Source organism: Saimiri boliviensis, chromosome 3 (genome assembly GCF_048565385.1).
Source record: "Saimiri boliviensis isolate mSaiBol1 chromosome 3, mSaiBol1.pri, whole genome shotgun sequence".
In the NCBI taxonomy this organism is placed as follows: Eukaryota; Metazoa; Chordata; class Mammalia; order Primates; family Cebidae; genus Saimiri; species Saimiri boliviensis.
The window spans coordinates 135,087,505-135,569,857 of NC_133451.1; the positions used below are offsets into that span (position 1 = coordinate 135,087,505).

The 482,353-nt window shown below is 38.0% G+C and overlaps 5 protein-coding genes, 1 non-coding gene and 2 pseudogenes across 9 annotated transcripts; 7 read left to right on the plus strand and 1 right to left on the minus strand.

Moving 5' to 3' along the window:
• The first annotated feature begins 7,288 nt into the window (after window positions 1–7,288).
• Window positions 7,289–16,105, plus strand: FGG (fibrinogen gamma chain). Of its 2 annotated transcripts, XM_003927956.4 has the most exons (10): window positions 7,291–7,440; window positions 7,537–7,581; window positions 7,769–7,952; window positions 8,065–8,158; window positions 9,760–9,890; window positions 10,187–10,320; window positions 11,297–11,481; window positions 13,265–13,542; window positions 15,171–15,340; window positions 15,886–16,105. In XM_003927956.4, the coding sequence occupies exons 1-10, from the start codon at window positions 7,363–7,365 to the stop codon at window positions 15,898–15,900; spliced, it is 1,314 nt and encodes a 437-aa protein (XP_003928005.1). In that variant the 5' UTR covers window positions 7,291–7,362; the 3' UTR covers window positions 15,901–16,105. The 2 variants fall into 2 exon arrangements, with proteins under 2 accessions (XP_039334975.1, XP_003928005.1); XM_039479041.2 differs by lacking the exon at window positions 15,886–16,105 and having other exon boundaries at window positions 7,289–7,440; window positions 15,171–15,418.
• Window positions 16,106–32,971: 16,866 nt separating this feature from the next.
• FGA (fibrinogen alpha chain) lies at window positions 32,972–38,671 on the plus strand. Its single transcript, XM_039479211.2, has 5 exons — window positions 32,972–33,088; window positions 34,148–34,273; window positions 34,732–34,915; window positions 36,490–36,635; window positions 37,228–38,671. Exons 1-5 carry the CDS (start codon window positions 33,035–33,037, stop codon window positions 38,641–38,643), a joined length of 1,926 nt encoding a protein of 641 aa, XP_039335145.2. The 5' UTR covers window positions 32,972–33,034; the 3' UTR covers window positions 38,644–38,671.
• Window positions 38,672–39,067: 396 nt separating this feature from the next.
• Window positions 39,068–40,514, plus strand: LOC141583879 (fibrinogen alpha chain-like; annotated as a pseudogene).
• A 14,495-nt stretch (window positions 40,515–55,009) lies between these two features.
• FGB (fibrinogen beta chain) lies at window positions 55,010–63,849 on the minus strand. The gene is made up of 8 exons (XM_003927958.4): window positions 63,715–63,849; window positions 60,576–60,767; window positions 59,912–60,095; window positions 58,764–58,991; window positions 58,086–58,199; window positions 57,284–57,409; window positions 56,480–56,765; window positions 55,010–55,678 (listed from the first exon to the last, which is right to left on the minus strand). The coding sequence occupies exons 1-8, from the start codon at window positions 63,817–63,819 to the stop codon at window positions 55,447–55,449; spliced, it is 1,467 nt and encodes a 488-aa protein (XP_003928007.3). The 5' UTR covers window positions 63,820–63,849; the 3' UTR covers window positions 55,010–55,446.
• A 10,154-nt stretch (window positions 63,850–74,003) lies between these two features.
• On the plus strand, window positions 74,004–87,835 carry PLRG1 (pleiotropic regulator 1). Of its 2 annotated transcripts, none has more exons than XM_003927959.4 (15): window positions 74,004–74,115; window positions 75,447–75,553; window positions 76,523–76,665; window positions 77,309–77,362; window positions 78,144–78,234; window positions 78,436–78,523; window positions 79,804–79,905; window positions 82,045–82,137; window positions 83,365–83,514; window positions 83,604–83,705; window positions 84,165–84,267; window positions 85,001–85,109; window positions 86,237–86,376; window positions 86,882–87,075; window positions 87,611–87,835. In XM_003927959.4, the coding sequence occupies exons 1-15, from the start codon at window positions 74,107–74,109 to the stop codon at window positions 87,668–87,670; spliced, it is 1,545 nt and encodes a 514-aa protein (XP_003928008.1). In that variant the 5' UTR covers window positions 74,004–74,106; the 3' UTR covers window positions 87,671–87,835. The 2 variants fall into 2 exon arrangements, with proteins under 2 accessions (XP_003928008.1, XP_074252904.1); XM_074396803.1 differs by having other exon boundaries at window positions 77,309–77,335.
• LOC120367781 (U6 spliceosomal RNA) lies at window positions 80,316–80,419 on the plus strand. Its single transcript, XR_005582068.1, has one exon. It is a non-coding gene; the product is annotated as a U6 spliceosomal RNA (small nuclear RNA).
• Window positions 87,836–132,967: 45,132 nt separating the features above from the next.
• DCHS2 (dachsous cadherin-related 2) lies at window positions 132,968–397,543 on the plus strand. 2 transcript variants are annotated; one of them, XM_039479120.2, is made up of 20 exons: window positions 132,968–135,462; window positions 251,795–251,986; window positions 262,769–263,000; window positions 293,235–293,471; window positions 294,832–295,848; window positions 298,668–298,855; window positions 300,251–300,350; window positions 306,259–306,416; window positions 307,526–308,369; window positions 312,517–312,756; window positions 323,682–323,816; window positions 324,041–324,250; window positions 329,351–330,208; window positions 357,768–357,881; window positions 367,499–367,710; window positions 371,622–371,773; window positions 386,566–386,696; window positions 388,846–389,132; window positions 390,337–390,469; window positions 392,661–397,543. In XM_039479120.2, the coding sequence occupies exons 1-20, from the start codon at window positions 133,429–133,431 to the stop codon at window positions 395,279–395,281; spliced, it is 10,095 nt and encodes a 3,364-aa protein (XP_039335054.1). In that variant the 5' UTR covers window positions 132,968–133,428; the 3' UTR covers window positions 395,282–397,543. The 2 variants fall into 2 exon arrangements, with proteins under 2 accessions (XP_039335054.1, XP_074252905.1); XM_074396804.1 differs by lacking the exon at window positions 132,968–135,462 and adding an exon at window positions 211,350–213,471.
• An 8,372-nt stretch (window positions 397,544–405,915) lies between these two features.
• LOC120360116 (protein CFAP144P1-like) lies at window positions 405,916–406,439 on the plus strand (annotated as a pseudogene).
• Window positions 406,440–482,353: the final 75,914 nt, after the last annotated feature.

Consider the following 482,353-nt stretch of genomic DNA (forward strand, 5'->3'; position numbering starts at 1 on the left):
TGTATTCTATAGAGCAAATCAGGAGCAACAGGGACCAATGGCTCTAGGAGATTCTTCCCACTGTTGTGATATTCTAGGATCTAACCCATTCTATTTTATGTTTATAATTCAAACTTGGAGTTGTTTTAAAATGTGACATAATTTTGCTTTAGTTTTCCAAAACTTAAATACATATAAAATTTCCTTCAGTCAACAAGTCATGGTGAATGTCTCACTCCTCTCCTAATCCACTCAAATGAATCAGGAGGATCGCCGTAGTCCCTCCCTTGTACTGTCCATCAGCTCTGTCACTGACCCACACCGTGGGAGCTGATTGCCTTGCTACAGAATTTTGCTCTGAAACAGATGGTTTTGAAATGGGTGTATTTCCTTCTCTTGCCCAATCTTGTTATCTGCTTAATAGACATGTTCTCTGCCTCTAAATGAATTTTAATATTTTATGTTAGTGTTTTAGTAATATTTAGTAATTAGTAACATTTTGGTAAAATATATTTTATTCATTCAACAAGTATTTATTGAGTGCATTGATCAAGCACCACAGTTAACAAGAGATAAGAATCCTTGCATTCATGAGGCTTACATAAAAATGATTTTAATCAAGTTATTATGTGATTATGAAGGTATTTTAATGTAATATATGATAATTATATAATTAAAACATCATTTATGTAAGCCTCATGAAGGCAAAATTTTGAAATTGTATGGGATGTGATACCTCAATCCAATTTAGAAGATCTAGCTAACAAGTTATGTAGCCAATTTTGGGGGGGAGAAGCTTAAATACAAGGCTAAGAAGTATATATTTCATTGTATAGGAAATGGGAATTCCTCAGAGGTTTTTGATGAGGAAGATGACATCACTCACAAGCACAATAGTAATGTGTAGATGGCTGTTGTGGTGTTTTCTGGCTAACTTGCACAGTGTTCCGCTCTTAGTATACTTTCTTCTCATTCTATCACTTAACTACACTTGTCAAATCTCTGACAGGCTGGACACATGGCTCATGCCTGTAATCACAGCACTTTGGGAGGTTGAGGCAGGCGGATCACAAGGTCAGGAGTTCGAGACCAGCCTGGCCAACATGGTGAAAACTTGTCTCTACTAAGAATACAAAAAATTAGCCAGGCATTGTGGTGCACACCTGTAATCCCAGCTACTCAGGAGGCTGAAACAGGAGAATCAGAATCGCTTGAACCTAGGAGGTGGAGGTTGCAGTCAGCCAAGATCGCGCCATTCCACTCCAGCCTGGAGGAAAGAGCAATACTCCTCAAGAGAAAAAGAAAAAAATCTCTGACAACTCCAGATAAAATATGTGTATGTTGGCTTTAAATCATTCATCCTCCAGATATATTAGGGCCGGCAGGTGGCAAAAGTGAGTCAGTTATGAGCTTTGTAACTGGCCTCACCAGAAACTCAGCAAATGTCACCTTAACCAAGAGTGCTGCCTGATCGCCATATCTAAAACAACACCCCCTCTAGTCTCTCATTTCCTTAATCCTTCATTGTTGTTCCCAGTGCTTGTCACCAATTGACATTATATAATATTTTGTTTCTGTCCTCTTTCTCTCCAGCAGAATGTAAACTTAGCTCCAGGGACTTTGGTTCATTGCATAGAACAGGGCCTGGCAAATAGCATAAGCCCAATATGTATTTACTAAATGAATGACCATTTTGGTCTGAGTATGCAGCAGAGGAACATCGTGGGACAGTGTGCAGTTACCGGGCAGTCAAATTTTGTGGTGCATACTGTATTTGAGTCAGCATTATTTTAGATATTATCCCAGAAAGATTCTATAAAGTTTCTCAGGGAGAGCTAGAAATAGCTTACCATATCAGGACGATATAATGAAGGGTATGGGGACTTCCATGGTCATAATGAGATGAAGTAGTATTAAATATCAATATAGTACTAATGAGGAAATTAACCTTATAAAGCATAGTGAGTGAGAACCATAGGAAATATTGATATGTAAATATTGGGTAGTCTTCCAACCCAGAAGTATGCATAATTAGGCAACCAGTTTCCTGGATCTTGGTTAATAAAATTTCCTCTGTGCTGTCTATAAAAAATGAAACACAATGTTCTAAATTTTGACCTAGCCTTGTTACTTTGTGAATGAGGTTGCCCTGGTCAGCCCTGAAGCCAGGCCGTTCTTTGGTAACTTGCAGCCATAGTGGTTATCAACCAAGAGTGTGGTTTAAACTCTAGGCTTTCTTGCAAAATATTCAGTAAATATTTGGGATTTTGACTTAATCTCGTTTTGCAAATTGTGTCTTTGTTTACTTAGCAGAGGTCATTGTTCCACCACTCAAGGTAAAGCATACACAGAAGTCTACACTTGAAGAAGACTGAAATATGTCATCTTCATGGATGAAGCAAAGTCCTTCAAAATGTCAATAGAAAGTTTGCCTTTGTACACAGCAAATCCTATATGGATTTTACTTTGAAAAGACTGTAGTGCAGTCACACTAAGACAATAAACTAACCCAAGTAGTTAGAATTTAAAACAAAGTTCCAAATCTGTTAAATGTTTTGTTTGTCCTCATTCAAGATTGCAGGTGAAAGCAAATGTGTGTGTTAACCTAGATAAGATGACTAAATTGCTTTGATGATCTGATAACATTTTCTATTCTTCCTACTTTCTCTCCTTCTTTAGGAATATATAGATAGATTTTTTCCTCCAAAACTAGTTTACATGACAAAATAACCACAGTTTTCCTCAGACAGGGGCCTGTTCACTTTCAACATAGGCCAGTATTTCCACTCAAAGGCTTAAAACGTTTCTTCTTTCCAGAGCACATTCTCATAAATAATTTGGCCCCTTTGTTGGTGGTGTTTTTTTTTTTTTAACCAATCTCATTTGCTCTTGTAAATCTCCTAATCACATTTAATAGTGAAAATTCTTTCATAATGTGAGAGATTTGAAATCATAGATTACACAAAGATGGAAAAAAACAAATGAACCAGAAGCAAATACCAATGTAGCACAGCAAAACACCTAAATCCAACCTCTCTGTTCCAATTTGTCTCAATCCAAGGCACCTCAGAGCATTCCTTAGTCTCAAAATAGTATTAAAAATGGCTAATTTCCAGCCTCTTTGGCCTCTGTAATTACCAACAGGATAATCCTTCTTTCTCTAGGCACTGAGTTACTTAATTTCCTAAATCCAAACCACAGCAGGGATTTTTCAACATCCCTGCCACTAGGACAGATCTCCCAAATGACACATGCAATGAACTTTATGAAGTGAAGAAGTGCAAAACCCCACCTGTGACTGCTGCTCATCTTACCTGTGCCCAGGGTTGTTTTTGTCTTTGATTTACATAGTGAAACTAAAAGCACATTGCTCATAGACTACCAAGAAAGCATTTGCATTTTCACTTTTCCTGGTCTATTTTTATACACAAAGCAAATATTCTGTCAGAGACAACTCTGTTGCCGTTAATGGGATATTTTTACTATTAGGTTGGACTGGTTTTCAATATGCCAATAGGTCATTTTCTTTCTGCCAGTTTTTAGGAAATCCAGTTCTGAGGGTTCAGGCTAAAATTTTAGCTTAGATCTAGAAATGGTTTACTTATTAGAAAAACAGATATATCATTGTTGCCATTGATTTGAGCTTCCTTGACCACACAGTGGCTGTCTCTCCCTTTTAACCTACTGACAGAATTAGATTTGTCAAGTCCTATTAAACTTGAACCAAGCAGTTAGCATTGAAAACCTGCTTCCATCTAAAATTGGACTGAAGCCAGGTGCAGTGGCACGTGCCCATAGTCCCAGCTACTCAGGAGGCTGAGGCAAGAAGATTGCTTGAGTCCAGGAGTTCAGTTTGAGGCCAGACTCAGCAACAAAGCGAGACTCCATCTCCAAAGGAAAAAAAATGGACTGTAAACACAAACTAATCATAAAACAACACAAATCTAGGTTTGAGAAAGACTCAAAGACTGTAAAAGATCATTCACACAATCTGGCCTTTAACCCAGATGAGAAGACAGATAACTAGATAGATGTAAACGTATGTTCAAATAATCATGCACACACTTATGTATACACGCATATACACATCTTTAAAGTCCATTCTATCAGTGAATAACTTTGACTTTCATAACACTTTGTATCTATGTATTATTTTAAATTAAGTAGTGTTTCATGATTGTATAAAGATTCATGGTTAAGAGCACAGGCATTGGATCCCGTGAGTTTGAGTTCCTGTTCTGGCACACTGACCCTGCATATGTTACACGGCATCTCTAGGCCTTTCTTTTTTTGTTATAAGATGCAAGTAATTATATCTACTTTCTAGGCTAGTGGTGAGGATTAAATGAGAGAATATACATGACAACAACAACAACTATACTATTGCATAACATCTAGCATAAAGAAGATGCTCAAAATGGTTAGTTCTTTCTATTTTACCTTGGGGCCTATAACATTTGTCACCAGGTCAAGAAGTCTTCTATGTAATCAAATTTAAATTCAGCAAATAATTTTGGAGCAAAGATGAACGAAACAGACAAGGGGCTCACAGAGTAAATTATCAATATACATGAAGACTGTTAGCAGTAGACATCGTATTTTGAATTCAGAACACAAACGGTTGGACGATAGGGAATTTGTGACATTATTATTTCAATAAACAAGACCACTGACCTCGAATTACATTAAATGATTATTTTGGCTTACATACTACCTATGCTATTCTCTCAAAAAACATACCTGGAAGTAAAAGAACCGTGATTTAAGAAATATGCTTCATTCCTGGAATTCATCAATGATTTCTCATTTTTCAAAGAAAAATTTGGCCCAAACATGAAACAACTAGTTAAAATTTAATAAATCTAAGTGATACTAGATTGAATGCAGGCCCAATATGGACTGCTAAATCACTGTTGCCCATTTTTTTCCTCTTACCTTATATGATTTGGAATTAGGACTTGAGACTGTGGTAAAAGCAAGTTTTTTTCTCAAATTTTGATGACACATCTAGATTTCAATACAAGTCAGTTAAAAGCCAGTGATGCAAGTATTCCACTTCTAAAATGCAATAAGACAGAATTTCTAGTGTCCTAAACTTAAATGTTTGTCAACTTTATCAATATTATATACATTAATACATCCAATAAAACTTTATGACCTTAAGGAGATCAAAACCCAACCTGTGACTGCATGAATGGTTACCCTAAATCCAACAAACCAATATTTTATGGAAGAACTTCCTATAGCTGGAACAACAAAGCTTGTTCCCATGAACCAAATCTACCAATAATGACTGTGTTAAAGGAGTTTCCTATTTACATAGATTTTATGTCAAATACATTTGGTAATTCATAAATCTTACAAACATTTCCTTAACCCTTACCATGGATCAGGCAATGTGCTCAACACACTATCCCTCCAAATCTTGGTAATAGTCCTACTAAGTAAATACTATATCATAAGTATTCTCTCTCTTTTACTGACATGGATAATGGAACTCAAGGAGATTAAGTAACTTGTACTGAATCACACAGCCAGTAAATTGCAGAAATGGGATTCAAACCTAGGCAAATGGACTCCAGAACTCAATAACTATTTATTTATATGTTCTCCAATTGTGCTATACACTTCTTAAAGGCAAAGGCAATATATTAGTCACTCTTCATATCCAAGTCAGATTAAAAAGTAAGCAAGATGCAATTATGAGTGTACCATGTAAATCTTTGTGAATGATCAATAATTACATATTTTGATTATGTCTATTTTTGGATAATATGTACATACATTCCAAATTCTCAATATAGAAAGTTTTCTGAGAAAAATGAAGTTTTTTTCTTTTTTCCAATTCTGTCCTCCTCCTCTGCATCCCATACTTCTTCACAGAGGCAACTGATTCAAGTTATTACATAGTTGTTGAGTGTTAAAATATAATTATGTTAAATATAGCTATATAGGTTAGATGCTGTAGCCATAGAAATCAGTTTACAATCTAATGGAGTGGATACGGCATATATAGATATAAGGTTGCTATAAATGCTATTTGAGGTAAAGCTGTTTGAAAGAATACTAACACTTTAATGTTTAATTCAACTGATTTTATTGACAGCTGATTAGATGAATGGAAAAGATGGATGAGAAAGACTGTGAGACTTAATTGGCTGGTGGTATGGTGATATGATTGACAATAACTGCTGAGTCAGAGAGGGATATTAAGGAGGAGAAGAAAAGCAACAAATCTGTTTTGATGTGTTCACTTTGTTATAATTATTGATTATTTACTGAGTATGAACATTTATCTTTGTTTTCAAGTCATATAAGTATTCCTTTGTAAAGACTTAGAATTAAATATTGAAGTATTAGTATTTCTTTCAAACTGGAGGCATTTCATAAAAACTTATAATAAACTTGATTCCAGAGGAAGAAATGAGGGATAACCAATAATAGAGACATTAATAATAGTGTAATGCACAGTGACAATTCTCTGTCGGCAGTGATGACAGACATGTTTTCCCGAACACAAGGATGCTGTAAGGGACAAACAGAGATGAGGGCCCCTCCCCAGCATCTCATTTTGCCTCTCTTCCTTCAGCTATGCTTCTACTTTCCTCAGATACAAGGGAGGTGGATTTTTTCTCTTCTCTTTGGTAGCTTAATGGAACCACAAGAACAATAAAGTGGGCACCTGGCTGTTTTCTCTCTGTGGCAGATGGGGGTGCCATACCCATCTTTCAGACAAGAGGAAAATTGAGGTCAAAAGCTCCCTGAGAACTGAAAGCCTATGAATATGGTTAACACAGAGAGACAGGAGTGTATTTCCAGGGTCATTCGTTCCTGGGAATAGTGAACTGGGGCATGGGGGAAGTCAGTCTCCTCCCACCACAGCCACAGGTTAAAAACAATAATGTTAACTGATTTCTAGGCTAACAAAGTTCTTTCGGTAATTTGGGTGATGGCAGCAGGCCCCATCACAAGGACAGACTGGGTTTGCTGGGTTTGAGGTCAGGTCTGTTTGCTCTCAGCCATGTACTGGAAGAAGTTGCATCACGCCGCCTCCGGGACTGCCCGCCTCCTCACAGCAATGGATAATGCTTCACTAGCCTTTGCAGATAATTTTGGATCAGAGAAAAATCCTTGAGCTGGGCCAAAAAGGAGGAGCTTCAACCTGTGTGCCAAATCTGGGAAGCTGACGGTATAGGTTGGGGGCCAGGGTGAGGAAAAAGGAACAGGAAAGACCTCCCCGCCCTTCTGGTAAGGAGACCCCGTGATCAGCTCCAGCCACTAGCAGTCCTGGCTGTCCCAAGAGCTGACATAAAGGGACAATTGGAGCCGGAGAGGTGACAGTGCTGACGCTACAAGGCTCGGAACTCCGGGCACCCAGACATCATGAGTTGGTCCTTGCACCCCCGGAAGTTAATTCTCTACTTCTATGCTTTTTTATTACTCTCTTCGACATGTGTGGCAGTAAGTGTGCTCTTCACAGAACATTTTTTTTTAAAATGGAAAGCTGGAAAATAAAACAGATAAACTAGTGAAATGTCTGTATGTTTTCTCTTTCAGTACGTTGCTACCAGAGACAACTGCTGCATCTTAGATGAAAGATTCGTAAGTAGTTTTTGTTTCTTCCTTTGTGTGTGAATTGGAGAGGGGTAGAAGAATAGAAATAATTTCCTCATAAGTATAATCTAGCACTTGCAATGTTTTAAATACATAGTCTGGGTTTTACCTATTTTTCTTAATAGACGTTATGTGTAGCATCTGTCAACATTTTTAATTCCTGTTATATTTTCAGGGTAGTTATTGCCCAACTACCTGTGGCATTGCAGATTTCCTATCTACTTACCAAACCAAAGTAGACAAGGATCTACAGGTTTTGGAAGACCTCTTACATCAAGTTGAAAACAAAACATCAGAAGCCAAAGAGCTGGTAAAAATAATCCAAGTCAGTTATAATCCTGATGAGCCATCAAAACCAAGTGAGAAAATAAAGACTACTGACCCAAAAAAATCATCTGTGAAGTTCTTTTGCTGTTGTTTGAGTTGTTCTATCTGCTTAAAGATTTTTATGTCTCTGATCCTTTATTACAGATATGATAGAGGGTGCGACTCTGAAGTCCAAGAAAATGTTAGAAGAAATTATGAAATATGAAGCATTGATTTTAACGCATGACTCAAGTATTCGGTAAGCATTTTTATTTTAATTTGCCCTGCAAGACTGATTTAGTTTTAATTTAATATTCTATACTTGAGTGAAAGTAATTTTTTAATGTGTTCTCCCATTTCTAATATCCCAGTGGCATTATGCCTATCTTGAACATCGTGAAGGTAGAAGTTTTTAGTGCCTTATAACCTATGCTGGGTTATAATTGCTTATAATCACATTGGGGAAAGATGTTCTAGATGTCTTCAAACGCTACTTTGACCACTTATCTTACAACGTAAAATTAATCTCATAGGAATTTGAGTGTTGAAAATAAAATCCTATTTATAAAAATGTTGACAAATTGGTGGTAAAAAAATAAATAGCAAGGAGAAACATAGTAAGGATTTTGGCTCCTAAAGTAAATTATATTGAAGGTGGAGCAGGTAAAAAACATATATTAAGAGACTAAATGTAGCAAACATTGCAAAACTATGGGTTGATCATTGCAGAATGAACCTGCAGAGTCTCCTCCCTTCATTTGGAAGTGAATGTTGCTGTAAACAGCTTCTTAGGGACTCATAAACTTTAGGAACATAAGGTCTCAGATACAGTTTTAATTTTTTCCCCAATTTTTTTTTTTCTAAATTGTTCTCAAAGCAGCTTGAGAAACTGAGATAAATGGTGGGTAGGGAGAAGTGGCCCAGGAAAGATTTCTCCTCTTTTTACTATCAAAGGGCCATTGTTATTATTGTTCTTATTATTACTTGCATTATTATTGTCCATCATTGAAGTTGAAGGAGATTATTGTACAGAAATTGCCTAGGACAAAGCAGAGGGGAAAAGTGGATAAATAGCTTGTTTTACCCTTTTTTACTTCAAAGAAAGACAGAACAGTTTATGCATTGTAAATGGTTTTCTGTCATTTTTGAATATTTACAAGCCACCCTGTAAGTAACTACAAAAGTAGGGTTTTTACTTCCTTCAGTCAATTCCCAAAGCTATGTAACCAAAAACATTTAAAAAGAAAGGGAAAGTATCTGTCGTTTTATTTTACATATAGTAATGTTCCAGATCCCTTCCTCATTTGATTGAAGCTTATGAGTATATCCTCAGTAGATACACACATGAAAGGAATACTATTTCAGCACATGTGAATTACTGAACTGAGCCTTTCCGGCTTGTAAAGCATCGGGGAGTCTTCCTGTTAACCAGTCTCATTACTCTTACATGTTGTTATCTGCTGCCCCTTATGCATAAAGTAAAAAGCAAAATGCCAATGACATTTGTTTATTGACAAGGACTTTGTTATTTGTGTTCAGAGTTGACACAGTATGTCCCATTCTAGGTGAAAAGATTCAGGTCAACATTGTGTTCCTGTTTTAATTGATTTTTTGGTTTTGTTTTTCTTTTTCAAAAAGTTTATAATTTTAATTCATCTTGTGCTCACTTTGGCAGCACACATACTAAAATTTTAATTCATCTTAATTTAGTGATATAATTTTATATTTTCCCCAAGAATGGAATAATTTATCAGAAAGTAATTATTGAGAAAATATTTAGTTTGCAGTTTCCAGAGAAAATATGAAATCATTCTTCTGAAAGAAAGATTTATTTTTGTTATCTTATGTTTTTGTTTGTAGATTTTTGCAGGAAATATATACTTCAAATAATCAAAAGATTGCTAACTTAAAACAGAAGGTAGCCCAGCTTGAAGCACAGTGCCAGGAACCTTGCAAAGACACAGTGCAAATCTACGATACAACTGGGAAAGGTAAGTGATGAGGGTTATATGGAAATTAGGTTCATTAAAGTAAATATCGTAAAGGAAAATGTACTGCAATGCATAGAAATAGTTTAGAAAGTGGCTAGCCATTAAGTCTAAGAATTTCAATCTCTAGACCTTTCTTGAATAGCCAAAACAGAGTTTAAAAGGAATGATGGTGTGAAAAGTAAGAAAATTGTTCTTGGAAAATGAATAGTTTACTATATGTTAAAAGCTAATTCTCAAGGCTGGCACAGTCCTACCTGGATTTCGAACCACTGTAAAAGTCTATTCTTCTTCTCCAGATTGTCAAGACATTGCCAATAAGGGAGCTAAGCAGAGTGGGCTTTACTTTATCAAACCTCTGAAAGCTAAGCAGCAATTCCTAGTCTACTGTGAAATTGATGGGTCTGGAAATGGATGGACTGTACTTCAGAAGGTAATTTTTTTTTCCCTCACCTTGTGTATTTACTAAGTGTTTAATTGTTTCTGCCATATGCTACATGCTTTTCTAAGCACCTTGTGAACATTAGCTCATTTAATCCTTGCAATGGCCCTAAGAGGTAGGTACTTCTGTTACTCCTATACAGTATACAGAAAAGGAAACTGAGACACACAAGGTTAAATAACTTGCCCAAGATCACATAACTATAAGCAACAGAGTCAGCATTTGAACCTAGGCAGTAAAGTTTCAGAGTCCATGCCTTGACTCTATACTGTGCTGGCACTGACTTTGTAGATGCATGATGGCACATAATCATAGTACCACAGTGACAAAGAACAAGAAGGGAACTCTTTTGTCAAGTAGGTCAAGACCTGAGGCTGCCCATCACAAAACGATAAAGTCCAACCACCCACCACCACCCTTTCACACACCAGAGGATACACTTGGGCTGCTCCAAGACAAGGAACCTTTGTTGCCTCTGCCACTGGCTGATACCCATTAGGAATCTTGGCTCCTTTGCCTTCTGTTTACCTCTTGCCACTGTTACAACTATTCCTGCAGGGGGCGCTCAGAGGGAGTGAATGGTGGAAGCATTAGTTGCCAGATACCAAATGAGCAATGGGTTGGCTATTCCTTCATAAGTGTGAGAATCAGTAATATCCAGCTAGAGGTCTAAAGTCATCTAGGTGTCTTTTTTTAACACTACCATTAATTTAGAATTTACAATGTGCCAGGAACTCTCTTAAGTATTTCTCTTATATTCTCTCTTGTAAACCTTGCAGCAACCCTAAGAAGTTAGCATCGTTTTTCCTGTTTGATAGATGAGGAAATTGAGGTAGCTTGGCCGCGATCACTTAGCTGGGAGTTGATAGAACCTATGCTTCATATTTTTGACAAAATGTTGACAGCATTTTCTTTACATGTATTGATAATCTATTTTCTCCTTTTGCCTATGCAAATGTGTAATTAGAGACTTGATGGCAGTGTGGATTTCAAGAAAAACTGGATTCAATATAAAGAAGGATTTGGACATCTGTCTCCTACTGGCACAACAGAATTTTGGCTGGGAAATGAGAAGATTCATTTGATAAGCACACAGTCTGCCATCCCATATGCCTTAAGAGTACAACTGGAAGACTGGAATGGCAGAACCAGGTACTGTTTTGAAAGGACTTCTGACTTTTTATTATAAAGATTGTCAGCTGGGTGCAGTAGCTCATGCCTGTAATCCCAACACTTTGGGAGGCCGAGGCAGGCGGATCACAAGGTCAGGAGTTTGAGACCAGCCTAACACAGTGAAACCCCATCTCTACTAAAAATACAAAAATTAGCCTGGCGTGGTGGTGGGCACCTTTAGTCCCAGCTACTTGTGAGGCTGAGGCAGGAGAATTGCTTGAACCTGGGAAATGGAGGTTGCAGTGAGCCAAGATCACACCATTGCACTCCAGCCTGCACAACAGAACGAGGCTCTGTCTCAACAAAAACAACAACAAAAAGATTATCTGGAAAATGTACTTTCCATCTATCAATAGACAATGGCAAATGTAGCCTGACAAAATGCAAACAGCCCATCCAGCCACCATTTTCTCCAGGAGTCAGTTTGGTTCTTGAGCAGTCCAAAAAGGTAGATTCTATTCAGGGTGAATCTGAGTGTTTTGATACCGTTTACTTACCCTGGAGGCATTCAGAATAATAGCTAATTACTGAACTTTTAATCAGTCCCAGAAATTGAGCATAAAATTATAATTTTATCTAGTCCAAATTGCTACTTCTTGAAGCAGGTATTATTGTTAATCCCATTTTACAGATTAACTTGCTCAAAGTCACATTGCTGATAAATGGTAGAGGTAAAATTTGAACTCAGGTAGTTTAACTTTAGAGCCTGTCCTGTTATCAACTATCCTGGTTGAAAAGCAAATCCAGTCTCTTCAGACTTCCCAGTGCCTCCAATGGCCATTTATTCTGTCAAATCATGAGCTACCCTGACATTAAATCAGCTTGCTCTTTTGGTGATCTAGAGCTTCTTTTCACTTGAGCTATTTGAAGGTCTTAAGCACGGATACCTAATTAAAATGGAGAAAAATATCCAACCCTCTTGTTATGTTTAAGGAATAGTTAATTATATTGTCTCCAAACACGTGGATTTTTTTCATTGTTTGTTTGTTTGGTTGGTTTTTAATCCAGAAAGTGCTATAGTCAGTAGACCTTCTTCTATGAGAGGATCTTCCATTTCTCAGGTACTGGAGATTAGAAAAAAGGCTAAACATTTTCTGGAAATTTCTGTTCATTCATTAAGGCCCATCCTTTCCCTTACTCTGCAGAATTATGGCCCACTTGTACAATTTTTTTCCAGGAAATAAATCTCGTTCTAACTCCTTCACATGTTCACATGCTTTGGACCACACATGGAAACCTTCATTTGTGTAATGCCTTCAGTGCTCTCAGAAGCTCTCCTTCTTGCCACTACCACACTGTATTGGGAAAGAAAAGCCCTTTAGCACCTAATGCTTCAGGTGGTATGAGTGGCTAATGGAACTGTACCTTCTTCAAGTTTGGTACATTAATTAAGGGCCACTCACTGTCAGATAATCTCTGTGATCTATGATGCATAACATTTACATAAAAGTAGAAAACATAAAATTAGGGTCATCTGCACATCTGGATTTGATCTTAGACTGACACAAGCAAAAAAGCATTCAAGTGAGTGTAATTCAAAATGCTTTGAAGGCTTCTAGACCCATCCCAGGTAGTGTTAATCAGCTGTGGACTGGTTCACGTATCCATTGCCTCTTGCCAGATTTGCAAAACTTACTCAATGAGCACATTTCGACCTTAAGAAACAAAGTTAAAAATTCCAAGGAACTGTCCTATGAAAGAGGGAACTTCTGAGGTCCCTGAGGAAGGTCAGAATGTGATGGCTGTATTCCCTTCTTTTCAGTACTGCGGACTATGCCATGTTCAAGGTGGGACCTGAAGCTGACAAGTACCGCCTAACATATGCCTACTTCATTGGTGGAGATGCTGGAGATGCCTTCGATGGCTATGATTTTGGGGATGATCCTAGCGACAAGTTTTTCACATCCCATAATGGCATGCAGTTTAGTACCTGGGACAATGACAATGATAAGTTTGAAGGCAACTGTGCTGAACAGGACGGATCTGGTTGGTGGATGAACAAGTGTCACGCTGGCCACCTCAATGGAGTTTATTACCAAGGTATGTTTTCCTTCCTTAGAGTCCAAATTAATGTGTAGAATATAGTATTTGCAAAAAAAAAATAGATATGAAGAAATGAAGAATTTATAAAGATAGTAGGGATGATATCATATCTCTTTATTTCAGCTAAGTTCCTTATTTGAAACTGGAACTAGATAATACCAAGTTCATGCCTAAATTTAGCCCTTCTAAAGAAATCCACCTGCTGCAAAATATCCAGTGGTTTGTCATTATACCTGAAACTATCAATGTGGGTTATGGTATATTCTTTAGGTATACCACATATAAGATCTGGATAGACCAGCATTACTGTATGGATGCTTGTTGACACATTAACCTGGCTTCCCATGAGCCATGTGTCAGATACCCACAGTGAGCAGGTGTTTGGAGGAACAGAATAAAGAGCGTTAAGTACTGGTAAGGGCAGGGGTTTGTGAAAGCTTCAGAGAAGAGACCAGTCTGAGAATAGTAGACACTTATTTTAGGATTGGGGTTAGATGAAGGGGTTATGGTTTACTATAAGCCTGAAATGGTTTGGAACACTGGTTTCACTCACACACCCAGCAGTTACGTGTGAGGAAGCCTTACCGATGCTAAAGGATCCATATTATGATAATGGCATTATTTGGAAATCCCAGTGGTATTCCATGAAGAAAATCACTATGAAGATCATTCTATTCAGTAGACTCTCCATTGGAGAAGGACTCCAACACCACCTGGGCAAGGCCAAACCAGTCAGACCAGACCTGGTTAGCATCAGTAGGGCTTTCCCACACGTATCTGCTAGGTAGGTGAGTGAAACCAGTGTCCCAAACCATCCGAGGATTATAGCAAACCATAGTCTCCTCATCTACCGAGATGAACAACCTTACCTCTTGATGGCACCGTCCTAGCCAATCACCAACTAGGAATCTTTGCAAAGTTTATTTAAAGTAACTGGTTTTCACAACGTTTTTGAATTGGAGAAACATAACTTATTTTTGCACCCACAATGAGAAGAAACCCTAAGGAAAAATGCTTGATCTGTGTGACCGAGGAGTTGTGCCGGAGCCTGTGGTTCATGCCAATGCTGTGCTCTGACAAGCCCTTTATGAAATTACACGATATCTGCTTCCTTAGGACAAGAAAACGGCAAATCAACAGAGGTTGCACTTTACAATAGAGACATAAAATAGCATTCCAGAAGCATTTCATAAAGCTCCTCAGCCTTGCTTCAATTAACCAATAAACTTGTGCTTTCAAATAACCTGAGATGATCTCATGAGGAAGCTTGTGGTTCCTTCTCTTCTAAACTGCCAGAGGAAAGATGGTCTGCAGTAGCTGAGTCCAGGATGAATAAGCTTAGGGAAAGAGGCCAGTTAGGGAACTTTGGGTTTCTAGCCCTACTAGTAATGAATAAATGTAAAATGTGGATATGACCATGAGTCACAACGCAGATATTGTTTAATAATGTGTTTATTTTAATTATAAATTGAGATTTCAGGACTCTTTGGCGACATTTTCAGTTAGCAGATAATGCTGTAAATTTTATGTAACTGTCAATGCACGTGATAATAGACAGTTCTTCACAGACTTGCAGAGGTAAAAGATTCCAGAATGATGATATGTACATCTACAACTTGTTTTAGGTGGAACTTACTCAAAAGCATCTACTCCTAATGGTTACGATAATGGCATTATTTGGGCCACCTGGAAATCCAGGTGGTATTCCATGAAGAAAACCACTATGAAGATAATCCCATTCAACAGACTCGCCATTGGAGAAGGACAGCAGCACCACCTGGGGGGCTCCAAACAGGTCAGAGCAGAGCATCCTGTGGAAATAGACTATGAGTCAGCCTACCCTGGGGATTATGTATAGGAAGTTAACTGCTAATTCCTATTGACTCACAAAGTTTCAGAAATTCTCTAAAAGTTTCGTCCTATTTTCTCTTACTATATTTATTGATTTCAAGTCTTCCATGAAGGATATTTAGCCTTCAGTGGAAATTAAAACTCACGTAAGACTGTATTTCCAAAGGACTGACATCAGAGTTATTTAAAAATTGTTTATTTGAGGTGATAACCTTTCCACTTTGTTCCTAAATATATAATAATACAGTGATTTACTTTATTTGCATTTTTATGACCTCTTGTCATTTATTTTGTCTTGGTAAATTATTTATTTTTCTTTTCTCCAAAATTTTAGCATATACTTAAAAAAATAGGAGAAAATTTTAGAGTTTCAAATGCCTAAGTATTTTCATTGTTTACTAGCCCTAAATCATTCATATTTAATTCTTCTTTTTCAATGGAGAAAATTATATCTTTTTAATACTTTTTTGTTTTGTTATATATTCACAGGCTGGAGATGTTTAAAAGACCATTTCAAAAGAGATTTACTTTTTTAAAGGACTTTATCTGAACAGAGAAATACATTTTCCTATTGGACAATGGACTTAGAAAGCTTCACTTCATTTTAAGAACGAAAGACCCCTTGTTGAAAACTCCACTAACAGTTTTATGCTGGTGATAATTTATCTACATGCATTTCAATAAACCTTTTGTTTCCTAAGACTAGAAACGTGGTACTTTTTATTGATCATTAAAAACCACCATTTTTCACCAATTTACTAATTACAATTGAGCAATCATCAGTAGTACTTGAGTCCTCATTTTATGCTAAATGTTAAGAAACAGCAGTTACGGCTTTTGCCCTCCAGGAGATACAGGAAAAATACTGGAAAATACAGCAACCCAAAGCGACAATACTCTATACAAGAACTTAAGCACTAAGCTTAAGTCACAACCACGCAATAAGATGCATGGTACCTAAAGGGCAGCTGGAGATGGGAAAGCTGCTTACGATTCTCCTAGCAGAACCTTTTGGCTCCAAACATCTGCAGTGGGACCTGGTCACTCTGAGAGTACTGCAACTCAGAGCAGAGAGCTCTAGGGAACCATTTGCTCTGTTTCTCACTGGTCATGACGTGAGATGGATGGAACCATCTCTTTCTTCTGATTCAGGGATATTGACTTTTTAGCAGCCTGAGTTCAGGTTCTTTCGCCAACTCTCTAATGAATAGCTAAATCGACATAACTTAGCGTAAGGCTGATTGTGGGAAGTAATTGGCTAATTTTATGAGAGGTGGGTATGGTTTTTCTGAAGTCCTGAGCTTTTGCTTTGTACTCTTTCTTTCCACACTTCTTTCTTCTTTACTATTTTTTTTTTTTTAAGAGATAGGGTCTCACTCTGTCACCCAGTCTGGAATGCAGTGGCACAATAATAGCTCACTGCAGCCTTAAACTCCTGGGCTCAAGTGATCTGCCTTTTTCAGCCTCCTGAGTAGCTGGGACTACAGGAGTGCACCACCACACCTGGCTAATTTTTTTAATTTTTATTTTTGTAGAGAAAAGTTCTCACTATGTTGCCCAGGCTGGTCTCAAATGCCTGGCCTCAAGTGATTCTCCTACCTTGGTCTCCCAAAGTGCTGGGATTAAAAAGGCAGGAGCCACTGTGCCAGGCCCACAATTTCCTTCTAAAGCTTTTCACTTTCTTGTTCTCAGGAGTGCCAAATTTAAGATATCCTACTGAGGAGATAAAAACAATACTTCTAGATATACAACTGAAGACATAGGAGGCTTTGGAAAATAGAAACACTGATTCATTCTTTGCAGCCTTCTTATATTCACGTATGCATGAAGCATTTATTCAATTAATATCTATTGAATGCCTTCTTTGTGGTAGCCACTGTGCTGGATTTGGGGATATAGTGCATGGTATGCTCAGTATCCTCCACTCTCTCGAACCTGTTCTTTTCCATCCAGTCCTCAAATGCAATGAAACAGTGACTCATCCTCTAATCTTCCACTCCATATCCCTCCCCATATCCAATTACTCATCAAGCCTGCTGAATTCACCTCCTAAATATTTATTATATTTATTTTTTTCGTCTATATGGACTGTCACCATTGTTGTTGAGATACACATCTCTTGCCAGAATAAAGGCAATCACCCACTTCCTGTTCCCTTTCTTACATCCAACCTCACCTGCCACCATCTTGTCATCCTCCAAACCACTTCTAAAACCCAGAATGCATACAGTTTACCCTTTGAGAAACTATAAAACCCTTTGGGTGAGCCATTTGGTCATACTATGAAGGGATATACAAATATTCATAAGTTTTCATGCAATATCACTCGAGTGATTTACCCCAAAGAAATCATTTTTAAAAAGAAAATAGTTATATACAGAAATAAAAATATAGATGTAAATTGCATGTTAGTAGGAAATTAAGAAAATGCTTAACAGTGGAAGGATGGACAGGCAAGATAGTTTATTGGTACAATGAAATAAAATACAATGATTACATAATAATCATAATAGCTTTTTATGAACATGAAAATATTTACAAAATAAGTGAAATTTTAAGATGTAAAAATAATTCTAAAATAAAACTTAAAGTTATATATACATATACTTTATGAACAAAATATAATCTTGACATACATCACTATTTCTACATATTTGTTCTCCTCTCAACCAATCTACAATATATAATTATATGAAAATTCTAAAACATGGCTGGACACAATGGCTCACACTTGTAATCTCAATACTTGGGAGGCCAAGATGGGAGAATCACTTGAGCCAAGGAGTTCGAGACCAGCCTGGGCAACATGGTAAAACCGTCTCCATAAAAAATGCTGAAAAAGGCCAGGCATGGTGGAGCACATCCATAGTCCTAACAACCAGGAAAACTGAGGTGGGAGGATCACTTGAGCCTCGGGCATTGAGACTGCAGTGAGCCGTGACGGTGCCACTGCACTCCAACCTGGACAACAAAGTGAGAACTTGTCTCAGAAACAAAACCAGACAAAAATACTAAAACACAAAATAAATATAAAGAAGTCTAAAGATTTCTGATGTCTCCCATTGTCCAGTGCTTCTTCTGAAATACCAAATAGCATTCTTTCAAAAACATTTTAGTTTCCTGATTTTTGTAGGTATCCTGACTATAAGCTTGATCTGCATGTTGAATAATCTAGCATTCATTGGCAGGAAGGGGCTACTAACTTTTTCTTTAGATATCTCTGCATTGTTTGACTTGTTTTAATCATTACATATTAATTTTGTGGTTAACTTTGCAACTGAGTAAGATAGAGAAAAAAATGAATTTCAAAAATCTACTTGTTTAGTTGTTAATATCCAGCTTCAGTAAGAACTAAAGTATGGAAAATCCATCCAGACTCAATTGCATCATGTCTCCTTAAACAAAGCGGTAATTGAAAGGGTTATCTTGAGAAATCAACCAAAAACCTTTTAAGTGAAAAAAGGAGTCTGGCCCAGGAGTGGTAGCTCATACCTATAATCCCAGCACGTTGGGAGGCTGAGCTGGGCGGATCACAAGGTCAAGAGATAGAGACCATCCTGGCCAACATAGTGAAACCCCATTTATACTAAAAGTGCAAAAATGAGCTGGGTGTGGTGGGATGCGCCTGTAGTCCCAGATACTCGGGAGGCTGAGGCAGGAGAATCAGTTGAACCTGGAAGTGGAGATTACAGTGAACTGAGATCACGCCACTGCAGTATAGCCTGGTGACAGAGAAAGAGTCAGTTTCAAAAAACAAACAAAAAAAGAGTTTGAGGCTTCCTAGAGACAGATTTTTTTTTTCACAGCTCAAATCACAGGTGACTATTGCTAAGCCCTCCCCTTTATTTTCCTGTACACAGAAAAACTCTAGTCACTGAAAAGTAGCGAGGCTAAGTGCAAAGCAGAGGTGCAGTGTCTCACACTGTGACAAACCTAGAGGGAAGCTTCTACAAAGGAAGATACCAGGGGTACCAGTACTGTGACTTCAAACCACACAACTGCAGAGCAGAGTTCTTGAACCAACTGGAGAGGGTGATGACTTACTGGCCAAATACCAAGCTTTAAAATATACCTCTCTAGATTCTGTTTCGTATCTGCAGGTGGGTTGAAAGTGAGTGGGAAATGAAAATATATAAGTATAGACAGCGTACTTGAAATTTTTCCAAGATCTAAAATTCTTTTGTTCTGATTCTAATTAGTATAAATTAGCCGAAGTATTTGTAATAGATAACTTCAGTTTATTCAGCTGAAAAGGGTGAAAACAAAGTACACTTTTAACCCTGTGGAAAATATGTGTACCTGCTGATTTCTTACCACTTTGATGTAGCTCTAAGAGTGGTAGAAAAAGTTAAAGATAGTAAGATGAGTCTGGTGAAAGAGACCGAGAATGTGGGAAAGACTACGTGTCATTTATCTCTGTATGTGTCTGTGCATGCACGTGTGTGTGTGTGTGTGTGTGTGTGTGTGTGTGTGTACATGCAGAGACAGAAGTTGAGTTAATCGCACTCAGTACATCATTCTCATTGGTCTGTGCTGGGTCACTCTGTGGATTGATCGATTCTCATTATTCACATTTCCTTTTTCTTCCATATTCCCCTTAATAAACAACCACCTCAACAGATTTGATGTTTGTTTCTTTATTTATGTGCATTCCTATAAATCATGGATTGTTTTTTGTGTGTATATACTTTTAAATTCTACGACATTATGCTGTAAATTAATGTTGTTCGAAATACTGGTCCCCACACGCTTGTTACTCTTCTGTATTAAGTACGAAAATTTGAGAATTAGCATGGAGAAGCCTTTTCCTGTGTTCTGTTTGTTCTGATTATTATTGAGATGTAATTTTATATCTTTCAAATCTCATGGTAAAAGTTTGGGCCTATATTTTGAATATCATTACTTTTTAACATTTCATTTTTCTATAAATTATTTTTATTGTATTGTATAAAAGATTGGTCAGGCCGGGCACGGTGGCTCAAGCCCGTAATCCCAGCACTTTGGGAGGCCGAGGCGGGTGGATCACGAGGTCAAGAGATCGAGACCATCCTGGTCAACATGGTGAAACCTCGTCTCTACTAAAAATACAAAAAATTAGCTGGGCATGGTGGCGCATGCCTGTAATCCCAGCTACTCAGGAGGCTGAGGCAGGAGAATTGTCTGAACCCAGGAGGTGGAGGCTGCGGTGAGCCGAGATCGTGCCATTGCACTCCAGCCTGTGTAATAAGAGCGAAACTCCGTCTAAAAAAAAAAAAAAAAAGATTGGTCTGTGACTGATTAGAATTTTAATAAAACTGGTCCTTCACCACAAATCCTTTGAGAATCACTGCTGAAGTCTTCATAATACTTATTACTTTGTAATTTCAGCATTGTGTTTTTAAGATCTATCCACATATGAGTTTACGGTTTGAAAGCAGAATGAAAAAAAAAAAAAGATCTATGCACAATCTGAGTATTTATAATTTTCCTTGATTTCCTTTGGAACCCAAGGGTTATGAAGTGAATATTATTTGGTTCTAAAGTTTGTGAGTTTTTCAACTGTCTATTTTTAATTATTATTTAAGTTTATTGCATTATAATCAGAGAACATAGTTTTGATTATATTGATTCTCAGGAGAGGGATTTCACAAAATATTTTGGAACAGATGCTTGTTACCGAATTAACTCACCTCATGAAAGTATACATCAATTGTAATCATTCTCCACTCATGATCTATATAATGGAAGCCTATTAATATTTTTTTGCTTTAAGAAGGAAAAAAACCCTAGGCGTGGTGGCTCACACTTGCAATCCCAGCATTTTGGGAGGCCGAGGCAGGAGGATCACTTCAGCCCAGGAGTTTGAGATCATTCTGGGCAACATTGAGAAACCTTGTCTATACAAAAAAATTTTAAAAATTAGCTGGGCATGGTGTGGTCCCAGCTAATTGGGAGGCTGAAGCGGGAAATTCAGTTGAGCCTAGGAAGCCATGGCTGCTGTGAGCCCTGATTGCACCACTGCACTCCAAGCTTAAGTGACAACATGAAACCCTGTCTCAAAATTTAGAAAAAAAAAATTAAAAAAAAAAAAAAAAAAGAAAACAGAAAAGAAAAGAAAAGAAAAGAAAGGACTGGGCACAGTGGCTCATGCCTGTAATCCCAGAACTTTGGGAGGCCAAGGCAGGTGGATCATGAGGTCAGGAGTTTGAGACCAACCTGGCCAATAAGGTGAAAATCGTCTCTACTAAAAAATACAAAAATTAGCCAGGTGTGGTGGCACACACCTATAGTCCCAGCTACTCAGGAGGCTGAGGTAGGAATTGCTTGAACCCGGGGAGTGGAAGTTTCAGTGAGCCCCAGATGGCGCCACTGCACTCCAGCCTGAGTGGCAGAGTAAGACTCTGTCTCAAAAAAAAAAAAAAAAAAAAAAAAAGGAAGGAAAAAAATAGACAAATGGTTATCCAAAACATGAGCTTTGACTCAAATGCTGCTGTTGCCACTGGCTCATTCTGGCCCCTGATGGTAGGCTCAACCATGGCTTACAGAACACCGCTCGGTAGCAGCCTTGAAAGCTTTCTGGGAAGGGTAGCTGGCACAATTTTAAGCTCTTGCTCACCTCAATTTCATTGGGAAATATTTGAAAGAAGAAACTGTGGTAAATTCAGGATCATGCCATTTAATCACGGCTATAATTGGGTCAAAAAATGTGTTTCCCAAACCCAAAATCCGGTATCCTTGGACCTCACTCCTATTTCCCAGGTCCTCACCCAGATTTTCTTCCACTGGCAACTTTAAAGGGTGAGGTGAACTGAGGCAAGTGGAGAATCCTCAATAAATAAATCTGAATGTTGACTCTACTTAGATAAACAGAGTAGGGCAGATTCCACTCTGTTATGAAAGTGGCTTCTTTCAAATATTCAGAGACAAATAGTTAAAATGTGACATTAAAACAATATGACCTAACATTTAAGAGACCTTGGACTGGAAATGTTTTCCTTCACAATTTGTTCTCCTTACATCACAAAGCTGTGGTAAGGGTCAAGTGAGATAATATATGTAATTGCTTCATAAAATAAAACAAAAAGAAAATTGAGTTGTTTTTTACTCTTAAGATTGGTATAGCTGCATGGGATTTGACTCATGTTAAGTTTGGAAATATAATTTTAAAACTTTAGTATTTTTTTGCTTTTGCTTTCAAATAAAGTTTTATTTTGGAATCATTTTTATTTACAGAAAATATGTAAAGGTACTATACAGTGTTCATTAGACTATCACCTAGTTTTCTTTTTCTTTTTTCTTTTTTGACATGGAGTCTCCCTCTGTAGCCCAGGCTGGAGTGCAGTGGTGTGATTTCAGCTCACTGCAACCTCTGCCTCCCAGGTTCAAGTCATTCTCCAGTCTCAGCCTCCTGAATAGCTGGGATTACAGGCATGTGCCAACACCCCCGGCTAATTTTTGTGTTTTTAGTAGAGACAAGGTTTCACCATTTTGGTCAGGCTGATCTTGAATTCCTGACCTCAGGTGATACACTCACCTCAGCCTCCCAAAGTGCTGGGATTACAGGCGTGAGCCACCACACTGTGCCCCAGTTTTCTTCAGCATTAGTGTCTTACGTTACTATAGTACATTTGTCAAAACTAAGAAACCAACTCAGCTACCTTGCTAGTGCCTAACTTTCACACATTTTTCAGATTTCATCAATTTTTACACTATTGTCCCTTTTCTGTCCAGGATCCCATCCAGATACTACATTAAATTTAGTTATCACATCTCCTTAATCACCTTTGGTCCCCGGTTTCTTAGTCTTTTGTTGTCTTTTCACAACCTTCACAAATTAGGAAGGTCTGTTCTGGTGTACCAATCATGCATTTTGTAAAATGTCCCTCAATTTAGGTTTCTCTGCTGTTTTTCTAGTAACTTTTTGTTGAATTTTAACTAAGTAAAATTTTTATGTAAAACCTTCCATTAATAAAGGGCCCAATAAATACCATGGATAATTAAATGGATCTTGATAATTGACTTACTCCTTTGTTTATATAATTCCTTGTTTGTGTAAATTGTACATGCCTTGCAGATGATATTTCTCCAGTTTTAACATGTCACTGTTAAATCAACACCAACCAATAGATTTTGTTTGCTAATTTTTAATAGAAGAAACACAGTGAAACCAGATAAGCAATGCTGAATATCAATAATTTAATGGATATGATGTGAGAATGAATCCAAGTTGTTGAGACTAATACATCAATTGATTATCTGTATAATGGTTTTCCTTTTCAAAACTAGCATTTAAGTTTTAATACACATTAAATGCCAAAAATTAGTAAATCTAGATCAAGCACAATATAGGTAAGATAAATTAATCTTGAAAAATGAATTATGTAATTGATATTGTAGTTAAAAATGAAATAAAACAATCAGAAAAACTCAAGACACTCCGCTTTCACCTCTTTCTCCCTCTCTCCACATACACACAGACACACACACACACACAAACACACACACACTCAAAATTATGCATTATGATTATGTGAACTTGATTAAAAATGCTTAAGTAAAAGACCATGAAAATTATGCCTAAGGATAAAAAAAGAATTATTATTATATTATTCGAAAAAGATAGATCTTAATCTCAAAAATGCTAAAAAAGATTTTCAATTAAATGGTCATTAATCTAAAGGCAATTCAACTATAAAAAATAAGGTGGATGTCTTTCCTAAATAAAGAGGTAAAAGAAATACAATGACGGAATCAATCAAGATCAAAAAAGCTCTTTTTTTTCCTCCTCACTTCTTAAGAGCAATCAGAATCACTTCTGGGTATTAAGGAAATTCCTATTTTATCTTTGCAGCTGTAACTTCTGCGGAAATGACTTGGGGTCAGGAAATTGATGAGTTCTGAAAATAAATATTAAATACCCCATTAGTCACACTTACATAGGTCATCCTACCAGCTCATTCGCCTTTCACAGTAAGCAGCTTGGTAAAGACAAACTTTTGAAACACCCTTGAGCTGAATGAGACAAAGAGATAAAATAAGATACACAAGCCCATAATCCCAGCTACTCAGGCAGCTGAGGTGAGATGATCCCCTGAGTCCAAGGAGTTCAGGTTGCAGTGAGCCATGATTTCACTACTGTACTCCAGCTTGGGAAACAAAGCAAGACCCTGTCTCTAAAAAAAAAACAAAAAACAAAAAAAGTAAAAAACTACAGAAAGTTAAACAGCTTCGCCAGTGTTGTCCAGTAAATTCATTATAGATCAGACTATATTTATAAATGCTAAAATACTGTAAATTTTTATAATTTAGTCATTTCAAAATTTAGGAAATAATTTTAGCACTTTCTAAGAATGCACTTAATATTTTTTTAACAAAATATTTCCTGTCAAAATACTATTATCTTCGTGTTATTAGGATACCAAATGTACAGATTTATGTAGATTTTTATGGTAGATGACACAATAATTTTTCAGAAACATCTTGTATTTTGAGACCTGAATTAAATCTGATTTTTAAAGAAATATCTCACACAAAATGCAACAAAAAGCAATACATCTCTGCTGTGTCCTAACAGAACTCAGCATAAAGCTTAGATTTTTTTACATTGTTTTCCATTAGATTAAACTATATAAAACTGCAGATATTCATTGTTTTGACCTAAGAAAATGTCAAGTTTACAGAGTTCAACTTAATTCTCAGCTGCATAACATATTTGACTTACTCGCCAATTGTAAGCAACTTCAAGGTAAAAGCCTATACATTATTTGCCTTTCTATCTTAAGCAAATAGCATACAGGACTAGAGAAATAGTATACATAGGATAAATAATTGCTAAATTTAGGTGAATGAATGAGTGAGCCTCTCTCAGAAATCAATATATTTAAATTCTGGTATCAGCCTAGGGTAAGACAAATACTCCATTCAAAACAATGCTGTTGTTTTGTTTTGTATTTTTAAGTTGTATTAAATAATTGCAAATATCTAGTAACTGGTTACATATTTCACTTTTCCAGTGGAAGTTGTGATGAGCATATATAGTTTAAAACTGAAATATGGAGAGAGATCCAAGATGGCCGATTATGAGCAGCTCAGGATTGCAGCTCTCAGTGAAAGAGCAGAGAGTGAGTGGACGCCACATTTCCAGATGGATTTTTATTGTCCACAGACCAGGAAATTCCCAGGTAGAGGAGACCCATGGGTCGCCAGTGAGACTCTTTTGGCTGGCGCGGCTGTTTTGGTGGCGCCCCAGCAGGGCAGTTCTCAGTACAAAATATACGGGATTCCCTGGCAAAAATCTCAACACCGCTGTTTCAGCCGGTGCAGTGGGTCGCCGCATGGGAAATCACACAGATCCTGGCGGCTTTTCAACAGGCGACTGGAACACCTTGGAGAGAGCAGACAGTTAAACTTAAAAAAAAAACAATGCTCTGAGGCAGGGAGCCAGGTGATCAGGCTCAGCTGGTCCCACCCCCACAAAAAAACAGCAATTGGAAATGCTGTGGGTTGAGAGTTTCACAGCAAGCACAGCTGAACCTGGGAAGGTTCACCTCTGCGGGGCAGGAGTGTCCGCCGAAGAAAAACTAAGAAACAGACATAACTTCATCACCAACAAACTGGACGTCTATAATCAGAGAACCAAACTGAAAGTCAGCAACTACAAAGACGACAGTTGGATAAATCCACAAAGATGGGAAGAAACCAGCGCAAAAAGGCTGAAAACACCCGAAATCAGAATGCCTCTCCTCCTACAAGGGAATCACAACTCCTCACCAGCAAGGCAACAAGGCCTGATGGAGAATGTGTGTGATGAATTGACAGAATCAGGCTTCAGAAGGTGGATAATAAGAAACTTCTGTGAGCTAAAAGAACATGTTCTAACCCAATGAAACTAAAAACCTTGAAAAAACATTCGATGAAATGCTGAAGAGAATAGACAATTTAGAGAGGAATATAAGTGAACTGATGGCGCTGAAAAACAGAACACGAGAACTTTGTGAAGTATGCACAAGTTTTAACAGTCAAATTGACCAAGCAGAAGAAAGGATATCAGAGGTCAAAGATCAACTCAATGAAATAAAATGAGAAGGCAAGATTAGAGAAAAAAGGGTAAAAAGGAATGAACAAAGTCTCCGAGAAATGTGGGACTATATGAAAAGCCTAATCTACATTTGATAGGTGTACCTGAATGTGACGAAGAGAATGAATCCAAGCTGGAAAATACTCTTCAGGATATTATCCAGGAAAACTTCCCCAACCGAGCACGGCAGGCCAATATTCAACTCCAGGTAATACAGAGAACACCACAAAGATATTCCTCAAGAAGAGCAACCCCAAGGCACATAATCGTCAGATTCACCAGAGTTGAAATGAAGGAGAAAATGCTAAGGACAGCCAGAAAGGTTGGGTTATCCACAAAGGGAAGCCCATCAGACTCACAGCAGATCTCTCAGCAGAAACCCTACAAGCCAGAAGAGAGTGGGGGCCAATATTCAACATCCTTAAAGAAAAGAACTTTCAACTCAGAATTTCATATCCAGCCAAACTAAGCTTCATAAGTGAAGGAAAAATAAAATCCTTTGTGAAGAAGCAAGTACTCAGAGAGTTCATCACCACCAGGCCTGCTTTACAAGAGCTTCTGAAAGAAGCACTACACATAGAAAGGAACAACCAGTATCAGCCATTCCAAAAACATACCAAAAGGTAAAGAGCATCAACATAATGAAGACTGTGTATCAACTAATGGGCAAAACAGCCAGCTAACATTAAATGGCAGTATTAAATTCACACATATCAATATTAACCCTAAATTTAAATGGACTAAATGCCCCAATCAAAAGACACAGACAGGCAAATTGGATAAAAAGCCAAAACCCATTGGGTGTGCTGTATCCAGGAAACCCATCTCACATGCAAGGACACACAAAGGCTCAAAATAAAGGGACGGAGGAAGATTTACCAACCAAATGGAGAGCAAAAAAAAAAAATAATAATAAGAGTTGCAATTCTCGTCTCTGATAAAATAGACTTTAAAGTAACAAAGATCAAAAGAGACAAAAAAGGACATTACATAATGGTAAAAGGATCAATGCAACAAGAAGAGCTAATGATCCTAAATATATATGCACCCAATACAGAAGCACCCAGATACATAAGGCAAGTTCTTAATGACTTACAAAGAGACTTAGACTCTCACACAATAATAGTGGGAGACTTCAACACCCCATTGTCAATATTAGACAGATTAACGAGACAGAAAATTAACAAGGATATCCAGGACTTGAATTCAGACCTGGAACAAGCAAACCTAGCAAACATTTACAGAACTCTCCACCCCAAATCCACAGAATATACATTCTTCTCAGCACCACATCACACCTACTCTATAAGTGACCACATAATTGTAAGTAAATCATTCCTTAGCAAATGCATAGCATTTCACAGGTTTAAGTGAAGATTGATTGGCTGTTTGTTTGTTATCTTCCTCCCTTATTCCTTCCTGTCTCTATTGTCAAGCACAATTATTGGCATAAAGAGGTTTTTTTTTTTTTTTTTTTTTTTTGAGACGGAGTTTCACTCTTGTTACCCAGGCTGGAGTGCAATGGCACGATCTCGGCTCACCGCAACCTCCGCCTCCTGGGTTCAAGCAATTCTCCTGCCTCAGCCTCCTGAGTAGCTGGGATTACAGGCACGCACCAACATGCCCAGCTAATTTTTTGTATTTTTAGTAGAGACGAGGTTTCACCATGTTGACCAGGATGGTCTCGATCTCTCGACCTCGTGATCCACCCGCCTGGGCCTCCCAAAGTGCTGGGATTACAGGCTTGAGCCACCACGCCCGGCTCATAAAGAGGTTTTTAATACCCATTTTTAGACTGCATTCCAGCCTCGGCAATAGAGCAAGACTCCCGTTGTCTCTCCCTCTTTCTCTTTTTCTTTCTCTCTTCCTTTCTTTTCTTTCTTTTTTTCCTTCCTTCCTTCCTTCTTTGTTCTTTCTTTCCTTCTTTCTCTTTCCTTCCTTCCTTCTTTTCTTTCAAAAAAAGAAGAAATAAAAAAAACAAAAAATTGAAATATACAGCTATAGAATTTCTACTCTTTCTGTATGCATTATACACCATCCAAATAAAGCTAGTAAAACTAGTAAAAACTATTCTAGTTGTGCCAAAAGTTATGGCATAACAAATGTGTAAATTCCTGCATTTAAATGTTTATATTAACAATTATATTTAAATGTTTATATTACATTAATTTCCAAAGGATAGATCTATCAAACATCCTTCTTATTAGAGCTAAGGAAAATAGGATGTAGTTATCTCTAGCAAAAAGGCAATCCTGGCACAATGGCCTGTAATCCCAGCACTTTGGGAGGCCGAGGCAAATGGATCACCTGAGGTCAGGAGTTCAAGCCTGGCCAACATGGTGAAACCCCATCTGTACTGAAAATACAGAAAATTAGCGGGTCATGGTGGTGGGCTCCTGTAATCCCAGCTACTTGGGAGGCTGAGGCAGGAGAATTGCTTGAACCTAGGAGGTGGAGGTTGCAGTGAGGCGAGATCATGCCATTGCACTCCAGCCTGGCTGGCAGAGCGAGACTCCATCTCAAAAAAAAAAAAAAAAAAAAAAAAAAAGAAAGAAAGAAAGAAAAAGAAAAAATAAAAATTCAATGCACAGCAGATTATAATTTCAGCAACTGAAAATTTCTTCAATCTTGTTTCCAATTTTGCACTTTTAAAGATATCCTTATTGTCACATGCTTTTTAAAAAATGACACTTCTTGTATTATTTGTTGCCTATTAATTTGCATGGTTTTCCATCTAACCAAAATCTACTCCACCAAAGCTTACGGTACAGCCTGCTCATGGGGCGGAGAGACCAGCCTGGTGTGCAGCCTGCAGTGTGAGGCCAAAGAGTGACCTACAGAAGTGCCTCATTTGGGACTCCCTGTACTACAGTCAAAACAAGGGAACATTCTATTATGAAGAATGGGACATTCTAGGAACAATAAAAGCTACTGTTTCTAGAGCTCCTGCTGTGTATGGCCAACATTTTACATAATCCTCACAGCAATCCTGCAAGATAAATATCACCATCCCATTTATACCTCAGAGAATTTAAAGAGTTTTCCCATGTCACTTAGCTGGAGTCCAGGTCTCACATGCTGGAAAGCCCGCCATGCAGTGATACCACCAGCCTTCCATTCCTCTAAGGGACACTGAGCAGGACTTGCTGTATGGTTGGCATTTGTGCTAGGCCTTGTGCCTTGGCCTCAGGAAGCTTAATGTAGGCAAGACACAGAATAAACAAATACCTTCCCAAATGTACATTGTCCAGGAGTGACAAGGTACCATGCAGAAAAACCAAGCAGAGTCAATGGAATGACATGTGAGAATGGCAGCTCTTTAGATTGGGTGGCCAGAGGCCTCTCTGACTTTCTGAGTAGCCACTCTGTGAGCAGAGGCCTGTTGAGTAAGGGCCTGAGATGTGCTGATTTCGAGAGGCAAGAATAAAGCCCTCAGGTAGCATCCTTAGAAATACCCTGACATGGAACTGTCGTGGTGGCATTCAATCAAATTGTTTTCTGTTAATTTACCTTCAATCAGATTATGTTCAACCAATTTACCTGAGGCCTATCAGGTTACGCTCAGGGAACTTTTTTTTTTTTTTTTTTGAGACAGAATTTCACTCTTGTTGCCCAGGCTGGGGTGCAATGGAGCGATCTTGGCTTACTGCAACCTCTGCCTCCCGGGTTCAAGTGATTCTCCTGCCTCAGCCTCCAGAGTAGCCAGGATCACAGGCATGCACCATCACTCCCGGCTAATTTTGAATTTATTTAGTAGGGATGAGGTTTCTCCATGTTGATCAGGCTGGTCTCAAACTCCCAATCTCAGGTGATCTGCCTGCCTTGGCCTCCCAAAGTGCTAGGATTACAGGCGTGAGCCACTGCACCTGGCCTGGAACTTCTTTGCTATATACCATGCTCACTTCCCAAAAGGAGCACTTTTTGTGGGTATAGGAAAATGTGTGCAGAGATCAAGCCTTGCCTTCCAATCTAAGCCTGACATTTTGCCAGTGCAGTCATTGTGAGTGAGTATAACCCAGCTTTTCATGGAATCATTGCCCTCTGGAACCTGGACAGGGCTCTGCGTCTTCCTCTTTGTTCTGCAATTAACTCTAGAAATCCCAGCAAGCTGCCTCAGGGGTGAGCTTGATCAGAAAAGCGGCCTTCCATAGAGCAGAAAGTGCATTGCCTTGCACCAGGGCTTCCATCCATTTATAGAAAGCTTCATATGTCTGCATTGCTGGGAGAGGCAGCAAGGCAACTTCGCATCAAATGAACCCACTCACGCCTTCTTGCTCAATGAAGGTGCACACCTTTTTGGGGGAATATAAAGACCAGTAAAACATTTCAATTCTCAAATTTGTGATCTAGTGGAGGAGACAGTACTCCTACAATGATAAATGCCATTAGTGGTGCACAGTCTAAGGAAGTATGAAGGAACAAGAGGTTACTTTTAATTGGATGTTGAATCGGGCACCCTGCAAAATGTCTAGCAAAGAATCCAGGACTTAACATTCAATACATATTAGCTTTTACTCTTATTAGGATTGGCTTCACATAAGAAGCAGAATTTCAGGAAAGGTAGGATTTCCAGATCAAGTACAGGATGTCCAGTAAAGTTTGAATTTCAGGTAAACAAACAAAAAAAAATTAAGTGTGTCTTCAATATCACAAGACATATTAAAATAAATGCGTTGTTTTTCTGAAATTCAAGTTTAACTGGGACATCCTTATTTTTATTTGCTATTTGCACCAACCTAATACATCTGGCAAATCTAAGCTGAAGATTATTTTTACTTTCATTGAAGTATAATCGAAAAGTAAAAATTGTATAATTTAGGTTGCATAGCTTGATGTTTGTTCTTTTTTTTTTTTTTCCTTTAAAAGGGAACTTCTCTCTGATTGGTGTTTTGATACACATATATATCGTGAAATGATTACCACAATTAATCTAATTAGCACACAAAACACCTCATATAGTTACCTTTTTTGTGTGCTGAGAAGACTTAAGGTCTACCTTTTTAGCAAATTTCAAATATACAGCGTAGTATTATTAACTGTAGTCACAATGCTGCACATTAGAACTCCAGAACTTATTTATATCACATAACCAAAACTTTGTGCCCTTTGAGCAACATGTCCCCCACTTATCCTATGCCTCAGCCCCGGCAACCACCATTCTACTCTCTTCTTCTGTGAGTCTGACTATTTTAGATTTCACATGCAAGAGAGATCATGCAGTATTCTTTCTTTCCCTTTCTTGCTTAACTTTTCTTTTCTTTCTTTCTTTCTTTCTCTCTTTCTTTTTCTTTCTTCTCTCTCTCTCTCTCTCTCTCTCTGTCTCTTTCTGGAGTCTCGCTCTGTGACCCAGGCTGGAGTGCAATGGCGCTATCTCAGCTCACTGCAACCTCTGCCTCCCGGTTCAAGTGATTATCCCAGCTTCAGGCCCCCAAATAGCTGAGATTACAGGTGCCTGCCAACATGCCTGGCTAAGCAGTATTTGTCTTTCTGTATCTGCTCATTTCACTTAGGATAATGTCCTCTAGGTTCATCTATGTTACTGCAAATGACAGAATTTCCTTCTTTTGCAAGGCTGAGTAATTATTCATTGTGTATATGTACACCACATTTTATCTACTCATCTATCAGTCGACACTTAGGTGGTTTTCATATCTCAGCTAGTGTCTATAATGCTGTGATGTACATGGGAGTACAGATATCTCTTCAAGATCCTGATTCGATTTCCTTTGGAAATATACTCAGAAGTGAGATTGCTGGCATGGAAACAGGAAAGAAATAGTATTTTTCATGGCACTTCATGCTTTCCCATAATTCACTTCCTATGTGACAGTCACTGACAGTCACTGTTCCGAGGGACTTACAAGAATTAACTCATTTATTCTTCACAAAAACATTGGGTAGCTTATCAGCATCCTTATTTTATAAATGAGGAAACTGAGGTAGAAAGAGGTAAAATAACTTGTCCAAGAACATAGAGCTGGGAAGTGGTGCTGCTGGGATTACGAACCTAAGATGTTTGGCTCCTGGGGCTGTTGTCATCTTAATATTTTAGAAAGAGAAAAGTAACCTGTCCTAAATATGCTTATAGAAGGCCTTCAGGGCCAGCTTATCACCAAAGTCATATTTTAGCCAGATCACACAACCCTAATTTCTGCAAAAGTGACATATTGTTTGCTAAATCACTACTACAGGGGGCTACAGCTGGCTTACCTAAGCACCTTCTATATCCTTTCAAGTATAGAAATATGGATATACCTTCCTACGCAACTCTTTTCGCTCTCAAAGCCTCTCTGTTCCTGGAATGTGAGATCTTCTCCTGATTGCTGGCTGGAGAATCAAATGCTGCCTTTGCAACAGATTATCGGAAGCAAACAAGCTGAGGGGAATTGAGCAAGAATTTCTGGGACACCAACAGCATAGGAGGAACAAAGCATGCAGACGGAGAGTTGATTTTTGACACAGGACAAAGCCAATGATTAACCAAACTTCCGGCAGGTTTAAATAGGATGGACACCAGGAGTGGAGGCAATCCTTTCTTTCAGCTGGAGTGCTCCTCATGAGCCAGCCCCACCCTTAGGAAATATGGTTTCCATGAGGATCATCTGCCTGGTCCTAAGTGTGGTGGGCACAGCATGGGTATGGTCCCTTTCATTTTCTCTTCTTTCTTTCTCTCTGATTTTATTCCATGAAGAGCTTGGAGGTGTGAGTCTACCTGTTCTGTCCTGACACACTCTTAGCTTTACTTACTCCAGGCCTGAGAGGAAAGTTCCTGGATGGGCTTGGCACCTCAAGAATATAGGGTAATATGGATCCAGGAGGAAGATCTTAGACGAATGAGTGTGTACAAACTAACAAGAGAAACTTTAGCATTTGTCATGCAGTCTTACCACATTTTGTTTTGTTTTGTTTTTAAAAGGGCAAGAATCTTTGCCATCTTTGTAGCTATAAAACCTTGGAGCATTATAATGCTAGTTAATGCAATAAAACATTCTATGGTAAGATTTTTTTTTCTTTAATTATTAAGTTCTTGCTATAATAAGCAGAACTTTTAGTTTTAGTACAGTTTTGCTGATAGGCTGTTTTTGTGTTTGTCAAGACAAAAGAAAAAGCAAATGAATGCTCTTTGGAAACATCTTTGTGATATTAGAAGAGATTAGTAAGGCAATATGATTTTTGGAAGTAATGGTAGTCTTTTGAATTATGAATTCATCTCTAAAGGTTACATAGAAACTTGAAAGAGAAAGGAACGTTAGGTTAAGATGGTGTGGGTTCTTTCTACTGAAGCAGAAAATTACAGGAGAAAGAGCTCTACAGCTTTCAATTTTCTTTCTCTCTGCAGTCATTTGTAAAACTGAAAAGCTAAAATTTAACTGATTTTATGGATTCAAATAATTTTCCTTTTAGAATCGATCTTTTTAAATTCCTAATATTTATCAAATGCTTATTTAGTGTCATACACAGTTAAGAAATTTGTACACCTTACCTCCTTTAATTCTGATAACAACTCGATACAAGGGGTCTTAGGATTTCCATTTGGAGGTAAGAAACCTGAAGCTTGCAGACACCCTGCGGCTGGTGCCTTGACCTCTGTGAGAGTTGCCTTCTCTTCCTTGGGACTTGTAGGCATGCCGGTGTCTCCTCTTCTGGCTAACGTTACTGTTGTTCTCTTTTGTGTATGTGAATGAATGTTTAAAGACTACAGATACTGGTGACGATGACTTTCTAGCTGCAGGAGGAGGCGTGCGTGGCCCAAGGGTTGTGGAAAAACAACAATCTGTCTGCAGAGATTCAGACTGGCCCTTCTGCTCTGATGAAGACTGGGTAAGCAGTGAGCTGGGAAGCAGGAGATTCCTTCCCTCTGATGCTAGAGGGGGGTCACACGCTGACCTGATTGGTCACAGAAACTTTTTTTAATAGAAAATAATTGAATAGCTCCTTACATACCAAAGAAAGAGAAGAAACCTAGTCCCAAGAGCGCTGTTTATTACCTCTCCAACTCTGGATCATTAGCAAGGGAATAGATTGGATTTTAGTTGCATGCTGAGGCAATACTTAGCACTTGAGTATTGTGGCCTCAATTTCCTGGGACCTAATTTATGGCTAAGTGGACCCTCATGCCACAATTTCTCTACTACCTCTAACTAGTCCCCTTACCTACTTTTAAGCCAACTGATCTGGAAGAGGTAGGGTAGGAATAAATGGGGGCTGCATGGAAACATGCAAAATTATTCTGATCCAAGAGATAGACCCTGACTGTAATTTTCCCTCTTCACCTTCAGAACGACAAATGCCCTTCTGGCTGCAGGATGAAAGGGTTAATTGATGAAGTCAATCAAGATTTTACAAACAGAATAAATAAGCTTAGAAATTCACTATTTGAATATCAGAAGAACAATAAGGATTCTAATTCATTGACCAGAAATATAATGGAAATTTTGAGAGGCGATTTTGCTGCAGCCAATAGTAAGTATTACACATTTACTGCTTTGGCTTTATAACAGAAACAACAAAAACCCTAAATGAATATGATGTCTGCTCATCACTATGACAATTTCATCCCAAACTACTTAGTACAGAAACTCATGCCTTCAAAATATTCCTGAAAAGTTTAAGGGGGAGCTTTTGTTTTTGTTCTTTTTTCAAAGTAAAAGACGTTAACTGAGACTGTTTAAGGTGACAAAATAAGTCAGAATTTTGGATTAAAAACAAGAATTTAAGTGTATTCTTTTCAACGGTATATACTGAAAGTACAATGGGCCAGACTCTTGGAGTTTTGTTTCTGCCTTGCAGAGGAGAATACTGAGAGGTCAAAGAACTCGCTCAAAGACAGAGAACTGGGAGTTCAACCCCCAGACTTTGCTGAACTGATTAGGTAGATTTTTCAGTTTAAAATACAGAGTCAGGCTATATTGCTCTCATAGTCTACTCATTAGGGTTAGGAAACATTGCATTCCTTCTGGGCATAGGCAGCGAGTCTGGAGAGGCCTCAGTTTCTGAAGTTTTGCTTTGCTTCTTCACACCTTCATAAACATTTAACATTTAAAATCAGTGATGAAACACTAGCTGGCAAGTGAGTGATCCTGTTGATCCAAAAAAGCTTAGGAACAATGTCAAATCTATAGATAAAAAGAAAAACTCATCAGTAATGTTCTGGAAAATCTTACCCGACAAGAAACCCAAGCTGCTCTCAGGGAATCGGAGGAACACACTTTCTTATGCCGGCGGGCCCAGAAGGGCTCACACCCAAAAGTCTGGACCCTGGCTAAGAAAAGCACACTGTTTTTATAGGTAAAGGGGCAGGGACTTTAGACAATGCAGCAGGTTTTAGACAACGAGGCAGTTTCTCTTCAGGTTTTCCAGTTAGTAAGCAAAGAGCTGAGGCACAGAAACAGAAAGAGGCAGTTACTAACAAAAATAGGGTCAGTTTCAAAAATAGGAATGGTTACTGACAACTTGCTGACAAAATCCCGGACAAAATGTCCACTTTAGTCAGAAAATCCAATATGTTCAAGTCCTTTGATTAAGGATATTATAAAGTAATTGAAATGCAATCAAACCAATTATTTTATCTTCAAATCACACCTTTAAAATTTAAAATAAATTTCTTCTTTTATATTTATTTGGGATTATGAGTTGCTATTAGGACATCTTAACCAGCATTCATGGATGACTACAGGGCATAGCATTATTCAAAAGTCAAATGCCTCATAGGTTTTGAACTCACAGATTAAACTATAACCACAATAAAATTGGGAATATTTACAAGCAAGTTTTCTTCCTTCTTTCTTCCTTCCCTCCCTCCCTTCCACCTTTCTTTCTCTTTCTTTTCTTTCTTTTTTCTTTCTTTCCTTCCTTTCTTTCTCTTTTTTTCTTTCTTTTTTCTTTCTCTTTCATTCTCTTTCTTTCTCTCTTTTATCTTTCTCTATCTTTGTGTGTGTGTCTCTTTCTCCCCGCTTCCCTCCCTCTCTTGCTTGCTTGCAGGCATTTACAGGCAAACAACTCAGCAGCTACTTCAATAACCGTATTTTCTACTTCAGACCGTGATAATACCTATAACCGAGTGTCAGAAGATCTGAGAAGCAGAATTGAAGTCCTGAAGCGCAAAGTCATAGAAAAAGTACAGCAGATCCAACTTCTGCAGAAAAATGTTAGGGATCAGCTGATTGATATGAAACGACTGGAGGTAAGTATGTGGCTCTACCCCCAAATTTCCTTGTTTTTGAATAGCAGGGAAAAGGAAGGCAGTAGTTATACATTGAGTGTCTACTATATGCAGAGAAAAGTGTTATATCCACTATCTACCTAAGAGTAGGTATTATCTTCCCCACTCTATAGTTGAAGAAAAAAATTCAGAGACATTACATACATTTTCCAAGAGTACATAGTTAGTAAATTTCAAAACCAAATGTACAGTCCTTGTATAATTCCAAAGCCCATTACATCACCATTCCTCTGAGCCTTCAGCCTGAGTTTCACCAAGGATCACTTAATTAGTGTTTCCTTTGGGAGGGAAGAGCACCTTATTCTTGATCCATTCTGAGGCTAAGATGAATCAAATAGCATCCATTGCTTATCCTGGCTAGCCTTGCAATACTCAACATCTCTTCCACTGAGGATGGTAGAATACCAGAAAGCAGAGAACATTAAGTGGTAGGTCTCCAAGTCAAAGAAATGAAACCAGTTTCCAGAAGGAAAATTACCTACCAGGAACTCAATAGACATAGTTCATGCATTTGTATCTACCCTTTCTCTTTATTTTTCTCTCCTCTTTCTAGGTGGACATTGACATTAAGATCCGATCTTGCAGAGGATCCTGCAGTAGGGCTTTAGCTCGTGAAATAGATCTGAAGGACTACGAAGATCAGCAGAAGCAACTTCAACAGGTCACTGCCAAAGACTTACTTCCCTCTAGAGATAGGCAACACTTACCACTGATAAAAATGAACACAGTACCAGACTTGGTTCCCGGAATTTACAAGAGCCAGCTTGAAAAGGCGCCCCCAGAGTGGAGGGCATTAACAGAAATGCAGCAGATGAGAATGGAGTTAGAGAGACCTGGTGGAAATGAGATTGCAGGAGGACACTCCACCTCTTATGGAACAGGATCAGAGACGGAAAGCCCCAGAAACCCTAGCGGTGCTGGAAGCCGGAACCCGGGGAGCACTGGACCTGGAAGTACTGGAAGCCGAAACCCTGGGAGCTCTGGATCCGGTAGTACCGGAACCTGGACTCCTGGGAGCTCTGGATCCGGTAGTACCGGAACCTGGACTCCTGGGAGCTCTGGATCCGGTAGTACCGGAACCTGGACACATGGGAGCTCTGGATCCGGTAGTACCGGAACCTGGACACATGGGAGCTCTGGATCCGGTAGTACCGGAACCTGGACTCCTGGGAGCTCTGGATCCGGAAGTACTGGCAATGAAAACCCTGAGAGCTCTAGACCTGGTAGCACAGGAACCTGGAGTTCTGGCAGCTCTGGAAGTGTAAGTACTGGGACTTGGACCTCTGGGAGCTCTACAGCTGGTAGTACTGGACATTGGAACTCTGGATCTGGAAGTCTTAGGCCAGATAGCTCAGGCTATGGGAATACCAGGCCTACCAACCCAGACTGGGGCACATTTGAAGAGGTGCCAGGAAATGTAAGTCCAGGGACAAAGAAAGAGTACCACACAGGTAAACTGGTCACTTCTAAGGGAGAAAAAGAGCTCATGATTGGTAATAAGAAGGTCACCTCTGGTAGCACAACCACCACACGTCAGTCATGCTCTAAAACTGTTACTAAGACTGTTATTGGTCCTGATGGTCGCAAAGAAGTTACCAAAGAAGTGGTGACCTCTGAAGATGGTTCTGACTGTCCCGAGGCAATGGATTTAGGCACGTTGTCTGGCATGGGTACTCTGGATGAGTTCCGTCGTAGGCACCCTGATGAAGCTTCCTTCTTTGACACTGCCTCAACTGGAAAAAGATTAGAAAGTTTATTCTCATCTAGGTTCAGAGAGTATGATGGTGAGACTGAGTTTACTGACTCAGAATCTGGCATCTTTACAGATACAGATTCTCATCACACTGGGGTACATGAATTCCCTTCCAGTGGTAAAACTTCAAGTCACAGCAAACAGTTTGTCAGTAGCACAACATACAGCAAAGGAGGCTCCACAATTCAATCCAAGAGCCGTGCGATGGCAGATTAGGTCTGAAGTGAAGCTGATTATGAAGGAACACATACCACCAAGAGAAGCCATGCTAAATCTTGCCCTACAAAAGGTATCCACACTTCTCCTTTGGGGAAGCCTTACCCTGTCCCCCTAGACCAGGTATCCCCAAACTTTTTACACAGGGGGCCAGTTCACTGTCCCTCAGACCGTTGGAGGGCCACCACTTACTGTGCTCCTCTCACCGACCACCAATGAAAAGAGGTGCCCCTTCCTGAAGTGCGGCGGGGGGCCGGATAAATGGCCTCAGGGGGCCGTAGTTTGGGGACGCCTGCCCTAGACTATGTTAAATATTTCTGCACAGTGTTCCCATGGCACCTTGCATTTCCTTCTCAACTCTCTGTTACACTTTATTGAAACTACACTTTTTTGGTCTTTTTTTGTGCTAGACTGTATAAGTTCCATGGGGGCAGGGCCTTTGTCTGTCTCATCTCTGTATTCCCAAATGCCTAACAGTACAGAGAGTCATGACTCAATAAATACATGTTAAATGAATGAATGAATTCTCTGAAACTGTATTTGAGCTTATTTAATCAAATTCTTTCACCATTCAAAGTGTCTGCTGCTAGAATTGTCACCCAATTGATTAATTAGGTTTTTAGTATGTCTCAGTTGACATTTAGGTCAGGCTAAAACAAGTTGTGTCAGTATTAATTGATGCTTACCTACCTGTACTGGTTATTTGCTATTACTATGTGCAAGTAATTCCAAACCCATTTGAGGAAAATTCCCTTTGCAATTTGTAGGTATAAATAACCCCTCATTTACATAAGTTCCATCTCACTGTAAGTCCATTCTTTCCCCGTGGAGGGAAGGAAAGAAGGAAGAAAGAAAGGAAGGGAAGGAAACAGTATTTACCTTCTTTAATCTGAGCTGTGCCTATCTTTGTAAGGTTAAATGAGAATAACTTCTTCCAACCAGCTTAATTTTTTTAAGACTGTGATGATGTCCTCTAAACATATCCTTCAGGTGCCCAATGTGACATTTTCAATAGCAAGCTACCAGGATCCAGTAAGATTTTTTTCTGTTTATTGCAATCAAGAAACCAGTTTGGGAGGATAGCTTTTGATCCAGCAAAGAATGGATGGATCACTGAATTTTAACTGGACCTGGCAAGACTACAAGACAAGTTTCGGCATCCTGAATGACAAGCGGGAAGGAGAATTCTGGCTAGGCAATGACTGCCTCCACTTACTAACCCAGAGGGGCTCTGTTCTTAGGGTTGAATTAGAGGACTGAGTTGATAAAGAGGCTTATGCAGAATATCACTTCCGGGTAGGCTCTGAGGCCAAAGGCTGTGCCCTGCAGGTCTCCTCCTATGAAAGCACTGGGGGTGATGCACTGATTGAGGGTTCTGTAGAGGAAGGGACAGAGTACACCGCTCACAACGACATGCAGTTCAGCACCTTTGACAGGGATGCAGACCAGTGGGAAGAGAACTGTGCAGAAGTCTATAGGGGAGGCTGGTGGTATCAACTGCCAAGCAACCAATCTCAATGGTGTCTACTACCACCGTGGGGGCTTCTATGACCTAAAGAATAACAGTCCTTATGAGATTGAGAACAGAGTGGTCTGGGTTTTCTTTAGAAGAGCAGATTATTCCCTCGGGGCTGTTTGCATGAAAATTAGTCCCCTTGTGACCCAATAGGCTGAAGGAGTGGGAGTGGGAGCACTGTCTTCTTTGCTACAGAAGTGGAGAGAAAATAAGAAAGGTAAAGCAGTTGAGATTCTCCACAGTGTAAAAAACTCCTAGGTACTATTTTCTCATCCTTTGTAGTGTAGGCAAATGTACCTGAGACATATTAGTGCTCTGAAAAATAAAGTTATAAAAGTTTTTCTTTATCTTTAAATAGCTGTGTGGGTTTTAAAATTTTTATAAGGATATACCAAGGGACATTCAGTACATCAGGAAGGTGTCAGACAGAAGCTTCTCTCTGCAACCTTGAAGAGTATTGGTTTGAGAACTTCTCTTCCCATAGCACCCAAAGTCATAAGGCCATTGCAAAGTTATTTTATCCATTTGACTTGAATGGTTTTAAACCAACATTTTAAGGTAAAACTCACTGAATCTAACCATAGCTGACCTCTGTAGTAGAATTTCTGACTTATAATTACAATGCACAATTTGTAATTACAATATGTATTCATGTCTTTTGTTATGGAGGAAACTGAGGAAGGCAGAAGAAACATTGTTTCCTAAATAGAAATGAAAATATGTCCTTAAAATTCTTCCACTAGACATTGTAATGCACCATGCATTACACACTTATTTTTTCCCCACGGTGTAACCAATTTCTTTGAAAAACACACCTAAAATTTTAAAAATATTTATGAATATTCAAAAAACACACAATTCACACATTACTAAACAATCTCCCAAGTGTTGATTTTTGCTTCATTTTCTAACAACCATAAACTGTATTCTGTGACATGTTAATCATTATTCAATGTAAGTCGATAGTTTGAAAGCATCTCACTAAGTATGATCTCTGCTATAATCAAAATTCAACATATTTACATTGGTCAATATTTGATCCAAGTTGCATCTTTAATCCTGGTGGCCTTGACCCCTGATTTTTAATTTGTATCATTTTCTATTAAGAAATATTTGCCATTTTCTCTTGAACATGTGTTAAAATATCCTCAGTAATCTAGTATAACACCCTTTCTTGCATAGTTTCTATTCTGACATAACTACATTATTTCTCAAGGAAGGAGAGAGGGAAAGAAGGAGAGGAGAAGGGAGGAAGGAGGAAAACAGAGGCTATGGCTAGGGGCCAGAGCCTGGGGATCAAAAAGAAAATATGCATCACACATGATCCCCAGAGTTCTTGCACTTCCTTATGGGGAATTGTAAATCTCTGATACAAACTAAATGCTATACCTTCAAATAGTTACATACTTGGAAAAGAACTTCTTCAGAATTAAATGAAGCTTTGTTTCTTTCAGCTATCAGAACTTTATGCTATCTTTCCGTATTCCACTTACACTCACACATATGCCTCAACAGAACTTGAGTTGAGACTAGAAAATATTTTGTTTTCTAGAATAGAACACTATGTAGGAACAGAACTGGGTCCTGAAATGAAAGTGATTGTGAATGGGAAGGGCCAGTCACTTCTAATTATTTAGAAGATTTTGAGTTTATCGAAGGATTAGATAAACCTCTTTTAATTTAAGAAGTGGTAGCCAATATTAGCAGGATCATGAGAATTGGAGATACAGTTTGGTTGTGAGAAAATACATGAAATATTTATTTTCCATTTCACCTTATCTTTAGCCTTCTATTTCATTTTTCCTGAAATTAAATATTAATTTAGCTCCCTGACTCTCATTCACTCAAAAGCCCATTTCAACTTGGTTTTCATGCAATTACCATGCTCTTGAAATTGATCTCCTTAAGTCGATACAATTTTGCAATTCTAAATTAAATGTGCTGCATTCAAGCCTCTTTCTACTTGATCCCTTTTAAACATCTGCTACTTACTTTGCCCTTATCCTGCCTCTTGGACGTGTCCTTTTGTCTTGGTTTCTGTGCCAGTTCTTCCTGTCTCACCCTTTTCAGTGTTAACTGGTAATTTCTTCTCAGACCACTTCTTAAATGTAGGGGTTTCTCATTGCAATTATATTGGTACTCATCTTTATCATTTGGGATTAGGTTTGGCACATCTGGCTTCAACAAGACTGAAATTCATTTCTCGCTCACAGAAAAGTCTACGGGAATATGTCAGTGCAGTCTTCAGGAAGCCATCATGTTAATAAAAGACTTATATCCTCTGGTTCACCTTGTAATCCAAATACCATGTCCTGTGGCAATTTGGAAGAAAGAGGAAAGACAGAAGGGCAAAGGAGTACTTTCTTCTTTTACAGAACTTCTTGAGTGTTCTAAACAGCACTTCTGCTTATATTGGCCACAACTTAGTCACATAGATAAGCTTAGTTGCAGGAAAGGGTGAGGCAAGTTGACTTTTAGCTTAGATACAGGACTATCCTAACTAAAATTGGGATTCCGCTAATAAAGAAAAGAGGGAGAATAGACACGGGAGGCCGCAATTACCAGTCTTTACCAAACAACATTTTCTCATACTGCAGTGCGTACCCTTTCTCCTTGGTTGGTCTGACAGTCACTGTAGCTTCAACTACTACCAGTGGCCTTAAGCTGGAGACAGACATTAAGGGATGTTGCGGAGGGATAACATGAGGAGAAATGCCAGATATAGGTGATGGGGAGATGGAGGCAGCAAACCACATTGCTCTGAATGTACCTATGCAACAATCCTGCACGATCTGCACAACATGTACCCCAGAACCTAAAGCACTATATATATATCTATACACACACATATATATATATATATATACACACACACACACACACACACATATATATATATACACACACACAATATATATATGGTACTTTAGGTTCTGGGGTACATGTGCAGATCGTGCAGGATTGTTGCATAGGTACATTCAGGGCAATGTGGTTTGTATATACATATATATACATATATATGTATATATATGTGTGTGTGTATATATATATATATATATATATATATGTTGCTAAAACTTCTTAGCTTGGAATACAAACCCTTTCACAAATTGGTCCATTTTCAACCTCTGCAGTCATTCATTCTACACATTAATCACACTGAATTTCTCACTGGCACTGAAATACCAAGTTCTTTAATGATATTATATGCCTTTTTATAAACTACCTAGAGGACACTCATTCACTCCTTTAAAAACAGCTCAAATAATGATGCTTCTGTGAACCCTTCCCCAGTGCCCACCATAAAATGAATTGAATTGTCCTCTAGGCCCTCACAGTTTTTGCTCTCATCTCAAAATAGCATATTCTATCCCTAACTCTAACATATTTATATTATTTGTGGCTCTAGGTTATCAACTCCTTTGGGGCAGAGCTCATTTATACAGTGTATCCTGTCCTGCATAAAATATCTCCCCATTCTAAGATTATACAGTCTTTTAAATACTTCCTTAAATTTTTTAATGGAGTTTTCTTTTTTCAGTTTTTTCTTTTGCATGTATGTATTAAATCTAGAATTTATTTTAATATGTCATGAAGAAAGTCTACTTTTGTCTTATTGTGGATGGACAGCCAGCTATACTGGGATCCTTTACTAAAGAAAGCATTTTTTGCCCCTAGAATTAAAATATCCATTTTTTTTGTATAAGATTTTCTTGGGATCTATATATAAACTCACTCCTGTGCTTCTACCTCCTTGCTCACATTTCAAGTACAGAGTTTGGACGAAGTAGTTTCCATCCTGTTTGCCATTTTTTCCATTTCTATTTTAATCTGTAAAATTGTACTTTTAATTTTTACTTTTTGTTGTTGTTGTTGTTGTTCTGAGACTACTTAGAGAAGTTTTTCTTAATTTCCACTTTTTTCATTTTAAAATCCAATTTGTTATTTTTTAGGGGGCTAGAGTGAGTCATCTTTAAATCGTTAGTTTTCAAGTACTTTATAAATTTTGTTAATTTAACCAATTGTTCCATTCTAAACATTTTAGATTTTTTACATTAATTAATTAATTAATTAATTAATTGCAGTGGTACAATTATGGCTCACTGCCGCCTCTACCTCCTGGGTTCAAGCAGTCACACACCAACATGTCCAGCAAATATTTTCATTTTTTGTAGAGACAGAGTCTTGCTATGTTGCTCAGGTTTTCTCTGTAGACGAGTTTGCATTAACTTTTGTAAATGGTTCTTAAGCGAAAAGAATGTATATTGTCACATCCATATGTTATAATATTTCATATTACCAAGGCTGTTGATGGTATTATTTAAATATTCTATATCTTTTCCTTTTTATATAACTTTTTTTTGAGAGACAGAGTCTCATTCTGTTACCTAGGCTGGAAGAGTGTAGTGGTGGTGCAATCACAGTTCACTAGAGTCTCAAACTCCTGGCCCCTCCTTGGCCTCCCAAGGCACTGGGATTACAGATATGAGATATAGATATGAGATTTTCATCATGTTTGTGTATATGAGTGTGTGTGTGTGTGTGTGCATATAAAAAAACCTCACTCTGGTTTTATGCATGTGTGTGGTCTCTGCATTTAGGGATTCTGGTTGTATGGCTCCTTCCTTATACAGTGCATGAAAGTTTACAACTGTTATACCTTCTTCACTAATTGTACTTTCTATCGTTACAAAATGTTTCTCTTTTTTTTTTCCTGTTTCCTCCTTTTGGAATTGAATTCCACCTTGTCAAATATCAATATTGTCATCACTTTTGATTTTCTTTTCTTTGAATTTGCCTACATATCTTGACATATCATTTAATTTTCAAATTTTGTTATCACTTTGTTTAGAAGACTTTCTCAAAATAACAGATGAATAACGTGATTTTATTTTACTGTTGTTTTCCCTTTTCTTCAGTTTTGCATATCCCTTTATTTTCAAGATTTCTTTTTCATCTTACTTAGAATAGTTTCTTATAAATAACAGATAACTTGAAAACTCAATTTATTTTACATTTACCATTATAATATTATTGTTTCCTCTTTCCTTAACTTTTGCTCCCTTACTTGTGATGACCTCTCTCTGTTATCATGCAAGTTCTACCCAGGCTATCCATTTCAAAATAGTTCTTAGTTGAATAAATAGATCAATGAGCAAAATAGATATAAATGCGAAAAGTTTGTAAGGAAAGAACAGTTTAAAATATTTTTGCTAGAGAGAAAAATGTTGAATTGGGTTTTTTAATCCTAGGTCAGGAATAGAAAAATCTGGATAGATTTTAATTTTACATCCAGGAAAATTTGTCTCCATGTTTTAGCCTGAAGCTATCTTTGATGTTCTCCTTTAGTATACCATAGTATATGAGGAAAATATCATAATTAATTATTGTGTTTTTTTGTAGGCTTTTTGTTTTTTATTGAACTTTAAGTTCTGGGATACATGTGCAAATCTTGCAGGATTGTTGATACACACATGCCATGGTGATTCACTGCCTCCATCCTCCCATCACCTACATCGGGCATTTCTCCCAGTATTATCCCTCCCCAACCTCCCCGTGACCTGCTATCCCTCCCCTAGACCCCTACCCGCAACAGACCCCAGTGTGTGATGTTCCCCTCCCTGTGCCCATGTGTTCTCATTGTTCAACATCCATCTATGAATGAGAACGTGTGGTGTTTGGTTTTCTGTTCTTGTGTCAGTTTGCTGAGAACGATGGTTTCCAGATCATCCATATCCCTACAAAGGACATGAACTCATCCTTTTTTATGGCTGCATAGTATTCCATGGTGTGTATGTGCCACATTTTCTTTATCCAGTCTGTCATTGATGGGCATTTGGGTTGGTTCCAGGTCTTTGCTATTGTAAATAGTACCACAATGGATATATGTGTACATGTGTCTTTATAATAGAATGATTAATAATCCTTTGGGTATATACCCAGTAATAGGATTGCTAGGTCAAATGGAATTTCTACTTCTAGATCCTTGAGGAATTGCCACACTGTCTTCCACAATGGTTGAACTAATTTACACTCCCATCAACAGTGTAAAAGTATTCCTATTTCTCCACATCCTCTTCAGCATCTGTTGTCTCCAGATTTTTTAGTGATCATCACTCTAACTGGCATGAGATGGCATCTCAATGTGATTTTGATTTGCATTTCTCTAATAGCCAGTGATGTTGAGCACTTTTTCACATGTTTGTTGGCCTCATATATGTCTTCTTTTGAAAAGTGTCTGTTCATATCTTTCACCAACTTTTGAATGGGTTTGTTTGTTTTTTTCTTGTAAATCTGTTTTAGTTCTTCATTCTGGATATTAGCCCTTTGTCAGGTGGGTAGACTGCAAAATTTTTTCCCATTTGTTGGTTACCACTTCACTCTAATGATTGTTTCTTTTGCTGTGCAGAAACTCTTAAGTTTAATTAGATCCTGTTTGTCTATTTTGGCCTTTGTTGCCATTGCTTTTGGTGTTTTATCTGATCTTTGACAAATCTGACAAAAACAATCAATGGGGAAAAAAATGCCCTGTTTAATAAATGGTGTTGGGAAAACTGGCTAGCCATGTGCAGAAAGCTGAAACTGGACCCCTTCCTTACACCTTACACTGAAATTAACTCCAGATGTATTGAAGATTTATACATAAGACCTAACACCGTAACAACCCTAGAAGAAAACCTAGGCAAAACCATTCAGGACATAGGCATAGGCAAGGACCTCATTATTCTTTTATTAGATGTATGAACTATTATTTGGTATCTAGTACTTAACACAAGGCCTGACACATAATAATGACTCAATAAATTTTTGTGAGCTAAGGAATCTAAGTGTTAAAAAGGAACTTTTGGAACCAGGTGTAGTGGCTCATGCCTATAATCCCTGCACTTTGGGAGACTGAGAAAGATGGATGGTTTGAGTCCAGAAGTGCAAGACCAGCCTGGGCAACAGAGTGAGACCCCGTCTCTACAAAATGAACAAACAAACAAATAAGCTGCATGTGGTGTTGCATACCTATGATCCCAGGTACTCAGGAGGCTGAGGTTGGAGGATCACTTGAGCCCAGGAGGTCAAGTTTGAGGTTGCAGTGAGTTGTGATTGTGCCACTGCCCTCGGGCAGCAGCATGAAATCCTATATAAAAAAGAAAGAAAAAGAAACAAAGAAAGAAAGAAAGAAAGAAGGAAAAGGAACTTTTAAGATAATCTGTTTCAACCTTCTACAGAATGCATAAGTCCCTTCTATATCTGGTAATATAACGAAGTTAAGATGTCACATTCAGTTCTTATTAAAATATATTATTACATTTTAATCTAAGTATTGTGTTTATGTATTTACTTTTAGTTCCTGGAAACTCTTTAGAATAAAGAATTGCAACTTTTCCCTCAAATATGCTGATACTTTTAATGGATAATCAATTATTACTAGTGTTGTATTAATGAAGGTGAGAACATTTTATGAATCAATTTTTTACGTGAGTAAATAGCAGTTTAAGGAGGAGAAATAATGTAATGATAAGAGGACCCCTGAGGATGAAGCCCATGATATTGTTCTTACAGGTTCTAACCACCTAAGCTCCACACCTTGTTCATTATTTGTTTTGGGATAATGATACTAAATTTCATAAATAAACATGACACTATTGTATATAGCATTTGCTGTTCATTATTGGCCCAGTGGTATTACTGATCTAATTATATTTTGTCATAGGTTCCCCAGCAAAAAATATATATATATTTCCACATTACTTAGCTGATGCTAAGTGTGCAGCTGATGAATCAGAAAAGAAAGATCCATCCAGCCAAGTTCACTAATCTTTTTCATGTCCAGAAAAGCGTGAAAGGAAATGCCAATGTGTCCATGTAAGCACATGCAATCATAAGTTAAAGCTTTGTTACAGTCAAATAACGTAATACAATGTTTGCTATTTGCCAAAACAGCTGGGGAAGTAACCACATTTAGATTTCAGTAGCCATGAAAATAATACAAGTTGCTTGTGGATAACAAAATTTACACAGAAACCATTTCTGAGATTATCTTATATTTGATGTATTTGTTTATGCATTCTTTTAATTTACATATTACCTCTTTTAAATGGAATTCCAAGTTCTTTATAAATCTCATTTGTAGAGGAAAATGCTTAATTAATTGGGGATGAGGGTAGGAAGGGCGTTAAATATCACTAAGGAAACAGTATCATGAATAATTTGCCCCAATTAATTAAAAGTATTTCAACTAATTCTTAAACATGAGCAGGACATGATGTCTTCCATTTTCACATAGTAAGAGCAACCATTCAAAACTATAGAGTAAAGAAAACTTAGAACTTGCCAGATTTGAGCTGAGAATTGCCCTGTTTACTAAGCAGTAGTCTCCCTGTTCACCAGGTCATTGGTGAAGGCGGTACGTGGTGATTGCAGCAGAGTACTCTGGAAAATATTTGCTAAATTCACCTTTGTCTCAATCCCTAATAGGTCTATGACCTCAGGGTTGCAAGCCTACATAAGCTGTTGCAATTCTGCACTAAAATATCTTTTGACAAACAATGGGTGAAGCCAGGAGAAGGACACAGAGGTATTTATTAAAATTCTTGCAGTTTGTCTGCAGAGCATAAGCTATAAGCTTTTCAAAATAAAAAGTTTGGGGCAGAAATAAATATAATTGAATCAAAAAACAAACAGATGTATCATCTGTTGATCACATCTTGGTTGGGAGAAGAAGAGAAAGGGTCTGATAGTGAATATTTGTACCAGTTAAGACTATTTCCATCAGTATATAACTACCAATGTAATCACTTACAAATTAAAATATTTGTATAGAGGAAAATACTATATTCCCGATTGCTATCCTACATGTTACATAATGAGTAATTCATATAAAGTGTGTCTTTGCTAATGGAAAATTGAGGAAAGGGCCAGGCATGGTGGCTCACACTTATAATCCCAGCACTTTGGGAGGTCAGCAAAGGCAGATCGCTTTAGTCCATGGGTTCGAGACCAGCCTGGGCAACATGACAAAATCCTGTCTCTACAAAATATACAAAAAAATTAGCTAGGTATGGTGGTGCACGCCTGTGGTCCCAACTATTTGGGAGGCAGAGGTGGGAGAATCACCTAAGCCCAGGAAGCAGAAGTTGCAGTGAGCCAAGATCATGCCATTGTACTCCAGCCTGGGTGACAGAGCAAGACCCTGTCTCAAAACAAAACAAAACAAAACAAACAAACAAACAAACAAAAAAAAAAAAAAAAAAAAAGAAAGAAAAAAGAAAAGAAAAGAAAAGAAAAAAGAAAATTGAGGAAATGACATAGATAAGTAATTCACAAAAGAAGATAATAAAATGGTCATTAAACATTTTTAAATCTCTTACTTGTACTAGTAAAGATATTAAAATTAAAGTAGTTACTAATATTATGACTCTTAATAAAGTAATCATAATTATCAGTGTTGGAGAAGAAAAATAAAACTTAAATACGTAATTCTGTGCATCCGAGGTAAATCAACACAATCTTTCTGGAGAGTTATTTGAATATATATATTTATGTTTAAAGCCAAAACCTGTTTTTTTTTGTTTTGTTTTGTTTTGTTTTGTTTTCTGAGACAGGTTCTCAATCTGTCACTCAGGCTGTAGTGCAGGAGCACAATCAGGGCTCACTGCAGCCTGGACCTGCTGGGTTTAAGCAATCCTCCCACCTCAGCCTTCCAGAGTGCCAGGATTACAGCATAAGTTACTGTGCTCAGCCCAAAACCTTTTATTTCCTCCAGATATTCCGCTACAAGTAATTTATCTGAGAAATAAATACATATTATATTATAAATAAATGTTTATAATGTGTAAACATTATAAAATAATATTTTAAAACAAAAAAATTTATATTATAAATAATGTATAGAATGTATTATATAATATATCCATAAAAAGCTTACAGAGAAGGATGTTAATGTCAGTACTCTCTTTAATAGAAAAAGGTTGGAAAAAAACCTAAATGTGAAATGAGAGGAGACTGTTTAAATAAATTCCTATAATGGAATATTATATGGCCATCAAAAAGCAAATTACAGAAAATGATACTGTAGAAGAATGTTAAATAGTATGGACAACTTTTCATGACACAAAGTGAAAAATTCAAGTACTAAAACATGTACAGGTAAGAATAAGAACATAAATATAGGTATTAGCTGCTCCACTGCTTATGCTGAAGTTATAAATGGTTCTAATAATTTCTATATTTCCCAAAATGCCCACAAAGAATACAAGCTACTTTCATTACTTAATACCACAATTAATGTTGTTAAAATAAATATCAGTTGACCAGGCACGGTGGCTCACACCTGTAATCCCAGCACTTTGGGAGGCCAAGGTGGATGGATCACCTGAGATAGGGAGTTCGAGACCAGCATGACTAACACAGAGAAACCCCATCTCTACTAAAAATACAAAATTAGGCGGGTTTGGTGGTGCATACCTGTAATCCCAGCTACTCGGGAGGCTGAGGCAGGAGAATCGCTTGAACCCAGGAGTTGTGGTGAGCCGAGATCGCACCATTGCACTCCAGCCTAGACGAGAGTGAAACGCTGACTTGAAAAAAAAAAAAAAAAAGAAATCAGTGATTCCCCTTTCCATGTGTATGAATTACTATGTACCAATTAATTGCTACACGCTACAGAGCTGCACACCAGAAGAATGTCAAGCAAGAGTATCAGATCACATGCAACGGTGAGGGAGAGGAGGGGGTTCAAAAATGGAAGCATCGTCTCTGTGTACCTATGATTCTTTTCTATACTTCAAGAGAATTTGTAGTCCAACCTTGAGAACCACCAGAGACTAGTGGCAGCATAGTGGAAATAGTACTTCTAGCATTTGGAGACATATTAAATTCAAGTCCAATCCTAAACATAGGCAGTCCTAAACCTATGAAGTCATTCAAGGTAATTTCAAGGATGACCATTTGCTCAAAAAATTGCCTCGTGATCACTATTTGAGTGAAAAGGATAGCAGGTAAGAAATATCAAGGGAGGCTCAGATGAATACAAATGTCTTCTCTATCAGTAATTCTGAAATCCAGCCAGTGATCAGTAACTCTCAGGGACATTTATTTAAAAATAGAGACTCAGGCTCTTTCCCCGTAGAGACTCTGATGTAATAAACCTAGGTTAGTACCAAGAAATCTGCATTTTTTAAAAGAAGTCTGTAAGTTTAAATGAGCAGCATACAGGATATTAAGTGTGTAATGTTTAAACAGAAATGTGAGCTGAGCTACTGCAGCTGGCAATGCATCATATCACCCATATTTTTGCTCCATGATGGGAATCTGTAGTCAGTTTACAAACCATCCCTGAGTTAGCTGTTTGTGTTGGTTCGAACATAAAGAGGAACTAGAGGTTTCTGTCCCAAGTGCATGTAACCATTGTAGTTTGTTACATACTTTCAGTCCTAATTGTATAATAATATATATATTATAGTTCTCATGCCACAGTGTGGGATTAGTAACTTCCAACTATCTTTCTATTATTGTCTTAAAATCATGAGTTAAATAATCTTGTTGATACTGTTTTCTATGTTCTAACTAGGGGAAGCTACCTTTTTATTATATTCAAAATTGTGATCCCTGAATGGGCGAAATCAGATACATAACATTTCTTACCAAATTGCACTTTAAGAAAATGCATTTCTTTCTTTTTTTTTTTTTTTTTTTTTTGGTTAGTGTGTTTTTGTTTGTTTTTACAAATTTTATAGTAGAGACAGGGTCTCACTATGTTGCCAGGCTGGCCTCTAACTCCTGCCCTGACAATCTTTCCATCATATCCTCTCAAAGTACTGGGTTTGCAGGTCTGAGCCTCCGTGCCCAGCCAAGAAAGTATATTTCTTTCTAGATAGACTTACATATTACCTGGGAGTGGTCTCTGTGTTTTTTCTATTTGTGCATGAACTATGAATTGATCGTCAGATTATCTATTTTAGTGGTTTTTCTTCTGTGGCATTACTTCAAACTCTAGGGATTCATTTGATCCTCTGTGTGCACATAAGGAGTGAGCAAAGGTCTGAGGACTGTAGTCCTTCCACCCTCCAGCCTTCATTCAGTGAACTTTTGCTACTGTCAGTCTTGCCCCAAAAGTTCCACATTAAAGAATTGTGCCTGTTGAGTTCTTCTGTGTGCCTTCAACGGAAAATGGGTTCTACGTTTAACAAAGAAGATATTCAAGACTTTGATCGTCACTGGATTTAGTCATCCAGTATTCACAAATGTATGAAAATTAGCCTTTCTGACAGCTGATGATTCTGAAATCAAAGCTGAATAAGAGCTCGTCATTAGTGAAGGAAAAGGGTACAGGCATTCACTGTCAAAAAGGGCCAAAATTTACCTAAGGGTTTCAGAAAGTCTTCTCTGGGCATTTACAGTTAAAGTGAGCCTTGAAAACAGGCAGTCATTTGTCAGATGATGTTGGGAGGAAGACATTGTTGCAATGAGAGCATCGTATAAAAGGAACTGAACATTGTGAGTCATGTTACAATGAACATGGATGTACAATACAGCTTTGAGATCCTGATATCAGTTCTTCTGGATGTATACCCAGAAGTGAGATTGCTGGATCATATGGTAATTACAATTTTTAAAAATTTTTGAGGAGCCTCCACCTTTTTTTCCCATAGCGCTGCACCGTTTTACATTCCCACCAACAGTTCAAAAGAGGACTGCATGATTTGACTTATATGAAGTATCTGAAATAATCAAAGCAGAAAAGAAAATGGTAGTTGCCAGAGGATGGGAAGTAGGAAGCAATGGAGGTAAAATTTCATTTATGCTAGATAAGCACACTCTAAAGATCTGCCGTACAGTACCTAAAATTAATAATACAATATTGTGCACTTAAAAATCTGTTGATAGTATTTCATATTAAATGTTCTTACCATAAAAAAATGAACACGAGGAAACTTTTGGAGGTGATGGATATATTTAATATCTTGACTGTGCCAGTATCATGGGTATATGTATATTTCCAAAATCATAAAATTGTATCTGTTAAACACTTTGTATGGCAGATGCACCTGACAGCAATAACTCAAGCATACCCTGAGAATGACTGTATGGTCTAAGAAGAATGTGTGTTCAGAGTCCTAAGCTAAGGAGTCCAGGAATGGCCAACCCAGAGGTTCTCTTCTTATCTCTGAAGGACGCTTGAACTTCCTGCCTGTCCCTTGGAACACAGGATGGCAAAGACCTTTTATTTCAGGTTAACTGGAGACTGCTAGATGGAGCTGTGACTTGGTAAAAGGCCCATAAACTGCAGACCTCAACCATACCTTGGCTTTCTGTTGAAACTGCTCTCTATAACCCAAATGCGAATAAGTAATTAAGGACTCTAATTTCCACCCTACCCAGACAACGTTTAAACAAATGCTAGTCTTGACTTTTGTGAACCACTTAAGTAAGAATCAGAATGTTAAAAGTCGCCTGGCCCTCGGAGTGTCTGGAGCCCCTCACCCTCATCTCTGCCCAGGAGGTGATTTACAGAATCCACTAGCCCTCAGAAAGTCTGAAGCCCCTCACCCCCATTCCTGCCTCTCACCCTCACTCCCAAGGTGGTTTTACGGGTATAAAAGGTCTTGACGCCCTCCTTTTGGGGCCACAGGTTGGAGAGAGACACGAGTCCTCTGTGGCCGCTGGCAATAAAGACCCTGCAATTTGGCATACTTTTGTCTTGGTGTTGACTTTCTATGCTCGGGCCAGTACAACAGAGCGTGCTAAGTAGAAATGTTATATAAACTGCAAATACTCTTTACAAATAGTAGCAATCCTCCTGTCCAGCCCACTGCCGCTGGACCACAAATGGATTTAAGTCCTAAATAAACCATATGTCCCATTCACAGGCTCCAGGTGTCTTCTTGGACATGGAGTCATACCTGTTGAAGTCAACAGGGCTCCAGCATGACACATGTGCAGAATTTTTTTTTTGTATATTAGTTACATCTTAATAAAGCTTTTGAATTTTTTAAAGGGCCTGACCTGTCCTGGAATGGTGAAAAACTTATTGTGACAAAAATGTAGGTTATAGTGAAGGGAACAGGAAATGGTACTGGGACATTCTTACCTCCAACTAAAAAATTTAAATTTAGGAAATTTGGATATACACAGCAAGGAGCTAATGTTAAGCAAGAAAGTAACTTGATGAGAATTATCTATTAAATGTGATGGCAAAGGAGTAGGTGAGTACAGGCTCCAGTGGGACAGAACCTGTGGCAGAGAAATCAGGTCAAAAGTTAAAGTTGAATTTGATGAGAAATTAAAGAGAGTAGTAGCATCTCCAAAAGAGAAACTAATGAGCTTTGCTTACATGAAAAGATTAAGAGAGTAAGTTAAGAACAATAAGTACTATAAAAAATGGGTGGCAATGATGATTCATTAGGGGCGGAGGACCTACGGTCGTATGGTTGCCCAGGGGCAGCTGGAGCGAAGCGTTGAGATGATAAGCCCATTTCATAGGGAGAAGTAGAAAGAACAGAAAACCCACTTTTACTTTAGTTCTGGTATAGCTATGTAAAAAGGAAAAGCCTAATTGAGGACAAGAATAGACCTCATTCCTATGGGCAATAGGGACATTCTGCTCCCAATTTTATTATTTTCCTTTGAAAACACTTGGTGAAGACTTGATCTAGATTGTCCTCTTGGAATCTCTGATCCCGAAGTCTATTTAAGTGGCAGAGTGGTGGTTTTTCCATGGTATAGAGTCATATATTAAATCTTCACATGTTCAAGACTTGTTTATTAGATATTTGAGGTTATGAATGCTTCTCCTTCCTTATGAGTGCAAAGCCTAACTCACTGGATGTGTGGATCACAAAACAAGGAAACATTAACTTATTGCAACAGAGTCTGGTTTAATTAAGAAATCTTTTTGAAAGTTTTCTTTGACAGACCTTACATAAATAAACATAGTTTTAAAAGTGGACTTTTAAACATCAGTTTTTCCTTTCCCTCATGGTTTTCCTACAACAAGGATAAAACATCCCTCTTCCTTATTTGAAACTTCTCACAGTCAACTAGAATTGAAATTATGAACACCAACTCTGTCAAGACTATACTTTCAGTTACTTCTTGGTGAGAAGGAGAAATGAAGACGACAAAGAAAATTGTGTACTATTTTTAATGTAATTTATCCTATACTTTTTCCAAAAAGTGGCACTCACAACTGCTTGACAGTTTTAAAGGAATATAATGTATGAAAGAAAATTCCAATAACATAATGTACAAAAATGTTGTTACATATAGAAGAGTAAAAATCTACATTTTGGAGACTATTGCTTTGGAAAGAAGGGCCTGATCTTCATACTCATCTTCCTCATTGAGTACCAGGACCCCTTCCAATTCATCCACACTACACCATCATCTGTGCCATGCTTTGCCATGTCCAGGGTGTACTTTCCACCCCAGTAGTATCTGCCATTTGGATTGGCTGCATGACATCTATTATACCACCATCCACCACCATCTTCTTTAGAACACTGTTTGCTGGGATCTTTTGTTAACCTGAAAGGAAATGTGTTTGGCATTATTAGAAACAGAACTACCATGGTCAAGTTACTTTTTGCAGATTATCCATAGAAGAGTGCTACACTCGTGTGCACAGTACTCTTTTCTTTGGATGCTATACATAGAGTCACAGTAACACACCAAAGACCTCCTGTGCCCTATAGCAAGAAAGAGAGAAAACTGAGTCTATGTGGCCAATCCATGTAGGGACTGCATTGGTTACTTTATACCAGAATAGTGGTTTTTACATCCCTTAGTATCAGAGAACCCCAGAAATGAAAATGAAAGTTTTCATGTACATACTAAAATATAGAGGTACAGGTATTTATCTAAATGCCATTAATCAGAGAGTAACTGTGCTCAAATTCTAGTTCTATCTCTGGGTAGTTGTGTGACATTGGACAAGTCACTTAATCTCTCTAAATCTCATCAGTAAAATGAGAATAATAATGTCTACCTTATAGTTGAAACGCTTTAGACCCCAGGTGTCCCCAAACTGTGGCCCCCTGAGGCCATTTATCCGCGCCCCCGTCGCACTTCAGGAAGGGGCACCTCTTTCATTGGTGGTCAGTGAGAGGAGCACAGTATGTGGCGGCCCTCCAACGGTCTGAGGGACAGTGAACTGGCCCCCTGTGTAAAAAGTTTGGGGACGCCTGCTTAGAGTGATGCGTAAAGAGCTTAGTATAGTGGCTCACAGTAAGTGCCCAGGAAACGATAGCTATTAAAAATGTTATTAATGATTCTAAGTAATAATATTAGTGAGACTTTTAAAGCAGGAGCAAAGAGTGCCACACATACCAGCCATCATTGTCTCTGTCATACGTGCTGAAGAACATGCCGTTGTGAATGGTCATGGTCCTGTTTTCTCCTGTCAACTGAGACGCTCCATCCATGAGGGCATTGCCGGCTGTTCCTCTATATTTGTTCACTGACATCTGGTATTTGTTGGCCTCATTCTGTATAGTGAATCCTCCATATTCAGCCTTTACTTTGTCTCCTTTCCAGTCCTCCATTTCAATCAAAAGTTCTGTGGATCCCATCTTGGTAAGCTGGCTAATTTTATCATTTCCAAGCCAATACTCACCTAAACGGAAAACAAAATAAAATCTCACCAAAAATAAAATTTTGGGAAACTGAAAACTGCCTTTTTCCCCTTATCTTTAACATCCACATTTTTGTCAGGAAGCTCTTCTTAATTGCCTAAAATAGGCTTCCAACACTGTATGCTTTTTATTTTTTTTTATTTTTTTTTTTAAGACAGAATCTCACTCTGTGGCCACACTGGAGTTCAGTGGAACAATCTCAGCTCACTGCAGCCTCCACCTCCCGGGTTCAAGTGATTCTCCTGCCTCAGCATCCTGAGTGGCTGAGACTACAGGTGAGTGCCACCACATCCAGGTAATTTTTGTATATTTAGTACAGATGGGTTTCACCATGTTGACCAGGATGGTCTCTATCTCTTGACCTCGTGATCTGCCCACCTCGGCCTCCCAAAGTGCTGGGATTACAGGTGTGAGCCACCGTGACTGGCCATATGTTTTTTAATGAACAAAAAATCCCATTTCAAATAGAATGATTTTATTTTGTATGCCTGTTTGTTACCTGGTACACCACAGTAATTCTTCCCATCTGCATTGGTTGCAATATTTCCAAATCCCTGTTTATATGGATCCCATTTTCTACCAAAGTCAACACTACCATCTTGACGGTTCTGAATCACAGTCCATCCTTTGGAAGACAGAAACAAAAAGAGCATATTAACCAACAGCAAATAATGTCACTTTCAGAAGAATATCTGAATTCCCTGTCCTTTCCATTCATTTTATGTTCAACTATATTTGTGCTCTAAAATAGATACAACAAGGAAATAAATATGAGAGGAAAACTTGTAAAATCTTTGAAAACTCCAAGTGCTGTAGCTTACCCCAAATTATGAATTATAGACATTTCATAACCTTTTAAATATCAGGTTGAATACCAAAACAAATGACTCATTGTCAGCTGTGTTAGATTTTAGAGCGAAGCCTTGTTTCCTGACTTGCTATTTTTTTATTATTATTTTTTGAGACAGGATCTCACTATCTTCCATTGCCCAGGCTTCAGTGCAAGTAGCATGATCAAGCTTCCAGCTTGTGGGCTCAGGTGATCCTCCCACCTCAACCTCCTGGATAGCTGGGACTATAGGCACATACCACCAACCCAGGTAATAGTTTTGTATTTTTTTGTAGAGTCAGGGTCTCATTACGTTGCCCAGGTTAGTTTCAAACTCCTGGGCTCAAGTTATCAGCCCACCTTGGCCTCTCAAAGTGCTGGAATTACAGGCATGACCTACCACACCTGGCTTTGCTTCCTGGCATTTTATGGTGTCCAAATAATTACAGGTCAACAACTGTCCAAAACTTACCTCCACCTTCTGTGTTCATATCACAGTATACTCTGTATGGTTTGACAGAACTGTCAGGTTGAATGAGATACATTTCAGATGTTTCACCTCCTCTCCTGATAATTTCCTCACATTCTGCAAAAGTAAGACAACATTACGTTCAGGGGCTTACAACATAATTACTTTGTTATTAGTCACAAATTCCTTAAGATAACATTACATAGCTTATTAAGGAATGTTTTATTATAGACCTTCGAGAATAATTTAACAAATATTAGATTTTCCTTTTACTTTAGTAAATCAAATGCAGTTTTGAGGACGTTTATCTGCCTAGAGTCTGAAAAAGCTCTTCTCCACCTTTTGCGTCCTGAAATATCCACAAACTTCCAGAACACACAAGATACAGAAACCTCTACATCTATCTGTGATCCTGCCATCTGTTCAAGCCAGCACACATGTGCACACGTCAGCCACCCCTGTGACTACCACCATCAATATCCTGTGCCCTGTCCTGCTCATCAAAACCAGCAAACGCATCAGGCTGGGTCACAACACAACTGGCTAAGGATAGCTTTGTGATGTACTATAATGTTATTATGATCTGTTGAGAAAAATCTGCTCTTTTTTTTTTAGGTTGTCTTATTTTTGGAGTGTGAGTTCTTCTGGAACTCTCTGGAAATACGTTTATTAACGAGTTACCTTTGCCAGACACCACAGGAATGTTGCAACTGACAGTGCATGGGGTGCGACAATATTCCATTTGAGCTGAGATATCAGATTCTAATTTTTGTATTTTGCTTCTCAGGTTTTCCAGGATCGAACGAAGTATACGAAGGTTACTTGGGATATTACTATTCACAGTCTCATCTATATATAATTGGTGCTTTTCCAGTTCTGAGGAGTACTCATTTACTACATTTTCATTATCTGGAAAAATTAAATTACATAGAAATAGTAAGCATTTTTGCCTCATGAAACTAACATCTTTATACAATTTTGATTTTCTGAGAATAAACTAATAAACGCTGAGCTACCACCAAGCAGTTATGATATATGGTCATATTTAGGGGAATGATTTGGTCCATGGCATAGACAAATTAACATATAGCCTAACTACCATACTAGTAATTTACCATAGGAATAAGCTAAAGATTATGTCTAGTAATAAATTAAAAATGTTTATTTCCTTGGTAAGGGAAAAGAGGAGAAAGCAGTGTTTGGGTCTTCCATCTGAAAAGTTCAACATCTTATAGGGTGTATATGCTTGATTTATTTATCCATTTCACATAAGCATAGCAGAGCCTTCAAATTTATAAGATGTCATGATTCCTTTGATTTCTTTGAAAAATTTCCAAATGTGGGTATGTTACTCACTGAGATGCCTGTGCCAGGCTTAGGCGCTAGCTGATTCCTGACTGCCAAGCCAACAGCACTCAACATTCCAATCTCGAGATTCACAGGTTAGGCGTCATTCATTATCCACAGTACAACTGAATATATTATGGGTAACTCTCTCATTCAAAACCTCAAATGTTAAAACTATAAATGCTAGGATTTCTTTTTCCACTCTATGAATATTAACTTCTGAGTCACAAGTTTCTTGTATGCTAAAAATAAGGAGTCATAGTGGAATTTTCATAGAAAAATCATACTTACTGATGCCAGACTGAGAATAAGAGCTGAATATTGTTTATCTGGCAAGATGCAGGGGAAGGTGCCCGAAAGCAGTATGAATGCTATTTAACTAACCCAGCAGTGTTAATCTTCTCACTACCATGCGTTCTTGTGGCAGTCAACAGTTACAATTTTATAGCTGAGAATAAAATGGAAAGCACAAGGATATCTACCTTTTATTTGCTTCTGCCTCTTTTGCCACATATCTTTTAGCAAATGCATGTACTGAAAGGTAGAAGAGGAGGTCTGGGAAACAGCTTCCACGTTGTTATTTAACTCATCAACACTATTTCTGATTGGTTTTTCCTGTTGTAGCAAAGCATCTTGCAAATGACATCCTGTAGGACACAAAACCCCCTAAAAACAAAGAAAATAGCAGGCATTAGATGAACGATTTGGGTCATGGACATTTGTTAAAATAGCACATAGGAAAATTCAGGGATATGATTAGTCAACATAAAAACTTATCATTTGATTTTCTGAAACACCAGAAATTAAAAAGTCATCATCATACGCTTATGGAGATTTACAATATTCGTTACCCCAGAAGAATTGGGCTATGAAAATTTTACCAATTGAACAAAGGCAGTGGGCAAAATACAAAAGGAAAGGTAGCACCCACATATCCTAATTTGTAATTTGGGGCCCAGACCAAAGAAAACAAGAAAGGAAGCCTAAACCAGAGGCCCAATATGTTTATGCTTTGACTTTTATTTATAAAATAAACAAAATAACAATGATGGGAATGCAGGTCAGTGAAACATTAGGGGACCACCATGAATACAGGCTTTCTGTGCGTGAGAGAACCACCGCTGCAAGAAACATCAGTGCACCCACCAGGTCTGGGTCAGCATGAATGCAGCCTCCAGCATCAGGGGCTTTTCTCTCTACTTTCTTTTGAGAGGAATCTGCTTTGGCTGGACGAGCCCGATAACCACCCCCACTGATGGGCGGTGGGGCAGGCCTCAGGCTGGGAGCCTCTTCTCTCTTCCTGTCAAGCGGTCGATGACCACGGACACTCAAGGAGCCCTACAAGGAACCAGGAAGAAATAAAAGGCAGAGTGTTATAGAAGATTTGGAATGTAACTATTCTCACAACCTTATTTTATAATTTAGGTTACAACAAGCTTGATGATTTGCTTAAGATGCATCAACTGGCTGGTTGGTGATGGCGAATCTGTAGATTGCTTACTGTTTAGTAACAGTAGAAAGACCAACTGCACAAAAAGCTATAATGCAGTGTAGTTTTTTTTTTTTTTTTTTTTTTTTTTTTTTTTTAATGAGACGGAGTTTCGCTCTTGTTACCCAGGCTGGAGTGCAATGGCGCGATCTCAGCTCACCGCAACCTCCACCTCCTGGGTTCAGGCAATTCTCCTGCCTCAGCCTTCCGAGTAGCGGGGATTACAGGCACGTGCCGCCATGCCCAGCTAATTTTTTGTATTTTTAGTAGAGGCGGTGTTTCACCATGTTGACCAGGATGGTCTCAATCTGTTGACCTCGTGATCCACCCGGCTCAGCCTCCCAAAGTGCTGGGTTTACAGGCTTGAGCCACTGCGCCCGGCCTGCAGTGTAATTTTTAAAGAGAAGCCTTAGGACAAAGCTGTATCAGATTATGAATAGTAATGACCTCATATTCCTGCAACATACATTGAAAAAGACAAAGTTGTAAGGAATCTATACTGTCAAGAAGAATGAATATTCTCAAGCCACTTGGATTATTAGATTCCTATGATTATTGTTAATCACTTCCCTACTTTCAATTTTTGTGAATTGATGATTAGAATCCTATACAAACATATTTAAGAGACATTAAAGACTTATCAAAGGTTAATAATACTTAGAATTTATTTGTAATAAGACAATATCTGACCCTCATAAGATACTCTGAGCTAGGCTGCTTGCAAGTCTTGATCCGGCCTCTTACTAGCTATGGGACCTTGGGCAAGTTGCTTTATCTGTGCTCCAGTTTCCTCAAATGTAAAATAAGCAGAATAATAGTTTGTATTTGCCTTATAAAGTTACTGTAAGGATTAAATAACTTATTGTGTGTGGTAGCCTCAGAACAGTACTTGGCAATAATAAATGTTCATTATTATTTTTATTAGAATCGCACATAACAAGTACTACAGTTTCAGTGTACTCTCCACTGCTAATTTCATTTTTGGTCTAATCTTTTATCAACAAAATTATTAGTTAAACCATTCTCTTGAAATTTCCTACATGATTTCTTTATCAAACACCATCATTTTCTTACATTTAAAATAATTATCAAGGTTTGGTTATTATAATTAAAATTACTTGCCAGTTTAAAAATATTATATTAAATGATAATAAAGTAGAAACTACCCATTGCAATAGGAAAGTTTTGATTTGGATTAACTACATTCTTATTTTTTTGGTCAGTAGTTACATCCTTTGGAGCTTAATTACAAATTAACAAATGATGTGATTTGAAACAATGGAGCAACAACTAAGCTCTCTTACAATTTTGTGAGTCTAAAAATCATCAGATAAACTCTATTTGGAACTGTATTGTCATTTATTCATTAGGTTATAATATTATTTAACATTTAGTAGGATGGTGCTACAATTAAAACCCAGCCATGTTGAGTTCCAGATTTTCCTGTTTAACCAGTTGACTATATACATCCTTGGTAGGTAAAGATTTGGAGGATACAGGCATATTTGACATTGAAGGTATGGTCCTAGTCAGAGTTTATCCTCTCTAAAACAAATTTTAACAAATGTGATTCATCTATTTATTAAAAATAAAATTATAACAAGAGAAAACTATTTTCTTTTTATTTCAGAGTGCCACTAGAGAGGTAGCATGGATGGTCTGGCTTTACTAGAGAAAAGGAAATTTTAAAAAATATTTTGAAAAATTATATACTTACAGAAAGTATGAAGGCCACTTGTTGAATAATCAAAATCCATTCTGGAGCCTAAACTACTAAACTATCTCTGTGAGGACTAGTTGGTAAACAGAGTACTTTACAAAAATTTAGTCTTACAGATTCTTTACATTTTTTTGCCTAATATGATTAACCAGACTCAACCAGATTAACCATATCTTTTTACACATACAACCAGATTTACCATATGTACTTACATGTAGAGTCTGATAATTAGAACATTTAAGTTCCCTTGAAACTCAACAATGATCCAAAATGAATCACTTCGTCTAAATATTATTGTGTATTCTTATTTCTAGTTTAATAATACTATGCTATATGTAAGAAATTTGGCCATGATACATTTGATGATAAAATTTAAATTTCTTACATATTCATTGTCCTAAATGCATTTTTACATTTTTAGTAACTGCAAATTAATATCATTAAGTCATCAAAAATAATAGTTGAGGACAAACTGTTCTACAAATAAATAAACTAGACTGAACCGTGTTTCCTAACATGTTATTAATAATAAAAATACACACTACCTCTAATTTAAATTTTTCATCTGAAAAAAGAAGTATTTCATTTTCTATTATTACACTTGATGTATTTTGCTTTTAAGCTTATAGTTTTTATAAATGGGAATCCCAGTAACAATATATTACCTTCCTTCACCAAAGAACAATCTACCTACCACCAGTTTTTTTAAAATACTGCTCTTTCATTATTTGATAGTTTGAGATTTTCAGATGTTGTTCTCTTAATTATAATCCTGTATTGCTAGAAGTAAATGAAAATCACAGTACTTAGGATAGCAAGTGAGAAAAACACAGCTTACATTAGCTAAGCCATCTTCATCTTGAGAAAATAAGGTGATAAACCAGAAAACAAGAAATTACTTTTTTATATAAGAAATCCTATGAAACATTCTTTAAATATAATAAGTCAGAGGTTAGCAATTCAATTTCATAACTATAAGCAATGCTAATTTCACTTAAATAACTATTCATAAAATAGGATATTACATCTTAATTAATAATATTAGTAATAATATAATAATGCTTAAAAAAATTCACCTCCTTATTGTCGTTGCCACCTTGGGACTTAACTAGAACAACACACAATAGTAGCAATAATAGATGTTTCATGGTTTCAAATTTGTGGAAGCTCCAAGAAACCATCCTTTGCCTGTAGACTTAACTGAAAAATCTTCAATCCTATATATATCTGACTCCTCTCCTAGGAATGACTTCAGAAATGGTTACCTTCTCTTAGTTAATATTTAATTTTGGCTTCGCTCGTTGGCTGAAACATATTATCACTTAAGCAACATCTTCCCAGCAAAACTTATTTACTTGTCATACAACTAGTATTCTCTGTTAGTCGAGTTTAGAAACATTAAATTTCTTCAATTCATTTAATTGGACAAAATGATGGGAAGTTAGGGTATTCCTAAAAGAGATGTGTATCTTATTTCTGGTAAATTAATGTGGAAACTACACAAGCTCTTAAAGAATATGTGAGAAAAAAAAATCTAAGCACAGTAAATTTGTCCTACTCACGAGACAACTACTAAAATCGTGACTCATTAATGATATACCATAAATGTTTATGTTTTGGGACAATCATGTAATTCTATTTCAAAAGGGACCATTAAAATCAAGAGTAAAGTTATATCATAATGTGTTTGTCTTTTGTCTTAGAAATTAATCAAAATAATAAATTCATATCCTATTCTATGAAAGACAAACAACAGAAAGACTCCTTTTTTTTTTTTTTTGCTCTGAACAGCATTTATATTTTGTCCTTAATAATTCACATGAGGTAAAATGTTTAACAAATTCTAAACATTATTAAGATCATAAATTATAGATTTCTGCATCAAATTCTGTTAATGATTAAATACATGTTTAGCATTCTATTTTATTATTATTATATAGTTTAGATCATATTTATTTTAACATTGGTGAAGTCTTCACACATCTATTTCAATTAGTGTTCTCACAGAGTAAATGAGGTCCATTTTCCTTAATTTCTCATCAACCACCAAATCCATCTCTCTTGTCTGTTCATTTCTTTGTTGCAATCAGGATTAATAACTTCACAAGAATCAATAGGAACACTAGTCAGTAATCCAAATCCCACTTAGTGCATTGATTCAAAGCATTTTTTGTTTTTTTGTATTGAAAATGAAAAATTCTCATTAAATTTATAAATTATTTTATTAAAAAGATAGCAAGTTATCAGGGTTTGGATCAGCAGGCTATTTAAACAATGCCTTGAAACAGAGTCATAAAACGAACCCAAGTGCCCGTGAATGATAGATTGATTAAAGAAAATGTGGCACATATACACTATGGAATACTATGCAGCCATAAAAAGTATAAGTTTATGTCCTTTGCAGGGACATGGACAAAGCTGGAAACCATCATTCTCAGCAAACAAACACAGGAACAGGAAACCAAACACCACGCACAAGTGGGAGTTGAACCATGAGAACGTATGGGCACAGAGAGGGGAACATCACACTCTGGGCCTGTCAGAGGATCGGGGGCAAGGGGAGAAACAGGAGAAATACCCAAAGTAGGTGACGGGCTGATAGGGGTAGCAAACCACCATGGCACACGTATACCTATGTAAGAAATCTGCACATTCTGCACATGTATCCCAGAACTTAAAGTATAATTTAATAAAAATGTATTAGAAGATTTTACTGGTTGATAAAAAATAGTAAATTATTATGTTTCAAAATAAAAAGAAGAAGAATGGTGTGAGACATACTACATTTCTTTCTTCTGTAGGTAGCAGAGACTGCATTCCCAAATTCTTTTAACTCAGATTCATAGAAACAAATTCTTATCTTCGTAGCATAGGTTGTCCTCCCAAATTCCTTTAACTTAACTTAATAGAGGTAAAGTACTCAGTTCAAATTAAGAAAAATAATCACTTGAGTCTTTCCAAATTTGTGTTCCATTTAGTAGCACTGAGTAAATATTATAAGATTTTTTTCTTTAGTTTGTATGTGAATATTGATCAAAATATATTCAGTAATATTTCTCATGAAAATATAACGGATAACAAAGTTTATTTTAGTAATCTGGACAGGATTTTATTTTAGCGATGTACAGATTCTTGCTGACTTAAAAAGAATTATCTGTTAAGAAAACTATAACCATTTTTTTTTCTTTTGAGGTAACATATTAGTACATTTTCAATGACTGATACTTGATCAACTAACAATAGAATAATCATTTAACTTTCAGAAGTCTGTAAATTTGTCAAGTTTTTTCTAGTGTACAATAGACTCTTGTTCAACACTAAAGTGAAGGTTCCTTTACTTTCTTACCTTGTTCTACTCTGACTGGCATTCTTTCCGCGGTTAGAAGGAGGATGGAAGAAAACTAGCATGCATGCACCATAACAGCACAAATGTAACATTCATCTTACAAATAGTTCTTGTATCTTACAAGAATATTCAACTTACAAATAGAATCTCCTCAGAGACAGGTAGTGTGGTAGGGACTGGGAATGCATTTGTGAGCAAGATAGACATAGCAGGCTTTCAAGACATAATTATAAGGTGAATGAATGAACTAGCCGTCATTGGTATATGTCTCAGATGCCAAACTATGGTAATCATTTATTGTATTTAATTCTTGAAACCACTGAGTTCTACAGATGATGAGACAGGTTCAGAGAGTTTAAATAAGTGACCCTGGAGTGTATAGGCAGTAGGGGCTGATATGAAGACTTGACCCATGTCTGCCTGACTCTACAGTCCATACTCTGTGTCCATTCATTACACCATATTGCCCAACAGGATATAAACATGATAAAAATTTACTGGTACCTTCTTTTTGTTTGTTTGTTCCTTCAGAGTTTTTTGGCCAGCCCATCATCTTGGGACTATAATATATCAGGCTGACGCACTCACTCTTAGCCCTTATTTTCACTTATATTTTTACTCTCATATGTCGGTATAGGTATTCATGTCTGTGTAAGGCATGTGCAATGCAGTGACAATGAGTTTCTTTAATTCTAGTTCTTGTTAGATACATCTTTTTTTCTGTAGAGTTATGTACAGTTATACTAACACTTTAAATTGCCTAATATTACAAAGTAGATGACCACGTTCTCAGGGAAGAAATATATTTGCAGAGACACCACTTTCCAAGATGCTTAATTTTTTAGAATGTTGATGCCATTGGTGGAGGGGAAAGGGAGGACTATTTGTTCCGTGATTTTGAGGTCAATAGTACAGTGTTCTTCATATTAGCTGATGTTGTTACATAAGTCAAGGGCAGTAAATCAGTGACAGAGAAAACAGATAATCTGTCCTGACCAGCAGCTCCCTGGCTCGAAGGGCAAAGCCTTGCTGGTACCGATTATCAATACACTTGGTGATACTTTTACAACTCATTTTGGGCCCAGTCTCTATAGCACAAGGCAATTGGGTTCGACAAGTATTTACAGAGCATCTACTTTCTGTCAGGTAGCATGCTAGGGGAGGGGGACACTTTGGCGAAGCTGCAAGTCTAGAAGGAAAGACAGAAAATTAAAACTAGTTGCAATAATTTGTGCTGAACCTAAGATGTGGGGAGGGGAGGCTTTGGGACCGGTAACTTAAGGAGCTACTTTGTTCAGGGGGAGAGGAAGTTAAAAGGAAGAGGGCTTTTAGACTTGAAACATGGTTTGAATGACTGTACAGTTTATATCATGCACCTGACACATAGGAGGTATTTAATAAATATCGGTTGAGCAAATGTATGAATGTATAAATGAGTGAATCATTAAAGGAATACTGGTTCTTGTTGTCTAAACAGGCATGGGTTTTGAGGTAGTGTAATAAGTTGTCAGTCTCTGTAATGTATTTTGTGTGCATGTATGTTACCTTGAACAACAGTTTGAGAACCACTGTCCAAAGGAAAATCAACACTGAGGAGTTAGAGGCCAGGCTGGACCAGAGCTCTTGGGGCAAGCCTGAGACCAGTGCGGTGGTGACACCTGCACTTTGTTAGTCATCTTCACTGGGAAAGCATATGTTGGGGAAGGAACAGGAGATGCTGCCATCTCTTGCGGAATGTCTCCCTCTACTGGCTTAGATGTCAGTTTCCTTTTCTTATGGGAGCTGACATCGAGGATAAGAGATGACAGGACATTTTCTCCTCCAACCAGATGGAGATCATGAGAACTGGGAAAAGATAGAGATGCTCTTCTGCTTTTGTCACATTAGGACCTACAACCACGAATGGTGAAATAAACATCTCTGGAAGTACTTCTCCCTTCTCCTGGAATGACCCCTAAAATGGAGGGATGAAGCTCCAGTGGTCCTGTCAGTCCAGCAACACCCTGACCCTCTAACCACCGGTCACCAAGCTAGGGGCAGACAGACCCCTTACTCAAGCTAAACCTACCAGATTGTCTCTCCCAATTTGATATTTCCTGGAGGAGGAGGGGGAGGAGGAGGAAGAGGAAGAGGAGGAGGAGGAAGAGGAGGAGGAGGAGAAAGAAGAGGAAGAGGAGGAGAGGGGCAGAGAATTGGTTCAGTTGGCCTGATGTTATATTTATGGCAGCATTTTAGAGATAAAACCTACCAATGGCAGCAACAGAAGTAACCAAAACTTCCAAATGTAATAATTCGATTCTTCACAGACAAATCTGTGAGACACCTGATGTCTTTTCTGTAGTACTCATTTTATCTTTCATTAACTTCGACTGAGATGATTTTTGGCGTTTGTTGAGAAAATTGAGATCAAATTTTTAGGAATCAAACTGGCTGTCTTATTTTTAAGCATAAATTTCGTGTTAGAAAGAGAAGCTTTATATTCAACTAATGTAATCGATCACTATAAGTTTTCATATATGAAGTAGATGGGCCAGGCACGGTGACTCACAACTGTAATTCTGGAACTTGGGAGGTCAAGGCTGGTGGATTGCTTGGGCCCAGAAGTTTGAGACCAGCGTAGGCAACATGGTGAAACCCTATCTCTACAAAAAATACAAAAATTATCTGGACACGGTGGCACACACCTGTAGTCTCAGCCACTCAGGCTACTCAGGAGGTTGAGAGGTGGGAGGATTGCTTGAGCCTGGGAGGTTAAGGCTGCCGTGGGCTTGAGATTGCACCACTATACACCAGCCTGGGTGAAAGAGCAAGACTCTCCCTCTTGGTCTCTCTCTCTCTCTCTGTCTCTGTCTCTCTCTCCATATATATTTGCATTTTTTTGTAGAGATAGGATTTCACTATGTTGCCCAGGCTGGTCTCAAAATCCTAGGCTCAAGTGATCTGCTAGCCTTGGCCTCCCAAAGTACTGGAATTATAGCTGTGAGCCACCGTGCCCAGTCCGTATACTTAATACATGAAAACTTTTAGTGATTGATTGCATTATTTGAATGTAAAGCTTCTCTTTCCAACATGGAATTTATGCTTAAAAATAAGACAGCCAGTCTGACAGTATTAGCAGTGAAACTCTAGAGAAAATGGGAACTTTTATTTTGGTGCATGTCAGTAACATGCATTTCAAAAATTTCAAAAATCTTTCACAATTTAACAACTAATAAGTATTTCTTGAATTAGAGTAACAATTTTTTTTTCTGTAAAATGTGCACAGGATGGGACAAAGGTTTAATGAAACTTTTATAAAAAGTTACAGTTTGATGGGAAAGCATGAGTGCTATAGATAAAAACGGGGAAAATATATGTATATGTGTATATATTTAAAAAGGCAGCACAAACATGTATTTGAAAAAAAATATTGAACCTAGAGATAAATCAAAGAAAGCCAGAAAGGCTGGCTTCTAGAAGACTGGGTACAATGTTAGAGAAGAGGGAGACCTGGACAGAGAAATCTCCATCCTCTTCACATAATAAAGAGTTAAGGACAAACTAAGCAAAAGAGGCAGGTTGAAGGAGGATGGACAAGCTATGCTATTCTGTCCAGGATTTCCCTTCAATCCTTTGTAATTTGCTCAATATTTCAATCTACTTTGCTGACACAGTTTGCTGTGTCCCCAACCAAATCTCACCTTGAATTCTAGTTCCCACAATTCTCATGTGCCGTAGGAGGGACCTGGTGGGAGGTAATTGAACCATGGGTGCAGTTACCTTCATGCTCTTCTTGTGATAGTGAGTTCTCATGAGACTGAATGGTTTTATAAGGGGATTTTGCTGTTTCGTTCTGCACTTCTTCCTGCCACCATGTTAAGAAGGACGTATTTGCTTCTCCTTTTGCCATGATGGTAAGTTTCTTGAGTCCTTCTCAGGTCTGTGGAAGTCAATTAAATTTCTTCCCTTTATAAATTACCCAGTCTCAGGTGCGTATTTATTAGCAGTGTGAGAACACACTAATATAATTGCTAACTAATATTCTGTGTGCTGGGCTTCTTTGTGGGGAGAATTGAGACCCACTTTAGGTTTAGATTAGGATGAAAATAGAAGTTCCCTGTGTAGGAGAGTTGACCTCTGACTTCTAGGTTACATTTATGCAACTTTCTCCCCTTTTATAACAATGAGATAATTGTTGTCACATAACTAACACTTATGGATCAAGTAATTCTGTGCCAGTCACTGTTACTTGTACATTACACTTAATTCTTACAATAACTCTATGAGGTAGAGTAGTACTATTATTCCCATTTTACGAATGGAAGAATTGAAGCACAAAAAGAAGAAAGTTGCCCAATGTGATACTGCCAATAACTTTCAGAGGAGTGGAATCACGGCATTCTGACTCTATTCCCTTATCTACTGTGATGGATAGTTTCTTCCTGTTATGCACAAAGATATTTGTTCTCTTATATTGATTTCCTACCTTAGAAAAATTAACACTTCTGTACATCATGCCATATTCACCCATAAGTCTACCAGGAAATATAGATAATTGACCAAGTATTACAACCAAACATTCAGCTAAGAAAGCTGGAACCATGACATTGCTATTTCTCCTGTGGCAGTATAAACACCAAAAATATTTCTGTAAAATAAAAACATTTGTAAATGTTTGTAAGTACAAATTCTTGTTTGTAAAGTTAAACAACAAAAGTCATGATTATGTTCAATATTGTCACTTGTTTCGTGGCACGATGTTGTGGGTTGAATTGTGTCCTCCAAATTCACATTTTGAATTCCTAACCTCCAGTACTTAAAGAATGTGACCTTATTTGGAAATAAGGTCTTTTCAGATGGAATTAGTTAAGATAAGGCCATACTGGAGTAGGGTGGGCCTTTAATTCCATATGACTGATGTTCTTTAAGAAGGGGAAATTCAGCATAGGCATATGCACAGTGAGAATGAAATGTGAAGATGAAGGCAGACATGAGAGTGATGCAGCAGAAGCCAAGAAGTGGCAAAGACTGCCAGAGAACTACCAGAAGTTAGGGGAGAGGCATAGAACACATCTGTCTCACAGCCCTCAGGAGGAACCAACCTTGCCAACAGCATTATTTCAAACTTCTTGCCTCCAGAACTGTGAGACAATAAAGCTTTGTTGTCTAAGCCATCTAGTTTGTGATACTTTGTTATAGCAGCCCTAGCAAACTAATACACTTGAGATGGAACTTCATGTAGTAGACAATGGTGAAATTATGATAAGCAAAACTCTCTCTCTCTCTCATATGCACATACACAAACCTTGTTAAGATATTTATAACTGACAGTTTTAACTGATAGTACGATTTTATTATTCCCAAAGTCTTTCCAGGAATTATCAGGAAGTATAGCTCCTTTGCTGTTTCTGGTAGTCCAGAAGCTTCTGTTTCAACTATGCTATGAGAAAGTATCTGTTAACACTACCCTAGTATTTAGGCAAATTCATAGCATTGTGCTAAACAATTAAATATCAAACTTTTGGAAGAAATGTTCCAGTATCATTTTTCACAGGTTTTGACCACCCAACTTCAAATAAACAATGCTAACTCCCACCATTACTTTTTTTTTGAATTAATGAACAACTTCAAATATGAAATTTAAGGATGGGCATGCTGAGCCACACAACTCTAAAGAACATTGCATATAGTGTTTTTGAAAGCTTGTATATTTAACACTCTGAATTGAGGAAAACAGGAAAAATAAATAATAATATTCATTATTTTATGATTATAAGAATCATAAAACACTTCCTATGAAAATATCATAAACAGCTGTTGAAATTAGCACTCAGATTTACACTCATAATGGCTTATCACTGCTCGAGAGCAAAGGACAATATTTGAAGGAGAATAAAAAGACTTTCTGTATGGGTGAGTTTAAAAAATCTTGACTAAATAAGAAACACTTTCCTTAAAACTTGTATTCTCAGTTTTACACAGACATAATACTAACATTTATATTAATAAATTACTTGCAGTGTTTGCTTTAAGGAGAGCCCTGAGGGCCCTTATGAAGCACAGTAGTGACACCTGCTGTTCAAATAAGGCAGCTGGGGGTGTCAACCAGGGGATGTGTGTATCCTGGAGACCTTCAGGAAGCCGGTGAAACTTACAATCCTTTCTCCAGAAAATAAAACATGTTCCCATACAAATACAACATTTTCCTATAAAACATATAATTCATGAATCCCTGAACTAAACAATAGGGTCACTTGAGCTCTATATTTATCTAAAATATTGTAAACTTTCAAGTGGATGACATAATTCTATAAATTCAAGACAGTGTTTTAAAAGGAGCAAATTCGACGCAATCTACCTCAATCATTACCATGTTGTTATGAGTCTGGGCCTATAAATTAACGTCTCCAGGAGGATTAAATATGTAAAAAGTTAATAGGTCCAACTAGATAATTAATATATTGCCATAGATACTAGTCTTGCTTAGGTTTCTATGGTTTGTCATTTCAAATCATGTTATTTTCTATAGTTATTATTATTCATAGGTGAGTATATTATTTAGTTCCTCAAGTATATATTTTAATCATGGTATTTTCTTGCAAGAAAATACCATCACTGGCCACTTTTACAGAAACTCAATTCTTAAGCCAAACTCACAGTCAAATTCAGAGATGTTGCGTCTTCAAGTAAAAACATGACATTAGGGCCAGGTGTGGTGGCTCATGCCTGTAATCTCAGCACTTTGGGAGACCCAGGTGGGCAGATCACCTGAGGTCAGGAGGTCAAGATCAGCCTGGCCAACATGGCGAAACCTCGCCTCTACTAAAAATACAAAAATTAGCCAGGTGTAGTTTTGCATACATGTAATCCCAGCTATTCGGGAGGCTGAGGCAGGAGAATCCCTTGAACCTGCAAGGCGGAGGCTGCAGTGAGCCAAGATTGCGCCATTGCACTCCAGCCTGAAAAAAAAAAGAGCAAAACTCCATCTAAAAAAAAGAAAAAAAAACAAACAAACACCACGACCTTAATGTTTTTAATGAATTTCCAAGTGATGTTGTTGATTTACATTGCTATTCTTTTGCTAGGTTTTTATTGTTGTTGTTGTTGTTTTTTTAACCCTCTCAAAGTGTATGTAGTATGCTATGGGGACAGGGTCAGTGAAACTGAAACAGGGCCAGTAAGATGTTTGTCTATTTAAGCTTGCAAATGCCCAAGTCCATCAATTTTTCGTTTTACATAGAAAAATAATTGGGTAGGATTGATCACAAACCGCAGATTTTACCAGGGTATAAAAGCAAAAATATCAATACTTGGCACAGGATATGTAAAAATAAAAACGGCCAAAGTCTCCAATTGCGCCTTTCTTCAACCAGCTTTGAAACGCTGTATCCTGGCATTGCTGAAGCCCAATAATCAGCAGACAACTAGGAACTGGCCAAGAGCTACACAGTTTTGAGAAATTAAAAAAAAAAAAAATCCTATTAGCAGAAAATAAATGTGGGGTTTTAAGCTGTTAAAATTATTTTGCACATCTACATATGGAACATTTCCAAATTAAAACAACTATTCCGCAACATTCGGTCAACAAGTGTTTACTGGACTGTTTAAGCGAAATTGTTTTCAGGCGTTAAGCCTACAACAGTGTTCAAGTGCTTCTCGCCAGGACTGGAAACAGGAGACAAACCACGCCGGCGACCTCCAAAGAGATCAAGGCAGTGGAAGTGACTTAGAGCCCACGGGAGTTTGCTCTTCAGACGCTGAGGTTCACTGAATAAAAAGCATTCAGCTTCCGGGTAATACAGCACAAACAACCAGGACCCCAATCAAAAGATTTAAGGCTGAGGATAAGGCAGAAAACAAATTGTTAAGATTTCCGCAGAGGGGCAAGTGAAACCCTCCAGCCAGTCGCTTCCAGGAGTCTCCGCTCCTCACCTTCGAGACTCCGCCCTAGAGGCGGTCCCGAGGAGGAAGATCCGCCTCCCGATCCCAGATGGCCGGGGGAAACAAGCGCGCTTGCGCAGACTTGCGTCATATCCGCCGCCTGGGTGCCCAATTCCGGAAGGTGCTGCACAGTTGTGGCGGCGGGTACTGCGTTAGTGATTAGGGTTTCGTCGCTGCCGGAGGTGGGATACACGGCAGCATCATGGTCGAGGTAAAGTGACACTGGTGCTCTCAAGAGTCGTTTGCCTCTGGACTGTTTTTCTTTGGCAGTGGGCGTGGGGGATTGAGAGTGCTTGGAGTCCGGAGAGAAAGGAGGCTACGAGGGGAGCTGTTTGGCCAAGGCCGGGTGGTCTCTTCTTCAGGTTTTCGGGGAAGGGGGAGAAACCGGATGAGAACCCGAGTCAGAAGTTCAGTCCGGGCGCGAAGCCTGAGATAATTCGTTCAGTCCCCGTTTGACTCTTGGGAGCTGGACACTGTTCTTGGAGGCGGGGCCTCTGTTGGTGTCCGACCACTGGTACTCGCCGCTCTCGGGGCAGTGTCAGTGATTCTGTGCCCTGAAAGACTGGCAGCCTTCTCTATCTTGCGTTCAGGTTCGTCTCTTATTTCCTCTCTACCCCCAGAAAATCTTGCCATTCTTTACATCTTTTCCTGCCTTGAACAGCCACTCTGTTAGCTGGTCTTGTCCATCTTACCCCACATATTTATTGATTCCATCAACTCTTCTCTGTAACCACTGCAGTCCACCTTAATTCAGACCAACCGCATCTTTCACCTGGACAGGTTTCCTTGTTTCCATTTTGTTCTGTAAGTTTTGTTTAAAACGTAAGTTGTTTATACCTTTTTTGCTTAAAACCCTTTACTGACCCTATGTTGCTGGAACGCAAAATATTAGGCTGTTGTAATGGTCTAAAAGACTTTACCTAATCTGGACCGTGTTTGCCCTTGCAACCACAAAGCACCTTCTCACCCACCATATACAGCTGTACTGGGCTCCCTGTTTTATTTCAGTTAACTGAACACCTTTTTACATATCATTTCTGCCAGCCTGGTTCGTTTTTACCTCTATTTTGTGCAAAGCTAACTCCCTTTCGGCTTAAATATCTTAGTGAAATATTTTACAATTATACTGAGTCCTTCGTACTCTGACTCAGCGTCTTGCTTGTTGCCTTCCTGGCGCTTATCAAAATGTGGCATTATTTTACTTTTTACTGTTTCTTCTTGAACACAGGGACCATGACCACCTTTTTATCATTCTGTTGTGAGATTCTATCACAATACGTGCCAGACACACTACGAGCTCAATAAATATTTGTTGAATAAATGACTAAACTCAGGCATCACTCAGTTGCTATACCTGAGGTTCTAGCCAAAGAGGAGCTTCCTCTTTTCTGAACTTGACTCTTGTAGCTTGCAACTAGGAGCTATGATGAGTGTATAAAGCTTTTTACATATTTAAACATGTAAAGTGTATAACCAATCCGACGTTATATTATGATTTGTTTAATTTGTAGGTAGGCGTGTAATTACATTCTTTCTTTTTAGGAGGTACAGAAACATTCTGTACACACACTTGTGTTCAGGTCATTGAAGAGGACCCATGACATGTTTGTAGCTGATAACGGAAAACCTGTGCCTTTAGATGAAGAGAGGTAGGTATAGTGTTTTTTTTCAGTTGCTGAAATATTTAACATTTTAATATTGGGGGAAGAGAACAGGGAGAGGGAGACCTTTAAAGATAAGTTAGTAATACTCATGGCCTAATTATTCAATCATGAGTAATATTTTGGCATAATTTAAGCTGATTTAACTTTTTTTTTGGCCTTTTACAGTAAAAGTTCCATTAATTAATTGCATTTTACAAATACCCAGTAATTAAGCGAGCCCCTTTTAGGTATTTTATTTTATAATAAATCACTTTGTGCTTTCAGCTTCCTGCTGCTCTCAGAGCCTTGCTGAGCTGAAATTGTACCTGGCCAGTACCTCTACTCCCATCTTTTCTCGTTAGTATTATAAAGATTTTTGAGTGGTGGCATATTTTTGGTTCTACATATGCAGCTCTAGTCTGGGATTGCATTATGTGCAGTGTTCCTTCTTTGTCCTTTACCCTTTTAAAATCTAGTGAATTCCTCAAACAAGCGTTTATGTTTAATTTATAAAGTAGACTGTTTTTAAAAGTAATATAAGTGCATTTCTTTCTAAAATACTGAACCAATTAAGGACTTTGATTAGTTTTGACTAACCTGTTTAGATACATATAAAGGTTGCTACAAAATTTTTACTATATTTATATATTGAAGAAAAGTATATTGATTTTGAGGTTTCTTAAAGGAAGTTTCTATATATCTTTCAATCAGACCCTTGATAATTTATCATAAAAGGTTTTGTATTTATTTGGTAACAAACTAAAATATTAGGTTTAATTAATGCTGTGTGGTGGAATGTGAGCAAAAGAAAACAGATAATGTTGGGAAAATGAACTTGGAAATTTTTGAATCTTTTAAATACTACTTAAAATCTTACTAGAAACTTTTTCTACATGATTTGGCAAACTTAAGCTATCCGAGTATTTGTTTTAAAGTATTTATGGCTATGTTCTTATGTTTATAATTTCTAAATAGTCACAAACGAAAAATGGCAATCAAGCTTCGTAATGAGTATGGTCCTGTGCTGCATATGCCTACTTCAAAAGAAAATCTTAAAGAGAAGGGTCCTCAGAATGCAACAGATTCCTATGGTCATAAACAGTACCCTGCCAATCAAGGTGAGTATTGTATTATCAGAAATGTCAGGACTTATATGTGAATTTTAAAAATAGAAAAATAAAATGGGTTATTTATGCCCCTCCTGGCAGGACTTATTGTGATCATACAGCATTTAATGGCTGTACCGGTATTATAATGGAAGTTTTGATCCTCATGGGAATACTGAGACATTGGTTGATGACTTTTTTCTTATAGCAGAATAATGATGGCAGAGATTCTTAGAATGAGGAGAAAGTCACAGGGGAGACTAAGGGAAAAATTTGGAGAATATTCTTAACCTGTGAGGATGCCATGTATCTTGTCTGTAATTCAGAAAGATGAAATTAAATACTAAAATTATAAAAAAGAGAATTCAAGATTCCACAGGAAACCATTCGCTTGGAAGAAATACCAGAATGGATTGTCATTTGATAGGAGGGCTTCTTTGTACACCATAGCTGTACAGCAAATGGGCAAGGACATAGTTTACAGACATCAGAGCAAAAGTGATCAACTTCCCTTATTTCTGAGGCTTGACTTTAGTTGAGAAAATTTGATAGATCTGATTGATAATGTAATATTATTTGATACATTTAAAGAGATGTTAACTTTTATATAAGATAAATTCAGTACTGTTGATTTTTTTTTTTTTCTTTTTTCTAGGACAAGAAGTTGAATACTTTGTGGCAGGTACACATCCATACCCACCAGGACCTGGTTAGTGAGCTGTTGTATCTTGAAAATGTCTTTAAAATGTCACACATATTTTCACTAATGAGCCAATAATGAGATTCTCATTGCCTATAAAATGCAAGATAAGCTCAACAGCCAAGCATCCATGCATAGCTTTGCAGGTGATAATAAATACTCATGAGCCTTCATCAGCAAAGATTCTTAAGTATGTAATTTTTCAGGCACTGTGCTAGGAATTCAAAGACAGTAAAACTCTTGCAGGCCTAGACAAATTTATTATCTGGTGTTTAGGCAGACATGTAAATATCACTAAGCTTATAAAAATGATGGAAATGTTGTTAGAAGCAGTATGTTAGAAACATGTCCTATGTCTGTATTAAGGCATTGGCTCTCAACTGGAGGGGCTAGTGTAACAGGGTAGAGGACAAAAGGCTTAGTATATACAGAAAGTACAGGAAAATTCGGTGTAGTAAGTTACAGCCACCTTGGAAACATTATGTTAGTATTTGAGGAACTGCTTAATATTGACTTTTGAAATCAATACCTGAATATAATGGAAATTAACTTTACTATTCTGGGCTGCTTTAATACCAGGTTGGTTGTGATGAAATCAAGTTTGAGTTATGTGTTATTAGGCAGTATTTATTGTAGAAATTAAAAACAAAGATGAGCAAAATTTAATCAAAATTTTTATATCACTGCCTGCAGATGAACATTTGGTGTATGTTTTCCTTCATTATTTTATTTTAAATGTATGTACCTGAAAACAAAGCTACTGAAAGAAATTGATTTTTCATTTTAATAGGGGTGGCTTTGACAGCGGACACTAAGATCCAGAGAATGCCAAGTGAATCAGCTGCACAGTCCTTAGCGGTGGCATTACCTTCTCAGGCCAAGTATGAAATACTATAATTACAAAGATCGTAAAAGCATATTTCACTGTTCATGGTTTTTTGTTGTTTTTTTTTAAATTTGTTTATGACTATTATGTGACATTTTCCTTTATCAGGACTAAGAAAAGTTTAAAATAAAGGGTTGGTTTTGCAGAATACGTGACTGGAGGCATTAAATACTTTATATAATTTCTTTTGCCTCAGGGCTGATGCAAATCGTACTGCACCTAGTGGAAGTGAATACCGACATCCTGGGGCTGCTGACCGTCCACAGCCTACAACGATGAATTCAGTAAGTTTTTCTGCCTCAAATAGCAAGTTTCTAACTTTCAGAACATGTTGCCTTATTTCCCTTTAATCAAAAGTCTTAAATACTAAAGAAATGAACACTTCTTTGGAATTATTAAGATAAATAGCAGCATGAGCTAGTCATTCGTATTTCATAGCCCTAAAACTCAAGTTGGTAGTAAATTAATGTATTTTTTAGAATTTAATTCTGTTACATTGTGCATAATATATATATTTTGATCAAGATAATATGATGTTGGTATTTATTGCGCGCTATTAAAAATGCAAGGAGTGTTTTTTGAAACTTGTGTTAGTATGTATTAGATAGGAAGTTTTAGTTTTTGTTAAAACTGAGTTGGCTATACAGTTATACATTGTAGAACTGTACAGTTGTACAGTGCTGTTAGTGTTGTGCTATTCATGGGTTATACAACTGGTCTTATAAATGAGCATTTAGAAATAAATTGGTTTGTAAGTAGTAGCAACTGCTCAATATGGCAGAAGTAGTAACAATGATTTTCTACAGTTATTTTACTGGTTTATTTATCTGCAGTATATTTTATTATGCTGCCACTTGAAGTAAGTGCTGGCTTTACTGCTCAGCTCATTATGCAATTGCTTTGACCTTATGAAAGGAGTGAATGTGTAGCATCCACATCTCATTTTTTCCTTTATCTTCTTTCAGAACACATTTTCTGTCCAGGCTCTCTGCCCTTAAATTATGAGGCTATAATTTAAGCTTCTCAAGGGCAGGAACTTTATGGGCTTAAATATTTTTTAGGTGACTAGATGGCTGCTAACAGTAGAAGGTGTATCAGGTAGCATACCTTTTAAAATATTATTTAAGTATTAGAAGATAAATATTAATAATATTAAAATATGACAGTGAAAGGTAGTGGCATTAATACACTTAAAATAACTTTAATAATAGGAGCTTACATGGAGCATTTAGTACTCTTTGTAGTAACCCTATGAAATAGGCACTATTCCTGTTTTACAAGTGAGACACATAGAGGTTACATAATTACTACCCAGTGTCAATCAGCTAGTAATGGGCGGAGCTGGGTTTTGAACCCATACAGTGATGTGTGCTCTTAAGTCTAATGTTCTGCCTCTCTGGTTTTATAATTGCTTTTTTAAATTAGCATGCAGAAAATTTTATTTCTTCATTTATGGAAAAAACTTTTGTAAGTTTTCTCTTTCAGTTTCCATTTCTGAATTGATATCATGAAACCTTAGGTATGATGTCTTTAATAATAATAATGTAGTCTCTTTTATGTCTAGATTGTCATGGAGACTGGCAATACCAAGAATTCTGCACTGATAGCTAAAAAAGCTCCTACAATGCCAAAACCCCAGTGGCATCCACCATGGAAACTCTACAGGGTGAGTGACTCTGCATTTATATTATTATTTGAACCATGATTGCTTTCTAGTAAACAAACACTGAAGAACAGAATAAGGAGGAAAAAGTGAATATGACAAGCTGGTAGAATAATCTGAGGTGAACTGAGAAGAGTCTTAGGCAGTATCTTAAAAGAGCTCTTGGGAAGGACACTTCACTAAGTAAAAGTTGCACTTGTATTTTATATAAAATACAGTACAAAATGTCAAGATAAAGCTACTATATATGGATGGCAGCCTAAATAAATTTAGAAAAATTGTTCAAAGTATTTAGTTTGAAGGTGAATGGGGAAATACCATATAAAGAAATTTCACCGGGCCTACCAGTTATTCTTGCAATTACAATAAATTACAGTGATTCAGAGTATATCATTTAAAAGAAAATGGGCACGCATGCCCACTTCAGCAACACATACTAAAATTGGAATGGTGCACAGAAGATGAGCATGGCCCTTGCACAGGGATAACACAAATTTGTGAAGTGTTCCATACTGTGATTATTTTGCATTGCTTGCCTGTATCAAAATATCTCATGTACCCCATATTTCTATGGATCCACAAAAATTAAAAACAGAAAATTTAAAAAGAAAATGTACATAGGAAATGTACAGCTACACAGAATATATATTTTAAATTTTTGTTTTTCAAATGATTGTACAGTAAGAACCTTTTTGTTTGACATACAGATCTAATGAATGGTAATAGATGTATTGGTTTGGGTAACCACTACCACAGTTAGGATATAGATGTTGTATCACCTCAAAAAACATCTCTCTGCTTTTCTTTTGTGGTTATGCCTTCCTTCACCTCTGACAATCAGTGATCTGTTTTCTGTCACTGTGGTTGTCTTATTTTTTTTCCAATAATTTCAGTACTAATTTATTTTTAATTTTTATGGCTAATAGATGTACATATTTATGGGCTACATAGCAAATTTTGATACAAGCATACAGTGTGTAGGCTGGGCATGGTGGCTCATGCCTGTAATCCCAGCACTTTGGGAGCCCTAGGTGAGTGGGTCTCTTGAGCCCAGGATGTCGATACCAGCCTGGGCAACACAGCAAAACCCCGTCTCTACAAATAATACGAAAATTGGCTATGTGTGGTGGTGCACACCTGTAGTACCAGCTCCTCTGGAGGCTGAAGTGGGAGGATCACTTGAGCTCAGGAGGCGGAGTTCTCAGTAAGCCAAGATCATGCCACTGCACTCCAGCCTGGGCAACACCTTATCTCAAAACAAAAAAGAAAAAAAGCATACAATGTGTAATGCTCAAATCACTGTAATTGGGATACTTCTCTCCACGTAATTGGGATATTATTTCTTTGTATTAGGAACATTCCAATTTTACTCTTCTAGTTATTTTGAAGTACACAATAAATTATTCTTAACTATAATCGCCGTATTGTGCTACCAAGCTAACTAACCACACTAGTGCTCCAAACACTAAATCTTACTCCCTTTATCTAACTGTATTTTTGTACCCATTGACCACCCCCTCTTTATCCTCTGCCTCCCCATTCACTGTTCTTCCCAACCTCTGGTAGCCATCATTTGACACTCAAGATCATTTATTTTTCAGCTCCCATGTATGGGGGAGACCATGCAATATTTGTTTTTCTGTGCCTGGCTTATTTCACTTAACGTAATGTCCTCCAGTTCCATCCATGTTGTTGCAAATGACAGAATTTCATTCTTTTTTATGGCCGAATAGTATTCCATTTTGTGTATGTACCACATTTTCTTTATCCAGTCACCTCTTGATGGACTCTTAACTTGGTTTAGCTATGTCTTTTTGACCATTGAAATCATACAATATGTACTTTTTGAGACTGGCTTCCTTCACACAGGTTAATACCTTTGTGAGTCATTAAAGTTGTTGCAAGTATTAATAATGTATTCCTTTTTATTACTGAGTAGTATACGTTATGTAGATGAACCACAATTTGTGTATCTATTCACTCACTGAAGATAATTTCATATTATTATAAAATCTAATAGTGAAATTATCTTTTAAATTTAGAATTTGAAAATGGGAGGGCAGTTCAAACTCGGGCTGCAGTTAAGCTTAAATACATTTTAACTTCTATGTTAGTCTGCCCATTCTACTTTGCTTTATACAGGTTATCAGTGGGCATCTTGGCTGGGTTCGATGTATTGCTGTGGAACCTGGAAATCAGTGGTTTGTTACTGGATCTGCTGACAGAACTATAAAGGTAATAATGAAGGAAGAAAAAATAAACATGACTTTGTGTTTGTCATTTAAGTTTAATCAGTTATTATTTCTTGTGGCAGGAATTGCTATTGCAGTTCCTCTGTTGTTTTAGACCTGAATAAGGAGTACAATTTATCATGTATACCCGTAAGTGTCCTAAGTAAATATCTGTTTGAAAAGTGGTATTTACTTGCCGACTACCTACCACTAATTCCTTGATACTTAAAATTTTCTCTCCAACTGGTTATAAAATCAAGAGCATGCTCATCCATAGAAAATGCGGAAAATACAGAGGATTATGAAAATGCATAGACCTGTATATAATCCTACCATTGTTAGATATTTGGATAAGTTTCATTTTAGTATTTATTTCTGTGACAGTGCCGTTAATTCTAAGCTTTTTTCCTGTGTGTGTTTCTTTTAAAAATCATTCTTTGTATGTAATTTTATATCTTGCTTTTTTCACTTAACATCATATCAAAGGCATATTCCTGTGAAAAATTTACCATCTTTTAAAGTAGTTGCATAATACATCATTTAGATAGTCTATCATCTGTTTTCCTACTGTTGGACATTAGAGTTTTTAGTCTGATTTTCACCATTATAAGTAATGCTGTTAAGTTTTGTATATAAGACTTTTTCTGCATTTTAAATTATTTTGTTATGGTAGAGTTCTATAAATGGAATAAATGGGTCAAGTATTTTTGAAGCTGATACCCAAAGTACAAATTACTTTGCAAATGGGTGAATTGATACTTGCAGTATATGAGAGGATTCTTTTCAGCACATTGGTTGTACATTCCTTTACATGTATCTAATACGGTAAGCAAAAATGGATATTTATTCTTTTTTAAAAACTTTGTATAAAATTTCTAATGAGTTTGACTTTTTTCATATCAAGTATTTGCTGCTTTTAGGGTTTCTTTAGTTTGTTGCCATCCTCGGTTAATTTAATACCGTACTTTTCATACTGCTATTATCAAAGATATCATTATATAGCAAGAATGTTAACCTTTTGTCATCTAATTACAAATATTTTTCCAGTTTGAGCATGCCGGTTTTTTTTTCTTGCTTTTATTTGGAGGGGAGTCATTTTGCAAAATTTTTTATTTTTACATATTTGTTATTTTTCCTTTTTTCTTCGAAAGCTTAATTTTAATATCAGGATTCTAAAAATTTGCTTTGTGATAACCAGTGAAAGAAAAACATAAATATTCTTTGATTGCAGATCTGGGACTTGGCTAGTGGCAAATTAAAACTGTCATTGACTGGGCATATTAGTACTGTGAGGGGCGTGATAGTAAGCACAAGAAGCCCGTACCTGTTCTCTTGTGGAGAAGACAAACAAGTAAAATGCTGGGATCTTGAATACAATAAGGTAAGCTCGGAGTTAAGGATTTAAAATGTTGTGAACCACTGTTTATCTTTCTAATTCTAGAAGTTTTAACTTTCCTGCTTTGTCTTTAGGTTATAAGGCATTATCATGGACATCTAAGTGCAGTGTATGGTTTGGATTTGCACCCAACAATCGATGTGTTGGTAACCTGTAGTCGAGATTCAACTGCACGGGTAAACAGGATAGATTTGTGTATATATCTGTAAATATATGCATCTTATAATGTGCACATTTGGTTTGAGAGCCTTCAACTGATTGATAGACAATTAAAGATAGCTATCTTGAGTCATCAGTACCCTAGTCCCTAAGTTTTTTAACTTGTGTGATTTTTCCACCTTTGTCTTCATTTCTGTGGCCTCATCGTGTTAGTGTTGTTAGTGTTGTTAGTGCCCTTCCCCTGAAATGTGACATTCTCATGTTCCGTTCTGTAACCACAACTACTGTCCATTAGTTCTTTCATTCAGTAGTCCGGAAGTAGTCCCATCATACCCATTCTTAGACTTTCAGTACCCTGATCTTTCAGCTTTTAAAAATTCTTGCAACCTGTCTCCTATTTATATTCTTCATCCAGTTTATAAATCATTATCTTTGATTTAAAGCATTGTCTTCATTATATTATTGTGTTTTTCTAGATTTGGGATGTGAGAACTAAAGCCAGCGTACACACATTATCCGGACATACAAATGCAGTTGCTACAGTGAGATGTCAGGCTGCAGAACCACAAATTATTACAGGTATGGTCGATACTTTTCAAGTTTACAGCATATTCATAACAGAATCCATGTTATTATATGTATACTTTTAATAGTCACGATGACTCGTGCTTTGTATTGTGTTTACAATGTTTCTATGTCATATTTTAATCATGGACATTTGAACTGTATTCAAATGAAATTTCTTTTCACTGTTTTTATCTCATGCTTTTCACATATCATAGAGTATGCCATACGTAGTATCCTGTAGTGTCTGACTAGAATACTGTGTTGTGAGCAGTTTCCTATTTTACAGTGTCAAAATTATTTTTCTAGGAAATTGAGGTTAGAAGACAAAATACCTTGGGACTAGTAACCTTTAGAACCTTTAGAACTGATTTGAATCTTGTTTTGCTCTAAATAAAGTTGTATATTTAATACTAGAAAATAATTCCTGTGCCTGATGTGTTTTATTAACTTAAAAAGTCATTGGAGTTTTTCCCTTTCACGAGGGTATAAAATCATATATTTGTTTTATTTGTTATATGCATTTGTTCTAGCTTTTCAGTTGACAGTGAATCAATTGTTGTAATTTTTTAAAGAATTAAAATCAACCTAAACATTTGGAACTATGAAGAAATTAACCAAACTAATTTCCAAGTGATAAGACTTTCATTTAGAACATATGTGTTTTGAAGAATGCTTTGTATTTTATTTAATTTTGCATTGCTTTTTCTGGTCTATGTTTTGAGGGATATATGTATTTCCATTACAGGAAGCCATGATACTACAATTCGATTATGGGATCTGGTGGCTGGAAAAACAAGAGTGACATTAACAAATCACAAAAAATCAGTTAGGGCTGTGGTTTTACATCCAAGACAGTAAGTGTATTTTCCTAATTAGCTTCTCTTTTTTCTTTAGTTCTTAGTATAATGCTGAAGTGCTCGTGTCAGCATGACTTTTTGGCAGTCATTTAGCTGCCGTCATTTCTAGGCCTGTACCACATAGGAACATGTGTTTCTTTTATTTTCCTTATGCACTATTTTGCTTTATGTCCTATAAAACATGAGGAAAGCCTTCTACTTTGATAACACGTAAATAATGTCAAATGAGACAATGTAAATAAATCATGATTAAATGCTGCTTGTCAAAATAAAATATATTAGTGACTGGGCTTAATGTTTTGGACATAAATGATATTGGATGCTGAGACATTCATTGAATAGTTTAATTCTTAAGGAGGAAGTTAATATATGTAGAAAGAGAAATAAGAAATCTGAACAGTGTAGTCAGAGTGTCCCAGGAGGTGGAACATAATATCACTACTATTGTTTGTCGTATCAGATCACTCTGACAACTTTCCTGGTTATATGCATATCCTTTCTCTCTTCCCCTTCCTTCTCTGTTTTCCACTCTCCATACCCTTTTCTCCTCTCTTCTTCCTTCCTTTGCTTGTCTTGCTCACTCCCGTTTCTCCTCTCCTCACTCCCTCTCTTCCTCTTGCCCTCTGTTTCTTTCCTTCTCTCCCTTTCTCTCTCTTCCTGTCTTGCTCTCCCTCCCTCCGTAAGAGTTGCATTCGCATTGCCCTTCATGTGAAATGGGGCATTTGCACATTTGTTGTTCTAGCTTACTGCAGAGCATTAAGGAAATGAAAGGAGAATAAAACATTCATCTAGGACTTAAAATATACTGTTAAAAATTTGAAAATCTGATTTAACTTTGAACGAATGTCTTAATATTTTTACATTTTGATATGACAATATTTTGCTGAATGCATAAATAATTGAGTGCACATGCAAAATATAACTATAATAAGCTTTATTACAGTGTTTCTGTGTCATTTTAATCATGGACATTTGAAATGTATTCAAATGAAATTTCATTTCACTGTTTATCTCATGCTTTTTACATATCATAGAGTATGCCATAGGTAGTATCTTGTGTTCTTTTACCCCACTTTATTTAACTTGGTTTACTTTGTCATTAATTCTTTTTAATATTATTTCAGTTACACATTTGCATCTGGTTCTCCAGATAACATAAAGCAGTGGAAATTCCCTGATGGAAGTTTCATTCAAAATCTTTCTGGTCATAATGCTATTATTAACACGTTGACAGTAAATTCTGATGGAGTACTTGTATCTGGAGGTAAAATAAGATTTTTATAATAAATGTGTTTGGTCTCTTTATTTTTTTCTTTTAATGATGAATAAAAATTTGTAATGCTTCTAAGCTATGACACTTAAGTATTATAGCAGCACTTGCCTGATTAGGGTATAATTGCATGTTACTATGTGTGTTCATGCATATTCATAATACACGTAGTATATTTCATAGTTTAGTTCTCTTTGAGTTTCCACCTAATGAATCTCAGGGATTTATACTGGGAATTGCATAAACTTTTGTCTGGTATTCTGGAATTGGATGTCAGACTTTGCGGTGCTTTTTAAGATCTGTAAGATCTATAAATTCTGAACCCAGTACAAATGAAAGGAGACAAACTAATATTAAGAGAAGGTTGAGTGCCTGTGTCGTATGTATTTTTATAACTGTAGTATTGCCTTGGTGCTTGGGCTAATATTGCTTAATAAATGTTTGTCCAGCTGTACTGCTGAAGGGATACCAGGTGTAACTAGATTTTTTTCCCTTTAAGCTGACAATGGCACCATGCATCTTTGGGACTGGAGAACTGGCTACAATTTTCAGAGAGTTCATGCAGCTGTGCAACCTGGGTCTTTGGACAGTGAATCAGGAATATTTGCTTGTGCTTTTGATCAATCTGAAAGTCGATTGCTAACAGCTGAAGCTGATAAAACCATTAAAGTATACAGAGAGGATGACACAGCCGTAAGTTCGCTGTTTCACGTTCGTTAAGTAAAACAGGTGTACCAGTTTGGCAGTGTATTCTCATTTAATTATCGGAAGGAAAAATAATTTTATTTAAGATATGTGTCTTCTTGCATAGTGTCTATTTATCGATTTCTATATTGTTTCACTGATGCCAGTGAATCCATGGATGGCTTTAATTTTATCCCAGCTTTCTTTGTTGTAGTTGCTGGGAAATGTTGCATCAAGAATAACAGCAAATAAATAGGTTGCTATGCAAATTAATTTGAGAATCATAAACTTCATTGTTAGAATATCCAAATAGAAATGTTATTTTAGATGAAAAGCTACAAACTAGTCATAAGGAATCCATCCATCTGTTATTAGACTTGGATAATGGCAGAAGTTTATCAACTTTTCCTAAAATTGTCAAAAAACTGCTAAGTGTGTAATGCCAATGAATGACGTTAGATACCTTATTTTTGTTAGAAAGGAAGCCTATTAGACATGAAGCAAACTAATAATACTTTATTTTAACTTACTTTTCTATTTTTAGACAGAAGAAACTCATCCTGTCAGCTGGAAACCAGAAATTATCAAGAGAAAGAGATTTTAATGAATGTGGAATTTTCTTTTTCTTTTCTTTTTTTTTTTTTTTTAAACATGGCATTGATGAGGATATCCAGTCATTTTGTGCTCTGGCTGGGAGTATAAAGCAGAAATTCACTTGCTTCAATCATTGCTGCTTCATATTTTACAATAAACTGTCCCCTGTCCCCTACCCCCGTGTTTTTATTTCTAAAACAATTTGTAATACTAGGAAGATGCAGATATCAAGCAAATGTAGGTTTATTGAACATAACTATTCTAGATATAATATTTTGACAGTCTTACTAGAAAACCCCCTTTTTTAAAAAATTGTATGAAACTGATTATAGCAGGACATGGGGGGGCAGTAGTTTTTTTTTAAATCCTTTAAAAACTAATATCTGTGACTAATAATTTGAGATTAAAATATTTGAAGTCTTATGTATGTTTATTCCAAAAACAGTTTTTGAGTATATATTCTACAAAGTTCTGCACTAGATAGTGTTCAGGAATAGACAAGTAAGATGTGTTTATCCTCGAAGACTTTCAGTTTGGTGGTTTATAGATAGTCTGTAATGGAGGTGCAGGTGAAATGCTGGGGGAACATAAGGGATAAGACCATTTTTCTCAGGAAGGATTGTGGAAGACTTCATAGAGTAAGTGGCATTGGAGATGACTTAGAAGTGAAGGGGACGAAGACGGAAAAGAATATTCTGAGTCATAAAGTGATGAAACCACACAAAAAGAAAGCGTGCAGTGTGTTCTGGTCGAAAAATGTGCTACTGTTGAATAATGGGGAGTAAAGCTGGTTTGTGGTGGGGAAAGCTCATACAAGTATGGATTTTATTCCACAACTAGTAGGATATCAGTACTGGTATTGAAACTTGGGGAAAATAACTCTGGAGATAACAAATCAGTGCAGCTATTTAAAACGAAAGCAAAAGCCACAATCTTGTGAAGATTTTAGAAAGAAGTTCTAAAGTTTCTAATGCTGATTCCTCCTTTTGGTAAATACAAGTTTTATCAATCCTTCCCTGGGATCCTGATTCCCCTTTAGTGAAGATTTGTCAGACTTCACCTTCTATAATTAGAAAACACAGTTAAAAGAACAATTGTTTTAATTTTCCAAATTAAAAAGTTAAACCATGATTTTGAACGAGCATTTCCAATTACATTACCCATCTTGCATGCTATAGGTGGGAGTGTAATTGTCACAGCCTTTAGGAATGTAGTTTTCCGGGATTTATTAAAACTGAACCTTTTGGCCTACTAAGTTCATATCTAGGAAACTGCCGAATAGGAATAATCTGACAAGTGTACACAAGCAAATTCATTGCACCTTTGTTCTTTTATACTTAAAACTAGCCCAAAAGGCCTGCCAGTAAGTGACTGGTTTAATAGATGGCACCTTGATGTAATTTGTTTCTAAGTATTCATTAAGAGTGAGGGATCTCTGGATTCTTAGGGCAAGATTTCCAAACTTTTAGGTTAAAAAAAAAGTTGTGCAAGCATTTTTGTGAACAACTTGATGCTCTAAAATACATTAAATAACACTACATTACTAACAGTGGCTCTGTTAGGAAGCGTAATTATGAAAGAACTTTTATGGTTGGTTTTACATATTTCTATATTGTTTTAATTTTCTATAAGCATGTATTTTGTAAACTTAAATAAAGAAAAAAGAACACTACACTTGCATTCCTGAGAGATTCTAATATGCCTTCCAACAAGAAAAATCAGAGGTGGATGATATTCCACCTCCAAAGGCCAAGAGAAAATTAATAGCACAAGGAGATGAGAAAGTCCCTACAACCTGTCCAGCAAAGCTTCAGCTGTTGTATTCAAGTTAGGTATATGTACCAAATTCTGAAAAGCATTTTAAAAAATGTTTCCCTGCTCCACGCTGCCCTGAATGCCCTAGATGCATTGATTTTATCTACCATAATGTGTTCATGAATCCTATGAAAGATGTAGAATTTCATGCATGTGCCCTTTGACCTGCTTGACAGACCCCCTAACCACTGTTAAGCCCTAACCACTGTTAAGCCCAAATCTCTTCCACTGCCCATCCCATTATAGCTTGAGTGTAGTCAAACTATAAAATGTTACCAAAGAAAAGCAACTCCACTGACTGGACTCATTCTTGGGTCTGTAACCACATATCTCAAGTGGACCATCAATGATGACCAAATACACATTTTCATAGTTAATGCCTTTTTCCTGATGTTACAAAGGATGAGCAATCTGCCTCAGAACAATTCCCTCCATGCAGTTGTTGCCATATACTCTTGCCCACTCAAGGACCTTGCTCTCATGATGAAGCCCTTTCTCTCTGCACCATGAATTCCTTCCCTCTCTCCTAAATGAGTGTCATCAACATACGAATAGGTTGTAATACTACCTCTTTTAAAAAATGCTAAATCTAATGTTTCCCTCTAGGAACATACCCATTTATTTACTCACTTTTATAATCAAACTCTTGATTTCTATTTTCTCACTTTAGATTTTCTCAACCAACTGCAATATATATATATATATATATATATATATATATATATGTATATATATGTGTATATATGTGTGTGTGTATATATATATACACATATATATATGTTAAACATTTTTCTTTTGAATAAAGGAATTAGCAAGGAGTTACTGAAATAAGCAAAAATAGTAAATAAACCTAAAAACTGATTTGTTGGTACAAAAATAGGTACAACTAGATAAACCAATTAAACAAAAGTATAAATAATACAAACAAAGGGAGGAAGTAAATAATAATTAAAAGAGCTGTGTCCAATTCCATGCCATTATATTTTAAAAGCCAAACAAAATGATTAGTTATAAAGAAAAAATAGCCTATGGCTATTTCAAAAAGATACAGAAAACATAAACCGATTAATTGCCATAAAGAAAATGAAGTTGTCAAAGACAACCAACCCTACTACCACTAACACATACATCACCAAACCCGAAAAGCTTCAGAATAGAATCCTGAAATAATTCCAATGACTTGATATTTTTCTAGGACCTAAAGAAGGAAATCTTTTGTATGTTTTTAAATGTTAATATAACAAAGACCCAAATCTAATAAAGAACAAATAAATCGTGGTTTCATCTCAGTTAACAGATGCAAAAGTTTAGTAAAGTTTAATAGAAGAATCAAGCCACATACCCAAGTGGAGTTTATTTTAAGAATACAAGGATGGTTTACAATTAGGAAATAGTTTAAGAATACAAGGATGGTTTACAATTAGGAAATAAGTTAATTAGCTATATTGATTTAGATAAGGTAGAAAGTATGAACATCTTCGGCGGGGCCCAGTGGCTCACCCCTGTATTCCTAGCACTTCCGGAGGCCAAGGCGGCGGATCACCTGAGGTCAAGAATTTGAGACCCACCTGGCCAACATGGGGAAACACTGTCTCTATTAAAAATACCAAAAAAAGAAAAAAAAATTTAGCTGGATGTGGTGGCTGATGCCTGTAATCCCAGCTACCCTAGAGGCTGAGACAGAAGAATCGCTTGGACCCAGGAGGCCGAGGGTGCAGTGAGCCAAGATCACACCACTGCACTCCGGCTTGGGCAACAAAGTGAGACGCCTTCTCTAAATAAATAAATGAAATCTTAGCATCCTCATAGATGCTGAAGAAGGGTTTATATATATATATATATATATATATATAGAGAGAGAGAGAGAGAGAGAGAGAGAGAGAGAGAGACAGAGAGAGAGAGACAGAGAGAGAGAGAGAGTGTATGTGTATATATATGAAATTATGTAATTATATATATATATTCTTTTTTTTTTTTGAGACAGAGTCTTGCTCTGTTGCCCAGGCTGGAGTGCAGTGGCACAATCCTGACTCACTGCAACCTCTGCCTCTTGGGTTCCGGCGATTCTCCATATAATTAATATAAATTCATTCTTGGTTAATAAGCTTATTAGCATAGCAATAGATAGCAATATTTTGATTAAATACGACTCTTCCTTCTTAACTTGGTCAGGGGAAGTTTCTCCTGCAACTTCTTTAGGAGAATTTGGAAAGCTGAAAACCAGAAATTCTCCATGAGAATAATTCGTTACCTAATTATTTTAACATATCAAGTAGAAATATTGATACTTGGCCGGGTGCGGTGGCTCACGCCTGTAATCCCAGTACTTTGGGAGGCTGAGGTGAGTGGATCATGAAGTCAAGAAATTGAGACCATCCTGGCCAACATGGTGAAACACTGTCTCTACTAAAAAACACAAAAATTAGCTGGGGGTGGTGGTGCAGGCCTCTAGTCCCAGCTACTAGGGAGGCTGAGGTAGAAGAATTGCTTGAACCCGGGAGGTGGAGGTTGCAGTGAGCTGAGATCGCACCACTGCACTCCAGCCCTGCGCCTGGAGACAGAGCGAGAATCTGTCTCAAAAACCAAAAAAAAAAAAAAAAAAAAAAAAAAAAAAAAAGGAAGAAATATTAATACTTAAGAGTCATAAATCATAGTTTAATTTTGTAAAAACTGAAGTTTACTGGACTGCTTTGCCTTCGAATAGGGGGAATGGGTGTGCTTTCTGCTTGATTTAAAATTGTGACCCTCCCAGCTAAATCACATAGTAGTCCCTAGCTATCCCCTATTTCTGCTCTATTTGTCTCACTTGTTGCTTTTTAATACGATTTATTATTTTTATTGTCTGTTTCACCCAATAGAATGTAAGCTGCAAAATAACAGAGCTATCTTATTCACCAGTGTGTTGGTTGGTACTCACTATATCTTGTTAGATATTTGAAGTCAGAAATTTTAATAATTGGGAAATTGGAAGAATCACCTTCAGTGATCTGATTTGAATTTTTAAACTTTTGTAACGAAAGTAAGTTATTGAATGAATTATTAAACAATGGGGTTTTGAAAGTAATTTTAACAAGGCTAATTTATACATTTATGAATTTAAAATGTAATTAACATTTAACAGCGAACTCAGATTTGGAAGATACTTTGATATGATTAAGCTGAATTTAGAAAGTGCGAGTTACAGTCTCACAGCATTTGTACTGTTCAGTTTTTCAAGAAGTAGATCTTTGGAAAATGTTCTTATTTGAACAAACTGTACCTTCTACTGCTCTTTTTAAAATGTATATATAGCTTATGGTTTAAAGATAGTGTCAGCTGGGCATGATGGCTCTTGCCTGTAATCCCAGCACTTTGGGAAGCCAAGGCAGGAGGATTGACTGAGCCCAGAAGTTCAAGACCAGACTGGGCAATATAGTAAGACCCAGTCTCTACATTTTTTTTTTTTTTTTTTTTTAAATTAGCTAAGCATGGTACACAAGCCTGTAGTCCCAGCTACTTGGGAGGCTGAAGTGGGAGGATCACTGGAGCCTGGGAGATGGAGGGTTCAGTGAGCCGTGATTGAACCACTGCACTCCAATGCAGTCCACAACAGGTGAGACCCTGTCTCAACAAACAAACAAAGATAGTGTTTGCATTTCTGAAAAATTTAGCTCTGAAATATATAAATAAGTAAATAGAGTATACATCACATCCTTGCTTAATTTCTGTCTGACATTCAGAAATTCAGATAAGTGAGGATGATCTGAAGGTCAGTGGTAAAAATATTTCACCTGTTTGGATACAAAACTGCGACTTCTATAATCTGCATTGAGTTGAGTGACCCCCTGGGGATAAACATATTTTGTCTTGTGGCTTGATCGTAAACTGAATTTATTAAAGACAAGGACTGACATGCATTTCAAGTAGCCTTCCTTTATAGCTATCATTTGTGGTGATAAAAAGTATCAACTGGAAATTTCTGAAAATGAAATAAAAAAATGGCCCACCCCTCAGAAAAGCAATATTTGGTTGGCATCTCTAACATCATACTTTGTAATTCATACAGCCTATGAATTTCTTAAAAACTTTCAGATTGTTCAGTTTGTTAATCTTCAGCACCATCCTGATGATTCTATGATATGATGTGATCTTTTATTCTGATCAGATGTCTGCAGTTCTGAAAGAGAAGAAGCCATAGTTCAGAACAGAGCAGTTCACCCTGGTTTTATTCTTGGCTCTGACACTGATTCATTGTGCAATGTCCTCATCTACAAGTGACTTCATTTTTCTGTTTCTCAGTTTTCTCACTGGTGGAACAGGGATGATAATAGTTCTAGCCCCACTGAGTTGTTGTGCCTATTAAAGAGTAAAGTGGTCATTACAAGGCCTGGCAAATAGTAAACACCCTGTGAATATTAGCTATTATTTTGTCGGATATATTAATTGCCATCATGGTTGGTTGCTGCTGGTTGTCTTTTATGGTTGAAACCAGTATATGGTTATGTCTTTTAAGATTCTTTGCTCTCCTTTCTAGCGTAAGCTGCTTAAACAGTTCTAGACTCTAGGACACCCGCTCTCCCAAGGGCTTTGGTAAAATGGCTCTTTTTGTTTTAGGTGCAAATCAAGGTGTCTCTAGACATTATCCAGTTTCTGGCGAATCTCATGTTGGGCACTCACGGAGAAGATGACCACACAGCCTTGGAGGAGGCATCTGTGTTATTTCAGGCTTCCCTTACAAATGTTTTCATATCTTCCCACAGACTATTTTTCCCCCACAAAATTTATATACATATATTTGCATATATTTTACATGTTTATTTTTAATATAATTTATATTTTATATACTCATATACATCTTTATCTTTCTATAGAACATAGATAATTGTATTATATATAGCACACTTGAAATATTTGACTTTGTTAATTGCCGTTTATAAATCTTAATGGAACCTTAATGACTTGGTTATGTATCTATTTAATGGAACCGTAATTACTTGGTTATGTATCCATATATTTCTTGTGAAACAAGGATGACTTTTCCCCATTATCTAGTCCTCCCCCAGATATGTACCTGTGAATTCAATTCCACAGCAACTCTCTTTCAAAGACCCAGCTCTATTTTTTTTTTTTTTTTTTTTTGAGGAGAGAGACATATGGTGGGGTGAGTTAATTACCAATAAGCATTCTCCTCTTTCACTTTATTTATTATTATTATTTTGGCTGGGGTCAGTGGGGAAGGTGCAGGGGATGCATCCACCTAAAATGCTATATTTCTCAGACTTTTTTTCAGTTATGTGTGGCCGTGAGGGCAAGTCCTAGCCGGCGAGGTTTAATCAGAAATGTTGTGTGTGACTTTCAGAAAGTTTGCTTAAAGTTGTTGGCTCAGCTGGGAGATGGGGGCATTCACCCTTTCTCCTGTCAGGAAAGCAAATGTGACAGCTGGAGCATATAAATGTGACAGCTTGTCCCACCATCTTGGGACAAGAGGTGACCCTGAAAATGGAAGGCAGTGTTAGGATAATGCAGCAGGGATGCAGAGGGTCATTATGAACTCAATGCTGCGATTCCCGTTCTAGACTGCTCACCTTTAGACATCTATTACATCCTAGAGAAATAAACTTCTTTCTTCCTTAAGCTACCATTACTTTGACTTTTCTATTTTATAGGCAGCCACATTGTTTCTTAACAGATAGAGGGGACTTGCTTTTGAATGCCCCCAGAAGTGTGTACATATCTATGGCAATTCAGACGGGAGCTCATCAACGTCTCAGGGCAGGATAGAGGGTGAAGGATGATGAGAAGTTTGCTTTTGCTGAGTGAGCAATGGTCAATGCATAGGCAACAATGTGAGGAAGGCATTAATAGGAAAGTCATGAGAAGAAACTTGCAGCTTTTCTGCCAGGGTCATGATCACGAGCTCACAGGAATGGCAAGGGATGGCTTGTAGGTGTTGGCTGGGCTTCTTGATGTTTCCAAGGGGTGGAGCTGACTCTTGGCTGACTCTTTTCTTCTGAAAAACTCTCTGCTCTGTTCTCCTTGGAGCTTCTCTTTTGAATCTTAAAACTCCAGTTTCGACTTCAAAAATAATAATAAGATAGTTTCTTTCTCCTTAAATTCCTGCTCTAACAATCTTAATTCTCTCCCAGGCAACATGATTTCCTCTGACTGATGAGGGAAAGGGTCAGGAAGTGGAGGAGAGAAAAACACAGGGTTAATATTCAAAATGTTATCTCACTAGAAGTACCTCCAGTATGGTGTCTTCTAACGCTATGGTAAAATGATTTTTAATATGAAAAAATACTTTTGTTTAAGCAAATAAAAATCAGTGCAGTTTCTGTTGATTAAAAAATACAAAAGAAAAATATTCATCAAACTTTTTAAGAAGTATTGTCCTATACTGAGCATATTAAATATAAGAGAATATTCTTTCTTTTTTTTTTTTTTTTTTTTTTTTTTGAGACGGAGTTTCCGCTCTTGTTACCCAGGCTGGAGTGCAATGCGGTGATCTCGGCTCACCACAACCTCCGCCTCCTGGGTTCAGGCAATTCTCCTGCCTCAGCCTCCTGAGTAGCTGGGATTACAGGCACGCGCCAACATGTCCAGCTAATTTTTTGTGTTTTTAGTAGAGACGGGGTTTCACCATGTTGACCAGGATGGTCTCGATCTCTCGACCTCGTGATCCACCCGCCTCGGCCTCTCAAAGTGCTGGGATTACAGGCTTGAGCCACCGCGCCCGGCCAAGAGAATATTCTTAAAAGGGGAACCATGAGTACTGATGTTGCCAAGAAGTATGACATTATCATTTAGTAGATTGTTTTATGAATGAAAACAGCTATTTGAATAAAAAGTCTTGGCTGTCTGCTATCCTCTTGGAAGCTATTTGCAATGACAATCGCAATTAATAATATTGCTTCCAATACCTTTAGTGGCATTAGAAGTGAATGAAGATACTGTTTTCCTTGGGAATTACTTGTAGGATTTTTCATTTCATTTGTAGGAGGTGTGAAGGTGGAGATGTATTACAGTAAATCGTTGACATTGGAGTGTGGCCAAGAGAGGGAATGTTGCAAGAGCAAAATAATGATGAATGTCGGTGAGAGGGCGGGAGGCCATAGGAGGTACAGGGAAGTAGGATGGAGTGAAAATAATCTCAAATGCTCAAATGACTGGGACTATTAGTGACGAATAAGAAACAAGACACCTGGAACTAGGCTGTGACTAAATGAAAGTACCAGAGTCCTCTTCCACTGGGGTCAGAATGTCAGCTCCTCCTTGTCCTCTGCTGGTGTTTGAAAAATTTGATATCCAACTATTAGCAACATGGGCTCAAAATGCTGAGAGAAACAGTTTAGAGATAATCCCTGGACACAATGAAAGTAACTCTGTTTCCTTTATTTCTGGGTCCTAGCTATGGAAGCTTATCTCTTGTCTTATTTTAATAAGATATTAAATCTTTGCATGATTCATTCACTCATTCGACAAACACTTATCGATGTTATCTTTCCCTCTTTCCAGCACAGAGGAAGGTTTTTTTCTCTGTTTTTATTTTTTTTAGTTATTTCAGCTGGGAAACTTGTGGAACTATATACAAAACACACACACACACACACACACACACACACACACACATATATATATATATATATATATATATGCACATAGTTATTTAAAATTGTTGATGATTTTGAAAAATCATTTATGAAAAATTATGACATAACATACATTATTATTCTGGTATACAGGAATTATAATGTGGGCAAAACAAATCATTCTTGATTTTCAGATGAGCCATAGTTTTAGTTTTACATTTTGTCACTTTGTAACATCACAGATTTTGCTATTTCATTTAATCAAACTTTATTAAATTATGTAACTCTAAATGAAATTTTCTAAGTATAGGTCTATTCTAGCTAGCAAAATGTATTTTATCTAGTAATAGAAGTGTGAGATACACAGAAGTCCTATAAAATAAAAATAATTCATCTAAGACTTGACATAATTGTAACCTTATATTTATTTAAGTTTAACCTTATATAAACTTAAACTTGGATGTATATATTGTCATTTAGTTGTGGAATACATTAACTTGCCTGTCTGTGAATCATTAGAATGCTGAAACCTTTCACATTTAGACTGTTTTAAAATTGTTCACTACTGAGACTTACATCAATTTTTGATAATAAAACTGCATTATTGATTAATATGTATAAAGGACAGCTAATGTGTTAGTATTACTCTATCATTTCACTTGAATTACGGATGAAAAATGTAAGGTATTCCTTTAAGTACTTTCTGTTTATCACCTTTTAAGTGAGACTTGGATTTGAGGAGGTAATAAAATATTTATTCTAGTGTAACGTCACAGATTTGCAGATAGTTCATTTTAAATCTCTGAGGTCTACACTTATTAACGCTGACATATAAAAAAGAAAGAGTTCCATTTACAAGATTCTTGGTAAATAAAGAAAACTATAAATATCACCAGCCACACAGTTTCCTACCTGCCCCCAAGCCTCAGCCATAGGGTAGAAGATATTGATGGACAGAAGCATGCTTTTCAGGGTAAATGTGACTTGGGATTCTTCCTGGATGGTGAATGCACTACATAGTTTCCCATTCTTCCATCTTGGAGAGAGCTGGAGGAGTGGAATGGGGTGTCTGGGAATTCTCCCAACGCAATGGGGGAATGCCTTTGCAGCATCCCTGCCCGTCTGTGGTAATGACTTGCACCTGCAGAGTGCTTACTCCACCAGCTCCCACCCACCTGTGCAGAACCCTCACTTCACTTCCCTTCATCAAAGACCCAGCTGGTGGATGGACTCTAAGTTCTCCTGGGTTAATTTTCTTCATCTTAAATAATGGGATAAATTCAATGAACTGGAACATTCTTCTGATTTGATTGTGTGGTCCAATCAAGATGCGGTCTTTGATATCTTCTGAAATAAAACATACACACTATTTTATTAAAGGTAGAAAGACATATACAGGTGAAAATATCCCAATCAAAAGATGCTACCAACTTTAAGTTTTAAAAAATCCTAAGCCCAATTTTATGGGCAGAAATTTCAGAAATGTTCTCCTCACAGGATAAAGTGAAAAAAGTTTTTTAATGTTTCTAACCCTCTAATGAGACTTCTTTTCTTTAAAGGGTTAGTCTCTCCTCATGTCCAGTCTCGTAACCTGTTGTTTTATTTGTGTGTTGTATTTTTTTACACTCATCTTTTCTGTGATGGTAAATCTGTTCTTTTTTGGTCAATGTCCTTGATCTTTCCAGAGCCTAGCAGGTACCTCCACCCCGTCCTCCCGCTCCGACCTCCCTTCCCGTTGCCTTCAGTTCTCTCATCTTCTTCCTCCTGTCCCAAGCCCACCTGTGATGCAGGCTTTGGACAGAGAGTATCCCAGAATAAAATCCTACTGTTCTCACTGCAGGTAAGAAACAGAGTCCTTGTGGGGAGAGGCAGCAGCACAGGTGATCTGCCCAGCATGAGGTTGGTATGAATTCAGTGCCACCTACCGAGCAAGGTCCCAACCCTTGATGCTGAAGTCTTTGCTGCTGCTGACAGCTGAGAATGCTGAGGGTAGACACAATGTCACCATGCTCATAGTTGCAGAACTTGCTGACTATAAGTGGCTCATTCTCATTCATGTCCCACAATTCAAGAGCACCTGAATGAGAAGCCACAATGATACCTCTCTCCCCCACCCAAGTGAAGTCAGCCACTCCAGCTTCCATCTGGGCTCCAGCGGAGCAGAAGCCTTCTTTAGGGGTGACACAGGGGACCTTAAAAAGCCAGAGGGAGGTGGCCAGCAGCGGCCACTGAGACTAGAGGACCCCGGGCAGAAGTGCCCCATGGGACCGGCACCGCGAAGCCTTCAACTGCATTCCATGCAGGCAGGTGCATTGCGGGATGCTCGGGAAGACGGGTTTCCTTTGGCATCTCCACATTTCCAACTCCAATCTGGACTGGTTCCAACTCCAACTTGGACTCTGCTCCAGTAGCAACTCCCACTTTTGCATCTCCTTTTTTTTTTTTTTTTTGGTTTTTGTTGCTGTTGTTGTTTTCCCCTTGATAGTAGCCATCCTAATGGGTATGAGATGGTATCTCATGGCTTTAATTTGCATTTCCCTAGTGTTTAGTAGTGCTGAGCATATTTGTAAGTGCTTAGTGTCCATTTGTATGTCTTCTTTGGAGAAATCTCTATTCAAGTCCTTTGTTCGTTTTTAAATCATGTTGTTTGGTTTTTTAAAATTGCTAAGTTGTCAGAGTTCTTATCTATTCTGGATATGAAACTCTTGTCAGATATATGATTTGCAAATACTTTCTTCCATTTCATTGGTTGCCATTTCATTCTGTTTATTGTGTCTTTGATGTACGATGGTTAATCTGTATGTGGTCCTATCCGCCTATTTGGACTTTTGTTGCCTGTGCTTTTGGTGTCAGGTGCAAGAAATCATCGTCAAATCCAGGGTCATGAAGCTTTTCTCCTATGTTGTCTTCTAAGGGTTTATAGTTTTAGCTCTTCAATTTAAGCTTTTAATCCATTTTATACCCATTTAAGTTTTTAATCCTTTTAATTTTTGTACTGGTGTAACTTAAGGGTCCAAATTTATTCTTTTACATATGGATATCTGGTTTTCTCAACACCATTTGTTGAAAAGACTGTCATTTCCCCAATTACTGGTCTTGGCAGCCTTGTTGAAAATTATTTGACCACATATGGATAACTTATTTCTACACTTCCTATTCTGTTCCTTGGTCTATATGTCCCTTTATGCCAGTACCACACTATTTTGATTACTATACCTTTGTAATACATTTGGCCATCAGGAAGTGTGAAATCTCTGAAATTGTTTTTTTAAAGATTGTTTTGGCTATTTTGGGTCCCTTGAGATTCCATATGAATCTTAGGATGGATTTTTTTTTTTTCTGCGTAAGCAAAAACATTGGGATTTTGATAGGGAATACATTAAATTTGTAGATCACTTTGGGTAGTATTGACATCAAAGTTCTCATTTTTGGTGATACAAATCACTCTTGATTTCAGAATTCTTATCCATAGTTTATTAAAAGAGATAAGGAAAACAGCCATATGTGATGAAGTTCCAGAGATGTGAATATCAAAATATCAAAGAATTCACTCTGTGTCCTCAGTTCAGGAGACATGCTCCGAACTTCCTTTCTAGAGCTCATTCATCTTTTTTACCCCAGTCTGCTTTCTTGTAAGAGAAATGGATATGAACATTCCTGAGTGCCTACCAAATTTGCATCAATTGACAGAAATTCAAAATGTGAAATGTTTGAAGCATCCATGCTACTTTCAGTTCCAGAGAAAAAAGACTTTTAAGATGGTAAGTGGCAAACAACATACCCTCTATAAATGTAAACTCTGTCCCTTGCTTTCTGCGACAGTAGGCCTTTAACTACCTCCAAGGAACCTTACATTATCCATTTCACATTTGATTTTTATTTCTTCCTTTAAGATCTGAAAATCTGAACCTCTTTGACAAAGCTAACTTTTAAATATATCATTATGAGAGAGCCTCATTACTTTTTAGAACCTTGGTAATCATTTTTTTTAAGGGTCATTCATTTACCTGTTTCATTCACTTAGATGGAACACCCATCATGATTTTCAAAGTCATTTTGAAATAATGGAAACCCTGCCCAGACCTTTAAAGAAAAGAGCTAACTTTAATAGATTTTGAGAGGTATCCTAGCAACCAGTCCATAGTGAAATTTATCAATTTCTTAAAGGGAATTTGCACTAAATCCATGAAAAAGACACTTCAGTTTTAGTTTTTTAAGTCCATCTTTTCTACATTGTTCGAGGAATTGGACCTGATTAGATATCTTCACTTTTGAGACTTCATTTAATGGCCATTAAAAACATAGTTGACATTCTTCTGCTCAGCGTAGCTCCTTTAGTGACATTGGACTCTACCTGACAATAGACAGATAGATAGATAAATATTTCTAAGTTGTATAAGCATCCTAAAACTTAGTGAAAAAATAGAATTTATATTTGTGCTTTTTGTTCTTATTACTGTACGTGCAAAAATACAAGGCAAAATCTTCTTGATCCCAAGAAAAGCCAAGGCTTGGAAAGCATATTCATTCATGCCAAACTTGGCTTTCCTGGGTGCTATGAATGAGAGAAGATTTACTTGGTTGTGCTTTCAGATATTAGTGGTTTCCAGTTGCAATTTTTTAAAATTCTGAATGCAAATCAAAATAAAAATTTTCCCCAGATATATAGACAAGTCAAGCATGAAATAGCAGAGACAGAGTACACATTCTGCAAGTAGGATTTAAAATTGAGCAGGCTATTAAAACTAAATAGCATTAACCATTCAACTCGAGATAACCAGGGAATAATGCCTGCATAGAAAATTCATATAGGTGAATGAGATTTATTCTCAGACATTTTGCTATCTTGAAAAGCAAAACGAAATTGTCATGTGCATTGCTCTATGGGATTTAGAATTCATGCATTGTTTACGATGCAGTCATTTAGTGTTTGGCTAGATATAACTGAACATGTGTTTAAGGACATGCAGGTATAAAATGTATATACTTATTTTAATTAGTACTATAATAATTTAATTATAGGGAGAGAATTTTCATAATTCAACAAGCTGACTGATGTTTCCTTGAGGTGTGCTGGTGAACAAATAAAAACTTTAAGCATTTAGTAGCTGATATTTATAATGATAGCCCGTGTCTGGCACAATACTCATTAACAGAGTTTGAATTTATATAGAGTATTTTTCCTTTTAAAATACTAAGTATTTGTCTAAGTATTTGTCTGGGTGCAGGTAAAACCCTGTCTCTACTACAAATACAAAAAAAAAAAAAAAAAAAAAAAAAAAAAAAAAAAAAAAAAAAAAAAAAAGCTTACTCGGGTATGGTGGCGCATGCCTGTAGTTCCAGCTACTCAAGAGGCTGAGGCAAGAGACTGGTTGAACCTGGGAGGCGGAGGGTGCACTGAGCCGAGGTCACACCACTGCACTCCAGTCTGGGCGACAGAGTGAGACTTCGTCTCAAAAAAAAAAAAAAAGAATTAAGTATTTAATAAATATTCATTTATTTCACCATACTGATCATTCTTTACAGTATTTTTATTTAAATATACTCTGAATTACTTAAAATCTTATTCTTTCAATTAGTATTTTAGCTGTCTTAATATTACTTTTGCTTTTTAAAATCATGTTTGCTTATTTTTTATTTGCTGCACCTATTTTTAACTAGTTAGTTTGCAAGCTTATTATTTTTAAACATTGTATTCATAGCTTATTGAATCCTGCTTTATTTATTTTCCTTTATCTTTGGTTTCCTGAAAGGAGTCAGGTTACTAGTTTTTGGTGGCAACAGGAAAGTCTGGGACAGGGTGACAGCAGCAGCAAGTGCCCACACCAGGGAGGTGGAAAATCCTGGAACCCATCCACTTCCCTGGTACGGCTGTTCTCTTTTGACTTCTCTCATCCCCAAGGCTGTCAGTGTTGATTCTCCAAATATTCTTAGCCAGCACCATTTAAGCATCCCACAGGCTAAGAAGGCTTTACAAGGCAAAATTATCTTTTATTTATTCAAACAGCACACATGGATTCCCATCACCTTAGGCAGTCCTCAATTCACAACTCCCAGAACAGCAATTCTTAACTGAATAGATGTATGCTGACTTTATGTCCTATATTTGCTGTAAGTTGGTTGGTTGGAACTCAGAAAGCATTTTCCAGAAACATTCCCATTCTTGTGTCTGGGTTCCTAGGTCAGTTGGCAAAAGCCCAGGGAATCTGAAGCAGCCTGACTCTCTCCCGTTTTCTTTTACTAATAAATAAATAAATAAATCCTGGCATACTAAAGTCTTTTCTGTACATATTTACAACAATCCCAACGAATTAGGTTGTCATTGAGTAAGTCTTAAGCCCCTCCTCCCAGGGTTAAATGAGGTAGTGGGAGAAATAGACAAGGATGGCAAAAATGAGTGCAGGATGTGAGCCTCCATCTCAGATGGCTGTTCTTGGAGCAAATGTAACAAGTGGAGAATAATTCCGGCACAGAAGACTGAGGACAGTGGAGGCAGAGATAAGCACAAACACTTGCTGAGTGAACTATCATATATGTGGAGAACTTGGGATGGGAGTACGGACACAGAGACCAATGTGTTTTAGTCTGCATTTTATCTTCAACAAAGCTAAACAGATTTATAAGCACCTCACTAAAATGGCCTATGCGGGAGATCCTCAAGAGATTCCAGAGAGCAAGAGATGTCAAATAGAAATTCATGCTGTCGAACTTATTGTTACTAACTGTTTTACTCTCAATCTTCATGACCTCCAAACAGTTTTTCCTTAAGATCTTAAATTTCTCAATCTGCAGCTCTCTACTGCCACAGTGGTGCAGGCATTCAGCCACTGAGCTGCAGAACTGAATACTGAAAGCAGCCAAGACTATCACAGTGGTGTTATCATGCCCTTAATTAAAAGAGAAGACCATTAAACTACATTAAAAACAAAATTGTATTTTTTTTGTTTGTTTTTCATTTTCTTGAATGCTGGTGATTAAGGAAAGGAAAGAGTAACCAGAGGAGGATAGAGAGATTTGGAATGGGACTTGTGGCTGCATTCAAGTGCTTTGAAAGTTGGTGGCACTGATTCTTTTTGAACTTTTTTCTTTTCAATGTTTTTATGTGTATGTCTGGATCATTGCCCTCCAACCCTCCTGCTCCTCCCTCATGTTACACATAATCTTTTAGTTTGGCTCACAAATGAAACAAAAATGGAGCAATAAATGAAAAATAAGAAAGGTAAGAAAGGTGGATTCCTGAGATAAACTATCAGAAAGGAAGAAAATGAAAGGGATCAAAGGAGATATTGAGGGGGAAGATTTCTCAAAGCAGGACTGAGAGAGTAAGGAGAGAGATGAGAGCAATGGAGAGAAGAGAGCAAGGGTCAAAGAGAAAGAGTAAGGCAAGGAGAAAAAGGGAGGGGGAGAGGAGCAGAAATAGGAGCGCAGGTGATTCAGTGAGGGTCTGATGTTATCCATCTCTTCTTAGATGGGGCAGAGAAACTTTTGATCTCACAGTTCTTTTAGCTAGTGCTGTGGACCTGCAAGTGCTTGGTTTTGATCAAAGAAACCTGAAATCAGAATGCCTTAAGGATTTTATTCTTAACTCTGGATTCACGTTAGATTCATCCAGGGAGTTTTAAATGCTGCCTGGACCTCCCTTACCTCCCAGAAACGGAGACCGATTGACCTGGGGAGTGGCTCGGACATCAATAGTTTTTCAAGCTCACTGGGTAGTTCTAATGCCCAGGCAAGGTTGAGACCCGCGGCAGGTCTGGAGATATTGGGCCATTATGAAACCGGCTCTGTGTGCTTGTGGGATGCTATTTGTAAGCTAGTTGCCACCCCGAGGAGCTTGTCTACACCTAAGTACTTTTAAAATACTAGCTCATCTAACAAAAGAGGACTCCCTGGGATGCTCTCCTGTGCTGAACACTTTCTAAGGTGTATGGGCTCCACAAAAGCCGTGGATAATCTGAAAAATATAGCATCTATAGTAATTATCAAATAGATTCTTCCAACCATATCATTCTTTCATTATAAATTCTTTCCTTCTTTTTTTTCTTGAGACAGAATCTCTGTCTGTTGCCCAGGCTCCTAGGCTAGAGTGCACGGCATGAACATGGCTCACTGCAGCCTCAAACTCCCAGGCTCAAGCAGTCCTCCTGTCTCAGCCTCCCAAGTAGCTGGGACTACAGGTGTGTGCCCGCATGCCCAGATGGGTTTATATAGTTTTGTTTGTTTTTTGTGGAGACAGTCTCAATATGTTACCCAGGCTGGTCTTGGACTCCTAGGCTCAAATGATCCTCCTGCCTCAGCCTCCCAAAGTTTTCGGATTACAGGAATGAGCCACCACACCTGGCCAAAATCTTTCTTTGTAAAATAAACTGTTCCTACTCCCCTTTTGGTGGCTCTTCTGCTGCTCGGATATACAAAGAAAGGAAGGTCTTTTGCTTCAGACTGTCAATTAACGCAGGCAGATTTCTCAAACATGACAGAATTTTGCTGTTGGTCAATAAAAAAAATTCCTACAGCTGGATTTTTAAAGCAGGGGCCAAGAAATTTGAGAGAAAAGATCCTTGTTAGCTAGGATATTATCATCATTATTAACAACTACTCTTTAATGGGCACCCACTGTGTGCCAGGCATCATGTTAGGTGAGTTAGAGAGGAAATGTTATTTCATGCTGACTACTCCCTATCCAAGGTTTAAATGTTGTTGACAGTGATTACAAGAGCTAGCCAAATATTTAAAGGAGTTTTGTTCACATTCCCTGAGAAGTCACTGCAATATAATGGAATCTCTGTCTGGAAGTTAGAAACCTAAGAGACCTATTCATTTCTCCTAGTTGTGGCTCTTTCATTTATTAAACAATGTATTCAGACTGTACGATTTTGTAAGTTTATGAAAACCATGGTAAGAATAAGTGGTTGGATAAAACTATGAGCTGTTGGGTGCAATGCTAATTTATATCTGGTGGATGGTGTTTTGCAATTTCCATTTCCATTATAAATGTCATTTTTTTGATTCTCACTCACAGTTCCCTTGCGAGGTAAGCAGAATAGATATCACCTCACCATTTCTGGAAACAAGCCTGGGAATGTTGTTTTTTCTTAAGAAATACTATAGAAAGGGCAGTTTTTGTTTTCTTTCTTGCATTGTGAAGCAGTGGGAAAAGTAATTGCAAGGTTCTATGCTTGCTAAAACAAATATACAAAGAAATGTATGAGCTTGATTTTTTCACTATGCATTGCAAATATTTAAAAAAATTTTATTTTATAGAAGAAGAAAATCGTGTGAATTGTTTCTCTCTGAAGTACTCTCCTTGAAAGGCAATTCAGTCTCCTAGCAACCAACACTTCTCCAAATGAGAAAAATGTCTGGAGGAAGGGAGAAACTACAATTACACAATGAATAGAGCAGAATTCTCATGAGCCTGGAAGACTCATAAAGGGCATCTTAGCCCATTTTCATTCTCCCAGTGTCAGCTTCGGGGATTCTCATAAGCTCCAGAGTCACCAGCAAGGTCAAATGTAGTGGCCTACCTTATGCCTAGGCCTGGTGCTGGGGCCTCTTCCCTCCCACCCACTTGGAGCTTTGCTCTTTGTAACCTTAAAAGCAAAATCCTCTGGAGTAGTGCTGTCAAAAATAGCAGCTACTAGGCTCATGGTTTTAGGGGGAAAACCAGTGTTTTCTCTTCAATACTCTAACAACACTCTGGTCACTAAAATGTGTAGAGCTTTTTCCTATGAAGCAATTCTCGAGTTCTCTGAGGACACCAACTGAATATCCTACAATTTAACTCAGTTCTGACACCATCTACCTGGAAATAGTATCTGATCCCACAGATTAAGGACTCCAGATGGTCCCCCACTTCAGATGCCAATCACAAGTAGTGAGCCCCAGGTTGCCCATAACTCTGTCTGATTTAGCTAACAATAACAGGTCCTCTCTGACAAGGGCAGCTCACAGGATTTAGGAAAACAGTTTACATACAAGATTGCCAGTTTATTACAAAGAATACAATTTAGCTCCAGCCAGGGTCAAGAGATGCATTGGGCCAGGTATGGGGGAAGGGGTGACGGGCTTCCATGACCTCTCTGGGCTACTCTCTCTCACAGCACCTCCACGCATTCACCAACCCAGAAGCTCTTCAAACCCCATCCTTTTGGTTTTTTTATGGAGGCTTCTTCATCTTGTAGGCGTAATTAATCAAATTGTTGAGCCCTGGGATCAACTCAACCTCCAGGCCCTCTTCCCTTCCAGAGGTGGGGGAACTGGAACTCAAAGTTCCAGCTTTCTAATCATGTGATTGGATTCTCTGGACAGCCTCTGAATTCATCCCCCTATTCAGAGGCTGTCCAGAGCCCCCAGCCACCTGGTTCTATATACCTCTAGTGTATAGAAAGACATGATTACTTCAGAGGTTGCAAGGGTTTTAAGAGCTGTGTGCCAAGAAATGTGGAAAGACCAAAATATGTGTTTCTTATCATACCACACATGGCTATTTAAATTAAAAGATTGAAATTTTAATTCCCTAAAATTAAATTAAAAAGCAGTTCTTCAGTCACACTGGCCACATTTCAAGTGGTTAATAGCCACATGTGGCTAATGGTTGCTACATTGAACAGGTCAGTTTTAGAACATTTCCATCATTCCAGAAAGTTTAATGCTGCTCCAAAGGCTGTTCTGGAGAGCACTCACAGATCAGATTTGGATGGAGAAATTTCAGGTAGAAACGGTTTAGTTGTATGAGGGGCATTGAAATTGCCTCTATGAATTTTACCTTCATCCTTAGATTTTTCTCACCATATTTACACATTAATTTTTTTTATATAGTCCTATCCAATTGAAAAAGTATTTTGAAAACTGGTAAGTTAACATTATGAATGTAATTAAGAGTTGCAGAGGGCAAGAAGGGGAGAGATCAGGTAATTTGGCACAGTCATGCAATTGATGTTTCCTGCAAATTGAAATCTGTAAGTTTATGGCACGAGTAGGAGCAGCAGGTCACTAACAATAAAACTCTACCTCAAGATAAGTCGATATGGAATCGTCTGAAAGCCTTAGACATTATTATTTTTCTTTCTGTTTTTGGTTTATGAGCAAATGCTGGCATTCATGTTTCGGAATGACCACGAATTTCAAAAGATAGAACCAGGATTTTCTTCTGGATTTCTTTGTCTTCTCTTTTTCTTTCTACTTATACACTACCTCAATAAGCTGTTCTGATGCACTATGCACATGAAATAACTCAGCGCCTTGGAGGAGAAGATGAAGTAGAACTGGGCTGCAGTGATCCTGTATTCTGAATCCATCTGGACTGACACCCTGAGAGGACCTGCATATTAGACATCAGTGAAACTGCCTTTGCAAAATTATGACAGCAAGAGAAATCTGACATAGTTGATTCCATCTTGCTTCTAACTTCAGAGATTTCCTCAGTCATCTCTGGGCATAGGGCCAAGCTAACTTTGGAAGGAATTTAATTTATAGTTTAACCTTAAAGTAAGGATGATAATAACCCTTCCCAAAACTAAACTGCCTGTCAAACTAAAGAAAACCTGCAAGATTAGGATCATGACAAAAGGGCCTGAATTCTGCAAAGACATGGGCTTAATTAAACAATAGCTAACCATTGTTCCAGAGGTCACAATGTTTGTAACTTCTCCAATTCCTCCTGTAGATAACATCATTATTTGTAGACCCTAAGACTGGCCTTTTGAGATTTTTTTTTCAGATTTTTTTCCAGCATTCCTGGTGACTGGCTGTCTCCACCCGGACCTTCATGACTCAACCAGTCCTGTAGCCCCACCCAGAGGGAGACTCAGTGCATGATATCATTTTCCACACATCTATGATTGTTTCCTCAATCAATCAGCAGCACCTATTCCCTAGTCCCCTGCTCACCAAACTATCCTTGAAAAACCTTAACTCCAAGATTTCAGGGAGATTAATTTAAGTAATAACTCTGTCTCCCTCTTGGCCAGCCTCCCATGGGTTAAACTCCATCTTTACTGCAATGCCATGATGTTGGTGAATTGATTTTGTCTGTGCAGTGGGCAGAACAAACACACTAGATGATTACATCAGGACCCATCCATGAAATATCCAGCTCAGGCCACTGCAGCACAGATCCCCCAATTGGAGCCTTAACTCCCACATGGCTATGGATGCCAAGGAGCCAATATGTGCCCATCAAAAATGGATACCCTTATTCTTTTTTTTTTTTGAGGCAGGGTCTCCCTCTGTTGCTTAGGCAGAGTGCCAATGGCACGATCACAGCTCACAGCAGCCTCAATGTCCTGGGTTCAGGTGATCCTCCTACCTCAGCATCCTGAGTAGCTGGACTACAGCCATGTGCCAGTACACCCAGCTAATTTATATATATATATATTTTTTGTAGAGATAGACTTTCACTATGTTTCCTAGGTGGATGGTCTTGAACTCCAGGGCTCAAACAATCCTCCTGCCTCAGCTACTCAAAGTGATTACAGGCACGAGCCATCACATCCAGCCAAGATGCTGTCATTCTTGATGGCAGTGTGTATGGCTTCCATGAATGCTGTCGTGGAGAACTCAGCTGAATCCACATATCATTCATCAAAGAAACTTTTCACATCACAGTGTTTTAATTCTAGGACTCTCATACATTTATACAAATTTATTGTATGCTTCCACAACGCAGTTTTAAGTTGATATTTATTCTTCCATAATATGAAAATTATTTCTTAAAAAACATTTTTACAGATAGGTCTCCAGAAGTCTTAATTTGAGAAAGTATATGTCCACTTGAGAGGTGAGAATAGAAGCAAAACCAAATCTCTGAGAATTTGACTAAGTGTAAAAAAGTGTGGCTTCTTAGGAAATGGCTAAATGTCAGGGCTCTTTGATCTCATGTACCCACAGGCTGCCGGGCAGGACATGATTGAACAGCAATGCTGACAGAGAGGATGTTTACTGACATGGTCAGGAAGTGATATAGCACCCACATTCCTGCCCATGGGGAATCAATTTCAAATGAGAATCCAAGCCAGAATTGATCCATAGCACCAGTGAAGGTTTAAAACATTGCTCTTTTCATGTGGCTGCAAAATGCAGAGAGCAGATTACGGCAGAGAAAAAACAGCTGCACAGAATTGGTGGAGTGTTTAAAAGTTTCAGGGTCATACTCTTGTTTCCTTAACAACTACAGTCAGCAGCCAGCAATCCAGAGAAAAGGGAAACAAGCAAAAAACACCTTCCTGGAAGTCAATTGATAAATTATTAAAAAAGGGGAAGAGTTTTAGACATTCATTAGACTCAGATTGGTAACTTTCTTTATTTTATGCAAATCAATCTATTTCTTCCTAGTAGCAGAAAAACCACCTTGCCAATTCAACAAAACTCAATCGCTTTTGGTTTGAAATACAGTTGGGTCAGGATTTAAACTGAAGAAAATATTTCTGCGGTCCTCTCCTTCACACACAGACACCTAGACATCCACGCATGTTCTTCCTGTGTCTGAAATCTGAGGAGCAGCTATTTTTCTCTACTGTGGCTTATGGTATCACACCGTCCACTCTGAAACCGCTCTGCTAGAGCTTCTTAGGGGAATTGGGGCATGGGTTTCCCATACTTTGAAACAAACTTGGGGGTTGAAACTCGATTTTTTTCTGTGCAGACAAACGTGAGGGTTCAATATTGCCTCTTTCTGGGGCTAGATGCTGGTGATGAAGTACGGGATGGGGAGGGGCAGTGAGTTGCCATTTTATGGGTGTCTGAATGCCTTTGCTCTCTCCTTTCTTTTCCATCCTCCCTCCAGCCCAGGGAGGGCTGCCGTCTGCCCTCGGTGTAGAGGGAAACTGTTTACACGTTTGCATTCTTCCTCTCCTTGTGACTTACAGCATGCCCCCAAAGCCTCCAGTGTTCCACTCTCTAGCCCTTTGAAAACACAAATCTTTGTCTCTCTTAACAAAACCAGCCTCCTGCAAATGAATGCCTTGCTTTCTAGTTTGTTATTTATGGTATAGATGGATGGAAATTAATTTAGCACTTTAATTGATGTCTTTGTCCTAGGTTTTACCCACCTTCCTCCTGGGAACAATAAATGCCATTGATTAATTGGGTAGCAACCCCAGAGGCTACTAGAAACTACTAGAATCACTGGAAATAAAGAAAATACATTAGTTACAAGGTCAAATATAATGCTATAATTATGATAATGGTGATAACCATCATAAGTTGAGCTTTTATTATTTGCCATGCACTGTCATGAGATTTTTCTTTGTCTCATGTAATCCTCAGACCAATTCTGTTAAGTGGGCGCTGTTCCCATCATAAGTTTTTTTTTTTTTTTTTTTTTCTTGAGATGGAGTCTCACTCTGTCACCTAGGCTGGAGTGTAGTCGTATGATTATGGTTTACTGCAGTCACAGCACTCCTGGGCTTCAGTGATCCTCCCACCTCAGCCTCCTAAGTAGCTGGGACTACAGATGTGCACACCCATGCCTAGATAATTGAAAAAATGTATATATTTTTGTAGCAACAGGGTCCCACTTTGCTGACCACGTTGGTCTCAAACTCCTTACCTCATGTGGTCCTCCCAGCTTGGCCTTCCCAAGTACTGGGATTCCAGGTGTGAGCTACTGTGCCTGACCTCCAGTTCTGCTTTACAGATGAAGAAATCCCCAGTCTTAGGAAGGGGAGGACATGTGACTAGGATTGTCCAGCTGGGAATTAGAGGAGAAAGGATGTGAACCTTTGCAATCTGACTCTGCGGCCCTTGTTCAGAATCACCTGCCATATTCCTTCCTTCGTGGGTGTCATGAACATCCCCCAAACTGCAGAAGAATTATCAAAGCATTTCCACCATATCGTGTTAACTATAAACTCTTTCACACTTTCAAAGGAAGATAACTTCCATGATAAAATTCTACCAGAACATTCAAAAAGAAAAAGCTCTTCAATCGCTCTTGCCCATATAAGGGCAAATGATGTTACATTGCCCTTAAATGAATAAAACAAGCAAACCAGTGACGGAGATAACCTAAATTAAAACCATAGGGCTCTAGAGGCCATATTGGACTTGCAGATGTGTTTGCCTGAGTCAGCACGAATTCTAAAGGTATCTGTATTATTAGGAGGGGCACGCACTTCTGGTTGCATTTACTCCCTGCTATCTTCACCTTGGCTCATTCACACATTTGTATTACCCACTGGCTCCTGAAGAGAGTTGAATTGCCATTAATTCATTTGAGATTGCAGGTATAAATGCAATGTATTGCATCCTTGTCATTTTCAGGTCTACCTTTTGAAGTGTATGACCCGTAGCTCTTTTTAAGTTTGTAAATACAAAAATCCTGCTCATTGAGAAGATGCCACACAGGGCCACAAATAAGTGAGCCTGTAAACGACCAGAGCTCACATCTCCAAGTTTTGTTCTGAAAAAGAGGAAGTATATTTTTCTACGTATTAGTGGTAAAGTTATGAACGAGAGAGCCATAAATATGGATATGTATAAATGTCCTGGTGAGTGCTAGTAAGTATAAAATAATCACCTACCATAGCCATGCAAGGCTTAATCTAGAAATTACTCAGGAGCGAGGCTACCAGAAATCAACACAATGAAAACACCAAGAGTGGCTTCGAGAAACAAAGTATGTTACAATTTTAAAAGACAGCCCAAAAAATTCGTCTGGGATGTTTTATGTAGCAAGAAACAGCTTCAAATACCTAGACAGGCCCGGGGGTCATGGGAGAACGGAAGAATCAGTGATAATCTTAGTTACATCAAAGATTCAGGGAGGATAGTTCAAGTTCAACATATTTTATTTAAAAGTGAAAATGTGAGTAATACATTAAAATATATATACCAAGCAGGTACTCTAAGTCATAAAGGATATTTTCATGTGAAATGGGGCCAAATATAATAATCTGAAAATTTTGCTCAACTCCCTTGACAATACTGAGTTAGATAATTCATTAAATCTACATAGCAGTTTTGAAAAAAAAAAAAAAACCTAAAAAATTAGACAAAATGTCTGTTTAGCCATATGGTCTTTGCAAACCGTCTGCCTGTGGCAGATTTGTTACAAGTGAGAATGAAAGTGCAAAAAGAATCAATGTGTGCGAATGAAGTGCCTTTCCTGTAGTTTCAGGCACAGAGCTGTGCCCAACATGGGACCACCTACTAAACAACCGTTGCTGTGTGCTCAGTGCACGACTGGAATGCTGTGCATGACCAATCGCATTTCCCAATTTTTTTTTTTTTAAAGGCTGAATTTTCTGTAGGTAAACCAGAAAAATTTGTGTACTCCAGTGAAGTGATGTTAAACCATGGTCGTGCGTATGCTGAGGCCAGGGCAAGCCATCCTAACATGTGTTATTACACATTGCTAAAAGTAGGCAGTTGGAATGATCAAATCCATGTTACAGACTCTGGACAATATCTCCTATTGTCCATGGGATGGACATAGGATTGTCCAGTATCTCCACACAAAGAAAATCTTCCAGGGATTAATTTCCCAAGAGCAGACAGGACATAAAAACCCTTCCATCTGAATGTTAATTAGCTGCTATCTCCACCATGCCTGGTCTACTGTTTACACGTGATCAAGAATGTGGGAGATGACTAATTATCAGCACACACACCAAAAAGAAGTATGGAAATTAGAGAAGGCAAAGAATGGCGAGTTGGTTAGTCATTTGAGTTTTAGAGTTGTTCTGGAGCCTGGGATTCTCTAGGTGCTATTTAAATTCAAAGATTATTTGGAAGTTTTTTTCAATATTCCAGTTATGTGAGTTTAAATATTTATGCTGAAGTTAATATTAGAAAGCCTACTGTCTGGGCCTGGTGGCTCATACCTATAATCCCAGCACTCTGGAAGGCTGAGGCGGTCAGATCACGAGGTCAGGAGATTGAGATCATCCTGGCTAACACAGTGAAACCCCTTCTCTACTAAAAATACAATAACAACAACAACAAAATAGCCGGGCTTGGTGATACATACCTGTAAGTCCCAGCTATTCCAGAGGCTGGGGCAGAAGAATCACTTGAACCTGGGAGGCGGAGGTTGCAGTGAGCCAAGATCATGCCATTGCACTCCAGCCTGAGCAAGAGTGAGACTTTGTCTCTAAATAAATAAATAAGATTACTGTATCTTGCCTGTGAAAAAAACAAAGAAAAGTGGTTAGTCACATGGTATACCACTCAAGGCAGTTGAGAGCTTGCCACTTCATCCTGAGGTTGTGCAGAAGCTGTGCTGGGAATTTTATCCAGATGGCAAATGGCTGAACACGGAAAATTAGCATTTCAGATGAACATCTTGTAATCAGAATTGAAAACCCATCAGGACATGTAGGCTCCAGGTCCCAAAGCCCCTTATCTGGATAGAGCATCACTGACCACCGGGAGCTAAGCCATCTTCGCCTCTCTGTCTTTGCAATCTCTTACTTGTTTGTTTCCTCCTTCTTGTTTGCTTCTTTTGACTTTCAACTCTACTGGGCAAGAAATACCTGTGTTTTGTCCAGGGCTCAGTAGTCATGAAAATCTCAAAGTCTGGCTGCACCACAGATGGGGGTGTTTAATTAAGAACAGACACCATCCTAGAATTTCTGTACCCACCAGAATTGCATTGTGATATTTCAGCAAGTCAAAAAGAGCAGACGTCTTAGCTAAGTGGAACTGATACACGTGGAACACGGGCAAAGTGAAAGGAAAAGAAAGACATGGATTTCTTCTAACATTTGCCACTTGGCTGGTCATAGTCTTCAGTATGGCCAGAGTAGGTCCCTTTATCTTGAAAACTTAATTTTTTTAGATGGTAAAGTTCCTTAAGGAGTATAAGAAGGATACATTGCATTTAAGGAGATAAGGTTAATTTGTGTGAAAAACTCAAGTGCGTGGAGATGATGACAAGACCAATATCATGATTTCATTCTAAAAATTCTTTTCTGTTAATTGCCCTGAGTGTGGATTACAGTGTGAGGCTGTTCAGCCCTGCACTTGCCCTGAATTCTGTTCTGTGTCACAGAACCTGCTTCGTCTTTTTTTTTTTGAGATGGAGTCTCACTCTGTTGCCAGGCTGGAGTGCAGTGGCACGATCTCCACTCACTACAACCTTTACCTCCTGGGTTCAAGTGATTCTCCTGCCTCAGCCTCCCAAGTAGCTGGGACTACAGGTGTGCGACTCAGCTAATTTTTGTATTTTTAGTAGAGATAGAGTTTCACCATGTTGATCAGGATGGTCTCAATCTCCTGACTTCGTGATCTACTCACCTTGGCCTCCCAAAGTGCTGAGATTACAGGCATGAGCCACCGTGCTGACCAGCTTCATCATCTTCCTCGGGAATACAGTTTGGTGTAGCCTTGACCTCCTGGGCTCAAGCAATCCTCCTACCTCAGCCTCCTGAGTAACTAGGATCACAGGGATGCACCACCATGCCTTGCTAATTTTTTATGTGTATTTTTAGTAGAGATGGAGTCTCCCTATATTGCCAGGCTAGTCTCAAACTCCTCGGCTCAAGCAATCTTCCTGCCTCAGCTTCCCAAAGTGCTGGGATTACAGGTGTGACCCACCATGTTAAGCCTGCTTCACTTTCTTACAACCCCAAAGCTGCAAACATTTTCTAGGATCAGTGGTTTTTAAATTTAAATGAATATGTTTTACATTTCCTTTTGGCCTCATAGCTGCCTAGCCTTCCTTCACCTTGTCCATTTTCATAGCGGGGGAGGAGGACTGTTTTAAAAAGAAATACAAAAAGAACAACTAAGCCAAGAAATACATCATGAAGTTTGCTGTTTGGTCAGTTGGCCACTCATTTCTGTGATGAATTCACTTAGACTTAATTTCTAATATTGATTTATTTATAGGGCGTGAACTGGTAATTAGTTATTGACTCTGTGAAAAACCAATTATTTACAAAGCATATATTCTGCGATGTCTCATGATACAAATGAGCTTTGGAATGACCAATGACTTTTCAAAGCAGCTTATTCTCTACCTATGTACAAAAATCTCCAGTGGCTACTATGCTGCTTATGAGAAATCCAGTTCTAAGTCATTTGAAAACAATCATTCTGAGAACAAACTTAAAAATAAATAAGCTAGCCTATGTGATGAAATAATCACTAAGAAATAGAGTCACTTGGGCACAGTGGCTCATGCCTGTAATCCCAGCACTTGATCACGAGGCCAGGAGTTTGAGACCAGCCTGGCCAATATGGTGAAATCTCGTCTCTACTAAAAATACAAAAATTAGCTGGGCTTGGTGATGCATGCCTATAGTCCCAGCTACTCCAGAGGCTCAGGCAGAAGAATCGTTTGAACCCAGGAGGCAAAGGCTACAGTGAGCCTAGATAGTACCACTGCACTCTAACCTGGGTGACAGAGTGAGACTATGTCTCAAAAGAGAAAGAAAGAAAGAGAAAGAAAGAAAGAAGGAAGGAAGGAAGGAAGGAAGGAAGGAAGGAAAGAAAGGAAGGAAGGAAAGAGAGAAAGAAAGAAAGAAAGAAAGAAAGAAAGAAAGAAAGAAAGAAAGAAAGAGAAAGAAAAAGTCAAAAAAAGAAAGAAGTCTGGGTGTTATGGCTCTTGCCTGTAATCCCAGCACTTTGGGAGGTGCGTGGATCACTTGAGCTTAGGAATTTGAGACCAACGTGGGCACCCGTTTTTACAAAAAATCAAAAAATAGCCAGGTGTGGAGGCTGAGGCATGAGGATTGCTTGAGCCTGGGAGATCAAGGCTGCAGTGAGTCATGATCACACATTACACTTCAGCCTAGGTGACAGAGTAAGATCCTGTCTTGAGCCGAGAGAGAGAAAGGAAGAGCTAGATAAACCTGCTTTTGCAAAGCAGTATCAAAAGGGGTTTGAATGAATATGTTTTACATTTCCTTTTGGCCTCACCCATCTTTGCAAAGCCCTGAGTTGCCCTGAACCTATTTATTGTTGGTTTGCCACTAGACATAGATCACTTCGCTTCTCTATACCTCCATTATTCTTTTATTCAAACCCACCTTAAAAATAGCTCGAGTATAGAATATGTCAATGTTTCAGAATAAAATGACTGCTTTCAAAAATATTAGAAACATTTTTCTCCACTCTTAGTCATCATCGTATCTTCCGTTCATTTGTTTCCTTGTTAATTCTCTCAAAAAGCAGCTCTTGAGGATTTCTTACATACCCTGTTTTGGGTTTGTATTGGCAAATAGCATCAACTCACTGCTGTCTGAATAGAGCTGACAGCTACGGTCTGGAGCACAGAGCTCCTAAAAGTAAAGGGTTTAAAAAAGTTATCTGGGCTTTCAAGGAACCTGAACCTGAAAGGTTCACACTTACATAAGTGTGTCCTTCAGTATCTTTAAATATTCTGTTGGAGGGAAATCAAGACTCTGCAAAGGAGAGTCACTAAAAGCAGACATTAAAGGTAGAGTTTTTTAATTTTGAGTTTCTAGCAGTAATCCAGTGGCTGTTAATTTTAAGGCCTGGAAAGAGGGACTGGTCACGGAATCTCCAGTTCTCAGTTCCTGTTTATAAACATATTTATAAAGGGAGGATCACTTTGCTTTTCACCTGCTCTACGATCACAAGGTGGCAGTGTTTCTGAACTTTGCTGCTGTTGTCATTTCACATAAAAGAATTGGGCAGAATTGCTGCAGGGAAGCCAGAATACATTTAGAAGAACCTTAGCATGTGGAATAAAACCAACTAGCAAATAAAAATACACTGATTATTTTCTGCATTTTATTAATTTGCATTTGGCAGGCATAAGCGTGTGCCTAGGAATTGAAGGCATTTGAAAGGCTTGAATTTAGTGATGTCTTCTCAAACTCTCACGTAGTGAGAGCTGGTAAAGGCCTGGGGAGGACAGGAGGGTGATGAGCCTGGCACGTAAGCTGAGGTCTGATCACAAAGGACATTGCATGCAGGATTAAAGAGATTTGCCTCTAGCCCTTAATGGAGAGCCACTGAAGGGTTTTAAAACAAGAGGGGAGGGTGGGGAAAATAATCAGATTGTCTCTTTGGAAAGATAACTATGGAAGTATTTAGTAGTTTGACAGTAGGGGAAGGGAGCATGTTTAGGTGTTGGAGGTAGGCTGGTTTGTCAAAAAATAACTCCAATCATTTAAACAAGACCTGATTACCCAGATTCAAGAAATGGTGGAGAGATAGAGAACACATTTAAATAAAAAATATAGTCCATTGGACTCAGTGAAAGAAAGGACGTTTAGGAGAGAAAGTGGTATACTAGGCCTGGTATGTTTAAATATACCAGCCATTAAATATACCAGCCCCAATATACCAATGGGGCCTGTTAAATATCAGTTGGAAAAGATTAGTCATCAGCTGAGAATGAGGAATTCACATTTGAGGGAGAAAGAGTGTGTGATCTTAAAGTCATAGACTCGAGCATTGTTGGAGTCTAGGTAGGAAGCTGAAGCTACGAGAGTGGGCAAGGGAGGGGTTATCAATAACGGGGACACCCCATCTCTTAGCAACATACCTTAACATCCTTAGCACCTGGTCATTCTGAGGCATCAGCCCCTTCAAATGATTTTCCCTCAGATGATAATTACCATGGTATAGCAATATTCTTCTATATGGCAACTAATATTTTCTGAAACTTATATAGACATGGAACATATGCATCTTACAATTGCCTTTATGTAAGTTGTGTATATGGGCATGTTGATTAAAATTTCCTATTTGTGATAATCTGGAAACATGTAATCCAAATAAAAGAGATGTGTTTGTCATGCAAAGGCAGGTTTTTTTGTTTTTCTTTTTTTCTTTATCTTTTTTTTTTTTTTTTTTTTTTTTTTTTTTTTTTTTTTTTGAGACAGTCTTTCTCTGTCACCCAGGATGGAGTGCAGTGGGGCAATCTCAGCTCACTGCAACCTCTGCCTCCCAAGTTTGAGTGATTCTCCTGCTTCAGCCTCCTGAGTAGCTGGAATTATAGGTGCCCACCACCACGCCCAGCTAACTTTTGTATTTTTAATTGAGATGGGGTTTCACCATGTTGGTCAGGCTGGTCTTGAACTCCTGACCTCGTGATCTGCCTGCCTCAGCCTCCCAAAGTGTGGGATTACTGGAGTGAGCCACTGTGCCTGGCTGCAAAGGCAGTTTTAAGGCAAAATGTGACTCTTCCAGTCCAGGCCCCTATAACCTTACCTCGACTTTTTCCCTGTTACTAAGTTTAAAGCTGTCTCTGGACAAGAAAACAAGAAGAGAAGAAATCCAGAGGAAGTAGTTGTCAATCCTACCTGTGCACCAGTGGCTCTTAAAACAAAAACCAACAGGCCAGGCACAGTGGCTCATGCCTGTAATCCTAGCACTTTGGGTGGCTGAGCTGGGAGGATCGCTTGAGCACAAGAGTTTGAGACCAGCCTGGGCAACATAGTGAGATTTTATCTTTACTAAAAAACAAAAATAAAAAAAATTAGCTGGGCATGGTGGCTCATGTCTGTAGATCCAGCTACTTGGGAGGCTGAGGTGGGAGGATCACTTAAGCCCAGCAGGTCAAGGCTGAAATGAACCGTGATTGTGCCACTGCACTCCAGCCTGGGCAACATAGCAAGACTCATTCTGTCTCAAAACACACACACACACACACACTCACACACACACACACACACACACACACTTGGGTATTGTCTATGGAGATTTTGATCCAGGAGGTCCGAGGAATGAAAACCAAGAGAGACTGGTTTTTGTGTAAGCCACAGGAGAAGCATTTAAAAGAGGGACTGAGAAACCTTGCCTAATGCAGCAGAAATGCTAAGTATGAGACAGGCCAGACAGTACCCTAAATATCCTTCACGCGTGAGGTCCTTATGGGGGTTGCCATTGGGGTGTGGAGGACCAGATCGTTTGCTGAAGTGAATTTGTAGCAGGGGTGAAGGAGATTCTTATAACTCAAGGAAAGGAATTTGTTAACTAAAGGTTTGTTGAACAGCAGTGGAGACCCAATTGGTATCAGAACTTACAGATTTAAAATGGTTTCAGTTTGCATGAATTTATAAATTCGGTCAGTGCTGTTGTAGGCACTGAGGACAGAGAAGGGAATAAATTCGACAGGAATCATGCATTTTAGAGACAAGGCAGACAATAAGCAGGTACCCCAACCAAGATGTTAATTTTAGAAAGTGATGAGTGCTGTAGCAGGAAGATCATCAGCTGTGAGACACAGAAGGAGAGTAGAATTACCCACAGGAGCAGGTAGCATCTCCAGGAAGGCCAAACAAAAGGAAAAACTTGTTTGGATTAATCCAAAAGGATGTGGAGAACGGGGAGGCTGTGGAAGGGGATAACACTTTGGACGAAGTAGGTGCCAAGAATATTAAGGCATGTTGCTAAGAGACAGTTGAAGCAATGAACTCTGTTGGCAGATTGGATATGAATGAAAGTGAAGCTTTCTTCTGAGTTCCATAAGTCTTTATTCTCATGGCATTATTCGTCTTGTAATGTAGTTAATTTTTGTTACCTACTTCCTTACTAGATCTGGGTTCTTCCAGGGAAGGGATCTTGGAACTTGTCCTACCAGATTCTTCCTTGAATTCTTCTTCTTCTTCTTTTTTTTTTTTTTTTTCTAAATAGAGATGGGGCTTCTTCATGTTGTTCAGGCTGGTCTCAAACTCCTGACCTCAGGTCATCCGCCCACCTTTGCCTCTCAAAGTGCTGGGATTACAGGCATCAGCCACCGCACCCGGACTGCTTCCTTGAATTCCTAATCCAAATGCTTCACATGTCAGGATGGTTTCCTTCTGAAATCCCAACCGAAAATATTTGGCTCTCACTCCCCCTTGTGGTAGTCTAATGTACCCCAAACAATCTTCCGCTTGTGTAGGGAGAATGATAGGGTCCGCCATAATGCCAGGTAACTTGTTTGTCCAGACCAGACGAATGAAGAGTAATGTTAGAGAAAACCCTCAAAGATAACTGAATGAATCCAATGGTTTAAACTGCTTATCTTGATTTGGAGACTTCTGGGAGAAAACAGAGACATCAGGAATGGATGTATTATTTAGAAGCTCTTTGCAAGAAGTGGGGAAAATGATTTTTAACCAAATTTGAAGAAAAAGGGGTTTAGACAATTTATTATGCAGTGATTTATTCATGCAACAATATAGAAGATAATTATATCTTTGTCTACCCTGAGACATTATTCTTATTGTTTTATGTCTGTGTTGCAAGCTCAGCCCACATGAGGAGGCTTGTATGTATTTAGATACTTTACCAGGGGAACAGCTTTATAGTTTGAGAGTCAAACTCTCTAGAATTAATAAAAAGATTTTCAGACTTTATTTTTACTCAGTCCTTCTGTTAAGATGTATCTTATTTTAAAAATCACTCATCATAAGTTTAAAAATAGTTATCTCTAAAGAAAAAACTGTAAAATGTAATAAAATTTAACTATGCTCTGTGTCTACCTTTAACTGCTGTATCTTTAATGGCTCCATCAATCAAATAATACAAGGATTGGATATTACACATGCTAAAATTAACTAGACTGGGGCTTCTAAGATCTTATGTGTTTAAATCATGGCTATGGATGGTTCTGGAACTTCAGTCCAAATTGGCAATGAAAGCTCCCTCTGACAATGTGCCCTTAATGTTCCAGCTGCTCATAATTTCCCTCAGTTGCATAAATCAACACCCTATTTCCCTTTAGGGCTGCTAAATCTAAATATAGATATTAAAAATTTTCCTTCAAAACCCTTATTTGGAATTCTAAACGCGTTTCTTTCATAAGGAGTATTTGATTGAACCAGCCTAAGTTCTGGTCCTAGACAGGTTGGGCAGGTGAGTTTTTCTAAATCTCTATTGTATCCAACATCTACTTTCCAGCGTCCTTCTTTTGGTATCTATCACTTCCTATAGGAGACCATGTTCTTTCACACAAAAGAAAACTTTTCAACAGAATTAATATGATTTAAAAACAAAGTTACAGAGTAGTTTTGTGATACGGTCAAAAGGCTTCTAAAATAGTGTGAGTTACACACCCCAGCTTAATGTTGTAAAGCCTTGAATTGTGACCCTGTCTTAATTCTAAATGAAGTGTAGGCTCCGCTTCTTCTCATTTTTTTTTTAATCTTTAATTTTAAAGAATCAAAGTAGCAGGAGGTACTCATTTACATTATAGTTTATTGACATTATATTTTAGTGGCAAGAACAAAGTCATTTTGATATACGGCAATTTAAAATAATTGCTCTTCTCAGAAGGAAAATTAGTTGGCCTGGTAGATCAGTCTATTTAGGCAATATGTCTCCATATGTCAGCTCACTGCTCTCCGCACCACCTGCTTGAGTTCCCATCAGGGACACAGACTGATGAGATCACTGCAGCAAGCTATAGATCTTGGGCAAGTTAACCGGTCCAGTTTTGCTTGGTAATGAGGAGAGAGTTTCTGGAAAATAGGAAATTGGAATCTGTCACCTCTCAGCAAACTGATGAGTGAGTGCTATTGTTCTGCACCTCTGAAGGGTTAGAACAGTTTATTAGCTATTCTTCAGCTCTGAGAGTTTAGTGTCACTTTTATTTTACAGGCAAGAATCTGAGAAGTGTGTTGTGCAGCATAATTGTTAAAAACAAAGTGAAAGTGAGCAGTTTCTCTGCGAGTCTTAGGACACTTCACCTACCTTCAGCAATATTAGTGATGAGAAGAGGAGGTGAATTTCAAGGCAATATTGGGTAGAGCATAAATCAAAACACTCTCTGGAAGTGACTCAAAATGCTTTATCCCTTATGAGTGATTCTAGTTCCCCAACTCCTGAAAGCAAAATTCAGAAACACTAATGCCAATGTGACAAAAAAAAGGTATGGCAAAAATTTCAATAATTCCTGATTTTGATTAGAAAGACATGTTTAGGGTTTAGCATCAATCATTGAAGAGCAAAACAGAATCAGAATTATCTTAGAAAAAAACATTTTTTTAAATTAAACAAACTTTTTGGAGACAAGGTTCCAAGTTATTAGTCATTGCTTTATTTTATTAAAAAACTTTAGATAAAATAAAATAATATTCCTTTTGATGAAAAACTATGTAATTAAAGAATTAGAAAGACTTCAAAGATAGTCAGTTTCAAGCTATCATTCCTTTTGAAGTTTCTAGGGGATAATGAATAATTGTTACTACTAACACCAAAAGAAAATACCTACTTTTGTGATAAATAGTACTACTGAAGCTATGTTTTCAAACTCCTAGTCATGACCACTTAGTTGATCCTGAGTAGCACTTTAAAAATGAAAAATAAATGAATGAATGAACACTAATGAAAAATGGCAATAAGAATTAGGAAATATCAGAATATAGCTCACATTGGAAGGGTAAGTAAGATGTCATGAAACTATTGTTTCCATTACATTGTATAGGTGTGTATGTGGCCTGTGATGTAAAATATATTACTTACGGTGAGTCAGAAAAGTTTGGAAAGCATCACATTTCCATTTGAGTATGAGGAGATGAAAAGAAACAGATTCTTTGTGTACACACTAGCAGGTTCCCACCTCTGGAGCCAGTGACTCCCATTGAACAGATTTCATGGCCCATTATATAGCACTTAGATTTGTTTCCAGTCAGGATTTATTTCTCTCCACAGTATAACCAGAACCCCATTTTCTAGTTGTTGGGTCAAGACCTTTGATTTAAAACGAACCTTTGTGTCCTTGACTCTCTCTTTCGCAAAGACTCTATTCTCTCCCCCTGATAAATTATGGCTAACTCAATGTTTCTCCTAAATCACAACTAGTTAAAGTTTTAACAATCTTGATTGTATATTAATTACATAGGGAATCATTAGCCTTTTAAACACAAAGGTTATTTTGTGAACAGGTTTTTTTCCTAAAACCATTTTTACAAAGACAAAACTTCAAATGATGCATTTAAATCAAGGAAAAACTTCCTCTTGATATTGTTGAGAGACACTTTCTCTGAAAGGACTCTGCCCACATTTCCAGCAGTAACTGATCCCTTGAGATCTTGTTGGCTGGAGGCAAAAACCGATGCTGTGATAATTTCAGTCTTCTTTTCAATGAGAACATAAATGTTTGAGAGGGAACAATGGCACTGGAAATGTGAGTATTTATTTCAGAGAGTTCGGGGAAGGGGAAAAACTGGCTTCGGCACTGCCAAGGGGTGTATTAGTTTCCTGTGGCTGCTGTAACAAATTATCACAAATTTTGTGGCTTAAAACAACACAAATGTATTATCTTACAGTTCTGTAGATTAGAAGTCCCACACGGGTCTCACTGGGCCAAAATCAACGTGTTGCCAGAACTGTGTTCCTTCTGGATGCTCTGGGGAGAATCTAATTCCTTTCCTTTGCCAGCTTTGTGAGACTGCCTGAGTTCTTTGGCTCATGGCTCCTTCATTCCAACCTCTTGTCCCATCTCCTACTCCGACTGTGACTTTCCTGCCTCCCCTTTTCCCTTCTAAGGCCCCCTGGGATTACAATGGGTCCACCTAGACAATCTCTCCATCTAAAATTCCATAACTTAATCCCATCTGCAAAGTCTGTTTTGTCAATAGAGTAATGTATTTATAGGTTCAATGACACAGACATCTTTGTGGGTGTGGGGGAGGAGGAATTATTCTGCCTACCACAGGGGACTATGACGATGGAGATTAGGTCTAGAATAATCCTTCAGGTTCCCTCGATTTGTGAATATGGCTTTTCTGCTGGTGACATTCTTGCAGAAGGAAGGGTGAATTCCTGGAATCATTCACGCTGGGCACCTGCAAAGTTCAAAGATTGGCAGCTGTGGCCACTTTGCAGCCTTTTACAGCTCTGCCTTTTCCCTCTTGGGCCGCACAATGCACTTGCTCAAAAATGAACGATTGCAGCTCTGATTACTGGTGTTTGCTTCCCAGCATTTAACATTCATCTGTGCCCCCTGAAGGGCTTTATCATTTGAACTTTAAAGCATCTCTTCTAAACTACATTTTTTTATGGCTATTTTTAAGCTTTCTCGTTATGCCTGGATAAGAGACCGGGGCTTAACAGAAGGAAGAACAGTGAATAAAGCCTACAGGTGAAGCAGGGCCGACTGGGGATAAAAATGCATGAGAAGAGAGGCTGGAGGCCTTCAAAAAGGATTTTCAAGATAAAGCATACAGCAAAAATGTGGAAGCTACATTTATTTTAAAAAAAAGTACAGAGTTGGGAATAAAAGTCCATGAAGTCAGAGAAAAAAATATAGAGATATACATTTGCAAACACATAAGCTGCGTTTGAAGAGAGGCTCCTGCACATGCAGTCATGTGACTGCAGATACCCTGGAGGTCAGTTTGATGGCTAAAACACTCACTGTGCGGTGGTCAGAATGGATACTCTTGACCAGGGGATTCAGGTTTGCTTTCCTGAAAGATTACTGTTTATTAATTGAATGCATCCTTTGAGGCTGGAAGGTTCTGTAATATCTTTTCTCTACTTTTCTTTCTCTCCTTTTTTTTTTGCACTGAGATACAAAGAATTATGAGAAATAAGATATTTGCAGTCAACAGAGGAAAGCTCTGAGGAGAACCTGAATTCACGAAGCTGTTGCCACTGTAACCTCTCCTGATTTCTGGAGCAAGTAATGGGGTAGAAGAAACTCTCCCAAGCCCTCAGGATTCTAGAACCCTCAGATGTGAAGTCTGTGATTTCTCAAAGCACAGCTTCTCTCCTCAGGTTTATTTTGGATAATAAACTAAAAACATCTTTAAAGGGATTAAGCATGGATTCACTCCTCATAAATTATATGAGTTATAAGAAACGTCTGTATGCTTTAAAGTAGATAAATCATAAGTATAATGATTATTTAATTCACTGGAAATATCTGCCTAATTTTCAGGTTAATTTCAGGGTCAATAGTGGTATTTTAAAAATAATGGATTGCTGAACAATTTATTTGGAAAATGTAGTGAAATTGTGTCCATTTGACACCAAAGAAGTTTATGCCAATAAAGGAAAGATGGGAATATGTGGAAAGTGTACATTGTGATGATAGAGATAAAGGTTTTTTCCTAATTCACATATGTTCAGGAAGTCCTGCAACATTCCTATTGTGATTATGCTACTATACTGTTGATTGTATACTAAGGGAAAACAAGATTGACTTACTCAATTTTGCTTTTCTTTTTGCATATACTCACTGCCCGACCTAAAGAATCTGGGTTAACACACTCCCATCCTGGTGATCCAAGCAACCTTAATCAAGAAGCATTGCCAAACCCACATATGTCCCAGGAAAGAAATAACCGAGATAGTAACAGAGCCCCCAAACCTGTGGCGTAAGTTTTCTTACCAAATATCTGTGTATTGGAGTTTCTCATAGATAATATCTGCATTCAGTACACCCCATCTGCGTGTGCTAGTCTTGAACTGTGCTTGGATCCAGCAGGATCTATTTATTTCCAAAATAACTGTGTCTTGATCAAATAGGATTCATGTGTGTGCATTGTACTCAGTAGACACACTGGGCCGGATGTGGCTCTTTTCCCTGACTGCCTTGATTCAATGGGAACCAGGCATTTTCCAACTAAACAGCTGTGGCTTGGGGAGAATCCAGGTGTTTTTCTCACTGAATATTTGTGGGATTGGCAGGGTCCTGGGTATTTCCTTTGCTTTCTCTTGCCTGAATTATTATAACATATATTATGTATATATATTTCAGTGAACTTTATTTTGTCCCAGGAAACAGATCGGCTTCCTTAACTTCTCACAAAGAATGATAGTACTTAGAAAAATATGGTCAGGATCCAATGCTATTTATCTTTTTTCTTCACCAGCTTTATCTATCATGCTGTGTTTTACAAATACATGAATATTCTAAAAATTCTTTTGTGTGAAAACGAGTAGATTATCTTTGCACACCGAATAATTACCAACTCAGAAAGTGTTGCTTTATTGGAATAGGGGTGTCACACCTGTTCCAACATCGACTTGTTAACCTTTTGGACTTGGCTTTGATTTCTGATTGAAGAAGTAAGTCGGCCTCCCCAGGTTTGGCAATGCATAGACCCTGTTAGAAAATGGTGTGTGGTTTTGGTTTCTGCATCTGATACAATATATAGGAAAATTGGAAAGAGTTCAGAGAACAGAAACAAAATGATTAAAGGGTTAGGGAAGTGAGGATCTGGGATTATTTCATCTAAGGAAAAGCTTTTAGGAAAGGCAAAATGGGGTGTGTGCCAAAGACAGAATTAGAAAAGCCAAATTGTGGGGGCTATGTGGTTAAGCAGGTTTGATTGGCCTTTTCAGGCCATCCTGAGTCTGTTGGAGGGAATGGGGAAAAGCTGGTCTGCCTTCGCAAGTATTGAGAAGGATAATAAGCAAGTTAGGAGAGAGAATGGGAAATTAGGCAGGAATTACCTTAGACAGTGGTTCTATCTGAGATCTACCTATACCACAATCTTCAAAAGCAGGGACAACTTTGGTGTATGTGATTCTTACATTCCAGCTTCCACTAGATCTGAAACTGTGATTTAATATAGTATGATAAACCTGTTTAATGGTAAGCCTTGTTATAGTTCCCTTTAACTATACGATGAAGTGTTGGCGTAAAAATTTATTGACCAGTTTTTCTTCATCTTCCCAAAAAAACAAAGTAAATAACTATATGTTGATATTCAAATCAGAAATTCATAATCTGTAAAATGTAATCATATTCTGTGGAGTTAAGAATATCATACAGGCATGTGTGGAATTGGTTCCCAACATTTAAAAAAAGGAAAAGACTATCATCTCTTTTTGGTGGCTTAGATTCTAAGATAGAAAGATGTACTTGATTACTTATTAAGATCCCTATTACGTCCAAGATTCTGATTTTAAAAACTTCTAAATACCAGCTATAATATTAAATACTAAATTATCTCCACTTCCACAAAGTTCTATATTAGTTAGGGTTCTTCCCAACATGACATGACCTTCCCAGCAGCATCTAGGCCAGTGTTTCACCAAACAATGTGGGCAGCGTAGCCTTGGCCAATATGATACATCACCTTTAACCATCACAAGCTCCAAACACTATTTGGCTGAAACATTTTCAGAACAATGGCATGTGAGGCAAGGGAGCTTCACATGGGGGCTCCCTGGTGTCATGTACCCTTTTTAACCCTCAGAGGGTCATCCCCCTGGGTGAGAAGTTGGGAAGAAACCCTCCATGTCACATGATTCTCCTTACTGGCTTTGAAGTACCGTGTTTTTTTTTTTTTTTTTTTTTTTTTTTTTTTTTTTTTTTTTTTGAGATGGAGGAGTTTCGCTCTTGTTGCCCAGGCTGGAGTGCAATGGTGCGATCTTGGCTCATCGCAACCTCTGCCTCCTGGGTTCAAGCAATTCTCGTGCCTCAGCTTCCTGAGTAGCTGGGATTACAGGCATGAGCCACCACGCCTGGCTAATTTTGTATTTTTAGTAGAGATGGGGTTTCTCCATGTTGGTCAGGCTGGCCTCGAACTCCTGACCTTGAGTGATCTGCCCACCTCGGCCTCCCAAACCTTTAAGTACTATTTTTTAAGTGCTGAGTTGGTTTCTTTTTGTTGCATTTTCAAGTACTGACTTGTGACTATCTTCCTGTGTCTCCCCACCACTCCCACTAACATGCTCACAAGTTCCTCCTTCTGTAGTTCTCCCAGGTCTTCCCAAAAGTCATTATATCACTGTGCCGACTTCATTAATAATTCAGAAGAAGACAATCTAATTAAAGAAAATCATGAAGTCAATAAATGACCAATGAAGACCATGGACACTGGAACAAAACTGGGTTCAGGTTTCAATTCTACTACCTGTGTGACTTTGGTTACATGACTTGCAATGCTCCTGAACCTCAGTTTCCTCATCTGTAAGATGGGGATAATAATTATAACTCCTTTTCTAAAAGGTTGACTTGGGGCACTTTGAACACTGATTTGAGCACTTAGTAACTGCACTGCTTAACTATTACAAAGCTGAGGGCTATCTATGGTATGGGGAAAATGTTTTTGAACATGGTCTTCCTGTATTACCTAAACTGTGTAAGACAAAGTAAAGAAGCGCCTTGAGCCTTTTTGTCCAATAATAGTTTATGTTTATAATTTTTTTTTTGAGATGGGCTCTTACTCTGTCATGCAGGCTGGAGTGCAGTGGCATGAACACAGCTAAACACCTTGGGTTTAAGCCATCCTGGCAGCTCAGCCTCCTGAGTACATGGGACTACAGATATGTGTCAGCGTGCCTGGCTAATTTTTTTTTTTTTTTTTTTTTTTTTTTTTTTTTTTTTTTTGTAGACATAGGGTCTTGCCACATTGCCCAGGCTGGTTTTGACTTCCTGGGCTCAAGCAATCCTCCTGCCTTTGTCTCTCAAAGTGCTGGGAGTACAGGTATGAGTCACTGCATCCCGCCAGATAGTGGGAATTTTATATCCTCCTTCTTCACACATTCCAGGGTAATAAGAAATCAGAGTTTGATATTATGGAGAATTACAAAATAATTCACTCCTAAAACATTTAATCACACAAACAAAAGAGGGCAAGAAAATACTATTTACCAAATGCATTCTATATGCCAGTCCACATACATTGTCTCATTTAAGGCTCATTTAGAAAGGAGGAAACTCTAAGGCTTAAGATTTAAGTAACCTTCCCCATTATAGAGCAGAATAAGAGATTTCCAACGTTAAAGCTAAAACTCTGGCTGGCTACACTATGATGCTTCCCTTACAAGGATCAGACCTTGACCTATTTCTTGCAGGCTACTGGCTTCTGAATTATCTAAAATTATTTTTCACATATCTGAGAAATGCTCTTATTTCTCTTACTTCACAAAATTGAATTCTTAATTCTGTAATTAAGGACATTCAGGACCTTCAACGAAGGGTAATTGTGCCATGGACAGGAGACTTGAATTGCACATGCTTGAAATATAAAGCTTTAGAACTAATGGGAAAATAGAAGCCTGAAGTTCTTGATTTTCCATTTGCTTTCCACTGTTTCTAAACTAAACCACTGTTTACAAAGAATGTGTCAGTGAAAGATGCAGGAAAAGATGCTTCTTTTTCTTTATTTCTAGATTCAAGTAAATATTTGTTAACAACATGGTTGATATGGTTTGGATCTGTTTCCCCACCCACATCTCATGTTGAATGGTGACCCTCAGTGTTAGAGGTGGGACCTGGTGGGAGGTGACTGGCTCCTGAGGCAATTTCTTATGAATGGTTTAGCACCATCTCCCTAAGCTGTCCTGATGATACTGAGTGAGATCTCATGAAATGTGTTCGTCTAAAAGTGTATAGCACCTTCCTGCTCATTTCCTTCCTCCTGTCTGCTTCCCCTTCACTTTCTTCCGGGATTATAAGTTTCCTGAGGCCTCCCCAGAAGCTGATCCCATCATGGTTCCTGTACAGCCTGCAGAATGATGAGCCAATTAAGCCTTTTTTCTTTATAAATTACCCAGTCTCAGGCTCTTTTTAGAAATGTGAGAACAGACTAATACAATAGTTTACAAAGTAAGTTGAAGAAGCTGAAAAATAAGTTCAAGAAGCCCTATGAAATGATTTAGATGAGTAAGATTGCAAAGATAGAATTCATCACAGTAAAGATTCTCATGGCCAATTCATTCTTGGTTATGGCTTCAAACTTCTACTTTAACAGAAAAATCCATTCACCTACCCAAAGTTTCAACCAACTATCTGTCCAACACATATTTAGTAAATAGAGACCCACTACATGCTAGGTGCTGTTCTAGGTGCTGAGATAAAGCAGAATGAGGGTTTTAAGATTGTAATAATCTAATAAACAAGTGAAAAAAAGCAAACTGGTTTCAGATGCTGATAGGTGCCGTGAATAAAATATACTGAAAGGATATAATAGGATTTAGGAGATCTGAGGTAGGATATCAGGGAAGATCTTTCTTAACAGAGGGCATTGGACTTGAGATCTGAATGAGGAAGAGCTAGATCTTTCCAAAGCAGAAAAAAGAACTCCCACGCATGGAAAATTCTAACAATTCAAAGGTACAAGGTCAGAAAGAAGGCAGATGGCTGACTCCAGAGTAATGGTGTGAGGCAAGATCAGAAACATGGATAGGACTTGCACTATTAAAAGAAGCTTGATTGAAGGAGTCTGAATCATAAGCAAAGTACAATGGAATCATTTCAGGTTCTAAGCAGGAGGTAATATGATTTGAGACAGCTTTAAAAACATTAATCCAGATGCTCATTCAAGAATTACTTATAGGCTGGTTTTGGTGGCTCAGGCCTGTGATCTCAGTACTTTGGGAGGCCTAGACAGGAGGATCCTTTGGCCTCAGGAGTTTGAGACCAGTCTGGACAATATAGTGAGAACTCATCTCTACAAAAAAATAAATAAAATAAGTAAATAAAATAAAGTAAAAATTTGTGAGGTGTAGTGGTGGGGACCTATAGTACCAGCTACTCTGGAAGCTGAGGTGATAGAATCACTTGAGTCCAGGAGACAGAGGTTGCAGTGGGTGGCGATTATGCCACTGCACTCCAGCCTGGGTGACAGAGTGAGATCCCTTCAGAAAACAACAGCAACAACAACAAAGAATGACTTACAGAGGGGCAAGAGTGGAGGGAAGGGACTAGTTAGGGTGAGAATGCAGTGACTGAAGATAAAAAAGACTCTAAAGACTCGTAACAAATGGCTTTAATGGTTAAAGAGAGTTCATTGGGGAATGAAAGCTGAATTTATTTTAATAACGTCTCCATTTATGGCAACATATCTGCTACAAAGTCGATTATTTTATTGTTATTTGGTCAGAGGTAGTGTGGCTGTGGATTAGCAATTATATATAACTCAATTGCACATTAAAAAGGCATTTTATTGTTGCTGCAAGAAACCACTATGCAGGGCTTTTGGTCCTCCCTAAACGAGAGAAACCGTATCTAGGAAATTAATTCTTCCCTCTGGCCCAAATGCAAAATTGCAGAAACCATTTGCTAAATGTGGCCAGCCATTCTTAAGAGCCCAGAGAGTCTTTTTTCAGGCATACTTTATTAGAGGACATTTATCAGTTTCTATCGATTATTAGCGATAATTGAACGGAAATCTGCGACTATGGCTATTTATTGGCATTTGCGTTCGGCTCAGACAGAAGCTAGTTTTGAAAGTGGTAACCGTAGAGTAATCTCCCTTGCAAACTTCCTTTCTTAGGGGCGGTGGTGGAGCGCTGAGGGGTTGAGGGGGTGTCAGCCACCTGGGCTTTCTGCTCATAAATCAGCATCGTCAAACACCCTGAAAGTGTTATGATGGCGCTGAATTCAGATAAAGGGTTCTCAAGGCAGATATATTGTCCTCATTCCTGGTGGCAGAGGGTAGTGACAAGAGGCTCACACGTCGCTGAGTAGTAGCGCGTCACAATAAAGTGTGGTTTGCACCATGTGTGCCACAGATTTCTCGGGTTTTCTGGAAGGTTTTTCCAAGTTCCGCCTTCTCCCATTCGCAGCCATCCTGGCCCCAGCTGTGCAACGGCCTTTGACTCCATCTGTCATTCCGCTGCGGACGGGAGTCCCTCTCGCCAAATGGAGAACACAAGTTTGGCACCCCAAAGTGATGATAACCCCCACCTTCTCGGCTGAGCCCAGGCCAAGCGTCAGGCCTGCTAAGGGACGGTCAAAGGGATGGAGGGCGAGGCCGCAGAGAGGCCGCTCCCATCACCCATCACTACTGGGCACGCCAAGCCCGTGCAGACGCCCCGCCTGCGGGTCCCCCACCCGCCCCGCGGTGCAAGTCTCCCAGGGCTTCTGCATTTGCTCTTCTTCCGCCCTGCTGCAGAGCCGCGGCTCGCAGGTTGGAGTTTGCCCTCGTATGCGCAGCGTCACACGGCGGGGAGGGGAAGGGAGTCGGCGGAGGCTGGGTCGGAGCCGGAGTCCCGCGGTCCCCGGCGCGGAGAGACGCCACGGGGAGCGACCGCCCCGCCCCCGGAGCAGCAGACACCACCGCAGCCCTCCTTCCCTCGCTCCCTCCCTCCCTCTCTCCACCCCGCGCCCTGATTCCCGGCCTCCCCACCCTTCTCCACCCCCTCCTCCGGCCAGATCCCCATCCTCTCCTTGTGTGTGCGCCCTTCAAATAATCTCCTCCTTTCTGGCAAAAGAAATAATGCACCTGACTTTACTAGGGGGGAACAACCAGCCGAGTAGAACAAGGAACAGATGTAAAAGGAATAAAAGGAGAGAGAAAAAGAGATGAGACACTTTTAAAGAAATCCAGGGGCTGAAGAGGTGGCTGCCGCGGCAGAGGCAGCTAGAGCTTCCCTGTCTGCGTGAGCTGCAGGCAGAGGAGGACGCTTTCACCAGTTGCAGATGTAACCTCGGGAACTCCTGGGTCCCTCGGTTTATTTGCCAAACAAAGTCTTTTCTTCTTTGGCTCAGACACTTAAGAGGCTCCTGGACTTTTCTGCAATCCTGCCACAAGCTGGCAGTTACCGGAGAGCCTTCCCAGGAGCTGGCGGAGAAATGAGCCCTTGTGGGCGGAAGATGGGCGAAGGGCGTCAGCAGCTGGGGGCTCCCGTCGGGAAGCCCCTTCGGCTCCGGGTGAGGAGAGAGACACCCCGCGGCCTGCCAGGCAGCAGCGGCACCTGGACTCAGCGCTCCCTGCTCGGGCTCTTGGTGCACATGTGGCTGTGGGCGGCCTCGGGCTCGTCTGCTCAGTTGTTCAACCTCACCCTTTCCGTGGATGAGGGGCTTCCCCCGGACACGCTGGTCGGTGACATCCGCGCGGGGCTGCCGGCCGCGCAGCAGGAGGGGAGCGGCTTCTTTCTGTCGGAGGATTCGGATGACTCGCCGCTGCTGGACGACTTCCACGTGCATCCGGACACCGGCATTATCCGCACTGCGCGGCGCCTGGACCGCGAGCGGCGGGACCGCTACAGCTTCGTGGCCGCCACGCTACTGGGCGCCGTGGTGCAGGTGGAGATCCGCGTCAACGACGTGAATGACCACTCGCCCCGCTTTCCCCTCGACTCCCTGCAGCTAGACGTCTCCGAGCTCAGCCCGCCGGGGACCGCCTTCCGCCTGCCAGGTGCCCAGGATCCCGACGCCGGGCTGTTCAGCACTCAGGGATACACCCTGGTGCTACCGTCCGACCTTCCCGAGGACCCCGCAGGCCCGTTCTTCGAGTTGCGCTACGGGGCTCCGGGGCCACTACCGTCACCGCTTTTGCCAGGCTCCTCGTCGCCGCTGGAGCCACTAGACCTGGTGCTGCTGCGGCGCCTGGACCGAGAGAAGGCGGCGGCGCACCGGCTGCAGATCGACGCATGGGACGGCGGCCGCCCGCGGCGAACAGGCAGCCTGCGCGTGGAGCTGCGCGTGCTGGACGAAAACGACAACCCGCCGGTCTTTGAGCAGGAAGAGTACCGCGCTGCGGTGCGCGAGGACGCCCCGCCGGGCGCGGAAGTCTGCCGCGTGCGCGCCACCGACCGCGACCTGGGGCCCAACGGTTTCGTGCGCTACAGCGTCCGCGCCCGGCAAGTGCCCGGGGCTGGGAGCGGCGGCGGGGCCCTGGGCGACGCGGCCTACTTCGCCGTGGAGGAGCTGAGCGGCGTGGTGCGAGTGCGGAGACCTCTGGACCGCGAGGCGCAGGCCTGGCACCAGCTGGTGGTGGAGGCCCGCGATGGAGGCGCCGAGCCTGAGGTTGCCACGGTGCGCGTGTCCATCGCCGTGCTGGACGTGAATGACAACCGGCCAGCCATTCACGTGCTCTTCCTCACAGAGGAAGGCGTCGCCCGCGTCTCTGAAGGCGCCCGACCCGGCGACTACGTGGCTCGCTTCTCGGTGTCCGATGCGGACGGTGACTGGGAGGAGAAAGACGAGGCCGCGGGGGAGCTTGGTGTGGGTCTTGGAGATGCGAGCATCTCTCTGTCCTTGGAAGGCGGAGAGGGAGCCTTTGCGTTGCGGCCCGGCGGCCCCCCAGGGGTATTTTTCCTTTGCGTCGAGGGGCCCCTGGACAGAGAGAGCCGCGATCTGTACGAGTTACGACTGGTGGCCACGGATGCGGGCTCCCCGCCGCTGAGCACCGAGGAGACGCTGCTACTCCGGGTCGCCGACCTCAACGACCAACCACCTCTCTTCAGCCAACAGCATTACAAGGCCTCAGTGTCCGAGGCCGCGGCCCCTGGCACTGTAGTCCTGTGGGTCAGCGCCTCCGATGCCGACGAGGCAGGCACCGATCACGCCTGGCTACGCTACACACTAGTCCAACTCTCGGCTCCCTGCAATCCAGAGGCTTTGCCCACCGCAGAGTGTGGACCATCTTTCACCATTGATCCCGAAAGTGGTGCCATAAGCACCCTCCGGACTCTAGACCGAGAGGTCCAGGAGGCGGTGGAGCTGAGAGTGGTGGCCCAGGACCTCGGAGAGCCCTCGCTCTCTGCCACCAGCTTGGTGAGCATCACCGTGGATGATGTGAATGACAACGAGCCCATCTTCTGGAGGCAGGTGTACAATGCCACCCTTGCAGAGCATGCTCCAGTTGGACACTGCTTTCTGCAGGTGAGTGCATCAGGCCTGTGGGCTAACCTGAAGGCTTGGGAAGGGATGTAGAGGGTTGTGAGTAAGCCTAGGAAATTGTGATGTGGATAATATTCTGGCTCTCAAATACGACACTGGCTGTAGTTCCCTCTCTACAGTGAGATGACTGTATGCCCTCTAGTTACCTAACTTTTATTGCCAGGGTCTTGGCTGCATGATCTCTAACGTCCTTTCAACTTGACTTTTAGATCTTGATTTATCTTATGGAAGCCTGATTTCTTTCATGCTGGATGTGCGTACCTAAACAGGTTCAGGAGGAACCACCCACTCTAAGTCAGACGTCTTCCAATTGACAATGTCTCATATATACATATAGTCAGGGTCTCACTCTGTCATCCAGGCTGGAGTGCAGTGGCACAATCTTTGGCTCACTGCAACCTCCATTTCCCAGGCTCAAGCGATTCTCCTGCCTGGCACCACATCTGGCTAATTTTTGTATTTTTTAAGTAGAGATGGTATTTCACTATGTTTGCCAGGCTGGTCCCGAACTCCTTGCCTCAGGTGATCCACCCACCTCGGCCTCCCAAAGTTCGGGGATTACAGGCATGAACCATCATGCCCAGCAATGTCTCATATTTTTTAAGCAGCTTTATGAGGCAACCTAGGGAATAAGGTAGTTCATAAGTCAGTCTTTCAAATGACCAAAGTGTATGTCTTTAAACACTGACAGTTTTAAGTTACCATTTCCAGAGACTTCCACATTTTCCTACCTTCCTTCAAAGCTTACAAAGTTTGGATGAAGACTGAAGTCATCTTTATTAGTGTCAGTTGTGAGCTGAGCACCTTCCATGATGCTTTCAGGACTCTGAGGGGCCGTGGGGCCCAATTATCTTTATAAAATGGGGCACTGTACCCTGCTTTTTGATTTGGGCATGTTGCCTTTTATAGTTTTCTCGATCTCTCTGTCGCTTTCAGAATGGCATGTTTTGCCCCTTTTCAGGCCATTCCTTTTTGTGCTTTCAATTTCCTATTTGTTTCTTTTTTTATTTTTTTATTTGTGGGAGGGTCTTGCTTTGTGGCTCACGATGGAGTACAGTGGCACGATCCTGGTTCACTGAAGCCTGGACCTCCCAGGGTAAAGTGATTCTCCCACCTCAGTCTCCCAAGTAGCTGTGAGCACAGGCACACGCCAACATGACTGGCTAATCTTTAAATAATTTGTAGGGATGAGTTCTCGCTGTGCTGCCCAAGCTGGTCTCAAACTCCTGGGCTCAACTCTGCCTCAGCCTCCCAAAGTGCTGAGATTATAGGCATAAGCCACCGTGCCTGGCCAATTTCCTATTTGATGGGAGATAATCAAATTTCCAAGATTGATATATTTACTCTGAAATAACTTGAGTAAAGAAATCCAACCTGAAGAGCTTACCAGGGAAAGAAGCTCAAAAGCTTTATTTTGCTCTCAGCCTGGGTTGTTTTAAGGCATTTGCTGCTTACTCTCTTTTTCTGACGGAGTTGAGGCTTTAGATTTGCAAATTATGTCTGACATAATAACTTTTAGGTAAGTGAGGTGCTACTGCAAAGTAACAATGGGTCTCGTGACAGCTTCCACCATTTAAATCTTTTGGGTATATGGGTGGTAATAATCTCCATCCCTTTCTCTAGAGTGATTGACAACTCTGAGTTGCTAGATTATTAAAAAGTGGCTTGATATGAATGAATGCTGGCTGATGAAACAGACAAATCCACAAATAGTAGTGACTAACATTGTCAAAGTATGTTTCTCTCTCAAGCAGACTCTGGTGTGATGCAGCTTGGCTGTTTCTCCTTCATCTGAGAAAGTCAGGCCTGGGAGTGACTTATACAACTTCCACCAATGTGGCATCAGCCAGAGCTCAGCCATGCAGCCTCACATGTACTACAGAGGAGGCTGAGAAACGTAGAGGAGCCTGGGTACACCAGTGCCCAGTGATAGTTTCTTCCATGGATTTCTAAAAATGAAAGCCATAATAGGTGAGAGGTTGGACTGGATGACTTCCAAGACTCCTTTTACCTGGAACACCCTGAAGATCTTGGTATGAACAGTACAACTTGGCTCCATTGGAAGGAAAATAAGCAGGGTGGATTAATTATGACTCTTCTGATTAAAACCTGCCTTTAGAGTTGTTTCTAACACTGTGAGAAGATTCTTCTATGAGGTGTGAGTTTATCCCGTTGTTACGACTCCATATGTGGTAGATCCATTATGGTGAGCTGAGCTTGGCTAACACATAGGACTGCACCTCCAATGATTGCAACAAACCTTTCCAGGTTGCCAAGTATTGCTGCAGACAGCATTCAATTGTGCTGACTAGAGTTTCTGGAAATTCCAGCAATGTAGCCCCTCAAGATTTGCAAAAGCCTCTTAGTCACTGGGCTCTCTGGTGGCCTCTCCAATGCAGCTTCATGAACTTTTTGTGTTCCATGAGCCCCGCAGCTGACTTCCTCCCTAATTTCCAGATGAGCTTCTCAGAAGCGTCTTCTTTCTTTCTGTTCTCTCAATCTTTCTTTATGCCACTTTGCAAAAACTAACTCCCCATCTTGCCTTTGAAACTCATGACTCCTCCTTCATTCCAGGGCTTTGCTTAATGACATCACATACATTCCTTGTAACTGTAATTTCTTTCTGTTGCTGTCTAGAAGTTTTCCTCCTTTACCTCATATCTGCTCAAGTTGCCTTTATTAAAACCAAACAAAAACAAATGAAAATCAAGAAAAAATCTTTCCTAGATTTCCTGTAAGAGAACACCGTGTCATCTGATAACAACAACAAACCCTTGAACCTCAAGTTGTCTTAGTGGTTATTTCACATCCCCAATGCTTGGGATCTTTCCACTCTAGTTGCTGCTCCTGCTGCCACCGTGGTTTCGGCCACCCTCCCCACTCTGAGTGCTGGCTGAACTCTTATATTCTCATGCCCAGACTAAACCTTTCAAAAGGCTTTAAGTGTGAGGCAGAACTGAAAGAATTAACACAAATGACAAGAACCCTTAGCAAACTGAGATAGGAAACCTCTAGCTGCAAAAGGTTTTTACAGCATTGTAAGCACTTGTCTGGACTTCTTAATAACTCAGTTCCTGCCTGTCTTGGGTGGAGAGCCTCTTCTTAACAATCCACCCCTCAGGAGTTCCTTTCAATCTCTTGCTGCCTTCTTGGTCAAGGCAGAGAGAGAATTCTACTCTGCAGACACTCAGAGATTTTTCCTCCAGTTCTCATGTTTGGTCTGAAGGATTCCATTTTCATTCAGATAACTGTCAAAAAGATTAACTTCAACCTCTAGACAAGATCTCCACCCTGCACCCTACAGGATGTCTGAAGATGTGAGCTGCATTCACAGCTTTTATCTTATAACCAGATCTTAGTTTGTACAGTATAACTCCAGCATTGAGACCTGAATTACATGTAATAACATGAAGAGTAGTCTTTCATACTCCCTCAAATACAAGTACTATATTCATTAATTCATTTATTTATCCAAACAACAACATTTGTTGAAATAAATAACATTGATTGAATTCAACAACATCCAACCAACAAATAATTATTGAGTATCTATTACATGCCAGGAACTGTTCTTGGTGCTGGGGACAGCGATGAGCAAAATGGGCAAGGTGCTTGCTAGCAGGGCTTACAGTGCTGTTCTCCATCTCCTTCCCTTCTCTGTCAGTCCTTGTGAATGAGTAACATGTGCCCGGCTCCCACTTGCTGATCACCCCTACTCCATGTGTTCTGACTTTCTCCCATCACTGTACTAAATTCTGCCTCTCAAGAGGCGTGTGTCTGGTTCTTTCAAATCCAATAGGTTTTTCTTAGTCATAACCTCCCTCATCCCTCTGAATCATTTTGGACTGTTACCCACTTCCTCTTTCTCGCATGCGTCTTTCTCACTGCCATTGTCTCCTTACATTCTCTTTCTGCCTCTCTTGCTCATTCCTCTTTTTCCTTTATTCTCTTGTGCCACCCCACACTCAACGTGGTAGAGGCATTTCCAAAGGCTCTGTTTTCCTCTCACTCCTTGCCTTTCTATTCTCTCTTCCTGTGTATTCCTGGAAGTTCATTTAAAAAAAATCTCCAGGGTCAACCTCCCTCATAAGCTTCTGGTTAGTACTTCCTCTTCCTGGTATGTGTCTTTACCTGGATTTTGGCACCGCTAATCTAACACTTTTCAAATTGAACTAATTTCCCTTCTACTATTTTTTTTTCATTGTATAGAGTTTCTTGGAGTCTTTTATTCAGTTTCTCAGTTACTATTCTTTGGAATCTTTTATTGAGACAGTATGGAATGAGAGGGCATTGGACTTGGAATCAGAAAACCTTGGCTCCAATTCTGACTCTGCTATTTGCGATCTTGATTAACGTCTCTAGCCCTAGTTCCTCATCGATAGCATGTTATAATTCTGTTTAACACCACGTGAATCAGGAATCTAAGGATTGGAGATAACTGATGTTTCGTGGGAAAAAGTGCTACACAGGGCTTTATAGGCTTGGAAAATTTTCTTTATTCAGTAGATCAGGGGATTCTCTGTTGTATCCATTTTTATTTACAGTGGATGTATTCCACTGTAGCTGCACATTTTGTGTGTATGTACAAATGTGTAATGCATTTCTAGGTATGATCATCTTCAAAAGGGAACCACTTAGGATGGACTACAGAAAGTTGTGATCAGCAAGATTTCCCTTCTCTGAGGATTGAAATCTTACTAAATTAATTTCATTAACAACCAAACTCCAGGCATCTATTAATGGTTCCCTCACCTTTTAAATTATAAATTAAAAGTGAGCAACTGTGAAAGTAATTTATACTTTCATAGCCCATTAGGGAAATTTTGCTAAATCATTTTTACAAATGCCAGGTTATTTGAATCTTAATGAATTAAAATCTTCATTTAGTTAAAATCTATGCATTGTAATGAAAGTAGATAAGGTAAATATAATCAGAAATATGAATTATTGAAAATCTATTGAATCTCTGGGGATAGGAGGAGTTGAAATAATCATGGTGTGTCTGGTTCCTGTAGTGAAATAATAGGAGGTGGTTTTGGAGACATAGGAGATGCCTTCTATGAAGGACTTACAGTGTTTGTGCAGAGTTTGGCTCTTATTATTATGGAAATACGTGGGAGACATGGGAGGTTTATGAATAGGGATTCACATGTGAAAAGTAATGTTTCAGAAAGATTCATCTTAAATTAGCAGAAAGAGTAGAAAGAAGCCAGGAGGGAAACCAGGTAGAGAGTTCTGAATCTCTTGTAATAACACATAGCCAGTTACGTGGGCCTGAATTAGGGGGATGGTAGTGAAGTTTAAGAGGAAGGATGGCCTTGGAAGCATCACAAAGGAATAATTGGTACAACTTGTATAGATGTGAATGAGAAAGTGTGGAATGATTAAAAAATGACACCCCGTTTTCCATCTGGATTAGTGGAAGAATAGGAAAAGCTGGAGGCAAGAGTTTTGGGGGAAAGATGCTGGCTTTCTTGAGTGTTTGATCTGAGTGTGAATTAATGGACAGTAGTCTAGGAAAGTACGCCTTGAAGGCTACTTAGAGCTTCAGAACTACTGTACAGGAGAGAGTGTAAGGTTGGAGACGTAAACTTGGAAGTTACTCATGTGGAGGTAATACTGAAAGCTGTGAAAGTGACAGTGAGGAAAATGAGAGAAGAGTCAATAGCTGTGGATGCTGGCTGGGACGAGGGTCTTGCCACTCATATAGTGTTGGGGGGCAGGTTTCTGTGATGATGACATTGTGTGCTTGTTCTGAGCCCCAAGGACTACAACCCAGAGAGATGGTTGGCATCTTACTCCGTTTTCTGAGCTCCTCAACACGGCTTCTGAGACATTCAGCCTTGTGTGCCACAGTCCCAGGCATTAAGGCACACACTATTTGGATCTGTTTCCAAAAACAGATCCAGAAACTGCCTGTTTCTGTCCCCTCTTGTTCCTGTTTCCTGTGGACCACGTGGCCAGTCCCCATGTTCAGTGAGGGCATTGACAACCTGTTTTAGTCATTGCTGTCCCCATTGTATCTCCTACCATCCAGGCAATCTGGTGTCACATTTCTTCAGTTGACCCAGGTTTGAGGTCCTTACTGTCACTTCCTCTCCAGGAACCCTGTCCTACAATGGTCTCTTATAATCTTCTGTCTCAACTCAGTCTCTGATCACAGCCTGACAGCCTTTCAGCTTTCTCGGCCTTTGATTTGGTATGCATTTATTTTTTAATCTAGATTTTACTAGACCCCTTGCTCTTTCTTTTCTCTTCTTGGATATCACCCCCCTCCTTGCTTTAGTTCCTTCTCTGTTCTGTTGTAATTCTCTATGCAGCAAACTAACCTTTCCTCTTCCATACTTGTACACGTGTCACCAACAGTAGGTCTTTCAAACTATATCTCTCCCCTCCCCACCCCCTCCCTGAAACACTCAGACTATAGAGGACTGCTGGAGTAATTCCAAGTGATAATTGAGTCTACTTAGAGTAGAATTTAAGCATGGTATTATAGTATCAGCTAGGCCCTCAACTCTGTAGAGTAATTTTGTTCGATCACTCAATTTCTCCTTTATCTTTTACCTGTACCTCTACATTTGCTTCTTCTCTTAGCATATAATATTCCTCATAGTCTGTAATATCTAAAAACTAAGTATATGAGGGTCTTTTTTGCTCATTTCTTTCCTCAATGCCCCTTGGAAGTTGATATCTGCTACCTACTGGCCCATGTGTTTTTCCCTAGGCCTTTCCTACTCAGAGTTCTGGAAGCCTGTGCTGCTGTCTTTTTCAGTGTTTTATATCTCTTGATGATGGACTCAGTACTCTGCTTTAGTTCTTGATCAGAAGTGGCCTTCTTTCTCGTCTGTTAGTGTCAAAAAGTTGTGAAAAAAATGTAGCTGCTAAAGTATAAGAAATGACATGTGGAATTTATTTTTGCTCATTTCTTAATATTATACACTGTAATTGAGAGAAGCCATTAACTAATATCTTTCGTATGAGAAGAAATGGTTGAATCAATCAAGATAGAATATTCTATTGAACAGACAAAAATATCTTCATCTTGATTATTTCTTAAATCATCTTGCTGCTCTCACTTTTTGCTGGATGGTTCTGGGGCATACTAACCCTACCATGTTTGTGCAGTTAGACACTGTGTCTTCCTCTCTCAATAATTCTGTTTTGAATTTCCTTTTAAAAAGCCCAGGCTGTTAACTTCATTTCAGGCTTTACCACTTTCCCTTAAACATGCAGATCTCAGAAAGTCCATGATGAAGTGTATGAAAGCTCTTTAGTAGAGACGATGGAAGAGGTTTGCTTGTTGTCATTATTTACAGGTGTCCTTCATTTGAACAGAAGAGTAATCTTGTGGATAAAAGCTTGCACTGCTGAGTTAGACAGACCTGATTTTAAATTTCAGCTCACAGCTTGATGTCAAGTAAGTTCCTAGACCTCAGTTTGTCATCCATAAAATAGGGATGATAATGGGATTTACCTGGTAAGGTTATTGTGGAGATTAAATGAGAGGATGCATATTATTCAGGGCACAGAGCACTGCCTGACACATGGTAAACTCCCAGGAAAGTTCAACATTATGTGTAATTTTACTTGAGTTTGATTAAACTATGGAGCTAAGAGAGTGTGAGAAAAAGAAATGTCAGGCTGGGCATGGTGGCTCATGTCTGTAATCCCGGCACTTCAGGAGGCTGAGGTCAACGGATTGCTTGAGCTGAGGAGTTTGAGACCAGCCTGGGCAACATGCCAAAACCCCACCTCTACAAAAAAATACAAAAATCAGCCAGGTGTGGTAGGGTGCACCTGTAGTCCCAGCTACTTGGGAGGCTGACATGGGAGGATCAATTGAGCCCGGGAGTTCTAGGCTACAATGAGGAGCCATGATTGTACCACTGCACCCAGCCTAGGTGACAGAACAAGACTCTGTTTCCAATAAGATACAAGTTAGTTCTTTCTTTTAAAAGAACTAACATGGCTAGTCATGTTAAATGGCTAGAGATATGACCTCAATAGATACTCTAGGAAAGCCATTGTTCTAATTAACATCCAAGACTTCCATCCGAATTTCAGTCATTTTCCTACCTTGGACAGCTAAACAGGAGCCTTGCGAGCTTTGAGGATATCTTGGCCTTTTTGGCTTAGAGATGAGGATAGCTTGAGTAGCCTATTCTCTGGCACGCTTCACAGTTCATTCCTGATCATGCTTGCCTATTCCATGGATTTCATTACCCTGGGTGCTTCTCTGGCCTCCCAAAGTTTAGGGTGTTTCCTAAGAAAGGGGCATACTTAGTCTATAGCTCTAATTTCCCAATAAATGACTCAGTGAAAGAGAAAAATGTTAACTTCCTAGTATTATGGCTGACTTGTGTCTTCTTCATTTTTTAAAAAATTGATTATCCTGTGAGCTCCTTCTTATTATTCGGAGGTTGAAGTGGGATGGAGATAAAAAGAAGATGCTTTGAATTTCTCTTTAATGCGAGTAAAGAGGAGCAGTATCATCAGCAGTGTCCTTCAACAAACATTGATTAATACCTACTACTTTGAGCATGGAGCTAATTATAAAGTCATCGAATGATTTTGAATAATTTCATTTATTGTATGAAACATACTAACAAAAAGGGACATCAGTTAAAACTTATTTGTAAACCACTTTTAAGAAATCTGAAAAACACAAATCTTTCCTAAAAAGTTCTTTCACATATAAAAAGAAACTTATTACTAAAATAATGGTTAACATATTATTATCATTAGAATATTAAGCCAGACGGCAGCTCATGCCTATGATCTCAGCACTTTGAGAGGCCTGTGTTGGGGGAGTGCTTGAGGCCAAGAGTTTGAGGCCAGCCTGGGAAACATAGCAAAACTCTATCTCTATTTCAAGAAAATAAATTTAAAAAATAATATTAGTGTAAAACTTTTTTCAGTTGAATTTATTTGTATCATGTATTAGATATATTCAAAGCCCTTCATGCAATCAAGTAAATGGTTTATGCATGACTTATAGAAATTAAAATCTATATTTTCTATTTTAAATGTTTGTGGTAATTTGTAATTATTGAATACTTGCTTAGATGACACTGTTGATTTATTTCACACTAAATTCTCAGATTAGAAAATGCCATCCCCTTGATGCTTTTGAAAAATGTATTATGGCAAAAGGCAGGAAAGACCTGTAGCAGAGCTTCACTTTCATGAGAACAGCAAAGAGGAAAGAACAAAACAGAACTTGGCAATTTTTGATTGGCTTCATTACTGACGACAGTTAACCTAAAAATTCTGTTCAATAGGACAGACTGTTCTCCAACTTCCAAGGCTCTTTTGTTCAGATTATTTTGAAATTTCCTTTGTTCTTCATTTAAATTAACTGTGTAGAATTAGCCATTGTTATGATTTCAAGAGATTAAATATAATTTTTAGCCTTACCATATATGGTCTTAAATACGATTTGATTTTTAACAATTGTTTAGTTAGAAACCCCTCATGTTGTATGTTCATCTTTATTTCTACGTTTGGAAACACAGAGGAAGTTAATGTTTATTTAGAGATTGACTTGTCTGGTCCTAAGAATATCTATTATACAAGAACCAAGTTATGAAGTAAAGAGCAATTTAAGCTTATGCACTGTTTACTCTCCTTTGAAGTGTAGATTATTTTAAGTATGAATGGTTAAAAATAATACAAAGGCTGTTCTGTTACATTGTGTATAAACAAGAACACAATATTTCAGTGCTGGCAGATATATTTCCTGGACTCATCTTACAAGAATTTTTATATGGCATTTTTCTTGTGTAGAATCTAATTGTCATGCTTATGTCTGTTTCACTTCCACTGCCTCTATCAGCTTCCAGCATAAAGAAGAGAGGTGACAGGAAGGGCAATTTATAAATTAATGTTTGACGGTATTAGAGGTAATTTGCTTGCTGGCATTAAACATATAGATTCTATGCATATCACAGCATACACTTAATACCACAAAATGAATTTAATAAATTTACCTTGAGTCTTGAATCTTAGTAGATTTTTTTAAAAAAGACTTTTTTTGGGGGGGGGACACAGTAGTATTCAGATTTGCCATTTATACAGAGGAGTACAACTGTGCTCTAATCTAAATTCATAATATCTTAGGCTACTTTATCATTATTTCTCTAAATGCATTTCAATATCTGAAGCACAGTTACCACATTTGTCTGTCACTTGTGTAGAAAACTTTTTTTTTTAAATGGGAAAGCTTATTCCATGTGCAATTAGGAATCTTTCTAGAAGGCGCTTTTCCTTTATTTTAAAATATTTTTTTCTGGCACATTCTTTCTTTTCTCTCTTTTTGAGATGTCAGATATACATATGTTAGACCTTTAGATCTGTGGCCTTGAGGATCTGTTCATTTTTCTTTTTAATGATTTTCTTTTCTATTCTTCAGATCGGATGGTTTGTATTATTTTCAAATTCACGGTCATGTTCTTCCTCACCATCCTGCCCCTAAGCCCTTCAAACACATTTTTAATTTATATTTTTTACTTATAGAATTTTCATTTTATTCAGTCTTATAGTTTCTGTTTCTTTGCTGATATTAACTATCTTTTCATTCATTGTGAGAGTGTCTTCCTTTACCTCATACAACTGCAATAGCGGCTTTAAAGTTTTTATCTGTGAATCCTAGCATCTGTGTCATCTGCAATTGGCTTCTTTCATTGTTTATTGTTTTTTGTCCTGTAAATGTATCATATTTCTCTAGTTATTCAGATATTGAATACTTTTGCATTGTATTCTGGACATTGTGTATGTGACATTGTGGAGACTGTAGATTCTTCTGAGTGTTACATTCTTCTAAATAATGTTGATATTTTTGTTTTAGCAGGGAATTAACTTAATTGGACTCAAACTGCAGACTGACTCTCAGGCATCTGGGCAAGTCCCTTTTCAGTTCTGTTTTCTCTTAACTGGGCTGTTTTCAGTCCATATCCCATGTATGTGGAGCTCAGAGGTCGGTCAGAAATTTGAGCATAGTTTATATACAGAATTTCAAGCTTGCCCGGATTTCCTCTCTCTGAGATTTTTTTTTCTCTCTCTAATGGCTATGATTGACCAGAACCCTATGCTAAGGTCCTGGCATCCAGAAAGACTGTGTTTCTGGTGACTCTAGCCACCCTGTATGGTGCCTTGACTGCTGCCCACCCTCAGCTTCACAGCTTAAATAAACAAACCTCAAAAATGGGAAACCCACTCCATATTGGTTCATTCTTCCATTTTGGGCCTCTTGTAAAAATCTGGGTGCTTTTATTTACCCCCTAGAACAGGCATCCCCAAACTTTTTACACAAGGGGCCAGTTCACTGTCCTTCAGACTGTTCGAGGGCCGCCACATACTGTGCTCCTCTCACTGACCACCAATGAAAGAGGTGCCCCTTCCTGAAGTGCAGTGGGGGGCCGGATAAATGGCCTCAGGGGGCCACATGCGGCCCACGGGCCGGGCCGTAGTTTGGGGACACCTGCCCTAGAAGGTTCAGGTATTTTTGGTTTTGTTTTATTTAAAGTTTACAGTTGTTACATGCAGGAGGTTTCACTAGGCATATACTCAGCTATACCAGAAGCAGAACTCCTGCTTTATTTTTGCATTTCAATTTCTATTAATTCCAGTGAGATTCAGATGATTAAGACTTAATAGTCCTTTGAAAATAAAGCCTGTAGAATTTTACTCTAGTTGTATATTACATTGTTCTTGACTGATAGCTACTGTGTACAGCTGCAAAAGTTTACTAGGTCAATGTGTCTTGGATCAACTAGTGTTACTTGTACTTAGTGTTAACAGTTAAAAATTGTTATTATTTTTGAGATGGAGTCTCAGTCTGTCAGCAGGCTAGAGTGCAGTAGTGTGATCTTGGCTCACTGCAACCTTCACCTCCTGGGTTCACGCAATTCTCATGACTCAGCCTCCCTAGTTCCTGAGACTACAGGTGCGTGCCACCACACTCAGATAATTTTTGTATTTTTAGTAGCGATGGGGTTTCACCATGTTGGCCAGGATGGTCTCAATCTCCTGACCTTGTGATCCAATGCCTTGGCCTCCCAAGGTGCTGGGATTGCAGGAGTGAGCCACTGCACTGGCCTAACATTATTTAAGCATTTTTTAGTTTCACTCAATGTGAACAAATAATTTTATATTTATGATTATGGAATTTTAATTGAATAACTGTGATAATCCTTCATGGAAAAGTAGAAATAGAAATCAAGTCCATGAATTAGCTGATAATATTTCCCACCCTGTTTGGGGTTGACTAGGACATCTAGGAAAAGTCATTTACTGTGGCCCCTTTGAGGAACATCAGTCCTTAGCAAGCCCTGTCCACGTGGTAAGAACCAGCTAAGACTGTTAAAAATTGTAAAGACTAAGTTTTGAATGCCAAAGACACTTTCATCTTAAGTGGACATTTATTTTGCTATTTCTCATTTTGAGAGTCAAGGCTCTGGAGCCCAAATATCTCACAATTATCTCTCACTGAGTACAATGTTCTCTTATCATGTATCAGATAGAAACTGAAGTTTCCTTCGGTAATTGCTTTCTTTCAAAATCATCTACAACACAGATCTGATTATGTTACTCAGGCTTAACACCTTCCAGGGCTTTGCACTGCTTGTGAGATCAAGTTCACATCTGAATCCATTCTGCCTGCCTCTCTATCCTTGTTTCAAGGGACTCTTCCCCAGTCCTCTGTATTTCAAAAAGGCACCATGCTTTTTCTCAGCTCAGGCCTTTGTGCTACGTTATGATCTGAATGTTTGTATGTCCCCAAAATTCATACGTTGAAGTCCTAATCCTGAATGTGATAGTATTGGGAGGTGGGGCCTTTGGGAGATAATTAGGTTTAGATGAAGTTGTGAGGGTTGCATCTGCATGATGAGATTAGTACCCTAATAAGAGAGAGAGGAGTTGGTTCTCTTTCTACACGTGAGGGGACAACAAGAGTTTACCTGTCTACAAAACAGGAGGAGGGCTCTCGCCAGACCCCAACCATGCTGGCACTTTGAGTTTGGACTTCCAGCCTCCAGAACCATGAGAAATAAACTTCTGTTGTTTAAGTGTTTAAGCCTCCCTGCCTACAGTATTTTGTTATGGCAGCCTGAGCTGAGTAAGACACTTTGTGTTGAGTATGCTATCCTTGTCCTCTCTGCCATGAGTCTCTCCTTCCCCTAGCTAACATTTACTTGTTTCTTAAAAATATTATGTCCTTAGGAATCCTTTCTTGACCACCTAAGCTCCCCACTTGCCCACTGCTCGTTAAGTTCCCGTGTTTATAAGATAATATGCATTATGTGATATTAAAGATAATATCTCTTATCATGTATCAGATAGAACCTGACATTTCCTGATATTGCATAATGCATATTATCTTCCGTGGCATTCTTCTCACAGGTAAACGCTCAGTGTCTGCTTCCCTGCTCATTGTAAGCATCATGAGTTGATGGCAGAGACCTTATCTATCTTGCCTACTGTTAACTGCTTAGTAAAATGATTGGCCCGTAATAAAAGTAAAATTTGTTCAGTGATAAAATGAAATGATCTGCATGGTAGCCACAAAAATGAATGTTGATTGCTGGAAGAATTGGGTACATTCTGCAGGGTAACAGTGAATTCTGTCTATAATCTTTCATGTTCTAACAGCAGTGCAGTCATTGAAATGTCTGCCATAGACATTATAAAACAATACAACAGTTAATATGCTTTTTGCGTTGTAATTTAGTATCAGACAGATCTTTTCATTTCACGTAAAAAACTTAATCTTTGTCCATGCCTCTTTTTATTGTCAGCATATGAAGCTATGAATTTTGTGTATTAGTAGAAATATTATGAGTGTTTTTTTGCTCAGATGTCTCAAGTTAATAAACTGCTGTTCAGTCTTTTAGCTTTGAGTCTCCACTTGTAAGAAAGCACTTTTTAAAAGGCAGATATGTTTCTCGTTTTTATGCAAAAAATTTGGGTAGCAGATTTGATAATGCAGCAATATTTTAACGTTTTAGTTAATTCTGTTCTCTAACTTGAAAAATAAACCAGTAGAAAACTTAAAAAAATGATAACAGTAGATATATTTCCTCTTGTTTTGGGAGAAATGCCAATATTGTTAGGTACTTTCCCAATCCTTTTAAGAAGAATATGAGTTGATTTATTAACAGTTACGTGCTCAGTGGGACACAGCAAGAGGAAAGAACAGATAGGCTCGAATCTGTCTGGCTCTGTATTTTATAAGCTGTGTGTATTGAACTTCATTTTATTCATCTAGAAAATGGGATAATAATATGTACTTTGAAGGGTTATTTTGAGAATTGAAGATAATGTATTTGAAGCACTAGCATATGTAAGCACTTAAAAAGTGTCAGCTGTTTCTTACAAGTAGAGACATGGTAGGCAACCAGACATCGTTCTTAGGACTGGCGCTTACTGGACTGGGTGAAGCAATGTGGGAAATATTTACTACCTAAAGGTAAACAGCATGTGAGTCCTCTGTCTGCTGGATTAATTTTCTTGATTTACTTTTACTAACTAGGACTTACTTGCTTTTGTCCTAACAAATAATGCGACTGGACATGGTCGTAAATAATACATCCTAATCCAGAGAAAAACTAATTTAAGATATGGCTGCACTAAATGCAAAAGAGAAAAAAAGTATGGCTAATTTATTCCTTTAAGATTTCAGTGCTTTAAGCTTATGAATTAAATGACTCTACCCTTGAAAGTTTATATTGTTCTCCAAGGGTTAATTTATAGCCTTGATGGGAAGAACTCTATAGGATACTTTTCTGATATTTTAATTGGCTAATAAATTTTAAGATCCAGAGCCACTTTGATATATTAAGCCTTCAATTTAAATTATGGTTTTGCCCCTTTCTGATTTTGTTGGGTTTGATATATTAAATTTAGGGTAAATATCTAAGTTTACAGAAGGAGTTCAGTACATTTGTTGCTTTGATATGTATAGGGAATACAGAAACCATTTATTTCATTCCCTTGCTGAAAATTAATTAATGTGGAAATTATGATAATAGTGATTTTAAAAAGTAGTAAAATACTTCAATTTTATTATAATTAGATTACCAGAAATAATATAAATTACAACTTATTACTTTTAGATTCATTGTCCTACTGATTTATAACTTAGGAAAACCTAAAAAAAGACCATGTTAATATAAAAACGAATTCATTCCTTAATGAATGTTTTGCCTACAGAAGAAAGCACGTTTATAATAATAGCCTGTAATCAGCATTTATGGAGCACTTCCTATGTTGCCAGGCAGCATTCTAAAAAATCTGGATTAATTAACTTGTTTCATTCTCACAGCACCTGCATGGAAGGTTTTGCTATTATCCCCATTTTGTGGATAAGAAAAATTGGGAGTAGTGTGGTTGAGTATCCTGTCCAAAATTCTCCAGCTAGTAAGTGGCCAAGAGGCTTGGCCAGGGGCCAGGGAGCCTGAGGGTCAGGTTGCCTAGAAATGGCTGCTGAGGTGAAGACGTGTACGGAGGAAGTTTATTGGTGTGTGCTCTTGGGAACCACAGCTGGAATGGAATGAGGGCAGCAGGATTGGGCAGAGAGGAAGGTGAACCATGATGCAAACACAGCAAGACCTCAGCATCTCCTGTAGGAAGATCTGGGCTGGAGGTGCCCTTCAGATCTGGGCTGAATTGAGTCACGGGACTGCCCCTGAGGAAAGGGCATAGTATTGTGTCAGGCAGCTCACTGTCACTGAGGGCATTTTCCTGGGGGACACTTCACTGCCTGGGAGTGGATTGAGTGTCTGGGCTTGAAAGTGGATTCTGGGTAGGGCACTGGGCCATCCACTGCAGCCCACCTGTGACTGTGACCTTATTTAGAAATAGGAACTTTGTTGATGTAAATTAATGCTCTGAAGATGAGATCATACTGGATTTAGGGTGGACTCTAATTCCAGTTATTGGTGTCATAAGACAAAGGAAAGGGAAGTTTGAGACAGACGAGAAGGCCGTGTGAAGATGGAGGCAGAGACTGGAGTTACACTGCCACAAAGCAAGACACACCAGGAGTCACCAAAAGCTGAAAAGGGCAAGGCAGATTGTTCCTTAGGGCCCGTGCAGGGAGCATGGCCCTGCTGACACCTACTTACCTTTAATATCAGCTCAGATTTCAGATTTCTGTCCTCAAGAACTGTGAGATAATGAACTTCTGTTGTCTCAGGCCAGCTAGTTTGTGGTACTTTATTTTGGCAGCCTAAGGAAACGAATACAGCACCGTTGGGCTTCCTGGGTCCACTTGCTTCCTAAAGGTTTTTATTCCATCCGGGAGCTGCTCCTCCAGGATTCTGGATCTGGTTCATTTCTTTTTCTGGGGAAACTTACAAGATCAGTGGGAGGAGCCATATCTCTGCTGCAGATGATTTGGGGACTGCAGCTGATACTCATCATCTTCTTCCTCTCCTGCCCATTCTAGAATCCCCTCACATTGGCTACCACTCCTCTCACTCAGGGTGGTGTGACTCAAATCTTCATCCCAGAGGGGTCAAACACCTGAATACCATAACCCTTCTAGGGCTGTATCCACTGCATTTGTCCATTTACAATCAAAATTGGGAGAGGCAGTACCAAAAAATGTTACCATGTGTCAACTGGGTGTCAAGTGAATTCTCCCCTGTCTGCATTGTGTAATATCAGCTCTCCCTTCCTCTTAATGATCAGAGTACGTATTTCTCACAGCTTAGTAACTTCTTTCCTTGCAGCTGGTCACTTGGCACAAGTGTGTGTTTGTGTACTACGGGCAGGGTTGGGTCATCTCTGAAACCTACATATTTAATATGGGTTTTCATATCCAAGGCAGTTTTACTAAGTCTTCATGCTTCCATCAGTGTTAGTGGTTCATTAAAAAATTATTATTATAAAATGCACTTAATTTTAGACATTTTAGTGAGAGAGTGAGTCTTTCTCTTGGACTTAGTCTTAATGAACAGTTTCCTGTACATGCTATATATGCCAAAATTTTAGGGGAAAAATGAGGACTTTCTAATATGTTGACAAAAAGATAGTGTTCTTTAAAAATGGCTTAAAAGTATGCCCACAACATTTAATTTAATTTTATTGTTAGCTGCCAGCTTTGATTATGGTGGTCAGATATACTGATAACTGTCTCAGTTTTCTTTAAGAATATGACAGAACTCATTTCTAGGATGCTTTTATTATTATGAGATTTAAAAAGAAACAATTGGAACCAAGATTACTTTCATACTGTTCTGTAATCACAAATGTTAGACTTGGAAGAGATCTCAGTACAGAAAATTACAATCATTGTCAAGGGGATAAAGTATAGAAGAGAAAACAGCCTTTTAAAACTGTGGATTATTTACATATGTGTTACACTGTTGACAACCAGCCAGAGAGCTGCTTTGTGGTTTCATGTCCTGAAGCTTTGCTGTCATGTTAATTAATAACTTCTTGCAATCCAAACCACCTTTTTTTGCCCAGAGCTGTACTTTAAATAGCAAGTTGTTTTTGTTAGAGACTAACAGGACATAAGGCGTACAATATCTGTAGTAGAATCGTTAATGCCATTACTATTGAAATAAGAACATGATTTTTCAGTCTGAAAGCTCCAGCAGTGTTCAAATCACCGACCTAACTGCACATCACCTTCAAAATCTGGACTGTGAGCATTGCTGTTCTCTGCTTCTGCTTGCATATTTTTCCCACACTTTTTGGGAAGATTGGGCACAGATTTGCATAAAGAATTACTCTTCCAGGGAAAAGTTCAATCTCACACTCTAAAGCATTCTCTAAAGTTTAGAGAATGGAAAAGACACGAAACAAATGCTATGCACGTGACCATAATGCGACTTTAGTTTTGGGGATGGCAGAGATGTTTGCTCTCTGAGACAGATGTCCTCTTAGGATCGTGCATATGGGTCTCAGGAGGGCCAATGGATATTAAATTTAACCCTGGGTTTATTAACTGAAAAGTAAAAAATCATCTGTGACCGAGGATAGCCAGTAAGGTGCTACGAGAAACCATTTCTAACTCAGAAACGTAACTCTTTTTATAGCTGACCTTGGAAATAAAGGAAAGCATGGTTTGATCAAAAGTGGGAAGCCTTTCATACCAGTCACCCTCATGCTGTGATATGAAAAGGGCATTATCAGGAACACATTCTTAAACCATAATTTATTTCAGACCTATGCTGCAATAAATAACATACATGAACCTTAACAGATGCAAATAATAGGGAGTAATCTTTGTATGAGTAATTTTGCACATTGTGTAGATTGTGGAATCATTCTGATACAAAAACTGGGCTGTCAGAGACACTGTGGAGTTGAAACATTTTTAATGTGTGATTTTAAGTAAGTCAGTGTGTCCTGAAGTCACATGGCAATGGTTATAAAATCTAGCCAGCACGCAAAGAAATAAAGGATGTGAAATTCTGGGCCAATTAATAGAAACCATTTGTAGGCTTCTTCTCTTCTTCCACTGTGAAGGGGCTGGAAGAAGGTAAGTTTTGATGTTAGATTGCTTCTATGATGCAACTGCAGAAATCCAGTGATCCAGTAGATACTTATTTAAGTTCCTTTTCTTGATTTATAAATGTGGCTGCCCAAATCCAGTCTATGTGAAGTTCTAGCTATAAAGGAATACGTGTTAGTTAACTTTGACCAAGTATTACAATGGAAAAATATGGTGGTAGGTGGTAAATTCTTTTTCAGAATCCTTAGTCTTGCTTTATGAATTTTTTTTGGGGGGGAAATGCTTTGAAAAACCTAAATTTATGATAAATCTAATCTAACTACAGGTCTTAGTTAAACTTTTAGGGCTTTTCCAATGTGAATTTTGAGATACATAGCTTATGAGATCAGTGACATATATACAGCAGCATTAAAACTTTGTACTCTAAATAAATAGCCATTGGGGTCTAAAAACCTCATGTAAGGTAATATCAGAATTAGCTGACAGATCTTATTTAATATTAGTTACAGCTGTTTGACTTTTTTTTTTTTTTTTAGATACAGGGTCTTTCTCTGTCACCCAGGCTGAAGTACAGTGGTGCAATCATGGCTCACTGTAGCCTAGAACTCTTAGGCTCAAGTGATCCTCCTGCCTCAGCCACCCGAGTAGCTGAGACTACAGGCAAGTGCCACCACACCTGGCTAATTATTTTATTTTATTTTTGTACAGATGGGGTCTTGCTTTTTTGCCCAGGCTAGTCTCTAACTCCTTAACTGAGGCTCAATTGATCCTCCCACCTTAGCCACCCAAAGTGCAGGAATTACAGGAATGAGCCACCATGCCCAGCTAACAATTATTGAACATTAAGAGATTCCTTCCTTTCTCTCTCTTCTCTGTCTCCATCTTTCCATTTCTTGCTTCTTTCATTCTCTTTCGCAGTCACAAATTCATTGTCATTCACTCTTTCATTGACCACCCACTACATCTCAGGTCCTGTTGAAGAAAGCTGATGAGATAAGATGGTAGTCAGCAACTTTTAGGAGTTGTTTTCTTGTGGGAGAAGACAGACAGAAAATAAAAATAATAAAATAGAAGACTGTAAAAAGCGCTATAAAGAATAAAAACAGCAGGATGGGCTCAAGAATGTCTGGGTGCATGGTGATGCACTCTTATTGAGAGTAGGAAAGTAAGGTTTCTCTCAGAGGATGATGTTGAGACTGAATGATAAAGAGGCAGCCGTGCTAATACTACCTGGGAGAGAGACATCGAAGGTGAAAAGGAACAGTAAGCACAAAGGCACTGAGACAGGTAAGAGGTTGCTATGGTCAAGGGACAGAAGGAAGACCAGTGCTGTTGGAGCTCTGCGATCAAAGGGAAGAACAGATGAGAGCCAGGTCATGTAGGGTGTCACAGACTGTAGTAAGAGATTCAGATTTATCCCACTCAAATTGGAGGGTATTGACAGTTTAAGGAAGAGAATGATTTGAAACAAGGATGTATTAAGAAGATGTTGATTCTCATTCACTACATCTCAGAATATCTGATTAATGAGAATAGAGTGGATAAATTCCTTTCAGGTCTTAATATTGGGAAAATCTGAATTTTGAAACAACATACTTGATACGACCTCTAGGAAGTTCAAAGCTAATTTGCATTTTTTCTTCAGTAATTATAGACTTTTATACACTGTTGTATACACTTTAAAAATTTAAATTAAATGTCATAAATTTTGGACATTTATGGGATCCAAAAGTAAAAAACAATAGAGAAATTTATTTTGGGAAGATTTGTTTGCACTCTTGTGTCTACCCAGCTCACCAGCCACCCTTAACCCCAATAAACAACCTTTTCTATTAGTTTCTTACATCTTTCCAGTGTTTCTTTTCTTTTTTCTTTTTTTTTTTTGAGACAGAGTCTCACTCTGTCGCCAGGTGCCAGGCTGGAGTGCAGTGGCACAATCTCAGCTCACTGCAACCTCTGTCTCCTGGGTTCAAGCAATTCTCCTGCCTCAGCTTCCTGAGTAGCTGGGACTACAGGTGCATGCCACCAAGCCCAGCTAATTTTTGTATTTTTAGTAGAGACAGGGTTTTACCATGTTGGCCAGGATGATCTCGATCTCTTAACCTTATGATCTGCCCGCCTCAGCCTCCCAAAGTGCTGGGATTACAGGCTTGAGCCACCGCGCCCAGCCTCCAGTGTTTCTTTCTCCATATACCTGCTATACAAGCAAACATAAATGTATCTGCTATTTTTCAGCTTTAATGAAGTATAATTCTCAAATAAAAATTGTGTATGTTTAAGGTGTACAACTCAATGTTTTGATATATGTGTAAGTTGTGAAACGATCACCACAATTAGGCTAATTAACATATCCATCACTGTACGTAGTTACCATTTCCTTCCTTCTTCACACCCTCTCCCTTCCTCCCTTCTCTGTCTTCTTCCATCAAACTCTAAGTGCCTTCACAATAGCATGGTCCATATTTTACTAGTCTTAGGAAACCAATGCCTGATACATGGTAGGCAATACACATTTGGCATTTTAATGAATAGTTTATAGTATGTTACTACTATGCCTAAGAGAGCTAACAGATAGAGCCAAGTTGGTATTCAGAGAAGGAATCAGTGAATAAATTTAATAAATTAGTTAATGAATGTAGGATTTTTATTTTAAGAGAAACCATTGTATCAATAGCATTAAAGAAATATTATCATGAAATGAACTAATCTTATTTAACTGGATGTTAGTATAGCATAACTTAACATGATATTCCATCAAAACATGACTTTAGAGCAAATGAAATTCTATACTGTATGGCAGATGAGAATTTTAATAAACACATTCATAAAGAAACGTGTCCAGTGAATAATTAGAAGCTTAACCTAGAGAAATAGCCAGGTAAAAGAATGATTCTGAGGAGAAGATTCTGCATTGGGGAACTTTAGATAACATGAGTGCTCCAAGAAAATCCTGGAAAAAATTCTAAAAGACAATGCTTAACTTTTTCTATGTGTAATCACATATGATTAAACCTTATGCACTCTGTAATACTGCTGCACATTTTGGACTTGATTATTTTATGATTTGTATCTACATGAGCTGAAAAAACATTCTAAACCATTTAAAATGTGATATTACTGCTCATGAAACATGTATGTGCAATAAAATTCTCTAGTCATTGGGTAAGAATGTCCAGCTGGAGCACTGCCCACATGTAATAATCTTTTGTATATAAAGCAACTAATCAGAGAGAACTGTGGACACCAAATAGCAGGCTGATGAGGTTTTGCTTTTAGGGTAATGCTGGTCAGGCATTAAAACCAACTACCTAGTCAGACTCGTTTAAATGTGTACCTGCCAGAATTTACACATCACAATGCCTAAATGTGCATGTATCTTCAAAACCGTTTCATTCTTATTCAGTAATCTTGGCATGAACATATGATAGAATGATTTCATCGGACTACGGGGATTATGATATTGAATATCATTCGGCAAACATTTATAAAGCATATAAGATACACCTTGCTTTAAACAAGTCTGATTTATAAAAATACACTTATTTTATGAAGAAATTATTTGCTTTATAAATGATCTCTTCAAAATTGCCTTTAGGTATAATTTCCATCATGCATTCAAATTATAATTCAACCTACAAATATCTATTTCCATTCCACTTTTTCCAGAAACATGTAAATATATTAAGTATCATACTTGGACATAGTACACCTCTTTGTTCTTGGTAAAATTACAAACATTGTTTAAACTTTTGACATTTCTGCAAACTTCTTATAAGAATTGGCTAATGCTTCTTTTGAATATGTTCATTATTTTAGCAATTTTAAGAGATAGGCTTCCATGTTTAAATTATTACAGTAGCTATAAAGTATATATGTAGAGTTAAAGCCAATTAACTATAGTACAAAAAAGTAAATTATTGGGACATACCTTATTTTGCTAATGAGAAGTATAACCTGGTATCATTTCATGCCTGGCAATCCTTGCTTGCTTGTATAAGACTCAAGTTAAATATGTAACTTACGGGACAACTCAACAGTCATCAGGTATATTGTATACTAAGTTTATAAATTATTTTTTATTCTATATGAATATACTCCATAAACATGTAGATGGATTTTATATCTTTGTACACATTTTGATTTTTTTCTTTTTAACAAATGTATACCAGGTTAATTAGAAGGATCTCTGGATGTAATTGGAACTATCTCTTGCTGTGGATTTTCCTCAAATTATTCTTTAATCAGGAATCTTGTGTAAGCTTTATAGATGCTGCACTAAATACTGTACCAGACGCTGACAAAGTTTTTGTGTGTAATACTTAATACCTGTGAATATGGAAAAGAGGGCTCTCTTGGAACTTTGTTGACCAAGCATTACTTATATGCCAGTAAAGGAAGCTAAAATAGAAAAGGAATTAGAGAAAAATCCAGTTAAATCTTAAACTTCCTTTTGTAAAGGAAGTATAAGATACACTATCTGTATTTCCTGAACTAAAACAAAAAGTCTTGTCTCTGTTTCTTAAAACCTAGCTTTAACAATAATTGTCTTACTTGATTAATAAAAACATTGAATATGAACAGTCTGGTTTTGTAAGTTGGCAAAAAATAATTCAGCTTTTAGAACTAACATTCTAATCTACCTAACATGAAATGCACTTAGCATTTGACTAGGCCCCACATGTCTTGCTGGGTATGCCAAGAATGCAAGGTCCTGACCACTCTTTACCTGGGTTATTTATCAGGGTTGCATTTTCAGCAAGGTTGCATTTCCTCAATGAGGAATAATTTACATTCCTCATTGAGGAATGAGGTAAATGTTTCCATTCAGGATGAAGAGTGGGCTTTACTGCTCCCTATAAAGTGATGGATTTTTTATGCTCAGTGTTTCCACTCTGTCTATGTGCACTCATAATCTGACCATCTTCCTCGCCCTTAAAACTTAGGCTTGGGGGCCAGGTGCAGTGGCTCAAGCCTGTAATCCCAGCACTTTGGGAGGCCGAGGCGGGTGGATCACGAGGTCAAGAGATCGAGACCATCCTGGTCAACATGGTGAAACCCCGTCTCTACTAGAAATACAAAAAACTAGCTGGGCATGGTGGGGCGTGCCTGTAATCCCAGCTACTCGGGAGGCTGAGGCAGGAGAATTGCCTGGACCCAGGAGGCAGAGGTTGTGGTGAGCCGAGATCGCGCCATTGCACTCCAGCCTGGGTAACAAGAGTAGTTGATATGAATATGCTATATATGGCGACTGCTTTTGATATGAGTCATGAAGTCTTTCATCTCTGATCCAGGACTCTTGTGTCTTCTTTCAGCCTCTAAACTGGGTAACTGTAAGAATCACCTTGTATTTTGTACTGTTTATTCTCTCATGTTTGAGAGGAGCTAGTTCTTATATTTTGTCCAGCTTTCTAGTTGTTTATGACAAAAGGGTAAGTCCAGTCCTGGTTACACCAGCTAGCTGGGAAGTAGAAATCTGAAACTTAATTAAATTAAATTAATTATTTTTGGGTTTAGAGTTATCTGTTAAAATTCATCATCTTTTCCTTATCAGTAACAACAAAAAATGTGCAGCTTTTAAAGCCTCTGTCTGACAATGCAGCTTTAATATCTGAAGCTTTACAGATCTGTTGCTTCTAATGTATTTTTCTTTTTGTCTTTTTTCTTTTTATTCCTGGTTACCTTTGGTGGTATGTGGATATTGTATTTGAAAAGCTGTTTGTAAAAATACTTTGAGGCCCAGCATGATGAGACATCCAGGCTCTAAGATTGCCCCCAACGACATCAATCCTTGTGTGGTGTCCTTTTTTGAGGGTGAGCTGGACTTAGTTAATTCACTTCTTACTGATAGCAAATGGCAGAAGTAATTGTTATGTTCCTTTTTTTTTTTTTTTTGAGATGGGGTCTTGCTCTATTGCCCAGGTTGGAGTGCAGTGGTGCAATCTCGGCTCACTGCAGCCTCCACCTCCCAGGTTCAAGCAATTCTCCCATTTCAGCCTCCTAAGTAGCTGTTATTACAGGGGTGCACCACCACACTCTGCTAATTTTTGCATTTTTAGTAGAGACAGGGCTTCCCGATGTTGGCCAGGCTGGTCTGGAGCTCCTAACCTCAGGTGACCCATCCACCTCAGCCTCCGAAAGTGCTGGATTTAGAGACATGAGCCACCGCACCCGGCTGGTATGTCACTTTTGAGATTGTGTCTTCCACGTTGGACTCCCCTTGTGCTCTTGGATCACTCTGGGAGAAGCACATTGAGAGCAGCCCTATGGAGAGCCCACAGTGAGGAACTGAAGCTCCTGCCAACAGCCAGCTGAGTGAACCCGGAAGTGGCTCCTTCAGACTCAGTCAAGGCTTAGATGATTGCAGCTTCATCTGGCACCTTGATTGTAGCCTGTTGAAAGTCCTGATGCAAAACCACCAAGCTAAGCTACTCTTAGATTCCTGACTCAAAACTGTGAGATGATAAATATATCTTGTTTTAAGCCACTAAATCTGGAATAATGTATGTAGCAATTGATAACTCATACAGATAATGATCTCTTTTTAACAGTTAGGGTTTATATTTCCTTCTGACAGTTGCCAGGGGGTGCTAACACTTTAAGAAACTGAGAAGACTAGTTGGTAGAAAGATCTCGTTTCCAGTCTCAAATATTGCAATAATTCAAAGCTGAGTGGCAGCCCCTTTGAGGGGCTGAAGTTGTGTTCACCTTTATTCCTTAGGAACAGCCTTTTGGGATCACAGCCAAAGTAAGGGAGTTCTGCAAGGGTTTCTCCAATCCATTTTTTTTTTTTTTTTTTTGAGCAGAGTTTTGCCCTTGTGGTCCAGTCTGCAGTGCAATGGCGCGATCTCAGCTCACTGCAACCTCTGCCTCCTGGGTTCAAGCGATTCTACTGCCTCCGCCTGCCTAGTAGCTGGGATTACAGGTGACTGCCACCATGCCAGACTAATTTTTTTGTATTTTTAGTAGAGACAGGGTATCACCATGTTGGCCAGTCTGGTCTTCAACTTCTGACCTCAGGTGATCCACCCGCCTCAGCCTCCCAAAGTCCCCAAACCTTTATAGACCCTAGAGACCAATCTCTGTGGCCTGGGCACTGAGAGGATATTGCAAATCCTGTTCAGCCTCTCAGTTTCCAGTTCTCCCTGCTGGAATCCGTGTAAATTCCCATGGAAAGAAGTTGCTTCAAACTTACATTTACCTAGATTCCTTTCCCAGAAAATCTTTACTGTACTTGAGAGGTCTGTGTGCCTTTCACAGGCTATTTCTTTGAATTTGTCCAATTTTTCTAGTCATCCTCTGAGAGGATTGAATCACTTATTCTACCATTATCAAGAGTAGAAGTCAAACTTCACGTTTATTTCTCTCAAGGAAGTTAAAAAGCATTAATGGAAAAGTTTTTTCCTGCAAATACTTCTTAAGTCACAAAGCATCTTTGAGGATATGTTTCAGTATGGCTGTTTTTTGAATTCTATAGGAATTCTGTGTACACCCTATCTGACATCCTGGGAGGTGCTTTTTTGGTGACCAATCTAATTTGGGCTGGTCACACATTTTACATGGTGACATTGCTGTTTTCCAACAATGTATGGGCATTAAAGTGTTAATTCTGATGTTGACTCATTTTCCAACTCTTATTTTGGAAGTCTAAAATTGTATTTTGATATCACTTGGGTAATAGGGAACTAAATAGCATGCTTTTAATATATTTTATCTCTTTGAATATGTGCTATTCTCTGTAAAATTAATATTGATGATTTTTATTTTTACATACGCTTTTTAGTAAAGAAGTAAATAAATTTGTTCTGAGTTAAGCATAAAATCCAAATAACATTGGATTTATATGAAGTCTCTATGCTGATATACATAGAGCCCTGGCTTTTAAAATTTGTTATATTGTATCAACTTTGATTGGGGGGGAGAGAGAGAAAAAAGAGAGAGAGAGAGAGAGAGGGAGGGAGAAAGAGAGGAGAGGGAAAAATTGGGGGAGAGAGAGAGAGAAAAAAAAAGAGAATAGCTTACAGGATGTTTAGTTTCCCAAATGAACTCTGCTTGTACTATGTGTACTAAGACTTAAGGGATAAATTTCTATTAACATTTTAACAGCTCACTGCTGTTTTCTAAAAGATTCTGATTCTCCTTCAAGATGTTTGAAATTGTAAGTGTGCAGTTTTTATTACATGCTCCCAGTTAGTTTTGTTAAAAATCTGTCAGTCTTAGTTATGAATTCGTTTCATGACAATAAAGTGCTTGTTCTCTAGTCATGCAATTTATGTCCCTGAAAAATGCTATGATAGGGAAATTAATACTTGGGGATCTTAAGACCTTATGTTGGGAAAAAAGCCTATGTAATTTTTAAGGAAGTAGATTTACATATATTGATTTAGAAAATATGCTGATATATTCTGAATGAAAAGAGCAGTTCTATAGTATGCTGCCGTTGGCATAAAACAACAAAACCCTCAAATTTCCTCTGTGTGTATGTGTATGTGTGTGTGTGTGTGTGTGTGTGTGTGTGTGTGTGTGTACATTTTGTATAAATGTATACAAAATGTTTAGAAAGATACAGAAGAAACTGAAGAATTGGGTTGAGGATTTGGTATGGGGAGGAGTCTTACTTTTTCACGGTTCATCTTTGAAGTTTTGGCTTTTTATTGTTTCATGTCATTTTTTCCATTAACTAGCCATTTACTTTAAACATTGAGCAAATATATATTAGTTATTCAATCTTATATTAGTTGTAGAGAACTATATACAATTATTTTATTTTATCATCCTGTTTTAGGATCTCTCTTTCATAGTCTTTTTACTACATATTGGGCTTATACATGTGTGTCTTTAGCTATGGACAGTATAAATTTTAAATCTCTTAGATAATGCTTTCCCCTCTATCCCAGTGTTTAATGCTTTTGGTTATATGTATTAAAGTTGCTAAATCTCCCTAAGCCACATTTTGGATCAGAACAGTTGTCAATTTGTATATACAAAATCCAGAGTCAGACATTCTGGAAGGAATTTAAATTCTATCACTTAATAGTTGTAAGACCTTGTATGGGAAATTTAACCACAACTCTTCTGTCTCTCTGTCCACCCATGTGCATAGTGTCAACATTCACAACTATTTTTCAGACCCCCAGTTTTCTCTCAGAGGACATAAATAACGATGCCATCTTTCTTACTTACCTTACATGTTTGTGATGAGGAACAAAAGAGAATATACATGAAAGCTTTCAAGTGCCGTAAAACGATATGCAGACATAAAGTGTGATTCTTCGCAGTCCTTTGCTGGACCACGAAGTGTTAAGACCAGTGAGTTGAGATGTCCAATTTTCCCATATTTTGAAATTGGAAAAGACGTTGAAGGAGTTAGATAATATTTATGAAGCCAAAAATCGAAGGCAAAATTCAGATATATCATTCGTAACTTGAGAAAAAGAGCAACGAAAGATACTCTATGTTAAGGGGATACAAATTCTGGATAATAAAAGATTGTTGTATGGAAGAGAAGTGAAGGAAGGCATCTCATCTTGTTGGGGGTGGATGGGTAGGGTGGAGGTGTTCCCACCAGGTGGCTTCTGTCCCTTTCCTTCCTCTGAGTTTTAAAAGCATGACCTCCCTCTTGTGCTTTTGATTAGTTTAACCTCAAGTGCAGGGCATTGAATGTCAGCTCTTGACCTCAGGGAGAACTTTCTGAGAAGCCTTGGAAAGTGAATAAGTATGGGAAAGTCTTCCTCTCGAAAATGTCCCCTCCTCACCTATCCCTTGTACAATCCACTGAAAATGGCCAGGTTCTTGCTCTATGTTTCTCTAAATGATAAATACAGTTACTTCAGGATCTATCTGCTGCAGCCAGATGGTAATAATATTAAGAGCACAAGGGGGAAGAAAGAGGCAACATCTTTATTCCTTCTTACGATAAATGGATGTAAACCTGGAATAATTACAGTGTATTTCATTTTAGTTTATAAAAATATGTTCTATTTTTTAAATTTAATTTCCTATATACCTTCTATTCTAAGTTATGATCTATCATTATTCCATATTCATGTCACAATCTTTTCCATTTTATATATTTTCTCTTTCTTTTCTGCTCTTTTTCAGAAAATAGACCTGGTAGGATAGATAAACAAATGTTAGCTTTTAAAAGGTAGGTAAATATAAATTTCCCACTAAGATACACTAAATACTGATAGATCCTGAGATACAAAGTGGAATTGTTTGTTTTTATGGTCCCAGAACTATGTTTTTTTAAAACTATATCCATCAGCTTTATTTAGCTAGACCCTAGATGGATATATATGGGATATACAACAAATGGACACCGAAAGAGAACAGAGCATGATATTTCATAGAAGAAAAGGGTAAATATGTTTTCAATGAAAAACTCTAGATTGCTAGATGACAGGCCTAAAATTGTATTAGAATTTTAGTGATGCTATTGCTTAGTATAGGTCAGAGCCTAGGATTGGAAAGGGCTCTGCCTGAATCCTCTTTGGGGCTTCCTAAGGCTGGTGGAAGTAGTTTTCTGAGGACCTGATGTTTGTCAGAAGTTTGTGCTTTATATGTTATTCCTGTGCTCCCTGAATTGCTTCTCCTTTTAAACACATTTGAGCTTTTCTTGGTCTGGAAGCCCATTTAGGGACCAATGGCATACAGCGATTCACTTATGCCTTTCAGTTGAAAGTAGAAGCTGAAAATAGGATTTTTACATGTTCTGTAGATATTTTAGCCTGCTAGTTGTTTATTGTTATAATTATTATTATTGTTTTAACCAAATAATATATAGATCAGCAACTTTTTTTTATTATATCCCTTTCCACTGGCATGAAGTTGTAGCTGGCAATAATATCATAGCTAAGACTTATTGACTTCTTACTATATGCTAGGCAATACCATTTAACTTTACATGCAATATTTGATTTAACCCATTTATGGGTCAGAAGCACAAGCTTCTGACAAACACCAAGTCCTCAGAAAACTATTTCCACCAGCTTAGGAAGCCCCAAAGAGGGTTCAAGCAGAACCTTTTCAATCCCAGTCCTGGACCCATACTAAACAACAGCATCACCAACATTCAAAGTTCACTACAACCCTATGAGGTTGGTTCTTTTACTAAACCATTTTATAGATGCAAAAGCTGAGGCTTTAATAGCAGTGAAATAATGTGCCTGAGGTCAAACAGATCATAAATGGTGGAGTCAGGATGCCTAATTGGTGATACTAAGGAGGTTTACAAATGTCTCAGGAAACAAATCTCCCTTAGGAAGATGTTTCACTTCACATGGAAAATGTTTGTATCAGCATTGACAAATTCATTTAGCACAAAGTGTTTCTAAGAAGGAGGGGGTGGAACTTGAGCTCATCAAAATAGCACTTAGCATTTACCTGGCAGTATATATTTGTGTTTTGCTTTGCTTTTTCCCTTCTGTATGCATCTCTAATTAAATCACTGGAGACTTTTGTCAGTTGAATTAGTATAGTTACTAGTTAATGCCAGCTTAAGATGGAGCGATGAAGCTCAGGTTTATAGATAGTACATTAATTCATGTGTAACAGTAGAAATGTAGCAGTGGTCTGTGCACAACCTTGGTATTGTCTAGCTATTCATGCTAATAACATTGGTTACAATGCCAAGACAAGCTCCCATCAGCTACTGGTCCATCAGGTGCAGAATTGGTGACCAGGCAGATTTAATGTTGGGAAGACCCCACCTTAGCACTAGATTAGTATCGTTGGGTTCAGTGGGTCCATTTAGGTCTTGAATATTCTATTTTTACATCTGGATTGGGTTTTATAAGTTGGAAACAATGAGAGAGAGAGAGAGAGAGAGAGAGAGAGAGAGAGAGAGAGAGAGAGAGAGAGAATGTGTGTGTGTAGGAGCTAAGACCACAGGGATGAAGCAGCTATTTCCTAGAGATCCTGCTGGAGACAGAGAAAAGGGCTGGCACATCTTGGGGTTCCCTTCATTTGGCCTCCAGTTTTCTGCCTTATCCCATTATGCAAATCTAACCAGAAGCCACCTAGCAGGGATGCCTGAGAGCAATAGCTTACAGGGTCATTCCGAAGAAGGGAAGGCAAGGGAGGGGAGGGGAGGGGAGGGGAGGGGAGAGGGAGGAGGGCAGGGCAGGGTTCACAGCATTTCTGAAGATGGTGGTCCAGGCTCTGCCTTTGCTTTCCCTTTTGTTGAGAATAGAAGAGCAAAAACTTTGATTTTTGGTTTATTGATGATTCTTTAAAGTCTCATTTGTTTCATTTTTTTAATGAAACATAAAATTCCTTAAGAGCTGTGAAGTTGCGAGTTTTATCACTTGGGCAAATGCTCCAATCCTAACCTTCCCTCTCAGGGTTTTTAAATGAGAGATTCCCAAATACATTCTACCTTCAGGGCTATTCCATTTTGTCATGAGAATATGCTTCAGAGGCAGCGTAACTCCCCTGACAAATCTAATGTTGAAATGTTCTGTCATTAATGGGAGCTGCTGCTTTCTGATCTGGCTTATTTCCACACATGGGTAGTAGGAATTCTTCATAATTCTTTAAAATTCTGGCCTCCATTATGTAAATATAAAGACATTATCTTCTTGGAAGTATCTCACAGAGTATGTATTTTGGGGTCAGTTGATGAAAGCAGCTATCACTGTTATCACTGTAGTATTTTCTGCTGTCAATTCTCCATTTGGTATTTTTTTTAGGGCAGAAGATTGGGTAAATCAGATTATTGTAATGATGTTTTGATTGTTTTATAGGGATTAAATCTGCCTTATATGCATCTGTGGAATATTTGTGTGTGCACCTGAGAAACCGCAACCTTAGAGGATAGTATTTGAACTGATACTATTATCAGTCTAATGAACTTTAGAATCAATAAACATTCTAATTATCAACTCTTGAAAAGAAAGAATTTCATTTGTTTTATTTTCATTAGAGTTTTCAGCATGTATCTGCACATATTCGTATAGTATATATATATATATTGATTGTAACATGCAAGATCATTTAACAGCTGTGTAAATACTGATTCCTAGATTTAAAATGGTGTGTGCACAAGATGGCATTTTATTTAAAAATTGAGCTCATCAACTTTTAGAACTTCATGAGCCCTGACTTGGCCAGTCATTGCCTTCTGAAATTCAAAATAAACAAGATAAACCTTATAATGAGAAACACTGTGATGTGCTTTATGGTATACTAGACAAAAGAACGTTAGCTCTTCTCTGTGAAATCAAGGCTTGGAGAAGAAAAACCAGAACAGCTGTTTTCCAGTTTGTCTGAAGGAAGCATAGAGCTTCTACATGCTAAGTTTATGAACCAAGTAACTTGATTCCATAATGAAAATACCATTCATTTGGAAATATGGGTCTGATTTTCTATTAATATAGTTAGAAAATTTTATTTAGGATTTTAGCAAAATATTGTTTCTGGTTGGGTGCTAGAAACTTGTCCTAAATTGAAATATTTCATTTAAAAATAGTGTTATACTAATTATCTGCAGTTACCTACCCCTTTTGTGTTGTGCACTTTTTTCTACTTTTAACTCATTTTAATTAGCAAGAGAATGAATGAATCTTGAGTTTTCATGAAATAATATAACCAAATTAAGATTTATTTCTGTATCTGAACATTTATTTCTGCATATGACTGAAGATTGATGTGGATTCAATATAGGAAAAAAGTTAAACATAAAGGCAGAGGGCCTACTGATGGAATTACAATAATAGAATGAATGAATTATCCTGATTTTCCAGATCAGTGGTTCTCAAGGTGTGGTCTCTGGACCAGCAGCATCAGTATCACCTGAGAGCTTGTTAAAAATGCAAATTCTTGTGCTCTCTCCAGGTTTACTGAAGCAGAAACTGGCAGTAGAAAGAGGCCGGGGAGAGAAGCAATTCGTGCTTTAACAAGCCCTCCAGGTGATTCTATGGGCCCTAGAATAATTACTTTAATTGGCTATCACTTGTCAATTCAGTTCACCCTGTTATAAGCCAGATGTAACAGATGGCGTAGATACTCTAAAAAACAAAATTGTCAATACTACTGCTGCTGGTTGTTTGATTTGTAGAAGTCTTTCATGTGGAGAAAAATTTGCGTGGCTGTTTTGGGGATGAGCTTTAAAGGTTGGGATGTGTGTGCCATTCTTAAATGTTGCCACGGAAGCATTAAGGCTATGGTGATCGGAGACAGAAGAACCAGGCATGGGTGAGTGCTTTCTCATTTAAAATGGTGCTTGCTTTCATTTGTGTCATGTCAATAGGATAAAAGAAGGTCATAGACATGAAAATTATTTGCATGACTTGATGGATTTAGAAAAGGCAGGCAACTTAAAATTACAAGTCGAGGAAGATGTTTTCTAAAATAAACTTTGAGTCAGAACTAGAGCTAAAAGGCATGAGCCTAGTAGATGAACTCATTTAACATCTATTTTGGGTTTGCAGAGGCCTGTTTTCTTACGTTTTGGTTGGATGTGTTTGCAATTACTATATAATAGGACTATAAGTAGGTAAACTTACGTAAAGCAAAACATAAATGCAGCATGTGCATTTATTCAGTCAACAAGCATTTAAGTGCTCTAGGGGCTGCGGCATCAACAGTGAAGAGAACAGATGTCCTTGCCTTCACAGAACTCACAGTCTAGTGGGTTGCAGTTATATTTTAGTATGTACATGTTATAGTTAAGCTACACATGGGTACTTACCAGTAAACTGAGGTTGATTAGTGGAAAAAAATCACAATGCAAAAAAGCCCGATATGGCAATGACAGTTTACCTACTTACAACCTGAATATGTGATAATTCCAAACACATCTAACCAGAAAGTAAGAAAAAAGGCCTCTGCAAACCCAAAATAGATGCCAGCAAGTTCATCTACTAACCTCATGCCCTTTACCTATAGCTCTGAGTCAAAGTTTATTTTATACAACATCTTCCTTGATTTGTTATTTTAAGTTGTCTACCTTTTCTAAATCCATCAAGCCCTTCTAGTACACCATGACTTTTCTCATGCTCTGTTCTTTTGTACCTGTAATGCCCTTACTTCCTGTTTCGCATAATAAAATTGTATATATTCTTCAAAATCCAGTTCACATCTCGCTTCCGAGAACCGTTCTCAGAGGCCAGCTAGTTTTCGCATCTCCTGTGCGCTCACAGCAGTGTGTCAAATATGCATTAGCGTCTGGAGCTCCACTGTTGGGTTCTGCTCTGTGTGCTCATCTTTTCTGTTGGACTGCAGATTCCTGGAAGACAGGGACTGCGTCTCAAGGAACTCAGATCATTAGCAGCTACTGCACTGTTGATGATAAATAAAAGGGGCTCAATATATGCTTGCTGCATGAATGATTTTAACATGCTAGTCTGGTTTCCAATCTCACAGCCCCTGAGAGATAGCAAAAGAAAGTTTCCTGGTGGAGAGAGATTAGAGCAGCAAGGACAGACTCCTGACAGCTTTACAACAAAAGGCAAAACAGAAAACCTATGTACTATGTTAAAGAAGCCTAGATAGAAGTGCAGGCTAGAGAAAAAATTATTACTTTTTTTTTAATGGAGTCTTGTTCTGTTGCCCAGGTTGGAGTGAAGTGATGTGATCTCGGCTCACTGCAACCTCCACCTCCCAGATTTAAGCAATTTTCTTGCCTCAGCCTCCTGAATAGCTGGCATTACAGGCTCATGCCACCATGCTCAGCAAATCTTTGTATTTTTAGTAGAGACGGGATTTCACCATGTTGGCCAGGCTGGTCTTGAACTGGCCTCAAGTGATCCACTCACCTCTGTCTCCCAAAGTATGGGATTATAGGCATGAGCCACTGCACCCAGCCCCAAATTATTAATTTTAATCTTTTAAATCTTATAGTGAGGTAATCTTTTGTGGTTAAGAAACACTTTCTTGAGCAACTATGAATACCTTTTTGAAATATTGTTTTGAGCGAAAGAAAAGTGCTACATGGCATCTTGCAAAGAAACTGTGTAGTAGAGCACTTATTTGGAGTCTTCACACCAGTCTGCCACATGGCAAGTGTGAGTTTCATCTAAATCACTAAAATTCCACCAGTAGTGATTTCATTTTTTTCTTTCTTTCTTTCTTTTTTTTTTTTTTTGCAAAATGGAGCCAAGCAAACCTACAACATAGAATTATTTTCATAATTAAATAAAATAATTTATCTGACGGACATTTAATAACAAAAATCACTTGCAGAAATGGTGGGAACTCATATCACAAGACGTGTGTTAAAAGACAGGATCCAAGCAATTGCCAAAGGTATTTAATTTTTCCGTTCCCATCTCTTCCTTCCTACGGTATTTCCCTTGACAGTTCATGAAGTCAGATGATTCTTTGTTTACATAAAATGGCCCAGATCCAGTTGTTCTCTTAAGCTGGCCTGGCTTTTTCTCAAGTAGGTTTGTTATTGAGCCTAAATGGTTGGTAAATGAATTATAAATTCAAAGAAGAAAATCAGATGTTATGAACTGAGCACCAATACCAGAAAGTAGGCCTAGACCTGGTGAATTTAACAGAGGTTTTGATTTTTAAGACTTGTGAAAGAGTATTTACTACACTGGACTTCTGACATATTTACAGGTAATTGAAAGTTTATTTGTGCATTTCTCTGATTTAACATTTTTGTCTTCACACAGTTCTTTAGCTGGTTCCTCACATTGACATCATTGATGACAAAGTCTGCAGTGACACACATTTTGACAAGGAATAGTAAGAAAGCTGTGGTTCAGCAGGAAAGCCGAAGTCAGTTATATTTCACTTCTCGAATCAATGAGCTTTGCCTTTAATCTCTTCAGATCCAGGTCACAGGGTTAGCTCTGTGGGACAGTTTTCACTGCAACTCAGATTATTTTCTTTCTGAAAAGCAACTGTACTATGAGCTAGTATCACTTGTTAATACTTGAGAGGATGTTCCCTTAGAGGGAACATATGTGGACTCTGGGGAGCCTCATTTATAGCCTTGAAGTGGGATGGAGAAGCATCTGGGGATAAGAACTTGGAAAGACTAAAAATGAATGGGAGGGAGTCCTAGGCAGCTTCACCTGCTTTGCAGTTTTGCCTGGTTGTAGTGCCCAGGGTGCTATTGAAACAAAACCAGTAAATATTTGTTTGATGATAACTAACATAATCCAAATTATAAATGTAAGAATTATTCAGTCCATATGTAGAATAATATTTAATTTGTGGTTAATAGGTAGATTGTTAGCCTGGGCAACATGATGAGACCCTATCTCTATAAAAAATAAAAAATTAACTGAGCATGGTGGTGCACACCTGTGGTTTCAGCCACTTCGGAGGCTGAGGCAGGAGGATCATTTGAACTCAGAAGTTTGAGGCTGCAGTGAGCTGTGTTCATGCCACTGAACTCCAGCTTGGATGATAGAGAGATACTCCATCTCAAAACAAAAACAAACAAATAAAAAATAGGCATATTGTTGTCTTATTTCTCTGATTAAAACAATTTCTTTTGAATGGCTTGAGCATGTTATGCTGAATACATCAATATCCTGGAAAGTTGTGTGTGTGTGTGTGTGTGTGTGTGTGTGTGTGTGTGTGTGTGTAAGTGCTATTTGAACCATGGGAATATATAAAATGATTGGACCATATGTAAATAGTTACAGTTTCTATTTAATATTTCATTCTTATCAATTGTACATGTTAAATAATTTACTAGTTTTAGTGTATGAAAGCTAAGAGCTATATTAGTATTTGTCACATGAATGCTTTAAAAAATAATTGCACAACATTCATGAAATTTAATGTGCTTTTATCACAGCAACAGCATTCCCTTCTCATAAAATAAAACAAATACAAAATAGTACTGTTGATTATTATGTCAGTTCAGAGATACTCTGAGGATCAGGCTCCATGATAAAATTAGATAGGCAAGAGATTCATAGGGACACAAGTTTGTGAAGGACACAGGGGCAAGAGAGCAGGAATAGGTGGGCAGGACTCAGACTGTGACGCAGGTTTGACACTTGGAAAGAGGAAAGGAAGGAGGTTGGGCAGGAAGAGAATCAGACTGAATATAGCTTTGAAAAATCTTGATTAGACCACGAGGTGCTCTTCAGCAAAGACTGCCCAGCAGATGAGTCCACCATTGGGCAGGAAAGCCCAGCCCTCCCACATGTAGGCATTGACTGGGAGAGGCTTAGGGATAGGATGCTGCCACAGTTCCTGAAGGCATGGCAGCTGGAGGCTGTCAGCTAACTGCTGGATACTCTGAAGATGCCTGGAACTCTTGTCTTGCTAGAAATGGTGAAAAAATCTTTATGATTTAGTAAATATAACCCTTTTGAGCTCTCTCTATCTTTGTCCGCCCCACCCCCCTTAAATAGATTTCACGTATAGGATGCAATAGGGCCCCTATGTCTGCCCATTTCTGTTCCCAGCCGTGTTCCATTACTATGCAGTTTCCTAAAATGTCTAACCGCAGTCCTCTAAGGCCCTTATGAAATAGGAAAGACAGTACTTCCTTCAGGAGTTCCAGCTGGATGTGGGCCTGTCAGGTTTGGCTTCAAACATTTTTGCCTGCGTGCACGGGATGCTCTAAAGTTTAGCTGCATCTCTTTGTTCTTAATGCTCCCCTTGCCCAAGACCCAGACTTCCGCCTGCACCTCACTGTGAGCTCAGCAAGGCAATAAGCTTGTTGCAGTCAGTCCAGTTTCTGTTTGACTCACTGCCTGAGGGATTCTTAGAATATCTAGCGTTTCATACTGCTTGAAGTGAAATGCTTACTGTGTCCTTTGAGATGCTTGTAAAGTTGTTATCCTGAGGATGATGCTTTTGTGATTGTCAAATAAAAGGACTTCCAGCTGCCAAGATCAATCATACTCATATTTGTAATAAGTAACAAATATTGCTTCTTTTTCCCACAACAGTTTTTCCCAGAACATTTATGTAGATCCTTCTTAGTTTCAGAAAAAAAGTAGGGTTATTTGGATGGATTTAGATTTTTCACATTTGAGATATATGAAATGAAGCTCAACCTTTAATAGTTTTTGTTTTTGTTTTTGTTTTGTTTCTGTGGTTTTTTTTTTTTTTTTTTTTTTTTTTTAAGATGGAGACTTGGCTTGTTGCCCAGGCTGGAGTACGGTGGCGCAGTCTCAGCTCACTGCAACCTCTGCCTCCTGGGTTCGAGTGATTCTCATGCCTTAGCCTCTTTAGTAGCTGGGACTACAAGCACGGGCCACTATACTTGGTTAATTTTTGTATTTTTATTAGATATGAGGTTTCACCATATTGGCCAGGCTGGTCTTGAACTCCTGACCTCAGGTGATCCACCCACCTGGGCCTCCCAAATTGCTGGGAAATTGCTGGGATTACAGGCTCAACCTTTAATTTTTAAAGCTTCTCTAGTAGAGTACTAAATTGACCGGTTAATACGTGCTAGCAAAGTATTAGATTGACAAGCTAATATTTGTTAGAGACTTATATTAAAGATGTAAACACATATTCTTTCCATTCTGTATAGAAATTGTATGGAGCTATAGTATCAAGCTATATGATGAGCTATGTATATCAACAGGGGCACAAAACCCGTGATAACAATTGGCATTATGGATTTTGTGTTTAAATTGTGGTGTGTCACAAGCACTAGATGACTCTGCTAATCTCATGGTCACTTTGTACATGAGCCCTATAGGCAATGACAGGAGTGTCTGGGGAAAGGGGCTGACTGATGTCAACAGAGTAGGTCATCCTGTCCTCTTGTTATTAAACTCTTTCTCTGCTGGAACCACCCTTTGCTGAGCATGCACATGGGACGTAAATATCTTCAAGTATTTTTGCCCATTTAGAGAAGTCTGTCCATATACCTCTTTCCCCGACCTTTTCACCAATTTTCCAGTCATGTTCCAAGTTTCTTGACATACAACCAAATCACTGGCCTCATCCCATTTGTCAGCATAGAGCTGTACATTTGGCCATTTCTCCTTCTAAGCAAAAGAAGCAACCAGATGCACTATTTGAAGTTCTGCCCTCTGGGAGGACTTCCTTTCTCTGCTGTCCTTCATAGGTGTTCCTGAAATGGGCTATAGTGCTGCGGCTGTACACTTTCAGGTGATGCCTCCATATCATGCAGAAGCATCTGTGAAACAGGCGCAAGTTTTCTCCCGTAAGATCATAATTGTGGGCAGGGGGAGAGGAGATAACAGCAGGAGTCAGATCCATGGTATTTAGGCCATTTCCTCATGTAACTTACTTGTACCACTTCAGTGCCTTTTTGAGCCTATATATATTAATAACACTTCCATTTGATACTGGATTACTGCTATGTACACCCAACTTTATGGCTTGGAGGGTTCTTAACACCCTGTTCGTGATGAGCATAGTAACTTGGTGGCTCATGGTTAACTGTCCAATTTCTATTAAGGCCCAGTGGCAAGACAAAAGCTGTTTCTCAAAAAGGAGAGTAGTCATCTGCAGAGAATGGCAGGTCTTTGCTCTATCATCCTAAGGGTTTGTGCTGTGATTCACCTATCTGGGCCTGCCAAAGGCTCCAGACAGTATCCCTGTCTGCCCCTGGCATTTCAAGCACCAGTGGATCTGTTGGATCCTTTGGCCCAAGCATTAGAGCAGTCTGCAAAGCAGCCTGGAATTGTTGAAGAACCTTCTTCTGTTTGGGATCCACTCAAAACTAGCATCTCTTTGGGTCACGGTGAATGGACTGGAGCAGCACACTCAGATGGGGAATATGTTGCCTCCAGAATCCAAAGAGGCTCACCAGGCATGTGCCTCTTTCTTGGTTGCAGGAGGGACCAGATGCAACAACTTACCCTTCACCTTAGAAGGGATATATCAATCAAGGGATAGCCCACACCACTGGACCCCTGGACATTTCACTGAGGTGGAAGGCTCCTAAATTTTTGATGGATATATATCTCACCTTCTGGCAAAAAAGCTCTTACTAGTAAGTCTAGAATAGTTGCTAGAACCAGGAACTTTCTCTGTAGTATCCAGCACTGAGTGAGTGCGGAATAAGTATTCTTATTTTTAGTGACTGGTAAAGTGTGATGTGAGCATGTCCATTTGGAGATGCAAGACCAAGCGAGAATTCCAGTCCACCCGAAACTCCCTCCAGCACTTAAGAGCATTCAAGTACAGTTCAAGGCAAATCTCATTAAAGTCCCTAGTCCCTTTCCTATTCTTTGGCACTCGTAACTTTGGGAGACTGGAGCACTCCTAGCCAAGAAGTGCTTTCCTTCATCTATGCCATCTTCCCTTTCTCATTGTCGCCTTTCTCAATGGACTCTCAGCAACCTCTGTGCCATTTCCCAAGGGTAAACTTCTCCCTGGAGTCGGCTCCTTTTGCATGTTCAGTCCATGAGGAGTGCAGTTCTTTAACTGTTTTCCTCTTGAAGATCCACTTGCAGGGACTTTCGGCTTTCCGTACTCAAAGAAGTGGCAGGGTAAGGCTAAGCTGGTAACTCTCTCTTGCTGATGGAAAAGAGAGCGCAGAAAGAGGAAAGGATGTGAAGCTCACATGTTTATGATTTTTTCTGTGTAGTTACAAAAGCTGTGAAGAGGCTGATAAAATTATGACATTGATCATCACAGATGTGAAGGCAAATAGATGACCTAAGGAAATGTTTTGGCAATGCCGTTTGTCTAATAAGTTAAAATCTGAAAATTCCATTTATTATTAACATATAAAACTCCTTTTTTATATGCATTTTCAGCTTTTACTTGTGAATTAAAATTTTGAGAGAAAATAAAGATTGGCTGGGTGTGGTGGCTCATGCCTGTAATCCCAGCATGTTGGGCAGCTGAGGCAAGAGGATTGCTTGAGCCCAGGAGTTCGAGACCAGCCTAGGCAGCATGGTGAAACTTCATCTCTATAAAAGATTACAAAAATCTACTGGATGTGGTGGAATGCACCTGTAGTCCCAGCGACTAGGGAGGCTGAAGTGAGAGGATCTCTTGAGCCTGGGAAGTGAAGACCGCAGTGAGCCGTGATTGTGCCGTTGCACTCCAGGCTGGGAGACAGGGATACTGCCTCAAAAAGAAAAAAGTAAGATTATTTTAAAAACTTGCCGGGCGTGGTGGCTCACGCCTGTAATTCCAGCACTTTGGGAGGCCTAGGCAGGCAGATCACAAGGTCAAGAGATCGAGACCATCCTGGCCAACATGTTGAAACCTCGTCTCTACTAAAAATACAAAAAAATTAGCTGGACATGGTGGCGCGTGCCTGTAGTCCCAGCTACTCAGGAGGCTGAGGCAGGAGAATTGCTTGAACCCGGGAGGCAGAGGTTGCAGTGAGCCGAGATTGCGCCACTGCACTCCAGCCTGGTGCCTGGTGATGGAGTGAGACCCTGTCTCAAAAAATAAATAAATAAATAAATAAAAGATTATTTTAAGAAACTTACATACTCATTTTTTACTTCTTTATTACCTGTGGAATGGAGATATGGGGAAAACTCAATATTAATTAAAAAATCATAATTCAATTAAAATGTGAATAGTAATGTTTAAATAACATTCATATCAATGACAGTGGTTTTTTTTGTTCCATTTTGGGGATGTTTAGATGACAATTTTATAATGTATATAATTGTAAAACCTCATCCTCTTCCTCAGCCATGGTGTGAAGAGGCAGAAAGGCAGAGGCACCATTTCTAAAATCTACCTTTTATTTCTGATGCAATTTCCTCAATATTGGCATATCAGTGGGAGTGTGTCAGGCATAAGTGCTGTGATGAGTACATATAAACATGATTCTTCCCTGAGGAGTTTACAGTCCAGTGAGGAGGCACACATTAACCATCCAATCACACAGATGGAAGTTGCATTTAAATATCAAAGAGTGCTACAAAGGATGGCATATGGCAATGTGTGAGCCTATACTGGGGAATAGAGAGGACAGGCACGTCTTGCTTGGAGAAATATGTTTATGGAGCTGAATTGTGAATGGTTAGTAGAAATTCACTTGGCAAACAAACTGGAAAGATTGGCTCAGCCAGAGGGAACAGGGACAGCTTCTGTGAACACCAGAAAGAAATGCTCATATGGCTGGAATAGAGAGCAGGGGGCATATTAAGTATTTTGTGTTTACCGTAAAAAGTCATCAAAGTGTTTTAAGTATGAAGGTCACAAGGAGGTCACTTGGGTGAAGGTCAGGGGCATGAATGAGGCCAGGGAGACATGTTATCAGTCTCTTGCTTTAGTTGAGCTGAGAAATAGAGGTAGCCGGGATATGGGTGGTGGCAGGAGTAATGGAGAGGTGTAGAGATTTGAGAAATCCTTGTGAGGATAAGTGGTTAAGTGGGTTGCTGAGGGAACTGATATTGAGAGTGATGGAAGAGAACTCCTGGGTAACTTGCTTGTGTAAAGAGGAAAAGATCATACATTCAGATTTCCTACTGAGGACACCTGAAGCATCTGAGGTAGAGAGAGTTCTGGTCTTAAGATATAAAATAGGGAGCTAAGATGAATTTATAGGTATAAAATGATGTCATGGGGCTGCATCTGATTACCTAGGGACAGAGGAGCACCCACATGTCATAGCCAGGAATGGGAGGGCAAGCTTGCAGAGCAGAGTGCAGAGGAGCACCTGAGATGTGGAGGAATCCAGAAGCGCCCAGGAAGAGGGAGGGAAAGAAGCAAGGAGGGAAAACAGCCGTGGAGGCTGCGGAAAAGGCAAGAAATTGAGTGCAATAATTTTCAGTTGAATTTAATGGCATGCGTCCTGAGAGTTGAAACAGGACTGAGGTAGTTTGAATAGGAGGTGAGGAATAGGAGGTGAGGAAAGGAAGTCAACAAGAAATGAGACAGTTCTTTGGAGAATTTTGTCTTCTGCTTGGAAAGAAACATAGGAGTGAGGGAGTTTATTTAAGAGACATATTTTATGATCAAATGGTATCTGCCACATTCAGGTTGTTTTGAAAAGGTATCCTTCCTTGTTTACAGTTTTCTTATTCATCTATTTTAGTTACATAAAAATTATCTAAAAAGGTGGTGTGTCTTCCACATCACTGACCATCATACAACAGTTTTAACTTCTCTGTAAAGGCAGCACCACATCAGAACTACAGTTGAATATCGTTACTGAAGCTCTCTTGAGAATACCTCATGGTATAAAGTTTCCAGGTGGTTTTTCCTCAAACTCCATCTTGTTCAGAGCAAAACATAGTTTGAAGTTCAGCATGGAAAATCCAAATCTGTGTGAAAGTGATGTTTCAAAATAGCAAAAACCTAAAGATATATATTTTAATAATTTTATATTGAGATAATGTTTTTATTGAGAGAAATGTAGATGTACATGTAGTTGGGAGGAAATAATTAATGTAGAAAGATCCACATATTATTTATTCAGCTTATATCAGCAGCATTCTAGAAGCAAAACTATAGTATAATATTACAACCAGGATATAGACATTGATATAAAACCACTTATTTAGATTTCTGCAGTCTTTTTTTCTTTTCTTTTTTTCTTTTTTTTGAGACAGTTTCGCTCTGCCTCCCAGGCTGGAATACAGTGGCATGATCTCGGCTCACTGCACCCTCTGCCTCCAGGGTTCAAGCAATTCTCCTGCCTCAACCTCCTGAGTAGCTGGGATTACAGGTGCACACCACCATGTCCGGCTAGTTTTTATATTTTTAGTAGAGAAGGGGTTTTTGCCATGTTGTCCATGCTGGTCTAGAACTGCTGACCTCAAGTGATCTGCCCAACTCAGCCTCCCAAAGTGCTGGGATTATACGTGTGAGCCACTGCACCCTGCCAGATTTCCTAGTTTTACTTGTACTTATACGTACGTGTAGGGGGTACACACATGTGTGTGTGTATGAGTGTGCATGTATGTAGTTCTACACAGCTTCATTACAGGTGTAGGTTTGTGTCCACTACCTCAGTTAAAAGTATTTTAATGAGAAAAAAAGTTAACACTCTAAGTTTGTGTAGTTGATAATAAATTGTACATGAATAGGTAGAAGAGCAACTGTAACTAATTTATTTGCCTCCTTTTTACTAGCCAGCAACTTGCTTTACTCTTAAAATCTGATAATTTGCAAATGTCTGGAGAGGCAGCATTGCAAGTCTCATCGTGGTATGTAATGTGGAGGGGTGCTGAGTGTGGACTCCAGCCAGATCGCCTGGGCTCAGGTTCCAGCTCAATCCCTTACTCTCTGTATATGATCTCAGGAAGGTCAAAAGCACTCTCTGACTCAGTTTCTTCATCTGTAAAATGAAGATGATAATAGGGCCCACCTCCTGAAGTTGTTCTGAGGATTAAGGAGTACACTGTGAGTGAGAACTGCCCTCATTATTTTTACAGTTAATTCCTTCAAGACTATAGTCTGTCTATCAGTGAAAATTCCAGAAACGGATTCTGGGCCTTACCTTCTTCACTTTGTGTAAAGCAAGTCTTAATCTTGACAGTGGGTCTGTGATAACTTTAGTGTATTTTTCACTTTTGGTATAAATCAAAATATGTTGCTCTACATTTGACTCTCAGGGATGTATTGATTCATGAAATTCCATTTCAGAGCCATGAAAAAAGCCTTAAAGACAACCTCTTTAACCTTCAGATATCTAATGTAAGCTATTATGGATTAGACTTTTAATTCTTATCTATTTCCTGAGAAATCTTATTGATTTATTAAGAGCTGACACCACATATCTAACATAGGAGAGTTAGATTCATTATTGGAAAAGGAGAAGGTAAAGAGCTTTTTTTTGACAGGAAAATGTAGATGAAATTATTTTAAAAAGTTCTCCAGGGAATATTCTCATCTTCTATAAATCCAGTAATGAAATTCTTTTTCTGATTTTACCCTGAGAGATTTTGAAGTCATTTTTCAGGGGTAGACAAATGCATTAATGAGAATTCTATAATCAGTTTAATCAGTTTTTGTTCTACTTAAGGGACTTTGTTGGGCTCGACCAGAAGGAGGCAGGTGGCCTATACTTTCTTCTTCTTCTTCTTTTTTTTTTTTTTTTTTTTTTTGAGACAGTGTCTTGCTCTGTCACTCAGGCAGGAGTGCAGTGGCACGATCACAGCTCCAGCCTCCCTTGTATCTGGGACTACAGGCTCACAACACCACACCCAGCTAGTTTTTTTCTAATTTTTATCTGGGACACTCAGGCAGGAGTGCAGTGGCACGATTACAGCTCCAGCCTCCCTCATATCTAGGACTACAGGCACACAACATCACACCCAGCTAATTTTTTTCTATTTTTTGTAGAGACAGTGTCTCACTATGTTGCCCATGCTAGTCTTGGACTCCTGGGCTCGAGTGATAACCTCACCTTGGCCTCCCAAAGCGCTGGGATCAAGTGTGACCCACCATGCCTGGCCTAGCCTATGCTGTCGTTGTAACAGAAGGTACGCTTAGAACAAGCAGCTACTTGAGGCTTTTCTAGGAGGTACTTGGAGGAGCAAGAAGAACAAATTATACATTAGAAACAAAACAAAACAGTTTCCTTTGGTTACTTGCAAAAGTGACCTGGGAAACTGCCTCTTTTCCTAACTGCCTGGAGAAATTGATTTCCTGCTAAATAGGGTTGGTTTTCTCAGAGCATGAAGACAAGAGTGATTTATGCATTAATTCATTCAGGAAATATTTCTTTACGGAGGCTTTACGAGGGTTCAGACTCGATTCTAAGCCCTAAAGATGATACTGTGGGCCAATATCTCTGTCTTAAGGGAGCCATTCTGGTCAGGTAGAAAGATAATAAAGAAGTAACAACTGATGGTGCTCAGTGACAAGTGTATAAGTAGAATTAAAGCAGGATGAGGAGACAGAGTGACAGCCATTGATCTTTCAGAAAAGGTGATCAGGAAGGCTTCTCTGAAGAGGTAACAGTTGGTCCAAGACTTGAGTGTGGTGAGGTGCCAGCCACCATGCCCACCTCTGTGTGGGAGTGGTTGTCCAGGTAGAAGAGACAGCAAGTAACGGGCAAACACTCTGAGGCAGTAGCCTGCTTGCTGGGTTTGTGGAACTCCAGGAGGGCAGTGTGGCTGGAGCTAAATGAGGAATGAACAATGAGCATGGAAGAGATGTGATGAGATGGTCAGGGGCCTGCTGATCTGAGGCCTGCCTCGTAGGCCACAGCAACGACTTTGCATCTTACCTTGAGAGTGGAGGAGAGTGAGTGGGGGCTTTTGAGACCAGCAAAGTGACATGATCTGATTTATCCTTTGAGAGCACAGCCTGGCACTTTGTGGTAGGATGACGTGGTGAGGGTGGCACTGGGGGTGATACAGCATGATTCCAAGCAGCGAGAGCCATGAAGAGGCTGCTGCATTAATGCAGGTGCACAGTGGTTCTGGCTTAGCCCAGGGTGGTAGCAGTGGAGGTGGAAGTGGGGAGAAGAAATCAGATTCAGGATATATTCTCATTGTAGGGAAGACAAGATTGGCTGATGGACTGGATGAGGGCAAGATGTAGAGATTGAGGGAATGTAGGGATTGAGGTCAACAGGATGGAGGAATGATAGTAAAATCTGCCCTGAAAGTCACAGAGGGGAGACAGATGATCAGAAAATTGTAGCATTCTTGGGATGGATCATTTCGGCAGTAAAATGGGGCACCACGAGTTAGGAAGGACAAGTGGTGGTCTGACTGGGAGCAAGTTGAATTCTGTGTACCTGCCCCCTAAATTTTGTCCCAGTAGTAACAAGGCTGAGAGATCACCCAGATGAAGATGATATAATGATGTTTGGAGTAGGGAATGAATATGGTATATTTGATAAGGCTGTAATGGAGACTTTGGTTTAGCGGCAAATAAAATTTACCCATGTATTTGCCCAATGGTTATTGATAACCAGGTATGGAGTATAAAAGCAAAACAAAGCTCAGTTCTTCCCAGTGATATCACTCACCAGAATATTATCTGGATACAGTCAATAGTGGCCCAGTTTATGTCTTTTTCCCCTCCCCAAATCTTTTAACCACAGTGCTTATTAATCAGACACGTACATTTATGTCATAAATAAATAAATAGCTGTTTTTATAAAACAAGAAATGCTTCATGAACACTGAGACTTTCACATAAAAAATAACAGCCTAATAAATGGCGACATAGCTTGTTCAATACAAATTTGATAGTTTTAAACAAATTGAGGTTTGCTAACTGAAAAATGTTGTTAGAGTTTTTCTTAATTTGGGAAAAGGGTGTTCTGCTACAAGAGGAGCTTTCAAAATGAAAATAGGAAAAAACTTTTCTGAAAAACTTTTACTCATGTCACCCTATTTGCCAGCAATCATCTCAGCAAACACAAAGAGCTTTTTCAGTTTACTTTTATGTTATGACAAATACTTTGCACACTGCATGCTTTTAAAAAGTAGACTTTACATGTATTTGATTTAAGAAGGTTGGGGAAAAAGAACATTATCTACTGTGTTTAATTAATTTATGAATTGTAATCCCTTTAATCCCCAAATGCTGATTCACAGTGTTATCTTTTTTGCTCCCAAAGACTCAGCAAGTTGCTACAGTTGATGCAGAAATCTTTAGAAAACACTATATTATCATATTGAAGACATTTAGGCTACAGTTTTAACGTATGACCAAACCAATTTCCATTTAGCTTTTAAGTCAATGCAACTTTCCGTTCTATTTTAGTACATGGTTCCAACAAAGACTTTTACATCCTTTCTTTTAACAACAATCTAGTATCAAAGGACTGTCAGTGCTGTGACTCTGCTTTATTTTTGCCCATGCCAGCAAAAGTTTAAGTCATTTTTATAAAATACTGGCAAAGTTCAAAGAGACTTCATAGTACCTCTCAACTTACTGGTGAGATATATGTGTATGCTTTTTGCACGTTATAACTCCAGGCATCCTGTACTTGTTCTAATGACATATGAAGTAATAAACATGTGAAAGACATTATTTGGTGAAACTGAGAAAGTCTGAGTTATGTCGCAAGGAGTGTGGGGTTCAATTGTGATTTTTTAAAAAATGCCTCTCTTTATATCTTGCTTAATTAATGCTGTGTTCTTTGGTCTTACAACTTCTTAGCCTGTAGGGATAAGAAGGGTACAACATAACATTGTTTCTGTGTAACAAACATAATGACCTATGATTTTTTTATGTTTCATTAACATAGAATACAGATTTATGTCTCATTAAAACTCAATATTCTTAGAATTTCATTTTAGTCTGTGAATCCTTAGCAGGGGCAAAAGTTGGTTTGGGGTAATAAAAAAAAAAATTACAACAGTGGTTTTTGGCCCTCCAACGGGTCATCGTACATGAATAGCTATACATGTATATTTTAAACTGAGTTATTAAAATATCATGGGGCAATTAGGAAAAAATGCCCCAAAAAGGCCCCGTTGAGGGACAATAATTTAAAAACAAGATTCAGAACAGCTGATATAGTCTTTTGAAATGGAAGCTCAGCACGACAATAAAATGTGAGCGACCAGCACAACGGGACTATAGATGGATTTTGAAAATAAATTCCAATTGTGTGTTACAAGTACAGTTTCATTTGTTTGCTAACCATCAATCTTACACTGTTTTTAATACACCAGTCTATTTATAACTCACACTGGGCCGTGTACGCCAGGGTTCCGAGGCAGGGTGTTGGCTGTCTCAGCTTTGTCTCACTCTGGGCCTTTCCTCCAGGAGCTGTCTTTTGAGGGAAACGAGATAAGGAAAGTGAAACACTTGGCATGGAGCATTCTGCGAGTGCAGTGTAGACAGCTGTGGGACCACAGAGGAAGAATAGTTCGTTTTGCCAGAAGGTGGTTAGGAAAGAATTTAATAAATAGATGACTTTAGACCAAGGAGTTTGCAAAATTGAATGGGAAAACAACCACATTTTTGTTAACAATTAACTATATCTAAAATTTACTGTTTCCTTTAATTACAATGTGGCAAACCTCAGTAGTTAGCAGGACCTAAACTTGGTCAGCAGTAGAATCACTAGTTATTTCCACAGTACACTGCAGTTGTTACAGAGATCTTGAAATATTGTTTGTGGTCATAAGTACTTTAAAATTACAATACTTACTAGATACACCTCTAGATTTTGTTACTTAACATTGTGTTAATAAAGCACATATTTTGTAAAGCTCAGATCTAACTACATAAATTGCAAAAATTCTGTTTGACGAGGGACACCACAAAGTTAAAAGGCAAATGACAGTATGGGATGCGTATATAACAGACAAGAGATCCATATTCATGATGAAATAGAGCTCCTACAGCACATTCTTGGGATTAAGGAGGAAATTCATGGCTTATCAGAGGAGCTAGGAAAAGACAGATTATAGAAGAAGATACTGATATAGCCAATGCAAATATAAGTATCTCTCTCAGTTCTTCAATACAATGTTAACTAAAAAAACCCCCACAAATTTAATAGCATTTTGGCAAGCTGCCAAAAATTAAGGTTGAAAATATAAAAATAAGGATGTGGGAAAATGTACTTTTTCAGAATGTTGGCCCAAGGTGGTAAATCCTTTTTTCAGGGCAATTTGATAGTAGCTTTCAATTTCTTAAAATGCTCATATGTTGACCCAGAATTCCCACTTTCATAAATGTCACCTACAAAAATACTGGCATAAATATGTACATAAATGTAGGTATATGTATGTTTGGTGAAATAGTGCTTTCACTATCAAAAGCCTGAAGTGATTTAAATGTCCATTAATAGGGAAATGTATTAAATGTATTGTCAAATTCTTATAATAGCATGATATGGAACAATAGGTGTAGCCATATATGTGGACCTGGAGACTTTTCTAAGACAACACTGCTGTATGAAAAGTCATAAAGAAAATACATAGTACAATCTTGTTTGTGCAAAACGTAACAAAGCCAAAAACTCAACAATAGTTAAGGAGCATGGAAAACTGTCTTGTTGGACCTGAGTGCGACTCTTTATAGACGTCCCCTTTGGAGGGAGGAGTGAGGGTTTGTAGGATTAATGACAAGAGTGTTTGTTTTTACTCTGCGTAATGTTTTGTAATGACTGTATTCATGTATTGCTGCATAATTAAGTAAAAGGAAAAAATTTAAAAATGATTGTATCTGCTATAACAACAGCAATATAGACGACTTAGGAATTAAGCTACTAGGAAATGTGCAGGACTTTTGGAAAGAGAACTATTAAATTTTATGGAGGTGTATAAAAGAAGACCTGAATAAATGGAGAGATGTAACATGTTCGTGAATTGAATGATTCAATATAAGTTTATAGGTGTTAGTGCAAATCTAGTCAAAACCCATGGGAAATTAAACTTGGCAAAATGATCCTAAAGTTCTGCAGGAACAAAAAATGTAGGTGGGAATAACCAAGAAAATCTTGAAAAAGAATTATAAGAGTATGCCTGTACAACCAGATATTAAAGCGACTCTAAAGTAATGAAAATAGTGAACTGTTGGCTCGTGATTAGACAAGAAGATCTACTTACAAGAATGGAAAGGCAGAAACTAGTGGGCTGGCCTCTACAGTCTCTTGGGCATCGCTTTCTACCAGAGATTCACATTTAGCCTTCCAAGTTCTTTATTGTCACTTACAATGGGCCAGACTCAGCCCTGACTCCTCTGCACTTTCCACCATATCTTGTGCCATTTCAGTGTTTGGTATTAGGTAGGGCAGGCAGAGGATGACCATTTGATTGAGTTTACTTGGCCAGTTGATTTTAGGGGCAAATGTCTTTTTACTTTAACCTCCTTAAGGAGGGTGCCTGACAGTGAGGAAGTGTATGGAGGGACTGAGAGGAGTCATTTTATTTATTTGTTTTTATTTTTTAAATTTTTTTTTTAGAGATAGGGTCTCACTATGTTGCCCAGGCTGGTTTCGAACTCCTGGGCTCAAGTGGTCCTCCTGCCTCAGCCTTCCAAAGTGTTGGGATTACAAGCATGAGCCACCATGCCCAGTTAGGGGGTCATTTTAGAAATAAAATTCAAATCTCTGCTGTATAACTGTTGGGCCTCTAAGACAAAATAATTTTTGGAGTGTGTGTTTCAACGTAGGAGACTTAAGCATACTTTTTCAGTTTTTCTTACGTATAGTGATTTAAAAACTTATCATTTAAGAGAAGAATTGAAAGAGGTACTGTAAGTCGATCAAGGGAGAACAAAGTAAGCCAGGTTCAAAGAATATGTTACTCAGAAGCAAAATTTATTTGCAAGAGTGGAGAAAACGTCAGGGATCATAGCACAAATCAGATGTATAAATTCTAAAAGTTTCTCCCTCCAAAGGAACCTATAAAATACATATAGTATTTATGTTGCTTGATTAAAAATATAAGCCCAATAAGAAAATGTTTTTGTTTTGTTGAATTACCTGATTTTGGATCATTGCTCTAGGGAATTCCCAAGGGTCCACCTGGGTGGGGTTTATCTTTCTCTCTACCCAAAGAAACTCTAGATTAGGCTTGTTTTGTTTCAGGCTTTCAGTAGTTGCTGCCCTCCCTTCCCTGTCACTGAATTTGTTTCACAGCCTTTTTTCATCCTGAGGGTGGTTAGTGGTAAGAGCTAGATGGCCAAGTTTTGGATGTTTATTGATGGAAGTAGTGGTTCTCACATTATTGTGCGAAGGAGTCCCCTGGAGCTGTCTCCTTAAAATGCAGATTCTGATTTAGTAGTCCAGGGGTGGAACATGAGATTCTGCATTTTTAACAAGCTTCTGGATGAACTCTTTAAGGCTGGTCTAGGGCTCACACTTTGAGTAGCGGGGTGCTAAACTGAAAAGAAGCCAAAGAGGCCTACTTGGAGCATAGGAACTAAATCAGCACTGTCTGGCAGAAATGTAGTGTGAGCCACAGATGTGAGCCAGATATGTTATTTAAAATTTTCCAACCGGGCACGGTGGCTCACACCTGTAATTCCAGCACTTTGGGAGGCCAAGGTGGGCGGATCATGAGGTCAGGAGTTCAAGACCAGCCTGGCCAACAGAGTGAAACCCTGTCTCTACTAAAAATACAAAAATTAGCCGGGCATGGTGGTGCATGCCTGTAGTCCCAGCTACTCGGGAGTCTGAAGCAGGAGAATTGCTTGAACCCAGGAGCCGGAGGTTGCAGTGAGCCAAGATTACGCCACTGCACTCCAGCCTGGGCAACAGAGTGAGACTTCATCTCAAAAAAAACAAAAACAAAAACAAAAAAAGTCTAGTACCCACACCAAAAGAAGGAGGAGGAAACAGGTAAAATTAATCGTAATATTATATCTTATTTAAAGAATATATCCCAAATCTTATTATTTCACCATGTAATCATGGAAGAAATTATTGAGATATTTTACATACTTTATTTTCAAATTAAGTTTTAAAATCCCCTGTGTATTTTATACTTGCAATATACCATATGCATTGTAATACAGCCACATTTCAAGCACTTAGTAACCACATGTAACTACTGGCTACCATACTGAACTATAAAAAAGTAAAAGAATTTTTTCTGATTTATACAAATTTTAGCCCAAATACAAATTTGGACATGCTGGTTCTAACTTCATGTATACAAACCAAATGCATGCTTACAGTATATGTTTATTATATATGTATATATCATGTCACATATTCCAAAATAAATTTCTGATGGATAAAAGATTTATTTTTTTCTATTTATTTTATTTTATTTTTTTGAGACGGAGTCTCTCTCTGTCCCCTAGGCTAGAGTGCAGTGGCGCATGATCTTGGCTCAGTGCAATCTCTGCCTCCCGGATTCAAGCGATTCTCCAGCCTCAGCCTCCCAAGTAGCTGGGATTACAGAAGTGTGTCACCACACCTGGCTAATTTTTTTCTTTTGTATTTTTAGTAGAGACGGCTTTCACCATGTTAGCCAGAATGGTCTCAATCTCCTGAATTAGTGATCTGTCCACTGTGGCCTCCCAAAGTGTTGGGATTACAGGTGTGAGCCACCATGCCCAGTCAAGGATTTTTATTTGGTTTTTTTTTTTTTTTTTTGAGACGGAGTTTCGCTCTTGTTACCCAGGCTGGAGTGCAATGGTGCGATATCGGCTCACCGCAACCTCCGCCTCCTGGGTTCAGACGATTCTCCTGCCTCAGCCTCCTGAGTAGCTGGGATTACAGGCACGTGCCACCATGCCCAGCTAATTTTTTGTATTTTTAGTAGAGACGGGGTTTCACCATGTTGACCAGGTTGGTCTCGATCTCTTGACCTTGTGATCCACCCACCTCGGCCTCCCAAAGTGCTGGGAAGTCAAGGATTTTTAAATGAAACCATACAGTTATGTGATTGAAATGTAGGTGACACATTTTCTGATATCGGAAGTACCACAAGGTCTTTTTTAACATGAAAACACAGGGAAAAACAGTCATAAAAGAAAATAATAGCTTTTCATGCAGTTAAATCTAGCTAACATTTAATTAATCAGAAATACTTCATTCCAGATTAGAAATTAAGCAATGAGGGTGGAAAAAAGTACTTACAACATATAGCATAGATAATACACTTAAACTAATATTACTGAGAAAAATGGGCAGTGTACATGATATAATTTGTTAAAATACACACAAAGGACTAAAACATTTTTAAAAATTTAACCTTATTGATAAAAACATTAAAACTAGCAGTGAGATTTATCAGTTGAGTCTTACTGGGGGAAAAATAACATGGAGGTAGAGGGCAGGTTAGTTCAGTCTTTGGGGAAGCCCTGACGGGATGTCACTGCAAAGAGCAATAAAGATGGTTACCCTCTGACCCAGCATTGTTTCTACTTTGGGGAATTTAGCAAAGGAAGCAAAGAGGTTCACAAGGCTTATTATGAATTAGAATGTTTATCACGATGTTATATGTGATTGTATTGTACACCTTCAACACTTAGCTATATCTCTTTCCATTCTCCCTTGGCCTTCACTTTCTGCTCTCGCTGAGCCTATTTCAGGTTTCTTATCAAGCTTAGACTGAAATAATACTGGCACTAACAAAAAGACAAATTTTTGCAGCTTGCATAAACATTTATGTAACAAATTCTCTACAAAATCTTCAAGATTATAATCTAGTTTATTAGTTTTAATTTTTGGTAGTTGGTAGGTATAATTTGGATTATTTTGTTAGGATGTAAATGAGAGTATATAAAATCTGTACCCTTTTTTTCAATTGGCCAGAAATATTCATGATTTCTAAAGTAATATTTGGTCTTATAACTTCTGCAATTTTTGAATGTTATCTGACATAGTAACTATGATGACTGAGAATTGGCTGATCAATCTTAAAAACTTAGCTTTATTTTTGCTTCTAATAACTTTTATAATTTCTAAAGAATTGGTTTAGGTTTACAGAAAAATTGTAAGGGTAGTACAGATTCTCTGGGTACCCCTCATCTAGTTTTCCCCGTTGTTAACCTCATGTATTTCGTTGGTGTATTTGTCAAAACAAAGAAGCCATCATTGGTGCATTGCTATGGACTGAACTCCATTCTTAATATCCCTAGTTCCAACCCCTGCTCCCCCATCACAGGATCCCACGCAGGATAATACCACATTACCTTTAAGCAGCCAGTCTCCCTTGGTTCCTCTGGTCTGTGATAGTTTCCCAGACTTTCCTTGGTTTTGATGACCTTGGTAGTTTTGATGAGTACTCGTCAGGTATTTGTAGAATGTCCCTTAATTTGGGTTTCTCCTACAGTTTTGTCAGGATTTGAGTGGACTTATAAATTATGGGGGAAGAAGACCACAGAGGTAAAATGCCATTTTCATCACATCATATCAAAAGTATATGTTATCAACATGACTTACCACTGATAACGTTAGCTAACTTTTTAACCTTACAATTTTTATTGTGAAGGGCATTAGCTAACTTTTTAACCTTATAATTTTTATTGTGATAATCTTAGCTAACTTTTTAACCTTACATTTTTATTGTAAAGCACATTATCTTCATAAGAGTACATAAAATACATACAGGTACAGGTTAATTAATTATAATAAAAAAACACTCATGTACCCTTTACCCAGCTTAAGAAACCAATACCTTGGAAATTTTCTGTATTCCACCTTTATAGCCATAATTCTAAATTTTGTATTAATCTTTCTCATTAAATTTACTACTTCAATATGTATCTTTAAACAATATATTGTATTATTTTTACCAGTTAATTATTGTTATAATTTTTTTTTTGGAAACAGGGTCTCACTCTGTCATATAGTGCAGTGGCACAATCACAGCTCACTGCAGTCTCAACCTCCCAGGCTCAAGTGATCCTCCCACCTCAGCCTCACAAGTAGCTGGGATTACAAGTGCATGCCACTATGCTTGGCTAAATTTTTAAAATTTTTCTGTAGTGACAGGGTCTCATTATATTGCCCAGGTGGGCCTTGAACTCCTGGCCTCAAGCAGTCATTCCCCCTGGGCCTCCCAAAATGTTGGCATTACCGGCATGAGCCACCATGCCCAGCCCATTTTTGCCAGTTTTTGAATTTCATGTGAACATGTAATTTTGTATGTATTCTCTGTAAACTTGATTTATTTAGCTCAATTTTAGTTTGTGACATTTATTTATCTCTATGACTGATATTTGGATTTATTATCTTATGCTACCATTGTATGCGCTTTCTGTTTATCAAGCTTTTTGTGTTTCTTTTTTCTGTTTTTCTTTTGCTTTCTGTATCAGTCAAGGTCCTGGCATAAAACTGATGAACTCTGAAACTGGGTAATACTGTAATTTGCAGACTGTTGTTTAAGTGACTCTTTATGAAGTCCTAGACAAGGTTAGAAAAGCCCCAAGAGATAGAAGGTGGCCCGGAGCCAGTGAGAGCCTGGAGGCCACTTCAGGAGCCTAGCGAGAGGAGTGTGTTAGTTTCCTAAGGCTAGGTAACAAGTTATCAAAAACTGAGTGGCTTAAAACAACAGTTATTTGTTTTCTCAGCATTTTGGAGATGAGAAGGCCAAGATGAATGTACTTGGCAGGGCCACTATGGTCCCTCTGAAGGCTCCAAGGTAGAGGCCTTCCTCATTTCCTCCAAGCTTCTCAGGGCTCTGAGCAATCCTTTCTCCCTCCTTGGCTGTGGCTGCATCACCTCAAATGGCCTCCATGGCCACATGGCCTCTTCCCTCTCTGTTTCTGTAACTGAAGTTCCTTTTCTTCTCTTATAAATAAAAATTAGGTCATCGGGTTTATGGTTCACCTAATCCAATATATCCTCTTCTTAACCCGGTTACATCTGCAAAGAACCTATTTTCAAATAATATTTCACTCACAGGTAACAGAATTGATGACTTGAATACATCTTTTTGCAGGACATAATTCAACCCACTAAGGAAGGGAGCAGTTACTGGAACCAGGGATATATACAGAGAGATCTGTAGAAGCTTCCCTTCAGAAGCTGACGGCCCTGTAACAAGGGAGCCAGAGAACAAACATCCTGCTTTCATTCCCTTTCTTCTCTCTGCTCTCTTATCCTTTCTCCTATTGGATGGCTGAGCTCACTGGAACTCCACAAGCAAGGGAGCCTCGGTCTGTGGTCCATGCAAAGTTAGGCGTGAAGGGCACAGATCCTAGTGGAGAAGGGTAAGGACTGGATCTGGACACAGCTGTTGGATTGATTGAGGTTTCTCTCTCTCTCTCTCTCTCTCTCATCTTTTTTTTTTTTTTCATTCTATTACTCCATTATCCTGAAAATTTTATTCTTTGTGCCTATGTTTTCAGTGTTCACCAGCCTATTTTAACATGCATATTTAACTTAAAGTTGAAAACAAATTAGGACCTGTACTTTCTTACTGAACAATGTAAGACCTTTAACTTCTGTTATTCCCTCACAACTTATATGTCATTATGGTTTATTTGAAATAGTTGTTATTATAACACAATTTGTCTGATAAAGAAAATAAGGCACTGAAAGTTATGTGGCTTGCTTTAAGACAACCAGCACACCAGTGAGTTTTGAATTTTAATATTTTAAATTAAATTGAAAAATAGCAGTTGTATGTAAGCTATGTTTGTATATTTGCATGCCTGACTCTAGGAATATAAAGATAAAATATAATCCGTGTTGTAACCTCCAGGAGAATATGTAAAATGGTGGACTATTCAAGTTGCTCTTTAGACAAAATAGCTAAAATCATCTTTTTAAAATGATTTTTCTTATGGTCTTTTAGAATTTCACACTTATTTTTAGTACATAGTACTTGTTCAAAACATTTCCCATAGTCGATACATAGTAAGGGTGATTGTATGAACTTCTGACAAAGTGGCACAGGTAGTTTATATCTTGATGCATTCCCTTCTTTGTAAACAAAGAATATTGACAGGTAAATTAAAATATGAAACAAAAATATGTATCCAGGTTTAAAATGAACACCTTCCTCTCTGTGGAATACATATAGGACAGAAATATTAAAAATGTCGATTAGAACCAAAGCCTTAGTCTTTTTGGGCTTGGCATGGTATGAAAGCAGGAGATGATGGCTAAGAATTCAGCTTCTGTATGTAAAGAAGGCTGAAGGCCCATGGAGTCCAGTAACTTAGAGCCAGGTGACCAAAAACTGATTCAGGCCTTCTGTGGACTTTGAGGCTAGAATTATGATATCCCAACATCCTCATGGGACAGGAATCCTGAAACGCCATTACAAGTCCTGAAAGAGATTTAACTGGGACTGATGTTATTATCTGCATAGAGAATTCCAAGAAAATATAACAACTACTTATAAGATAATTTTTTGCAATATGTAAGATTAACATAAAGACTCAGGAGTATTCCTATGTACAATAATATAAGGAATAACAAAATACAAGAGAAGATGACTAGAGATATATCTAACAAAAGATGTGTTATATATCTAACAAAATATATATAAGTATCTAAAAAAGAGAAAAGTATATACTACTGCTGAATGATACTGGTATTTTGAGCAGTACTGCCGGTTATGGTATAAGTTTTAAGTTTTCCTTAAGTCCCACACACTGTCTTATTTCAGTAAATAGGATTTCCACCATCTTGTAATTGCCAAAACTCAGAATTTAGTGTTAAATCTCCCCCCTGCATCCAAGCTGAGGTCTGTTCGCTCTTTGTTTCAATATCATAAAGATGCTAATACTGCCCTAAATTGATCTGCAGATTCAATGCAATCCCAAGAAAAAACCCAGCAGGTTTTTTGGGTAGAACTTGACAAGCTGATTCTAAAATATGCATAAACATGTAGACAGCTAAGAATAATTGAGACACTTGAAAGAAGGACAAGGTGGGGAGACTTGAGCTACCAGATAAGAAGACTAATAATAAAAGCATGGCGATTAAGATAGGACATTGCTGGCGTGGGAATAGACAGATCAATCAGTGGAACAGAAGAGAGCCCAGAAGCACTCCCACGTTTGGACACTTGATTTATTTCAGAAGTGGCACTGCAGGGCCACAGGGTAGGATGGTCTTTTTCAACAAATGATGCTGGAACAATTGGAAATTTAGAGTGAAAAGATGAAATTGAATCCCCAAAAGCAATGTACTAGATGAACCTGAAATTGAATTCCTCTAAGTAATTGTTTTAGATAAGTGGGGGATGGATACATTTGAAGCATATTGATAGATGCTACACCACACAACTCATGCTTAAAATGTAAAAGGTCTGTAACTCAGTCTTTGCTGTGAGAACAGATCCAAGAATTCCACAGCATTCTCTGCTCTACAGAAGAGTCTTTTTGGACTCTAGTTAACTCTTCATCCAGGGGAATTATTTCTTACGTTTTCTCAGGGAGGATCCTGTGAGGTCCTATTTTAATTTTACTCTGCCTTGGGTCTCCATATGCCTGACCAGAATCCCTAGGGTACATGGAAACAGACTCATATTCCTGGGGAGTGCTTTGGGATTTTTGTTGCTGCCCAGCTTGAAACAAATGCCTTTGCCGGTTTTCTCTTTCAGTCTTAGCCTGTCAGACATTCTTAGGTGGACTCTGAAAAATTTCCATGGCTATAGGGTATGGCCTAGTATTTCAGTGGCATAAATGTGACTGGTTGAAAAAAGAACATTTTATAAATTGACATGACAACAGGTTTTAGACTCACATTTGTGTCATCTACAAGGATGTTATGACATTCACATGTATGTCTCTTGCCTCTTCACTTAGGTCCCAAAGTGCTAAGGACAGAGATCATAGCTTATTTAGGAGACACCTGCGTTACTACAACTATCATAATCACTCCCAATATCCATAGTTACTAGGTGTCAAACCCTGTGGTAAGCACTTCATATTATCTCATTATTTGCACACTACCATGCCATGGGTTAATGTTATCACCTGTATTTTGCAGATGTGGAAACTGAGGCACAGTGTGTGAGTGGCTTGCATAAGATTACACAGCTAGTGAGGAGCAGAGCTAGGGAAAAACCCAGGAGGGACTTTTCCAGAGTCCTGACTACTCACTACTGCATGATACTTATTATATACAGTACAGGAAACATTGGTGACAGGAGAGAAGTTTTGGAGTTTTAAAATTTTATGACAATCAAAAGAGACCCTATCTAATAGGAAAAAAAAAAAAAAAAGCTTATGGGAGGGATATTGGGTAACTTTAAAAAATTGATACAAAAGCTAGAAAACAAGAATCAGGAGTGTGGGCGGAAACCTGGAGAGCTGGGTCAGGTGGCCGAGGTGGTCTAAGAAACCTGCAGCTGCTGGGTGCTGCTGCTGAGGCTGAGTTCTATGCTGCCTCCTTTCCCATGCATCCTTTGCTCACAAATCTGTTTTTGTGTAGAAACATTTTATTTGGTAAAGTCTAGGACACCTGTTCACAGTCTATGTGCCGAAAATGAGGAGAGGGAGTATCTGGCCTCTCTGGCTTTTGTAGTGAGAAGTAGGACTTGGCTTCCCATCAAAACACATGCACTGCGGATATCCCCACAAAAGGAAGGAAGGAGGGGGTAGATGTCAGGCAGCCATAAAAAATGATGAACAGTCATCTTGGCTCTCCAATTCGCTGTCATGTGTTCATCCTGAAGCACCAGTTCTGTCTACCAAGAGTGGCCCAATAGGCACTCACATTCTATGCCAGCAAATAGGAGAGCTGTGTGCATAAGCCAGATTAAAGACATTAAACAACAGCCCCTCATAGTTACATTGGACATAACTGACCGAGTTTATAAACCATTGCCGGATTCTGCTCCCACTTTTGAAGACTTCCTTGTGTGTTTAGAGCCATTATCAAATATCCTGCTAGAACCATGAACTTAATTTCATTCATCTTTTTTTCTTTCTTTTTAAACTTAGCCTTTCTTTTGGTACTCTTAGTCTGTCAATAGCATTGCATTGCCTTTTTAACCAATTTCCTTTTTTTTTTTTTTTTTTCTGAAATGGAGTCTTGCTCTGTCACCCAGGGCCTAGGCTGGAGTGCAGTGGTGTGATCTCAGCTCACTGCAACCTCCACCTCCTGGGTTCAAGCGATTCTCCTGACTCAGCCTCCTGAGTAGCTGAGACTATAGGCATGTGCCATCACACCCAGCTAATTTTTTTTTTTTTGTATTTTTAGTAGAGATGGGGTTTCATCATATTGGTCAGGCTGGTTTCAAACTCCTGACCTCAAATGATCTGCCTGACTTTGCCTCTCAAAGTATTGAGACTACAATACCCACTTTCCTTTTTTCATTTTCATTGGCCTCAACAACCACATATTTACCAAACCTCAGCCGTTATGTTTTGTTTATTTGTTCTTGTTTTTGTTTTTATTAGACATGGCCTCACTTTGTTGCCCAAGCTGGAGTGCAGTGGTACAATAATAGCTCTCTGCAGCCTTGAGCTCCTAGACTGAAGCAATCCTCCTGCCTCAGCCTCCTGAGTAGATGAAATCACAGGCATGCACCACCACACCTGGCTACTTTTGATTTTTGTAGAAATGGGGTCTCACTATGTTACCCAAGCTGGTCTTGAACTCCTGGCCTCAAGAGATCCTCCTGCCTCAACTCCCAAACTGCTGAGATTATAAGCATGAACCATTGTGCCTGGCCAGTCTTATTTCATGTCTAGAATTGGCCCTCTCTTTTTATTTTCACCCTTGTTATTTTTTTGCATGACTTGCTTTATATCTCCCAGATTTCATATTTCCAGTGTGTCTTTCAGTCTGCCTTTCCTTTTGCTACCGAATTAAGTTGCTCTGAAGCACAGCTCCAGTTATATGACTCTCCTGCTCTCTGCTATTCAGTGGCTGTAGCCCCCTGTGTTTGAGTTCAAGGAACCACATGGCATGGCTATACACTGCATCTCCAAAATAATTTCCCACTTACTGCCTTAATATATACTTCTCTCCAGCTGAATTGTGAATGAATCATTTATATGTTGTTTGCTTTCAATGTATAGAGCAATTGATTTGTTTCTACTGTTTATTTCAATCACAAAATTCTTATGTGACAAGGTTTTATATTTTCCATTTTTAAAATTTTATTTATTTTTTTTAAGTTTTAACTTATTTACTTTTATTTTTTTAATTGCATTTTAGGTTCTGGGGTACATTTGAAGAAATGCAAGATTGTTGCATAGGTACACACATGGCAGTGAGATTTGCTGCCTTCCTCCCCTTCACCTATATCTACCATTTCTCCCCATGCTATCTCTCCCCAACTACCCACCCCCTGCTGTCCCTCCCCTATTTCCCCCCAGCAGACCCCAGCGTGTAGTGCTCCCCTCCCTGTGTCTATGTGTTCTCATTGTTGAACACCCGCCTATGAGTGAGAACATGTGGTGTTTGATTTTCTGCTCTTGTGTCAGTTTGCTGAGAATGACGGTTTCCAGATTCATCCATGTCCCTACAAAGGACATGAACTCATCGTTTTTGATGGCTGCATAATATTCCATGGTGTATATGTGCCACATTTTCCCTGCCCACTCTATCATCGATGGGCATTTGGGTTGGTTCCAGGTCTTTGCTATTGTAAACAGTGCTGCAATGAACATTCGTGTGCATGTGTCTTTATAGTAGAATGATTTACAATCCTTTGGATATATACCCAGTAATGGGATTGCTGGGTCAAATAGAATTTCTATTTGTAGGCCCTTGAGGAATCGCCACACTGTCTTCCACAGTGGTTGAACTAATTTACACTCCCACCAACAGTGTAAAATTGTTCCTATTTCTCCACATTCTCTCCAGCATGTGTTGTCTCTAGATTTTTTAATGATGGCCATTTGAACTGGCATGAGATGATATCTCAATGTAGTTTTGATTTGCATTTCTCTAATGACCAGTGATGATGAGCATTTTTTCATATGTTTGTTGGCCTCATATATGTCTTCTTTTGAAAAGTGCCTGTTCATATTCTTTGCCCACTTTTGAATGGGCTTGTTTGTTTTTTATTTATTTATTTATTTATTTATTTTTTATTTATTTTTTTGAGATGGAGTTTTTGCTCTTGTTACCCAGGCTGGAGTGCAATGGCGCGATCTCGGCTCACCGCAACCTCCGCCTCCTGGGTTCAGGCAATTCTCCTGCCTCAGCCTCCTGAGTAGCTAGGATTACAGGCACGCGCCACCATGCCCAGCTAATTTTTTGTATTTTTAGTGGAGACGGGGTTTCACCATGTTGACCAGGATGGTCTCGATCTCTTGACCTCGTGATCCACCCGCCTCGGCCTCCCAAAGTACTGGGATTACAGGGTTTGTTTTTTCTTGTAAATCTGTTTTAGTTCTTCATAAATTCTGGATATCAGCCCTTTGTCAGATGGGTAGACTGCAAAAATTTTTTCCCATTCTGTTGGTTGCCGATTCACTCTAATGACTATTTCTTTTGCCGTGCAGAAGCTGTGGAATTTGATTAGGTCCCATTTGTCTATTTTGGTTTTTGTTGCCAATGCTTTTGGTGTTTTGGTCATGAAGTCCTTGCCTATGCCTATGTCCTGGATGGTTTTGCCTAGATTTTCTTCTAGGGTTTTTATGGTGTTAGGTCTTACGTTTAAGTCTTTAATCCATCTGGAGTTATTTTAGTGTAAGGTTTCAGGAAGGAATCCAGTTTCTGCTTTTTGCACATGGCTAGCCAGTTTTCCCAACAACATTTATTAAACAGGGAATCCTTTCCCCATTGCTTGTTTTTGTCAGGTTTGTCAAAGATCAGATGGTTGTAGATATGTTGTGTTGCCTCCGAGGCCTCTGTTCTATTCCATTGGTCGATATCTCTGTTTTGGTACCAGTACCATGCTGTTTTGATTACTGTAGCCTTGTAGTATAGTTTGAAGTCCGGTAGTGTGATGCCTCCCGCTTTGCTCTTTTTGCTTACAATTGACTTGGCTATGCAGGCTCTCTTTTGGTTCCGTAAGAAGTTTAAGGTGTTTTTTTCCAGTTCTGTGAAGAAGGTCATTGGTAGCTTTTTGGGGATAGCGTTGATTCTGTAAATTACTTTGGGCAGTATGGCCATTTTCACGATATTGATTCTTTCTAACCATGAACATGGAATGTTTTTCCATCTATTTGTGTCCTCTCTTATTTTGTTAAGCAGTGGTTTGTAGTTCTTCTTGAAGAGTTCCTTTACGTTCCTTGTTAGTTGTATTCCTAGGTATTTTATTCTCTTTGTAGTAATTGTGAATGACAGTTCGTTCTTGATTTAGCTCTCTTTAAGTCTGTTATTGGTGTATAGGAATGCTTGTGGTTTTTGCAAATTGATTTTGTATCCTGAGACTTTGCTGAAGTTGCTTATCAGTTTCAGGAGATTTTGGGCTGAGACAATGGGATCTTCTGGATATACAATCATGTCGTCTGCAAATAGAGACAATTTGACTTCCTCCTTTCCTATTTGAATACACTTTATTTCTTTTTCTTGCCTGATTGTTCTGGCTAGAACATTCAGTACTATATTGAATAGGAGTGGTGAGAGAGGGCATCCTAGTTTAGTGCCAGATTTCAAAGGAGATGCTTCCAGTTTTTGCCCATTCAGTATGGTATTGGCTGTTGGTTTGTCATAAATAGCTTTTATTATTTTGGCATAGGTTCCATCAAATACCTAGTTTATTGAGAGTTTTTAGCATAAAGGGCTGTTGAATTTTGTCAAAGGCCTTCTCTGCATCAATTGAGATAATCATGTGGTTTTTGTCTTTGGTTCTGTTTATGTGGTGAATTACGTTTACAGACTTGCATATGTTGAACCAGCCTTGCATCCCTGAGATGAAGACTACTTCATCATGGTGGATAAGCTTTTTGATGTGCTGTTGCAATTGGCTTGCCAGTATTTTATTGAAGATTTGTGTATCTATGTTCATCATGGATATTGGCCTGAAGTTTTCTTTTCTTATTGAGTCTCTGCCAGGTTTTGGTATCAGGATGATGTTGGTCTCATAAAATGATTTGGGAAGGATTCTTCTTTTTGGATTATTTGGAATAGTTTCAGAAGGAATGGTACCAGCTCCTCTTTGTATGTCTGGTAGAATTCGGCTGTGAACCCATCTGGACCTGGGCTTTTTTTGGGTGGTAGGCTCTTTATTGCTGCCTCAACTTCAGACCTTGTTATTGGTCTATTCAGGGTTTCGACTTCTTCCTGATTTAGGCTTGGGAGGAGGCAAGTGTCCAGGAATTTATCCATTTCTTCCAGGTTTACTAGTTCATGTGCATAGAGTTGTTTGTAATAATCTCTGATGATGGTTTGAATTTCTGTAGAATCTGTGGTGATATCCCCTTTATCGTTTTTTATTGTATCTATTTGGTTATTCTCTCTTTTCTTTTTTATTAATCTGGCTAGTGGTCTGTCTATTTTGTTGGTCTTTTCGAAAAACCAACTCCTGGATTTATTGATTTTTTGAAGAGTTTTTTGTGTCTCTATCTTCTTCAGTTCTTCTCTGATCTTAGTTATTTCTTGTCTTCTGCTAGGTTTCGAGTTTTTTTGATCTTGCTACTCTAGCTCTTTCAATTTTGATGATAGGGTGTCAATTTTTGATCTCTCCTTGCTTCTCATGTGGGCACTTATTGCTATATATTTTCTTCTAGAGACTGCTTTAAATGTGTCCCAGAGGTTCTGGTATGTTGTGTCTTTATTCTCGTTGGTTTCAAAAAACATCTTTATTTCTGATTTCATTTCATTGTTTATCCAGTCAACATTCAAGAGCCAGTTTTTCAGTTTCCATGAAGCCGTGCTGTTCTGAATTGGTTTCTGCATTCTGAGTTCTAACTTGATTGCACTGTGGTCTGCGAGACAGTTTATTATGATTTCCATTCTTCTGCATTTGGTGAGGAGTGATTTGCTTCCAATTACGTGGTCAATTTTAGAGTAGGTGTGATGTGGTGCTGAGAAGAATGTATATTCTGTGGATTTGGGGTGGAGAGTTCTGTCAATGCCTATTAGGTTTTCTTGGTCCAGGTCGGAGTTCAAGTCCTGGATACCCTTGTTTATTTTCTGTCTCGTTGATCTGTCTAATATTGACAATAGGGTGTTAAGGTCTCCCACTATTATTGTGTGAGAGTTTAAGTCTCTTTGTAAGTCATTAAGAACTTGCCTTATGTATCTGGGTGCTCCTGTATTGGGTGCATATATATTTAGGATCGTTAGCTCTTCTTGTTGCATTGATCCTTTTACCATTATGTAATGTCCTTCTTTGTCTCTTTTGATCTTTGTTGGTTTAAAATCTATTTTATCAGAGATGAGAATTGCAACTCCTACTATTTTTTTGCTCTTCATTTACTTGGTAAATCTTCCTCCATCCCTTTATTTTGAGCCATTGTGTATCCTTGCATGTGAGATGGGTTTCCTGGCTAGAGCACACCCAATGGGTTTTGGCTTTTTATCCAATGTGCCAGTCTGTGTCTTTTGATTGGGGCATTTAGTCCATTTACATTTAGGGTTAATATTGTTATGTGTGAATTTGATCCTGCCATTTTGATGCTAGCTGGCTGTTTTGCACATTAGTTGATGCAGATTCTTGATTGTGTTGATGCACTTTACCATTTGGTATTTTTTTGAGTGGCTGGTACTGGTTGTTCCTTTCTATGTGTGGAGCCTGTTTCAGGAGCTCTTGTAAAGCAAGCCTGGTGGTGACGGAATCTCTGACTACTTGCTTGTTTGCAAAGGATTTTATTTTTCCTTCACTTATGAACCTTAGTTTGGCAGGATATGAGATTCTGGGTTGAAAGTTCTTTTCTTTAAGGATGCTGAATCTTGGCCCCCACTCTCCGGCTTGTAGGGTTTCCTCAGTGTCAGCCTCCTGCTCCCCATTTTCCTCATGCGCATTCCCGTTAGCAAGGGCGTCTCTTTCATTTTCTGCCTCTTCCACAACTTCCTTCTTCCCCTTCAAGTCCTTGCTGGTGATTTCGGAGCTGGTGTCTACCGCTGTGTCTGACATGGTGGGGCACGCCGGTGATACGATGCCTGGGATTTTAAAAAAAGCAAGAGTTCAAGGAGTCTGGCGATTAAGCTGCCGGAGTCCACAATGGCGAAGGAGGCACGCAGTGAAGGAGGCACGTGGTGAAAGCGGCTGTGGCGAACAAGGAGTCAGACGAGGAACAATGCAAAGATGGCTTTTCAGAGCAACCAGTCTATATTTTCCATTTTACAGATGAACGTTATGGGCTTTCCCCAGGTCTCAACAGGAAGTGGTAGAGCGAGTCTTCAGATCCATTCTTTCTAGCTCAGAGCCTTCACTCTCATCAGGACGCTCTCACCTCTTTCTGTTGGCATCTTCGGTTCTCTCTATCTTGGATTCTTTTTCCCTTTACTTCCATTAAGACTAAATGTTCCCATCTTTCAAGACATAACTCAGATGCTACCTCTGTTAAAAGAAAATCTTTAGACAGATGAAATTTCACAGAGTTAATTGAGCAAAGAATGATTCACAAATTGGGCATCCCTTAGAACCAGGATAGGTTCAGGCAACTTCGGGGCTGCTGCATGGTCAGGCAATATTCATGGACAGAAAAAGGAAAGTGACATATGGAAAAGCGAAGTGTGGTTCAGAACAGCTGGACTGGTTGGAGCTCGGCGTCTGCCTTGTTTTAACACAGTTTGAACAGTTCACCTGTGAGTGGCTGAAACTCTGGTGGTACAAGAGCAAGTTAGTCTATTTATACATCCAGGTAGGTTACAGTTCACTATGTACAGAGAAACCTTAAGGCTGAACTTAAAATATGTTAGGAGGTAGCTTTAGGCTAGACTTAATTTAACACTTATTAGTGAAACATGCTTTTTTTCTTTAATTGACACATAATAATTGTATGTATTTCTGGGGTACTTGTGATGCTTCCATACATGTATGTGGTGTGTAAGGATCAAATCACAGTGTTTAGCATATCCATCACCTCAGACATTTATCAAGTGAAACATTATTGAATCGTGATAATTCTGAGTAATCTCTACCTTTTCTGATTTTGTATGGCATTTGGAAAAATTTAAATTCAAAAATTTTGTGGGTGTATGGTAGGTGTATATATTTATGGGGCACATGAGATATTTTGATACAGCCATACAATGCATAATAATCACATCAGGGTAAATGGGGAATCCATCACCTCAAGAATTTATTCTTTCTTTGTGTTATGAACAATCCAATTATACTCTTTTAGTTATTTTATTTTATTTTTATTTTGTAGAGACAAGGTCTCACTATGTTGTCCAGGCTGGTCTCAAACTCCTGAGCTCAAGAAATCTCCCACCTCAGCCTCCCAAGGTGTTTGGATTATAGGCATGAACCCACCACTCCTGACCAATTATTTTAAAATGTACAATAATTTATTGTTGACTATAGTCACCCAGTTGCGCTGTCAAACACTCCATCTTATTCTATCTAGTTATATATTTGCACTGATTTCATGGCATTTTGTTTTCCCTTTTGTGGACAGGCACTTTGTATTACAGTGCTTCACATACAACCTTATGAGTAGACCTGTGTTGCTTCCTGCTTATTCCCTTATGCTACCTAGATCATCACTGATGAATGGAATGCCTCCCGATCTGAAGACTGCAAAGTGAGGAAACAGATGACCTTAAATGATCTGTGGTATTACTACTCTCACCAATTGACGGCAACTTTTCTCTGTTAGGTATTCACTACAGCCTTTCACTTCTGCCACTAAGAAGTAATTAAAGAAGACATGAGATGTAACAGTGTACTTTTAGATGCCATAATATAAAATAGAATTTTTGGTCACTTGTTAGTCCTTCAAGGACTTTGGTGGCAATAGGCCAGTGAAGGGGCCTGGGGTGGGGGTAGGGAGTGAGGGAACAGTGTTGAAGCCCCTAGAAGAGTCTGGCTTGTAGTTCTGGTTTAGACAGGCTACATGTTAATCCTGAGAAAAAACAGAGGTTAAGAGGCCAACCAAGGAAGGAAATGAAAAATTGGGCAGCAGAGGGCGATCAAAGGAAGGTCCAGGGATCCATGTAGCCTGCGCCCTAACGCATCCACATCTAAAGGTGCAGGCAGGGTAACAGAATGTGTTAGCAGTAAAATTGAGTATGATACTGAGCCCTTCCTCATTCTTTGCCCTGGGCCACAACTGCGGTCAGTGGGTGGGCCCAGCAAAGATGAATTAGCCACACTTGGCTGGGGCGAAGGGTCTGTGGTGTGCGCACTGAGAAGCTGATGACAGTATTACTCTTAAAAAGCTCTGTTTGAAAATTGGTTATGGTTCATTTAAGCACTGTGGCTTTGCGAGTTCCCTTGGAGCTATGTGTTTTGCCTTAGTTAAGTGGAGCCTGATGAACCAGAAATGCACTTTCTATTATATAATCTAGAGATCGAGTGGAATGGAAATTCAGTTCCTGCTAAGTGTTAAATGCTGAGATCTCCAAATGAGCTGACTGCCATGTCAGTTTCACAGTTCTGGGTTTAATGATGAAGGAGACCTGCTAATTAGCATTTGGCTTCTAAATAGGGCAGTGAGTTTGTACTTTTTCTAGATGTTTTTCAGCAACATTTGGAAATACAAGTGACCTCAGTAGATTAAATTATTCTATCTGGAAGAAATGCACTCAGCTTAGAAATTTTACTTAGCTTAGAAGTTTTAAAAATAGAGAAGAGTCCTCCACATGTTACTTGAGGAACTGGGTATAACCACATGGACTATTTCCAAGCATTTGCACAACACAGGCATGGTAAAGAGCTACCCATTCCTCAGATGGGGCTAGAACCTTAAAAAGAAGTTTTTCCTTTCATTCAGCTGTGACTTTGAGATGACTTTTATGGTAAATCTCTTTCCTGAAGGGATAGACCCCTCTAGGCCTGTTGCACAGTCCCGGCGAATAACTGCTGTCACCTGTCGTTTGGCTGTGATCCCTCAGCCTAGTGATCCTGTTTATCTGCTACTGTCAAGGTGTGCTTATCAGGAATCTGCTTTTTGCAGTGCGGTGTTCTCTCTTGCTTGGAAAAGATGTTAATTAAAAAAGAAATAGAGCTGCCATAAGTGAATTATTGCGTTCCATGGTTATCCTGGAGTCTTTGCTTGTTGTAGACATCATTATCATGGGGGAGAGTCTCTGTAGCTGGAGACTTCCAGCTGCCATTACCTTGTGGTAGAGGAGTGCACAGAATTTGCAGATAACACAATCCTGAATCTTAAGTAGGAGGGCTTGAATGGAGACAACCTTTCTGTTTTCTGCCAAACATTTGAGGTGAAGGCTTACTTGAGCACATAGACCTAATTTACTGAAACCTGTAATGTTTCTGACAAGTTGCAGTTTTTAGAACCTCCAATGTCAGTGTTCATTTACTTCTTCAGTGTGCCTTTGTGCTGTTTATTCTAAAATCCAAGAGACTGTAGTTTGATTTAGTAATTCAATTTAATGTCTGCATGATTCATTTTCTCAAAAGAGATCTCATTTTAGTTGCTTGCATCTGTAGCATGCTTTCATCTTCATTTTCTGCTTCTTGCATGGTTTTTCCTCTCCACTGTAAATTTTCATTTTTGCAAATCCTATATTGTCCCATTTTCTTTTACTCTTTGTAATCATTGTATAAAGACAAAGGAAGCTTTTTATTTCTTTTTTAGATAGTACACACATTTGCTTGGAATGTTAAGAAGTTCTTTTCTGGGTTCCTTTTTATCGTTTACTTTCAGCTTAGTAACTTATTCTACTTATATCCCTGAATTATAGTAGTTTAGGTTCTGATTGACTTTTTCTTTTTCTGAATTTTTTGATTCTCAGAGCTCCTTGCTTTTACTTGATGGTTCAGCCTTAGTTTTTGTTGTTTGTATACATAGGTCAGACCAGGGATGTAGCAATGGAACCCTGTTACGGCTGGAGGCAATTTATACATTTACTAAGTAGAAATTCAACAAGTAGTTGTTAATCTCCTACCACGTATATTGTAAGTACAATAATTTATAAAAAATGATTTAAACACAGTTCAAAAATGCCAGCAGCCTTGAAGAAGATAAAATAGGATATTTTAAGACCCTCCTGCTGAAAGTTTGATCCCTAGATCAGCAGTATTGGCATTACCTGGGAGCTTGTTAGAAATGTAAAATCTCAGGCTTCATCCCAGATTTAGGGAAGCAGAATCAGCACTTTACCAAAATCTCCAGCTGGTTTATAGGCATTTTAACATATGCATATAAGTAAGTATATGTATTTTAACATATACATATGCATATATGAAAAGTGTACAGAGTTTAACATATGCATATGATATATGAAAAGTGTACTAGGATGTAGTCCTAGACTTTAATTATTTTGTAATTATTGCTACAATGTACCAATATAGATTGTGGAATGAGTTTTCAGTGATAAAAAGTTCAGCTGGATTCTTAGCCTTCAAAATTGGAGTGATGTATTGCAGAAGCTTTGAGCCAAGCTCACTTTTTTGACTTGTTAGCAGTTCAACAAATTATTTTTGAACACCTCTCTGTGTGATTTGGGAAGAAATGTAACGTGGTCTCTGGTTTTGTAGGAACTATGTTTTAGCAGGAGTGACAACCAGTTATTCAATTATTAAAAATAATTTGGGGATCAAAAAAACGAATGAAGTGCTGACACATGGTACAAAATGGATAAATGTTGAAAACCTTATGTTCCATGAAAGAAACTGGTCACAAAGGACCACATATCACATGACTCCTTTCATATGAAAAGTCCAGGATAGGGAAATCTATAGAAGCAGAAGTTAGTAAAATATTAGCATAGGGTTAGGTCAGGGGACTGGAGGACCAGGCGCTGATAGCTAAAGGCTACAGGGTTTCTTTTCAAGGCAATGAAAACTTCTAAAATTTACATACCTACCAAATATCATTGAAGTATACAGTTTAAATAGGTGAATTTGATGGTATGTGAGTTATATTTTAAGTCAATACAATAAATGTATTTTATGGTATGAGAGTTATAATCTCACATACCATAAAATTTTAACAGTTATAATACTGTTAAAATCTTATTTTGGGCAAAGCTATGGAAGAGGAGTCTTGGGTGCTCTGAGTGTGTACAATGGGGACTCCAGGGCTGGACAGACAGGTTTCTTTGACTGGGTGTTCCTTTAGCTAAGCTTTGGTGAATGCATGGAAATTGCGGGGACAAGGGTAGTGGGGACACAGAGCATTCCAGGCAGACAGGGTGACATTGCTTGGGGCCTATGGCTGGAAGCACAGAGAACATCAGAGGACCTGACAGACCAGTAGGATGGAGCATGGGGCTGAGGGAGGAGAGCATCATGAGCGAGCCTGGTGAGGCAGCAAGGTCAGGTCACATAGAAGACTTTGATTTTTATCTTAAAACAATAAAAGATTACTAAAGAACTTCAATAATGAATGGGTATATATATGTTTTCTAGATCACTCTTGCTTTTGGGTGGAGTATGGATTGGATACTCTCCAAGAATGGAGACTAGGAGACCTTTTGAGATTAGTGGAATAGCCCAGTGTTCTGATAGAGAATGAAAACAGTGGATGTTTCAGGATATCTTCTGAATGTGGAGGCAATAAAACTGGCTGATGGAGTGGGTTACTGGGTTAAAAAAAGGGTGATTCAAGGGTAACTCTTAGGTTTCTCACCAATATGTCTTGATGAGTTCATATTGAGTTTGAGGGAGCTGTGGTCACTCAAGTGGAGATGCTGAAAAGTTGTATTTAGAGGACTAGAGCTCAGATTAATGTGCTGCATAGGTGATAAAATCTAAAAGTTGGCCTCAAATGCGCTTGAGATCATGGGCAGAGATGAAATAGCTTAAGCAGAGAGTATAGCCTAAGAAGAGAATTTGAAGACCCAACCTTGGATGAACTCTTAACACTTAGCATTGACTAGAGAGGGCACATCAGCCTAGGAGACTGAAAAAGAACATTTAGAGAAGTAGGAGGAAAACCAAGAGTGTGATTCAGTGAAATAGTTTAGGAAACTTTCTATCATGAAGTAAAGAGTGGTGACCTTTATTGAAAGATGCTGAGCTGTTGAATAAAAAGAGGATAGAAAACGTTTATTGGATTTAGCAACATGGAGGCTATTTGTGGTTTTAGCAAGAACTAATTCAATGGAGTGATGAGATTTTTAAACCAGATTGAAGCAGATTAATGAAGAGGTGAAAAGTGAGAAAACAGAAAGAGCATGTGAAAACCCTTTTGAAATGCCTAGCTGCAGCAGGAGGGAGAGAGAAAAGGCTGTGGCTAGAATGGAAAATGGGTGCAAGGTAGTGTTTTTATTTTTTGAAGCAGAATAAAGCACGTTTAAACACAGATGAGGCCGGGCATGGTGGCTCATGCCTATAATCCCAGCACTTTGGGAGGCCAAGGCAGGTGGATTGTTTGAGGTCAGGAGTTCCAGACCAGCCTGGACAACATGGAGAAACCCCATCTCAACTAAAAATACAAAAATTAGCCAGGCATGGGGTGGGTGCTTGTAATCCAGCTACTCAGGAGGCTGAGGCAGGAGAATCGCTTGAAGCTGGGAGGTGGAGATTGCAAGTAAGCCAAGATCGTGCTACTGCACTCCAGCCTGGGTGACAGAGTGAAACTCCTCTCAAAAATAAATAAATAAATAAATAAATAAATAAAATAAAATAAACACAGATGAGAAGGGTCTAGTAAAGAGAAGAAACTTTCAGACTGGAAAGCAGTGATTCTTTAATAAAGTATTTTGATGCTTAATGAAGTGTTTTATATTATAAATATTTCCCGAGCTTTTACTTTGTGCCAGGCATTACGCTAGAACTAGGATTATATCACGGAAAACAGTTTCTGCTCTCAGGTTACTTTCTATAATGTCCTCTGTGTGGCTAAAGTTCCATAAAGCCTCATTTTGAGTCTTCTCTCTGCTTCAGCAACTATGTGATTAAAAATTGCTGAACTGTGTTATTCAACCCACTGTCAGTGAGTGTGATTTCTGGGCCAATTTTTTTTCCAATGATGGTAGTGTATATACTACATGTAGTAGTAATTACCAAGTTACTAGTGCCTACTTGCAACTTGGTAATTATTAGTTTAGTTAGTACCTACCATCCACTCATGTCAAAAAGAGTGTCTTCCCTGCATTGCTACCAGTCCTCTACCATTATCGTACTATGAGGGTGTGATGGTTAATTTTAGGTGTCAACTTGACTGCATTAAGGGATACCCAGATACCTAGAAAAACATTACTTCCGGGTGTATCTGCAAGAGTGTTTCTGAAAAAGATTGGCGTTTGCATCAGTGGACCAAGTAAGGAAGATCTGCCTTCACCCAATGTGAATGGGCACGATCCAATCAGTTGAGAGCCCAGATAGAGCAAAAAAGCAGAAGAAAGATGAATTTTTCTGACTCTTCTGGAGCGGGGACTATCTTCTCCTGCCTGTAGACATCAGAACTCCAGGCCTTCCAGTCTTTAGACTCTGGGACTTGTACCAGTGACCTGCCCCAAATCTCAGGCCTTTGGCTTTGGACTGAGAGTTACATCGTGGTCTTCTCTGGTTCTCAGCGTTTTGACCTTGTACTGAGGGTATGCCATTCTCTTCTCCATTTTTTCAGCTTGCAGACACACTGTGGAACTTCTTGGCTTTTATAACTGTGTGAGCCAATTGCCATGATAAATTCTCTCACATCCATGTATGTATGTATGTTTGCATGTGTCTATCCATCCATCGATCTCCTATTGGTTCTGTTTCTCTGGAGAACCCTCACTCCTTTTTGTCTCTCGCCTCCTCTCTCTATCCGGTCCCCCCAGCCAATCAAATTCTACCTCTAAATATATGTCAGGTCTGCCCTGTTCAGTCAGCCCCCATGGCTGTCATTTTAAGCCTTGACTATTTCTGCCTGTGTTAATCTAACGATTTCCTAACGTATCTAACTTACCTTCTTACAAATCATCATTCTACGTGGCTACCAAGATGAATGTTCTTAAATGCAAACTGGATGTCACTCCAGCTTGAAAGACTCCACGGTATACTCTGATTTTTCATCATCTCCTCCCTGCCTATACATGTCCACTTCCCCCTACACACCACAGTTCCTCATGCACCAGTCCTTGTCCACTCATATATTCTTCCCTGGCTTTCTTTTCTTTTCTTTTTTTTTTTTTTTTTTTTTTTTTTTTTTTTTTTTTTTTTTTTGGTCTTGTTCTAGTTCAAACACTTAGTTCTAGCATCACCCTGCTTTGTGTCCTGGAAACCTTCTTCACCGTCTCCAGAAGGAGTCAGGTGTCTCCTTTCCTCTGTGCTCCTGCAGTGTCCTGCACATGCTTCCTAACGGCAGCCAGCATTTTTAAAATGTAATTTCTGCATCTCATTTTTTCATACAATGTAAAAGTTGCTTGAGCTCCTCATAAATTTTGAATGAGTAGGTTGATATCCAAGCAGGTGAAAAACATACTTATAATAACCTAAGTCAAGAATCTTACTCTGTTTACTGTATAAACACAAAATAATTTTTGCACTGACTTTATATATATACTTTGAATTACCCAAGGGATACAACTACTGAGTAAATTGAAGGAAGGTGAAACTTTATTTGTAGCTTGACCATTTTGCAAAATGTGTCACTGATGGCAACATTGCCTATTAAATTGAGTCCCCAACTCAGGAGGCCTATTTTTGTAATATTACATTGTAATATCTACATATATTATATGTATATATATGTGTATATATTATATGTATATATAATATCTACATATATTATATGACTATAATTGTGTTTCCTATTATAGTCATACCTGGATAATTACATGCTGAAATACATGCTATTTTACTATGAATCACTTTTATTTTTCCTTTATATTATAGCTAGGACATTATATCAATTTCATAAAAAATTTGCATCAGGATAGAAAAGGAGCTATTACATGTACTATTATATTAAATTGAGTTATTATATAGAGAGAGATATTACATGTAATATTATATTAAATTGAGTCACCAACTCATGAGGCTTATTTTTGTAGCTATTACATTCATGCTGACTGCATGTGTGTGTTTGTGTGTTTGCACCCACATGCACACACACCCATGCATATGGGCTTATTTAGCTTTTCTTTTAAAATGTCAAATATGAAGCATTTATGCATGTGCAGCATTCATGCTGATTCTGTATGTGTATACCTTTATTTAGTCCTTATTTCAAATTGTAAACTATGTACAAAAGCATATTGAATGGTGCCTTCTCATAATTTCAAACCTGTTCATTAAAAATATGTGCAGATATCTATCTCACTGTATTTCCTATTATAGTCATACCTGGATAATTACATATTGTAATTCTATTTTAGTATGAATCACTTTTATTTTCCCTTTATATTATAACTAGGACATATATAGAGTTAATAAAAAATTTATATCAGGATAGAAAGGGAGATATTACAAAATGCTTAACTAAAAGGAGTGCGTGGATCTGAAAGGGGAGAACAACTGGCATTTAGTGTCAACTTTGTAATCGTGAAATTGTGTTACATTGACTCTTCGGAAATGAATGTTTTTAATAAATACTTTACAAATTCCTTTGTAACGTTCTTTTATGTTTTAGCTGCAGTGGTATGATAATCATCCTTTCTAAATGGTGGAAGAGGACAAGGGAGTCTTAATGAGTGGATTAAAGGCACTCTCAGCTGGCCACACCTGGCAAGGGGCTTCTGCCGTTTGAAAAGTAGGGTCCTGTTTAATCAGGTACTGAGCTGGGCACTGGGACACCTGGCCTTAGTGCTGATACAACAGGGCCATGTGCCTAACTCTGGGCACATTCGTGGTGTTTTCTGAGCCTCAGTCTCTACATATGTAAACTTAAAGAAATACATGCAGTTATTTGGTGGTTTTCACATTTGTTCTGATAACTATCTCCCTAGAATACCATGACATACAGGTGCATTTAAAATTAATGTATTAATTAGAAATAATTTTAATGACAGAAAATTTGACCATATAATATAAATGTAACAAAAATAAAGACATTTGTCCACAAAAAGGCAACTTTCCAAACTAAGAATGGTTAGGTCATTTTTCCTACTAAAATCATTTAAGGATTATTCACGTTTTCTGACATCCACTGATGTTTGCTGGCAAAGAAGCAAGGATGAAATGGCTAGAAAAAATATTGTAAAAAAAAGCTTAACATTGAGAAATTTTAATTAACTTATTTTGTTCTCTGAAAGTTGAGAAAATGCCATATTCTGATAGTAGCATATAGAAAAAGAATTGAAGGTCTAGTTGATTTTTAAGATAGTTTCTGCTATTAGAAGGTTTTTGTTTTGTTTTCCAGGTCTTCCTAAGACAATACTGATTCTCGGAGAACCAGGACACTTTCCCCCACCAGCCATGTTAGGGTTGTTCAATTTAGCAAATAAAAAGACAGACATGCTCAGTTAAAGCTGAATTTCAGATAGATAATGAATAGATTTTTGTTTTATTTTTAGTATAATCATGTCCCAAATAGTGCATGAAACAATTTGATTTCTCTAACAGCTCAGATTAACCAGTGCACTAATGTTTGTAGGTTTTTCTTGTGTGAGGTCCAAAAACATCATGAGATCCTTGCCTTGAGGCAGCTTACTGGGGCCACAGTTGCTCTGAGGGAGTTGATTGGAACAACTATTGAGTAATAACTAAGTGCTTGGGCTTAAATGGAAATAGTTCTCGAATTTGGCCAAGGAAGTCTGGTAAGGCTACTAATCCTGAACATTAAACTGTCAAAAATGTGCTCACGGTGCACTTGGGAGTCTACAATGTAAACGGGAAGGATGACTCCCCGTTCCCCTGATAGGTCTCACACACATACACACACGCACGCGCACACACGCACTCACGCACTCGCACGCACACGCGCACACGCGCGCACATACGCACTTGCGCACACTCACACACGCACGTACACGCACTCGCGCACACGCACGCACACGCACACGCACACATACAGGACTGGCCTGAGGTGGTGACAGGTGGGCTTTCAGTGGTTTTAGCCCTCTTAGTCGCGTTTGCGTGGCTTCTCACCGAGGGCGACCCGCCGCGATCCTGTGGTGGTAGTTGCAGCTCCTAGGGAAATAGCTCGGTGTCCGTGATCCCCGCAGCTGGAAGCGGGGAATGGGAGGGCGGGAGTGACGGGGACAGACGTCGGCCGATTTCGTGTTAGTTTTGGCCTTGGAGTGTAAAAACATCTGGGAAATAAAATGAGCCACGCTGACTGGAAATGTGAACGTCCGCCAAGATTATGTAAGGAAGGTGCCGCGAGGAGCTGCAGTAGACATTTCCCTCCTCTGCGTCGCCAGCTCGGAGATTTAAACGAGCAGCACCGGGGAAACCGCGCTGTGACATACACACAGGGAAACTAGCTTCTTTATAAGTATTTATCCAGTTTGATTTCCCCCCGTTCCTCCTCTGTGGTACCAAGTTGGTTGCTTAGGAAAGTGGGTGGAGCTACTGCTTGATCTGAGGGGCTGTGAAATCAACTTCTCTAGTCCGGAGATGTCATAAATGTCCCGCTAGAGCCTAGGACACGGTGTTCGGAGGGTCAGATGGCACGAAAGGGGAAGCAATGGTATGAGGACTCCGGGAGCGTGAAGATTTATTAACAGAAGGAAGACTTATTCCTCTTCGGGTGGGGAGTAACACCAGAGTCCTGAAGGAAAGGAAAAAGAAAAGAGGTTGGATAAACACAGCCTCCCTGCCCTGTCAGCTGCTAGTGATCCTGGGATGGGAGGTGGGGGCGCTGTGAGGTCAACTGTGTCCCTCTGGCAGGAAATAGAAGACGGGGCAGATGCAGCTGTGCTCCTCTGTTTCTGCTGTGGACCCTCCTTCCAGGCTGTCCTTGGGGCCCTTCCTGTCCGCTCTCTCTGGGCTTCTCTTCCTGTGGGAGCTCCCCAACTTTCAGATAGCTGATCATGACCATTTGACTTAGGGCCCTCTTCCTACCCCTTCTGTGCTCATCTTAGTCCTACTGCATCAGCCTTAAAATTTTTTGGACTGAATGCACCTATTAATAAAATCATCTCCAGTATATGTTTATTTCCTTATAAACCACATATAAGAATTATGTATACAGGTGTATACATGTGAATGCATATATAAAATAAAAATGAATATAGAAGACAAAATATATAAGATAAAAATATTTAGAAACATAAAAAATGGAAGAGGTAAAAAATTATTAAGTGAATTTATGTTTTTTTCTCTCAGTCAATTCTGTCCATCAGTTCGCTTGGAGAAAACCCAGAGGGTTCTGCCACTGTTTGGAGACTCATCTGGAGGGAGTTGATTCCTGGCCGTGCTTTGGCCTGAATGGGATCTTATGGCTCCATCTTACTGACATTCAGGACCTGGAGAGACTGCAGCTTTAGCTCCCCAGTAACCAAGGTCAGGCTTACTTGAGATTCCTTAGCTAAAAGTCTTTCTGTCTTTCCCCCAGTACTGGAACTCAGTGATAAATATCTGAATACTCTCAGACTGCCTCTGGTTGCTTATCCAAGCAAGGAGGAATTCTGTCAAATGCCAGCTCATTCAAGAGCAGATCTAGGAGTAGGAATGCCTCTATGAAATAATGTGGAGGCACCCCTCAAGGCAGGAAATGCCTGACAACTGGGAAAGGCTGGATCTCTGGGAAACCCAAGGCTACTGAAAATGTGGGGGAAGTTGGAAAATTCTATTGTTAATGAGACATGAACTCCAATTAAATGTATATGCAATTAAATTTATGTATAGTCAAAACAAATTCTGAAATGTTTCATCAGTATTTAAGATAGAGGATTAGAAGTGAATCCTAGTAACTGATTGAAAATACTGTTCGAATTGCTATCAAATTTCTGAAAATGCATACTATTTATTTTTATGCTTAGTTCCCTCATCTATTGATTTGCAAATAATATTAGTTATATCATGTCCCTCCCGGTCTTCATTAGTATAATTAAATGATACTGTATTTAGCCAGAGAAAACAGCCGCGTGTCAGGCAGTTGAACAGCTGCTAAAGAGGACAGCATGTTACAGGGGTGAACCTTTTGCCACACCCACCTGAGCTCATCTGGAAACTGTAGCCCCAGCATTACTCTTGTAGCAGCTGTCAAGGAAGGCAAGTACTTCCATTGTTGAACTGCTGCGTTGACCGATGACGTGACTGCCAACACAGGTTCAGCTCATTCTAAACTGCCTTTTCTCTGTCTACTCTTGATTTTCCTTATAAACCTGCAGTATCCCATCTAGGAAAGAGGTGAGCAAGGTCTCATTTCCAGTCTTTCCTTCACTTCTCTATTATGAATACCTAAATCAACTTTTAGGTATTCATGTAAGAGAAGGCCTATCCCCAATCTTGGTGGGTATTAATGTTTTAGTACTCTAAAAGCATTGTTTTAGGCATGAGATGGGGAAGTTGTAGTTGGATAGCAGTCCAGTGACAGTTAGTGATACATTTGTGCTTTAAGTAGACAAACAAGTGTACAATGATGTCAGGAATGCTTCTTGAATTACGGCCTAATTTTTTTTGGCAGTTACCATATGTCCCTCAGCCAAAAAAAAAAAAAAAAAAAAAAAAAAAAAAAGAGTTGTTTGGAGATGTCTTTTTGTCTTCACTTTATATTACACTCTCTGGGAATTTTCTGCTTTGCTTCCCTTAATGTTAGAAACTCAACTTCAGGAGGATAATGTACAATGTTAAGTATTCTGTGTTTTGATTGGGTTTAAGGAAATGCTAGATTTAAGCACTGAGTTAGTACTTTAACTCTTGAAAAAGTGGACTAGTAACTGACCTATAGTTTTGGAATCTTCTTCTAAACATAAAGAGATATCACTCTGAATTGGAACATACATATATGTAGAATTGATTTATTTCTACAAGAAATACTTGTTGACTGTTTGCTCTCTATCTGCACTGTTCTAGAAGCTGGGGTAATAGTGGTGAATAAGACAAAATGCCTGCCATATGGAGTTTATTGTTATTTTTTGGAGGAAAGAGAGGAGTCTTGAAAATAAACCTCAGTAAACAAGTGAGTAAGATTATTTCAGATCTTAAGTGCAAGAAGGAAAATAAAGCAGGTATATTAACCAGTGTCTCAAGAAGAAAGAGCATGAAAATTAGTATAATTTAAGAAAAGTTTAATAAAAGTTCTGTTTACAAGGGTAAGTGTAAGGGCATGGTAGGAAACTATAAATTAATGCAGTGCTATGGGGTTAGCAACAGAAGTAAACCCTGAAGTAGAGGGCATAGTTATATGAAGGACAGGGATTCTGACCTTCGGTGAGGGCCTCAGCCAGGAAGGAAGGAAGGAACTGGAGAAGTAAGTATCCAGACTTACTGGCTCCCCCATTGGCCTCACCTACTGGAAGTCAGATGGCAAGGGAGCTGGATGATGTAATCCAGGCGTCCCCAGACTTTTTACACAGGGGGCCAGTTCACTGTCCCTCAGACCGTTGGAAGGCCGTCACATACTGTGCTCCTCTCACTGACCACCAGTGAAAGAGGTGCCCCTTCCTGAAGTACAGCAGGGGGCCGGATAAATGGCCTCAGGGGGCCGCATGTGGCCCGCGGGCCGTAGTTTGGGGACGCCTGACGTAATCCATCCTGCAGGTCAGCCTTCTGGGGCACAGAGCAAGTGGGAGAAAGGTGGAGCATGTGGCTCTGGAGCCACCTGGAGGTGTCCAGCATCAGAGAGAAATGAGATGTTATATGGAACTTACATTGTTTGCTGATCTAAAATGCAATGTCTCAAAGATGCTTACGGTTTATTTAAGGTGGCCAAAAATAAATTCATGAGAATATAAGTGGCAATACAGAACTGGATGTAAGTGATAAAAAGTGGTGTTCATCTACACCATAACTCTTGTATTTGGGAACAGGAAAAGATTGCTCTACTTTGGAAGAAGAGGAGACATTTAATAGGGTGAGTATAGTTGAAATTGGGCTTAAGGAATGGATAGATTGTTAATACTTGGAAAGGAAGAAGGAAGCATCCCAGGAATACAAAATGTCATGGGCCAAAGTGCACAGATGGGACATGTTTTAGAAATAAATTTGCTCCAGTGGTTGGATGATTCTGTAATCCTTTCAGAATCAGACTTGTAATTAAAAATAAACCCTGCTCCCTTCTAACCTCCCTATCCAGTGTAGAAACTGTGTCTGTCAGTACTGGCTAGCTTTCTTCCTTCCTCCTCTTTCTTTTCCTCTCTGTTTCTCTTTCTCCTCTCTTCTTACTGCTTTGGTTTTCAACAAACATTTATTAAGCATCCATGATTTGCATAGTTGCAGTAAGTAAGCAGTATGCTACTGCATTAAACAAGACTGTGTTTCCTACTTTATCAGGGAGTTTAGTTTGAATTTCAGCATTCCACAGGGTTTCTCAGTAATTCAACAAGGTAATCATAATTGCAAACACTTACGTGAACATTTGTTACATGCTAGATACTGTTCTTATTCAAGGAGACTTGGTTTGTCTTAGGAAAAATGTATGAAAAGCTTAGAAGAACAGATTACTGAAATGATATCCCACATTTTAGCCCTGTAAAGCTGTTTGATTGTTTTAAAAGTGCTTGTTTGCTGAAACATTAAATTGACTGGACGACCTACTGCTTATCAAGCGTGCATAAGATTTCAATTTTGCATATATTATGGATAAGGAACATTTTCTCAGTGACAGACCCATTGAAATTGAGTTTAGGTCCAGAGTGATATCCTTCCACTCAGAAACATTTTCTTCTCTTCCTCTTTTTCTGGAATTCCAAATGTCTTGATGGTGGGGAATTGAGAAAGGCCTCTAGACTGAAAAGAGGTTTTACTCACTCTGGAGGCTCAGCTTGAGGACATGCTGAAATTGATGGGAGTAAAATGTTGTTGGGTCCTCTACCGAGGAGGTGAGAAATAAGATTTTGCTCTATGCTCAGAGAGATGCTTCTTTAGAGGCATGCAGAGGTTTCTCTTTATTTCCAAGGTTGACAAGACAGAATCCACTTGGAAAGAGATCTTAGCAATTGTGTTCTCTCTCTCTCTCTCTCTCTCTCTCTCTGGGAACTACATTTCCCTTATAACTATCTTTCTCCTTATATTTAAACAAAATTAAATTTATTTCACATTTGAGAGTGCATGATACAGTAAATTAGTAAGTAGAATTCATTTTTAAAAAATTATTTAAGCCCTGAATTAAACTGCATCCCTCTAAAATAAAGTAAACCCATAAACATGTTATAAAATGTTAATTGGGTCAGTTGCACATAAGAATAATTCTGTTTTTATACCAAGTAAGTTATATTTTCTTTATTTCTATAAATAAGACCTTCAGGTTATTTTAGAAAAATAAATTGCATTTTCTATATGTAAGGTGTAGAGCATGATACATATACTGTATATAGTAAAATACTTACTGTAATGGAATAAATTAACATTCATCATCTACAGTTACTCATTTCCCAGTTAATGTTAATAAATTAACATTCATCATCTCATGTAGTTACCCATTTCTCTTCACCTGGTGGAGAGCAGCTATAATCCACTAATTTAGCAAATATCCTGAATACAATACACTTTTATTAACTATCATCTTCATGTTGTAGATTAGGTCATTTGACTTGTTCAGACTTGTTTATTCTTTATATTTGCTACTTTGTATTCTTTGATGTTCATCTCCTTACTTCCTCCCACCCATTCCAATCCTGCCCTGGTTTTATTCTCTGTCACTATATATTTGACCTTTTTGAGAAAGATTCCACATATAAGTGAGCTCAAGCAATATTTTTCTTTCTGTGTTTGACTTCTTTCACTTAGTATAATGCTCTCCAAGTCTATCCATTTATAGCAAATGGCAGAATCTCCTCCATTTCTGAGTTACAGATTTCCTGGGTATGGTATTCTTGGCTGACAGTTTTTGTTTGTTTGATTTTCCTTTCAGCATTTTGAGTACATCATCTCATTCTCTCTTGGCCTGCAAGGTTACTGCTAGGAAATTCACTAGTAGTCTAGTGTGGATTCCCGTATATGCTGATACTTCACACTTCTCTTGCTGCTTTAAAAGTTCTCTCTTGTCTTTGACTTTTGATGGTTAATTTTAATGTGCTTTGGAGAACCACCTCTTTGAAATGAATCTGTTTGGAGACTTTTGAACTTCATGGATGTCAATGTCCACATCTATTCTAAAACTTGAGAAGTTTTCAGCAATTGTTTCATTAAATAAGCTTTCCATCCCTATTTTTGTCTCTTCTTTTTCTGCAGCTCCCATATTGTGAATGTTTGTTTGCTTATTGGTATCCCATAAGACCCATAGGCTGTCTTCACTCCTTTTTTATTTTGAGACCAAGTCTTGCTCTGTTGCCAGGCTGGAGTGCAGTGGTACGATCTCGGCTCACTGCAACCTCTGCCTGCTAGATTCAAGCAATTCTCCTGCCTCAGCCTCCTGAATAGCTGGGACTACAAGGCATACTGTATTTGTAGTAGAGATGGGGTTTCACTGTGTTGGCCAGGATGGTTTCAATCTCTTGACCTCATGATCCTCCTGCCTCAGCTTCCCAAAGTGCTGGGATTACAAGAATGAACGACTGCACCCAGCCATCTTCACTCTTGTTCATTCTATGTTCCTTTCTTTGCCCTCTGGGTAATTTAAAAATATCTACCTTGAAGTTTAGAGATTCTTCTTTCCACTCAATCTAGTCTACTGTTGAAACTCTCTATTTTATTTCTTATTTTATTAATTGAATGTTTAAGCTTCAAGATTTCTGCTTGGTTCTTTTGTATGAGATCCATCTCTTTGTTGAATTTCTAATTCAGGTTATGCATTTTTTTTTCCTGGATTGTATTGAATTTTCTGTCTGTATTCTCTTGTATCTTGCTGAGTTTCCTTAAGATTATTTTTTGAAATTCCTTTTCAGTCAATTCATAAATTTACTTTTCTTTGGGATCAGTTACTAGAGTATTGTGTTCTTTTGGTGGTATAATGTTTCCTTGCTTTTTCATTTTGTTGTTGCCCTACATTGATGGCTGAGCATCTGGTGGAATAATCACTTTTTCCAAACTTTACAGAGTGGCTTTTGTAAGGAAAACTTGCCCTGCAGATGTGTCTTAGTGTGCCAGTTGGGAAAGTTGTGATGACTTTGGTTCCAAGTAGATGCAGTAGTATAGCCTTTGTGCATCTTCTTCAGCTGCAATCAACGTCAGTAATGATTGTGGTGATTCCGTGGCCTAGGCTATAGGAGTCTGTGGCAGTGTCGGCAGGAGCATAGGTTGTTAAGAGTCCTCAGTGATGAGGGCTTTTGGAACCTTTTTTCTTGTTTACCCTACAATGGGTAATCCTAGTTGAGGGGATCCCTCTTGGTGTCATGTCTGACATGACCCTTGAGCAACTGTCATGGTGCTAGGTTCTAGGTCACAAATGCTCAGAGTGGCTGTGGAGCCAGAGTCCTGTGCTCAGTAGCTTATGAACCTATTGTGGCACCAGGGTACAGGTTGAGTCTCCAAGCCATTTTTGGATGAACATTACTAGCAAAGTTGGGGTCTGTGATTCTGAGGAATCCCCCATCAGCTCAGGCTCAGGAAGACAGGTTGTGGCTGACATCTGTGGACACAGCACAGTACTGACCTGGCTCTGAAAAAGAAGAGATTCTCTGGAGGTTTGAGCTTGGTGAACATGGTACAGTTGGAATTTAGGAACCAGAGCCAGTAGGGCCCAGTGGAAACTCAGGCCCCAGAAGACAAGACACTGCACAATGGTGACTCTGGATCCTGGGATGATGAGACATGGCAGTATCCCAGATTCTGTGGGGCCAGGTACAGCAGCAGCGAGGACTCTGGAATGGTGAAGTATAGCTGTCACTTAGGCCCTGGGAGGCAGCAGGCAGCACAATAATGACTCTACTCCCTGGGGAGGGAGGTGTCTCAGCAGCCCAGACTCTAGTCTACTTCCAGGGAGGCAGGGTACTTCAGTTATTTGGCCTGTAGGGCTAGGTGTTTGAACTCAGCCAATACTCTGGGATGTGGGGCACCACATCAGCTTAGTCCTGGGATGCCTGGATGCTTGAGGTGTCCAAGCCACCAATTCCTCAGGAGATGATGTGCTCCTTTATCTCAGGCCCAATGTGTGTGGCAGCTCTGGATATCCAAGGCATTGTCTTTCCAGGAGAACTCCAGGCAGCTCACTCATCTGGTCTTAGCATCTGTGAGAACCTCAGAAGTTCCTAGTGGTGAGGTCTGTAGGTGTCAAAAGTGATGGGGGCTGCTGGGGTCCCCTTGCTTACTTTTTCTCTGCAAAGAGAAGTACCTCCTAGTTCTAAGCTGATTCCAACTGAGTGATGGGGTGGTAGAGGCCAGATGTTTTCTTCTCTTTTCTTTGTGTCTGTCCTGGGTTACTGTGCTCCACAGGGTTTCTGCTGTTCCTTTGATGTACTCCACCACTCTCCTTTAGTTGTTTTCATCAAGATGTAGTTGTTTACTTTTTGTTTTGGCTGTATTTGTGTAGGAATGAGTGCTAAGGGCTTCTAGTTGGCTATTTGCACCATTCCCTTTGACCTTTCCTCTTGTAATTCTTAAGTCTTTCCTTTTTAACTTGAAACTATTAATTTAAAGAAATAAGTTATATACAAAATAATGATGGCTTATATTAGGAAAAGACAATACGTTTTATTTTCCCTGCTCAACATATATGAATTGTAGATTGATCACCTGTGAAAGTTTTTCCTCAAGAACTATTAAGCTGCTTGGATAGAGTTTCAGTGTTATTCTTATTAAATTTGCTCATTAAATGTAGCTCAGGCACCATCATAATATTTAAATCAGAGTAATCATTGAGCGACAAATGAGATAATACGATTAATGTGATTTTAAAATGATCTGGCGGAATGTATTTCACATATGAGAGAAGTATTTTAAATTTGCATTTTTATTACTAAAATTCTGGAATCTAGGTATTAAGAATTTAATCTTAAAGTTAAATTAGTGTTAACTTTCTCATTGTTAAACTTGCTTTCTAAGGTTAATTCCATGTCAAATACATACAGAGATGAAAGATACTATTTGAGCAGAAACCCAGAGAAATTGCCCATGACATGGGCAGTCTGAGGGTGAGAGATGTATGGTACTTGGGGTGGATGGGAGGAGCAGCAGGGAAGGTATAGTTATAGAAACTTTTGCATTTGTAAGGAGATGGGGAAGAAAGAGATCATGAAAGAGGAGAAAATGCAGGATATAGTAAAGGGAATGTATGTCTTTATGCAGGGTTTTTGTCCTGTCCTGCTAATAGAAAATGGTTTCCCAGGGACTGCCACTGTGGAGCTTGCCATTCAGCAGATATTTGCAAGCACTGGTGCAACCACACCCTGCCAGACCCTTCAGGAACTCATGGGAAGCGCTGTACCAAGACTGAGGGGGAGGGTTTTGGGGTTGTGTGGGGCACCTCACCGGCCTAGTGGGGGATATTCCGAGTTAATGCTCTCAGCTGCACCAGAAAGCAACCAGAACTGTTTCTGGTGCCATGTGTGACTGCTTTAAAACAAGTATGTGGAAAGGCAGAGCAATCTCGGCTTTTAGAAGAAAGTATAACTTCCTGTCAACAAGAAAAAGAAAAGATTTTCTATGTATGTTCAACTTAAAATGTCTACTTGGATGAGGCCTATGCAATGGTTCAGAGTTAACACATATTCTTTGTTTCTACCACATACCTGAGAAGCTCCAAGTTTTTGCTTTTGGTTAAGCAAGTTGGGGTTGATGTAAAAAAAAAAAAAAAAAAAGGAAGGGAACATAGAAACCTTTCAATAGCAAATTAACAGAGATCATACATGAGATACTTGGGGGAGACAGAAGTTAAGATTCGTATAACTCAGCTTTCTAAATCCAGATTTGTAGCAAATAAGAGAGTCCCTATGATGGGGAAGGAGCTAGAGAGCCCTCCGTCCCAAGTAAAAGATGCTTGAGTCCCAGAATTTGGATATTTCCTTGTGTATCTTGCCCTCCCTCATGTAGCAATAAAAGATATTTTTGTTACCACTTGTTCTCTTACTCACTGTAGACCCCAGTGTGTGTGGGACCGTCTCAGGACTGCCTAGAACTTGGGAGTCTTCTTATTTGCAGTGTTTGGTATCTCACTGCATTCATGAGGAAAAGGATTAATGGACTTGTCATCTTTTTTCTTTTGGGAGAGAGACCTTCAGGAGAGCAAGATTAGAACCTGATACTGACAACTTTCTTTCCGAGACAGTCACTTATATCTCAGTCCCAAGATTTGTTGGAAGAAACTTTGGAATGTGCAGTCAGGTGCCGTTGGGAAACTGACAATGTTGTCCAGCATAATAGCAAAACAGGAAAGGAAGGTGGGATCTGTGTTGCAAGTCAGAAGAGATTTACTTTCCACAAGTACATAACATGTAAGTCCTCTGAGAGAAAACTGTGTAATAGATTTGTCAGGATTCCAAAAATTTTTCCTGGAGTAAGATGTAATGAGATGAAGGAATTTAGTCATTAACATTCTTAGGTGGGGTTGATTTTCACAAGAAAAACAAGAAGAGCTATCGTTTGTATTTCAGAGCTGCAACAGAGTAGCCAATACTGGACTTGTCCTTTCACCATGAACAACTATAAAATCAGACAGATTATATGAGACAGCTGTTTTCAGGTGTTGGACAATGGGCAGAGCAGGACTGGGATTCCTGAGAGAAGAGAAACTTAAGAAATGATCTCTTTGTTGGCCCTGACACTTTGATACAGGGCGCTTTTCTAATTTAGCAAAATGAGGCATAGTTCAAGAGGAGCAGTGTTCTTGCTGAACTGAGAGGCAGCGATTGGGACTTGAGGGCTGTTAAGCTTTGTGGGTACAGTGTGGGAGAAAAGGAAATTGCTTAGAGGGGAGTTCTACAGATCTGCATGGATTATGATAGGTCCACGGCCTAGGCCTGGGCTGTGCATTTGCTGGCTGAGACTCAGGTGCAGCAGAGAACAGTTGCTGTTGGGATGAGATCTGACATGGAGAAGCCAGAGTTCATCCAGTGCTAGGAGAGAGTGGTTCTCCATGATGGAGGTGAAGAGCTTTGTTGTACAACTTGGGCTTTCTTTTGAGATGACAGAAAGCCTACACCTTAGCAATAAGGATTATGCCTTCAAGTAAGGGCCATCCCCTAAGGACGAAATGTCAGCTCTTTAAAGGGAGACAACATAATTCAGGCTATTTACAATGTATCATGCCCAATATTCAGCATACCATAAAAAAACTAATCAGACATGTTAAGAAGCAGGAAACTGTGTGATCCAATATCAAACGCTGAGAGATACCCCAAGATGACACAAACGTTAGCTTTAGCAGACAAGGATTTTTAAACAGCTGCTAAAAAATGTGTTCAAGGACTTAAAGGACAGCATGATTCTAATGAGAGAATATATGGAAGTGATAGCAGAAAATGAAAACTATGAAAATTATATAAGGAAATTCAGAAATGGAAAGGATAACATCTGAAATAAGTTAACCTGAAGAATGAAAAGAAAAAAGATTTAAAAAATATTTTTAAAGCATTAGTAAACTCTGGGACAATATTTAGCAGTCTATCATACACATAATTGGTGTCCTTAGGGAGGAGAGAATGAATGGAGCAATAAAATATATATATACACACATATATATGAATAAATAAGGGCTAAAAATCTCCCAAATTTGGAAAAAATATCAACGTCCACATCTATGAACATTAGCAAATCCCAAACAGGGCAAATAAAAGGAGAAATACACTTCAGCAAATTATCCTCAAACTGCTAAAAACCAAACAAAGATAAAAAGAACATTTTATTTTTTATTTTTATTTATTTATTTATTTATTTTGAGATGGGAGTTTCACTCTGTTGCCCAGTCTGGAGTGCGGTGGCATGATCTGGGCTCACTGCAACCTCCACCTCCCAGATTCAAGTGATTCTCTTGCCTCAGCCTCCCGAATACATGGGATTACAGGTGCCCACCACCATGCCTAGCTAATTTTTTTGTGTTTTTAGTAGAGTGGGATTTCACCATGTTGGCCAGCCTGGTCTTGAACTCCTAACCTCAGGTGATCCAGCCACTCCAGCCTCCCAAAGTGCTGGGATTACAGGCGTGAGCCACCATACCTGGCCAAGAGAAAATGTTGCAAGTGGCCAGAGTCTGGGGGTGGAGGTGGGGGTGAAGGTAGAGGAAACACGTTATATAGTGGGGAATGACAGGTTAGCAAAAACACTGTCTGGAAAATAAGCCTGAGAACGCTAGTGGCTTTGTCTTTTTAGATGAAGTAGACTTCAAGATACAAATTATTACCACAGGATAAAGGAAGACATTTCATAACCATAAAAGGACTATTAATCACTGGAGACATCATAATCCCAAATGTGCATGGACCTAATAATAGCTTCAAAATACCTGGGGAAAAATCTGATAAAACTGCAGGGAGAAAGAATGAAGTACATAAATTAGAGATTTTAACACCTTTCTTTAGTAATTGATGGGTCAAGTAAACAAAAGTACCAACAAAAAATCCAGGAATACAGATTTGACCAACTCTTTCCTCCACTTAACATAGCTGGCATTTATACAACTTTCTATCTAACTGTTGCAGAACATGTGGTTTTGAAGTTCACATAAAATGTTCAACATCACAGACCACATGTTAGACCATAAAAAAGTTTCAACACATTTACAGGATTGAAGTCATAGACTATGTTCTGCGATCATAATGGAATTAAATTAGAAATAAACAACCATATGATTTCTAGAAAAAAGAAAACCCAAATATTTGAAAATTAATTAGTACTCCTTTAAATAATTGTGAGTCAAAGAAGAAATTAAAATGGAAATTAGAAAATACTTTGAATTGAATGATAATAAAAATGCAATATAAAAATTTGTGAACTTCAGTTAGTTATTAGAAGGAAATGTTTGACATATTTACATTAAAAATGAAGATAAGACAGAGCAAGGTAGAAAATAGAAGCAAATAATTATAAAGAGGAAGTCCTATGAAGTAGCATAGGAAAGTGTTTTTGAAAATACTAATAAAATTTATAAGCCCATAGTGAGCATAATCAAGAATAAAAGAGAAGGAAGATAAGTTATTAATAGTAGGAATGAAAGTGAGGATATAATGGCAGATCCTACATACCTTAAAAAGGATATGTAAAACTTGATATCAGTAAATTTGACAACTTACATGAAATGGACAAATAACAAAGTCTACAAATTACACAAAAAGAAATAAAAAATCTCAATAGCTCTATATCTACTTAAGACTTAGAATTTGTAACAATTATCACTCTTTTTCCTTGAAATACCAGGCCCAAATGGTTTACTGGTAAATTCTATCAAACATTCAAGATAAAAATCAGTACTAATGTCACACAAACTCAGAAAATATAGAGTGAGAGAATATTTCTCAACTCATGTTATAAGGCCAGGATCATCCTAATATCACAACATGATCAAGGCATTATGCATAAACAAAATTACAGCCAGTATCTCTAATGAACATAGACATAAAAATCCTCAGTAGAATACTAGAAAATCAAATCCAATTATGTATTAAAAGGATCATAAAACCTGGTGGAGTTTATTCCAGGAATATAAAGTAATTCAATATTTGAAAATCAATATAAATTAGCCACATTACCAGAAAAAAAGAGAAAAATTTATATAATCATCTAAATAAATGCAGCAAAAGTATTTGAAAAAACTAAACACTTATTTGAGATAAAATAAAACAAACAGTTGTCAACAAACTGAAAATAGGAACCAAGAAGGGCATCTATACAAAATTTGTAGCTAATTTTATGCTTACATGAAACACTGAATGCTTTCCTCTTAAGATTAGGAAAAAGAAAAAGTGCTTTTCTCACCACTTCTAATCAGTATTGCAATATGAAGGTCCTTGTCAGAATAATAAGGCAAGAAAAAGAAATGAAAGGTAAAATATTGGAAAGGATAAAATAAAATAATCTTTGTTTACAGATTACATGATTATCTTGAAAAGCCTAAGTAATCTATAACAATTTACAAATAAATGAATTTAGCAAGATGTGAGGATGCAAGGTCAATATACAACACATAATTGTTTTTCTATTAATGTATAGAAAAACATAAAATTAGTAAGTGACATTTTAAAAATTCAGTTTTTAAGTAGTATCAAAAATAAGATAACTAAGAATAAATTTAATAAATTGCATGAGGACTTGTACACTGAAAACTATAAAATTCTGCTAAGAGAAAATAAAAGAGATCTAAATAAATGGAGAGCTATATAATGTTCATGCATTAGTATATGACATGGTTTGGCTGTGTCCTCCCCTGCCAAATATCATGTTCCCACATTTCAAAACCATGCCTTCCCAACAGGTTCCCAAAGCTGTAACTCATTCTAGCATTAACTCAAAAGTCCAAGTCCAAACTTTCATTTAAGGCTAGACAAGTCCCTGCTGCCATGTAAGATGGGTCTTCGTTCTTGATTCACCTTCTGCCATGATTGTGAGGCCTCCCTAGCCATGTGGAACTGAGTCCATTAAGCCTCTTTCCTTATATGAGTCTCAGGTGTGTCTTTATTAGCAGTGTGAAAACAGACTAATATAGTATACTTAGTACTTTTAAGATGTCATTACTTCCCAAATTGATCTATACCTTTATCATTGTCCCAATCGACATTCCCAGCAAGCTTATTTTATAAAAGTTGTGAGTCGATTCTAAAATCTATATGGTCATATAGTGGATCTAGAACAGCCAAACATTTTAGGGTTGGAGGCTGGTGAACTTTCTCTACTTGATTTAAAACCTTGTATAAAGCTATATTAATCAAGAGGGTACAGTATAAGCATTAAGAAAGACAAATAATTCAGTGGACCAGAAAGATATCCTCACATTGATTTTACAAGAGTACCAGAGCAATTTAATAGTAAAAACAATGTCTTTTCAATAAATCATTCTGGAATGATTGGACATCAGTATGGAGAAAAACTTGACGACCAGCTCACACTGTACACAAAAATTAATTTGAGATTGCTTATAGACCCAAAAAGTTTTAAAAATTTCTTTAATGCTTCTAGAAGACAACACAGAGAATACTGTCACACTTTTTTTTTCTATTGCCCAGGCTGGAGAGTAGTTGCATGATCTCAGCTCACTGCAACCTCTACCTCCCGAGTTCAAGCAATTCCCTTGCTTCTGCCTCCCGAGTAGCTGGGACTACAGGCACACACCACCATGCCCAAATAATTTTTGTATTTTTACTAGAGATGGGGTTTCACCATGTTAACCAGTCTGATCTTGAATTCCTGATCTCAAGTAATCGCCTGCCTCGCCTCCCAAAGTGCTGAGATTATGGGCATGAGCCACCACACCTGGCCACCATTGCACTTTTGAGATAGTGCAGTTTTTGAGATAAAAATATTTCTTGGAAAGAACACAAAAAACCTAAACCATAAAAGAAAATGAAGACTGCTAAAATGAATTTCATCAAAATGAAAAACTTTTGCTCATCAAAAGATACCATTAAGGAAATAAAGAGGCCTTCTACATATTGGGAGAATACAGTCTGATAACACCGATGTTGAGGATGTGGAGCAGCCGGAACTCAGATGTTACTGGTAAAATACTTAGAGAGAAGTGTTTGGTAGTTTCTTTTGCAGTTAGATGGGTACTCTCTGACCTTCCGATTTGGCTCCTAGATTTTTACACCCCCCCACACAAAATGAAAACATATGTCTACAAAAAGACTCATACAGTAATATTCATGGCAGCTTCATTCATAGTAGCTCCAAAGTGGAAATAACAGATGTCCATGGTGAATGGATAAATAAATTATGGTGTATATAGTTAACAGAATACTACTAAAACATGAAACAACATGAATGAATCTTGAAAATTTTATGTTGAATTAAAAAAGAAAAAAAGCACATGTGTGATCTCATTATGTAAAGTTAAAGACTAGCAAAATTAATCTATGGTAATAGAAATGAGAGCTGTGGTTGCTTAGGGGCATGGGAGTGACTGGGAGAAGGAACCAGATAGCTTTCTGGGTTGATTTAAATGTTCTCTATTTTGATTGTTGTGTTGAGTGCATGTACACATTTCAAAACTCATCTAACTATACTTTAAGGTCAATGCATAACTCTGAATATAAATTGTACTGCAATGAAAGTGATGAGAAAAGACTTGGATGAGAGAATGGACTTCTTAATTTTCTGGAGCTGCATGCAGTTGGCAGTTCCCAAATTGGGAGCATGGAGTAGGTGGACAGAGAACAAAATGGTGGGAACAATGTAAAAAAAGAGGTGAATGTGTGCAACATTACATGAGACAGAGGGAGGGATTTGGTAGCTAGCATGAGTGTGAATCCTTAGAGAAAAGAGAAGGATGTCTAAGACAGATTTTAAGGAAGTTTTATTAGTTTGAAGCAATGTGTAGACTCTTATTATCCCTTCAAGAAAAGCTGAAGGGAAGAGCTGTATCTTCTTTTTGGTATTCAGAGTAGGTTTCTATTGCTTTTGAAAGTGTCATTATACCAAGACCTGTTGTATGAGGACTCTGATTTGTAAGGGTGTAAGGTAGCATCCAACTCTCATTTAACCATCAAATAACTCAACACCCCGACAGCAAGGGAGGCAAAGGTTGATGAGTAGTTACTGAAGAGTATAGTGCACCTTTCTATTTTCCTGGATGAGAAGGACCCTGGAAAGATATTCTGCAGGGGTCTTTATATTATCAAACAATAAAGGCTAATCTTACTTACTTTAAAAGTAAGCCTATTTACTTGTAAATAAAAATATTACTCTCGATTCATAAGTGAAAAATCAATTTATAAGTGACAAATCCTGGTGATTCCATCATGTGTTCCTTGAACAGAGCAAAATGCCCTATGGATTTATGCTGCCTCACATATCCTCTCTAGTTCCTTTGCTCCCAGAGGGTTCCCTGAGCTTTCCCTTGCTGTTTTAAAACAATTTGAAACTCTGTGAAAACTCCAGCAGAATGTTCTGGGAGCTGCTGGAATTTACTTTCTTTACTCCTGAGCCACTATAGACCACCATTGGTTATGGTCTCTGCTTTGGTGCATGGATCCCTTTGTCACCAACTCCCTCTGCTGGCCTTGAATCTCTTCGGAATATTAAAGATAGCAACTCCAAACAAAAACAAGATGATGTTCACTTGTGAGTGAGCACTCAACCAAACTTTGTTATTTGCAGTTCTCATTTTCCTTCCCATTTCCCTGTTTTTAGCCATTACCTCCAGCCCTCTATGGTCATACTGTATGGTTCTGTAGTTCTGAGCCACCACGCCTCAACACATCGTTGTTGGGGTCAGTGATGAGGCATGTCTCAGATAATGTGCTCTCTCTCTTTTTAATGTAGAGTACTTAAAATATGTATTTCTATAAACTGCCTCTAACTATTAGCAGATTTGTACTCACAAGTTTTTTTAAATTTTTTGGCAGATTGTAATGTTAAACGCTTGCATGCCATCTGATTTGGGGGAATGATTAAAAGCAAAGGGAGAGGGTGGGTAGGTAAAAGTTGAATTATTCTTAACGGTTCTGGGAATGATACCATATTCTAAAACCAATCCAGAATGGAAAATGGAAGTTTCTCTCAGGCATGACAGTCTAGTATTTACAGCTCAGTTTCTGTTTCCAGTTCTCGCAGAAGACAGATATCATGAAACTCCACATCTCCTCATAAGATGTTGTTTTTTTGGAGGCATGGAAAAAGCCCACAGACATGGAGGGCTCATGCTAATTGTTCTGTTCCCATTTTCCCTTAGACCTACTGAGAAGGTGGGGGTGGTGGGGAGCAGAGTCCTGCCTAAGAATTTGAGCATGTTAGAGGAGAAACTGTCTTTTTAAAGCCTCTGGCCAGAGGTGTATAGACCTACAAATCTCCATTTAGTAGAATAACTTAGTGAGTTTTTGGTTATGCAAATTTACACTCAGACTTTAGTTCTAAGTGGAAATGGAGAATTCAGCTCTTTATATTGTAAATATGACTTTAGTGGTTAAGGCTGGCAGTCAGTTTGGGGGAGAAGGTCCTCCTTGAGAGCTCACTAGAATGTGAATGACTAAGAGTGATATTATCATGGGGATAGCTTTATAGGGATAGGAATTCAATAACACTTATTTTCCAAAAATCATTCAAAAACTTTGGAAGTTATTCTATATCATAAGCACATTAGTTGAGACATGCCTCATTGCTGATCTCTACAATGATGTGTTGAGGTGTGGTGGTTGAGAACTATGGAACCACAGTGTCACCGTGGAAGGGCTGGAGCTGTGATTGCTAAAGAGAAGTTGGATGGAAAATGAGAATGAGAATAATAGCAATAAATCTGTTTCATTGAGTGCCTGTTATATGTCAGGCATTGGACACTTTCTGCACATTATTTCGCTGAATATTTGCAATGACCATGGAAGTGGCTGGTTAACTCTGACACAGTTTGTACATGGTGGACCCAGGATTCAAACTCCTCTTTATTATCCCTATAAGGGCATGGAGGGAATTTATGGGTACAATTCTTTATTTGAATGAAATTAAAATGAAATTGACAAATATCCATTGATCATAATACAAGGCCTTATGGTAATATAGATTTCAGAATCTCTTAAAAAACATAGAAGATAAACATGTATTAGAAGGAATTTTTCCATTTTAAAGCCAAAACAGAAACAAAAACAAAGTGTATCTACTTTCATGCCCATTATTGTCTCCTTTTCTAGTCTCAGGCCTTGGTCTATTTATTAAGCATTTCTTTTATGCCTTCAAACTTTCCCCTCACTTGCCATTTTCCTTCTTCGTAGGTTTACTCTACCCAACACAGAGATGAGCAGATATTCTCATTATGAGCAGATACGTTTATTATTCACTTTTAAGGGAATGAGAGAAAAGAAAAAATTACTGCTCAGCCACCTCCCTCATTTCCTCATTTTGAGAAGCTGTTGCTCTGAAAGGAGCCCTTCAGAATTCATTGACAAGTGGGAAATCTGGGTCTCAGGAAGTGCCATTTTTTAAAAGTGAATTTCTAAAAGGTCAATTCTTTGCCTGTTCTTGGGAGAATTAACTACTGAATGGGTAAAACTCAGACTGTTAGGCACAGTCAGGCTAAAAAAGTATGGAAAAGGGGCCGGGCCTGGTGGCTCATGCCCGTAATCCCAGCACTTTGGGAGGCTGAGGTGGGAGGATCACTTGAGGTCAGGAGTTAGAGACCAGCCTGACCAATAGAACCCCATCTCTACTAAAAATACAAAAATTAGCTAGGCGTGGTGACACATGTCTATAATCCGAGCTACTCCAGAGGCTGAAGTAGGAGAATCGCTTGAACCAAAGAGGCAGAGGTTTCAGTGAGCTGAGATTACACCAGTACTCTCTAGGTTGGGTAACAGAATGAAACTGTCTCAAAAAACAAAACAAAACAAAAACAAAAACAAAAAGTAGGGGAAAGGTACCCACTAAGGAGGGATTGCTGTCTAGAAAAACCAGGGGACACAGTATCTTGTAATTAAAGAGTGTCACAATTTTGTGAAAACTTGCAGCATTTGGTGAGAAGCATAAGAAATATATGTAACTGTTTTTATTTTATATGATGCAATATTTTACTTAAATTGAGCCCATATCCTAAATTGGGTCAATTTCAGGCATACAAATGGACTCTCTTTTCAAATATAGAATAGATTTTCTAGACCTAGACTAAACTTAGTTCAAACTTTTGGCCTAATTTATTAAAGGAGTTAACAACAGAAATAGAGAAAACAATCACTCAGTTTTGCAATGCCTGATCCTGTCCAAATGATATGTGTGAATGAAATAGAATTTGACAGATATGTAAGAATCTGTTTAGCCTGATAAATGTTTGCCCACATTACTGTTTATATCTCTTCCCTATGCTAACTTGTGTTGGCTTTCCAATGTCATTAGAATTTATGTAATTAGAATAATGCAGTGTCTTTTTCTACTCTTAGCTTCTATTACATGCCCCTATGCTTCCTCCACTCCACATAGACAGACAGTCATGGGGTTGTACTTTTTTGCTCAGGCTGTTAATTTCACCAAGGATGCCTTTCTTCTCTTGGGCTATTTAATTCCTACCAGTTCCTTCAGATTATGTTTGAAGAAGTTATATCAGGAAGGTTTAGAATAAACAAATAAATCAAATAGGAGATGTTCAGTATTAGAATGATACAGAGAAGTGGCTCTGAGAATTCAGAGGAAGGGAAGATTACTCCAGCTGTGGGCATCTGGGAAGAGTTTCTGGAGTGGTAACAATTGCACTGGGTCTTTGTATCCAAATAAATAAATTATGAGTAGCATTTGGTTATATTGAAATAGAGTGGGAAAGGAAATTTCGTGGAAAGAGAACACCATGAGGAAAACACTGGAGTGAGGAGTGTGTGAAACAGTAGATTGTGTATTTTGACAGGATTAGGCATTGCAGAAAGTAAAACTGAATAGGCTATAAAGGAGGTTAGAGACACCGCTGAAACTTTGAGCACAAAGAGTTCGTATTGGGGGCTCAGTAAACTCTCTTCCCTTCCTGAATTCAAAGCCAATTAAGAGGTTTTAGGTGTCAACAAATTGGAATTATACTGCCATCATCAGTACAGTTAGAGCTGATTAGAAAATGGACTTTTAATTGGTGGCCAAGTGGGCTTATTAATACTCTACGCTTGCATTAGACAAAATTAATGGGCAATTGAAGGCCTCTTTTTCCTGAGCAGAACCTGAACCATGTGGCAGATATCAGAAATTGCTCAATTCCTTTTTTCTCACCCTGCCTTTCTTTTCTTCTCACATCTTTCCCTCCCTCCCTTCCTTTGTTTCTTCTTTTATTCTGTATGCATTGAGTACCTATTATGTGCCAGGTGCACTTCTACTGCCGAGAATAAAGTATTAAACAAGAAAGACATAGGACTTCCATTTAAGAAAGAAATAATTCAAGTTTTCTTAAGGCAGACCAGATCTGAATAGAAAAATCCCAGAAAAGCCTAAGCTGCTCATGCTCAATTTCTTCTGCTTAACTCAGGATGCTCTATAACCACAGAAATGACAAATGTTTACCTCGCTCAATTTTCTAACCTATAAAATGGTAATAAAAACTCTTCCCTTGAATAACTCTTCCGTTATTTTAAGTCAAATGAAAGCACATTGAACATTATAGCATACTGTTCACACATAAAGACAAGTTGAGTTTCCTTGTGTTTTCTTCCCTCTTCTTACTTAACAACTCTTATTACCATAATTCCTTTTCGTCCTCTTACTCATTCTTTCACCTTCCTTCTCGCTTGCTTTTCTACACTAAGGATATTTGAGGACTTTCCAAGAAACCCACCCTTGAGTTTTATATCATAGTCTTGTAGCTACTTTGCATTGGAAAGAAAATTTGCTTGTGCTTTGAAAATGCTTTAACTCATCATTTGAATTTGATAGCTTTTCAGTTTTACAAATAGAACTTGGTCAATGTGCTGAATCAAAAACCGTGCTGGGCAGTGGAAACTAACATTGAAGGAAATACAGATGGTCTCTCTCCTCGTAGATCTTATGGGCTGTGGCAGGAGGCAGACCACAGATGCGATGATGGGGTCATCCAGAAGCCAGGAGGAGAAGTGGGAAGACTTGTATCAGGAAGTATTCTTTAAAGACTTTATCCAGAGTTCTTGTTTTAGTCAAGAACCTTCAGCTAAAACAGTATGGAAAATGTGTGTGTACGGTCACCACAGAGGTACACACCTGTAGCTGCATGCTAGGTTGGTAGGAAAGTTCTTCAGATTCTCCAGGTAGAGTATGACCAAGCAGATGTTTAAATAAACAGATTAAATAAAAAGAGTGTTTAAATAAATGGATTATGAACATTGTGGAAAGACTGTGGTACACATACTTAATGATGTTATTAATAATGCCCTTAATGATATAAACAGCGAACATATTTTTACTTCTCTGCACTAGTTGCTAAGCATTGTGTTAGGAGCTTTAACATATTATCTCATTTAAAACTCAAAATAGCTTCAAGAAGATAGTGGCAGATCTAGCAGTTGCCTGTCCAACAGTCTTACACCCTTTGTCCTTGCTACAGAGTCCCTATTGTTTTTCATCTTTCTCCAAATAGGCACATTCTAGTTGGCTCTTTCTCAGTCCCTCTACTTGGAGTGAATTGTAATTGACATGAACAAATCATAGTGATCTAATTTGACTTGCCAAATAATTGGCTAGGGCTGGAAAGCCTGTGCAATTTTGAGACTTGAAGGAAACACTGTTGAGAACTTATGAGAAGAGTTTTCTTGTTCTAAAATATGGATGCAAGGTAAATATGTTATTCTTTCTGTGAATATCATCATTGGCAAATGATGTATAGCACCAAACAGCAACTTGGCCCAATGTGAGGACCAGGCTAAAGAGGACAAGCCAATGCACCAAGCATAGTCAGGGAATGAAAGGAGTGAGTTATAAAGGACCTAGAATCCTGTTAGGATTATTGATCTACTGAATTAACCAGTCTAGGAACTGCCTAACACTTACCCCTACTCCACACTGCCCAGACTTCTTGACAAATTGGGGTAATAAATGTCTTTATTGTTTAAGATGGTCCTGTTGGGTTTTCTGTTACTTGTACCTGAGAGAATGCCTAGAGATGAATAATTCCCTTTCTACAAAATTGAAGCAGAGATTTTAAGTTACCATCCAAGATCATATAGTTGCTAAGAGGGAATACCAGAGATCAAAACCTGTCTGACTCCTGAGGAGAGCCTGGTGCCTGATGACCAGATGTAATCCCTTTGCACTGACCTTGACATTTTCATTCTTTATGAGCATAATAGTGCTGATTTAAGGACACTGCATTTCAAGAATAAAATTTTCTGTACAGTGTTGTTAGTCTGGCCTAAAGTAAGATTCTTAGTGATTCTGAGGCTTCCCTGGACTGTGGCTCACTCATTAATAATAGTTATGAAGCAGCAGAAGAGAAATGTGATGTGTCTTCTCCTAGTTTTCTGGTCTACACTTCCTCTTTACCTGTGATTACAGATTTGAGAATCTATTCAATAGATGTGTGAAACTTCGGGTTTTGTCAACTCTGTTTTTAACTGTATGATAAATCTTACTTAGATAGATTTCTTGAACTCTTGAGTATGGATGTGTCTGAGACTGAGAAATTATCCCATATGTGCATCACAAATATTTATATACATAAATGTTATTACTTGATGGTTTGTAGCAGCCTGAGAATAAAGTCACCTTAAGAGGCAATCTTCATTCTTGTAGTGACAGACACCATCAAGACATAATGTAATTAATTCTGGGAGTCCTTTGACATGCTGTTGGGAGTGGTGATTTGGCACGTCTTAGACTGCAGGGTCATGGACAAGAGCATGTCCCAGTCAGGTCTGAAACAGTGAAAGTGTGGACTGGTGGGACATTTCTGGAAGACTGTAGAGTTTAGACTAGCATATGACATAATGAAACATTCTATAGGATACCTTGGCAAGAAAAATCCTGCTTTTTAGCTTAAAAGTACCTTTTGGACATAGCCAGAATTTAGGCAGCACTTATGATATCAGGATGTCAAAGACATTGTGAATATGCTACCATGAAATACAACATCTTATTAAACTATTACATAAAGAGAATCTTTTTAAAAGAATCATTTTATGATCCCCATACTGTCTTTGTCTCTACCCCGTATGTGTTAAAATACGAGGCCCAATTTTTCCCCAACAAAAAGGTTTCAAGTCCAGTTATTGACTTAGGACATTGAGAGATTAGTTGAATAGCCACGTGAATGGGACTTGAATCAACATGTAGAAGTTCTAACTTGCAAGGAATGGGCTTTGCACATAATTCATTTTAGTGGCATGTTTAGAGTTATCTCTTGGTCTCTTCTGGGCTGAAAACATTTCTTAGGTTTAAATTCCTTAGTCAGGTATTAATCATATAGCTGTATGCTTGTAACATCCATTTCTATTGGATACTGTTTGTTAAGTTACTGTACTTTAATATCATCTACTTAAAAAATATAATATGAGCTACTAAAAAAACTACAGAAAACTCAGTAAGACAAAGATAAAATTAAAGAAATCAGGATGAAAGTCACGTGGAATAATGAGATGAAATCAGGAAGCCTTAGTACATAGAAGTGGATTATGCAAGATTATGCACGTGTATGAAAGCTACCACAGATTCAATGAAGTGATAAGACTCATACAGTCTACAAGTTAGAAACATTCCTAGCTGATCAGGTGAAGTAGCATTGACTTTCCCTGAGACTAAGGCTTGAGGAAATGTTTTTCCTGTAAGTCGTTATAAAAGGGACACTAAAATGTAATAGGAAGTTCCCTAAATAGTATACAATAAATATACAGTTCTGTAAAAGCGATTGTATTGGGAGCTGATAGACAAAGCAGTGCAGTCCACACTTCCATAGTTAGATCTATGTGCCCAGCTTTCTCTTTTCCTCCATGAAGCCAAGCTGCTAAAATAAGAATAGGTTTCCAAACCTTAATATTTGCCCATTGTGACTATGACCCTTTTGCAGGTGTGAAAACTAAAGCAGTTAGCTATCGTGCAATCAGTCACAGTCCATACTGGAAATCACAGCCCTTAAAGTTATATTGTGAACTTACTCGCTTTGCCTTCCCTCTCTTTGTCTTTTTCATTAGGATTTTTTTTTTCTGAAAAACCCTTGAGTTTAGAGTGCACCTGTTCATGTTTATATATGGGAATGCATCCTTCCATTGGGAAGATCTCTGTGCATAAACTTAGGGTATCTCTTTGTTTTACAAAATATATACAGGGGAAGTACAGCTAAAAGATAAAAGTCAAATGATTCTGAATTATGATACTCATTCCTAAAAGAGAGGGAAATGCTTAAACGTGAATCCTTTGGAAAAAAAAAAAAAAAAAAAAAACCAGCTCCCCTCTCTGGACTTCATGGGCATTTCAAGGTATCTTTGTGGGTGGAGTGGGAAGAGGGTGGCCCTTAACAATCACACTATGTGGAAGCATTTCGTGTATATAAAGAAAATCAGGCTCAGTACATCATTGTTTACAAAATGGTATCATTTTATAAGCTAACTTTTCCCATGATTATACCCCAAGAGAGAACACCTGTTAGTAGTTTGGGGTATGTTATTCAGATTTTTATTTTCTCTGGGAATAGTAACATTTATGTAACGCTGCACAACAGTCTTCTCTCTTGCGTTAGAATATTGGTCAAAAGGAAATGAGCTTCAGCTCTCAACAGGTCAGGGTCATCACGTGGCCCATCGCCTTCATCTCCTGCTGTTCACATTGGTGGAGTACAGGTGATTGCAGGGAGAACAGTATTTTGTTTTCTTTCTCTGCTGGAAACACACAGAGCTCCCAAAACATTGAAAGTCACCTTTTACTTTGGATTCTTGCAATTCAGTCCAATCCATGCAATGTCGAGAAGGTGTTGAGATGTCAGGTGAGGTTGGCTGGCCCATTTGCCCATTTACCTTGTTCTTCTGCCTGGACTTTTGTTTCCATTTGCATGTGGCCCCTCTCCTGGAGAAGTACTCCTTTGCCTCAGTGTTTTTAACTCTTCCTCTTCTCCTTCAGCACTTTGCCTCCTCTTGCAAACCCAACATCAGTGACTGTAATCTGCCTGTTTTTAGTTTTGAATGCTTTCCTTGTGCTGCAAGTGGGAAAGTCATGGAGGTATTTCCATATGTGAAGCTGTAGCATAAGGAAAAAGGGCTCATACTAGAGACATGAATTTGGAGCTATTCTCATATAAGAGATATTTAAAATCATGAAGCTGGATGAGATAACCAAACCAGAGAATGAAGATGGAGAAAAGAAGACGTTTACTCAGCAGTTCAAAAGTACAGATGCCTGTGTATATGACACATATGTGAAAATAAATTCCATTGTGAAATCTTAAAGGTAAGAAGAAAAAATAAGATATCAATGTTTATAAGTCTGTTCCTTCTGCCAAATTACCTATGAGATTCATAATGGCCAAAGAATTTACTTCTGAGCTTCAGGGAAATAAAACCTTGGAAAAAATACTTAGCTAGGATCCTCTCATGAATTTGTTTGTCATTTAAGGATTTATGGTATCAGACACTGCCAGTATCTATGATAGACATTTCATATTTGTAATCCAAATTCATTTTTGGATGAATAAAACTTTCTGATCATATACTTTTTTGTGTTTCCAGATACCTGTAAGAATACTATGAAAACATTTGGTCATGGATTAATTTGTTTTTGACATACTTTTTTTTCTCTTTATTTTATTATTGTTTGATGATGGAAGGGTAGTACAAATGTATTTGAGAATGATTGTTTTCAGAGAACAATTAGAGAAGTTGTACATGACAAATGATCATATGAACCAGAACTAAGAGAATTTCACTTATTACTAACACTGTTAATGCTAATAGTAAGCAGTTAAAAAGAGAACTTGAAAGTCATGTAGTGAGAACTTGGGAAAGTAGGTGTCATAACTTGTTTTTCAGGTGTATCTTAAAATGAAAGATAATGTAGATATGTATTTGGGGCTACTGTGTGTATGTGTGTGAATTATGACTTAGTGACATTAAAGTGAGGTGACTTTTGAACATTAGTATTGAGTCAGCCAGTTACTTACAATTGCTACCAGTATTTCGATCTATTCTTTTGCCACAGGATTAAGAGTATCAACAGCATAGGTCAGTTCACTGAAATAAATTAATAACTCAAAAGCAAGTAATCAAAAAGATGTTGAAGTGCCAGTCTGTGGATCAGCTACCAGCAACCTTATTTTTATGCCATAAATATCAATTAATTATTCTCTTAAAGATGAATATCTTACCTGTGAAGGAAGATGAGGCCTTATTGAAACAGTGTGTTTGGTGGGGATGAACTCTGGGATGAGAGCTCCTGTACAGGCACTCTATTCTTCTAACTTCAACTTCTTTCAATTCCTTTTAGCGTAGGTACCTCGGAGAGGTTATTATTTTGTTTGATTTGTGCGTGTGTTTCGCGCAGAGGGGCGGGGGTCTTGGAGTTTGATTAGATTTAAAGTCAGAAGGATCTTGGTAAAATAATTACTCGATCCTGTAATAGACATTTTCCGTTTTAGATTTTCCAATAAGGAACATTATTAAAATGAATTTTTTGTAAAATATAATATAAAAAATTTCAGTCAGCAAAAGCATTTTGGCAAGGGCCTGAAGTCAAATAATTTAGGTCCTTTTTCTTTTGAGACAGAGTCTCACTCTGTCACCCAGGCTGGAGTGCAGTGGTGTGATCTCAGCTCACTGCAACCTGTCTCCCGGGTGCTGCCTCAGCCTCCCAAGTAGCTGAGATTACTGGTGCCCACCACTACACCTGGCTAATTTTTTTGTATTTTTAGTAGAGACAGGGTTTAACCATCTTGGCCAGGCTTGTCTTGAACTCCTGACCTCATGATCCACCCACCTCGGCCTTAGGTCCACTTTTTTTTAAAAAAAGAAATAATGGTCAAGGGTGGTGGATCACAAGGTCAGGAGTTCGAGACCAGCCTGGCCAATAAAGTGAAACCTCGTTTCTACTAAAAATACAAAAATTAGCTGGATGTGGTGGCAGGTGCCTGTAAGCCCAGCTACTCAGGAGGCTGAGGCAGGAGAATCACTTGAACCTGAGAGGTGGAGGTTGCAGTGAGCTGGGATTGTGCCACTGTACTCCAGCCTGGGCAACAGAGTTAGACTCTGTCTCAAAGGAAAAAAGAAAGAAAGAAAGAAATAATATAGCCTGTGTCTTTAATGTAAGAGTAGAACATGGAACAGCAATAAATGGTGACTAAACCTGCCTATGAGACCAGCTCAAATACAGGATCTCAAACAAGCCCCTGATATACACTAGACTGAGGTCATTCTGCAGTGATATTCCTGGGCCTGAAGTGTTGACTTTGGTTTTCTTTAGATCAGGGGTTGGCAAACCATGGCACATGGGCCAGATCCAGCCTGCTGTCTGTTTTTTTTTTTTTTTTTTTTTTTTTTACCACCTGTGAGTTAAGAATGGTTTTTTACATTTTTAAATGGTTGCAAATGAGAGAGAAATAATATTTCGTGACAAATGAAAATGGCATGAAATTCAAATGTTGATATGTGTGAATAAAATTCTATTAAAACACAGCCATTCATTTACTTATTGTCTGTGTTTTTTTCATGCTAAAATGGCAGAGTTGAGTAGTTGTAACAGAGGCTTTATGACCCGTGCAGCCTAAAATATTTACTGTCCGGCCCTTGCTCACCCCAGGTTTAGAAATCAGTAATGCCTTCAGCCGCGTGACTCCTCCCCATCTGCTCTGTGTTGGGTCTTCAAGAACCCAGTACTGTGAAGATGCACTCATAATAGTTGAGTAGACAGATGGCCAATACCTATCACATACAATTTATTTTTACGATTAATATTTTTTGATGCTCATCTTCTTTTTATTGTTTGAAATTGAGTCGTACTCTGTCACCAGGCTGGAGTGCAGTGGCACAATCTCAGCTCACTGCAACCTCTGCCTCCTGGGTTCAAGCGATTTTCCTGCCTCACCCTCCCAAGTAGCTGGGACTACAGGTGTGCACCACCACACCCAGCTAATATTTTTTTGTATTTTTAGTAGAGACAGGGTTTCACCATGTTGGCCTGGATGGTCTCTATCTCCTGACCTCGTGATCCACAAGCCTCAGCCTCCTGAAATGCTGGGATTACAGACGTGAGCCACCATGCCCGGCTGCTCATCTTCTCTTTCATAATAATGTTTCCATAAAATTACATTTATTTTTGAAAATTTGGGAAAGAAATGAATGGAATAAAAACATAAAAATCACTTATTCCCCACATTAAATTACTTAATACTTGGCTTATTTCCTTTTAGTTTTAAATTCTATACATTTTTTGCATAAATTGGATTTTTATATGTAATTTTTAGTTATCTTTCTTTTTACTCACCACAATATTGTGGACATTTTATTGTGCCTTTAAATATACAATTTTCATGCCTACATTGAATTCTGTCTTATGGATGAATTTTAATTTATTTAACAACTCTTCTGATTGGACATTCGGGTTTTGGAATAAATAATGCCACACTGTATGTTTTCAATATAAATATCTTTCTATGTATATTCTTAGAAATATGCTAAGAGAATCAAAGGAGATGAATATTTTTAGATTTTGGAGAATGTTTAACATGTATATGTGGTAAACATAAAGCTACTTTTCAGATGGGCTGCAAAATTGAGCATATACTTAATACATCTTTCCACACGTGATCATTAGTTTAATGATTGCCAATTTGGAAGGCAAAAGTATTATTTTATTTTTATTTATTTAATTACAAGTGAAGTTGAGTATCTTAAATACATTTTTCTATGAATTATCTGTTCACATCCTTTGGCCATTCGTTTTTACTGAGCAATTTGTATTATTTTTATTTTTAAAGGCCTCTTTCTATATAAAGGACATTAATATTTTAATATGTATTTGTCGCAGATAGCACACCTAATTTTCCTTTAATTTTTTTTGTGTATATTTTTGACTTAATGGAGTTTGAGCATTTATGTAGTCAATTTATTGACTTTTTCCTTTGTGATCTGCTTTAACTTTGAAATTCTTCTTTGCTTTGAAATTTCTTTCCAATGTAAGGATCAGCCAAGTATTTCTTTATATATTCTTTGTGCTTTAAATGATTTCATTATTTACATTTAACATATTGGTATAGAATTTATTTTGGTGCGAGATTAACATCTGATTTTTCCTCATGTACTTTGCCAATTTTTCTAGCAATTTATATGAACAAACCCACATTCTTCAGTGGTTTTCTTTGTCATATACAATTTTAGTTTTAGTAGGATGTGTTTCGGGTCTTGCTTTTGTGTTCTATTGATCTATCTGCCAGTTTTTTTTATTAGATCACACTGTTTTAATTGTTTACTTTGTGACACCTTATGATAGGACATGTTACTTTCCATCCTGCTAAGCTCCACTGGTCTCCTTTCACAAAATTTCCTTAGACTGCTTTTTTGAGGTGGGGAGAAAGGATAATAATTAAGTAGTAGGGTTTGTGATTCCTTAAACTCATTCTTCAATTAAGCCAATTAAAAACATGTTATTGTAATGATTTTTTGGGCTGTAACGTGAGGATATATATTCAGCTCATTCATCTAATAGCTGTGTGAGTCTCTCTGAATATACATTTTAAAAGATAATACCTTTTAAAAGATGTTCTGTTTCCAACATCTTAACAGTTTCACATGCCTTGAGATAGTTTCCTTTCTTTCTTCCTTTCTTTCCTTCTTTCTTCCTTTCTTTCCTTCTTTTTCTTTCTTTCCTTTATTTCTTTCTTTTTTCTTTCGTTCTCTCTTTCCTTCCTTCCTTCCTCCCTCCCTTCCTTCCTCTCCTTCCCTTCCCTTCCCTACCTCCCTTCCTCCCTCCTCCCCTCCCTCCCTTCCTCCCTTCCTTCTTCCTTTTCTTCCCTTCCTTCCCTTTTTCCCTCCCTCCCTTCCCTGCCTCCTTCCTCCTTCCTTCCTTCTTTCTTTTCTTTCTTTCTTTTTCTTTCTTTTGTCTAGCTGATTTTAGTTGTAGCATTTTAGTGGCTTTGAAAAAGTATTATGGATCTTTTTCTATGATGATATAGCTTCATTAGTAGATTGTGTTTTATGAGTTAAAAAATGATTCCTCAACGAGTGTTCGATGAGTGTCATGAAACATCTTTTTCTTATATGTTTCCTCTGAAGAGCAAGTAGAATAATCATGAAGGTTATTTATTAAACATGCTTGTATCCTATACATGGTATTAGATTCATTAATTCATGCAACAAACATTTCTAGCACTTTAGTATGAACTAGCCACCAGTGCTGTGGCTGCTGGCGATGCAGCAGGCGTAGTTAGGGGTAGGGCAAGATCAGTGTAACATTTGTCCCGAAGCTTAAATTTCAGTAGGGAAGACATGTTATTATCAATGTACAAATAAATAAAAATATATAATGCAACATAACATGGAGATAAGTTCTCTGAAGAAAGCAAAACAGGGTTAAGACAAAAAGGGTGAGACAGAGTTAAAGTGACGCTCTTGACCAGAGCATCAAGCAAGGCCTGTGTGATTAGGTGTAGGAAGATTACAGAGACGTGAGCATGTTGTACCGAAGGCTGGAGGAAAGGCCTTGCTGGCACAGAGAACACCAAGTACAGTGGCCCTACGGTGGGAACAAGCCAGTGTTTTCCAGGACTGTGGAGGAGACTGGTGTGTCTAGAGGGGAGTGAGGGAGTCAGAGAGGAGTGGGGGATGAGATCAGAGAAGTAGCCAGGGGTCAGATTAAAGAGTTGGATTATGTTGGGTAGGATTGGAAGCTGTTGGAAGATTCTGAGCAAGAGAGTAATAGGATTTGGTGTCATTTCAAACAGTGTCTCTCTGACTGCATGCAGCAGAAACTGAATAGTGATATCATTCGCTAAAATGATTGGGAGGGTAGCAGATTTTGGGGTGCAGTTGGGTGGGAATGAGGAGTTCCCTTTGAGCAGGTTGCATTTGAGATGCTAATTAGCCACTTGAGAGGAGGTGTGAGGGGTGAGTTGGCATAGGAGGATGCAGAGTCTGGAGCACAGACGGAGATTCAAAATTGGGAGTCACTGGCACAGAGACTGGTGTAGTGCTGTGGACTGGTCAGAGCACTCAGGGAGTGTGTTAATTTCCTAGGCTGCAGGAACAAATTACCAAGAATATGGTGGCTGAAGGCAGTAGAAATAATCCTTTCTCATGGTTCTGGAGACTAGAAGTCTGCAGTCCAGCAGGGCTTTGCTCCTTCTAGGGGCTCTGGGGACAATCTTTTTTTTTTTTTTTTTTTTTTTTTTTTTTTGAGATGGAGTCTTCCTCTGTTGCCCAGGCTAGAGTCCAGTGGCATGATCTTGCTTCACTGCAGCCTGTACTTCCCGGCTTCAAGAGACTCTCCTGCTTCAGACTCCTAAGTAACTGGGATTATAAGTGCCCACTGCCACGCCCAGCTAGTTTTTATACTTTTAGAAGAGATAGGGTTTTACCCTGTTGGCCAGGCTGGTCTTGAACTCCTGACCTCAAGTGATCTACCCACCTCAGCCTCCCAAAGATTACAGGCGTGAGCCACCATGCTTGACCACAATCCATTCTTTATCTCTTCCAGCTTCTGGTGGCTGTTGATGTTCCTTGACTTGTGGTCACATCACTTCACTCTCTGCCTCTGTGGTCACATTGCCTCCTCCTCTTCTGTTACACAGACCTTCCTCTGCTACCTCTTGTAAGGACATATGTTGGATTTAGGACCCACCCAGATAAGCAAAGATAAGATTCTCCTCTCAAAATCCTCAACTTAGTTGTGTCTGTTGCCATATGAGGTAGTAGTCACTCCGTTATCAAATAGGAGAATGGTCACAGGTTCTGGGGATTAGAACATTGACAGAGCTTTTTGGGAGCCAACATTCAGTCCCTTACAAGCACTTAGTGTGGACTGACAAGAGGTAGTCTCAAGACCAAGTTCTGGGGTGCTACAGTGTTCAGAAGCCAGGAAGAGAACACAAAGCCAGTGAAGGAAACTGAGGTGAGGTCAGTAAGGTGGTGCAGGAGGAGGAGGGCCATAACATGGTGTCTGGCAAAGGATGTGTTTCCATAGTAAGGCAATGACTAGCTGTGTAAAAGGCTGCCAAATGATTCAGAGAATAAGGATCAAGCCTCAATCATTAGACTTTGGAACTTGGTGAACTTGCCAAGTGGTATTCAGAGAGTGGCATACTTGCATTAGTGTGGTCCCCAATGCTGAATCCAAGTTCCCCTGGAATATTATAGTCCTATTTCAGCTGTAGGATCAGGGGTTGACCAGTGTTTCAAGTGTAAAACATTATTTAATGATTTTTTTTCTTCTTTTCTGTTTCAAGTTCTCTCTCTCTCTCTCTCTCTCTCTCTCTCTCTCTCACTTTCTCTCTCTCTCTCTGTGTGTGTGTGTGTGTGTGTGTGTGTGTGTGTGTGTGTGTGTTGTGTTAAGAACTTTGTTTCTTCAAACAAATTGTTATATGCTTATGGGTAGAAAAATGGGAAATTGTAATAAGAAAAAATTAAAGTGGGTTATTTAATTTTAAATTTTATCTCAAGTGCTACCATTTTTTCCCCCTAGAACACCTGTTTTATTGCTCTTTTTTATTGGGCTCTGAGACCTTTTTATTTTTTTTTTCACAACTTTTGCTGAGTTAAGTATACAGTTGCTTAGGAGTAGATAGAGGAAATATGACCAACACTGTCACATAATGCCTTTTGGGTGGGGTCTGGTCTGGCTGATATAAATGGCTGGGCAGGTGGCCTGCCACAAGGCTGACCTCTGATGTTGAAGAGGAGGAAGCCCCGCCTACATAAAAGGGGGCTCTCTTGATGAGGGGAGATGCAAGCAGATCCATTTCACTTGTAGAACATCCAGAAGCCATGGAAACCTGCCTTGAAGGTCCAGTGATTTCAATTTGTCTCCTGTGTTTGTGACATATTCATAGGGAAGAATTCTTACCTAGGTGTTAATATGTAGGAAGTAATAAAAATTATTTATTTGCCTTTTACTTTATTTTTTGTAATTTCACCCTTTTAGATTCAAGGGGTACCATGTGCAGGTTTGTTATGTTAGTGTATTGTGTGATGCTGAATTTTGGGGTACAATTTATCCCATCACCCAGGTAATGAGCATTGTAACTGATGGATAGATTTTCAACCCTCTCCCACCCTTCCCCTTCAAGTAGTCTCCTGTGTCTGTTGTCCTCATCTTTATACCCATGTGTACATAATGTTTAGCTCCCACTTATGAGTGAGAACATGCAGTACTTGGTTTTCTGTTCCTGTGTTAATTCTCTTAGGGTAATGCCAGCCAGCTTCATTCATGTTTCTGCAAAGGACATGATATTGTTCTTTTTTTTACGGCTGTGTAGCATTCCATAGTGTATATGTTCCACATTTTCTTTGTCTAATCCACCATTGGTGGGTGCCTAGGTTGATTCTTTGTTTTTGCTGTTGTGAATAGTGCTGTGATGAATGTGCAAGTGCGTGTGTCTTTTTGGTAGAATGATTTATTTTCTTTTGGATATTTACTCAGTAATTGGATTATTGGGTCGAATGGTAGTTCTTTAAGAAATCTCCAAACTTCTTTCCACAGTGGCTGAACTAATTTGCATTCTAACCAACAGTGTATAAGTGTCCCCTTTTCTCCATAGCGTCACTGGCATCTGTTAGTTTTTGACTTTTCAATGAAAGCTATTCTGACTGGTGTGAGATGGCATGTCATTGTGGTACTGATTTGCATTTCTCTGATGATTAGTGACATTGAGCAATTTTTTTAATATGTATATTGGCTGTTTGTGTGTCTTCTTTTGAGAAGCGTCTGTTAATGTCTTTTGCCCACTTTTTAATGTTTTTGTTTGTTTGTTTGTTTTTTACTTGTTGAATTATTTAAGTTCCTTATAGATTCTGGATATTAGACCTTTGTCAGATGCATAGTTTGTGAAGATTTTCTCTCATTCTGTGGGTTGTCTTAACTCTGTTAAGAGTTTCTTATACTGTGCAGAAGCTCTTTAGTTTAATTAGGTCCCACTTGTCAATTTTTGTTTTGGTTGCAGTTGCTTTTGAGGACTTAGTCATAAATTCTTTGCCAAGGCCAACGTCCTGAATGTTGTTCCTCGACTTTCTTCTGGGATTCTTACAGTTTGAGGCCTTACATTTAAATATTTAATCCATTTAAATATTTGTACATGGTGGATTATTGTGTATTAAAATTAAAAATCATCCAGTTGAAATTAAAATTCTTGTAATTTTTGTATATAGTGGAAGGTAGTGATCCAGTTTTAATCTTCTGAATATGGCTAGCCAGCTATTCCAGCACCATATGTTGAATAGGGAGTCCTTTCCTCATTGCATATTCAACTTTGTCAAAGATCAGATGGCTGCTGTAGGTATGATGCTTTATTTCTGGGTTCTCTAGTTTGTTCCATTGGTCTCTTTCTGTTTTTGTACCAGTACCATGTTATTTTAGTTACCATAGCCCTATAGTATAATTTGAAGTTGGGTAATGTAATGCCTCCAGCTTTCTTCCTTTTGTTTAGGATTATTTTGGCCATTTGAGCTCTTTTTTGGTTCCATATGAATTTTAGAATACTTTTTTTAGAATTCATTGAAAAATGACATTGGTAGTTTGATAGGAATAGCATTGACTCTAGAGCTTGCTTTGGACAGTCTGGCCATTTTAACAATATTGATTTTTCTAATCCATGAGCAAGGAATGTTTTTCCATTTGTTTGTGTCATCAATGATTTCTTTCAGCAGTGTTTTGTAGTTTTCCTTGTAGAGGTCTTTTACCTCTTTGGTTAGATTTATTCCTAGGTATTTTACTTTTTGGTGACTATTGTAAATGGGATTGTGTTCTTGATTTGGCTCACAGTTTGAACAATATTGCTGTATAGGAATGCTACTGATTTTTGTACATTAGTTTTGTATCCTGAAACTTTACTGAAGTCATTTATCAGTTCCAGGAGCCTTTTGGCAGTCTTTCGAATTCTCTAGGTATAGAATTATATTGTCAGTAAAGAGAGATCATTTGGCTTCTTTTCCTATTTGGATGCTTTTTATTTCTTTCTTTTGCCTGATTGCTCTGGCTAGGACTTCCAGTACTACGTTGAATAGGAGTGACGAGGGTGTGCATCCTTGTGTGATAAAAATTATTTAAATCACAGAAAGCTAATAATGGAATTGGGGGATTTTAATATTATATTTATATTTTGCATTTTTATAATGTTTCCATCAAACTTGTGAAAGATAAGACTCAGGGAGAACAGTTCTGAGTTGATAGAAATTTACAGTAAAATGTATCAGATTCACTTCTGTTTAAAATAGGTAAATTGAGATTGGGATCAAGAACACAGGAATGTTACTGAGAGTGCTGTAATGTGGCTCAGTAAGTAGATGGAGGGATGAAATCCTCCTGAGATCTCCTCTTGCTGCTCAGTCACCACCATGAGATTGTGATAATAGAGTTTGGCCAGGTACCTCTTGCTTCAATTTATGTAACCATCTCTGGAGAAAGGACCTATGGAGCTTATTAACTGAGCAAGATTCCTCTTGAAGTTTTGACAAAACCATTTCCATTTTCTATTATTCAGTTTGCCTAAATTTTATGTGTCAGTCAATGGATATTGAAAAATGTAAATTTTAGAAAGATGTCAAATAAATTCTAGGCATTCAAGACCCGATATTAATCCTAGGCATTCAAGACCCAATAGGTGGGATATGTTGTTTGGGTATTCTATGTCAATATTTTTAGGTATTTGGTCACAACCAGGAGAAAAAAATTCTTATTTTATGATCCTGAAACTCAGAATATGAACTGCTAACATAAATTGAGATTAATATTCTTATCCTACTCTTGACTCCTTATATTTTGCTTTGCCAAAAGTTTAGATGAAAAAAAGATCTTGAAAGTGGAAATAAGGAAATTTGTTTTATATAAGCTGAATCACTTATTAATATATACTATTAAATGCTAAGAATGAATTTTATAATTTAAAAGTTCATTGTACATGTCTTTCAATGAAGCCAAAGTTATTGAGAATACCATATGGTTTTAGAAGATATATTTGGTGTCTTCAGGAACTTGAAACTTCTAAATTATTAACAGCTGTCAGAATAAAATAGACCATATATATTTGGAGTTTAGTTCTTTGTAGTGGGGAAATTTGTGGATTTCCTGCTTTAGCCCAGCTGATGAGAAGAATCACAATATGAGAAGAAGTGATGAGAAGAATGCATAAGTATGTTAGATGGTTGCACAGGATGAACAGTTTTGCTACAGAATATGAGATAGATGAGAGGGAAGATAAATTTAAAGGCTGTATCATCAATTTAAAAATTAGACAATTAAAATGGGAAAATAACACTGCCAATTGGTAAGAGTTTCATTATGCCCAGGGGTTCTCAATCTAGGCACTACTATCATTTTGAGCCAGATAATTCTTTGTTGTGAAGTATATCATATGCATTGCAGGATGTTATATAATACATTGTAGCAGCATCTCTGGCACTAACCCATTAAATGACAATAGAAACCTTTCCCCAGTTGTGACAAACAGAAATGTCTCTAGACATACTAAATGTCTTCTTGCGGGGCAAACTTGTCCCTAGTTGAGAACCACTAAGCTAGACTACTTCAAAATAGTTCCAAAAATCACATTCCAGTTATATGCTCAAGATAGAATCGGGTGAAGGAGCAGATTTATTGAGAATTTTGTTGAACATGTTATCAGGATGAGGCTTTATTTGGGAAGTACTGTAATTAAGGTGTAGATCCTGCATGTATATTGTATTGATGAAAGGCTAATTATTTTGTTTTCAGTGTAGAGTTAAATACGTATAATAGGAGCACAAATATTATAGGTGATGAGATTGTCTTTTATTTTTGCCTCCCTCCTAAAAGCCTTACAAATATATACAGGACAGCCAGAGTTATTTTCCAAAACTGAATCTATAGTAGGGTGGCATTGGATAGACTGGGTATAGCTTCACATTTGCTTAAGTTTCACTGTCTCTGCTTAGAGACCTGCATAATCTTATGTGCCTGTCTTCATATATTCTAGATTACATGACATGTATAGCAAAGACTGTTTGTGTGCACCAGATATCCTTATGCTTCTCTTCTTTCTCAGCCTCCCTTGTAGCTAAGCTGGGGACACATAACTAGTTCTGCCCAGGGGAATGTGAGCTGAGCACAACTTCTGGACTGAGGAAATTAAAAGCCAGAATGCCTCTTCCATCTCTCTCCTCTTCTATCAGAGTGACTTTGGGGACCTTGTTTATATGTGTTCTTGTGAACCAAAGAAATATAGTAGTGCTTCTTTGATCCCCCCCCCTTTTTTTTTCTTCATTTTATCTGTTTTCTCTTCTCTTTTTCTGTGATGTCCCTTAATGGGAAGTTGGACTTTCTGAGTTGATCTGCTTAATTCTCTTTTATCACTTTCTCTATGTTTCTGCTTTCTGGAACCCAGTTGGAATTGGATCACATGGAATAGAAGGTTCAGCTAAGACTTGAGAGCACAGGTACCACTGCTAGTTGCCTTTCTTCATGTTAATGATATGGTGAGAAACATGTACTAGGGGTGAACAGTTACTTGGAATGGTGCTACACATAATCCAGCACATGCATCGGAAGAAGGTCAGGAGATTTGGGAGCTGATTTTTCAGTAAATAAAAGATAAATGACAAGGTCTCACATAGAGAGAGGCAGCACACAGATCACGGTTATTAGAGCATGGCTTCTGCTGCCAATTGCATGGATATGAATCTCAGTTTTGATGCTTATTCGTTACGTGACCTTTGGCCTGTTACATAAACTCTCTGAGCCTGATTTGTCTGATCTGAAGAACGAATATTAGTACCTATAGGGTGTAAGAATGCAATGTATTTTAAGAGTACCTGTTCTGTAGCATAGAATCCTTCCTTCCTTTTCTTCCTTCTTTCCTTCCTTCCCTCCCTCCCTCCCTCATTCCTTCTTTCCTTCCTTTTTTCCTTCTTTTCCTCCTTTTCTTCCTTCCTTCCCTTCCCTTCTCCTTCCCTTTTTCCTTCCTTCCTTCCCTCCTTCCCTTTTTCCTTCCCTCCTTCCCTCCTTCCCTCCTTCCTTCCTTCCTTCCTTCTTTCCTCTTTCCTTCCATCCCTCCATCCCTCTCTTCCCCCCTTCCTTTCTATATTTCCTTAAAGTGCTTCTTTTATTGTAAGTGCTATGTAGATGTTTGCTCTTACTGTTAATTGGATTGTAAATTAAAAGCATTATCTACCGTGAGCCTATGAGCTTAATAATTTTTTGAGTTTTATAGAGCCTGTTGTATTTCTCACTGTATACTCCCACAGTTAGTATTAATAAGTTAAATGCTTTCATCATTTTGCTTGCTTCATCTTTTCTACCAGGCACAGGACTGCTGGTAACATAAGTGGTACTTACTGCAAAAGAAGGAGGTACCCTTTCCTCTGAGCATGTCAATGATTGTGCCTGTTTGGCAAGCACAGCATGGGCTGTATTTCATTTCCCGTGTGCCTACAGGCACCTGCAGACTGAATGCTACTCCACTGTACAGGGCCCTGACTGGGACATTACTCCCAGAAGGAAAGCTGTCCAGGGAGACTCAACTCTCACATTCCAGGGTGAATTCTCTCACTGGGATTAGGTTTTTAGGAATAGTGGCATTTACTGTCTTGATTTCTTTGCCCTTCCCTTTCTGCTCTCAAAGGTGGGGAGTATCACTCGAAGGCCTAGGTTTTTAGGAATAGTGGCATTTACTGTCTTGATTTCTTTGCCCTTCCCTTTCTGCTCTCAAAGGTGGGGCCTATCACTCGAAGGCCTAGGTATGAGAGGGAATCAACAGATTGTCAAGTCCTTGACTCGATGAGTATTTTTAAATCTTTAGGATTTGATGAGATTAGTTAGGTGTAGTGAGTGAAATAAGACGAAAGAACACAGGGCTGAGCCCTAAGGACCTTAAACCTTCAGAGATCATCTGAAAAGATAGGAGTGGGCAAAAGCGATTGAAAAGGAGAACTCACAAAGAAAGGAGGAAAATGGAGGGGGAATTATCACAGAAGGTAAGTGAAGAAAGAGATAGAAAACCGAAGACTAGGCTTTGTGAATTGCTGGGAGGGTTATGTGGTTATACAAATTATTGTAATCGTTCATGACTAACTGAAAAGTAATGCTAGCATTTCTGTTTCCTCCTGCTCACCCTCCTGTCTCATAGGTGACAGCCTCTGATGCAGATTCAGGAATCTATGGCTTTATTGAGTATTCTCTTTATGATGGATTCCTGAGCTATGAAGCACCTCAGGCATTTCGGATCGACCCTCATGATGGGCGAATCTGTGTTTCTCAAGATATCGACAGGGAAAGAGATTCAGCTACCTATGATCTCCTGGTGAAAGCTAAGGATGGGGTAAGATTTTATATATGAAGTTTGTTTTAAACATAATCACAAGTGAGCCACTGTGTATACATCACAAAGGACCAATGATTACCAACAATTGGCTAATTTTGTTGCATGTGGCACTACCTCTTTCCTTTGCTGGAGTTTGTTGAAGCAAATATCAAGCATATCATTTCACCCATAAATAATTCAACAGTATCTCTAAAAAATAATGACTTTAAAAAAACAGAACTAGAAAACATTAGCAATAATACTTGAATGATATCTAATATCTTTTCTATGTTAAATTTTCTCGATTATCTAAACCTGTCTTTTATAGTTGATTTCTTTGAATGAGGATCCAAATAAGTTCATACATTGATTTGATTGATATATTCTTTACGTTTCCATCTATTACAGTCAGGCCTCTTACCTTTTCTCTTATGGCCTTTTTAAAAAACCAAGTCATTTGTCCTGTAAGTTTTCCACATACTAAATGTGGCTGATTACATCCTTGGGATTCATTTACCGTGTTCCTCTATCCTCTCTATTTCCTATAAACCGCCACTGAAGAGAGAGAGCTGATTGTTTCCAGATTCATTTAGGTGATGCCATGTGCTTCTTATTGCATCAACAGTCACATGCCATTATTTTATTAGACGCTGAAAAATGGTAACGTTTGAATTCTATTATTCCTTTTGCGTTGATTATCTGGAATTCTTTAAGGAAAATGTTCTCACAACTATTTGATTACTCTTTAGTATAATTTACATGGGAAACGCAGGATAAGACTTGATTTTTATTTTAGCAATTGTTTTGAATAGTAACTTGGTGTCTTAATTGTCTCCAAAGGTAAATAATAAGTTTTTTCCTAGTTTGAATATAAATTCCTGAATTTTAAAAAATTTGATGTATTTCAATACATTGCTGACCTTATCCTTTCTGATGTTCGGATTGACCCATTCTTGATCGGTGAAGCCACCTGCATTTTGATTCCTATGTCTTTTTTGTTGTTGTTAATCTTTCAAACTGACATATGAGATGCATACAGAGAAATGCACAAATTATAAGTGTATAGCTCAATGGATTTTTGTAAAATGAACAGACCCATAAAAGCAAATGAGAAAACATGACCAGAACCCAGAAGCCCCCTCTTTGCCTCTTGCTGTAACTGTCCTCCCTCCATCCCCCCACCCCACATCCCTGCCTTTGGAGAAATCACTGTTGACTTCTAACACCAAGCATTAGTATGCCAATTTTTTTTTCAGCTTTTGGTGAATGAAATCATACAGTATGTGTTTCTATCGAGTTTCTTTTGCTGAACATCATTTGTTAGAATCACTTAGGAAGTTGTGTATAGCAATAATAGTTCACTCATTCTTATTGGTTTATAGTGTGTCTTTATATGAATATATAATAATTTTAATCTATTCTATAATTTGTGGTATCCATTTTAGGCTATGCTTCTTTTAACATTCTTATATGTACAACATATTGGACAAATGTAAGCATTTCTCTTGAATATATACTTAGGAGTAGAATTGCACTCCTACCAGTAAAGTATTAAAGTTTTATTTGCTACACATTCTCATTAACATTTCATATTTAATGCTTTTTCTATTATAGCAATAATAGTACTTACATAATGGCATATCACATTGGGGTTTTACTTTGTGTTTCTTTGAGAGTTAATGAGTTGAGTTTTTTCATGTTTATTGTTATTTGTATAATTTGTTTTGTGAAATGTCTATTCTTCACAAGAAGAAAATCCTTTACTCATTTTCCATTGTTATTGTTCAATATTTTTCTTACTGATTTGCATGAGTTCTTTACATTTTTGGCCTGAAAGTCCTTTGCTGGATATATTTATTGCATATATTTTTTTCCCATTCTGTGGTTGGCCTTTTCTAGCCTTAATGATTTCTTTTGAAGAACAGACGTTCTTCATTGTAATAGAGCTTAGTAGTTTCTCAGTTTGTTTCCGTTTATAGCTAGTGATTTTTGTGTTCTTTTAAGAAATATTTGCTTATCTTAGGGATATGAAGGTATTCTCTTATTGTTTTCTTCCAAAACTGTTTTGTTTTACCTTTCATACTTACTTTTATTCAATCTAGTGGGAAGAAGTTTTGTTATTTTTTCCCTATGGTTAACCCAGTACCACTTACTGAAATGGTTATTCTCAGTTTTACCTATTTATCCACCTTAGTGCTAGCAACATCTCTCTGAATTATTTTAGCTTTATCATAGGTCACCGTATCATGTATTCTTTTAGCTTTGTCCTAACTTAAGATTGTCTTGACTATTCTTGACCATTTACATTTCCAAATGCTGTTTAGAAACATGTGTTCAATTTTCATTTTTTACAGCAAAGGTAGCCTATTATATACACTGTTCTGCGTTTTGATTTTTTTTCACTTATTTTATTTTGGAGACTTTACTTATATTTTTCACTTATACATTTTGGAGACTTTCCTTGTTTCTTTTTTATTTGCTTACTACTCCTTTGTATAGACAGATCTTACTAACATCTCTCTGGTCTAATCTTTCTCTTTTGAAATGAGTGAGAGAATTCACCTATTTAAGCCATAAATTTTTGGTAAAAATGAGTCTACATATATTTATTGCAAGTAAACATGTAAAACCGAGCATGAAAGTAAAGCCCTTTAGATTCAATACAATACCCATGATCTTGTTGGTTAGATTTTTGCCAATACCTTAACATGTGGTGTCAGGAATCCCTGATTCTATGTAAGAAAATATGTAGGAAACAAAAAGTAGAAGTAAACAGAATTTACATTAATTCAAGTCTATGTAGTTATTTGAAGCTCAATAGATACATGCCAAAATGTTAATTCAAGGTTTTAGAAATGTATTCTTGATAGATTTTGAGATAATTATATAGTGCCATTCTAGAATTGAACAATGAGTTTAAATAAACTATTCTCATGTAAACCACCATAAAGAATTAGCAATGTCTTCCAGGCTACCATCTGCTGTCCACTGTGATCTAAATGAACCCCTGTTGATTTGACTTGCTCCCAGGTCCTAGTGGACAGATGCAAGACAGAGATCCTTGTAGTGGTAGAACTGCTGTCCATCAGGAGAAGCAAGCTGCCCTGCAAACACTCATAACCTGTCTGTCATGTCAATGCTCCACCACAGCCTGAAGAGCACAGTGCCCCCAGAAGTGCATTAGGCATTTTGACTCTAACCCAGGTGTCCTTTCTGGTATTGTAGATATAGAGGTCGTTATATAAGCAAGTTTTTTGGCCATTAAAATATTCACCTCCAAAAAGGATCAATTCATTGATTTCAGAATGAGCAGAGATTGACACATTTAGCCTTGGTGAAGGTGAGGAACATGATGGTTCTACACTCTGAGTCTTTTTAACATCTGGTGTCTGGCAATGGGTTATCAGAGCTTCGAGGTCTCCTTCTCCCCTGAGCGTTTGCATACCTTTCTCGTCTTGGTTGTGGTTTTCTCCTTCTTGCCCTCTTGCCTGTCTTGCAGGTGTGAGGCTGAATGGAGACCCAGGGAGCTGTGTGCAGGAAGGAACCCTCTTTGAAGCAGATCCCCTCCTGGAAATAGGTTCTTGTGAAAACAGGGCCTGGTGCAAGCCCAGGGATGCATTTTAAGAGACAAATTCTAGAAGAGCTCTCTGCATCATAGGCTTTTAACAAATCCCTTCACTCTGGACCTAAAACTGCCTCCAGCATTTCTTATGTTTGCTTCAGAATGTATGGAGAGCAAGCAATATATGTGTTTTCATGTCAGTGTATGTGTATGTATAACATATAGTATATATATATATATATATATATATATATATATATATGTATAAAACATATATACAAATATAAAGTTAACCAGTGTGCAGTGCTTATTCTGTTGACTGCAGAATCCTCATGAATTTCTTCTGTGATAAACTGAGTTTTTACAGGGTGGATTCTTCATCTATCATAATTATTCTTTGTAATATTAATTAGCACTACATATCCCTCAGAAATGCATAGTCAAAAAAATTGATAAGGAGAAAGATGACAAGGTTGGTAATGACTCAGTAGTCCTTCCCTGAAAGCAATGTAGACTGCATTCAAAGAATAAATTAACTCAGACAGGATCTTTTAGGTTTACATTGTTGGATTCTAGGCCATAATGAATTTATTTAAAACATTAAACTGAGCCTTGACAGAAGTCCTTTAACTTTATATTATTACCTTGCCAATCTATGGTTTTTTTCCTCCGATTCTCTCTCTTTCTAATAAATGTCCTGAAAGCCCTTTAGAAGAAAATTGCTGAGAACCCTTTGCTAGTGGTTACTAAGATATTTTTATCTGCCAATAGAGGAATTTTTCTTGTAAAATATGCCTGCTGTTCTTTGCCACTGCTCTATTTATCCTTGTGATGACTGTCAACATTGTTTTCAACCAAGTCACTTCTATTCTACTGATATTTCTTCTGAAATACTCTATTTTTGCTACTACTGCTGCTGCTATTTATCTCGTAAGTCACGAGAATGCTATAAAGTTACACAATGGAACCAAACAATTGGATTACATTGGCAATCAAGTGGTTTTTCGCAATAAAGCTCTGTAATTTAATTATTCCATGCTTAGATCTAATTTTCTGTTTTCTTTTCCCATTCATTTTTAACAAATAGGTTTTTTTTTGGTGTATACACTTATTAACACTCTATCTCTATTTTTTTTGTTACATCCCGAATTCTGTAGCTGACATATGTGTCTGAGATGAAGATATTTCAACTCCATCTCACCACTCAAGATTTAAGGGAGGATTTTGTCAGACTAGCAATATAGGAAGTAAATGGACTGAGCTCTTCATTGTTGTATAGATTCATAAGAAAACTTGGCTACTGAAGTTGTACTCATAGTTTGTGTGCAATGCAGTTACTATCAAAATGTAAACTTGCTGAATACAAAGGCACACTCATTTTTGTTTTAATAGATTATGTTCTTCCACTTCTAACAAATGCTTAAGTGCTTATTCCTGTCTTTCATTTCCTTCATTAGCATCCTCCACCCATTCTAGGAATAAGCAGTTGCCCCATCTCCCCATAGTCTCATGTTTTCTAACTAAATTGTGTGGAGCATATCTCAAATTCCCACCATTCTTTAATATTTGACCAGGATGAATCCCAAAATATCTTTAATACCCCTTTACCTCCTTCTAATCTTTAAGTGTCCCAGCCATTTATTATTGTCCATATTCTCCTCCCTACCCTGCCCAGTTCATCCCTTAATTTGGATCAACCTCCTACTGATGTGATTTGGATCTGTGTCCCACTAAATCTCATGTTGAATTGTAATCCCCAAGGTTGGAGGTGGGAGCTTGTAGGAGGTGTTTGGGTCGTGGGGGTGGATTTTTCATGAATGGCTGAGCACTATCCCCTCTTGATACTGTTCTCATGACAGTGAGTGAGTTCTCATGAGATCTGGTTGTTTAACAGTGTGTAGCAACACCCGCCCCCCTCCACCTCCACCACCTCCTCTCTCTCATTTCTGCTCCTACCACATAAGATGTCTTGCTCCCTCTTGCCTTCTGCCATGATTGGAGGCTTCCTGGGGCCTTCCCAGAAGCAGAAGCTCCTATGCTTCCTGTTCACCTGCAGAACCATGAGCCAATTAATCCTCTTTTCTTGTAAATTAATTAGTCTCATGTATTTCTTTACAGCAATGTAAGAATGGACTATTATACCTGTCCACCTTCTCTGCCCTTCTGAACCATGCTCTTTGGAATTCACGGTCCATTATTTAGCAAACTCCTTTATAAACTTAAGCTGATCTCTGTTCCTTTAACTTCTTGCCCTGATTAAACACAACCTGTCCTCCAAGGATACCCATTCCTTTCTGCAGTCTCACAAGGAAGCCCATATTCCACCAATCACAAGCTGGTAGGTAGTGAGTTGGGTGCCCTGCTTGTTGCCCAGGGCAGCAACCAAATAATTTCTACTCCTTTCTCCATCAAAAATGAATCTCTTTTAAAGTTATTGTTGTCTGACTATACCATAGGTACCCCTCCTCTTTTGTTTTTTTGCTGTCATGATTTAGACGTCCTTATTACTTAGGACTTTTACCCCTTGTTCACAGTCTTCCACTTCACCAGTTTCCTCACCATTCTGAGAGATCTTACTATTCGTTTACTGAAAAACCCAACACCTTGAGCCTCTCAGTTCCTTGACTTTCTCCTTTCCAAGGATTGTCACCAGTAATTGCACAAGCTTTGACATCTTGGTTTCAAGTATTCTCAGATAAGCATTCTTACCTTTCTGTCTAATTTCCTGTAGCACGTCTGCTCTAATCAATAATTCTTCTCCCATGTTAAGATCATTGATTTGTTACCCAACACTAAAGTCACTCAGTTGCAAACTCCTTTTGGTCTCCCCGTTCAGTAGAACTCTCCTGGTAAAACCCCAGTCCTGTGTAAATCTGACTGCCTTTTCTGCCCTTGCACCTCAGCAGCTGAATGTACTTGGAGAAAAATAACAGGTCTGCTTGAGAGAGGACGGTCTTACCTTCCTGCCACCAAATCCACTAACTTACCTCTGTATCAGCTCACATTCTTTGCCTTCTTTTCTATTATCTTTTTAGAGATGTCCCTGTTTGCATCAAAAGCAAATCTCTCTGCTGTTTAGGGTCCCATCCATTCTAGCCTTCTTACAAATATGATTTCTATAATGATTTTCTCTCTTTTCCTGAATTATTAATTTATCACATTCTTTTGAATGACCCTCATAAGCATACAGGGCACAATAATGTCTCTATCTTAAAAAATACCCCAGATTCCTTTTGCTGTCATGTACCTTTTCAGAAAACCATTTTATTCTTCTTTTCTTCACAGCAAGTCTACTAAGATAGTTGTCTCCATTTTCTCACTTTTCAATCTTTATTTGATCTATTTTTCCCTCTATACCTGTTGTATAAAACTGATTTTCTCTCTATGGTTACTGTTGTGCCATATCCTGGTACTCTTTATTTATTTTTATCTTATTCATCCTCTCAATGAATTTGAAAATATTCTTTGAATGCCACTTCTCTTGGATTTGGTGACATCACAACTTATGTTTCTTTTTTCCCCCTTAACAACCGGGAACCTCATTTCCTTTCACCTTTGTTCACTGAATCATGAAATGTAGACTGGCGTTCATTGACATAGAAAGCTCACTGGAATAAAACAGTAGCTCACCAGAGCTAAGAGATGTGAAGGAGAGATATTATTAATATTCTACTATTCAGGAGTCTCAGAAGGCAAGTACAAAGAGAATGGAAAGCAGACAATTATCAAAGTAGAAGTAACACTAGAAAATGTTCCTTCTGCTGACTGCCCTAGGTGACCCTCCTCCTCCAATATTGTATGCTTTCAAGCTTGAAGCTTTCCCAAACTAATTTCATCTTTTACTGTATAACTTGAAGGAATTGGGTTCCTTACCATAATCCTAACAATTAAATGGTTAAAATGAAATAAAAATGCCACATGAATCACTGGTGGAAAAAAAAAAAAGGATAAGACAAAATTAAGATGTATTTATGCATGGGATTTATGAAATGTATTAGCTACCTACTGCTGTATAACAAATTATTCCTGAAGCTAGCAGCTTAAAATAGCAAACATTTATTATCTCATATAGTTTGTAAGGGCCAGGAATCTGCAAGTGGCTTTGCTGGGTGGCTCTGACTCAGAATCTCTTATGAGGTTGCATTATCAAAACAGTTTTCAAGAGCTGGACAGAAATTTAGCTACACAGCATTGGGAAATGTACACTGTCACTGTCAGTGGATGGAGAGAAAATGAGTTTAAATCAGCGTTTCCTGCACTGTGTTCTGTGGGAAACTGGTTTCTTCCAAACTGTTTCTTCCAGAGAGTGTTCTGGGGCCTAAAAAGAGTGGGGAACAACTCAGAACGCACTCCCTCTAGAAATGAACGTGCAAAAGGCTCTGTGAAAAGTTCTGAGGCACAGAATGCATCCACTTAATTTGGGGAGCTCAGAATTTTGCCACCTTTTTGTCTAGGGAACTTTATTTATTTATTTATTTTTTTGTGAAGATACAGCTTTTCTTCCCTACCCCAGATACCTCTTTCTAAAATATAGATTTGATTGTGTCACTTCATTAAAGACAGCAATAGTTGTCCCATGTGGTTGTTTTAGCAGACATTAGAATTCTGTCTTTTTACATTTCATTTTTTCTGATATTTATAATATAAATAATACATTAGCACAGTAAATATATATACAGTTTATTAACAGATAAAAATATATTTTTAAAGAATGTAGCTGGGCTCAGTGGCTCACGCCTGTAATCCCAGAACTTTGGGAAGTCAAGGTGGGTGGATAACCTGAGGTCAAGAGCTCAAGACCAGCCTGACCAACATGGAGAAATCTGTCTCTACTAAAAATACAAATTAGCTGGGCATGGTGGCACATGCCTGTAATCTCAGTTACTTGGGAGGCTGAGGCAGGAGAATTACTTGAACTTGGGAGGCGGAGGTTGTGGTGAGTCAAGAGTGTGCCACTGAACTCCAGCCTGGGCAACAAGAGTGAAGCTCAGTCTCCAGAAAAAAAAAGAACGTACACACCACATTTTATACTGATGGAGTCTACTGCTGTGTAGAATAAAGTCTGTCCTCCCTAACACTTAAATCAGGTGAGAGGAATCTGAATGCCAAGCCTGTCCTCTAGATTCTGCCTAGCCTTTGCCACTACACGCCCAGCCCTCTCTAACCCTACTAGTGCGCCTACCTTACCCGCAACAAAAATGTATTGTTCGATGACAAGACATTTTCTACTCTGTGCGTCTCATATTTGCTTATTTTTTAGAGCATTGCCTGATTTAGGATCTTTGTTCTTAAAGATCTTAAGCTGGGGCAATATTCATTTCTTCATATTTTGCTTACTTTTTCAATACTTCTCTTACCTCCACCCTAAATGACTTCTTGAACTTGAGGGGAAATAAAGAAAAAAGAGGAAAGGGAAGAAAGAGAAAAGGGAAAGCAAAACTGAGAAGGAAGGCCATTTGGAACAGCAGTAGGGTCTATGGCAGATGTGAAGGAATATTTTCTATACGCTTATCACCAGTCTACAGACCCCTCTTATAGGTCGTACCTGGAGACGTACAGGTTACTTAGGGTGGCTGCAAATGTAGGGCCAGCCTGCATTTTAAGCATGAAGGCCACATGAATGAACTTGCATTGTTCTTTGTGGAGTCATAACCAGCCCCATTTCTCCTATTCTAATTGATACCCGGCATGGCTCTGGCACGTTATTCAACTCAGCACATGGAAAATCGTCCTATTTCTAAAGTATTTCCCCATCCTTTTTTAGTCCTCAAAGCCTGGAGTACAAGGCATCTCAGAGCCCAGAGCTCTGCAGGAGAGCCATTTCTGGGTTTGTCTTACCTTCATCCCAAAAACCTTCTTTCCTGCCCTCTCTCCCTGTCAACAAGCACCCCCGCTCTGTCTGCATGGCAGCAGCTCTCCGTCTCTTGCCAAATCTTCTTCCTCCTTGTTCGTTTTCCTCCTTGCTCTGTGCCTCCCTGCCAGAGTAGAAAAAGGAAACAAAAGATGAGGGCGGGGAGGATACCGGAGTGAGAAAACCCAGGCTGTTGTGACTTACCAAGAATTTTTGTCAAAGATGAAAGTGTCAAAATGCACCCGTTAGGAATGGAAAATGGCGCTTTAAAGTAGGAACATGTGTTTTACTTTAGAAAAGTAAGAATTGCCGAGGATTATTTTCTTCTGTTTCTTTTGCTCTCTTTCTTCTCGATTTTAGATGAAGGCAACACAAAATAAACAGTATGGGATCCACTTCTCACTGCTTTAAGTGCTGTATTCCCTTCTAAAACTTAAAAAAATCAGAATTCCCAAACAAATCTGGCCCCGAGTGTCTGGGTTGAGTATCTGCACTGCTCTGTCCTCCTTCAGGCCCCATCCACTCTGGACTTGATTCAAAGAACCTCCTCCTGCCAGTTCTCCCTCCTTCCACTCTGCTGCCCCTTAGTCTGTTCTGAACACCGCAGCCAGAGCAGTGTTAACACCTCAGTGAAATCAGGCCACTCCTGTGCTTAAACCCCTCCTGTGGGGAAGAGCCATGATCCTTCCGGAGATCTGCAGAAGTCCCTGTGACCCGCTCCTGCCTCTCTGACCTGAGCCCTTCCTGCTTCCTTGCTGGGGCTGAGCAGGCCAGAGAGGCACACTGGTCTCCTGCCTCAGGGCCTTTTGGCTCTGCTCTTTCCTCTGCCTATTACCCTTTCCTTTCAGGTAACTGAAGTCCAGTTACCTGAAGTCATGTGGGTTGGTCTGCATGCCAGTGGTACCTTCCTAGCGAGAGCTTCACAGGGGCATCCCCCACCCATGCTTCCTCACACCTTCTTCTTAGCACTTACCAGCATTCATTTAAAAATTATCTTAGGGATAAAAGTGATTTTGATTTCTTTTTAGACATCAGGACAAGTTCTCTTTAGTATATTTGGCCTCTACTATGAAATTTTTGCCTCACAGCTGCTGTTAGTGGAAATCTCATTCCATGTTTAAGAACCAGCAGTGAAGTATACATACCATGCTATTACATATGAATTCATACATCAAGGTTGAAAATAAAATGAATATATAGATGTGTTTGTGGGTGTGCATGTGTGTGTGTATGTGTATATGTATGTATACATACCCCTTTGAAATGACAAAATATGTATGTGTTCAAATTGTATTGTTTCACATCTATTCTAGAGTCATTGTCAATTATTCTACATCCCAATGTTCAGCACAAACTCATTTGTAATCACTGCTCATTCATCCACCAGGGTGGGCTAAGTGCCCAAGCCTTTGTTCGTGTGGACCTGGAGGACGTGAATGATAATCATCCCGTGTTTAACCCATCAACCTATGTGACAAGTATCAGTGGTCAGACCCAGCCAGGCTCCGAAATCATCAATGTTCTCGCCACTGATCGGGACTCTGGGATATATGGGACAGTGGCTTATGAGCTTATTCCAGGAGATGTGTCATCCCTTTTTATCGTTGACTCCACCACAGGTATGTCAACTTGGAACACTTTTTATCCTTTGGATGTAAAGTTTCTGCTTAACTACTTAACCGGGAAATTAGAAAAAGTGACTTTTTTTTAAATAGTGGGGGTGTTGCAGGACTCACTTAACCTTCCAGTAGGCACTGAAGTATATTTAAAAGGGCTGAAGCTTTGTATTAGGTTAGACCTGGATCTGACACCCAGCTTTGCCTACTACTGATTTTGTGGTCTTTATTGGTTTCAGTGTTCTTACCTTAAACATAGTGTTATCCGGGCTCTGTGGCTGACTCCTGTAGTCACAGCTATTTGGAAGGGGAGGTGGGAGGATGGCTCAAGGTCAGCAGTTGGAGGCTGCAGTAGCTATGAAGCTATGATCAGGCCACTGTCCTCCAGCCTGGGTGACAGAGCAAAACCTTGTCTCCAAAAAAGCAAAAAAAAAAAAAAAAAACATATATATGTATGTGTGTGTGTGTGTGTGTATACATACATACACACATATATACACACACATATATACATACATATATATACATATATATACATACACATATATATATATATATGGCACTGATAATACCTATCTTGCAAAGTTTTTGTGAGAGAACTAAAGGCAGTAATTTATGTAGAAACAGTCAGCCACTATTTATCTTGCAAATGTTTATTTCCCTTTATTTGTATGATCATGCCATCTGAGAGTGACTTGGGGGTGACTGAGCCTCATTTTGGTGTATTAATAGCTAAGATTAGGGAAAAGAGATTTCTACAGGCATCCGAAGTAGATCATTTTCTCTGTACTAGGTCTGGCATTCCCTTAGTCTCTTTGGGTTTTAGTTCCCTTGTTTCTAAAATGATACCTAAAGCTCCTTTTAGATCTCTACGATGGTAATTGAATATCTACCAAAGAAGCCCAGTGGACAAGCTGTCTTTTAGAAATAATAAATATTTAAGAAGTTACCTTCCATATTCTATTCATTAGCTTGTTGCTAACAAAATAATGGTTTAAATATTTGATTATAAGAAAATTAAAAAATTTTAAGTATATAATATGACATTATAATACTTTCAAGATGCATAGAGATACTCTGGTCAAAAAATGAAGGAGCAAAAAAAGAAAGAAAAAAAAGAACCTTTTTCTTTCGCATTTTTTTCACCTGATCCAAACAATGGGTAGAATGTGTTTCTGTTGTGATGATAATTATCATGTCAGATGCTACCCTAGACATTTTCTGTGCATTGTCTTATTGGATCTTCACAACATGCTTTGTAATAGCCACATACGGTAGAAACAAATGATAATTTACACAGGAAATCTATGTGAATGTGCCCTCTCACCCATTAGGTAGAGAGCTGCTGCTTCTGCCTGGAAACTGTGCTTTGTCTGGCTTGTGCAACTGGCCGGGGATTAGTTGTTTATACTGGCAGTCTTTTTGAGGCAAACTTTTCCTTGCTCAAAATAATACACTGATGTGGTCCTTTTAACATTTCAAAGATCAGAAGAAAATACTTTTGTAGGAAACTAGTCTGTTTATCTGAGCTTTTTCAAAATTCATCTTAACTGAACACTTAACTGCCCGTCAAATCGTCAGGCCCTCTAGGGCACTAGCAATGCCAAAAATATATAGGTCAGCCAGTAATCAGGGCAAAGGATATAAAAGCATTTCACAGATTGTTTTAAAAAGACATTAACACACTCATCATTCGGTTTCCCCTGGAAGATCTGGAAAAATGAGCTATACTGTATTCTGTTTTTAGACGAGACCTCTGTTGCTGTCCTGGCCGAAGCCAGACTCATGCTTCCCTTCCTGGCAGCGACTATAGCACAAATGCCATTGCTAATCGTGGAAAGCACTTTATGTGGGTCATTATCTTAGGGAAGTTTCATGGAATTTTATTTTTAAGCAAAGACCAAATTTATAATGGAAATAGCCTTGGGTTGTTATTGTTGGCAGTTTTGATGCCCGTGTATTTAGATTGAAGACATTTCTCAGTCAAATAGTGCTTGGAATTTGGTCGCACTTAATCATAACTCATGAGAAATTCATGAGACCTGGTAGTGCTTTACTTTAACCTTTGGAAGAGAATGAAAAAGCATCGTGACTAGCTATGGGAAAAAGTTGTCCTTTGAACAGGCAGTCTCCAAGTTGAGCGGTTGAGTTCTGAAAGTTCATTTGTTGGTTGGCAGCAGCTGAGACCACATTGTATGTAATTGTGGTGTACAAGGTGATGTTTTGATATGTGTATATTGTGAAGTGATTAAATCAAGCTGGTTAACATACCCATCACCTCTCACAATTAGAATTTTTTGTGGTGAGAATATTTAAGGTCTACTCTCTTAGCAATTTTCAAGTACAGAATACATTATTATTAATACATTATCATTGATGTATTAGAATACATTATTATTAACGCTATACAAGAGATCTTCAGAACTTACTCATCTTATCTAACTGAAACTTTGTACCCTTTGGCCAACATCTCCAGTTACCCCAGCTCTTGGCAACCACCATTCTATGAGTTCAGTATTTTTGTTTTTAAACTGTTTCTCTGTTTCAGTGAGTTCAGTATCTTTACATGCCACATGTAAAAGTGAGATCATGCAGTAGTTGTCTTTCTGTGCCTGGCTTTTTTCATTTAGCACAATGTCCTTGAGGTTCATCCATGTTGTCACAAATGACAGGCAGTCCTGTTTTAAGGCTGAATAGTACTCTACTGTGTATATATATACCACATTTTCATTATCCATTTATCTGTGGATGGACACTTTGGTTGATTTTATAACTTGGCTATTACGAATAATGCTGCAATGAACATTCTAATGCAAATATATCTTTGACATACTGCTTGTTTTTTCATTGGATATGTACCCAGAAGTAGACTTTCTGGATCATATGGTAGTTCTATTTTTAACTTTTAAAGGAACCTCCATACTGTTTTCCATAATGGCTGTAACACATTTTCTATATAAGGATGTTCTCAAAGAACAGAACAAGAAGTAGTATTAGAATACACAGTTGACTCTTGAACAATGCAGAGGGTAGAGATTCTGACCCTCCACATAGTTGAAAATCTGTGCATAACTTTTGACTTCCCCAGAGCTTAACTGCTAATAGTCTATTATTGATTGGAAGCCTTACCCATAACATAAATAGTGGGTTAACACATATGTTGTGTGTTTTAGGTTTTATATACTATATTCTTAAAATAAAGTTAGCTAGAGAAGGGAAGTTGTTATTAAGGAAATTATAAAGAAGAGAAAATATATTTACTATTCATTAAGTAAAGGTCTTCATCCTTATCTTCACGTTGAGATGGCTGAGGAGGAGGAGGAAGGGGAAGGGTTGGTCTTTTGGTCTCATGGGTAGTGGAGGTGGTAGAGACAGAAGAGGTGGAAGGGCAGGGAGGAGAGGCAGGCACACTTGCAACTGTTATTGAAATGTATCTTTGTGTAAGTGGACCCATGCAATTCAAATCCATGTTGTTCAAGGCTCAACTGTAGTCTTCCTCTTCTGGATATTTCTTTCAGGAACCTACATAAAGCTGGAATTTCTTGCTTGCATCATATGGCTGATCTCTCCAGAGGCTGCCAATGTAAACACAGTCATAAGCAAGTGCCTCTATCATATACTTGTGAAATAAATGAATAAATGACATATAGAAATATTGAAAAAGTAACTTAAATCTTTCCTAGAGCCTCTTAAAAATTGCATGGGAATTTCATTGATAAATGGAGCAAAATTTTATTTAAAATCCTCCTTCTGAATCACAGCATGGTAAGTGACTTGATGGCCTATCCTCACGTTTCCTCAAAACTCTCCCAAGACTTTCTCTCTAGCCTACCTGTGCTGGTACTTTACTTTTTCTTACCTCCCTTTGTTGCTGGATTTATTCTGTTCTCTTCCAGAATAACTCCCTGCCCTTGACAATGGGAATTTTCAACTAGTCTCAGCACCTTTCAATTGTCCTCCTTCCTTTTTAACCTAAGTTCTTATATAGGCAGCTTGAGATGTTACTTACAGCATATGAGGAGAATATTGAGAATTGATGAGTCCATTTATACATTGCTACTTCTTGAATCACTCTAGAATTCTCTCTTAGAGATATTCATTTGCTCACTGGTTCATTCATTCTTTCATTTTGATGCTTTCTCTATCAAACATGCTATTTTATAAACTTACATGCTTTCTGTTATAGGCTTGTGTTTTCCTGCAGAAAAAAAGAGTTCTCATTGATCTGTTATGCCACAACAAAGACTTATGCATTTAAAATAGAGCTCTTTGACTTACTGTGTTCATCTGCTATGAAAAATGTTTTGGAGAAAACTGGAAGGGGGTATGGCAATGTCATGGTTGTTTTCTCTTGTGGGTTTATCTTCCTGTTCTGTTTCTGGTTTTCTGGGTTTGTTGTTGGTTCAAAGAATATTTTTGTAAAATGTGTTTAGGCGCCAGGAGAGAGATACTGAGTTGAGCCTTCATTTCTCTTATTCTTAGTTCACTGGGTTTCTTTGATGTGGGCACAAGGCAGACCACACTGTTTTGAGTTTTAAAGTGAAGAAACACAAGAGGCTTATTTATTAATAGCTCTTTTTCATGTATTTTTAATCCCATTTTGTGAATTATATGTAGATTTCTTCCTCCATTGTTTGAAGTGCTCTCTTTCGTAACATGAAGAGAGCAGTTCTTTAGCTTTGGGGTTTGTCCTATTTATTTTGTAGTTTTATACTGGAAGAAACTACTTTTTTTTCAACTTTTATTTTAGATTCAGGGGATACATATGCAGGTTAGTTTTCTGGGTACTTTGCATAATGCTAAGGTTTGGGGAATTCAGATCATATTAAGGCCACAGATAGGTTTTAAGCTTTTGGGTTGGTTATTTATTGTTATCCCAAAATGTCTCTTTCATTAGGGCAACCTTTGGTTAAATCATGTGGTTTATCTTTTTTTATAGAAGCATGTTAATGACATAAACACAAACCAGTAAAGATCATAAACAGAATGTAGCTTATGTATTCAAGGAAAAAATGGAAGCCGGTTCATCAGTTTAATATGTATTTATTCAGTGCTTTTTATGTTGCAAGCAGTGTTCTAGGTGTTTGGGATACATCAGCTAATAAAACAGACAAGAATCGCTGCTTTTGTAGCACTTACAGCAACATGCTTATGTTGCATGTCCTTTGTCTGTTCTATGTTTATTTGTGGTGTACCCAAAATCCAATTTTAGCACTACAGAAAAACAAGTAATTAAAAGGACATCAAACTGCCAGACAAGGGTAGCTGTGCCTCAATGTTTAGTTGTAATCTTTTGTTTGTATAGGGTGTGTGGATTTTAACATGGACTGTAAGTAATGTAGTACAGACTCATTTTCTGTATTTCAAGGGCAGATTCTTTTCCAATGTTAGTTTTATGCTCAGATTTTATACCATGTAATGATTCTTGTAATTCTTCATGAATGCCACCTTCCTACATTTAATATTGAACATTCTGGCATGTAGTTAATAAATTAATACCACACTTCATTTCATAAGGGATGTGAGCCTGTTCCTGCCAAATAAATGATGACTTTCTTTTATTTGCAAGACAGGTGCTAAAATTAATCACGAGCACCTAATCAGTGTATGTCACTTTCATAGGAAACAAAAGCATGTTAGAGAATTTCTTTATTAGCCTTTCTAGTACAAGATCACAGACTCATAAAGATAGGAAAAACCTTAAAAATAAGCTGCCTCATTTAGTGGAGAAAGAAATTGAGGCTGGAAGGGGTTTGGTGACTTATCTAAAGGGTACACTGTTAGTGATGATGGAATTGAACTTGAACCCCATTCTAGACCTGTGATCTGCTTCTGTGCTTCTCTGTCTTAGATAATAATACTTTTCAGTGTCTTTTACATATGTAGTATTGCTTATTTGAGTCTTACATTAGTTACATGGGATAAACAAGGTGAATATTTTTATGTTCATCTGCAGATTAAGAGACTGAAGACTCTGAAAGTCTTAGTGACTTACTGAGAGACACAGTAGTAAACCTGACATTTGAATTTACTTCTTGCATTTCCATTTCAAGGCTTGTTTCAGTATTATGACTTACAAAAACACTAAAGATGAAGCTAAGATAAATACAAATTCTATTGATTCAACTAAATAGGATAGAAAAATGATCTCTCATTGTGACAGGAATTTCTATATATGAGACTACCTAAACACCAAATTATCTGTTGAATTTTATTTACTCTTTCCAATTGAATAAGTAGAACTCAGTGGACTTTTCCAAAACAGGTACATTTTTCTTAAACTTTTTAAAAAATTATCAATATGAGACAGAATTTGAAATCCATTTTAGTTCTTTCAGCCAGCACAACTTAGTCACCAAGATTTGTGTGCAAAATAAAAAGACAATGTAATCTATTTGGGGAATCAGTTTTTGTATTCTCACAAACTGAATACAGGAGAGACTTTATAAATATCTACAACTAATAAGAAATTGGTGTTGATATCCTGTAGTTTTTGGTTTGTGTATGTTTCTGAGAGAACCTTATTTATAAACCCTTGACGGTCATGGTTTTATGCTTATTTTTGTTCTTAACTATTCCATAGCTTACAATTTTAGTAATAATTTACTAATGATTTTATAATTATAAATTGCTGCTTTGGTTAAAAATTATATTTTTTCAGGATATTTCATTCTGAAAGTCAGTAGTGCTTAGTAGAAGAGAATGATTATATATATATATATATAATATATATATATATATACACACATAACATACATAGGTATATATACATATATATATCTCTTTAAGTCCACTTAGCATTGCATCTGTTCAAAAAATTTTTTATTCCAACAGTTTCCTCTATTTAAATAAAAAGTAACAAGATGAAGAACGTAGATAAACATTATGCATTATAATTGGTATGCATAAATCCAAGCAGTCATTAAAATAGAAAATAACTGGTGCTCTGTAAATTAATTAATGACATTTTTTAAAGCTAAAGTTGGTCCCTGCACTGGTGGTTAATGAACATTTGCAAGTGTTGTGAAAAATGTGAGCTAAATAATCACTGTACTTTAAAGTATTAAAATATAGTGTTGCAAATTTTACTCTGACCAATACATAGGCAAAATAGCTATTCATTTTATTTATGATTTTATGATTTACCTTATTACTTATTGATAAATCATATGAATTATTATGGCACATGCATATATTATATATGCATATTTATATATAGTAAATAATAAAAAATACGGGAGTTACATGTTTTCTGGCCCCTCAACTTCCAATAGAGAGCTTAGTTTATTTAAGAATGTCGGATTCAAATATACAATTACTAGTCAGTTATACTCAATAAAGCTGAAAAAAGAAAGGTTCAAGTAAATGGGTTTTCTAGCTCCTCTTTATATACAAATGTTTAAAAAAGTGAATGTTTGAAATACTCAGCATATATAATATAGAAGAACCAGCTTTATCCTAATACTTCCCTCTTACTCTAAGGGATGAACATTCATTCAGAGAAATTTACTGAACCTAGTGTGCATGCCTAACATTTGCCTCTCTTTGTCTCACTTTTTTTTTAAACTCATAAGCCACTCCTTGGGTCTACATGTTTTTCAAAGATATTTTTGTATTTCAGGTACAATCAAGTTTGTAGGCCATAGAGTCACTATCTTATGAAGGTGTCTATGTTTGTCTTTCATGAAAAATAAATGCTAAGTGCAAACTCCATGTATTGATTACAGTAACTTTTGCAAGTAGTGCAGGGCTTCCAAAGAGAGTGCTGGAAAATCTAAAACAGTCAGGCAAGGGAGCATGAATAAGATGGAACTTGAGCGCAACCTTGCAGGATAGCTCAGATTTGGATAAGCAAGTTGGGGAAGAATAGATAGATTCCAGAGAGGCAAACAACATATATGAAGATGGAAATTATTAAGCATTTGTAATAAGAAATGAAAATTTAAGTTTGAACTGGAAAACTAAGATATATACAAATTCTACATTTCACACATTCCACAGATACTAGACTTTATGTAAGATTTACAAAGGAGATCCACCTTGTCAAAAATATAAAAGGTTGATAATTTGGAGAGAGCTGCTGTTGATTTGTGGGTACCAGATGGGGTACCTGCACCTTGCTAACTACTCAGAGAACCTGCTATGTGTTCCCTCCATTTTGTTGTCTAACTGTAGACTCAGGTCTGATTCTAACCTGAGAAAACTGAAGAAAGGAATGTCTGACAGAATAAAGGAAAGGTTTCTGAAGTGCAGACATGCTACATTCCAGGAGTTTCTAGGGGCAAAGAGTATTTATTTTTTTCTTCTGAATATGGATTATTTGTGAGGGAGAGCTAGTCTAGAGTTGTTTTTAGGCCATGTCCTGAAAGGGCCATACCGCAAGTGATCAGCAACCATCTGGGACCAGTGGCATGGACAGTAAGAAGAATTTACCAAGACAGCTGTAGATAAAGAAAGGCAGAATTATTTAAGAAAATATGAAAATACACTGAAAGAGTGCATTGGGCAGGTCAGTAAGAAAGGAGCTGACTGTAAGGAGGCAAAAGCTTGCTGGGAATTTTTTAAGATGGTGCTTGTGTGATATGCTGAAGAGGACTTTGTGCAGTACTGATAAAACCAATGTTGCCATGAGCTAACCTGTGTTTTTCTATCATCCAAGGGTCTGGTGATAGCTGGGCTCAGGAAGATTGTGAGTTATTTGCACAAGAGTGCTATGTGTCCTGGACTACAAAGACAGGCAGAATAGCTTACCTGCTTTTTCTTGTTCCTTCCAGCCTGGTTCCTTCTCCCTAATTAGGACTCTATAGTCCAGAGATAGAAATTCTGAGGACTGTCAACTTTTCAGCAGACAAGGAAGTAATGAACAGTCTAAATAGAGGTGTGTTTACCTCTGCTAAGGCACTTCAAGTAGAGGTTAGCCTTCTCCAAAAAAGCCAGGGTGAGAAGCCTTCACCAAAAGCCCATGAAAGCCGAGTATGGTGGCTCACACCTGTAATCCTAGCACTCTGGGAGGTTGAGGCAGGCAGATCATGAGGTCAGGAGTTCCAGACCAGCCTGGCCAACATGGTGAAACCCTGTCTCTACTAAAAATACAAAAAAATTAGCCAGGTGTGGTGGCAGGCACCTGTAATCCTAGCTACTTAGGAAGCTAAGGCAGGAGAATTGCTTGAACTGGGGAAGCAGAGGCTGCAGACCACGCCATTGCACTGTATTTCAACCTGGGTGACAGAGTGAGACTCCCTCTCAAAAACAAAATATATACACGATGGAATACTATGCAGCCATTAAAAATGATGAGTTCATGGCCTTTGTAGGGACATGGATGAACCTGGAAACCATCATTCTCAGCAAACTGACACAAGAACAGCAAATCAAACACCACATGTTCTCACTCATAGGTGGGTGTTGAACATTGAGAATACATGGACACAGGGAGGGGAACATCACACACTGGGGTCTGTCAAGGGGAAATAGAGGTGGGACAGTGTGGGATGGGGAGTTGGGGAGAGATAGCATGGGGAGAAATGCCAGATATAGGTGATGGGGAGGAAGGCAGCAAATCACACTGCCATGTATGTACCTATGCAACAATCTTGCGTGTTTTTCACATGTACCTCAAAACCTAATATGCAATTAAAAAAAAGTTAAAAAAAAATAAGCCCATGAAAGCACCTATATGACAAAGTGAGCTTTAAACAACTCCGCAGGCCAGAGGTTTGTTGATGTTAGATTGTTATGCCAGCGCTTGTCAAGAAAGAACATTTCTGGCCCTCCCTCCTCCCCTTCTTCTCCCTTGCCTTAATCCTGCATGGTTCAGAGATTTATTTAACAAAATGATTAAGGAAGAGAAGAGCTACTAGATGAAGAAAAAGAGAAGCCAAGTACTTCTGACCTGAAACCTGTGCCCCTCCAAACTTTAAAGTAAGTTTAGAGTTTGGATTAGTATGTGGTCCTCTACATTTAATTTTAGCCATGCATTGCTCAAGGACAGAGATACATGCTGAGAGATGCGTCATTTGGTGATTTCGTTGTTGTGTGAACATCATAAAGTACGCTTACATAAACCCAGATGGCATAGTCCAGTACACACCTAGGGTATATGGTATAGCCTATTGCTCCTAGGCTACAAACCTATATTGCATGTTACTGCATTAACTACTGTAGGCAGCTGTTTGATAATGATAAGTATTTGTATATCTAAACATAGAAAAGGTAGAGTAAAAAGGGAATTTAAAGATTTTTTTTTTTTTTTTTTTGAGACGGAGTTTCGCTCTTGTTACCCAGGCTGGAGTGCAATGGCGCGATCTCGGCTCACCGCAACCTCCGCCTCCTGGGTTCAGGCAATTCTCCTGCCTCAGCCTCCTGAGTAGCTGGGATTATAGGCACGCGCCACCATGCCCAGCTAATTTTTTGTATTTTTAGTAGAGACAGGGTTTCACCATGTTGACCAGGTTGGTCTCGATCTCTCAACCTTGTGATCCACCCGCCTCGGCCTCCCAAAGTGCTGGGATTACAGGCTTGAGCCACCGTGCCCGGCCAGAATTTAAAGATTTAAAATGGTACACCTGTATAGGGCACTGATCATGAATAAAGCTTGCAGGACTGGAAGGTGCTCAGGGTGAGACAGTGAGTGATGAATGAATGTGAAGACTTAGGACATTACTGTACACTATGTAGACTTTATAAACACTACACTTAGGCTACACTCAATTTATTTAAATTTTTTTCTTCAAAAATAACCTCAGCTTACTACAACTTTTTAATTTTATAAATTTTAAATATTTTTAAGCTTTTGCCTCCTCTGTAGTAACACTTAGCTTGAAAGATAAACAGGGTATATAGTCATGCAAACGTATTTCTTCATTTGTACACTTACTGCATAATCTTTTTTCTGTTCTTTAATTTTTTTCATTTTTTAAACTTTTTGTTTTGAATGAGACACAAACACACATGTTAGCCTAGGCCTACACAGGGTCGAGATCATGAATACCACTGTCTTCCGCCTCTGCATCTTGTCCCGCTGGAAGGTCTTCAGGGTCAGTAACACACATGGAGCTGTCATCTCCTAGGATAGCAATGTATTCTGAAATACCTCCTGGAGGACCTGCCTGAGGCTCTTCTACAATTGACTTCTTTTATCAATAAGTAGGAAACCTCCAAAATAATAAAATGTATAGTATAGTAAATACATAAACCAGTAATATGGTCATTTATTATCATTATCAAGTATCATATATTTAACTATGTACTTAGGTACACAAGCGTGTGCCATACTTTTATACAACTGACAGTGCAGTAGGTATATTTACAACAACAGCACCACAAACACGTGAGTAATGCAGTCCGTTATGACATCAGGATTGTTATGATAAATAACAGGAATTTTTTAGCTCCATTATAATTTTAGGGGATCACCATCATAGGTCCGTGGTCCTTTGTTGACCAAAATGTCATTGTTTATGTGACAGTGTTACCAGAAAGCGGTCCTGGTCTAGACCCCAAGAGAGGGTTCTTGGATCGCACAGAAGAACGAATTCAAGGTAAGTCCATAGAGTAAAGTGAAAGAAAGTTTATTAGGAAAGTAAAAGAACAGAAAGGTGGCTACTTCTTAGGCAGAGCAGCCCTGAGGGTGGCTGGTTGGCTATTTTTACAGTTATTATATGTAATATAATAACTTGATTATATGCCAAACAAGGCATGGATTATTTCTGAGTTTTCTGGGAAAGGATCAGGAAATTCTCAAATTAAGGGTTTCTCTTCCTTTTAGACTATATAGAGTAACTTCCAGACATTGCCATGGCATTTGTAAACTGTCATAGTGCTGATGGGAGTGCCTCTTAGCATGCAAATGCAATAGAATTAGTATATACTGAGCAGAGAGGATGACCAGAGGTTGCTTTCATTGCCTTCTTGGTCTTGGTGGGTTTTGGTCTGCTTCTTTATGGCATCCTGCTTATCAGCAGAGTCTCTGTGACCTGTATCTTGTGCAGACCTCCTGTCTCATCCCGTGACTAAAAATGCCTAAACTCCTGGGACTGCAGCCCAGTATGCCGCAGCCTCATGTTACCTAGCCCTTATTCAAGATGGAGTCAAGGACCTCTGACATCGGCATTAAATTGAGACTGTTTTGTCACTGAAAATAACTAAGAATTTTAATTGGTTGATCATGGCTGTAAAGCCATAGGAGCTTCCTAAATTTTCACTTAGGAGTAGGGGAAAAACAGCTAGCTGCGCAAAATAAAAAGTTGTTCTGTGATTGCCTGCATGAGCTGTGCTTTGTCATCATTCTCGCTGCATGCATTCATGACAGCAGGAGAGTAGCATGTCTGATGTAAAGAGTAAGAACTGCTGGATGATGGGAGCCACACTGAGTGGGGTGGATTCTGAAGGAGTTCAAAAGCGTGACAGATATGTTTAAATTTGATTATTACTGGAATTAAGGGATGATATAAGGATATTTAGCCTTCATGTGATATGGTAAAAGTGATATTTTTGTATTTTTGTATTTTGTATTTTTGTATTTTATGGAGCACTTGATTTCAGGAGGAAGGTTAGTCAGAGCCCCTAGTGCTAGAAAACAAAACTTTCCTTTAGTAATCTTTTCAGCGATGGCCTATGAGATGGAAATTATCTGCCTGTGTGTTTGTCTTATTTTATACTTAATTTTACCAATATTACCTGAGAGTCATGAAAGAGACCCAAAAGGAACTTCTGCATTTCCCAGAAAATTGGGAACATTTACAAAGACCCAAAGGTAAAGGTAAGGGAGTCTTTATCTGGACACTTGACTTTTCTGAAAGGGCGACTAGATTCCAGATTCGACACCTTTTGTGATTGGAGGGGATGGCTACTCATCTCTTCCCACAAGGCTGAGCTTGTCAGAGGGTGAGGATAAAGCAAGCTGTTGCTTCTTCTTATCTCAACCTTACTAGTTTAGAGAAGTGCCCACATTTAGTCTGTAGGTTGGGGTGACTTGTGGGGCAGTGGCACTAGTGGGGAACTAGAAATCCTTGAAAGTCCATATAGAAAATAAAAAGTTAATAAAACAGATCATAATAATAAGGCTTTCATTGCTAGACAGACATGGAGTCCTTCATAATTTGTATGTGTGTGCAAGTCTCTGTGTGTGCATGTGTCTGTGTGTGTGTAGCATTAGTTCTTGCTATACTAGGAGAATTGGAAGTACCTAGATATAACCAATTAATTGCCTAATATGCATAATTCATAGAAATAGGGAAATGCCTAAAAACAATCAGTGACTTCATTTAGAGCAGGGGTTCCCAACCCCTGGGTCACTGACTGGTACTGCTCTATGGCCTGTTACGAACCAGGCCACACAGTGGGAGGTAAATGAGCCTTACCATCTGAGCTCTACCTGCTGTCGGATCAGTGGCAGTGTTAGATTCTTTTCTTTTTTTTGAGACAGAGTCTTGCTCTGTTGCCATGCTGTAGTGCAGTGGCGCAATCTCAGCTTACTGCAACCTCTGCCTCCCAGGTTCAAGCGATTCCCCTGCCTCAGCCTCCTGCATAGGTAGGACTACAGGTGCATGCCACCACGCCTGGCTAGTTTTTTGTAATCTAGTAGGGACAGGGTTTCACCATGTTGGCCAGGATGGTCTTAATCTCCTGACCTTGTGATGCACCAGCCTCAGCCTCCCAAAGTGCTGAAATTATAGGCATGAGCCACCACACCCAGCCAGCGTTAGATTCTTAGTGGAGCACTAACCCTATTATGAACTATGCATGAGGGAGATCTAGGCTGCATGCTCCTTATGAGAATCTAACTAATGCCTGATGAGCTGAGGTGGACACTTTTATCCTGGAACCATTCCCCCACCACCCCTGTTCTGTGGAAAAATTGTCTTCCATGAAACTGGTCCCTGGTGCCAAAAATATTGGGGACCACTGATTTGGAGGTTAAATACATTGAATAGCTAAAAACTATTGTAGAAATAAGAAGGCATCTTTTCAGAAGAAACTGTGAAGACAGTATTTTTCAATCTGCTGAACTATATATCATTTATAGATTTCTATTTTCAGTATTTATACCACTCTAAATATTTTTATAATTTTTTATTGCAGTTGCATTAATTCTGTAATTTTAAACTGTATTATAAAAATAGCTAGTATTTGAATATGCTTTCCAGACTATAACCCCCTCCAAATTTTGCCCACACCCCTCCTCTTTACACTCCCATTGAGAACCTGTAGTGTAATCACTTATTAGCATTTTCCCGACAAGAGGATCACCTTTTGATACATACTTTATTGGAGTCACTTAAAAGTTTTTCCTTCAGTTGCCCTTTTGTTCCCCCTGATGTCCACCATTCCCCAAATCCTTCTGCTTCTTGTTGGTCATACTGAACATAAGACAAACCCATCACGAGTGCCATTGCCTAAACATAAGACAGACAAACCCATCATAAGTGCCATTGTCGAAAATGCCATTGCCATTTTCATCACTAGAGGGCAGTTTCCTTAATGTAGCTTTCATGTCAGTAAACCCGAACAAGAACCTCCTGAAGGCATGGCCAATGGGTGTCCCACTTCCTGAACTTCTGGCCATGCCTTTTTTTTCTGCATTTTTCCTAAGGTCTGACTTCTTAGATAATTTTAGAAACTTTGCACTTTTGTAAAGCTCATATTTTTTTTTTTTTTTTTTTTTTTGAGATGGAGTTTCGCTCTTGTTACCCAGGCTGGAGTGCAATGGCGCGATCTCGGCTCACCGCAACCTCCGCCTCCTGGGTTCAGGCAATTCTCCTGCCTCAGCCTCCTGAAAGCTCATATTTTTAACAGACAATAACCTATTAGTTTTGGTGAAAATTAAGGTCAAAAATAATATTAAAAGGATTTTCTGACATTTTCTACCTAAAGTTAATATTGATAAATTTACTTTCCAGTATACAAAACACATGTGATTATATCTTTTGTGATGAGATTGATAGCAAAAAAAAGGTGGTGTTGCCTGATAAATCACAATTACAAAATTCCATACCTTTTTCTAGTTAAAGTTCTGAATTTTACTTATATACAGATGTACGAATTGTTGCTGTGCAGTTACGGATACATAGGTTGGCTTTAGAATAAAAACAAATATCTAAGATTTAGAAGATACCCAGTAGGAGGTCTTTAGCATTACCCTTACCGAAGCAGTGTCACTGTGAGCCAAGGTCTTGCTTTTGCTTCATGTGTCTGGGAACCAGTGTGTGCACATGACTCAAATCAGCCTCAGAAAGTAGTCAAGTGGCAAAGCATAGATGTACAATTTCATCTTCAAGTTGAAAACAAAAACTATAGATGTTCACAGATTGTGCTTAAATTATGCAGTTCTTTCTGGAAACATGTTTTCCAATGATGTGTTTGTTTTTGGTGCTAGTTGTTAAGTGTGTAATCTAAGTTGTTGAATGTGATGAGATCTTTCATGTTCAGGTAATTAAAATCAAAGAAATTCAGGGTAAAATGTCTTAGAGAGAAGAACAACTTTTTCAGAAAGTTATTGAATAGTCTAATGTGCACATGCCATAGTTCTTTCTTTACTTGTCCTGTCAGCTGAGTTCCTCAGTTCCGTAAGGCTGATCCTATGTGTTTCCCTGTGTTCCCTATGAAGAAGCAGATGCCGAGAGAAGTTTCATGATTTCTATCAAGTAACATCAGTAGGTGGAGCAGCCAGGATCTGCTCACCTTATTAAAATAGAAAACTTCAAATGAGTAGATTCCAGACTCTGAGACAGAACCAAGACTGTGGAATGAAATTAAAGGAAGTGGAAGGCATTTTTATTTATCATCTTTCCACAAAGATTTTATTTCTGGAATTAGCTATGCATTTTGTAATTTTTATTTTTTTAAAACTCCAAAATAAAGCTTCTGGTTTATTGCTTAAATAGTATTCATCCACTATCTGTTATTTTCTTAAAGTAATCATAGCAACACATTGAAATACATGTCATGTGAATCAGTTTTTGGTTACAACTGTCACACAAAAAATGTGTGAGTTTTACCATAAAGGCTGCAATTTCCCTTCGTTGTTGACTCCTATGTAGACATGAAAGGATGGTAATAATAGAAACACAGGCTTAGTCATATTTACCATGTTTATAAAAATATTAGTTCGTATTGATGTCACAAATCTTCCCATGAAGTAAGGAGAAGGCAGAAATAATATGCTTTTGAAGATACAGGGACATAAAGACACAGTCTGTAAATCATAATGGGTGTTGTTAAATAAAATTTATAGGAAGCCGTTGGTTTGAACGGAGCACTAGACCCAAAAGGCCACTCCAAAATGGAGTCACTCATGCTCAAGTTTCATGCCACCAAGCTGAAACAAAGTTGTTTATTTGACCTTCCAGGAAATCAGGAGAGAGAGAGATAATAAATAGCCAAATCCCCAAATGAGCCAATTTTAGCTGGCAGGATAAGAAAGTCCTGTCTGTTTTAACATTTACAAGGAAAGTAACTGTGAAACGATCAGTCTACTCTTTGTTCCCTGTTTCTGCTTTTCTTTTCTGTCTATAAAGCTAGCCACTTCTACTCAGTTCATTGGAACACATTCTATGTTATAAAATGAGGTGCTGCTCAATTCTAGAATTGCAAATAAAAGCCAATTAAGATCTTTAAACTAAATTTGTTGTCATTTTGTCTTTTGTCAACATTTGAGCATTAACTGTCTTAACTGTCATGACAAACGTTTGATGTAGGAACTGTTTTTATCTCCATTTCACAAATGAGCAAATGAATCCAAAGAAGATAAACAGTTCATAAACATGGTGAGGAAGTGACAACCAAATTGTGAACTGAGAGTGTCTGGCTTCAGAGTTCCCAGACTTACCATATGCCTACTGCTGGTGTTCATGTCCTAGAATTGCTGTAACAAAGCGCCACACTCAGTGGCTTAAACGCAGAATCTTATTCTCTACAGTTCTGGAGGCCAGAAGTCTGAAATCAAGGTGTCAACAAGATTAGTTCCTTCTGGAGACTCCCTTAGCTTCTGGTGTTTGTTGATCGTCGACATTCCTTGGCTATGGCAGCGGAACTCTCATCCCTGTCTCCATTTTTGCGTGGCTTTCTTTTGTGTGTCTTCTTGTGTCCTTCCTTGTGTATGGACACCAGTCATTGGATTTAGGGCACCCTTAAAACCGGGATGATTTCCTCTTGAGATCCTTAACTAATTGTATCTACAAAGACTCTTTTCCAAATAAGGTCATATCCTGAGGCTCCAAGTAGACATAAATTTGGTGAGACATTTTCCAACTTCCTATATTACCTTTTAAAAATTATGCTATCTTAAAGTACTACTTGCTTTTTTTCTCAATTATTGCCATATTAATGACTTTTATATGGCACTCCTTCAACTGTAAGGATCACTCAGGTCTAGGTCTTAAAGGGTTTTTGTTTTTACTTTAAGTAAGTGATTTCCTTTAAACTGAATATTTAAATTAGTGTTATCTCTGTTGGTGGTGGTGAGGTGGTGTCAACAGTGGTGTTCAGAGTTGATTCTCTCAAATTATCAGTGTTCCAAATGACAAAGTGAGAGAGGATAATAGCTAGTCTTCTGGTCTCCCATCTGTGTCCACTGGAAATATATTTGGACCTCCCCAAAAGCGACTGTCAGCCCACGTCCATGTTGCCAACCTGTGTCAGTATCAGCACACAGGTTTTTCCTTTATAAAAGCAGGAAGGTTTATTGAAAAGATTTTGAAATATTAACTTAGGACAACACATGCAAACTTATAAGAGTCTGCCATCTACAGTAGTGGGTCCACCTTGTACAGTAATGATACAAATGGAAAATATACATTCGTCCATACAGGGCTGGTTTAGATAAATCTATGGACCAGAAATCTGTACCATTTAAGTAGAGGGGTTGGACATGTTGAAATAAAGAGTGTCATTACAGCCTCCTCCAAAAAGCTCCTTGGTGGCAGGCTGCCAGGACAGATGGGCCACTGGTCAGCTCTTCTAGCAGACTTACTTAGATGCTTTGCAGTGAAATATTGATGCTACTCCAGTGCCTTTTACTTTACTTTTCCCCAAAATATTTTAAATCGTTAATTATTGATTATTTATTGGTACATGGAATTACCCATCTAATACCTTGTAGTCTTTAGGAGAGAAGGAAGGAACCAGTACTGTATTAAGGAGTCAGGATATGTGAGACACTACGCTAAGTACTTTGCTTATATATATGATCTAGTTTTATCCTCTCAGCAGTTCTGCTTGATATTGATATTAGTCTGATACTGTAAATGATATCAGTCTGATTCTTTAGTCTGCTTAGAGTTATAAACAGAAGCACAGAGCATTTAAGAAACTGTTCAAGATCAAACTAGGGATTGATAGAACCAGGATTTGAACCCAGCTGTATCTGATGCCAAAAATCTGACTCCATGCTCCTTTCTTACTCCATCAACTCTAAATCATAGATTTATTGCCTTGCTTTTAAGAAGCAGTTCCCCATATGGAAAATATCTAGGATGCCAGGTTTATGGAGGAAGTCTGGTTCTGCTAAGGTTTAATCAAAATCATTCCCAAATAAACCTAGCACTGAGAACATAAAATTAGCATATAGAATCAGAAATCTAACATTCATAGCATTTGAAGGCAAGGATTAAAAACATCACAAACTTCACACCCTTGTTTGTGCAGTACTTATGCAGAAGGAAGACTTCATATTTTAAACCGAAATAATGATAATATCCTCTGAATATATCGCATTGATTAAAGTGGTCTTCTAACTGTCACAGACATATCTTTAATATATCATCCCAGGCAGGTTCACAGGAGTTAGATACATACAAATCTGAAGTCAGACATTATCATAAAAAATCTGTATTTTGAATGTCCAGTTTTTTGACACAAAGTTTGCAGATTGTTATGGTAAATACTCTACATCAAGAGGGGGACTATGGTTTTAAAATGCAAATGAGTAGACTTAAATATGGGGTAGACGTTTTTGATGGGTATCTAGGAGTTATGAATTATTTCTCTATAGTTTTTGAACATAAGATCTCTTCCCACTGGCCAGGGACAGATTTTTTGGTCTTAAGTAAAAGCAGCTCAATAAATGACTTTTCAGGGTCCCATGAATTTGACTTTAAACATGAAGAGTTACTTACATAGGCACCTGATCTGGTGACTTCCTTTATTAAATTGGCAATTAGGTAGGATTCATGTATAATGTATTAAAAATAATTATATATATTGACTAAATAAGGGCATGTTGTTACCAAAGGCATAAAATTGATCTTATCCACTGAAACTTTGCATTGCATGGGACAAAGTTGTTGTGGGGTGTTTTTCCTTCTCTGAGTTGACTGATTTTTAAATATAATACATCAGGACCTAGAGGAATTCCTTCATTAACATCATAATTGCCACCTAAGTTGACTAGCATCTTTGTAGGGGCTATCTGTTCCCTTCTATGATCTGTTCTTGCCTTGGTAACACACACTCCAAATTGTTACAGGTGAACGATAATGTAAATATTTGGTCTGGAGTTCTGACACCTTACTACTCTTCTGCTATGGACTACGTGTTTGTGCCCTGCCAAAACTCATATGTTGAAACTCTAACCCCTCATGGGATTGAATTAAGAGATAGGGTCATTGGGAGTTAATTATGTTTGATGAAGTCATAAGGGTGGAGCCCCACAATGGGATTAGTGGCCTTATATGAAGAAAGGAACTAGAGCTTGCTTTCTCTGCCATGTGAGGATACAAGAAGATGGCTGTCTGCAAATCAGGAAGACAGCCCTGAGCAGACAGACACTGATCTGCTGGTACCATGATCTCGGGCTCCCCAGCCTCCAGAAGTGTGAACCACCCAGTCTACTATGGTACTTTCGCTATAGCAGCCAAACTGACGAAGACATCTTCTTTCTTCTTTGTGGAATTCTGCCTAATCTCAAGCTGTGACTTTTCCAGGTTGGTTTGCTCATTTGTTAATTCATTCAACAAATAATTACTGAGCACCTTTTCTGAGCCTGGGACTCTGCCAGACCTGGTTTGGTAATGGTGAATAAGACAGACACAGCCCTTGCCCTCAGGGGCTTTAACTTGTGAAGCGGGACAAACAAAAGCAGGAAAACAGAAAATAATACGTTTCATGAAGGAAATAGTGGGGGAGTTGAGACAGAGAATAGCAAGAGCCTGTTCCGTAAGAGTGGTGTAATTAGGACTTACTGTTTTTGTCTGCCGAGCAAGCACTTGTTTATTTGCTTGGAGAAACTTGACATGTGAACAAGGTGACATCAGTCAGATATTGCATCACTTCAAGACACAGTGATTATTTCATCTAAGTGTAGCTCAAGCCAGGCCAGTAGGATCAGTAAGACCAGTACCAGTCAGCATCCAGTCAGGAAAACAGAAACAATAACATTTATACTAACAGAAATAATTTAGTATAGACAGTTGGTAAAGTGGGTAATTGAAGACAGAAAAGGCAAAAAGGAAACACCGAGGTTAACATATGATGGAAGCGAGTATCACCCCTAGGCTGGGGGAACTAAGCGAAACGTTAGGCATCATCAAAACTTAGCATTAGTGAGGAAGCCGTGCAGAGCTGGGACCTAGACATCTTGGGAGAAGACACAGCCAGATGGGGACTGATGCCCCAATATACTGTTATAAACCTGCTTTCAGATCTGGGAGGTACTGGCAGGAAACTGGAAGTCAGGAGGAGGAGAGAAGGGGCCTTTTCATGCTTTCTTCTGTATTTAGTATTCCTCCCAAGTCCTTTGGCACCACCTGCACCGTTTTCCTCAGAAATACCACTATCAGCCTTCATCAGCCAGGCAAGGCCTTTTGGGCAGTGAGCACTGCCCTCACCAGGCCTCCTCGGGTTACAGCAGCCACACCATGGTGACCTGAGTACTTGCTGGGCACTGCTTTGAAAGGCTTAAACATAGCTCTGCACTAACCCTCTGAAACACCTGAGTCTGAACTGCACAGAGACGCCTCAGAGCTGTGGACACCAACCCTGTGGCACTGCCTCAGAGTTGCAAGACACGCCGTACCTCACCCTCCTCCTCTTTTTGGTAGAGGTAGCAACACTGCTTTTTGCCGTCTGTTTCTGCAACCCTAGAGAAGGTCACAGTTTCTTGCAGTTACTGTTCATCATCCCCTTCTTATTCTTTTGGGTTTCCCATACTTGTGTCATCACTTTCTTTAATTAAATGGCCTCTAAAATTCTTAGGATGGTTTCAGTTTCCCTGATTAGACCCTGACCAAAACAAATATATTGAATATAATTCAAGAAATGAAGGCAGTGATTGAATGTATAGATATCCATATTTGCTGGTAAATGACCTAGCAGCCATGCTCAGATCTAAGCCAGGTCTATTTCTACAGGCATACCCTAGTTTATTGTGCTTCACAGGTAGTGTGTTTTTTACAAATTGAAGGTTTGTGGCAACTCTCCTCAAACAAACTTACTAGCATTATGGGGACACTTCATGTCTCTGCATCACATTTTGATAATCCTCACAATATTTCCAACTTTTTAATTATGATTTTAGCTGTTATGGTGATCTGTGATCAGTGATCTTCGATATTACTATTGTAATTGTTTGGGGATACCACAAACCATGCCCATGAAAGACTGTGAACATAACTGATAAATGTCGTGTGTGCTCTGGTCGCTTCACCCATTGACTCTCCTTAGTCTGCCCCAATCCCTGAGACACAGCAGTGTTGAAATCTGGCAGTCAATAAACCTGTAATGGCCTCTAAGTGTTGGAGTGAAAGGAAGAGTGGCATCTCTCTCTCTTTAAATTAAAACCTAGATATGAGATATGATTAAGCTGTGGTGAAGGCATGTCAAAAGAAGGCACATAAGCCAAAAGCTAGGCCTCTTGTGCAGTTATCCAAATTGTGAATGTAAAGGAAAAATTTACGCTTTTCCTTTCAGTGAACACATGAATGATAAGGAAGCAAAAGAGCCTCACTGCTGAGTCAGAAAGTTTGAGTGGTCTGGCTAGAAGACCAGCCAAAGCCTAACGTAGAGCAAAGTCCTAACTCTTTTTAAATATAGGAAGGCTGAAAGACATGAGGAAGCTGCAGAAAAAAAATTGAAGCTAGCAGAGGTTGGTTCATGAGGTTTAAGGAAAGACGCCCTCTCCATTACCTAAAAGTGCAAGGCGAAGCAGCAAGTGCTGATGGAGAGGCAGCAGCGAGTTATCTGGAAGATCTAGCTAAGATTATGGGTGAAGGTGGCTACCCTAAACAATAGATTTTCAATGGAGATGAAACAGTCTATATGAAAGAAAATGACATCTAGGACTTTCATAGCTAGAGAGGGGAAGTCAATGCCTAGCTTCAAAGCTTAAAAGGACTGGTTGACTCTCTTGTTAGGGGCTAATGCAAGCTGGTGACTTTAAGTGGAACAATGCTAATTTATAATTCTGGAAGTCCTAGGGCTCTTAAGAAATATACTATGTCTACTCTGACTATGCTTTATAAAAGGAACAGCAGAACCTGGATGACAAACGTTATCTGCTTACAGATATCACCTGTCTACAGCCTGGTTTGCAGAATATTTTAAACCCACGGTTGAGACCTATTATTCAGAAAAAAATGCTTTCAGATCATCACTGCTCACTGACAATGCACATGGTTACCCAAGAGCTCTGATGAAGATGTACAAAGTTTTTTCTTCATGCCTCCAACCCACCCCCCTTCATTCTGCAATCCACGGATCAAGAAGTGATTTTGATTTTCAAGTATTTTTGTTTAAGAAATACATTTCCTAAGGCTATGCTATAGCTTCCATAGATGGTGAGTCCTTTGAAAGATCTGGGTAAAATAAATTGAAAACTTTCTGGAAAGGATACACCATTCTTGATGCCATTAAGAACATTTGTGATTCATGGAAGCAGGTTGACATAAGAGTCGGAAAAAGTTGATTCCAAACCTCATAGATGACTTTGAGGGAATCACCACTTCAGTGAAGTGGTAAAAATAGCAAGAGACATAGAATTATGAGTAGATCCTGAAGATGTGAGTGAATTGCTGCAATCTCATAATAGCACTTGAACTAATCAGGAATTGCTTCTTTGGATGAGCAAAGAAAATGGTTTCTTGAGATGGAATCTACTCCTGGTGAAGATACTGTGAACATTGTTGAAATGACAACAAAAGATTTAGAATATTCCATATACTTAGTTGATAAATCAGCAGCAGGGCCTAAGAGGATTGGCTCCAATTTTAAAGAAATTCGAATGTGGGTAAACTATTATCAAACAGCATCGCATGCTACAGAAAAAATATTTTGTGAAAGGAAGAATCGATCAAAGTGGCAACCTTAATTGTTGTCTTAAGAAATTGCCACAGCAACCACCACCTTCAATAACCACCACACTGATCAGTCAGCACCCATCTACACTGAGGCAAGCCTCTCCACCAGCAAAAAGATTGCCACTCACTAAAACCTTAAATGACCATTAGCATTTTTTTTAGCAATAAGTATTTTTAAGTTAAGGTATATACATTGTTTTCTTTAGACATACTGTTATTGCCCACTGAATAGGCTACAACATAGTGTGAACATAACTTTTTAATGCACTGGAAAAGCAAAAAAATTCTGTGTCTCGCTTTTTGTAGTATTGGCCTTATTGCAGTGGACTGGAATAAAGCCCACAGTATCACTAAAGCCCTTCAAGTTCAAAGACAAGTGAATTTACCAATTGTGTTGATTTCCTTTGATGGTTATATTTAGTTGTATATAATGCTTTCATTTAATAAAAAAATAAAATTAAAAAGACTAAGCTTTTGAGCTTCTGGAATTAATTAACTCAAGAATTGAGCACTTTCAGACAGGAACTGATTCTGTCTGGTATTATCAGGGGGATTAAGGTTTAACCATGGTAGGTTTAAGGGATTAACCTGTGGATATGTACAGAAAACAGTGCAGTTTCTGATGTTATTGACAAATTAGTTAGAGCCTAGCAATTGATGAACAGGTTTTTTGTTCACACAGTATTTATAATCCCATTACTACACAGGAGCTTTTGATAGATCAGTGTTATTGCAGATAGATAGATTTTGTGTGTGTGTGTGTGTGTGTGTGTGTGTGTGTGTGTGTGTGTGTATGAGTGTATTTACATACTGTATATGTATCTTAATGTGACACTCCTAGAGTTATGGTCTCTATTTCCAAGACTTCTGTTAAATGAAAATGGAGGAACATGATAACAAATATTTTGTTTTTAAAACCTAGTGGAAAACTGAGATTGCAGAGATTTACCCTACGTGGTTAGGTGCTTATATGGTGCTGTTTTGAAATACTTGTAAATATTTTTTTTTAATTATTAACAGGGCACTTTCCTTTGAGAAGTAAGTTTCGTGAACCTCCCCCCACATAAATTCATTTTTTTGAGTGACTACAATATGCAAGGTTCTAAGCTAAGCCCTCTTCATAATAGCTAACGTCTGTGTAATGTTTCACTGTTTACATACAACTTTAAGTTTTGTTATCTCTTGCTCACCTACCTCTGACAGTTCCTGTTTGCTGACTTTGTTGGCATTACACTTAGTTACTGACTGGCTTGTATGCATTCTTTAACGGTAAAGATTCTTGAAAGATTATATTTGTATAACTTTCTATTTATGATGCTGTATCTCCTTTTTTTATTTTTACCTTTCCTTCTAATGTATTTGATAACTCATGATATGGTAAATAAAATGAACATTCATCAGTAAAATTTTGTTAAGATAATAAGAAACTTAATTTTGCTTCATGGACTAACATTCTAGGTGGTATCAAGGATAAAATAAGTGATGTGTTGCTTCTTGCTCCCTGTTGTCAAATCATCAGAAACCTCAAACCCTATTATTAAACTGTCTCAATTAAAAATGCCAGTTTAGGGATGAGGAGGGGGTGATAATTACATACCGAATAGTTCTACCAGAGAGAATTCTTTTCAGTAGCAGAGTGAACGCAGTATAGATATTAATTTTATTAGACATCACAATTTGCCATGTGTTATTGTGGCACACTAGTAATTTGAGGATTTGAAACGTTGTTTTTCATGTTCAGCTTTATATAGACAGTTTCTTCAGAGCATCTTTATTTTAACCTCAGAGACTAATTTAATGGAAATAACTCCCTTAAATAGCTTTACTTGCTGGTTCTGAAACTATCATGATAGTCGTCCTTAAAACTTTTTGTAGAGTAAAAATTCTATTTTTAAGGAAGTATGCTCTGCAATTATTGTTATTATTATTTTGAGATGGAGTGTCACTCTGTCGCCAGGCTGTAGTGCAATGGTGAGATCTCAGCTCACGGTAACCTCCGCCGCCTGAGTTCAAGCGATTCTCCTGCCTCACTCAGCCTTCCGAGTAGCTGGGATTACAGGTGCGGGCCACCATGCCTTACTAATATTTGTATTTTTAGTAGAGATGGGGTTTCACCGTGTTGGCCAGGATGGTCTCAGTCTCTTGACCTAATGATCCACTCACCTCGGCCTCCCAAAGTGCTGGGATTACAGGCGTGAGCCACTGTGCCCAGCCTGCAATTATTTTTAAAAGCTCACATTTTAATGTCCAATCTAAGTTTTCACTATAGTTTACAAGTTTCCTTCATAGTTCTAAAAATAGTTAAATAAATAACCAAACATATCTTCTTTTTCTGAATATCTTTAAAATATTTATTTTTCATTTACAAAGTTAACATATTATTTTAAAATTTTAAACTATAGGAATGTAAGAAGTAAAATTATCTCAACACACAAAGATAACTTCTCTTGACAGTTCCTATCCTTTCATGTTTTTCAGTATGCATAGTTCTGTGTATACATACATCGTATACGTATTAGTGCTTGTATGTATACTTTACATATTGTTCTGTAGTCAAATGTTCTCAGCAGGATTTTATGAATTTTTCTTTTACATTAAATAGATACACTATGATTTTCAAACGTTTGTTCATGTGATTATAATTTTATGTGTTAACGTGAATAGTCCACGAGATGCCCAGATAGCTGATTAAACACTGTTTCTGGGTGTCTCTGTGAGCGGGTTTTCATTTGAACTGGTGAACTGAGTAAATCAGATGGCCTTCCCTAGAATGTGTAAGCATCATTTAATTCATTGAGGGCCTGAAAAGAACAAAAATGTGGAGGAAGTTTGAATTTGCTCTTTACCTAACAGCTCAAGCAGAGACATCATTCTCTTGCCCTTAGTGTTCTTGCCTCTCAGGCCATCAGACCCTGACTAGAATCTATACCACTGATGCCCTCAGGCTTTCAAACTATACCCCCAGCTTTCCTAGGTCTCCAGCTTGCAGATGGGTGAACATGGGACTTCTCAGACTTCACAATTTCGCCAATTCCTTATCATAAATCTCACTTTATATGTATCTGTTACTATCTATCTCTATATGTAGATATGAGAGATATAAGATCTATAGATATCTATATGTATATATAGAGAGAGATACCATTGGTTTGCTTTTCTGGAGAATCCTGGCTAATACATGTAGTACTGACATTATTTTTTTAAGTACAATTAATTGATAACATAGATTCACTTTTGCAACTTGTTTTTCACATGAAATGTAGCATGTAAAGTCTTTCTAGATGAAAACATGTATATGTACTTCATTCTTTTTTGATGCTACATAGTATTTTATTGTATTGATACACCACAACGGAGTGAACTATTCATTCTTTTCTTGATGGATATTAAGGTCATTTTCCGTGTTCCAAATGATAGCCTCTTGATTTATTTCTGTGTACTTACACAAATATGGGGTGGATTTCTGAGTTATTGAATGTGAACAATTAAAATTTGATAAATATCACCAAAGTGCCTTTTGGAGAGTGTACATAAATAGCAATCTGTTATTAACTCTGGGTATTGTCACTTAAATATTTTAGGGAAACATTAGAGGTAAAAATGATGTAGTTGTTTTAATTTTGCATTTTCATTATTTTTAGTGATTTTGAGCAGTATTATATTTATTAACATTTTATTCTTTCTTATCTAACTTACTTGTCCTTATCCACTGCTAATCTATCTTTTAGTTATTTTTCACTTTGTTTACAGAACTCTCTTCTCCTTATGTACAATAAATTGTTGTTTATATATTTCCAAAATGTCTTTTAACTTTGCTTATAAATCATCGAGTAAACTAATGGGTACATGAGGGACTGATATAAAATATTATAGCCTGGTAATTAAATAAAACATGTTAAGTTCATAATAGGCACTATACCCAGGCTGCTGTGGGGTCATAGAAGAGTGTTAGCTAGAGCTAAGTGGAGGGTAAAAGAAGGCCAGCTGCACCAGGTGAGACTTGAGCTACGTTTTAAAATATGACTAGAGGCCAGGAACAGTAGCTCACACCTATAATCCTAGCACTTTGGGAGGCTGAGGTGGGCAGATCACAAGGTTAGGAGTTCAAGACAAGGCTGGCCAATATGGTGAAGCCCCATCGCTACTAAAAATACAAAAAATAGCCAGGCATGGTGGTGGGTGCCTGTAGTCCCAGCTGCTCGGAAGGCTGAGGCAGGAGAATCACTTGAACTTGGGAGGTGGAAGTTGCAGTGAACCAAGATAACACCATTGCACTCCAGCCTGAGACTCTGTCTCAAAAAAAAATTAAAAAAAGAACATATAACTAGAAATTGTTACGTCCAAGAAGATGAAGAAGTTATTCTGGGAAGAGGATGTAGCAATCCAGATAGAAGACAGCAAGGTCTTTTCTGGAAATTACAAGTTGTTCACTTTGCCTAGAGCAAAAGGTACTGTACAGAGAGCTATGGCACAGAGAGCTGTGAGATGGGGTTGCAGAGAGGGAGAGGACACGTTTATGAATGGCTTGGTATGTTAAGATAAGGCATTTGAGCTTTACCCTGAAAATGTGGGGAGCCATCAATGTATCTAGATTTGGATTTTAAGAACACTATTCTAATACAAAATAAAAATAGTTCAGAAGGAGTCAGTCAGGATGCTGAAAGACCAGGTTGTGTTGAGGCGGACATTAAGTTTTTCATTGTCATAATCATCAGGGATCAACATAAAATCTTTTCAAAATTCTCTGTAATTGGAATTTAGTAGTAGACCTGGAAGAATATATACCTGGAGAGTGGGATGATTGGGGTAGAGGGACTTTTTCTTTTCTTCTGTACACATTTTTGTATATTCAAGTTTTATTTTTTCAATCAATCGGAGACTTTAATAAGAAAACAATATTTTTTAAAAACTGCACCAATAACCGATGGGAAAGATCTGACTTGTAAATTTTTTGTGCTAAGTACTGAGTACTTTGATGGACCATCAAATCTGTCTGAAACCAAATGTGAATATGGTACTAAGCGTGGGTGTACTAATAGTCGGTTATATTAGTAGTTTATAGTATTCTAAAAAAGAGTCTTTATACTCTGCTCTGCAATAGTAGGAAACAAAGTGTTTTCACTTTGAGTGTCAAAATTGAGATGATCAACTTGGACCATGCATAGGAGAAAGGAACTGTGAGAGAAATGACTTAAAATCATATCAGATAAGGAATCATTAAATAAAATGGTTACGTATGTATGTATATGTATACATAGAGAAATATATATATATCACAAATTGTCAAATTATATACCTTAAACATATATAATCTTATTTGTCAGTTACACTTCAATAAAGCTAGGGAAAAATGGAAAATGAGGATGTATTTAGAGCAGGTCAGACAAAATATTTCATTTCAGTTAATAATAATACTTTATTAAATTTCTAATAGAAATAAAACAAGAAATTGAAGTGGCAAGAGGACAGCTTTTGATATAAAAAAGGAAGAAATCAAATGGATGTCACCTTTTTTATGACCAGAAACTGATATTCCTTACGTTTTTGCCAACTTCTCTTAAACTGGCAAAGACTGCAGTATTTATTCATTTAATTGATTGTTATGGCTCATGGTACGTGATGGATTCCATAAAAGCCAGCCATACATATTTGTTTGCAAATTCATTTAATAAGTTTGCATACATTTTTCTCATTAAATAAAACTAACAGGTTCATTTCTTAAGTTGATTGCATTAGATCTATTTTCATGTTTTTATGCTAGTACACTAAGTGGTAGTATTAATAACATTAAATAATTTATTTTGTCAGTATTACTGAATCTCTTCCTGACTTAACCATAAATACCTTCTCCTCTCACACGCTCTACATACACAACGTGCCATTCTTGTCCCCATTGTCTTTACCTTTGCTGAAGTTTTATTGTACCCAGCCATTGTATTATATCTTCTCACTAACAAAGGTGGAGTGGAGTCAGCTGAAAAAGAGAGCTACCGTACATGGTCTAGTTCTGGGCAAATGTCAAAAACCTCAGAAGCTAAAATTGTAGTTTCATCCTGTAGACTTGGGATCCTGGCACCTGAGCAGATTATAATCACCCTACAACCCCTCATTAGCCTGAAGTAGAATACACTGGACTATGGGATATACTCTGTTCTGTCATCTTGGGCTGGTCATATGGTAAGGCCTAAAAAAATCCCACAATTTACATTTTTCTAATGTCTTTATATACTTCTAAAATGTCTAATGTTTTAGCTCTAGGAAAATATTGCTTACCTAACATAATTTGGACATTGTTTCACAAATATGCTCAAGTTCTTTGGTTGGTAAATACATGTATCAGTTCATCTCCAGAGAACAGAACCAACAGGATGTATGTGTGTGTGTACATGTATGAGGAGACTGATTACAAGGAACTGGCTCATGTGATTATCAAGGCTGTCAAGTCCCAAGATATGCAGGGTGAGCCATAGCTGAGTCTGGCAGTATCACTCTAGTCTCAGTTTAAAGACCTGAGAATCAGGAGAGCCAATGGTATAGTTTGAGACTAAAGACCAGCAGGCTGTAGACCTAGGAAGAGTCAGTGTTTCTCTCTGAGTCTGAAGGCTGGAGAAAAACCCATGCCCCAGAATGTGAGCAGGAGGCATTCTCTCTTAGTCAGCGTTTTTATTCTATTCAGGCCTTCAACTGAATGGATGAGACCTGCCCACATTGGGAGAATGAACTCCTTTATTCAGTCAACAGGTTTAAATGTTAATCTCATCCAAAAACACCCTTACCGACGCACTCAAAATAATGTTTGATCAAATGTCTGGACATCCTGTGGCCCAATTAGGTTGACATATAAAATCAAACATCACAGTACACTTAATCGATCAGGTGTTACTATTGCTTATTATTATTTGTTACATGTTGTCTGTTTTATCAATGCTTTCTTTTCCCTACCCAGGAATTATTTATTTATCATCACCTCTTAGTCATTTGGAGTCTACTACACTTTCACTGATGGTCACTGCTCAAGATGGTGGTGGGCTCGCAGCTCTCATTAATGCCGATGTTACCATACACATTTTCCAGACAACTCTGGTGACTGCCGAGTTTGAAAAGCCTAAGTACACATTTTTAGTTTATGAAGATGTGCCTGAAGATAGTCCTGTTGGAACAGTGAAAGCAAGAGAGCCCTTGAGTAAGTTCTTATTTCTTATGCTGCTGCAAGTCCATTATTGGAACATTTCTTGTTTTTCCTAGCCTGTGCAATTGTGTTTTTTTTTCTTCTTTCCATGCAAGTCAAAACAGGGGAGATAACACAACCTGTGGCTTACTCTTTGTTCTTCCATTTGTTTCTGTCCATCCCACAATGTTTTCTTCTGATCACAAAAATAACAGGTATGTTTTAAAGAATGTTTAAAAGAATACAGATTACAATATACAAAGTATATGTCTGCTATAACCCACTCACCAAAACACACACACACACAAACACAATTTACAAGTTTTTGACAAAAATGCATCCTTCCGTATTTGTTGTTATAGAGCTTCTTTCCCCTCTTAGTACATACTGAACAACTTTTCAGATAACTGGGCGTCATTCTGTCTCCTTAAAAGAAAGTAGTAAACATTTTCCTTATGCTACCAATTTGAATGATCTAAAAAATATTACTAGTCCAAGTAGTGCTTGAGCAAATAGCTGTGTGTGACTTTTTCACACTTGTAGAGGAACCTCAGCAGGATAAATGATACACTGTACAAGGGTGAACCTCCTAGAAATGAATTACCTCTTCAAAGAGCTTGTCCTCCTCCTGGTCCTCTCCTCTTCCTTCTTCTCTCCCTTCCTTCAATCTCTATGGAGAATATTTGCCCTTCATAGGCAGATATAATAGAGAAATGCCAACATAAATTTAACTTGACTTCCTCAAATATATAAAAAAGCTATCTGAATTATTTTCTGAATATCTTTCCCTTTTATCTAATGCAGGAATAATGAAAAAAATTGTGAAACCTGTAGCTTGCTCTTTGCCCATTGGACCTTCTTTTTATACACCAAAAAAATCTTAAATCCATGTGTCCACTTTTCAACAGGCTTTGGAGAGCAGAGAAAGTCAGACATTGCACAGTAGTCTCTGTAGATGGAGAACATACAATCACGCCTCTTAACGATGGGAAATGTTCTGAGAAATGCCTCACTAGAAGATTTTGTTATTGTGCAGACATCACAGAGTGTACTCACATGAACCTAGGTGGTGTGACCTAACAGACACCTAGGCTAAATGTTATAGTCGATTGCTTCTAGGCTACAAACCTGCACAGCATATTACTATACTTAATCCTGTAGGCAGTTGTACCCCAATGGTAAGGATTTATGTATGTAAGCATTGAAAAGGTACAGTAAAATACGTGTCAGAATCTTGTGGAACCATCATAGCATATGTGGTCCATCGTTGACTGAAGTGTTATTAGGCAATGCATGATTGTATTGTTTCCATTTCTAAGTTTCCACTAAGTCTACCCTTTTGACATGCAGTGGTTGCCCCCTCTCTCTTTTTCAGACTCCTCAGAACCAATCCTTTACAGGATTTCTTCTGGTGATCTGGGCGGGAAGTTCTCCATTCACCCGTGGCTGGGCACTATTCGCACCCGGAGGCCACTGGATCACGAGACGCAGCCGGTGGTTGTGCTCACCGTGCAGGCGCAGCTCGGCAGCGCCCCAGCCTGCAGCAGCACGGAGGTCAACGTAACCGTCCTGGATGTCAACGACAACCACCCAGCGTTCCTCAGGACCTCGGATGAGATTAGAATATCCCAGACCACGCCGCCTGGCACAGCCTTGTACCTCGCACGTGCGGAAGACAGAGACAGCGGGCGGAATGGGCTCATCCGGTATGCCATCGCCAGCCCTCAGCCGAGTGTCTTTGCCATCGACAGAACCCTGGGGGTGCTGTTCCTCAACGGCAGCCTGGGCGCAGGCGAGCCCCGGGAGCGCACGCTGACTCTCAGGGCCGAGGACCACGGCGTGCCTCCTCGGGCAGCCCTGCTGCTGCTGACGGTCATTATCGAGAAACGAGAACCCAGCCCATCCTGGACGTTCGAACACTTGGTGTATCAAGTGGAAGTCAGCGAGTCACTCTCACTGACGACACAAATACTGCAAACACAGGTGCACCCACTTGGCCCCCAGCGTGCAGCCTCGCCGCTTAGGTACTCGCTGGAACCCAGCTTAGACTCTGCTATGTTTGGAATCCGCCCTTACACTGGCTGGATTTATTTGCGGCGACAGCTCGACTATGAATCCACCCAAACATATAATTTTAGAGTGTTTGCTTGGATCCCCGAGGACGGATTGTTGCAAAATGTGAGCACTGCGGTCATTGTTCATGTCCGGGATGAGAATGACAATTTCCCCACCTTCTTGCATGATGTGTTGTTTTTGAAAGTCGAAGAGAGCCCTGTTCCCCAAGGGGTAATAGGCAAAATTACAGCTATTGACATGGACTCTGGAAAGAACGGACAGCTATTATATTTCCTTTTGTCCGATGGAAAATTCTTCAAGATGAATCCTAATACAGGTAGCACTTTATAGTTTCCACCTATTCCTTTAAAAGGAGGATTGAGTATGATCACACTGGTCTTTAAGTAAAAATAGAAATAAAATATAATTAGTGTTGACAAAACTCAAATCGTTAGATGCAGCATTAGTGCGTACAAGCAACTGAAATTTGGTTTTTAATAAATACAGTATTTGATTACTGTATTGTGAGATCTTAAAAATGGAGTGAAAATTGAATAGAGTTTCACTCATAATGATTTATACTTTTTTTTTTTTTGCAACACATGCACATCTTGCCAATATACGGTTCTTTTTCTGAACTAGAGATATACTCAGAACTGGAGTGAAAATATTCTCGTGTAAAGGCTAATTTTTTTTTAGCAACCATCCTTTTCCAATTGTAGACTTTAAAAAAAGTCAAAACATATTTTGTGAAATAGAAATATCAGTGTAAAACTAGAAATCGATTCATTGGTTAAGATTTCAACATCACTCTAAGAATATATGTCCTCATTCTCATTCTGACAGGGAAACCAGAGGAAAAAGTGGAATCATTACAATGGATTTTTTGAAGTCTGAATTAAGAAATTATATATTAAGAGTCATTATATTTTAAAATTTATATTGTATAAGCTTATGGGGAGTTTATTTAATCCTTACAATGCAATATATTTCTATTTCAAATGCATAGCTGGGGAAACTGGGACTCAGGTAGGTCAAGTAGTATACTCAAGGTCACAGAGCTGGTAAGATTGAGAGGAAGCCCCTGCTTTGCACAGGATACACCATCAATGTCATAACCTGGGCAGATGACTTTAGTGGGACAGATTTTGCATTCAGTTCTGATAAACTTCAAGCCTTTGTTCTCAAACCTCTGTTGTGTGAATTAGGAGAAGGTGGCCTTTCTCAGCAGATGGAAGGTTTCACAGGGCACATGGCTTACCAAGGAGGTTGCAAGCTGCCTTTCTTCTCTCATTCATTTCCTAAGCTGGGGCTCCTTCTGCGAGGGCACAAACCGTACAAGTATACAGGATGACCCTGCTTGCACTTTACTTCCATATGGCTACTACCTAGGTCTTCTATTTCAGTTGGTAATTATTTTTTTTTAAATAAGCAAACTACATTTGGTTCCTCCATAATCTCCCCTCCCCTATGAGAAGACCAGGTATGTCCATTCCTAATTTCGTTGTATGGCTTTAAGCAAGCAGCTTAAGCTCAGATTGTTTTTTTTTTTTTTTTTTTTTTTTTTTTTTATTTACCATGAATACAGGAGATAATTCCTGACATGTGCTGTGCCATGTTTGTTTTCAGGGGTAAAGAGCCAAAGAGTATGAAGGGGCTTATAAGATTATGTGCTTGTAAACTGTTCCTCCTCCCAAGGACAACATGGCAAGGCAGGGTGGAGGGAAGGTGTCCAGAGCCTCGGAGACACACCCCTTTACATCCAGTGCTCCGGACTGTGTTTCAAGTGACAGGGACTTGAGCTCCTGTGGAACCCTACCCTGGTGTCACTAGAAATCGATTCATTGGTTAAGATTTCAAAATCTTAAAAGATTTCAAAATGAACTGCACAGTCTTTTACACCCCTGACCTCGAAGGCTGCTGCTTACCCATCAGATTTGCTTTATGAATAAAAATCTATTTGTCATTCAGAAGTTAAGGTCTTCAGAGGAGAATTACAGTTTGGAATTTACAAAATGTAGTTGTGTTTATGATCTATATTAAAACCTCAGAATAAACACTATAAATATAGTTTATATATTAATGGTAAACAGTTGTCATATATACTGAATTTAAGCTCACTAATTCTGCAACTTACCTAAAGGAGAATTTTCATTTTCATTCCTTGTTTCCACTTTTCTTTTTTACACAGTGCTATTTTATTTGTATTAAGAGGAAAAAAAATTTTAGCATAGAAATGTTTGTTGGTAGCTGCTTCATGCTTACATTCTCACAAGTACATTTTTTTTTCATAAATGATGAGGAAACCAATGATTGGCAGAGCTCTGCCACAGCAGACAGGCTACTGGACTGAGTGCTTGTCTTCGCAAGGCCCCTGGCAACAGGGAGAGGCAGTTAGATGTTATGCCTGGGTCTGCGTGGCTGATACATGAGGGAAATTACCAAAGGCAGTGCAGCTCTAGGCAGAAATATTTGAAATAAAACTTCTGAAGCATTAAGAGTTTTTAGGAAGTCACTATCCATTGCTACCTGTATATTTTGTGAGATAAAAAATATTTTGTGTACATAAACAAAAACTTTTGCCTAAGGAATATTATTTGATTTTCAGAAAGATATTTAGCCGCGATGTTAAAGTAGTGGTAACTGTCATTTGTGTAATCATGTATAGCTTACACAACACTTCTAGATGTGTGATTACATTTCTTCCTGACAGCAATCCCAGGCTCGGAGAGGTCATTACATGTCTGAGGTGGGGAACCTGGGGCCCAAATCCAGAACTTGTGTCGGAGCTAATGTGGTTTCTATCATCCTGTATAGCAGCATAAAGAGGGATAAACAGCAGTTTTAAATCTTCCAAATCATTACTAAATGCCTACAGAGTTTTATCATTTTTATGAATTCTTTTTTTTTTTAGATCAAATGATTGATGGACGATAATTTGAAATACAAAGAATAACAAATTTAAGGTGATATTTTCAGGAGCAACTTGAGAACATTTTTTTCAATAGTACCATAGAACCAAACTTCTGTGTAGATGGGCTTAGAAGTCGCACGTTTGCTCCAAGCTTTGTATTCGGTTTTCCTTCTGGAAATTGTTCCGGCTGTGGTATGCCTGGTACACAGTGCCTGTGTCTTGTTCTGCTCTGTGCTCTGCAGGAGAGTTGATCAGTTGGGTGGCACTGGATCGTGAGCACCAGGGGCATCATCAGATGACTGTGCTAGTGACGGACTGTGGCTCCCCACCACGAAATGCCACCATGGCGGTTTACGTCTCAGTGACTGACATAAATGATAACAAGCCCTTCTTCCCCCAGTGTCTCCCTGGAAAGGAGTTACACGTGAAGGTTTGTGAAGTGGCCTTGCAATGAAGTGGTAATATCTTTAGTCATTTGTTTTGAGCACCATCTTGTGGTAAAACGTGAATTTATCACATCAGTCTTGCAGTCTTGGTGTGGCAAAGCATACTTTTTGTAGAAAACCTAGATATTGTACACATATTTAAAGAAAAAAGTTTTAAAAAGTTAATGGATATCGCTTCTCGGCCTTTTGGCTAAGATCAAGTGTAAAAGTTAATGGATATATGTACTCTTTGGCATTGTACCTCCAGTTGCTTTATAATAATGAGTGTAATTCGGACCTTCGTACACAGACTGAATGGTGTTTCAGGATAATGCTGAGACATGGCTTGTTTTTCCAGTAGTTTTAGTTTACATGCATCTTTTTGTGCAGAACTTCTTAAGGGAAATTGATATACATCTCTAAGATAGTTACTTAAGTGTAGGGGAACAATCAGTAGCTCCTAAGTGGGTAGGTAGGTGGACATCCAGAGATAGTAAAAGTTGGTCCTTTTGATCACATGCACAAACTTGCAACAGTATGTATATTATCTCATCTTTTTCATTTCTGTCTTTTTGTATGTTTTATAACATACATAATAAATTAGAATACCCATTCATTCACATAATAAATAAATATGTTTGGATACTAGTAATTTTTTTAGTGGATGGGTTATAATAATGAAAAGTTTAGAAGCTACCATTCCAGAACAATTGAATTAGACATTCAAATTGTGCTCAAATATACACATTGAACAACTCAACAAGAGTATTGAGGAACTTATAACTTTAAACTGATATTCTGAATCCAGCTTTAAAGAAAATTTCTAACAAAACAAAATATTATTATATTATCATTATGCCTTTTTATGATATCTTTAAAATGTCCTGTGGCTTAATTGGGCAGTTGGACACTAAAACTGAAGTTGAACTTCACATGTGTATTTCGATATTGCAAGACAGCTCCTGATAATTGCTATGTCCTACATGAGGTATGTTTCCTGAATTAAAGGTTCATACTTATTTTAAGCATATTTTAAGCCATAACAACCACCTTTGAAAAATTGTCCTAAGAGATGATGAATATGCTAGAAATCTTAAAATATAAAATACACCACAAATAATTTTTTAGTAAGTTCAATTTCTTTCTTTTTCTTTTTGTCCGAATTAGTTTAGATGCCTCAGATAATTCATTCTAATTGAATAAAAGATTTAATATGAAAGGAGGATGCTTTTTATGGACTTACACCCATATAACTTTTACATGGTACATGTTTGAATTATATGTGAATTTTAAGATAGTTTAAAATGCTTAGTATAATGACTTCATTCATTTAAAGATCCACTGATAGTTCTTTTTAAACTTTTGCTGACTCATTTGTAAGCTGTTTGTTTTAATGGCAGGTTCTGGAAGGTCAACCAGTAAATATGTTGGTTACGACTGTGTTTGCAAAGGATCCTGATGAAGGAAATAATGCAGAAGTTTTATACTCAGTATCTTCAGGTAAAAATTACTGTTCATACAGGATTAAGAACTTTTAGAATTTCTGCTTTCGTTGATCAACTATTCCCTTCTGAGAAAAAGTTACTATTTGGATTACTTAAACTGCTGTAGTTAATCTTGAAAAAACACCAAGTTACAAACAAAATACATTTGCTATTGTCAAGAACTACTTTCAGTTTTTGAAAAAGAATTTATAAGTTAAATGAAAAATCAGAGTAACTTTCTATCATTCATCTTTAGTGAGTAAATTGCAATAACGTGATGTACAAATTTACTTTAATTGATAGGAAAGTGTTAGGGGATAAGAATTGGTATTAAGTATGATTAAGAGTTCCAAGCATCTATGAATCTTTATGAAGACTAAATATTTGTAAGGTCGGAGTAAATCATGCCTACAAAATGTCACATGTACACATATGTGTATGTGTATGGGGAAACTTTATTGAAATGGGCTTACTTTCGTGCTTTCTGTTGGGATATGCAGGCCTCAGATTTTTTCCAGTTATTTATTTTAGTTGGCATTGTGTTTATATAATCTTAAAAGACAATTTGGTACTTTGTCATGGTTCACACAAACATAGGACATAGGAAAGAAGAGACAACATTGCTCTTACCCACAGGTTTGATTATCTTCATGGAAAACCCAAGAGATGCTATAGGCAACCCTTTGGATTTAATAGTCAGTTTTCTGGGAACAATGTCCACCTACGAAACTCACGGATATTTAAAAATGTAGCAGTTTCTAAAGATCTCATTTCCTATGGTGAATTAGCAAAGAACATGAAAGGGTGTAGGGCCCGATCTACTGTGAAGCTAATGAAGCTTAGTTTTGGGGTGTTTTGCTTGCATAGCCTCCCCAGGGTTGAGGGAGAAGTAGACAATTTATTTTTGTTAAGGAGGGCCTCTCAAACTCTATAAACTTCAAAATAACCCAAATAGGATCTGTCTCTGTTAGAAGCATAGAAAAAAATCCAATATAACTTGTGCAAGACTTTCATACAGAAAAGTAAAAAATATTAATGAAGGACATAAAAGAATGAAATGAAAAGCTGTATCATGTTTATGCTTGGGAAGACTCAATATCCTAAAGATGACAATTCTTTTTTTTTTTTAAGATGACAATTCTTAACAAAAATATAATTATTAATTCAGTATGATTTCAATAAAAATTTCAATGAGGATTTGATAGAATTTGACAAGCTGATTCTAAAAGTCATGTGGATGAGTAAAAGACAAGGAATAACTAAAACAATGTCCAAAGAACAAGTGGGAAGTAGGCCTTACCAGGTCTTGATTTGTATAATTTTGTAATTAAGACACTATTATATTGATTCACTGATTAATAAATGGACCAGTTAAAAAGAGTAGGGGTCACACTTGACACATATGGAAACTTGACATATGAGAGTGTGGAAAATAAATGGGGAAAAGAGGGACTATCAGTACATGAAGCTGATATGATTGGTTACCTAGAAGGAAAAAATATCTCTACTCTCAACACACCAAAGATGAATCTTATTAAATGTAGAAACCTTTAACTCTTACAAAAGAAAATATGAGACTGGTTAAATATATGGCATTGAGAATAAAGAAGATGGTTTAAACAAGGAGAAAAGCAGAAACTCACAAAGAGATACATAAAACTATATTAAAATTGAAAACACTACAAAATAGCCCAGTGTTTACAATTTGATTAGTCAAGTCACAAGTTGGGAAAAGATAATTACAGCCCAGTAACCAATACAAAATTATTAAGAACTCCTGCAAGCCAGTAAGAAAAAGACAAATAAATAATAAAGCTGGATGGACAAAGAATATTAACAGACAACTCAAAGAAAAGAAGCCTAAATAATTAAAAAGATTGTTAAGGCATCCAGGACTCCTTGATGTGATGACTTTGAAGAACAGTGAAGCAGTATCTGATAAGATTGGAGATGTGCCTATGCTATACCCTTGCAGTTCTACTTCTGTTACCCTAGAGGAACTCTATATGTGCCCAGTGAGACTGTAACAGGCTATTCACTGAAGCATTATTTCAGTTGTTTGCATAATATGGTGTATTCACGGAATACAACAATGAAAATACAGTAGAGTTTCATACATGGCAGTGTGGATAAATGTTGAATCCAAAGTTAAGCAAGGAAGGCAAGGATTTTACAGAAGATAAAAAGAATTTGATGCAAACAGCAGCTTTGAGTTCATTGCATGCCTTTCATTGGAAAAGTTACATATGTGATTCTTCTCAATACCTCCTTGGTCAGGGAGCAAATTCTTTTCTCATGTTTCTATGCCTGTATAAACCATCCTAATTTCTTTACCTGTCAACATTTCAGAAGTTCTTCCCAAGTTTTCAGGACATTTGAATTGTGAATTATACAGAGGTAGTGAGACTGCAGCACATCCACATTTGTAGGCAGCCCTTCCTCTGTGTCCCTGCTGTCCTCTCCTTCAGAGACTCTCTCCCTGTCCTCCTCCTCTATTATTTTTGTCTTCCCTTTTGTTATTTCTCATATTTATCTTTTTATTGTCTTAGCTTATTCTAATCTGGTCCTTGGGAGGAAGACAAAGTGGCTTTGCATGTGTGTGTTCAAGAATCTTCCTCTGGCTATTAGGTTAGTTAGGTCAATAAGATCTTTACATCTTTTTTTCCTGTTTTATTTGAGGTTGGAGAAGGCACCATGGTGTGCCTGTAAAGATAATGATAGTGAGGAGGAAAGAGACACAAACATACACTGAGATACACACACACACACACACACACACACGAACACACACGGCTGTAATCCTGCTATAATGCTATTATTTAAAAGCAAGCAGAGCTATGGTATACATTCTTTATGGATGTATGAACTGGAAAGATAAACCTCAACTTTAGTTATAAAAGTGACTTTCTACAGAGAAAGAGGAGGGGAATGAGATTTGGAGCTATATACAGGTCCACTCCTTTATTTATACTCTGTTATTTGTTGGAAAATTTTGAAGAAATATTGAAAATTAATCAATCTAAGAAGTGATAATTTGATGTTCATGTATTTGTGAATGTTCAAAAAATTCTTTTTTAAAAATTAGCTTCTAAAATGATACTTAAGGCATATTGATACAAAAATATGGAGATATATATTACATTATTCACATTTATTTTTTATCTGATAGTAAAATAGAAGCAACTACAAAATATATGGTAAAATAACAAGATGAAGATCAGTGTAAGGGGAATAAATGTATGTATCATATTCGTGAATGCATTCTGTGGTATTTCTATGAGAATAAAATCAATGGATTAAGGCATAGAAATCACAACTAATAGATGTTACATAATTGCTTGCTCCATGCTATGAGTTTCTTGAAGACAGGAATTCTTTTTTATTTGCCTTTGTATCTCTAATAACCTATAAAGTATTTGGTCCATAGTAATGACTCAGCAACTGTTGAACTAAAGAATGGAGAGGTACTTCTACTCAGGATTTATCTGATGTTTGAACTATTTGAGACATTCAGATTTTATTGAAGAACACAAATCTGTTGTTTAACTCAAAACCCTATGACACCAATTTGAATTTTAGCATCAATATGAATGTATATATAGATGTGTGCATGTGTATTTTCTGTCCACTGAAAAAGCCTAGAAATCATGACAAACCCAGAAACAATGAGCACCCCTAATGTCCCAAAAATGTTCTCCCAAAACCGTTTTCCACCAAAAGGAACCAGCAGTCCTTGGAGAAATGGTGATGCCATGTCATGGATAGGAAATCTACAAGATGAGTTTGCACCATTTTGTCATAGTTAGAAGGAGGATACTAAACCTAATAGGATCATATAAAGAGACCCAGGAACCAACTTTAAGAAGATGCCAATGTTCAGCAATGAGACAATTTCAGCATCAATAAGGATAATAATGGCAATATATTGAAACACAACTAATATGTTTAAATTCATGCTTAATGATTCCCAAAACAAAAGCAAGACAAAACATTACTTACCATAGTTTGAACACTGGTGGATATTGGTGAACCAACCCATTATTTCAAAAATTGTTAAAGTTTAACTCATCAAGCATTTATCCTGCCTTTCTTATAATGAACTCTTTCTCTGAAAGTTTCTCTTTATTGAAATATTCCAGAAAAATATGAAAAAGGGATGATAAACCAAAACACAGCACATATTGAGTATCCTTTATCCAAAATGCTTGAGACCTAAGTGTTTTAGCTTTTTGGTATTTTTTTAAAATTTTGGAATATTTGCATATACATAATGAGTTTATCTTGAACATGAGGTCCAAGTGTAAACATGAAATTCATTTTTTCATATGCACCTGTATGCATAGCCTGAAGGTAATTTCATACAACTTTTTTTATAATTTTGTGCATTAAACAAAGTTTTGACTATGTCTTGACTACAGCCCATTAGATGAATCAGGCATAGAGTTTCACGTGTAGTGTCATGTCAATACTCAAATTCTGGATTTGTGAACATTTTGGATATCATATTTTTGGATTTGGGATGTCAACTTGTATTAAACTTTACAATACTTAAAAAGTAGTTAATGAAGTCTGGGTGCGGTGGTTCATGCAGATAATGCCAGCACTTTGGGTGGCCAAGGTGGGCAGATCACGAGGTCAGGAGTTCGAGACCAGCCTGACCAATATGGTGAAACCCTGTCTCTAATAAAAAAAAAAATACAAAAATAAGCTGGGTGTGGTGGCACGCACTTGTAGTCCCAGCCACTTGGGAGGCTGAGGCAGGAGAATCGCTTGAACACGAGACACGGAGGTTGCAGTGAGCCAAGATCGCGACACTGCACTCCAGCCTAGGCGACAGAGAGTGACCCCATCTCAGAAAAATAGTTAATGAATGTAGGCTATACATCAGTGGGGCCAATATCAAAAACAACTAGCTTTTGGCCCATGCCTGTAGTCCCAGCTATCTGGGAGGCCAAGGTGTGAGGATCACTTGTGACCATGAACTCCAGGCTGCAGTGAGCTATCATGGCACAGTTATGCTCCAGCTTGGGTGACAGAGAGAGGACTCATCTTTTTTATTTTTATTTTTTAAGGCAGCTAGACATATGCCTCTAAAGGGAAAAACAGTGTTTGTGAAGTAGTCCTGCAAAAAAGAAAAGAAAATCAAATCTGACCTGAATCTAGTCAGTTCTCTAAATCTATCTCCCAAGTTAAGGAAAACAGAGAATAGAGGAACATATTAGACTGCACGTTGGAGATGCATCAGCAAATTAGATCATGGAAAATGTCAGGATACAAGATCCAATTTATGCAACAAATGAATTACAAGGACAAATAAAGAGATGGCTGGCAAGAATCCATAGTTTAAAGAAATATGCAGTATATGGACTTAATTTTGATTCTAATGTAAACAAACAAGAAAAATAAAGAATATTTATGGGATGACTGAAAATTTGAAAACTTACTGAATATTTGGTGATATTAGTGAATCATTATTAATTTTTAAGGTGTAATATGGTACTGTGACATATGCATGTGTTAAAATATTTCTCATTTTTTAGAGATGCATTTTGAAAAATATACAGAAGAAATTATATTATTTCTGGAACTTTAAAAAAATGTGAAAATAGAAGTATATACATCAGGAATAGATTAAATAAGATAGGCCATGAATTGATCGTTGTTTAAGTTAGGTGATGGACTCGTGAAAGTTTACAAAAGGATGTATCCTTTTGTTCACTTTTGTATATGGTTGACATTTTCTGTGATACAACTTTTAAAAGGTGATGTTTCTTGTCTATTTTTAGTGCCATTTTTGTGTTCATACTCTCATAGAATTTAAACCAAATAAATCTTCCCAATGATCAAGATATTGGATTAGGTGATTCTCTGTTTTCGGCATTGCCAATTAATATTCATTTCTTAATTTTCTTTTGTGTTTATAGAAGATAGTTCTGATCATTTTAAGATTGATGCCAACAGTGGTGAAATAAGAACAACCACAATACTTTCATATGATTACAGACCTTCCTACAGAATGACTGTCATGGCCACTGACCAGGGAGTGCCTCCTCTTCAAGGACAGGCAGTTGTTAATATTCAGGTAATGTCATCACCATAAAATGTGGAAGGACATTTAAGGATTTCATTTGACTTTTATTACAAGTTTATAGAGTGAAGATAAATGTAATATGTAGGTATATGAATATGTATGTATGTGACATGAATACTGCTTTAAGAGAGCATTGTACATAGCATATTTAGCTTCTTGATATCACTAGAGAAATGATTTAGATCCAAATTATTTGCAAATTAGCTTTGTACAGTTCTTGACAAGATAGTCATCACTATATTGGTATTTATATTGCTTGTTTATAATGAACAAAAGGTATCTTTTCTTGTACTTATTCCTAATATCAAGGAGCTGGTAAATGTGCAGGAGAAACTTCTTATGTAAACAAATGGCCATGTAATAAATGACATAATTTTTTGTAATTTTTTTTAAATTTAGAAAAGTAACTTCAGATTCATATTTTAAGGTTTTATTTTAATCATAATGGGCAAATACATTGCGGGAAGTCTCCATAGTAGGAAAAAAATTATACCAACCACTCAAAAAGAAGATGACTGTGCATAGCTAGATTCTTTGTGCATGCCTGTAACAATCAGAAATATTAATACAGGTATATACAATAACCAAAGATATATATCCATAAGAACTGTTTTCAAATTATATTATTAGCTTAAGGATATGTGGGTTTAGAGAAAAATCTATATGGTCATACCTCCAGTTTCTTGTTTCAGACAAACAAAGACATATGATACTTAAATGTACACAGATGATGTCATTATGGATAGATTGGTCTGTAATATTTACAGTAATTTGGAGAACTAGCTATCCTGCCTTCCCATTGAAGAATCACAAGGCTACAGTTCAGCTTAACTGTAGCATGGCTTCATCAAGCTATCATTTCACACAATGCAGCAAACTGGGAAACAGAAAATTCTGTACCTCTTATCTCCTAAATATTGTGCAATTTTTGATCTTCTGAGATATGCTGGAATTATATAATATACAAAAGACACTTCTCACTAATTAATGTGTGATCACATACATGAAAGGAATTTGTTTTCAAAATAATATTATTATAGGTATTGATTAAACTGTTTTTAAAATACTCCAAATTAATATCTCTTTTATTTGTATTTCAGGTGATCCCACTATCCAAAGGGAGAGCAATCATTTCTCAGAATATTAGACATTTAGTTATACCAGAAAATTTGAAGCCCACAAAAATAATGAGCTTGATAAAGGCACCTGATCACCTTCACCAACATTATAATGGAAAGTTACATTTTAGTATTGTTGCAGATGATAAGGATGGACACTTTGAAATAGACAGCTCAACTGGAGACTTGTTTCTTTTTAAGGAACTTGATTATGAAACGACATCTCATTATCTTTTCAGGGTGATTACTACAGACCATAGTAAAAACCTTTCCCTGAGTAGCACAGTTTTCCTTAGTATTGATGTGGAAGATCAGAATGACCATTCCCCGTCTTTCCAGGATGAGCTCATTGTGATCAGCGTAGAGGAGAATGTTCCCATAGGAACTCTGGTGTACATCTTTAATGCCAAAGATGGTGATGGCAGTTTTTTGAACAGTAGAATACAATACTACATTGAATCCCACAACCCTGGCATGAATCCATTTCTCATCCACCCCTCATTTGGCACATTAGTCACTGTGTCCCCTCTTGACAGAGAGAGCCTTCCAACTGTCACCCTGACAGTAACTGCGTCTGATCAGGCTGTGAATGTTACAGACCGGCGACTGAGATCACTGACGGCACAAATAGTGATTTTGGATGTAAATGACCACAAGCCCACTTTTATGTCTTTTCCCTTTGCCCATGTGAAAGAGGATGTCACAGTGGGCTCCTTGGTGCACCGTGTAACTGCTCATGATCCAGATGAAGGAAGGAATGGAAAAATAACATACAGCATCCTCTCAGGAAATGAAAACATGGTGTTTATGCTAGATGAGTCATCAGGTACAGTGCCCTATATGTCACTTTTTAAAATATTTTATTTTATTGTGGTAAGAAAACATGAGACCCACCCTCCTAACAAAGTTTTAAGTGTGCAATACATTGTTGTTGACTATGGGTTCAATGTTGCACAGCATAGCTCTAGAGATTATTCACCTTGCTTAACTGAAACTTTAGTTTCTGCCGTTCTCCTTTCCATCCAGCCTCTGACAATCACCACTGCACTCTTTGCTTCCATGAATTAGACTATTTTAGACACTTCATGTAAATGGAATCATGGAGTTTTGTCTTTTTGTGACTGGCTTATTTTACTTAGCATAAGGTCCTCAAGATTTATCCATACTGTCACATCTTGCAAAACACCTTTCTCTTTTAAGGCTGATTGTCTTCAACTGTATGCACATACCACATATTCTTTAACCATTCATCTGCCGATTAACATTCTTAGGTTGTTTCTACATCTTGGCTATTGTGGATGGTGCTGCAGTAAACATGGATGTGCTCTCTTCAAGATCCTGATTTCAATTCTTTTGTATAAATATCCAAAAGTGGAGTTGCTGGGTCATATGATGGTTCTGTTTTTATTTTTTGAGGAACATCCATACTATTTTCAATAGTGGCTATAACATTTTGGATTCCCACCAAAAGTGTAAAGGGTTCCAACTTCCCTACGGCCTCACCAATGCTTGTTGTCTTTTATTTTTTCAGTAATAGGCATCCTAACACGTATGAATGACATCTCATTGTGGTTTTGACTTTCATTTCTCAAATAATTAGTGACATTAAACATTTTTTTCATATATCTGTTAGCCATTTGTATGTCTTTTTTGGAGATATTTCTATTCAAATCTTTTGTCCATTTTAAAATTAGGTTATTTGCTTTTTCTTATGTTTAGTTATAGGCATTACACACACACACACACACACACACACACACACACACACACACACACTGGATATTAACCCCTCATCAGATAAATTGTTTGCAAACATTTCCTCCCATTCTATAGGTTGTCTTTTTCTTTACTCTTCAGAAGCTTCTTAATTGTACATAATCTCCCTTGTTTATTTTTGTTTTTGTAGTCTGGTTTTTGTTGTGTATCCATGAAATAATTGCCAAGACCCAGGTCACAAAGCTTTCCCCCATGTGATTCCTTCTAGGACTTTTATAGTTTCAGGTATTACATTTAAGTCTTTAATCCGTTTTATTTTGTTTAATTTTTGCATGGTATAAGCTTAGGATACAACCTTATTCATTTGCATGTGGATATCCAATTTCCCCACACCATTTGTTAAAGAGATTAACCTTTTTCTAATGTGTATTATTGGCAACATTGTTCAAGATCAATTGACCATATACATGTGGATTTATTTCTGAGCTCTCCACTCTGTTCCATTGGCCTAAGTGTTTGTCCTATGCCAATACCATAGTGTTTTGATTACTATAGCTTTTTAATATATCGAAGTCAAGAAGTGTGATGCCTCCAACTTTGTTCTTTCTCAAGATTATTTTGACTGTTGGGGTTCTTCGAGATTCCATTTGAATTGCAATATTATTTTTTTCTATTTCTGCAACAAACGCCATTGGGATTTTGGTGGAGATTGCATTGAATCTGTAGATCAGTTTGTCACTTTGGGTAGTGTGATCATTTTAATGATATTAGACCTTTCACTCTGTGAACATACGTGTCTTTCCATTTGTATCTTCTTTAATTTCTTTCATCAATGTCACCTCCTTAGTTAACTTTATCCCGAAGTGTTTTATTTTATTCCTTTTTGTGCTATTGTCAATAGAATTGTTTTTCTAATTTCCTTTTCAGATAGTTATTGTTAGTGTATAGAAATGAAGTGATTTGTGAATGTTGGTTTTTGTACCCTACCTTTTCTGAATTTATTTGTTCTAACAGTTTTTTGGTGGAGTCTTTAGGGTTTCCTACATATGAGATCATGTAATCTACAAACAGGGATAATTTTACTTCTTCCTTTCTGATTTGGATGCCTTTCATTTCTTTTTCTGCCACTTCCAATTAAAGCCTCTCATCACTTGCTTATATTTACCTTTTTCATTTTCTTCTCTTAAAATGATGGTTCTCAAGATACATATGGTTTAACCTTTTTTGACTTCTTTTGTTGTTTAATTTAGGTATATATAATAGGCACAGAGGTTGTATTTGGAAAACCAACTTTAATTGTCCTGTTAGTTAATATTAACTATGCTCTGTAGCTAGCTGACATTATGGGCTGAATACACAACAGAAGACTTCTTTGTGCCCATTGTGAGTCCTTGCAGGGTAGGATATGGTACCAAAAGTGAATAAAGATAGCAGTATGACAGATCAAAAGCATTGTTCAAGGACTTTGATATGGAAACTTATCTTTGAGATTATACAAACATATGTTTGTAAGTGTTGGAAATAATATATATTTTTAATGGCTGAATTCATTTGGATATTAAGACCCTTGCTTTTCACATCAATTGTAACATTTAGTTTTTTAAAGAAGCATTTATTCACTGTCAGGTACTCTGCAGAAATGTCACTCACTCTCACTTCACTTGTCTTGCTGTCACCATGTTGCTAGGTAACATCTATTATATGTTTTTTATGCTGCTGATGGAAGAATAAATGTACACATTTTTAGTCTTTTGACTTTAAAAATGAACTTCCCTCTACTCATTTTTAAGGGGATATTGAAAAATTAATGAACTATCATCTTATTCACTAAAAAAAAAAGTTATTTCTACATAAACCTTAGAAAAAAATATCAGATATATACCATTTGGCCCAACTGTTAGTTAAAAGCATTATTTGGAATGGAATTGAATGTGTAGGATTTGGAAGTCATGATTATAGTCTGGCTATATTCCGTTGGAAAATTTCATCAAAATATTTATTAAATCCTGTACATATGGTTTCATTCTGAGGCACGCATGGACACCACCTAAATGCCCAACTGACAGAGAAATAGTCCAGACACAGGCTGCCGATATCTGTTAGAGCTGAGGCTCTCCAAGGACCTGTTTCAGTAATATTTGGAATGTGTTCCAAGATAGCTAAGGAAGGTATATTTCAGATTGTTAAAAAGGATGGATAAAATTAGACTTGTGTTTTGGTAATATAGGTCCCAGAATCTCTTGAGTAATTGCAGTGACTGTTTCAATGGAAGTGTTTTTCAAAGACATAAAATGATAATTGCCAAAAGCATTCATATGAGATGGGATATTTTTTCTCTCACAAGGCTCATATTTCTTATAAAGAAGACAGTGAGTTTTTTTGGTGGCTATGGCTGTGAAATATAAAGTGATGAGTAATTTAAAACAAAACTATTTTATAAAATAGAATTCAGTAAACCTCTAAGTATTTAAGAAAAATTCTTATAAAATGGGAGACGCAAACAGCAATCTTAAAAGCAAAATGTAATAATTGGAATCATGTAATAACTATCTATGTGCAAGTCTTTATTATACCTGACTTACATGGTTTATATGCTAAAATGGCAGTGGGATAGAGACATGTTTTACTTGTGGAGATTATTGTCTGAGTTATAACATCTTTGCTCTATTTTTTTTCTTTTGTTGAAATAGAGTCTTGCTCTGTTGCCCAGGCTGGAATTAAGTGGTGCAATCTTAGCACACACAGCCTCCGCTTCCTGGGTTCCAGTGATTCTCTCACCTAAGCCTCCCAAGTAGCTGGGATTACAGGTGCCCACCACCATGCCTGGCTAATTTTTTGTATTTTTAGTTGAGACGGGGTTTCACCACATTGACTCAGCTGGCCTTGAACTCCTAACCTCATGCATGAGGTGTTATGTGACATGATGATATATATTGTTAGTATCCCACATATTTTTAAAAATGAGGTAGATGTTGAGACTAGATAATTTTAATGTAGTGCTCTCAGTAGATAATTGAATAACATAGATTATTTTTGAATTGTTTTGTTTGATATAATTTAAATTGGGATGACTTTTCTGATTAAAAATGTTAGCTTTTAATTGTAGATAGTGTATACATTTAAAGACGGTTTAATACAGTTCATATTTTAGCAGTTAAGACTTCTGAATGTTTACCTAGGTAAACAAGATAGACATAAGTGGAGTAAGCATGACTTTCATAAGAATATATGTTGCTTTTCTTCTGTTTTCGAAACAGGCTTACTAACTACAACTTGTCCTTTGGATTATGAAATGAAAACTCAGCACATTCTGACTGTTCTGGCACTGGATGATGGCACACCAGCACTTTCTTCATCCCAGACTTTAACAATTACTGTTCTAGATGTAAATGATGAAGCTCCAGTATTTAAGCAGCAGCTGTATGAAGCTTCAGTGAAAGAAAATCAAAATCCAGGGGAGTTTGTCATAAGGGTTGAAGCTCTGGACAGAGATTCAGGTAATTTAAAAATACGGAAAATATGCATTAATTCTTAAAAAAATTGAAGATTATAATTGACATAATTTATAACAGTTATGGCTCAGGAAAAATAAACAGTTGCTAGTTATCTCAAATTTCTAATACTTTCATTTGCACCCACACAGAAACATATACACCTGTAAAGATATACATATATAACATAATATAGGATTTGCTGTATTAACTTTATTACTATTTATAACAGGGTGAAACACACCTAATTAACATTTGCTTGTATTAACCTTATTATTATTTATATTACGGTGATACACACCCAATTAACATATACTGTATTGACTTGACCTTGATAATTGAAGTATGGACAAAGCATCACATTTCTTTCAGAGTATGAAAGTTAGATACATTGAGAACAAGAAGCGAAATCTTTATTTCCTCTGTATATAGCATAGTGGAAGAGCTGTGGTGCTGGTGTCAGACCACCTGGGTTTGAATCCTAGAACTACCATTTACTTACGCCATGTGACCTTGAACAGGTTACTAATCTTTTCTATTTCCCTACTTATCTGTGATATGGAGATAATATCAGTGCCTAAATTATAGTTTTGTTATGAGCATGAATGAATTATTACATCTAAAGAGCTTAGACCAGTGTCTGACACAATAAATGGTCAATATGTTAACTTTATCACTATTTTTACTAAATTCAACCACTGTGTCCAGACAAATGACTTTGGAGTGAACAGTTAACTATGGTTAGGAATTTACAAATTTCTTAGACTTGCTTTTCAACATCACTGTGGCTGTTTTGGCAATTAAGTTTCACCAATTTAATCATATTCTGCTTTTACCTTAAACAAAATTACAAAAATTACAGTGCTGTGTTTCACAGAATTTTTCCATCTGAACTAGTATGAATAGTTTATATTCCCATTCAGATGGGCAACACTGAACTAATATGAATATGAATATTATATGAATATAAACTATTCGTGTTAGTTATCTTTAATAATCCAGTCTTTTAAAATTTAAATCTGTATATAGCAAATGGCATTATATATCAATGTAATATTTTGTTATATTTTTGCAAGAATTGTGATAGATATTTTTATGAAAATAATATTAACAATAGCATTTCCTTGTACATTGTTAATTTAAGGGGCAAAAGATACATTTACATGAAATTTTAAACCAAATTAAAAATATTTCAATACTGGGCCTATTTGGAAAACATCTTCTCTTAACAAAATGTACTTTACGTGAATTTATATGTGATGTTACGAACACTTTTCAAGGGCTACCCCAATTTTCTGTCTTTGACCAGAGTGGGGCAGTGTGATCAAAGAGTTTTCCTAAGAGGCGACATTGAAGCATGCTAACGATTGTTTACTCCAATCTGTGCTTAGAACTTTGCACATTTTTGGCAGTATTCATTTTTAGGGTGGCAGAAACAATGAAAAATATACATAGGCTTTGTGTTTTAGAATATTTTCTTCTCAATAAAGTTCTCTTAGAGTGTTATCTGTAGAAACAGAGCAGTATAGAACACTGGGCAACACAAAAACTACTCCCCAAAGTATGTAGACATACACTGAACCTTATGCTGATGTGTGATTTTGCTATCAGTAAGGTATGTAAAATGCTTCTTCCCTTTGGCCTTGCTTTATTTTATGAATTTTATTTTTTTAATGGATTCTACTAGAAAGATTCCTTTTGCTTTAACGCTTGAAGAGGGACAAAAGAATTTCTCTCAAAATTTGCATATATTAACCAAAGACAATTACCATAAATATATTCTTCTGATTTTACTGTCAAATTGCCCAGTTTTAATGCTATTTTCATTTAGAATGAATTGTCTACAACCTACTAATTATAATTGAATTGAAACTTTATTATTCTAGAGATTATGGTTTGCCAACTGGAAATTTAGACACAAAATTGCTGTTTTTATGGATTAATGGATGTTTGAAATACACATTAACATCTTCATGAGTCTCATGTAACCTTACGTATTTTGGAGACAATTTTGATTTACTAGGAAATCTCAGTGTTTTTAATGAGGCCAGATCTGTTAAGTAGATGATTACGTCAATATATGTGAATATTTGTGTATATGTACATACTTTTGAATATATTTTCCCTCAATCTTTTTCTTTTTTGATTATTGGGTTAAAACAATGAAAATAGGATTATGCATGAGAATTAAATGACATAGTCAGGATTTTAACATAACTGGCATTACACTGGAATTTATTAATGGTTTACTTTATAGTATGTATTTTTTATAAATACCATAGCATTACTCAATACTAGAGAGCTTAACATGTGTTTTCTAGCATTCTATGATGCAGTTTTTAAAAATGTAAGTATACAGTGTTATTTGGTATTCAAAACCCAGAGGGATTTGAGCACTGAATGTTTATGGTGTATGACTCACACTAGCTCTAGCAGGAGTTTCTTCTTATATTAAAAGGAAAAAACAACTACCAGATTTTAACTAACGTATTAAAACTACAGAATTTGGTGCCACCAACAAGAGCTCTATTGTTAGTGAAAAAAGATCTCCCCCTGCGGTGCCCTTTCCTCACTCCCAAGAGGAAAGGGTGCCCCACTGGGAATACCAGTCACTTATGTTCGCTCAAGGGTGTCGAACACAAAATAACAGTACATTGCCACAATAAAATATAGAACTCATTAATGAGATGTTATTCTCTATTCCATAAAAATGTATTCTATATCTGGGTCATCTTCAGTAAACTACATCTGGTTTTCTGGAATCCCTTGTGCTACGCTACAACTGCACTGCCTAAGTCTACACTTGGAGCCAGGGAGAAACACCGTATTTCATCAAATTTAAAACACCATTAATTGTTAAGATGCATCTACTTTCAGAAATGTGAAAAGCAAATGTATCTTAGAATTAATGCAATATGGTAAATAGGGGCTCCCTCCCTTGGCTTTGGAATACTCCTACTGGGCTGATAGCTTTATCTTCATAGGAAGTTTCAAGGTGCCATTCTGTATACCCTTTAGAAGGTGACTTATTTGTATGTATACCAAAGAATAAAGGTTAAAAATGTTTAAAAAAATCTGAATGTATGGCATTTTGTAACAATAATTTCTCACTTGAGTGGACAATACTATCTGGCTATTCAGTTTATTTTAAATTCTTCTTTATGGCATGGCATTTCCTCTGCATCATATACAAAGGCAAAATATCCACCAACTTTCCTCCATAGTTTATTTAAAGAGAACATACTCCTAATGCTTTGTTTTTATTTATTTATTTATTTATTTTTTATTTTTATACAGACAGAATCTCACTGTGTCGCCCAGGCTGGAGGGCAGTGGCCCAATCATGGCTCGCCTCAGCCTCAAACTCCTGGCTTCAAGTGATCCTCCAGCCTCCACCTCCTAAAGTGTAGGGATTGCAGTCATGAGCCACCACGCTGGGCCCCTCTGCACTTTATTAGTAGTTGTTCATTGACGTGCCCGTCATTCTTTCTTCAGTGGCATTGGCCGACCATTTAGATTCAATCTAATTACTCCAGGGATGCATAAGGAGATCCACGAGATTCAGGTGCAGGTCAATCTTACTGGCTTTGCACCATTCTAGCAACTTTGATTATACCAGTCCCAAGAGAAGGATTTAGAGGTGGGCTAGATTATAGGGCATTTCAAAGGTTGAATTTCCCAATCCAAGGCTATGGAACATTTGCTAGGAAAGTCACAACAGCATGCTAATGAAGCCACCACCCACTTAAGCTGCAGTACTTCTGCTAACCCCTTAGGACTGTTATATTTGCCTTGGCTCTCTCTGTATAAATTTTCTCTCCATATAAAAAAAGATTCTATGATAAACACATTTGCATAAACATAAAAAATAAGCAGATGAAAAAGAATAAGGATCAGTCATAACCTCACTCACTCAGAGACAATCACTGTTAAAACTTTGGTATATATTCTTAATACATTTAATATATAGCATTATAATTATGTAAATGCTCATTTGTCTGCTTTTTCTCGAGGCTGTGAACTTCTCCTGGACTCAGGACTTTTTATTTATTAATATTTTTATTCCAAGTTCTTAGAGTGGTGCAAGATATGATGTAGGAACTCCATAAACATTTTTGACCATATGGTCTGAGAAACTGAAGCATGTCTGACATAAGCTTCCTCAGGCTGCCTTTACTGTTCATAATTTATTCATTTATTTATTTCTTTATTCATTCAGCCAGGCATAATTCTATTTTTCCTTTAGAAATGCCTGACTGTGGGTCATTGTACAGTTGAGGCATTACACAAAAAAAAATCTTGGCTGGACACGGTGGCTCATGCCTGTAATCTTAGTGCCTTGGGAGGTCGAGATGGGAGGACTGCTTGAAGCCAGGAGTTCAAGACCAGCTTGGACAACATAGCAAGACCTTGCCTTTACGAAAAAATTATAAAAATTAGTTGGGCATGGTGGTACGCTCCTGTAGTCTCAGCTAATCAGCAAGCTGAAGTGGAAGGATGGCTTGAGCCCAGGAATTTGCTGCAGTGAGCCATGATTGTGCCTCTGCACACTCCACCCTAGGTGGCAGAATGAGAGTCTGTCTTAAAATAAAAAGAAAAGAAAAATGATCTTCCTAAAAATAACACACCCCGGCAAGAATTCTTTATTATTTCTCCATAGTTTGAGGAAGAGGAGGATAAGGTTTTGTGCCTTTTAGCTTAACAGTCAGCTTTCCTCTCTGCCCTCAGCTCCTATTACTGTCCCATCTTTTACTCTAGGATAGAATTCAGCAAAACTTTCTCTGATAAAGGACTAGGGAGTACTTATTTTAGGCTTTGTGTGTTTTATGGTCTCTTTTGTGCAACCCTGACACTATAGCAAGACAGCAGCCATAATTAATATTGTGCCTGTATTTCAATAAAACCTTACATAAACAGGGAGCAGGCCAGATTTGACCACTGGACTGTAGTTTGCCAATCCCTAGTCTAATGCATGTGTCTCGTTAAGACACCTGTTACTTGCTGCCTTCTACTCATCATATCCCATTTTCATGATGTCATCATAATGGTGTATCAACGTAATGTTCCATTGGATGCCAAGATGATCAATATCTCTACCAACTAGATGATGATCAACAGTGTTTACATAAAGATGTTTACAGAAAGTTTACATAAAGATGGGTGGAAGCAAATGACTTCTGATAGTTTTATAAATTAGTATCAAAAGTTGCTTCTCAAAAGGTGCTCCCTGGGACCAGTGGCACCATTATCCATCCCCAGTCTATGAAAAACTGCACCCATTCTGCTTTTCAAGGATGCTGGTGACCTTCTAATACCTTTCCCAGTGTACTTATGAAGGGAGGGTCCTCTGAACTCTCAGGAAAGTTAGTGGGGAAGTTTGGTGAGCATGTCATACATGATAAATTCATTCTAACATTCTCATTTCTGTAAGCTTTGGATTCTTCATAGTATTCAAAGGAAGATCTAGTGCAGGCATCCCTAAACTACAGCCCGCGGGCCGCAGCGGCCCCCTGAGGCCATTTATCCGGCCCCCCGCCGCACTTCAGGAAGGGGCACCTCTTTCATTGGTGGTCAGTGAGAGGAGCACAGTATGTGGCGGCCCTCCAATGGTCTGAGGGACAGGGAACTGGCCCCCTGTGTAAAAAGTTTGGGGACGCCTGATCTAGTGTCTCAACCTCAGTGATTATAGGTCACCATTGAATCCAACCAGTCAGAGATACTCTCAAGAGATACAATTCTATGAGCTAACACATTAAATTTTGACTCTCTAGCAAACAATAGCAATATAGTCTATTTATCTATCGGTGAATCCATCCTAAACCAATATTATATCTTCCTAGGTTTCACATTCTTAGAATTGATTTCCACCCATATTTACCAGGTTTGTGTCATATAAGTTAGAAAAATCTTACTATTCTTTTAAAACTATAAGCTTTCTTCAACTGAGTCAGATTTGCACTTGGCTACCTGAGTTATGTTGAATTCTGACTCTGGTTATGGGTATTTACATGAATAGGCATTTCCTTGCAAGGTACTTGTTATACCTGCCACTCAATTTGGGTCTGATCTTCAGGGAGGTTAATTTTAGGGCTTCTATACAGGAGCGCTCCAGCTTTGTAACTATGACTTGAACTACAGGTTTAAAGCCTCAGCTTGTAGTTATCTTTTTATAGTTTCCTAGTTCTTTGAAAAACAATCTTCTACGTCATAGACCTTTTTGCTAGTATGTGGTCAAAGTCAGCACCATTTGGTTCTCTAAGGAATTCGAGTCCTTTAAGAGTCACTTTATCAGTCGAACACGGCTGATAATTTAATTAATTGTGACAGCTCTCCAATTATTGAATTCCTAGCATTCCATTTCCCATGGTTAAGGAACTCATCACTGCATTCAAAGCCTAAGACATAAAACCAAACCAACCTCAGAGTCTCTGTTACCTGAGACACAATTCTGGTGGCAAGTACTCTATCAGCCATATTCAGTCAGGAAGAATAGATGCCGCAAACAGATGTCGGATGAATGAGTAAGCAAGAGGGAATACTGAGATAACCAAAACAACAAAAACAAAACTCTAGAAGGCAGCTACCACCCCTAATACTGGGAAAGAAGAGGTTTGGATTATCAGACCCTAGGGAGAAAATGAGGGAAGGGACCTTGCAGAGCCTGGTTCTGGGAGTAGTGAAACAGACTGAATAGCATTGCTCATGATGACAGTAAGTAACTAGGAAGAAGGAAGTCCTGTTTTCTGTCCTGACTTTCACTCTCCTTCTAGTTTCCGTTTGTGGCAAACCCTAGGAGAGGGGTAGTTGGCGATGGAGAATGTGGTTTGCAGATCCCAAGCACCAGCCTCACAGGGCAGAATACAGAAGAACAGATTTGGATCTGAGACACTATGGTTTAATAAATAATACACCATGTGAAGAACTGAGAGGAGCAGGCATAGGGAGCAGCCACTACAGAGGCCTCAGGAGAAAGAGGCTTAGCATGTTCAGAGAACAGAAAGGAAACCAGTGGGATAAGAATATAGCAAGGGAGTGAGTCCCTGAGAAGAGGTTGGAAAAATATGCAGAACCCACATCATATGGAACTTTGGGGACTGTGGTAAGGTATTTGGATTTGATTTTGAGCTAATTCAGACATACTTTCTTCCCTCTTACCCATTAATTCCTATTCATCTTAAGGGTCTCTGGTTACATAAAGGGCAACTCAACTTACCCATCATGTCTTATTGGGGGAATTGTAACTACCAGCTTGCTTATCTGTATACAGTGCTATATTGTAGACACTGTGAGGGTAGAGAATTTGTCTGTTTACCAGACGGTATATTTTTAGTACATGGTTTGGTACCTTAGCACCTAGGATCACTCTTTACATATGTTAGTTCAATGAGATAATTAATGACCAAACTATACCTGAGATGTCTTCTCTGATCCACTCCCTCAGTGATTTCATATATTCTATCACACTTTCTGTAACTTGAGGATCTAATTATCTTCCCCTCTAGAGGGGAACTCTGAGGACGAAGGTAACTATCAGTGGTGCTTTTCCAGTACCTGACACTTAGTGCATTCATAAGTGAACAAACGAACGAATAAATGAACGAACCAGCCAAACAGATGACTGGAGCTCAGTGCATGTGCATGGATGTGATCTGCATATTGATGCAAACTGAAGACATGAATGTGTAGCATGAGATGACAATGGTGTGATGGCCAGCACATTGTCAATGAGCCCTACTCCAGGGAGCAAGAGAAAAATATGTCATAGAGAAACAAACAAACAAAAATACTCTTTTTCTTTTATTTTTTACTCCTCTCTTCCTCATGCCTTCCTTCCCTCCCTCCTTTTGTTCCTTCTTTTCTTTCTTTCTTTCTTTTTTTTTTAAATGTCTGTCAGCCATATATGATACCACAGAGAAGACAAGTTAGGTAAGAGCTAGAAATGGCCAGTGGATTTTGTAATCAGAAGGTCATGGTCACTGTAGAAAGAATAACTGGGAATGGCATGATTTGAAGCTAGCTATAGACTGAATATGATTTTCAAAAGAAATTTGGCTACAAAGAGAAGGAGAAAAAAGCCTGATTCTTATAGCTAGGGAAGGATGTAATTTAAGGAAAAAAAGTTTTAGGAGAAAGACTAGACCTGACAGGAAAATTCTGGGAGTATGTTTGAAGAATGACTTCGCCATTGAGACAGGGAGTAAGGGGAAGAGTTGAATACAGGTGCAGAGGGTGAGGGAGTTCTTCCCCAGTGCCCTCTTTCTCTCTGGAAAATGGAAAGGGAAGTGATCTGTGAGAGTAAGCCAGGTAGTGGTTGGGTAGGAGACCTGAATGGAAGAGGAGTGATTATGGACAACTGGAAAGATTGCCCGATAACAACGGTACTATGGTGGTCTCAATCCATGTTGTTGTGAAATTTTCTATAGCTCCAGCCATCTGTTGGATGAAGCTAAAGAGATGGTTGGAATGATTCTGGGCTGGGGCTTTGCTGGACATCTTTGGCAGAAATTCCCAGGACCTGAGAAACTGCAAGATTGCTAGAGGGATAGCTTATGGGGCTGGACTGGAGAAGGAGAGAAATGAATTGAGGAGAAGTATCCTAGAGTGGGAGGAATTAGGAAGTCATGGGACTGTAGGTCTTGAGGTCTAAGAGAAGACAGATGTGTGTGTGTGTGTGTGTGTGTGTGTGCACGTGTGTGTGCACATTCACACTGGCATGCACACACACCTAATTATGGACATATATAAATACATAGACACACACACACACACACACACACACACACACACACACATCCTTTAGTGGGCATGTGTCATAAGGATATCACTAAATATCTTCAGATCCAAACTTCCAATTTGCTTAGTGAGGTGATAGAATGAGACCAAATAATCTCTTTTTAATTTTTCTTTTCTCAGTTCTTATGTTTGATGATGCTACATTTGTTCTGTAGGCTTACAAGGGTTTAAGGAGGGAAAACCAAAGCACTAATTAAATCCTAAGTAAGTCATAGTAAGATGCATTTAATTTACTTCCTATTACCAAGTTGTAAAGGGTATGAAGTTTGGGGTATAAAAAATGTATATATGTAGACTACAGTTATACATAAAGATCTTATTTATCCTTAATAATATATTAAGATGGTTGAAGGTGAATGTGAATGTATTGTTATCTTAGGGATAAAACCCATATAGAATTAAAAAGAAATAAAATCTGGGAGTTCCTAAAAAGCCAGATAAATGTTGAGTAGAGTGGTGAAACACATTAGAGGATAATGGGAACTGTGGGAGGAAGGGACAGTATAAAGATATGAATTTATGTGTAAACAATTGGAGACATTTTTTAGGTTTGGCAAGTGTTGAGAATTACAAATGTATAATATATAGCATTTTATAATATGTAATACAATATATAATATGCAATGGTATATATAATGTGTAACAAAATCATATAAAATAATATGCAATGGTGCATATATAATTTGTCACAAAATCATATGAATGAGTTTGTTCATTTAAAAACTAAAATATCCATGTGATTTTTTTGAAGACAGTGGTCACATCTGTTTGACTCAGTACTTGGCACACAGTACTATGCTTGGTACCTGTTATTTCTCTCTTTTTTTGAGGAAAAGGAAAGTAAATATAAGATAATATTGTTCCCATTTTTATAAAATAGGCAGAGATAGATAGGAATAACAAATTTTAACAACTTGAAATTTTAAGAAATTCTGTGTTGACTATAGAATAGATTATATAATCTTTAAGTGACCAAAGTAATCCTTAAGTGACTCTTTAGTAATAACCATTAATAATATGCCTAATGCCTAATAATGGAATGAAATATTTTGGTGATCTCTGACCATATCATGTAAAATACATTGGTCCTATGTTATTAGACTTTTTTCTCAGGGTCATTCCAGTGCCTGTGGATTATATCTCAAATATATTTCTCCTCCCAGTTATATAGTAAGAAGATATGTATATTCATTCTGATAAAACTAGAATTCTATTCCACTCCTTTCAGCTCTCACTCCTATATAATATCTGCCAGGTCATAATGGAATGAACATTTACTTTTTAAGACTGGCAAGATGGAAGTCTGTAATTGATGTTTTTTTGCTAAGGCCAAAAGAATGGCATTTCATCTTTTATTAAAGTATAACATCGTACATTCTGACTACTGGGGGTACACCTAGCTTCTTGTCAGTTAAAAAAAAGAACATAGGAAAACGACTGAGAGGAACTTGTGTAAAATGCAAATAAATTACAATGGCATGGAATAAAGTCATTACAATTAATAGCATGAATGATCTTCATAACCAGTGATGGAAATGACGTGATACTTTTCTCAGGGGAGAAATGAAACTGCAAAAATATGGGAAGAATTATTTCCAACATGCGTAATAATGTGGTACCACATTTCTCACTCTAGAGAGCAGACTGAACACTAAGTGGAAGACAAAACTAACAAAAATACATATATGAGCAGTTCTACATGCTTACTTCTTGAGGCTGAGAATAAACAGTTTTATAACTTAATGCAGGCTTTTAAACAGTGGGTCAATCTATAGAAATTGTCATTAGCCCTGTAAGCTTAAAATTAAGTCATTAAATCACAATCAGGGGTGTTAGAAGGAGTAATTAGGAATATGTTGTAGAGTTGCACTCTCATAAGAAATTTTTTATGGGAAGGAAAAAATTCTAAGCATTCACTGTGGGGAAGTCTCATAAGACTTTTGAAAATCAAGCATTTCAGCCCACGAGGCTTTTATTTAGCAAGAACGACCAAAAGAGTTTTTCTTTTACCTTAATCTGAAGGCCGAGAATCTTGCCATTTTCATCTATGGCATATCATGTTCAAAGAAAAGAAATAGGAAAGTGGATGAATGTATTTCAGAGAAATGATTGCTAAGTTTTTGTTTGTTTTTCTTAAGGAGTCAATTCCAAGCTTCAGTTTGAAATCATGCCAGGTGCTTCATTTGAATTGTTCCAGATAAATTCTGACAGTGGAGAGGTAGTGACAACCACCATGCTTGACAGAGAAGTTCAAGAAGTCTTCACCCTTCGAGGTAAGGGATTCTTTGACTATGCAAAACAAAACAAAGTAAAACAAAACAAAACAAAACAAAAAAAACAGTTCAGTGGTGAAATGTTACATTTTGGTAGGGTATTTTTAATAAAATATTATTGAGCCAGTGCTACCTGGTTAGTTTAGACTTTGTCTAGTTAGAACAGTATGTTTTAGGTATGAATCAAAGGCCACAATTGATGCCATCTTTGTGTTCTGTGTCAGTACTAGTACGAGATGGCGGAGTCCCTTCACTGTCCAGCACCACAACAATCCTCTGCACTGTTGAAGATGAAAACGATCACACGCCAGAGTTTATTGTTTTCAGTTACAACATTGAGGTTCTGGAAAACCGGGAACCAGAGGTTGTCTATACTGTTTTAGCTTCTGATATGGATGCTGGCAATAACAGAGCTGTTGAATATCACATAATTGGTAAGTTTGTTTGTTTGTTAAGACAGTCTTGCTCTGTCACCCAGGCTGGAGTGCAGTGGCACGAAGGCTCACTGCAACCTCCACCTCCCAGATTCAAGCAATTTTTGTGCCTCAGCCTTCCAAATATGTAAGTATTTTTAAATTAAAATTTCCTCCAGGATGCTGACTGAGTTGACACACACTCTGTGTTGATATCTGTTGGTTTTCTCTACAAAATACACATCCAGTCAGAACTGACTGGTGCCATGAGCTTTCTCTCTACCTCCTTCTCACAGCTACTTTGAACCACTGCCCTCCACATTCTTTAAAAATCTGCCTTTGCAAACTGCTGTGGATTTTTTTCTGTACTAACATTAGTGGATGTAAGGATGGAACAGACAGTGTTTTTCTTGTTTTTGTTGCTTTCATATAATCAGTTTTAAATTTTTAAATTTTTCGTTTCTCATAGACACATGCTTACTGGGTCATTTCATCCAGCCTCTGTCTTTAGATGCCACTGGGAGGCTAATGGCTCCCGTCTCTATCTGCATCCTAGATCCAGGTCCCATTAAAGGATGTTGTTACTAAAAGTCAAATAGTAACTCTCATACAAATATAAAAATGGTACCTGCAAATAGCTTTTATTTAATTCACTAACTGATGAGTGAACCAAAAAGATGTTAAAACTGGTTCAAGGAAAATTCCAAAAGCCGTACATAGGCACACACATGCACAAAGGGAATAAGGAATTCTGAAATACATAGAGGTATGTTTGCAAGACAACAGTCAGTGGCATTTCACCAGATTTACTGGCATTTCTACAGACAAGAATCATTTACATTATTACCAGTTTTCAACAATTTACAGAGTGGTCAAAAAGGCAGTGAAGGTGAAAGACCACTCTAATGGCAAAAACACACTGGACACCTGTGCCCCACCCTTCTTTCTTCAATACCAGGACATCTGCTCATCTTGTTCTTCCTATTTCAAAATGTTTCACAATTTCCTGACAGCCCCAAGGACCCAGTCTTTATATCCAACAGCACTGTATTATCAGTGTGTCCAAAATGACACAACAGCCTCACCCCCTTTGTACCTCCTCTATCATGGTCTGGAACCTCTGCTAGTCTCTGCCAGTGATCTTCAGCTTTTTTTTTTTTTTTTTTTTTTTTTTTTTTTTTTTTTGCTTCAGTTACCCTTAAAATAATCTTGGAAAATAATGTACCAACAGACACATATTTTTAAGTTGTCCATTAAAGTTTTCTCCATAAGCTTAAAGAGTAATAAAGGTAAGTTTCTCAGCATATCCTACCCATTGACACATTAAAATAAGACTGTTATATCACCTTTAAAAGTATTAGCCAGAATAAAAAATACCTTTAAAATATATGAAAGACATCCTCTTCTTGTGTCACCTTCCTGTTTCCTGGCTCTACGTGTCTTTTCACGGTCCCAAAGTCTCCCCCTGTTCTGTCCAGGCTGAGGCCACCTTCCCAGCCAGGTTGGAAACTGGGAGCTCCGTAGCCTTCAGATGGCTGTGGGACTCAGAAATGTTTCCAGGAGCAGAGAGCATACCTTGGATTGGCAGAGCTGCCTGCCAAGCCATCATGCCTAGGAAACAGGCTAAAAAGGTGACACAGCAAGAGCGATGGAGGAGCCACACAGGAGATAGGCAGGGTTGTCTGCTAAACCTGCCCTTCCAAAAATGGAACCCAGGCCTAAAACAGCCCCCACCATCCGGCGAAGAAGGGAATGAGGTGCCTGAGGGGAGAAAGGCGGAGGAGGATGCTGGCAAGAATGGAAAAAACTGTGCACAAACGAAGATACCTGCACAGTGCAGTCACAGGGAGCAGAGGGCACTGGGAATGCCAAGTGAATTGTACATTTTCAGAGCTCACAGACTCTACTGTTTGAAATATAATTTTTAAAGTTAAAAAAGATGAAGAATTTTGCTTTTTAAGTTGTTTTCAATTATATGTATGAGCAAGCATTTCAGTTAAATGTTTTGCATTTTTACTTCTTCAATCAGTATTACCTTTCTACATCCTTACAGAATTTTATCATAATGTAATGGACTTGTATGCTTAAAGTATTGATCATTTTATTACACTTTTCTATAATTAAAATATGTGGATAAATTTAAGATCTTAAAACATTTCCAGTGAACGTAAGTTCTCAGCTTTGAAAATTATGTTAGATTGTTGTTAGTGTGATTGTAAGATTGAAATAGCAAAAGTGAATTCCAAATTTTGACAACCAATAACATAAAAAGTAAAACTGTATTAGAAATGCATCTCTGAATCAGATTGATGGGTTCCTTTTTCCCAGTGAGTTCATGAATCTGGGAATGCATGTTCCTTTTTGCTAAAATAGGACAAAGTGCAGCTCCGAGTCTGTTGCTGTTTCTCTTTGTCAGTGATGTAAGCACTGAAAATTCCTTTTTTACATTTTTAAAAATGGAAGCATTATTGCAGAAATTAATTTAGTACTTGTATATATTCTGAGTTATATGCCAAAATGTTAGTGAATAGTCCTTTTTATTTATCTACCACTGAAAAACTTGAATACGCCCTATAACTTGATTGACAGCAGAGAACATCTTCTACTGCAAAAGGCTATTTTTCCCGGGCATTAAAGTCAGTTACTGTTTTGACAGTGAACTTTCAATATTGTGAATGACCACTTTATTTGGCAGCCATTTATTTGGGTGAGAAGGAGACTTTCTTTTCTGATTTGCAGGAAGAGTTTTTATAAAGGTGAATGTGGGAAAGACAAATTTCATGATCCCAGGTGATCTCTCAGGTAGAACAATATTTAAATTGAATGTCTGGAAACTGCCTGTTTCCAGGTGAATTCCTGAGAAAGCTTCAAGTAACCCAGCTGCACTCAGGCCTCATTTTAAAGATGATTGATTGATCTAAACACCATTTACTCATTTGCCTAAGCCGGATTAAGAATCCTTTCTCCATAACTTCTTAATTTTCCTCCTTAATATCTTTGCAATGTGTTCACTCCATGTATGCATATATTGTTTCAGATACACCTTGTTGCACAAGTAGATTACTATGACTCCTAAAACCTTTTCGTTTTCATTTTCTTTTTTTTTTTTTTTAAAGACAGTGTCTCACTCTGTCACCAAGGCTGAGCAGTGGCAGAATCACAGCTCACTACAGCCTCTACTCTCTTCCAGGCTCAAGCAATCCTTCCACCTCAGCTTCCTGAGTAGCTGAGACTACTGGCACATGCCACCATGCCTGAATAACTTAAATCTTTTCTTCTTCTTCTTATTTTTTTTGTAGAGATCAGGTCTCACTATGTTGCCAGGCTGGACTCAAATTCTTGGGCTCAAGCGATCCTACCGCCTTGTCCTCCAAAAGTGCTAGGATTTCAGGAGTGTTTCAAAAGTGCTGGGATTTTATTTTTTAATCAACCATTGACATTGCTGCCTCAATACTATTCTTAAAATAGAAATTTTATTCATGACACTTTCCTGTCCAAAATCCTTTGGGGAGGCTCCCTCGTGGATTTCAGGGGAAATTACAGAATCCTCAGCAGTATACCTAAAGCCCTTTATAATTTAATCCCTTGCTTACCTCCCAAATTCATGTCTTTCCTCTGCCGCTATTGCCAGCCTTTTCCTACTCTCCACATACAAACAGCCAGGAGTCCTGTGTACTAGTCACACCCAAAAATTTGCAGCCTGTTAATTCTTGTATTCCTGGAACTTCTCAGAGGCTCTTTCTCTGCGTGGAGCGCTCTTCCTAAAACTTGTAGTGTGGCTTCCTCCACTTTAGGAGTGAGCTTTGATCTCACTTTTTCCAATAAGCATTTCTTGACCATACTAACATAGGACTATGTGCCCTTTTTCTATACTTCTCAGAGAAACAGCAGCCCTTGGCTAGCACTACCTGTATGCACTCATGTAGCAATCTGTACATATGATTTTCACGTGCTGCTTTAATACCTTAGTATTAACCAGCCTTTCCTTTTTAGACTGTAAACTCTTGAAGCTAGGCCGTGTCTTACTCCCCTCATATCTCTGATCTCAAGCACAAATTCGGCACATAGTAGGTGCTCATCAAATGTTTGCTGAATGACTGATTCACTTCGCCAACCACGAATACTACAGAAATGTAGGTTTGTCCAATAATCTCCACTTTTGGTGTAAATTAACTATGCCTCATGAATGAAAATACAAGGCCCTCTCCTCCTCCTTAAAACTACCTATTGCTACTGTTTCCCCTCAATGCCACTCCACTTGGTCCCTATATGCCTCTGATATGCAGGCTCTAGTAAGTTCCCACACTATTGGGCCTGCTCTTCATCCAATGAATATGGCTGGCAAGTATCTAAACCACATTTTTTCCTCACTAATTTTCAGGGTTATTTAAAAATGTCTTTGAAAGCTTTTTATTTTTGTGTTCAGTTTTAATTGTTTTTCTACTTGATATCATGGAATATAGTAAAGGGCAGATTTTTTTAAAGGAATAGCTGAATAGAACATTGTCCTTACTTATGTTTTCGAAGAAATAGCAAAGTGTCCAACCAACTCTAACCAAAGTGTTATGATTCACGTACAAAACTCTGTGGACTTGTAGAACAGACAGCTTACTGCAATAGTATAACAGGCATGAAATCTGTAGTGAGTAATATTTGGGAAAATAACTACAAATCAAATCTGTTAGTTTCTGATTGATAGCTAAAAAAAAGGACGTTATATTCTGTTTCTTATCCTCAACTACTATTGTTTTATGTTAAATAAAACATATATCTTCATCCTGTTATGAGGAAAAATACATGAAAATTAAGAGTTGAAGATGCACACAAAAAAATCATACAGCTGCAAATCAGTGAAAACTAGTGTTCTAATTATTGACTGACTAAAGACAGGCATTGAATCATATTATTCTGTTTATTCCCTCGATAGAACAGAAGTTTCATGAGGGCAGAGTCTTTATTGTGTTGACTGTTATATCCCCAATATTTACAAAAGTGCTAGGATACAAAATAATCAGGAATATATATCTTTTTGAATGAATGTGTAAATAAATACCATGGACAGTGCTAGCAAAGAGCTGCTACTTTTTCAATTCAAATGAATTTGGAATTTTTTTTTAATAGATGGAAATACGGATGAGTACTTTGCTATAAACAAGATGTCAGGAGAACTCTCAACCACTCGTGCTTTGGACCGGGAGCAAGTCAGCAATTTCACCCTTGCCATCCTGTGCTCTGATCTGGGAGAGCCGCCTAGGAGCTCTGTAATACATCTGCAAGTTAGAGTTTTGGATGCCAATGACCACAGCCCTTCTTTTCCCACACCTTATTATCAGTCCTCTGTGAGAGAAGATGCTGAAGTAGGAACAGTGGTTCTTATGCTTTCAGCTGTGGACAAGGATGAAGGCCTGAATGGGCAAACTGAGTATCTTTTGACTGATGAAGCTTCTGGTGCATTCACCATGGATCCTACGTCAGGCACATTGAGAACCAGCAACACCCTTGACCGTGAAGCTAGATCTCAGCATACATTTAGTGCTGTGGCCAGAGACTGTAGCATCGAGGGCTCACGGAGCACCACCGTAATTATAAAAGTATATATCACTGATGTTAATGACAATGACCCAGTTTTGGAACAGAATCCTTTCGATGTTGTTCTTTCCCCCCAGTCGCCTACAAACCAGATAACTTTCATTCTGAAAGCCAATGACCCAGACTTGGGGCCCAATGGAACTGTGGTTTTTAGTTTTGCAGAGACCCAGTCAATGTTTTCTATTGATAAACATACAGGAGAAATTCAACTTCAGCAAAGTCCATCTTCAGAATATTTCCCTTTCTGGCTGCAGTTAAAAGTTATGGACCAGGGTGTTCCAGCTAGGACAACCACAGGTCTCTTGGTCATTCACATGGAAGGAGAAGACATAAAGATTTCCTTCAGCCAACACCTGTATAAAGGGCTTGTGACTGAAAATTGCGAGGCAGGTGGGTGTCTATTTGAGTTCTTCATATGTTGTACCTGTTTTGACAAAATGCTTAAGAGTATGGATTATATTACGAGAGTGCCATTGTGCATTCAATTTTAAATGTTTTACTCCAATGCTTATTATTGGTATTGGAATAAACATGTTAAGAGAAGCCTGGTCTGAGATGAAACATCAGGGCAGAAGACAGTGAGGACCAAATTCCTTCTGACCTCTGAAGGAAGGCTCTCCCATTACAGATTCAGTTAGAAAAGCTAAGAATAAATGAATGGGGAGCCTTCAATCTGCCGTTCTTATTGTGTTTTCTTGGACCCTGGTTAGAATTGTTCTTAGGTCCCTTAGGTTTGGAATCACTTAATTAAATTTAGCTTTTATCTTTTAATAGAATTTACTCTAAAAATTTCTTTTTTAAATCTTACACATAAAAAAAGCTAGAAATACTTCTGGAAATAACATAAGGATGTGGTATCCATAAATATCCAGGTGGGTGTACATGTTAGGACATCTGAAGCAATAGGTTGGGACCTTTATTTGAAGAGCAAATATGACATGTATGAAGGGCATAAGTCTAAGTTGAGAGGTAAACTAAAAGTTGCAGGTGTAATGGGTAACAAAAGGGCAAAAGGAAAGGATAGCAGTTAAGGAGGCTGTTGAAGCTGACTAGATGCAATTAATCTATACCTGGGTTGGTAGGGTTTCTTGGGCCCCTGTGAAAAATAATGACAACGTCATAAAATACTGATTGACATTTCAAGCTGGATGATGCTTGCTTGGAACATGAACTCATTACAACCTGCTAGATTATATTTTAGACACCAGAAGATGATTTTTCCTTGTTTGTTGGTTTTTTGCTTTCAAATTTCCAAATTCTAGTGGTTTTAAAAGATTGTAAATCCATATGTCAGTGTTAGAATAGCCTTAATATAAATTATTTAATAGTGTTTTATAGCTGACAGCATCACTTTCTCCCCAAATACACCTGCAATCTTAACCTTTATTTTCAAATGAAAAATAGATGCCTTTTGGAAGTTTAAGTTTTCTGTGGGCCATTCACACATTTGATCTATCAGTAGGCACCACTTGGCATCCTGAGTGAATTGAGTGATTTATTTTTGGTATCATCATAAATTTTCATCGCTCCAAACTGCTTTTAACATTTTCCTGTTCTTTTAAGAAAACAAAAAATTAAAAGTTAAAACAAATAACTCCAATGTATTTTTATTTGTTTAACATTTCTTTGCTAGAAAGCCTACAGGCTCAGCTTTTGATTAACATTGCATTCATCTATTAGCAATATTAAACTCAACACTTCAGTTGTTTAAAATAATGTATAGCTTCAGCCCTTTGGTTGGTAAAATTTCTTTAAGAGTCAGTCATGAAATGTTCACTTAATTATGGGAAGAGGCACTCTGTGAATTTCTGGTAAGACACAGGCTAGCCCCACAGCAGTGTGACAAGAGAAGTTAACGTCCAAATGACTCCCCACTCTTTAATGTGAATGCCACCCCTCCTGACTACCTGCTCCCCCTGCATTTCCAAGAGATAAGAGAGAACATAACCATTCTGAATCTCTTTAAAAGTTAAGGATAAACTTCTTGATTGCCCATGATGTTTAACTCCACTAAACAGTGTAAATGAATCCCCTAGAAACCAGCTTTTATTTCTTCAATTTCATTTCCAGTGCTTTGGTTGTCACAATAAGAATGAATCAGCAACCATAGTCCATGATGTGGACTATTCACAACTTCATGCATTTCATTGACTTTCCAGGAGGGGAAAAATGGAAATTAAGAATGATATTGATACCCTGATTAAAAGTAAATACTCAGACCTTGAAAATGAAATAAAATTAAAACATGATGACACATGAGAGCACTCTCACTAGTAAAATATATTTAATATGGTACAATACATAAAATAGATCTTGATATTTTGGAGGAAAAAACCCTCCTTCCAGCCCTTTGGCAGTTGATCTGGTGAATTCAGGCTCCACTCTGGATAAGGCTGGGCGCATGTGTGTTAGAGTGGGAAACTCCTGACACCAGTTAGTGTAGCTAGGTGTGTCGGCCTCTGTGATGGCTCTACTCGGCATATGCTCTTTGATGACTTCCTCAGAGGGATACTGTTAAGATTAAACTAAGTTTTAAGAGGATACTAGTCATTGCTTTGGTTGTAATTTTTGTTATCCTCCTGTCTGTCCCAAATCCATGAATTTTATAAAGTTAGCTGGGTATAAATTCTCACCAGAGTAACCAGTTTTTACATAGCAATTATATTACAGCAATGAATTACTTACATTTGTTAGAGGCTACGATATGTCTTATTTTGTCTTCAAACCAGATAAGAATGATGCTTTCCAAAGTGATGGATTTCTCCATAAATACAGTGTTATTCTCAGCTTTGGAATGTATGAATGTTCCCACATATGAATTCCTATGATAATGAAAGAGGGAGGCACCTGTTACCTGTCATTTCTATTTTGTTATTTAGGGACAGTCTCATATTTTGGTATAAATTCATTGTAATAGGAATTATCTAACTAACCATATACAATGGTACGGAATTTAACCACTTTACTTATGACTCCAAGATAGCTCTGGAGGAGAAAGATAGAGAAACGTCTTATTCTCAGAAGAAGGTACATACTTCACAAAGCAGTTTTTAATCTTTGTGAATTCACCCAAGTCCCACATCTGGCCCTCAGCCATACACACATAAAATCTCATTTGATTAACTCACCAAGGAGTTCCTTTCTTCAGGAGAGGGAACTTATTCACCAATATGAAGGGGACTGATATATACACCATGACAGTTTTGCTATTTATTTGGTGAGCTGTATTGTTATGTGAATTACAGTAGTCATATCAGAATGACCAGTTCTCTCCTTCTAGGCATAAAAGACACAAGAAGCCAAGTTGTAATCAGAAAGTTGCTTGCTAATTCTCAACAATTAGGAGGAGGATGTCATTCAAGTGTTGAGTGTCATCAGCCTACATTACTCTTTCCTCAGGCAGAATTTACACAGCTCTGCCACGGTGGATTTTATGATGCCTTCATTGACTGTGGGCTTCCATTACTCACCAGTTTCCTTTTGATTTACACATTCCTTGCTGGTGTCTTAACACCTCTGTCAAAATTTTGGCCCTGGAAGCCACTTACAATTATTTATGGTGATTTTGCATAACTCTGTTCTGAACTGTTGTGCTTTGCTTGTAAATGTAAAAGCGTTAATATTTGGGAACTATATTAATACTTCTTTCTCTTGGCTATCTGTGGATAAGCTTCCGCCTATTCTACAAAACACATCCATTTGCTGTGGATAGCATTAGGATTGTTACAGCAGGAGTACAAAGAGAGGATATTCTCCCTTTGATAAACAAAATGCAGAGTGGGGCTCATAAAAATATTAGATCAAGCATCAACAAATCAACTAATTATGTGTGCATGTCAGCTCTACTGTTTAAAACTATAACTTTGCTTCATATGTCTTTAACTCTTGAAGGACACTCAACAATATTCCTGAAGATACCCTGCATAGTTTTTCTCCATCTCCAACAGACTTCCTATTAAATGTTGACCATATGCTTGATATGTTATACACTATATTCAATTTTAAGGGGCCTTGAACATCTATTCATTTAGTCTCTTACTAGGTGGCTTTGATGATTAAATGAGCACTTTGTAATATCTAAAGCATTTCACCATCATGACTACCAACAGTTACAGGTCTAAGATATGAAGATGAAAGTGCAGCCAAACACTGTGGATAGCAGAGCCAGAGGATGTTTGCTCCTAGTGGGTATTCCCCAAGTGTTTATTGGTATCATTTTACCATTTAACCATTACTTCTAAGATAACGAAAGACATATACATGCGCAAGTGAAAAAAAAAAAAAAAGCATAGGGTAAGAGGGAAGGGTGGAAGAGAAAGTTGTGCCAGGCAGTGGAAATGTCATGCACACAGCTTGGGGCCTCCAGAGGGTGTGGTGAGTTGTCCCTGCGACCAAGCGTCTCATCTGGAATAGCTGGAGAGCAGCATGCACAGAGGCTTATGTGCTTTCCAGCCATAACTTGGAAGAGAGAGACATCGATGGCTTTTAAATTATCAAAATCAACCTTGACATGGTAGAAAGCTCACTTTGGAAGCTGTGTGGAGGGTAGCCTGGGGGAGAGAGATGAGTTAGGAGGATACTGTGGTGATCTGTGTGATAAAGACCGAGGCCTGAATAAAGCCACAGCAGTGAGGGATGACAAGAGGGAATGTGCTTCTCAAGTGTTTCCAGGATAGCCTCAATGAGGCCTGGGGGTTATTTATATCTAAGGCTGCCAACCAAGATTACATGAGATCCCAGGGGAGCTTTAAAAAATTACTAATACACAGACATCTACCCCTTTCCCGCATCCAGTTAAATGGTAATCGTTCATTGAAGGTAGACCACACATCGTTTATTTGTAGAAGCTCCCATGCTACTCCAACGTGCAGCCAACAGTGAAGGAAGAGTGAGGGCTGAGAAGAAAATCTAAAGTAACATCCATAAATTTTATAGGAGTTGATGAAATAATGAATCTGAAAAGGAGATTGAGATGGAGGACTGGGGTGGTAGTGACAATTCTCTGGAGGATGGTGGTAGAGAAATAAGAAAGTGGCACATTTAAGAAAAAGGGGGTGGTCGACCATGTTTAATATGGAGCAGGGGTTAGGTAAGATAGAGACTGAAAAATTACTGCAATTTATTTAGGAGCCTGTCCCCAAAGCAGAATTAAATGAGGTAGTGGAGTGCCACCTGCTGGGAGTGGGGCTACAGCTCACTGAGTCCCTGGCTTGGTTGAGTTGGAAAGAGCATTACCTGAGATGGTCTGGGACTGCCATCTTGGTATCAGGAGTTGTGAACTTGGGAGAAAGGAAAGAATGTCTGAAATAGCAAGTCCATGTGTTAAATATAGAGGATAAGGCAACAGGGGAATGGCATTAAAAGCAAAATAAGGTGCTTGGCGAGTACAGAGAGGAAGTTCTGAGGAGTAAGTTTGCTCTGTTGAAGTTGTTCAGGATTTGGGCCAAGAATAGATACCAGCAGCCCAAGCTTTCTAATGTGAATGCTGGAGTCAGCTGTGGCTTCTGATAGCAATTCTTCATAGCTAAACAGAACAACTTACAGATAAATGAAACCACTTAGGAGGGAATTGGGATTCTTGGAGTGAACTAATTCAATAGAGATTTATTTTAAAAGTGAAGTGCAGAGTGAAAAAGTGAAATCAGTTCCTGAAATCAGACAAAGACATCAGTTTATTTTTCACAAGGTTTTCCTATGAAGGGAAAGAAAGGAACATGGCAATAGCTTGAAGAACCATGAGGAATCAGAGGATTATTTTGTTCTGTTTCTAAAAGCAGGAGGATTTTGGGTATTTGCAATTTATGGCACTGGAAACTTTACAAGAAACTTTCACCGCATGTTCTCACTCATAGGTGGGTGTTGAACAATGAGAACACATGGATACAGGGAGGGGAGCACTACACACTGGGGTCCGTTGGGGGGAAATAGGGGAGGGACAGGGGATGGGGAGGTGGGAAGAGATAGCATGGGGAGAAATGACAGATACAGGTGAAGGGAAGGAAGGCAGCAAACCACACTGCCATGTGTGTACCTATGCAACAATCTTTCATGTCCCTCACATGTACCCCAAAACCTAAAATGCAATAAATAAAAAAAAGAAACTTGCATTATTTTATTATAGGAAATTTATATTTTTACATTTAAAAATTTTAATTTTTAATTTCTACTGGTATGTAGTAGGCATATACATTTATATGGTACATGAAATATTTTGATACAGACATGCAATGTGTAGTAATCACATCAGGCTAAACGGAGTAACCATTTCCTCAAGCATGTATCCTTTCTTTCTGTTACAGACAATCCAGTTAAACTCTTAGCTAGTTTTACATGTATAATAAATCATTGTTGACTGTAGGATCTCTGTTGTGCTATCAAATACTAGACCTTATTCATTCTCTCTAACTATATTTTTGTACCCATTAACCAGTCCCACTTCTCCTCTAAGCTTCCACTACTCTTCCCAGCCTCTGGTAATAATTCTTCTCTCTATTTTCATGAGTTCAATTATTGTAATTTTTAGCACCACAAATAAGTGAGAACATGTGAAGCTTTTCTCTCAGTGCCTGGCTTATTTCACATAACATAATGACCAGCAGTTCCATCCACGTTGCTGCAAATGACTCGGTTTCATTTTTTTTTTTTTTTTTTTAATGGCTGAATGGTACTCTACTGTGTATACGTACCACATTTTCTTTATCTATTCACCTGTTGATGGACACGTAGCTTGCTTCTAAATCTTGGCTATTGTAAACAGTCCTGCAATAAATGGGAGTGCAGATATCTCTTCAATATACTGATTTTCTCTCTTTTGAGAATATATCTAATAATGTGATTCATGGATCATATGATAGCTCTATTTTTAGTTTTTTGAGGAACCTCCACACTGTTATTTATAGTGGTTGAGCTAATTTACATTCCTACCAACAGTGTACAAGGATTCCCGTTTCTCAGCATCCTCGCTGGCATTTTTTTTTTTTTTTCTGTCTTTGGATATAAGCCATTTTAAATGAGGTGAGATGATGTCTCACTGTAGTTTTTTTGATTTGCATTTCTCTGATAATCAGTGATGGTGAGCACCTTTTTAAAAATACGTTTTTGTCATTTGTATATCTTCTTTTGAGAGATGTCTATATGGGTCTTTTGTCCATTTTTTAATCAGATTATTAGATCTTCTTCCAAAGGGTTGAGTTTCATATACATTATGGTTATTAATCCTTTGTCAGATAAATAGTTTGCAAGTATTTTCTCCATTCCTGTGGGTTGTCTCTTCACTTTTCTGATTGTTTCCTTTGCTGTGTGGAAGATTTTTTCACTTGATATGATTTCATTTCTCTATTTTTGCTTTGGTTGCCTGTATTTCTGGAGTATTACTCAATAAGTCTACTCCCACTCATTTTTTACAGAGTTTCTCCAATATTTTCTTTTAGTAGTTGCATAGTTTAAGGTCTTAGTTTTAAATCTTTAATTCATTTTTTATTTAATTTTTGTATGTGGTGAGAGGTAGGGGTCTAGTTTTATTCTTTTGCACATGGATATCCAGTTTTTCCAGCACCATTTATTGAAGAGACTGTTCTTTTCCCAGTGTGTGTTCTTGTACCTTTGTGAAAAATGAGTTCATTGTATATGTCTGGATTTGTTTCTGGAGTCTCTATTCAGTTTTATTGGTTCGTGTGTTTGTTTTTATGCCAGAATGATGCTGGTTTATTACTATAGCTCTGTAGTATAATTTGAAGCCAGGAAATGTGATTCTTTAGTTTTATTCTTTTTGCTCAGGATAGCTTTGACTAATATGGGTCTTTTATAATTTCATATAAATTTTAGATTTTTTCTCCCCATTTCTGTGAAGAACGTCATTGGTATTTTGGTAGGGATTGCATTGAATCTGTAGGTTGCTTATGGTAGTATGGACATTTTAACAATATTGATCCTTCCAATCCACGAACATGAAATATCTTTTCCTTTTCTGTGAATCCTCAATTTATTTTCAACAATCTTTTATAGTTTTCATTGCAGAAGTCTTTCACTTCTTTGGTTAATTCCTAGGTATTTTATTTTATTTGTAGCTGTCGTAAAGGGGATTACTTCCTTGTTTCTTTTTCAGATTGTTTGCTGCTGTCATGGCAATATGCCATGAATTTTCGTATGCTGATTTTGTATCCTGCAACTACTGAATTTGCTTTTCAGTTTTAATATTTTTTTGAAGGAGTCTTTAGGTTTTTCCAAATATAAGATTATATCGTCTGCAAACAAGAATGATTTGACTTCTTCCTTTCAAATTTGGATGTCCTTTATTTCGTTCTCTTGTCTGGTTTCTCTAGCTAGACATCCAGTGCTATGTTGAGTAGCAGTGGTGAAAATGGGCATCTTTGTCATATTCAGATCTTAGAAGAAAAGCTTTTAGTTTTTCCCCATTCAGTATGATAACTAGCTGTGAGTCTGTCATATATGACTTTTATTGTGCTGAGGTATGTTTCTTCCATACCCAGTTTGTTGAAGGTGTTTATCATGAAGAGATGTTGAATTTTATCAATTGCTTTTTCAACATGAATTGAAATAATAATATGATCCTTTATTCTGTTGACATGATGTATCACATCTATTGGTTTATGTAAGTTGAACCATTCTTGCATCCCTGGGATGAATCCCACTTGGTCATGATAAATGATCTTTTTAATATGTTGTTGAATTGGTTTGCTAGTATTTTGTTGAGGATTTTTGCATCAGTGTTCATCAGAGACATGGCCTGTACTTTTTTCTTTTTTTGATGTCTCTTTGTCTGGTTTTGGTATGAAGATAATAATGGCCTTGCAGATGAGTTTGGTAGTATTCCCTCTTGCTCTATTTTTTGGAATAGTTTCAGTGGGATAGGTATTAGTTCTTCAAATGTTTGGTTAAATTCAGCAGTGAAGTCATCAAGTCCTGGGATTTTCTTTGCTGGCAGACTTTTTTTTACAATTTTAATCTCATTACATGTTATTGGTATGTTCAGGCTTTGGACTTCATAATGCAATCTTGGTAGGCAATATGTGTCTATAAATTTATCCATTTATCCTATGTTTTCTAACTTGTTGGTGTATAATTGTTCATAGTAGCCACTAATGTTCCTTTAAATTTCTGTAGTATCTGTTGGAATGCCTTCTTTTTTGCTTCTGATTTTATTTCTTTATGTCTTGTCTCTTTTTTCTGAGTCTGGCTAAATATTTGTTGTATTTATCTTTTCAAAAAACCAACTTTTGGTTCCCTTGATATTTTGTATTATTTTCTTCATTTAAGTTTCATTTATTTCTGCTCCAATCTTTGTTATTTCTTTTCTTCTCCCATTGGTTTGCTCTTGCTTTTTTAGTTCTTTAAGATGCATTGTTAGATTGTTTATTTGACATTTTTCTACTTTTTTGCTGTAGGCACTTATTGCTATAAACTTTCTTCTTTATACTGCTTTTGCTGTATCCCATAGGATTTGGTATTTTGTCTTTCCATTATCATTTGTTTCAATAAATTTTAAAATTTCCATTTAAATTTTTCCATTAAATCACTCGTCATTCAGGAGCATATTTTAAATTTTTCATGTGTTTATTTAATTTCCAAAATACTTTTTGTTATTGATTTCTAGTTTTATTCCTTTGCAGTCAGAGAAAATATTTGATCTAATTTTAATTCTTGTCAATATTTTGTAAAGACTTGTTTTGAGGCCTAACATATGGTCTGTCCTTTAAGAATGGTCCATGTGCTGAGGAGAAGAATGTATATTCTGCAGCCATTGGATGAAATGTTCTACAAATATCTATTGGGTCCATTTGGTCTATGATGCATATTAAGTCTGATGTTTGTTTGTTGATTGCCTGAATTATCTATCCAATTCAGAAAGTGAAGTGTCGAAGTCTTCAGTTATTATTATATTGGGGTCTATTTCTCTCTTTAGGTCTAATAATATTTTCTTTATATATCTGGGTACTCCAGTGTTGGGTGCACATATGTTTATAAACATTATATCCTCTTGATGAATTGATTTCTTTAACATTGCATAACCACCTTCTTTGTCTATATAGTTTTTGTGTTGAAATCTATTGTATGTGATTTAAATATAGCTACTTTTCCTCTTTTTTGGTTTCCATTTGCATGAAATACCTTTTTTTCCAGCTCTTTATTTTCAGTCTGTTTGTCTCTTCATAGGCGAAGAGTGTTTCTAGTATGCAAAAGATCATTGAGTCTCTTATATCCATTCCGCCATGCTATGTCTTTTGTTTGGGGAGTTTAGTCCACTTACATTCAATATTATTATGGATAAGTAAGGATTTTTCTCCTGCCATTTTGTTGTTTTCTGATTGTTTTAGGGTCTTTTCTTTCCTTTTTCTTATCTTCCTGACTTCCTTTTAGTGAAGGTGGTTTTCTCTGGTTGTATATTTTAATTTCTTGCTTTTTTTGTGTGTATTCATTGTATATTTTTTGATTTAAGGATACCATGAAGCTTGCAAATAATATCTCATAGCCTATTATTTTAAACTGATGATAACTTGGCACTGGTTGCATAAACACACAAACAATCAACCAAACAAAGAGCAAACTAATAAAGACTAAACTTCAGGCAGGGTGCTATGGCTCACACCTGTAATCCCAGGACTTCAAGAGACTGAGGAAGGTAGATCACTTGAGGCTAGCAGTTCAAGACCAGTCAGGCCAACATGAGGAAACCCCATCACTACTTTAAAACATACAAAAATTAGCCAGGCATGGTGCAAATATCTGTAATCTCAGCTACTTAGAAAGCAGAGGCACAAGAATCACTTGAACCCGGGAGGCGGAGTTTGCAGTGAGCCAAGATCACAACACTGCACTTCAATCCGGGTGACAGAGCAAGACTCTTTATCAAAAATTTAAAACAGACTACACTGTTCCTTCACTTTCCAACTTTTTGTTGTTTCTATTTATATCTTATTGTACTGTGTTTTGACCATGTCCTGAAAAGTTCTTGTAGTTACTACTTTTGGTTGGTTCATTATTTAGTCTTTCTACTTAGGACAAGAATAGTTTACACACCACAGTTACAGTTATAATAGTCTATGGTTTTCTGTGTACTATTACCAGTGAGTTTTGTACTTTCAGATGATTTCTTATTGCTCATTAATGTCCCTTTCTGATTAAAATACTCCATGTAGGATTTCCTGTAGGACAGGTCTGGTGTTGATGAAATCCCTCACCTTTTTTTTTTGTCTAGGAAAGTTTTTATTTATCCTTCATATTTGAATGATATTTTCACTGAGTATAGTATTCTAGGACAAAAGTTTATTTCTTAAGAACTTTAAATGTGTCATGCCATTCTCTCTTTTCCTGTAAGGTTTCCACTGAAAACTCTGCTTCCAGATGTATTGGAGCTCCATTGCATGTTGTTGCCTTTCTTGTGCTGCTTTTAGGATCCTTTCTTTATCCTTGATCTTTGGGAGTTTTTTAAATGTCATAAGGTAGTCTTCTTGGGGTTAAAACTGCTTGGTGTTGTAAAATTTTCTTGTACTTATATTGGTATCTTTCTCTAGGTTTGGGGAGTTCTCTGTTATCATACCTTTGAATAAACTTTCTACTCTTACCTCTTTCTCTACTTTCCCTTCAAGGCCAATAACTCTTAGAATTGCCCTTTTGAGGCTATTTTCTAGATCTTGTAGATGTACTTTATTCTTTTTTATCCTTTTTTCTTTTGTCTCCTCTGTCAAATAGCCTTCTTTCAAGCTCACTAATTCTTTCTTCTGCTTGATCTGTTCTATTGCTGAGACTGTAATGCATTCTTCAGTATGTTAATTGCATTTTTCAACTTCAGAATTTCTGCTTGATTTTTTTCAATTATTTCAATCTCTGAAAAACTTATCTGATAGGATTCAGAACTCCCATGCTGTGTTATCTTGAAATTCTTTGAGTTTTCTCAAAATAGCTATTTTGAATTCTCTGTCTGAAAGGTCACATATCTCAATTTCTCCAGGATTAGTCCCTGGTACCTTATTTCGTTCATTTGGTGAGGTCATGTTTTCCTGGATGGTATTGAGGCTTGTGGATGTTCATCAGTGTCTGGGCATTGAAGAGCAGACATTTATTGTAGTATTTACTGTTTAGATTGTTTGTACCTCTTCTTCTTGGGAAAGCTTTCCAGGTATTCAAAGTGACATTAGTGTAATGATCTAAGTTTTTGGTCACTGCAGTCATATCTGCATTAGGGGTTTCCTAATGGAGTGGCACCACCTTGGTGGTCCTGGATATAAGCCAGAAGAATTATCTTGACTACCAGGCAGAGACTCTTATTCTCTTCCCTGACTTCCTCCCAAACAAATTCTTTTGCTCTAGGCTGAGCTGCCTAAAGCTGTGGAAGGGGTGATACAAGAACCTCTGTGGCCACCACCAATGGGACTGCTCTGGGTCAGACCTGAAGTGAGCACAGCACTGGGTCTCATCAAAAGCCTGTAGTAACCACTGCCTTGCTACCACCGATGTTTGCTCAAGGCTGTAGGGCCCTACAGTGGGTGCTGAAGCCAGATAAGCTTGTGTCCTTTCCTTTAGGGCAGTGAGTTCCCCTCAAGCCTAAACGTGTACAGAGATGTTGTCAGAAAACCAGGACTCCTGACAGCAGCTACCTGGTGCTCTATTCTACCACAGCTGAGCTGGCACTCAAACCACAAGACAAAAATCCATCCTTTTCTTCCCTCCCCATTGCATAAGCAGAAGAGTTCCTCTCATATGGCCACCACCACTCCAGGATCATGATGAATACTGTTTGCCTACTGCCAATGTTCACTCAAGGCCAAAGGAATGTTGAGTCCGCTTTTAGTGAATATTGCCAGGCCTGGGATTCTCCCTTCAGGGCAGTAGGCTCCCGTCTGCCTTAGAGCAGTTCAAGAAATGCTGTCCAAAAACCAAGGCCTGGAATCAGTGATTCCAAGAACCTACCTGGTGCTTGGTCCCACTGTGGCTGAGTTGGTACTAAACTGCAAGACAAAGTCCATTTTCCTCTTCCCTCTCTTTTTCTCTAGCAGAAGGGATCTCTCCTCATAGCCACTACATCTGAGAGTATGTCACACCACACATATGACCCATGTGCTGGGTCTCACATGAAGCCAGCACCTCTCTGAGTCTCACTCAAGGTTCATGGTGAGTACTCCTGGCTACCAAGGAGTATTTCTGAGCCCAGGGGCTCTTTCATTAGCAGGTGGTGAATCTTGTCAGGACTAGGTCTTTCCCTTCAAGAAGGCAGATTTCTTCTTGGCCCAGGGTGTGTCTAGAAATGTTGTCTGGGAGCTAGGGCTTGGAATCAGGGCCTCAGCACTCTGCCCAATGCCCCATCATACTGTGGCTGAGCTGGTGTCCAAGTTGCAAGACAAAGTTTTCTTTATCCTTCCCTCTACTCTGCTCAAGTGGAAGGAAAGTGTCTGTCCCGGAGCAATAAGCTGCACTGCCTGGGATTGGGGACCAGTGGTGAAAGTACTCCCTTGGCCACCCTATTTGGTGTCTCAGTGGGTCATGTGCTCCCCCAAGTCCACTGGCTTCAAGCCCAGCACAATTCCTTATCCAGGAATTATAGTCCTTGTGGTCTAGACAACCTTTCAAGTTTATTTAGGACCCCCAAGCTCTTTAGCCAGCAGTGGCAAGGTTTGCTGGAATTCAGGTTCCATCTGCTGAGATGGGAGATTCTCCTATCCCTAGGGCTGGACTAAATGTTCCCTCCATGGGTGCTGGCTGAGTTCTGGCCAGTGTTGCTTTCTGCTGTGAACAGACAGCACTGAGTTCAGTGCAAAGTCACACAATCACTGTGTTCTCCCTCTCTTAAGTGCAGTTTCTCTTTCTTCAGCCCATGGCCACTGCCAGGGGATGGAGAAGGGGTTGGGGGGGGCGGGGTTGTATGCAATTCAAGACTGTCTCTACACTCTTCAGTGCCTCTTTTGGTGATATGAAGTAAACACCAGGTTCTGTGATTGCTCACCTGATTTTTGGTTCTTATGAAGTTCCTTTTTTTGTGTAGATAATTGTTCAATTTTGCGTTCCTTTTGGGAGCACAATCTGTGGAGACTTCTATTTTGTCATCTTGTTCAACCTCCTCATTAATATTTAAGCCAAAATTAGAATAAAACATTTAGTAGAAATAATAAGATTTTGTTTTTGTTTCTAATAGGCATCTATTGTTTGTGGATGTCTGAAGCCTGATTTCAGATTATTTTGAGGATAAAAATGTTGTTTTCATGAAGAGCCACTGCAAAATATTGTAGTTTTATTATTTGGCAACTGAAAACATCTTAAAATGCATTTCTTTAACTGAAATATAACTGTAAATTTTGGTAGATATATTTACTTTTTTTTTTTTGAGATGATTGGAAGTGTTCTGGGCATCTCAAAACCAAAGTTGAGAATTATTCACATAGAAAAATTGTGCAACTTTTCTTTCGGAACACATGCAGGCTCTGGATTCTAGCTTGGTCTGGAGTTCTGGGAGCTAGAAAAGATAATGAGGATGGCTCTTGAGAATTCAGGGAATCTAAAGTCTGAGTGTCAACTTTGGGATGACAGCCCAGACAGGAAATGGTTGGGAAGTGAGGGAAAATTGGCAGCACCAGGTCCACAGGCAAGATGTTGAATCTGATCCAATACTGAAGCAGCAGTGAAAATTCTCCAACTCATGTTTTAAATATAGCCTTCTGTAAATCACAAAATTAGAAATGTAATTGGAACATCTAGAAATCATTTTAGCACCTGCCTTTCTCTAAGTTGCTACGTGTGCATTTTTAAATAATTAAATGCAACAATTTATAATCACTTCTTTGAAAGTTGCCCATTAAAATCTGTAATCCTATTGAAAGCATATTTCAGACTTAATCAATTATGTTTACTTCTCATTGCATGCATTATCTTTATGTTGATTTTTCTGCATATGTTTTTTTTTTTTTTTTTTTGCTAAAACGTATGAAAATAAGCAGTTTTCTGGCTTCTCTATTATTTCTCCAGGTGTTCACAAAATCAAATAACTTTAGAAATGTATACCATTTTCATTTTAAAGGATGATTTTCATCTTTTGGAATTTTGGAATATTATTTTGGAATATTTTGGAATATTATTTTGGAAATTATTTCTTTTGAGGATACATTTTCCATGCTTTGTCTCACATCAGGAATGATTATTTTAAAAGACTTAGTAATATTTCAGCCATTTTTAATGATAGGAAAGTGGTAGAAAAAAATCAACACATTTCTTTTTTTATTATTGTGTTAAGAAAAATACATAACATAGAATTTCCCATCTTGATTATTTCTAAGTGTATAACAGTGTTAACTGTGTGTGCATTGTCACACAGCAGATCTCTAGACATTTTTCATTTTGTAAAATTCAAACTGTGCCCTTTGAGCAATTTTCTTCTGCCCCCCCTACCAACCCTTAGCAAATGCCATTCTACTTTCTGTTTCTAAGAGTCTGACTACTTTAAATACTTATATAAGTGGAATCATACAGTATTTGTTTTTGTAAGTGGCTTATTTCACATAATGTCCTTAAGCTTTATCCATTATGTAGCATATAACAGGATTTCATTTTCTTCTTTCTAAAGGCTGAATAATATTTCATCGTATGTATATACCACATTTTGATTATCTATTCATTCAGTGAAGGGCATTTAGGTTGCTTCTACCTCTCATTTATTATTTTTTAAAATGCTGCAATGAACATGAGTATGCTGATATCCCTTTGAGATTCTGTTTTCAATTCTTGGGGATACATATCCTGAAGTGGAATTGCTGGATCATAAAGTAATTCTATTTTTAATTTTTGAGGAACTTCTGTACTATGTTCCATAGTGGCCTGCACCATTTTACATTCCCAGCAACAGTGCACAAAGGTTCCAATTTCTCAACATCCTTGTCAACATCAGTCATTTTCTGTTTTGTTTTTTTTTTTTTTTTAGTTTTTAATATAGTGGCCATCCTAATGGGTATAAGGTAATATCTTGTGGTTTTGATTTTCACTTTGCTTATATTTAATGATATTGATCATTTGGATATCATCTTTGGAGAAATGTTTGTTCAAGTCCTTTGTTCATTTTTAATCAGATTTTTTTTTCTCTTGTTTAGTTGCAAGAGTCATTTATATACTATGGATATTAACCTCTCATCAAATATATGGCTTGCCGATATTTTCTTCTATTTAATCTGTTTATTGTTTCCTGTGCCGTGAAAAAGCTTTAAGTTTGATATACTCATACTTTCTATCTTTTGCTTTTGTTGCCTATGCTTTTGGTCTTAGATCCAAAGAATCATTGCTAAATTCAAAGTCCTGAAGCTCTCCTTCTATATTATATTAACTTTAGAGTTTTGGCTCTTACAGTGATGTCTCTAATCCATTCTGAGTTTATCTTTGTATATGCTACAAGAAAAGAGTCCAACTTTAGTATTTTGCATATGGATATTCAGTTTTCCAAGAATTGTTTGTTAAAGATACTATTCATACCCTATTATGTAGCCTTGACACCCTTATTGAAGTTCATTTCATCATATTCATGCGGGTTTATTTCTAGGCCTTATATTCTGTTCCATTAGTCTAAATGCCTGTCTTTATTCTAGTATCATACATTTTGATTGGTGTAGCTTTGTAAAATGTTTTGAAGTCAGGAAGTATGAGGCCTCTAGGTTTGTTTAACTTTCTCAAGATTATTTTTGGCTATTCAGGGTCCTTTGACATTCTATGTTTATTTTATGGTAGCTTGTATGAATTCTACCAAAAATGACATTGGAAATTTGGTAGGGATTGAATTGAATCTATAGATTGCTTTTGGTAGTATGGACACTTAAACAATATTTCCTTCCACTTCATAAACATGGGATGTTTTTACAATTACTTGTGACTTCTTTTATTTCCTTCAGTAATGTTTTATAATTTTCAATGTACAAATATTTTACCTCCTTAAGTTTATTCTTAAGTATTTTATTCTGTTTGACCCTGTTTTAAATGGTATTGTTTTTCTAATTTTCTTTTCAGATTACTTGTTGTTACTGAATAGAAACACAACTAATATTTGTATATTGTGTTTGTATCCTGAATTTTGCTGAATTTATTAGTTTTTCTTGTGGCATCTTTAGGGTTTTCCACATATAGGATTAGTCTTTACAGATAATTTTGTTTTTTTCTTCTTTTTAGTTTGCATGCTTCCTCCCCCCCTTTCTCTTATCTAATTACTCAGGCTAGGAATTGTATTACTGTGTTAAATAGGAGTGGTAATAGTGGGAATTCTGGCTGGGCATGGTGACTTACGCCTGTAACACCAGCACTTTGGGAGGCTGAGGCAGGTGGATCACCTGAGGTCAGCAGTTCAAGACCAGCCTGGCCAACATGGTAAAACCTTGTCTCTACAAAAATACATTAGTCAGGCATGATGACAGGTGCCTAGAATCCCAGCTACTCTGGAGGCTGAGGCAGGAGCATTCTTGTCTTGTTTCTAATCTTAGCATAAATGCTTTTCGTTTTTCACTGTTGAGTGTTGTGTTAGCTGTGGGGTTTTTATATATGGCCTTTATTATTTTAAAATAATTTTCTTTTATTTCTAGCTTGTTTTGAGATTTTTTCTTTTTCTTTTTTTTTTTACCCTTAGTCTAAGCATTAATGTTTTGAGTTTTTGCCATAAACCATGTTGAATTTTGTTATATGCTTTTTCTGCATCTACTGAGATGATCATGTAATTTTTATTTTTTGTTCTGTTAATGTGATGTATCACATTAATTTGTTTTTTGTATGTTGAACAATTCTTGTATCCCAGGGACAAGCCTCGTTTGGTCATGGTGTATAATCCTTTTAATGTGCTGCTGGATTCTGCTTGCTAGTATTTTGTTGATAAATTTCGCATATATATTTATCAGGGAGATTGGTCTAAAGAAAACTTTCTTTCCTTTTAATATCTTTGTCTGACTTTGAAATGAGAGTAATCCTGGCCTCAGAAAGACGAGTTTCAAAGTATTCTCTCCTCTTCAATTTCTTGAAAGAGTTTGAGAAGAATTGACATTAATTCTTTAAATGTTTGTTAGAATTCTCCAGTGATGCCATCTTGTCCTGGACTTTGCTTTGTTGGGAGGTTTTGATTATTGACTCAATCACCTTACTAGTTATAGGTTTCTTGAGATTTTCTATTTATTCATGATTCAATCTTGGTAGGTTATATATTTCCAGGAATTTATTTGTTTCATCTAGGTTATCTAATTTATTGCTGTATAACTGTTCAAATTAGTCTTTTATGATCCCTTTGGATTTCTGTGGCATTGGTTGTAATGTCTCCTCTTTCATTTCAGATTAATTTTCTTTCTCTGTCTCTGTCTCATAAGTCTAGCAAAAGCTTTGCCAATGTTGTTAACCTTTTCAAAAAATTAATTTCATTGATTTTTAATTATTTTTCTATTATTTTATTTATTTCTGCTTTAATATTTATTTCCTTCCTTCTACTAACTTTGGGTTACGTTTGTTCTTCTTTCTCTGGTTCCTTGTGTTGTAAGGTTAGGTTGTTAATTTGAGATCTTTTTTCTTTTTAAATGTAAGTGTTTACCACTATTAACTTTCTTTGTAGTATTACTATCGTTGCATCCCATAATTCTTGGTGTTTTGTTTCCATTTTTATCTCAATATGTTTTCTAAATTTTCTTCTGATTTCTTTTTGATATATCAGTAGTTCAAGAATGTGTTAACACATATGCTTGAAAATTTTTTAGTTTTCCTTTTGCTAATAATTTTGAGGTTCATTACATTATCATTGAATGAACTTTTTATTGTTACATAATGTCCCTATTTACACCTTGTGATAGTTTTTAACTTAAAGCCAGTTTTTCCTCATAAAATTGTGGTCACTACTGCACCCTTTTGGATAGCATTTGTACAGAATATTTTTATCTTTTCACTTTCAGCCTATTCATGCATTGTTCTATGTAAAGTGAGTCTCTAATAGGCAGCATATAGCTGGATCTTATTTTTCATTTGTTAGTTTTCTTCTCTTGCTACCTTCCTTCGTGTTTTGTTAATTTTCTTGTGGCACCATTCCTTAATATTTTTCTTATTTCCTTTTGTGTTTCCTCTATGCATATTTTCTTTGTGGTTACTATGAAGATTATATACAATATCTTATATTAATAACAGTTTATTTTATACTTATAATAGCTCAAGTTCAATTACATACAAAAAACTCTGCTCCTTTGCATCCCCCCAATAGATTCTATATTACCAATGTTACAGACTACATCTTTTTATATTTCATATCCATTAGCATTGTTAGTATATTTTTATTATTTTATCTTTTAAATTCTATACCACAATAAAAGTGATTTTTCATCACTATTACCATATGATATTTACCTTTACAAGAGCTGTGTATTTTTTGTGTGTGTTTTCATTTGCTGTCTAGTGTCATTTTGTTTCAACTTGGAAGACTTGCTTTCTCATATTTTGTAAGGCGGGTTTAGTAGAGTTGAAATCCCTCAAACTTTGTTTATCTAGGAAAGTCACCTCTCCTTCATTTATGAAGGACAGTTTTGGAAGACATGGTATTCTTGGTTAGCAATTTTCTTTCTTTCAGCCTTTTGAGTATATCATCCTTCTCCCTTCTGATCTCTACTGTCTCTGGTGAGAAATCCACTTAATTTTATGGTAGTTCCCTTATTCTGGATGAGTCACTTTTTCTCCTTTTTTTTTTTTTTTTAAGATTTTTCTCAACATTTACAGTTGGCTTTTAATCTGTTTTTATGTAGAGCTCTTTGGATATATCCTGTGTATAGTCCTTTGAGTATTGTGAAAATGGTTGTCTATTTTCCTCCTGAGATTTGGGGACTTTTTGGCCGTTGTTTCTGCAAATAAGCTCTTTACTCATTGTCCTTTATTTCTCTCTTCTCCTTTGGAAACTTTCATAATGAATAAATTGGTTCACTTGATGATGTCCCATGAGTTCTTTAGGCTTTCTTTACTTTTCTTCATTCTTTTTTTCTTCTTGTTCCTCTAACTTGATAATTCCAAATGATCTGTCTTCAAGTCCACTGATTCTTCTGTTTGATTAAGTCTTCTGTTAAGTCCAGAGCCCTCTGGTGAATTTTTCAATTCAGTTATTTTATTCTTCAGCTCCATAATTTCTGGGGTTTTAAAAATTAGTTTCTATCTCTTTATTGATATTCTCACTTAGTTCATGCAGTTTTCCTGATTTCATTTGATTGTCTGTTTGTGTTCTCTTATAGTGCGTTGAGTTTCTTTATAATGATTATTTTGAATTCTTTTTTTTTTTTTTTTGTGACCCAAGTCTCACTCTGTCACCCAGGGTGGAGCACAGTGGTGCAATCTCAGCTCACTGCAGCCTCCACCTGCTAGGATCAAGTGATTCTCCTGCCTTAGCTTACTCTCCTGAGTAATTGTGAGTACAGGCACCTGCCACCACACCCAGCTAATTTTCATATTTTTGATAGAGATGGGATTTTGTTATGTTGGCCAAGCTAGTCTTGAACTCCTGACCTCAGGTGATTTGCCCACCTCGGCATCCTAAAATGGTGGGATTAGAGGCATGAACAACTGTACCTGGCCCTGAATTCTTTGTTAAGTAATTTATAGATCTGTTTCTTCAGGTCAGCACCTGGAGATTTATTTTATTCTATTGATTCAGCCATGTTGTATTTCTTCATATTCCTTATTTTCTTTCTTTCTTTTCTTTTTTCTTTTTGGTGTGATTTGTGCATTTGGAAAAATCACTACCTTTTTAGTCTTCACGGATTGGATTTATGCAGAGGAAGATCTTCACCAATCATCCTGGCTACAGATTCTGGGGGTGTCCTGAACCTTTTCTGGGGATGACTCTTCACTGGGCTTGTGTATGTAACTACCCAATTAGAGAGGTTTGCCAGATTCTTTTTGAGAGTCTTTTAATCTCTTGCTCTCTCTAGTGTCTATCTGCAGTACTTCACATTCTCTGACACTGCATAAGCCACTGAGTTCTCTTTTGTTCTCAGGAGCCCTCAAGCATCCAAAATATGCTGACTTCCCACCAGTATTCTGAGCCAAATGAACACAGAAACTATCTCCACGGGCAGCCCCCACAAAGCTGTAAAGTTCGATGTATATTCTACCCTTCTTTTTACATCCCATTAGAGAAGCTGCAAATTGTGCTTTTATTCCCAATTGCACTGTTGCTGGCTTAGGGGAAGGTCCATTGGGTATTAAATGAAATGTCTACAATGTGACTGTCTTGGTTTTGAGCTTGCCTGGTGTCCTGTGACTTCTTAACTGTTTTTGCAGTTCTCTTGAAGGCTTTTTGGAACATATGTTGTTGTTAAGTCAGTGCCTTTGTGTGCGGCAAGGTCTGGGGTTTCCCTCTGCCATCACCCTAATGTCACTCTAGACTTTTCTTAAGTAGTTGCAATATGTTTAGTTTCAAAGGTTGAATACTTAAGTGATAACAGATCCTTCAGAATCATCCAAATGTTTGAAAATCTGTTTCTCTCAAGTCAGTCATCAATAAGAAAATGTTTGCATAGCTTAGGAATAACAAACACTCTAGAATTATTTACTCATGCACTACTATGCATACAATGTTTTCATAGTTACTTTACCTAAATATTTTCATAATTATTGATTTTCACATATAGTATTAATAGTTATCTAATTATGCTTTTAAATTGCTGTTGTGGGTGGTCAGAGTTTTTTAAACTCTTTTTGTGAAGAAGAAAAAAACAAGAACATTAAATGTTTTACACTTTTTTAATAAGTATTAGACTTGAAGTAAAATTTATAAATGCTTAAAAATGTAAAAGGTAAATTATTCTGTATGTTTCACTTAACTAATTTGAATTGAAGATACAGTGTTGGTTTTCAGAGTGTACCCTTTCTACCTTGATGATGTGAAATGAATAGTAAGTTTTATCTACATGCCCAGAGATAGACTTTTATTTAAAATTTTCACAGTAAGCAGATACCTAGAAGGATTCAAGTCCCTCTAGTTATTTCCTCTTTTTTTTTTTCAAGAGAATCTCCAATTTGGACTTTGTCAGAGGAAGAACATATGCAAACATTTGCAACTCCTTGCTGACTTCAGTGTGTAGTTTGAAGTATTTTCATTGAATGAAATTCTTTTATGCTACAATTCCATTTGATGTTATGAAAATTTGATTTGCACTAAAAATAGGATTGTTCCTTTTATAAGAGAGACCATGTGTAAATTTTCTTTGCAGTTCTGTACTCATCTTTATTATTTTCCGTGCAAGAAGTCACTATGTTTTCTTTTGTAATTGGGCATATAATAAGCACTCTAACTCATGAAAAAAGAAAAACATCAGCAAGATTGTTTCTCTTGTTGGCATAGCTGTTTCTTTTCTTACTGCCATTCTTAAGACTTATATGACAAGGCAATTGAAAAAAAAATTTCCTGTGTTTAGGAAATAAATTGCATCCGGAAGCACAGAACTTTGAGAAGTAGGGATAAAACATATTGTACTCCTGTAAAGGCATATTCCTACCAAAAATGTAAGACATATTAAAAACATGTCTCCCAAAATGCAATAAAATAAACAGCAGATTATAGTGCAATTTGAAAGAGTTCTCAACATGTGTCATGACTTGATTCACCATGATTGATTAAAATCCATTTCTTTGCCACTAACTGACTTCATAACGGTCTTGAGAAGAACAACCATTTGGAAATCCTGATAAATGATTTTTAAACTTTATTACAGTTTAAGTTAAACATAATGTTTATAAAGAGAGTAATATATTCAATATATATTGAGTTTTCTTGCCCCTTTTTCATAACAAATTCTGTTTTATGCCTTTTTTTATAACTGAGTTTTCACTGAAGTTCCAGTTTTACAGGTAATATTACGTACTTATTTCCTTTAATATTTACTGTCATCATTGCATTTTTGAGAGTTAAGCATTAAAAGGCTTCTGGGGAAAACTACTATTTTTTCCAGAGCCTTTTCTTTTTTCTGCTCTTTTCAGTGAAATCCTGTTACAAATCCAGAAAAATATCAATTTGGCTTGGTTTAGGTGTCATTTTTGTTATTACCTCTAGCAAGATGGGTTTCAAGCTGTGATATCTGGGGCCTGTGTATCAGGGTTTAATGAGATGGCTCAGCAAAGATCTTGAATAGGTGGTTTTTTGTTGTTGTTTTCTTTGTTTGTTTTTAACTACTGCAAATCTCACTGTCAGATGTGGTATTATAGCAGCGAGTTATTTGAAAAAAAAAAGTTTTTTTTTTTTACTTAAAAAATAATTGCTGCTGGCCTACAGTGGTCCTGTAGGCAGAGACCAGGATTTTTCTAATCTCTCATGCTAGAAAATGTCAGTGTCCTTTCTCCTCTGTCTCCCTTTTTAACCTCCTTTTTTCTCATATTCATTAAGCATCTACTACATACAAAGAAATAAACTTGCTACACAAAACAACATGTTTTATTCTTGAAAAATTGTACTGAGCAAAAGATGTCAGATACTGTAAGATTCACAAGTATATGAAATTTTTAAAGCTTAACTAACATAGAATTATAAAATATATACAATACAAATATATAGAACATTTCCTCTGCTGTCATGGAACTTAGTCCAATTTAAGCAGGGAGTTGAAATCAGTCTTCAGCTATGTTCAGTACAAGTCCTTAGATGACAAATTAGTAGCACAATCTAAGTGCCAAAAGAGCTGGTAACGAAAGAGAAGAGATTTGTCCTCTCTATCAGAGATTGTAAACAAGAAAACTCAGAATTGGAAGCAGACTACAGCTGTGTTTTGTTTAACCAATATAGTGAGATTTCCCCCATAAATTAAATTATTTTTCAACACTTAGAAATCGAGAAATTTCAAATAAAAATAAATACAAAATTTTGAGCTTCTCTTGAAAAGCACAGAATCTTCAGTATCCTGAAGCTTCCCTTCCCTGCTGGCAGCAATAGGCTGACGGTGAGTATCTGAGACACTTTCTGGCCTCCTTTACCATTTGATCTCTTCATTTGCTCATGCTTCTTGCTTTTACCCAAAGGCATATGGGATGATGAGTCCTGTTCCCTACTCCTCTCTGACCATATCAGCTCCTATTCCTTTTAAATGTTTCCTCTTACTTTTCTCTTGCAACTTGTTACCACTGTCTTATACATGGTCTCTGTGACAGTGTACCCAGCAGCAGGGTAGACTTCTATAGCCTTACCTCCTATCCATCTCTCCCCAGTCAGGACAGCATTCATGCTTTGAACAATAAGTGTCATCCTGTGGGACAGAATGACAGTAAGTGAAAAAGTAGAGTCATTACAAAATTGATAGTCTAGAATAGTTACAGACCTAAAATCAGAGGACTAAGGCCAGTAAGGAACTATGAGGAAGTTTCTTTCTTTTATTTTTTAGAATATATATATTATATTTATGTAATTTTTTCTATGTATACATATTTGGATTTTTGTTTTTAATTTAAGTTTTTATCTTAACAGATTTTTGGGGAACATGTGAGGTTTGGTTACATGAATAAGTTATTTAGTGGTGGTTCTGAGATTTTGGTGCACCTATCACCTAAACAGTGTACATGGTACCTATAGTATAGTCTTTTATTCCTCACTTTCCCCACTCTTTCCTACAAATCCCCAAAATTCATTGTATCGTTCTTATGCCTTTGCATCCTTATAGTTTAGCTCCCACTTATGAATGAGAACATACAATGGTTTTCCATTCCTGAGTTGCTTCACTTAAAATAATAGTCTCCAATTCCATCCAGGTTGCTATGAATGCCATTATTTCATTCCTCTTTATGGCTGAGTAGTATTCCATGGTGTGTGTGTGTGTGTGTGTGTGTGTGTGTGTGTACACCACATTTTCTTAATCCACTTGTTGATTGATGGGCATTTGGGCTGGTTCCATATTTTTGCAATTGTGAATTGTGCTGCTCTAAGCATGCATACACAGGTATCTTTTTTGTATAATGACTTCTTTTCCTCTGGGTAGATACCCAGAAGTGGAATTGCTAGATCAAATGGTAGATCTATTTTTAGTTCTTTATGGAATCTGCACACTGTTTTCCATAGTGTTTGTACTTGCTTATATTCCCACCAATACTGTAAAAGTGGAACCATGAGGAAGTTTCTCAGAAATGGAAGGTGAGTAGGAAACAGGAGGCTAAGGAACAAAGATGAATTAAAAAGAGGGGTGGAAGTGGACAATAAGCACAGGAAAAGAGGCTCAATATCATCAGACATCTTAAAATTAAAACCCTTGTAAGATACTACTACATATCCACTAAGATGGCTGCAATTTAAAAGATTCATAATACCAGTCAATGTGGATGTATTAGTCTGTTCTCAAACTGCTATAAAGATACTTACCCATGACTGGGTTTAAATGTCTCACAGTTCTGCATGGCAGGGGAGGCCTCAGGAAACATAATCATGACAGAAGGGGAAGAGACATGCCTTACATGGCAATAGATAAGAGAGAGCAGCAAGAACAGGGGAAACTGCCTTATAAAACCATCAGATCTCATGAGAACTCACTCACTATCAAGAATAGCATGGGTGAAACTGCCCCCACGATCCCATCACTTACCACCTGGTTTCTCCCTCGACACATGACAGTTATGAGGATTACAATTTGAGATGAGATTTGGGTGGGGACACAAAGCCAAACCATATGATAGAGCAACTGCAATTCTCACATGTTAGCAGAAATGTAAAATGATACAATCATATTGGAAAAATAGTTTTGCAGTTTCTTATAAAGTTAAATGTATACTTATCATAGGTATTTACCCTTGAGCACTGAAAACATGGGTCCACACACACACTTGCCTATGAATGTTCATAGCAGTTCTTTTTGTAATAGCCAAAAACTGGAAACAATTCAAATGCCTATTCAGAGGTAATGAAAAAGAAATTGTGGTTTGTTCATTTAATAGACTACAACTCTGCAATAACAATTGTATGAATTTTTATACACAAAATAAAATGCTTGATTCTCAAAAAATTATGCTGAGCAAAAGAAATTGGATATTGTATAATTCACCAGCATATGAAATTTAAGAGGCAGAACTAATCTAGAGTTATAAAAAGCAGATCAGTGATTTCTTGGGGCCCAAGTAAGAGAAAACTGTAAAAGGGCATAAGAGAGCATCCTGAGGTGTTGAAAATATTCTATGATCATGATACTGATTACACATGTGTATGTAGTTTTGAAGATTCACAGAAGTGCTTATTTAAAATATGTACATATTATTGTATGTAAATTTCATATAAATGAAATTGATTAAGTGAAAAATACTTTTACAAATAAGACAGTCAATCCTAGGAGGGAGACACATGAACAACTAGGATAGGATGAGCAGCAAAGGACATAGAATATTACAAGGACATTGAAGTACTAAGTTGGGGACCAACTGAATCCTTGGGACCCTTCCAGCTGCTGTAAATGACTTTTTGCCTCAGAGCTTCCCATACAGACAGCTGACCTACCCAGTTTGTCTTAAAGGCACTCAGGATCTTCTCTTATATCAATCCTCTCAAAAATTTTGCATTTCTTCATTGCTTCCCCTCACACAAAGTGAAGATCTGCTCATCCACTTATTTTTATAAATAAAATAAATAAAGTTTTATTGGAACAAAGCCACACTCCCTTGGTTATGCATTGTCTGTGACTACTTAATAGCAGATTTGAGCATTTGCAACAGGATTGTGTGACCTGTAAAACCTAAAATAGTTATTATCTGGCCCTTGACAGAAAAATTTGCTGATTCTTGACATAAAGCTACACTTTCTCCCTGGCTCTCAAGCTCTCCCATTCTCTTGCCTACCTCTCTTAACCCTTCTTCCAATTATATTTATACTTTTTATTTAAATTTATTCCCCACTCCTGCCTTATTTGGTTCTAGATCTTATTACGAGGATTGTCTTCTTGCCTCTATCCTTGCTAATTCTTCTTTCATGTTGGCATTTAGTCTGTTTTCATAACCTAAAATGACTTGCTTCTCTTTTGTCTTTCCAAATCCTATACTGAACTGAATTTCTGTTTCTAAGTTAACTCTTGACTGTTTCAAATCTCTCTGAACAATTCTTGAATGACTGCATGTCTTGCAGTTAAGTCGTTGGGTTGCTTTTACCTACAACTAGATCAGAAGCTGCATGAGGGAATATTTCTTTTCTTTATGGCCCTATAGCCTCCTTTCCCACTCCCACCTCCAATGTTTGGGGCAGTGTGTCAAATGTCTTTAATTTGTCCATGTCTTTCCATCTCCCCTCCCACAGTCCTAAGTCCTTGTCTTCTGCTTGGACTATTGGAATATTATCTTAATTGGTTTCTCTGCTCCATTCTTACCCCTCTTTTTTTCTGTTCTCACAGTTAGTGTGATATTTTTAAAAAGTAAATCATATTTTACTCTACTCCTTCAAATGTTCCCATGACTTCCCTTTGCATTTACAATAAAATCTGACTCTCGCTTACCCTGCCACCTCCATCTTCTGCCTCTTCCTCTATTCACTGTGCTTTACCCAACCAAGCCCTTTCCTAGCCCACAGCCTTTGTGGTGGTGGCTCTTTTTCCCAGAATCTTCTTCTTCCAGCTCTTTCTATGGCTTCTCATCCTTTACTGTGCCCAGACCACTCTAAAGTCTGGTGCTTCCCCTGAAAAAGGGGTACTTGCTATCAAGTAACCTTATTTCTCTCCTTCTAGGGGCCTGGCACAATGGAAACTTTTCCATGATTATGTATGTTTTAATGGTTTATTGGCTGTCTCCTTACACCAGTTAATAACCAACATGAGGACAGAGAGGTTTTCTATCTTGTTTGCTAGTGTAGCCCCAGCACCTAGCATGGGATCTGGCTCATTGAAGACAATAAGTAATTGTTGAATAAATGAACAAGTGAAAATACAGTAGGCAAATAATAAATAATCAGTGTTTTTTCTTGTGTTTCCATGGCTTTTTTTTTTAATCCTAATGGAGTTCTTCTTTTACCTAATTTTTGCAGGTACTTCTATTGTAACTGTAAAAGCTTTTGCTCCTGACTCAATACAGGACAGCATGAAATATTCCATTTTTAGTGGAAATGAAGATGGAGTTCTTTCCCTGTGCTCTAACTCAGGTAATACTTCTCTAACCTATAATAGCTTTATTTTCTATTTCATTTAGTGTTATTTCTGCAAAATTTGCAAAGTAGAAATTATCAGAGCTGAACAGTTTAAAAAGTAAGCAAGAAAGAATTTTTAAAGCTGGCCTATGATAAATTATGGGAAATCAAGAACTATTTATTTATTTAATTAATTTATCTATTTATATTCACTAAGAAGTGTATTCTTAATATTTCCAAATTAGACAGTGCCTATCCTCCCCTTCAAACTTTTGAATAAAAATTAGTTTCCACTTACAATTTACCCATCTATTTGGGATAATTGGAGATACAGTACTGAGATCATTGACACTGAGCCTGAATTCAAAATAAGCATACATGTCTAGCCGTAAGGAATGTTCATCAGAGATTCTTGTAATTTGCCACTGAATGCCAACAACGCAACAGAAAAAAAAGGACAGCTGGTAAGGTTTCTATACAGCAGTAAAGAAATTACTTCCAAATACAGCATGTATCAAATTTAGCTTCAATACAACCATTACTGTTTTAAATGAATACCAATTGTTTATTTCAAACATACTTTTTTTTTTCACTAACAGCTCTGTAGTAGATAAACATCTACTGCTTTGTTGTCAGAATTCAAGAATAATGTTTCTAATAATGTCTATGTTGCCATACAAGTGCCTTATTTAATCTATACCAAATGCACCTGGGAAGAATTGAGAGTGGGTAATTCCTTAGGTAAATGTCCGGTCATCCAGGGTGTTGTTATGACCTTTTGGTCCACACAGACTTTGGTCAGCAACCTTTCTGTGGTAGCCTGCTAGAAGTCTTGATCTCATCATCCCATTGTTGCATTAAAGGATGGGTTAGGAAGCCTGTTCACAAAAGGGTCATTTGTGAACATTACCAAGTCTTAATTTTCTTGTAGTCCAGGTGTCTGAGGGTTCAGGGAAAGAAGCCCACATCAGAATGCTTAGGAAGAATGAAGAGTAGCATAGCTGGCATATTTTCCCAAGCTAGCCTGACCCTCTGCCACCGCACTCTAACATGGCCTAGACCTGGTTTTACTTCTTCTACCATCCATCATTAAAATACAGATAAAATCTTCTTAGGATCAGTCCAAAGAGGTCATTCACAGGAACAGTTTTATTTTTTGATTAGGTAATTTATTTACATTGCATTTTAAAATTTTGTTGTGAAATATCTGCCAGATGGTATATTGAAATGTGAAAGACTATTTAATGGACAATGGTAAAATAAAAATTCACACACATGATGGTAGTCCCCCCTTATCCATAGTTTCCCTTTCTCCAGGCTCAGTTACCTATGGTCAACCATGGCCCAAAAATATAAATGGAAAGCTCCAGAAATAAGCAATGTATCCATTTTACATTTCTTACTATTCTGAGTAGTGTGATGAAATCTCACATCATCCTACTCCAACCCACCCAGAAGTAAATCCTCCTTTTGTCCTGGGTCTCCACACTGTACGTGCTCCCTGCCTACTACTCAGTAGCTGTCTCAGTTCTCAGTTTCACTGTTGCATATTGCAGTACTTATAGTCATGTCACTCTTAGGTAACTTAATAATGACCCCAAAGCACAAGTGTAGTATTCTGGCAATTTGGATATGCCAAAAAGAAGCAGAAAAGTGTTTTTGATTTTTCCAAGGGAGGGGAAGTGAAAAGTAAAACTTCTCGATTTAATAAGAAAAGAGAAAAGATTGTTTACTGAGGTTGCTAAGATCTATACTACTGTAGATAAGGAATATTCTACCTGTGAAATTGTAAAGAAAGAAAAAGAAATTTGTGCTAGTTTTGCTATGGCACCTCACAATGCAAAAGTCATGGCCACAGTGCATGGTAAATGCTTAGTTAAGAAGGGAAAAAGCATTAAATTTGTAGGTGGAAGACCTGAATATAAAACGTGTTTAATTTGACAGTAACGTTGCACCAGAAAGCATTGAACCCTCAATGAAGACTTCACAAGGAATCCCCTGAAATCAGTGACCCTAAGCCATTTACGTCAAGTAAGAGATGGTTACACAGATTTGGAAACAGGTTTGGACTGAAAAACACAACGAAAACGTTGCTGCCACATTTCTGAAAAACTTGAAGTCAGTAAGGAGAAAGGAAACCATTGAAAGCAAATCTTTAATTGCAGTAAAACTAGGCTTTTCAGGAAGAAGATGCCCAATAGTACCTACATTCATAAAAGCACAAAGGAAGCAACAAGGTGTAAAACATGGAAGGACAGATGAACTCTGGTACTGTGCAGCAACACTGTAGTACATACGATAAAATCAAGGTAGCACACAAAGTGAAGAACCCACATCCTCTCTAAAACAAAAAAATAATCTGCCTGTGTTCTGGTAACATAGAAAGAAAGGATGGGTGACACACATCTTGTTTATGGAATGATTCTACCAGTCCTTCATCCAAGAAGTGAAAAAAAACTTGAATGAGGAAGGGTTGGAATTCAAAGTTCTATTAGTTTTAGACAATGCACGTGGTCATCCTATGAAAATAGATTGTATTTTTACCTTCAAATAAAACCTCCATGCTTCATCCCCTTGAGCAGTTGGTTTGTCAAGGTCACACACCTGCCTGATATTTGCTCACATTTGATCAGCCATTAATTGAGGCAGACCATAGTCTGGACATAATGTAATGCTGGAAATCATTCACTGTTGCTGACGCAGTAATATTAATCAAAGCTGCAATGCACGAATTAAAACCAGAAGCTGTAAATGCCTGCTGGAAGAACTTCTATAGTGAAGTCATGAGTAATTTTAATGGCTTCCTGGGGATTGATGGAAAAGTTAGGAAAATAATTCACACAGCAAGACAAGTTGTTGGAGAAGGGTTTGTTGACATGCTTGATGAAGAGGTAGAACTTATTGAAGGCCATTGAGAAGTGTTAATAAATGAGGAAGAACTTTTTGAGTCATCTACAGAGAAAGGGAAGACAAAGAAGAAACTAAAGCAGAACCAACAATGTAGACATTACTGAAATTTGCTGAAATGTTTCAAATCACACAGATATGAAAATATAAAATTATAGAATACAGTCTTCAGATAAACTACAGCACTGAAGTCACCCATATGTTCATAGACGGATTATAACCTCCATATCAACACTTTGATTAAAAAGTAACAAGCTTTGATTACAATGATTTCCAAAAAGTTTTGGCAAAAAAAAAATGCAAATCTCAAGGACTCCTCACCATCAACATCATCTGCTTCTGACATCCAACCATCTACATCATCGTGGCTCAGTGATCCAGGACCACTTGAAGCAGATGATGATCCTTCTCCTACCATACCATCAGAAGTTCAATAGTAGCCTACTGCCGTGTCACAATGCCCATGTCATTCACCTCACTTTCCCTTATCATGTGGGCATATTGTTATCTCACATCATCACAAGAAGGAGAAGGATGACTACAATATAATGCGATATTTTGCAAGAGAGACCACATTCACATAACTTTTATTACAGTATAATTGTTCAATTTCATTATTAGTCATTGTTGTTAATCTCTTACTGTGCCTGATTTAGAAATTAAACTTTGTCATAGATATGCATGTACAGAAAAAGGCATAATATATATAAAGTTTGGTACCATCCAAGTTTCAAACATTCACTGGGGTTCTCAGAATACAGCTGTCACAGGGAAGGGGGAACTACTACTGTACTAGAACTTTGGAAAGTCTCTTGTGTGCCCCTTCCTTTTTGTATCTCCTTTTTCCTGTCTTTTTTTATTGTTGTTGTTCAGAAATATGCATACATTGTGGAATTGAGCCAGTTAACATACACATCACTTCATGTCTCTCTTCTTTTATTCCTGAAATAATTAGTAACTTGAATTTGTATTGATCATTGGCTTCTTTTTTCTCATAAATGAAGAGAGGTTCTCTCTATGTTGCCCAGGCTGGCCTCAAACTTCTGAACTCAAGCAATCCTCTTGCCTTGGCCTCCTGAGGTTCTGGGATTATAGGCGTGAGCCACTGCACCCTACTAATCATTGACTTTTTTTGTTATAATTTTTCCACTACATTTCAATTTTTAAACAACATGTCTTTTACTTTTACCTTAACTTAAGCATGATAATAGAATCATGCTATGTACTATGCTATGACTTAATTTCTTTGCTCAACATTTTTACTATGACTTATAGTGCGCAAACAATTCCATGTTAAAGAGGAATAGCAAAGAATGAAATATACCGGCTTGCATATCTCTTGTTAGATTTAGCTTAAGTACTTCGTACTTTTTCTTGTTACGGTAGATGAAAAAAAAAATGCCTTTCCTAACAGTGCTTCGTGTATATATTTCAAACTGACTTTTCTCTTTTGATTTTGTATCTAGCAAATTTGCTAGGTACAAACTAGAGACTGACATTTTTCTGTATATTTGACACATACAATCATATCTGAAAATGACCACTTTCCCCTGTTGGAAGTTATATAGTTATTTCTCCTATTTCAATGGCTAGCCTAGTTATTTTAACATATATAAAGTCCACCATTAATCAATATTCTCTTCCTGAGTAATACAAGAGATTTGCAATGATTGATCTCCAAGTACTCTTATTTCGATTTACCTGCTTTTTTGACCACAATTTTAGTTCTTTCAAATTAGACATTATTAGTATTTTTCAGTCGATTTAGCTGCCTCCTTGCTGATGTCTCTGCTAACCATTCTTTCTTACATCTCAGCTTTTCTTCTAGTATTCTTTTTTTTTTTTTTGAACTATCTCCTTTAGTGAGGATTTGTATAGTAAGCTCTCTCAGATTTAGATAGTCAAAAAATACAGTTATTCAATCCTTGCTTTTAAAATAGTTTTTGTTGGTCTTGTAATTAATTCTAGCTTCACAGTTATTTTTTCTCATCATAGTAAGATATTATTCTACTGTCTCCTGGCATCCCATTGTTGCATTAAGAAGCCAGCTGTTGATCTAAACGCCATTCATTAGTATCTTTTGTTGGAACTACCATTAGACAAATGTTGGGCTCTGTGACTCTCTCTTACATCTATTTTTTATATTTTTTCATCTGTTTTTCTCTTCATTCTAGGGAATTGTATTTTTCATTTCCCAAAGTTCTGTTGGGTTCTTTTTCAACTCTTCTTTGCCTTTGAAAAATAGCTTTTTGTTCCTTGCTCATATTTCCAAGGTTTTGATTTAAACATATGTAATACTTCTGTGTCCAACGATTTCTACATCTGAAGTCTTTGAAGGTTTGGTTCTGTTGTCTATGGGTTTGCTTGCTGTCACTTATGGTTCCTTGTTTCTCTATGACTTTTGTGCTTGTAGACTATGAGCTACTCATTATCCTTGAAAGCCCTTTGAGGATTCTTTGAAGCCTCAGCTGAATATGTGCCCTTAAAGGAGGATTTGCTTTCTTTTCTGCAATTTACCTGGAGAATCATCTGGGAGAAGCTAGTTTAAATTTAATTCCTAAGAGTTTTAAAAGTATATGTAACTTTGATAGTATAGCTATCAGGTCATTAAGTCAGGCTTAAACTAACACATAAGTTTTTTTTTTTTTTTTTTTTTTTGTCTCCCTTTCAATCAACACCACGGTTAAAAAAAAAAAAAAAGTCAAGTTTCTGTGTATCAGATGAAGGAAGATCATTTGATTTGGGTGATTCTGGATCACGGAGCTGTGACGATATCAACAGTTGGATGTCATAAGCAGACAATGTCAGTGGTTGGAGATCTTGATAGTTGGTGATTTTTTTGGCCAAAGCCTTTTGGAAGAACATTGTAATTAGAAATTGTAGTCTCTTTCTTTTTAACTCATCACTATTGCTATAGATTATAATTCTTCTGAGATCACATGAGTGACTTTGATGCTGCATTCCATCTGAGGATTATATTCATAATTTTGTCCTTTAATATCTACCCAATTTGAAACACTTCAGCACATTTCAGTGATGTCCATGTTGCAAATTCTGCTTCAGTTTCAGTGTTGTTTCATTTTTCCTATAATGGCCACTGATTTGGAATATATGTAGCCTTTAAGTTTCCAGCTTTATGCTGGTTTTTCCTATTAGCCCTTTCACCTTCTGTGGGTTCTCACCTTATTTTCCACACCCCATGCAACTATCAGAAATAAATATTAAGATAGAAGGTTGTGGTAAAAATCTTTGGAACAAAAATGTGCTATTAATGCTTGTTAACCTCTCAGGGTTTCTATCTTCATTTCTGTTTTGTCCTCTGTAAAATTCTTACAACTGTAGCAACTCAATAATGCATTTTAATACATACACGTACATGTCTATGCATGTATATGTATGTATATATATCATATATATAATTTATCAAGCATTTTAGTTGTTTTTATCATGAGGATTGGTCAAGTATATAGTTTACCATACTGCTGTCAAGAAAGCTTTTTTAAAAACTTTAATTATGATATTAAATGCATCTATTATGCTACCTTTGACAGATTATCATTAAAATTATATCTAAAATTGTATCTAACTGTATAGGTTTTCTTAATGTATGCATTTTAAACCATAGACCATTTTAAATGCAAAACTCATATATAATAAATCAATAATATTTATCTCTAACAATATAGTAACAAGAATAAAAGTGTGAGAAAACCATTTTATTAGTAATTAATGTAATAAGTTGTCATTAGAGAGATCTCTGATGAGAACTGTGTTTTCTGTCAATTTGTGCCAGTTTACCCTCTGTTCCATAGTCACAAACCAAGTTGACTCTGTATTTAAACTTCATGCCACTTTAGAGTAAAAACATCTATTTCTCACTGTCTAAACCAGCAGCAATTTTAGAGCTTGACTAAGGTTTTGTATGTAAATAACAGATGGCAACATTCATTTTAGTATTTATTACAGTGGCACAAAACAAAACTGATCAAACTTTCAATAAAGACAGCCTTTTAGTAGGAGAGAGTTTGAAAGCTACTGAATAACATAAATATTTATCACATTCTGCTTTGCTTTGTACAGATGCATGTACACAGTATATAATTGATAGAAGTAACCTGATTATGCTATCAAGCATGTAGCGTTTGAAGAACCTTGATCTCATTTGGATGTGTATTTCGTAACTTTGCCAAAAGCTATATAATGTATGTATTTTTTAGAAGAAAAATGTTACTACCATTTTGTTCTCAAGTTATTACATAACTGGGACATTCACATATAAGCCAGAACATGAAGTTACTATTTGCAAGGCTTCTTACTCTAAGGAAGGTGTTAGTTTCTGCTCATACCATTAGACAGGGTCCAGTAGTGGTTTCATCTCACTGATGACAGTACATGCTTGATGTCTTTGCCGAAAATACACATGTATGGTCCAAGGAAATATGTGGATCTAGTAGGTGTGCCAGCCTTGAATCATCCCACCGGCTGGTTATTGTTTTTTCTACTTATATGACTTTCACAGCCTATGCCAGTTATTACCCCCAAAATAAAAACCATGCAAGGAAAGCATTAGAACCGTAGATCCAGTCCAAGTGCAAAATTCCAATTATCAAAGCCTAAACACAAGCCTTTTATTAAAAATCCACTTTGATCTCCACTATAATTGGCACACTTTCTACTCAGTGACATGGGTAATTTAGTGTTACATTTCTGTTCTATTTTTCCTCTACAAACAGTAACGGAACATGATAGCCAGGCAAGTGCTCTGCTTGGTGAAGAGACCTGGGTGAGAACTGTCGACCCACCTCAGACTCGGGCTCTGGTGACATTTTGGGGTGCGGGAATCAGCCTTCGTTTCAGGGAGGTTTCTGAAGACAACCTGCTTTCATCACCAGCATATCAAAATGCATCTTAATTATTCTCCAGCTGCCAAAAGTTACAGCTACTCTAAATTTTCTGCCACGAGTGTTGGTCACAACAGACTGTGTTTGTGAAGTAATTTGGTTCTAGTACTCAATTGAAAACTAAATCTGATGTCAAAAAATGATACTGAGTTTATGAAATTTTAAATTTGGTAGTATAGTGACTTAATATTGAAAATATTTGTTTTTTTTTTCTTAACAGAATATAAGCTATAAAATCTCCCCCCAAACACCCAACTGCAAAGGTAGAATATTTGAACAGGGTATACCTCTCACTAGAATTCAAGCAGTTACCAGATGGCCTCAAGTTTCTTGGACTAGGTTGTTTATCTGAAGAAGCTGATTCAGATAGAGCAATAAAAGCTGCAGCCCTAAGACCATATTTCCAGAAACAGTACAGATTCTTTAACCAGAGGGTCAAACTTCTAGCAGTTTATGGCTCTTAAACGTTCTCTTTCTAAATTCAGAGTTCACAAAGATATTAAATCCATATGTGATGATGAGGGGCAGACAAACACGGGTCATACATCATGGAATCTACATGTTACTACAAAGAGACCTTCCAAATATGCATCATGTCACTTGCTCCTCACAGCCACCCTGTGAAGTCATTGTTAACATCCCCTTTTATAGAAAAGGAGACTCAGTTTTACATCAACTGCATAATTTATCCAGATCACAAAATTAGGAGTTGGTGGACCTAGGTAATTGACCTAAAGTAAATAGCTAGGCCTGGGATTTATGCCTGGTTTCAGGTTTCTCTAACTCCAAATTAGTGTTCATTCAGCAACTCTCTGCTTGATGAACTTGCTGACGGTGAAAGCCAAGTAAATAAAAATAATACATTGAGTCAGAAATTTTGTTGTAAAACAGAGGAAAAAACAGTAAAAACTAGAGAAGGAAATTATGTTGAAGAAATAAGTTCCTTAATTTGCGGGGAGGGGAACTTAAGCATGACATCACCCTCAAAAATCTGCTTTCCTAAAGTGGTTCCGCCTTTTATATGGGGAAAATACTTTTTTTACATAAAAGTATTAGTGTGTGCCTTCTGGAGGTCAGACCCTGAGCTAGTCACTGGGGATATGACAGTGCGTAAGAGATGGTGTGTGGAGCTTATAAACAAGAGGAATAATAGGACAAAAAACAGTTTAACAAAGTGATGATGCAGCTGCCAGGAAATGCAAAGGCTTTGTAAGAGACTTTTGGGTGTCTAATGATACAGGGACATTGATCTGGAAAAATCCCGAGGAAGGATAGCTGTGGGGGCCTTTCCGGGCTGATGGAACCACATGCGTGATGACTTTTTAATAAGCATTCAATGAGCAGATGCATACTAAGATCATGGAAGAGTTTCATGCGGAACAGTGTCAGCATCTTTTTACTATTATTATTAAATTCAGAATGAAAACTGGATTAGGGAGAGACCAGTTATGTGGCTAATGCAGGGGACAAGGTGGGAAGTGCTGGGGAAGGAGGGCAGTAGCAGTAGGGCTGGAGTGAAGATATGTTTGAAAGGTAGACTTTCCAGACATGGCCAGGGGCCAGATATGGAGAGAGATCACTCCCAGGTTTGGGTATTTCATAGTTTCTTTTCCTCTATGTGTTCGAACCCTGCAAGCATCTGTAAGATCCCAACTCTTTTCACAATGACCCCGGCTGGTGGGAAAGGGAGGCCAGCCAGTGGGAGGCTTTTGTGGGACAGGTGAGCTGTGAGCTGTTAGCATGTGAAGCAAAGATGCTTTGGGTCATTTTAAGAATAACTACAACATCATTTTCTTGTTTTCTTCTCCTTGGAAATAAAAATAGGACAACTCACTGTGAAAGAACCCAAGTTTCTTGATTTTGAAGTCCGAAATGAGGTGCAGCTCATCGTTTTAGCTGAAAGTAGCGGGCATAGAGCCTATAGCAAAGTAGCAGTCTTGATACAGGATATGAATGATAATTCACCATGCTTTGAGCAAAGCATCTACCAAGCATCAGTGTCTGAAGGCCAATTCTACAATGCTAGCATCATACAGGTAACAGAAATATATATTTGTGTGTGTGTGTGTGTGTGTGTGTGTGTGTGTGTGTGTGTGTATGAATCATGATGAATCAATATACTTTAAAATACCTAATGCCAATGGTCCAACACATAAATTAAATTTTCAGTGTTTCCAGGGCATGTACAACATTTTATGGATTGGATAAAATCTTAGGGTAAAGAAAATCTGAAATTCTTGTACTGCCTCTTCCTCTTTATTTATTTGATGCTTGGATACTGACATCTGCTTTCTCTAGGAGCACTGTTGAGCACTAGAAGTATGCATTTATTAATATAATAGAAGTATGCATTTAGTGTCATGAGTGAAAAGAGGAAACACAGCCTCTTCCTGGAGGAAAAGTGTAAGACTTCACAAAAGAATGATATTTATGCTAAGTCTTCAAGGGTGAACAGAAATGTGGACGGATCTGCTGTTTTCAGGACTAGCCCCGTCTCAGTAACAGTCTGCAAGTCCTGAACAAGCATCCATTCACTGGGCAGTTTTGTTCACACTCTAAAACCCACCCATCCTTGATGCTTTCTCTGCCTGCCTCAGGACAAGTGCTTGTTTCATCTTTCCCTTCACTATTGAATTGAGTTTTTGTAGTCATGAAACTGGGAATTAGGAGATCTCCAACATCCCGTGACTTTGCAAAGGAAATCAGTATAAAACAAACTTCCAGGCAAAGTTAGCCACGGGATGGCCATTCCCTCTGGCCTCTGGAATGCCATGGCTGTGGTCAGGACTTGATGCATATTACACCCCTTTCCTCTGGGCTAGTTGGGGTAAGGCATTTACATGGCATGTTAGCACATTTTCAGGACAAGACCTGCAACAGTTCTTTACTGTGCAGACACCTTCACCTTACTACATAAAATGACCCCACAGTGGCTCATGCCTGCATCCCAGCACTTTGGGAGGCTGAGGTGGGCAGATCACCTGAGGTCAGGAGTTTGAGACCAGCCTGACCAACATGGTGAAACCCCTCCTCTACTAAAAATACAAAAATTAGCCGGGTGTGGTGGCTAATGCCTGTAATCCCTGCCACTTGGGGATTACAGTATGCTGAAGCAGGAGAGTTGCTTGATCCTGGGAGGTGGAGGTTGCAATGAGCTGAGATCATGCCATTGCATTCCACCCTGGGCAACAAGCAAAACTCCATCTCAAGAAAAAAAAAACAAGGATTCCTTTCTTTTACTTCAATTCCAGTTTCTGATGCACTTGATCCCTGCTGTTGGTGAAAACAAGACCAATAGAGTCTCACCTGCCTTGGAGTTTTAACTCTGTGTCCCTACACACCGCCTAGGATACCTGGGATCCCCTCAGCTATGACTGCAGATGTATTTTGTATTAGAACAGTCTGATTGCTGTAGTCACCAGCCTGTTCCAGATGTGCTGTGTCTTTACCCTGGCTTCAGCCATGACTGAGATGCTTCAGAAGAAAGTGAGAACATTCACTCTTCCCGTCTTTATCATCTCTGCCCAGTGATGGTGATCGGTGGGGATGGCAGGTGACTCTAGTGCCACCTTGTCATAAGAGTGTTCCCACACTGGGGCCCTGCAGCACTGCACTTTTCTGTCCCACAGTCTAACTGGGATGGAGCTAAATTGCTCAATGTGAAATAAGTGAAGGCAAAGACCCATATAAAGCCCAGGTGCACTGAATGAGAGAGCACCTGACCCATCGGCACTTCAAATTATGGCAGATTTGTAGAAAGCTGAATCAGGGACAGATAGAATGAACTTTGTTCTTTCCATTTTTCAGTCATTGCATTCCCAGGAAGCTAGCACTACCATTCTGCTGTGTCCTGTTTGGAAAATTAGAAATAGAGAGCCTCTGGTGTTCATATCAATTGTGGGGGTTGCTTCCTGGTTTTAGCCCCCACACTGCTCATGCCCTCCTTTAGTTACAGCCCCACAAACTTCTTTTGAGGCTCTGACCCTCTGTCGATGCAGTCCTGGTGTGGTTGTCATCAAGATACGGACCTGCCTCCCACTCCCACCCCGCCAAAGGTGTTGTGAACTGCCTCACCTCTCTCAGTCACACAGACTTTCTTTCCTTGAAATTTGAATCTTGGGTGAAGAGACATGAAGACAGAGACAAATTACAGCTGATTCATCTTGATGACAACTCAAAGAAGCTGTGCTTTACATTCCCCAGAGCCGCTCAGGTTCTTGTATTCACTGGGCACTGTCTTTCTGATACATTTCTTCCCTGCTGTGGTTAGCCCTAGTTGTGATATGTTGCCAGGACGCTAGAACTGTAGCTGATCGACCACCCAGATTTATTCTCTGTAGCACTTTTAAGTGTATGGCTCCAAGGAACATAGTGGACTTTGATGCCAACCAGTTTCTCTTCTTGGTGATCCCAAAGGAAACTGCATATTGCAGCCTTTCTGCCCCAAGAGCTGTCCCCTCATGAGCTCCTGGATACTGCACTTGAGTCATTCAGGGTTTCCTGAGAACTCTGGCAGCAATGTGAAGGATAAATTGAGAGGGTAGGAAATTAGAATGAAAAACCAATAGGAAATCTATTCATATAGTAGCCCAGGAGAGAGATGACAGGGAAAATGAGCTAAGACTGAGGGTCAGGAGCATAGAGAATATAAAAAAGTAAAAAGTAATTAATTAATTTGTCAACTTTTTCTTAAAGAAGATAGAGAATCCACAGGCATAATTGGTTTACTGATTAAAGTTTATTGCAGAATGATGGAGAATGATGTAAAAACTTCTGTTTTATCCTCAACACTACTTTGATAACTCATCAAATACATGATCAGGATCTACATTTGTTAGCACTAAATCTAGGCTTTGTTTCACTTATGTAATGACCCCTTTAAAATGAAACTTTAGGGCCTGGCACAGTGGCTCACACCTGTAATCCCAGCACTTTGGGAGGCCAGTGCAGGTGGATCACTTGAGCCCAGGAGTTTGAGACCAGCCTGGGCAAAATGGGAAAACCCCACTTCCGAAAAAAAAAAAAAAAAAAAAAAAAAAATTAGCTGGGCATGGTGGTGCACACCTATAGTCCCAGCTAGTTGGGAGGCTAAAATGGGTGGATGACTTAAGCCCAGCAGGCTCTATCTGAAAAATAATAAAAGAAAAGAAATGAAAACTTTAAATACAATATTTTTAAAATTCACACCTGGCCAATTTTATAGGTAATTTTTCTTTGTTTCTTTCTTTTTTTTTTTTCTTTTGAGATGGAGTCTTGCTCTGTCACCAGGCTGGAGTGCAGTGGCACAATCTCAGGTCACTGCAACCTCTGCTACCTGGATTCAATTGATTCTCTTGCCTCAGCCTCCTGAGTAGCTGGGATTAGGAAGCTACACACGGCCAGCTAATTTTTGTATTTTTAGTAGAGATGTGGTTTCACTATGTTGGCCAAGATGGTCTCCATCTCTTGACCTGTGATCTTCCTGCCTCAACCTCCCAAAGTGCTGGGATTACAGGCGTAAGCCACCATGCCCAGCCTTTATAGGTAATTCTTTAAGCAGATAAAAAAGAGCAAATAAAAAAAATCACTCATTATGTGGAGATTTTCCTTAACATTTTTTTCCTTTTCTGGTGCTAGCATGAATTCATATACACTAATGGAACCCTCCTATTCAAGCAACTTAGATGTTTTTAACAAATATTTCTTCCTATTGCACAAAGTTATAGATCAAAAACATGTACTATTTCTACTGAGAGCTATTTGGAAATTCTTTAGATGAAGACTTTCCCCATCACTCAGTTGATCATAAAGTTAAATGTAAGCTTCGGTTGTTTGCTTTCCTTTTAATCATTGTTTTTAAAATGTGTTTGACAATCTGTGATTCTTTCTCAATGCATGTCTCTGAAAAACAGACTGAACCCATGTTGCAGAATAAATCTTGTCTAATGAGACAGTCGGTTCCTCACAGGTTTTTGCTACTGACCTGGACAGTGGTTTGAACGGCCTAATTGAGTATTCTATTCTCTCTGGCAACCAAGAAGAAGCATTCCAGATTGATGCACTGAGTGGTGTGATAACGACAAACGTGATTCTAGATTACGAGCTCACCAGCTCCTACAGGTTGGTCCAGGGTTCAGATCCATTGGCTCCACTTTTTCTGCCTGCTTACTGACAACATTGTTGCTTTGTTCATAACTTCCTGTTATGTAAGCTCAGTTGTGCAATTTGTTTTCCCTTCGATCCAATTTGTGATCACTCTTTTTGATATAAAAAATAGTCTCATCAATTATTTGTATTTGGAAAACGTGATTAAAATAGCAAAACTTTAAGGTCCCTTCTAGTTCTACGATTTTATGAATTTGTGACGCTATTAAGCACTAAACAGGTGACATTAAAAAGAGAATGTTTGTGAGTTGCCTAATGAACTAGAGAGCCCTCTGCCAGTGTTTGTTGTTGTTTTTTAAAAACAGTGAAGACTGAAGGATACTTTGCTTTTTAATTCTTTATTCTTGCATGTGAAAGTACAACGCTGTCTTCAAGGTCCTTTTGCAGTTCTGTGTTCTAATAGAAATGATCTTATTATATATTATATATATATATATTATATATATTGCGATGGAGTCTCACTCTGTCGCCCAGGCTGGACAATCTCAGTTCGCTGCAGCCTCCACCTCCTGGATTCAAGTGATTCTCTTGCCTCAGCCTCCCAAGTAACTGGGATTAAAGGTGCCTGCCACCACACCTGGCTAATTTTTGTATTTTTAGTAGTGATAAGGTTCCACCATATTGGCCAGGCTGGTCTCAAACTCCTGACCTCAAGTGATCCACCCATCTTGGCCTCCCAAAGTGTTGGGATTACAGGTGTGAGCCACTGCGGCCAGTCAGCAAAAGACTCTTAAGAAACCTAAAATATACATGAGTGGGGACTGCTTAAAGAATTAGCAAAACCCTGGAATGGAATACCATGGAATACCATGGAGTGTATTTTATGAAAGAAAGAGGCAAAACTCTATGTACCGATGAGATATGTGACTCAGTGAAGGCAGTAACGCTACCCACTATGGTGCATTATCTAGCCGGCTTGCCTGAGTAAAAGCACACCTGCATACTTAGGATGCTTCTGGAACAAAACATAAAAAATTGTTCACCTTATTTGTCTCTGGAGAAGCAGTCAGGCAGCCTGTGGTCCAAGGAGGCTTAGCTATCTTATTGAACATTTTAGTATGCTTTAGATCGATGTCTTATTTTTGTGTTTTTCCAAAAGGCCTTGCCCATACTGTATTGTATTTAAACCTTGCAACCACCTCAAAAAGATGTTAAGGTGGGCACTTTCTTATTTGCTGATAAAGCAACAGAAATACAGTGGCTTGCTTAGGGTCACAGTATAATTTGAGGCCCAAACTTGAACTTGCACTGAAATATCCTGCTTCTAAGGCACACTCTTTCCACTGGAAAGCTGCAGAGCACACCTCCTGTTTAAAGAAAACACAGATACAGTATACCAAAGACAAGGAGTGTCAGTATTCTTCTATGCCAGATTGCTTTTATGTTTCATGAAAAAATTACAGTATATGCATGTGGTTAAGCAATGAGAGCTGATTAAAGTGGAATATCTTACTGGGTAGATTGGATTAATTACCCTCTGGAAAACTTCCCAACACCAAAAGTTTAAATGTTTAGTTTTTTTGTTTAATATACTTCAAAAGTCTTTTAAATAGTTTAAGACTTTTCCCTGTATTAACTACTATAAATTTTAAAATAATATTTTAGCACAATGGCTCTGGCACTTATTGTTTTAAAATATTAAAACCTATTCCCTGCTACATTGTTTCTCTAGTAATTGTTTAAGCATGAAACTTTCCTCCTCCAAGGATGATTGTAGATAAATCTCAGTCTAACTGAGTAATTATAAATTCAGGAATTATTAAAGGTCAGCTGTGTTCTAAGAACTAAGGATTTTCTGATTTTAAGGACTTTCTGTTATAGTGTTCTTCTTAATGGAAACTAATTAACAATTAAATCTAATTTCTTTCAACTTTTTCCTATTTGCGTCATGGTTTCTATGTTCACATTAAATTGGTCCCAATAGTAAAAAGTGCCTCTCTCCCATCGCCATGAAGAATTTAACTCTAGGTTTGGAGAAGCAAGAACTGAGAGAAGTTGAACCTCCTACACACTGCCACAGATATACACAGGTAACAACACACACACACACACACACACACACACACACACACACACACACACAATCTCCAGCATCACCAAGGAAAGAAAATATTTTAAACCTCCTGCCTCTTTGGGCTCTCCCCACACCTACCCACAACCCCTGCTGTGGTGTGGCTTCTATCTTTTAGTGCTTTTCTTGATAATTAAGGCAATAAGAAATAGAGGATGATTTACCCCTAGTCTGCTACACCTTTAGGGAATGTTTTGGAAACAGTCTCATTTAGCTTTCAGCTTTTACTTTTGAAATATTGCTATTTTGTCTGATTGAGAAAAATATCCCAATTATAGCCCTTTGTTTTAAAATACAAAACATGTCCTCAAAAAAGACAGAGCTACCATACAAGCCAGCAATCCCACTCTTAGGTATATACCTGCCAAAAAGAAATCACAATATCGACAAGATATATCTGCACTGCCATATTTATTGCAGTAATATTTACAATAGCCAAGATTTGGAAGCAACCTAAGTTTCCATCAGCAGGTGAATCGATAAAGAAAATGGGATACACAGACACAACGGAGTACTCTTCAGCCATTAAAAAAGAATGAGATCCAGTCATTTGCGCCAACATGGATGGAACTGGAAATCATGATGTTAAGTGAAATAAGCCAGCAGCAGAAAGACAAACATCACATGTTCTCACTTAGTTGTGGGAGCTAAAAATTACAATTGAACTCATGAATGTAGAGAGCAGAAGATGGTTTCCAGAATCTGGGAAGTGTCAGGGAGGATTGGGGGTAAGTGGGGATGGTTAAAGGGTACAAAATATAGTTAAAATGAATGAACATGACTTAGTATTTTCTGGTACAAAAGGATGATTGTAGTCAAAAATTTAATTATACATTTAAAAATAACAAAAAGAATATAACTAAAGATAAATAAAAGCTTTGGATTGTTTGTAACACAAAGGACAGATGCTTGAGGTGATGAATACCCCATTTACCCTGATATAATTATTGCACATTGCATGCCTATATCAAAGTATCTCATGTAATCCATAAATATATGTATCTACTATGTACTCCCAAAATTAAAAATTGAAAAAGAAAAGATTTCTTATTATATTTTTCAATTTCCAAGACTTGGGCAATTTAATCTTTAATTAGTGATGCATTTCTAAAAATAATAATAAATTAAAATGTAAAATAAAAAAGGAGATAGTATCAGTCATGATTCTACTAAATATGAATGAATTAAATAATTTTTAGTTTTCATATTAAGCAACATATAAAACATTCAGAGGAAATCTGATGACAAATCATAAAATAGGCATTAATTTCTGTCTGACTGATATTTGTGAATATATAAAATGTTATTTATCAAGCATGAAGATAGGGACACAAAGGCAAGTGTAAATACCCTTGTTCTCAAGGAGTTTGAAAATCGAGTCCTAGTGAAATATGTGTCAGGAGGCACATTAATAATCACAATAGTTGCCATTTATGGAACTCCTGCTTTACACTTATTAACTAACTAAATTCTTGTAGTAGACATGATTTATAAAATAAATAAATTGAAACTCAGAGGGGTAGAGTGGTTTGGCCAAGAATACTAAGCTAGTACGTGATAGAACATGATTCTAGCTGATGTGAATGATTGCAGGGCTTATTTTATGATGTGAATGAAACTTAAAAGTACATGCATGTACATTTACAAAATAAATAAATATTCAGAGCAAGCAGTTATTTCCAGGAGCAATGATAAACTCAGTGTATTCTTAATTGAATGCTCATTATGACTGTGGGAGAAAGCAATTTTACAGGTAACATAGGAAATGGGCTGAGATGTTAATTACTTTCTTCAAAATATGCAACTCACGAATAGCAAAGCTGGGATTAGAATCCCAGTCTACTGATGCCCTGAGGAAAAGGGAACGAAAAGCATTTGGGGCCAAAGGAATGAAGAAAGGCATGGCTATGTGCAAGTGTTTGGTATGTTTGGAAATAGCAAGTAGTACAGCACATCAGAGAAGCAACTGAGTGTGGGGTAATAAAAGAGGCAACAGACAAGTTCTGAAAGACTTTCTATGTCATGTAATGGAAACTATATATTGTTCTGTGAACTACATACAATTATAAGCAGTTGAACGAATGTTCGTGTCTTTATTTTTAAAGACATCTGGTAATGGATATACTGCAAGACAGAGAACTAGCATAAACCAACAAGCTGAGCTAGGCTGCAGCAATGAAAAGTCTGTTACATGGATGATGCAGTAGAGATGGAAGGAAGGGACATACTAAAATGTTGATTTGAATATAGAATCCATAGGAACTCGACCAGTTGAATTTATTAAACAAGAAAAGAGAAGGAACGGTGCTGAAATTTCTACTTAGGAAAGGAAGGGAAAGGAATAGATGGAGATTATGATTGTCTATTCTGGGCATTTTGAGTTGGAAGGACCAGTACAAGGACAAAAGTGAAGCTACCCTTTAGGCAATTGAAAATAATAATCTGTAGCTCAGGATAGGTGTCTTTACTTAAGATATAGATTTGAGATTCATCTAGGGAAAATGTGTGAAATAGAATTACCTCGGGAGAATATGTAAAATGAGAATTGAGGAGTGGTGACTTATCACCACCTCAGGATTAGGCAGAGAAATAGGAACTGCAAAATGTATTTAGGTAATAGAAAGACCCAGGAAAAGATGATGTCATGGAGACCAAGGGAAGAGGTTGGACTGAATGAAAGGAGAAGCCTTCGAAATGTATTTACATTAGAATCTCTAAAAATGCAGTCATCTCTCAGTATCCATGGGGTATCAGTTGTGACTCTCCACTGCATCTCTCCCACTCCCCCATACCAAACTCCATGGATGCTCAAATTTCTTATATAAAATGATATAGTATTTGCATATTACCTATGCAAGCCTCTCATGTGGTTTATTTTTATTTATTTATTTTTAACTGTTTTAATTTCAAATTTTAGTTTAGATACATGTGCAGGTTTGTTACATGAGTATACTGCACCATGTAGTGAGCACAGTACTCAATAGGTAATTTTTCAACCCACCCTGCCTCCCTATCTCCACCTCAGCAGTCCACATGGCCTATTAAATATTCCCATGTTTACGTCCATGTTTGCTCAATGTTTAGCTCTCTCATTTGTAAGCAACAGATATTTTGCTTTTTTGTTTTTGTGTCAGTTTGTTTAGGATTATAGTCTCCAGCTCCATCTATGTTTCTGCAAAAGAGATGATTTCTATGATTTCTTTTTTATGGCTGCATAGTATTCCATGCGCTCTCTCTCTCTCTCTCTCTCTCTCTCTATATATATATATATATATATATATATATATATATATATACACACACACACCATGCTCTCTCTCTATCTAGATGATAGATAGATAGATACATAGATACATAGATAGATAAAGAGAGAGTCCATCTTTTTGCTATTGTGAATAGCATGGTGATAAACATATGAGTGCATGTGTCTTTTTGCTGTAATGATATATCTTCCTTTGAGAATATGCCCAGCAATGATACTTTGTGGTAAGTTCTTTGAGAAATCTCCAAAACTGCTTTTCACAGTGGCTGAACTATTTTACTTTTCCAACAATGTATTAGTGTTCCCTTTTCTTCACAACTTCACCAGCATCTGTTGTTTTTTGACTTTTTAATAATAGCCATTCTAAGCTGCATGCATTGGCTCATGCCTGTAATCCCAGCGCTTTGGGAGGCTGAGGCAGGCAGATCATGAGGTCGGGAGTTAGAGACCAGCCTCCCCATTTCTACTAAAAATACAAAGATTAGCCAGGTGTGGTGGTGGGTGCCTGTAATCCCAGCTACACAGGAGGCTGAGGCAGGAGAATTGCCTGAACACAGGAGGCAGGGGTTGCAGTGAGTTGAGACTGTGCCATTGCACTCCAGCCTGGGCAACAGAGCAAGACTCAGTCTCAATAATAATAATAATAATAATAATAATAATAATAGCCATTCTGACAGATATCTCATTATATTTTGATTTGTATTTCTCTGATGATTAGTGATGATGAGCATTTTTTCATATGTTTGTTGGCTGCTTGTATGTCTTCCTAGGAAAACTGTCTTTTCATGTTTTTTGCCTATTTTTTAATGGGATTATTTGGGTTTTGCTAGTTGATTTAAGTTCCTTGTAGATGCTGGATATTAGACCTTTTCCAGATGAATAATTAGTGAATATTTTCTGTCATTCTGCAGGTTGTCTGTTTACTCTGTTGATAATTTCTTTTATTGTGCAGAAGCTCTTTAGTTTAATTAGACCCTATTTGTCAATTTTTGTTTTTTGTTAACAATTGCTTTTGAAGACTTAGCCAAAAATTTCTTGCCAGGGCCTATTTCAAGAAGGATATTTCCTAGGTTTTCTTCTAGGATTTCTATAGCTTGAGGTGTTATATTGGAAACTTCAATTCATCTTCATTTAATTTTTGTATATGGTAAAAGGTAAGGATCTAGTTTCATTCTTCTGCATATAATTAGCCAGTTATCCCAGCACCATTTATTCAACAGGGAGTGCTTTCCCCATTGCTCATTTTTGCTGGCTTTGTTAAGATTGAATGGTTCTATTTCCGAGTTTTCTATTCTGTTCCATTGGTCAGTGTGTTTGCATTTACCAGTACTCTGCTATTTTGATTACTGTAGCCTTATATAGTTTGAAGTCAGGTAATATGATGCCTCCAGCTTTGTTCTTTTTGCTTAGGATTCCTTTGGCTATTTGGGCTCTTTTATGGTACCACGTGAATTTTAGAATTTTTTTTTCTAATTCTGTGAAGATTATTTTTTTTCTAATTCTGTGATGATGTTGGTAGTTTGATAGGAATTTTTTACTTCTGCTTTAATTTTGATGTTCACCCAGAAGTTATTTAGAAGCAAGTTAATTTCCATATATTTTTGTAGTTTTGAGAGATCTTGATATTGATTTCCTTCTTATTGCACTGTGATCTGAGTGTGCTTGTTTTGATTTCAATTGTTTTGAATTTATCAAGACTTGCTTTATGACTGAGCCTGTGGTCAGTTTTAGAATATATTCCATGTGCAGATGAGAAGAATATATATTTTGTGGTTGCTGGGTGGAATGCTCCATGAATGTCTATGAAATCCAACGGGTGATGAATCAAGTTTAAATCTAGAGTTGACACTGTCAGTTGGGTTGAGGTATCATACTACAATTGTGTGGTTATCTGAGCCTTTTTATAGGCCAAGAAGAACTCGTTTTATCTAAACTTTTATCTAATCTGGGTGCTCCAATGTTGGGTACATATATATTTAGGGTAGTTAAGTCTTCTTAGTGAATTGTACTCTCTATCATTATGTAATGCCTTTCATTATTTTTCTTATTTTTTATTGGTTTAAAATACATTTCATCTTAGAATAATAAGTCCTGATCTTTTTTGTTTTCCATTGGCATGGTATGTCTTTCTCTATCCCTTTATGAGTCTCTGAGTGTCATTACATGTGATATGGGTCTCTTGAAGACAACAGATCGTTGGTCTTGTCTTTTAATCCAGCTTGTCACTCTGTGTCTTTTAAGTCAGGCATTTATCCCATTGACATTCAAGGTTAGTATTGATAAGTATGGCTTTGATTCTGTCATCATGTTGATACGTAGACTTGATTGTATAGTTGCTTTATAGTACCTGTTAGCTATGTGTTTAAATATGTCTTTTTGGTAGCAGGTGCCATTCTTTTGATTTTATGTTTAGCACTCCCTTAAGGACCTCTTGCTCGTCTAGTTGAAACAAGTTCCTTCAGCATTTGCTTGCCTAAGAGGGATTTCATTTTTCCTTCCCTTATAAAGCTTTTTGTCTGAGTTCATTGAAGAACTGTTTTTGGAGCTCTGAAATTCTCTCCTTAGCTTGGTCTATTCAGCTGTTAATATTTATGATTATATTATGAAATTCTTGTGGTAAGAGCTCTAGAAGCTCAATTTGATTATATCTTAAAATGGCTATTTTGTCTTTCAGCTCTTGCATCATTTTACTTGACTCCTTGGACTGGGTTTCAACTTTCTCCTGAATCTTATATACTTTACATCATCTCTAGATTACTTATACCTAATGCAATGTAAATGCTGTGTAAATAGTTGTTATACTGTATTTTATTTTGTTTCTTTTCATTATTGTATTTTTCAGTTTCCATCCACAGTTGGTGAAATCTGTGGATGGAGAACCTGCAAATATAGAAAGCCAACTATTACTTATTTTAAGAGGTTTGTGAGAAATAACCTGATTCCAAATTGTTTTCTAACAACTATTATGGTTGTATTATAGTTGTTGATTAATTAGTATAAATCTGTTAATAATATATGAATTAATATAAATCTAATGCTATTATAGTTGTAGGTTAATTAATATAAATCTGTTAAGTTCATTTAAAACTTGAGTCAACAGATTGATTTTTATTAACAAAAATACTCTACAGATTAAATGAACAAATATAATTTCCTATACCCAGTATGTATTACAAACACCACAAGTTTTGGGAGATAAAACAACAAATACTTCCTTATTATTAGTTATTGTCTTAGAGAGTTTCTTCAACATTTAAAGAAGAAAACTATAATTCATGATGGTAAAAAAGTGTTGTATGTATAGATTTAAACTTAAAACAATCAAACTTTTATCTAATTTGGCTAGTGTCCCAACAGTGCTTTATGTTCATTTTCATGCAATTATTCTCTCTCCTTGTATCTTTCTGTTTTATAAGCAAAGGCCAGACTACTAGCATAGTAGTTTTAGTATTCAAAGTTCATATGGCAGGATTATTTTCTTTGAAGACTTCTCAATGAATATTATTGTGATGTGAAATTTCATTTCAACCAAGGCTGAGTAAGCACGTTGAGGTTTATAATATTTATGTCCACAACTGGAAGGAAACCTTTGATTATTAGGAGGTTCTTGATAATGTTCCAGAGGAGATTCACAAAAGTGATGAGTAGAAAGCAGATTCACAAAAGTGATGAATGGATTAAGGAGTGAGTGGAGACAATTATGATAGACAGCTTTCCTTTTTCAGCAGTATTATGTTGAAAGGAAGAAATGCCATATGGTGGTGACTGAGTGGGATTCAGTCTTGAGAATAAAATATGTTTTAGGATTGGCTTGATTGAGCCTGTTTAGGCAGAAAAGAAGAATTCAATAGATACATAAAGATTCAAGATTTTGATCTAGGTATATTTTCTTAATTTGATTTTTTATTGTTATCAAAATAATATATACTTTAGAAAAATCAAATAGTGTGTAGAATGTAGATGAAAACCAGCAACCACTGCCTCACCTCTTCCAAGGCTAAAGCCCTTGAGAACCAGACATGTTAACTGGTTTTCTCTGATATTATAAATACAAGTATGCAATAATTTATAGCTTTAAACATTATCTCTTAACTTGCTGTTATAATATATGTAGGTGTAACATCCTAACTTTCTCACACTCCAATTGTCTTCTATATTCATATCACTGTTTTTCATTTAATCAGTAATTATTTATATTGTATGAATATATTCATTTTTGCTTCATAGCCAGATCATATTATATTATTTTATTTCCTTTTATCACTACTCCTCCAACCCCTAGAGTTTCTTTCCTGATTGCACAATTGGCTATATCTATGCACTTAATTCCCTGTAAATATCCCATAAGTTCTGTTATCTGCATCTATTTTTTTACCTCCAACTGCATTTCACATCAAATATCCTATCAAGCCCTCTTGTTTCACAAAGATCTGGTTCCTACTGTTTTCCACCCTCTCCATCTAGCATGAACAATTTGGCTTAATAAACCTATTGTTTTATAGCTCTCCTAGGTCAGGCCATCACTTCCAGATCCCATGTCTTTCTTTTCCAATAGGTTCGCAGGTAAAGGTGCCAGAGAAGTAAATTATCTGAGTCCTTGCATATCTGAAAATGTCCTTATTCTACTTTTTCATGTAATATATTCAATGGACAATACAGAAGTTGAAAATACCTTTAGAATTTTGAAGGCATTGCTCTGTTATTCTCTGAAACTCTGTGTTGCTGTTGAGAAGTCTGATGCCATTCTAATTCTTTTTTTTTTTTTTTTTTTTTTTTTTTTGAGATGGAGTTTTGCTCTGTCACCCAGGCTGGAGCGCAGTGGTGTGATCTTGGCTCACTGCAGCCTTTTTGCCTCTCAGGTTCAAGTGATTCTCCTGCCTCAGGCTCCTGAGTAGCTGGGACTACAAGCGCTCACCACCAAGCCCAGCAATTGCATTTTTAGTAGAGTTGAGGTTTCACCATATTGGCCAGGCTGGTCTCGAACTCCTGACCTTGTGATTTGCCTGCCATGGCCTCCAAAGTGCTGGAATTACAGGCATGAGCCAGCATGCCCAGATGCCATTCTAATTATTTTACTTTGTATAATTTTTTCCTACTCTCTGGAAATTTATAGGTTATACTTATCACCCATAATATTTTAAAATATGATTACAAATTTTGATGTGGATTTCTCCTTCTGCTGCATACTCAGTGTTCCCTTTTAATAAAGAAACATGTTTCTTTTAACTTTCTTGTATTCTTTCATTGAAAATTTCCTCCTCTTTTTTTAGTTTAGTTTTGTTGTTTTGCCCTGTTTCATTTTTGTGAATCCTATTAAATTAGGTATTGGCTTGCCTAGATGGATTCTTAGTTATATTTTATTTCCTACTTTCCATTTCTTGTTTTGTGTGTCCATTTATTTTTGTTGTTTTATTTTGGGGAGATATTTCCTGAATTTTAATTTTCTAAAATGTCTTTTTTATTTTCTAGTTAAAAATTGAGAGGATATTTCGTGTTTGTTTTTACTTCTAAAAGCTCTTCTTTGACGCTTGACTTTTTAAATAATATCCAGCTGTTGGTTGATGGATATATCGTCTTCTGATACCTCTCCAAGGTATTAATTAGAATTGTTTAAAGTTTCTTTTTTTCCTTTCAGTATCTGTTTCCACTGTGTTCCTTTTTTTCTATTTGTCTATACTGAGCTCTCTTTTTTATGCTGGAGGCTTTCTGTAAATAAGTGTTAATCTTTAGTTATAAGTGAGGCAGTGTCAAAGTCATTAGAACCTCTGAGTGGGCTAGAAATACTTGACTAGCACACTTCACTTTCAAGTGAACCAGAGGGGAGGTTGACTACCTTTCAGGATGGCATACAAATGGCAGTATATATGGAGTTCATTTTTCTCTGGGAGGTGACTTTCAGTTCTCCAGAGAAGGTCTTTCAATATCATCAACCTGAAGTATGAACCAAAGGCATTCTTTGGCTGAGAGTGAAGAGTAATGGGCAAGAGGGACATTTCTACATTGTATTTAAAATAATCTCTATATTTAAATATTCTGAATTTAAAATATTCTTCCTGTTTTTATCTCAATATCACACTGCAATTTTTGCCATGTCTTGAGCCTCTCCTTGGTTACCTGGGAGCAACTCCACTCCTTATGTATCTTTATGCTCCTCTGAATGCAATTTAAAACACTTTTTCAGAGTGGTTTTAGGCCCACAGCAAAATTGAGAGAAGATGCAGAGATTTCCTATGTATTTCTGCCCATACACATGCACAGCCTCCCCCATTATCAAAATCCCCACTGGAGTGGAGCATTTGTTACATTTGATGAAGCTACATTGACACATCATTATAACTCAAGTTTGCAGTTTTCAGTGTAATCTACTCTTGGTGTACATTCTGAGTAGATTTTAATCCCTAATTTCCTTCAGTCCACTCATCTGCAACCACTCTTGAATCTGCTTGTATCTTCCAGAAATTGTTGATATTTCTTATTCATTCCACCCACTAATATTTTCCCTCATTTTTTTAGCTTTATGGACTTATAACGCATTATAAAAGGTTTTTGATATCATTTTAGCAGACTCTTGAGAGGAAGAAATGATAAAACCTGTGTAGTTGTTTACTATCTTTAACCAGAAATCACGGTTTTTATTTTCATAGTTATTTTTGATGGTGGCTGATTTTTTTAACTTTTTTAGATTTTCAGAAAAATAGAAAATTCTTGCTAGACATTTAAGATATAATTGAGAGTTTTGAAAAATTCTCTACCAACAAGTTTAGTACTTGTTAAAGCAATCAAAAAGATCTTGCCTAGTCAAAGGCCTCACTTAAAGTTGAACATGGTAAAAGACACTTCCCATGGTTGATAAAGTAGGGAAAAAAATGCTCTGAACTTAAAAGCCTTAGAATGGGCCTGTTCTAAATCTGGTCAGTTTCATTTATTGTCTCTATGGATAATAGTAATCAGGCAACAGTTGTGGAACATGGAGCGAGCTGGACTGGCTACAACCAACAGTTTCCCAACAACTGCCAAAGAGCCATCATAGATGGCTTGAAATCTTGCAGAAGTTGTGTGTAGAATCTCTGCACATCTACCTTCATATTTCTTAATCTGTTCTTCAAGTCATTGAGAAACCTTTTCCTTTCCCATTTATTTTGATGCTAAACAATATATTTCTCTCCATATCAAAGAATCTGACTTCTTGTTAATCTGACAAGACATTATGTAGGATGCCTGAAGTTGTAACAGTGTGAAATAAGGGTAATTATGGCTACAGTAGAAGAGTTAAACTTTGATGTCTTGGTTGAGATGTTAGATGACATTGAGAGGGTCAAGCAGCAGCGGAGAAAGCAGAATGAGTTCATTATTTTTGGTAAAATATTTCCATATGTACCTGACTGATGTTCATAACTAAGTTTCCACATAGAATTATTCCAGTAATTAGGCTCCAGAAGTGTGATATTCAGGTGGTAGTTCTACTATTTCAACTCTGATTGTGCAGAAGGCAGCCTGTGTTCTTCATGAATAATAGATAAGCACTGATCATTTCATTTTAAGTGGAATTCAAACCAAAAAATAGTTGATGTTTATGTCATTTTAAAATTCAGGATTGGAAAGAGAAAGAACATTTATCAAGTGAGCTAAAAATGAAAAAAAAAGTAGAAGTGTATCAACTTTTAAGACTTAGTTACTTAGAAGGTAGTCCCCACAACTAGCTAAGACTAATTCCACTTTTGAAATAAACAGCATCTTCTAATTAATAACTCATTTTATAATTCAGCTGCCCTCCTGGCCTTCCTCGTGTTTAGAGGGGAGTGAAAAATAAGCCAATAATTATACATTAGAATGTGACATATACACAATAAAGAGAGGTATGTTTAATGAGTAATGTGAAGCACAGGTTTCCAATTGACCAAGACATGAGCCTGAATCCCAGATCTGTCATAAAATATGTATATAACCTTGGGCAAATCTTGAGAAACCAAGATTCAATACTTACTAAAGAAAAGCAAATAAGGCAGCTCCCTGCCCTTAAGAAACTTACAGAAGAGGCAGACAAATATGTTATTTAGGAAAAAGAGTGATTATTGCTATGGCAGAAGAATGTACAGGGTGTTATGGGAATACATAAAGGTGAATTTAAATCCAATGAAATGTCCACGAAAACTTGGCAGAGATGTGAACTTTGAAAAACCAAGAAGGTGTAAGAGGTGGGATTCCAAGTAAAAGCAAGGACATAAAACTTTATGTGAACATGTTCAGGGGTTGGACAACCTCTTAGAGACAAGGAGAGTCAAAGAAGGTTTTAAATGGGAAGATCAGGGTTTTCAAATTAGGATTTTAGTTAGAGCAATTGAGAGCAATATAGAGGGTAGACGGAACAAGAGGAGACTCACAACAGGGAGGTTGGTAATTTATCAGATACTCCTGGTGAGAAAGAATACAATACACATAGAGCATTCCAGGTAAAAATGGTGAGGGACTGAGGCTACAGGGGACTGGCTTGTCCAGGTTTGCTTGGGACTTTCATGGATGTAGCACTGAAAGTTTCATGTCCCAGTTTACCTGGACTATCTTGGTTTTAAAAACATGGCAAGTCTCATGTCCCAGGAAATTCTTCATACCCAGACAAAGCAAAATATGCTGAAGGTAGAAGAGAAATAGCTGGGAACACTAATCCAAGTGACATCCAGGAGGTAATACTAAGACACAGAATTAGTTGGTTGTTGGAAGAGTGGTAAGAGAGAGGGAGAAGGTGAAGACAGTAATAAGGTTTGTAGTTTGTTTGATGGAGAAGCTCACTGTAGCATTATCCAAGAGAGATTATATCAGTACATGTAAATTCTTTCAGATCATGGACGTTTACCTCTACCTCACAATCCCAGTCAATCATGCAACTTCTGTATGTGTGTTCATCAGAGCGGTGTCCTGTCTTAATTCTAGCATTTTGATTGATTTGCTATTTGGATCAAAAAATATCAGTACAAAGCAATCTTTTAGTGGCTACATCTTTCAGTGGTTCCATAAGATGGAAATACGTAGCAATACCGAGACCACAGCATGACAACGTGGAGACAGTATGCTTACTCAAAGTACAGGTAATGGCATTTCTATTTTTTTAGATTATCCTCTGCAGGTCAGGATTGAATTTTACAGTCTGGTTCTCCGAAATGATCCATTTTGACATTAATGCCTCATGATCCCTGGCAGCTTGCTGAATTTAGTTCTCTGAACATGTCAAAAATAAACGAACTTCAGTGTACCATTCTTATAAAACACATTTAAAATGTTGCCATTTAGAAAATCCAAGAGAGAAATAAAAGAAGCTAGTCAGCTCATCTAAAAATTTTCAACTAGATATTTGATATTTATGTTGTTTTTCTAATTCCTGGATGATGAATCACATTCTTTCATTCTTTCCTAAACCAGCTTGATTGTGCAAGCCACAGATAAAGGGATGCCCAGGCTTTCTAATACAACTGTGATCAAGATACAGGTGACTGATATAAATGACAATGCCCCAGCTTTTCTCCACTCTGAAGCAGTGGAAATTGCAGAAGGTAAGTGTGACAATTTGGCATAGTGGTTTTGATTAACTTGTATATCATTTTCTATTTTCCTTTAGCCAGACACTGTATTAAACACGAGTGCTGATCCTCAACAACCATGCAAGCTAGAACATTTTTGTCTTCCTTTTGCAGAATAGAAAATGGATGGTCATAAGTAAAATATTAAATGTCAAAGGAGTAAAATATTAAAGCTGCGATTTGCTCTCAGATCAGTGGAGGCCAAGTCCCCATGCTCTAACCGTCATTCCTTACAGTATCTGTTTATATACCGACTTCTCACCAATGAAATCTACTCAATGAAAAAGTATATTTTGTTTACTGTGATAACCATTGTGAGCCTCCTCTAAGAAGAATCAGCATTCATAACTCTGTCAGTCTTTTCAGGATACTAATAACAAGTAATTAGATGTTTAATGAAGTGAATTAGATGTTTATTGCACAAAGCCATCGATTTTCCCAGAATAACCTAATCTTCAACGTTTGTATCACACTAATTGTAGAGGTTGAAACTGGGAAGTTTTTAAATGAGATGCTTGTTAATTTTTTTTTTTTTTTTTTGAGACCAAGTCTCACTCTGTTGCCCAAGCTGGAGGGCAGTGGTGCCATCTTGGCTCACTGCAACCTCTGCCTCCTGGGTTCAAGTGATTCTCCTGCTTCAGCCTCCCAAGTAGCTGGGACTACAGGCATGTGCCACCATGCTGGGCTAATTTTTGTATTTTTTGTAAGACGGGGTTTCACTATATTGGCCATGCTGATCTTGCACTCCTGACCTCATGATCTTCCCACCTTGGCCTCCCAAATTTTGGGGATTACAGGCGTGAGCCACCATGCCCATCCAGTTAATTTTCATTATTTGGATCTGTGGATTATCCAATGATCCCATAGTCTGTGGACACAAAGTTGTTCATGGTCAATGGCTGTGCTGGTGAAACACAACCCAAGTCTTTACGGTTGAAGTTGAAAATAATGGGGGCCCCTTGCTTGCCTCTCCACTTCACTCTTAATGCTAAACTAATTCCTAAAAATGTTTCTAATATTTTATTATATTCACTTTCTAAACAAATTACAACCATCACCTCTCACAGAGGGAAATATTCCAGAAATGTTTATTCATAGAGATATCTACAAATACTATAGCCTACAAATAAAAGAAATTATCCAGTTCTGCCTCTCATACATTTGATGTATTTTCATTTGATTTTATGGAAGGTTCTATTTTTCAGCACATGCAATTAGTGTTAAACTTTACCAATGGTCCTAATATAAATATATCACAAGAAGAAACTACATAAATCAAAACATGCTGAATGGGGTATGGTGTGGTTAGTGCACACTGAGAGTGTTCAAGCTTGAAAATGGAAAATTATGAGTTTCATATACAGTGGAACTATTCTGAGCATCTTGGCATATTCTTTCCACCTGTACCATATCGGTAAGCTTAAAAACAAAGTCCCTTTCATGGGCTGTTTAGGCTAGAGAACATATGTGGTGAGTGAGGCATTGAGCATGTCATCTATTTTGTAATTTTTTGGTGAATAATATTCGAGATTTGCTTTCCTTGCTAGTACTATGTAGACTTTGTTTTTCTATAGTCTTAATAATTTTGAGATTTAAGAAAAAAAGCAGTGTGTGCACCACTCTAAAAGAAATAACTGTTCAAAAATACATTTAAGGAAATAAGTATCTAATTCTAAGATTAGTGCCCAAATATTTATACTGACCTACTTTTGCCAATGCCATATTTTGTAATAATGTTCTGAGTAATACCCTTCATCCCATTCACATACCCCATGAAGATACGCTTTTGATACAGAAACTGTATATTATAAATAAGTGGCTTAGAATGTTTTCTTGTTACTAGAATTGTGTTGTAAGCATATGATGAAAATAATGTAATATAAACATTAAATATACCCTACCTCCTCAATTCCCTACTCAGTGGTAAATTTTCACTTTTATTGGGCTCATAAATTTTTCAGAGTTTTTGTTCAGTGCATAATGAGCTTTGTACGGGAAATCAGGCCAAGAAAGAGCAAATCATGTTGGCCTTAGAATAAAAACACTTGGATGGAACTATGAAAGAAATGTATTTCAAAGGATAGATTTTAATGGAGACTGACATGGGTCATGACTATTTCAGATTCTTTGCCTGGTGTAATTGTGACTCATGTGTCAGTCCATGATGAGGATTTGAATTCAGCTTTCATATTCAGTTTTGCCAAAGAGAGTAATCCTGGAGCCAAGTTTGCTATTGATCCGAACACTGGAGTGGTGGTGTTGGTGAAAACACTGGATTTTGAAGAAGTGACTGAATATCGGCTGCTCATCCAAATTTCTGATTCAGTGCACCGCACAGAGGGAGCACTTGTAGTCCGTGTGCTGGACGTCAACGATAATCTACCAGTGTTTTCTCAAGAATTCTATCAGGTAAAGGGCTTAAAGGGATACTGAAACCACAGCCCTAACTTGAAAGAATAGAAAATGATGTAAGCCTTCCATTGCCAACAGACAGCATTCACTGTTTTTAGTGCCTAAGTTAATGCTGTGGATTTTATACTTAATATCATGGAGTCTATAAGTACATATGGAAATGAAAGTCTCATCTGACTTAGTTTACTACGTATATATATTTTTTACTCTTTAGAGGTTGTAGTCCAGTGTTTCATGACAATTGGAACCTACCTAATATTTGCAAAACCACTGATAAGATTGTTTGCATTATCAGCAGTTAATTTGGGGAAATTCTTTCTTTCATAGACATATTTTTGGAATGTATTGAGTAAAATTTTACAGAAAAAATCATAAAACTATAAATTGGAAATTTCAGCTTTTAGAGCATAGTGTATGTTTATAGAAGTAAGGGCCAGGATAGCGTTCAACTTAATACTTGCAAATGGACTCCAGAACTTTTGAATGTAGCAAATGCAAGATTTAAGTGTAAACACAAGGGGAGGTTAACCTAAGTAACGATCCCCCGTGAAGGCTTGCTTGAATTATGCCATGCTGTAACATAATACATGAGTGAATGTATTAACTATCTTCTGCCACATAGAAATAGTTTAGAAGAAATTTTTTTATAATGAAAAAATTGGAATAAAATAATTTTTAAAACTTATTTTTTTCTGGCCAGGTGTGGTGGCTCACCCCTGTAATCCCAGCCCTTTGGGAGGCCACGATGGGCAGATCATCTGAGATTAGGAGTTCAAGACCAGCCTGGCCAACATGGTGTAACCATGTCTCTACTAAAAATATAATGATTAGCCTGGCGTGGTGGTGGGGCACCTGTAGTAGCAGCTACTCAGGAGGCTGAGGCAGGAGAGCTACTTGAACCCAGGAGGCAGAGGTGGTGGTGAGTCAAGATCGCACCGCTGCACTCCAGCCTGGGCAATAAGAGTGAAACTTTGTTTCAGAAACAAAACAAACAGTATCTTTATTTTTCCTGACTCCAGGGACTATTCACACAATATTTTTCATATGTCAATTCCATAAATTAATATGTCTAATAAAGTCACGTTGTATTGCATGGTTTCCATAATCAAAATGAATAAAATGACCTCAAGTTCTGGCCCTGTTTGTAAAAATATCTTCAGCCTTTAAACACAATGTCCCTATTTTTCTCTTTTTCCCTCAGGTCACAGTTCCTGAATCAATACCTGTGGGGTATTCAGTGCTGACTGTGTCAGCCACAGACTTAGAAAACAATGCGAACATTTCTTACAGAATTCTTTCCTCTTCTAAGGAATTCTCCATTGATCCTAAGAATGGTGAGTTATTTATAGTTGCATTAGTGCTCATAGGTTGGAGTTTCAAAGTGGAAACCTGAAGTAACCCTTTCTAAATGCCCCTAAAAAAGTCCCCCCCCCCCCCGCCACCTCCACAGAATAAGAAGCATGACTGTTTAATTACTCTTCACATCAAGTGCTGCAGTAGCCAATGCCAGTGTTAGTTCTCTTCTCCAACATCTCAGTGGCTGGAAAGCAAAAGTCCCTGGTTAAATGCTGGTAAATGCTCACAAATTCAGAGACCCCAGTATAATAAACACTCAGGTTCATTCGGCCAGCTAAGCTCAGTTCAGGCAATTATCCCAGGAATCAGCAGGAATCAACATGATGTTGTATGGATTATTCTGTGCTGAAGACTTCATCTTACTAGAGTTTGGATGCTTTTCCCCAAGCCAAGTTAAAAAAATCAGTAATAGCATTATGTGTTCGATAAGCATTATGAACATTATGTGTTCAAGAATCATTTAAAAAGGAAAATTATTTAAGCATATCTATCAACTAGAAACCATTGTGGTATTTTGGTTTATAAGACACTTCCCAAAGCTTTTTGTCTTTTTGTCAGAGACCAAGACATTTGTGGTTGTGAAATGCATTCAGACAAGTGATTCCACATTCAATTAAACAGTATATAGAGAAAGTTTAACAGTGAGTGAACATTAAAAGCTAAATTTTATAAAGAGGAATAATTAGCAAAACAATGTCCCTAGCAGAGCACAATGGAAAATAACAGGGCCTGGGACCCATCATACTCTGTGTTCCCCATCTCTATCCACTATTGCATCAATTCACAAGTGAGAGTTCATTTAAAAATCAACCTTGGAATTATCTGAAAGGGGAATTTAGTCCCAAAATACCAGCATGAAGCCCACCTGATGTTGTAAATGGAGAAGTATATCATGTATCATGTTGCCCGTGGATGAACAATTACTCCATGAACACAAACATATCATGCTTTCTCTCTTTCTCTCTCTCTCTCTCTCTCTCTCTCTCTCTCTCTCTCTCTCTCTCTCTTTCTCTCTCTCATCTCATCTCATATGATAGCAACTGCCACCCTGGCCACAGCAAATCACAGTGTGCAAGTCCTTCTGAGCACTCAATCCTTAGCAACACTTTCATTTGACATGTGCTATCAACAAATTTTGCACTGAGCTGTTGACTCAAATATTTTTTAAACATTAAATGACAGGCTATTTAGTTCATAGTGGGACTCTAATTGAAATGTGGCATTTAAATGGCAATATTCCATATTCTTTCTTAGTGATCATCCTTAAGACACATTTATCTTAACAATGTTTTGACACACATATTTATAAAAACTATATATTTCTGTATTTACCACAATAAACTCTATTAGCTACATTCAGCAATAAGGGAAAAATCAACTTGCATGACCTTTAGGAAAGCTCATCTCAGCATCATCATTTTTACTGCTTTCATTTGGCTTGCGTGTCAACAAGTATTTCCAGAATAAGTATCTTATTTTATTTTATTATTTGTGGAGATGGAGTCTCACTCCGTCGCCTAGCCTGGAGTGCAGCAGCATGATCTCGGCTCACTGCAACCTCTGACTCACAGGTTCAATCAATTCTCCTGCCTCAGCCTCCCAAGTAGCTGGGACTACAGGCATGTGCCACCACATCCAGCTAATATTTGTGTTTTTAGTAGAGACAGAGTTTCACTACGTTGGCCAGGATGGTCTTGATCTCCTGACCTCGTGATCTGCGCGCCTCGGTCTCCCAAAGTGCTGGGATTATGGATGTGAGCCACTGTGCCCTGCCCAGAATAAGTATCTTTATGCCAGAATATCTCTATACATGTGTTTGTGGGTAGTAGAATCAGGTATAAATTTTACAAACAAAAATTTTTTTAAGAATAGTGGAACAACTTACTCTACAAAAATAAAATTCAGAGAAATTTGTGGCAAAAGCAACCTCAAGCTGCACACATATTTCACAGAGTGAATGTCATGAATATTATTTCTGTATCTTACATATTATAAACATATACATATATACAATAATTTGTATTTCTATTTGGAGTTATTAAGGTTGTGACTTAACAAATCTAACAAAGAATTGAACACATATTAGTAGACATTCAATAATCATCTGCTGATTAATTGGATCACGAAACTGCACCTCATAATGCTGAAATACTATGTCTTATTTTGCAGGCACAATATTTACTACCGGTCCCATATTGCTTCTGGATAAAATATCAACAACTCAATTTCTTGTTGAAGCCAGTGATGGTGGAAATCCTGAGCTGAGAGCTCTTACATTAGTGGAGATAGGAATACAAGATATGAACAATCATGCCCCTGAGTTCACAGTCAAATCCTATAATCTTAGCCTAAGTGAGGATGCTCTGATTGGAAGCACGCTTGTTACATTTTCAAACATCGACCATGACTGGACCCCTGAAAACACATATGTTGAATATTCCATCATCAGTGGTAATTTACAGAACAATTTTCATGTGGAAACTAATTTCATTCATTCAGAATATCCTTATAAGCAAGTCGCTTACCTTGTGTTGCTTCACAGTCTGGACAGAGAAGCAAGTGCTAGCCATGAGATTGCCATTCTAGCATCTGACAGTGGCTGCCCTCCACTGAGTGCCACAGCTGTCATATCAATACAAGTACTTGATGTCAATGACAATCCTCCAAACTTCAGCAGCCTGAGCTATCACACCCATGTCAAGGAAAGCACCCCTCTAGGGAGTCACATCACTGTAGTCTCAGCAAATGATCGTGACACAGGGTCACATGCAGAAATCATCTACCACATCATCTCTGGAAATGAGAAGGGACATTTTTATTTAGAAGAAAACACTGGAGTTCTTTATTTGATTAAACCTCTGGATTATGAAGAAATGACAAAATTCACCTTAACTGTCCAAGCTTCAGATGCAGAAAAGAAACACTTTTCTTTTGCAGTTGTGTTTGTCAATGTCCTGGATGATAATGACCATGCACCTCAGTTTATGTTTTCAAGTTTCAGCTGTGTTGTTCCTGAAAATCTGCCTGTTTCCTCTACCATATGCTCTATCAGTGCTCTCGATTTTGATGCAGGTCCATATGGAGAATTGACCTATTCTATTGTATCACCCTGTTTACTCATTCACGGAATGTCTTACAATCATGATCTCTTCCTTATTGACCCTTTGACAGGGGATATTCATGCTAAGCAAATCCTTGACTATGAAAATGGCAATAAATACTGCCTCACAGTCCAAGCCAAAGACAAAGGTGATGCAACAGCCTCTTTAGTGGTCTGGGTGGATATTGAAGGGATAGATGAATTCGAACCCATTTTCACTCAAGATCAGTATCTTTTCACCCTCCCAGAAAAGAATAAAGACAGACAGTTGCTTGGAAGAGTGGAAGCCTCAGATGCAGATGCTGGTATTGATGGAGTCATTCTTTATTCTCTTGGAACCTCATCTCCTTTCTTTTCAGTAAATAAAACCAATGGAAATATTTATTTGATTAGAGCCCTTCCCCTAATAAAAAGTCAAGTCAACAAAGAAGACATAATGGAAATGAAAATAATCGCTCATAGCCCCAAACCAGACTCCAAGTTTGCATCTTGCACTGTTTTTGTGAATGTGTCTTTCTCCTCTGAAGGAACACACTTGGCAGTGTTCACCAGCAGCTTTTCAATCAGCCTGGTGGTCTCCTTTTTAGTGTTTCTGATACTCATCTGCATTCTAATTGTACTGATTTTAAGACATAAACAAAAAGACACAATAAACAGTTATGACGAGAAGAAAACCTCATCTTTAGATATGGACTTGAAAGTTAACAGGGATCCCAGTGTGCTCAAAGCCTTCCAGAAAACTGATGACTGCAGGAACAAGGTGGTGCCCGTAGATGCCACGCCGGAATGGTTGAGTTTAATTAGTATGGGGAAGGACATTGTCAATCTGTACAGACACTCAAACTCCAGTGGCCACTGTTTTGTGGAAGGAGAAACTGCAGAAGACAAGGAAATCCAGAGGATAAATGAGCATCCCTACAGAAAGGGCTCAGACTCAGCTCTGAGTGACTGCGAGTCCAGGGTGCCAGACTCGGGTATCCCCAGGGACTCGGACCAGCTCTCCTGCCTATCTGGGGAAACCGATGTGATGGTGACTGCTGAAACGGCGGATGCCAGCCAAATGCTTGGGGAAGGAGATCGAGGGGAAGGCTACGGTACCATCTGTGCTCAAAATAATGTGTTACCCCAGAGAGTTCAGAAGAGAGAGGCAAAAGAGAGTATCCTGGCTGATGCTAGAAAAGAGTCTGTCTTTATTTCAGGTGATCAAGAAGTAAGGTGTGCAGCTCTTTCAACTCAGACAACCTCTGATCATGATGGAAGAGGCAACTATCACTGGAATTATCTTCTCAGTTGGGAACCCAAGTTCCAACCTCTTGCCTCAGTATTTAATGATATTGCGAAACTAAAGGATGAACATGTGCATATGCCTGGCATTCCAAAAGAGAAGAAATCTTTTGTTTTTCCACCCCCTTTGATAACAGCAATAGCCCAGCCTGGGATTAAAGCAGTCCCACCAAGAATGCCAGCAGTAACCCTGGGGCAGGTGCCTCAGAAACACCCACGCTCTCCCATCCCCTATCATCTTGGTTCTCTGCCAGAAGCCATGACTCCCAGTTTTTCTCCATCTCTTTCCCTATTGACCATGCAGCCTCCTGCCTTGTCTCCACTGTTATCAGAAGGAGAATTATTAGGAACACACATCAGTGGTACATGCCATGAACTTAAAGTAGAAGATGAAATTCAAATATAAAGCCACTGGGATGCCAAGTACCTGCTCACCATCGGTCATGAATAAATGAACAAAACATTCTCAGCCAGCAACTCAAGATTGGGCTCATTTTTATCTAAAAGCAAGTGATATACTTTAGTCAGAGTTTTTTAAACCTCCCCATTAAAGTTTCTCGAATTTTTTCCAGCCTTAATGAAAAATTATTTCCTCTTTTAATCCTTATATGTTGCTCTCAGGACTCACATTTGTATATATCGAGTAGTGTATATTCTGTCATACTTGTTGTCTGTTTGATTAGGCTTCCAAAGGACACAGTGAACTTAACTGACTGCCAGGGTGTTTATACTGTAACAAAATATAGTGTACTCTGGTCACATTGCTGCTGATTACACTGCTATATCTAAAACAAATTAGTAAAGGCAAAATATGAGATAAGTTTTGGTCAGAACATATTATAACAGACAGGGGAAGTCTAAATGGATAAACTTTAGTTTTAAGATAAAGCAACAGTCGGTGGATCTCATATATTTAGAGGAATATTTCTCCATCGTTTCCCCAAATATCACACCTGTACAGTTTAGCCATAATTGAAGTTCAATTTGGAGTCTTTGGGAAATCTAATGAGAAATTAAGAATGGAATTTGTCATAACTCTGTGCCAATAAGGTGAAAACGAGTAAGATAATTATTCCTGATTAAATAAAGCAGAAACGCATGTTCATGATAGAGGGCCAGGATTGATACTCACAGTATTTATGTGATTTGCTATCACCTGAGATATATTATCTTGGCCTTTACAAACAGAATGGCTTTTTTTTTCCAGGTCTTGTCTTATAAGTCAGTGTGAGTAAAGACATTAAACTTCAAAGATTAATTTATAGAAATTTTTTCATTTTATTTTCTTCTAGATACAGTAACTTTTTGTGTGAAATAATTTATCCACATAGTGTCAGTTTTTAAAGTTTGTGTAGATAAAATCATGTTATTAGCTAATGATAAATCCCATGGAGTAATTTAGCAATATATTTTTAAATGAAGTTTTTTAATGGAAATGTTTCTACTACAAAAGTTAAAAAGTCAGAAGTCTTTTAACCATTCGCTCACACTCATGTGCAGCTTTAACTGTCAAGAGGTGGAGCAGTTTGGCACATGGTTAAAATGACTCTGTACAATTACTATTTTAGAAATATAGCAGTGCTATATGGTGCTCATATACAGTGCTCTAGCCTTCTTTCTGATGAGTCTGGGAATCCCATGAAGATTCTCATCCCTCTAAGGAAGGCGGAGTGCATCCTGACGATGGTGGTCCAGAAGTCATCTTCCCATGGTTGGCACCAGGGCCAGGTGTTAAGCTAACAGTTCAGGAATTTTAATGTGAAATCTAAAGGTTATTGTGTGGCTTTCTTAGTAGTTAGGATGGGCTTCTACTACAGAAATAGTTCCTTTGTGTTTTTCTTCTGTAGGCATCATCTGTGAAATATTGTGACATAATTTCTCTTTACTAAAAAATAATTCAGGGTGCAGTGTTTGATATCTGGTTTTGTAGATAAATAATTCTGTAGCTTCCTATGCTGATATTATCTATTATATATCTATGCTGACTCAGAGAACAAATGTATAAAGCTACATTACAAACTGTATGAAACATGAAGGTTTTTTAATAAGCCTGAAATCCTAGGAAAAATCCTGTAGACTGGGAAATTTAAATAGTGTGAGACTGATACATGTTTCTCCTTTTCTTCTTGGAATCTGGGGAAGAAGATTTTATGACTTATGTTAAAAACAAAACAAAAAAACCCACACAATTAATCATTTATGTGTTCGACTATTTATTATCTTTCTGACTCTTTTGAAAACACTGCTTTGAACATAGAAAGAAAGTCTATACTATTTTTCCTAATTGTGTATGGAAGTTTTCCTTTCACAACAGAATTATTTCTGGAAACTAAGAACATTTTGTTGTTTTTAATTAAACAGGTTCTTTATTTACTATGCTTAAAAAGAGTTATTCATCTACCTATTTCTGAAGTTATTTATTACTGTGATTTATTTACTCATTATGGATGTGATTCTGTATATTTTCTAACCATTTCATAAAAAAAAGAAGACATATAGTTGTTGTTAGAGCTTCTTACCAATATTTAATGGACTTTTAATTGATAGATTTATTAATCTGTATCCAGTGCCACACCACCACCAAACAAGTACTACAAGTGGGATTGTGGGTAAAAATGTGAACACTCTGGTTAAGTGTTTGCAATAAATCGTGTGTCAGCCCTTTCAACTAGAGTGCTTTTTTTTTTTCCTAAGTAAACAATATAATTTGTACATTTTTCCTTCAAGTTTAATATTAACTTGCCTCATATGTTCTGGGTTACTTTGCTGATCTATGCACTGGCTTTAGCACTCTGGAGGGGGTACAGAACTTGTTAGTGGAAAATCATATTAAGCCCAAATTCATAAGCTATAAAATAAAAGACAGTTGTCTCTTGTGGAATTTTGGCTGCCTGAAATTCTGGACTTTCTTGTTGGCAGCCTTAAAATACTGGTGTAAATCAGTACCAAATGGATATCAAAATTCCATGTCCTAGTAGTAATCATTGAATTGGCTTCCAAAACAGATTCCTGGGCAAAGAAAAAGAAAAATGCTGTATTCTTAGGGATTTGATCATTTAACTCTTTTAAAAATTATTAAAATGCACTCTATACTACGGCTGCCTCCATGTATTCATATTCAGTCTACAATAGATGTCCAGTTGAGACAGAATTGTGTTTCTCAGTGCCTTTACCTTTACCCTCCTTGCTGTGCTTTCTAGAAGTTACAGCAATGATTTGATTGTACATTTTAAAGTTATTTTCATCCAAACATATACTTTGTTACCTTTGTTTTACCATTCTATACATACCTTAACTTTAAAAAGCAAGACATAACTAAGGAGCTAAGATAATCCACTTCAAAGCAATAAAATACATGGAGTTCATATGGTCAGTGTATTCTCACATGATATTCCAGATAAGCTAATTGGGTTTATTTTCACAGCATGTTTTATTTGAGCTGAAAGGTATAGAGCTGTCTATTTGGCCATAACTGAAGGAAGTTAGAATGGAAGATGGTCCTGTACAGGAGGGATACTGGGATCAGTGGAGTTGCAGAAGGTTTGCTTAGGACCTAACTAGGCATTTCAGTGGGAGTTTTTACCCATTATAAAGATGGAAGGAGAGAAGGGAAAGAGGAAGGGAGGGGGAGAAGGAGGGAGGGACAGAAGAGAAATGGACAATTAAATTTTAAAATGAATAATTAGGACACAAGTATAGAAATGCAAGAAGGTAGATGGGTAATGACTTGTAAACTGTAATTTTTAGCGCATGAAGATTTTTCTGAGTCATTTGCCCTTCATAGATACATCCTTGTGAGGAATCTCTTCTCCTTCCTTTCTGGTCCTCTGAAATCTCTCCCTCCATGGTCTGACAATTTAAATGTATCAAGCTGTGACTCTAAAGCTAGATGACAATGAATAAGAATACATTTGACCATGAAAACTTGCATTTGTTGTGTTTTCTGGGGTGAATTTCAGAACCAAACGGTAGGAATTATTACTTTATTTCCCACTCTACACTGGCATTGAGAGTGCCATGGTTTTAAGTAGTTACCTTTATTCATATAAACAAGTATATGGACATTCAGAAGGCAGTGTGTCAGAATGTGGAATTTCATTACCTAATCTTTTTTCCTGGTTGCCGTTTTTAAAATCAGTGCATGCTTGATGGTTTCAAGTTTATGTTTAAATATTGCATTTTATATCACTTTTAAACCACAGTATAAAATAACACAAGGGCATGGTCAATAGTTTGTTCTCAAACATCGTCAATTTTATTTGAATTCTGGCGATCTAAATTATTTTGATTCCATATAGATCAAAGAAATCTGTCTATTAGAAACAGAATGTGCTCATCTTAGAAAGATCCAGCCCAAAGTAGCTGGAGTATCAAACTATACCTTTCTCTTATAAACTCAGCACTTGGCTATTTGATGACAATTAGCACTTCCTACTGTTTTGGTCTGCATAACTTTACTCATTTCACCCAATGCATTTGCTAAACCAAAACTGTGAAGTGAGTAATAGAGAGGGGGAAAGCGTGCCAAATAAATAGCAGATGCACAAGTACATCTCTTGAATGAGAAAGCATTATTTTGGTTAGAAAACTAAATAAATGGATTTCGTTGTTAGATAGTAAACCCTCAGGGCCTGGTCTCCACTTGCGTTATGAAGTACAGATGGTTTTTAGAATGAATGAGTACATATGTGAACAGGCGCAGAGGGCGCCATAATGCGAGGGTGTGATACATAGTCTTGAACCCAGTAGATGAGAAAGGTACAATAGTTCTGTGATTTTAGCCAATTACAGCAGAGAGAAAGTAAGTTCAAAAATTTTATCAAAATATTATAGAATATCTTAGAAAACATCAAAGCAATAGAAATTTCTTCTGTAATTTGTTTTCTTTCTCTCTCTCTGCCTCCCTCACAATATACATGAATATCTTGTGAAGTTTAGACATAAAAGAAACAAACTATGTATGACATTCAAAAGCATATTGTTTGAGACAGCAACATGACATGACCAAGCACATTTGTTTAATTTAATTTCTAATCCCATAATAAACTATAATTGCCCTATAGCAGAATAGCAGAATGAAGTTCTATCAGTATGAGAACAAAATGCAGTTCAGTAGATATGCCTAGAATGTTTACATCAAAATTTATCAATATTTAAAGTACAAACAACATACAGAATTCATGAAGGATATTCTATATGTGCATATACTTATGTGTGTCAAGGGTAGCATTCTAAACAAGTACAGATCATCTCATAAATGTGTGCTGAAGTATTAGGGAAGGGAGTAAACATGAAATTTCTCCTCACACATTAGACAAATAATTCTCAGAAAAACCAGTGAGATAGGACAGAAAGACAGTGTAGTATGATGTCTCCAAAACCAAGTAAAGGAAGTGGTTTAGGTTTTCGTCAGGGCAAAATGGCAGCCTCAGTGCAGACTTTTAAACCATTCCAATTCCCCTTCCAAAATGGTTAGAGCACCAAGAATAGTGAAAGTAAAACCTCATGAACACCTTCAGCAAAAACAAGGCTCATTCTTACAAACTCTAGTATATGGGCAGGCAAGAAAAATTACCGACTTTTGGCAGTAACAGAGAGGAGAAAAGGAGGAACTTCCAACCTTCTTTGAGCCAGGGGAACAAGACCCAGCAAGTACTCACCTACTAAAGCAGAAGTCTGCTGTTGGATGGAAACCCAGCAGGCAGGTCGGGGAATAATTGCCAAGACCGGAGAGAGGTTACAGAGCAGCAACTCTGTAGATGGGTGTAGCAAAAGTAAAGTGAAACTAGATTGTGCTGGAGTACTCAAGTCCCAGAGCCTCTAGAAATAGCTAACCAAAATTTCCCTCTGGAAGAATAGAACCCCACACTAAGTAAAGTCTACTGAAAATAGAATTCAAATTCATATAAACAGAAAATGTAGAGAAGTCCTATATATAAAGGAAAGAAGTGACCAGAGAAAGCAGAAGGTACAAAGAGGTCCTGTTTGTAAATATCAGAAACAAAAGAGGAAGGGGCCTTAAAGACAAGCATGTCTAGGAAGGCCGTTCTGGTCTGCCGCCACCCCTGTATTATAAATGTCTGGCAAGAAACTGGAAGGATGAAGGAAGGTGAAGCAGAGTCTTTTTCTCTCAATCCATCGCAGTCAGAATCTCAGGCACCAGCTCCCCACTCTTTAAAGCATTATCTCCATTCCCACTGGACAGGCCTGCCAGGATTCCAGATTCCTTCAGGAAGCTCTGGCCCCTGGCCTAACTCCCTTGTCCTGTCAGCCCGGGGACTGGCTGTTGGGCTAATCTTGAAGTGTCTTAATGTCATTTGTTACCTTAGCTCTTATATCAACAGTGAAACTGAATTCCTTCATTCAATTCCTCTTGTTTCAAACACTCATGAAAAATATACTTCCTGAGTTTATGCAAAGAAGAGATGGCTGTCTGTTACCTTCATTTGCAAATGATGACCTCGCATGATGTAAAATTCATGAGCTGCATGTGTTTGTTTTACTAAAGTTCGGAGCAGTGCTTCTAATATGTTAGCCATGCATCTGAATCACCTGGAGGGCATATTAACATACTGATTTCTGAGTTCCACCTCTAGAGAACTGAAATCAGTATGTCTGAGATAGTGGTCCATAGTGGTCCAGAATTTGGCTTTTTTTTTTTTTTTTCTTCTGAGACACAGTTTTGCTCTTGTTGCACAGGCTGGAGTGCAGTGGTGCGTTCTCCACTCACTGCAACCTCTCCCTCCCGGGTTCAAGGGATTCTCTTGCCTCAATTTCCAGAATAGCTGGGACTGCAGGTAACTGCCACCACACATGGCTAATTTTTGTATTTTTAGTAGAGACAGGGTTTTGCCATGTTGGCCAGGCTTGTCTCGCACCTCTGACCTCAGGCTTGTCTTGAACCTCTGACCTCAGGCTTGTCTTGCACCTCTGATCTCAGGCTTGTCTCACACCTCTGACCTCAGGCTTGTGTCGATCCTCTGATCCACCTGCTTCGAACTCCCAAAGTGCTGGGATTACAGGTTGAGCCACTGCGCCTAGTCCATGATTTGGCATTCTAACAAGACCCCAGGTGATACTGAAGCTGTCAGCCTACAGATCGCATTCAAGTGGCTTACCTCTGAAACTTGCTTCATTATCTGCTAGCATTTAATGCTACCTAGAAGATGTCTGAATTCAGCCTCAGTTTTTAAGCTTAATAGGTGACAGGCGTATTCATAAGGCTATCCTTAACCTTGTAGTTCAGAAAATTTTCCAGAATATCATGGCATTAGCCACCCACTGAAAATTTTCTGTTTGATCTGATGCTCGCTACCTTCCTTCATTTTAGAGAAAATATCTTCTAAAATCTTTTTAAGAATTTGTTTCTGTTTCGTTTGTTCTATCCTCTATTTGAGACAGAACCACCAAACTATCCACACGTTGGCCTCCACTATGGCTCCCTCATGCGTGGTGGTTCTCCCAGGTTTCATGCACCTTGGGAGAAGCCCTGCTGAGCCCAGTTCTTCAAATAATTGATGGATTGGGAAGGAAACTAGGCACTCTGATAACTTTGTCCTCACATACATTTCTTTCAAATCTGTTTACTTGGAAAGTAACTCGGCCAGCCAACCATGGATCAGGCTGCTTGCAGAACCTGTGTCTGCATAATGGTAAGTTCATGCAGGCACCTGCTATTTCTTGATCCTGCCACCAGTGCTGTTCTGTGGTGAGGAACTGAGCTCATTTCCTTTCTTGGCTTTCCGAGATTCTTAAACTCTATTCTCCAAATTGAAGGGATCTTAGAAAGATCTTCAGAAATTCCTGTGCTTTCTCTTCCTTCACTGCCTGCAACATGCTCTATGGAACTAACTATATGTTGACCCTTCCTTCAACTTGGTCAAAAGTAAACAATCTGTTGGCTGTTCTTTACAATCAGTGTGATATGGTTTGGCTGTGTCCCCACCCAAATCTCATCTTGAATTGTACCTCCCACAAATTCCACATGTCATGGGAGGGACCTGGTGGGAGGTAATTGAGTCATGGTGGGTATGGGTCTTTCCTTTGCTGTTCTCGTGATGGTGAGTAAGTCTCATGAGACTTGATGGTTTTATAAAGGGGAGTTCCCAGCCGGGCTCGGTGGCTCAAGACTGTAATCTCAGCACTTTGGGAGGCCGAGGCGGGTGGATCACGAGGTCAAGAGATCGAGACCATCCTGGTCAACATGGTGAAACCCTGTCTCTACTAAAACTACAAGAAAATTAGCTGGGCATGGTGGTGCATGCCTGTAATCCCAGCTACTCAGGAGGCTGAGGCAGGAGAATTGCCTGATCCCAGGAGGCGGAGGTTGCGGTGAGCCGAGATCGCGCCATTGCACTCCAGCCTGGGTAACAAGAGCGAAACTCCGTCTCAATAAAAATAAAATAAAATAAAATAAAATAAAATAAAATAAAGGGGAGTTCCCCTGCACATGTTCCCTTGCCTGCCACCATGTAAGATCTGCCTTTGCTCCTCCTTTTCTTTCTGCCATGATTATGAGGCCTCCCCAGCCACATGGAACTGTGAGTTTATTAAATCTCTTTTTCTTTGTAAATTACACAGTCTCAGATATATCGTTATTAGCAGCATGAGAACAGACTAATACACACTGAGAATAGAGAATATACTTGTTTTCTGAACAGACAAATTTTTCTGCACTGCGCATTAACATCTTTGTTTATTTAGGTGATTATACAGGAGGTGTAATGTTTTTATTTCCCAGTTTTCTTTCCTAGTTTAGAGATAACTCATAAGGAGCAAGAGATTTTCCAGTGCAAATAGAGGAATAATGCAGTGTGGTTTTCAAGGAGTCGGGGGAGCAAGGAAAATCTATAAACCATTCTTACTCTGAAGTACTTCAGAGTTTGACAGAATAAGTAGTTTTTACTTGAGAGACAAAGGAAGCAATGTCCTTAAGAGAAATCCAAGTTACAGTTAAAGCAAGGAGAGGCAAGAAACTGTCAATAAAGAAGCAGTCTATGGAAAAAGGGAAGTTTGCTCATCATGTGGCTGGAGTTCCAAAGCACAATGGAAAGTTATGCAGCATGGGAAGTAAAGAATGTTGGGCCAAGGGAGAAAATTCAGAATCTTATGGTGATACAAGCACAGGAGAGAAAAGGGAACCAAAGGAGCCTATGATTCGAATGGCATTCAAAGACACCAGGAATGCTCAGCAGAGAGGGTTGCTACTTTAGACAAAAGAAAGGGGATGGGTGCAGCAGCTTCCTTCATCATCTGATGGAGTTAGGAATCTCAGATAGTGATCCAGGAAGCCCACATCTAGTCATTAGGTGCTCAGGAGTGGGCAGTCATCCTGCCAGCTTGGACCCTGTGTTTCTGGTTCTAGTGAAGATTAAGGCATCAAACCAAGGGAGCACAGGGACCAAGAGGTAAGCTACAAAAAGTATAGCTCTTCTCTGAGGTGTCCGCTGTAAGATCCTGTCCAGAGACACAGTGGGAGGTAATGGTGCTGGTCAGCGTTTTGGGCTATTTTGTTCTCCCTCCTACCTGCCCCTCTTTTTGGCCCAAGTTCTAGAGTCACCTGCTCACCCACCAGGTGGTTCCCTTTCTGGTCTTTAGCATCCTCACTGATAAAATGAACATAACATCTCTAATCATGCATATTCATACAGTGAGGCAGATAATGTGAAAGGGCTTTGAACAATGTAGTAAGAGCAAGAGACTAGGCTACTGAGTTCCCATTTCCCAATTCCTGCTTCAGAACTGCTCTCCTAGGCCCCAAGCCCCTTCCTCTATATTGATCCCCCTTGATCACTCTTTGCCTATAGAGGGGCAAAAGTACATGGTATCCCAAGAACAGGGACCAATATTACAACTGCCATTTCTTTTCTTTGCTCTTTCTCATGATCACTCTTAAACCAAGAAACTGAGACCATTTCCCTGACAGTGGGGGGCCTCCTCACTAGAACAAAAGGGAGCATGTACATTTCATAATAGGCATTCTGTGATGAAATGTCCCCAGGAGATAAGTGTACATTTCATAATAGGCATTCTGTGATGAAATGTCCCCAGGAGATAAAAGTACATTTCATAATAAGCATTCTGTGATGAAATGTCCCCAGGAGATAAATGCTGGAGTTGGTCTTAGCACATCTCAGTTACTCATTTTGACACGTTTGGACAAGTGAGTTACTACCGCGCTCGTTTGGAAAAATGACTAGAAAGCTACCTCCGATTTCTCAGCCACAACCCCAGGCTCCATTTCTTTCTGTTCGTTCCCGCTCTCGTGTTCCAGCCCTCCTTCCTTCCCTCACTCCTCAAACTTCCCACCGTAAGCCTTCTCTCCAGGGCCATCCACGTTGTTCGGTTTTCCAACCTACCCATTTGCCCCAGCTGACTAATGTCGCCCCTTCCCAATACCCAACCTCCCTGAACTCCCTGCCCAGCTCTTCCCGTGTTACCTCCAGAGCATCTGTGTGCCACCGCCCTGCTCCTAAGTCATCCCCTTCCCAGTGCCCCCCTATCTTTCCCCCTCGCCCTCCCCATAACCCTTCTTGCTAGTCCCCTGTACTCTAGTCCCCGCCCCATCCAGCCACCCACCACCAGACCTGACGGATTACAAATCTCACCCTGGAGAGATGGTTTCCCTCCTACTGGGGCAGTTCTCAGGCAGTTCAGAATTGCCAGGAGTGTGGATTCCCAGCAGCAACCTGGTGGACACAGGGAATCCAAGACTATGGCAAGCGAGCATTCAGCCTGGCCTGCGCCTTTCCTCTTCTGCCTGGGCCGCCAGCCTGCACAAGCTCTGCATTTGAACTGGCTTCTCCATAGAACTTGGCCTGTGACCACAGGGTGAACTGCAGGACCAGAGGCAAAGAAGGGAGAGGAGTGAAGATCATCAAATCTGTTATCAAGGAGGAAAGTGATTGGCCAACGTGAGATCCAATTCTGTTTATTATCCTTTGGGTCTGCCACTTGAAGGCAAGTCTTTTTCTTGGCATTATCCAGAGGTGGTTCTACTAACGAGGCTGGGTTCGCAGAGGCCAGAGCAGTATCATAAGAATGCTGTTGCCTGGTGACGGAGTGGGGCACCGTTGCCTGGAGATGCAGGCAATGGAAAGAGGATGCTGAGAGAGCTCAGGACCCACCTCCATCCCCACCCAGCAGCTCCAAGGCCGTGGCGGGACACCCGAAGGAGAGGGTGGTCACAGATGTGGTCCATCAGAACCAGATCTTGTGGGAGCTGTACCTCAAAGAGTTACGAACCCAGAAACTCTACATGCAGTACCACGTGAATCCCCTGTGCAAGGTTCACAAGATTAACGAGGAAGCCCATATCTTGGCACGATAACTTGGAGGAACCTGCAGATGCCAGGTTTCTGAATCTCATTCACCATGCTGCCCAGGGGCCAAGGAAGAAGTGCTTGGAGGCACAGACTGAAAACCAGGAAACTGGATGGGACTCAGAGCCCTTGGTAGACACAGAATGCAGCAACCACAGACTGAACCACTTTAGGGTCTACAATGACATCACTCTGTACAAAGCTATAATGTGGAGCTTGGGAGAAGATGATCGCCACAAGTAGCATCTCAGCGGTGGAGTCAGTCCCTGGATTTAATGTCCTAAGTATCCACTGCAGTAGAAAAGTAAATATTATTTTAACCCCCACACCCTGTCCATAATTCATGGATAATGGTAAAAATTAGGAAGCATGAAAAATATGCAGAAGAAGGAAATAAAAATTGCCAGTCACAAAAGATCACATATTTTATGATTGCTTATGTGAAATTTCCAGAAAAAGCAATATATAGAGAGAGACAGAAAGTAGATTAGTGGGGTTTAGAGGTTGGTGAGTGGGAGAAGATGGGGAATGACTGCTAATGAGTATGGAGTTTCTTTTTTAATAATGAAAATGTTCTAAAATTAATTGTAGTGGTTGTTATATGACTGTGAATGTACTAAAATCTATTGATTATATACTTTAAATAGGTGAATTATTATGTGATCTATGAATTATATTATATATAAATGATATATCAATAAATGAGTTAAAATACAGTAACTGAAACTTAAGAACTCAATGTTTGCATCAGATTAGATACAGATGAAGAGAGGATTAGTAAATTAGAAGATATATCAAATGAAAATATATAGACTGAAAAACAGAGAGATGTTTAGAAAAGACTGAAAAGAAAATAAGGAATGAGTGGAACAAGGTAAAAAGGTCTAACATAGGCCTTAATTTATTACTCATAGATTCCATCTGTAATTGGAATCTCAAAAAGAGAATTGAGATAATGGGCCAGCAGAAATATTTGATAAGAAAGTAGTGAGAATCTTTCAAAACTGACATCAAATCACAATTTTGTAAGAGCTACACACCACAGACATGACAAAAAAAAAAAAAAAAAAACAAAAAAAACCAAGCGCATTGCAGCAAAATTGTTATAAAACAAAATAAAAGCCGGGCGCAGTGGCTCAAGCCTGTAATCCCAGCACTTTGGGAGGCCGAGGCAGGTGGATCACGAGGTCGAGAGATCGAGACCATCCTGGTCAACATGGTGAAACCCCGTCTCTACTAAAAGTGCAAAAAATTAGCTGGGCATGGTGGCACGTGCCTGTAATCCCAGCTACTCAGGAGGCTGAGGCAGGAGAATTGCCTGAACCCAGGAGGTGGAGGTTGCGGTGAGGTGAGATCGCGCCATTGCACTCCAGCCTGGGTAACAAGGGCAAAACTCCGTCTCAAAAAAATAAAAAAATAAAATAAAATAAAATAAAATAAAATAAAAGTATCTTAAAAGCATTCAGAGGGAAATGACATGTTATATTCCAAGAACTGAGTGCATATGGAAATATAACATATGATAAAGACCACACATTAAATTAAGAAAAGAGGAATTTTTAAATCAGTATGGTTGATATAACTGGCAGTGTTATATGAAAAAAGATTAAAGTGATTCATAAGACACACCAGTATAAACTATACAAATGAATACAAGTAAATACTAGAAGAAAATGTAAGTGTATACTTTAATAAGCTGGGAATAGGAAACTATTTTCTAATAAACTCAAAATTCAGAAGCAATAACAGAAATTCATGACAAATTTGACTAAAAAATATTTTGCATGGCAAAAACAATCTCTAAATCAATTACAGTGTTCAGGAGGATGGGTTCTCAAGCCTCATGTCAACCTTGCAGTGTGAAAGGTTGAGTCACATGATTGGCAAGCACTTGGTGGAGAAAGGCCAGTTCCTCAAAGGAACATATGTCTGTCACTATAACACCATCAATTCAATACTATTTTTCATGTTGTAGGTTCACTTATAACGCCTGGCTAAACCACGAATTCACCAGTTTTAAGTACTGTTTCACAGAGCATAGTTTGCTTTTATACTAAGCAGAAAGGTAAAGCCTCATAATGTTAGTAATTGAATCTTTATGCCATTTCTAAACTTGGCTTTTAATTTTTGATGTTCCTATTTTTTTTCTATCATTTGTAGTCTGTCATTCATTTTTCTCTTCAGCTAATATAATGGAAATAATCTGCCTATTGTTAGATTATTAGTCTTCAGCAATGAGACACAAGCAAATTGACTTTGATTACTTTATGAAATTTAACTTTTCTATTTTAATTTAAAAGCGTAGCTTCCATTTTTATCTAAAAATTGTGGAAGACCCCTATCCTACATGCTAATTACAGGAAGCATATGTGATTAATTTTATGAAATGGACAAATTGAAAGTAATGAAAATAAAAGCCTTCAGATTATTGTCAGATTATATGTCACATAAAAGATAATCTATTAATATTTATGAACTTAAATAAATAATAGCTAAATTTTATTGTTTGTTATGTGCCAAATATTGTGCTAAAAGTTTTAAGTCTTATATTGGCCCTAAGTTATTCCATTTTGTGCTCTTATAAAGAATACCTAAGAAGGGGCAATTTACAAATAAAACAGGTTAATTTGGCTCATGGTATTGCAGGCTGTACAAAAAGCATGGTGCCAGCATCTGCTTCTGGTGAGGATTTCAAGAAGTAGCTAATCACAGTGGAAGAGAAAGGGTTGTGGCATGCCACATGGTGAAAGAAGGATCAAGAGAGATGGGGAGTAGGTGCTATGCTTTTTTAAACAACCAGCTCTGTGTATAGTAATAGAGCAAGAACTCATTCATTACTGCAGGGAGGGCACCAACTCATTCATGAGGGATCCATGCCCATGACCCAAAGAGCTCCCACTCGGCGCTGACTTCAACATTGGAGATCACCTTTCAACATGAGCTTTGGAGAGGACAAATATCCATTATATGTCAGACCTCATTTTAAAAATGTTTTATATGGACAGATCATATTCAACAAATGATAAATAAGTCATATGGCAATTGGGCAGATATTTTCCTTGTGTTGGAATCTATAGTCGTAGTGAATTCATAATTGAGGGATTATTCTGCAGACACATAAATATAATTGTTCTGATTCCTACCTTTTCTTACATACAAAGAAAGTCATGTTTAAAATAGAAGTGATGACTCCTGGCCAAAATCACTCCAAAAGTTCATACATTGCTTCAGTTTTCACTGCAGAAAAATAGCAACAAGAGATAAAATGCTTAAAGCACAAATAAAAGTAAAAATGATATAGGCAAATTAAAACACAAGAAAATCATCTTCATGGCAATATCTAGTAAAGCTGAAGATATCTTAGAAAGTGAGATAATTCCATTTCTAGGTAGGTACTCTAGAGAAAAATCTCCCAAGATGCTGAACAAGAAATGAGCAGTGTGCATGGCTGAAGTTTGGGCCTGGTCTCCTACAGGAAGTAGACATTGCTAGACATAGACATTTTGCATTTATGAAGGAAAGTGCTTAAAATGTTCTTTGCAAGATGGAGACCTCAGCAGTACTTAAAACCGAGGCAGGTTAGGGCTGCTGAGCTCCCTCCTCCAAAAAAAAAAAAAAAAAAAAAAAAAAAACAGATCAAGATAAGTTGCTGACCACTGGGAACTTGAGAACCTAAACAAACACTGGATCTCATGAATAAGAACTAAGTCAATCTGCCCATGACTTAAGGATCACTTCTATTACTATTTAAAAGTGTACCAATAACTGTATATAATAGTAGAAAAAGAAGGAAGGAAGGAAGGGAAAAAGGAAGGAAGGAAAGAAGGAAAGGAGGGAGGGAGGAAAATTTGGAAAAAAATAGTCAACAGTTCATATTTATAGACAATGTCACTATTTAGACATTTATTCTATATCTAAATTATTAGAACTAACAGATAACTCATAAGATGGGTGAATACATGATCAATATCAAATATTAAGATCTTTATATACAAACTAGTGGAAAATGTGATAGAAGAAAAGCTTATAATCTCATTCACAATAAAAAGGACTATAAGGTGTCTAAAAACAAATTAACAATATTTTGAAGACCTTATGGAAAAATTTTCTAAATTATTTTAGGAAATAAAATACCTAATCAAATGATGATATATAGTGGAAAAGAATACTCAATGATTTAAATGTGATAATCCCCATTAATTCATGTATAAACTCAATGCAATTTAATAAAAAAGCCACTGTGGATTTTTGTAGAGTTCAACAATACTATTTAAAAGTTCATACAGAGGCATAAAGGGACAAGAACAATGAAGACAACTTTGAAGAATAAAGGAAGGATAGAAGGATCCTACTAGATAAAAAGAGATGAATAGGTCAGAGTAGCCTAGATATACATACATGTGTGGAAATTTGATATGGAGATAGCTTAGTAAATAAAAAGAGGATGGAGAATTTAATAAATGGTGTTGAATTACTATTTTTATAAAAAAATAAAATCGGATCTCTTCATCACATATATGAAATGAAAATAAAATTTTAAGCTTTGAGATTAAAACATAGGAGAATATATTAATAGTTTTAGAGTAGGAAAGACTTTGTTAAACAAAATACAAAATATGCAAACACAAGAAAAGATTGAAAAATTACTTGAAATTGAGTAGTGTTGAAACAAGCATACTATATGAACAAAGTTATAAAAGAATCTATAACCGAGAGAAGATCCAAGATGGCTGTTTAGGAACAGCTCAGGATTGCAGCTCCCAGTGAAAGCGCAGAGGTTGAGTGGACACCACATTTCCAGACGGATTTTTAGTGCCTCCAGACCAGGAAATTCCCAGACGGAGAAGCCCCACAGGTAGCCGGTGCGGCTGTTTTGGCCGGCTTGGCTGTTTTGGTCGCTTCGTTGTTTTGGTCGCTTCATTGTTTTGGTCGGCTTGGCTGTTTCGGCCGGCCATGGCTGTTTTTGCCAATGCGGCTGCTTTGCCCAGCGTGGCTGCTTTGCCCAATGTGGCTGCTTTGCCAGCGCCCTGGCCTGGCAGTTCTCCATACAAAATACACTGGTCTGGGTGCCCTTTTAGCTGATGATTGGAGCTCCAGGAAGCCACCCATTCATCTGATTAAAAAGGGGAGTGAACAAGGAGCCAGACCAGGAGACCTGGGCAAAAAAAGTGCTACAAATCTCAGTGTGGCTGTTTAAGCCGCTACTCACTGCACAGCAGGGGAAATCACACAGATCCCGGCACCTTTTCAACAGGTGACTGGAACACCTGGGAGAGAATTGACTGTTCAACTAAAAAAACAAACAAACAAACAAAAGGCTCTGAGGCAGGGAGCCAGGTGATCAGGCTCAGCTGGTCCCAACCCCACAAAAGAACAGCAATCAGAAACTCTCTGGATTGAGAGTTTCACAGCAAACACAGCTAAACCCGGGAAGGTCCAGTTCTGTGGGGGAGGGGCATCTGCCATTACCTAGGCACTCCACCACTATGGAGGTAGTCCACCATTGCTGAGGCAGCCTGCCATTGCCAAGGCAACCTGCCATTACAGAGAAAGTCCACCAATACAGAGGTGGGCCACCATTGCCAAGGCAGTTCTAACTACACCCATATAAAGAGGACTGCAGGGAAGTTCACATGGCAGCTGGGCAGAGCCCACAGCAGCTCGGCAAAGCCTCTGCAGGCAGACAGTGACTAGGCTGCCTCCTTGCTGGGCAGGGTAGCCCTGAAAAAAAAGGCAGCAGCACAATAGAAACTAATAAATAAAGCCCTAACTACCTGGGACAGAGCACTTGGGAACAAAAAGCAGTTTATGAGTTCTGCAGCAGCAGACCTAAACGTACCTGCTCAGTAGCTCTGAATGAACAACAAAGCTCACAGCTCAGCATTTGAGTTCCTTTAAAGGACAGATTGTCTCCACAAGCGGCTCCCTGACCCCCATATATCCAAAGAGTCACCTTGTAAAGGAGAGATCAGACTGACATTTGGCAGGTATCCTTCTGGGACAAAGATAGCAGCAGAAGAAACTGGTAGCAACCCTTACTGTTCTGCAGCTGCTGCAGGTGATCCCCAGGTAAGCAGGGCCTGGAGTGGACCTCAGTATTCCTACAGCAGAGGGGTCTGACTGTTAGAAGGAAAACTAAGAAACAGAAATAACTTCATCATTGACAAACAGAAAATCCACTCAGAGACCCAATCTGAAAGTCAGCAACTACAACGACCAGAGGTGGATAAATCCACAAAGATGAGAAGAAACCAGTGCAAAAAGGATAAAAACACCTGAAACCAGAACACCTCTCTTCCTACAAGGGATCACAACTCCTCCCTAGCAAGGGAACAAGGCTAGATGGAAAATGAGTGTGATGAAATGACAGAATCAGGCTTCAGAAGGTGAGTAATAAGAAACTGTGAGCTAAAAGAACATGTTCTAAACCAATGCAAAGAAACTAAGATCCTTGAAAAAAGATTTGATGAAATGCTAATGAGAATAAACAACTTAGAAAGGAATATAAGTGAATTGATGGAGCTGAAAAACACAACACGATAACTTCACAAAGCATGCATTAGTTTCAACAGCTGAATTGACCAAGCAGAAGAAAGGATATCAGAGGTCGAAGATCAACTTAATGAAATAAAACAAGAAGGCAAGATTAGAGAAAAAAGGGTAAAAAGGAATGAACAAAGTCTCCAAGAAATGTGCGACTATGTGAAAAACCTAATCTATGTTTGATAGGTGTACCTGAATGTGACTAAGAGAAGGAATCCAAGCTGGAAAATACTCTTCAGGATATTATCCAAGAAAACTTCCCCAACCTAGCAAGGCAGGCCAATATTCAAGTCCAGGAAATACAGAGACCAACACAAAGATATTCCTCAAGAAGAGCAACCCCAAGGTACATAATCATCAGATTCACGAGGGTTGAAATGATGGAGAAAATGCTAAGGGCAGCCAGAGAGAAAGATCGGGTTACCCACAAAGGGAAGCCCATCAGATTCACAGCAGATCTCTCAGCAGAAACCCTACAAGCCAGAAGAGAGTGGGGGCCAATATTCAACATCCTTAAAGAAAAGAACTTTAAACCCAGAATTTCATATCCAGCCAAACTAAGCTTCATAATTGAATGAAAAATAAAATCCTTTGCAAACAAGCAAGTTCTCAAAGATTTCATCACCACCACGCCTGCTTTACAGGAGCTCCTGAAACAGGGTCTACACATAGAACCAGTACCAACCACTCCAAAAACATACCAAATGGTAAAGAGCATCAACACAATGAAGAATATGCATCAACTAATGGGCAAAACAGCCAGCTAGCATCAAAATGGCAGTATCAAATTCACACATAACAATATTAACCCTAAATGTAAATGGACTAAATGTCCCAATCAAAAGGCACAGACTGGCAAATTGGATAAAAAGCCAAAACCCATCGGTGTGCTGTATCCAAGAAACCCATCTCACATGCAAGGATACACAAAGGCTAAAAATAAAGGGATGGAGGAAGATTTACCAAGCAAATGGAGAGCAAAAAAAAAGCAGGAGTTGCAATTCTCATCTCTGATAAAATAGACTTTAAAGCAACAAAGATCATAAGAGACAAAGAAGGACATTACATAATGGTAAAAGGATCAATGCAACAAGAAGAGCTAATGATCCTAAATACATACGCAAACACAGGAGCACCCAGATACATAAGGCAAGTTCTTAATGACTTACAAATAGACTTAGACTCCCACACAATAATAGTGGAAGACTTTAACACCCCACTGTCAATATTAGACAGATCAACCAGACAGAAAACTAACAAGTATATCCAGGACTTGAACTCAGACCTGGAACAAGCAAACCTAATAGATATTTACAAAACTCTCCACCCCAAATCCACAGAATATACATTTTTCTCAGCACCACATCACACTTCCTCTAAAACTGACCACATAATTGGAAGTAAGTCACTCCTTAGCAAATGCAAAAGAACAGAAATCATAACAAACAGTCTCTCAGACCACAGTGCAATCAAGTTAGAACTCAGAATTGAGAAACTAACTCAGAACTGCACAGCTTCAAGGAAACTGAACAATTTGCTCTTGAATGTGGACTGCGTAAACAGTGAAACGAAGGCACAAATAAAGATGTTCTTCGAAATCAACGAGAATGAAGACACAACATACTAGAATCTCTGAGACACATTTAAAGCAGTCTCTATAGGAAAATATATAGCAATAAGTGCCCACATGAGAAGCAAGGAGAGATCAAAAATTGACACCCTATCATCAAAATAGAAAGAGCTAGAGGAGCAAGATCAAAAAAACTCAAAACCTAGCAGAAGACAAGAAATAACTAAGATCAGAGCAGAACTGAAGGAGATAGAGACACAAAAAACCTTTAAAAAAATCAATAAATCCAGGAGCTGGTTTTTAAAAAAGATCAACAAAATAGACCACTAGCCAGATTAATAAGAAATAAAAGAAAGAATAACCAAATAGATGCAATAAACAATGATAAAGGGGATATCACCACAGATTCCACAGAAATTCAAACCATCATCAGAGATTATTACAAACAACTCTATGCACATAAACTAGTAAACCTGGAAGAAATGGATAAATTCCTGGACACTTGCCTCCTCCCAAGCCTAAATCAGGAAGAAGTCGAAACCCTGAATAGACCAGTAACAAGGTCTGAAGTTGAGGCAGCAATTAAGAGCCTACCACCCAAAAAAAGCCAAGGTCCAGATGGGTCCAAATTCTACCAGACATACAAAGAGGAGCTCGTACCATTCCTTCTGAAACTATTTCACATAGTCCAAAAAAAGGGAATCCTTCCCAAATCATTTTATGAGACCAACATCATCCTGATACGAAAACCCAGCAGAAACTCAACAAGAAAAGAAAACTTCAGGCCAATATCCATGATGAACATAGATGTAAAAATATTCAATAAAATACTGGCAAGCCGATTGCAACAGCACATCAAAAAGTTTATCTACTATGATCAAGTAGGATTCATCCTGGGGATGGAAGGCTGGTTCAACATATGCAAGTCTATAAACGTAATTCACCACATAAACAGAACGAAAGACAAAAACCACATGATTATCTCAATTGTTGCAGAGAAGGCCTTTGACAAAATTCAACAGCTTTTTATGCTAAAAACCCTCAATAAACTAGGTATTGATGGAACCTATCTCAAAATAATAAAGGCTATTTATGACAAACCAACAGCCAATATCATACTGAATGGGCAAAAACTGGAAGCATTCCTTTGAAATCTGGCACTAGACAAGGATGCCCTCTCTCACCACTTCTATTCAATATAGTATTGGAAATTCTAGCCAGAGCAATAAGGCTAGTACTGGGATTTCTGCACATTGATTTTGCATCCTGAGATTTTGCTGAAGTTGCTTATCAGTTTCAGGAGATTTTGGGCTGAGACGATGGGGTCTTCTAGATATATAATTATATCGTCTGCAAATAGAGACAATTTGACTTCCTCCTTTCCTATTTGAATATGCTTTATTTCTTTTACTGGTACCAAAACAGAGATATAGACCAATGGAACAGAACAGAGGCCTCAGAGGAAATACAACATATCTACAACCATCCGATCTTTGACAAACCTGACAAAAACAAGCAATGGGGAAAGGATTCCCTGTTTAATAAATGGTGTTGGGAAAACTGTCTAGCCATGTGCAGAAAGCAGAAATTGGACCCCTTCCTGACACCTTACACTAAAATTAACTTCAGATGAATTAAAGACTTAAACGTAAGACCTAACATCATAAAAACCCTAGAAGAAAATCTAGGCAAAACCATTCAGGACATAGGCGTAGGCAAGGACTTCATGACCAGAACACCAAAAGCATTGGCAACAAAAACCAAAATAGACAAATGGGACCTAATCAAACTCCACAGCTTCTGCATGGCAAAAGAAACAGTCATTAGAGTGAATCGGCAACCAACAGAATGGGAAAAAAATTTTGCAGTTTACTCATCTGACAAAGGGCTCATATCCAGAACTTACAAAGAGCTAAAATAGATTTACAAGAAAAAAACAAACAAACCCATTCAAAAGTGAGCAAAAGATATGAACAGACACTTTACAAAAGAAGACATACATGAGGCCAACAAACATACGAAAAACTGCTCATCATCACTGGTCATTAGAGAAATGAAAATCAAAAGTACATTGAGATACCATCTCACGTCAGTTAGAATTGCTATCATTAAAAAATCTGAAGACAACAGATGTTGGAGAGAATGTGGAGAAATAGGAACACTTTTACACTGTTGGTGGGAGTGTAAATTAGTTCAACCACTGTGGAAGACAGTGTGGCGATTCCTCAAGGACCTACAAATTGAAATTCCATTTGACCAAGCAACCCCATTACTGGGTATATATCCAAAGGATTATAAATCGTTCTACTATGAGGACACATGAACACGAATGTTCATTGCAGCACAGTTTACAGTAGCAAAGAGCTGGAACGAACCCAAATGCCCATCGATGATAAACTGGACAGGGAAATGTGGCACATATACACCATGGAATATTACGCAGCCATCAAAAACGATGGGTTCATGTCCTTTGTAGGGACATGGATGAACCTGGAATCCATCATTCTCAGCAAACTGACACAAGAGCAAAAAATCAAATACCACATGTTCTCACTCATAGGCGGGTGCTGAACAATGAGAACACATGGACACAGGGAGGGGAGCATCACACACTGGGGTCTGTTGGGGGGAAAAAGGTGAGGGACAGCGGGGTGTGGCGAGTTGGGGAGAGATAGCATGGGGAGAAATGCCAGATATAGGTGAAGGGGAGGAAGGCAGCAAATCACACTGCCACGTGTGTACCTATGCAACAATCTTGCATGTTCTTCACATGTACCCCTAAATCTAAAATGCAATTAAAAAAAAAGAATCCATAACCTAGAAGAAGACATTTACAATATACATCGTGAAAAAAAGGCATTATATCCATAACTTTTATTAGGTTGGTGCAAAAGTAATCAGGTTTTTGCCATTGAAAGTGTTGTCAAAAACAATGATTATTTTGCACCAACCTAATAAAATATTAGTAAGAAAGTGCTAGTTCAATAGACAAATGAACAAAGAAAAAATACAGAAAAGGAAATTTGTATAGTCAATAAACATATACATGTTCAATGTGATACATGTACATATATAAACATATACATGTTTAAGTACACAGTGGTGCTCACCACTGGGAAGATGGGAGCAAGGGGGTCTTCAAATACGGTTGTAATATTTTATTACTTTGATGCAAATCTGGCAACATAGTAAGCTTTCATAGAGCTGAGTAGTTGGTAATATTTATAAATTAAAAAGACATATAATGATTTCAAGTATCAATATCACATAAACGATTTTACTTTAAAAAGTTGTTTGCTTCTAAATTCGTATTCATATTGCTTACTTAGGAAAACTGACTTTTCTTCTAAAAGAGTGATTTTCTATGGAAACTGTGACAATGAATCTTTAAGCATTTAAGTGCTGTGGAAAATTTTTTAGGCAGTATGTTGTAAACAGCATCCTCTGCCAATGAGTTTTCTTTCACATTACAAAGAATGTCATTCGTGAATGCAATCATGTAACTCTACATTACTAGGGGTGAACCACCGAATCTGAGGACTGTCGGGTTTGTAAAGTACACATTTCAATTTTGAGCAAAAGAGCCACTTGTTTTCATGATGAATGAGATGTGGCATTTTCTGATTGGCAAGTGATCCATAGGAGGCACACAGGAAATGATCAAGTCACCGTCCAACTTCATAATTAAGTGTAGTTTTGTCTGTCGCCTTAATTGCATTTGTTGGAAGCTGAGTCCTTGATTTCTTAATCATGTCTACATTTTTACTTGACTATGTAAAATGAATAAGAGGAGGAGATATATCTCCAAAGAAGTATAAATTTGGGAGACTTGTTTGGTATACATAAACCGGGTGTTCATCCTATTATTTCGCTGCCATAGTTCTCCCAGGAAAAAGCTGAGTCTTTGTATCATCTGGGCATTTAATGATGCCTGAGAATTCGTCCTTCTAGTTAGATGCTGCTAAGTGATATTTCTCCCTTAACTACTTGCCTCTATTAATAAACTGGCCAATTTAAGTGTCTACGTCCTTGACATGTCTTTACATATACAGATGTTGCATCCTAGCACAATTATGACTCACATCTTTCTGCCAGAATATAAACAAAAAAATAAAAAATAAAAATGTACACGACAGGGCTTTGTATGCTGAAAACTGTTTTACAATGGTAATATAACAATCCTTGAAGTAGAGAAAAGGCAAACACAGGCTTAGAGTCCTATTTTTGTAACTCCACGTCCCTTTCCTTTAAAGGAAAAGAGATGTTTAGTAGCTACTGTCTCTTTTGAGCATGAAGCTTCCTTCAAGGAGAGGTAGGTGGAAGGAACGGGTCTGGCATTCACCATGGCCAAGCAAGCCCCAGTTTTTTCAGGAGGTTGAAACCGTTGCAAGCCCACAAGAAGTGTCTGGCAACAAGTGAGTTCCCAGTGTACCCATGGTGATTCCAAAAGCATAATCACACACTGATGACTGTGTGGGAATGAGTAGAGGAAGAGCCCGTCCTCAGTAACCTTCCTACAGACTGGCATGCTAGTCTGTGTGCAGAGACACTTGGTTCTACGTGCAACACATGCCTGCCAGCACCAATGGGTTTGCAGAGTCAGAGATTTCCACTTCAATCACTAAAATATCTCTGGACATATTAACCTGAAGCTATTCACAATACCGATATTATTGGTGGACCCACAGGCTGGCTGTGATTCACAGTGCAGGTGTGACTTTGATAAAAGGCACAGAGAAGCTGACTTGACATTTCTGCTTCAATTCCAGATGGTGATACTCATTTTTATGACCTTACACATTAAACAAGACAGCAAAAATTTATTTTATGTAGGCTTTTGTCTCTGCAGCCCCAAATGATCTCAGTCCCAGGATCGATTGAGGTAGCGCCCTATAGGTGAAATAGGTTTTACCTCTCAATTACTGTTTTTATTTTTGCTTTTCAAAATTATTTCTGTAAAATAGAATAGTATTTTATTCTATTTTGTGTATCTATTTGGCTCAAGTTTTTGTATATCTTTTGGGGCATTCTAGATATACAATTTCATTGTAAAATAAATTTTAGAATTTATTCTAAAATTGTATATCTAGAATGCCCCAAAAGATATACAAAAACTCAAGCCAAAAATCTTAATACAGACATTGTGTCAACTTTCACAAGCAGCTCTGTTGATTCATTTTCTTTTCCACCTAAACTTCACATCACCTCTACATCAGTCCTAACTCCCTGCCTCCTGAGAAGCCCTTTTCTGAGAATACAGCAGATTGTTTGAGATGAAAAGACAGGACAACAAATGCTAAACAGCGGAATGTCCTACATTCTCAGGAAGTTAGAGGATGCCTAGAAGAAAATTGAATAATGCTGGTCTAGGATTGTTATTTATGGTGGAGGAGGGAAAGAGGAGTCTCAGAGGAAAAGATTGCTCATTTCTGTGCCGAAAATAAAGTGTGTGGTTTGCCACTTGACAAGTTTGTTTAATACTGTAAGTTTATGTACTGACCCCTTGAAAGTACCAGTTCTCTAAAATGATGTCATTTTCCTTAATTGAGACATGAATGAATGCATCAGAATTCAGAGGAGGTTGGCCCTTCTGGAGTGCCAGTGCCTAACAGAACTTAACCTTGAAGTAAAGGTTAGGACCATGGAAACCTCACAATGACGGCAAGTTACTGTTGATGCAGTCAGTCTCAGCTTCTCCACAGGATAACACTTGTGGACAGTAATAGGAAAAATGATCTCTTGTGCTCAGTACTGTAGTCTACCTTCCTACCTAATTTAAGTATTAATTTCCATTTCTTCAAGGCTACTGTGGCCGAAGTAGAGCTATTAAATGTGTTGTATCTCTTCCTCCCCATGCCTCTGCCTTCACCTTGACCAATCTTCTTCCCTAGAGTGGCTCTCCTGTCACATCCCATCTTCCTGTAGCCCCCACTCTTTAGTCTTCCTGAGGCCACACTTCTGGGCAATATCTTTTGTGATTTCCTCAATTAAATTTGCTAAACTTGTAGGATATGTACTGAGGACAAATGCCATAGTAGGAAGACAGGCTTTTGATGGCCAAACACACCTGGAGTCAAAATTACCTCTTGCACAAGTGAAAACATAACACCTCACCTCCAATATTCTTCCCTCATGAGAGTGAATCATAACCACAGATCCTGGTATCTTTGGTCCCCAACCCAGAAATCTAAAAGCCAGTCTGACCTGCACAATCCTAAACAAGCCAGCCCTTTTGTACTGTGATGATTGATTTGTGAGGTCAACCTGACTAGATTAAGGGATACCCAGATAGCTGGTAAAGCATCAGTTATTGTCAATGGGTAGGCACTGAGCCTGTCTCTCTTCTGCTGAAAGGAAAACCCAGGCATATTTGCTATTGATTAGAATGACTGGGCCGTTCGAGGTGTCTATGAGGGTGTTTCCAGAAGCCACTGGTGTGTGAGCCAGTGGACTGAGTGGGAAGATCTGCCCTCAGTGTGGACAGGTGCCATCCCATTGGATGGAGGCCTAAATGGAACAAAAAGGTGAAGAAATGGCAAATTAATCTCTCTTCCAGTGCCAAGACACTCCTCTTTCCCTGTCCTTGGAAAGGACAACACCAGGTTCTCTGGCCTTTGGACTCCAGGACTCATGTGACTCCCACTTCCCCACCACCATGCTTGTAGACCTTCAGCTTCTGATAGAGGGTTACACCGTTGACTTCCTTGCTCCTGAAGCCTTTACACCTGGGCCAGGCCATGCTATCCACTTTCCTGGTTCTCTAACTTGCAGACAGCCTATCTTGAGGCTTCCCAGCTTCCATAATCAAAGAAGCTAATTTCTCTAATATCCCTTTATATATATTACTATCTGTATTCTATAGTTTCTGTCTCTCTGTAGAAAGCTGACTAAAAGAAGTAACTTTCACTTGAAAAGATTCCTAAAATACCATTTCATTTTCAGAAATCTTCCAAAACATGATTTTATGGCAAAATATTCTGCTCATTCTGATATTCTAAATGGTACATACATTCATGTTACTACATATCCAAAGTGAGTTGTTTTACTTTTGGGGCAGCCAAGAGTCCTTTTAACACACTCCCTTTAGCTCCATGGAAAAGATTCTCCCTTCACTACATATATAATGTACTGATTCATCAGATCACCAGCCAATCCTTCTCCTCTTACTCGTAATTTTCTCACTTTATGTTGGCTTGGTTCAGGGTCAAATATGCAACTTTAATTAGTTCCAACCTCACAAGTTTAAAGATAAATTTGTGAGGTTTTTTTTTTCCAAATAGATAAAGTTCTGTCTCCTGGCTGCATTCTGCATCTAGTAATTGATGTGTTCAGTTACATATAAAGACACCGAGAATGCTACAACACATTGCTATGCCATAGAACCACAATGATTGAACTTTTTTATATCTATGGTAGCCACCACCCACCTGTGGCTATCAAGGATTAAAAAGATAGCTAGTATGACTAAGGAACTACTGTTTACATTGTACTTGAATGTCGCCTTCAAAACTTTTGTTGAAAGTTAATCTCCAATGTGGCAGTATTGACAGGCAGGGCCTTTAAGAGGTGAGTGGATCACGGGGGCTCTGCCCTCATGAATAGACTAATTCATTCATGAATTAATGTGTTAATATGTTAATGGATTAGTGCGTGAGCATGGGAGTGGGATTTGTGGCTTTATAACAAGAGGAAGACAGACCTAAGCTAGCAAGCTTAGCCCCTCACCATGTGATGCCCTGAACTGCCTCTAGACTCTGCAGAGAGTCCTCACTAGCAAGAAGGCCCTCACCAGATGTAGCCCCTTGACCTTGGACTTACCAGCTTATGTAACTGTAAGAGACAAATTATTTTTCTTTATAAATTACCCAGTTTCAGTAATTCTGTTAGAAGCAACAGAAAACAGACTATGACAGTACTTAATTGTCATTAATTTCATTTTATGTAGCCACAGGCAACTAGTGCCTACTCTACTGTGCGGTGCAACTCTAGATTAACGAGGTTCTATTTTCACTGGAAGTAAAAACTTATTTTAAAAGTCCAGAATAATAATAATAATAGCCATTATTGCTATTGCTGTTCATGTAGAAGGGACAAATAGAGACAGTGAGTTAATTTAAGGATCCACATTTTCGTCATGTAATAGAACCCTAGTGAATAATCTAAAACCATGGCCTATTAGGGACAATGGTGTATAGAAATGTTTACTCATAAAAGGCAGTATAACATAAAACGGCACAGTCTCTGGACCCAGACTTCCTCACAAGCTGTGTATCTTAGCCAAGTTCTTAACTTGTTGTGCCTTAATTTCCTCAACAGAAAGATTGGGACAATAATAATGTTGTTAATCCATATAAAATACTTAGAACTGTGCCTTGTACATGATAAATACTCCATAAATGTTAGCTGTCATCCTCCTTAAAGAATGAAGACAGCCCAAAATCTGTATTAACACTGGCACCATATATAACTGATTTCTTTCAAAGGATTCAAGTCCCTTTAGAAACACATAATATCTATGGTCTAAGGAAGTTTGACATTTAACAAATGTCAAATTCCCTTCTATCAAAAGACTTCCCATGGTAATTGTCCATTAGTTATTCAAGGGCCTGTGGATAGAATTTTCCCACATCTGGTTGAACATGAGTACTCCATTAGCCAAAGCATGTACAGAGGAAGCGTGACACATTGAACCCTTTCTTTCATCTAGGAAGAACATTTCCTTAGATTTAATCAGTTTTAACCAGAAACTACAGACACTCAAGTAGAGATGTAAGGAAAGTTTTAATGGGGTTACAAATTCCTCAAAAAATATTATCAAAAATATTCATTGTTTGTAATAAAATCAAAAGCTAATTTTGTCACAATGTAAACCTCATCAATATATTATAATACTGCTTAAAATTGCTTTATTCTATAAAAAGGAATACAATTTAAAAAGAAAAACAAATTTTAAAATAATTTTGTTCACCTTTTTCTCAGTTTGGGATCTCCCAACTTTTTCCATCTCAAAAACATTACTTTCAAAACCTTGATTTTCCTTAGAAAACAAGCAAAAAGAATGCTATGCTATGAGAGTTAATAAATAAGGTTGTCATTAGAAACACCTAGAAAGTCTAGAGAAGATACCTGATTTGTGATGTCACATTTTTTAGGGAATTTTAAAATATTTTTCCCCCTACAATTTCCCCATTGGACAAAATGACTTCTGCATGGTGAACATTGGGAAGAAGGGAGTAATCTACACATCTCTCCTCCTGGTCCTTATGCCCGCCCCTTCCCTCCAGCCAGGCAGATCCCTGGAAGGAGCATTGATTGGGATGAGAGGAAACAGATAGTACTCCTTTCCTCTAACTTCCCGGCCTTCGGCAACCCATTTACCCTCAACACCTGGTTCCTCAATTTAAAATTGGTAATTGGCAACATGGTAATTTCCAAGATCCCTTTTGATTCTAACATTCTGTAAACTTACAATTTATAGAAAATCTCTTAATTAGCTTCTATTTACCAGCTAATGTAGGAACCATTTCTATTTTCCCTTCAAAAGAGTTTTGTTCTTATAACTGCATCTGCATGAGATGCAGCCCAGCCTACCCAACTATGAAGCTTCTCTTCTGGGTTTTCTCTTCCAAGTACTCCTTGGTGTCTTAGAATAACGGAGTATAATACCCCGTAAGAGCAGCAGTGTTGTAGGAGCAGATGATTAAATGTTGAGGTTCAATGATGCCTGTTAGCGTATACTACATGGAAGGATGAATACAGGTAAACAACATTTTAATACCACCAATTGATTTTTTTTACAACTGATTATCATAAAAAATGTCTACTCTTTAATTTTTTCAGTACCATATGCCTGGCATAAGGTAGAAGCAATAGAAACTAAGAGCTGTCTTGTATTTATGAACCTCTAAAAGTGGGCCAAAGTGTGCTTGAGAAACTTGTAACCTCCCTGGAACAACCTCAGAGAAGCTGAGTGATCTCCTCCAGTCCCAGGCTCAGTCAAAGACAGAGCCTCCCTCCTGGTCCCTTCATTACCTTACCCTAAGAGGCTGGGAACACCTGTAACTAGCGTCTGGTCTGTCTTGCCCTTAGTCACACCTCATCTTGTACTGTGGTTCCAGTGACTGTATCAAGATCTTGTACTCAGGTGTCTTACTGAATTCTCAGCTGGATGTTAGGACTGTCCCTGTCCACCACACCTTCACAGCTAGCTAAGAAGTGGAGTCACTTCTCAGCAGTTTGGATAGCTGTGCTCTTGTCTTGCCTTTCAAATTCTTCAGCTATTGTTATCCTCCGAGTCTCTGGTCCAAAGTTGCCCGCATATCTGTGCTTGCGTTAAAAGAGCATAAATAACAATGCGTCTAGCTCTGCCAACTCAGAGTGACATCTCTTAGATGGCTGGCACTGTGCTGGGACTTGGGGTACAATAACAAATAAAGCATTGTTCATGTCTGGAGTAGCTAACCATCTAGAGCCAGGGTTCCCTGTCTGTGGCTTCAGGGTCATCAAAGGCTCCTGAAAAGTCACATGTGCTTTGGGCATTTTCAACCATAGTGTTGGTTTTGGGGTTTGGGGTTTTGGGTTTGTTGATCTGTTTGCGTGTGTAGCCTCTTTCTCGAGTACACAGCACACACTGATAAGTATGATTCAGTAATAATTGAGTTTGGAGTGCTTTCTAACTTTTTCAGAGAATAATCCACTGTTAAATGAGGGCATCGTCATTTTCATTTATTTTTAAATCTTTCACACTTTTAATGCTCATAACAGTCCACTTGTGTTACATGATTAAAATGTTGTAAGTCATTTGATATATTGTCCCCAGATGGGAGATGTAAAACAGGATGTTTGCCCACAAATTCTCTTCCAAAACTTAGCAAATAAGTGGGTAGGAAGAAGCAGTCCAGTTTGCTAGTACTCTGGATATACTTATTTAGTTCATCTGCTTGCAAAGCATTTCTATATCTCATTGATTTTATATTATCCCAGGAAAATATTGACAAATGAGTTACAAAATTTCTACTTTATACATGAAGAAACTAAGGATAGGTGAGGTCAGAGAGTCTCCCCCCACCCCCCCCCAAAAAAAAAAAAAAAAAAAAAAACGTATTTGTCAGCAGCAGTGTTGAGTCCAGGATTGAAAATCTAGCATGGGTAGGCCATGTGTGTGTATGCGGGTCTTTCAAGTTCTGCTTCCAGACACTGCCCATTCTTTGTCTATCCCAGGGGCTGGGTGGTCTGCATGGTCCTTCAAGCTCATTATTTAGATATTTAGAAGGCCCGGCTCCTGTTCATTTGTTCTCCACATTCTTCCCACTTCTATGTCTAGCCCCAAGCACACTTTGATTGTTAGACCCCGCCATGTCCCTGAGACAGGTGTGGTTAGACCCCCCGGCCTCCCCAAGATGCTTAGAATCCAGCTCTTAAATCATTCTGAGGAACCTGAGAAAAGGAAGAGTCCAGGAACTCAGAGCTCATATCCCTTCTTACGCAGATAAACTCAGTTAATGCACATCTACATCAAGGCGGGACAAAATTCCCAGCTGCAGGGAGAAGACTCAGCAAGGCCCTGGTGGGGGCAATTCTAGGTGGGCATGAGTCACTGACACCGATGCCCTGACCTCACCGGGCAGCACCCTCCTGGGCATTCAGCCTACACCCACCCAAAGCCCCTTTGCTTCTGCATCACAGGGGAAAAACAGGTGGAGAGGAAAAGCACAGGAACATGTCTGGTCCTGACCACAGGGCACACCTTCCTGAAAGGAAAAAAGTTGGATCATTCCTAGGAAATAATGGAATAAGCATTAGTTAACCTGATTATGGTATTTAGAACAACAACAACAGAGGGTCTTCCAAATGGTTTCTTTGCTTACTGCTCACTTGGGTTGAGAGACCCAGGAGTAAATGCTAAGTATGCCACAGTCCAACAGGGTCTGGCCCATCTGATAAAAATGAATGTCCTTGCTCACAATGCCTGTACCATTTAAAATGAAAACTAATACTTGGCTGTGGCCATAAATGCTTTTTTTTTCTTCATCTTCCTTTGCCTTGACTGCTGTTGTGGGGGTGGAAAATAGAAGTTAATGGGAGCAGGAAGACAAGGCGACTCTCCACAGGTCTAGGCTGGCATCCTTCAACACGTAAATCCATGGCTAACAGAAATTACCCTATATTTCCTGTGTCTGCTCCAGGCCAGGACAAGGATAGAATCTCATGTGGACCTGAATCCCATGTGGAAGCCAGCTGGCGGATCCCTGCCACCCTGTGTAGGAAAATAAACCACAAATCAACAGCAGGAGATTTGCATTCAAGGAAAGAGATTCTTAGACTAGTTCCCAGTCCTGTCATAGAATTGAGTGTGTCAAAAACAGATTATTGCATTTATGGTAATTTCTGGAGGAGTGGAAGAAGAAAACACATGATTTGGCACGTTCTGAGGGATTTTACAAAACCTCTTTATCAGCCGCACCCATGCTCATGGCTCTTATTCAGAAACTTGTAAACCCATAACCAACATCAACCCTGACCAGTAGTTTCGTCTTCTTAATCTGCTGGATGCAATGTAATGACCATCCAGCATTTCCGACTGAGGAGTTTCTTCAACAATAAGCAAATCTCAGGAGTTCCTAGTTTCAGTAAGACTCAAGTGTACAGGATTTGATTGGCTGTGTGAGAGCCTAGATCTATTTTTAATTCTCTCCATCGCAAGTTGCTATTGCACTGTCTGGGGGGTACTTTGAGGGATCATATTCAATGACCATCCTTACACTCACACCAACCTAAGGAAAAGAGTAGCCATGAAGATACGAAAGCATCTCAGTAGAAGAAGCCACAGAAACTCACCATTCAAGGCAGGTGGCTCTAGTGAGAATTAGCTTTTAATTCCCCGAGAATCACCATGCAGTCCAGTCTGTACAAAGCCTTGTGCCAGGCAGCATCGCAGAGCATGACGAGGGCGGCTGGATTCTTCTACCATTCTCCACTGCAGAGGACTAACAATAAGGGACAAGGAGTTTCTTGGGTTGAAATGAGTACTTTAATGGAAAGGCTAAATGGTACAAATGCTACAAAGAAGCTGAACAGAACTGATCACTTGATGACAGCACTGCTCAGCCAGAGACATCTAGAAAAAGCAGCGGCATGGCTGGATTATTGTTGTTTGTTTGTTTGTCGTTTTGCTGTTTTGGAAGGAGACATTGATATTTGTTTACCTTAATTGACAAATAAAAATTGTATATATATGTCATATGCCACATGTTTTTAAACATATATGCATTATGGAATGGCTAGGTGGAGCTAATTAACACATGTGTTACCTAACATACTTATTTTCTTGTGGTGATAAGATTTAAAATCTACTCTTGCAAAAAAATTCAAGAATATTATGCATTGTTACTACCTACAGTCACATTGATGTGCAATAGATCTCTTGAACTTACTCTTCTTATCTACCAGAAATTTTGTAAACTTTGATGAACTTCTCCCCAACCCTCTATGCCCTCCCTCCACAGACCCCGGCTACCACCATTCTACTCCCTGCTTCTGAGTTTAACTTTTGTAGATGCCACAGGTAAGTGAGATGATGAGGTATTTGTTTTTCTGTACCTGGCTTCTATCACTCAACATCATGTTGTCCAGGTTCATTCATGTTGTTGCAAATGACAGGTTTTCCTTCTTTTTTAAAGCGGAATCATATCATCAGAGAAACACAAATTAAAACCAAATGATGTATAACATCATGCCTATTAGAATGGACTTGATCAAAAAGACAAAATAGAAATGTTGGAGAGAATGTAGAGAAAACCGAATCTTCACACCTGCAGCTGGTGGGAATGTAAATTAGTACAGACATCATGGAAAACAGCATGGAGGTTCCTCAAACAATTAAAACTAGAGCTACCATGTGATCCAACCATTCCACTACTGGGAATATATGTAAAAGAAATGTCATCAATATGTCGAAGAGATGCCTACACTGCCTTGTTCATTGCAGCGCTCTTCACAATAACCATAAATGGAATCAAAGTGTCCATCAATGGATCAATGGATAATGAAAATGTGGCATATGTACACAATGGAATACTCTTCAGTCTTTAAAAAGAAGGATTATTTTTCTTAACTGATTGCTGCCTGGTGAGTTGTGAATAGACCTCCCAGTTACTTCCCATTCGTAGCAGCTTGGTGAGAGCAAAGAGAAAATGAGTGGCAAAGAACTGTACAGTAGTAAGCAGACTTCAGAGTGCTGTCTGCTGTGCCATTCTTAACAAAACAAAACATTGTGGTGACGGTTGGAAAACAATAAGAATACACTTAATACTATTGAATTTCACACTTGAAAGTAGTTAAAAGGATACAATTTATGTTACGTGTATCTTACCATAAATTTTTAAACCTGTGCAAATCTATTCTCAATAGCAAAGACATGGACTCAACCTAAATGCCTATCAGTGTTAGACTAGATAAAGAAAATCTGATACATATACCTCAAGGAATACTATGCAACCATAAAAAGGAAAAAGATCATGTCCTTTGGAGGAGCATGGATGGAACTGGAGGCCTTTATCTTTAGCAAACTAATTCAGAAACAGAAAACCAAGTGCAGCATGTTGTCACTTATAAGTGGGAGCTAAACGGTGACTACACGTGGACACATAGAGGGGAACACCACACACTGGGTCCTATCTGAGGGCTGAGAGTGAAAGGAGGGAAAGCATCAGAAAAAATAACCAATAGGTACAAGGCTTAATACCTGGGTGACAAAATAATCTGTACAACAAGCCCCCATGACACAAGTTTACCTATATGACAAACCTGCCCATGTACCCCTGAACTTAAAAGCTTAAAAAAAAAAGGTACAAGTACCATTGACCTTCCATATCCACAGGCTCTGCCATCGATTCAACCAACAGTGGATCAAAAATATTTTGGAAAAATACTACAAAATAACAATACAAAAAATATAAAATATACAGTATAACAACTGTTTGCATGGCATTACATTGTATTGGTATTACAAGTAATTCGGAGATGATTTAAAGTATAGGACAATATGTCTAAGTCACACGCAAATACTACACCATTTTGTATCAGGGACTTGAGCATTTGAGGAGGGTCCTGGAACCAAGCTCTCACCAACAGGAACGACTGTATGCAGAAATGAAGTCGTCTTAGGCAACCATGTCCAGTGTTTTAAAGACCAAAGAAAGAGAACCAGAGGACGGTGTTCAGTTTGACAATGGAAGCCAGACAAGACTCGCCAAAAAGCTCACCTTGGAGTGGCAGCACTTGCGCTGCTCACAGTGGGGATGGATATATTTTCCTAAACTACAGATCACTTTCTTCCTCTTTCTTTGACTTTTGCCACCATGAAAATGGAAGCTAGAAATAGGACATAAGATTCAAGGCCATCATTGGAGAAGATAAGCCTCATATTCTGGGCTTCCAAGAAGATCTTTCGAAAAGAGTTCAGATGTTCTTTACAAAATTTCAAAATAAAGATAAATCTGAGGTTATTCCTTCTGCATAGCTGCAGCAGCTTGAGTCGCCTTTATACTTGATATTCCAGTATGCCTATTAGCTCAAGGTTACCTGCTGTTTACTCAAATGGCTGGGAGAGGGGCCATTACACCTAATTGAGAAGGCAGATATACCAGCTGTATTTCTAGAGGAGTAGATCTAGGAGTGGTTAGTGAGCCCAGATAGACACATCAGGTGTAAGTAACAGGTCCATAAAGCAGAGACACGAACATCAGGAAATGAAACAGGAGCGGAAATGTCCTAGTAGAGCCGGATTCCAAAACCAAGGAATGGTGTCCAGGAAAGGGTCTAAGGCGTCAGTCCAATTGACTGAGAAGGCAATTCTCAAGATCTGGAAAAACTGCAAAGGAGATTGAGAGTGAAGGGAATTTCAGACAAAAGAAATTATATATATATATATATATATATATATATATATATATATATGCCAGTTAATAGTAACAAAGACTGCTTCCACTTATGGAGCAACAGCTGTATGCCTGATAGAATTCTAAGCTAGATGCATATGTCGTAATTCATTCTTGAAATGCTTTAGGGAAAGTATTGTTGTTCCTGTTTTTGCAGATGAGGAAACAGGTTCACATTAAGAGAAGATACAATCTAAGTGGTAGAATTTCTAATGATTTATTTGAAAAAGGAGCAATATCATTTTCTCTTTCTCAGTGAATTTCAATGGGCAGCCTGGGCCAGACCACTTTCAGCCTTTGGACCTGGATTATAGCAGACTGTTTCACAAATCAAAGGATATTTAGCATCCACAGGACACCCTCACACCCAGATGCCTATGCACTCCCATGGCTGTGACAACCCAAACACCTCACCCATATCCAATTAACTCCCATTCTGTCAGAGGATCACTGAGAAGTGTTTGTTTATCTATACCCTTTGTGTCCTCTCTCTAAGCACTGCACAAGATAAAACAGTCTCTTCACTACACTATGACCAGATTTTGAAAATGGCTTGTGTGAAAATTTGTCCAAGGCCTTTGGAAATTCTAGTAGGCTAAATCAACTAATTATCTATGGTCTTGCTTTCTCATCTCTTTAAAAACATCAGGAATTTATCAGTAACATACAGGAAAGCATGTTCCTTTGAGAGAACTCTTGTTGCCTCATGGGTTATTTTAAGACTTTGATGGTCCAATTCTTTACTAATTATAACCTAGTGTCAGTTGTCTGGAATAGAAATGTGATGTATTTTTAATCAAGGTTACATTTTGAATTTTCTAGTCCTCTGACATGGGGTCGTGGCAAGTCAGACTTTACATTTTCGGCCACACATCCTTGGTTTTATACTTCAGTTGTTTTTTAAAGAGCCATCTGATGTCGGTCATTTAAACTAAATCTATTTTGCTAACAATAAGAGCTAACATTTATTGTATGTGTACTAGATGCCAGACAGTGTTCAGAGTGTATGATCTCATTTTGTCCTGACGTAACCCTAGAAATTACCATTATTTCCAATTACAGATATTAATCTATTTGGGAATATTCTGGGTATTGACCACCATTTGGTCTAAGGCTTCTACATCTTTTTCAGCTTGGAGAAAATTTTGGAAATTTTCTTTCTCAGTCAATCCTCAAAACACAAGATTTCTTGACCCACTATTTATGCTAGTTCTATAAGAATAAAATTAGTTCGGGGGGGGGGGGCTTTAAAAAGTGAGTGAAATCACAAAGATTTCAGGAGGTTGTCACTCAAATAAGTAGATATGCTAAAGCTGCCAGCAGAGACAGACTAGCAGGTAGTGGAATCATAACTAATATTTTGTTACTCTCAGAGCTTCTTTCTTTCATTAATGTTTGAATGAGATCGGTGTGTTTCATACCGTTTTCTAATGTATGTTTCTGGGTCTACTTACTTGTCCTGTATGTTTTGTCTTTTCTCCCCTTTCAGGTTTTTTCTTTCTTGTTTCTGTCACTCAGTTTGAGGTGGCCTTTTGGGTCCTTTTTTGCTTTGAAGATATCTTCTTTTTTTTAATCCTTGCTTTCTGTTGGAAGTCTTTATCTCTATCATTGCCATTTTTAAAAACTATGTTATTTTTCCATTCCTCCCCTTTCATCCACTTAGCCAATTGTGATCTGTTTTCATTCATTCTGTTTTTAATTACAAGCTTCCTTCCATGGTGCTTTTTCTCCGCTCTCCTTCATAATTTTCCTTTATGTCTTCACAACTTCTCTTTTTCTTTCTATAATTAACTGGCAGCTTATTTAACTATTCAAGCATTTATGATTTCTCCCTAATTGGTTCTTCCTTCTCCTTTCCTTAGGATCTTCCTCCAGCACTCAATTTGGTAATGCACTGAATTGAAACAGAAGGATCTCATGATTTTTCCATTACTCAATCATTCTCTATTGTTCAGACACAAGTTCATAAAATTACCTACCATGCTTTTAGGCTACAATTCTCCCTTTAGCTTAGATTAAAATGTGACAGGTGTAGTCAGAAGTTACCTGCATTAATCACAGACAGAATATAAGGAACAAAGCGCACCAGGAGGTAAGGATGGGAGTGCGAGAGCTTCTGACTAGTGAAAAGCAAGGTACCTACAAGTGCAGAGAGTCAGAAAATGATCCTCTCAATCAAAGATGTGGGAGATAAGCTGGAGTTTCCTTTGTTTCCCTGAAGTTGTAAATCTTTGAAAAAGAAAGCAATTTAAAAAAATATAGTTAAAATGTTTCCTTGGGGTCTGCCTTTTTTTTTTTTTTTTTGAGACAACTTTCCATGTCACCTCGTATTTGTTTGGTTCTTACTTCCAAAAGGTATTGGCATTATATCAATTCATCTTATTAATACCTCTAAGAAAAAAAAAAAAGACTGCAGTGAAATTGCCCAGTTCACAGGTGAGCTTGCTCAGGTAAGAAGTTTCATTTGTCCAATCTAATGCAAAATTTAATAACAAATGGTTTTCGATCTGTCTGTTGAGTTCTGGGCTTTCTCAAGATTTAGCACCCTGCCACTCTTCCTTACTTACCTATTCACTCCCTGCTTCCGTATTCCTGCTTTCTCTCTTTACAACTCTTGGAATCTTTCACATTTTATCACTAGAGAAACAGGATGACATGAACTAACTGAAGGAGAAGAAAATAGTCACCACTTTCATGTGTTCAAATGAAGTTGATCATACTCTACTTATTTAAACCTCATCTAGTAATTAGTCAGATACAAAGATACTATCTCTAAGGAGTTCATTAAAAAATTCAATTGAAATAGAAGACAGATAAATCAAGGATGAAAATGACAGTGAAGGCAGGTCAGCCTCACCGTTTATAAGGAGGAAGTCCAAGAGCCTTCCATAGTGAGATGGCTGGGGAAAAGAAGGCCAAATGCTTGTTTTAGGTTTTATTTTTACTGCCTTTATTGCTCTTAACACTGCAGACTTCTTTAGCAACAGCAGCAGCTGTGACCCTCCCCAGGTTCTAGAATACTCAGAAATCCAAGCTCTGTCTCTCACTGCTTCTGTGTGGAGGGAAAATCAATAAACATTCCCCAAAAAGCTTCCTATCACAAGTGTCTACAAATTCTTTCAGTGCGCTCTCACGATACGCCATCATGTGTCAGCTTCCTTTACTTTCTCAGAGCCTCAAGGGACTGCAACCCGTGTTTTTGTGAAACATTTATAATTCCTTTTTTTTATTTTTATCTTTCTGAGACGGAGTCTCAGTGTGTCACCCAGGCTGGAGTGCAGTGGTGCGGCCTCGGCTCACTGCAACCTCTGCCTCCTGGGTTCAAGCGATTCTCCTGCCTCAGCCTCCCGAGTAGCTGGGATCATATGTATGCACCACCACATCGACCTAATTTTGTATTTTTAGTAGAGACGGGGTTTCACCATGTTGGTCAGCCTGGTCTCGAATTCCTGACCTCGTGATCCCCCCACCTTGGCCCCCAAAGTGCTGGGATTACAGGCGTGAGACACTGCGTCTGATTACCGTTCCTTTTTTACTGTCATTATTCATAAGCTTATACTCAAAGTCACCCTTTTCACTGCTCATGTTTATTTTCAACTAGGCCTGAAATGGTACCAAAAAGGTGAAAGGAAGCTTCTGGCTTTGTCCCAAGTGAAGCAGGCACCTCCCTGTTGTAGCACATGCTTCTGCTTAGCTTCCAATAGGTCTTCCTTCATCCGCTTGACTTGCTCACTCACCCACTTGCAATCGTAGGCATTTACTTTATCATCCTTTGGTGAGGATGAGGTTGAAAGTGAGTGTGCGGGAGTATGGAAAGTGAATAGGAATGAAGGAACAACCGAGCAGATATGTTGTCTGGTCACCTAGTCCTAATACAAAATTTGATAGCCCCTACCCAAAAGAATGTAAATCATTCTACTATAAAGACACATGCACACATATGTTTATTGCAGCACTATTTACATGTAAAGACATGGAACCAACCCAAATGCCCAGCAATGATAGACTAGATAAAGAAAATATGGTGCATATACAGGATGGAATACTATGCAGCCATAAAAAGGAATGTGATAGTGTCCTTTGCAGGGACATGGATGAAGTTGGAAGCCATCATACTCAGCCAACTAACACAGGAACAGAAAACCAAACACTGCATGTTCTCACTCATAAGTGGGAGTTGAACATTGAGAACACAGGGACACAGGGAGGGGAACAACACATACCAGAGCCTGTTGGGGAGTGGGGGTTGAAGGAGGGAACTTAGAGGAGGGGTCAAGGGTGCAGCAAACCACCATGCACATGCATACCTATGTGACAAACCTGCATGTTCTGCGTATGTATCCTGTTTTTTTTTTTAGAATAAATAAAGAAAAAATAACAAAATAAAAAATTCGATAGCTCCATTGCACTACTTGATGGGAGACGCCAGCTGGGATGGCAGAGGGTCTGTGGTCTGTGGTCATAATTCTTGGTCCAATCTAAGTTGATGAAAACTGCTCCTGGAAATATTTATTAATAGTTCTGAAGCTAACTTGAATAACAAATATCGTGTGAAAATAAATCTTATCCTGTTTCCCTGTCATCAGTCACTTTTCTAATTTCATCCTGGAATATAAACAGATAAACTTAGTCTGTCTAAGGGGAAGCACTATATGTTTTTAATGACCAATAACAATTTATCTTTGAGAAACTTGTTTTTCACCACATTATGGAGTCCAGTAAATGGTTAAGGGAATTGTATTTTTCATAACCAACAGCTCTCTCGGTGATGCTTTTCCAAATAGGTACATAAACCAAGAAAAATGTATCATGAATGTTATTGAAAAAACTAGTTTTTTGAGACAATGAAAACATTTATTTGATTTATTTAAATTAAAGCAGAATGGTAGTGGCTCGCTTTTAATTCACGTTGTCCATGAAATTAAAGCACCTTAATTTTTCATGCTCATTGTTCCTTTTTTTAAATGGTCAACGTCAGTTGCCTATTACTTGCTCAAGTTGTTTAACCTTTGAGTACGTTTTTGATCAACAAGTAAACAAGTGTATTAAGATGCTGTATTTTATCACGTGGTCAGTAGTGTCTTTCAGAAAACCCATTTGTCTTCACAGAGTATTTAGGGCTCCCAAAATATGTTCTTTTCCAATAATGAAACTATGTTGTGCTTAGGAAGCTGGTAATAGGAATAGACTATTTGCTAACACCCAAAATGCTAAAATTGAAAGAACCCTCATAAATATTTAGAAACTAGTATATGCAGTCACTTAAAATTTGGTGTGTAGGTACCTTCCATAAATTTCAGAATCAGCCTGACAAAGGAAGATGACTGATTAACACATATTCCAAGTAATTTGTAAAATAATACTGATCACTTCTGAAGTCCTCTTAAACTTCACAAATTCGAAATGTGTGGAAAGGTATATAGAAATATCTTGATTTTGGATAGAAAATGTTCATATTTTTTGCATCAAACTCTGCAAGTAAAAGTGATAGTTTATGTTAAATTGCCAGTTCTTGCAACTAGCACAAAACTAAAAAGTGTTTTAAATACCTCAAAATAGCTCACTGTATAAGAAACCCTGTGCCTCAGAAATAAGTACATAGAAATAATGTTTACCAAAATCAGGGTTAATATAGTTTCCTTTCCTTTTCTTTTTTTTTTTTTTTTTTTTTTTTCTCTCATCTGGGCTGGAGTGCAGTGGTGCAATCTCAGCTGACTGCAACCTCTGCCTCCTGGGTTCAAGAGATTCTCCTGCCTCAGCCTCCTGAGTAGCTGGGATTACATATGCCTGCTACCATGCCAGGCTAGTTTTCTGTATTTTGAGTAGAGATGTGGTTTCACCATGTTGGCCAGGGTAGTCTTGAACTCCTGACCTTGTGGTTCATCCACCTCGGCCTCCCAAAGTGCAGGGATTACAGGTGTGAACCACCACGCCTGGCCATATCAATGTATTTTCTAAGTGTGCCTTGAGTTGTTCATGTCAGCAACATTATTTATAATTAACTTAAAGCAGCATTTACACACATTTTTCTTTTGTAGGAAAAGGTCATCACTATATGCAAGGGTGCTATAAGGAATTTATAGAATAATTTTTAAAGAAATATTTTTCCTTTACATAGAACACGTGAAATAGTGTTATTTGTAAGTGAAATGAAGTGAAATAAATGACAGTTTTCAATAGGCTTGCACTAAAAACCCCAAAGACCTTCATATTACAGGAACCCGCTAGTTCTGAAAACGAAAGGCAAGCTAAAAGAATCTTTACTGTTCCACCTTCTTAGTTTGGAAACTGTAAAAACTGATTATAAATAAAATATTTTATTCTTAATAGCCCAAAACATTTTCAATAAGGAAATGATTTTCAATATTCTATTAAACAGGGATCATAGGAGTGATGTTTATGCAAAAATCTGGATTAGTGGAGTACAAATTAAATAGGAATTATAGTAAAACAGAAACAGATTGTACAAGCATAACTCTAGAGGTACTTTAAAAGTTCAGCTACAAAGCAAGATTTGGAAATCTGATTATTGAGTGACTGGATAGCAGCTGTCTTCTGAGTTTGGAAGGGGCTGAATGTCTGAGTTTCCAGAGCTTTATTTCTCATAGGATGTCATACTGAAATGGCTACCAATTGTTCCCCAGAATTTAGTTTGAGAGGAAGATAACTATGAACTTCAGATAAAAGTGAGTGGCCAAGCTTTTGTCATGGGAGAAAGAAAAGGTTTCTAACCAGACACATGTGATAGTCATTTACTTTATTATTAATGCTTTTGAACATAAGTAAATCTAGTATTGCAAATACCACACAAAGAAGAGCGCCTACTTTGGGCTGGAGTGAGCTCAGAGAAAGGGTTCATGGATTTTCCTGGTGAATCCGATACTTTACTCTGGATGATTTTTTCCATCACTCCTATTTATTGCCACGCTGTCCTCTTTTATCCTTACACTGTGAATCACACAAGCTCATATCATGGATGTAGGAGGAAAATAACACCTCTGATCCCAGGCCAAGCTCTGAACAAACCAAGATATACAGCAGGGCTCTTGTGGATAGAGATCAATAGGTCTAATTTAATAGTAAAAAAGCTATTTCTTCAATACAGTTAGATGTAGCCAAAAGTGGGCTTGATAACATTATTCCAAATTGAATACTCACCCCAGAACATAAATTTTCTGTAGGCAGACACCTCCCCCCCAAAAAAGCAGAAGCCCAATCTGTCTCCAGAACTCAGTAATCACCCTAAATGGTAAAGAGAACTCAAGAGTGTTACTCTAATTCACTGGTTCTCAAATGGGTTACAGGGCCTAGGGACCCACAAACCCTTTCCAGGAATTCACAAAGTCAAAACTACTTTTATAATGACACCATTGCCTTTTTTACTCTCATTTTCTTACAAATATACAGTTGGGTTTCCAGAGGCTATATGACATAAAATATTGTAACAGATTGAACGTAAAATTCAGAATCCATCTGATTCCCATTAAAGACCTTCATTAAATAGATTTTCAAAAATGTAAAACAATGACACTTTTCTCACTAGGTTGTTTCCTGAACTATTTAAAAGTTTTTAGTTTGGGACATCAGGTTTTGTTTTGTTGTTTTGTTTTTTAGAATGATTCCCACTATGTTGCCCAGGCTGGAGTGCAATTGTACAGTCTCTGCTCACTGCAACCTCTGCGTCCTGGGTTCAAGAGATTATCCTGCCTCAGCCTCCTGAGTAGCTGGGATTATAGGCACCCACCACCACAGAAATCATGTAACTGGAATTCACTCCCATCCTGTCTGATTCGAAAGCCCATGCTTGTTCATCAGGGACAGGGTAAAGTGATGAAACAACGCCCTAAGCTCAGGGGCATTGCAGAAGTCAAGTCAGAGTTATCTCTTCTCCCTGTCTGTTCTGAGGAACTAGCTTCCAGAATGAGAAAGGTACAGGGTGGTACCAGGGGATATTGAGGCACAGAGTTGCCTGAAGTGTCCTGAGAAGATTCCACTGCATTATTTAAAGAATGAAGGAGGATAGAGGGGGAAGTTTAGGACTCGAAGATATCTCCCCCTTTGCCAAGGGTCTGAAGATCACAGATATGTATGCAGTGGAGTTTTTCAGAGACTACAAGATATGCGATATTGTAACACACAGTCTACAGAAGCAGATATGAGAATCTAGCTGCATTAGAGAGATTTTCAAAAATGCAAAACAACATTATTATTTTCACCAAACTGTTTTTTGTTCTGGAAAATATAGTTAATTTTCATAAATATACTTTATGTTAATATGAAAAGAGCTTATAACTTATTATAAATAAACTAATGAATATTTTTATTTAAATTTGTCATTTTAATTCCTAATATGATAATTATCAACACATAGATTCCACATAAACTAAAACTCTTTGGCATCTCAACAGTTTTTTATGAGTGTGAAGCCAGCTGGGCGTGGTGGCTCACACCTGTAATCCCAGCACTTGGGAGGCCAGGGTGGGTGGATCATCTGAGGTCAGGAGTTTGAGACCAGCCTGGCCAACATGATGAAACCTAGTATCTACTAAAAATACAAAAATTAGCCAGGCATGGTGGCAGGTGCCTGTAATCCCTGGTACTCAGGAGGCTGGGGCAGGAGAACTGCTTGAACCAGGGAGGCGGAAGTTGTGGTGAGCCAAGACCATGCCATTGCACTCCAGCCTGGGCAACAGAGTGAGACTGAGTCTCAAAAAAAAAAAAAAAAAAAAAAAAAAAAAAAAAAAAAGTGTCAAGCCATCCTTAGATCAAAAAGTTTGAGAATCACTGGCTACACTGGCTAATACCACCACTTAAAGATAACTAAGCTATGACCACCAGAGTTGAAATGAATCACCCAAAGTAACTACAATCTGGTAGAGCTCAGACACAAAGCCAGGATTTCCCACTGGAAATGTTTTAATAACACTGCTTTGACCCTCTCCTTCATTCTAAGTGAAGCCTTTCTCTATTTTCCCATTCTGTCTGCCCAGCTGTAGTCACTATACCTAAAGGCACATTGCTCTTTGTTTGCATACAAACTTATCTCATTTTAATTATAATCAAAGGTTTACAACTCGCCACAAGCCAGGCTGCCCTGCCCCTCTTCAACACAGATGACCTCTCCATCCTCACCTGATTTTGAAATACTTTAAATATTCTTCTCCTCCAAGAAGCTCATAATTGGAAACAGACTTTAGATCTTTTCTCCACCTCCAGGGTGGTCCTCACCGAGCTCTTTCCTTGTACTACTATTTCTATATTCTGGCTCTCCTTTTTAATTCTTTTGCATGATACTGCGTTTGCAATAAACTGAGGATTTCTATAAATGAGCCCTGGAAAGCTTAGCCTGTTTCAAGGTTCTTTTTTTTTTATTTTTATTTTTATTTTTTTATTTTTTATTTATTTTATTTTTTTTATTGCATTTTAGGTTTTGGGGTACATGTGATGAACATGCAAGATTCTTGCATAGGTACACACATGGCAGTGTGGTTTGCCGCCTTCCGTCCTCTCACCTGTATCTGTCATTTCTCCCCATGCTATCTCTTCCCACCTCCCCACCCCCGGCCCCTCCCCCATTTCCCCCCAACGGACCCCAGTGTGTGATGCTCCCCTCCCTGTGTCCATATGTTCTCATTGTTCAACACCCGCCTATGAGTGAGAATATACAGGACCCCTTCCTGACACCTTACACCAAAATTAACTCCAGATGGATTAAAGACTTAAACATCAGACCTAATACCATAAAAACCTTAGAAGAAAATCTAGGCAAAACCATTCAGGACATAGGTGTAGGCAAGGACTTCATGACCAAAACGCCAAAAGCAATGGCAACAAAAGCCAAAATAGACAAATGTTTCAAGGTTCTTTAGAGAACAGAAGGAATGTGTCTTCATGTGAGGCGGGAGGAAGGATGCCACAACCCAGTCTTTCACTCACGAGCAAAGAATGTGTACGCTCTGGGAAGCAAGGACATCATTGCTGTGGATGCCAGCGGACAAACTTCATCCACTGGAGAAGTTTCTTTTGCCTCCCGTCAGTGCCTAGGGAAACAAGTGGAAAAGGACTAGAAAACAATTTCAAAGACACATTTTTTTTCCAGCTAGCAACAAGGTCACCTTCCTCTAAGGTAAATAAAGGTTCGTGCAAATATTGAGACTAATTGCTTAAAACTTGCAAACATCAGCGGAGGAAAACCAGTCATCTAACTGAGAAAATCACTGCTGAGTAAGGAAAGATAGAGGACATCTCTAATAGAAGTCTTCTCTACATTCCACTGTCCCAGATACAATGCAACATACCTCCTACATTGAAGTCACTTCACACTGGAGCAATCTGGCCACCTCTTGGCCTCAGGCTTTGTTGCAGGTGGTTGGGATGGTACCTCAGCATTTTGAGCAGTCATAGCTATTGATCAAGTGGAACTGATTAATAGATTCTCTCTGGTAAGTCCTACTCCCTACACAGACCATGCATCTCACTCACCAATAATACACCAAACATTCTTGATAATTCTTTGTAAATTTTTCCCTGTTGATTTTCTTTGAGGTTTTTTCATTTGTTATGTTTTACATGAACATTTGATTAAAGAGAAATTCCTTAATAGGTTTGGGGGAGATCATGCCAAAAATGATAGAAACTTGAATCAGTCCCCTGGTTCATCCCTTCCAGAGTCTTCAGGATGGCTCGGGAAGTGATTTCAGTAACTAAATACCAACCTGGAGGAAGCTTTCATTGTCTGCTATTAATTAATTTGTTTTCCCAATGTTTAGATTCTTCCTGGAGAACAAATTTTTAGCCAAGAAGAGATTCAATCAAGAGAGTCTCATTATTTTACTCAAGACCTTGAAGATTCGGTGCTGAGCTTAGCTGAGCCTCCACACTACCACCAAGACATGCGCAGAGAAACGTTTTCTAGGGGCCACTTCTGCAGAGCACTGACGAATGGAATCAAGGAAAAGAATGTGGGGGTTGAGTGCTTGCATCCACCCTCTGCTAGAAAGGGTTGTTTCCTCCTCCATACTTTCTGTTTTCCACTGGATTTTTTAGAAGTGTTTTAAAAACCATTTATTGTTGTAAACATTGAACTAATGAAACAAAACAATAAAACTAAATGTTTAGAAATGTTTTTAACTATTTTAACACTTCAAATTCATCCACTGAGCCACAGATTGAGCAGCAATCAACTTATGAACATAAGAAATTTCTAGGCAAGCAATAAATTTCTCTGTACCCTATATCCTAATGTAAAAACAGGTGCCAGAAGAGCCACGTATGAAAACTGAATTACACAACACGGAGTTCCTTCTGAAGAAAAAGGCAGAGGTAGGAACAACTGGAGCTTCGTTTCCGGAACTAATTCTCATTTATCATCACAGAATGACTGCACCATCCTGAAATGCAGAGTAACTCAAGACCATGTTCAGAAACAGATTTGACAGACAAAGGTAACTTGCCTTTGTTGGAAACATTTAATAAATGCCCCTGAGACTAACAAAGCTTCCCAGACCCTCTGTGAGAAACACATGAGCCATATTGCAGGCAACTCCAAGGCAGCTGGCACAATTGCTTGAGGACTTTCCAAATAGCAAAATGCTGCTGATGGAAAATGTGACTCTCAGCACATTGGTATGTGGCTGCTGTGACTGTTATCCAAGGAGGGGAAATGAGACCAGAGTGGGGATGAGTGGGTTTCAGCAACCTTGGCTGGCCACACCTGGCAGAGTGAATGACAGAGACTCAAAAATGAAGTTTTAATATCCATCTTCCACAAAATAAGGTCGCTTGACTTGAATGAATTCACTTTGAATTCTCTTTATCTCATATGGTGATAAAAGCAGTTAAAAACCAAAAGTTTGATAATCCTGACAGCAGGAAAAAGTAGCTTTTCTCTCCCTTCAAACAAATCACTTTTTCTTTATTCATTTTCCTTCAAAACAATTCTATGCTTTCTTCACAAAGGATTACACATGACTTGAAATTCCAGTGTATTATTTGGGGTAGGAAAAGCTGGCAACTGAAGCACGAAGTGCCATGTTTTTGCAATTATCTCTCTTCTGCCTTCCCCTCATGTGTCTGCTGAAGGGGCAAAGCTGAAATGTGGGGCTGGGTGTCTAAGAAAAGAACATAGCTGTGCTAATGGTGAAAATGTGCTGATTTTAAAAGGTAGTAAAGAGCATCCATGATACAGTTCTGTAGTCTCACTTCTTATTTCTCACAAAAATACAGCTGTTTTGCTGTTGATTTTGATGCTACTTAAGTCTATAAAAATATTTTATTCATACTATAAATAGTTTTGCTCAAATTAGCTTTGGAGCCCAATTGCATTACGTTTGTGCCCTCAGAAGGCAACTTGGAAATAATGGTGAGAAGCATGTGACCTCCAAGATCGTCTCATGGGAAAAATGGTGTAATTGACGTGAGGCTTTCCTCTTCTTTTTCTTTTCTATTTTGATACATGAGAAAACAGATGGAGTTTTAAGAATACAAAATGCATCCTCGTTCTTCTTTGCTAAGCTTGAATAGAATTGGTTAAGAATTAAAGAATTTATCAACAACTGAAAATAGCATAGAACACATGTGTTGTTTCCTAATTAAAATCTCTTAAAAATTAGTAAATACCAAATGTAGAGGTCTAGATCAAGTTGTGCACTAGCACAAACTCACACACATACTTAAGTGTAGAGGTGCAGGAGTAGTTTTCTGGGGGGGGGATGTGTGTGTGTTTACTCATTACTGCCTCAGGACTACAACAGATAATGGTTGTATCAGTCATGTGCATAGATGCCTACATTTAACACACAAGCCTAGTCCTTGAGATATTAAAGTATGGCTAGGGAATACAATATCCTGTAGCCTTGTTTACAAGAGGACATTGACCTTTTCCTTGGTGCTTTTGGGGGAGGAGTGAGAATAACAAGAGCTGTAAGCTAACTTCTGGGTCTTGGTCTTGGAACTAAGGCCTGGTGGGGAGTTGGAATGGTGGAAAGTGTTGCCAGAAACATCTGAGAGCAAGGAAGTCAAAGAGGCACACAAGAGCCACAGAGAAGAGTGAAAGCCAGAAGTCAGTCCTTGGGATGAAGGTGAGGAACCAAGTTTGAGATACTGGTACAAACTATGCATTATAAATGGGAAGCTGGGCCAAGGATCAGGAACCAAAGAGACTGGGTACAGACGAAAACTGTAGTATGATACGGATTAAAAATGGACTGATTGTTGTAGTTTGCCTTTGCTGCTATAACAAAATTATGAGACTGGTAATTTATAGACAATAGAAATTAAGTTTTTGCATTCCTGGAGTCAGAGGAGGCCATGATCAAGGTGCTGATGTTAGGTGTCTGGTGAGGGCCCTCTTGCAGCATCCTCACTCACATGGCAAAAGACAGAGGACAGGAAAAGGGCACATTCTAAAGCAGCCGTCCCCAGACTTTTTACACAGGGGGCCAGTTCACTGTCCCTCAGACCATTGGAGGGCCGCCACATACTGTGCTCCTCTCACTGACCACCAATGAAAGAGGTGCCTCTACCTGAAGTGTGGCGGGGGGCTGGATAAATGGCCTCAGGGGGGCCGCATGCGGCCCACAGGCCGTAGTTTGGGGACGCCTGCTCTAGAGTCTCATCTAAATCAGATATGGGTGAGATTCAAGGTACTCTTCATCCTGAAGCAAATTGCTCCCCAGCAGTGAGCCTGTGAAATCCAACAATATGTGCTTCCAAAATACAATGATGGGATAGGCAGGCATAGGATAGACATTCCCATTCCAAAAGGAATATGCAGAAAGAAAGGAGTAATAGCTCCCAGGTAAGTCCAAAATCCAACAAGGCACACAACATTAAATTTGGAAGCTTGAGGACAATCTTCATTGACTCCAGATCACACCTTCCAGACACACTAGGGTGAAGTTTGGGTCTCCAAGGCTTCAGGGACCCCACCTCCATGGCATTACCGAGTATAGCCCATACTGCTGCTTTCATGGGCTGGCATTCAGTGTCTATGGCTCTCCTCAAAGAGGAGTTGCATGATAGTTCTAGTGTCTCAGGAGCAGCCCTGTCCCATGCAATGTCATGAGGCATTGCCCTTGTGGGGGTTCTCTGCCATGGCATTTGTAAACTGTCATGGCACTGGTGGGAGTGTAGCAGTGCGGACAAGCAGACGTCACTGTCGTGCCATCTTGGGTATGTGAATTTTAGCCAGCTTCTTTACTGCAAACCATTTTATCACCAATGTCTTTATGACCTGTATCTTGTGCTTACTTCCTATCTCATTCTGTGACTTAGAATAACTTAACTATCTGGGAATGCAGCCCAGTAGATCTCAGTCTCAGTTTATCCCTCCAGCTCCTATTCAAGATGGAGTTGCTCTGGTTCACATGCCTCTGACCCTGTGACGATTCTCTGCCAGGGCCTTGAAACTCTGAAGCATCCTATGAAATCTAGGTGGAGGTAGCCATGCCTGCACAGCACATGCACTCTGAGTACCTGGAGAGTCAGCACCATGTGGGTACTGCCAGGTTTTGCAGATGTGCTCACCAGGGGAACAACCTGTGTTGTCACTTGAGCCCCAGCAGTGATGTGAGACGGTGTGGGGAGTGAGCAGAGGAGTGCCGCACTGGAATGCAGAAAGAAGAGATGTGAGGAAGCCCTTGGTCCCTTCCTCCCTTGAAAGGGTCCTGTCTTTAAGGTCCTGGTGCTGTGGGCCTGTGATGAGAGTGGCAGCATTAATAATTTCTGAAATGCCTTTGAGGTCATTTTCCGATTTTCTTAATGAATAACATCTGGCTTCCTTCTATCCAAACTAATCTCCTCATCAGAAGGTCACTTGGCCACACCCTTGGTTTTCTCTTTTTTTATTCTTTCCATGGCCAAGCTGGGAATTTTCCAAAATGTTTGCATTTACTTTTCATTTTTATTATAAATTCCATCTTTAACATGTATTTCTCTTCTCATATTTTACTATAAGCAGTTAAGAGAAGTCACACAGCACCCTGAACACTCTGCTTAGAGATTACTTCTGTCAAATATCCTAGTTCATGGCTCTTAAATTCTGCCTTTCATAAAGCAGTAGGACATGGACACAATTTAACCAAATTCTTTGTCACTTTGTAACAACAATGTCCTTTCCTCCAGCTTTCAATAAGATATTCCTCAGTTTTGTCTAAGACTTCATAAGAATGGTTTTACTTTCTACATTTCTGCCAACATTTCTGTTCACATCTTAGATAATCGCCATCATTGAGGATCGCTCCATAGCTCTCTTCTTCTGAGCCCTCACCAGAATTGCCCTGAATGCTCCGTTAGTGGTCATATAGGTTTTTTTCTGGCGTTTACTTTAAAACCATTCTAGCCTCTACCCATTACCAAGTTCCAAAACTGCTTCTGCATTTTCAGGTATTTGTTAAAGCAACACCCTACTTCCTTGGCACCAATTTCTGTCTTAGTTCATTTGTGCTGCTATAACAAAATACCAGAAACTAGGTAATTTATAAAGAAGAGAAAGTCAGTTCTCACAGTGCTGGAGGCTGGGAAGTTCAGGATCAAGGTGTCAGCATTTGATGTACGATGAGGGCCTTCTTGTTGCATCCTCACATGGAAGAAGGCAGAGGGCAAGGAACATTCTATCTGAAGCCTCTTCTCTAAGGGCTTTAACCCATTCATGAGAGCAGAGCGCTCACAGTCACTTCCCAAAAGGCCCTGATATGGTTTGGCTCTGTGTCCCACCCAAATCCATGTTGAGTTGTAATCCTTAATGTTGGGGTAAAGGACCTGGTAGACGTGATTGGATCATGGGGGTAGATATCCTCCTTGCTGTTCTCATAATAGTGAGTGAGTTTTCATGAGATCTGGTTGTTCAAAAATATGTAGCACCTGCTCCTTCTCTCTCTTGCCTGCTGTCATGTGAATATGTGCTTGCCTCCCCTCCACCCTTCTGCTATGATTCTAAGTTTCCTGAGGCTTCCCCAGACCTGCCTCCTGTACATTTGTGAAACTGAGTCAATTAAACCTCTTTTCTTTATGAATAACCCTGTCTCAGCTAGTTCTTTATAGAGTCATGAGAATAGACTAAAACAGGCCTTACCTCTTACTATCACCACAACAGGAATTAAGTTTCAATATAAATTTTGGAAGGGACACGATTTTTCAAACCATAGCAGTGATGCAAAAACAATCAGCATATAGGTGGTCATGAGGCAGAGAGTCAGTGAGATGGGAACAGTTATACAAGATTGTGACCCTGAATGAGCACTGAAAGTCTCAGAATGCCTCATGCTGCAACCACAGATTTAAAGGAATTGCAAGACTGTTTGCTCTTAGGGTCTAGTCTAGGGTTATCCCCTTATCCTGGGGAGGGAACTTCAGAAATAAAGACAAGGCCTGATCCACTTAACAAGCCTTTACTGCATGTGAATTTATGTTTATTTTGTCTTGAATGGTGGTTTGTTTCACTTCTACAATTTTTTTAAATCCCAAAGAGAAAAGTGGTGGTAAAATATTTACCTAAATAGATGCAACTATCTTACAGTTTTACTCTTTCCTCATGCCAAATTTAACACACCAATGCATTCTAAAAATCAAACATACAAGTAAACCCAAATTGGACACGAAAAACACTTAAAAGCAATGTAGGTCATCCCTAAAGGTGCCTTGGAGGGAGAAGAAAGAGATTATGCTGTGCATCTTTGGAAGACAAAATTCTCTAATAATCCTCCCTGACCATCTCTCTCCCTCAAGCAGTACCCACACCTTCCCCGGCCTCCACCTGCCTCTCCTCTCTCCTCATCCTCCTTGCCCTCTTTTGCTTAGTTTCCCGTATCTCTCATCTTCGCTTTTGCTCTGAGCCTTCTCTCCTGTAGCATGATTTGGCCTTCTCGGCTCTTCCCAGTCTCTCTACTGATTACCTCTTTCTTTAGCAGAACAAACGTCAGATACCTAACTTGAAAAAGTGTCCCTTCTCTTTAGAAGACATGAGAAAGGAAAGATTTAAAATACTTAAATTTTACTTTTCTCTGTCACATAAAGAATTCAAATCATTGCTCTGAATTCCTTGCTCAATAGGATACAAATTTGAGTTAAACATCTCAATTCAGATGTTGGGGGAGAGTGGAGAAAAAGACTGCGTACAGCCGGTAGTCCTGGATTGCTGTCCCAGCCCAGCCACTAAACTGTTTGATATGTATCTTGGCAAGACTAGATCTTTTCTGAGCCCTGTGCGGCATGACGATGTGGGTCTGGACAGTGGGAAATTTAGTGGTAGCCAGTACTCATACAGTGCCTCACAGATTATAAGGCACATAAATAATCTTATGACAGTTTTACATAGTCTGTGAGGCACTGCGGTCCCCATTTGACAGTGATAATCAAAGAGACTGGGTATTTTGTCCGAGGTCACCAGAAAGTGGCCAAGGCTGTATCAAAACACAGAATTTTTTTTAAGACAAAGTTTCTTACTGTCACCCAGGCTGGTGTGCAGTGGAACAATCATAGGATCATAGCTCACTGCAATTTGAAGCTGCTAGACTTCAGCAATCCTCCTGCCTCAGCCTCCTGAGTAGCTGGGTCTACAGGCATGTGCCACTGTGCCTGGCTAATTTTTTACATTTTTTAATAGAGATGGGGTTTAACTGTGTTACCCAGATGGTCTCAAACTCTTGAACTCAAAGTGATCCTCTCATCTTGGCCTCCCAGGGCACTGAAATTACAGGTGTGAGCCATCATGCCTGGCCAAACATAGATTTTTTTGACATAGAAGCATGAAATTTTAGCACGTGGAATTTGATGATGCAAATCCCCTGGAAGACCCTTTTATTTATCCACCAAAAAACACAGTCAAACACATTTATCATCAGTGAAAACCAATAGCTTCAGGGACAATAGGTATTTCTGTTGTATTTTAACTCTTTATAAAAATGTATTCCCACCTGCTAATTGTATTAGCGTAGGACTCAGTATTTCTTCCACTTTAATTTTCTTTTGTTTTGTATGAACTGATTGTATTAGTCTGTTCTAACACTGCTAATAAAAACACACCTGAGACTGAGTAATTTGTAAAGGAAAGAGGCTTAATTGACTCAGTCCAGCATGGCTGGGGAGGCCTCAGGAAATTTACAATCATGGCAGAAGGGAAAGGAAATACATCCTTCGTCACACGGTGGCAGGAAGGAGAAGTGCAGAGCAAAGGGTAGGAGAGAAAGCCTCTTATAAAACCATGAGATCTTGTAAGAACTCACTCATTATCACAAGAACAGCATATGAGGTAACCACCCCCATGATTCAATTACCTCGCACTGGGTCCCTCCCATGACACAGCAGGATTATGGGAACTACAGTTCAAGATGTGATTTGAGTGGGGACACAAGCAGACCATATCACTAATATTATATAGATGGCACTGCTGTCCGAGATTTAATGTGCTAGTTACATAGTTTTCAAAATGTGCTTACATAAGCATCACTGGGGAGCTTATTAGAATGCAAAATTAACAGGCCCCTATATGAGACAATCAAGTATCTGGAGTTGGAGCCCAGGTGACTGATGCAATGGCCTATGGCCCACATACTTTAAAATGCTGCTCTTGTTCGTACCCCCTGAGTTTTCTTGAAAGCAACTGAGTTTTCTTGAAAGAGTCAGAACAAACTGTTTCTTTCATAAAGTGTTTGAGGTTGAAGAAAGAGATAAAATCCACATCACAACCTCTCTGATATTGGCCCTGTGATGGTATTGGAAATCAGGTGTTCCATTTAAAACATTTTTTCCTCCTTGTAGATCATTTTCCTTTAAAGAAAACATTAAGGGTTCGTGTTAATATGCAATCGTTTATGCAAAGTAAAACATTATTTTAGAGTTCGGGGAGTTTCCCAGACAGATTTGAAAGTGGGGGAACCCAACAAAGAACAAAGGAGGCACGAAAAAGGTTTGCAGCAGGGGCCTCAGCCTGGGCTCACGTTCACATGAGAAGTTTTAAAAGAATATGATGCCCTAGTCTCACCCTCAAAGATTCCACTGTAATTGGTCTGGATGCGGCCTAAGCATTGGGATTCTTAAAACTTTCCAGATGATTCCAGTGAAGCCAAGGTTGAGAACCATTGCTTTACAGTTTTTTCCCCTGCTAACTCTGTTTAGCAAAAAAGATGTGAGGTTTGTATGGGGGTGAAAAACTGTGGTTGTAAAATGGAGCATCCAGTGAGCCCAAATGGAACTACAAAATCTTATTTTCCATGTTGCTACACTGCTGGGGACACTGGAGATGTTGATCTGATTAAAATGTGAAGTTTTTAATAAAACAGCTTTTTGTCTTGCACTTTGGGTTTTTGATGGCATAGATGCAAATTCAATAGATCTAGATAATAAATGATTGCAAGCCCTTTGGTGTTTAATATGCATGTAAAAGTTTATGGTTTATTGAAATGTGAACTACCAAGCATCCCCTACCCCACAAATGGAGTATTTAACTGCGTGTGGACCAGCTGCTGGCAGTAGAGAGGGCAGTTCTCTTTTCTCTTTGTGTTGCGGGAATTGCGCTTGTGAGTTTTCACGATTTCCACATACGTAAAATCTCAGCCATAATGTTGCATTTCCATTAACTTAGTGGATTACAGTTGTGTGTTCTGGCACGACTTCCAGTAATAGTCCCCACACTGTTGAAGTCTTGCTGTTTGACACTGACCTATAAAATGTGTTATAATGATCTAAAATAAGGGAAAGGAAGGAAAAATAAAACCAGCCACAAAGGCATTTCAAAATGAGGTAAGATCTGGAATGGCTTTGGCACGTGTAGTGTTCTATAAAGTCAAGTCCAAGAAGGGGGCTCTCTTTTATTTTTAAAGGATACTTGCAAATAAAACAATAATATTGATAAGATAAAAGACTGGAGATGTGAGTCCATAGCAAAAGAAATCTTACACAGAAAGAACCGGGAGGCCATTTGCTTAGAGTTTACCTTGTACATACTATAGCCAAATGCTGGCAGTCACAGAAATCTCTAGGCTGTGTCTCCACCACGATCATGTAGTTATATAAAGACATATAAGGTAGCAGTCAGGACACAATACAACAAAATGCTTCACTAGTACATGCTTGGTAACCAGTTGAATGGCTAAAAATAGTATCATCAACATTCTTCCAAAGAACAAGCTTACACATGCAAATTCAAAAATAAAATGTCCCAATCACCACCTCCTACCAAACCAGATCCCAGGGCCACCTGCAAAGAAGATGTCTATTCCAAGTTGCACATCTTCCAGACGTGTATATGCCACAGACTTTTTGACTTCTCAATGAGATGTATAGAACCGTCATTAAGAGTTCAGCTTTAGAGTCAAGTAAAGATGGTTTTGACTCCTTGCTCTGTTATTTACTACTCTGTGTGACTGCATTAGGTACTTATCCTCTTGAAGAATCAGTTTTTTAATTAGAAAGTCAGAATAATAATATCTACTACTTTGTAGGATAGTTATAAAGTCCAAGGGAAATCATGAAGAGCCTAGTCAGTTGCACAGGATAGACTGGCTACTCTATCTCAGCAGCTGCAATGGCCACATTCTTATGGAGTTACCTTTGACCTGCCATCCAATGGGTGTTGAATATAGGGGAAAAAGAAAAGCAAAAATCCTTCCAATTTTTTACATTATAGATGTGCTTTCCTTGTTATATCAATCTTTGTTGCCAGCATTCTCTTTTGGGTTTATTCAATGTTTTTTACCCAAAATTTTTATTTTAGGTAGTAAATTTTCTGACACTGGGTCATTTTCTGCATTTTACTAGTTACCTAGTAAACTAGAAAACTAATACTAGTTTCTTAACCAGAGAAATTCTAAGTATAATTACACAGAGAGACAGAAAGAAAGAGAGAAAGAAGGGGAGAGAATGTTCTGGATTAAATTTTAGTAAAGTAAAATACTTGTAATTTCACAGCTCCCAAAACCAGGCTAGAAGCTGAAGCTGGGATGATGGGGAGTGGGCCAGCTATGTCTTTTCTATTCTCGACTTCCTTGCATTTATCATGTGGTCATTTACAGAAGTAAATGAATGAATTCACTGTGCTCTGTTCTGTCCTTACAAATATTTGGGTGAACTGACAATCTTGCTCTGAATAGTTACATTCCTAAGGAAGTCATTAGTATTTTTCACAAAAATATTGGCTTCAAGGGCATCTGAAACATTCACTATTTCCAAAGTAGTTTACCTGTGCATACAATTGCCAATATGTTGGCTGCAAATTTTATTATAAATAGATTGGACAGTTATGAGGACTTTTTGGCTACTAAGCACTGGGGCCCCTTCCCTCATTGGGGGAATTTTCCACTATGTGAGTCATAATTGGAAGTGGAATGCCACTTCTCAGAAGTCCTGAAAGTCCTTGTTCTCCCAGACCCCTAGCAACTTATAGGGTCCTAAACAGCTCCACAGATGATCACCATAGCGTTCTAGGGTCTGAACAAAGTATGATACAAGAAGAGAGAGTTGACAACATCCTCCTGAATCAGGGCAAGTACTGATCTCTGATGTACAGTTCCTAGAGAGACATCAGAGTTAGTCACACAGCCAGGTGTTCATCTTCAGTGCTGTGATATCCTGTGCACTCTGACTAAATTCTCGCCTGTCAGACTTCTTATGTCTCTACCTGTTTTCTGCCTGGTGTGTTAGTCCATTCTAACACTGCTATAAAGAAATACCTGAGACTGGGTAATTTATAAAGAAAAGAGTTTTAATTGGGTGACTGATCTGCAGGCTATACAGGAAGCATAACTAGGGAGGCCTCAGGAAACTTACAATCACGGTAGAAGGCAAAACGGAAGGAGGTACATCTTACACAGCCAAAGCAGAAGGAAGAGAGAGACAAGGTAGGTACCACACACTTTTAGACAACAAGATCTTGTGAAAACTGACTAGCACAAGAACTTCAAGGGAGAAGTCCACTCCCATGATCCAATAACCTCCCAGCAGGCCCCTCCTCCAATACTGGGGATTACAATTCAACATGAGATTTGGGTGGGGACACAAATCCAAGCCATATCACCTGGAGTTCCAGACTTTTGGTTAAGTCTGTAATCTACAATAAAATTCTTACACAAAGTTGATTTGGATTGTTTTCAATCAAGATCCTTGGCACCCACCATGAAGGTGGATGGGTTTTCATGAAAGATGAATAAGGGCATGTGACCCTTTTAAAGGAACCAGTCTTTTAAAATCAATCAGTTATTATCCTCATCTAATAACACTAGTCGGGGTCCTTATTCACATTTATATCCTACAATCCACGCAATTCCTAGCAATGGGTGCTCAATAAATATTTTTGCTGAATAAATAAATGAAGAAAATGTAATAATTAAAATTAATAACTCACTAAATGAGCTTGACACCAGACTGGACATGAAAAAGACAGGTGGACTAGAAGAGACCTGAGTAGAAAATTTTCAGACTGTGGCAACTGCAAAGACATGTAAGTTTGCAGCTTATGTCCCCATGAAAATTACAATCTAGCTAAGAAGAAGAGAATGACATCCAAAAAACAATTTACAAACAACAAAAGACAGGATTGCATATAAATAAGGGGTAGGCGAAGAAAAGTGATGGAAGAATGTACGTATTGTATATGTTTGACATTCCTCCTTTAGTGTTTGTCCAATTATTCCTCATTTGCCAAGCAGAAAGATGTGGGCAGGAAATGATCCAGAACAGAATACCCATGTTCTGTTCTCATTGTATTAGTTTTAAATGATGTCAGTTGAAGCATCCATTCTCTGGGATCTGTGTATCAACAGAGCCATAACACCAGGTTTGGCAAGCAAAATTGAGGTTTAGTTCATAAAAGATTATTGTGGTCTCTAATTAGAGAGGTTGAGGAACTAGAAACCCTGTTAAATAATATCCCTGATACCAGCTAACCTCTGTGGAAACCAATGAGTCCCACCGAGAATACCACTGTTTCTGTGTGTACCAGACAGGCGAACTAGGATAATTTAAGGAGGATTTAATGCAGAGGCTGTTTTCAAATGTGGAAAAATCAGAAGCATTTAAAATACCATGGGGGTGTTACCTTCTCAAGGGGAGAAGTGGATGGAATGACTATCAAGAACTAGAAGGAGAAAGTCATGTAGAGATGGCCATGTAGCAGGAACTGTGATCTCGAGTCAAGGGAGTCAGCCTTCCTGAGAAAACCCTGCTGAAAGGGAGCTTGGAAAATAAACCCCTTGACCTGATCTCTTCCCTAACTCATGGAATAAATCTAAGCAGAAGCCAGAGGGCAAAAAGGGCTTCTGGCATTCATTTAGATCAGCCTAGGGTTAGGACAAAATTACATCAGCAATTTTTAAATGTCCCTGGGTAATTCAAATATGCAACAATGAGAAATACAGAATTAGAGACTTAATGAATTAGAGACTATTGACGATTTTAAAATGCTTTGAAAATATTGTGTGTGTCCATTTTGTTTCAGGAAAACATTGTAGAGTGATCCATAGACATTTAAGTAAAAAGTTATGCCACATTAGGATGCTAAATTACATAGGATTCCTATGGAGGAAGCAGAATAAAATATGGACACAAATCACTTCAAAGAACAAAAGGAACAATGTAAAATTTCCAACATTGTAGAGCTTTTTTATAAAAAGTATAATAGTGTTTATCAAATCATTTTCACATTGTGCTAAGATAGAGTAGCTTCCAGCAGACCATGTTTCCGATGAAGCAACTAAAAAAACCTAAATAAAATACAAACAAAATTCTCTTACAGGTATCAAAGATTTATTAAAGCTCATGTGCCTTAATCCCAGAAGAAATGAAGAAGACCGAACTAACATTCACTTGAAACAGAAGGCAACATCATCCAGCGCCTCTGTACTTCCTCTTACACAGTCTTCCATGCACTCAAAAATTGCTAAGCAGGCCAGCAAAGCTATGGAGACAATACATAGATCAAATGGTGACTGCCAGTGGTAGGGAAGGAGGGAGGCACAAATAAATGGAACACAGAGGATTGTTAGGAAAGTGAGACTATTCTGCCTGATACTATATTGGTGGGTACAAATCATTATACGTTAGTCAGATCCATAGGATAAACACCACCAAGAATGAACTCTAATGAAAACCATGGACTTTTGGTGATAAGGATGTGTCAATGTACATTCAATGATTGTAACAAACACACAACTCTGGGTCAGAATGTTAATAGTGGAGGAAGGACACTGCATGTGGTGGGGGGGGAAGGGGAGAATGGTAACTCATTGTTCTTTCTTTTCAGTTTATTTTTTAGAGAAAATGTTCTCTAAAAAATAGTTTATTTTAAAAGATTGGTGAGCATATCAAGAAATGAGACCAAAAAGCAAATAAAAAAAATTATAGATGGCCCATTTATTGAAGTATTAGATTTTAAAATGTATGTGATGTACATGTTCAAGAAAACAGATATTAAAGTGGAGAATTTCAGTGGAAGCTAAAATATATTTTAAAACATCAAATCGAAATTATGAAAGTGAAACATTCAATATTTTAAGTAAAGAACTCAATAGAGTATTTTGACAGCAGATTGGACTTACCAAAAAATGAGTGAACTAAAAGATACAATAATAGATATTCTAGAGAGACAGAGAAAAAAAGAGATATCTGGGGCATAAGGAAATTGGTGTACAGATGTAAACACACCTCCAGGATGAAAATTCTTCCTCCAGAATGAAAAATGCTACAAAATAAAGCAGGGTTAATACATAGAAAATTACATACAGGCATATTACAGAAAAAAAAACTGATAAAATCAAAGAAAAAGATAAAAAAGTAAAAGCAAGCCAAAAACAAAAAGATATTATCTTCAGATGAGCTACAATAAGATGGATAGCTGACTTGTCTGTAGAGGGCAACAGAACAACACAATTACAATATGGGAAGAACTATGTGATCATGGAAGTCTATACCTGGTAACAATATCTGTCACGAAAAAGGCAAAATGAGAAGTTTTTAGCCATGCAAAAATAGACAATTCATCACCAGCAGATGTGTACTGAAAGAAATGCTGAGAATTTTTAAAGCAAAAGGAAAAATAATATTTCCCCTACTCCCCAACCAAAGGAAACAAATAGAACATAAGAGGGAATCAAAACCAATAGAGATTGATAAATACAAAAGAATATTGACTACATAGAACAATAATAATAATGAGTTGTGGTGTCAAAAATATATGTAGAGTTAAATTTTCTGGAAAAGTCACATAAAAGGCAGAAGGAAAGTAAATAAAGTGCTCTAAGATGCTATCTGGGAATGGATAAATATGTTAATTTGTATTAAGACTATAAAGAATTGAAGATACATGCTATAATCTCTAGAGTAATCACCAAAGAACAATATAAATGTATAATTAACAATATAATAAAGCAACGAAATGGAACAATAAAAATATTTGATTAATACAACAAAAAGCAAAGAAAGAGAGAAAGGAAACTTAGTAAAAACTGAAGTGTCTAAAAATTGCATTTATATAAGAAACTAAATACTCAAAATAAAGGACAAAAATTATCAGGCTAGATTTTTTAGAAAACTGATTCTTCTTCTAAAAGCCATACATTAGATACAAGGCCATAGAAAAGTTGTTAGCAAAAGAATTAAAAAGATAACATGTTAACAATAACCAAAAGAAAACAGTATAGTTGGTATAGCTATGCTTATAGTAGTCTTTAAATAAAAAGGCAAGAAACATTACAAAAAACAGAGATAGTTTATAAGATAAAAGGGTTAATATACCAGGCAGTTAAAAATTCTTTATCAGGCCGGGCACGGTGGCTCATGCCTGTAATCCCAGCACTTTGGGAGGCCGAGGTAGGCAGATCACCTAAGGTCAGGAGTTTGAGACCAGCCTGTCCAAAATGGCTAAACTCTGTCTCTACTAAAAATATAAAACTTAGCCGGGCATGGTGGCATGCACCTGTAATCCCAGCTACTCGGGAGGCTGAGGGCAGGAGAATCGATTGAACCCAGGAGACAGAGGTTGCAGTGAGCTGACATTGTGCCACTGCACTACAGCCTGGGTAACAGAGTGAGACCCCATCTCAAAACAAAACAAAACAAAACAAAACAAAACAAAACAAAACAAAACAAAACATTCTATATCAGTATACATATAGCCTCAAAATACAAAAAGCAAGTTGAAAGAACTAAAAGGAGAAATAGAAGTTGGTGAGTGACTAACATCCATCTCTCACCATTTGCAAATCAATCAACAATAAATTAGGCTGGGCGCGGTGGCTCAAGCCTGTAATCCCAGCACTTTGGGAGGCCGAGGCGGGTGGATCACGAGGTCAAGAGATCGAGACCACCCTGGTCAACATGGTGAAACCCCGTCTCTACTAAAATTACAAAAAATTAGCTGGGCATGGTGGCGCTTGCCTGTAATCCCAGCCACTCAGGAGGCTGAGGCAGGAGAATTGCCTGAACCCAGGAGGCGGAGGTTGCGGTGAGCCAAGATTGTGCCATTGCACTCCAGCCTGGGTAACAAGAGCGAAAATCCGTCTCAAAAAAAAAACAAAACAAAAAAAAAAACCAAAACAAAACAAAACAAAAAAACAATAAATTAATGATATAGATCTGAACAACACAATTAACAAACTTAACTGCATATGTAGAACAATGTACTTTAAAAAGAATTCACATTCCTTTCAAGTACACATAAAATATTTACCCGTATCAACTATACTTGGCTATAAAATAAACCTCAAAATATTTAAAAGGATTAAAATCATTCAGAATATATTATCTGAAATTAAGCTAGACAATAATAATGTAAAGTAATTATTCAATAAGATTTTCTTTTTGTAAATTAAGCATATAATTGTAAATAATCCAAAGAGGAAATCAATGAAATCAGAAAATATTTTGAAATGAATAACAAAAATATGGCATTATTTTTCAAACTGAATAAATATAAAAATATTAATTATGTGAAGTTATAGGATGCATATAACAATGCTTACAGAAGTTATAGCTTTAAATACATATAGTAGAAAAGAAAAAATAATGAAAGTCTATGATGTAATTATTTTGAAAGATTAGACGAAGGACAAGTTAAATCCACAAAAATTAGTAGGAAGGCAAAATAATTTTTTAAAATAGAAATTAATAATATTGAAAATATATAATAGAGTCAACAAAAGTACTTATTTAATAAGACTAATAAAATTAATAAGAAGCTGCTTCCAAAAATATCAAGGAAAAACAAAGGCCAGGTGCCATGGCTCACGCCTGTAATCCCAGCACTTTCGGAGGCCAAGGCAGGTGGATCATTTGAGGTCAGGAGTTCGAGACCAGCCTAACCAAAATGGTAAAACCCCAATCCTACTAAAAATACAAAAAAGTTACCCAGGCATGGCGGTGTATGCCTGTAATCCCAGTAACTCAGGAGGGTGAGGCAGGAGAATTACTTGAACCCAAGAAGCAGAGGTTGTCTCAAAAAAAAAAAGAAAGAAAGAAAAAATGTGAAAAGTTACATGTTACCAATATTATGAATAAAAAATGGGATATTACCACTCATTTTTAGACATTCAAAAAGATAATCAGACAACTTCTTGTTTCAGTTTCAAGTAAAAAGCCTAGAAATTGTCACTTCCATCCTTGCAACAACTACAAAAATACACTAAACAAACTGAAAATAAATTACTTTTCTTAGATCCATCAGAAAACTAAGGTTGCAAGACAAACTGCTACTATGAAATTTGATGAGACAGGTGAATACAGAGAATCACAGCTGAGATCAGCTCACCTTAAGCAGAAGCCTCTTGGAGCCATAAATTGGAGAAACACTTATTTAGTGAGGAACTGCTATGGTCTGTATGTGGGCTAGCTTAAGAGTGGGTGAAGTTCTGCAGACTCATTAAATTCTCACGGTGAAGAACAGAGAAAAATCTCCTGATGTTCCAGGTGGAGACAGGGCAAAGCAACAATTTTGAAATATGTTACTACATAGGTAATTGTTTGTTCAAGATAATAATAGAGTAAGTGTATTGGATGATTGTAGTATATAGATAACCTAAAATGAAAACAGAAATACTGTGAAAGAAAAAAGGGAAGTACTGGGAGTACTCTGTTATAAAGTACTTGTATCACCTGTGAAGCAGTACAGTGGTATTTGAGAGTGGATTTAGATTGGTTATAAATTTATCTTGTGAACCCTAATATAGCTCCCAACATTTTTGAAAATAATTATAATTTGTATGGCAGGCAAATAAAGAAAATGAAATCATTTAAATGCTTCATTAAAACCAGAGAAGGCAGAAAAAAAGGAGAGAGAGAGAAAAAAAAAAAAAAGAACAAAACAATAAATAGAAACAAGCTATATCTGCCACATTAAACCAGCTATATTACAGTAGATATTAAGCCCGTTAAGTCAATAATAATTTATAATGTGAATAGTCTAAATATACCAATTACTAAGCAGAGAGTATCAGAGTTGATTTTTTAAAAACCATTTTTAATGCAACTCTATGTTACTTATAAGAAAACTGGTAAAATGCCAAGTTTTCAGTATAAGTGTTTTTGTAATTAAACTTTCAGATTTTCTTTGTTTTTTAAGAAGTTGATATGCTTGTTTGACATTTGTCTCATTAAAACTTTTCTATGTTGAAAAAAAAAAAAGAATCCCACTTTAAATATAAATACACGGATAGGTTAAAAACAATATCCATACTAATACTCAACAAAAAATCTGGATTAGCTACAGTAATTTCAGAGAAATAATACTTAAAAACAAGGAAAATTATCAGGGATAAAGAGGGGGATATGTTTTATAAGAATAAATAAATCAATACTTTAAGTAAACATAGCAATCCTTAATATGCATGCACCTAACAAGAGAGCCTCAAAATATGTGAAGTGAAAACTGGTAGTCCTTCAAGGAGAAATAGACAAATATACTATCATGATTGGAGACTTCAACACTCCTATTTTAGTAATTGATACACCCAGTAAGCAGAAAATCATTAAGGATACAGTTTAACTGAACAGTACTATTAACTGCACCTAATTGACATTTGTACAGTATTTTATCAATCAACAGCCGAATACGTATTCTTCTCAAGTGTATATGGAACATTCACCAAGGCAGACCACGTTCTGGGCCAGAAAACACATCTTAATAAATTTAAGAGAATAGAAATGATACAAGGTATTATCTTATACCACGATAGAATTAAACTAGATAGCTGGAAAAGAAACACAAATATTTGGATATTAAATCACTTCTAATACAATATGTCTAAATTACACATGGATTCAAGAAGTTTTAAGAGAATTTAAAAAATATTTTAGACTAAATAAAAATGAAACAACACAAATCTGTGGAATGCAACTAATGTGCTTAGGAGGGTAATAAATTATTGTTTGAAAATATCTAAAATCGATAATCTAAACTTTCACCTTAGAACACAAGAAAAAAAAGGAATAAGTCCAGTTTAATTACAAGAAAAACATCAGACAAATTCTAATATAGGGGCATACTATAATATATCTGACTAGTACTGCTCAAAACTGTCAAAGTGATCAAAAACCAAACAAGAAGTCTACAAAACTATCGCAGCTAAGAGGAGCCCAGGGAGACATCACAGCTAAGTGTACCATGGTATTCTAGATAAGATCCCAGAACAGAAAATAAATATTAGGTTAAAAACTAAGAAAGCTTAAAGAAACCATAGGCTCTAGTTAATAACTCTGTATCAACATTAGTACGTTAATTATACGAAACATACCATTCTAACGTAAAATGTTAATAATTTAAAAAACTGTGTGTGGGGGTACATAGGAACTCTCTACAATCTACTCAATTTTTCAATCAATCTAAAACTATTATAAAGTGTACAGCCTGTTAACAAAAAGAGATAAGAGAACATTATTAATACCTTTAAGATATTTAAAAGTTTAAACAAATCTATAAATACCTCAAAAAAACACAAATTACCAACACTAACACAAGAAAAACATCTGAATATTCTTACATTCGTTAAAGAAATTGAATCTGTATTTAAGAACTTTCTAACAATGATAACTCCAATTCCACCTGGCTTTATAGTCCAAAATATTTGAGAAAAAAATACACAAATCTCACACAAATTTTTAATGCCCTCATTAAATAAGTAATTAAGAAAATAAGTGTTTATTAACTCAGGGCATTAAAACTGTGATTTCAAAATATGTTCATAGGCCATAGAAAAAAATTACAAGTCAAACCCTTAAGGACAAAAATTTTTAAATCCTTGAAAATATTAAGAAATTAAATCTAGATACATATCATATATACATACACAATGACAAGATAATTTACTATTTTAACAGAAAAAAGGAGGAAAGTTACATAATCAACTCACTCAATAAATGCAGAAAATAATATTAAATTGAATTTAGTGCTACTTCATAATTTTAAAAAACTGAGTAAACTAGGAATAGATAGAAATTTTCTTATTCTGACAAATAATAATTACAAAAACTATGGCAGACAAATTTAATCATTTTGTATTGAAAGCTATCACCATGAGATTAGAATAAGTCAAAGATACTATCACATTTTCTTTTCAACTCTGTATTTAAGGTCTTATCCATTTTGATAAGAAAAATGGAGTTGTAATAAATGGGAAGAGAGAAATAAAGCTGACATTAGGAGATAATATGATTGCATGTATATAACCCACTTCACAATTTAAAAATTACTAAAATTTAAAAGTAAAAAACAATTTCCAAGGTGGCTGGCTATAAGATTGATATACAAAAATTAAGTATATATTTATATTTCAACAATAAGAATATCTTAAATCTTAAAAATCTATAATTTATTAGTTGTAAGTTTAAAGAACTATATTTACACATATTTCTCTACATTAAAAACTACAAAACATTGTTGAGAAAAATTAAACAAGATTTAAGTAAATGGTGGACACATCATTTTCATGAGTTAGAAGATACAATAGTATAAAGATATTCCCAAATTAATCTAATATGTAATATATATCACAATATATAATCTCAATCAAAATTCCAAATAGGGTGTAGACATGTGTGTGTATAGTGACCAGAAGATTCTAAATTTTGTATAGAAATTTAAAGGATTAAGAATAGCCAAAGAAATATTGAGAATTATAAATATAGGAATCACCAGATCACATTATAAATCTATAGAGAATAAGATGACATGTATCTGTACAACAATAGCCAAATAGAAAATATAGTCATAAATATAAGGTTGCCTAATTTATGACAAAGATGGCTTTGCAGTGTTATAGAAATAAATGCCATTTTAGTAAATATTCCTGGGTCAATTGGCTACAAAGCAGGGGAGAATTACTCTTACTTCTGCCTCACGCAGTACACAAAATTCAATTCAAATTGATTTTTACCTAATTAATTATGTAATACAGTAGTAATTTTACATTATATTACGATTATATTTATATTTATGTGAATGCTGAAACAGTATAACTTCTAGAAGAGTACTTGCAAGAACATTTTCATAATCTTGAGTGAGCCGAAATTTCTTATACAGGATATAGAAGGTACTAACCATACAGGAAAATAGTTAAATATTGGTACACATTAAAATTAACAAGTTGTGTATAAAAAGACATCACTAGCAGAGCAAAATTGAAAGTCAAAGAATGAAATAGGATATTTGCAATATGTATATCAAAGAACTTATATAGAGACTATATAAAGAGCACCAACAGATCAATAAGAAAAAGACTCACCCAACAGAAAAATGGAAAGAGCCTTGAATATACTCCCTATGAAAAGACGATATCCAAAAAACCAAATAATATTTTAGAAGTACTCAAATTTTATACTCACCAGAATAGGTAAAATGAAAAATAAACAGAGACTGCCAAAAGACACGAAATAGCTAAAGCTCTCACATACTTCTAGTAAAAAGATAATTTCTTACAAATGCCCCCCAAAATGTCTGGTAATAGCTAATAAAGCTGAATATATATGCATGACCTTATCTTCCAATAATTTCACTTTTAGACATATGACTAACATAAATGTTTACATACTTCACAAAAAGGAATCTAAAAAAATATGCACAGCAGCACTACTCATAATAGCCCCAAACTGAAAAGAATTAAAATGTACACTAAAAATGTAATAAATAAATTGCAGTATATTCCTACCAAGGACTACAAGGAGAATGAAGTATTTCTACTCCCAACAATAAATTCCATAAACTTAATGCCGAGCAAAAGAAGCCATATTCAAAAGAATAACTACTGTATAATCCCATTTATATAAAGTTTAAAACCAGGAAAGTAATCTATGTTACTAAAGTCTCAATAATGGTTTCCTCTGTGGCAGAGGACAGCCTTAAAAGGAGCAAAGAAGAATTTCTTGAATTGTTTGTTTGCTGGTTACATGAGTGTCTTAAATCTGTGGAACCAGTGAGATGAACACTCATAATGTGGTACATTTTTAAATGTTAGACATCAATCAAAAATTTGTTTTAAAATGATAACTATGGTATTTTGATGTCATTCATATCTTTCAAAAAATGACGTAATGGCTCCATTTTTCAATGTCATTCATTTAGAACACACACGAAAATGACATACATTGTAACCATTTATAGTGCTAGTAAAAAAAAAATGTAGATGTTAACAATTTATGAAGGAGTATGTATTTTTTTCTTTAAAATCTTTGAATATATACCTGAGAATAGAGTTTATTGTCCATTACTAAAGTTTATGAAACTCAGTAGAAGAGGCTGAACCTTGCTTACTTAGGTGCTGTTTTAATAAGGAGTTGTAGACATGTATCTACTTCCCAAAATAGGGATCCAGTCAGCAACAATTAGAGTATACTTACGAATGACATAAGTAGAAAAAAGTCTCTAGCTAATGAAAAGTTTTAGGTCATTTAATAGTTGTATGTCACACCAGCAGAACTCTGGGTTGTCAAACATACACCCTACAGAGCAGTTGGTCACATATATGCAGAAGTCTTTGCTAGGATCAGCAATTTTTTTTCCTGCCCCTCCATGTTAGTAAAAGATGTGCAGACAACAGTAATAAGAGGTGAGAGAATTAACCTTTGCTCCAGTCGTTTTTAGTTTTACAGTAAACTGTTCCGTTATGCAGGTGAGATAATGTCTTCAGTCCCATCTTTGGGCATATTTGGAGATAAAGCCAATTACTTGCTCTAATTCTTCTTCTTCTGGAATTTTTTTAAGTCTACCTCTTGGATCATGGCCCTCTGTTTTTCTTCTCTGTTCCTGCGCTTGAAATCTTCAAGAAACTTTCCACATAAAAGCTACTGGCCAGTTTTAGATCTACTTCTTTGTTCTTGAAAACTCAAAATCTCTCCCCTCCTCTCCCCTCATTCCTTCACCTAGGATTGTGATCTCTTCTAGTGTTTCTGGTTTCCATTTTTTCTTCATCCATTGTGCCGTTCTTCTTCTATGTATTGTCAATGTTCTGCTTCCAATCAATTCTTCCCTTTTGTTTTAACCTCAGGCCAAGGTTTGTTCCTCCTCAAAATTTTTGTCTTGTTTTTATTATCCCCTTGAGTACCAAACTTTGCTGTTAATCTTTCTGAAAGAATAGTCTGAACTTAGAAACATCACTTCCATTCCAAATATTTGCTATATAAATTAATGCTGTCTGGATCCTGCCCTCTAATTGCACAGAAACTCTCATGAGAAAGTTGTCAATGACCTCATAATGGGTAATTCCAAAAACCTCTTCTAGTCCTAGTTTCTTTGAGTCACCTTTGTCATTTTCTCTTCACACCAGCCTCTCCTCCTTTGTACGTTTCTTACTCTCTCATTGACTCCTTTTATGACTTCATCACTTCTTGTTACCTAGCCATGTAAAAGAGGGAACTCCTTTGTGCATTGTGCTGAGAATGTCTCTCTTTGTGTACCCTCCAGCCCTACACTTTTTCTGCTCCTCATCCCATTCATTCCCATAGTGTTGGCCTTACCTATATAAACTCCAAGTAGATCTTGTCAATGAGATTTGGAGCCTCAACAGGATGCTCTTGAGTAATATCTGTTGACTCCTAAATTACTTACATATTTATTCACTTTACAAGATGATGTTTATATGGTTCTTTGTTTCTGTTTTTGTTTGTTTTTTCAAGGCAGGGTCTTGCTCTGCCACCTAACCTAGAGTGCAGTGGTGCAGTCATGGCTCACTGCGGCCTCAAACTCCTGGGAATAAGTGTTCTTCCTGCTTCAGCCTTTTGTGTAGCTGGGTCTTCAGGCACATGCTACTGCACTTGGCTAATTTTTGTGTGTTTCTTGTCTTATAAATTTTTTTGGTAGATACGGGGTTTTACCATATTGCCCAAGCTGGTCTCAAACTTCTGGGCTCAAGTCATCCACCCATCTCCACCTCCCAAAGTACTGGGATTGTAGGCATGAGGCACTGTGCCTGGCTATATATGGTGTTTTGCTTGTAGGTTTTCAATTTTAAGTTACCCAAATGCAAGCGCCATGCATAACTAACTTTTCACATTTTAGAAGTGATGATGGTGGTGATTTTAAACCGTCGTCTTTCTTACCTTGTTGACTCACAGTGTTATCTGAAGGGGCCATTTTTCCTGATTATCCTGACTTTTTACCAGGGAGTTGGTCTCTTCCTGCAGTGGCAACACATGTGAAGCCAGTCAGAAAGAAATAGTGCTTCCCTAGCAGTGTGAATCAGCAGCCACAAGTTAGCATTGGAAATAGTTTTGGCAGTGAGGGAAATTATCCTGAGCTAATTGGTGCTGTTATCTCTGAGTGGAAAGAAGGAGTCATCTAAGGGTGGGGTGGGGCAGAATGAAATCAGTAGAGGGCTAGCAATTAGGCCAACTCAGCAGCAGCATGGGATAGGTTAGAAACAAATATTCTGCTGAAATTGAATGTGACTTAGAGCCAGAAAATTCCTGGGAAACCACATTCGCCAAACCTCTCATTTCACAGATAAGAGGCCCAGAGAGGTTGTTATTTCATCTGAGTTAAACAAGTAAGTCAACAGCAGAACCACAGCAGGACTCTACAGCTCCAGTTTGTAGTCCAGGGCTTTCTACTTTACCACTCTGCCTTAAGATGCTTCCACTGCATGGTCTGCTCAGGATTACCATGTGAGTCTTCTCTGTGGAGACTTTTTGACTCTTAAGAATTTTTAAAAAAGCATTATCAACCAAAGACTCAGCAATATATACACAGAAAAATCAACAAAGGCAACATCTTTTCAGAGGCCAAGTGGTCCAATCGAATGTAGACTTTCTCTTCAACCAGAGTCTTAATGTATCCTACAAGAGGGGATGTACGTGTTGATTTGGGTATCTTCCCAGCCTCACAGATCATCAAATTTTGCCTTCATTCTTACACATCAGTCCACTCCCAGGACCATAGTAGAGATACCAGCCACTACCAGGAACTGTCTGTCAGTCATTTCAGACTGGTGTGATTAAACAGTACACGCTGGGTAGGTTATAAACAGTAGAAATATTTCTTACAGTTCTGATGCTGTAAAGTCCAAGATCAAGGTGCCAGCAGTTTCTGTGTTTGGCAGAGACCTGCTTTTTGCCTCATAGATCATGCCTTTTAGCTGTATCCTCACAAGGTGAAAGGGAGCAAGGGCACTCTCTGGGGCCTCTTTCATCAGGATACTAACCCCATTCATGAAGGCTCCACCCTTACAACCTAATCACCTCCCAAGAACCCCATCCATCCCCTAATATCATCACCCTGATGGTTAGGTTTTCAGCATACGAATTTTTGAGGGGACACATTCATACCCTAGCATATTCTCTCAGTAAAATTTCACTCTCCAATCTCTACCTCTAATTCTTCCACTTCTCACACTCTATGTCTGTACTGTGACATTTTCAGCCTCATCATACCTCCCTACCCTCTTAAATTCCTCTTGGTTTCAATTTTCTCACCTAGTTTAGACCATACAGTCAATAATTTCAGCCTTGTCCGTCTTTGCAGCATCTTTGTCTCCCATCTTCCTGGTCTCTGGGTGTTGAGTCCAGTAAATCCTTCTGATGTGATTTGGATCTGTGTTTTCGCCCAAATCTCATGTTAATTGTAATTCTCAGTGCTGGAGGAGGGGCCTTGTGGGAGGTGAACTGATCATGGGGGTGGAGTTCTCATGAATGCCTTAGCACCATCCCCCCCTTGGCACTGTTTATCCAGTGAGTTCTCATGAGATTCAGTTGTTTAAAAGTGTGTAGCAGCAGAATGGGAAAGGTTAGAAACAAATATTATGCTGAAACTAAATATTATTTAGAGCCAGAAGCTTTCTGGAAAACCAGGAATTTCCTCTTTCTCTTACTCCGGTTCCTGCCATGTAATATGGGCTTGCTTCTGCTTCACCTTCCACTATGATTGTAAGATTCCTGAGGCCTCCCCAGAAGCCAAGCAAATGCCAGAATCATGTTTCCTGTACAGCTGCAGAATTGTGAGCCAATTAAACCTCTTTTCTTTATAAATTATCCAGTCTCAGGTATTTCTTTACAGCAATTCGAGGACAGACTAATACACCTTACTTAATCCTATCACATTCATGTTTTCTGCTCCCAACATGTTGAGCTCAGTTGAATAAAATGACAAAATTGTAACCATTAGTCACTGGTGTACATTTATCATTTCCACTCTCACATGGGCCTTCATTACAGCTCAATCTTTTTTTTCTCAGCCTCTTTCTTATTTCCTATATATCAGTGATATCAGAATTCCCAAATTACCTGTTCCACTTTACTCACATGACTTTCAGAAATGGCCCCATTTTCCAGGACACCAAACAAAAAAGGTCCCATTGATGTACACTCCTTCAACTTCTACCTTCCCACCTCCAACAAACACATCATCACCCTTACCTTATTTAACCTTCTTTAAAACCTACAGAGCTATTTAGATACAAACACTGGTGACTTTCCCCTTTCACCCACTTCCTGTTTTCCTATTTATTGTACAGAAACATTAAAAATAATCATTTTCCTGGGGGAAACTATATTTCCCTCTTTCCCTCTTTGTACTTGCTAATCTAATGTCTTTGCCTAATTTTTTCTAAATTACACAAACAGAGAGAAAGAGAAACACAGAGAAACACACGTACACGGGAATTTAAGTTCATATGAGCCCAAGAAACTAGTGTCTTTATTTAGTAATAAATCATCTTAATAAAGCTCAGGGAAAAATAAGTATTGGTTCATGCTAAGTTTGTTCATGGTGTTTCTATACACCCTCCTAGTAGGCAATTGGTAGTAGTTCCACCAGCAATGAAATGCCAGTTATCAGCACTTAACAGTACATAGTTAACCTGTTGATGTCACATGAAGTGGGAGTTTTCCAAAATCTCTCTCTTTTTATTTCCAAAATTTCTAAATCAGCAAGTCTACTCTGGGGCTACTTTATAAAGTATTTCTGATACATATGAGCCCCAAGTATGTTTCCCAGAATTCATTTTAACTAAGCAGCAACTAGCTGTATACATGATATTTTCCCCGTAAACACCATTTCTATTGGGAGAAATTAGTCAGACATTTGCAGATCAGAAAAATTGACATGTTGATAGCCCAGGATCCTGGCAGAAAGCATCCTCTATGTTTCACTTAGGATGGTTGAGAAAAATACAAAGATATGACATCCCACAAAGAAACCTCAGTATTTGCCCCTCCTTATCAAGTAGACGTAAGTGTTCACTTGATTACCTCTTGGCTTATGTCTAGGTTACATCTAGGCTGTCATTAAGCAAAACAAACAAACAACAACAACAACAACAGCAACAAGAAACAGACTACAAGGAGATCCAATGTACTTCATACTTGGGCTAAATCTCAACTTCTTCAGTTTAGATATTTTCAAACCCCAGGCTGATGGCCACTGTGAGGTTGTCTTTCATAAATTTGGAGAAGACACAAACTTAGACATTTTAAGCCTTCCTTAGGCAGTTGATCCTGACCCTGGAGAGAGGAATAGGACAGAGAGGAATAGGACAGAGAGAATAAGCCTTTTGTTATTATGCTTGATCACGATTTGTACATATTACCCTTGGCACATGACATGGTACCCATAGCTGTAATTCTTTCCCAAATTCGTTTGGAGCTAATGGATGATGGCCCCTGAGCCAGGCTGGTCTGGCCCCCATGAATGGTCCCTTTTTGCAAAGTTATTTTGCCCTGTATCAGAAATAACTTTGCGTAACTCATCATTCTTTTTTGTTGAGTCTAAATAAAGTTGCATGTCATCTGATAGTTTATGAAGTAATGCACACAAGCTCTTAATATGGTGAGCACAAGGTTTAGAGAAACTTAAACATTCAATCTCTTGCCATCCCTCCCTCCCCAATGCCAAAAAAAAAGAAAAAAGAATAGGGAAAAAGTTATTTTAAGTGGGAATTAATGGGACACTCTAACAGTTTCAGGTAAGTTTTGGGGATTTGTGTGTATGTGTATGTGTTTAATATTTTTAAAATAACCAGAAGATAAAAACTTTTGGGAAAGTTAGTAACTAGCGCATTTTGAAAATTCTAAGTAAGAACAGGAACCTTCCCTTTTTGTCCTTTCTATCTGTGTTTCCACTGATGTTGCTGTGGCCCTGAGCACCTTGTATACCAGAGGCCAGAACAATAAACGCAGCAAATTAAATGTGGCTCCAGTGGTTTGGGACCTCGACCAATAAGTTATCTTTATTAATGTATTCAGGGAAAAGGTCTCATTTTTATTACATTGTTTCCTTAATGATAAAGGCAGTCACAGCACTGTACAAAAACACACCGAAGAAATTTCAGGCTTTTGGCAACCAGGTTAATCTCCCTGTGTGTTTCGTTCAGGGTAGGGATTTGGCAGTTTAACTCACACACTCCTGGGTTAAAAAAGCAGTCCCCTCCCCTTTTTTCATGCTGCCTCTCTCTGCTTACTCTGTCTGACATTTTCTTGGCTTCTGCAGAAATTTTGACACATAAATCCCACTTGTCAAATGATATTGTAAAACAAGCATCCAAGTGTCAGCACATGGCCGGATAGTCTGGGGACTAGAGAATAGAATGAGGAACACCTCTACAGCAGCTTTCATCTGCCTCCAGCCACCTGCAAGTAATTTGAAACTCGTTTCCAACACAGCTAGGTTATTTGGCCTGGCAACATACACAGAGCAAAAAGAAAGGGCCAGAGTCATCAAAACCTGTTAACTCTGTTATGAGTAGATAAAACAGTATATTTTTAAAAATCTCTCTCAGACCAATCCATTAGCATTCAGTTAGATGGGCTGAAATCTCTTTTTAGTTACAAATCCCACCGAACAGCTTTGGCCCATTAAGACACCACATTGGCCAAACAGCCCCAGCCTCTGGGCCTCACGTTGTTGGATTTGCAAATAGCCGAGCCTCTGATAGGACTTCTGTGATCCTTCTGGAATCTGAATCTGGGACACTTCCCTCTCACTTAGGGATAAAACAGAAACTCAAAGTCAAAAGGTGGAAAGTCTCTTATGAAGAAGTGGTTACAGTCTTTGCCCACATCCATAAAATATCTGTGATTATTCTGTATTCTTAGCAGACTTATAGGGATCTCTGTGGAGATTTTGGTTTGGTTTGCAAAGAATGGTTCAAAGTTCATGTGCACCAGTGAAAAGCAAGGAAAAAAGCTCTAGGGAGGGAAGGCAACCCAGGAACTTTCAGTTAATTTCAGGTCCTTGCTTGGCCAAAGTCAACTTAACTGAATATCAGTTTGCTCATCTGTACAGAAGGACACTAATATTGATCTCAAAAAAAAAATGTAAAATTAAATGAGACAGTTTAGCTAACCTGTTCAGCAAATGTTAGCTTTTATTGTCATATATATATATATATATATATATATATATATATATACTAAGACACAAGGACATGATGCAATCAGAGGTGGTTTTGCTGTAGATCTAGTGATGCTGTGGCTTCAGGTCCCATAACTTGCACTCCTCTCACCTGGAAGGAGCCCCAGCAGTGCAGTAAAACATTCATAGAATTGTAAAGTTTGAAGAAGTAAGATATGGTTGTGGTAACAAACGGGTGTTTGAATATCATCAAATTCAAAGAGAATTTAAGGCTCATCCTTGCACAATGAAACTTGAAATAACTTAAATATTACAATTCTTATGCAAAAGGGACTTGTTTCAAATTTGACAATAATCTTCAACCTTTATATAGTATAGCATTAACAAGTTGTAAGGCTAAAATAATGCTATTAAATAATAATAAAAAACAAACTTTGATCAGCCATGCTAAAGGAAATATTAAATTATCTTTCTTTTCTCACAATAGAAAATACTATAACAAAAGCATTCTAATATGAAGTGATCAAAGAGCATGCAGACAAAAAGTAGGAAAAAGTATTTTATAGGTACATCATGAAGTTCATTAAAATATGTAATTTTAGGAAGTTTGCCATGTGATTATAGCGTTTTTAAATTTTTTCATTTTCTATGATTACCTATCTCATAAAATCATATTCACTTTCATATCATAATTTGAATTTTTTTTCTCAAAGAGGAATTCATCCAAATTATATAAGCTTCAAATCCCCAAAAACCTGGATTTGTTCCTGGGGCCAAGGAACAAGAAAGTGTTTCTGAACATAGAAATAATAAACTCCAGCAGGGCACGCTGGCTCACGCCTGTAATCCCAGCACTTTGGGAGGCCCAGGCAGGCAGATCATGAGGTAAGGAGTTTGAGACCAGCCTGACCAACATGGTAAAACCCCGTCTCTACTAACAATATGAAAATTAGCTGGATGTGGTGGTGTGCACCTGTAATCCCAGCTACTTAGGAGGCTGAGGCAGGAGAATCGCTTGAAACCGGGAGGTAGATGTTGCAGTAAGCCAAGATTGTGTTACTGCACTCCAGCCTGAGCAACACAGTGAGATTTTGTCTAAAATATATATATATATATATAATATATATATATTCTCTATTCTTAATATATAGACTATATATATTATATATGTATATTTATATATAATATATATTTATATTATATATTTATATATAATATATATATTATTTATATATAATATATAATGTTATAAATATATATTATATATAAATATACATAAATATAATATATAGTCTATATATTAAGAATAAAGAATATAAAATATTATATATAAAATAAACTCCTATAACTTCAGCCTGCCTGAATATTTTATAGTATATATAAAATAAACTTCTATAACTTCAGGCAGGCTGGGCAAGCTTTCAGAAAGACTTGTACTGATTTATTTTGGGATGCTCCCTGTCCTTCCTACTCCTACTCCCTAATCCTGCTTTTTCCTTCCACCTACATTTCAGGCCTTCCTCCCTTCAATGTCACTTAGTAAGGCCCAGAAACCAACACTATTCCCAGCATCTTCCTTCCTTCCCCTCCGCCCTGTCTATGCCCCAGTCAATACCCACCTGTGCGCACTTATCCTCCCAGACCTTGCTTTAGGTAATGAGAAAAAAGAGCCATTCGTATTTTACTATGTGATGGTAAACTGAGTAACTAAGCACTAGACCATGTAAATTAATCATACAAACATGTCATTAGTGAGTTTCAAAAAACTCTAAAAGAGGATATTTAAAAGGAAGACTACGAGCACTTGGAGACTGGAGGGCTGGAGCTATGTGGTGCATCTCTAAATGCCGGTGGTTATTCCTCCTCTAGCTGGATGGCAGTTGTGAGAGAGTTCTTCCGGAGAATGCACTGCAGCTGGAGTGGAGGTCTATTTAAAGACAACAGCTGCCTACTTTGTTTTCTAGCACTCAGACTCTTCACAAACTATTTCCAAGATGTTTCAATAATGTAGTCATCCAGAGAAACACCGATAGGCTTTAGAGTACAAAATTCTGCAGACTTCCCACTCTATGTGGAGGCACGGGATAAAACAAACCACCTCTGCACCGATTTCCGACTGCCAGGGCCCTTCCCTCAACAGCCCTGCCCCAGTATGGTAGTGTTCTCATTACTCCACATTACGCCATCATCATCACTCCTGAGGAACAGCATAAGGGCTCACCCAATTAGGTTGCCAGTCATCTTTTCAACCTTATCCTGCCCACTCTGAGCTCCATCTATTTAACTGCCCAGGCAACTGTGTTTTCAAGAGCTCCACAGGTGACTCTTTAATTCAAGTTATAAATACTGGATATTCAATGCCAGCAGCACCAGCAAGACCTGAGAGATGGTTAAACATACAGATTCTCACGTCCATTCCGGATTGACTGAATGAGAAACTCTGGAACTGGGCCCCCAATCTGCATTGTTGCAAGCCCTCCTGATAATGCCAATGAAGACCACTGCCATAGCACCTATTTATTCTGATGATATAGTCAGTGTTGTGCTTTAGTGAATGCCAGTCTGTCTTTGAGAGATGGAGCCCTGTAGTCCTGTGTCATAGCCTAAGGTTAAAGGACAAACTCAGCCTCACACAAAATCTGCAAGGTAAGGAAGCTACACTGTAGAGCTCTTTGGAGTTGGCCATCTGGCTTCCCCTCTTAGCATCACTCTCTACACTTCCTTCATGCCTTTCTTGACCATGCCTAGGCCTCTTCCTGTTTGTACATCTATATGCAAATCACCTCCTTAACCAAAACTACTAGGCCAGCACCTGGTGCCAAAATGCCTCCTGGTTTTCTGAAACACTCTAATGACCTTTTAATTTTGTCTATATCCCATGTACCATAACAATTCATGGAAGTATCATTTACCAGGGGTCCTGTAGAGTCACTAAGAAAGGGGGGACTCAGATGCAATTAATCTAAGCCAAAAATGTTTTGTCAGTGTCTATGTGTATTGAATTTGATGGTGCTGAAGAGCAATAAATTGGATCAACTCAGGGGACAAGTTATCCAGTTTCCATCCCCTAGAGGCCAGCCTCATATCTGGATTATAGCACTGTTATCCCCCACTGCCTGCCATCGTTAGGATTCTTGACCAGCCAGAAAACAAGGTTCTCCCCTCACTGTGACTGTGCTTCGTAGTGCTCCCCTCACTTTGGTGGATGAGCCAACCAAAAAGAACAGGATGAACTCAGAATTTTTTTTGAAGGCCTTCTCCGTATCTATTGAGTTAATCATGTGATTTTTGTCTTTGGTTTTGTTTATGTGATGGATTGTGTATGTTGAACCAGCCTTGCATCCCTGGATGAAGCCTACATGATTGTGATGGATACGCTTTTTGATGTGCTGTTGCAATCAGTTTGCCAGTATTTTATTGAAGATTTTTGCATCAATGTTCATCATGGAGATTGGCCCGAAGTTTTATTTTTTTGTTGAGTCTCTGCCAGGTTTTGGTATCAGGATGATGTTGGTCTCACAAAATGATTTGGGAGGAATTCCCTCTTTTTGAATTGTTTGGAATAGTTTCAGAAGGCATGGTACCAACTCCTCTTTGAATGTCTGGTAGAATTCAGCTGTGAACCCGTCTGGACCTGGACTTTTTTTTGGTGTGTAGGCTATTAATTGCTGCCTCAACTTCAGCCCTTGTTATTGGTCTGTTCAAGGTTTCAACTTCTTCCTGGTTTAGGCTTGGGAGGGTGAAAGCATCCAGGAACTTATCCACAGCATTTCAGATTGCTTGTTTTGTGGAGGTGGTACCTGCCAAGCCAGATTGCCTGGCTCCCTTGTCTCAGCCCCCTCCCTTTCAGTTGAATGGGCGGCTCTGTCTCCCAGGTGTTCCAGGCAACAGGTGAAATGGCTGCCCAGATTCGTGTGAGTTTCTTTGCACCAACCCATGGCACTAGCCATGCTGAAAACTCATGGGGCTTTTCAGCCTGAGAATCTCCTGGTCTGTGGGCAGTGAAAACTTGTTTGGAAATGCAGTGAGCACTCACCGTCTGCATTGTTCTTGCTGGGAATTGCACTCTGGAGCTGTTCCTATTTGGCCATCTTGGATCTTCCCCTGAACCAACTTTTCTCCCATATTATCTTATAAAGGAAATCTATTTATATGGGTACTTGCAAACTGAAGGCAATTTTTTTACTTTTATGTGTAACATAAATTTCACCATAGTACTTGGTCAAAACCAAAACAAAACATGTTAATGATATTAGTGTTCTCTTTTGTTTTGAAATTAGGTCATGGTGCTGCTCTGTGCTTTTGCTTGATTTCTGCTTACTAGTTCAGGCTTGAGAGCCTAATAAATATCTCCGTATAGTCATTGTTGAATAGATCTTCACATTTTGAATGAAGGAAACTGGTTGAATTTGAAAAATCTACTCTGAGATTGGCTCATAACCAAATTATAACTTAAGGAGAAAAAAAAAACCTGATTGTTTGTTGCTTTCCAAATTTTTGGCATGTTTTCAATGGCAGAAAGCTGTTTCTAAAGAAAATTGGGCTGGGGGGTGGAAATCTTGAGAACTCCACAATATACAATTTGCGTCATTTGCTTTTCTAAATTGTTGTTTCTCACCAGTGTCAATAAACTGCTGTAAGTGGTTAAGCACGTTTGGTTGGCTGTACCTACTCATAAAATAAACAACATGGCTAGTATTCTCTTTACAATTGATGACCATGGGTGCTGTGTAACTACCCTATATAACTGTTAATGAGGGAATAATAAAATTTACCTTGCAGAGGTATCAAAAAACAGACATGTTTTTCTAGTGCCTGGGTCCATGACTAATTTCCCAATTTCTGCGTAAGAATTCTATACGTAGGATGTCTTAAATTCCAATCCACATGCCTAACAAGCATTAAAATAAACCTGTGCTTTTCTTATCTGGGATGACATAGGAGTGATTAAATTTTTTTCAGTCTTTTAGGATGGTATCAGCTGGGATTGAAAAATTAATCAAGGGTACTCAAGGTCTGAAGAATATTTGAACTGTTGAATTAAGGCAAGATGTTTGCACTGAGTGCCAGCAGGAGTTGGGTACAATATGTAGTAATTTGTTAAAAAATGTTATGCAGTGAGATATTTACGTAAATTTTCCTAGGAATATATTAGTTATATTTTTAAATTATACAGTTAAGGCTTAAGAACAACACACAGTACATTGTGTAAAAGTTTGTCAGAAGAAACATCAGGTGGATTTAGAAGCACAAGGCAAACTCATTTTTCAGATTATAAAATCTAGTGTCAAAGGGATAGAATTTTAGTTTTGTTGCTTTTTAAAATGTATAATAATAAACAGAAAATGCCAATAAAAAGTACATTTGCAAAATCTTAAACATGATTATTTTTCAGAAAAAAAATGTAATAGTTAATTACTTTGTTGTGTGAGAATCTTTGTGACTCTTTAAGGCTGACCAAAAAAGGGAAGGGATTTTTAATAAGTAGGTTTGGAAGGCCAAGTTCATGGTGTCCTTCCAAGCTGGATAAATCAGGCAGAATACTCTTTACCAAGAAAGGGATGGTCCTTTGGAAGAGAGGGTAATCAAGCTAGATTCCTTCTACTCGGCATAAACATCAAAGTCCTTGTGGTGGTTCAAAGAAGAAGAATCTGCTTCCATACATTTGGCCAGATTTTTGGCACCTGGTTAAAAAGATTGAGCAACGAAAAGCCTGGCTTGAATTTCGTTAAAACTGAGTATTAAAAGCATACTCTTACAATTGGAGGGGATTGAGTCTTTTGATTGGAATGGGCCATTAGCACGTGCATGGCTTTGGTAACTTTCTTAATTTGTTTAATTGGAAAACTTGCTGTTTTTATCTCTCTGTCCAGCCACAGCCCTCTCTCTTCACAATATTCTTTGATGAACATCTAGCTCTCCATAAAATACCTAGCAAAAGAGAGAGATTAAAAAACATACTTTCACAAATGCTTGTCAAAATAAGAAAGCAAATGGAATTACATACCAAGTCTTTTATCTCCTCTTAGACTTAAATTCGATTAGATTTGATGCTAATAATTAGGTTAAAATGAGCTATGATACTCTTGTTTGTTAAATTAATTCATGGCATAAATGTGACTTCCCAAAACAATCCCACTGAAATTCTGCTTCAGGTTTCCAAAGAAGCCTGTGCTTTCCATCCATTCCCAAGGAATTTGAGGGGAGGCACCCATTTTTGCCAGTGGTTTAGCTAGAATTAAAATTAATAACGTTTTGGCCCCCTGCCTCTGCTCAAACTGCTGGGAAGCACAGACTTCTGTTGTTCAGTGTTACATGCATCTTCCAGATTCTCAGTTGGGAAAAAATGCGAAGTCTGCTTTCTGGCCTTGGGCAGTAGAACACTAGGCATGGAAATCAGTGCCTCAGGTTTTCACAGCAGCGTCAGCCCCCCACAGGTCAGCAACCGCAGTGGCTAACCTCTTTCTCCTAACAGAGAATGTATTTTCCAATGTGATGCCAATACATCTCTCAGGCCTTTGCTTCATTGGGATCATGAGTTATTTTTCTTTTTTTCCAAACGTTTTGTTTTGAACGTTTCAAAATTTACATAAAAGATAAAGACTGGTACGATAAAAAAGTATATACCCTAATCAGTTGTTCACATATTACCATTATTTTCTCTCAGTCTCTCTTATTTATTTATTTACATATTTTTTGCTGAACCATTTGCAAGTAAGTTACAGAGATTATGACACTTCACCTTTATGTACCTTATCATGCATCTCCTAAGTATAAGCCCTTAAGCACAGCACCATTTTATTGCATGCCCAAATTAACATGCATTATATGTAACATGAACTCCATATCAAAACTCCCCAGTTATTTCCCAAATGCATTTTTTTTTTCTTTATATGTAGGATTCAGTCAAGATTGATGCACTGCTTTGGTTGTAATCACTTTTTAGTTTTGTTAAAGCAAACTAAATATGGCCTGAGAAAGACTCCATACTTCTATATTTGAGTCCTTGTGGATGAATTTCAACCTAACTTAATAGCTAGTCAAGATTGAAAACCTAACTTAACAGTATGCCTATAACAGTCACTGAGTCTTGGCCAATCCCTTATTTCAGCCATTCCATACACTGATGAATGTTCAAACTGTGTTTAAATAAGGCAAATGCCAAGCTGTAACCAATCCAGCTGTTTCTATACCTCACTTCTAATTTCAGTATGTCACTTTACTTTTGTTGTCTGTAAATTTGTTCTGACCAGGAGGCACCCCTGGAGTCTCTCTGAATCTGCTGTGATTCTGGGGGCTGCCCTATTTGCTTATCATTCATTACTTAAGCGCCTTTAAATTTAATTTGGCTGAAGTTTTTCTTTTAACAGTTTCTTTTAATCTGGAACAGGTTCCTTACATTTTGTTTGTTTTGTTGTTCTCATGATAATGACTTTTCCGAAGAATCCAGGTTAGATTTCTTATGGAATTTTCTACACTTTAAAGTTACCCAGTTAAATTTTTTTTTCATTGTTAGATTCAGGTTAAACATGCTTTGGCAAGAATGCTCTATCAGTGTGGTTGTACATTTCTTAGTGCTTTATATACATGTTAGATTGTTCCACCATAGCGATGCTAAGTTAGGTCACTTGGTTAAGGTAATGATTGCAGAGGTCTCTTCTTTGTGAGGTAGATTTCCTCCTCTGGGATTAGTAAATAATTTGCAGAAGAATATCTTGACTGGGTGACAAATCTGTTTCTTAACAATCTTTCATCTTATATTTTCATGAGCTGTTAATCATCATTGCTTGATACAGTGATTACATAGGGGTTGCAAAATGCATTTTTTCTAATTCTATTATTCCTTCTTCATTTATTAGCTGGTATTCTCTTACAGAGAAATTTTCTTATTTCTCTATATTGTTTCTTCTTTATAATTATAAACTCATTAAAAAATTGTTTTACAATTAATTATTGTCATTGTTCTTTTATAGATAAAAATGTGCAAAATTTGCTTAATGGAAGCCACTTTAACAGGCCCATGTGCTTCTTTGACATAGTCTTAGTATTTAAACAGTTAGAGAGGAATGCTGGGAAGATGGCCGCCTAAGAACAGCTCAGGACTTCAGCTCCCAGTGAAAGTGCAGAGGGTGAGTGGACGCCGCATTTCCAGACGAACTCTTATTGCCCACAGACCAGGAGATACCCAGGCAGAGGGGTCGCCAGCGTCGCAGTCCCAGCCGGTGTGGCTGTTTTGGCCCCCGCAGGGCTGATTCCGCCCGCGCGGCTGCTGTGACCACTTCCTGTTGCTGCGGTTCTCCGTACAAAAGCCACTGGTCTGGGAGCCCTCTTAGCTGGCGAGCAGAGCCCTGAGACGGCAGAGTTGCCCATTCATCTGAAATAGTGAGTCAGGCCAGGAGATTCCTAGGCAAAAAATCCGCCAGGAGCCGGTGCCACAGTTCGAGCCGACTCCGTGAGTCGCAGCATGGGAGATCCCGGCGCCTTTTCAACAAGCGACTGGAACGCAGGGTCGTCCAACTTAAAAGAAAAGACTCTGAGTCAGGGAGCCAGGTGATCAGGCTCGGTTGGTCCTACCCCTCCACCCCCAACAACAACGAAAACAAAAACAGTAATTGGAAACCCTCTGGGTTGAGCCCTCCAAACCAAGCACAGCTGAACCGGGACGGTCCGGCTCCGTGGGGGAGGGGCTTCCGCCATTACTGAGACTCTCCACCGCTAAGGAGGCAGGCTGCCGTTGCCGAGGCAACCTGCCACAACAGAGAGAGTCCACCATAACAGAGGCGGGGCCACCATTGCCGAGACAGTTCTAACTACGCCCATATAAAAAGGACTACAGGGAAGAGCTCAGGGCAGCTGGGCGGAGCCCACAGCAGCTCAGTAAAGCCCCTGCGGGCAGGCAGTGGCTAGGCGTGCTGCTAGCTGGGCAGGTCAGACCTGAAAGAAAAATCAAAAAAGGCAGTAGTGCAAGGGAAACTCATAAAGCTCCAACTCCCTGGGACAGAGACAGACAACAGGTGGATAAACCCACAAAAATGGGAAGAAACCAGCGCAAAAAGGATGAAAACTCCCGAAACCAGAACACCTCTCCTCCTAAAAGGGATCACAACTCCTCACCAGCAAGGGAACCAGACTGGATGGAGAAGGAGGGTGATGAAATGACAGAATCAGACTTCAGAAGGTGGGTAGTAAGAAACTACAATGAGCTAAAAGAACATGTTCTAACCCATCGCAAAGAAAATAGGAACCTTGAAAAAAGATTGGACGAACTGCTGACGAGAATGGACAGCATAGAGAGGAGTATAAGTGAATTGATGGAGCTGAAAAATGCAACACGAGAACTTCGTGAAGCATGCACAAGCTTCAACAGCCGAATTGACCAAGCAGAAGAAAGGATATCAGAGGTCGAAGATCAACTCAATGAAATAAAAAGAGAAGGCAAGAACAGAGAAAAAAGCGCAAAAAGGAATGAACAAAATCTTCAAGAAATGTGGGACTATGTGAAAAGTACCTGAATGTGATGAAGAGAATGAATCCAAGCTGGAAAATACTTTTCAGGATATTATCCAGGAAAACTTCCCCAACCTAGCAAGGCAGACCAATATTCAAATCCAGGAAATACAGAGAACACCACAAAGATATTCCTCAAGAAGAGCAACCCCAAGGCACATAATCGTCAGATTCGCCAGGGTTGAAATGAAAGAGAAAATGCTAAGGGCAACCAGAGAGAAAGGTCGGGTTACCCACAAAGGGAAGCCCATTAGACTCACAGCAGATCTCTCAGCAGAAACCCTACAAGCCAGAAGAGATTGGGGGCCAATATTCAACATCCTTAAAGAAAAGAACTTTCAACCCAGAATCTCCTATCCAGCCAAACTAAGCTTCATAAGTGAAGGAAAAATAAAATCCTTTGTGAACAAGCAAGCACTCAGAGATTTCATCACCACAAAACCTGCTCTACAAGAACTCCTGAAAGAGGCTCTACACATATAAAGGAACAACCAGTACCAGCCACTCCAAAAACACACCAAATGGTAAAAGAGCATCAACACAATCAAGAAGCTGCATCAACTAAACAACAAAACAGCCAGGTAGCATCAAAATGACAGTATCAAATTCACACATAACAATACTATCCCTAAATGTCAATGGACTAAATGCCCCAACCAAAAGACACAGACTGGCAAATTGGATAAAAAGCCAAAACCCATCAGTGTGCTGTATCCAGGAAACCCATCTTACATGCAAGGATACACAAAGGCTCAAAATAAAGGGATGGAGGAAGATCTACCAAGCAAATGGAGAGCAAAAAAAGGCAGGAGTTGCAATTCTCATCTCTGATAAAATAGACTTTAAAGCAACAAAGATCAAAAGAGACAAAGAAGGACATTACATAATGGTAAAAGGATCACTGCAACAAGAAGAGCTAACGATCCTAAATATATACGCACCCAATACAGGAGCACCCAGATACATAAGGCAAGTTCTTAATGACTTACAAAGAGACTTAGACTCCCACACAATAATAGTGGGAGAGTTTAACACCCCATTGCCAATATTAGACAGATCAACCAGACAGAAAATCAACAAGGATATCCAGGACCTGAATACAGACCTGGAACAAGCAAACCTAATAGACATTTACAGAACTCTCCACCCCAAATCCACAGAATATACATTCTTCTCAGCACCACATCACACCTACTCTAAAATTGACCACATAATTGGCAATAAATCACTCCTCAGCAAATGCAAAAGAACAGAAATCATAACAAACAGTCTCTCAGACCACAGTGCAATCGAGTTAGAACTCAGAATGCAGAAACTAACTCAGAACCGCACAGCTTCATGGAAACTGAACAACTTGCTCTTGAATGTTGACTGGATAAACAATGAAATGAAGGCAGAAATAAAGATGTTCTTCGAAACCAATGAGAACGAAGACACAACATACCAGAATCTCTGGGACACATTTAAAGCAGTCTCTAGAGGAAAATATATAGCAATGAGTGCCCACATGAGAAGAAAGGAGAGATCTAAAATTGACACCCTATCATCAAAATTGAAAGAGCTAGAGGAGCAAGATCAAAAAAACTCAAAACCTAGCAGAAGACAGGAAATAACTAAGATCAGAGCAGAACTGAAGGAAATAGAGACACAAAAAACTCTTCAAAAAATCAATAAATCCAGGAGCTGGTTTTTTGAAAAGATCAACAAAATAGACAGACCACTAGCCAGATTAATAAAAAAGAAAAGAGAGAATAACCAAATTGATGCAATAAAAAACGATAAAGGGGATATCACCACAGATTCCACAGAAATCCAAACCATCATCAGCGATTATTACAAACAACTCTATGCACATAAACTAGTAAACCTGGAAGAAATGGATAAATTCCTGGACACCTGCATCCTCCCAAGCCTAAACCTGGAAGAAGCCGAAACCCTGAATAGACCAATAACATGGTCTGAAGTCGAGACAGCAAGAAAGAGCCTACCCCCCAAAAAAAGCCCAGGTCCAGATGAGTTCACAGCTGAATTCTACCAGACATACAAAGAGGAGCTGATACCATTCCTTCTGAAACTATTCCAGACAATCCAAAAAGAGGGAATCCTTCCCAAATCATTTTACGAGACAAACATCATCCTGATACCAAAACCCAGCAGAGACTCAACAAGAAAAGAAAATTTCAGGCCAATATCCATGATGAACATAGATGCAAAAATCTTCAATAAAATACTGGCAAACCGATTGCAACAGCATATCAAAAAGCTCATCCACCATGATCAAGTAGGATTCATCCCGGGGATGCAAGGCTGGTTCAACATACACAAGTCCATAAACGTAATTCACCACATAAACAGAACCAAAGACAAAAACCACATGATTATCTCAGTTGATGCAGAGAAGGCTTTTGACAAAATTCAATAACCCTTTATGCTAAAAACTCTCAATAAACTAGGTATTGACGGAACGTACCTCAAAACAATAAAAGCTATTTACGACAAACCAACAGCCAATATCATACTGAATGGGCAAAAACTGGAAGCATTCCCTTTGAAATCTGGCACTAGACAAGGATGCCCTCTCTCACCACTCCTATTCAATATAGTACTGGAAGTTCTAGCCAGAGCAATCAGGCAAGAAAAAGAAATAAAGGGTATCCACATTGGAAAGGAGGAAATCAAATTGTCTCTATTTGCAGATGACATGATTGTATATCTGGAAGACCCCATCATCTCAGCCCAAAATCTCCTGAAACTGATAAACAACTTCAGCAAAGTCTCGGGATAAAAAATCAACGTGCAAAAATCACAAGCATTCCTATACACCAGTAATAGACTTCAAGAGAGC

Bases quoted from the DNA above. Each gene is read 5' to 3' on its own strand.
- FGA (XM_039479211.2), top strand. From the start codon at position 33,035: ATGGTTTCCATGAGGATCATCTGCCTGGTCCTAAGTGTGGTGGGCACA. The intron at 34,916-36,489 runs GTAAGTATTACA...TTTCTACTTCAG, and splicing joins CGATTTTGCTGCAGCCAATA to ACCGTGATAATACCTATAAC. The intron at 36,636-37,227 runs GTAAGTATGTGG...TCCTCTTTCTAG, and splicing joins TTGATATGAAACGACTGGAG to GTGGACATTGACATTAAGAT.
- FGG (XM_039479041.2), top strand. From the start codon at position 7,363: ATGAGTTGGTCCTTGCACCCCCGGAAGTTAATTCTCTACTTCTATGCT. The intron at 7,441-7,536 runs GTAAGTGTGCTC...TTTCTCTTTCAG, and splicing joins TCTCTTCGACATGTGTGGCA to TACGTTGCTACCAGAGACAA. The intron at 10,321-11,296 runs GTAATTTTTTTT...ATGTGTAATTAG, and splicing joins GATGGACTGTACTTCAGAAG to AGACTTGATGGCAGTGTGGA.
- FGB (XM_003927958.4), bottom strand. From the start codon at position 63,819: ATGGTTTCTTGGAGCTTCCACAAATTTGAAACCATGAAACATCTATTA. The intron at 60,096-60,575 runs GTGGGTGCACTG...CTTTGTTTTTAG, and splicing joins TTCATGCTGACCCAGACCTG to GGGGTTTTGTGTCCTACAGG. The intron at 56,766-57,283 runs GTAACAAACAGG...TTTTCCGTTTAG, and splicing joins GAATTACTGTGGTGTACCAG to GTGAGTATTGGCTTGGAAAT.
- DCHS2 (XM_039479120.2), top strand. From the start codon at position 133,429: ATGAGCCCTTGTGGGCGGAAGATGGGCGAAGGGCGTCAGCAGCTGGGG. The intron at 386,697-388,845 runs GTAAGTGTGACA...TGACTATTTCAG, and splicing joins AGCAGTGGAAATTGCAGAAG to ATTCTTTGCCTGGTGTAATT. The intron at 389,133-390,336 runs GTAAAGGGCTTA...TTTTTCCCTCAG, and splicing joins TTTCTCAAGAATTCTATCAG to GTCACAGTTCCTGAATCAAT.
- PLRG1 (XM_003927959.4), top strand. The intron at 75,554-76,522 runs GTAGGTATAGTG...ATTTCTAAATAG, and splicing joins GTGCCTTTAGATGAAGAGAG to TCACAAACGAAAAATGGCAA. The intron at 83,515-83,603 runs GTAAGCTCGGAG...CTTTGTCTTTAG, and splicing joins GGGATCTTGAATACAATAAG to GTTATAAGGCATTATCATGG.